General features: G+C 42.2%; 6 protein-coding genes and 1 non-coding gene across 15 annotated transcripts; 4 read left to right on the top strand and 3 right to left on the bottom strand.

Annotated features, from left to right (window-relative positions):
- Positions 1–9,340: 9,340 nt before the first annotated feature.
- On the bottom strand, positions 9,341–9,473 carry LOC114814435. The gene has a single exon (XR_003762233.1). It is a non-coding gene; the product is annotated as a small nucleolar RNA SNORA7 (small nucleolar RNA).
- A 5,827-nt stretch (positions 9,474–15,300) lies between these two features.
- On the top strand, positions 15,301–63,947 carry IFIH1 (interferon induced with helicase C domain 1). The gene is made up of 17 exons (XM_029072306.2): positions 15,301–15,457; positions 16,512–16,883; positions 31,726–31,897; positions 32,829–32,993; positions 42,660–42,743; positions 49,999–50,219; positions 50,881–51,085; positions 51,791–52,008; positions 53,769–53,885; positions 55,315–55,438; positions 56,222–56,446; positions 56,704–56,966; positions 59,740–59,889; positions 60,497–60,658; positions 61,839–62,029; positions 63,011–63,101; positions 63,204–63,947. The coding sequence occupies exons 1-17, from the start codon at positions 15,377–15,379 to the stop codon at positions 63,381–63,383; spliced, it is 3,021 nt and encodes a 1,006-aa protein (XP_028928139.1). The 5' UTR covers positions 15,301–15,376; the 3' UTR covers positions 63,384–63,947.
- A 9,539-nt stretch (positions 63,948–73,486) lies between these two features.
- Positions 73,487–130,974, top strand: LOC100082270 (fibroblast activation protein alpha). Its single transcript, XM_001512902.5, has 26 exons — positions 73,487–73,616; positions 73,948–74,032; positions 84,094–84,189; positions 86,623–86,717; positions 86,813–86,887; positions 90,490–90,542; positions 91,017–91,089; positions 91,809–91,929; positions 92,139–92,293; positions 93,584–93,687; positions 94,799–94,934; positions 96,556–96,600; positions 102,101–102,205; positions 102,306–102,376; positions 102,740–102,793; positions 104,280–104,404; positions 105,949–105,996; positions 111,473–111,571; positions 112,013–112,082; positions 113,178–113,372; positions 122,291–122,345; positions 126,317–126,416; positions 127,115–127,179; positions 127,764–127,836; positions 128,123–128,196; positions 130,490–130,974. The coding sequence occupies exons 1-26, from the start codon at positions 73,611–73,613 to the stop codon at positions 130,592–130,594; spliced, it is 2,283 nt and encodes a 760-aa protein (XP_001512952.2). The 5' UTR covers positions 73,487–73,610; the 3' UTR covers positions 130,595–130,974.
- An 8,425-nt stretch (positions 130,975–139,399) lies between these two features.
- On the top strand, positions 139,400–155,421 carry GCG (glucagon). Of its 2 annotated transcripts, XM_029072319.1 has the most exons (6): positions 139,400–139,466; positions 147,769–147,869; positions 149,140–149,301; positions 151,254–151,391; positions 153,398–153,538; positions 154,955–155,421. In XM_029072319.1, exons 2-6 carry the CDS (start codon positions 147,778–147,780, stop codon positions 154,959–154,961), a joined length of 540 nt encoding a protein of 179 aa, XP_028928152.1. In that variant the 5' UTR covers positions 139,400–139,466; positions 147,769–147,777; the 3' UTR covers positions 154,962–155,421. The 2 variants fall into 2 exon arrangements, with proteins under 2 accessions (XP_028928152.1, XP_028928156.1); XM_029072323.1 differs by lacking the exon at positions 154,955–155,421 and having other exon boundaries at positions 153,398–153,542.
- Positions 155,422–173,050: 17,629 nt separating this feature from the next.
- Positions 173,051–242,516, top strand: DPP4 (dipeptidyl peptidase 4). Its single transcript, XM_029072243.1, is given in 28 exon segments — positions 173,051–173,133; positions 175,443–175,530; positions 193,471–193,566; positions 194,738–194,829; positions 194,970–195,005; positions 195,323–195,375; positions 195,470–195,542; positions 200,324–200,444; positions 201,890–202,050; positions 203,102–203,115; positions 203,117–203,203; positions 205,429–205,564; positions 207,076–207,120; positions 209,324–209,437; positions 209,797–209,858; positions 210,468–210,521; positions 210,766–210,888; positions 211,553–211,599; positions 212,082–212,134; positions 212,136–212,181; positions 218,192–218,261; positions 221,365–221,559; positions 224,568–224,622; positions 225,419–225,518; positions 228,086–228,150; positions 239,434–239,506; positions 239,772–239,845; positions 241,232–242,516. Coding segments are annotated over 28 exon segments (2,241 nt in total). The 5' UTR covers positions 173,051–173,127; the 3' UTR covers positions 241,334–242,516.
- Positions 242,517–245,879: 3,363 nt separating this feature from the next.
- SLC4A10 (solute carrier family 4 member 10) lies at positions 245,880–455,522 on the bottom strand. 7 transcript variants are annotated; one of them, XM_016228164.3, is made up of 27 exons: positions 455,273–455,522; positions 403,681–403,832; positions 370,320–370,401; positions 355,156–355,302; positions 339,495–339,633; positions 330,882–331,042; positions 323,865–324,053; positions 312,196–312,287; positions 310,805–310,894; positions 307,250–307,407; positions 302,047–302,134; positions 301,140–301,286; positions 299,369–299,469; positions 295,774–295,948; positions 295,044–295,177; positions 293,844–294,089; positions 282,316–282,421; positions 277,801–277,962; positions 276,742–276,855; positions 273,722–273,883; positions 267,883–268,134; positions 266,911–266,979; positions 263,893–264,066; positions 261,458–261,580; positions 254,276–254,343; positions 251,999–252,115; positions 245,880–248,055 (listed from the first exon to the last, which is right to left on the bottom strand). In XM_016228164.3, the coding sequence occupies exons 2-27, from the start codon at positions 403,711–403,713 to the stop codon at positions 247,989–247,991; spliced, it is 3,396 nt and encodes a 1,131-aa protein (XP_016083650.1). In that variant the 5' UTR covers positions 403,714–403,832; positions 455,273–455,522; the 3' UTR covers positions 245,880–247,988. The 7 variants fall into 7 exon arrangements, with proteins under 7 accessions (XP_016083650.1, XP_007669366.1, XP_007669364.1 ...); XM_007671176.3 differs by lacking the exons at positions 403,681–403,832; positions 455,273–455,522 and adding exons at positions 251,083–251,121; positions 391,462–391,914; XM_007671174.4 differs by lacking the exon at positions 403,681–403,832.
- A 72,676-nt stretch (positions 455,523–528,198) lies between these two features.
- On the bottom strand, positions 528,199–545,966 carry TBR1 (T-box brain transcription factor 1). 2 transcript variants are annotated; one of them, XM_029072566.2, is made up of 8 exons: positions 545,829–545,966; positions 540,651–540,783; positions 539,653–540,299; positions 538,820–538,974; positions 538,334–538,455; positions 537,498–537,656; positions 536,258–536,319; positions 528,199–530,933 (listed from the first exon to the last, which is right to left on the bottom strand). In XM_029072566.2, the coding sequence occupies exons 2-8, from the start codon at positions 540,672–540,674 to the stop codon at positions 529,988–529,990; spliced, it is 2,115 nt and encodes a 704-aa protein (XP_028928399.1). In that variant the 5' UTR covers positions 540,675–540,783; positions 545,829–545,966; the 3' UTR covers positions 528,199–529,987. The 2 variants fall into 2 exon arrangements, with proteins under 2 accessions (XP_028928399.1, XP_028928398.1); XM_029072565.2 differs by lacking the exons at positions 540,651–540,783; positions 545,829–545,966 and having other exon boundaries at positions 539,653–540,621.
- Between the last annotated feature and the right edge of the window lie 874 nt (positions 545,967–546,840).

Genomic DNA, 546,840 nt, shown 5'->3' with positions numbered 1-546,840 from the left:
TCATCATCATTATTATGATGAAGTATTATCATCATTATAATGACAATTATAATCGTCATCATTATAATGATGATACTTAATAATCATAGTATAACAATAATAATAATACTTCAAAATTATATAACAATAATAATAGAGAAGCAGCGGGGCTCGGGGGAAAGAGCCCGGGCTTGGGAGTCAGAGGTCACGGGTTCGAATCCTGCCTCTGCCACCTGTCGGCTGGGTGACTGTGGGCCAGTCGCTTCTCTGGGCCTCAGTGACCTCATCTGGAAAATGGGGGTGAAGACTGGGAGCCTCACGTGGGACAAGCTGATTACTCTGTATGTCCCCCAGCGCTTAGAACAGTGCTCTGCACATAGTAAGCGCTTAAATACCAACATTATTATTATTATTATTTTTCTCATCCCAGCTCCACCACTTATCAGTTGGGTGACTGGGGGCCAGTCACTTCTCTGGGCCTCAGTGACCTCATCTGTCAAATGGGGATGAAGACTGTGAGCCTCACGTGGGACAACATGACTACCCTGTATCTCCCCCAGCGCTTAGAACAGTGCTCTGCACAGAGTAAGCTCTTAACAGATACCAACTTCATTATTATTATTACCAAACACCAGCATTATTATTATTATTATGATTGGCTCAGTGGAAAGAGCCCAGGCTTGGGAGTCAGAGGTCAGGGGTTCGAATCCCAGCTCTGCCACTTGTCAGCTGGGTGACCGTGGGCAAGTCACTTCACTTCTCAGGGCCTCAGTGACCTCATCTGGAAAATAATAATCATGTTGGTATTTGTTAAGCGCTTCCTATGTGCAGAGCACTGTTCTAAGCACTGGGGGAGATCCAGGGTCATCAATTGTCCCAGGGGAGGCTCCCAGTTAATCCCCATTTTACAGGTGAGGGAACTGAGGCACAGAGAAGTGAAGTGGGAAGCAGCGTGGCTCAGTGGAAAAAGCCTGGGCTTGGGAGTCAGAAGTCATGGGTTCGAATTCCAGCTCTGCCACTCGTCAGCTGGGTGACGGGGGGCAAGTCACTTCGCTCTCTCGCATATATATATATATATATATATATGCGATTCTTACCAATGGTGGGCAGCTACAGGCAGTTCTAGAACACAGGTTACCAAAGCAGTGGTCTTTCCACTGGACCAGCAGCCAAATCGATAATTGACAGAATATAACTCGCGGTAATTCTGATTAAAAATAGGGCATTTGACCTTAATCAGAATGGTATTTCATGCATTCATTCAATCAATCGTATTTATTGAGTGCTTACTGCGTGCAAAGTTATTAAACACTTAGTATATGTCAAGCTCTGTGCTAAGTGTTGGAATAGATACAAGATAATCAAATCGGACATAGTGTCTGTCCCACATGGGGTTCACGGTCCAAGGGAGGGAGAACAGTCGTATTTGCCTGATTTTACAGATGAGAAAATGGAGGCAAAGGATAATTAAATGAATTACCCAAGGTCAGCAGACAAGTGGTAGAGCTGGGACTAGAAACCAGGTCTTCTAAAGCCCGTTCTGGTTCAGGAACTTATCCCCCATTTATAATGTGGGAAGTTAAGCACGCACTACAGTGATCCCCACAGAGTAATAATAATAATGATGGTATTTGTTAAGCGCTTACCATGTGCAAAGCACTGTTCTAAGCTCTGGGGGGGATACGAGGTGATCAGGTTGTCCCATGTGGGGCTCACAATTTTAATCCCCATTTTACAGATGAGGGAACTGAGGCACAAAGAAGTTAAGTGACTTGCCCAAAGCCACCCAGCTGGCAAGTGGAGGAGGGGGGATTAGAACCCAAGACCTCTGACTCCCTAGGCCGTGCACTTTCCACTAAGCTACACCGCTCAATAGCTACGGTTGATTGGTATGATAGCTTGGTCCTGTGTGAAAATTGATTCAGACTAATTTTACGCCTGAAGTTGCAGTCTTCAGGAATCAATTGTATCTGAAATCTGAGGATTTCCTGGATAAGAAAAAGCATATTATGGAAGATGATCTTAATTTGGCGATTTTTGGCAGGTTCATCCGCACATAATTTTATGAGGCCGAGGGTAAAAATGCCACAAGATGGCAGCAGAGAAAGCTCTGTCCCAATTTAACATGCGCCTGGTAGTGAGATGGGGATGGAAAGTATTTTGGAAAATTTGCAGGGATAAGTGAAATTTTGTTGTGATTAGTGGTTCATTTTACCTACTTTGTATCAACACTACAGTAATTAAAATAAAAAGCTTTAAAACAATGATTTATACTCCCGTGATCTTAAGTCGAAGAGGGGAAGTAAAACAGAGGGAGAAGAAAGCATACTTAAAAATTATAGCACATTGAAAAGAAAATCAAAGGTACAATCCGATAAAAGTCAAAGAAAACAATTGCTGTCTTACGGAATATCAGAATGCTACATGACAACGAGAACAGCATGGGTCATAAGAGAAAATCAGCACTGACGAACTTTCAAGCAAGCTGACGGATACATAAGGATACATAAGGATAAACGGTACAAGCCTCGTGAAGCTCAATATTTCCCTCTCTTTTCGGTTGGGGACACAAAAGCTCAGGACCCGTATTCCTAATACCACATGGGGTTAACTCCCAGATCAGGAGCACACCTTTGAATCATGATGAAATCAAAGTGGTGACTAAAGTCTCCTAACCCATCTGGAAGCTTTCCAAAATACACTGGCGCCTGATAATTGAGAAACCCATTGCTATTGTCTTAATGAGATGTTCATCCCCTTTATTCTATTTATTGCCATTGTTCTTGTCTGTCCGTCTCCCCCGATTAGACTGGGAGCCCATCAAAGGGCAGGGACTGTCTCTATCTGTTACCGATTTGTCCATTCCAAACGCTCAGTACAGGGCTCTGCACATAGTAAGCGCTCAATAAATACTATTGGATGGATGGATGGATGGATGGATGGATGGATGGATGGATGGATGGATGAATAGCAGCCCAGAGATACAGATGCTAAACATTCTAAATAAAGTTAAATTTTAGGGGCTGACATCACCTTACTGATGTAGCTCCTTCTCCGTGAGAAACAGCATGGCCTAGTAGATAGAGCCCAGGCCCGGGAGTAACCGGGACCTGGTTTAATCCTGACTCTGCCACTTGTCTGCTGAGTGATCTTGGGCAAGTCACTTAATTTCTCTGTGCCTCAGTTACCTCATCTGTAAAATGGGGATTAAGACGATGAGCCCAATGTAGTAGATTGTGAGCCCATCACCGGGCAGGGATTGTCTCTATCTGTTACTGTATTGTTCATTCAATAGTATTTATTGAGCGCTTACTATGTGCAGAGCACCGTACTAAGCGCTTGGAATGAACAAGTCGGCAACAGATAGAGACGGTCCCTGCCGTTTGACGGGCTTACAGTCTAATCGGGGGAGACGGACAGACAAGAACAATGGCAATAAATTGTACATTCCAAGTGCTTAGTACAGTGCTCTGCACATAGCAAGCGCTCAATAAATACTATTGAATGAACAAGGACTGTGTCCAACCTGAGGTTGTGGGTTCTGATCCCAGCTCCGCCACTTGTCAGCTGTGTCACTTTGGGAAAATCACTTAACTTCTTTGTGCCTCAGTTACCTCATCTGTAAAATGGGATTAAGACTCTGACCTCCGTGTAGGAGAACCTGATTACCTTGTTTCTACCCCAGTGCTTAGAACAGTGCTTGGCACACAGTAAGCGCTTAACAAGTACCATCATTATGAGTATCTACCCCATGTTTAATAGTGCCGGGCACATAGTAAGAGCTTAACAAATGCCATGAAAAAAAAGTTTGTATTCTCTCTTTCCTTATCTCTACTTGAGCCAAGTGTTGGTTATTCAGACTGATTATCTAGGTAGTGAATTCTCTAAGCTTCTATTCCTTCAGATTCCTAGGGTCCTATCTCACTGGTCAATATCAGGTCAGTCAGTGGCCCAGCCAAGAAAATGAAAGAGAATGAAATTCAAACAGGGCCAACTGGCTTCAAAACACTTACTGGAAAACTTGCATAAAAAAAAAGGCTTTTGAGGGGATATTTCCCTCTGCTGCTCTACTTGAAGGCTAACTGGAACTTGTGAGTAGCCTGAATTTGAAGGGTTCATATCTTGAAACATATTCATTCATACCATTTTGGACATTAATAATCTCCCTTACCACCAAATATGAAAAGATAATAGTCTTCAAAGAAAAAAGGCATTAAAACTGCAAATTAACTGATCAAATACCTGACCTTAATCTTAGAGTTTTAAAATCAAATCATAGTATCTAATAATGCCTATTTTATGTAGAACACTCTACTGCTCTTGGGAGAGTACAATAGAATTAGAAGACTTGATCTCTGCCCCAGGGAACCTTACAGTCTTGAAGAGGAACTAGACACTAAAATATATTACAAATAGGAAGAAGAAGGAAAAAGGTTATATATGTGAGTTAGTGCTAAAGCAATAGGATATCTAAAAATATCTACCAAGGTGGTCTTGAAGGTGGTACTGTGGGGATATAAACAGGGGAGATTAGAAATTAATTAGGGAAGCCTCCTGAAGGAGATGTCATTTCACAAGGGCTTTTTTGAAAAACTTGCAAATTAATTGGAAGCCATAATTTGTTTCTGGTGTTTGTTAAGCACTTAAAAATGTGCCAGGCACTCTTCTAAATGCTGGGGTAGATATAAACTAATCAGGTTGGATCTAGTTCATGCAGCACTTGGAGGTCACAGTCCTAAACCCCCTTCTACAGATTAAGTAACTGAGGCATAGAGAAGTTAAGTGTCATGCCTAAGGCCACACAACAGGCTCGTGGCAGGTCCAGGATTAGAATCCAGGACCTCCAGACTCCCCGGCCCATGCTCTAGGCCACTAGGCCATGCAGTTTAAGCTCACTGAGGGCAGGGAATCAATAAACAGTGTTTATCGTTGTTTTGTACTCTCCCGAGCGCTTAGAACCAGTGCCCAGCACACAGTAAGTGCTCAATAAATACAATTGAATGAATGAAATTTAATAATAATTTGGTATTTGTTAAGCGCTTACTATGTGCCGAGCACTGTTCTAAGCGCTGGATAGATACAAGGTAATCAGGTTGCCCCACCTGGGGCTCACAGTTCTAATCCCCATTTTCCAGATGAGGTAACTGAGGCCCAGAGAAGTGAAGTGACTTGTCCACAGTCACACAGCTGACAAGTGGTAGAGCCGGGATTAGAACCCATGACCTCTGACTCTCCAGCCCAGGCTCTTCCACTGAGCCACGCTGCTAAACCTGGGTTCAACCTGTAGTAATGAAAAGACAGAACTGGGGACCTTGTAGTTTTCAGATCCTTTGAAAGCGCCACATCAAAGCTCAGACCCCACCAGATGATTTCTCCTCCAGCCCCTGAGATTCCGTACTTCCCTTTGCAAGTTCTACCTGCATTTAGCCAGTATTATTGCCAAACAAAAGAGTCTGTCTGGAAAAATATAAGCACAACCCAAATAAAATATATGAAGTTGGGCTTAGCTGAATACTGTATATTTCTTTAGCTGCAAAGTCTTTCCCTGGAATAGAGCCATATGCTATGTTAAGAAATTTTAGACCCGATTCAGTCTCATGGAAACAAAAGAAAACCTGTAACAACCCTGATTAGGGAGTAATGAATTGAGCCTGTGCTTAGAAGGAACTCTATGGCAACCAGACTGCCCATGGTTTAAAAAAAAAAAAAGAAGGAAGGGAGGAGATGTTACCTAGCAACAGGAGCCTTTAGGCAAGAGTTTGCTCCCAAATTGTTATAGAAAATGGCAGTCGGTAGGATCCGCAAAGGAAACGATGTGATCAGGGAAGAAAGGTTTAGGAACATGCGAGAAGAGAAGTGGTATACTAGTTGAGATGATAATTAATAGTGGTATTTGTTAGGCACTTACTAAGAAATGGAGTAGATTCGGTACAATCAGATGAGACACAGTCCCTGTCTCACTTGGGACTCCTAGTCCAAGAGGGAGGGAGAACCTGTGTCTTATCCTCATTTTTACAGCCGAATGAACTGAGGCCTAGGGAAGTTAAGTGACTTGCCCAGGGTCATACAGTGAGCGAAATCGACAGAGCCAGAATTAGAACCCAGGCCCACGCTCTTTCCATTAGGCCATACGAGGCTGTACTTGAAAACTTTACATTTTTAAATTTAAATTGAAAACTTTAAATTTAAATTTGTAGATTGAAAAACTTCCAAAGAACTCTCATATTAGCAGACAAATCACATTAAGAGGATTTTTAATTTAGAATCTTTTATCTGTTTTATACAATTGGACTCAATTATGTCCATGAGGTCTTTTTCATGAGGTTGCATCCTTAGAGTTTTCTGCATACTGTATCTTCCAGCAGACATTAGGGTGCTATTTGAACAAATGCCAGCCCTGATCCCTGGGAAGTCACCTATTTATTATTATTATTATTATCATTAATATTATTATTATTATTTCTCCTCCATCCAAAAAGCAATCTATTCACCTCTACCCTTTGTTTCCTCTCTTCTTCCCATTTCTGTTCCAACAGAACTTTCTCTCCAATGCCATGATTGCGCAGATGTATTTTTAAACCCTTTAATACGGCACCTTGTCAAAAGCCTTTTGCAAATCTAAATATATCTACTTATTCATTCAGTCCATTCAATCGTATTTATTGAGCACTTACTATGTGCAGAGCACTTATCTTCCCTCTATCCTCATATTTTTGGACCTCTTCAAAGAACTCCAGCAGATTAATCAGGCACGAGTGAGTTCAAGGCAAGGGTTAAACTTGATTGAGTCAAGAATGAGATCTTCCACATTTTCTGGACCTCCCTGTTCTCATGGTATTTATTGAGCACTTACCTGTGCAGAGCACTGTACTAAGCCCTTGGGAGAGTACAGTTCAACAGAGACATGTTCTTTGCCCACTAGAGGGGAAGACCTCTTCTAACCATGCTTTTGGTTTGATTATGTACTTTGTTTTCATTTCTGTGGCATACCTTTTATCTAGGCCTCTAAAAACGTGTTTAGAAATATCCAAGTTATAGTAGTTCACTGGTTCTTTGAGCTATCACTTTTAGCTTCTAACTAAGGCTTGCGTGTTTTCTTACTGCCCTTTTAAAAATTAAATATCTTTGTGTGGGGTTTTCTGGTCTTCGCCTTTTGCTTCATGCCCCCTAACCTCAACCTCCCCTCCTCTCCCTTCCTTTGCCCTAACAAGAATGTAACGTATGTGTGTGTTGTAGTTAGTCTTGTTGCATTTGAAATATTAGGTTTTTAATTCTAGTAGAGTTTCCCATTCTTTCTTTCACTTTCCTTTTCCCCCAAGTCTGTTTTCTTCTCATCACTTTCATTTCCATCTCTCACCCACAGGAAAAAGTTTCTGTTTTGTTGTTCACCAGTCAGAGTTTATTTCTTTCTAGGGGAGAATGGACAGATCTTTCTTTTTCATTTCTCTCTTCAAATCCTACCAATTCTTATTCACCTTAGAGCAAGCACTCTCTTATTTTTTTTTTTCTCCCCAGTGAACAGTTTGTTATCTAAATGGGATGAGGAAGATACTGTTAATCCAGTCGAAAAGAATACGCAGGTGTGAATGAGTGGATTCCTGTCCCTTGGTAGGGGAGGAGCTCACAATCTGAAAATGGAAAGGGGGGAAAGGAACTGGAACAGACACATCAGGAGGTGATGCTAGGTTGCTAACACTGCCCAACTCTATTAAATGAATATCATCAACAATGCTATTTATTGAGCACTTACTGTTTGCAGGGACTGTTGTCATCATCATCTTCAATTAGCATCAAGTCATTTCCCATTCGAAGTGACTTTATGGATTTATCCAGAGTTTTCTAGGTTAGAAACAGAGCCAGTTTAAAACAGATGCTGATTTAAATCAATACATCAGTATCTTTTATCATCCTGAGGTACAGGGTGATCACTTTGGACACAAACCCTGCCTCCATTTTATAGATAAGGAAACTGGGACCCAGAGAAGTTAAGTGGCTTGCCCAAGGTAACTGCAGGCAAGTGACAGAGCTGAGATTAGAGAAGCAGCCAGGCTTAGTGGAAAGAATACGGGCTTGGGAGTCAGAGGTAGTGGGTTCTAATCCCGCTCTGCCACCTGTCTGCTCTGTGACCTTGGGCAAGCCACTTAACTTCTCTGGGCCTCAGTTCCCTCATCTGTAAAATGGAGATTAAGACTATGAGCCCCACTGGACAACCTGCTTACCTTGTATCTAATCCAGCACTTAGAAGAGTGCTTGGCACATAATAAGCGCTGAATACCATAATTTTTATTATTATTAGAACCTAGTTCTCCTGACTCTCTGTCCCTTACTCTTATCCACAGGGCCTTTTGTTTATAAACAGCTCTAATTAAAGGTATGATGGGGAGAAAGTTGAAACTACTTACTGAGAATGATGTTTGGAGATTATCCGTTGATTTTCTCTACCACGCGGCCCTCGTTCCTCTCTTCTATAAGATAACTGAGAGGATGCTTCCCCCATATTTATCAGGTTTTGAGAGTTGATAAAATAAGAGGTTACAATATAGAAAAATGACTACAAATCAATCAATCAATGGTATTTATTGAGCATTTGGTAACTGAATTTAGTGAACTAAGCACTTGGGAGGGTATAACAGACTTGGTAGACACGTTCCCTGTCCAAAACAAGCTTACAGTCTAGGGAAGATCTTACATGACCTCATCATGTTTGTCATTTCCTGATTCTAATTATTCTAATTAATCAATTATTCTAACTGCCAACTAGAATAATAATTGTGGTATTTGTTAAGCACTTACTATGTCTCAGGCACTAGTCTAAGCACTGGGGTAGATACAAAATAATTGGGTTGGACACCGTCCCTGTCCCACACAGGGCTACGCTCATACCCAAGACTATGCTTAGGGTATGAAGCCTCAGGAGATGTAGGGCGTCAATCAACCATCTTTACTGGGCAACCCCCACTTTCTAAGTGTGAAGGTTTTGGCCACTGTGTGATCAGTTCCCCTCTCTGCATGAGGGAGATGGGGTCACTGTCGTCCTGGCGGTTATGTAATCCTTCTCACCTTCTGTTTTCTTCCTTCTATTCCCTACTCCCCGATCTCAGTCCGGATGCGGCCTCCCTCATTCCCTTTTTTCCTTCCTTGTCTTATGCCGTCGAGTCATCTCCGACCCATAGTGACGCCGTAGACAGATCTCTCCCAGAACGCCCCATCTCCATCTGCAATCGTTATGGTAGTGTATCCGTAGAGTTTTCTTGGTAAAGATATGGAAGTGGTTTGCCAGTGCCTCCTTGGGTGCAGTAAACTTCACTCTCCACCCTCGACTCTCTCCCGTGCTGTTGTGGCCCAGCACAGGTGAGTTTTGACTTGTAGCAGATTGCCGTCCACTCGCTAGCCACTGCCCAAGCTAGGAATGGAAGTGCCTCTGCTTGACTCTCCCTCCCAAAGTGGAGACTGGTAGAGAACTGGAAACTCTCCAGGTGCAAACCCGAGAGGGGTTTTTCCTTTCACTTCGCCTTAATCCCCGATCCGGTCCATCCTGGGTCCACAGTGAACGGGGGGGTCTTGCCCTGACTGATTGATCTGGGTCCCCACAATGGCCCTGTTCACAGCTGCAGCTTCAGCCAACAAGTCATTCAGTGATATTTATTGAGCACTTCTGTGTGCAGGAACCTGTACCGAGCACTTGGGAGACTACAAAACACAATCGAGATGCAGAATAACCATGATAGTTGACTTTTATGTGAGTTCTCTGCTTTAATAAAGCTACCATTTCTCAATGTCTTTTTTCCCTCATGACATAGACAAATGTTGATGTTTATTACAAGTTGGTACATTAGTTGCTAATTAAGTTGCTAGTTCCTTCAGCCAGGATTTGCTGTATTGAATCCAAGAAAAGAATGGCAGCTTTATCAAAAATAAAGTTTAAAAAAAGAAGAGTTGTATATTTAAGCGTATGCTGAGCCGAACACTGAGAACCTTTCCTCTCTGTTCCTTCGCAAACACCGAACGGCTCTGCTCCTCGTATGTTGCTGAATGAGAACAAATAGTGCTTACCATCAAGGCCCTAGGTAAATTGTTAATACATTCAGTAATGCATCCTTCATCATATTCATTTAACGTGTGTGGGAAAAGAATCAAAAGTTACAGCATAGCCTCCCGGGGCAGGTCAGCCTGACGGGGAGCGATCAGAAATGAGGTAACTGACCATGAGCAAAGGCTCTGGGAAGATCGTGAGATCAAGTGAGAGGTCATGGGTTCGAACCCCGGCTCTTCCACTTGCCAGCTGTGTGACTTTGGGCAAGTCACTTAACTTCTCGGTGCCTCAGTTCCCTCATCTGTAAAATGGGGATTAAGACTGTGAGCCCCACGTGGGACAACCTGATTCCCCTGTGTCTACCCCAGCGCTTAGAACAGTGCTCGCCACATAGTAAGCGCTTAACAAATACCAACATTATTATTAAGTGGGAAAAATGAAAACGGGGCCCGATGCTCTGGGTTCTGAAAGCAGAGATACAACAAGGAGCAGTCTTAATCAGAGCAGAGCGCAGAACAGAATCATTACCAGAGAAGCAGAGTGGCTCAGTGTGGAAAGAGTCCGGGCTTGGAAGTCAGAGTTCATGGGTTCAAATCCTGGCTCTTCCACTTGTCAGCTGGGTGACTGTGGGCAGGTCACTTCACTTCTCTGTGCCTCAGTTCCCTCATCTGTAAAATGGGGATTAACTGTGATCCTCATGTGGGACAACCTGATTACCCTGTATCTACTCCAGCGATTAGAACAGTGCTCTGCACATAGTAAGCACTTAACAAATACCAACACTATTATTATCATTATTATTACCAACATGCAGGGCAGTCAAATGTCTGATGTAACACTGGCCCAAACTTAACCTATCCCAGAAATGTGGGAGTTGATTTTATTTTTAAAGATCCAGCAAGGGAAACCCCCAACTTCTTTCAGTAACCAATCCCAGGGTTTATCTTTCCTCGGTCAGAAAGTCTTTCTTATTTCTACCCCTTTAATCTTCTTAATTGTATGTCTTTGGGAGGACAGGCTCTCTTGAGAATGGGGAAGAAGAGAGGGGGACAAATTTTAAACACTATATTTTAAGGTGATCTATTGTGCCTTTGTGAAATTTTCTGAGCTGGTCGGGGGCGGGAATACTCTGCTGATTTATTGTAAGGATCATCAAAGCAGGACGGAAGGGAGTAGGATGTGATAGCTGAGTTGGAGAAGCAATTCTAGTGTAATAATCTCTGCTCAAATGACCAGTTATAAACTGGATGTATCATCTAAATTAGGACTATAGAAATGCAGGGGGACCAAATTAATTTGAATAAGAGGCACAGAAGGAGTGGGGCTTGTAGGAGAGACACCAAGTAGAATGAGATTGGTTAGTTGGCCTTGGCGTTTATTAAGCACTGACTCTCTGCCAGTCACCTATTGTGTGCCAAGCACTGGGGTAGGCAGGAGATAATCAGATGAAACAGTCCTTGCCCCACACAGATTTGACAATCTAAAATGTTGGAAGAGCAGAGAGCATACATATTTACAAGGGAGAAAAGCGAGATCGGGAGAGGTTACATGGCTTGCTCAAAATCCGGGGACAGAACTGAGATCAGATCCCAGTCTTCCAACTCACAGTTCCAAACTACTCTTTCAGATCAATCGATCCATCAGTGGTATTTATTGAGCACTTAACACATGCGAACACTACTAAGCGCTTGAGAAAGTACAGTTCAACTTAGTTGGTAGGGGTGATCTCCGTCCACAAGAAGCTCACAGTCCACCGGGGCAGGCGGCCATTAAAATGGATTAGGGGTAGGGGAAATCGTAGAGTCTAAGAATATTTACTTAAATATTGTGGGGCTGGGTCGAGCATCAAAGCGTTTAACGGTTAGGCAGCCAAGTTTGTAGTTAATGCGGGCCACGTGGGCTTTCCGCTTGACCATAGTGCCTAACCTTAGGTTAGCTTGGGCCAGGGGTTTCACAGGGCTATTTGGAGTTTAAGCCCCACTTGGAAGCTCTTGAAAACCTGGGTTGTGCAAAACTGGATGCCCAGCCCAAATGGGTGTGGGTTAAACCTCTCACCCCACGCAGAGCTGGCAACCCGTGGTGGCAACTGCCTACTCCACCCTCACTGACTTGACACTATGGAACAAGCACAGGGGACAAGTCCCCAGATTTCTGCTTTTTTTGTTTGGTTTTGTGTTTTTTTAAAATGGCATTTATTAAACACTTACTATATGTCAAACGCTGTTCTGAGCTCTGAGGTAGATACAATTTAATTAGGTTGGACACAGTCCCTGTCCTTGGGCAGGTCATTTAATGTCTTTGTGCCTGATTTTCTCGAGGATTAAATATCTGTTCTCCTCCCCGGACTTGCCACTTGCCAGCTGTGTGACTGTGGGCAGGTCACTTAACTTCTCTGTGCCTCAGTCACCTCATCTTTAAAATGGGGATTAAGATTGGGAGCCTCTCGTGGGACAACCCGATGACCCTGTATCTACCACTGCGCTTAGAACAGTGCTCTGCACGTAGTAAGCGCTTAACAAATACCAACATTATCATTCCTGCTCAGAGTGGGAGCCCCACGTGGGGCAGGGATTCCGTCCAATATGATAATAATGTTAGTATTTGTTAAGCGCTTACTATGTGCCGAGCACTGTTCTAAGCGCTGGGGTAGACATAGGGGAATCAGGTTGTCCCACGTGGGGCTCACAGTCTTAATCCCCATTTTACAGATGAGGGAACTGAGGCACAGAGAAGTTAAGTGACTCGCCCACAGTCACACAGCCGACAAGTGGCAGAGCTGGGATTCGAACTCATGAGCCCTGACTCCAAAGCCCATGCTCTTTCCACTGAGCCACGCTGCTTCTCCAACAGCATTTGACTCATAGTAAACTCTTAAAAAATACAATAGCCATAGTAATAAGACACTGAAACTTGGACTTTGAACCTACCGCATCGCTCTAGCCGTGGAAATAGAAAGCAAACTCGGGGTGCATCCGAAGAGCAGAGAGGCCTAGTGGGAAGAGTCCTGGTCTGGGAGGCAGAGGAGCTGGGTTCGAATCCCACTCCACTACTTCTCTGCTGTGTGACTTGAGGCAAGTCACTTAACTTTTCTTTGCCTCATCTGTAAAATGGGGGTCAGGCCTGGGAACCCAATGTGGGACGGGGATTATGTCCGTCCTGATGATCGTGTATCGCGTTCACTGCGACTGAGTGAATGAATGATTTTCTACCCCAGGGCTCTGTACTGTGGTTGGCACAGCGCATTTAGCAAATCCAATTTTTTTTTAAAAAAAAAAAAGAGCTTGTGGGAGTTTTGTCCACCAATGCAAAAAAAAAAAAAAGCACTGACCCCGGCTTTCATTTTTTAAACTTGGGTCTGAGTTGGCCTCTCAGGCAGGGCAGAGAATCCGGATCGTGCAGTTCCCGGGACCGGCCCAGAGATTGACGTGCCCATCGGATGATCTTAACAAATGATGATGGCATTTGTGAAGCACTTACTATGTGCAGACCATTGTTCTAAGCGCTGGGGGGATACAAGGTGATCAGGTGGTCCCCCGTGGGGCTCACAGTCTTCATCCCATTTTCCAGATGAGGTCACTGGGGCTCAGAGAAGTGAAATGACTTGCCCAAAGTCACCCAGCTGACAAGTGGTGGAGCCGGGATTAGAACCCATGACCTCTGACTCGTTCCCCTGAGCCACGCTGCTTCTCTAGGTCCTATTACGACATAGCCCCGCCCACCAGAGGTGGACACGACGGTCGGATAAGCTAGCCCCACCCACGTGGAGGCAGCCGGGGCTTGGGAGTCCGAGGTCAAGGGTTCGAATCCCGCTCTGCCACTTGTCAGCTGGGTCAAAAAAAAAAGTTGGTATTTGTTAAGCGCTGACTATTTGCAGAGCACTGTTCTAAGCGCTGGGGGAAATCCGGGGTCATCAGCTTGTCCCACTTGAGGCTCACAGTTAATCCCCCTTTTCCAGATAAGGGAACTGAGGCCCAGAGAAGTGAAGTGACTTGCCCCCAAGCACCCAGCTGATAAGTGGCCGAGCCGGCATTCGAACCCATGACTTCGGACTCCCGAGCCCGGGCTCAGTGGCCACGCTGCTTCTCTAAGTCCCCCAGTGCTTAGAACAGTGCTCGGCCCCCTAGCAGCGTGGCTCAGTGAAAAGAGCCCGGGCTTGGGAGTCCGAGGTCACGGGTTCGAATCCCAACTCTGCCACTTAATAATAATAATAATAATGTTGGTATTTGTTAAGCGCTTACTATGTGCCGAGCACTGTTCTAAGCGCTGGGGTAGACATAGGGGAATCAGGTTGTCCCACGTGGGGCTCACAGTCTTAATCCCCATTTTACAGATGAGGGAACTGAGGCCCAGAGAAGTTAAGTGACTTGCCCACAGTCACACAGCCAAGTGGCAGAGCTGGGATTCGAACTCATGAGCCCTGACTCCAAAGCCCGTGGTCTTTCCACTGAGCCACGCTGCTTCTCCGCTGTGAAGAGAGAAGCAGACACACTTGTCAGCTGTGTGACTGTGGGCAAGTCACTTCACGTCTCTGGGCCTCAGTTCCCTCCTCTGTCAAATGGGGATGAAGACTACAAGACACTTCACTTCTCTGGGCCTCAGCTCCCTTCTCTGTCAAATGGGGATGAAGACTGCAAGTCACTTCACTTCTCTGGGCCTCAGTTCCCTCCCCTGTCAAATGGGGATGAAGACTGCAAGTCACTTCACTTCTCTGGGCCTCAGTTCCCTCCCCTGTCAAATGGGGATGAAGACTGCAAGTCACTTCACTTCTGTGGGCCTCACTTCCCTCCTCTGTCAAATGGGGATGAAGACTACTAGTCACTTCGCTGGGCCTCAGTTCCCTCCTCTGTCAAATGGGGATGAAGACTGCAAGTCACTTCTCTGGGCCTCAGTTCCCTCCCCTGTCAAATGGGGATGAAGACTGCAAGTCACTTCACTTCTCTGGGCCTCAGTTCCCTCCTCTGTCAAATGGGGATGAAGACTACAAGTCACTTCACTTCCCTGGGCCTCAGCTCCCTCCTCTGTCAAATGGGGATGAAGTCTGCAAGTCACTTCTCTGGGCCTCAGTTCCCTCCCCTGTCAAATGGGGATGAAGACTGCAAGTCACTTCTCTGGGCCTCAGTTCCCTCCTCTGTCAAAGGGGGATGAAGACGGGGAGCCTCACGTGGGACCACCCGATGAGCCTGGATCTCCCCCGGCGCTTAGAACAGCGCTCCGCCCATAGTAAGCGCTTAACAGATACCAACGTTATTCAATTATTATTGCAGCGGGATGGAGGCCCCGCCTCGCCGGGGCTGTCACCAGGGCCGGGGAATCGAAAGCGAAAGCTGGGGGAGGAAAGTTGCAGAGGGAGCGGCGACCACGGCCATGGCGAGGGGCTACTCGTCGGAGGAGGCCTTCCGCCAGCTGCTCTTCTGCTTCAGGCCGCGGCTGCAGGCCTCCATCCAGGTAATAATAATAATCATGTTGGTATCTGTTAAGCGCTTACTATGTGCCGAGCACTGTTCTAAACGCTGGGGGAGACACGGGGCAATCGGGTGGTCCCACGTGGGGCTCCCAGTCTTCATCCCCATTTGACAGATGAGGGAACGGAGGCCCAGAGAGGTGACTTGCCCCCGGCCACCCAGCTGCCAAGGGGCCGAGCTGGGATTCGAACCCATGACCCCTGACTCATTCTTTCATTCAATAGTATTTGTTGAGCGCTTCCTAGGTGCAGAGCGCTGGACTAAGCGCTCGGAATGAACAAGTCGGCAACAGATAGAGACGGTCCCTGCCGTTTGACGGGTTTACGGTCTAATCGGGGGAGACGGACAGACGAGAACAGTGGCAATAAACAGAGTCGAGGGGAAGAACATCTCGTCAGAACAGCGGCAACTAAATAGAATCGAGGCGATGTCCCTTTCATTAACAAAATTAATAGGGTAATGAAAATATATACAGTTGGGCAGACGAGTACGGTGCGGAGGGGATGGGAAGGGAGAGGGGGAGGAGCAGAGGGAAAGGGGGGGGAAAAGAGGGTTTAGCTGCGGAGAGGTGAAGGGGGGGCGGGAGAAGGGGAGCTCAGTCTGGGAAGGAGGTGAGTTTTAAGTAGGGTTTTGAAGAGGTGTGACTGTGGGCAAGTCACTTAACTTCTCTGGGCCTCAGTTCCCTCATCTGTAAAATGGGGATTAACTGTGAGCCTCCCGTGGGACAACCTGATGACCCTGTATCTCCCCCAGCGCTTAGAACAGTGCTCGGCACATAGTAGGCGCTTAACAAATACCAACATTATTATTCATTCATTCATTCAATAGTATTTATTGAGCGCTTACTATGTGCAGAGCACTGTACTAAGCGCTTGGGATGAACAAGTCGGCAACAGATAGAGACAGTCCCTGCCGTTGGACGGGCTTACAGTCTAATCGGGGGAGACGGACAGACAAGAACAATGGCAATAAATAGAGTCAAGGAGGGGGAAAAGCCCGGGCTCTTTCCACTGAACCACGCTGCTTCTCTGATCCAGGTGACCCCGCTGCTGGACCACCTGACCTTCCTGGACGGCGAGGTCAAGGATGAGATCAAGAGGATCGCCGAGACCCGCGGCCGGCCCCGCGCCGTGGAGCGGCTGCTGGCCGCCTTGGAGAGGGGGGACTGGCCACCAGGTTATCGCCGGGAGTTCGTCACGGCCCTGCGGTTGGTGGGTTGCCCCCTGGCCGCCCGCTACGTCGACCCCGACGGCGGCGATCTGCCTTCCCCGGCCGAGGAGGCCGCCAACGACCTGCACGGCCAGCTGCTCACCCTCTTGCTGCCCTCCCTGGTGGAGCGCCTGCGGCCCGGACAGGTCCTGGACCGGTGCCTGCAGAAGGGGCTGCTCACCCCAGAAGACAGGGCCGAGGTAATAATCGTGTTGTTGGGATCCCTTAGGCGCTTACTCTTCTGACAAATACCAGCATTATTAACAAATACCGTTATTATTATCATGGGGGGAGATCAGAGTGTAGAAGCGGGGTCGTGGTAACCGTTGGCCCTCCGAGCCCGGGTTTGGAAGTCAGAGGTCGTGGGTTTGAATCCCAGCCCTGCCACTTGGCAGCTGGGTGACTGTGAGCGAGTCACTTGACTTCTCTGGGCCTCAGTTCCCTCCTCTGCAAAACGGGGATTCAGACTGCGAGAGCCTCACGCAGAACACTCTTCTGAGCGCTGGGGGAGGCCCAGGGTCATCAGGTGGTCCCACCTGAGGCCCTCGCAGTCTGAATCTCCGTTTTGCAGAGGAGGGAACTGAGGCCCAGACAAGTCAAGTGATTTGCTCGCAGTCACCCAGCTGCCGAGTGGCAGGGCCGGGATGCAAACCCGTGACCTCAGACTCCCAAGCCTGAGCTCTTTCCACTGAGCCACACTGCGTCAGCGCTACGTGCAGAGCACTGTTCTAAGCGCTGGCACTGTTCTAAGCGCTGAATAATGTTGGTATTTGTTAAGCGCTTACTATGTGCAGAGCACTGTTCTAAGCGCTGGGGTAGCCACAGGGGAATCAGGTTGTCCCACGTGAGGCTCACAGACTGAATCCCCGTTTTCCAGATGAGGGAACTGAGGCCCAGAGAAGTGAAGTGACTTGCCCACAGACACAGCTGACAAGTGGCGGAGCTGGGATTTGAACCCATGACCTCTGACTCCCATGTCCGTGCTCTTTCCACTGAGCCACGCTCCTTCTCTACTGGGCAGGGACCGTCTCCATCTGTTGCCGATTTGTCCATTCCAAGCGCTTAGTACAGTGCTCTGCACATGGTAAGCGCTCAATAAATACTAGTGAATGAATGATCTCTCCTCATGATAATAATAATGGTATTTGTTAAGCGCTGACTATGTGCAGAGCACCGTTCTAAGCGCTGGGGTGGATACAGGGTCATCGGGTTGTCCCACGTGAGGCTCACAGTTTTTCATCCCCATTTTTGCAGATGAGGCACAGAGAAGTGAAGTGACTTGCCCAAGGTCACCCAGCAAACAAGTGGCGAAGCTGGGATTAGAACCCATGACCTCTGACTCCCGAGCCCGGGCTCTTTCGACCAAGCCACGCCGCTGCTCATTAGACTGGGAGCCCGTTACTGGACAGGGATGGTCTCTCGCTGTTGCCGAATTGTCCATTCCAAGCGCTTAGTCCGGGGCTCTGCACGTTGTGAGTGCTCAGTGAATACTATTGAATGCTTCCGAATCTTAGATCTTAAACGGTCCCTTCAGATAATCCTTTATCATGATAATAATGTTGGTATCTGGGAAGCACTGACTATGTGCCGAGCGCTGTTCCCAGAGCCGGAGGGCGATCCATCGGGTGGTCCCACGTGAGACTCCCAGTCTTCATCCCCGTTTGACAGAGTAGGTCACTGAGGCCCAGAGAATAATAATAATGTTGGTATTTGTTAAGCAGAGCACTGTTCCAAGCGCTGTGGGGACCTACGAGGTAAGCAGGGTGACGCACGTGGGGCTCACAGTCACGTCATCCCCCTTGGGCAGATGAGGTGACCGAGGCCCAGAGAAGTGAAGCGACTTGCCCGAGGTCACACAGCTGATAATAATAATAATTATGGTATTTGTTAAGCGCCTACTATGTGCCAATCACCTTTCTTAGCGCTGGGGTAGATACGAGATCAGGTTGTCCCACTTGGGGCTCACAATCCCCATTTTACAGATGAAGTAATGGAGGCCCAGAGAAGTCAAGTGGCTTGCCCAGGGTCACTCAGCAGACAAGTGGCAGAGCCGGGATTAGAACCCACGACCTCTGACTCCCAAGCCCGTGCCTTTTCCACCGAGCCACGCTGCTAGCGGCAGAGGCGGGATTCGACTCTCAGGGTAATCGGGTTGTCCCACGTGAGGCTCACGGTCTTCATCCCCATTTGACAGATGAGGTCCCTGAGGCACAGAGAAGCGATCTGCCCCAGGTCACACAGCAGACAAGTGGCGGGGGCGGGATCGGCACCCACGACCTCCGACTCCTAAGCCCGTGCTTTTTCCACTGAGCCGCGCCGCTTCTCCCATCGTGCTAATCATCGTGATCGTAGTGGTGGAGCGCTTACCCCGTGCCGGGCACTGTCCTGAGCGCCGGGGCGACGGGGATACAAGCAGACCGGGTTGGACGCGGCCCCTGGCCCACGTGCGCCTCGCTGTCTCAATCCCCATTTGACAGAACGGAGGCCCAGAGAAGTGAAGCGTCTTGCCCAAGCTCACGCAGCAGGCAAGTGGCAGAGGTGGGATCGGAACCCGTGACCTGACTCCCAGGCCCGGGCTCTATCCACTACGCCGTGCTGCTTCTCACAGATAGTCTTTAGGATAGGAGAGTCTACCGCTCTCTTTGATTCCAGGATAGCCAGAGACCCCGCCTGGAGTCCCTTCGGGCCTTAATAGTACAAGGGAATCCCGATCGAACCCAGAGCCCTCGCAGTCTAAGAAGGAAGGAGAACCGGTACTTTATCCCCATTATGCCCAGTAACTCACCGAAGGTCACACAGCAGGCCGGTGGCAGAGCTTGGGTAAGAACCCTGGTCACCCGACTTCTAGTCTTCTGCTTTTCCACTAGGCCCCGTTGCCTCCCGACTTTTAATTCTGCAAGACTTAGGGCTGCATCATACAATGTAGGGAAGAAAATGGCTGCGCTCTGCATGCAGAGGAAGCTTATCTGTCGGTCTTTCCCTGCTCCTCAATCCCCAATCCTAAAAAAAAAAACAACCCAAGAACTCTCTTGACCCCAAGGCTCCCTGCAGTTATCAGTCCATCTCCCTCCTCCTGTTCCTCTCCAGCTCCACTTCTTCCCTTCCAATTTTCTCCTCGATCCCCTCCAATTTGATTTCCACCCCTTCCTCCCCATGGAAATTGCCCTCTAGAAGGGCATGAATGACTGGCTTCTCGCCAAAGCCAATGGCCTCCGCTCCATACTAATCGTCCTAGACCTCTCAGCTGCCTTAAACCCTGTGAACGACCACCTCTCCTGCAAATATTGTTCAACTTTGACTTCACTGACCCTGTCCTCTCCTAGTTCTCCTCCTATCTCTCTGACTGCTCCGTCTCAATTTCTTCTATTGGCTCCTCCTCTGCCTCCCGCCCTCTAACACTGGGGATTCCTGAGGCTCAGTTCTGAGTCCCCTTCTAGTCTCCAACTACACCCTCTCCCTTAGGGAACTCGTTCGCTTCCATGGCTTCAACTACATCTACACAGTTGATTGACAGATTTACATCTCCAGCCCTGACAATCTCTCTTCTCTGCTGTCTCACATTTCCTCCTGCCTTCGGGATATCTCTACCTGGATGTCCTGCTCCCTAAAAGCTAAACACGTGCAAACAGAACTCTTCATCTTCCCCCCCGAATCTTGTCCTCCTCTGCTTTCCCATCACTGTAGATGCATTCATTCATTCATCCAATCGTATTTATTGAGTGCTTACTGTGTGCAGAGCACTGTACTAAGCGCTTGGAATGTAGGTAATGCCACTATCCTCCCTAGCTCTCAAGATGGTAATCTTGGGGCACTGTCTTCAACTCTTCTCTCTCATTCAACCCACACATTCAATCTGTCACCAAATCCAATTGGTTCTACCTGCCCAACATTGCTAAAATCTGCCTCTCCTCTCTGTCCAAAATGCTACTATTCTGATCCGAGCACTTATCCTATCCCGCCTCGACTACTGCTTCCGCCTCCTTGCTGGTCTCCCCGCCTCCCGTCTCTTCCCACTCCAGGTCATTTTTCTAAAAAAAGTTCAGTTCTCATCTTCCCCACTCTTCCAGAACCTTCGACGGTTGCCCGTTCACCTCTGTATCCAACAGAACGTCTTACCATTGGCTTTATAGCACTCTTATCGGCTCACCCACTCCTTGTCACTTCACTGATAACAGCCCAGCCTACCGACTGGGCTCTTCTGGCGCCATCTTACTCGCCGGACGCCAGTCTCATTTATCTCACCACCGATCCCTTTGCCAATCCTCCCCCTAGCCTGGATTCTCCCTCCCACTCCATAGTCTCCAGACCACCTTCAAAGCGCTATTAAGGTCACCTCTCCTCCAAGAGACCTTCCCCATTTTACCCCTCGTTTCCCCAGCTCTTCCTCCCTTCTGCATCATCTAGGCACTTGGATCTGTGACCTTGGGGCATTTGATACTCGCCCCGCTGTCGACCCCAAAGCACCGCACATGTATCTTTAAACAATATAGAATAAATTATTTAGGTTAATGTTGGTCTCCCCTCTACCCTGTAAGCTCGTTGTGGGCAGGGAACGTATCTGGCAGCCCCGTTACGTTGTACTCTCCCAAGCTCGTAGTACGGTGCTCTGCACTCGTAAGCGCTCGGTAAAGACCACTGATGTGCCTCAATGTCACCTACCTCTTCTCCAACTCCCTTCCCCACTTCCTCCCTCTGGCTAAGGTCACACCTCCTCCAAGAGGCCTTCCCCATTTAAGCCCTCTTTTCTTGGACTCCGTCTCCCTTCCGCGTCACCTACGCGTTTGGGTCTGTACCCTTTGAGCACTTGATAGTCATCCCACCCTCAGCCCCACAGCACTTGCGTATATATCCATAATTTATTTCTATTACTGCCTCTCTACCCCTCTAGACTTTAAGTTTCTCGTGGGCAGGGAACCTGTATACCAACTCTGTTGAATTGCCCCAACCGCTTCATACGGTGCTAGGCATACCCTGAGTGCTCGATAAATACCACTGATTGATTCCCGTGGGCAGACAGCGTCATCGTCGGTGGTATCTATTGAGCACCTACTATGTGCAGATCACTGTACTAAGCGCTTGGGAGAGCTACCTCGACTCCTCTGCTACTCTTCCCCCCACAGCTTGGCACTGGCCAGCTCCACTCTTTCTCTTCTGTGTCTCCTCAGTGGTTGGCAAGATAGATGTTGATTGGTCAGGAACAACTCTTGTGCGCAGTAGTAACCAACCCTTCTGGGTTACCACCTTAACAACCTTAAATCTGGTAGAAAACGGAGGGTGCGAGATGTTTCGTGGAGTCAAGGCAGGAGAACAATTAAAAATTTACCAATAAATGGTCGTTATTTTCTTCAGTATTATTCCCCCTCAGCACCGCCCACGGTGGGTGCTTGATAAATACTGATGAACCAACCAATGTGCTCAGGGTTTTGAACCCGTCACCATTTGATTTGGTTGCCGTGTTGTTTAAGCGACCTGTGAACAGAGCCAAAGATAGAAGCCGAGGTCGGATTTTGAGGTCCGAGGTAGGTTTAATGCGGAAGCGAGTGCGTTGGCTCCTCCCCCCGCAACGTTCGTGCGGCTCCGTGTACTGAGAACCAGATAGATCACGTTATAGTAGTCCAGCTGGATATGACAAATGTGTACATCACTGTGGCAGAATCTTAATTTGGAAGAAAGCATGCAGCCTTCAAGCCAGCTGGAGATGGAAGATGGCATTTCCAGCCATGGGTGCTGTCAGGGAGTCCAGAAGCAACAGTGAGTCCAGTAACACCACAAAGTTGTTTATATTTGGTGGGTATACTCTTCCGATTGCCAGTGAAGCGGCACTTCTCATTATTTACTCTAAATACTTCTGCCTATCAGCATCACTTTTGTCTTGCCTGGATTGAATTTCAGCCAGCCGATTTCATCCAAGATCTTGTTTCTGGCAAGACTGGGGACAGCTGGGACTTGCACGGGGGGCTCGACGCAAAGGAGATGAAGAGTTAACGTGACATCGTGTACCGGTGACACGAAGGCCAAAAGCGCCCCCTGACTCCCCAGATCCCATTTAAACGGACATGGCCAAGATTCACGGGGAACTCGGTAACTGGGGTCGCTGGAGGAGAATCGACTCCTCTTGGTGATTTTCGGGAGCTATCGGAGCTAAAATTGATCTCTTTGTTATAGAGTGGCAGTAATGACCTTATAGTATTCTACAGACAGCTTGCCGTTGACAGTTTTAGAGGTGGTATAAATCTGGAAGGATACATATGAGCATATGGGGTCATCTGTTAATTTTAAGTCCCTTATTGTAGGCAGTCCTGGCTACTGCTGGGTTGAGCCAACCCTATTTATCAGGCCCAAGGATTGAATTTTGATACGTTAAGGATGTGGATACTTGAATAGATTTGCTACTCTCTAGGGACAACGCCCCGCATGGTTGATATACCTGCATTACAGGTGTCCTGTTGAAGCAAGAGGCCTCATTTGTCCGCACCAAGGTGAACAGTGGATAGGTGTGTCTGGGAAGCAGATTTCCGGGCACCCTGGAAAGTAGGGCTCTGGGTGGCTTTAATAAAGCAGATCTGTTGTAAGCCACGATCCAAGGGTAGGGCTCCTTTGGTAATGGTTATCTAGTGGGACGGTCCTGTTATCCGAATCGATCGGTGGTAATAGCCTCCTCCCCTGGGAGAGGCCCCTCTAATGCCATGGTGACCCCTATAGCCCTTATGGTGACCTCTAAAGCCCAGCCGTTATCGGCGCAGGGAATATGGGGGTGTGGATTTGTGATTCACACACCTGGGAGGACGTATAGAAGCTCGGGGAGCCCGGTACATATGGCTCATTAGCCCAGGCACTCCCAGGACCCCAATCTAGCCGTACACAGCTGATCTAACAACTGCTGCATGCCAGATTCAGAAGTAAAGGAGGAAAGAGCCTCAAGTGCTCTCCAATCATTTTGGTAAACTTTGCAAAGTTTGATGTCCTCAGTAGACCCGGACTCTGCCAACTACTAAAAAAAAGTGTGGTTACCCCGAGTAGTTGCCCAAGAGCCCAAGGATACTCCATGATAACATGGCTTTTCTTATGCCGTCGAGCCGTCTCTGAACTATAGCGACTCCATGGACACATCTCTCCCAGAACTCCCCACTGTCCTCCCGCGATAGTTCCGATAGTGTATCCGTAGAGTTTTCTTGGTTAAAATCCAAAAGCGGTTTATCGTTACCTCCTTCCACACGGAAGGCTTGAGTCTCCGCCCTCGACTCTCTCCCGTGCCCTTGCTGCCCAGCACGGTGAGTTTTGACTTGTAGCGGATGACCTGCCCCTCGCTAGCCACTGCGCAAACTAGGAATGGAACCGAAAGGCCTCTGCTTGACTCTCCCTCCCGTAGTCGAGACTGGTAGAGGACTGGAAACTCTCCAGGTGCGACCCTGAGAAGGACGATAACATGGCTAGTTGTATCATTACTGAGATGCCGTGTATGTTTTTTCTTTTTAATTTCTTTTATGGTATTTGTTAAACACTTCCCGCGTGCCAGGCACTGTTCTAAGCCGTGGGGTAGAGACAAGTTACGTTGGACACAGTCCATGTCCCACATGGGGCTCGCGGTCTTAATCCCCGTTTTACAGTTGAGGTAACTTAGGCCCAGTGAAGTTAAGTGACTTGTCCAAGGTCACACAGCAGACTAGTGGCAGAACCAGCATTAGAACCGAGGTCCTCTGACTCCCAGGCCCACGCTCCATCAATCAATCGTACTTATTGAGCATTTATTATGTGCAGAGCACTGTACTAAGCGCTTGGGTGAGTACAGTACATCGGAATTGGTAGACACGGTCCCCGCCTCCACAACTGTTTCCCTCCATCGCAGTTGGGATAAAGATGATTGTCTAAAGTTATCCAACCTAGACTCCCTGGCCTTGTTTGAGACTTTAGGAGGTTTGGAAAAAATGGGATTAGAATACACTTTAAGCCTTTCGGGAAGCTGTTCCGTCTCAAAAATATATAGACACATTATTGACGTCGGCTGTTTAGAAGCACCTACGTAGGGATGACTGTGACCTGAATGAGCATACTGGAGAAGAAGTGCAAAAAGGATTATTACGTCACTTTTCGGAACCTGTAAAATACTGGGGAGCCACAGTAAACTTTAAGGAGGCTGAAGTTTAGTGCTAGTCTGTCCCTGGGGGACTTGGCAGCCACCAGGAATATGGAGATGACACTACAACTGTAGCCGAATGATGTCCATCCATGGAAGGACAGACAAAATAGGTGGAAAATAGAATCAAGAAAACCCCTATGTTGTTCATTTGGGAGCTTGACAGAATGGACGCCAATATGGCCATAGAGCCTCTGGCCAAACCGAAGATTTAACAGAACAGTTGATGATGATGGCATTTGCTAAGCGCTTATATGTGCCGGGCATTGTACTAAGCGCTGGGGTGGATACAAACAAATCGGGTTGGACAAAGGTCCCTGTCCCATGTGGGGCTCACAGTCTGAATCCCCATTTTACGGATGAGGTAACTGAGGCCCAGAGAAGTGAAGCGAATTGCCCGAGGTCACACGGCAGACAAGTGGCGGAGCTGGGATGAGAACCCATGACCTTCTGATTCCAAGGCCCGTGTTCTATCCACTCTGTCAGGCTGCTTCCCTTAAAAAACAAAAGAAAAAAGCAGTCGTAGTACGTGGTTCTGGGTGTGGTGATTTCCGATGGGTTTCTGTATTTCTGGTCCCGTCGGGTAAGTGACACTGAGGTGGTGGTGTAAGACCCCGCAGACTTCCTCCTCTTGCCCACCCTGGTTCATTGCTCCAGAAAGCAAGCACCCGAAGCTGCGGAAGGGGCCACTAATAATAATAATAATAATGATGGCGTTTGTTAAGCTCTTACTATGTGCAAAGCACTGTTCTAAGAGCTGGGCGGGGGGGATACAAGGTGATCGGGTTGTCCCACGTGGGGCTCACAGTCTCATTTTTACAGATGAGGTAACTGAGGCCCAGAGAAGTGAAGTGACTTGCCCAAAGTCACACAGCTGACAAGTGACAGAGCCAGGATTAGAACCCATGACCTCTGACTCCCAAGCCCGGGCTTTTTCCACTGAGCCACGCTGCTTCGCCAATAGGAGTAGTGATGGCAGCTGGGGCAACAACTGCTTAAAAATAAATGAATAGACAAGACGGGGGAGTGGGGAGAGAGAGAATTTTGGGATGCAGAGAGGGAAGACTGGAAAGCTGAATCGGGAGGGGCTAGGTTTGCATGCCTCATCGGGAGAGTGGTCATGATATTTGGACTTTGCCCGACAGTGTGGCAAAAATAACTTGACTGGGTAATTTAGTACCGGTCATGTTCTATTTGATTGCGAACTCTGGAGCTCTGATGAGCATCCACACAGTTTGCTAGGCATTTTGCGTTAGTCAAAGTCGTGCTCGTCATTCTCCCTAAGTACACCTAACATCACACGGAAAGACTGAATGACGGCGATGGAGATTCAGAAACACAAATGGCCCATCAGGCGTAAAGCAGTGCTCTTCCCGATAGCCTAAGTGTGTGTATATCTAGCCTACATGCTTAGGCTGAGTTTTCCGGTCCAAACATAACTTAGCTGGACTTAGTAGGTTCCGTTCAACTCAGTGGAAGATAAAGCCAGAGCGAAAGAAAAAATTAACAAATATCCCCTTTCTTCACTCTTCTGGATGTTTAATGTGCCAGTGAGCCCTCAGCTGGAGGAAGCAGCGTGGCCTAGTGGATAGGGCCTGGGAGTCGGGAGGACCTGGGTTCTAATTCCGCTCCGCCATCTGCTTGCTGTGTGACCTTGGGCAAGTCTTTTAAGTTCTCTTGGCCTCCGTTACTTCATCTGAAAAATGGGTATTGACTGGCAGCCCGATGTGGAACGTGATCTGTGCCCAACATGACAGTCTAGTATCCCCCCGCCTCCCCCCAGCACAGGGCCTGGCACATAGTAAGCACTTAACAAATGCCATTTTTTTAAAAAAAAGAGGGGCGCGGGGGAGAGGAGGGAAAGAGCCCTTCAAAAATTTCTCGGGTTTAACTTGGTTCCAGCCTGACCCAGCCATACAGACTCCAGTCTCCCTTGAGCAGCAGGGAGATCCGAAGCCCATCATATGGCTTCACGAGCACGTGAGGAGAAAGTTGCTCATTGTCATCCAAAGTAGTGCAGAAGGGTAGCCATAAGTATGTTGAATAAAAAGACAAGTTTTAAAGGCTCAATCTGGGGCAGAGTAGCAAGGTGAGAAGTGTGGGCGACTACAGACCCAGACCACTTATCCTACAGTAGGACTTTCTGTGCTACTGATCAGGGAGCCACTCTTAGGAAAATAATAATAATAATGATGGTATTTAAGTGCTTACTATGTGCCGAGCACTGTTCTAAACCCTGGGGGGAGATACAAGGAAATGATGTTGTCCCATGTGGGGCTCACAGACCTAATCCCCTTTTTATAATAATAATAATAATGTTGGTATTTGTTAAGCGCTTACTATGTGCAGAGCACTCTTCTAAGCACTGGGGTAGATACAGGGTAGTCAGGTTGTCCCACGGGAGTCTCACAGTCTTAATCCCCACTTTACAGATGAGGGAACTGAGGCACAGAGTAATTTGCCCACAGTCACCCAGCTGACAAGTGGCAGATCCGGGATTCATACCCATGACCTCTGACTCCCAAGCCCGTGTTCTTTCCATTGAGCCACGCTGCTTCTCTGGGAACTGAGGCACAGAGAAGTTAAGCGACCTGCCCAAAGTCACACAACTGACAGGTGGTGGAGCTGGGTTTGGAGCCCATGACCTCTGCCTCCCAAGCCCGGGATCTTTCCACTGAGCCACGCTGAGAGAAATGAAATGTAGATCACAGTAACAACCTGAAGTTTCAGTATCTATTTATGGTGGTGAAAGCCTGAAGAACAGCATTAGTATAGATACCAAATTTATACCTGTACATCTTCCTAGTGCAAAAAAGTCTACACGCCTATTTATGTGCATGAGTAAGTGTATATACTACTTACACATGCTGAATAACTCATCTAGTCAGCTTGGTCTCCATTATGCACATAAAACCACATGTTTTATGTGGAATTACTGGGGGTGTTTGGCTTTTGACTGTCCATCTTCTATATAACCGAAGTCATATTATATAGGATATTGTTCAAAGGGTAGTATTATTACTGTTTAGTAGCATGGCGTAGTGCGTAGAGCACAGGCCTGGAAGGCAGAAGGGTCATGGGTTCTAATCCTAGCTCTGCCACTTACCTGCTCTGTGAACCTGGGTAAGTCACTTCTCTTCTCTGTACCTCAGTTACCTCATCTGTAAAATGGGTATTGAGACTGTAGGCCAGCCGACGTGGGACCGGGACTGTGTCCTACTCAGTTTGCTCATATCCACCCCAGCACTTAGTATAGTGCCCGGCACATAGTAAGCGCTTAAAAAAATACCATAATTATTATTATTACTTATCTGCACTCTGCCCTTCATCTACTTAGACTAATGATGAAGGGATCATTCTCACAGACTTGACTAGCGTGGTACTCCTGGCTTGGCAGTGATTCCAGCTCTTCATTCTGAGCCCAGAGGGCAAAAGGAGGCGGGGAATTCAAGGTGCAGGTGAGCCTGGAAGGGGACTAGCTGCAAAGAGTCATTATTTGACTGGATTCCCTTTCCCCACACCTTGTTCCTCAAAATGATCTTTCTTTAGCAGCAGAAATATCCGTGTGAGCTGTAAAATACTCCAAAGTGGAACAGCTTGTATTAGAACTCTTGCTACACTGCCTAAGAAGCTAAAACTGCACAGATGCAAGGTCTCCGTGCGTGTAAAAGAGAAAAAAAAAAGTAAATGTAAAGAGTCATTTTATTATGAGTTTAAACCTTCATGGACTCAGCAAGGGCAAATCAAGTCTGACAGACCTGATTGCTTTTTAAAATCAAAATAGCTGTAACATGCCTGAATTTTAATAAAGTGTTCATTACAGTACTTCACACATTCTTAATAGGGAAATTCTTTCCGATTAGCTTGTATCTGAGTACTGTCAAGTGAATTGAAAACTGATTAAAACATAGGGTAACGTAAAATGGATATGTGTTGAATTAAGGGAAGGGGATGATGTGATCAGAGTTACATCCTTATCAGTTATTTCCTAAATGGGTATAATAGAAGCACCGTGACAAACGCAAGGGAGAATGAGAAAATTCCATAAAAGGAATTGAGAGTTAGGAATATAGACAGGGAAGGCCAAGCAAGAAGCCTGGGGCTGCCGGGGACAGAAATCTTATCCAGGTTATTACATTTATTTTTAATATCTTTCTGATTTCAAAAATGATCTTGAAAGGGAAGGACAAACTTGATATTAGAGCTTGAAATGGAGTAAGTCCCTTGGGCAGATATCATGCGTGTCCTTTCTGTCTCTTTCAATGATAATGTTGGTATTAAGCACTTGCTATGTGCTGGGGTAGATGAAAGATCATCAGACTGGGACTCCATTCCTGACCCACACGGGGCTCACAGTCTGAGGAGACTTGTCCAAAACACAAAGCAAGCAAGTGTTCAGAGCTGGGACTAGAACCCGAGTCTACTGACTCACAATCCGATGCTCTTTCCGCTAGGCTACACTGCTTCCCGAGGGCCTACATGGTTAATGGGAATTGGTTCCAAAAGCAGGCGGTTCTCCTTTAACGCAGAGGTTGCACTTTTGATGAATCTTATGTTAAAACACATGGGCGAAAAAGTTTCTTCTAACACTAGTGTCACAGCGTGAGTGTGGAGCAGAGCGAGGCCATTGCAAGACCAGATCCAGTGGTTTATAGGGACCCCCTTAATTTGGGGGCCACCTCCAGCCCTCACCACTTTCCCACTGTACTACAGGATCCACACCTCTTTTATATCCTGAGAATAATCTCTACTGAATGGAAAAGGAATTTCAATATATAGTCAAAGGAGTACGATAGAGCCTCTTCTCCCTTTCCGTGTATGGACAGTGTAAGCTCGTTTCGGGCAGGGAATTGCACTGTTTATTGTTGTATTGTGTTTTCCCAAGACCTCAGTCCGTGTTCTGCACACAGTCAGCACTCCATAAATACGATTGAATGAATGAATTAATGAATGTAGGCTCATGGAAATGTGCCCCGACACGACACAAATAAGACAAAGTGTCCGGTCGTGGCCTAGAAGTGGAAAGACCATAGGCCTGGAAGTCAGGGAACCCGGGTTCTGCTGCTTACTGTCTGTGTGACCTTGGGCAATTCACTTAACTTCTCTGTGCCCCGGTTCCCTCACCTGCAAAAATAGGGATTCAATATCTATCCTCCCTCCCGGGTTAGGCTGTGAGCCCCATGTGGAATCTGATTATCTTGTATCTCTACTCCAGTGTTTAGAACGGTGTTTGACATGTATTATTATTATTGTTATAATTATCATTAGGGCAATGTCATCTACATTTAGACCAGGAAGGTCATTGAGGCTGGAAATGGATATGAGCCCTGGGACACCCTAATCCTGAGACCTATGGGACACTCTCCAACTTCCTGTAGCTGTTTTGGGAGTGCCTGTCTTTCAGCCTGTTCTTAATACTGGGATAACAAATACCAACATTATTATTACTATAACAGCAACAGAATAGGAGCAACTTCACCTCTGGGCTTAGCTGTAAGCAGACTCCCGGCTACGTGGGAAAACAGGAGGTGGAAAGGTATATTCTTAAGCAGATTCCATTCTGCATCTGTCAAACATTATAGAACAGTATTCAAAATAGGAAACCTTCCCTGAAAGTACTCCGAAAAATTCAATATTTGTCGATGATGCACCACACACTAAATAGCGGACAGCCTGAAATAATAATTCAGCTTCCAAAGGTTCCAGGCAGTGGGAGGATCTGGCTCGACAGAAAGATTTCTCCTTAATGACTAGAATTTTGTTTTCTCTTTTCATTAGAAGAGGTGAAATGTAATAAGTAATGTTGCTATTTTCTGGTGGTCTCTCCTTGTTTGTTTAGGAGGCTACATGTTTTAATTCCTTCTTTTCGTTTGCATTCTTGGCTAGCTAATATCAATCATTCATATTAGTTGTGCACTTACTGTGTTCAGAGCACTGTACTAAGTACTTGTGAGGGTAGAATATAACAGAGTTGGTAGACACATTCCTTGCCCACAGAGAGCTTACAGTCTAGAGGACCCTAAAGTTACTAGCGTCTTGGTCTCTTGAAGCTTTTGCCTAAAGAACTGCTAATTTCTCAATTTCACATAGGCCAGGCTGGAATATCAACGGCAATTTACTCCTGTTCTTCTGTGTCTTTGCCTTTACTTTAGTTGTGTTATGTGTCAACACAATAGGGGGCACTCTTTGTGGATGTATCGTGTGACCTGGACTATCAGTCCCCGTTGGCTTTTTTTACCCACCCTTGCAACCATAGGTGAACTTTCACCAGCAATGGTGCCGTCTTTGACGAGGTATCCCGCCGACACTTCAAACTGAACAAGTTCAAGACAGAACTCCTTGTCTTCCCTCCCAAATCCTGTCTTCCCCATGATTAAGCCTTCTTTTCTTTGACTCCTGCCCCCTCTGCATCATCAGTGTGGTTGGATGTGTATCTTTTGCTCATTATGGGCAGAGAACGTTTCTGCCGATCCTGTCGTACTGTAGGCTCCCAAATGCTCGGAAAAGTGCTCTGTATGTCGTAAGCGCTGAGTAAATACCATTGATTGATTAATTTGGGGCGTTTGGATTCGTAGCCCCAGCCCCACAGCACTTCATGTAAATGTCTGCAAGTAAGTTCAGGGACAGGGAACAGGGAGGGTTGTACTGTACTCTCCCCAATGTTTAGTACAGTGCTTTGCACACAAGCGTTCAATGAATACCACTGATTGATGCAAGGTAATCAGACTGGACACAGACTCTCTTCCATATAGGGGCTCGCAGTCTGGACAGCTGTATCTCTGACTTCATAAATGTATATATGCTTCACTGTCACCACAAAATGGGACATTTGGGGTCAATTTTATCATTCCAACCTCATTGTATTCAGAAGAGGCCTTAATTCTTTAATCATACTTTTCTTTAACTAGGTGTGTCAGGCAATCAGCAATCATGGAAATCCGTCTGGTACAAGGGAATTGCTGAATAGGATAGTGCTGAAGGAAGATTGGTTTTCTCTGTTCGTGGCAGTTCTGCGAGAAACTGAGCATGACGATCTCGCGGAGAGCTTAATTGGCAAAAATGTCCTTGAAAGCACTGAAGGTATTAATTACTCTTTTTCACTCCTGGGATTTGTGTCTGTTTTGCCCACAGGTTTTAGGAATATCTTCCCAAAGGAACGCCTGATCAATGAAAATGAGAAAAAGATTTAGACTAAAACGGAGAGAGCTATTACACAATTTCAGTTCATTGCATGTTACCCTGATCATTTATCTATGGAGCATAAGTTCCTAGGGAAGGAAACTAACATTGGAAAAAGCCCACAGAAGCCAATTTATTACTCGATGATATAGTCCTCCGTATCTTTTCCTAAATACCAACAACTCAAAGAGACAGAATCCCACTCCATTGGAATCTAGAGAAGTAGGGATGTTTTAAAATATGCTTCTAGTTAAATAATTTCAGTAGTTATAGTATTTACCGAGTCCCCGCTTGGCGCCCTGAGGTCTTGATTTTTTGTGGTACCTGTGAAACCCTTACAGGTGTGCCAGGACTGTGTTAAGCCTGGGTAGATTCATGCTAATCATGGGGCTCGCAATCTTAATCTCCATTTTACTGGTGAGGTAACTCAGACTCAGAGAAGTGAAGTGACCTACTTGCCCAAGATCACACAGCAGACAAGTGGCAGAGCTGGGATTAGAACCCAGGTCCTTCTGACTCCTAGCCCGTGCTATTTCCAATAGACCATGATGCTTCTCTTTGGAAATTCTAAACAGAGAAGTACTACATTCCCTACCCACAAGGATTTCATACTAATGGGAGAGACAGACATGAAAATATTTACAAATACAGTAGTCATAAATAATTGATTAAACACATATGTAAGGGGGCGGCGGATGGGTGTAAATAAGTTCATAGGTGAAATGTACATTTTGTTTCCCAGATTGGTAGTCAGGAGTTTTGCAATCATGAAATATTTGTTAGAGCCAATTTCTCTTACGTTATCTTTCTTTGCTTTTTGACTTCTGTTCAGAAGCAGAGATTAAAGAAAATGGGGTAGAACAACCAGAGGCAGAGGACATTTCGACCCCTGGATTCACCCTTACTTCAGTATCAGAGCAGTTGAAGTCGGAGAGTACTAATCGGCTCAATGAGACTGATTCGCTGGACTCATCTTTTTCGGAATCTTTGGCTTCAGGTACTCATCGCCTCGCTAGTTTTACTAATATATCATGTAATTCCACCGTGTCTTAGTTGTATGTTTAGATGTACATGAAAAGTAGATCTCTGTTAACAGCAAGTAATATTAAAAAAAGCATTGTGTCCTAGTCCGGGATTCCATCTCTAACAGCTGCAGCGTGATGCTGAGAGGAATATTGTGTTGATTGTCCTGTTTTGCTTCTTAATGTTTAGGAGTAAAAGAGTTCACACTCTAATTTTCCCATTGTGGATAGCGGGCTCCCAAATTTATCTATGTGATATTTGCACCTGCTGATATTTTCAGCCTGTGCAGCCTCCTATGCAAACAAATCCTACATGCTGAACACCCCCTGTTTGATTTATCAATCAATCAGTGGTATTTATTGTGTACTTACTATGTGCAGAGCACTGTACTAAGTGCTTGGGAGAGTACGATACGACAGAATTGGTGGTCACGTTCCCTACCCATAGCAAGCGTACAATCTGAGATTGATGTGCAGATTTGTCCACTCTAAAAAAAAAAAAAGTTCAGTTCACATTTCCCCACTCCTCATAAACCTCCAGTGGTTACCTAGCCACCTTGTAGAAGCAGCGTGGCTCAGTGGAAAGAGCACGGGCTTTGGAGTCAGAGGTCATGGGTTCGAATCCCTGCTCGGCCACATGTCAGCTGTGTGACTTTGGGCAAGTCACTTAACTTCTCGGTGCCTCAGTTCCCTCATCTGTAAAATGGGGATGAAGACTGTGAGCCCCACCTGGTACAACCTGATTCCCCTGTGTCTACCCCAGCGCTTAGAACAGTGCTCGGCACATAGTAAGCGCTTAACAAATACCAACATTATTATTATTATTATTACCTTCCACGTCAAACAGAAACTCGTTACCACCATCTTTAAAGCACTCATTCAGCTTGCCCCCTCCCATCTTATCTCCCTAATTTTCTTCTACAGCCCCGCCTGCACACTTCACTCCTCCCACACCAACATGCTCACTGTTCCTCAGTCCCATCTATCTCGCCTTTGCCCACATCCTCCCTCTGGCCTGGACCTCTCTTCTCCTCGAAGTATGACAGACCACCACTCTTCCCGCCCCCAATAAGGCCTTATTCAAATGGCATCTCCTCCAAGAGGCTTTTCCCAACAAAGCCCTCATTTCCCCTACTGCCTCTTCCTCCTGAGTTGCTTATGCATTTGGAACTGTAGTCTTCAAGCACTTGATATTCACCCCACCCTGAGCCCCGCAGCATTTATGAACATGCCCATAATGCATTTTAATGTCTGTCTCCCCCTCTAGACTGTAAGGTCTTCGTGGACGGGGAACATGTTTACCAACCAACTCTGCTACATTGTGCTCTCCCAAGCACAGTGCTCTGCCCACAGTAAGCACTCAGTAAAATCCACTGATGATGAGAATGACGACAGTGATGAGGCTTTGCCAGTAATCTGTACTAAATGTCACAATGATTTTAAAAACTAAAAACTCTTAGCTTATAATGTATCTCGATCATTTTCAGTTGTTCCCGATTTGTTTTGTTGCCACTGAACTTCTTATGAATTGGGAATTATTTTTAAATGGCTATCTCCCCATTATTTTGGTCTACTACAAAAGTTGGGGCCAAAATATGAAAAAATAGATATATATTAGAAAGAATATAAAATATAGATATAAAATATCGAGACTGGGCAGAAACCCCCCCAGATAATTTGTAATCAGATGTCCGTTATCCCAAACAACACTCCAACAACCACCTTAGGCTTTCCAGCAGAGGGTGCTTTTGCATTTATAAAGAAACAGTGGAGAAGATCTATTGTTCACGGATAAAAGCTTAAGAACATAACTTTAAAGATGAAAAATCACATACTTTTGTACCCTGAGGGCGAATATATGGTGTGCGTGTCTGTGAATTTGTGTATTTTGATTTACGTATTCCTTTGCATTAAGAATTTTTTTCGTGGTTTTAAAATTCAGTTCCAGCTAATGAGCTTACAAACCTGCTTGTTTTCAGATTTGACTACCTTCTTTTTTATACTTTCCCATATGGTCTCTTCTTTAGGTTTATCTGGTGACATAATGGTTTTCTGGGAGGGAGCTGATATATTTTGCAAAGAGTAGAGCATGTTCTGGAGGAGGAGTTTAAAACTTGACCTTTGTGGTAATAAAAATCCCCATCTGTCCTTACACCTTTTTTTGAGCTTCCTACTTGTAGACCAAAATCATTCTCATGACTGGTCTATATTTAGCTCTGGGCCAGTGCCAGAAAAAAGCACCCTGTTCTATTTAAGGACCTGTATGGATTGAGTTTCAAAAATGTTAATCTACAAACTGCAGTGAAGATGGTTGCTGGTCTCATGTAAAATGATGGTCCGGCCAGTGAGATGAGGAGGCGAAGGAGTAGAGGTCAGACCCTAGAGACACTAGCCAAAGTAGCCTAAATGGGTAGTCACTGTGTCCTGCGGGGATGCAAACACTGCAGCATTTTTGACCATAAAGGAGATGTCAGAATTACTTTGGTAGATGAATTACATGCCCATATCATGGCATGGCATTCTCCTAAATCCAGCTCTACTTTATCCATGATTGGGGGGAACAACGAAAACACAAGTAATTGAAAACAATGGACAGTCAATGCATCTCCTTTTATCTGGAAGTTTCAACTTTTTGCCAAATCCAACAGCCTCTACTCCATTCTAATCGTCTACCTCTCAGCTGCCTTCAACACTGTCGTCCACCTCTTCTCCTAGAAACATTATCCAATCCTGGCTTCACTGACAATCTCCTCTCCTGATTCTCCTCCTGTCACATTTTCAGTCTCTTTCGCAAGCTCCTCTTCCACATCCCACACCCTAACTACGGGATTTTAAGATTAAATTTTGGTTCTCCTTCTAATCTCCGTCTACATCCACTCCCTTGGAGAACTCATTCATTGCCGTGGCTTCAACCACCACTTCTGTGTGGATGATTCCAAGATCTGCAACTCCAGCCTCATCTCTCTTCCTCTCTACAGGTGTGCATTTCCTCCTGCCTTCGAGACATCTCTACTTGTCCTGCTGTCACCCCAGTGTAATATGTCCAAAACAGAACTCCTAATCTTCCCACTCAAACACTCTTCTCTCCCCGATTTTCCCTTCACTGTAGACAGCACCACCATCTTCTCTGACTCACAAGCCCTAACCTCAACAATTTAACCTGTCAGTTCAACCTTCACAGCATCACTCTCCATCCAAAGTGCTACCACGTTAATTCACGCATTTATCCTATCCTGCCTTGATTCCGACATCAGCCTCCTTGCTGCCAATCCTGCCTCTTGTCTCTCGTCACTCCGATCCATACTTCACTCGGCTGCCTGGATCACTTTTCTGTCAAAATGTTTCCCTACTTCTCAGGAACTTCCAGTGGTTGCCCATCCACCCCCATATCAAGCAGAAACTCCTTACCCTCAGCTTTAAAGCATTCAATCACCTTACCCCCCTTACCTCACCTGACTATTCCCCTACCAGGGATAGAACTTCATGGAGTATGTACTTCCTGGCGTACTGCTATCAGGAAAGGAGTAAAAAAAATCCTCACTGAAGAATTAGAGACAAGAAGGCAAAAGAGAAAACAGTGCCAAGCACCGCAAGCCTTAAACATACAAGAAAGAAAGGGACAGGATTTTTGTGTGCACACACGTACTTGTACGTTAATCTCAACATCAGTGGTGTCTTCTTCAAATTTGAGGGACAACTAAATCAATCAGTGGTATTTAATGAGCACTTAGTAAGTGCAGAGCACTGTACTAAGCATTCTGGAGAGTATAGTACAACAGAATTAGCAGACACGTTTCCTGCCCATAATGAGTTTAGAGGAAGAGGTGGTTTTTTTTTTTCTTTTTACCTTGAGCTGGTGCAGAAGGGTATTTTACTGTAAGAGGCTTTCTTAATACCGGCTTCAGAGTCGTCTTGGTTTTGACAGGTGCCACTCAGAGTCACTAGCAAGTGTCTATTTTCTCTCCTTTAATTCCTACCCCAAAGTTCTTGAACTCTGGACTACATTGAGTCGCTGTGGACGGTGGCAAAGTGGAAAGACGAGGCCAGAGGCTTGGCAGAGCTGGAAGGTGTTTCTGTCATTTGATGCAGATGAGCTGGGACAGGGTATCTGGTGTATTATGCTGGGAAACAGGACTAGTAACATATCCTTCCCAAAATGTCTAACATGCAGAATTCCCGCTAGCACTAGATTGGCCGTTACTATTAGTTTTGCATAAAGAAGATACAGAAAATCTCCACAGAAAAGACATTTTCAAAAAAATGATTTTCTTATGAGGGCAAAGGAGATTGAATTTAACTGTAATTCAATGTCTCTTGGAAGAGATTGAGAAGATTCAGTGCTTGGCATAAAATAATCCAATAATCATATTACCGTTGGCCAGGAGAGGGTGCACTCTTCATTGAAATAAATCTCGGCCCACAAATCCTACCAGTTTTTGAAGATTTCAGCGTTCATTGTGTTGGTATAATTCCAGTGCCGGTGCAGTTTTGTTTGTGGACCTTTTGTGAATATATTTTATCATTTATTAAATTAAGTAGTTTAAGTTAAAGCTAAAAATAACATTTCTGAATTCTCATCAGACACAGAAATAAGTATCTGTCATTGCTTATTGGATTTTTTTTATCCAGGTTATTTTTCATGAAATTCATGTCCGTCGATTTTACATGAGTTTGATTTCCCCGAAATTCTATATTCTTCCACTCTGTACTACACAATCACAAGTATTATTTGTATGTTGGGGAAAGAGACTTAGCTTTAGATTTAGCTGATGAGTTCAGTTTTTTCTTTGTGCCATAAAATTGAATTTATTAAAAGGCAGTGCCTCCTGACAGGTAGACCTAATGGCCCTCGAGTCAGGAGACCCAAGTGCCAGTGAACCATTCGGTGACTTGATTACTTAACCTCCCAAACTTCGGTTTCCTCATCAGTAAATGGGGCTATACCTGCCTCTCTATTTCTCTCAAGATTATGAGCCCCATGTGTTCAATGTGATGCTCGTGTATCTGCTCCATTGTGTAGTAAAATAAAATAAATGTTGGTATTTGTTTAGCACTTAATATGTGTCAAGCACTGTTCTAAGCGCTGGGGTAGATACAAGGCCATCAGGTTATCCCACGCGGGGCTCACAGTCTTCATCCCCACTTTACAGATGAGGTAACTGAGGCCCAGAGAAGTCAAGTGACTTGCCCACAGTCACACAGCTGACAAGTGGCAGAGCCGGGTTTAGAACTCATGACCTCTGACTCCCAAGCCTGTTCTCTTTCCACTAAGCCACGGTAGTACAAAGGTAGGACTTAATCAATCAATGGTATTTATCGAGTGCTTACTCTGTGACTTGCTCAAGGTCATACAGCAGGTAAGTGGAGGAGCTGGGATTAGAATCCAGGTCTTGTGACTCTCAGGTCCGTGCACTTTGAATTTGACTTTTGTGCAGCCATAGAAATGGAAAGCAGGTAGGGAAAAGGAAATTAGCTGAGATTTTTTGCATTGAGGTTTAATGGCAAAATCGAACTGTCTACGTCTCCCACACATGCTATCGTCTCCGGCGTGCTTCTAAAAGTACTAGGTGGAATAAAAAAGCTACCTCATGTCCTGTATATTTCAGTGGGGCAGGCTGTGCTTGGAAGGTTATAATACACCACAATTGGTAGACATGTTCCCTGCCCACAGTGAGCTTACAGTCTAGAGGGGGAGACAGACATCACTATCAATAAGTAATTGTAAATATGTAATTTAAAGATATATACCTAAGTGCTGTGGGGTGGATAATCAAATGCCCAAAGCTCACAGATCTAAGTGCCTAGATGAAACAGAAAGAAGAGGGAGCCGGGGAAAGGAGGGCTTAATTGGAGAAGGCCATTTGGAGGAAATGAGATAGTAATAATGATTTGAAGGTGGGGAGACTGGTGGTCTGGCATAAATGGAGGGGGAAGGAGTTCCAGGCTAAGGGGAGGACGTGGAAAATGGGTCGGTGGCGAGATAGATGAGATCAGAGCACAGTGAGTAAGCCGGTCCTAGAGGAGCAACGTGTGCCATCTGGCTGTAGTAGATCAGCGAGGTAAGGACGGATGGGGCGAGCTGAGTGTTTTCAGCCGATGGTAAGAAGTGTCTTTCTGATGCGGAGGAGGATGGGCAGGCATTAGAGGTTCTTGAGGAGTGGGGAGATGTGGGCTGAACATTTTTTTTAGAAAAATAATCCGTATAGCAGATTGAATAAATACGGTAAGTAGGTAAGGTAATTTAGTCCAAACCCATCTGATGCTCAGATTCACTCATGTTCTGGGAAATAGTCTAGCCATATCTTCAAGATGGTAGTAGGACTGGGGAATGGAAAATCCTGAAATACTATCCATCTGTAAGTTTAGCATATGAATCTCAGGGATCCTCAGAAGGCTTGGATAGTCCAGTGGTTTGTAACTCCCCCAACCATGTTCTTTCCTGCCCATTTGCCCTGTCAAAATTGATTTTTCCAAATAGAAAATTTTAATACACTTTTCCTGAAGTGACGTGGCCACAGCTTAATCTCCATTCCAAGAGAGAGGGTTCTGTCTCATTTTCAGTTACATAATCAATCAATGGTATTTACTTAGTGTCAACTGATATATGATATAGCATATATAGAACTGATACACATGCTTGAAGAACGGCTCCTTACAAATGAGTTGAAACGAATGTTATTTTTAAAAGTCAGCTGTCAGCCATGAATGAACCAAATAAATGCTGGTTTCAGGTTTGCCAGTTATGGAATTGGTTTAACAGTTACTCTGTGCCAAACACTGTGGAAAGGGATCAGCATAATCAAGATAATGTACAATGATGTACAAGATAATCAGATCAGACACAGCCCCTGTCCCACAATGGGCTCACTCTGTGAAAATGGTGGGAGAATGCATTTATCATTCCCATTGTTCAGATGAGGAAAACTGTGATAGATTATAAATATGTTGAAGGCGGGGATTATGTCTACCAATGCTTGTATTCCCAAATAGTGTAGTGTTATGTGCAGATTAAATTATCAATAAATACTATTGATCAATTGATTAATTTAAAAGACCAGTATTCCTAGACCATCCTGCCCACCTGAATCATGCAGGCCATGAGGTAGTTTTTTATTCCTTGTAAGTATTTTTAGAAGCATGCCAGAGATGGCAGATATGGGAGACCTAGACAGTTCTACTTTGTCATTACTGCTCAGTGCAAAAAGTCTCAGATAATTTCCTTTTCCCTACTTGCTTTCTATTTCTATGGCTGGAGAAAATTCAAATTCGAAGTGCTTGGGCCTGGAAGTCACAGCAAGTCACTTAACTTCTCTGCGCCTCAGATTCTTCATCTATAAACTGAGGGTTCAAAGCCTGTTGTCCCTCCTCTTTAGACTGTGAGCCCAAACTGATTGTCTCGTTTTCTCCTCAGTGCTTAGCGCAGTGCTTTGCGTATAGTAAACACCTAGTAATGATCACAATTATTATTTTTATTGTCACTAGCAGTCATCTTGCATGCGTAAGAATTCCCTCAAAAAAAAGTAGTGGAAAAACTCATAGGTTATGCAAATATGAAGACGGGAGGACATTCAGCTGTGTAAATCTATATTTAATTTAAAGTCATTATCCCTTAGAATGGTTGCATTCAAATTAGGTGGGGAGGAAATTCATGCTTTCATTTTTCTTATTCACAGGAAAAATTTAAAATAATTATGGTGGTTTGTGCATACATTTAAAAGATGGACCTGTCAGCAGTGATAGTGTCGGTTTCATATCAGAGAATAGAATCTCTAGCATCCCTGTCATATTTCTGATTCAGTTATGCTCTGATGTTCTTGACAGCATTGTCAAGCTTCCTCAAACTCTAAATAAACAGCAGGAAAATTCAGCTAATCCAAAATGGTGGAGAGTTGGGATGGGGGAGGCATAGGAGCACTGAGCCTTTCTGAATTAATGGGATTTTTCAGAAAAGTGGAACTCCAATGTTTGCCCTTACTGAGTCCCTCTATGTATCCCAAGATACTTTAAGAGCCAGTAGATTCTACTATTTTGGCTCAAGGCATAGTCAGGTGATGTAAGCAGGAGAGTATCCTGAAAGAATCTGAGGACATGTCAACTGCTTTCTGAAAAAAGCTAGAATAAATGCTAGATGTATTGGGGGTTACATTTGTTTTCTGTCTCATTGGCAAACCGTAGAATTAACAGTCTTTCGTTTCCCCTTTGCCTCTGTAAAAAGTAGCAGTCTATCAAATGTGACCTATTAATGTCTGTTTTAAGGTTATTAAAAACTTTCTCAATCGCATTCTTAAAAGTATGAATTTGGAAGTGAGGTTATGTTCGTAATGTACGAAAAAAATATTTGGGCACTCAAACTTGATTGCTACAAATGGGATTGTGGGATTTTTTGTGGTATATGCTAATTTCTTACTATGTGCCAGGCACTTTATTAAGCACTGGGGTAGATTCAGTGTAACTTAGGCTGGATCCGGTCCTTAGCCCTCTTAGGGCTCATTGTCTTAATCCCCATTTCACAGATGAGGTAACCGAGGCACAGAGAAGTGAAGTGACTTGACCAAGATCACACTCACACACACACACACACACACACACACACACACACACACGTGTCAGAGGTGGTGTTAGAAACCGGATCCTTTGACTCCCTTTTTCTTGCTCTTTCCCCGAGGGCAAGCTGCTTCTCTATTGTTGTGGCTTTCATTAACGTTCCGTGCAGTTTTTACTAATCATTTGCTCTTTGACATTTGAAGAGGTAAATAAGCCCAAGATCTCAGTAGAGAAATTGACACCCTTCAAAGACAGTAAATAATAAAACTCCTTACAAACATAAACATTTTTTTTCTTTAAAATTGGGCGAGGGATTTCAAAAGACTGAAAGCGGACTAGAAAGTTCTTATGCCTTTCCCTTCAGGATCATGAGAATTTGGAATTAGGAAATGTGTGTTATGTTTAAATCTCTAGTGTCCTGTAAATGTTGGCTAATGTAAAAGACCTTTTTTTTTTTTGCTAAAATAACCCTTTTCAGGGTAGAACAATATTTTAATCCCCAGGCTGCAGCAAGCAAATTGATAAATAGGGATAGTCATTCTTAGGTTTACAATCAGAGATCTTCCAACTCAATTATGAGGCAGTGGTTGAAATATAAATTTAGGAATACCTGGTTTCAACTTTCTGTTACTTATGCTTTAATATCAACTAAATAATTACTCTCTGCATTAATAGCTTGTTCTGGGGCGGGGGGGCGGAAGGAATTTTTTGTGGAATATACTAAGCAAGAAGGAAGAATAAATATGATATTAAGTTGAAAAATAAAACAGCACCAGGTTATTTGTTCATGTTTGCCATAGAGGAGGCCGTCCTCAGCCGGGAAGAATCTGGGATGAGGGCAGAGTAGTTCCATTTCTCTGTAAATGGGGAACATTGACTTCCCACTGGACAGCTGTTTATCAATGGAAAATCTCTCTCTTTTCTTCTTCTTGTTTTAACCAGAGATTCTTACCTTCCCTTTCTTAATTTAGCCGCAGGCAGGCTCTCGCCTCTATCTTTGAACTGTTTGCATGTATTGTGTGCTGAAGGGGTGTGCAGTTAAAATACATTTTTACTCAGAAATATTTTAAAAATATTTTTAAATGTTTCCTTTGCAGTATCGGACACAAGTTTGGCAGAAGGAGGTATCAGCTGCTTAGAGGAAAGCCTTGGACGTAATGATACCATGGGCAGTGATTCAGGTACCGTGTCGTTGTTGCATAATTCTTGAAAATATTAAGTAAGTAAAGACGTACGGCAGTAAGAAAATTGGGTTACTTTTAATGAACTTGTGGAGATGAGCTTGCTTTTTCTCTGGGCCGTGGTTCTAGAATATAACATATAATTTTCTTGCTGGTTAACCTATTCAAGGTCTTTCTGAATCGAATGCTTCCATTTACAACTCAAGACCTCCCCTTTGGGCCTGATACGTCCCAATCCACGTAGGTTTGCGCTGGCTGTTTTATCCTTTGCAGTTAAACAAATGCTTTTGGATTCATTCCAGGTTATTATTGATGATGATGATGATGATGATGATATTTGTTAAGCGCTTACTATGTGCCAACCACTGTTCCAAGCACTTGGGTAGATACAAGTAATCAGGTTGTCCCAACGTGGAGCTCACAGTTTTAATCCCCATTTTACAGATGAGGTAACTGAGGCACAGAGAAGTTAAGTGACTTGCCAAAAGTCACACAGCTGACAAGTGGTGGAGCCGGGGTTAGTACTCATGACCTATGACTCCCAACCCTGTGCTCTTTCCACTAAGCCGTGCTGCTTCTCTATTATTAGGCATGGCATAATGGAAAAACCACCGGCCTACTGTGTGACCATGACAGATCATTTAAATTTTCTGTGCCGTAGTTGCCTTATCTGTAAAATGGGGGAGGTTTAATAAATACCTGTTCTCCTTCCTACTTAGGCTGTGAGCACCATGTGGGACAGAAACTATATCTGTTCAGATTATCATCTTCCAACCCCAGGGCTACGTGCAATGGTAGACACATAGTGAGCACTTAAATACCATTATTATTATTATTGTTATCATCATCATCATTATTGTTATTATTACACTTAATGTCCCCAGCATATTTTAGTCAATCAAAAATTAATACAACTTTAGCCATTATAAAGTATGTTGTTTACAAATTGTAAGAGATATAAAATAATTGCCCCAACTGTAGGTGTGCCAGGAAATATTTGGGAAAGTAGAGGGACTTCTGTTGCTTGGAAATGGGCTGGAAAAGGAATGTAGTGGGAAAAAGAGGGAAAACCCAAAAAAATAACTGTGGGTGGAGACTAGTGGTAAATCTTCCGATTCTAAGACCGTGAGGCCAGCCAAGTGGCAGCTTTAGAAGGAAAATGAACCCATTAAAAACACACTGCTATATTCCTATTTTTATGGTAGAGGAACGGGTAGAAAGGAAACATGCATTTGGTGCTGCCGTGCAAATCCCAAGCAATTAAACCACGCGTGAGAATGAATTTAATTTGTCACTCAATCAGTGCTCCTGCCTCTGAGCAAGATCATACCTAACCAACCATCTTGAAGAAGGAGATTCTACACCTTTTCTTGGGTAGATAGGTCAGACCCTCACGACAGTATTGGTTAAAAGTAAAAAGACCCCAATTTAAATTTCCTGAGGTTAATGCCAATTGAGCTCAGCTTTTCTTTTATGCAAGAGGGATATGGTTTAATAGCCATGAATATGAATCAGCAGTGTTATGTCATTATTTAAGATGCCAGCCTAGTATGGGGATGTATTTATAGGAGTTTGACATTCAAGAGTTGGCAAGTAATCCTTCTGCTACACTCGGTACTGGTCAGGCCCGGATTTAGAGTATTGCATCCAGTTTTGGTTACTATACTTTAAAAATGATTTAGATAAGCTAGAGGGGCCAGAGAAGAATGACAGAAATGATTAAGGGATGAAAACATGTCCTTTGAGGAAAGGTTAAAATAATTGGGCTGGTTCCCTATAGGAGCATTGAATTGCTGACTTTAACTACGTGAATATTTTATTCGGACGATGTTGACTAGTTATTCTCTTCCACTAGACGATAAGCTCGTTATGGGCAGGGAATGTATCTGTTATATTGTTCTTAGTATTCTCCCAAACAGTACAGAGTCTGCACACGGTAAGTGCTCAATAAATACTTGACAGTTGATTGACTGATTCTTCAAATCCACTGAGAGTCAAATTCATTCATTCATTCAATCATATTTATTGAACGCTTACTGTGTGCAGAGCACTGTATTAAGTGCTTGGAATGTACAATTTGGGAACAGATAGAGACAATCCCTGCTCCACAACGGGCTCACAGTCTAAAACAAAATGAGACAGGGTTAAATTATAGTTTGGGAGATTTTAGTTAGAAATAAGGTAGAAATTGTTGGCTGCAGGAGTGATAATACTACCTTTGTTTTGTTTAGAGTTTTTTTATTTTTTCCGAAGTGTTTTCCCATCAGCTGCCTCATTTTATCTTCACACCACCCCGTTAAATAGTAATTATCATCCCTATTTTATAGATGAAGAAACTGGGGCTCGTAGAGATTAAGTGACAAGGTCACATAGTGGGCTGAAGCCAGAGCCAGGGCTAGAACACACTTCCTGACTCTGACTCTTTCCGCTAGACCATGCTGTCCCCACCTAAAACAATTGGCAGACTAAAGAAAAGATTATCTGTCTGTAATGGACTAATTTTTCACCGACCTTAGCAGCAGAGGGAAGGACCACCTGATCTTTCTCTTAAGTCCCTCTGAGTATAATGGTGCTATAATTCAATAATTAAAGAATAGACATAAAACAATTTTACTCAACTTTTCTCTTACCCGGGTCATCTGCCTCCACACAATGGGGAATAGACGGTCATAAACTGCATCGATACAGACTTACAGGACAGAGCTGCTGCAATACACAAGCGAGGGGAGGGAAGACTTGTTTTCTCCGAGTCGCATCGCAACAGCAGCTGTTGACCACTTTGTCAACTTTTCTGCTGAACTTTCCAAAACGACTCAGGATAATCATAACTAAATTATCTCATAGGGTCATTTTATATTTTATATGTATATATTATTGCCCCCCCCCCATTTCTGTGTGGCTCCCCTTTAGATTATGAGTCCTTTGTGAGCTGAGATTGGGCCTGAGGCAATAATCCATGTAATTTATTCGTGTTTCACATGTTATATGCTTAAAAAATGTTATTTCTGATCATTCCTCTTCCAGTAGCATTGCAGGCTGCTCACTAGGAGTGTCCTGGAGGAGATGGGATTGTTTATGCCCTCTCAAGTATGACAGACAATAAAAATGACTAGATTTGGTCACTGTATCCTGTATTTCTTTAAATGTAATCTTGGTGATATATGGCTTCCCCCCATGAATGATCTTGGATCACAAGTGTAGGAACTATGTTTATAACACAAGTACTGCCGATAATATCTTACTGTTAATCTAGCCCTACTTTGCCACCCTCATGAGCTTACTGACTTGTTTGCTGCAGACACCCTTGGGTATCCCGAATATCAAGAAGCTGCTTGACCATAAAAGTCTATGATAGCCCTGAAAGTTGTTTTCGTTCTTCATTCTGAATCCTTCCCCACCCTCTCGGGGAAGGTGGTAACGAGCAGTATAGACGGGGAGCACACCCCATCTGATCGGGCCTTTGAATGAAAAGGTATCTCTAAGTGATTCATCCTCCTGAATAGAGGAAATGAAAATGTGAGGCTTGAGGCAGTTGGTTCAGAAGTCAAGCAATATAGCATAACCAGTGAATGACACTTTGTTCAGTATATTCAACTAGTCCTATCAAGCCTAGGGAGGCTATTTTGACTTTTTCCATTTACTAAATTACTCAGTTGCTCACAAAGATGGAAGTTTTTTTAACATTGACTATTTTCCTTATGTGGATAGTAGTAATAATAATGAAAAACAGCATGGGGCCTAGTGAATAGAGCACGGGCCTGAGAGTCAGAAGTACCCGGGTTCTAGTCCTGGCTCTGCCACCTGGTCTGCTGTGTGACCTTGGACAAATCATCTAACTTCTCTATGCCTGTTCCCTCTCATCTGTAAAATAGGGATTAGGACTGTGAGCCCCAGGTGGGACGTGGACTGTGTCCAACCTGATCATCTTGTATCTACCCCAGTGCTTAGAGCAGTGCTTAACAAATACTTTAAAAAAAAAACCCTACCACCTAATAGAATTTTATGCTTTTCTCTGGTTATTCATTATAAATAAATAATGCCCACACCACTGTTGGTTCCTTTCTTCGTGAGACCACTGAGGTCTGAAACCCAGGATAGAAATTGCCCAGACTTCCCCCCCAATTTAGAAGTTCCTATCAGTCCCTGATTCAGCCGGGAAGGTGACAGCTTCTCAACCTTTAGATCTGTGACTATTGTCACTGTTGGATTAAATCATGAAGAGTTTGAAATTCTGCTCCTCTAGCCACAGTACCCTAGTGCTCTTATCATATGTTTTTGTATTTTTATTGTTTCGTTTTTCCCCAAGTGCCCGACACCAGCCTTCTCTCCTTCTTTTATTCTTCGATTCTGATACTCTGGGTCCAAGGACTGTGTCTGATTCTCACCTGGTGTTTTTTTTCCAACATTTAATACCAGTGCTTTGCACACAGTAGATTATTGTGGGAGGTAGAGTTATGCTTTCTGGGTTTCTAACAAATGCAGTGACAGACCTTTTCAAGAATAACTCAGCTGTCAAAATCCACTTAAGGCTGACATTTGCCACACATGGTGCTGTTCCAATAGCATGCAATTATTTAAAGCATATTTGATTTCAATTAGTCATTTATAAACTGTGGAATTTAAAATGAGATGATTCTTTTGTTTCATGACCCAATGCCTACTGAGGAAGAGGTTAAATTACCTCAGCCCTCCAGGCTTTATTTGAAAGACCAATTTTGATTAGTGAATACTTTCTTGAAGGGAGGTAGGTAATTAAAAGAATAATCGGTTATACCCATCTTAAATCAGTGAAATAATATTTAACACCTCTTACTTCCTCGTGTGCTATACGAACATCAGTCCAGACTTCTGATTAATGGATGGTCTCCCTGGGAATGTCTGCAAAGACAGGAATGTTTACTGAAAATAATATTTCGATTTTTTTAAAAAAAATCATTGCCTTGAATTTGCACAGGGCAATCGAAACACCAAGCACATATCAAAAGTTAGTGGGGATGACACGAAGCGAAAAAAGACCGGACCCCTCATCTGCCCCACCCTCCGGCCGCCTCAGCAGACTTGGCACGTGTGTCTGAATCTTCCCCATCCTTTACCCCGTTGCGTCTCCTTCTGCTGCCCTGAGCAGCTGCAAGGCAGTCCCCTGAATTAGGGGATCCTGGCAGTGATGGATGAGAGAGGAATGTCAAGGCTGTAAGCACCCAGGCAGCAGCCAATTAAGAGACATACGTGAGGCTACAAACCCACATCGAAACACTACTGTCTACCTGAGCTTAACCTATTATTTTTAGTCTTCTGGGTTGGAATTGCCATAACAGAGGCTGGTAGTAAATTCCTCTTGTCAGAGGTGCTAACTTTTCATTTTGAGTGTGGGGATGAAAATGGGGCAGGGATTTTAGCAGGCTGGGGGCTGGAGGAAGTCTGGCACTAAAGAGCAAATTGGCCTGAAAACCACCATTGTAGTGTAGGTTGGAAACTCTCGGGTCCGTGTCCCACATGGGGCTCGCAGTCTGAACCCTGTGTTTACTGATGTGGTAACTGAAGCACAGAGAAATAAAATGACTTGCCCAAGGTCACACAGCAGTCAAGTGGCAGAGCCGAGATTAGGATCCAGGTTGTCCCACAGAAATACACAGTCTGAATTGGATTTTGGATTGGTGTCTGAGTAGTGTCCAGTAATGGACTCTACTGTTTTGACTTGCACTTTACATAATCAAACTTTCCACCCTTTTATGCCCTGCTATAAATAACCATCTGTGGTGTGTGCTTAACTATCTGCTTGATCTGATTGCAGAAAACATCGGAGAGGGGCAGATAGTTGGGGAGGAAAAATGGAAATTCAGCACATTAAAATCTGATAGGCTAAATTTGTGGATTTGATGATGCTAAAATGAAATGAATCAGCCATCCAGTGTTAGCTTAAGTATAACGTATCTTTTTGTACTCATCCATACAGAAAGCAAACATCCTGTGCTTCTTTAATAGATGACTATTGCTAAATACTGGTGTGAATTTTCCTACCTATTCAAAAATACCCTCAAAACAAGTTAAAACCCTCTTTGAAATGGCATCATCAGCATTTTTTAAGGTTAATGAGATTGTGTGTTGATTCGGTGTTATTTAACAGAATTGTTGATAGTATAAAAATGACATTTCTTTCATGTGTAATGTAATACCGATGAGGCTTTTGATTTTTCCTTCTTCGTTTTTTTAGACAGCTGGAATTATTTTTTTCCTGGTGGAATATTATCTTTCTTCCATTCTGTGCCAAATGGAAAGTGATTTGAAAGTTTTTCCAGTAATTATATCACAGTTTAGGTAGACATTAACAATTTTTAAACTCTGTATACCTTTTCTTTCTGAAGTAATTCTACTCTAAATATTTGATCGACTACTTCGGAAATTTTTTTGAAATCAGAGAAAATAACCTTCATTATGTTAAACCTATGCTGATCTTGAAAAATACTCTTCATTGCTTTATTCGGGGTTAGGATTTAGGAAAATATTCCACCTATGGTCTCTCCAAATACATTCTGAGGAGTAAAAGTAAATGATTTTTAAAAGCCAACTGATTCCAAAGCAAATGGATGGGAGGAAAGGCGGTAGTGGGAGGGGTTACCCTCCACCCCTTGTCTTTCCCTCCCTCCTCCAGTCTGAAGCATTACCACGATGTGGAAACCTTGTCAATGGGGGATAAGGAGAGAGTTTGAAGATGGAGAGGCATTTGGTGTCCATTTACACTGGGAGAAAATAGGCCTCAAACAAGGAACCAAAATCCTGTCCTTCCTATTCAGACCAGCAGTGTATTAGGGAAGCAGAACAAATGTCTTCCCAGGTGGGCCAACTGGAGAAGAAGACAGCATACAAGTTCACACTATCCATCCATCTCCTGAGCTCTGGGATAAACTCCGGTTCCAGAAAAAGAAGCGGATAATGCTAGAAGCTCAGATTTTTATATAAATCAACCACTACCCCCAACCCACACATTTCCCAGCATTTATATTTGGCTCTGTAAGTCCCATTGAATTTGATCCTGCATTGACTCATTCCCCGTCCTTCGTCGTCGGTACTTCATATCCTAGGGCTGCTTTGAACCCACTGCACTTTCTGGCAGTCTGCAGAAGCACACTGAGCAAAAGTCTCCTGAGATACTATGGAGTTGGAAAAGGCATGTTTGGGAAAAAAAACCAGTCTAAGGAACCTTTGAGAGAACCGCCCTTCCTTTAATGTTTTCATTTTTTTCATTCATCCCCTCTAGACCCAGAGAGTGTAAACGAGAGAGGATCGCCTGAGCCGGAGCTGACGCTCAGGCCTTACCAGATGGAAGTGGCCAAGCTAGCACTGGAAGGGAAGAACATTATTATCTGCCTCCCTACAGGCAGTGGGAAAACCAGGGTGGCCGTTTATATTGCCAAAGATCACTTGGATAAGAAAGAGAAAGCATCAGAGCTTGGAAAAGTTATAGTTCTTGTGAATAAGGTAATCTGATTTCCCGTTAAAGCCAGGAGTTTCATTTTTAGTCTATTCATAACACACATTTAAGCCATCTTTCTTTTAGGCTTCATGCAATTTACCTAAGAACCATAGTAAGTTCAGACCATTAGGCAATGGAACCAAGAATTTTGTCTTTAATGCTTGCAGGAAAGTAAGTGCCAGTCTCCTTCCTTCCTTACACACATCTTTATGGTTAGGGATGTGCCACTGGGCATGGCGTCTGGAAAGCGTTCCATCAGATACATAGACTCTGTTTTTCATAGCTTCCTCTTCTGCCCTGCATACTTTACGTCCGTGGTATTTAGCGGGGAGCGTCACCTAGGAGATCTCGGAAGGCACTAGGCGTAGAAAGGTGTGTCCAGTTGGCTCTGCACTGTCTCAAGTCTGGTTCCTTCCTGTGAAAGAAACTTGCCTGTCAAGACTAAAGTGGCCCGAAAAAGACTTGACCATGTAATGTTCCCACTGTTCTGTTCGCACCAGTTCTCTGAGTGGCTGGTGAATGAGCTGGGGTCCTGTTGAGGCATAAGTACTGTCTAAAGCCGACCAAACGGTAAATCTCTTTACGTGGGCCAAACTGCATATCAGACTTAACTGTGTTTTGGTATTCTTTTTCCCCCCTTTTTGTAATTTTCCTGGGCCGCATTAGGTCCCCCTCGTGGAACAACACTTCCGCAAAGAGTTCCAGCCATTCTTGAAAAAATGGTATCGCGTCATCAAGTTAAGCGGTGATTCTCAGCTGAAAATCTCATTTCCAGAAGTGGTCAAATCTCATGATGTCATCATCAGTACAGCTCAAATCCTGGAGAATTCCCTTCTGAACTCAGAGGAAGATGAACGTGTCCAATTATCCGGCAAGTGGTTTGCTAAAAGATTATGATAATGATAATTGTAGTGTCTGTTAAGCACTTAGAGTGAAGTCATGCATTTGCGAACTGCTAAAGTAGATGCAAGAGTTCACGTCTTGTGGGTTAGAGACAACAGGTATTTTAATCTTCATTTTACAGTCAACTGAGACGTAAGAGAAGCTAAATGACGTGCCCATAGTCACCCAGGGGGCAAGTGGTTGAGCTGGGATCAGAACCCAAGTCTTCTTCCACTTAATAATAAGCAGGTAGAGAATGAACTGGATAGTTTTTCCAGCTCTCATTTATTAGAAGAATTGGCAGAAAATGGGTATTGACCTTTCACCTCTCCAGCTCCTGCAGGGAACAGAATCGGTAATTTGAAAAGGAAGAGGTGTCTAAAATGTGCTATTCAACTGGCAGGATTTTTAGCATTTGGAATAGCCAATGAACCCCTACTTTCCCCTCTGCTTTAGAATTTACTCCTTCAGATGATACTCCACAAAGAAACTGAGGTCGCATGCCTTAAGTAGAAGAAAGATCTACTTATATTCAGAATAAGTGCCACAATCCTTCCAAACACTTAAGGACCATTATTAGAGAAGAGGATCTGATTAATTTAGTGGGGGGTTTTAAAATAATGATAGTTTAATAGTCTTAGCTCTTGGAAATGATGTAAAGAAATAACCTGTGTGATTTGTCTTCTTTTTCAAGATTTTTCACTCATCATCATTGATGAATGTCATCACACCCAAAAAGAAGGTGTCTATAACAATATAATGACCCGCTATTTGACACAAAAGATGAAAAATAAGAAGTTGATGAAAGAAAATCAGCCAGTGGTTCCTCTGCCTCAAATCCTAGGACTGACAGCCTCCCCAGGGGTGGGCAAAGCAAAGAAGCAAGCAAAAGCTGAAGAGCATATTTTAAGAGTAAGTCACCATCCTTCCTGGCTGGGGATTTTTAAAATGTCACCGTGCTGCCTCCAGTGCCTAATTTGCTAAAAATGATTGTGGTATTTATTAAGCGTTTCTATGTGCTAAGCCCTGGGGTGATGCAAGATAATCAGCTCAGCCACAGGCCTTTTCCCTGGGGATTCACAGTCACAAAGGGGAAAAAGAACAGCTACTTTAATCCTCCTTTTACAGACGAGGAAACTGAGGTTCAGAGAAACTAAGTGACTTGTATGGGACTCTGCACACAGTGAGCGCTCCATAAATACGATTGAATGATTGAGCGAATGAACTTGGTCCCAGGTCACACAGCGGGTAAGTGGTGAAGCCGAGACTAGAACCCAGATCCTCTTAACTCCCAGGACCATGCTCTTTCAGCTAGGCCAAGCCGCTTCTCAGTTTTGGCATTGCGCACGAGAACCTCTCCCAGCCTCTATCCCCAACTAAGTATCTGCTATTTGAAGGCTCAAGGAACTGGCGGGGAGGTAGGGACTCCATTCTTTGAGGGGCTAAATGACACGGGCCCAACCTTGCAGTGTTCCTTGTCGGCTCAAGTAACGCTACCTTGTGGAACGTGAGCTGTGCTCTTTTGATGATTTCCTGAAGCATGATCTTGGGTTCTCTTACCCCGCTTTGGTGTAAATCCTCACCTCAGAGGAGCGGGGTCTCAGTCTGAAAGTTCCAGGGACTCCAACACAGGTCCTGCCGTTCCACTTGGAGTTCCCAGGATGGGGCCTCAGCAACACTGCCTACACATGGCCTTAAAGGCAAAATTAGATTTATGATCCATCCCAGGTTAGCTACTCTCTTCTTTGGGGTAAGAAAGCTCATTTTATTTAAACGAGGGGCAGTCCTCCAATTTATGACACAGTTGGCTTCTGAAACCTGGGTCTTAAGTGGAAATATTGCAAATCACAGAGCAATTTTTGCGTAGGAGAGTGTTACAAGTGAGGATTGGTCCTTGACTGCAATTTTCTCAGGAGCCTTGACTGTTGGTTTCTCGGAAGCCTTGTCTGCTTTCCTAAAGAAAGTGTCTGAAGAACTATGGGTTGGTTTCTCCTCTTTTCGTTGTAAAGTTCTCTGTAGTAGCCACAGAGGGAGCTGGCAGTAGGAGCTTCCGGCAGCTGACAAAAAAACAAAAACCAACAAATAAAGAACAGAAACGGAACAGGGATGAAGGAGTGTAAGGGAATGGGAAGACATATGGGTAAATTTTGAGGCCCAGAGGGTTTTAGGTGAGGGTGGGGTGGGGTAATTTACCTATGGTTACGAGGCTAGCATTGTAAAGTGAAAAGCGATGTTTAAAAGCTGAAGAATGGTGAACGTTTAGAAGTGCAAGGCAAAAGTTCCTTTTGTTGTATTTGAACGTCATTCGGGCCAGGGCCGCCTGTAGTGGGGCACTGCTTTCTCTAATTCTCCACCAAACTTTTTCATTTTCACTTTCTGTGGGCAAGTTCCCAACTGTTTCCTCCTCAGTTTTGTCTGTAGAAAATGGGATCATACCCGATTCCCATATCGCCTATGCGTCAGCCACAAATTTGCCTAGTAAGAATGAAAAATATTATTCATTTCTTGGAGTCACTCTTAAAAGTCGTGCTTGGGAAATCTCTAAGGTACCCCAGGCAACAAGAAATTACTGTCCATTGTTGCTATTTTAAGAAGTGTGCAATAAATGGATTTTATTTTTAGGTACTGTAATAGGATAAATGAATAAAAAGTGTGTCTCTTCTCCTTTCCAGATATGTGCCAACCTTGATGCATTTACAATTAAGACAGTTAAGGAAAATGAAGCCCTTCTAAAATCTCAGGTGAAGGATCCATGCAAGAAGATAGTGATTGCAGACTACACCAGATATGTATGTTTTGAAAATCTTATATCCATATGTTCATTAAGTCATTTTTTAAATTGTTTACAGAGGCTGTTTGACCTTAATCAAGTGAAATATACTATTGAAAAATATTAGCAGATAAGGGTGAAAAACAGCTGCTTTCCCATGCAGCAGTTGGCTTGTTAAATTTGTTTTGGCTCCAAGTGATTAGTACACAGTACAGTAAGTGCTCAGTAAATACTATTGACTGATTTGATTTAATATGTGAGCTGAAATTCAAGATTCTAAGCAACTGTGTGTCCTCACAGCTAATTCATATACTAGGTCATGCGCTCAACTGGTTTTGTTTCTCCTGCCCAGACACCGCAGCCTTTGTGGACACTGAGCCAGAAAGGTGGCTGGTGCTAGGACCCTGGAAAAACTTCGTTGAGGCCAGGCTGGATTGGTTGGGCCGATGGGTGCGACCCATGTAGGTGGAGTCCACTGAGTTAGGCTCTGCCTTGAAGAAATAAATTTATCCAATTTCCTTGTCTGGCCCAAGCTTTACCTCTTCCCAGGCCCTTAAGTCCACCATCCCACCCTCCACTGCCCACTTTACCAAACCTTTGGACCAGGAATCTCTCTGAGTGAAATAGCTCCGGGATTCTCCCAAAAAATGCCTAATAATAATCATAATAATTGTGATATCTGTTAAACGCTTACTACATGCCAGGCACTCTATTAAGCGCTAGCATGGTTACAAGCAAATTGGGTTGGACACAGTCCCTGTCCCACTTGGGGCTCATAGTCTTAATCCCCAATTTTACAGATGAGGGAACTGAGGCCTAGAGGAGTGAAATGACTTGCCCAAGGTCACTCAGCAGACAAGTAGCGGAGCAGGGATTAGAATCCAGGTCCTTCTGACTCCTAGATCAGTACTCTGTCCACTAGGCCAACCTTATATTCCAATTAGTCTCAAAGTGTTTAAAGAGGAAGAAATATAGTTGTTCGGCATTTCCAGATGGAGATATTTCCATGCTTGTCAACTGTGGACTTGCCTTCAGTGTGGCATTTGTTTAAAAATACCCTAGATTCTTTCTAAGATCTATTTGTCACCGTGCGTAGCACTAACTGTCCCTTTGACCAAAACCTCTGGATTTAATTGTACCTTGGGTGTGGAGAAGGGATAAATATTTATTTGTGTTAATCTGTCTCCTCCCATCTAGACTGTAAACTAGTTGTGGGCAGGGAATGTGTCTGTTTATTGTTATATTGTACTCTCCCAAGGGCTTAGCGCCGTGCTCTGCACACTATAAGAGCTCAATAAATGTGACTGAATGAATAAGGCATGCACATTCATGAACATATGTGTTAATAAGAGGTGCACACACTTTAAAAAAAACCTCAAACTTTTTTTAGCTGAATTAGTTAACAGAGACATTAAATGCCTAATGTGACTGTCATTTTTTATTTTTAGGATCCTTTTAAAAAGAAGCTTATTGATATTATGACAGATATTCAAAGCCATTGCCGACTCTATCCAACATCTGATTTTGGCGGCCAGCAGTACGAACAATGGGTAGTTCAAATGGAAAAAAAAGGTAATCGTTACCAATTTCTTTTCGGCTGGGTGGCATAGCCAGGCAGAAGATTGGTGGAGTGGGCAGTATTCAGGGCCCAGCACCTTATAAAAAAGCAGAAATCAGAGCAAATCTCCCCATTTATCCCTCTTATCTGGCCACAAGTGAAAGGTAGAGAGGACAATGCCTGCCACACAGCAGAGGCAAGAAAAAGAGAGATGCAGTGGCAGAGAGAGAGAGAGAGAGACACAGAGAGAGAGAGAGAAAGAAAGAAAAAGAAATAGCTCAAGTAGTCATGGCTTGTGAGTCCACAATCGACTAAAATAGTAGGAGGAAGATTTTGGGAACAGCTAGGATTTTAAGCACCCTGGAGTCTGTGCCATGACATTTTAACCTTAATCCCACTTAACAGTATTTATGAGTGATTACTGCATGCAAAGCACTGTACTAAGTACTGGGCTTTGGAGTCAGGGCTCATGAGTTCGAATCCCAGCTCTGCCACTTGTCGGCTGTGTGACTGTGGGCAAGTCACTTAACTTCTCTGTGCCTCAGTTCCCTCATCTGGAAAATGGGAATTAAGACTGTGAGCCCCACGTGGGACAACCTGATTCCCCTATGTCTACCCCAGCGCTTAGAACAGTGCTCGGCACATAGTAAGCGCTGAACAAATACCAACATTATTATTATTATTAAGTTGGTAGACACAATCCCTGCCCTTGAAGAATTCATGATCCAGCTTACAACATTAAGATCTGTTTCCCCCAGTACTTACACTGCTGCGAATGGACATTTTTTCCCCTATAGCTGCAAAGGAAGAAAACCGTACAGAGCGTGTGTGTGCGGAGCATCTGAGAAAGTACAATGAGGCCCTGCAAATTAATGACACCATTCGAATGATCGATGCATACAACCATCTTAAAAACTTCTATAAGGATGAAAAAGCAAAGAAAATGGCAGCACAAGAGGATGATGAACAGGCTGCTCTAATACTGAATAAGACAGATAAATATCTCATAGATTTATTTTATGGTAAGATTCAGTTGCATATATTGCAAACCACAGTTCAATTTTGTGTAGCTCATTTATTTCAAACTGATCTTCCTACTTCTATAAAGCTGAATGTCAGCCTGCCTTAGTGGGAAATCTTCATAGTGGTATTTCGGAAGCACTGTGTTGGGATTTAGATCCATTGGGAAGTTGAATTGACTTCAGTGTGTGGTGGTAAGCATCCTGAGTCTTCAGAAGTAAGAGTAGCGCTTTACTGATTTCCTTTGATCATTCTTTAGAAAACAAAGAAAAGCTGAAGCAATTGGCCATAGATCCAGATCATGAAAATGAAAAACTGACCAAGTTGAGAAACACCATAATTGAAGAATTCACCAAGGCCGATGAAGCGGCAGCCCGAGGAATCATTTTTACCAAGACTCGACAGAGTGCTTGTGCCCTCTCTCAGTGGATCTCTGAAAATGACAAATTTGCAGAAATAGGAGTGAAAGCTTACTACCTCATTGGTGCCGGCCACAACAGTGAATTTAAACCCATGACCCAGGTATAAGCTCTCAGAATGTATTTGGTTATTATATTTCGGTAATTATCTGCGCTCCCTGAACCGTCTCTTGACTAAACTTTTATTCTTGAAGTAGTAGAAATGATATGCAAAGCATTTTGCTTGCAACTGTGATAAATGCAAAATAAATAATCACCCTGCTCCACATGGGATTCAGATTGAAAATGTGGTAAAAGCCCTCCTTGAGTGACCTCTTGTTTCCCCTCTCTTTGGGCCCTCTTTTCCTAGTCATCTGTGCACTTGGATCTGTAGCCCTTAAGCACTCAATTACTCATCCTACTCCCAGCCCCACAGCACTTGTGTACATATCGTCATAGTCCTATCTGTTCCCCTATCTGTAATTAATCTTAATGCCTGTCTCCCCCACTACTTTGTAAGCTATTTGAGAGCAGGGATCGTGTCTTCCGACTCCATTGTAAAATGGTACAGTGCACTGTATACAGTAAGCGCTCAATAAATACCAGTTTTAGTTTGTGAGCCCCCTGCGGGACAGGACTGTGTTTAATTCCTACCTGGGTATTCCTTCCCAGTGCTTAGTATAGTGCTTTGCACACTCAGTAAGCGCTTCATAGAATTATTAGTATTACCTTGATGGATAGTGTCTGTTGAGTGCCTCGTGGGTGCAATTCACTGGCTAAGTGCTTGGAAAAGTAAAACGATCGCCCAAGACACATTTTCCCCGCCTCTTAAGGAGCATACACTTCAGAATAGGAAACAGACATCTGAATATTTACAAGCAGTGGAATCAGGATACACCAAGGGTAAGACTAGGGCAGTAGCTACCACTGATCATCCTGGACAGGCAGGAAGATCTGATGACTTCTTTTTTTAAGATATTTTTTAAATGCTCAACAATGCCAATGCCAGGGACTCTTCTAAGCTCTGGGGTAATAATAATAATAATCACGATGGTATTTGTTAAGCGCCTACTATGGCCAAGCACTGTTCTAAGCTCTGGGGGTGGATACAAGGTGGTAATCAGGTTGTCCCACATGGGGCTCTCAGTCTTAATCCCCATTTGACAGGTGAAGGAACTGAGGCACAGAGAAGTTAAGGGACTTGCCCAAGGTCACACAGCAGGCAAGTGGCGAAGCTGGGATTATTGATGATAATAATAATAATAATAATAATGTTGGTATTTGTTAAGTGCTTACTATATGCCAAGCACTAAGTTCTGGGGGTAGATACAAGGTGGTAATCAGGTTGTCCCACGTGGGGCTCTCAGTCTTAATCCCCATTTGACAGGTGAGGGAACTGAGGCACAGACAAGTTTAGGGACTTGCCCAAGGTCACAAAGCAGACAAGCGGCAGAGCCAGAATTAGAACCCATGACCATGACCTCTGACTCCAAGCCCGTACTCTTTTCACTAAGCCTCAAAGTAATCAGGTTGGTCAGGGTAGATACAAAGTAAGCAGGTTGGACACAGTCCGGGTCTCACCTAGGGCTAACAGTCTTAAACCCCACTTTACAGATGAGGTAACTGAAGCACAGAGAAGTTAAGTAACTTGCCTAAGGTCACACAGTAGACAAGTGGCAGAGTCAGGATTAGAACCCAAGTCCTTCTGACACCCAGACCTGTGCTCTATTCACTTGGCCACACTACTTCTCATGAATGAGCCTAATCTAGCTGCTTAGAGAGCAACCCAGGAAGACAGAAGAAGGGCGAATATATGAACCCCAGCGGGTCATGCTAGATTGACCCAGTCACTCCCTCAGACCTTTACCTTGACTAGGAACTAAGTTTCACCTGCAAATCTGAAAATCAGACTCATTCAATTTTCATTACCCCCTGTTGCAGGTGGAAATGATTTTAAAAGTAGTCACCAGATAATTTATGTAATGACTGATGTGGCAGCTACGTAAAATTATTCTATATAGGGTAATCAGTCAATCAATAGTATTTATTGAGCAGCCACTCTAATTAAGCATTTGGGAAAGAGCAATAGAGAAAATAGAAATGATCCCTGCCCTCATGGAGTGCTCAGTATAGCAAGGAAGAAAGATGTTAAAATAAATTACGGATAAGAGGAAGAAGGGAAAATTGGAGTGGAGGTACTCAGTATCTGGTTTTAATTGAGAATATTCTTTAAACATCTTGATTTCATTTAGAGTGAAAAAAAAATCCCAGTTGAATTATTTAATCAATTATATATATTGACAGTTTACTGTGTACACGGCACTGTACTAAGCACTTGGGAGAAAATAGAATCGGCAGACATGTTCAATCGTTTAAAAAAAAAAAAAGGCTATCTTTTCCATTTTGTTGTTTCCTTTGCTTGAATGCCTCCCGGAGCAATAAAATAATCTGTACTTTTCTCCAAGGTATCCCGAAAGAGCCAAGACACTGGAAACTTTATTATTCCCTACTTTCTGAAGTTAATATAGCAGACAAAAAGAGTTTACAATTTTTTAAATGAATTCTCATGTTCCTGTCCAAAAACCCTTTTTTCCCACGATCTCTCATCATTTTATTTTCTGAGCATTGGAATTTTATAATCTATCAATCAACAGATTAGAAGATGGATCTATTTCATTAAGATGTATGAATCCCCAAATGAAAAAATAAATGTAATTTGGCCATCATCTGTTTGCTCAATTCCAAAATATGATGGTACCAATAGCAAGTATGAGCTAATCCTTAGCTTGTACTGACTACTAACAATTTATTATCTTTTTATCCATCTGGAAGTATCTAGAATGTTTAGGAACTGTAGCTTAGCAGCAAAAAATTAATTTATTGACATTTTTCCACAGAATGAACAAAGAGAAGTCATTAATAAGTTCCGTACTGGAAAGTTAAATCTCCTCATCGCAACCACAGTGGCTGAGGAAGGTCTGGATATAAAAGAATGTAATATTGTTATCCGCTATGGTCTCGTTACCAATGAAATAGCTATGGTCCAGGTATGAGTGTTAACCTTGGTTCTTGTTCTTCTGATTTATTTTTTTCCATTCTTTTTTTTAATTCCTTTTATTTTAATAAATGTCTGAGCCAGTATTCTTGTTTTCAATCCATCAGTGGTATTTATTGAGTACTTCGGGTGTGCGGACCACTGTTAAGAATAATAGTAATATTGGTATTCGGTAAGCACTTACTATGTTCCAGACCCTGTACTAAGTGCTGGATGTAAGTGCAAATACAGTGCAAAAGGAGTAGATAGAGATGATTCCTTACCACAAGGAGCTTACAGACTAGAGGGGGAGACAGTCATTAAAATTAATTACTCGTGGGCATGTACAAAAATGCTGGGGCTGAGGGAGGGGAGAACACCTGAATGTTTAAGAGAAACAGATCTGTTTGCTACTCTTTGACTCACAGCATGTTTCTCCTGCCATAGAAGTTCTCTAATGGAGTTGCCCAGTACCCTCAGTTGGCAATGCATTTGGGTGGTGTGCTATTAGGAAAGGTTCATCTGAACAAATACATTTGCAATCATTCATCTCCGACCTAATGCCAAACGTGTTTCCAAGGTATTTACCTTTTCTTTCCTCCGTGATCTCCAACTCACAGGCCCGAGGACGAGCTCGTGCTGATGAAAGCACGTACGTACTGGTGGCGAAGAGTGGGTCAGGAGTCGTCGAACGTGAAAGTGTTAATGTTTATCGGGAGAAAATGATGTATAAAGCCATCAACCGTGTTCAGAACATGAAGCCGCAGGATTATTCTGAGAAGGTATTGCCGGTGATCGCTGCCCTCTTTCTTTAAGAAATAGTTTTCATGTTGTTTTCCTTTTCTGAGGGCTTCCATTGGTAGCGTTACATGTGTGGGTGTAGAGTACACTGAAGACTTGCTCTAGCTCCGTACATTAGCGTAAAGTAATTAAAAGTGAGGTCAGTAATATTAGGAAGGAATAAGTGGCTGCATGAAATTTCAGGATTTGGATAAGCCAAGGTGGTGGACCACTGAGGGGGGTCTTAAGTGTTCAGGCTGTTCTGGTTTGACCCAAGATAGGCTGGGGGTTCGTGGATTGGGACATGCAGTTCTGTGCATGTAACAAGCACTCAATAAATAGCACTGCTTGATTGATCGCTATATTTATTACCCAGGGAAAAAGCGATTTTGCTGCCCCACTAAGGAGAGAAATACAGAAGAAACCTCTGTAGAAAAATATCCTCTTGTTCTCCAGGAATCCAATCTGGCTTCCCTGAGCATTTTCTACACTCAGTTCTTGTGCTATCTAAACCATAAAGCTGAAAACCCTTTTCTAAAATCATTAGGCTATAAAATTGTTATTTTGCCTTCAGAAAAATACATCAACTTCCTTCACATTCACGTTCTTCCCTCTTTCAACTCATTCTGTTGCTTCCCCGGTAAGGCCAGGAAAGGCTCCAACTCATCAACATAAACCCTCTCGACTTTTAGCCTGTGTGGCTGTGGCTGCGACTTGTGTGGCCGTTAGCCTGAGCCACGAGAAGCCTAAAAACTTGTGGCTCTGTTGTGCTTATCGTCATCCTTCTCTTTTTTATTTTTATCTTTCTTTGGGTGTCTATCACCAGTGCCCTCCCCAACAGTTCTTAGATTGGGAGCCGTTGGGGGCCTGAAACCGTGTTCGAAGCTCATCCATATCCATCTTTTCCCTTGCTTCCTGCAGTGTTTGGCATACACTAGGTGCTAATAAATTACTATTACTCTGACTACTTCTACTGCTAGAAAAACACATTGAGAATTCTCCCTCAAATACAGATTTCCGTGAACACCAAACAGGATCATTCGGACCCCTTTCCTGATTTTTTTAATGCCCACCCTCTTTTCTTTTAGGCTCAGGTCACACAAGTCTGTGCTGATTTTCCCGCTGGCTAAGGGTAATTGAATCCTAAACATAGCACCATAAATCTTTTCTTTCTGTTTTTAGATTTTGGTGTTCCAGATGCAAAGTATAATGGAAAAGAAAATGAAAATCAAGAAAAATCTAACCAAGCAAATCAAAGAAAACCCAGCATTGATAATTTTGAGCTGCAGAAACTGTACTAAGCAAGCCTGTGCTGGAGAAGACATTCAAGTTATTGAAAATATGCACCATGTCAATATGACTCCAGAGTTTAAGTAAGTGTTTTCCAAATTGAGTCTTGATGGTTTTGTAAAAGGTGTACATCCGTTACGAATAACAAGTAGGCGGGAGGCCAAACCTTCTCCTCAGTCTCTTTGGCAGTGTGGTTCTATCAGCGTGTTCAGGAGGTGAATACCCATTAGCACAGGTTCAAGGCCAGAAGGGCCTATAGAAAAGAACACAGGACTGGAAGTCAGGAAACCTGGGTTCTAGTCCTCACTCTGACCCCTGCCTGCTGGGTGACCTTGGGTAAGTCACAACATTTCTGAGACTCAGTTTTCTCATAGACTATAAACCCTGGGTCCAGTCTGTTTGTCTTATAGCTCCTCGAAGGCCTTGAACATAGTAAGTACTTAATAAATGCCACCAGGTGAGTCCAGAACCCACACTTGTAAGAGCCCTCTCGTGGGTGTTCTTTGGGGATCATTTTCACCTTCCTCCCTCCCCTTGCACTTAACACTTTTCCGGTATGCCCACAAAATGTGAGCACAGGTCATGCCTAGGTGTGGAACTGGCAGCATGAATCTTGGGAAGAGCATGCTTTCCCCAGAGAAGAAGAAAAAAAGGGCAGACCAGGTATTAATGAACATACCTGGTCTCCCTGAATTTAATCCTCTACATCCCTACAAAGTATTGAATGAACAGCACACCTGGTGTGAGAATGTTTGACATCTCAAAAACAGTGGCTTAAAATTTATGAAACTATCTTAAATTTGGGCAAAACTTCCCAGAGGGATTGGGATTTGACCTGTGACATAAATTGGGGAAGGTGAAGATTGGTCTAGTTAATCAGTACAGGTGGAACCGTGATGGCAGACCAAGAAACCTAACGACTAAAATGGAGTTTGGGCTTGGAAAGTTGTGACTGATGGCAGTGGTTTCAGAAAGGGGTGAATGACATGGAATTCTTCCATTTAGTAGCAAATTTGGTTTAGAAAATGCAACCGGATCTGATTTCTGGGTGTTTTTAACTTTAGGCAACTTTATACTACAAGAAATAACAAAGTACTGCAACAAAAATTCGCAGATTATCAAATAAACGGGGAAATTATCTGCAAATGTGGACAGGTAAGTATTCTATAGTCCTTTTAGTTAACAAATATCCATTTAATGCTGAAATTTAAAAACAGAAATATAATGTGAGGTTTTTGTTGTTTTTCTGTTTTGCAGTCCTGGGGAACAATGATGGTGCACAAAAGTTTAGATTTCCCTTGTCTCAATATCAAACATTTTGTGGTGACTTTCACGAATAATTCTGAAAAGAAGATATATAAACGATGGAGTGAACTACCTATCACATTCCCGAAGCTTAACTATTCAGAATATTGTATGTTTAGTGATGAAGATTAACATTTAATGTGCTTTTAAAACTTCGAGCTTTACTCTTAAGGCAGGGTTCCACAATGGCAAATGGATATTTTTAACAGTGAATAAGCGAATACTAACGACAGTGCCCGTTATACGGGAACAAAATCAACTCTTTGTTTCATACCTGTGTCTACTTTTGTTTTGAAGATGTGTTTCTGCTTAGAAAGAGGGGGTGTCCAGATAAAACCTCCATATTGGCTATTAGTGAGTGAGTTTCCACCCTGCCATGTCTTTAGCACTTTGTCTACCTCCTTGTGAAGCAGGGAAAATCACTAGGTCAAACATTAAAAAGCAATGGAGAAATGCTTGCCTCAACCTAATTGTTGTGATTGACTCAAGCCTTGCATCATCCTAATGGGTTTGTAAGTTAAATAGAAGATCATTTGACAGAAGTATTCCATACAGAATATTCAAATAATATCATTTTGTAATTATGGTATTTATTAAGTACTTACTATGTACTTTGTAAAATTATCACCTCGGTCTCATTCCCTGTCCCACATGGGACTCACAATCTATTTTTATATCCTCTTATAGATTAGGAAATTGGGGCCCAGAAAGGTTAAGGGACTTGCCGCAGGTCACAAAGGAGGCCAGTGCCAGATTTGGGACTAGAACTTGGGCCTAAACTCCTCCTACTAGGCCTCACCATCTCCACCCCTGTTTTTAGTTTTAGTTTCAACATCCCCTTCTTCCAACAAATGTTTTGTAAAAATCACTATCAAGTATCATCGTTGATGGCTTGAAATTCACCTCTTCAACTCTACTTTAGGCCATTTTCTTGTAGGCAAGCTAATAAGCAATAAATTGATCAAAGGACAGGCCAAACAGTTTGAAAAAGGCATTGTTGTACAAACCAATGGCTCAGCTTCTAAATGCTCAGGAAATGAGGATAACAGTATCGATTTTTGATTTTTGAATTATGTTTTCATTCCTTCAGTGGTATTTTTTGAGCACTTACCATGTGCAGAGCACTGTACTAAGTGCTTGAAAGTACAGTTTGGCAACAGAGACAGTCCCTACTGAACAATGGGCTCTCAATCTAATAATAATGTTGGTATTTGTTAAGCGCTTCCTAGGTGCAGAACACTGTTCTAAGCACTGAGGTAGATGCAGAGTAATCAGATTGTCCCACGTGAGAGTCACAGTCTTCATCCCCATTTTACAGATGAGGTAACTGAGGCACAGAAAAATTAAGTGACTTGCCCACAGTCACAGAGCTGACAAGTGGCAGAGCCAGGATTTGAACCCATGACCTCTGACTCCCAAGCCCGGGCTCTTTCCACGGAGCCACACTGTGGGGGGAGATGGACAACAGAACAAAACTAAACAAGTAGGCATCAATAGCATCAATATAAATAAATAAATAGAATTATAGATATACATGTATGTATAGATATCATCTTGTCATGACAAGATGCACTTGAAGGTACCATGATAAATCAGTTGCATTATTTGGAGTGGATGAGAAAAAGGACACTAACATAATTTTCCAAATTCGTCAAGAAATTCCTGATGATGGCAACTCAATTATGCCTGGCTTCAAATAAGCTACTGGAAATTGTACAACAGAAAATAGTTGGATGTTCTACTGTAGCGTGTCTTTGAGCCTGTCACAACTATCATTTTTTTCTGTAATTCTTTCAATACAACAGTGTAAAGATTTATAGGATATATACCGCAAAATCTTATATATGATTTGAAATCTTTATAACTGTTTGGAAACTGTAGGATAAATTTTACAATAAAAGCCTGGTACAAATAGCATTTTGTTATTATTATTGTTCAATATGTAGTGCTCCGATTTTCTAGCAATTAGGCAGACTACACAGTTGACCTACCAACCTCCATTTTAATCGACCAGTGGTTATTTATTTTGGCTTACTATGTGTAGAGCACTGTACTAAGCACTTGGGAGAGTATTATACAGTATGGTAGACCTGATGACTATCTAGTGGGAGGGACAGACATTGAGATAAATTACAGTGAGTGGATACAGCAGAACGTAAGGATATGTACATATGTGCTGTGGGGATGGAGTGGGTGAGTATCAAAATGGTAAAGGGTGATGGAGGCTGGGATGGGGAGAGAATCAAAGTCATTAAGGGGTAGAGACCCAATTGCATAGGTAATGAAGAAGGAAGGGCAAATGAGAAGTTGGGAAGGGCATTTGGATGAGTTGTGATTTTAGGATGGATTTGAAGATGAGGAGAGTGGTGGTCTGTTGGTTGTGAAAAGGAAGAGAGTTCCAAGCTAGAAGGAGAACGTGAGCAAGGGGAAGTCGACAAGACAGATGATATTGAGATACAGAGAACAGTTTGGCAATAGAGGAACAGAGTGTGCCAGTTGGGTTGTAGTGAGAGATCAGCAGAATTAGTTAGGAAGAGGAGAGCTGATTGAATGCCTTATAGCCAGTGGTAAAGAGTTTCTGTTTGCAGAAGTAGATAGACAACCACTGGGGGGTTTTGAGAAGTGGCAAGACCGAGCGAGTTTTTTAGAAAAATGATTTGGGCAACTGTAAAGTGTGGAGTGGGAAGAGACTGGAGGTAGGGAAGTCAGCGAGGAGGCTGATGCAGGAGTTGTTGCTGTAGTGCTTAGACTAATAACTTAGAAGTTTGGTTGGGGGAGGAAGGGGCAGACTGTAGATATTTTATAAAGGAAGAACTGGCAAAATTTGGTGACATACTGAAGATGCAGATTGAAAGAGAGCAATGAACTGAGGATAATGTTATGGTTTAGGGCTTATAAGGTACAAAGGATTGTAGTTCCCTTAATATGGGAAAATCATTGGAAATGATAATAATGATGCTATTGGTTAAGCACTTACTATGTGCCAAGCACTATTCTAAGGACTGGGAGAGATACAAAGTTATCAGCTTGTCCCATGTGGGGCTCACAGTCTTAATCCCCATTGTACAGATGAGGTAGCTGCGGCACAGAGAAGTGAAATGACTGGACCAAAGTCACACAGCAGACAAGTGGCAGAACCGGGATTAGAACCCACGACCTCAGACGACCAAGTCCATGCCCTTTCCATTAAGCCATGCTGCTTCTCGAAGACAGGGCTTGGGCTTTGGTGGAAATATAGTTCCCTGGTAAGTCTGAAGTGTTGGAACATCCAAGAAGAGGTGTCCTGAAGGCAGGATGATGATGGGTGTAAAAAACTCACTCGAGTTTAGAGAAGAATGGAAGGGTGATGGGGCAATAATAGCAAGAAGCCATAGAAACATCTGAGTGCACAATAGAAGGGGGTGGTCAGGGAGGGAAGACAATTCAGTAATCATTTCTAGTAGTGAATGATCATACAGCCCCCAAAATAAATGCACATTTCAAATTCAGGGAGCCAAGTAATTACCCATAAAGAAGTCCAGAATCGGATCACCTCAAAAGAGATTTGTGTATTTACCCTATAGGTGACCATGAGGTGAGTTGCATTTTGTCCATGTATACAGAAGAGTTAAAAAGGGACGTTAAGGGAGCCACAAAACTCCCACTGGTCTCTCACTGTGCTTCAGTCCTCAGAAGCATCATCATCCCTAGGATCTCCTCCAAGACAAACATCCCTGGCATTGCAGAAATTAGCCTGGCATGCTGAGTGAAATGAGTTGATCCTGTTTGTTTCAAGGCACATGGACAGGGGCAGTAGCCTTTGAAAGATGATTTCGGACCATTCTGGTGGTACATCTCTGCAAAATATCTTGTATGAACTGATATGTGCCAAGCAGCAAGAGGAGGGTTTCGGTTGAAATGGTCTTTTAGAGTCTAATGAGGCAACTGGGTCAGCGTTTTCCCTTCCAAGAAAAGCTAGTTGCATGGACAAGATTCTCATTGGCTTGACACCAACTGGCTCAATGTAATGGCTAGAAAAATGACAAATTGTAAGTAACACAGAGATCCAACTCATTGGCCCAAGTTCTCTTAAAGAGAAATCATTTTTAGAAATGGTATATAAAAAATGATACGGCGTTGGGCTCCTTTCGAAAGTATTCCGGCTGGCTGGACAACTGGCATAGTGGATAGAGCCATTTTACTTGGATTTGCACCTATTATTCATCCCTCCCTCAGCCCCACAGCACTTATGTACTTATCCATAATTTATTGATTTATACTATTGCCTGTCTACCCCTCCAGACCGTAAGCTCGTTGAGGGTTGGGAACATGTCTAACAACTCTGTCATATTGTACTCCCGATCGCTTAGTCAATGCTCTAAAAGCTCTGTAAATGCTCAATAAAAACCATTGATTGTTTAATTGGAGACTCAACCTTCGTTTCCGATGGGAGACTTTTGTTACGGCCAATTTGTCCCATATAGAGGTGGCTGTAGAACTGCTAATATATTATAAAATGAAAGATAGACAATTTAAAAAGTAAATCTTTCTTGTTTGCATCCTTTGCTACTAACTGTACTGGAATTGAGTACTTTACCCTTCAATATAAAAGCTATAAAGTTGTGTCTTGCCTTTGTCACTGTACATCATCCACCCCCACGGTAATTAGCTGTGGAGGGGCGGGTGGTGGTTACTGACCCTTTTTTCATGAAAAAAATCCTGCAGAGAAAATGATGACTAGTAAAACTGAGCATGATGCCAACTGTGCATGAGTATCTTACTTCAAAAAGTGATGAACAATACCCTGAATCATAATGTCAAAAAGAAAAATAGAATAAAAATTGCTACCGTAACTCATAAGAAAAAACAAAGGAACTTGAAGTGATTCTCCATTACACCTGTCTGCCTCCATCAATCCATGGTTCTTGGCCTACACTTTTTCATATTACATAGATAGGTAAGGTGACATCTTTTGGATGTCCAGCTGTTTCTGTTGGAAATCCATCAGTGCCATACATTCTTGGCCTGGAAACTTCCTCCAAGGTGTTGACTGCTACAGAAGGGTGAACTGGGATTTCCAAAGAAACTCTACTGTTAAAAGAGCCCAGACCTTGTCACTGTGAATGTCATTCCAATGAAGCAGTGGGGTGCCATGCCTTGGATCACCTTGAAGCAAACAGCTGGAAATAATTATTGAGTATCCATACCCGGTTAAGATAATACCCTATTATGCATTGGCTCAATATGCTGTTGAAATTGTTGTGAAAAGAAAGCCAAAGAAAAGTGATGAATTTATTCCGTAAATCAGTTATTTTAGTTCACCATCATATAAGTTAAATGGAAATCAAGACTGTTTTAGTTTCATTGTCTTTGAATTCCACTTCCCTGAAGCCATTAATCAAGAGGGGAATGATTTTTGTGTTCTTAAAATATAGACATTTTATCAATCATCAATGGCATTTACTGAACACTCGCTTTGTGCAGAGCACTGTACTAAGTGCTTGGGAGAAGACAATACAGCAGAATCAGCAGACACATTCCCTGCCCATAATGGGCTTACAGTCTAGAGGACCGAAGGACACATGGTTGCCTGGAATCAAACCATGGTAAAAATTTATTCTTGAAATGGGATATGGATAGAGTGGACTGCTGCTCATTTACCTCAGTGCAGCCTCAGTTGAAAACAAAATCAATGAGTTTCCACAATAAGTTAACTGATATAATAGACATTTTCCACACTTGGGTGCCTGATACCTTGGGCAGGAATACATGTTGTAAATAGGGATGTTGTTGTGTAACTTCAAGAAATTCAATATAAAAGTTGTAGTGCAGATCTTGTGAAAAAAACTAGTTTAAAATTACGTTATTCAGCTCCCATTTAATCCTAACTCATCTGCTTCTAAGATATCCTGCTTGTCTTCCTTTCTGCAGATTATCTTGCCCTGCAAGCACAATGTGGTTTCATCTAGCAAAAATATCAACAATCTCAAATATTAATTGCTAAAACTTGGGAGGTTCATGGAAGTTCCACTCATCCCAGAGTTTGCATTGATCCCTCCACATTTACCAAAACCCTCTGAAGCCAGCCCCACATCCTCCAGTTGCTCTCCATCTCATCAAGCAGAGAAAATACATGGATTTTCCCACAGAAAATGCAATCTGAATTGCACCACAAAAAACCATTCCTAGGAAAGCCCAAAATATGAGACTAGGAAGGAGAGAGAAATTTCCTAACTGCTGTCGATTGTGCTCAGTTCGATTCACATTTGACACACCCTGTTGTCCCATAGACCTGGGCACTTGCTTTCTTGTTTTTCAAGGTGCCTATGATCTGATTTCACCGGCACCTCATTTGTTTCCAGAAGTTCTTCACTGCCTGCAGATGGACTTTGAAATGATTGTCCTTCCCCTGCCCTCACACAGGCATTAAGACCAGTTTACAATCCTGATACTCACTTATGTTGTTTTGAAAGATGGTTGAAACAACCTCCTCATGAATTTCTAGGATTTAATTAACTACTTCCTACTAGTAATGATATTATTCTTCACACAGTAGGGACTCAATCAGAACCCTTGAATGAATAATGCCAATATATAATTTTACTTCCAGTCCCTAAGAGGGTGGTCAGTAAAGAATCCAATTAGCATTGACCGGATCATATTCAGATTCATAGCTCATATCAAATACAATATCTAAAGAAATCGAAACTAAAGTAGATCTAATTCTCACTTTACTAATCCACAATTCCACAATACGGATGCTTCTTACAAAATACTTGGTAATCTATCCTCACTTCTCAGGAAAAAATTGAATAGCTGGAGCCAGTTCTCTCCTTACTAATTCCCAACTCTTACAAAACAAACCAAGAGCACAGTTGGAAAGGTGATATGATGTCCCTGCATGATAAATTGAACCACCAAAGCGCTACGGGGAAGCAGCATGGCTCAGTGGAAAGAGCCCAGGCTTGGGAGTCAGAGATCATGGGTTCCAATCCCGGCTCCGCCACTTGTCAGCTGTGTGACTGTGGGCAAGTCACTTCACTTCTCTGGGCCTCAGTTACCTCATCTGTCAGATGGTGAATAAGACTGAGCCCCACGTGGGACATCCTGATTACCCTGTATCTACCCCAGCGCTTAGAACAGTGCTCTGCACCTTGTAAGTGCTTAACAAATACCAACATAATTATTATCATTATTATTATTGTTTAAGTGATGAAAGCAGTTTTATGATTGGCCATCTGTGATTCTTGTGTTTTCCTAGGTCTTATCGGGGGTACTGCTGAGCATTACCCCACTTTGAGAGCTCCGTGGGCATCAAGCGGGTTCTGGATCTTCAACGGTTCTCCAGATCTGCTCCTGCGTCAGCTTTCCATGTTTCCTTCCACACTCCCTCGAGAGTTCTTCCTTGCTCTATTTCCAACCTTTTCTCTCCCATCTTTATGTATCTACTCTAAAAGGGGCAAATCAAAACTGGGCACAGCATTTCAGTAAGCTCCTGATCCTTCCAAGTGGGTGGAAGGATTACTTCCCAAGCAGCTCATGTTATTTTTAAGCTTATTCCTAAGAAGCTGTTTCCTATACTGCTGAATCTCGGGCTATACGTCATCACAGAATTCAGACCTGAGTTCACATCCAGCTTTCAGAGTTGGCAGTTAATTTTCTTCCCAGAATGAAACCGTCCTCTTCTGCTGTCCCCTGGGACATTCCGTGCTGCTGTCTCAGAATAAATATAGGCTGCTAGTCCTCTGTAGCTAAATAATCCTATTTAAGAAATCTAAGTTCCCTCTGTTTCAACTTCTCTGCAACATATAAAACAGCTCCCTAAGTCTTTTTTCAGCTTTAACACCCAAGTTCCATATTGTGGTTAGGAAATTTTGTCAATCAAATGTTAGGGGGATCAAAGTTAACTAATGAAAGCTAATAATCTCTGCTGAAATGCAGGAAGCTGTAAACAAGGTCCAGTTTGACAAGAGGAGAACTGTGGACATAAATCTGATAATGCCCTTCTTCTTGAGCCATTTCTAGGGATATTTTAACCTCTGAGTTTCAAAACAATATAGAGGAGCCATTTCCTCTCAAAAGATTTCATGAAGCCACCGGTTCTTCCTCTAAGTTCCTTCTCTGAGCCATGTTTGCTAATGAAATGAATGAGGCTGTAAAACTGCATTAAAGTAGAAACTGCTTTCATCATGAAAGGACAATGAATTATCACCATCTAATTATGCAATTTATTTGGAGGTTAAATATTAACTAAAAACTTGAAAGATTTTTTACTGCAATGTTTCCCCTATATATGCTACTTGCATCCTTCAGAATTAGGTACTCTCTAGTGTCTCAGCTGAACAACTGTATATACCTTAAATATTAAGAGCAAACAGATCCAAGAGATTTGATACGCTTTAAAACGTAATTTTGAGATTGAACCGACATAGGAGATTTTGCCTTTGACCTGAATTCCGGTTGTGGATCCAATTCTGAAACTACAGCTCAGGTAAGAGACACCCTGAACACAGCCTTTTCATATCTCAAAAGGTTTAAAACTCTTCAAGTGTGTCTCTAATAATGGACTATCTTAAGTACTTCCTAGTAGGATAAATCTTCCTTCCTTGAGACATAATGTCGAACTGAAGGCATTTTCTTTTTTATAAAAATGATACAATTTCCTTGAAAATGAAAATGTCAGCAAGTGAAGTCAGGATTGAAATATCCTGGCCTCTTTCTTTCAGCTACTCACTACTACCAAGTGAACTTGATCCCCAGTAAAATCACCTCTTAGTATTGTAAGTTTATTCTCTCAGTAAGAGTTCAAATATTGTCAAAATCCCCATCTTTCTCCTCAAAAAAAATCCCTTCTGGGTTCATTGGCCTGGTTCAACCCCTTGCTGATTTTTTCGTTCTCTCATCTTTGGGATGTTTGGAGCTGCAGGAGGGTGGAACACAGAACTCACTCACATCATCTTTGAACAAGTCCCAGTAGGCTGAGGCAATAGGCTGGAGCGATCCCAAATGCGGGAGCCAGAGACCAAGAAACACGAGTGGTTTTTTCCCTGGAATTTCTAGGTATTCAGGATGTCACCAGAAAGCAAAAATTCTCTACCTTCTGTCATCTAGGAGAGGGCAGTGAGCAAATAGTTTTATTCCTAGATCCCTTCACCTCAGCCTGAGGCCCCAGGCTTCCTAACATTCTCAAGAGCAGACAGAGTCAGCTTCAACAAGCCCATAAAGCTGCACCTCCGGTTAGAAAATGCCTCATGACTTTCTTTTTCCTCACGTCCCCTGTGGAGAAAAATTCTGGTGGTGTCCAGAGCCCCGGTTCAATGCAAAACCGTAGAAACTTTATGGATGAAATAAGCACACTGATCACCTTTATTTTCTCTCCCCTCTGAGGCCTCTGTTTCTCAAAAACTCTTCTCTCGAAGCCCCTTTTATCACAGAGAAAGAAGAATTTTAAGTATGATACAGAGACTGATTTTAATTACCCGATCTCCACTGTTTAGAGCACTCATCTTGGAAGATGCCTTTCCAGAGGAGAGAAATGACAACTTTTGCAAGAACCACTCCCACTGGGTAAGTGATCTGTTGGTCAGTTATTCGTACGGATCTGAGTCCTCAGCCACATGTTCATTCCAATCAGGGTCACACCAATCTCCAGAAATCCCCTTTCTCCAAAAACAAAAGCATCATTAGTTTACTAAATTTAAATTCCCGATGTTTGCTTTTGATCCTGATTTATAAAGTGCTGTAAGTGCATATGAAGCATTAAGTGGGGAAATTATGTCATATGAAAAATAGAAGCTGGTCTCCAAACATCTTATAATCTTCCCCCAAGAAGAGAAAAGTTGAGTGAATTGTGGTAGTTGCATTTCTCAGCCATCCCGACGAGCCTTCCTTTCCTTTTTCTGCTGAAACTTGGCTATGGGACATCTGCATATGGGAAGGAATACTTAACTTTCTTTTTCATTAATTCTTCATTTGCTTAGGAATAGAAAGAAGGTTATTCTAAAACCCGAGGCTTGCCAAAATATACTGCAAGGGATTTCTAGAGGAAAACGGAACATTAACCTGAACTTGTAAAAACTATATGTCCACTTAAGCAGATGTTGTGGTACAATTTACAAGGATAGGGAGGCTTTACAGCCTCTATCGAAACATCCGCGGTTCATTTCGGGGCCAAGAACGCCTCCAAAATCTGTTTCTAATTTTACAGAAATCCTTTGAAATTTGGCACGGTTTGAAAAAAGGACGTGGAAAAAAAAAACACCCTGTCTTAGGTCCGGCCTCCAAATGTGAAAGCAGACTGCTTCTTTTCAACTGCTCACACTGATCTAGTGAACCACACTCGGGAGGGAGACTTCTCCTTTCAAAAGCACATCTGGAAACATGAAGGTCTGTATCTGAAACTTAGAGTAAGTTTATCTGAGAAAAGGAACAGCATCATTGAGAATTTTTCAGTTGTTAAGTTGGCGAGGTCCCGTTCAATAACTGCTTATTTGTCCAGGTTGGGTGGAAAGGGCAGAGTGTAACTATCCTAAATGTAGTGTAAGAAACATTTATACTTGCCGAGTTGGAAGGATTCCAGCGATTAGAGTCTAATCTGCGAAAGATGACCACTGTGCGCTTTGTGAGGTGGGAGGGGGAAGATTTAAGGTGTAAGCAGAACCTTCCTTTGCTCCTATTTAGTCAACATTGTAAACGTAACTCATTTTCTCTGATGCAGACCTGGCTAAAAATTATATTTGGTGTGATCACCTGTGTTCTACTTGCCTTGTTAGTGGTGTGCATTGTTTTACGTCCATTAAGAGGTAAGTCTATTTTATCACTTCTTGCATCTATCCAGAAAGTCCTGGAAAATGTGACCTTTCTCTCCCTGTTCAAAAATGACCTAAGTCTTCTAAAATGGAACTGGTGAAATCTTAGCCTGTTGGTCCAATTAAGTTTCTTAAAAAAATTGATGACTGGCTTGATATCCTGAAGAACTGAAGACACCAACTGTGAGAGATGCAGAACGTTCTTTCAAGTAGGAAAAATATCTCTGCCTTTATTTTGAGAGGTAAAGAGTAATGAGCTTGAAGAGTTTTTTTCCTACTTTATCACCTGTGCTCTCTATGATGTAAAGCTAGGCTGAAGATGTGGTAGTTCTTCAGTTGGGGTATGCGGGGTGGGGGTATTCCACTGATCTGGCAGCTCTCATGTGAGTGCTTTCAAAGAGAGGGGAGAAAGCAGAGTCATTTCTTCCCCCTGTCCTGCAGTCTTCCTGACACTTAGGTCCTGAGCTGCCCTTTCTGGGAGCAGTAGAAACAGTCCCTGTCCAATCCCCAGTGACAACAGAGGGTATGTGCCCTGGACATGGAGACACCTGCAAGTATGGACAGGCTGTTCTTTTGCCACAAGTGGATCCAGGCCAAACTCAGGGAGGGTTCATGTTTACTAAAAAAAAACAACATCTGTATATACTTTGCTCTCCTTGGCTCTGTCCACACATACCCTCCCCAGCCCTCTCATCCCTTCTCTAGGGAGTTCGGGCCCTGAGACTCTTTTTATCCAGGGAGCAGAGTCACAGCCAACCTGAACTTCCAATCCACTCTTTCCCCTCCCTTTCATCTAGCCCATCATCCCCTGGTTCAGTGAAGAGGGATAGCGGATCAATGAATCAATCAGTTAATGGTATTTATTGAGCGCTTGCTATGTGTAGAGCAGTGTACTACGTGGTTGGGAGATTACAGTAGAAGTTGTAGGCAGGATCCCAGATCATCAGGATCTTAGGTGGATGAGAACACTGAGTGCTTGTGTGTACATTTATGGAAACCTTACACAAAGGTTTTCTGTGTTTTTTTATGGTATTTGTTAACCATTTAATAATGTTGATATTTGTTAAGCGCTTACTATGTGCAGAGCACTGTTCTAAGCTCTAGGGTAGATACAAGGTAATCAGGTTGTCCCATGTGAGGCTCACAGTCTTCATCCCCATTTGACAGATGAGGTAACTGAGGCACAGAGAAGTTAAGTGACTTGCCCACAGTCACACAGCTAAGTGGCAGAGCCGGGATTCGAACCCATGACCTCTGACTCCCAAGCCCGGGCTCTTTTCACTGAGCCACACTGCTTCTCACAACCATTTGCTACATACTGTACTAAGTGTTGGGGTAGACACAAGCTAATTAGGTTGAACACAGTCTGTGTCCCATGTGGGGCTCACTTTCTTAATCCCCATTTTACAAATGAGGTAACTGAGGCATAGAGAAGTTAAGAGACTTGTCCAAAGTCACACAATAGAATCCTAAATCTTTCTGACTCCCAGGGAGTTGATTGAAAAGGGAAATCATCTTCAGGAATTATATGCAGAAGAGGGGTAAGTGGTGGGAATGTGTGTTTCAAGAGGGGAGGGGAAGCTGTCTGCCAGATTCCGGACATACAGTGTGGAAACTCTCCGTGGCTTAGATAAATGATGATCTCTTTATATATGTGGGTTTGAAATATGTAGGCTTTGAATGAGAGAGATTTCAGCTCACGGGGATTGAAAGACTGCAAATAAAGTTGAACTGGAACTACTCTACTACAGTTCTCCATTTAAAACCATTAGGTCCCAGTTTCTGTTGTTCTGTACAAAGACGGGAGGTTGAACTGTTAGCAAATCCAAGCAGTAGGAGAAAACCACCTAGTGGGGGCAAAGGAAATAATGGTTTCTAGGTAATCAATAAATAAATCAATCAGTGATATTTACTGAGACCCGTGTGCAGAGTCTTATACTAAAACACTTGGAAGAGTATAATACAATATTGGTAGATGTGATCCATAAATATGTCAGGAAGGCCAAGAGCCTAGAAAGGAGTATGAATTCAGAAGTCTATACTGTTCTCTCTTGGAAAATAAAAGCTTTGCACTACCATTTGGGTTCCATAGCTTTAGATGTAGATGCTGGTTGAAAATATGACAGATATCTGTTTATGTACAAGGAAGCACTCTACAAACTTTGCACTATTATTTGGGTTGGGTGGGTTTAGATGATGCAGGTTGAAAATATCATAGACATCTGTTTGTGCAGAAGGAATGATTCCTGTCGTCTTGAGAATTTGCACCGTTAAACTAGAGGAGAAAATATCTCATGCAAATAAGTAGCTCACTATTTTGGAATTATCAGCTGAAAACAAACTCTTTTGTTCTCAAAGCCCCTCTGTGAGCAGGACTGTCTCCTGACAGAAGTCCTAGAGGACTTTCCCAGGCTTCCAGAAAAGAAAAGACTATCAAAGGGATGAAGTGTTTGTAGTAGAAGCCCTTACCTGTTCAGAACGGTTCTGGCAGCAAAATGAAAAATATACTAGAGAGGGGAGAGAATGGAGGCAGGAAAACTGCTGCAGTAGTTAAACTGGGATACGATGAGGTCCCAGACCAGGATGGAGACTGATTGGAAGAAGAGCAAGGGATGGGTCTGGGGAAGGTTGCAGCGGAAAAACTGACTGAATTTAGCAACAGACTGAATATAAAAGTTGAAGGAGAATAGAGTCAAGAATAACACTTAAGTTTGCTTGCTTGAGAAGTAGAGAGAATGGTTGTGATGTTGACTGTTCTGGGAAAATTAGGTGGAGAAGTAGAATTGAGAGGGATTATGAAGAATTCAGTTTTAGACATACTGAGCTTGAGATGGCACGAGACGCAGCTTTTGCAAAGAATACCAGTTTCCTAGAATCTATACTGACTCAGTTCCCTCTTCTAACTACAAAACACAATCATCGGGTTTCTCCTATTGCAACATTTTCAGAATATAGGAGTTAAAGTTCCACCAAAATGTAAAATCCTGTATTGTGCTATCTAAAAAAGTTTCATAAGGAAGTAACTCTGCATTGTGTAGAACAGTAACTCTTTAGAAGCATCCCTTTATTTCCTCAACTTGGCAGTGGCCATGTTGATTGGCAAACTATGTTAGGAAGATGTAAAATTTCACTAACATTGTCTGTCATGAATACTCTCCCCTAGATTTGCATGAGAGCTAACATACAAAGTCCTATTATTAATCACAATTCTCTAATAGAGCTGATAGCCTGGGGAAATGATTGTCAAATTCTTATTTCAAATTCTTAGGATAATACCAAGACATTCCACCCAACATTTTAAATTAGAAGCTAAAAAGTGTTCGTCCTGAGGTATAAAGCAAGACAAATTTTAAAAAGCTTTTTCAGAAGAGTAACCAGTTTAAGTTAGATGCTTATTTGCTTAAATAATATTTGCTATAATCCATTTTGATAGTACATTTAAAAAGCCAAAAACAGTCTCAAACAGTTGTGCATACCCAAGATGTGTTTGTTCACAAGAAGAATGGAAGTAGCCTGGTCTAGTGGAAAGAGCACGGCCCTGGAAATCAGACGATCTGTGTTCTTATCCCGGCTCCGCCACTTGTCTGCTATGCTACCTTGGGCGAGTCATTTAAATTCTCTGTGCTTCAGTTCACTTATCTACAAAATGGGGATTCAATATCTGTTCTCTCCCCTACTTTGACAGTGAGCCCCTTGTGGGACTTGATTATCTTGTATCTATCCCAGCGCTTTGTACAGTGCTTGGCCCATAGCTCTTAACAATCATTATTATTATCACTAATGATAATAATGATCAGTGGTATTTACTGAATGTTTATTATGTGTAGAGCACTGTATAAAGTGCTTGGGAGACTACAATACAACAGAGTTAGCCATCACGTTCCCAGCTCATAACAAGCTTATAGTCTAGAGGGGGAGACAGACATTAACATGATTGAATAAGTAATTGATGACATATAATTACCTAAATAAATACTTAAGTGCTGTGAGGTTGGGGGTGGGATAAATATTAAATGTTCAAAGGTCACAGATCCAAGCACATAGACGATGCAGGAGGGAAAGCGAACCGGGGAAAAGAGGTTTAATCAGGGGAGGACTCCTGGAGGAGGTGATATCATTGTTATTATTAGTATTGTCTTAATTTGTGTGACTAGGCCTTTGGAATTCCATAAATAATAATTACAGCTTACATAGGGTTGAAGAAGTTGGATGTAAATAGTAATCATTTGCAGAGAAGATGAGAGAACAGGTCTTTCAAGTTTAAAATGTAAGCAGGGTCTAAATTGTGAATCAAACTTTAAAAAACATCTTAAGAGGTTTAGGCTTGTTTGCCTTTGGCATGATACAACTTTTTATTGTTCAGAAAGGAGAAAGAAGATCTGAAAAGTTGCTGGTCTTGGAAAGTTGATGAATTATAAAATAGCTCTATAATTGAATGTAAATAAATCAAATTTGTAGTCTATATTTCTCATAAAATACATGTGGGCTATAAATCAAAAGGAACTGTAACTTGGCAAATTTATTTTGGGTTTTGCCACCCCAGATTATATGATGAATCCAAGTCTTAGTACAGTCTCACAACATGGTATAGGTTTACCTGTCTCTGATGTCCTAAATGAAGTGTGCTATTACTTGGCCAAAATTGTCTATAAGTGAAGGTGACTTTGGCATGAAATTTTCATGAACTTGTTGGATGTTGAAGGTTGAAATAATAAGTAAAAAAATTAAGATAGAAAGGAAGTTAAAATGATGCTTGAGCTACAAGACTCAGTATAAGGAGCAAATATTACTGAAATGGTGAATTCCCTGGAATCCTTGAAGAATTTTATTTGGAAAATGAATAAGAAAGTGTTTGAATATAAAATTATAAATGATTTCCCTCTCTGATCTCTTATTAAGATTTTTATTTTAGAAATGTGTCCTCTGTAAATGTAATGAAAAAGCTCTACTTTATCATACAGATGTCATACATATCATACAAGTAACACTGGGCTAAGAACTGATTTTTTATGTACTACCAAATGAATGTACTAACCCACTGATAACCACTGCCTGGACATGCCAAAAATATTTTGTGGCCTAAACCATATGATACCAATTGTTGATAATCAAAAACTTTGCTAAAGCCAAGAGCTGTTCCACCATCCCTTTTCTTTGATCATCATGTCTTGACTAATGATCTAACAACTTAAACAGAATCCAAAATACGATAAACATTAAATTTTCTGAAAAGATAGGAAGAAGGGCTCATAACTGTTAGTGAATCACAGCTTTTATTTGTAAATTGCATCATAATTGAAGTCATTTTTGCTTTTTCACTAACGTAAAAGGCAGGAAAATACAATTCATTCAAACATAGCTAATTAAAGTGTTTAAGTAGCTTTTGAGCAAACATGCAAGAGATGGGTCAACAAATTGTATATAAAGACACTAGTCAGAAATAAGTGAAAACATAAGAAATGCCAGATGTGTATGCATAAGACAGGCTGTGCTTTTAAAATTAATGTGTAGATATTGCAGACTGGGTGGATGAAAAATGATAATGCCACATATATGGTTTCAGCACAATTAAAAGACTGTAATTCAGCAGCAGAAAGCTATTAGTAAAGATAGAGATGAAACTCTTGTAAAAAAAAGCATTATGTCTATATTAGAAATTGCATTCTCTGGTTTAGCACAAAATTGTCATGAAAGAAAGTGAATACATTGTTGAGCTCAGAACTCCTTTAGCAGAGAAGTCGTTTTCTAAATCTGGGTATTTAAGCAAAAAATTGCCTCCTATTGAACTAACCTAATTATCAGTGGTTTTTTTCACTGGTTCTAGTATCAATTCCCCTACTTAACTTGTATGTGGCCTTGGGAAGTGACTTTATTTCTATTTCCCTCGGGTTCTTTATAAAATGGAGGTAAAATACATGTTCTCTGTCCCTCTTGGACTGTGAGCTCCATGTAGGAAGGGGACTAGGACCCTGGATTCTTCACTCCCAGTTCCATTTTTCTGCTAGGCCATGATGGCTTCACATGTTTCTGACTAGCCCTAGGCCAGTCATTTGTCTGGACTTACACCACCAAACATTCTGGTATTCATCAAGCTTGTGTCCTGCCTGGTACCAATATGAAACCAGATGCTGGTATGCCCATTTTTAATTTTCGGCACCTAACTTCCCTCCACCGGAGCTCCTGCTGCTGAGTTCCACCCTTGTTCTTGTGGGCAGGGTACTCACCAGCAGACAGGAGTGACTGGTGGAAGAGGAATATCATTTAGAATTCAGAAATTGAGTTCAAGGATTTCTAAAATAGCATGTGGACAGCAGCGTGGCTCAGTGGAAAGAGCCCAGGCTTGGAAGTCAGAGGTCATGGGTTCGAATCACGGCTCCGCCGCTAGTCAGCTGTGTGACTGTGGGCAAGTCACTTAACTTCTCTGTGCCTCAGTTCCCTCATCTGTAAAATGGGGATGAAGACTGTGAGCCTCACATGGGACAACCTGATTACCCTGTATCTACCCCACCGCTTAGAACAATGCTCTGCACATAGTAAGCGCTTAACAAATACCAACTTTATCCAAGATTGTCAGGTCATTGGTCAGGTCAGGCAAGTAGACAGTGAAAAGTCTACTATAATCACAGCCATATTACAATGAGTCAGTCAATCATATTTATTGAATGCTTACTGTGTGCAGAGCACTCTACTAAGCACTTGGGAGACTACAAAATAACAGACACATTCCCTATCTGCCAGGATGACGGCAGAAGTAGACACTGCATCTCCAAAATAAGACACTTTCCAAAGACCAGGCAACTACAAAAAACAGTAGCTAGCATAAGCTTATTGTTACAAACTGTAACAGTAATTTCAGTAAGGTCCTTGTGAGCAGGAAATGTCTACCAACTCTGTTATATTGTACTCTCCCAAGTGTTTTGTACAGCACACGGTATACAGTAAGTGCTCAATAAATCCGATTGACACTTATCATTGTTGTGAATCTGAATTTCCGTTCTTCTCTCTGGCTTTCTTTTTGAAGTTAAGCATTATACCAGTGATTTTTCAATCACATCCATCCTTTCGTATCCTGTGAAAAGTTAACTTATTCTTGACTTCAAGATGGAAATATAGGACATGCTTTTTTTCTTCCTAAAAGAAATGTGACTTCCTCTAGACTACACATGTCAGCTTGATTGTTGGCATTTCCTTTATTCGAATTAATGGAACCAAGAGCTGTCAAGATAAATAAAAATGGGTGTCAATCCATTGATGATACATATTTGTGTCATGGTACATACTGAGCTGGTTATAAACTAGTAACATTATCCTAAAGGTCTTTAAGTAAGTGAATTCCTCTTGTTGCTATTTTTTAATAATTCTCACAGTCAAAAATTGTAGTAATAATGATATTTTGATCAACTTGATCACTTTCATATGAAAACCTCAGAACCAGCCACAATAAAAAAAAATCCCAAATCATCACCATAGTGGAGAAGGGAAGTGAAAAGACAATTTTAAACTTTTATGCAATTAAACATTAGTAGAGAAGCAGCGTGGTTTAATGGAAAGAGCACAAATTTAGGAGTTGGAGGTCGTGAGTTCTATTCCCGGCTCCACCGGCACAATCAGCTGTGTGATTTTGGGCAAGTCACTCAATTTATCTTTGGAGATTGACTGTGAGCCCCGCGTGGACAACCTGATTACCTTGTGCTTAAACAGTGCTTAACCTCAGTGCTTAAAACAGTGCTTGGCACATAGTAAATGTTTAACAAATACCATCATCATTATTATTATTCCCCCAAATCACTTCCTTAATCTTAACCTTTAATCTTTATATTCTCAGTAATGCCTGAACATGAATTCTGAATTTTCATCATCTGTAGTGTTTCTCATCCCACAATTTTTGTGTTTCTCTTTCTTCACTTTTAAACTGTTTTATATAATCCTGATCCCTCAGAGAATTAATTAGTATTGTGCAAATCATTGCCACATTCCAGGTAGATGCAGAATTCTCCACTCAATTGAATTTTTTTAAAGTATCCAAATAAGAATAAGCTAATTTGCCTACTCGATATTTATCTACATTTTCCACTTCATATGGACACGAATAGACTTGTATGATGCAATGAGTAAAAAATTAATTGTCATCATAGATTGCTCAATGAAGCAGATTGTAATTAAAGGAAGTAGGGTGTAAAATACTTTGAAATTAAGGAATGCTGTACAGAGTCATTTTCTATACCTAATAAAGATTCAGGTCAGGCTTTTTTAAATATAAACTTTTAAATGTATCTCGAAAGGCAAGTCACTTTGACTCCCAATTATCCTTGATGTTCCTGTAATTAATCTTGCAAGCCAATTACAAGGGATTCTTGAGAGATCTCAGAAAAATTGGAAAAGGCAAAATCTATGCATTCTGAGCTGGTTTCAAATGAATGGTTTATTATGGGTGGAATGTGATATGTGGAATTGTTACTTATTTTGTCTCTAACACTAGTTAAATAAAGGAGCTCTTACAGAAAATGCTCAAGTCGAGAAGCATTCAGTAATTTAGGGATTGCCTTTATATTTAGTATATTTTCAAGACTTCAAATCTATTGATGCATTTTAATATATATAAAAGATCTCAGCATATGAAAATGCAATTATTGGGGGGAAAATCATTGAACATTAGCTTCAATATTATTTCATTTAAAGTGAATGTTCAGAGGTTTTTGACTTTCAGCAGCTGCCTTGCTGTTTTTCTGAACAATGCAGCATTACACGGAAGCGCACAACAGACACAAACATACCCTCTCATGCTTGCTTTATGTCATTCCCACCTCCACAGTCCAACAGTTCCAAAAAAGACACCATAGCAGCAAAAGCAGTATGTATATGTGTGAATTATTTAAATACTTTTTATTCACTAATTTTAAAATTATAACATTTCAGATATGATTTTAGCCTCTCTGAAATCTTTCCTCATTTTCCAGGGGCCACAGGACCCTATTTTGAAAAATACTGACGTAAATCAACCAGTCATTCAGTAAATCAGTAGTATTTATTGAGTATCTAACTGTGTGCAGAACAGTCTATGAAGAACTAGGGAGAGAACAATGGAGAACATGGCCAAATCTTGATCCAATAGGTCAGAAATGACATGGAAGAAAAAGGCTGATTTTATGGATAGAAAAGAAAAAACATGTTAGCATAATCCTGTTCCCTTTTCCACAGTTCAAAGTTATTGAAAGCCTATTACTACAAACAGAGGGTGTTGGTTCAGTTAGCCTCATTCTTGTCAGACTCTGAATTGGGCTGGGATATTTCCAACCCATAAGACATAAAACATGATTGATTGAATTGGATTGTCTTGAAGAACTTGAGACAGATTTATTTCATTGTGGTTGATGGTGAGGTACGTTTCAGCAGAGTCTCCAAGTAAAATTGCACTTTGGGACGTTCTAAGAGAAATGGATCGCCTTGCTTATCTGCAGAAGTGGATGATAATCTTTCCTGTTTCACTTTTAATTTATGAAAATCTCTTGATATGTTATCAGATTACACTAATTGAGTGATTTCTGGGGACTTATTTTGAGGATTGATATGATGCACACTGCTATAAACTCACTAGATGTATTGTTATTAGTACAATACAAAGGGAAGAATAATAACGTTGGTATTTGTTAAGCGCTTACTAGGTGCAGAGCACTGTTCTAAGTGCTGGGGTAGATACTGGGTAATCAGGTTGTCCCACGTGAGGCTCACAGTTAATCCCCATTTTACAGATGAGGTAACTGAGGCACAGAGAAGTTAAGTGACTTGCCCACAGTCACACAGCTGACAAGTGGCAGAGCCGGGAGTCGAACTCATGACCTCTGACTCCAAGTTCGAGAAGAAGGGGGTGGAGGAAGGGGGAGTTTTAGGATTAAGGTTAGAATTAGGAAGTGGGAGAGGAGAAAAGAGAGAGAGAGGGAGAAAGAGAGAGAGATCGATCCAAAAGAAAAACCAAGGAAAAGGTTGAAATATAATTATTTAGTTATGTTAATTAATGTGTTAATACTATGTTTGTTCATGTTTTTCTCTTTGTAAAGCTCAAAACTCAGAAGGAAATACAAGAGCACTCACATTAAAGGACATTTTGAATGGAACTTTTTATTACAAAACATTTTTTCCAAGTTGGATTTCAGGCAAGTTAAAACGTTTTCCATTATTGAACAGATATTCTGATGGGTTTTTGACCCAAAAGGAAGAGCTATTTAATGTTACATCCTTAACATGTATTTTGAATGCAAAGGGCACAATATTCTTCTATGCATCATTTAATGATTCTGTCAAAGACAGAGGTCCAGGCTGAACCAGTACATTAAGTCTAAGTAGACATTGTTAATGTTGTTATATTCCTATTTAGCCATACAACGAGTGACCTGCGGCACTTGGGAGAATGGAGCTTCTGAGAGACATTCATCCTTGCTCTCACTGAAACTCTTAAGTGGAGTAGGAGCAACCGAAATTCAAAATGCTTTTTTCCTTCTTCACACCCATGTAGCTTCTTGGTATACAAAGGTCTCTTGGGAAATTATTTGGAACCACAATAGAGTTAATCAGTCAATCGTATTTATTGAGCACTTACTGTGTGCAGAGCACTGTATTAAGTACTTGGGAGAGTATAATATAACCATAAGCAGACATATTCCCTACCCAAAATGAGCTTATTTATTCATTCATTCAATAGTATTTATTGAACGCTTATTTTGTGCAGAGCACTGTACTAAGCACTTGGAATGTACAATTCGGCAACAGATAGAGACAATCCCTGCCCATTGATGGGTTTACAGTCTAATCGGGGGAGACAGACAGGCAAAAACAATAGCAATAAATAGAATCAAGGGGATGTACATCTCATTAACAAAATAAATAGGGCAATAAAATATATACAAATGAGCAGATGAGCACAGTGCTGAGGGGAGAGGAAGGGAGAGGGGGAGAAACAGAGGGAAAGGTGGGGAATGGGGGCTTAGCTGAGGGGAGGTGAAGTGGGGGCAGAGAGCTTACAGTTTAGAGGGGGAGGAACAGTGAAAAGGTTAGCCTTAGAGGAGTAAAGTGTGTGGGCTGGGTTGTACTAGGAAAGTAGTCAGTGTGTCAGACGTATTTATTGAGCGCTTACTGTGTGCAGAGCACTGCACTAAGCACTTGCACATTCCCTGCCCACAACAAGCTTACAGTCTAGAGGGCAAGACAGACATTAATATAAATAAATTACAGATATGTACCTAAGTGTTGTGAGGCTGGAAGGGGGGATGAGTAAAGGGAGCAAGTCAGGGTGAGGAGTTAAGAATTTGAATGAACATGTTCTAATAATTGTTTAACCCCAAAGACAAAATGTAGGATGAAAATTGCCTTTAGGACTGGCAGACATCACTACAGAGATTTAGAGGAGAAGGCTAGATGCTGCCAGACTTTATGAAAGTGTTTCTGAAATGCATTCAGGATGTTTTGGCAGAAAAAAAGGTCTAAAGAACTTGAGTTAATTAAAAAATAAGGGAACAGATCTACCAATAAAAGCATTTAATTATCCCCCTAAAAGACTTCGAAACAAACACTTGAATATTTCATGCTGTGACGTGACACCACAGAAAAATAAGCTGTTTAAGCTTGCCCGCTACCCAAAAACTCAAAGGATTAGTTTTTGAGTCATAGTTGGGGCTAAATCATTATACGAGATCATGAATATTGACATTATTTCTGCAGGCTTTAAGAATATATGTAACTCAAGTTCAGGGTTGAAAAGTTTGGAAAGCCAAGTCTGAATATGAAAGTACACTGTTACTTACAAATGTGCAAATGTACGTGGGAACCTAGGTCCGGAAACTAATTTATTGCACAGTCCAAAATAGCTGAAGTGTACAGATGACTTAACAATATGACCACAGTTCCCAACAACCAAATTTCCACTTCAGTGCCTTTTTTTGAGAAGCATAGTCAAAGAACTATATGCGACACGCTTTCTAAGCGAGGCTTTGGATGTCTTTGATTATCCCTTCCTAATACAGAGGATTATGAAATTGCTTTTGGTAGCATCTAAAGGTCCCATTTTGGTACCTAAATCTCAGAATTTTTAGCAAGTTGAGTTACAACTTATCTTGAGGGTTTTTTATGATTAAAATTATTGAATAAAATTTCTGATTTCACATACATATGGTCATGTTCAATATATTGGCATGCAATTAAGTTTCTTTCAAAGATTGCCAACATGTCAGAAAACTTTACTAGTTCTCTTAAGCCTACAAAATGTGTCCTACACATTAAATAAATAAATAAATAAATAAATAAATAAATAAATAAATAAATAGGATAATATTTCTTCCTCACATTAAATTTAGTCCTGAGCTTTTGGCATCTGTAAAGCTTATAGTAAAAAAAAATAAAGGAAATGGCTTCTAGGTAGAGGAAGAAGAATGAAGAAGAATAGGCTGAGAAGTTGAGAAAAATGAAAGAGTTTGCATTGTAGAATTTAGAGGCAGAGCAAATTTTCAGCAACCCGATATCTAAAAATATGTGTTAATAAGGGAGATTATGGCCAGTTGGATTGTATTCTAAAGGTTTTTTCTTTTTGTTTAAAGGACATGAATATCTCCATCAATCTATGGATAATAATATCATACTTTACAATGTTGAAACAGGAGAAGCATCCATTCTCTTGAGTAACATTACCATGGTATATATCTACCGGTCCTGTTATTTAATAATTACTGGAAGCACTCAAACCTATTTGCACATACCCAGTTCTAATCAAACTCTTTGTGATTTCAGAAACATGTGAATGCAACAGGTTATGCTTTATCACCAGATCGACAATTTGCATTTCTAGAAAGTGATTATTCTAAGGTATTTTATTTTTGTTGCTATATATGAGCTAAGTACTTACCTGTCTGTTGTCCGACTTACAGCATAGAGAATCAACCTCCTCTAGGAATAGATGTTGTCTTGCCTTCCAAACACTTATTACAGTGCTCTGCACCACAATAAACATTCAATAAATATCATTAATTATTTATCTTGTTCCAATTAGTTTAGAAAGTCAATACTGTATTCAGACCCATGAAAAGGCAGATACTCTAAAAGTTATACAAATTATTACGCACCATTTTGAAGTCAGTTCCTTCATTCATTCATTCAATCATATTTATTGAGTACTCATACTGTGCAGAGCACTGTACTAAATACTTGGGAAAGTATAATGCAACAATAAACAGTGACATTCCCTCCACAACAAACTTACAGTCTAGTGCAACCGTCTAGCAGGGAATCTGAAGAGAGAAGCAGCTTGGCCTAGTGGAAAGAGTATAGGCTACAGAATCAGAGGACCTGGGTTCTAATCTAAGCGCTGCCACATGTCTGCTGTGTGACCTTAGGCAAGTCACTTAACTTCCCTGTGCCTCAGTTCCCTCATCTGCAAAAATGGGGATTGAGACCTGTTCTGCCTCCTACTTAGACTGTGAGCCCCATGTGGGACCTGATTATCTTGTATCTACCTCGGGGCTCAGTACAGCGCTTAGCATACAGTACGCACTTAACAACTACTGCAATTACTATTACTATTTCTAGTATTGTACCAGATAGCACTAGTGAAATCAGAGATCTTCATTGGTGACTTGGGATCGAATACCATCGTAAATATATGCAATTTAGGCAGCAAAGTGTCTGAAGCTATGAATAATGGGGATTTAGGAAATTGAAGCAAGAGGAATAGAGTTTCTTTAAGGAACTTGCCAGACTAGTTTGACAACAACAATCTTCAGGCCAAACTGAAGGTGCCCTGGGCTATATACTGTTGTCCAGTCTTTCTGGTTGTGATCTCCAGACATCAAACCAACCTTCTGAAGCGGTTCCTTCAGTATTAACTACATATCATAATCAATATCCAAGAGCAAGCTAGGACCATAAACAACGTGCACCTAGAACAAAATCCATCCAATCTATCTCACCTCAACAGAGATTTGCTTAATAAGACATTTTTGAAAAATGAATGCCCAAATAGCTCCTGAATGGTGAACCCCCACAGTAGTAAGCCTGGTCTGGGCTGGGATTGTCTTTGTTGCTTAACTGTACATTCCAAATGCTTAGAACAGTGCTGTGCACACAGTAAGCGCTCAATAAATGCGATTGAATGAATGAGGAGTGAATGGTTGGGCGGTGGAAGCAGAAGAAATGCTTCAAGAGGATACAGAGAAGGTCAGACTTCAAAAAAATCCTGCACACCATATGTGTGCTTAATATAGAGTGCAACAGCCATCAATCGTCCTTCCACTGAAAGCTAGCTACTTGATTTCCCAGATGGACAGTGACTCACTGGTCTAAGTGAAGCCAGCAACTAAACAGAAGGGAGTTTGAGAACTTGGAGGAGCTCTTTGCCAAAGTTTGAACACCAAATGAGTAATATCACATAGCAAGTCCTGACACATATGCCAAATTGTGGCATCATTTATTGCTTCCCATAGCAATAACTATAACAAACTATAACAATAGCATTCTTTTCAGTGGGAATGAATCGCATATTAAATATCATGGGATTGTCTAGAAATCTTAAATATGCCTACAGCGTATATGAATCTGAAGTTTAAACCTTTATTTCAGAAGACTCCCTTTATGCTATGGGGCATCATATCAAAATTAATATAATGAGGAAGCCAGCCGAGTTTCCTGGGAGAGTAAAATAATTAAGTGTAATTAGGGACAAAATAGGTGTTATCTGGAGGTTAGAAATAACATAGTAAATATATTTAACATTTTTGTAGTGATCCTGCTTTTCCAAAGCACTTTCATGTAAATAATCTGAATTAAATTATTTGAGATGTTATTTTTAATGGAGGATTTTGGAGGCTTTTCAATTAGGGAGAATTTTTGAGAAGCAGCATGTCCTAGTGGAAGGACCTGGGCTCTAATTCCAGCTCCACCACTTGTCTGCTGTGTGACTTCAGGCAATTCACTTAACTTCTCTGTGCCTCAGTGAGCTCATCTGTAAAATGAGGATAAAGACTGTGAGCCCCATGTGGGACATAGCTATGTCCAACCTGAACTACCCCAGTGCTTACTACAGTGTTTGGCACTTAACAAATGCCATAAAAAAATTATCCAAATAGCTCAATGCCAAGGCAGGGCCTAACATGGACATGATCTCAAAAGTTAGGGTAATATATACACTTTGACATGAATTATTTAATATTCAGTGTAGATTCATTTCTATGTCATGAAATATCTGTGTACCAAAGTTTATGTACATTTTAGTCCTCAATTATCCAGATAATTCCGAAGTACAACTGCCCCCCCATCAATCAATTGTATTTATTGAGTGCTTACTCTGTGCAAAGCACTGTACTGAGTGCTTGCCCCTATGATGTGGAGTTGTGTTCCCCACCAACCCTGCAATAAGGAAGACTTGCATTTCAGTACCCATGATTGAAGAACACACACATTTTTTCCACCATCACAATCACATTTTACCCAAACAGACATATGATGTGTTTTGTCTTTTTAATGCTTTAAAGAGCTTACTATGTGCCAAGCACTGTACTCAGCTCCGGGGCAGATGCAAGTTAATAAGTTTGGACACAGTCCTTGTCCCACATCAGGTTCACAGCCTTAATCTCCATTTTAATGATGAGGTAAAAATGAGGTAACTGAAACACAGAGAAGTTAAGTGACTTGCCCTAGGTCAAGCAGCAGACAACTGACAGAGCAGGGATTAGAATCCAGATCCTTTCGACTCCCAGAGCCCGTGATCTACCCATGAAGCCATGGTTCTTCTACCACTGTGTTCTATCCAGAGGGTGTAGGGAAAAAAGAAATGTTATGGCAGAACTGACCAAATAATAGTAGTAGATCTTTTTAAACTCCTACCTCGTGCATATCACTGTACTAAAGGCTGGGAAAAAGTACCTGGGTGAGAATCAGACATGATCCCTCATTATCAAGGGATTCAGAATCTTAGAATAATGGGAGGAGGGTTGGCAAAGGATACTAAAGGAAAGGTGATGTGATATTAAGAAAAAATGAAAAGACAAGGATAAGAATAAAAGCCATAAGACACATGCTGACTAAATAAGTCCAGGCCCCTCACCTCACAAGAAGTCCCGATCAACCGTCACAACAGTCACCCCAACTCCAGTGTCCTAAGAATTTGGGAAGACATGCTACTGCTTGGTCTTCATCCTGCTGCAGTGGAGAGTGCCGGCAGGGCCTGTTGTCAAGGGGAAAATGGAATATCCAGAGGTCAGGGTGTTCTTCCGGGTACCAACCTTTGGATTTTCACTTGTCCTCAACTTGCTACAGTGGAAAGTGCTGGGTGGCCAGCCCCTGACCTGGGGAAATGGTGGTCCCCAAGTGTCTTCTGGGTAGCACTGGGTTTGCATTTAATCAAAAAAGTATTCCGTTTGGAATTCGGGCTCTGTAAGAATCAATTTGTTTTTGCTTCTTTATCCAATCTTCAGCTTTGGAGATACTCTTACACAGCATCATACTACATTTATGATCTTGGAAATGGGTAAGATTTAGCTTTTATTCATGACACTTAAAATTGTTACCATCCTCATCTCCGTTAGAAATACTGTTTTGAGATTAGAATTGCATCATCCTGCTACTAGTCTAAATTTCCCACACTTTTTGTGTTAAGCCAAAAGATCTTAATCAACTGCAATGAGAAACTAATTACCAGTGAACCAGCTAGCTCAAAGAATCAAATTATTTTATATGGTCAGCTAGTTAAATAGAGGTCTTCAAGTGCCTTTATTTTTCTAAAATTCTGCATGATTCAGAGAGCAACAACACAGTAACTACTTACGTTAAGTGTGAATTAGATACTGTCATAGTCACATTAACTGTTCCAGGACACTTGGGCATGAATTCTTGTCTACTTTTATTTCCAATTCAGTTTTCCTTTGGAATAAATATGTTTATACAGATATTCTTTTTATATTACAAAGCAACAAAAATCTTTTAATTTCTATTTTCTTTTCAGAGACTTTGTAAGAGAAAATGAGCTTCCTCATCCAATTCAGTATATATGCTGGTCACCTGTGGAAAACAAAATGGTGAGTTTTTTATATAGAATATGACATTTTAAAATAAAAATTACACAGCACTATTTTACTTTTGAATACTTACTGAGGTTTTCTTTACAATAAACCATGTGTTTTTAATTTAATATTTTAAAATGGCTAGTTTTGATAAAAGATAAATCACTTGAAAACTTTGTACAATCTCAAATAAAGATTGATGCTGGATTCCATTACAAAGCATATTTAAATATTTAGTTTTGTCTCCAGTTTAAATGAGATTATAATCATTTATCAATCTATTCATCGCTATCAAAACGAGGTTTGCAACAAATTTTCCAGACAGACCTCAGAGTACTAGGAGATATAGATAGATGTCTATTATGAATTTCAAATCATCATGAAAATAGGTCATTGATATTTAGAGGCAACATCTTCCATATGGTTTATATGCATAATACATTAATGCATTTGAGTTATTAGCACATTAAAAATATATATACATATAATATGCATATATGTAATCATCTCTAATGAACTACTAAGTTTCCACATTTTAGTAAAAAATTTACCTTATTATATTGTGTTAAGTGGAATTTTGAAAATGGCAAAATTTTGAAAGTATCTCCTTCTAAGAAAGGGCCTAGAACAGTGCTGTGACAATAAATAAATGATGATATAGATAAAATTATTGCAACAGATTGTATTTTTTCTAAAATTATACATACTATTAAAATGTGCTATATCATTTCTAGGCCTATGTTTATCAAAATAACATATATTTGAAAGAAAGACCAGGAGATCCATCTATCCAGATAACAAATACTGGAATAGAAAATCAAATATTTAATGGAATTCCTGATTGGGTCTATGAAGGTAAACTTCCTTTTTTTACTCTTTATCCTTTCTTTCTTCACCCTTCCCTCCTATTCAGCCTCTTACGGTTCTATATTCTGTAGAATTTTATCTTGTATTCATTGGGCCTTTTAATCGATTTCTGTGAATTATACTGAACTCTATTCATGCTCTCCTTAGTATTTATAGTATAGATAGTATTTAGTAATATTTGGTTGTTTGTGTTTTAGAGGAAATGCTTGCAACAAAATATGCTCTGTGGTGGTCTCCCAATGGAAAGTTTTTAGCTTATGCAGAATTTAATGATACGGATATACCAGTTATTGCCTATTCCTATTATGGAGATGAGCAGTATCCTAGAACAATCAATATTCCCTACCCAAAGGTATGCCGTTCATTTATAACAGATGCTTTTATTCCCCTGATGTAAAAGGTCATCAGATGAAGAGAAAGATAAGTGGGATTATCTTGGTGGTAAAAAAAAAATTCCTATCCTGCAACATGGGAGGGCAAATGTACTCTGGGGTATAATTTAGCTAGAAGTTTTTAGCTGTTGTTTTGAACACCTGAATTTCCTGGATGAGATACCCTGATGATAAATACCGTAGGAACTTTTCAAACCATATGGATGGAATTACTGGGAACTCTTAACTTTGAAAATCACATGGATGGAATTACTGAGACTTCCTAATTAAAAGAGTTAGGATTTCTCAGTAATTCCATCCACTGTGGCTTTCAGAGCTTGTAAAATGTTTAAGGTCAGGATATCTTCTCCAAGACACTAGCTAGTTTAAACTCAAAATCTGGGGAACATTCTATTCATACTTACTTTGAATATGAACCGGAGACAGAAATAGATTTCTCCCTGAAACATGCAAGAAGACTAAATAGCTACCCAGACATCAGGATCCACTCCGATCATTCTTGTTCTCATTGCTTTAATCTCCTCTGTATTAAAGCAATGAGAAAAAGAATGATCGGAGTGGCCATAGTGGCCTATACCCAGGGTGCACTGCTGCTGAAAAGAGAAAAAAATCTAAGCTCCCCTAATCATCAAATTCAGAGTTATGAGAGTGGCTTTAAAACCACAATTTTCCAGTGGATTTAGAGCTGGAAATAGCTACTGGATTGACATCAAGTCACGATTATTCTTGTTACTGATTATAGTCTGCATAACTTTCAAAGATTCTTCATTGCAATGAATGTAGCCTGACAACATACCTTTTTCATGCCCCCGGCCAAAACTCCATTTCATTATCTCTTGGTCCTACCTGGCTAAATACCGCTTGCAACAAGACATAAGAAGAACTCCCATGCCATTTTATCCCAGGTAGAGACTCAAGCTCCATATGAAATGTTCAGAATCGGAGTGGAGAGCAAATATGCCATGGAAATCAGAGAAGGGAGTTTCTTTTTTCCCAAACTTGAGATTTGCTTCTCCATCTGAAATGTTTTCCCTTTGGTAAGAGACTCTGAATGAATCATCCCCAACTATAATCTGTGGATTCTGTTCCTGAAACAATATACCTCAGTGTTTTAAGTGTAATAGGCACCAAATACCCATTAAAGTCAGGTGCTGTACTTGTCATGTTAAAAATATTCCAGCAAGATATGATGTTTAGCAATATTTGCCTATCAAAATATTTTGATAACCAGTAATTCATTTTTTTGACAGGCTGGAGCTAAAAATCCTACTGTTAAGGTGTTTATTGTAGATACTACATATCCTGAATATGTACTTTCTAGAGAAGTTCCCGTTCCTGCAGTGATAGCATCAAGGTAGGGTTTCATTAGTTTGAATTTCCTGAGGTTTTCTTGCCCATTTATTCGATAACAGCAGAAATATCCAGTCTACATTCATGCTTCTGTCCTAGTCGGGTTTCTTCCCCATTCTTTTTTCAAAAGAAATCTTACTTTCTGCAAATCAGTTCTCATCTGGGAGCCAACTCAGAGCCAATAACAAGTCTGGGTGGTGAACTTATCAAGGGGGTAGCATTTTTTTTCTGTAATATTTAGGCATGAAATAGACAAATAATCCCTGAGTATATTTAAAGTAGCAAATAATCAAATAATAACCCATAAACAGTTTTTTTTTCAAATTTTCCTTCATCTAACTCACTTTTACCAAATTAATGCTACATCTGTTGCCAAAAGACACCAGTAGCAGAGCACTGCTGAGGATGGGGAAGATAGTGGTGATATAATTAACTGCTCTGCCTATAAACTACTTTCTTTTAGGTTTGCCCTGATTTCTTTCAAGTCCCTAGTTTTTGGACCTGATTTAGGGTAAGACATAATTGCTATAAAGATGTAAACAGCCAGCAGAAGTCTTCATTCTTCTTTGCATAACTATAGCTTTCCTCTAACAAGTAAGATTCTTAACCAATTCATTGGGAGAAGCAGCGTGGCTCTGTGGATAGATCATGGGCCTGGAATCAGAAGGTCATGGGTTCTAATCCTGACTCTGCCACTTGTCTGCTGTGTGGCCTTGGGCAAGTCATTTCACTTCTCTATGCATAAATTACTTCATCTGTAAAATGGGGATTAGAACTGTGAGCCTTATGTGTCCAACATAGTTACCTTGTATCTATCCCATCGCTTAGTACAGTGCCGGGCACGCAGAAAGTGCTTAACATATACCACAATTATTATTATTATTATCCATTTTGAGTTTTCCCAAAGATGTAGGAGGGATTCCATTACAATTTCATATGCAGAAGAATTAATAATCCACCTTCAGGAGTTAACCTTCCTTGTTAACTTTCAAACCACTCTCTCCCTTCTAATGATCCTGATAGAGTCAACATTATTAGCACGTACCCTTATTAATGTACCCATATATTAATATATATCCTTATGTTATGGATTGTTCCTTTCACTCTGTTTACAGCGACTATTACTTTAGTTGGCTTACCTGGATAACTGATGAACGAATATGTTTACAGTGGCTAAAAAGAATCCAGAATGTCTCTGTGTTATCTATCTGCGACTTCAAAGAAAACTCACAGACATGGGATTGCCCAAAGGTAAGTATGGTGAAAAGTTGAGCATATTTAACTGGATGAATTTAGGATATAAAATACCGCTTTTAGTTGACATTGGTCCTTATATGCCCTGGTTATAGAGGTGCTCACAGGTCCACCATATAAGTTTTTGGGGGGCAGGGGCTGGCTCTTGTTTCTAACAATAATAATAATAATACATGTAGCATTTAAGTGCTTACTATGTGCCAAGCATTGTACACAGCTCTGGGGTAGATGCAATATTTAGAGATGGGATAGAGTCCCTATCCCACACGGGCTACATAGTAAGTAGTCCTCTGCAAATAGAAAGGTGAGCCAGATGTTAAGGAAAGGAAGGTGCAGGGCCTAGAGGAGGAGGGGATGATAGTGACACAGAACAGGGGAAGAAGATGCATTAGCATTTCTCGCCAGAGGAAAAAAAGAAGAAATGAGGAGAAGATGTTGAAGAGAGAATAGCTGGAGATCTATAAAATAAGATACCACCTGTCCTAGATATCAGTCAAATGTATATGTTGAGTGCTTACTGTGTGCAGAGCATGCAAGATAACAATGAACAAACACATTCCCTGCTCCCAATGAGTTTATAGTCTAGATTTTAGCATTGCCCCTAGAAACAAGGGTAGAAACAGATGACCACTTATGAGTCTCTCCCAGATCTAGAATTCACTGATGATATTATGACTTAAAACCAGAAGGATATTAGTTGTGGAAGGCCAGCCAGACTTTATCATCCTTCAGGCTATTTTCTCCAATCAATCAATAGTATTATTTGAGCATTTACTGTGTGACAAGCACTATACTATGCACTTAGCATTCCTCCAGAAGGCCTTTCCTGAGTAATCTGTAATTTCCCCATTTTTTTGCCACTTCAGCCATTCTGTGTCACCTTTAAATTACCATAACCTCTATAACACTTATGCGCATGTCTTTTACACTCTATTATTTCAGTCCAGGGATCATGTCTTTTAAACCATTTATACTCTAGCATTAGTATACTGCTCTGCATCAAGTTGGAGCTCAAAAATGTTTTTATTATTATTAATAGTAATAATAGTTGTGTTAAGCACTTACTATGTGCCAAGCAGTGTACTAAGCACTATGGTAGATACAAGATAATCATGTAGGACGCCGTCCCAATCCCACATGGGCTCACGGTCCCCATTTTACAGATGAGGAGACTGAGACACAGGTAAATTAGGTGATTTGCCCAAGGTCCTACAGCAGGCAAATGGTGGAGCTGGGGTGAGAATCCAGCTTTTAACCCAAGTCTTCTGACTTCCAATCCCATGCTCTTTCCACTAGGCCATGCTGCTTCTCACACTGCTATTTACTGATTGGTTGATGCCTAAGAGACCAAACATATGGATGGCAAGAGAAATGGCAACCGCATAAGAGGAATAGGTTTTTTTGAGAGCCAGAAAACAGGTAGTGGATGAAGGGTTTCACAGAGAGCAGTGTAGCATATAGGCAATATTATGCATGAGAAGTTAATGAAGCAGAACCCATAAGTCCAGAGAAAGAAGAGAAATCATGAGAGAAGAGGTTCAGGAAGCAGGCCTGGGATATGGACTGAGAACGATTTTACCTTCTGACTATTTCTTTGCCGTGTTGTTTTGTTATACAGACCCAGGAACACATAGAAGAAAGCCGAACAGGATGGACCGGTGGAGTATGGTTTTGCTATCATTTTTTTCCTTTATGCTCAGGAAATTTTGACCGAAATTTAGTTATCAAAGGATAAGCTGAAACTTGACCAGACAAGAACCACTTTAACCTCAGTGACCATGCTGACGCTGATGCTCTATCAGGGCTCAGAGCAGAAAGTGGTAAGGCCATAGAGCAAAATATGGCCTGTGTGATGGGCGCGTGCCCTGAGTCAGCAGTTTTGGTCTGGGGTGGTGTCTCCCACACTCCAGAGATGATCACAGCTGTAGTTAGCAACCTCCTTCTTCATTGCGACACTGAGAACAGTGGTTTGGGTGGGGGACGGTTACTGACTGCTGCTGGCTTGGAGTCCGAAAGGAGCCGTCATGGGAGGAACTGACTGCATTCCTGCTGTTCACAGCCCCCACCCAACTCTAGACTTCATCTGGATAGAAAGGGGCTATTCCCAGGCACCACGCTGATGGAACTGTGATCAAAGAGATTTAGGCTTTCTCCGGGATGGATGGACAAAGATTTATCTTACTTCCTAAAGAGCTGAGGCTAAAAATATAATTTGGAAAATGGGGAATTCAGTTGCTAAACTCAATATCAAGAATGGTGACCCACGAAAGGTACAAGAACTTTTAAGAACCACAAAACACAAGCAACGAGGTAGGGAAGAAAAATCACTAGCGTTCCCTTCCCTTGAAAACTCTCCTTTATGGAACTGAAAAACGAACAATTCTTGTCATAGTGTGCTTTCAACCTTCAAGAAGAGTGATGAAAAATTCTTGGTTTAAATAAACCTGAAGATTAATAAGTGGCTTTTTAGAAGGATTTCAGAAAGTGTGATCCAAACAAAGCCTATAGTTTTAAGAACAAATTTATATAGGCCAGCAAATAAAGAGAAGGGCTGAGTGGGATCTATCCCTGTACAGTGAATTCCATGCTATCCAAGACAGGGGGCTGGGAGCAAACCAAGGGGAAGATAGCTGTCCCCCTACTGGGGCCTGGCACCATTCTAGGAGAAAGGAACGTCCATCTTCCCCTACCTCCCATACACGCCTCTCACACCAGGATCCCGAGATAGCCAAAGCGGTAGAAGCGGTGTGGCCTAGTGGATACAGCTTGGGCCTGGGAGTCAGAAGGACCTGGGTTTTAATCCCGGCTCTGTCACTTCTCTGCTGTGTGACCTTGGATGAGTCATTTCACTTCTCCCTGCCTCAGTCACCTCATCTGTAAAATGAGGGACTGTGAGCCTCATGTGGGTCATGGACTGTGTCCAACCTGATTAGCTTGTATCTACCCTAGTGCTTAATACAGTGTCTGGCACATAGTAAATGACTAACAAATGCCATTAAAAATAAAAACCTGGGAAAACACAGGACAAACAGGACTCTGCATATCAATCCAGCTGCTAATGAAGTATTAACATTCACCCATTAGCACCTAACAACTTGTTAGTGATTTCCCATTCACTCTGGGGATCCCCCCAATAATGATAATAATAATAATAATGGTATTTGTTAAGCACTTACTATGTGCCAAGCTCTGTTCTAAGCGCTTGGGTAATAATAATAATAATGTTGGTATTTGTAAAGCGCTTACTATGTACAGGGCACTGTTCTAAGCGCTGGGGTAGACACAGGGTAATCAGATTGTCTCATGCGAGGCTCACAGTCTTCATCCCCATTTTACAGATGAGGTAACTGAGACACAGAGAAGTTTAGTGACTCACCCACAGTCACACAGCTGACAAGTGGCGGATCTGGGATTCGAACCCATGACCTCTGACTCCCAAGCCTGTGCTCTTTCCACTGAGCCACGCTGCTTCCCAGATACAAGCTAATAGATACAAACTAGATACAGATGAGGTAACTGAGCCACAGAGAAGTTAAGTGATTTGCCTATAGTCACACAGCTGACAAGTGGTGAGCCGGGAATAGAACCCATGACCTCTGACTCCCAAGCCCGGGCTCTTTCCACTAAGCCATGCTGCTTCTCCCCCAGCTGGGAGCTGCTAGGTCCCTATTCCTAGAGTTACCTGCTTGGCGGATGGGTGCTCCAGGTTGGCTGCTACAAATTGCCTAATGCCAGACCCTCTCACCAGCATCCCCCCACCATTGCCCTCCCTACACATCAGCCCTTCTCAGCTCACTCCCATCCAACCACTCCCTACCCCTCGTGACATACTACCCCCGCCTCGCCCCATCTCATTGCCACCCATCATCGCCCCCACAACACACACCAGCCCCCGTCAGTGACCTTCTTCCAACCATCCAACCCCTTCTTCCCCTTCGCACGATTCCCTCTCCCCACAGCACCACCACAGCCTCAGCCAAGTGCAGCCTGTGGAACTTCTGCTCCATCATGGGAGAGTTTCCCTTCATCCTCGACCTGTCCCTGACCTCACTGCTCCTTCTTGCCATTACTGAAACCGGGCTCATCCCAGATGACCCTGTTTCCCCTGATGCTCCTCTTCTCCCACTCCCCAAAACTCACTGGGGAAGGGATAGGAGTTGACTTCATTCTTGCTTCCCAGCACCGCTTTCATTCCACCTCTCCTCCCTATCCCTCTCTTTCCCTACCTTTGAAGCCCATGTCATCCACCACTACCACCCACTCCTATTATTGTCCCCCCCCATAGTCCTCTTCTGCAACTTTCTGAACCATTTTCGTCATCAGTGGTATTGACTGAGCACTTACTCTGTTCAGCATAACACAGCAATGCAAGACAACAGAGTAATCAGACACGTTCCCTGCCCACAGTGAGCCCACAGTCTAGATATTGATCCCTTTCTCACATTTCTTTGCGCTTTCTCCATCCCTACTTTGATTCTTAGGGACTTCAATATTCATTTGGAGTCCGTAATGACTCTTCCATTATCCACTTCCTTTCACTTCTCAACTCCCCTGATCTCCTATTCCACTCCACCTCAGCCACTCACCAACTTGGAAACCCACTTGATCTGATCACCTCTAGTCTCTACCCCCGAATCATTCTTGAACCCATTTTAAATAACACCTACAAAGCCCTACCTTGCATCAGTATCACAGGCAGAGCCCATGGCCTTTCTATCCCATGGTTGCAGGCCTGTACTTTTGATTAAGGAGATCTTCTGTCACAATCAAGTAGGAGTTCAGTTCCCCTATATCTTTTTTTCAACTAGGTCCACTGTGATCACTAGCTGGGCAACTGTAAACACTTGAGATTGCAAATAACACAAAGGCCATGACCTTTCATATTCAGATGGGCAAATTATGGAGAAAACTGACCGTGACAAATAGACCCACTGGAGGAGCTGCATCATCATTAGAATAGGGTGAACTCCCCGTTCATGTGTTTATCTAAGGCACAGGTGTGAATCATTGCAAAGTAGCACTTAAGGCAGAATGCATTATGGACTCACTCTGACAATGTGAACTCGGAAATATTTCACACTCTCTTTACCTCACCTGAGTTACCACGACTGCTAAAGCACTGTTGACTTAGATGAGTGCACTGAAGAAAGAAAGAAAGATAAGTCAGTCTTTGCTTAGTGGAAATATTCTTCCTGTTTCCCTGACCCTTGTTTTTCAGCACACTGCTATCTGCCCCTCTCATTTTTCTCTTTCAGACCTTTGGAGTTAGAAAAGATCATTTTCATCTTTTTGGAAAATGACCCACTGCAGGTGCTAGAGGATGTCCTCAGTTTTGCCTTTTTTATCGAATGCAATGAAATGTTTCAAGGCCCAAATGTCCTATTCGCTCTTCAGCAAATCAGTCGTCGGTCTCTATTTGGAAATTAAGCCAACTTGAAGGGTTTCCTATAGAACAAGGAATTGTAGTGATACTTCTGGTTGGAATGAGGTTCCTAGTAAGGAATTTCCAAATCTTGGGGGAAGCATAATGAGCTCATTTTGATGATGAAGAATGATCTGACCAGCAAATTTATATCCCACTGATGATACCCAAAGGCCTGCAAAGGATTAAGTATCCTGCTTCCCTTGGTTCTGGATTTTGTGGGTAAATTTATACTTAGTATAAAAATGCTCCACTTAAAAATATTAAGGGCAGGCTTCCAATATGGAGGTGGACTTGTTTTTTCATTTGATTTTGCTTTCCTTTTATGAGTGATTTATTTATGTGTCAAAATCATGGGAAGTAGGGAAAACTACAGATGATTAGTGGAAGATATTAGCAATCTTTTTCAAAATAGAGCTAATGAAGTTTACATTTTGTCACCACCAAGAACTGGCAAGCAGGTTTTCTGGGTCTGAAAGTCACTGTAATTGTGTTAAAGCAGTTTCGGTGATGTCTGTGGAATAAACTTATCTCAGGTCCCTTTCCTGCGGATAAATATATGTTGCACAGTTGAGTGTGCAGTCAACTTTGATTGTTCAAGACCTTGGTAGTGTACCATTCCCATCTTTGCTTTTCTGCTGTAGTCCTACATTTTTGCTCTTTCATTAACATTCTCACCAGGGGAAATTAAACCCACTTCAAATGAGAGGAAGGCACCACTTATAAGTAGGTTGGGTAATGGTTTTGTTGCGGAGAGTGTTGCAAATCATAATAGCTAAAGAGAAGTTTACAAGTGGTTGATTTTCAATACCCTGGACCTGTTGCCATTACCCCAGGTGATCAAGAGTAAAGCTGTACTTTGCACCTTCCAGTGAGAAAATACTGTGGATCTTCACAGGAGGAAAGGACAATGGGGTATCAGTCCTGTCTTTGTACCCTCCTGCTTGAGCAGGAGGTATTTATTGAGCTTTTACTGTACCCAGAGTACCTTACTAAGCATTTGGGAGATTTCAACAGAGTTGGTAGATATGTTCTCTGCCCACAATGAGCATAGAGTCTAGAGGGAGAGACAGACATTAAGGTAAATGATATATGTAATTTACCTCCCTTTATTCCTTGGGAGGTTCTTAGTGCTCCCCAAGCTCTGCAGGAGCAGGGTGCAGAGGTCACTGCATTTCTAGCAGCTGGAAGAGAAATCTGGAACTCTCCTTGCTCACCTCTGTCCTCTGGGAATTGGGCCGGGGCAGGGCCCCTGTGGGAAGGCACCCAACTGTCCTTAGAACTTTAATGTGTCAAAATGTCCTTTGGAATTTCCTGGTACCATTGCTGGTCCATTTTTCCAGAGAGGTCAAGGATGAAATGGAAAATGAATCTGTGTCGAATGTAGTAGAAAGAGTAAGACCTAGTCCAAACAGCCAATTCACATTATTGTTCTTTTGATTCACATCCAAACCATAGGAACTCAGGAAGTAAAGAGAAACAATTCAAATGTCAGCTTCCCAACAGACATGCAGTTGCAAATGAAAGTCAGCTGGAACCAATAGAAAAGTGGATCTGGCAATGAGGAACAGAATCACTAACGTTTACTCTGAGGACTAAAAGGAGAAAATGAAGGATTCTGGTTACTGAAAATGTCAACTTCATTGATGGAGAGTTCTGTACACTGAAGATGCCAGATTCTGTTCCCAGTACCTTTCCAAAGATGTTTGTTTTAACTACAGTTTCTGTTCTTTTGTTTCAGTTTTTTGTTTCAGCACCAGTTTTCACGTTTGACATGATTTCATACTACAAAATATTTAGTGATAAGGATGGTTACAAGCATATTCATTATATCAATGACACCGTGGTATGTTCCTCTGTCAATTAACCCTACAAGAAAATTCCTAATTTGTCTTAAATGAACAATGAAAACTGCAGACCCCATTTTATGTCTTTTTTTTTTTTAGGAAAATGCAGTACAAATTACAAGTGGGCAGTGGGAGGCCATAAGCATATTCAAAGTGACCCAAGATTCACTGTAAGTATTCTCTACAGCCCCAGTATGCTACTTTCCTTTATTTGTTTGCTATTAAATATTGAGATTGATATAGCACTGTTTGTTTTCATTATCAGCTTTATAGTTAGGTTTTCTCTCTTGTACCGAATGGTCTATACAACTTTAGCATTTCACGATGAGATAATCATTGTCAGGATGTCCTTTAATCTTGACTCTAGAGATATTTCTAGGAGGGATTCTAGTGAAAACAATGCCTCTTCCCTTGGTTGTTGAGACTGAATCAGTTAATTGAAAATAGAGCAATATAAGGAAAATTGTATTTCAATTATTAGTACTGAAATTTGCAATCAGTGACTATTTAATAATCTCTGACTACATTTGTAGGTTTTATTCTAGCAATGAATTTGAAGACTTCCCAGGGAGAAGAAATATTTACAAGTAAGATTTTTGCAAAATGTCTTCATTACTTGTATTTATAAACCTTTGAATAAATTCTAAATTAGACTGCATATAAGTGCTAGTAAATACTTCCTGAAACAATGCATACTAAGACACAAAGCAAGAAGAGAACTCTCACAGAGCAGTTGTGTTATACTGTTTCAGCATAACTAGCATAGTCTAGAGAATTGTAGCTAGCTCAAATGTTGGTTTTTAAAAGCATACACCAAGAAGTTCTGGTTTGGGGACTGATTTTCACTTTGAAATGACCCAAATATATTGTCACTATCACTATTTGTTTATGATAAAATGTGAATGATAATTATAATAATTATGGTGTGTGTTAAGTGCTTACATACTCTTTAGAGCTTTCCTAAAAGCTAGGGCTTTCAAACCCCACCCCATTTCCAAAGCCAAAAAACCTCTCACAACTAAAAAATTCCTGCAACTGAGTCATCTAGTGGGGGGAAAAAGAGATTCTGATTCATAGTCCTTTTTGGAGCATTAAAAATCAGTGCAAATTCTAACAAGCTTAAGACATTAGTAGGAAAGGCCCAGTAGGAAAAAATTCTAAATGACAAAATCCAAAAGATTCAATCTTGGCAGGCAAATAGAATTTCCACCACCAAAGATCCTAGGCGGCTTAACTATCTTGCCTGGTCCCCTAGCTGGTTAGGCATCCTGAGAACCCTTATAACACTGGCGTTATCTTAAAGTTCTACTGGATAAGATAAGTGCTTAGTGCAGTGCTCCGCACACAGTTGGCGCTCAGTAAATACGATCGAATGAACGATTTAAAAAAATAACTTTGTCGAAATAGCATTGTCTCATCTTTGCATTTTATTCCCTTTAAATTGGGAAAGTTCTCTTGTTCAACTAGGATATAATCTGCCTTGATCATTTCATTAGGAACTTTAATTTGTTTACACTATGGAAGATTCTCTTAAATAACAGTAGTCTTATGCAGACTGTATGCTCGTTGTGGGCAGGGAATGTCTCTACTGACTCTGTCCTATTGTACTCTCTCAAATGCTTAGTACATTGCTCAGCACACAGTAAGAGCTCAATAAATACCTTTGATGATGCTACCACCTCTTTAGTATTGTACTTTACCAAGTGCTTAGTACAGTGCTCTGGGCACAGTAAGTGCTCAATAAATGCCATTGATGATGACGATTTAAATATCCTCATCCAAAGATACCATTTCCCATCTATTTTTTTAGCTTCCTTAATCTGAATGTTTAGCTTCCCTCAAAAACAAAACACTTGAGACTGCCAGATGTTTAGAATCACCATTTTTGGAGAACAGAAAAAAGAACTATAACCACAACAAAGAAATTCTAAATGCTTAGCACGAAACCTTCTCTGGAAACCCATGTTTGTGCTGGAATAGATAGTATCCTGGTAAGTAAACTAGGTGTTTCATATCTCAGTTTAGTTTGGTATCATCCAAAAACTTGACTTCATTGTTTCCATTTCCTTCTAGAATTAGTATTCGAGAAAATCCTCCAAAGAAGAAATGCATCAGTTGTCATCTAAGGAAGGAAAGATGCCAATATTATACAGCAAGTTTCAGCAACTCTGCTCGGTATTACGCACTAATCTGTTATGGTACGTATAGCCACAGATGTAAGTTGGTGCAGAGGAAAGATTACTGCTCTGGTATCAAAGCACCTGGGTTCCAGGCCCAGTTTTGCATGTAGTTGGCTAATGTGGGGAAAGACTGTACCTGCATTTTGCAATCTACTAAACCCATGTCTTAACTGGTGAGGACCCCAGCACATGAGTAGAACTGAACAATCAGCTAGAAATATAACCAATTCCTTCTTGCAGATTCTCAGTCCTGAGGTTTCAGTCTGGGCTTCGTCTACCACACCTAGTAGTAATAACAATAATCATAGTATTTGTTAAGCGCTTACTGTGTGCCAATCCCTCTACTCAACACTAGGGTAAAAAAAAAATCAGGTAGGACATGGTCCTTGCACCTCATGGTGCTCACTAAGAAGGAGGGAGAACAGGTGTTGAATCCCCATTTTTCAGATAAGAAAACTGAGGCACAGAGAAGTTAAGTGGTTTGCCCAAGGCCACACAGTAGTTAAGTGGTAGAGTTGGGATTAGAACTAGACCATGCTGCTTCTCATGGTGGGGAACTCCATCATCGTCATCATTATCACCACCATCACCAACACATCATTAGCCTCTGATGCAATTTTAATTTGTTAGGCTATGTCACAGAAGAAAGAGCTTCCTGATAAGGTGTTTGGGTTTTGAGTCAGGTTTTATAGAGGTTTTTGAACCTCTTTCCATCTTCTTGGATCCTGTTTAACAAACACCATCATTATTATTATTAATTTACTATTATTAACAGATCCCAGGTTCATGTTCTTTCCATTGGTCTGCACTCTTAGCTCAAAGGAACAAGAGAAGATCACAAATAAAAACGTACAAACCTAGTGGTTGATTATGTAGACTTGTGATTTGGTCAGTGATTTCTGTCATTGGAATATACGATTTAATTGTATGGCTTATTATTTGTATTATTTACAAATTTAAAAACCTCCAGTAAAGCACTATGCTCTTATAGAATCGTTTTGAATCACAATAATAATGGTTGTTGATTGTTTGACTGATGGATTACATAGTCTCTAATGTACCACCATAATGTAGAGTTTGAAGTGATTTGGGATAGAAAGGAGTTCAATTCTGAATTCAGATCTCTGATGGAACTATTTTTTTTTTCATGAGGACGATGATATCTCACCACAACATTTAACCACCTAAGCAGAAAACCAAGTGGGCCAGAATGAAAACCTATCCCAGGCATTGTTGCGAGGAATATTTGATATTAACCTCATTGTGTTAAAACCAGCCAGCTTAGTCAATGAGATATGACACCTTCCCCCAAGCTCATTTATTACGGTTACTTCTTGGGTCACTTTATGTAACGGCTCCTTAACTTTCAGTGGGATGTTATTTTGTCTGCAGAGCAATAGCACTTTTAGAAAAGTGCACAACCAACTTTCAGCTATTTTCCTTGGATAAGGCTCTGATTCTAATGTAAATAGGGTTTATGTCTCTAGCTGAGCAGTCAAATGCAATATAAGAGAAAGATGTATTCAAGCTGAAACTAAACAATTGTTTTAACTCTGTAACAGGCCCAGGAATTCCTATTTCGACTCTTCACAATGGCCATAATGACCAAGGTATTTATTTTTTACGCTATTGTACATTTTTCATTTCTTAAATGCAATAAATAAATTCTGTAATCTAATACTGAAGAAGCCTGTTTTGACACTAGCAAGACAAATATCATTCAAAATGATTGGCAGCTAAAGCTGCCACTTCTGTTTTCTATTTGGGAATCAGAATGGGAAACTTGAATTTCTCCATTTTTGTTTGCTGTGAGGCTATAGCCTATTGTACCAAAGAGGAGAATCTCTTCCTGCTCTAGTTCCGCTTCCAGTTACTGTCTAGGGAAAATTTTGCCAACCAAGGCCACAATTTACACGTAGTAACTGTAACCCCTGTTCCTTCGACTCAGTAACTACATTAAATTTCAGTAGCAGTAGTGATATTTACTGAACACTTCCTAATCATTAAACACTCAGTTAAGTAGAACTGAAGAAAAATATAAGACTCTTGCTTCCAAGGAGCTCCCTCTGCTCTCACCACTTGGCCTCCAAGGCTTTATCAAGCAAGTGGGGACTCATTACGCATAGCATTTCTGCTGGACCCCCACTTCCAAAGTTGGAGGATGAGGAGAAGGAAGTTGGGAAGGAGAGAAGATTGTAAGCTCACTGTGGGCAGGGAATGTGTCTACCAACTCTGTTATATTGTACTCTCCCAAGTGCTCTGAACCCAATAAGCATTCAATAAATATGATTAATTGATTGATTGAGAGAGAAGAGTACAAGATCAATCAACCAATCAATCATATTTGTTGAGTGCTTATTTTGCACAGAGCAGTGTACTAAATGATTGGGAGAGTACAATACAGTAGAGTTGGTAAACATGTTTCCTGCCCACAGTGAGCTTCCTTTCAGTCTAGAGGGAGCTGCCAACTAAAGCAATACTGAGAAGCAGTGTAATCTAATATAAAGAGCATGGGCCTGGGAGTCTAAGGATCTGGGAGTCTAAGGATCTGGGTTCTAGTGTCAGCACTGTCACTTGATTGCTGTGTGACCTTGGCAAGTCACTTAACTTCTCTGTGCTTCAGGTCCCTCATCTGCAAAATGGGGACTTAATACCTGTACTCCCTTTTACTTAGACTATGAGCCCCATGTAGAGCCTGATGATCTTGTATCTACCCTAGCACTTAGTATAGTATTTGACACATATTAAGTGCTTAGTAAATACCACAATTATTATTATTTATACTCTGAATAATCAATCAATGATTGGTATTTATTGAGCACTTACTCTGTGCTTGGAGCACTTGGAAGAGAACAATAAAATGGTGTTGGTAGACTTGTTCCCTGATCTCAAGCAGCTTTCAAGGCTGTTGAATGGCTTGTTGGCATTAGATGTGTTCATAGGAAAAAGCCTCAGGGAACCAGAAAGCTTAAGCAGATAGACTTTCTGGCCCATCTGGGTCATATCCTGGCCCTGTCCTACGGAAGCAGCATGGCTCAGTGGAAAGAGCCTGGGTTTCAGAGTCAGAGGTCATGGGTTTGATTCCCGGATCTGCCACTTGTCAGCTGTGTGACTGTGGGCAAGTCACTTAACTTCTATGTGCCTCAGTTACCTCATCTGTAAAATGGAGATTAACTGTGAGCCTCACGTGGGACAACCTGATCACCCTGTATCTACCCCAGCGCTTAGAACAGTGTTCTGCACATAGTAAACGCTTAACAAATACCAACATTGTCCTCTTTAAGAGGTGCACAGCTTGAGTAGCTCATAGGAGCTGGCTATTCAGTATTTGCTATGACACGATCTATTCCATCCTCTCTCTCCCTTCATTCTCCCACCTCCAACCTGTATACATCTGCCCTAGCCCCAGTTTTACTTACCCCCACTCTTCCCTTATGGGTGAGTTAGGAGTGGAGGGGTAAGGTAAGAGCTGATCGACTCATATTAACAAGAAGAGACAAATCAACACAGCACATTTGCCATGTTTGTTTTAGTTTTTTTTCCCCTTTTGTTGATAAATGCAAAACACTCCTTTAATGTGGGGTTGTGTTTTCTACTTCCTTTTTAAACACCAGTCCCCGGCACTTATTCCGTGGCTTCTGGTGAATAAACACCATTGCCTGCCTGACAAGGTTAAGGTTTACACTAAAAATGCTGGTCATTGCCTCAATTATGGTTTTTATGGTTTTATCAGCTAAACCATATTGCACATATGGAGGCATTTAATGCCCAACCAGTGATTAAAAATATTACATGCACAAGAGGTTTGGTTACAGGATAAATTTATTAATCTTGTGGGTTTTTTTGGGTTTTGAGGCCAGAGCTGTCAAGAATATCATCAACATTCTAGATTCATTGTTTGCACGCTGTTCCCATCCCTGTGAGAGGCAGCTGTGATCACCCAGAATCATTTGCTAGAATTGTGAATTCTTGCCCCCTCTTTTTAAATGGTATTTGTTAAGCATTTACTATGGGCCACGCACTGTACTAAGCACTGAGGTAGATACAAGATGATCAGGTTGGACACAGTCCCTGTCCCCTGTGTGGCTCAAAGTGTCAATCCCCATTTTACAGATGAGGTAAGTGAGGCATAGAGAAGTTAAGTGATTTACCCAAGGTCACACAGCGGATGGGTGATGGAGCCAGATTAGAAACCAGATCCTCTGACTCTGACATGGAGTCGGTCTGACATGACAAAAAGACATGGAAAGGCCCATGCTCTTTCCACTAGGCCGTGGAATTCCTTAAATTCACTATCAAGTAACAAATGTAATATGTGTATGAATGAGAGAAATTTGATTGGATTTTTCCTTCAATTTTATCTCAAAATGAAGTTAGCTATTTTCAATTTAACCATGAACTTCTCTCAAATTTAGTTTTCCAAATAAAAGATTACAAACTTAAAAACAGAGCTGCATGGATTTTTTGTGCTAATTCCCGCAAGCTACAATTGACTATGGCAAAGTGGGAAGGGTATTTTATCCAAAAGTTTTAAATCCATGTAAACAGGGATATAGTGAAAGTGGTTTGGCAAGAAGGGGTATTTACAAATACTTTTAAGTTCTTCATTCTCCAGAGAAAAATTAAAAAAAAATTTAACCCAGGATATTCTTCCCTTGGATTAATTTCTGTCTCTCATGGATAATTTAAATGATTTGTTTAGAAGTACCAATGTGTCATCCAGATAAAGTTTATTAGTCTAAAGATCTTGAAATCCTAAAGTCTGAACTATCCTTGTTAGCACAACTGCCAGGCTCAGAAGGCCCTGTTCTTCCTCTTGCTTGCTACCCATTTTGTACTCCAATTTAGCTAGGAAAATGCATAAGATTATTGAATTCCTGGCTGAGTCTATATAGCACATACCAAGTTAATTGTCAGAAAAAAATCTTTAATCCACATGACTATTAATGGTCCAGCTATGTCCAATTTCCTTTTCACTCAAAACCAAATGGGAATGGCCAATCGATCCAGATATTTCAGGTTCAGCTGAAAGTCACTTGTTTTGGCTGTGCGACTGCATGCTATTCAGGCCCCCTGATTGGTCAGGATACCTGGACAAGGACTCAAAAGTGGAACTAATTGTCCATGTCTCCAGAGATATTTGATTCTTCTGCTTGCATGGCACTGTCTCCACAAGCATTGGTTTGGGCCAAGAAAGATATTTTCTGCTAGAAAATTCCATTCAAGAACTTTGCATCACCCCTGGTGGAATCCAATCTCTCATTTTCAAAGATAAAAACTAGAAAATAACCTCAACTGGATTGGAAAAAAAGATCCTTCCAGATACCCAGTAAGTTGTGTGTGCAATCATTTGTTTCTTAAAAAAAAAATAGTTATTGAGAAAGTACATTTAAAGAAGTGCTCTGCAGAGAGTAGAGTGCTGGGTTCAAACAAACAACTAGGTGGAACAACAAAGATTAAAACACAATCTTCAGGGGCAAAAGTTTGAGGTCACATACTCATCTGAGACTGAGGTAGGGTCTTAAAGTCAATGTTTTTTTAAAAAATTCTGATTTCAAAGAAAAGCTAGAAAACAGTCCCTCTTTTCCTTAAATGTTTCTACATGTGAAAGTTTTCCAAATATTAAAGGCTGCAGGCAAATAGAGTCACTGAATAAAAAGTGTCTATATTCAGCTGAAAAACTGTTGGGATAACTAGCCACAGAGTGTCATTCCACGAAGGCAAAGAATGAGTTCCTTAGTTATGTTAAATCATATCAAGACATGAGGCAGCTTTTGTCCCTGCCTGACAAGCAGTACTGGAAGGAAAAGAAAGGTGGATGCCACCACATCTGATGCATTTTCCTGAAACTGAGGAAAATTACTAAAAAACAGGATAATCCATCAAAATGGAGCTACTAGTCCCCTGTGCCCTTAAAGTGTCCCCCACAAAAATGCAGTTTTAAATGGTGATTATCAATAGTGATCGTTGGCTAGGTGTTACCCCCGCCTTGGCCTCAACCTAAAGGAGCTAATTACTGGAGTCGCATAGTATGATCATATACGGTACAAGCTGGAACTCTTTTCCTACCCAAACATTTTGGAAAAATCGGCCCATATGCTGATTCTGTTAACTAGATTGGAACAAAAATTTTAAAAGAAGGACCATTCCTTAAAAGAAAGGAAATCTGTATTTCTCTTCATTCATAAACCTGACTAGTCAGTTTGGGTCTTTGCAGAATGAACAAATTGTGGCAGGATATGGCTTCCTTACTGAAGGGTGCAAAAGGATATCAGCTTGAGGAATCCAGCCAATTGCCACACATCCACTGACATAGACCAATCTCTCTCTTCCGACGACCTAGAGGGAGAGGGAATAGGGGATTTTTATTATTATGGTACTTGTTAAATGCTTACTATGTGCCAAGCACTGTTCTAAGTTCTGGCATAGATACAAGATAATCAGGTTGGACCCAATCCCTGTCAGTCATCGAACTTACAATCCAAAATAGATTTGATAAAGCCTCAATAGCTACACCCTAGTCCCAAAGTCTGATCCACAGCATCTTTGTTCCCGTACCTTTTTGGCACTAACTCTCCTTCAGTGAATTTCCTGTGGCCTTTCTGCGCATTTTGGTGTCCCCTCCCTGAGTAAAAGAGTTCAGAGGTAGACTATGGGGTCGCCTCAAGACTATCACAGACTCCCACAATGATCAGGCAAGCCACATGTGGCTCACCATTTCATACCTGGACCATGTGGAAGAAGATGCTGATAAAGGTTGTTAAACTATATTGAAGAAATCCTACTCCTTGTCCTTTTCTTTCTAATGGTTAATAATTTGCATAAATGAAAAAGTTGCCTGCTGGAGCAGATTGGGACAGATGGGCAGTGACTGGGACATGACATTTCTTTTCTGAAGCATGATTTTTGCAGCACTGAAGGATGGAAATCAGAGGCGCTTAGTTAGGCTGGTCTCATTATTCAGCAGGTCTTCTAATCAATTGCATTCAGAGCCAAGATGTAAAAAGAGACAATAGTTTAGTACCAAAGAGTTAAGGCAAATGTGTTGACAATGGAAATTTGTTTTTCCTCTCTTCTTTTTTAAAGAAATTCAAATTCTCGAAGAAAACAAGGAATTAGAAAGAGCTCTGGAAAACATTCAACTGCCTAAAGAGGAAATTAATAAATTTGAAGTGGATGGAATTAGTAAGACTAAGTATACGTCTCTGCATATTCTCCTTGCTTATAACTGATACGTATAAATTTAAGATGCAAGGATCTCGTATTTTTACCTAAGCATTATTTTATTGATGTTCTCCTGTACAGCTTCTGTAATCATCCCTAATGTTTTTAAGGATTAAATTGACATAGAATTCTCGTACTACTCCAATTTTCTGAGATTGATTTTTACTAGATTTTCCAAACTCTAGGTTTATAAACACTTTTATTCATTGAACACAAATGAAATTTATTTTTGCATTAAAAATTGAACAGCAAAATGATTAAGTAGCATAAGATATTTAAATTTACTTTCCCAACTCATAAGAGTTCATTTTTGTAAGCTTTTGCTCCAAAAACATGGATTGTAATCAGGAATTAATGCTAATTGTAATCCAGAACTAATAAATCATCTTTTTTTTTTTTAAGCATTGTGGCACAAGTTGATCCTCCCTCCTCAATTTGACAAATCCAAGAAGTATCCTCTCCTTATCCAGGTGTACGAAGTATTTATTATTATTATCTGTAGATTCTATAATGGAAAAAATTGTTTAAATACTTTTTTATGTAAAGTGGATAAACTTCTCGTGAGCAGTTTGCATCACTTCTGCATTAAAATAGGAGGCAATTTTTCGCCACAAACCAAGACAATAAAGAATAGATTTGGGAAAGAGGCTGATGCTTGATATCATGGTAACAATATGTAGAAGTATGGCAGGTCTGAGGGTGTGCCAGGGTTTTTACCCTGTTTTTCCTCCTACTTAATCTGTGAGCCCCAAGTGGGACCTGATTATCTTGCATCTACCCCAGACTTTGGTTGAGCACTTAACCAGTTCCACAATTATTATATACCAGTCCTACCAAGCATAGTTTAGGGGTAGCTCCCATTTTCACTCCCCAAAGGACATTGGAGCAGGAGGGTTTTTCCAAACTCAGTTCTGAGAATCTTCCTTTAATATTCTAAAAACCATTTTGACTACCCCAATATAGAGTTAGTCAAAGCTACTCAATGTTTTGCACCTCTTTACCCATGCACTACGATCACACTGTTCTTCTCACTGATACTGAAGCACACTGGGACCCAGATTTTGAGAACACAGTTATGAATTTATGGCAGTAGTGAATTTAAAGCAGTTGCAGGAATATACAGGTGCGATTTAGATGGTTTTTAACTTGAACAGCACTATAGTTAGCAGGAATATAATTTGGGGGGTTTTTTGCCACAAGTCTTATTAGAGAGAGCTGCAAAGGTCTAGAGATCCCGGTACAATAAGCCTTTGGTTTTACTAACCACCATTTGGGTAACTGTGGCCATGTGAGGGAATATCATCCCACAGTGTGAAGGAAAGGTTGCATACCTTCTAGTGATTTTTACCTCCACATCATTCCCGGCTTTCCTCTTCTTTACTCTCTGGGAAGAGTAAGATCCTTCTTCAATTGAACTTGGTTTATATTTTATTTTTACCATTTCACTTTTACCCAAAGTCAGTATCTGGCCATTGTTAGTATTTGGGGATATTGTCCACTGAATATTGTCCATTGATAGAAAGCTGAGCCAGGGCAAATGAATCAGAAAGTCTACCCTTTTCTTTAGGTACGGTGGCCCCTGCAGTCAAAGCGTGAGATCCATATTTGCCATTAGTTGGATTTCCTATCTGGCGAGTAAAGAAGGCATCATTATCGCCTTGGTGGATGGTCGAGGAACAGCATTCCAGGGAGATGAGATGATGCATGCTGTCTATCGAAGGCTGGGAGTTTACGAAACCGAAGACCAAATTTCAGCTGTTAGGTGAGTGCCTTGCCCAGTTGTCCAGTGGTAGTTGATTGGTCCGGTTGGTAGATGCTGTTGTAAACTGATCATTTATTTTCTCCTTTATTTTTCACTTTCATCTAAATAACTGTAGTATTTGTTAAGTGCTAACTATGTGTCAAGCACACTATACTAAGCCCTGGGGTAGGATATAAGATAATGAGGTCCTACATGGGGTTTACAGTCTAAATAGGAAGGAAAATAAAATACTGAATCCCCATTTTGTAGATAAGGGAATAAAGGAATTGAGGCACAGAGAAGTTAAGTGACTTGTCCAAAGTCACACAGCAAATGTGTGGTGGAGCTGAGATTAGAACACTTTAAAGTACTCAGTAGCCTTGCCCCCTCCTATCTCACCTCACTGTTCTCCTAACCCCAGCCCACACACCTCTCTCCTAAATGCTAGCCTCCTCACTGTACCTCGGTCACATTTATCTTGCCACTGACCTCTTACCCACAACCTGCCTCTGGATGGGAATGCTTTCCCTCCTCATATCTGCAGAAATTCCTCTCCCCACCTTCAAAGCCTTATTGAAGGCCCATCTCCTCCAAGAGGTCTTCACTGACTAAGCCCTCCTTTCCTCTTCTCCCACTCCCTTTGCATCATGTTGACTTGCTTCCTGTATTCATCTCCCCTCCCAGCCCCACAGCACTTGTGTACAGATCTGTAATTTATTTATTTATAGTAAGGTCTGTCTCCCCCTCTGGACTGTAAAATTATTGTGGGATTGGGAAGATGTCTAGTTATTCTTATAGGGTACTCTCCCAAGCGCTTAGTACAGTGCTCTGCACACATTAGTGCTCAATAAATATGATTGAATAGAATGAATGAATGGAATAAAACCCAGGTCTTCTGACTCCCAGGCCCTTGCTCTTTCCACGAGACCGTGCTGTTTCTCAAGGCCACATGGCATTGTTTTCCTTCTGGACCATAATTTTCCTATTTTGATTGTCCTGACAACCTGAAACTGAGCCAAAAGCACCACAACAAAAGCAACATCATCACTAAGACTCCATCCAGGCCACAGTCTTAGAAATGGTCACATTATTTTTTGGCAACAACAGTTTCTTAGAATCCAGCACTGGCTGGATTTCCAAGAAGGATTTCCAAAACATCATGCCTCGACCTCATCTTTATTTTAATGAAGTAGTTTTTAGTGGGCTGGTGAAGTGTAATTTAGAATCCTGACATCTCACATCCCTGAAAACTGTAAGCCTCACTTCTAGGCTTGGCAAATTGGTAGATTCAATAATTACGTTTAGGATCAGTGAACACACAGAAAAGCACAAATTAATAGGGAAATGCTAACATGGGTATTCTAGGAGGAAATCAAGCTTCACTAATAAACTGGCATTCTGTGAAACCTGTAGTAGAGGGATCCCCATAGACATAATCTATTTAGATGTTCAAAAAGCCTTTGACAAGGTTCTATTACCAAGGCTCTTGAAATAAAAAAAGGAAAATGATGGGATTGGAACATTCTGTCATCAGTGGAAAACTGGCAGAAAGATAGGAAACAAAGGATAGGAATAAATGGATTCTTTCAAGATGAAATATAAATCAAGTATAAAGAGTGAGCTCCTTCAAGGATTAGTGCTAAAGCTGCTTTTGATTAATATCCTCACTAATCATGTGGAAGAGGGAATGTGCCATGAAATCTTCAAGTTTGCAGATGATGTTAAGCTCTTCCAGGTGAAGAAATGTCATTAAAGTTGGGATAAACTGAGGAAGACCTCAAAATGCTGAGAAAGTAAGGCAGCAAATTGTCAGATTAGTTCATTGTGAATAAGTACAATATAATGGATCTAGGGAAAAATGACCAAATTTTAACTCCACCTCTCAAAAGATATTTTTGCTTCATCGTTGGCTATTCTTCTCAGTCATTAGTGCCCTGGGGCCAGAGAACGTGTCTACCAACTCTGGTGTGTTGTACATTCCCAAGCGCTAAGTAAATGCTCTGTATAGAGTAAGCACTCAGTAAATACCATTGATTGACTTATATGTGGCCTCATCAGTGAGGGTTAGACAGTCAAAGGCCGAGTGTTGCCACTATATGAAAACATGATCCACCTGGATTACTGGGTGAGCTTCTGCACCTTAGGAAGGACATAATAGAGCTGGAAAGTTCAAGGAAGAAAATCAAACCAATCCAAAAAACGGAGAAGCTTCCTTATGCAGAGGAACTATAGAGTTGGGACTATAATGGCACATGATTTTATTCTATGAGATTAGAAAGATGATTGCAAGATAAACACAGAATTGTGACTTAACAAATTTCATGACCCCAAGAAAAGAGCCCACTGTCCCATACCCCATTAAAGCTTGAAAGTGAAAATTCAAAACAAACAAAATGAAATTACTGAATTATTACTACTACTAATAATTATTAGTAATATTTACTGAAATTGTGCAGGTAGAATATCTGGACACATTTAAGAGGCATTTGGAAATATTTTAGGGTTACTACAGAGCTGTATAGGGGAAACATTAAGGATGTTAGAAGATCTATCTCTAAACTTTAGGATGGTGTCCTGTTGTCACTGTGAGAGACGGAACATTGGGTTGGTTGACTATGAACTGAGAGAGTAACGGCATTGATGTTATTTTACAGTGTGAGAATAGGGCTTGGTGACATGAGCAAGAGTTTTAAAAGTCAATTTGTTTTCAAACTCATTCCTTCTTCCTAAATGTCGTCATTGTCCCCATCTTTCCCTGAACCAGAAATTACTGTTTGTTCAGAAGAACTCAGTCACTATGCAAGAGTACTTATGATTGCTGTTCATTCGTAGCTGGAGACTTTATGTGTTATAGGAATATGAGCAAATGGAATTTTACTTTGTGACTTATAAATCTCAAAATATCCAAATTAATGCTGTTTTCAAATCATACGTAATTACCCCATAAATCGTGTACTTCATATAATGGGATGGACACATTCAGCTAAAGAAACTAAAACTGGAAGCACGAGGTACTAGGCTAGGCACTAGGATCAGATAGGCCCACAGAACAACACAGAATTCCAAATTTAAGGGGGAAAATTTGGATGTGAAGAGCCAACCACATCCTTTCTCAGACCTCTACATTTAGCTTGCCTAAGGGTAGCCTTTCATCCTGCTGAAGAAGTAGAAATACTTTCAAGGAAAGTCCCTGTTCTAAATTTAGTAACTGTTTGAAATCTCAGGTTCACTGGTTATTCAACAGGACCCCTCTCAGGATGGAGAGAGCTAAAAAATGACTTGTTTTGGCTGAGTTCCTACTGTCACAGGTTGAAATTTTTAAGCATTCCTATTTCTGCGTTCCAATTTACTACTACAAATTGACGTGGAAAAAAAATGAAAAATGAAGAAGCAGCAGAAGAGGCTTAAGAGGTTGTAAAAAAACTCCTCTTCCTGTAATCCTTAATGAGGTCAGGATTTGAATCCAAACCTATTTTCAGTATTTAGTTAATAGTCTGGATTATAAATCAATAAAAGTAAACTTCAGCATTGGCTACATTGGTTCAGCTCACTCCTCCAAACTTACCTCACTGATTTCCTACTATAGCCCATCCCGCACACTTCGCCTACCTGGTCTCTGCACCTCGATCTTGTTTCTCTCACAGCTGACCCTTTGCACACATCCTTCATCTGGCCAGAAACTCCCTCCCCCATGATGTATGACAGACTCTCATTTTCCTCGCCTTCAAAGTTTATTAAAATTACTTCTCCTCCAAGAGGCCTTTCCCAACTAAATCCCTCATTTCTCCTACTCCCTCTCTGTTCTGCATTGCACTTGGATCTGAACTCTTTAAGCACTTGATAGTCATCCCACTCTCAGCTCCACAGCACTTATGTACATATCTGTAATTTATTTTAACGTCTATCTCCCCCTCTAGATTCTAACCTTCTTGTGGGCAGGGAATCTATCAACCAGTTCCATTGCTTTGTACTCTCCCAACCACTTAATACAGTGCTCCACACCCAGCAAACGCTCACTACAAATACAAATTCTCAATACAGATACTGACTGATTGGCTGAACAAGGGTGGAAGGGTTTTGCAGATTGAATCCACTTGTTACCCAAGTCATGATGCTTATGTCCACATGCTATTGAGACTGGCCATGCTACACCACTGTGGACTTAAACACAAGATTTGGATCTCAGTCATCTCTTTGGCTCTATTCTTGGGCAAGCAAAAAGAATGTTGAGAGGCCCAGAGCCTGTGTGACCTATTGAACTCACAGGTGCAAGAACTAAGCAAGCAGGGTATTCATATTCTGACTTTTCTTTAAAGTTTTTACCCTACAAATTTGAAAAGTAAACCAGAGAACATTGTGTTCTCAGAAGGTCCATGCAAAAGAAGGGATGATGATAATAATAATAATTATTATTGTGCTATTTTTAAATGCTTACTAAGCACAAAGGTCTGTAGTGAATATGCAGGTAGATACAAGATCATCATGTCCTACATGGGCCTTACATTCTAAATATGATGGAGAGTGGATACTGAATCCCCATTTTGCAGATGAGGAACTGAGGCACAGAGAAGTTAAGTGACTTGCCCAAGGTCATACAACAGACAAATGGCAGAGTAGAACCCAGGTCCTCTGACTCTCAGGCCCATGCCGTCTTCACTAGGCCATGCTGCTTCTAACATGGATGAGAATGAAGAATGTTAAAGCCACAGTTACTCTGAGAAAATTGGTTAGAGTTAAACACGAAGTGACCAGTTCAATGAGCTGGAGCTCTTATCCCTTTGTCATCTTCCCAAAAGTTTTCCCCAACGACTGCAGTTTGTCCTAGAAAATCTCTTCCAAGAAACATTTGGAGCCAAAGCTCTGTCCACTCTAAGCAGACCATGAATACTTCATTCATTCACTGTCCTATTTATTGAGGACTTACTCTGTGAGAAGCACTGTTCTAAGCACTTGGAAAAGTATAATATAACAATAAACAGACACATTCCCAATCCACAATAGGTTTATAGTCTGGGGAGGCTTAATAAACAAAAATTTAGCTGAATATGGAGAGAATAGATGCAATTTTTGGCTTCACCTCCCAGTTCAGAGGAAAAGAATGGTAAACTGGTGCACCAGACATGGCTTACTCCAAAAAGAACCTGGACTTCTCCCCATAACTGCAGATGAGGAAATAGTAGGACACAATGTGGGTTGTAGGTTCCCAGCTAGAAATTGGGAGTGAGGACCTGGCTTCCTGGGCTGCTCCTGGCCACCCACCCACCCACAACCGAGAACACTTTCCTCAGTCAAAAATCTCCCTATCTTTAAGCAGAACTTCTGGATATGCAGCGTTGGACAGGAAGTTACATCCCAAAATAATTTAATTACATAGCATAAGCCCCCAGTGAATGGTTTTAGAAAGAGCCTATCCTACTTTTTGACTTATGGAGCTTTCTCATCATGTCCTAGGATCATGAATAGTTTTTTTTTTATCATAATCTATTGTGAGGACTTCTCAATCAATCTATCATATTTATTGAATGCTTACTCTATATATATCTCAATATACTTAGTGTTTGGGAGAGTACAGTGGAACAGAGTTGGTAGACGTGTTCTTCACCCACAACAAACACTCTCTAGAGGGGGATACAGACATTAATACAAAAAAATAAATAAATGAATTATGGATATGTTCATAAGTGCTGTGAGGCTGAAGTGAGGCTGAAAAAAGGGTGCAAATCCAAGTGGGAGGGACACTCAGGAGGGAGTGGGAGAAGTTTCTTTTTAGTTGAGAAACCTCTTAAAGATGTGAATAATTCACAGTAGTGGAGTGAAGTGTGTGGGCGGCTTGTCGAAAGAAATGAGAGAGTAAGGTAGGAGCGAGTAAGGTGATTGAGTGCTTTAAAGCCTATGGCAAGGAGTTTCTGCTTTATATGGAGGGGGATGGGCAACCAGTGGAGGTTCTTGAGGAATGGAGAAACATGGACTCAATGGTCTTGTAGAAAAATGATCCAGGGAGCATAGTGAATTCTGGAGTGAAGTGGACAGAGACAGGAGGCAGAGTGGTGAGCAAGGAGGCTGATGCAATAATGAAGGAGGGATTAGACAAGTGCTTGGATCAACGTGGAGCAATATGGATGGAGAAAAAAGGACAGATTTTAGCAATGTTGTGAAGGCTGAAAGTATGGCATTTGGTGACAGATTGATTATGTGAGTCAAATAAATGGTTAAGGGTTTGCGTGGTAGGGAGGATGGTGGACCTGTCTATGGTGATGATAAAGTCAAGGGAAGGGAAGGGCTTGACTGGGAAGATGAGGAATACTGTTTTGGACATGTTACATATGAGATGTTGGCAAGACATCCAAGTAGAAATGTCCAGAATACAGGAAGAAATTCAAGACTGCAGAAGATGAGAAAGATCAGGGTTGGAGATGTAGATGTGGGAACCATCTGCACAGAGATGGTAGTTGAAGACACTGGAATGAATGACTTCTCCAAGGAAGTGGGTATAATGGAGAATATAAGGGGCCTCAGAATTGAGTCTTAAGAGACTCCCACAGTAATGAAGGGGAGGTAGGGGAGAGACTGAGAATGACCAGCTATGGAGTTAGGAAGAGAACTAGGAGAGGACAGTGTCATGGGAACCAAGGTTGAATAATGTTCATAGGAGAAGGGTGTAGAAGGCAGCTGAATGGTCAAGAAAGTTTAGGATGATGTAGAGGCCATTGGATTTAGCAAGGAGGAGACCACTGGTGACCTTATTTTTGAGATTGTTGTGAAAGTGCTGGCTTATTGGGAGACAATAGTGAGGTGAAGTCTATTTCTCCTTTTAAAATTATCTTTTTTCAAAGATAATCACAAAACACCTGATGTGTCTTCTGCAAGTTTTTCAATGTGAGCAGCCTTGATTATGCAGTAGCCCTTTAACTTGTTTTTGCCTCAGCATGTGTTGTAGCTTTTTCATTTTCTGTTAACTATTACATTATCATATCCTGAATCTGTTATCCTTCCTAGTGTGTCTCAAGGGAAGGGAGCCATTAAGGATTTCCTGTTTCCATGTTTCATTTGTTTGTTTTTTCTAAAATGGGATTATCCCTAGCTTCTGAGTGATTATAAAAGTCATAAATCACTTTTTATTGTGCCAGAGTGTCGATCAGCTGTACACAGAGGAAAAGTGATCTTTTTGACCATGAATACCTATTATTTTCCTCATTAATCTGTTGTGAAAATCTGTGAAGGAATGGCTGGAATTACTTCAAATTTATTAACTTGTAGTGCATCCATTTCCCAGTTCTCTTAGAAGAGCATTGGCTTGGCCTGATGGAATACCCCCTATCTGGTAGATCATAAACACCTTGTAGGCAGGGATCATGTCTTCTAATTCTGTTTTACTCTCTCAAGTGCTTAGAACAGTGTTCTGCACCCAGTGGTTGCTGAATGAATACTACTGATTAAGTGTATTAGAAAAGCAATGTAACCTAGTCGATGCAGGACAGGACAGGTGTCAGAATCACTTGGGTTCTTATCCTGTCTTCCCCACTTGTCTGCTGTATGACCTTGGACAAGTCACTGACTTCTCTGGGCCTCAGTTACCTCAACTGTAAATGGGGATTAAGACTGTGAACCCCTCTTGGGACATCAACTGTGTCCAACCTGATCAGTTTATGTCTACCCGGCACTTAAAACAGTGCCTTGGCTCATAGTAGGTACTTAACAAATATCATTAAAAAATAAAAGTTCTCTGTTTTTGCATTCTCTTAGATTTTCTAATTGCTCATGGAATCTCAGATCGAAATGGGTTTTCCACGTATTTCCTTCATGGAAATTGTGTCTTCAATAGCTTTGCCACCTCCATCCTGGACTTTGTCATTTCCAGGCTGAATGACTGAAACAAACTCTAAAAGAAGCTAGTTTTAAAGTACTTTTCCCTGGGAAATACAAACCAAAGATTTGTAAAATTATTTACACACATTTTCAAATTGCAGCGAAAACCCATTTTGACTTTCTGATAAAAACCATGTTTCAAAAATAAAATGCCTTCTCACCTTCAAATTGAACTAAAAACTAATTTCTTCCATGAAACCTTCCCAGATTATCCTTGTGTGATTCTAGTCATACATTACATTTCATATTTCATTGCATAATGTTTATATCTCTGTCTTTGTGGTCATAAGTGCTTTTTGGGTGTTTTTCCTATTATTTGTATTGAATTTTTTTTTTAAGTGTTTCCTAAAGATTGCATTTTTGTGTCATTTCTTCAGAAATGTAAATGTAAAGAAACCCACTTTAGACTGTAACTCAGTCATCCCTTTAAAGGTGATTAAGGAACAGGATTCTCTATGTCAGGTCTAGAGCCAAAGTTAAAAAAAAGAATTAAACGATTAGCCAGCAAATTGGAATTTTGTGAAAAATTAATATGATGTTTCTTAAGTACTTAACACCTACTATATTTCATGAGTATGATAACCCAGCTCTCTGTTTTGCCTTTCGGTAAGGCCCTAATTCACCTGCTAATAATTCAACTCTCCACTTCTTCCTAGTCTTTTTCCTGAGAACTTTGCTTAAGAATGACTGCAGTTGTTTTCTTATAGTTATTTTCTTCAAACACTGTTTTAACCTGTCCCATATCCTGTTGAATTTTTAAGGAAGTCATCTTTTGTGCACCCTTCTTTTAAGAAATTATCTTCGGTCAAGAAATCTTATCCAAGTAATTCGAGCCCTATAAATTCCCCATTTGATTACGAAGTCCTTGAAGAGTTTCCAGTGCTCTGTACACAGTAAGCGTTCAATAAATACAATTAACTGACTGAATAGAAGAATAGGTTGGACACACAAGGCACTCAATACATACTATTTATGTTCAGGAGAGACAGAATAGAGCTAGCTTTAATTAATTGTCACTTTGAAATCAATGTAGTTATGTGCATGTATTTAAACACTTTTTTCCTTTGCTTTAGAAAGTTTATAGAAATGGGTTTCATTGATGAAAAGAGAATAGCCATATGGGGCTGGGTAAGTTTTTTGTTATTGTTTCCATACTTCTTGTTCAATGTTACAATGATTACTTTCCAACGTGTTCCATATGGTTGTTTCAATGTTGACACTATCATTGTTCAAATGAAAAATAATATTTTCGATCATTGAAGAACACTTTTAAGAATACAATATTAACTGAAGACCAAGTTTTTTTAGACTTTAAAGCTTGAAAACTCTTTTTATTTGTCTTACATTTTAATGACTCCCTGTCCCTGCATTATAGGCAAGAACCTCAGGAAAATATTTACTAGGACATCACAACTGACTCTGTAGGTAAAATCAAGAAGTACAACATCTGAGAAAACCAACCTATTGTTTGCAATACTTAAAGACTTGACCACTTAGCTGAATCTCTGGCATTTTTGGAAACAAAAACTCACAAAATCTAAGATCCAACCTCTTCTGGTTCTTTTGTATTTTCTTTGGACAGTAAACTCTTACTATGCCTGATTCCAAATTATTCTAAGAGATGAGGATTAAATAGGGTTCCATTTCTTGTTTCTTTGGTCAGGGAAAGTGATGATGAATGGAATAAAATATTTATTAGCATTTGATCAAATTTTGGTCAAATCAGTGCTAAACTGAATATGAATGATAGCCTATCCTCCAAAAAGAATCTGAATTTTTAATTGACCACATCCACTTATTGGTGATTTTTTTTTCAGTCTGTTGTCATTTGCTTGGATTATTTTTCTTGGCTCTCTTATCTGTGGGAGGCCTTACAATGATATAGTAAAGGAAAGCCATGACGTGAGATGTGAAATCAACAGGATTCATATTGACTGAAAGTTGACATGATAAGGGTAAAATAATTATTTCAGGATATACATTTTTTCTTCAAAGAATGAAATGCAAAATTCCTGGGCAAATGGGTGGCATCAAGTGAAATGTTTCAATATGAGCTTTCCTATGTTATTTGTGTTAAAATAATCAAGATAAATAATCGCAAATTCCAAATTGTATTTCCACCAGTTTTGAAAACAATATTTCCTTTCATTGGTTTTTAGTCAGCCTAGAGCCCAGAATTGGATTAAAAATCACTCTCTTCACCTCTCCCCTTCTTTCTGGGAAGGTGCAGGTGTGGATTCATGGCTGACAAAGGAGGGGACCTTCCCAGAGGGGTCAGAGTGAACACTCCTACATTCACAGTGATGAACAAGACTGCTGCCTAGGTTACCCAATTCAGTCCCTATAATTCCATCCCAGAGACAAGATGAGTATCCTCCATGACAGGATTAGGCAGCTCTCTGGGGAAGCCAAGCTCCTTTTGATGAAGATTCCACAGCTCCCTTAGTAAGTGAGAGGCACAGAGGCAAAAGCAGTGAATCACTATCTTCTCCCCAGGCTTACCTGCTACTTACCTGCCTGTCTGCCTCACTCACCACCTACTCCTCAGGACCAGTAGACAAAAAGCCTACTGATCATTCAACGGCATTTACTGAGTGCTTCGCATGAGCAGAGTGCAGTACTAACCGCTTGGGAGAGTACAAATAATAATAATAATAATAATGAAGGTGTTTTGTTAAGTGCTTACTATGTGCCAAGCACTGTTCTTGATTCAACAGACAGAATTAGTAGATATGTTTCCTGCCCATAATGAGCTTATGGATTTACAGTCTAGAGATTTGAATTGAAGGTTCCTTGAGGGCAGGTAGCGTAGATCACATCTCTGAAGCATTCGGTACAGTGATCCGCACACAGGAATTGATTGATGGAATGAATGCAATTCACTTAATACTCAGATTCTGGGTAGAAATACCCAGAAATGAAAATTCCCTTCTGATTTTGCTTTTGGGGGACCTAGTTAAATCAAAGGACTAAAGAAGCAACACAAAGTTGGTGTTAACATATTCAAGTTGGATTCATTCACGTAATCAGAAGTTGCATTAGTCTTGAGCTTGATTTCCAAGAATCAGAAACCCATATCTGCAGAGTTCGCCTATTATAAGAGGGCATTTGAGCAGTTTATAAAAATTAAAATAAAACATTGGGGTTTTTAGCCAAGAACGGTTAGAAAGGTGAGCTGGGTACTTTCTCTGACTGGCGGTACTCATTCAGTACTTCTCTTACATCACAAACCGCGAGAAGTTAGCTGTTCATTTGTCTGCACAAATCCAATAAGAACTGTAGGTTCAAACTACTGTTTGCGATTCACAGGAGTCTTAGTCTTTTTTCCTCTGATACAGTTCCTGGTTCTCTTTCAAAATCAAAATTAAGAACTATAGTATTTAAGTGCTTACCAAGCTTTGTACTAAGCACTAGGGTAATAATGTTGGTATTTGTTAAGCACTTACTATGTGCAGAGAGGTATGAAATGATCACAGTCCCTGTCCCACATGGATCTCATAGCCTAAGTTGGAGGGAGAGCAAGTATTTCATTCCCATTCTACAGATGGGGAGTTTGAGGCACAGAGAAGTTAAATGACTTGCCTAAGGTCAAAAAGTAAGCATGTAGCAGACCCAGGAAGTCTTCTCAGTTTATTTTTTCTGTCAATTTTGGAACTGGGAGAGTCATTCCATCCAAAATGACCAGCCCAGTTTTTAAGCATGCTCCTATTTTAAAGAAGATCTAGACAACCTATGATGCTCTAGTGAAGACGGAATAAAATGGGTGCAGAGTTGCAAAGTGAATTCAAAGAAGTAATGCAAAAGAAACGGGAACTTGGTTTAGTTGAGAGAAGATGGAGATGAGAGACAACTTGATAAGAGCCCGGGCTTGGGAGTCAGAGTTCAAGGGTTCGAATCCCGGCTCTGCCGCTTGCCAGCTGTGTGACTTTGGGCAAGTCACTTAACTTCTCTATGCCTCAGTTACCTCATCTGTAAAATGGGGATTAAAACTGTGAGCCCCACGTGGGACAACCTGATCATCTTGTATCCCCCAGCGCTTAGAACAGTGCTCTGCCCATAGTAAGCGCTTAACAAATACCACCATTTTATTTTGATAATTGTTTTCAAGCCTCTGAAAGGTTTTTGGGGGGAGATTTGTTCTCCACGAGGATGGAACAAAAGGAAATGCCCTCAATTAAAGCAGGAAAGAGTTCTCCCTCCCAAGTAGACCTTTTTAACTATCAGGATGCTAAATCGCTCATCCCTCCTCAAACCAGAATGACTACGAAGGGAGGATATGGAGTTTCCAACCCGAAGGTCGTTCAAGATGAGGCAAGGACACCACCTGTCCTGAATTGCTTATTCACACTCCTGTAGGCAGGGGTTTGGACCAGATGATTTCTCAAAGCCCCTTCCAGTTCTTCTTTCTGTGCAAATTTTTCTCTTTTGCCAAACCCATTTCATTTTGAGAAAGGGAGTTGCAGACACATGATTCTAAAAGGAAATCCAAAACATAATGAATTTTCAATAGGGCACCTGGCACAGTGATCCAGGCTCCCTCTATGTGTGACAGAAGTGAAAGTCAAGAATGAAGCTTCAAATCCAGAAGCTGGTTTTAGCCTGCTAATCAGAGCATATTATTTGTACATTTCAAGTGAAAACTTGATATAGGTAGAATGTTGTCACTTCACTTGAAAAATGATTTTCAAACTCAGAATATTTCATTCATTCTGTCTTTCTTTTTGACATTTATTTTTTCCTTCTTTTTTAAAAAAAGTTTCAGCTCTTTCCCAGTAGGTATTTTATTTCCCAGGCAGCGGATTGATTATGGTGCAAATAGGGTAACCTCTTTATGGGTAGAGGAAGGTGTTTAAAACCATTTCCACCTTCCCAGAATGTGAAACCGTATGAGTTGAAGAGAAATCCTTATTGAGGTTCTTGAACTGGATCAGTAAAAGAACAAGAGTTTATGCTATTCATTGGTTCATATGTTGGAGCTGGCTCAAGTAAGTATTTGGATTGCTAGAATGTTGAGAATTAAACATTTTGTTATTTGTCTTTCGGAAAGTGAAATGGAACCTAGGCAGACTGCTTTTGACCATCTGTGAACTTCTCTCTAGTCCTATGGAGGGTACGTATCTTCACTGGTCCTTGGATCTGGAACTGGCCTATTCAAATGTGGGATGGCAGTTGCTCCAGTCTCCAGCTGGGAGTATTATGGTATGGAAACATGTCATCCATGAAGTCTTGGATATCATTTGACATTTAAATAACCCACATATGAAGCTGTATGAAAATAAGCGTTGAAGAATCAAAACCAGATTTCGAGAATTGTCAAATGGATGTGTTGGATAAATTACAGCTACTTTTGCAGTTTTACAGGCAACTGTGTGATCCTGGGGCAAATGCCACTCGTAAACTCTTTCTAGTGTCTCTGAGTCCTTTTTTTCAGGACTGATCGAATGATTAAAGATCAAAGCAGAGCCATTTTGTCATTTTTATTGACAGTTGTCTTAACCACAGATCCCCAGGCCCGTCGTGAAGACCCCCCCCAGTTCAATGTTTGGCCCCCTTATCCAGAACCAATAAATGGCTTTGTGTTTGAAAACCCTGCGTGAGCTGGTCTCTCCGTTGTGGTTTATTAAAGCATTTCTTTTTTCCCCTGATTCCTGCAATAAATGTAATCAATTGATTCGTTGCAGGCAAATTACAGAAGAAAGGCAACTTACTTGAGCAACATCAAAAATAAAAATTTCCTCACTATAGCTCTAATGATGTTGGGATAATTACAACAGATTAAAAAAATGTTTACAGACGTAACAGAATCGGATGAGACAAGGGTAATAGACAAAATGATGAGCTCTATGGAGAAACAAAAACTGCATCTAAACATACCAATATTTCTTTTAACATTACAGCATCAATCTATACAGAACGGTTCATGGGACTTCCAACAGTGTCCGATAATCTGGAACACTATAAAGTAAGAATTTTACATTTCATTAATTTCATTTTTAGTGTATTTTTATAAAGGGACCACCTTATTTCAGATTTACAGAAAGGTTAGAAATAGTCCTTCAATTCCCAAATATGTGTGTAGTTTTCAAAGACCAGAGAGGAGCAGAAACAAAACAGAAATAAGGGAGTTACCTGGATTCCTGATATCAGAGGGAACAGGAAACCTGAGGAAACACAGGGGAGAACTGAGAGGGCAATTCCAGAGAGAGGCTGCTCAGAGGAAGAATCAAATGCTTAGAACCAATCTTTTAGGTCCAGATTACTGTCCTCTCCTCAAAAAGGGGCATGAATCAATCAATAGGTCAATCACTGATATTTAGTGAGTGCTCATTGTGTGAAGAGCACTGAGGTAAGCACTTGGGAGAGTATAATTCCACCGACTTGGTAGTGACATTGTCTGCCCATGAGTTTACGGTCCCCAAAACCTGTTACTTCCCCCTACCAAGAATTTCCTAGTCGCAAAATAAGTAATTTCCTTTTGAGTTGATTATCTTTACCTGGGGAAAGATAATTGCAGCTCCTAAACTGTTAATATTCTCTCTCTTCCAGAATTCAACTGTGATGGCAAGAGCAGGGAATTTCAGAAATGTAGACTATCTCCTGATCCATGGCACAGCAGATGGTGAGGTTTAAGAAAGACTCTTACACATAAAAATCCTGAGCCAGCAGCACTCTGTTTGAGAAACATTTAAGCGTCTTCCTATGTCTGTGCGCAGGGTCAGCACATAGGTGTCGAGGACGTTTCCATATACGAGTGATGCTTGCTCGCCGCTGACAATGTCAACCGTATGACTAGATAATTGTTAGTGTTCATTTCCAGGCACCCAGGGTTGTCACTTTCTGCTTTCTGATATTTACCAGGTTTTAATAGGCACTTTAACCATCTCTCTTTTTTTTTTTCCAAACAGATAACGTGCACTTTCAGAACTCAGCACAGATTGCTAAAGCACTGGTTAATGCACAAGTGGATTTCCAGGCAATGGTACATAATTTCCTATTGCTGATACTAGGCTTTCCCCTCCTCTTCCCTCAAACCTTCTGCTGATGACAAAGACCTCAGCATAACCCCCTGGGCATGGGGCCGTAAGGGAAGCAGCAGGTCCTAGTGGATAAACCACAGGCCTGAGAATGAGAGGACCTGGGTTCTAATCCAAGCTCCACCACTTGTCTACTGTGTGACTTGGGTAAGTCACAACTTTTCTGGGCCTCAGTGACCTCATCTGTAAAGTGAGGATTAGGGCTGTTAATCCCCTTGTGAGACCTGTACTGTATCCAACCTGATTAGCTTGGATCTATCCTAGTGCTCAGTACAGTGCCTAGCACATAGTTAGTACTTAACAAATACCATCAAAAAAAAAGGATGAAGCGAAAGTCATCCTGACCGATATTTCAGTCTTCTAAGGCTCCCGTGAATCGGCCCAGGTTAAATTGAGAGGGGTGGGAGGAGGGATTGGGAAGAACTTGGACAAGCAGCATCGCATATTTGAGCATGTGCCCGGCAGTCAGAAGGTCAAGGGTTCTAATCCCAACTTTGCCACTTGTCTGCTGTGTGGCCTTGGGCCAGTCACTTCACTTCTCTGTCCCTCAGTCACTTCATCTGTAAAATGGGGGTTTCGACCGTGAGCCCCACGTGGGACAGCGACTATGTCCAACCCCATTTGATTGTATCCACTCCAGTGTTCAATACACTTGCCTGGCACATAGTAAGCACTTAATAAATGCCATTATTATTAAGCATGTTTCTGGACTCCACTGGAAGAGGCAGTCTGCAGAAAGATCCTATTTATGGACTTGAGCTCCTAAAAAAGCCTCCTCATCTCATGAGCTGGCCTGTCTAGTTTCATCCCTTTCCTTATACCCTATTCTCCAGAGGAACCCTAGCAGCAACCCACTTTAGCTCTAGCCAGGACTTGTAGGAACTGAAAACAAACAACCTGATCTGCCTAGGAGAGCTACCTCTTCAAACTGGAGGAGGCCAAAATTAGGGTCTGATGGGAAATCTAGTGTAGTAACGATACAGTGCAGCTTCAGTGTGGAGGATGCTGGCTTCGATGGTATTGACTTGTCATCAACTTCATAGGATCATGAAGGCGGTCACCCCAACCTCCCATACAGATCGTGCTCACAAGAGTATAAATTGATCCTTGTGCTTCCAATCCAGGCTCCTTCCCATCAGTGAGTGAGACTGCTAGAAGTACCTTTATTCTCCTTTGCCAGTGCTAATTTTAGAAATTCTGGAGCTTTCTTGGGATAATACGATGTATCACTAAATTAGCACCTAGTATCACTAAATTAGCACCTCGGAAGAAGCGTGCCGAGCCGGCGGATACTGATCCAGGAAAACTATCCACTATGAGGACCAGAGACCCCTCAATCCTGAACGTCTTGGCTAGGGTGGGGGCTGGTTGACTCAGTTCCCCAACTGAGGAGATAGATATGTGACTGACTAGGCAGTCCAATGGCAATTTTGTCCATGGTACCTGCAAGACCCGCCCTAAATAACTGCCCCTGCTGAGAAGCACCTTTCCTTCAAAACACCCACTAAACCATAAGCTCCTTTAAAGGTTGATAGGGATTATGTCTACTGATTCTATTGCACTCTCCCAAACACTTAGTACAGTGCTCTGCACACAGCAGACACTCAACAATAAATATTGGTGACCGAGTGATCGATTGATGGATCTACCACCTTCAACTATGAGAAAGTATTCCCCAGAAATGCTCTTTAAAAGTGTCAGTACTACGGTGACTGTCAATTTCATTAGTTTAACATTTCAGCAACTGGGAAGAACTAGGATGTTATTCAAATACATTTGAAAAAAATGTGAACAATTGTGTTTAAAAAGTGACTAATAATAATAATGGTCATTTATTAAGTATTTCTGTGTGTCAAGCATTATGCTAAGAGCTGGGGTAAACCTAGATAACCATAGTGAACACAGTCCCTATCTCACATCGGACTCGGTCTAAAAGGGAGAGCAAACAGAAATTTTATCCCCATTTTATGGATGAAGAAAATGAGGTCCTGAGAAGTAACTTCCCCAAGATCACACAGCAGGTAGATGGGAGAACCAGGACTGGAACCCTGGTATCCTGACTCCCAGTTGAATTCTCTTTCCCTCTGCAATCTGCAAATATATCATTTGAACATTTTAGCATTTTAAAGATATTTTTGTTTTGTTAATTAAATGCTTCCCCGAAATACGACCAAGTTTCTATTCTCTCATTGTATAAAGATTACTGCTTTAAATTGTGATTGTTTTCTCTTGTTTCAGTGGTATTCTGACCAGAACCATGGGATTTCGGGCTCTTCGACTTATCACCTTTATATTCACATGACCCACTTCTTGAAACAATGCTTTTCCCTGAAGGACGAATAGGGTTGAGGAAGCAGACCGTTTCCAGTGTCTTAAACTCCTGGAAATTGGGTTGGTTTGTTTCCAAAGCTCAGTGGTGACTGGCTGCAAAGATGAAATGTATTCTTAAGGCTGATTAGAGACTAAGATGTCATGTTTACATATACCTTTGGTCGGCACACTGAGACCCAGATTTGTTTATGCCCAGTGTGGTCAGTCAACTATGCCGAAACTGTTTCCTGTAATGGAATTTTCAGTCACATATGTACCCATAGATGAATATCACTCCATCGGAGTCTCCTTCTTCAAATACGACAGACAGCTACCTACCCTTCACGAGTTTAAACTGTGAGCCCGTCTTTGGGCAGGGATTGTTTCTATCTGTTGCCAAATTGTACATTCCAAGCGCTTAGTACAGTGCTCTGCCCATAGTAAGCGCTCAATAAATACTATTGAAAGAATGGCGTTCTGTGATCATGGGCCTCTGTGTTTGGTCTTGGACTGATGAAAGATTGAGTGCCTGTTGGTTGGAAAATTAAAATAAGTTGAAAGATTAAAATGCTAGATACTTGGTCGTTCTAAATGATAGTAGGGTTCCAAGTTCTATCTAAGAAGTAAATTTTTGTTTGTACTATTGGTTGAAAGGTAGTTTAGAAGGCTGTCTATAGAATGAAATTAACTGGGTTTGTGCTTGGGTTTGTGGAGACATCCTGAAGTGCAGGCTAGATAAAGTGTGTGACTCTCTGGGGCCTGGAAACTGTATCATCTCGCTTTCAGAAGTTGTTTCCACAGTATCACCAAGAATCCTTGATTTGAATTATGCACCGTGTTTTATTTTGTTTGTTTTTAAATAGTATTTTTAAGTGCTTATTGTGTGCCAGACACTGTACTAAGCAGGGGCCAGATACAAAATAATCAGGTTGGACACAGTTCCTGTCCCACACTGGTATAACTGATTCATATTCTTTGAAAACTTACTGCGTGCAGAGCACTGTACGAAGGAGAGTACAATATAACAGAGTTGGTAGTCACATTCCCTGCCCACAGTAGGCTTACAGTCTGATTAGGTAAACCCAAGCAAACAGGGATATAAATCTCAAGAGAGAAGTTTCAGGGTCTTTCTGGAAATTTTAAACTCCATAGAGTTCATAATGAATTTTCCAAATATTAGTCTAGGGCTAATGACACCTTAATTTGAAAAAATAATCAGGACCTGAGAGAGCTGACCTCTAACATCTAGGAGCAGTATGACCTAGTTATAAAGCATGAGCCTGGCAATCAGAAGGATCTGAGTTCTAATCCTGACTTTGCCACTTATCTGCTGTGTGATCTTGGGCAAGTCACTTCACTTCTCTGGGCCTCAGTTACCTCAGCTGTAAAATAGGGATTGAGATTGTGAGTCCCAAGTTGGACATGATCTCTGTTCAAACTTGATTAGGTTCAATATATCAATCTGTAGGTTCAATCTACCTGATTCAATCTATCCTAGTATTTAATACAGTGCCTGGCACATAGTAAGCGCTTAACAAATACCATTATATAAAAAAAGTTGCTTGAAAGAGACAGCAGAGGCAGCTAATGGACCAGGACACCTCACACCCTTCAGGACATCCCTGAGACTCACATGATGAGTCTTTTGTCAGAATCACACCTGTAACTGCCATGTTCCTTACTGCATTTTTCAAGAGGAAGTTTTGTTTTAATCTCAGTCCTGTACAAGACAAGCCCATTGTTAGGCAGGGATTGTCTTTATCTGTCGCCAAATTGTACTTTCCAAGTGCTTAGTACAGTGCTCTGCACATAGTAAGCACTCAATAAATACAAATGAATGAATGAACGAAAGACAAGACTGACAGCCGGAGCCAACCGAACGCTCACAATGCTGGGTTCTCTAGTTGATTAGTGGGATGATTGTAATAACTAGTAATTTGGATCTCAGTCTATCTAGATTCACTGCTTAACAGGCTTTTCCACATTTCCATTTCTGTTCTCTCTCAGGACTTCAACGGCCGGTCGCTATAAAGGTTTTCAGGGGGAGAAGCAGAAATCAATAATCAGTCAGTGGAATGTATTGAGCACTTACTGAGTCAGAGCACTGTACTAAGTGCTTGGGAGAGTATAATACAGCAGAGTTGGTAGGCATGTGTCCTACCCGCAATGAGTTTACAATTTAGAAGGGGAGGCAGACATTAATATGAATAATGTATGAGGTCATTCCACAGTCATTCAATTATATTTACTGAGCGCTTACTGTGTGTAGAGCCCTAAGAGTTGGGCTGCATGGCTTAGTGGAAAGAGCATGGGGCTGGGAGTCAGAGGCTCATAGATTCTAATCCCAGCTCCTCCATGTGTCTTCTGTGTGACCTTGGGCAAGTCACTTCACTTCTCTGGGCCTCAGTTACCTCATCTGTAAAATGGGGATTATGACCGTGAGTCCCAGGTGGGTCACACTGATTACCTTGTATCTACTCCAGAGCTTAGAACCGTGCTTGGCACATAGTAAGCGCTTAACAAATACCACCATTATTATTAGATGCAGCATGGCGTAGTGGATAGACATGGGCCTGGGAGTCGGGTCATGGGTTCTAATCCCAGCCCCACCACTTGTCTGCTGTGTGATGTTGGGTAAGTCACTTCACTTCTCTGGTCCTCAGTTACCTCATCTGTAAAATGGGGAGCGAGACTGTGAGCCCCATGTGGGACAGGGACTGTGCCCAACCTGATTTGCTTGTATCCACCCCAGCACTTAGAACAGTGCCTGGCATATAGCAAGCACTTAACAAAAACCAGAGTTATTACTATTATTATTATTATTATTATCAATTTGCAGATATTTCCCTGCCCACAACAAGCTTACACTCTAGCCCAGTTTACCATTCTTAAGGTCAACAAACATCAACTGTGACAAAAAACACAGGCAACTTGGTTTCCAATTCCCATTTCATTGGATTGAAAATTAGACTGTGACCATACCAACCCATTAATAATAATAATACATTGTGGTATTTGTTAAGTGCTTACTATGTGTCAAACACTGTACTAAGCCCTGGGGTAGAAATAAGTAATCAGTTACGACTCAGTCTTTGTCCCACATGGGGTTCAAATTAAACAGAAGGCAATGACTACACATTTTTTGTATTGTTTGCCATGTAGTTCACTTGTTGTCACATGCTGTCTTAAAGATGCAGTTTCAGGTGGCTCAAATATGAAAATCAATTAAGGTATTTGTTAAGCTCTGACTGAGGTAGATGCCAGATAGATCAGACACTGTCCCTGTTTCACATGAGGCTCACAGTCTAAGTAGGAGGAAGACCTGGTGTTTATGCCCTTATTTATATCTGAGGAAACTGAGGCACATAGAAGTTAAATGACCTGCCCATGGTCACATAGCAGATGAGGGCAGAGCACTGATTAGAATCCAGGTCCTCTGATTCACATGCCCGGGTTCTTTCCAGGAGGCCACGCTGCTTCTCTAAAAATGAGTTGAAAGCCAAACAAGGAAGAAGCCCATCCTTTCTCAGATCCTGAGCTGTTTTGGAGTGACTGCAAGGAGGAGATGTGGTATTTTGAGGTGGCTTCCAAGGAGTGACTAGATGCCACATTTTTTTGTAATTAAAATGTCCTTAATACAGGGAAGACCAGGTTCAGTTTTTAAATTTATTTTTTAACGATATTTGTTAAGCATTTACTATGTGCCAGGCACTGTTCTAAGCACTGGGATAGATACTAGATAACTAGTTTGGACTAGTCCCTGTCATACATGGGGATCCCAGCTAAATTGGAAGGAGGAGGATTTAATCTCCATTTTACAGGTGAGCTAACTGAAGCCCAGAGAAGTGAAGTGACATGATCAAGGTCACACAACAGCAAATGGTAGAGCTGTAACTGGAACCCAGGCCCTCTGTGCCCTTTCCACCAGAACGGACTCGGCTTTTGCCTAGGAAAATGCCAAGGGGAAGGAGTCCAGGTCAGAGGAACGGGAAGAGATATCATGTAGAGTAACAAGCAAATGGCAGACAAGAGGGAGGGAATTATGGTGGGAAGGGACCTCTACCCTGTAAGGTCGCTGTGAACAGGGAATGTGCCTGTTTATTGTTTTACTCTCCCAAGTGCTTAGTACAGTGCTTAGCACAGAGTGAGCACTCAATAAATACGATTGAACAACCAAATGAACCGAGAGCACCCTGAGGATCATCGACTGAGCCTAGTAGGTTATCAAGTGAGAGAGAACATTTTGATATGTAACATTTGTAGGAAATGGTAGGAACGAATCTGATTCTCCCAATATTTGAGCATTTTTCAGAACCTGACAGATCTTTATGCAAATGTTGTTGCCAAGCTGTTTGTAATGGTTAAATTATACTTTGACAGGAACTCTTTAAAATATATTAAACCCAGCTAAGGTTTTTTTGGAAATGTTGCCAATTAAGTGACTTTAATGAGCTTCTTGATGGTAATGTAATTAAAAATCAGATGTTCTAATGGTAAAAAAATTATAATTCTGGGAAAGTTAACAGTAAAACAAGCGAATGTAAAATGAATTAGGGCTAATTAAAATGGTGATTATATGGTATTCGGAAAAGAGTCTACCAAGACAATGCTTCAATTATGTTGCAGCTTTGCAAAGTAGAAGAGGAGCATTCTCAATTTGCAGTTTCTGAGCAGATATTTTAAGTATACCCAATAAAAATGTTCTGAAAACTCCAGCCCATGGAGTCATTCTCAGACTGTGAAAGGTAGTGTGGCCTGCCAAAAAATTCCTTGAGGTGATGGATGGGCATCCTTGGAAAGCCTAAAAGGAATAAATATATAATCCAGGGGGATATGAGCACACAGGGTGTGTGCTGCTGTCTTCGGCTAGTGTCTGGTTCCCAGCAAAATACCTTCGGTAGCCTCTGATTCCCTGTTCCATTCTCTTTCCACTGGGCTACATTCCAATGAGCAGAGAGCAGATTAATAATAATACAAATGTTGGTATTTAGTGCTCACTATGTGCCAAGCACTGTTCTAAGCCCTGGGGTAGATACGAGGTAATCAGGTTGTCCCACGTGGGGCTCACAGCCTTCAACTCCATTTTACAGATGAGGTAACTGAGGCACGGAGAAGTTAAGTGACTTGCCCAAGGTCACACAGCTGACAAGCAGTGGAGCCGGGACTAAAACCCACGACCTCTGACTCCCAAGCCCATGCTCTTTCCACTAGGCCACGATTAACCTAGACCTTAAAAGCTCTGTACCCAGGAGGGAGATTACACAGATAGAGGGATGTGGCACATGCTTCACCAGAAGGGATTTGGTCAAGGATGGGGCAGGAAGGAGCAAGATTATTAAACAGGAGGGTAAGTCCAACCTTCCATTGCCACTGTCCTCCCTCTACTTTCTAGGAAAACCATCTTGATACACTTAAAAATTCAAGTATCTTTAGCTAAGCAGGCTTCAAGCACCAACTAATAACGATGGCATTTGCTAAGCACTTACTATGTGCCAAGCACCCTTCTAAGCGCTGGATGTGAGACTCTCTGCCACAGCTAGAATTCCCTGACCGTAGAGACGAGGAGGAAGAGGGTGAAGATGGCTCTTGCCCGACTTGTGTCCGAGAGTGCAGGTGAGTAAAATGAAGAGCAGTCTGGCCTAGTGGAGAGAGCATAGGCCTGGGAGTCAGAGGACATGGGTTCTAATCCCTGCTCCACCTCCTTTCAGCTGTGTGACTTTAGACAAGTCACTTAACTTCTCTGTGCCTCAGTAACTTCATCTGTAAAATGGAGATTAAGGCTGTGAGCCCCATGTGGGGCAGGGACCGTGTCCAGCCCAATTTGCTCATACCTACTCCAGTGCTTAAAACAGAGCCTGCAACATAGTAAGCAATTAACACATACCACAATTATTATTTTTATTATGATTCCCAGCATCATAAAGTAAAAGAGACCATTGTGCAAAAGATGATTAAGAAACAAACACCAGTTCTAGTGACAGCAGAACAATGAGAATGGACTTGAACTGCAATAAGGTAGAATCGGCCATGTCCTTTGAAAGAACTGATTGACTCTTGGGGTCACTAGACTCTGCTGATGTACACTGTAAACTATGGAAGTTGGGGTCTCTGTGTTGCCTGGGAATAAGCAGGTTATTTCTCCGCCTCTGATGGATTCGCTACAGTCCCACCTAATGATAATAATAAAAAATATTTGTGGTATTTGTTAAGTACTTAACTATAATGATCATAATAATAATCATGGTTTTTGTTATGCACTTATTATGTGCTAAGCACTCTGCTAAGAGCTGGGGTAGGTACAAGTTATTCAGGTCTGACACAGTTCCTGTCCTACATGGGGCTTTCAGTCAAACAGGAGTCAGTTGGTCAATTGCTTTTTTGAGCACTTACTGTGTGCATAGCACTGTACTAAGCACGTGGGAGAGTACACTCTAACAATATAACAGATACAGCCCCTGCCCACAGTGAGCTTACAGTCTAGAGGGGGTGACAGACATTAATATAAATAAATAAAATTACAGATATTACAGATTTCAAAATTACAGATATGTACATAAGTGCTGTGGGGCTGGGCTGGGGATGTATAAAGGGAGGAAGTCAGGCTGATGAAGAAGGGAGTGGAAGAAGGAGGAAAACAGGTCATGAATCTCCATGTCGCAGGAAACAGTGGCATAAAGAAGTGAAATGACTTGCCTAAGGTCACAAAACAGGCAAGGAGCAGAGCCAGGATGAAACCCCTGATCCTCTGACTCCCAAGCCTATGAACTTTTCTCTAGGTGACACTGCTTGCACTTTGCAGTATCCTCCTAAAAAGAGGAGAATAGACCAACTGACTCCTTTGGGTACTTTCCATTCTAAAATTTTCACTATCACTTCATTACAAACTTCCTGACTTTTTCATGGATATTAGTAAAGTCAACATCTGCCAAGCACTTGCAGAGTCACAATGATTAGGGAAAAATCAGGATCATGCATTTGCCAATTCACCAAGGGCAAAGCATTATTGGGACTGTGGGACTTCTTTTTGAATTTTCTGCATTTGTTTTGGTTTGGTGGATTTCAAACCTTAAATGTGTTAAAGGCTAAAGTTCATTTTAGAAAAGAAGCTCTGAAAATGTGAAGTTCTAAACAGGATTGGATTAAATTACTTTGCTCACTTGGGAAAAAAAAAGACTATTTCAGAATGAGAGAAAGGTTAGATAAATGTAATGTCATATTGGATTCCTCTTTTTAGCTACACAAGGTGGAAAAAGAGTAGAGCAACACATGTCAATGATATGTACGTATCATTGACCTATATATCATATATCCTCGATCACATATATTTTGTATAATCATAATTCTTATTATTAGGGTACTGGTTAGGTGCTTACTATTTACCAAGCACCGTTCTAAGCACTGAGGTAGATACAACTTAATCAGGTTGGACAGTCCCCGTCCCACATGGGGCTCACACTCTTAATCCCCATTTTACAGATGAAGGAACCGAGGCGCAGAGAAGTTAAGTGACTTGCCCAAGGTCATGCACATGTCTGTGGTGGAGCCAGAATTAGAACCCAGGTCTTCTGATTCCCATGCCTGTGTTCTATCCACTAAGCCAAGCTGCTTACATATATATATATATATATATGCGGACCACTTTTAAAATTAAGAGAAAAGAGCATTTTTGTATCTCCCCTGTGCTTAGTACAATGTTCTGTACTCAATTCAAAAAAACCTTTCCAGACTAAGCTCCACTTTTCCTCATCTCCCACTCCTGTCTGCCGCATCCTGACTTGCTCCCTTTCCTCTTCCCCCCTCCCAACCCTGCAGTACTTATGTACATATCTGTAATTTTATTTACTTGAATTGATGTCTGCCTTACCCACTCTAGACTGTAAACTCACTGTGGGCAGGGAATGTGACTGTTTATTGCCATATTGTACTCTCCCAAGCATTTAGTACAGTGCTATGCACACAGTAAGTAATCAGTAAATACGATTGAATGATGAATGAATACCACTGATGGATATGTTTCAAACAAGCAACTTTTGAAAGTGAAATGAGATGGTCACTGGAGCAGAGTCTGTCAAATCAGGGCAGGATAGGCTCTATGGCACTTGGAAGTTCAGTTACCTGCATCTCAGCTTCTCCCTCACCTTGTTCTTGTGGGATAGTCTGGTAGAGTGTGGGACCCAGAAGAGTTTTGAAAACTCCTCAATTGTCCCTCAAGCCCAAATAATTACCCATCCCTCCTCTAGATCTAATAGGGCTGAATAGAAGTACTGATGGAAAGACAGAAATGAAAGTCACTCTTTTCTTATTCTTTCATTCTTTACCGTATTTTGTAGTCTTGAAAACTGGGTGGTATTTGTTTATCAAATCAGAAGTCATCTTTGATCTATAGTAGAGAGAGGCAAATTTCAGTCACTTCAAAAGATATTCAACACCCTCCCCTTAAATCCCACTGATGTAACATAATCCAGTGGTGAATTTTGTATGCATGCTAATGAAAAATTCACTTTATCTAATTTACAGATCAAAAAGAAGTGTTTTTTTTAAGTTACAAGTCTTTCTCCCTCAGATCCAGACAACTCCTTTTCTCGGTTCCCTGCAAAAAGTTACTGCAATCTTAAACAATAAAAAAAAAAACCGGATCTGAGATTCTACCCAATTTAAGCATAGAGTATAGATGAGCAGAATGAGTGGGTGAGTGAAATCGTTTGAAGATAAACCCATTATTTACAGATGAGAAATTTATATTGTCAGCGTAATGTCTTCAAAGATAAACAGAGCTAACAGTCTATAAAAGCCACCCGTTCGAGGCAGAAATACAGAGAGCTCAGGACACGGAACACTTTCTAAAGTTCTAGAAGAAAGTACCTATTTTTCCCCACCTGCTGAATTCACTTCATACTGTCAAAAGGTAAGATTCCTGCTGGATGCTTGTAAATTAACTCAACCATTTTTTCCCTCAGTCGAGAGTTATACTGTACTTCTATGCAAGACAAGAAAACGTAAGTTTGTTCTTCGGTCTTTTATATTATTAGTGATGAAATGTAGACTGGATAGTAAAAAAAACATATCTAATTAAATTCAAATCCACTTCAATGTAATCACTCTGAAATAAGTCTTTTAAGAGAATTCAAAGAGGCGAAACAGAAATAAATGTGAGGGAAATGTGGTGCAGAAATAATTGAAATGTTATAGCGAGAAACTAAATGCTAAAGTTGCTTGGAGGAAAAGGTTTCCCTAAGATTAAGTACCGAATGCCCTTATGCTCTGAACAAAGCTTTTTTTATGGGACATTGGGAATGTGACCGTTGAAGACATGGATTGTCAGATTCACCATCATTTTTCATATCTTCTGTTCCTTGACAAAATCCCATCAATCAATCAGATCTCGTCAGAACAGCTCTTTGTCATTTTCTACAAAAAATGTTCTTCCTGTGGGCTGCCCCGAGGGGATGCCCGCTGGTGCTGGCTCCCTTTGGTGTCTCAGTAAAACTAGTGCACCAACCCCTCATTTGGCTTCCCTGACTGTAATAGAATATGCTCTTGAATTTCCAAAAGAGCTTGATTCCCATGTGCAATTCTGAACCATCCCCGTCTAAGGTGTTAGCTTGACATTCTAGGTCAAATTGTGAAAAAATATGGCCAGTGGTTTCTTTGTCAATGCGGTGAATTTCATAAAAATGATAAACAACCGGGGACAAAATTTAGCGGATGTGATAGCTCAGTGACTGGCAACTGGTCAGGGCCAGTGTTTCCAACTGTTTCCCCATCAGGAAAAAATGGGCTGTTTTCATGCTGACAGGAAAAATGAAATCTGGATTTAAAGTATTTTTATGATTATTTTTCCTTGATTCTGGGTTTTTCTTTCACCCCATCCATTTCAGAGATGCATTCACTCCCATGCTCTTTGCAAACTTTACAGAGACTACTGATAGGTTGAGAAAATTTTATAAGTCACTTTGTGACTGCTGGTGAAGGGAACTATTTAAAATCAAGTTGGTACTTTCGGTCCTACCTAGGTCCTCCCTAAGATACACTCAAGCACTGTACAAATCATTGTATTCAGAAACATTTATTGTGGTTACAAATAAATCATTAATCCTCAAACTTGTATTTTTCCCCAAGCCTTAGGATAGTACATCACACACAGTAGGGACTTAACAGATACTATTGCTATGACTAATGGATCTACGAGTCGGTAGTCACTTTAATTTTTATAGCTCCTATCAACAAATGGGCATTTTAGCCTGATTATCAAATCGAAATTCACCAACTAGTTAAAAGAAAATCAAGCTCATATTGCCTTTTCTCCTGAGCTCAGTTGAATTAAAAACAAAAAATTCAAAATGGGCAAATATTTAAATTACTGCCTATTCTGAAACATGGGGGACCAACTTTGTTTAAATCATGAAGTAAATATTGATATATAAATAAATTTGATATTTCTAACTAAGGGTATTTTGCTAAAAGTACATATCTAAATCATCTGGGTATGTATGATCAGATTTTGATTTGAATTCGCATAAATGACTGGATTACCTTTGAAAGAAACCTACAGAACATGCTTGGTTTAAAGAACGGCAGAGAGGTTGATAGACGAAATAGACTTTGGATGTCAGTGTTGCCATAGGAAATATAACGGTCCAACTATTTCCTTTCTGACCTTTGACCTTAACATCCCTTGGGATCAGGAGGTGTCTCTGACTACAAAACTAAGGCAGCAAGCCAGGTGTGTTAGCCATACAGGTCTATAATGCCTGAAGTCAGTCCAGCAATTAATAGTAAAGCTCAATGGTTTCAAAGCTTTCTGAAATCAGCGTTGATTTGCTTTTTAACAGAGTTATCTTTGTTGAAGATTGTTTAAGTTGCAGAAGCACAAGTTCTCATTGCAAATTACTCTTGTCTTTAAAATGAATTTTTCTTTTAATTTAGAACAGGTCAAACAACCCTAAAATGCCTCAAATCTGTTGGCCGCTTTACAATTACAAAGTCTAGACCAAGTTACACTATTTAAAATATAAATGAATAATACATCTGAACTGACAGCTGGTATGCCAAGTTTTAGCCTGAGGCTGCCTAAGATGGTTGAAATGCAGGATAATGTAAATCCTTGGAAATGAAGAGCTATTACGGTAATTGAAAGCCTGACTGATAGTTAAGGATAGCATTATGGATAGGATGCCATTCGGGCTAGCCATATGTGGTATATCATCTTCATTAGATATTTTAAAATTGAACCTGGGTGTTTCAATTTCATGACTAATAATGCACTCGAATGTCCTATTCAACTGAAGGGAGTAATAGCTGAGATCATCTTTTCTTGTCTTATTGGGCTGGTCGAAAACTCCTATAATCCAGTGTGTAGAATTTACCAGAAAGAGACCGCACCTTTGACAAGTCACTGAACAAAATTCAATAAACTGAGGCTCAAGCATGAATGTGGTTGGGTGCTTTGCCAAAGGAAGGTCCCAAGTCATATCTTGGAAATGTGGGATGGCTCCTAGAGGAGTGATGAAATGAACTATTCCTAGCCTCTGAGATGTTTTCAACCAGAATCAACAGAAAGTTCCTTCTTGATGGGTAAGCATCTCTGTCTGATACTGAATCAGAACTTCCCTTTGGAGAAAAACTGGTTTTGCCCATGAAATAAAAGTTCTCCCAAAGAATGAATCCATGTCAGATCATGACAATCCATCTACCCACACTGAAACTCCATGGGAATGGGCATTTCTGACTTTTACTTCCATTAATCTTTCCAGATTTCACAGAAATTTACATTTTCAGAGAATCCAATGTTTTCATAAAGCTAGAGAGGGCTAATTTGAAAGCAGAGAGAAATTATTTCCTTATTGGGAATGGTTTGGGGGTTCAACTCACATTTACATTTATTATCTGAAATAAATATGGATGGGCCCTGGGAACATTATAATATCTACCCTAGCCTCAAACACATAGTAAGAGCTCACAATTATTATTTTTATTACATAACATCTGTTAAGTGCCTATTATATGCTAAGCACTGAACTAGACACTGGGGTTGAAGCAATCGTATCAGACTCACACAAGGATCCCAGTCTAAGGAGAAGTGGAGAACATTTTGCATATGAGAAGACTGAATCACAAAGAAGTAAAGTAACTTGCCCAGAGTCACACAACAGGCAGGTAGCAGTCAGGTTTAGAACTCAGATCTCCTGACCCCCAGTGCTCCAGGGCAGAAGTTGTCTTGATTTATATTTTTATATATTTGCCTAGGATTCACTCCTACATTTATTGCTCAGGGAACCTTGATCTAAACATTTCATTCATTCAATCAGATTTACTGAGCACTTACTATGTGCAGAGCACTGTACTAAACGCTTGGAATGTACAATTCGGCAACAGATAGAGGCAATCTCTGTCCAACAATGGACTCACAGTCTAAATGGGGGAGACAGGCAACAGAACAAAACAGAGCAAAACTAAACAAGTAGTCTGGTGTAAATTTCATCAAGATAAATAGAATCATAGATATATACACATCTTTAACAAAATAGAGTAATAAATAATATATACAAATATGCACAGGTGCTGTGGGGAGGGGAAGGGGGAAGAGCAGAGGGAGGGAGAAGGGGAATGGGGAGGGGAGGAGGAATAGAGGGAAAGGGAGGACTCAGTCTGGGAAGGCCTCCTGGAGGAGGTGAGCTCTCAATAGGGCTTTGAAGAGGAGAAGAGAGTCATTTTGGTGGAGGGGAGGAGGGAGGGCATTCCAGGTCAGTGGTAGGATGTGGGCAAGGGGTCAACAGCTGGACAGATGCAAACAAGGGACCATGAGGAGGTGAGCCGCAGAGGAGTGGAGTGTATGGGATGGGCTGTAGAAGGAGAGAAGGGAGGTGAGGTAGGAGGAGGCAAGGGGATGGAGAACTTTGAAGCCAAGAGTGAGGAGTTTTTGTTTCATGCGAAGGTTGATAGGCAACCACTGGAGGTTATTGAAGAAGGAAATGTCATGCCCAGAGTGTTTCTGTAGGAAGATGATCTGAGCAGCGGAATGAAGAACAGACTGGAGCGGGGAGAGACAGGAGGATGGGAGATCAGAGGGGAGACGGACACAATAATCCAGTCGGGATATTATGAGAGCTTGTACCAGCAAGGTAGCAGTTGGGATGGAAAGGAAAGGGCAGATCTTGGCGATTTTGTGAAGGTGAGATGGGCAAGTGTTGGTGACAGATTTGATGTGTGGGGTGAATGAGAGAGCAAAGTCAAGGATGACACCAAGGTTGCGGGCCTGTGAGACAGGAAGGATGGTCATGCTGTCCACAGTGACAGGGAAGTTAGGGAGAGAACAGGGTTTGGGAGGGAAGATAAGGAGCTCAGTCTTGGCCATGTTGAGTTTTAGGTGGCGGGCAGACATCCTTGTAGAGACGTCTTGAAGGCAGAAGGAGATACGAGCCTGGAGGGAGGGGGAGACAACAGGGGAGGAGATGTAAATTTGGCTGTCATCCACATAGAGATGATAGTTGAAGCCATGGGAGCAAATGAGTTCACCAAGGGAGTGAGTGTAGATGGAGGACAGAAGAGGGCCAAGAACTGACCCTTGAGGAACCCCTACAGTTAGAGGAGGGGAGGAGGAGGAGGGACCCGCGAAGGAGACCGAGAGTGAATGGCCAGAGAGATAAGAGGAGAACCAGGAGAGGACGGAGTCCGTGAAGCCAAGGTGAGATAAGGTGTGGAGGAGAAGGGGATGGTCGACAGTGTCAAAGGCAGCTGAGAGGTCAAGGAGGATTAGGATAGACTAGGAGCCATTGGATTTGGCAAGAAGGAGGTCACTGGTGAGCTCTGAGAGAGCAGTCTCAGTGGAGTGGAGGGGACAGAAGCCAGATTGGAGGGAGTCCAGGAGAGAGTTGGAGTTGAGGAATTCAAGGCAGCGAGTGTAAACGATTCATTCTAGGAGTTTGGAAAGGAAGCGTTGGAGGGAGATATGATGATAACTGGAAGGTCAAGAGAGGGGCTTTTTAGGATAGGGGAGACATGGGCACGTTTGAGGCAGAGGGGAAGAAGCCATGGGAGAGTGGTTAAAGATGGAAGTTAAGGAGGGGAGGAGGGAAGGGGCGATAGTTTTTATAAGGTGAGTGGGAATGGGGTCCAAAGCACAGCTGGAGGGGGTGGCACTTGTGAGGAGGGAGGAGATCTCCACTGAGGATACTGCTGGGAAGGATGGGAAAATAGGGGAGAGGATTGAGAGCGAGGGAGATGGAGAAGGGGTAGGGATGACTTTGGGGAGCTCAGACCTGATGGTGTTAATTTTCATAATGAAGTAGGTGGCCAGATAGTTGGGGGTGAGGGATGGAGGGGGGCGGGCATGATGGGCATGGGCATCAATGAGGGAAGAAAAATAGTTTTGCCTGGCAGAGGAAAGGGCAGAGTTAAGGCAGGAAAGGTTAAATTTAAAGTAAACAAGTTTAAACAAGTTTAACTTGGTGCTTAGACTTTGGCCAGCAGCGCTCAGCAGCTCGAGCATAAGAGCAAAGGAGGCAGCCATAGGTTGAGATCCAGGGCTGTGGGTTAGTGGAGTGAGAGTGACGGGGGGAAAAGAGAGAGAGCGAGTTGATTTGAGTAGAGAGGGTGGAGTTGAGAGCAGTAATCTGACATCGAGAGTGGGTAGAAAGGATAGGGAGGCGAGATGGGGTGTGATGCTTTGGGAGAGATGGATGGGGTCAAGAGAGTGGAGGTCTCTGTTGGGAAGTAATACAGATTTACAGGGGGAGAAAGTGTGAGAGAGGAGGCAGGTGAGAAGGTTATGGTCAGAGACAGGGATTTCAGAGTCGGTGAGAGAGAAGATAGTGCAGCAGTAAGAGATGATGAGATCGAGCGTGTGACCGAGTCGGTGAGTGGGCAAGGTGTGGTGGAGCAGGAGATTGGCAGAGTCAAGGAGTGAGAGAAGGCAGGCGGCAGAGGAGTCACTGGGCACATCCATGTGGATGTTGAAGTCTCCGAGGATCAGAGTGGGCAGGGAGAAGGAGAGAAGGAAGGTGAGGAAGGGGTCAAGGTGGTTAAAGAAGTTGGAGGTGGAACCAGGGGGTGGTAGATGACAGCTACTAGAATCTGGAGGGGGTGGTAGAGGAGGATAAGATGGGCTTCAAAGGAGGGGAAGGAGAGGGAAGGGGGAGGTGGGATAGTGCGGAAGTGGCACTGGGATGTGAGAAGGAAGCCGACGCCCCCTCCTTTCCCAGTGAGTCTGGGAGAAGGAGAGGCCTCCGCTGGAGAGAGCACAGGGGGTGAGCCAGGTCTCCGTAAAAAGGGAGAGGAGGAAGAGAGAGTGGGAAAGGAACAGGTCAAGGATAAAAGGGAGCTTACCTATAATGGAGCAGGAGTTCCATAGGCCACACTTGGCAGCAGCTGTGCAGGGGGAGGAGAGGGGGGAAGGGTGAGGGGGATGGGGAGGGTTTGGATGGGAATGAGATGGTGGGGACCTGGGCGGGAAGAGGGGACGAGGGGTGGCGATGGGACAGGAGAACTGGGATGGGACATGGGCGGGGAAGAGGAAAGGGAAGGGGATGGGAGGAAGGGGTTCGGTGGGGAAGAGCGCAAGGGGAGGGGGATGAGGGTTGGCGCTGGTAAAGTGGGATTCTAGGGAGGGGGCTTGGGGGGTAAAGTGAGGGAAAGAGTTGGGTGGGTGAGGGGAAGGGGAAGGTGAAGATTAGGAAGGGCAGATGGGAACAGGGGGGTTGGAAGGTCATGGTGAAGTCAGTGAGGTAAATGACTGCACTGAGATCAGTTAACAGTTAACATTCGATAACAAAAATATAACATGATATGATATAATATAATATTAATAAACAGGCGATGCCTAGAGTCTAATGTCGACTTGTCCATGGGTCTTTTCAAATCAAAAGGCTAGCGGCAAGGAGAGTCCAGAGGCTCTTGGCCCAAATGTCTCCGAGGCGGTGGAGGAAGCCCTGTGGATGGTCAATGTGGAGAAGGGTGGAGCTGTTATGGGGAACAGGGGAGAGGACTAGATAACCAAACAACATGGGTGGGCTGAGTAGGTGAGAGTTCAGGTAGCAGCTAAAAGTAAGACAGTGAGAACCAAGGCAATGTTATCCAGGGAAATCATTCACCTCTAGTCAGAGCAAAGGGAAGGAGGGAGAGGGGGCTCCCCAAGGATGGCCGCTTCTGGGTGAGGGGGGCAGTTGGGGAGCACAATGTCCCATGGCCCTGGGCTGGGGGTGAGGGGGGAGCAGGGGAGCACAAAGTCCCAGAGCCTTGGGGTTGTTGGGGGGAGCACTGGAGCACAATGTCCCATGGCCCTGGGTGTTGGGGGGAGGTAGGGAACACAATGTCCCATGATCCTGGTTGGCTACCTGGACGGCCTTCAAGAAGTGGTTCTAGTGATGCTGGGAGGGGTGTTAGTCCAGGGGAGTTGGAATGTCAGCAGAGAGATTAGGGATCATCTGGGAGCTACACGAGGTACTGAGGGGCTGTGGGGCCTGAGGCGGGGTGACGTCCTCGGTGTCAGTGTCCTCGGGCCGGGGGGGGTGCAGATGTCCAGGAGGAGGAGACGACCATGAGCCCAGAGGCAAGTCACTGGAGTCTGATGGCGTGGCCTTCTCGGGAAGAGATGTGGACGTTAGTGGCTTTAATAATAATAATCATAATGATGGCATTTGCTCAGTGCTTACTATGTGCAAAGTATTGTTCTAAGCACTGGGGAAGGTGGGGCACAAGGTAATCAGGTTGTCCCACGTGGGGCTCACAGTCTTACTCCCCATTTTACAGATGAGGTAACCGAGGCACAGAGAAGTGAAGTGACTCGCCCAAAGTCATACAGCTGACAAGTGGTGGAGCGGGAATTAGAACCCAGGACCTCTGACTCCATGCTAATTCCACTGAGCCACACTGCTTGTCTAGTTATCCACATGGAGTGATAAACAAGGATGAGGCAAAAATCAGCCTTCTGGGGTGTTTTTGCAAAGCGAATATGCTTTCTCGGGGGTTCCTTCCCGCTCCCTCTCACCCTGCCCCCTCAGACTTTCCCTGGGATGGAAAGAAGGCCTTAGATACCACCATCACTTTATAAACCCACCACGAGGAGCCCCGCCTCCACCTTCCCACCTCTCACCTGAACTCACCCTTCCCAGAAAACAGTGGCAAACAAATGGTCTGGATACCACACCTGAGCCCTCCTAAAATCTTATTTCTAGGTGAGTAACCCGCCTTTCTTCCCTCTGTTCTTCCAGGCAGCGAAAATGAAAAGTTTTTATTTCGTGGCCGGATTGTTCGTGATGCTAGTTCAAGGCAGCTGGCAACGTTCCCTTCAAGACACAGAAGAGAGAGCCAGGTAATAAACCATTAAACTATGAAACTCCCCAGTCTTCAGACACATGGCTTATACGACCTAGGATCAGTGCAAAGACTTGGAGTGGTTCAGAGTTCATTGTTGTTCTGCAAAGTCATGTGTTTAAATGACCATTTTCATAGCAGTGGGCTTCAATCGATCCACGAGATACATTAGCTAGTTCACTGGATCAGGGATCAAGGAAGAAAATATGTGACATAGTAACTTCTAGCCATTTGAGTGTTATGAACTAACCCATATATACATCATGATAACTGGACTTATTGGGCTATTTCCTAATTATTTGGCTGGAATGTGAGTGGATTTGATCGCATTAAAAGAAAAAAAAGATATCTGCAATCTGTGAATCTTCGATTTGTCCTGCATTCCCAAGTAACGAAATGGGAAGCTGGGAAAACACTCTTTGAAATATCAGTTGAAATAAGATTATTGGTTCACTTCAGAACAGTTCAGATATAGGTCTTAAGGGGAGTCAATAGTCAAGTACACACATTTCTTTCAAACTTTGTGAATATGCAAGTAACCAGGCTACTCAAATAGTAGTTTAGGATAACAGTTGTGGTATTTATTATGTGCTTACAATGTGCTAAGCATTATACTAAGCACACCCACAGGGGACTCACAGACTAAGTAGGAGGGAGATCAGGTACTCAATTCCCATGCTCTCTTTCAGTCGTACTTACTGAGTGCTTACTGTGTGCAGAGCACTGTACTAGTAGCTCACAGTCTAAGTAGGAGGAGAACAGGTAATGAATTCCCATTTTGCAGATGAGGAAACTGAGGCACAGAGTAGTTAAGTGACTTATCCAAGGTCATACAACAAACAGCAGCATGGCCTAGCGGAAAGAGCACAGGCCTGGGTGTCAGAGAACCTGGTTTTAATCCTGGCTCTGTCACTGCTTGCTGGGTGACCTTGGGCAAGTGACTCAACTTCTCTGTGCCTCAGTTCTCTCTCCTACTTAGACTTTGAGATCCATGTGGGGCAGGGATTGTGTCCAATCTTATTATCTTCTATGTATCCCAGCACTTAGAACAGTGTTTGTGACACATAGTAAGGGCTTAACAGATAGCATTTTTTTTAAAACAAAGTGGCAGAGTGAGCATTAGAACCCAAGTCCTCTGACTCCCAGGTCTGTGCTCTTTCCATTAGGCCACACTGCTTCTCATATAGTTTATCCATAGTGAAGTGCCTCAAGCCTGTGCAGGCATAGAGAGATTTGTGTTAAAAAAATGCTTATTTGATACCTCATAGATCACTTACAGCTTCCCAGATGGAACCACTAGATGACGTGAATCAGAAGACTGAAGAGAAACGTCACTCACAGGGCACTTTCACCAGTGACTACAGCAAGCATTTGGATGCCATTCGAGCGAAACAGTTTGTGGATTGGTTGATGAATTATAAAAGAGGCGGGTAAGGAGCATAAGAGGTTAAGAAATGTATACACAGAAAGGCAGTCTTTGTATGTGCACAATAACACGAAATCTCGCTTTCATTCATAGAGTATCTACTTTTGTCACGATGTCTCTCGAAGGTCAAAATATAAGAGCATTTCCAAATGGACAGAAGGCTCCATTCAAATGGCACGCCTTCTGAAGCTGCAAAACGTTCGTTCGGGTCTTCAACATTGAGAAATGATTCCTTTACGTTACGGGAAGCCCGTATGTGATATTCGCAGCGTACAAGGATCGATTAGGGTGTTGGATTGGCCTGAAGAATAAAGATTGGAGTTTGGCGACTTTAATCAGAGATCCACATGAGAAAATGGGAGTTGGCCGGGTGGGGAAATGAGCCAAAATGAAAATTCACCGTGTCCCATTGGTTCAGCATCCCGGGAGTGTGTTGCTGCGGCAAACTGAGAAATTAATTTAGGATCAGTGCTGCTTTAAGCCACTTGATGTCCCTCTTGAGCCACAGAAATGAAAGATGTTGACATTCTCACAATTTTGGAACACATGCAAGCCTCAGTGGGAGCTTCCTAGTCCAATTGGACTCCCAGAGTTTGTTAGGATAATATCTATAATCAACTTGGGGCATCCAAAGTCAGAAAAAACAAAGAATATCCTTAATCAAGGAGGTGACTTTACAGATTAAGTTCATAAGAGAAGCAGCGTGGCTCAGTGGAAAAAGCACGGGCCTGGGAGTCAGAGGAGGTGGGTTCTAATCCCACCTCCAGCACTTGCCTGCTGTGTGGTCCTGGGCAAGTCACTTCACTTCTCTGTGCCTAGATTACCTCATCTGGAAAATGGGGTTTAAAAGTGTGAGCCTCGTGTGGGTCAACCCGATTACCCTATATCTACCCCAGCACTTAGAGCAGTGCTTAGCACATAGTAAGCGCTTAACAGATACCATCATCATCATCATCATCATTATGCTTTTTGAAGTGTTCGAAAATCCTTTGATATCACACTTACTCCCAGTGTTGAATCCAGAGTCAGTGAAATGGTGCAGTCGGTGTAGAATCACTGGCCCGGGATCATCGTGAGACTTTAGGAAACCATAGACACCCTCTAGGTGACCCGATTTATTTATGTTAATGTCTGTCTCCCCCTCTAGACTGTAAGCTCGTTGTGGGCAGGGAATGTGTCTGTTTATTGTTGTATTTTACTCTTCCAAGCACTGACTGGCAAGGGGAAGGGGGTCATCTCTCGCTCACGACTGTTCTACATTGGGCAATCCCTTATGTTTTTCATTTCTGTTACTCAAGAAGGATCTGTAGGTTCTTGGTCTATTTGGACTCTCCAGAACTCCACAAAGCCCAAAGGAATCCAGGATCCCGGGATCACCCACTAGGAGATAATCTAGGAAGTGTTTCAACTACTGACCAATTTAGGCTGGCCGAGACTGGATCTGGCGTCCTGGGCCCATCCCCACCTCATTCCCTAAAAAAAACCCCAAAAAAACACAGAAGCTTCCTGACTCTCTTAAAATTGTTTCAAGGCTTCTGTTCTGGAAGATGAATTATTGCTCCCAGCTTAATTTTTGACAGTTGGGTCCAGTCCCTAGTGTTCAACAGCCTGAAACCACAGACATAAAACCCAAACAGCTAACTGAAACAGTTAGAGTACCTCCCCAAACTGCAGGAGCTTGGGCAGAAAGAGGTATTTCTCCTTTTGGTGGCACGACAGTTCTCGTGCCTCCATGCCCAAGATTTTCTTGTATCATCAACAATTCTAAAGGATACTAGCCAGTTCTGATTTCGTAGCCGGACTCTTCAAAGGTATGTTACGTTATGGTATCATAGCCACTGTGGCAGCTTCTCTTGGAGTAGCGTGAGTTGAATCATCTCCTGGCCTGGACAGGAAAGTCACCTTGTCTGATGTCTACAAGCAGACATCCTAATTTAATATCTATACTTTCCTTAGTGGTCCGATTACCAAACGTCATGATGAATTTGCAAGACACTCTGAAGGGACTTTCACCAATGATGTCACCCGTCTCTTGGAAGAAAAAGCCACCAGTGAATTCATTGCTTGGCTACTGAAAGGACTTGAAAAGAGAACGTGAGTCTATAAATTCTTATCCAGTACTTCCACACTTTTGTTTCAGTAATTCTGTAGAATTGACATATGTTCATTGGTTTCCGTTCTATTTAATGGTATTTCTCTAACTCATTCTGTAGGTTAGAATTGTTCATTTTTAAGAGTATAAATCTGCTCTAAGATAAAAGAGGTAGCATGACAAGCTTCTGAATATTAAGTAATAAAACGCATTCTACTTTTGTGATAGCCTCTAAGGGTAATTAATTGGTAAGGTCATTCTCACAAAACATTTCTTTCCATGAGAGTGAAACAACAACATAGGCTAAACAACATACGCCAGTCGTTGAGGAAAGAGTTGGAAGGATTTAATTCTGAATATTCTTGTTGTCTAGTTTTCTGATGCTGCTGCCAGTGGAAAGGAGTAATAGGTTAGAATTAAAGTTCTCAGCTGGAGACAAATAAGATAATAATGTGAGTTATCAATTTAGGGTTGTAGATGATAAAGTATCTTTCCCAGAACTTTGCTCCAGAAAAGTAACTGCTATTCAGAGGATGTAACAGATGGAAAGTGTTAGTTAATGAAGTCGGTAATCTTGTCAAAGAGACCGATCACTCCCTTGTCCTGTTATTACAAAATACCAGGAATAAGAAAAGAGAACAACAATGTGGAAATCTGAATTTTTCAAGGGAAATATCTAAAGTGGACTTTCTGTAATTTCAGTCCTTTCACCTTTTTCGGATCTGGTGCTGTTACATAAGTGAAGGTCACTCATATGATCTTGGGGATTGAGGTTGTAAATTAAAGCAGAGGAAATACCATACTGTAGTGAATCCAAAAGTAGCAGCAAAGCATTGCTTGGAGGAATAATGTTGGGGATGTTGCCCTCCTTGACACATCCTGGTCTTGATGATATTAGACTGTAAGACTGTTATGGGTAGGGAACATATCTACCAACTCTGCTGTATTGTTGTCTACCAAGCTAAGTACAGAAGTCTGCACATAGTAAATGCTCAATAAATGCCACCAATTGATTGATTTATTTGAAAATATTGAAATAAATTTTTTAAAGGCCTCAGTGATCAAGAGGTCATTTTCAGACCATAAAATAATTAGCATGATGAGACCTGATGGACCCTTTGAAACAGTGAAAGCAACATTCCTAGAAATGTGAAGAGAAATTTGATTGTTATTCTAGCACATAGACTCCTATAAAAATGGGTTGAACTCTGCGAATAGCTCAAAGACACATTAACATTTGCCAAAAGTATCATTCATGTTTATTGTTTGTTACCCTTCACATACTTTTCTTATTTGAGTTTTCTTATTTTATTTTCTTATTTCTGATTCTTATTTGAGTTTTCTCACCCTTTTGAATTATGCTTTGCCATCCTGAATCATGAAAGAACTTAAGTCTCCCAGGCCCTCTTGATACCTTGTGTTACTTGGAATTCAAACTAAATTTTGAATTCAGTTTCCTAGGAAAATAATTTTCTTCATTTTTTCCACCTATTATTCTAAAAGTGAGAAGCAGCAGGGCCTAGTGGATAGAGCACGGGCCTGGGAGTCCAAAGGACCTGGGTTCTAATCCCCAACCCGCCACTTGTATGCTGGGTGACTTTGGGCAAGTCACTTAACTGCTCTGGGCCTCAGTTCCCTCAACTATAAAATGGGGATTTAATACCTGTTCTCCCTCCTAGTTACGGTGTGAGCCTCATGTGGGACCTGATGATCCTTTATCTACCCCAGTGCATGGCACATATAGAACGTTTAATAAATACCACGATTATTATGATGATTAATCCTTCTTATTATTACAATTCTATAGTGGAGAGGTACGAATATTCTTATGAATATGAACATTAGTATTAATTTTGACATTAATTGGGATCAAAAAGAATGGGCCGAGTGTGTAGATCAGCCTGGGAGTGCTTACCGGAGCTTTTTGTCCACTCCTTCTCATCAGGTTTTCAATTACAAAAAATATGAAAGGAATCACTAGATTTCTTTCTCTGTTTCTCCCTTACAGCTCCCGAGAGATAGCAGAGAGTGAAGAGCTTTGGCGAAGACATGCCGATGGCACATTCTCCCATGAGCTGAGTGGCGTTCTGGATCAGCTCGCTACCAAGGATTTTTTAAATTGGCTGCTTCTGCCCGAAGTTGAGGAGAGGTGATTGTAGTTTAAGGAATTTTGAAATGATAACTCTCTTCAAAAATGAAGAGAAGGGTTTTGAACATTTAATGTTTCTTTCACCTTAGCATTTAAATGATGAGATCCATTATACCCATGCTTATGTTCATTCTCGGCATAGAATGGGCACTTGGGGAAGAGCATGAACACTTCTTTCATACTGCAATACGTAACGCATTGCTACTTGGCCTAAACAGTCCCCTCGTAGTCTGAAAGAGTTAGTGCTTCTTTCAACATAGCAATTCAGGTGATAAATTCAAAACAAAGAAAAGACTTCTTGGCAAGCAGGTGGAAAGCACATGGAATTTATCACCACAGGAAGCTCTGCAGGCCAAACATTCATGAATCCGAGAGGACTTTGGCCAACTTTGTGGAAGAGGTCGTGTAGGAGGTAGAGGTTAAGGATGAAGTAGGAAAAGTTAGGGATGTTAATTGGCCCATCACAAAGTATAAATAAATGAAGGTCAAGGAGGCAGCCATCACATGGCAGCCTATTGCCACTGTTAGAGGTGGGCCGCTGGGCTCCGTGGACCATTGGTCTGATCCAGTGATGGAGTATTTTATGTCCTCAATTGGCAAAGTTAATTCCAGGGTTTAGACTTAGTAACTTGAAAAATGGGAAAATGAAAGAAAGCAGCTTGACCTAGTGGTAAGAACCCAGGCCTGGGAGTCAGAGAACCTGGGTTCTAATCCCGACCCTGTCACTTGCTTGCTTTGTGATCTTGGGCGAGTCACTTAACTTCTCTGTACCTCGGTTTCCTCAACTGTAAAATGAAGACTCAACACAAGTTCTCCCTCCTTCTTAGACTGTGAGTCCCGTGCTGGATAGAGACTATATCTGACCTAATTAATATGTATCTTACCCCAACTCTAGAACAGTGTTTGACACATAGCGCTTAAAAAATAGCATAAAAAAGAATAAATGGGAAAATTTTAAACTACTTTATTTTAGAGATTTTTTTCTAAAGAAAATCAGAGATTTGAATCACATTCCATTGAATTTTCCATTTTTACATTGTAGTGAAAGTGATTTCATATATTGATTTTTTTTTTAAATGAACCCAAGGCTACTTCAACTTTTGTGTATTTAGAAGTTATAAGGCAAATTCAGAAAAAAAAACCTACCTTAGAAGCCATATAAAAGAATTAATCTCATTACATTTTGCCATTTTTTAATACAGCCATAGGACACTTTTGATCTCATTTGGACACCACCCTCTAAATATCATTACCTTTAGATATAATTATCTTTGTAATCCAAGTTAATTCAAATTAGCAAAATTGAGGTTCTTGTAAGGAAAATGTCATTAAATCATCAAAGTTTTTCTCAAAGTAGTTTGAGTAAATTCTCTGAGAATGATAACTGTTCTGAATCATTGTTTTTTTGTTTTCTAGGAAATAAATGTATAATTATTCAAGATCATCTCCACTCCATCACCTGCTGGCTACTTGGGACGTATGAAAATTTGTGTTTTGTAAATTTAAGGAGTTTATCCTAAAGCCATATTGCTTTGCATGCCAAGAAATGACTTTCTCTAGTGTTGTCTCTGGAATAAACAATTGTCAAAGGACAACTAAAGTAACAGTTTTAAAAATACGAAAGTGCCAGATCTTCATATTTTCCATTTATTTAGGAAAACAATCTGTTTACATTTAGCAATGAAATTATTTTTCTATGAAATTAATTTGTACATATAAATGATTCCAATCACCAAATATCTGCATTAGTAATGACAGTAGTAGGAAGGGGCTAGTTACCACAATGGTGAGTTTAAAAAAAATCCTCCTTGAAACTTTTGTCATAAAAATGCTCCGCTTTCAGGATAACAAATAGTAGCCTTAAATAAATTTTTTCAAGCTTCTTTTCTATTGTCTTCTTTAACTCTGCATTCCTACAACATCCTTCCAACAGATGCATTCCAAAAAAAATCCTCCCTTAATATACTCCTAGGTCAAAAGGGTCAAGTGGTCTTTTCTTTCAGATCTTAATTAAATGCCACAGGACACTTGACCAGCATGAACATTTGGATTCAAGTGGAAGAAACATTTTTAAATTCAGATATTAAAATCAGGGTCCCTGCAATCATCTTCTTGGAATAAATATTCATTATAAAAAGAAACAGCTTAAAAAGGTCCAAATGAATCTGATCAAAGTACACCAAAAAGTGGACAATTGAGCATTTCTCTTCCAAATTAAATAAAAACACCACCATAGCTTCCTATAATAAAACTTATTATAAAAGTGATTATACAAGTAACTAGCACTACTCCTAACTAAAAACCAAAGACATGTCTACTGATTTCTCTGCCTCTGGGGACTTATATTTTAACCAATAAGGTTATACATTCCAGCCTTCAAAACAGCAAATCCAATGCCTCTTTCAAGGGCTCTCAAAGGATGTTCAGAGGATCTCTGACTGAGGAAAGATACCTATGAAATGGCCAGTTAAAGCAAGAGCCTTCTATGGGGGTGGAAAATAAGGCAGTAATAATAATAATGTTGGTATTTGTTAAACACTTACTATGCAGGCACGGTTCTAAGCGCTGAGGTAGATACAGGGTAGTCAGGTTGTCCCACGTGAGGCTCACAGTTAATCCCCATTTTACAGATGATGTCACTGAGGCACAGAGAAGTTAAGTGACTTGCCCACAGTCACACAGCAAACAAGTGGCAGAGCTGGGATTCGAACCCATGACCTCTGACTCCCAAGCCCGAGCTTTTTCCACTGAGCACGCTGCTTACCTACAGGGCCACTGTACAATCATGCTTGAGTATTTCCCACATGTTTCTTTGTGGTAGGTGGGAAAGGTAGGGAGGAGCAGTGTAGCTTAGTGGAAAGAGCACGAGCTTGGGAGTCAGAGGTCATGAGTTCTAATCCCAGCTCCGCCACTTGTCAGCTGTGTGACTTTGGGCAAGTCACAACTTCTCTCTGCCTCAGTTACCTCATCTGTAAAATGGGAATTAAGGCTGTTAGCCCCACGTGGGACAACCTGATTATCTTGTATCTACCCCAGTGCTTAGAACAGTGCTTGGCACATAGTAAGCACTTAACAAATACCATCATTATTATCATTATTATGATAACGTGAAACAAGGGAGAGGAGGAGCAAATGAAACAGAGGAAAATCTATGAGTCATCCCAAGACTTAAATGTTTGTTCCTATTGGTCACAGAAGTCCATGGCAGGACCACACTCCAGGTACTATTCAGTATGGGGTTGAGTTCAGTTAACTCTGCTGCAGCAAAAGTTCTGCAGAGAAGACAGAGAAAATAAGAATTTCTCAAAATGACTGTAAATCCATTTAAAAAAAACTAATATTGACTATTCTCACACCTCCAAGTATTTCATTTTTGCTGTTCAAAATCAATCATGTCCGTCCTTTATTCTGGACAATCCCTTCTTCAAAAACAAACCACTTTTCTAGGGTCCATTTTCCCAAAACAAGTTTGAGACAGAGGACAAACCCTTACCTGTTGGTGGCCATTTGTTTAGCAAGCAGAGTCACTATAATAATTGGTTCAATTAGGTTTTCGGTGAAAGAGTCTGGACCTGAAAATCAGGGGACCTGGATTCTAATCTCAGTTCCGCCACTTGCCTGCTGTATGAATTTGGGCCAATCACTTCACTTCTCTATGCCTCAGTATCCTCCTCTGTAAAATGGAGATGAAATACCTCTTCTCCCTCTCCCGTAGACAGCGAGTCCCATGAGGAACAGGGACTTTGTCCTACGTGATTGTCTTGTATCTATCCCAGTTCTTACTATAGTGCTTAGCACACTGCATGAACTGAACAAATATCATTAATAGTTATTAATAATCATGGATTTTGCTAAATGCTTACTATATGCCAGACACTGTACTAAGCGCTGGGGTGGATACAAGCAATCCCTATCCCACATGGGGCTCACAGTCTCAATCCCCATTTTCCAGATGAGGGAACTGAGGCACAGAGAAGTGAAGTGACTTGCCCAAGGTCACACAGCAGACAAGTACTATTCTTACTGTCACTCATCTGTTGTTCTCAACAGGAGACTCCATAATAATACTTATTAAGGTATTTGTTAAGCACTCGCTCTGTTAAACACTGAACTAAAGTTAAAAGATCATCAGCTCCCACACCAGGCTCACAGTCTTAGGAGAAGGGAAAACAGATATTAAGTCCCCATTTTGCAGTTGAGGGAACTGAGGCTCAGGGAAATTAAGTGACTTGCCCAAGGTCACGCAGCAGGTAAATTAGAGGAATCAGGATTGGAAGCCAGGTCTACTGACTCCCAAGCCCATGCTCTTTCCACTAGGCCACATTTCTTCCCAGGCTTCATCAGATGAAGTTGATAAACAGGAAGGCTTAGAGCAAGCCAGACCGGAAACCGCATAAACAACATCCAATTTCACACGACTCAATTACTGGGAGGTTTCACTTAGTTTTCCTGTTTGAAGTATAGCTGGCCAAGAAACAATCTTCTCAAGCCTTGAGACACGGCGACTAAATATAACATTACCTGAGGTTTAGAGTGAGCATTCTGACCTCGAAGCTTCAGATAGAAAGAGAAAGAGAGAGACATAGATATAGATACAGAGTCAGACAAAGATACAGTCGGAGAGAGAGAGAAACTCCTTCAGTATTCCATTATGACTCAAATTCTCCCTTCTTGAGTCTCTAGCCAGTATGGTTTCACTCAAAATGTTCTTTTCACTTGTTTTGGCTTTCCACCTTTCTTTTGTTTACTCTGAAGTTAGAAATTATAGTTTGTCAGAAGGTTATTTGAGTTCACTATGGCTAGCTATTTAAGTTGGCTGAACAAATGACAGCATTATAGTGCATACTATTAGCAAAAATCTATTTTTGCTCAGTTAGAAGCCTGGAGATGGACTCTTAACCCAAGAGACCACAAAACATTCTTCAAACCTGAAATATGATGAAATAAGTAGGGTTTCAGTAACAGCTTGCTAAGAAAATGCAAGAAAATTCTGTCATTAGTCACCAGAAATATTCATAAACAATCAAAGGAAACACCCACAAACTTTTGAAAGATTGCATTTAATGTATTCAAAATTTTGGTAAGTAATAACTACTGATTTGTATCTTAAATAACCTGGAATCATAAAAATAGAAAACTTATTAAGGAAACAAGGTGAGATATAAACTTTGCAGGCAGTGGGTGCCCATTTACCTTAATATTATCCACGTCTTAATCTGAGTTATTACTGAGACATTTGTAGACACAGTTTATGCAGAATGTAAATTTAACAGGCATGACTGTCACATTCTTTTATCATTTGCCAATATATACACAACTTCCTATAACCTATATGGTTATGTGTTTCTTCACCTAGTTTCAATCTTTCCAATTATGCAGTTAGGTAATTTGAGTAAATCCATTTTCTTGCATAATTACAAAATAAAAAGTTGCATGGAATCTGTTTCTAGATAAGGATTTTTATCATGAGATTCTTGTGGTGGGGCGGGGCAGGGGGAGAGGGCCAACATGAGAAAGGTGTAGGAAAATTCTTTCCTGGCCTACAGTTAATATTTTTTGTCTCTACAAATTTTCCAAAGCAATCACTCTGTACACTATGCAACTTTTAAAAGTACTGATACCCTTGGAAAACAACCATTTGGACTCAGTGAAAAGTACATTTCATACAGTATTTCCTTTTTTGTTTCTGCTGCCAAGAATTTTCAAATACTCTCCAATACCTCTCCCTTTCCTCTCCCTTTCCACGCCATGAGCCCAGTGTAACAAAAAAAAGGAATGGAATGGAAAAAAAAAGCAAACTTCCAAAGTTTCTCCCTGTATTTTCCCAAATTCTTTATTGCATTGTCTTTTTACAGGCAATTTTGTCAAGTACGATGCCCCAGAATATTCTGTGTGGCGGGGAATCAGGCTAAAAAAACATTAAAAAAAAATTATCTCTTAGGAAAACAATAAAAATAAATATAGAACAGGAAAATCTGATTGTCCCTTCTTCTCAAGGCCACTGTCATCTAAGTACTGCTGCTCACGTGGCTTGTTTTTTCTACCGCTTTAACTATGTTGGTTGTCTTAGTTTAAAATCAGAGTGCCTTAGTGGAAAGAGCACAGGATTGGGAGGTCCGAATTCTAATCTTGGTTCTTCCCCTTCCCTGCTATGTGACCTTGACCAAGTCTTTTAACTTCTCTGGCCTTGGTTTCCTCAAGCAGGGAACATGTCTATCAACTCCGTTGTACCCTTTCAAGTGCTTAGTACTGTGTTCTGCACACAGTAAACACTCAGCAACTATAATTGAGCACCTGCTCTCCCTCCATCTTTGACAAGGATTTTTTATCTGATTATATTGCATCTATTCCCAGCACTTGGCCCACAGTAAGCACTTAACAAATTATCCCAATTATTATTATTATTATTATTACCAATTGTTAATCTTTTGATGAAGTTCTTTCTCTTCCTGGTCTTCCTCAACAGAATATATGAAGAATTCAAAATATACATCACCAAAAGACAGCTGATATGAGATGCTCCTCCCTTTAGAATCTTCTTCAGCAAACAATTAATGAGGAGTCACCCACACCATTCATTCCCTGGCCCCTGCTATATATTTGCAGGCTACGCAACTTAAGACACCACAAACACCTTATACAAATGTAAATATTTGATTTCAGCTTACTTTTGTACTCTAACATCTTGTAGCTGCCTGTTTTACATTTGCATATGGTTGGTTCTGCCTCATTATGTCTAATCCACATTAACATTGTTTTAGTATGTAAACAGGAATCATGTTGATTTTAATTTACTTGGTATAGCACCCAGTGTCTTTTGCATGGGAACCCTTCAAAAATACAGCGTTTCTTGGTGATGATTATTTGAACTGAGAAACACACTGCCTTGCTCATTAGGGTAACTTTAAAACAGATGAATGCTATGTTTGGTACATGTAAGAAGAACAAAGTGGTAATAAGCTAAATGACTTTTGCTGCCTAATATCTCTCAATAAGCACTTTGGGTTCGATTTTTAGACTGTAAGCTCACTATGGACAGGGCATGGGTCTACGAACTCTGTTGTACTCGCCCAAGGCGTAGTATAGTGCTCTGCGCACAGTAAGTGCTCAATCAATGACACTGATGATGATGAGGATGATTTTTAGAAAAGAATGAAAATAGACCAAATAACACAGAATCCTGGAAAGAATCAATCTCTAAATCACACAATCATAGAAAGAAGCAAAAACGCCCCTGAAGCTCTTTATTATTTCAATCCAGTCCATTGTGAGGATGAATCAATAGAGGTTGATCAGTTCCTTGAAAGTAGAAAGTTCTCAATAAGTACACACAGTCATCCTGAACATAGGGGTTATGTTTCTGACACACCTGCACTAAGGAAATCTTGTATTATATATAGATAATAATGATGGCATTTGTTAAGCTCTATGTGCCAAGCACTGTTCTAAGCTGTAGTCCATGATCCTAACACCATGTGCACCTAACCTCCTTCTTCTGATACTGGATGACATTCCATCCGGAGAGCCATACTTTGTTGCCTAATTAACACATGTTATGAGAGAACTGAGTGTACTTTTGATAACAAGGTAGGGATAAACGAAGACTAGGTTAAGCCCTCTAAAAAAAGCTTACAAGGCAGGAGGAGGTGAACTCTGGCCATGGAAGCAGTGATCTCTGCATTTCTTTCCCCTCCCCTTGCACTTAAGCATCACAACACTCCCTTCCATTATTTACCCCAGATTCCTGGGCCTCTCAACAATTTTTGAGAAATAACAACTCCTCCCTCTTTCAACTACCACCATCTTGGTGGAAGGGAAAGTCGGCAAACTTCACTATTCTGGCGCCTCTTAAATGGAGAGGTGAAAAATACATAGTACGGTCTCAGGAAATGTCAGTGGTCAACAGCAGGAGGGCAAATGGTCTTTGCTTTTTATTAAATCGATCAGTGTTATTTATTGTTTCCTCTATTCAAAGCGCTTGGATGAGTACAGTAGAGTACAAACAACCCCTTCTTTATTAAGGACTTATTTTTCTCAAAATAATTTAGGTTAAATGAATCTGTATAGTATGTCCTTCTGAAATACCAGGTTAATTTTGTAATGAGTATGAGAATATAGTCTTTCTTGGACAAAATAATTGTTAGCTATTGACAGAAGCCCAGAAAAGGGTAATTCAAGTGAATAAAAGAAGGGGTGTGATGTGCAGAAATCTGACAAGGCGTATAAAGTTTTGTAACATCTAGCAGACCTTAGAAATGAACAGAACAATAATCAAATGATTAATCATTCGGATCTATTGAGCTCTTACCGATGGCAGAGGACTGAATTGAGAGCTTGGGAGAATATAATTTAACAGAGTTGGTTGATGTGATCCCTGAAATTTTACATTTCAGATGATTCAAACTGAAAAGGGTCAGCCACCTCCCAAAACTTTGCAAGGTGTTTTTGTTTTACTAAACCTGTGTTACTGAGTAATTGAGAATTTAACTCACCCTCACCCTGAATTCTTCAATTTTGCCAGTGCCAAAGTGCTTCTCTGCAGTCTTATCTGATAAGCTCTTCTACCCAAATTAAATTATTTTTAGCAAATAATTGAGATGGGACAAAACCTGAAATCAAGGAGCCTTCCACTGCTCTTCCCAAAAGATTCCAATTTTTCAAACTCAGGATAATTTCACAATAAAATTGTCCCATTTTTATTTCTGTCTTTTTCTTTGGACACAGTTACTGCTATGTGCTAAATGACCAGTTGAGGGAGAAAAGAGACCAGAAAGAGAAGAAAGAAACAGGAAGGATGAGATAATGCATATTTAAGAACAACTGACCTCATTTACACTGAACACAGACAATGGAGATTTGAATTTTTTTTTAATCACATCATTCTAGATAGTCACTCTGCCTAGGTCAACAAGTGTTAAATAAACTCCTCAAAGCCTCGTTGTTCAATTATATACCTAATATTGGAATTTATTCAAATTGTAAAATTTCTTCTAAATTCATATCCTCATATTGTGCCCTTTCCACAGGATTTTTGAATTATTAATTTAAATTTTTAAGCATTCACAGACTTCTCAAGATTAACAGGATGGCAGATCACTGACAAACATGTTCAGGTTGGCATAGGGACAAATTTTAACACTGCAGTTTCTAAGTGGATTTTCTGGGTCTGTGGGAAAACAATGGCCTTGTCCAGCAAGCTGGACACCTAACATGACAGTTTCCTCATCAGCGAACTCAGAGTCACCCCTTTCTCTCTCTCTCTCTCAAGACAACACACAGACCATGTTATTTAGCTTCCTAATACTACACTTTGTTAAAAGCCTCTGTCACCTCAGTGGGCAATATCTTCTGCTTCTGCTGAAATCAGAGAAAGAGTGGTGAGGGAAATCAAAAGATCTTAACATTGGAAGGGACTTGGCCCCTACCAGCCTCTTCTGGCTCTAGGCTGGATTATACTTTAACCATTTTAGCCAGGTGGGAATCTCCCCAGGTTTTATAAGCCCCCAGAAAGGGGGCCTATAAACGTCCACATTACACATCCCTGGGAGAAGCAGGATTTCAGGACTGAAGGGAACATCTGGGAGGTAAAGAGTGTAAAGAGTAGACGGTCGTGCACCTTCATTCCCGAGAGCTGAGAAAGTGTGGGCTCTTCAGAGGTTGGGGTAAAGTTCTGCCCACTCAAGTGATGTCATTCTATTTCCTTCCTGCTGGATTCTGCCTTTTTTAAAAAATGGTATTTAAGTGCTTACTATGTGCTAGACACTGTACTAATCCTTGGGGTAGTTACAAGTTAGTCAGGTGGGACACAGTCCATGCCCCACATGGGGCTCACGGTCTTACTCCCCATTTTCTTCTTCTTCAAAAGGCGTCGCGTCATTTCCGACCCTTAGCAATTCTATGGATGGACTAATTGAGGCACAGAGACGTTAGGTGACTTGCTCAAGGTCACCCAGCAGACAAGTGGCAGATCCAGGATTGGAACCCAGGTCCTTCTGACTCATTCATTACGGGCAGGAAATGTGTCTGTTATGTCGCACTCTCCCAAGGGCTTAGTACAGTGCTCTGCGAACAGCAAGCGCTCAATAAATACGATGGAATGAGTGAATGAATAAATGAACGTTCAGGCTCATGCTCTGTCTTCTAGGCCCATGAATCGACGCCTTATCCCATCTTCTGTCAAGAAGTCGTTCTGGTATGTGTATCCATAGAGTTGTCTTGGTAAAGATACTGAGGTGGCTTACCATTGCCTTCTTCCATGCAGTAAAAACTTGAATCTCTGCTGCTGTCTTGGCACTTAATATCGTGGGTGTTGAATAAACGTAATTACTATTACTACTAGGTATGAAAACACTTGAAAGGGGTCATCACCTTCTTGGACAAAGCTAAAGGGACAAGAGTGTGCTGCACAAAATGGTTAGCATTAATAGTGAGTGGGAAAAGCAGAGGCCTGGGAGTCAGAAGGCCATGAGTTCTAATGCCGGCTCCCCCACTTGTCGGCTGTGTGACCTCGGGTCAGTTACTAAACTTCTCTGTGCCTCACTTACTGTGTCTGTAAAATGGGGATTAAGACCGTGAACCCTTTGTGGGACAGGAACTGTGTCCCACCCAATTATATTGTATCTATCTCAATGCTTAGACCAGTGCCAGGTACATTGTAAGTGCTTAACAAATACCATTATTTTTATTACTCCTATCCACGGATTTGGGAGAGCTTTCTCTTCCTCTCTGTAGGAGGGTGTGGTGGTGTGAGAATCAGACCCCTAATGTTTTAAGATTAACAAATCCTAAATAATAGCAAATTTACCCCTTAAAATTGAAAAAAAGATTTTCTTATTTTTCCAAGAATGGAGAGAGAGGATTGACAGTGTAACAGTCAAGTTAATTTCTGTGCTACTATACGTATTTTAGAGCCAAAATCCATAGTTCCTTTACACATTTTCAAAGTTGTACCTCCTATCTGAAAAGATGCTATTCACCTCTGTGCTATGCAAGTGAATATTTGAAGAATTCTTCACACAAGCTTTCCAGCTTTGCCGACTGGTGTATATTATTCTGTAACACTTTTTTGTAATTAAGATTTAAGTACCCAATCCCTCAAGACTTGCCATACAGAGACCTGTCAATCAAGGAATTGGCAGCCTCCAGACTCCATTAACTGCTTGATAGAGCCTTTATCTTTACTCTCTGATGCCTTCAAGACCAGCTCCTGCAAGCTGATATTTCATTTCACATGTCTGGAAGCTCACACTTCTTATGCTTGGAAATGTAATGCGCAAAGTGACATCGTAATCCACAGCTAATAAGTTAGCTGCTATAAAAATGAACATCCACATTAACTTGCCAAGCATGAAGGATTGAGGTGTTATACTGTACTCGTTCATATATGTCTGCCAGGGCAATAGTACATATGCCTTTGGGACTGCTACTAAGTTATGCAGAAAACCCGGAAACAATTCATGAACTTTGTTCGCAGGATTCAGTTTTGTTTAGAAGCCAAACCATCAACATTCAGACACTTGGCCATGATCATCCATAACTCGCCAAGCAAAGACGATTTGTCTTGGAGGGATCAATCTCAGGGAATTTGACTATTTTAACAAATTTCTCCATCGCTTTCAAGGTTCTCATTTCCACTGGGATAATCCTGGATGCAAAAGCGTTCTTCAAATTATCAGTCATTTCTCTTCAGATTTTCCCTCAGCATTCAAATGCCGTATGGTAGCCCACTCATTTTTAAATATGATGTGAACCTCCATTCATTATGTTTTAGGTGTTTGCTTTTTTAATGGTATTTGTTAAGCGCTTACTATGTGCCAGGCACTGTAGTAAGCGCTGGGGCAGATACAAGTTAATCAGGTTGGACACAGTCTATGTCCCATGTGGAACTCAAATGAGGGAACTGAGTCACCAAGAAGTTAGGGGACGTGTCCAAAGGTCACTCGGCAGACTTGTACTGGTGCTGTGATTGGAAATCAGGTCCTCTGACTCCCAGGTCCATCTTCTTTCCGCTAGGCCACACTGCTCCTTGCTTTCTGGTTCAAGGAGAAATGCTCTATGGCCAAATACAAAGAAATGTAGACGTCAAAGAAGCTACCGCAGATCACTCGCTCTCCAATTATAAAGCCTTCTTCGCATGATAACTCTGTGATAAAATTATAAAAACATATTTTCAGAATTACGATAGTGAATGAAACTCTAAATTGTTCATCTATTTGAGTGATCTATAGTATGAGCTCTGGTCACTGACATTTAACTTAAAATACCATTGGTCTAAAATATTAAAGTCATTATTTGATGCATGAAACCTGATTTAATTAGAGTATTTTAACCTATTGAAATGGACTTCATCTGTATGTAAATTTTCACCTAATTGTGTTCAAAATTAAGGAGAATATGTACTCAAACGTACAAATAGTTCACATATGGTAAAGTATTTATAATTTAGGTACCCAGATACATATTGGTCCTTCGGTAAAGGGTAGGTTTTCCTGGAAGCATTTTTCTTTGTTTTTCTAGTAGCATTTCATTATGCAAACGTTAAAACCATTAGAAGACAGGCTGACACTAGACACTGCAATTTGCTATCTGGAAGCAAGCAGAAGGAAGCTGAATTTCATTCTGTGAGGTCAGTGGTACTCCTACTTAAATGAGGATGGCCAGATTTACAAAATGGAAAAAAAAAAGGCAACATATTGCCATTCTAGAAAGATTTTGGGTGACACATGAAGAAAATATTAAAATGTAAACTAATCCTGGGAAAACAGGGATGCCTTGTCACCCTATCCTGTGGCAGATCAGCAATGGCTACTAATTAAAAGAATAGAAAAGCCCTCCCAGTGAGCTAGGCGCCCCCCTAGAGCATTGTCTTAGCTTATGCGACCCTGTCCCAGATTCAGGGTAGACATCTCTTAACACTTGCAAATTCATTTGATTTCACTTAGCTGTTCCCTGAAAACAACTTGGACTCCTGGAAGAAAAATAGGCTTGAAAAGTGGACAGTCTGTAGACTGTAAGCTCCTGTGGGCAGGATCTTACCTACCCACTCATGTATTATAATAACAATAATGGTACCTGTTAAACTCATACTATGTGCCAGGCCCTGTGCTAAGTGCTGGAGTGAATATAAGCAAAGTGGGCTGGACACAGTCCCTGTCCTACCTGGGGCTCACAGTCCCTATCCCCCTTTTACAGATGAGATAACTGAGGAATAGAGAAGTGAAGTGACTTGCCCAAGGTCCCACAGCAGATAAGCGGCAGAGCGGGGATTAGAACCCCCAAGCACTTAATACAGTTCTCTGGATACCCCAATTACCCAATAAATACTATTGATTGATTGATAGTGCTCCCTGGAAAAACAATAATATTAACTGTGGTTTTTGTAAAGTTCTTGCTACGAGCCAAACGCTGTACTAGGTGCTGGGATAAATTTAAGATAATCAGGTCTCACAATCTAAGTAGGAGGAAGAATAGGTATCGGATCATCATTTTACAGATAAGAGAGCTGAGGCACAAATTATTTAAATGACTGGTCCAAAGTCACACCAGCAGTCAAGTGGCAGAGCAGGGGTTAGAACCCAATCTTTCTGACTCCCCGTCCTGCACTCTTTCCCCTAGGCCAGGCTGTTTCTGCTGAACTCACATGGTCCTTATGGATCAATCATGCTCAGTTTAGGGGTGGGGGGTGCGGGGAGAGCAAGGAACAAGTTCTGATGAGGTATTTTGGGGTCGATTGAAAAATTTTAAGTCTAACCCTTACATACTGGGAGACGGGGCTTTAGCCAGATCAACAGCTCTGCCCTGTAATATGGATGCCTCCACCCTGTTTTCCTCATCCCCCGGCCCCAGGGCTCCCGTACTGCAAGAATTGCTCTGCCATGAGGCAACCCGGGGGCTAAGAGATAGAGGTGGGCCGGGAAAGCAGGCTGGGTATTCCTTTAAGAAATCCCAATCCCTAAAGACTTGCCCAAAGGCTCTCAGTGACCTGACCTAGAAGATTAAAGTCATGCTGACACCCAGGCCTGAAGCTCTGGGCAGACCAGCAAGGGCAAGTCAGACTCAGCATCCAAGCCATCCACTCATCTTACTGTAAACTTGTTGTGGGCAGAAAATGGATCCACCAACTCTGTTCTGCTCACAGTAGCCGCTCGGGCAATACGACTGATCGATCGATTGAGTGTGGTCCTGAAGGAGGCTTGGGCTTGCCGGCAGAAGATGGGAAAGTTGGGTGGGCCAGAAAGCTGGAAGGATTCAGCACCTTGAGGCTAGGGCACCTTGGGGGCAGTTATAACAACAGTTGGTTGTTATATTGTACTCTCCCAACCGCTTATGGCAGTTCTTTACACTCATTATGAGTTCAATAAATACGACTGAATGGATGAATGAATGATGAACGAATGAATGAAAGCACAACGCCAGCCCAGTGGTCTAAGCGCTCAAAGGAGCAGCATGTAGCTGGTCCGTTACAGGCCCTGCATGAAGGCAGGGGGTTGGGGTTCGGAGGAAACGAAACAGAGGAAAAAGGGCAGGTGGAATGTTCCTGACTTTGTTCCTCTTGACCTGCCCTCAGCACACACCCTTTCCCCTGCTGGCCTGTGTTCTCGCTCCATAATTTCCTTCTCGGCCCTCACTTCCCTCCTTTGATTCTCTGGGCTGAGTGCTGACTTTCCAGCCAAAAGCCAGGAAATGCAACAGGATCTGACACAGCCTGATTCAGCCGTTACAGTGAGCCTCGGGCGCGTTCGTTAGTGGCGCCGGATTTACTGAAGCTCCGCTGGCCCGGTCAGAAGTAACCAGTATTTGAAATGGGAGAGAGAAAAAAGGAACTGAGACGGTCTGTGTGGGGTCTCAAGGGGATCCTAGGCTGCCATAAAGCAGGGTAGCTTGGCATTTTGGGGTCCCGTCAGCCTTCTCCCAAAATCCACTGAATAATAATAATAATGTTGGTATTTGTTAAGCGCTTACTATGTGCAGAATACTGTTCGAAGCGCTGGGATAGTTAGAGGGTCATCAGGTTGTCCCACGTGGAGCTCACAGTTTTAATCCCCATTTCACAGTTGAGGTCACTGAGGCCCAGAGAAGTGAAGTGACTTGCCCACGGTCACACAGCTGACAAGTGGCAGAGCCGGGATTCGAACCCATGACCTCTGACTCCCAAGCCCGGGCTCTTTCCACTGAGCCACGTGGGCAACCGGTGGCTCCCAGTGTCCAAAAGTCCAACAAATTTTTCCCATCCTAAAACGGGGCAACGATCTGGAGTCTACCCCTCCGATCCTATAATCACCACCTTGACTTTACAGTTGAACTTTCTGAAGCCAAAAGATCTTTGGGGTTTCAGCAAGAACACCCCCCTTCTAGAAGCCTGCTGCAAATAGAAGGAAAAGGATTCAACCCATCTTTCTTCCTATTTTATAATCTATGAGAGTGAGTTCGGTGCCACTTTCCCACTTAAACACAATAAATCCTGGTTAGAATAATTAGCCTTAATCATCATCGTGATAGGGAAGCAGCGTGGCTCAGTGGAAAGAGCCCGGGCTTGGGAGTCAGAGATCATGGGTTCAAATCCCACTCTGCCACTTGTCAGCTGTGTGACCAAGTGGGTAAGTCACTTAACTTCTCTGTGACTCAGTTACCTCATCTGTAAAATGGGGGTGAAGATTGTGAGCCTCACGTGGGACCACCTGATGACCCTGTATCTGCCCCAGCGCTTAGAAGAGTGCTTGCACATAGTAAGCGCTTAACAAATACCAACATTATTATTATCGTGCACAGATGTGTAGCATTTCTCGGTCGCAGTAACAATAGGAAGAGGAAATGTGATTAGAACCGCCTATCCTAAGCCTTACCTCTCCCACGGCCAAAGGTACAAACGTTTCTGGAAATTTCCAAGTTTGGATCCCAGGAAGGTGTCTATCAACTCTGTTGTGTTGTACTTTCCCAAACGCTTAATACCGTGCTCCACCCGCAGTACTACCCAATAAATACCACCGATGGGTCCATGAGCTTTAGTGAAGAATGAGTCCGACTGGTTTTGAAGAACGGTTTTCTTCCTGAATTCCTGAAGGACCTTGTAGCTGGCCAGCTCCTTCTGAAATGTCTGAATTTAGAGGACGGTAGGCATGGTTTATGGGCCGGAGCTGCGGAACCATTTTTGGGAGCAAAATGGTTTCCGTCTCAAGACAGCTTGCTCTTCCCTCTGGGAGCTTGGCACGTGTCCCCCCTTCTTTCCTTCTATTCCACACCAAGGAACTGACTTGCTTTCCAGCGCCCGCTATGTCACTTGGGACAGAGAATGTGTCTGATTCTCTGTCCAAGCACTTAGTACAGTGCTTTCTACACAGTAATAATAATGTTGGTATTTGTTAAGAGCTTACTATGTGCCAAGCACCATTCTAAGCGCTGGGGAAGATGCAAGGTAATCAGCTTGTCCCACATAGGGCTCACAGTCTTCATCCCCATTTTACAGATGAGGTAACTGAGGCACAGTTAGCGCTCAATAAATATGATTGAATGAATGAATGTCTGATACGATTAACTTGGGTCTACCCCAGTGCTTAGTAGAGTGGTTGGCACATAGTGAGTGCTTAATAAATAGTACAATTATTTCGGAGCCGCTCTCTCTCCCTCTTCGGGGATGCCCTCTCCCGCCTTACTTTAACTCTGCCTGGCAGAAGAGCATCTTTTTAGGCTTACTGTAAGATTCAACAGCTTCCATCATTAACCGATAGTATTTATTGAGCGCTTTCTCGGGCAGGACACTGTTCCACTGCCACACGTGAGGGCCAAAGGCTCCGGGCTACCTCGGCGAGGCCCTTCTCTCCCCATCCTCCCTCTGCGTGACCTAGTGGATAGAACCCGGGCCTGGGTTCTAATCCCGCCTCTGCCCCCCGTCTGCTGTGTGACCTTGGGCGAGTCATTTCGCTTCTGTGGGCTTCAGTTCCTTTGTCTGTAAAATGGGGAATGAGACCGCAAGCCCCGTGTGGAAAAAGGACTGTGTCCAACTCGATCATCTCACACCTATCCCAGTGCTTAGAACAGTGCCCGGCACCTTTCATTCATTCATTCATTCATTCATTCATTCATTCATTCATTCATTCATTCAATAGTATTTATTGAGCGCTTACTATGTGCAGAGCACTGTACTAAGCGTTTGGAATGGACAAGTCGGCAACAGATAGAGACAGTCCCTGCCGTTTGACGGGCTTACACCTAATCGGGGGAGAAGGACAGACGAGAACAATGGCGATAAATAGAGTCGAGGGGAAGAACATCTCGTAAAAGCAATGGCAACTAAATAGAATCGAGGCGATGTACATTTCATTAACAAAATAAATAGGGTAACGAAAATATATACAGTTGAGCGGACGAGTACAGTGCTGTGGGGATGGGAAGGGAGAGGGGGAGGAGCAGAGGGAAAAGGGGAAAATGAGGCTTTAGCTGCGGAGAGGTGAAGGGGGGGCGGGAGAGGGAGTAGAGGGAGAAGAGGAGCTCAGTCTGGGAAGGCCTCTTGGAGGAGGTGAGTTTTAGAGAAGCAGCGTGGCTCACTGGAAAGAGCACGGGCTTCGGAGTCAGAGGTCATGGGTTCGAACTCCGGCTCTACCACTTGTCAGCTGTGTGACTTTGGGCAAGTCACTTCACTTCTCGGTGCCTCAGTTCCCTCATCTGTCAAATGGGGATGAAGACTGTGAGCCCCACGTGGGACCACCTGATTCCCCTGTGTCTACCCCAGCGCTTAGAACAGTGCTCGGCACATAGTAAGCGCTTAACCAATACCAACATTATTATTATTATTATTAAGTAGGGTTTTGAAGAGGGGAAGAGAATCAGTTTGGCGGAGGTGAGGAGGGCCTAAAAAGGGCCTAGAAAGGGCCTAAGAAATACACCAATTAGGAGCAGCGGGGCTCAGTGGAAAGAGCACAGGCTTGGGACCCAGAGATCATAATAATAATGTTGGTATCTGTTAAGCGCTTACTATGTGATCATAATAATAATGTTGGTATTTGTTAAGCGCTTACTATGTGCAGAGCACTGTGCTAAGCGCGGGGGGAGATCCAGGGTCACCAGGTTGTCCCATGTGGGGTTCCCAGTCTTCATCCCCATTTTCCAGATGAGGTCACTGAGGCCCAGAGAAGTGAAGTGACTTGCCCACAGTCCCACAGCTGGCAAGTGGCAGAGGCGGGATTCGAACCCACGACCTCTGACTCCCCAGCCCGGCCTCGTTCCACAGAGCCACGCTGCTTCTCTAACTGAGACCAGCCCATGCTCGATCATGGGTTCAAATCCCTTGATCATGGGTTCAAATCCCGGCTCCGCCGCTTGTCAGCTGTGGGACTGTGGGCAAGTCACTTCACTTCTCGGGGCCTCAGTGACCTCATCTGGAAAATGGGCATGAAGTCTGTGGGTCCCACGGGGGAACACCTCATCACCTTGTATCCTCCCCAGCACTTAGAACAGTGCTTTGCACATAGTAAGTGCTTAACAAATGACATGATTAATTATTATTATTTATTATTTTTATTATTATCCCGATCCTCCCTCCCCCCCACCCCATGCTGCGGCTCCAACCCCGCCCCCCGGCTGTAAGCCCCGCCCCCTGGCTGTCCGCCCCGCCCATTGGTTGTTCGCTCCACCCCGCCCCGCCCATTGGCTGTCCGCCCCGCCCACTCCGATTTCTGCCCCGCCCAATAGAGACAAGTCCCGCCCACCCGGCTCTCCGCCCCGCCCATTGGATGGACGCTCCGCCCCCTTCGCTTTCCGCCCCGCTCATTGGCTGTCCGCTCCGCCCCCCGGCTGTGCGCCCCGCCCATTGGTTGTTCGCCCCACCCCTGCCCCGCCCATCGGCTGTCCGTTCCGCCCCCTCGGCTTTCTGCCCCGCCCAGTGGAGACAAGCCCCGCCCTCCCGACTGTCCGCCCCGCCCATTGGCTATCCGCTCCGCCCCCCCGCTCTCCGCCACGCCCATTGGTTGTTCGCTCCACCCCTGCCCCGCCCATTGGCTGTCCGCCCCGTCCTCCCGGCTGTCCGCCCCGCCCATTGGTTGCTCGCTCCACCCCTGCCCCGCCCATCTTCCGTCCGCCCCGCCCACTCCGATTTCTGCTCCGCCCATCGGCCTTCGGCCCCGCCCACCAGGATGCCCGCCCCGCCCATTGGTTACTCGCTCCACCCCCTGCCCCGCCCACCAGGTGTCCGCCCCGCCCATTGGCTGCTCGCTCCACCCCTGCCCCGCCCATCTTCCGTCCTCCCCGCCCTCTCCTATTTCTGCTCCGCCCATCGGCCGTCGGCCCCGCCCACCAGGCTGTCCGCCCCGCCCATTGGTTACTCGCTCCACCCCTGCCCCGCCCACCAGGCTGTCCGCCCCTCCCATTGGCCGTCCGCCCCGCCCATTGGCCGTCCGCCCCGCCCCCTGCGCTTTCCGCGCCGCCCATTGGCCTTGGGCTCCGCCCCTGGGCGTTCGGCCCCGCCCCCGCCCCCTCCCGCACGTGTGTCGGCGTCCCGGGCCGCCCCGCCGCCGCCGCCGCCGCCTCCCCCGCCTCCCCGCCCGCGCCCGCAGGTGCCTCCACCTTCACCTCCACGCTCTGCCCCGCCGCTCCGCACCATGAAGGTCAGTACGAAGCCTCCCCCGACCGGGACGGGACGGTTCGGGACGGGATGGGACGCGACGCTCCCTCCGCGCTCGGCCCAGCGCTTCGCGCACAGTGAGCGCTCAACAAAGACGGCAATGAAATCGGACGCTCCGGTCCCTAAATAATAATAATAATAATGTTGGTATTTGTGAAGCGCTTACTATGTGCCGAGCACTGTTCTAAGCGCTGGGGGAGACACAGGGGAATCAGGTGGTCCCACGTGGGGCTCCCCGTCTTCATCCCCATTTGACAGATGAGGGAACTGAGGCACCGAGAAGTGAAGTGACTTGCCCAAAGTCACCCAGCTGACAAGTGGCCGAGCCGGGATTCGAACCCATGACCTCTGACTCCCAAGCCCGGGCTCTTTCCACTGAGCCACGCTGCTTCGCTAAGTGACCCAGGCTCGCGTTCTCCTTCGGCCCCGGTGCCGCTCCTTCGTCCCGTCGTATCTCTGAGCGTGGCTCAGTGGAAAGAGCCCGGGCTTCGGACTCAGAGGTCATAATAATAATAATTTGGGTATTTGTTAAGCGCTTACTATGTGCCGAGCACCGTTCTGAGCGCTGGGGGGTAGACACAGGGGAATCCGGTGGTCCCACGTGGGGCTCCCGGTCTTCATCCCCATTTGTCAGAGGAGGTCACTGAGGCACCGAGAAGTGAAGTGACTTGCCCAGAGTTCGAACCCATGACCTCTGACTCCAAAGCCCGGGCTCTTTTCCAATGAGTTCGACTCCCGGCTCTGCCACTCGGCAGCTGTGGGACGGTGGGCGAGTCACTTCACTTCTCTGGGCCTCAGTTCCCTCATCTGGAAAATGGGGATGAAGACTGTGAGCCCCACGTGGGACAACCCGGTGACCCTGGATCTCCCCCCGCGCTTAGAACAGTGCTCGGCACCTAGTAGGCGCTTAACAAATACCAACATTATTATTATTACCATGTGCAGAACACTGGGCTAAGCGCTTGGAATATCCGATTCGGCCACAGATGGAGACCGTCCCGGCCCAATGACGGGGGACCCTGGTGACCCTCCCCCTGCCCCGCCACCCCGGCCCCGTGGCTCGGTAGAGGCTCTGGGTTCTAATCCTGACCCACCACCTGTCACCTGGTTTCGATAGTATTTATTGAGCGCTTACTATGTGCGGAGCACTGGACTAAGCGCTTGGAGTGGACAGTTCGGCAGCAGAGAGACGGTCCCTGCCCATTGACGGGCTCACAGTCTAATCGCCGACTTTGGGCACTTCACTTCTGGATGACTTCCTCTGTAAAATGGGGATGCAGAGTGGGAGCCCCACGTGGGACCACCTGATGGCCCTTAGCTCCCCCAGCGCTTAGAACAGTGCTGTGCACATAAAATGGTGGTATTTGTGAAGCGCTTACTATGTGCAAAGCACTGTTCTAAGCGCTGGTGCATACAAGGAGATCAGGTGGGCCCACGTGGGGCTCCCAGGTTTCATCCCCATTTTACAGATGAGGGAACTGAGGCCCAGAGAAGTTAAGTGACTCGTCCAGAGTCACACGGCTGGCAAGCGGCAGAGCGGGATTCGAACCCGTGAATTCTGACTCCCAAGCCCGGGCTCTCTCCACTGTGCCACGCCACTTCTGTAAGTAAGCGTAGTAAGCGCTTATGAAATACCAACATTATTTAGACTATGAGCCCGTTGGGCAGGGATCGTCTCGATCTGTGGCCGAATTGTACTTTCCAAGCGCTTAGTACAGTGCTCTGCACCTAGTAAGCGCTCAATAAATAGTCTTGAATGAATATTCCCCACTAGATTAGACTGTGAGCCCGTCATTGGGCAGGATGGTCTCTACCTGTTGAAGCAGTTGCTGCTTCAAACCTGGGCTCTTTCCACTGAGCCACGCTGCTTCAAGTTAATAGTGTTTCAGTGGAAAGAGCCCGGGTTTGGGAGTCAGAGGTCATGGGTTTGAATTCCGGCTCTGCCACTTGTCAGCTGTGTGACTGTGGGCAAGTCACTTAACCTCTCTGTTGCCTCAGTTCCCTCATCTGTAAAATGGGGATGAAGACCATGAGCCTCACGTGGGACAACCTGATTACCCTGTATCTACCCCAGCGCTTAGAACAGTGTTCTGCACATAGTAAGCGCTTAACACATACCGACGTTATTACCTGTTGCCGAATTGTACATTCCAAGCGCTTAGTACAGCGGTCTGCCCATAGTAAGCGCTCAGTACATACTATCGAATGAATGACTATTATGATTATTATGATTATCCGCACCTGCGCCCCTTGAGCTCAGCTAGTCCTCATTGCCTCCCCGTTGGCACACAGGCGGTGGGGAAGGTGTTGCTGGGTCTGCTGGGGGCAGCCGCCGTCGTCACCGTCATCACCGTGCCCGCCGTCCTGCTGGCAAAGAAAAGTAAGTCTGAACCTGCCGGGAGGACGAGACCTCTTTCCTTGGGATGCTCTTGCTAAAAGTAGGAACAGGGAGCCGGGTGGTTTCCCCTGGAAGCTCCAAAAGTTCCCCCAAGGAGTCCAATCCTCTTCGGATAGGTCTGGCAGAAAGCTATTTCTGCAGGCCCTGGGATGGGCCGTGCAGAAAACACTCACCACCCCCTCCTGTAAAAGTCCAGGGAAAAGTCTTTAAATTTGCAGGAGAAGAGCCTACAGTTAGAGCGGCGAAGAGTCCATCAAGTATAGAGCGAGAGGAATTAGTATATATCTATAGAGAGAGAGATATTATAGCGGTTAGAGCCTAAGGATTCCAATTCTCAGGAAGATATCCCAAAAGATTATGAAATAAGTGGAGGGGGAAAAAAAAAAAAGACTCTTAGAAGAAGCCCAAAGTAGTTTCGGGTCAGGGATGGTTCCACTTTTCTTTTTTTTTTAAAAGTATCCGTAAGCAATTGCATCTGACCAGTCATTCGTGGGGCCCGCATTTTATAATGCTCAACAGAATCTGGAGTCAGCAGTATTATTGGCAGTAGACTTTTGAACTCTGGTCAAGTATCTTTTGGGGGCTGTTGTGTGTTTGTGTCGTTCCCTCTCTTTTGCCTGTTCTTGTTTTTTACTCTCTAAAAACATCGTTACAGGCAGGTATTCGTGAAATTTAAGAGTCAAGGAATGCAAACAAACCAGAGAGAGAAAATGCATTACACTAGGACAGTTAAGAAAATTGCAGGTCCCACAGTTGCCTTCGGCTCCTGCGTGATAGGGTTGGCGGAGCTGGCTGGAACCCAAGGAAGGGGGCTTTGAAAAGGGGTGGGGAGGGCATGAAGAATTGAAGGGGAAAGTTGGGGAGGGCTAGGGGCCAACTTTAATCACATAGTAAAATGTTAGAGTTGTCCGTTGAAGCGCTCACCTCATCCCTTCAGACCCTCGATTCTGCCTGAGCAGGGAAAAAAGGGGGAAAAGAGGCAGGGATGGTATTTTGGGATAAGCCATCGACACTACCATTTGCTTGCAGGACTGTATAAGGACTTTGAGAAGCGATGGAAGGAGAAGAGTGTTTTTAAATTGCGTACGCCTTTGCTCTCACTCAAAGTCAACCAATTAACCATTGGCATCAATAAGTGATATAGTAATAATAGTAATGGTGATGGTATTCGTTACGTGCTTACTATGGGCCAGGCTGGGGTGGAGACAAGCAAATCGAGTTGGACAGTCCCCGTCCCACGTGGGGCTCACAGTCTCAGTCCCCATTTTACAGATGTGGTAACTGAGGCACAGAGAAGTGAAGTGACTTGCCCAAGGTCACGCAGCAGACAAGTGGTAGAGCCAGAATTCAGAACCCGTGACTTTCTGACTCCCGGGCCTCTGTTCTTTCCACTAGGCCATGCTGCTTTTGGCACTTACTATATGCAGAGCACTGTACTAAGCACTTGGAAGAGTACTATACAACAGAATTAACAGATACGGTCCCTGCCCGTAACGAGTTTATAGTCCAGAGGGGGAGATGGACATTAATATAAGTAATTTATAGTAATTTTTAAAATATGTACATAAATACTGTGGGGTTGGGTGTGCCCAAAGGTCACAGATGCAAAAAAGAAAGGGAGCCAGAGAAAAGAGGGCTTATTGGAGAAGATGTGATCTTAATAATAATGTTGGTATTTGTTAAGCACTTACTATGTGCAGAGCACTGTTCTAAACGCTGGGATAGACACAGGGAAATCAGGTGGTCCCACGTGGGGCTCACAGTCTTCATCCCCATTTTACAGATGAGGTAACTGAGGCACCGAGAAGTGAAGTGACTTGCCCAAAGTCACACAGCTGACAAGTGGCAGAGCTGGGGTTCGAACCCATGACCTCTGACTCCCAAGCTCGGGCTCTTTCCACTGAGCCACGCAATAATGCTTTGAAGGTGGTGAGAGGGGTGGTTTGAAGGTATACAGAAGGGGAGGGAGTTCCAGGCTAAGGGGAGGATGTGGGAAAGGGGTTGGCAGCAACTTCTTTCAGAGGTCAGATTGGATTATGCCCTGTGGGTACCATCCAGATTAAGACCATTGCACAAATCATGATGATGGACCAAAGTTATCTCTAGACAAATTGCCAGGTTGATTCCAGGTTTAAAAATGGCATACGGTAGAAAAAAAAAGTTAATCAATGATAATCTAAGAAATATGCTCCGAGGCGGGCTAAGAATAAGAAAGAAACAATCAAACATGTGCCAACTTTGTGTGTGCGGGGGTGGGGGCGGAGGGATGTAGGACTGGCAATATGTACTTTCAGAAACAGGAAAGGAGAGCAAGTGAGAGAGAATATTCCAGTATACTGGGCCAAAACTAAATTCTCAGCAGCATGGTTTTGTTCTTGTCTCCTTTGTGGAATTTGTTTCTTGAACTAATTTGCACAGTGTCTATCTCACTGGGGGCACTTGATTAAAAATACTTTCTATATCATATCAGTCGTTCCGAGAAGCCCTCTCATCTCCTGTTTTTGATGGGCATAACCTGTGGCATTTTTTATTGATTCCAACAATTTTCCCTGGCACTTAGAAGTATGCATGCAGAGAGGCTTATTCATAATTTACAGAATTCAGTTAGTTCAGTGGTTGTAGCAAAAGCCTCTCACTTCCCCTTTGGTCCGGTTGGTTTTTGATTCATTCTGTTTCCCTTTTTAAAAAGACATATTTTGCTTGACATAGTCTGTTTGTTTTCCAAATTAAGTATTATCTTTTGGTTGACAAAAGGCACCTCTTCAAATCCTGTTCTCCTATAATCACTGAATTTATTCTACATGTCTTGGCTCTCTCTACCCGACTCATTAGGAGCCTCACAAGAAGCAGTTCCAGAAGCAATATTTTTTGGAGGGGGGAGGAGGGGAATGAGGGGGGAGGGGGAGGGAAGAAGCTCCCCAAGATTTGCATATTAGCAGAAATGGCTTTTCTCATTGGGTTTGGTGAGGCATTCTTCTGTAACATCCAGTTCTTTAATCATTCCTCATATCAAATTTCTGCTAGTTTAGCAATCTGGAGAACAGAGGGTTTTTGTGTTTTGTTTTTTTTTTAAAAAAAAATAAGGTTTATTGGAGTAAAGATCTTCTCCTAGCTGACCCATCAAATTTTTCTGGCCCCAGGTGGAGAGCTGGTGGACTGCACGTCTTTAATAATAATAATAATAATGTTGGTATTTGTTAAGCGCTTACTATGTGCAGAGCACTGTTCAAAGCGCTGGGGTAGACATAGGGGAATCAGGTTGTCCCACATGGGGCTCACAGTCTTAATCCCCATTTTACAGATGAGGTAACTGAGGCCCAAAGAAGTTAAGTGACTTGCCCACAGTCACACAGCTGACAAGTGGCAGAGCCGGGATTCGAACTCATGACCTCTGACTCCAAAGCCCGTGCTCTTTCCACTGAGCCACGCTGCTTCTCTGTGGGTTGCTTTAGCACAGCATCAAAGCATTTTCTTCATTTCCATAACTCTACTTTTATCTTCTCTCTTATTCTCAGTTGCTCAATTTCTAATTCACTTGTTTTCACCAACAAAGAGAGGATGGATGCCCCCGTCTACTCTGAGCTCTCAAATAACACCGCTAAGTGTATTCATCAATTTTAGATTGAAATTTTTTTAAAGAATAAAATAGTCTTTGTTAAAAGGCCGTTCCTTTTAAAATTTTAGTAGAATATTTAGTGCTAAGAGGGAATGGATTTCTTCTCTACTGTAGATAGTTTCTAGGGAAGATTTTATTCTTTCTACAATACTATAATAGAGAGTTAACCACTACTGAGAATTGGGAGAAAGTATATAGCTTCTTAATAGATGTTTCTGACTATTGCATGGAGGATGTTTTTATGATCAAAATGTCTTGAGAAAAGTCAGGTTTGTAGAGTTTCATTTTAAACAAAAAATTACTATATATAATATGCTAAGAGAAAGGCTTTTCAGATGAAATAAAGTGGCAAAACCTACCAAAAACATGGTTATGAATTGTCAAATGTATGGAGAGGAAGGTGAGGCAATGATCACAGCAAGCAAAGATGAAAAGATGGTCATGGGTTGTTGGAATAAGTGTACTAAAGGCTTAAAAATACATGGCAGTTGTATGAGTTCTGTCTGAAAGTTAATTTCTCAGGTTTTTGAGAAAGATTTGCATAACGCAGTATAGCTGGTTAGCGCACCTGCAGGTAAAAGCTATTCCCCTTCTTAAAGGTCAAGGAAGAAGGTGTGGAGGCAGGGTCGATTGAACAGAAAGATAAAAGTCTTGACCTCAAGAGATCATCTGGTCTTGCCTCCAGGTGGGTGAATGACTGAATCATCCAGTTGTAGATGGGTGTGTGCTTTCTTTCAAAGTGTCCAGAGATGGAGGCTCCACAGTCCTCTTTGATAGTCTATCCCAGTGTTTAGTGTTTGGGCCTGTTGACTTTTCTGCCTATTAATAAGGCTCCAGGTGGGCTATGGTCCAGTCTTCCTCTGTCCCCTTGCACACAGATTGATTGTCCTGATTTTAATGGATCTTCTCTTTCAGTCACCCTCTGTGTCTAAGAACTGGAGATGTATTTCATATTTACAATACACAATTGTGTTAGTGTTTTCTGGGTTCCCTGATTGCTTCTCCACTCCCACCCCATGAGGCAGAGACACTGTTTAGGTGGCTTTGCCCTGAATTCTCATCAGCTTCTGTCCTTCCTGCAACATTCTTTGATCTTTCACCTCTGATGTGTTCATGGATTGTGTTATCAGATTCCAATCATCTGGAAAAGCAGGATTCTTTCCCTAAAGCTATATCCTGCCCTTTGAATTCCAGCTTATCTTTTTTTGGTTCATTTTGGTTCTTTTGGCTATCCTCTAGCCCCCAAACACCCAGAGGATTCTTATTTACCCACCCCAACCTCATGCCCAATATTCCCTCTTTCCCTATATCACACAGAAGCCCATCTGTTGAAAATTTTGGGGCCGAATCTGGTCCAAGCTGAGCCCTGGCGGTACCTAGTTCTTCACCTAGAGGATATCATTTCCTCACTGATAATATATAATAATGTTGGTATTTGTTAAGCGCTTACTATGTGCAGAGCACTGTTCTAAGCGCTGGGGTAGACACAGGGGAATCAGGTTGTCCCACGTGGGGCTCACAGTCTTCATCCCCATTTTACAGATGAGGGAACTGAGGCACAGAGAAGTTAAGTGACTTGCCCACAGTCACACAGCTGACAAGTGGCAGAGCTGGGATTCGAACTCATGAGCCCTGACTCCAAAGCCCGTGCTCTTTCCACTGCGCCACGCTGCTTCTCATATATATATAATATATATGTATATTGTAATAGGATATATATAATTTAATAGAATATACAATTTTTGTATATCTACATAACTGCTGTGGGGGGAATGCCAGATGTCTGATCCAAGTGCATAGATGCAAAAGGGAGTGGGATTTTTCCTTTTTGTTCATCCATTACAATGCCATAGAAGTACAAACCAAAACCAAGAGCCTCAGTTTGACTAGCACCCAGTTAGTACAGTGCCCTATTCTAGGTGCTTGGGAACTATGGAATGAAAAAGCTACCTGTAAACTTAAAGATGTTTCCAAGTACTACAGTCAAAATATAGTACACCTATATACATAAGTTCTGAGGAGGGTATAAACGAGTTCATAAGTGCTAGAGATGGAAAATCAAGCCATAGTTTTAAAGCCAGGTCTATAGTCCGCTGTGGTGGGTTTTCTTTGAAGAGTAGAGGTTAGACGTCACCATTTACAAGTTTTCCGTTTGCTTTTAAGTAACCAAGGGGAGTTAGTATATAGTCTGTAAAAGGTTTGGCCAAGCCATTTGAAATGTCTGCTTTGTAGCTAATAAAACAGGGAAATGTTTGATTCAAAACCTTAGACTCATTCATTATCAACAATGAATGAGGGTACAAGATGGATCTTTACCAAAAGGAGGAAGTAAAAGTTATCAATCTGTAGACTGACAGATATAAGCCTGAGAAATTGATCACCCTATCGTAGGAAGTTAGGTAGCAGGACAATATCAGTAGACTCCAGAAGGATTCAGCAAGATTCCTGGACTAAAATCCATGAGAGTTATTTAGAAGGAAAAGTTAGGAAGCATTCTTATCCCTGAGGATGTGGAAGAAAGCTGCAGACCTTACTCTGCCTCTTCAAGGATCATTGCCTTTATCAGAGGCCATTGATCTGACCCACTGTGATTTCACACAGGCTTTCAAAGACTGCTGAAAATGATGGCACTTTATTGTAATCATAGAGGGATGGAACACTTTGCCTTAATTCAGTACCCTGAAAGTGTACCTTAAAACCTTTGCACTCTGAAATTCACTTTTTCAAATATTCTCATCTCCGTGCTGTTGGTTTTAAATTCTTTTGCAAATTTTGGGACTAAACTGACCCTGGAACAGTAACTCTGGGGTCTCTGTCCTGGAAGATGGGGGAGCAACTTAACCACACCTCCACAACCTGGAACCAATAACTTTGAAACCCTTCTGGGTCATCCCATCTGAAATTATTTGGCACCATCCTCCAATGAACCCCAAACTCTTTCATGTCCATTATTTCATTCATCCTCGAAATATCCCTGGGAACTAAGTAGGGGTTGGGGGTACTATCTATACTCTACAGATAGAGTTTGTAAGGGGAGAAACCTAAGGTCAGAGAGTGACTTGCTCAAGGGCCCACACTAAATAGCAAATCCAGAATCGAACTATTGGGTCCCAGGATCTATTCACTCACCTAAGAATTGAGACAGCATATCCTAGTAGATAGAGGACAGGCCTGGGTGTCAGAAGGACTGGTTCTAATCCTGGTTCCCCCACTTGTCTGTTGGGGGACCATGGACAAGTCACTTGAATTCTCTGTGCCTCAGTTGCCCCATCTGTAAAATGGGGATTAAGGCAGTAAGCCCCATGTGGGTCAGGGCCTATGTCCAATCTGATTAACTTCTATCTACCCAGCACTTAATACCATGCCTGGCACATAGTAAGTACTTAAATACCATAAAAAAATTACAAATTGATGGTTCATAGTCCAGATTTGCCTATGAGACTGGTAGAATCAGGTAAATTCTTTACGGAATTTATGATGGTTTGGTTGGAAAGAAGACTGGGGGAAAGGAAGGCCAGGCAACATTCAATCTGGTTGTTGTTTTTCCCATCTTATCCAAATAAAGACACCTTGTGTAAACAGATTTGCCATTATCTCTGCAAACTAGATGTCAATAAAGGAGACCTAAGTGTTTAAGCCAAGGTAATCTTTGCAGTGTTGTTTCAAAGTGAGAGAGTGTGGAGTAATCCTGACATTAAAATTTGATAGCTCTATTGAGAGCCCTGAAAAAAGTGGTCTAATGGAAGATTGTTATAGAGGCACAGAATTTCCTCAGTTCCCTAGTTGAGACTGTATAGTTCTTGGTCTCCAGATTCTATCTGCAAAACTTATCTATCTGCTTCAATTCTGTCCCAGTAGACCCCTGTTATGTTGCATTGTTTGACCCTGGATATCACTATTTCTTAAAAAAAAATAGAAGCATTATTAAGCATTTACTATGTGCCAAGCACTGGGGCAGACAGAAGATAGCCAGGTCAGACACAGTCCTTAACCCCCTTGGGGCTCATAGTCAAAGTAGGAGGGAAGCCAGGTATCGAATCCTCATTTTGCAGATGAGGATGCTGAGGCATAGAGAAGTTAAATGACTTGTCCAAAATCACACAGCAATCAGGTGACAGAGTCAGGATTAGAATCCAGTTCTATAATCTTTCCATTTGGCCACGCTGCTTCCCCTTCTTCCTGCCTTCTCAGTTTGTATGTGTGTGCCCATTTCCAGTTCACCAAGCTTGGGGAATGCTGCTTCACAAAGATCAGGGTACAACAGGGCAGCTCTAAAACAGAAACAGACCCATGAGAGATGGACCTGTTCGTGCAGCCAGAATTTAGCTTTACAGGGAGATAGTGTGGGGGAAGGAGTGTTGGTCACGCATCAGCCTTTTTCCTTCACACCCGCACACATGGTTAGGAGCTCAGCAGCAGTAATTTCAAAATAGGACGGTTAAGTACACAAAATTCCTCTGTAGACATTTGTATGGGTATTAGAATAAAGATAATATTGTTCGAACATTTATTAGATCGGCTAAGGTCATTTTTGAATATTTCCCCTTGTGATTTGTAAGGATGCTCTGTAAAGTCAAGGTGGTAGTGTTCTTACCTTGAGCAATGCTTTGAAGTAAGGAGATCAATCTCCCCTCTCCACTCCCTTCCCCCACCTCCCCACCACACCCACTGCAAGGTTGAAGAAAGTGCATGACAAAAAGGGAAGTGACTTGAATAGGGCCACAAAATTTATTGCAAAATGAAAATCCACAAGCCTCTGCACTCTGTTGTTGGGACACCAAACATTTTACTGAAGAATATAGACTACAATTTATCTAAAAAATAGTGAAGGATTGATGAAATTTCCCATCTATCGGGGTTATGTCTAATGGGTGTCTAATGGGATATTTATTGGAAATGAAAGTAATAACTCTGGTACTTAAGTGCTTAATATGTGCCAGGCACTGAAGTAGAAACAAGATAATCGGGTCAGGCACAGTCCCTTTCCCACATTGGGTTCATAGTCTAAGTAGCAGAGAGAACACATATTGAATCACCAGTTACACAGATAAGGAAAATGAGGCACAGAGAACTTAAGTAACTTGCCCAAGGTACAAAGCAGGCAAATGGAGGAGCCGGAATTAGGATTCAGGTCTTCTGACGTCCAGGTCCATGCTCTTTCCACTAGTCCATACTGCTTCTCTTTGAGGACAGGGTCACCGTCTTTACCTCTAGTTTACTACCACTAATAGTTGTGGCATTTGTTGAATGCTTATTATGTGGCAAAGCACGGTCCTAAGCACTGGGTAGAACATATTAATCAGGTCCCATGTGGGACCCTCAGTCTTAAGTAGGAGGGAGAACAGGTATTGAATCCCCATTTTGCAGGTCAGGGAACTGAGGCACGGAGAAGTTAAGTGACTTGCCCAAAGTAACACAGCTGGCACATAGTAGAGCTCGGATTAGAACCCAGGTCCTCTGACTTCCAGGCAGGTGCTTTTTCCGCTAGGCCACGTTGCTTCCTGTTACTCTTCCAAAGCATGGTATAATGCTCTAATTATACTGTAGCATAGTGCTCAATGCAGGAAGTGCTTAAAAATATCATAACCGACTAAAAGCTTTAAATAGTACTCTGCACACAGCAGTCTTAGGAAGATTATGCCTGATTTCCCAAACTCATAAGGAAGTAGATTGTTTTTATTATTACAACAGCTTTAAATTGATTTATTTTAATGTCTTTGAGATCTCAAGGTGCTTTACCTGCCATAGTTCATTGATCTTGGAATATATTCCTGTGCATTGACTAGGGTACAGATTCCTGCTTGCTCTTCCAGAGTTGGAAGTGACTTTCCCAAAGCTACCCAGCTGTCAGTGGTGGAGTTGAGCCTAGAGTGGTAATAGTGTTTATTAGGTGCAATGCAGTACAGCTGGGCCCAGAAGCTAGGTTTCTTTTATAGGCTGACCCTGTACTTGTAGGTCATGCCACTGCTGAAAAACCTTAAATAAGTCACCCAGTACATTTTCTTCCAAAGGATTTTCTCACATCCTCACAAATTCCTTTTAAGGTAGGTAGAGACAGGGATTATTTGCAAACCAAGACACACACAGATGAAATAATTTGGCCAAAGGGATTCAGTTAGTCATGGGGCAGTGTTAAGAATCCAGGTCCTTTCCACCTCATCTTCCTGCTTCAGGAGCCACTCCTTCCCAGCTGTGCTATATTTGGTTGTGTTCCATTTGACCATCACCCCATGGAAAGACAGTCTCCTCATCTCCCTTCTCCTTCCAAAAGGGTGAGAATCTTCTCTGGGCGGACCTGGTTTTCTGGCTGTGTAGATTGGTGCTAATTTGAGATAAGTCTAGGTTAGGTAGGTTTGGCCCAGGCCAAACTACTCCTTCCCTGAGTTTATCTTAGAGTTCGACTGGCTGCCTTGGGACAGGCCCAGCCAGTGGAAGTGCAGGGAAAAGTGGGCCCCTACTGCCAGAGTTAGAACGGACCCAGTGACTCATTGTGATGTTGGCCAGTGCTCCAGAGTGTCATGAGTTCCATCCCAGCTCCTCTGAGCACTGTTGGCTCCGGTGACCACTCTGGATTGGGCTCGGAAGTCTTCCTTGGCTGCCGCTTCTAATAATGTTGGTATTTGTTAAGCGCTTACTATGTGCTGAGCACTGTTCTAAGCGCTGGGGTAGATACAGGGTAATCAGGTTGTCCCACGTGGGGCTCACAGTTTTAATCCCCATTTTACAGATGAGGGAACTGAGGCACAGAGAAGTGAAGTGACTTGCCCACAGTCACACAGCTGACAAGTGGCAGAGCCGGGATTCGAACTCATGACCTCTGACTCCCAAGCCCGTGCTCTTTCCACTGAGCCACGCTGCTTCTCTGGCCGCAACCCTGAACTCTAGGCCGGTGGGGCAGCCCAGAGGTCAAGGGAGGTTCTGTGGTTGTCTTGATCCATTAATAATAATAATGTAAGCACTTACTGTGTACCAACCACTGAGCTAAGTTCTGGGGTAGATATACGATAATTAGGTTCCAAATGGGGCTCACAGTCTGAGTAAGAGAGAGAAGAGGTATTGAATCCCCATTTTGCAGATGAGATAACTGAGGCACAGAGAAGTTGTGACTTGATCAAGGTCACACAGTGGACAAGTGGTAGAGTTAGGACTAGAACCCAGGTCCTTCCGACTCCCAGGCCCATGCTCTATCCACTAGACCACTCTCCTTCTTTGCTGTCTGGCAAATGTTCTCCTACAGCAAAGGTGCATTCCTGTGTTTTTGTGTTCACAAGGTGCAAATATGCAGGATGTTCATGTGACACTCATATCTTTTAGTATTTCATTGTCAGCAGTGTCGGGCTTTAAACCTAAGGATACATTTTATGCAGTCAAGCAGTTTGACTATTACTGGACTAAGAAATGGCCCCGATATGCTTCTTGAGTTATTAATTAATCACTCCTTTAAGCCTTAATATCCATCCCTTCAAAACAGGTAAGTGAAGTCCTCTGTTTTTTCACCTGCAGGATTTACAACTTATCAGGCCTTTGCCTAAATACAGTGCTAGACAGACTAGGTGTTCCCGATTGACACTAACTCTTCATGAAAGTGGGAAGAAAAAGATATCTCCAAAGTTAAGAACCATTTGAAATTATTAAAGTTAGAAGTTCTGAGTTGGCTATTTTACCCTTCTTGGTTCTATTGTGACCATGATGCTGATTCCTTTTCCTGTTCTCATATTGCAAATTTAGACACGAAGCAATATAAAGAAAAGTAAAGAGGTCAGTTTCCAGATTGAACTCCCTTTCCTTGAGGGGCAGGTTACATTGCTCTGATACATTTTGAGTTGCCAGAAAAATCAGAAATTGCTTCTGGGAACCCGATAGAGCTGTTTCATGATGTTCCTTGTGCCTATTCCTCTAACATAGGAGAATTCTGGTTCCATTTGAATGAAGAATTTCTTTGATTGATAGTTTGAGTTTGGCTTTGCTGCTCCCTGTGAGATTCTAGGGAGGAGACAGCAATTTCTTAATGAGTCAAATGTACTTTTCTACTAATTATTTTTTGTGGATGAGGCTTTGGGTTTCACACAGTGCTTCTTAGAGTAGCTGGAATGCAGGATTTGTATTAGGCAGGATCAAATCTCACAAGATTTCAGACCTAATTACTTTTTTTTAAATCTGGCAAATGCAGTTTATTTTCATAGAGTTTAGAGAAAAGGCTGTGGGATCTGATTGGGAGATTTCAGGCTGTGAGTGACTGTGTGATTCTAGGAATACCACAGCACCAGCTCCTCCTTATCCTTGACTGTTCTGCCACCATCCCAGAACCTAGAACCAGAAGTTTAAGGAATGGATGAATGAGTGAGCTAGGGTCATTCCTGGCCGGGGGCCTGGTCTGGTCCATACCACAGGCCCTAATACTGAACAGTCAGCCAAGCTGCTGGACTCTGTGATAACACAGCTGGAGCTCGATCTGTGACACAAAAACTTCTATACCCTGCGTGCTGCATCTGGCCCGAGGACCATTTAGCATTCTGCACCATTTCTGAATCTCAGGAGCAGCAACATCGCCTAATGGATAGAGCACAGACCTGGGAGTCAGAAGGACCTGGGTTCTAGATCTGCCTCTGTCACTGACTTGTTGGGTGATGTAGAACAAGTAACTTAACTTCTGTGCCTCTGTTACCTCATCTGTAAAATGGAGATTAAGACTGTGAGCCTCTTGTGGGAAATGGACTATGTATGACCTGATTATCTGGTATCTACCTACGCACTTAGTGCTTGCCATGTAGTAACAGATACCATAATAATAGTATCTAGCCTAAAATCTTAAAAGAGTGTTTACTTCATCTATATAACATTTATCAAAAATCATGGTATTAAGCATCTACAGTATTCAGAGCACTGTACCAGTAAAGGCAAAAGGAGCTCGCAAGGAGTTACAATATAATGGGGAAGATTTAAAAAAAATGGTTTTGATTAGTGGAAGAGTTGTAAGACTTTGGAAAAATAGAATAGATGAATAGATACACAAATATTCAGGCACCCTCCAGGTTACAACCATCTTACGGTACAACTTGGAATGCTTAATGCCTTCCCTTTCATATATGTCTGATTGGCCTAGGCATTCCAGCTACTGCTAGTAAATTCTATTCCATAAAAGTAGCCACTTATCTAGTTTTCTCACACAGTCTAATTTCAGCCAGTTTGTCATCTTGGTTGGTACAAATAGACATTCAGTGCCTTTATGTCTAATACAGGAAGGAGGAGATCTAGGTAGGTAATAATAATAATGTTGGTATTTGTTAAGCGCTTACTATGTGCCAAGCACTGTTCTAAGCGCTGGGGTAGATACAAGGCAATCAGATTGTCCCACGTAGGTCTCACAGTCTTCAACCCGATTTTACAGATGAGGTAACTGAGGCACAGAGAAGTTAAGTGACTTGCCCAAGGTCACACAGCTGACAAGCGGTGCAGCTGGGATTAGAACCCATGACCTCTGACTCCCAAGCCTGTGCTCTTTCCACTAATTCACGGTGGTGAATTGGTGCTAACACAAGCAGAGTGGTTAGAAGACAGGCTATAAGAATGCGTTGTGGAGCAATTATAAGCATTTTGGCATAATCACTGGCTAATTTAGCCCCAGTGTGGGAATTTTATACAAAATCAATATTCATTTTATAACTATTAATATCTGTCAAGTTAGCTATCATAATTGGCCAGTTATCATAATTCGGTTATTCAGTTAAATATATGGATACAAAGTAATCAGGATGGACACAGTTCCTATCCTACATGGGGCTCAGTCTTAATCCCCATTTTACAGATGAGCTAACAGAGGTCCAGAGAAGTTAAGTGACTTACCCAAGGTCACATAGCAGACAGGTGGCAGAGGTAGAATTAGAACCCAGGTCCTTCTGACTCCAAGGCCTGCACTCTATCCACTAGGCTATGCTGCTTTTCTACTGTGTGCAGAACATTGTACTAAGCACTTGACCAAGTACAATACAAAAGAGTTGGTAGAAATGTTCCCTGCTCACAAGGGACCAACAGTCTACAGGAGGAGATAGACATTAAAATAAATTACACATAGGCAAAAACTACCGGACATCTTATTCATGGGGCACTGCTGGCTTAATACCTAATATTAGGTATTCCTCAAATAGAATGGGGCAAAATACAACTGCTTTCTAAAATTTCCATGCAAGAAAGAACTCCAAGCTTATTCAGAGGCAGTCGTTGACTTTGGGAAGATAGGAAGTCTATGCCCACTGAAATACATTCAGGAGCAGCTCTGGAAGCTAGCTAGGGTTTCCTAGCTAATGACTGGCTTTTAGAAGGGTTGGTGACAACTTTGCCTAAAACCCCCTGCCTCAACATCCATCGTCCATTTTTATGTCCACAGACTTAGGTATGTCATTCCTGTGGGGCATAATTTGCTAAATTAAATTATATATATGTATTATACACTGAAGAAAATGTCAGTCGTCTCGTGGGTATTGGTGTACAATTTTTCTGAGCAGACACAATGGACCATTTTGAATGACAGAGGGAGTGAACCCATGAGAATCACAAAATGAAAGGTTCTGTACCTCCAACAGTCAGATGTGGGGCAAGGATGGTTGGACAGTCATCAGTCAGTTTTAGTCAGATCTGCAAACATGGCTAGCAGTACTTTAATCAGTAATAATTATATTATTTAAAGACTTACTGTATAGCAAACACTGTATTAAGTGTTGCAGTAGATACAAGATAATCAAGTCAGACACAGTCCTTATCCCCCTGTGTGGCTATCCTAGACACTGGGGAGCATTAAAAGAATACATATTTCCTGCCCTTTGTAGACTTACATTCTGACCGGGAAAGATAGGTAGACATAAACTGTATACATATATAAACATGAGAGAACCCTCTAAAAGCAATTAATAAAAATAAAAGGATAAACAGGTATATCCTTTAGCTATAGGTAGCTGATGGTGACCAGAGAGAAGAGAGTTACAAGACCAAAGTGGTCTTTTATGAGGGTTTTGAATGTGGGTGGGGGCAAAGTATCAGAAGTATCAAGGATAGAAGGAATTGTATTCAGGTGGAAGGACTTGATAAAGAGTCATAAAAATTGATAAGGGAGCAATTAAGAAGGTTAATTGGGAAGAGCAAAGAGCATGAGTTGAAGTAGAACAGCGGAGGAGGATGAGGAAAAGATAAGACAGCTGGTGAGCCTCCTTGAAACTGGTGGTTAGGGGTTTCTGTTTGATGTGGAAGGAAATGGGTAGCCATTGGAGGTTTTTGAGAAGGAGAGTGATGTGGCTGTGTTTGAGGAGGATAAGCTGAGCAACCAAGATATGGACTGAAGAGAGGGGAGGGTAACTGTTGGTAATGGGACAGTAAGAGGCTGGTGCCATAAAGCAGCCATGAGGTGAAAATGGTTTGGACCAGGATGGTGGCCACAAAGTTGGAGGAAAGGTGGTAGTTCAGGGAATATCATGGAGGAAAAAGCAGAAGGTTTGAGAGAGATTTAATGAGGATGGTGAAAATACGGAAGAGTCAAAGATGACACCAAGGCTATGAGCTTCTAGGCAAGACACTTGCTCCCTCCCTCCCTTCTTCCCTCCTTAACTGCCACCGCCAAACGTTCCATTTCCAACAACTGCTTCCTCACTGCTTTCAAACATGCTCATGTGTCCCCAATCCTAAAAATCCCCTCCCTTGACCCTGTGGATCCCTTCAGTTGTCACCCTGTGTCCTTTCTAACCGTTGCTCTCCAAACTCCCTGATAAAGTTGTCTACACCTACTGCCTTTACTTCATCTCCTCCAATTTTCTCCTTGACGCCGCTCCCTCCCCCCACTCCCCTACCTTCAATCTGGCTTCCACCCTCTTCATTCCCCAGGAACTGCCCTCCCTAATGTCACCAGTGACCTTACTGAATCCAGTGGCCTCTATTCTATCCTAATCCTCCTAGAACTCTCAGCTGCTCTCAACATTGGGCCAGCTCCCTCTAGACTTGTACACTCGATATGAGCTGGGAATGTGTCTGCTAATTCTGTTGTATTTTACTCTCCAAAGCATTTAGTACAATGCTTTGCATAAAGTAAGCACTCAATAAATATGATTGACCATTGGCTTCACTGACACTGCCCTCTTCTGGTTCTCCTCATCTCCCTGGTCACTCCTTTTCTACATTCCACCCTCTAACTCTGCCTTCTCCTCTCAAGGCTCAGTTTTGGCTCCCCTTATATTTTGCATCTACACCCACTCCCTCAGGGAACTTATTCACTCCCACGGCTTCCAACTACCAGATGATTCCCAAATCTAGCTTTCCAGTCCTTGCCTCTCTCCTATGCTATCTTGCATTTCCTTCTACCTTCAAGTTATCTCTACTTAGATATCTCACTGATACCTCAAACTTAACATGTCTAAAATAGAACTCATCTTCCCAAACCCTGTTCTCCTGTCATTCACTGTCACTGTAGGCAATAACATTATCCTTCCTGTCCTTCAAACTTGGGCGACTCATCTCATTCACCCCACATATTCAGTCTATCACCAAATCCTATTAGTTCTACCTTCACATCATTAAAATCTGGTCCTTCAGCTCCATTCAAACTGCTATTATTGCAAGCACTTACCATTCCCCACCTCTGGAAAAATTTGCAATTTATGGGCTATATACTGTTATATTAAGCATCATTAAACTGGTTTAATATTTGTGGAAGTAATTCAATCATATTTATTGAGTGCTGATTGTGTGCAGAGCACTCTACTAAGCACTGGGGAAGTACATTTCAGCAACAGAGACAAGCCCTGTCCCTAACGGGCTCACAGTCTATGTGCCAAGCACTGTTCTGAGTGCTGGGGTAGATACAAGGTAATCAGGTTGACCCACGTGGGGCTCAGTCTTCATTCCCATTTTTCAGATGAGGTACCTGAAGCTCAGACAAGTTGTGGCTTGCCCAAGGTCACACAGCAGACAAGTGGCAGAGCATAATATCACAACATTAGTGAAATGAGGACGTATAATATAAGAATCTTTACGGGGGACTACATAAGTCATTCAGGTGACAGTGATACTGATCCTGTCACATATCACTTCCCACCTTGCCTACTGTATTTGCTGACCTTCCTGCCTCCTGTCTCTCCCCACCCGAGTTCGTACTTCACTCTGCTGCCCAGATCATTTTTCTAAAATGCTGTTTAGCCCATGTCTTCCTACACAAGAATCTCCAATGGTTACCCATCCACTTCTGCATCAAATAGAAGCTCCTTACCATCAGTTTTAAAGCAAACAGCTTGTCCCCTCCTACCTTACCTTGTTGATTTCATACTACAACCCAGCCCACACACTTCACTCCTCTAAAACCAACCTACTCACTGTACCTCGGTCTCGTCTATCTTGCCACCAACCGCTTGCCCACGTCTTCCTTCTGGCATGGAATTCCTTCCCGCTTCATATGCAACAGACCACCACTTCCCCGACCTTCAAAACCTTATTAAAATCACATCTCCCCCAAGAGTCCCTAATTTTCCCTTCTCCCTTTCCCTTCTGCATCATTTTTGCACTTTGATCCGTACTCTTTAAGCACTTTATATTCACCCCACCCCCACAACAGTTATGTATATATTCATAATTTATTTCAAGGTCTTTCCCTCCCTCTAGAGAATAAGTTCCTTTTGGACAGGGAACCTGTCTAGTGGCTCATATTGTTCTGTCCCAAGGGCTTAATCCAGTGCTCTGTACACAATGTACACAGTGCTCTGTACACAATTGAGAAGCAGCGTGGCGCAGTGGAAAGAGCACGGGCTTTGGAGTCAGGGCTCATGAGTTCGAATCCCAGCTCTGCCACTTGTCAGCTGTGTGACTGTGGGCAAGTCACTTCACTTCTCTGTGCCTCAGTTCCCTCATCTGTAAAATGGGGATTAAGACTGTGAGCCCCACGTGGGACAACCTGATTCCCCTGTGTTTACCCCAGCGCTTAGAACAGTGCTCTGCACATAGTAAGCGCTTAACAAATACCAACATTATTAATTAGCATTCAGTAAATACCACTGATTGACAGAGAAGGGTCCTTGGACCTCACTTCCAGACTCAAGTTCTGAAAAGGCCACCATAGAAAGTGTAATGTACAACTCTATCTGTGACTTTCCCCTTGGGGCTTGCAATGTTTTGAGACCTTTTTTAATGCCATAAAGAAACTGGTAATGTTCAAGGTACTATAAATATATATCTCAAGTTTATACAATTGTTTAATGGGGAAGCATCTCATAACATTAAAATGTAAGTATGGAGTATTGCCACTATACTCACATTATTCTCTTTTCAACCAACAGATGAAGCCGCAGCTGATACTCGTAGACCCTACAGTCTGAATGATTATTTAAAAAATACATTTAGAACCAAGTCCTACTCCTTAAAATGGGTTTCTGGTAATTTTTATTTCTTTTTTTATTTTCACTTGCCTCAAGGACTTGATATTTTCATATCTACAGTCATTTAACTATGAAGAGACAAATGAAGGGTATAAGAAAATAATGAATAAAACAGTGTCACTTATGGTTTTAAGAATATAGATTACAAAATCTGTTCAGATTGTTTTGTAATTTCTTTAACTAGTGATATTGCTTAGAGTAGTAGATTTACCAATAGTTCAATTCAACTGTCTTTTCAGTTGCAAGAAAAGTCACAGGTTGGTGTCTTTGGCAGTGATTTTGGTAAAAGCAGCAGATTGTCTTTTAACTAATGTTCTATAAACCTGACCTGACTCACTGTAGTAATAGCTTAGTCATTGAGCCTCTTATCTCTGCAACAGGGTTATCTATGATTCCTTATCAAGGTCTCTGAGTTAACTTGAAGAAAGAGATTTTCTGAATTGCAAATACACCTTGTTCTCCTCTAATATGATGGTTATGCTCTTGCATAGTCCTGTGTTAGAAAAATACATGCATTCCATGAGTTTGGACAGTCCTGTTACGCTGGTATGGTGTAACCCAGTGGAATTGTGCTAATGAATGAATGTTCCAACATTTTATCCAAAACTCATAGTGAAAGCATATAGAATTGAGCACATCAGAAATTTGATGTATAAGGGAATGCTGTATTATCCCCAAAAGAAAAGTACTGAAATGATCCAGAATTAGAAAATTGAATGCAATATTGTAAAGCCTACTTACCTGAACTCCTTTCAGCAAAACTTTCTCAAAATTCTCTCATGGCCAGGCCATCCCCTGTGTCTTGATGATAACGATTAACAGTAGTAGTGTATAATTAAAATGATAGACAGTATCTTTCTAGAATACATATTTGAACATCTCACTGTGGCCCAAGAACGTCTGTTTATTGTGGTATCGTACTCTCCGAAGGGCTGAGTATGGCGCTCTGCACAAGTAAGAGCTCAATAAATGCGATTGAAAATCTGGACTAATATAAATTATGATATTGTCCACTTCATTGTTTTCCATTTTTACAATGTTCTCATTTTACTAGGAATTATATTACCATGATATATCACTTATTTAATCTTTGCTGTAAATGTGTTTGTTGATCGAGTGTTTTCTAGTGGGCTGAGGTTGCCATTTAACTTCCATTTTGTTCATTTAGACCATGAATATCTCTACTCGAAAGAAAATAATGTCTTTTTGGTCAACGCTGAAAATGGAAGCAGCTTGATATTTTTGGGAAACAGTACCTTTGTACGTTTAACTGTGATAAATATTTTTGAAAATATTCCTTTTTCCAAATTTTTTTAATCATCAGTTCATTTTTTTTTCTTTTCTACTTTGGCAGGATGAGGTTGAGAATTCCACATACAGATATTTATATCTGCTGACCAACTGTTTGTTCTTTCTTCAATACAATTAATGTGAAGGTAACAAATTTATTTTTATACGCAAAGTTCTCAAAAAATGTTGATTGCTTGAGTTTCCTACTCCCCCCATATTAAATTAATAGATATCTCTTGCATGGAAGCAAATTTCATAATCACATAAAGGTAACCAAATGTAGGGAATACTAGGCACAAATCCTATTGAGCTTACCCCCTCTTATTCACTCATTTAAAATGCCAACAGGAGATACCTAAAAAAGTATTTCCCAAAGTGCCTCCACACTTCAAAAGGATTGTGCAGTGGGTTATCTTGAAGAGTTGTTCTTTCAGCATTATGAAAATTATTGTGTCTTTTTCAGCAATGGAGGCATTCATACATAGCTTCGTACAAGATATATGATATGAGCATGAGGTCAGTGTTTCTTACATAAAACACGATACACGTGAAACTAAGATGAGGGGAACCTTGCTTGTTAACTTTTTGGCTATTTTTCCTTGGATTCTAGGAAGCTGGTTGCGGAAACAAGCCTTCCCAATGATATTCAGTACATCACCTGGTCTCCAGTTGGTCATAAATTGGTTAGTGATTTCAAATGTTCAACATTTTTAAGGGTGAAGTACAGCTGTGGAAGAACCTGTTCACATTTGTCCTTGAGGCTTAAAAAATGTGGTATTTGTTAAGCGTTTACTAAGTGCCAAGCACTGTTCTAAGTGCTGGGTAGATATAAGGTCATTAGCTCCTATATGGAGCTCATATTGTAAGTAGCAGGTATTGGACCTCCATTTTTACAGATGAGGGAACTGAGGCACAGAGAAGTTAAGTGACTTGTCCAAGGTCACACAGCAGATAAGTGGCAGAGGTGGGATCAAAGCCCAGGTCCTCTGACTCCCAGGCCAGATATTAGGGAAAAGCCACTTACAGCCATGAGAGGAGATAAACAGTAAATGGAACCTAGGGCATATGGAAGGTAGTTTGACCTAGGAACTTTAAAGTCTACTGAAGGACATCCCGTGATCATTCAGGGACAGGTTATCCTTGTTGCAGATTCTCCATGCATTTTCTTCCTAATCACCCAGCATTTTTCTGAGTTGTCTGCTATCAGGGTATTTCCCAGCCACTATAAGTTCCTTCAGGGTAGGGATTGCCTCTACCAACTGTATTTTAATTTCCCAAGTGCTTAGTTAAGTTCTCTGAACATCATAAATGCTTAGTAAATGCCACTGATTAGTTGTTGGTAATGGATTGAAAGACATCCATTAAGTCCTGAGCTGAGAGCTGTAATCACCACTATATCAGTAAGGCTGAATGAGGAAGGCAGTGGATACTGGCAAGCAAAGTTAGTGCCAGTTTGGCATCCCTTTCTTGCCCCATCCCTCCAGGATACTTTCTCCTATTATTAGCTTGTCTCTGAGCAGAAAAAGAGCTGGTGGGAGCTCAGACATCCTGGAAAGACCCCAGACCCAGCCTGACTCACCCTCTTCCTCAGGGTCAACACGAAATTCTGGGTGAGGGGAACAGCCTCTAGGTCCATGGCCTGGCTCCAAAGGATGGATCTTTCTCCCAGAATAAGCTTGGAGGCTTAGAGGTTGGATTGGCCCTGACCTCCAACCCCGTGCCAAGCTTTTTGGGCTACCATGTCTGCTATTGCTCCTGCAGGACAAGTCCCGAAGTGTTCCATTGTTCTCGCATCTGCTGGCCTCTGGGTGTGGATTGCAGGCCCAGAGACTCTTCCATGACAGTTGTCAGGGCTCCTGGACCTTGTCAGACTAGGGAATCCACCTCTGAAGACTCTCTGTAAGCTTGGACCTAGGCCAAAGTACAGCAGGAACCCTGCTCCTGCCTTGGTTGCGCTTCTGGGGAGTGAGAAGGGCCTCAGAGTAGAGGTGTTGAGGCACTGTTGATTGGCACTCGGAAACAGAAGCTGTGGCGATTCTTTTCATGCTTCTTTCTCTTTTGCCTCCGAGGTTACAGCTCTGCCTGTTCCATCTGAGCTTAAAACTCCATCCTGCCAGGGAGTTTCGATGAGGGGTATGGAAGAAGGCAATTGTAGGGTGAACTATTTACTGATTTTTATCTTCCTCATCATTGCTTCCCTTTTAATTGCACCTTAGATTGTAGATTACTAAATGGTGCCCAGGTGGCCTTGAAAGAACCAATGAGCCTTCAATTGGGTCTGATTTATGGCCAGTCAACATATGGCCAGTTAACCCTTCCCAGGACTTGTGGTACTGTATTAGGGGATAGCTGATAGTTCCCTTCAAAGCCTCCTTCACCACTCTCCCCACCTTCAAAGCCCTCTAAAATCACATCTCCAACAAGAGGACTTCCCCAACTAAGCACTAGCCATCGCCCCTGCCCTCCTACCTTCCTTAACTTCTATTTTTAACCACTCAATCTCCAAGGGCTCCTTCCCCTCTGCCTTCAAACATGCCCACGTCTCCCCCATCCTAAAAAAACCCGCTCTTGACCCCACTTCCCCCTCCAGTTATCGCCCTATCTCCCTACTACCCTTCCTTTTCAAAATCCTAGAATGAGTCGTCTACAATCGATGCTTAGAATTCCTTAACTCCCATTCTCTCCTAGACCCCCTCCAATCTGGCTTCCGTCCCCTCCACTCTACCGAGACTGCTCTCTCTAAGGTCACCCATGACCTCCTTCTTGCCAAATCCAATGGCTCCTACTCCATTCTAATCCTCCTTGACCTCTCTGCTGCCTTTGACACTGTCGACCATCCCCTCCTCCTCCATACCTTATCTCACCTTGGCTTCACGGACTCTGTCCTCTCCTGGTTCTCCTCTTACCTCTCTGGCCGGTCATTCTCGGTCTCCTTCGCTGGAGCCTCCTCCCCCTCCCATCCTTTAACTGTCGGAGTTCCTCAGTTCTTGGCCCTCTTCTGTTCTCCATTTACACTCACTCCCTCGGTGAACTCATCCGCTCTCACGGCTTTGACTACCATCTCTACGCAGATGACACGCAGATCTACATCTCCGCCCCGTCTTCTCCCCCTCCCTTCAGGCTCGCATCTCCTCCTGCCTCCAGGATGTCTCCACCTGGATGTCGGCCCGCCACCTAAAACTCAACATGAGCAAGACTGAGCTCCTCATCTTCCCTCCCAAACCCGGTCCTCTCCCAGACTTCTCTATCACCGTGGATGGCACGACCATCCTTCCCGTCTCTCAGGCCCACAATCTCGGTGTCATCCTTGACTCGTCCCTCTCGTTCACCCCACTCATCCTATCCGTTACCGAGACCTGCCGGTCTCACCTCTACAATATCGCCAAGATCCGCCCTTTCCTCTCCACCCAAACAGCTACCTTACTGTTACAGGCTCTCGTTATATCCCGGCTAGACTATTGTGTCAGCCTTCTCTCTGACCTCCCTTCCTCCTCTCTCGCCCCGCTCCGGTCTATTCTTCACTCCGCTGCCCGGCTCATCTTCCTGCAGAAACGATCTGGGCATGTCACTCCCCTTCTTAAACACCTCCAGTGGTTGCCTATCGACCTCCGCTCCAAACAAAAACTCCTCACTCTAGGCTTCAAGGCTCTCCATCACCTTGCCCCTTCCTACCTCTCCTCCCTACCTCTCCTCCCTACCTCTCCTCCCTTCTCTCTTTCTACCACCCACCCCGCACGCTCCGCTCCTCCGCCGCCCACCTCCTCACCGTCCCTCGGTCTCTAGCCTGCACATGCGTGTCTGATGATCACGCGTCCTCGGTCTCGCTTATCCCGCCGTCGACCCCTGGGCCACGTCCTCCCGCGGTCCTGAAATGCCCTCCCTCCTCACCTCCGCCAAACTGATTCTCTTCCCCTCTTCAAAACCCTACTTAAAACTCACCTCCTCCAAGAGGCCTTCCCAGACTGAGCTCCTCTTCTCCCTCTACTCCCTCTGCCACCCCCCCTTTACCTCTCCGCAGCTAAACCCTCTTTTTCCCCTTTTCCCTCTGCTCCTCCACCTCTCCCTTCCCATCCCCACAGCACTGTACTCGTCCGCTCGACTGTATATATTTCCATTGCCCTATTTATTTTGTTAATGAATTGTACATCGCCTCGATTCTATTTAGTTGCCATTGTTTTTACGAGATGTTCTTCCCCTTGACTCTATTTATCGCCATTGTTCTCGTCTGTCCGTCTCCCCCGATTAGACTGTAAGCCCGTCAAATGGCAGGGACTGTCTCTATCTGTTGCCGACTTGTTCATCCCAAGCGCTTAGTACAGTGCTCTGCACATAGTAAGCGCTCAATAAATACTATTGAATGAATGAATGAATCATTTCTCTACCCACCATCCCCTTTGCGTTGCTTAGGTGCTCAGATCTGAATGCCTTTGTTTATTCCCCCATCACCAGCCCCACAACACTTAGATGTACATAGCCTTACACTCTTCTATTTCGCCTATCTCTAATTCAGCTGAATGTCAGTCTCCTTCTCTAGATGGTAAGCTCCTTGTAAGCAAAGATAGTGTCTACCACTTCTGATGACTGCTTAATGCAGTGCTCTGTGCACTCAATAAATACCATGATTGATAGGGGTGGGGGGGAGGGTAGTCCCTTCTGGGAATGTCCCACCTTCCCCCACATTAGCCCAGTTGGGAAGTAGTGATAAAATGCAGCAGTAGACCCCATAGGATACTTGAAGAAATGACGCGCCAGGGCCTGAAAGGTTATATTTACAATTGAGGACCCATTCCTCTGGGCTGTAGGCTTGTCATCGTGGACAGGGAACATATCTACCAACTCTGCTGTATTGTACTCTCTCAAACATCTAGTACAGTGCTGTGTACAAAGGAAGCAGTCAATAAATACAGTTGATGATTTAAATATAGACCTCTTCAGGGGCTGTCCATTATTGTTTATGAAGGTGACAGAGTTCAGAGAACAGCTTTCAGCCATTCCTCTGAACAACCTCTGAACTTCTGTTAGAGATTAGTGTGCCTAGTTAAGTGTGCCAAGTTAAGAACCCTGAATGCACCATCCCTTGGCACAGGGTTTGGGAGTCGCCAACGCCTGGTATAGAATATATTGATATGTTGTTTTTCATGATCCGACCACATCCAGTTTTTCATTCAGGTCAGCCTTTCTAATTTTTTTGAATGCTTCATTAAGCACTTACTCTGTGCCTGGGACTGAGATAGATACAAGATAATCAGCTTGTACATAATTTCTCTGTCCCTGCTTGCCCTTCCTCTTTGACTGTGAATTCCACATGGGACAGAGATCAAGTGGCTTTCTGAAGTCACGCAGCAGGATCTGGGACTGGGCTGTAGCACATCGGAATCCATGATGGTTGAATTCTATGCCCCTGTGACATTCATGGGTTACTGTTGTGTTACACTGTTAATGCATGTCGTTATCGTCGTTGTAGGCATTTGTTTGGAAAAATGATGTTTACGTCAAAGAGACACCATTTTCGGGAGAAATTCCTATCACTAACAATGGAGAAGAGAACATCATATCCAATGGAATAGCTGACTGGGTGTATGAAGGTAGCAATTTAGAAGATTTTGAAATCAGAACATGTGTGTTATTGTTGCTATTGGCATTATTATTATTGCCTGCGTATTTAAATATGGAGAAATCTGTGCCATTGGGATGAGAACTGCATGATTGACGAAAGAGGTCTGGAATTCATTTAGGATTCACAAAAGAAACCTTTAATTTTGTCTTGAACACACACTTCTGGTGGTTCCTGTGTTAGAAGCTATTTGACTCCTGGCCAAGGCCTAGTTACAACAGAAGGAACCTTGACCCCCACAGGTGCTGGTTATGCAAGCAGCTTCCCAGACCCAGGGGACAGGAGAGCGTACAAATCCACATATCCAGTGTGGTCTGAAAAAGCCTCTCCATTGCCTGTATTCTGAAAGGTGTTTGAGAAATATCTAAATGAAGCTTTTCAATGTCCCCAGAGGGACTGCCTGATGTACAGTGCTTTGCTTTTGAGGGCACCCAACAAATTCTTGTCTTCAGGACTCCTGTGACTCTTGGGAATTCCATGATCTCCTGTTTCTAAGGGGGAAAGGAAGATTGGAAGGAGTGCTGTAAAAAGTTATTTTTTTGAGCATTCAGCAGCTTTGAAGAACAATATTTAGGTGGGGGCGGGGGAGCAGATGAATTGGGACTTATGTGGGTCAGTTTCCAAAGAATGCACATCCGAATTTTTGAATATTGTGAGAGAACATTCCAGATAAAATCCCAGTGAGTGGATTTGCAGATGCAGAAGTGAAAGTCATTTGAGATCACTGCCAATTGCCTCTGAGGTTGGCTTATTCCTACTTTTGTCAAAGGAAATCATCCACTCATAAATGATTTTAAAATTCCATAGTTACCTAAATTTCTTGTAAATTTTAACTGGTATTTCCCAATATTATTTGCTATTGTAAGCTCATCGTGGGCATGGTGCATGTGTTAATCCATAGGTACCACAACAATCAATAGTATTTATTGAACACTTTATTTATGTAGAACATTATATAAGTGCTTGGGAAAGTTCAGTAGAGTTTAATTTAAAAGTTATTGTAAATACCTGTGTTCATTTTTGCTTCTGTTGTGCATTCCTAAGCAGTTTGTATCTAATTAACTTGCTGTAGGTGCTCCATCAATAGCATTGACTGATCTAGGTATCTTCACACAAAGCAATAGAGGACAATACATTGAGTCTAGGCAATAAATATATATGTATATTGTGTAGGAGTGTAGGAGATCAAATTTACTGTGAGATGGGTCTATTAAAATTCACATTCAGGAACTCTATCCATGAATAGGTATACTAGTATATTACTTCATTTATTCCAGTACTGGGAGCCCAGCAGAAACACAGTATTGGTTCATTAGTGCACTCAGTGTAATTACTTAAGATAATGAGAACAATATTTTGGATGTCCACGCCAATTTAGCAGATACAGCTTCTAACAGAAGAATTTGTCTTTTTCAGAGGAAGTCTTTAGTGCCCACTCTGCTCTGTGGTGGTCTCCAAATGGCAGTTTTCTAGCATATGCCCAATTTAATGATTCAGAAGTTCCTGTCATGGAATATTCCTTCTATTCACAAGAATCACTCCAGTACCCAGAGACGGTTAAGCTTCCATATCCAAAGGTCTGTATTTTATTCCCTAAAGCACTTCAATGATTTAGTTAAAGAGAATGGTTTCATTTAATCCATTCCTGCTAATGAAAATATTGTCAGTCTTTCTTCAACAGCTTGCTGTGATTACTCTTGCTGAAGTCAACAGCATCTGGCAATTTTAAAGTATTTTTATTATCCCAGGAAAGAGTGTGATTTAAGGTTTTGTAATGTCTCCAAAAACTTTGAGGAATGACAGGCAGAGAAAGATGAGAAAATGTTTTGGAGAGTGGTAAGGAGAAAATGGGCAAATATCAGTTAGAATGGACCTGAATTCTAGGGGCGATGAAAGAATGCAATCCAATCATGCCAAAATGCTAAAGAGATTAATGGAAGGGGTGCCAATCATAAGTGAGCTACTTTGGATTATGTATCAGTATCCAACTATCATAAATCCAAGGATCTTTGGGAGAACATAGTAACCTTTTAGGGAGATTACTTTAAGAGGCTTTTAACTTGCAACTTCTGCGTTCTTATGTACTAGGCAATTACTAAAGTGAAGGCAAGGAATGAAGACAGAGTTGACTATCTAAGAGCCAAAAGGTCTGGGAATTAGGTAGTAGACCTAGATACATCAAGCCTCAATCTGGGAGACCTTGGAACGGTGACCCAATCTCTTCCAGTGCCTTCCCCGATCCAAAATCACAATGCCCTTTCCCAAGAAGGCTGGAAAAATCTAGGAAACAGTCCATAAATAAAACTAGAACAAGTATGATCTAAGAGTGGGAATCTTTATAGTGGATGGTTATTTATCTGTTCAATGTAAAAGGAGTCATTCCAACTGGGCCCTTTTGGAATTTTGTGAACTCTGGAAATGGTCTCACCTATATCATAATTGTCATTGTTATTCTCGATAAGATTACCACCTGTGTGGAGAGAGTCAAGATGAGGGAGGGCCAACAGAAGAAAAATCAAAAGGCAAGATGGAGCATATCAATGATTTTGAAAGCTGCATTTTTGGTTACCGTTAAGTAGAAAAGCAAAAATGATGATGCTTTTGTGGTTACTTGTGCTTTGCTTCTAGGCGGGAGCTCAAAACTACTGTGAAGTTATTTATCGTCAACACAGAATCCACCAATATGACTTCAGTGGAGGAGATTCCTCCACCATCGCCTATAGATACAGGGTAAGAAGATGCAGTAATAGAAGCTGATTGAAAGACCATGAGGAACTTTCAGAAGCTAAAGGCAAAATGGTTGCTCATACCTATTTTTCTGCAGCTGAGTGGGGAAAGGGAAAAGATTGGTGACGGTCCTGGATGCAGGAATAGACAGCTCGCTTTCAAGCATGGACCAAGGCTTGTAGTTCAATCTCTCCATCCTGAACACTGCACACAAAGCCTCCAAAATGGTGAAGGGGAGAAAAGGCCATAAGATGCCAGTTGCTTTTATATCCCTCTCATCCCATACACCTGCCTTTTCAGTGGGGGCTAATATTCCCATGCATACATTGCTGCTGGATGAGGAGAGGATCCAGTTGCCAACATCATCATCATTGGACATAGATGACGCCATTGCCCCCAAGGAGGTGGAGTGTCTAGTGGGGACCAGTGTCCCTTCTCCCATCAGCCCTTTGCTTATGGATGGCAGCCGTAGGATTCATGAAAGGGATCTCCAGTTTTTAGGACTCAATCCAACCTGATCAGTCCCTCTCTATCCTTAGCATGACCGGAACCTGGCCTGTTCAAATCCAAAGTTCTAAAAAATTGACCAGTTATGCCTCAGTGGCCAGTTGGTGCTGAGGTAGCCTGGCCAGCACAGAATAGACCTGGCTCTAAACAAGTCCTTGGTTTAGGCAGCTGGCAGCAGCAGGAACCCCAAAAGGTGTAAGGGGTATGTAACCCTGTGATCTTTGGTCTCTGCACCTAAATTTTCCTAAGTACATAAGGCTTTCTCCCTTCAAATTTTGAATCAGCCTTTTGGATTGCTTGTATTCCTGACTTTGGTCCCAAACAGACAGGCCAATCTATATTCTGGCGATCTATTTCAAAGGTCTGGTGGATGAGCTTTCCCTTATTAAAAACTTCATTTATTGTAATTACTTAATATAAATGGTCATTTTGATTGCCAAAGCAATCTATTTTCACAATCTTTTTAAAGAAATCTGACCAACTCTAAATTGTTTCTTTTCCATTTTGAAACCACAAGTTATCCTCTCTGGAGAATGTCTCAAGAGAACATTTTGAATTTTCTAGCCATTGCCCCCTAATCTACAATCCTTTCTTGGACCCAGCACCAGTACCCAAGTAGCATTGGGGTATTTGGAAGTATGAAGAAGGGAAAAAAAAAAAGTATCTTTTCCTATTGCCAGTAGGGAAATCAGTCAATCAATCCATGATATTTATTAAGCACTTACTATGTGCAGAGCACCATACTAAGCACTTGGGAGAGCAGAATTAGCCCACATGTTCCCCTCCCATAACAAGCTTACAGGCCGGAGGGGGAGGCAGACAATAATATAGCAATTTAATTTAAAATGAATAAATGAGTTATTTTTAATATTTCATTTAAGGAAAAATATATAACTGCTGTGGAGTTGGGGGATGGGTCAAATAGCAAATGTCCAAAGGTCGCAGGTCTAAGTGCATATTCATTCAATCAGATTTCATTCAATCGTATTTTTTGAGCACTTACTTGTGCAGAGCACTGTACTAAACACTTGGAAAGGACAATACAGCAATAAATAGAGGCAATTCCTACCCACAACAGGCTTACGGTCTAGACAACGGGTTTTAGACGGTGCAGAGGGGAGAACAAGCCGGGGAAAAGAGGGCTTAATCAGAGAAGGCCACGTGGAGATGTGACCTTAATGATGCTTTGAAGGTACAGAAAGGCCAGAATGCTTGCTTGTGTCTTGACAGAGCACTGCTTCTATGCTAACTCAATATTTATGATTTTTTAAAAATTGGACACTTAATAGTAATCATAGTGTTATTTAAGTGCTTATTATGTGTCAAGCACTATACTAAGTCCTGGGGTACATGTAAATTAATCAGGTACCACATGGGGCTCACAATCTAAGTAGGAGGAAGAACAGGCATTGAATCTCCATTTTGTAAATGAAGAAAACTGAAGCACAGAGAAGTTAAGTGACTTGCCCAAGATCATACAGCAGACAAATGGAGGAATTGAGATTAAAGTGCAGGTTCTCTGACTCCCAGACCCATGCTCTTTCTACTAGACCATGCTGCCTCTTTCTAGCCTTACCTATCTTTCCCAAGAACATTGCATTTTTAAAACCTATGAGAAGTATAAATTGATATCAAATGAGCTAACAATCAAATTTACTTCATCTGTAGGAAATAAAGTGTCCAGTTGCACACAAGCTAACTTGTCCTTTTATCATTTACAGCGATCACTACCTAAGTGAAGTGACCTGGGTGAATAATGAAGCAGTTGCCATTCAGTGGCTCAGAAGAATTCAAAATTTCTCAGTCATGACTATCTGTAATTATAAGAGGTCTGAATCAACCTGGAGCTGCCCAGTGGTAAGATCACAAAGATAATGTAATCTTCCAATTTGGGCAGGTTTTTGTTACCCTAGCTAGCAGAAATGTTCAAATATGGGTACAAGCAGATGGTCAAAGGTCATTTGGGCAGTGGAGGCATCATCCCATCCTGCCACTTTTGAGCTACCTCTTGCCGAGATCCCAGAGGAGGAGATACCTCTGGAGTAGCAACAATCTGGGCAAGTGAGAAGAAAATTCCGGATGCTTCCACTACAACCTACTCTCAGAGTTTGTACTTTTGCTGGGAACAGTCAAGGAGTGGCCTAAGGACTGGAAGTGTGAACTCTGGAGATCAAGGGCAGTTTTTCTCACCTGTACCAGATTCACCCAGTTTTCTCTTAATATGAGGATTCTGCGCTTGCAGAATCCTACTTTAAAGAAAGCCTGCCCTGTGTCTGATGACTGTTCTGCTTCCTACTTAGACTGTGAACCCCTGTGGAACAGGGACTGTGTCGGCCCTGACTATCTTGTATCTAGCCTAATACTCAGTATAGCGCTGGGTTCATTAAAAAGTACTGTATAATATGATACTATTATTATGCACCATTCATATGACACAATTTTCTCTTGACCTATATTATGCGATAGCCAGACAGATGCACACCGTCAAGGAAAGCCTGTAAATTCTGTTATCGTGCACCATCCAAATGTGTTCCGGCAAACTTCTGTTCTGCTGCAACTGTGCTCTCTTAATAACTCCTCCGTGGTGGATGGGGTTGGGGAAAGATGGTTTAGTTGGTTCAGAAGGGAAGAAGGGGGGTGAAAATGTCAGGTGAAATCTTGACTGCAAGGGTACAGTTGCTAAACAAAGTTTAAGACAGAACGAATTGGAAACCAGACGTCTGAGCTTTCTGCCAGACAAACTATAGGAACTTTTGTGCCTTAGTTTTCTCAAGTCAACAGGCAGATATTGCAAGAATGTCTGTGAATACTGCTTTAGTTTCAGAATAAATTTTGAGTCCATGAAACCTCCTTACAAATGAGTAGGAAAAGACTTTCATCTTATTGTTTGGCTTTACCATGGGAACACAGGCATTCCATGGCCTGAAATCTAATTCATAGATCTTACTGTGGCATCTTGCAAATTTTGAGATCTGGTAGGCTTTCAGTGTCCCCTTCCAATAAGTAGAGATAGTACATCTTACGTCACCAAGAGACGAAAACTGAAAATGACAGGTGACTGGTTATTAATGAAAAGCTTGAAAACAGAGACTCACTGGAGATAAGCATAAGCATAGTGTGGAATTGTGGAAAACATCCTGATTCTTTACATAGAGAAACAGCAGGAAAGATGTAAGAATCATAGTGGTAATGAGCTTATAAGTAAATAGATGTAATTTTGTTTCTATTTCCTTATAAGCCTGTCCTTGGTTAGAATCAGAAGAGTAACATGGCCTTGAGGAGCTGTCATAGGTTATGAACTCAGTTCTCTATTTTTGTTTGGGAATCAGAGAGATTTTTATTTTGAATTTTTTTTTTCTTCTCCCTAGGATCAGCAGCATGTTGAACAAAGCACAACTGGATGGGTTGGCAGAGTAAGTGTTTGAATGCAGTACCACCCTGTGGTGTGCATTGGTACCTGGACATGAAGAAAGAAAGATTTGTACCCCTATATTAGGCTTAAAAAGCAGTTTCCTTAGCAGGACTTATCGAGTACTTTGTAGACAACTTTCAATTTGCAGAATATAGTGTTATAATGTTGAAAATGAAGGCGAGGGATGGTGAATGGCTAAGGGGAGAAAAAAAAGGGAAAGGTAGAAAGTACAGAATGGAAAAAGTAATTATATCAGCCATAAACCCCAGGCAAAATAAAGTTATTGAGTAACAGCAAATCCAAGAGCCAGATAAATTCCAGGTTTCCACATCTCCTGAGACATAGGAGACTCAGGATTTTCAGTTTAACCTTTTGGACCCAGAGAGTTTGACAAAACAGTCATCATTGCAAGCCCAAACACCTGAGGATGAGTGAGCCCACCTAGGACCAGATAGTAGTAAGACACAACTAAGATCTGTAAAACACTTTGGAAGAAACAGAGCACATCTTGTTTCACATTTTAATGTGCATCTGGAAATTCAGTCTACATACATAAAAACAAGGTGAATCTTAGCCAACTTTTTATCACTTTTTGCTGAGTTGAGGAAGCTCTTCCAAGTACTCCCAGAGGGATAACACCACAAAGCCCCATCATTTCTAAAAAATTCGGAATCCATTGTGTCATTATGCATGAAGGGAGAGTAATGACATCCAAACAATTTGGTGACAACCTTCTTTCATCAGACATTTAGGCCAAAAATTAGGTGAGCCATGAATGACAAAATATCCCCAGTATTATCTCAATAGACTTCCTATTCCCTGAGTCAAAGGTGTAAAAGCAAGTCTCCCCAGGAGCTTCTAGCTATTTTCTGCCTGGATTTAGCTGTGTGAAATTCTCTAACCAAGTTTCCTATTGCTTCTAGCTGGGTGGAGGAGAGAATTTGCCAGTACAAAAAGTGGATTCCTCCATGGCAAGAGACATGCTGCATTCCCTCATGATGCTGTTAAAAAAATATGTTTTTTCCTTCCTGCATTTAACCAGACAGATGTCACTTTTCACACATTGCTACTAGGCACAACTCCATCCAGGGGAAATAGGGAAATTGACTAAAAGGAAAGGCTTAGGAACACAGGTCTAGAGAGAGAAATGTGTTTCAGAGATCCAGAATGAGAACACCAAGTGTATTTCACATCCAGTATTCTCCATAAATTAATTCACTTTTTATCACTAATTTCCATTTCAACAGAAGAGCAAATATTTGTGTTTTCTCCCCCAGAATAGGGAATGTGGGGGGCAGGGGAATAGCAATAAGAAGCTGTTAAAAATGAGATCTCTTACCTGCTGTCAAATTGCTTATGGAAATCAAACTTGGTTTTTGTGAGTTTATTGTTTTTTTCAAAGCATAACAGCAATCCCTAATTTCAACAAGACACCATCTTTTTTTGCCAAGAAACAAGGGCTTTTGGGTCTTATCTAGACACTTCTTGATTCTATCTGACATTTTTGAAGTCTTAATTTGTGATGCACAAAATGGGCCTTGCAAATACAAATTAAAAGCATTTACAGATGTAAATTAAGAATGCCTATTTTTTACTGATAGTAAAAAAACTGCCAAAAAGATCATCTTCAATCTTATTACCACCAGGTGAACCCCCACGAGATTATTTTCCTTGAAAATGTGGTTATACTGAAAGGCATTTTCCCATAGATTTACATTAAATTAGGATTCATTCCATAACTTCTGGAAAAGTTATGTTAAATTCCTTTAAGGGTTATATCAGCACAGACAAGCATTACTTAACTGTTGTCTAAAAATAATTTAAATCCTAACCACACAATATAAAATGAGATAGAATATGATTGAATCTTGGTAGAAGGCTGTAGGAGAAAAAGCTTATTCTGTTGAGTGGTTGTAGCTCTTCAATTTTAGTGAAAAATTTATCTTTGTGCTTAGAACAGTGCTCTGCATACAGACAAATGCTAAAATTGGCTGATATTTATTTTGTGCTTATCTCTAGAGGTCTGGTCAAATCATTTCATAGGATCAGATTACCCATTTAAGCAGTTCATCCACCTCCAACCTCGTTTCATGCAGTTGGACACTAAAGGGCACTCTGGAGAACACATGCTTCTTTTAGTTGTGGCTAGAATTCCATCTGGACTGGATAGAATTTTTCATCTTCCCTTTTTTTCCTATTTCTAGTTTGGGCCTTCAACGCCTCATTTTACATCTGATGGTAAAAGTTTCTACAAAATTGTCAGCAATGCGGAAGGCTACAAACACATTCATCGCTTTTATGTCAACAATCAAAGCCCAGTAAGCATACTTACATAATTTAGCAGATTGGCATTGCTCACGGACAACATGAGATCTGTGTTAAAGTGAAGTGCAGACTTGATCCATTATCTGGGTAGTGTGATTTCACATCAAAAATCCCCAGTGTTTTCCTCAGTGGCAGCAGATTCTTGAGTTGCCCGGATAACTAGCCTGTAAGGTCGTTGTGGGGAGGGAATGTGTCTGCTTATTGTTATATTGTACTCTCCCAAGGGCTTAGTATGGTGCTTTTCACACAGTAAGCGCTGGGTAAATACGATTAAATGAATGAACTCATAATGTACTTTGGTGTGTAGGTCCTGCCCAAGTTGTTGACTTTTTAAAAATGTTTTATTTAATAGGAAGAGATAACAACAGGAGAATGGGAAGTGATTGTAATAGAAGCCCTAACCAATGACCACATGTAAGTGTTTTTCTGATTATTTAGTGACGAGTTAACATTTGTTCAGTTGTTGTCTTTGTTCAGTCATTTTGTAATTTGTGCTTTGTCTATTAACAGGATGTAATTGTGATGACGTATGAGTGGGATGTGTTGAGATTAGTAGTGCAGCTGATTGGGTGGATACCAAATTCTGTTCAGCTGGGTTAAATCAGTTCACGTAAGATCTGTCATATGTCAAATCCCAAAACTGAAAACAAATTATTTTTTATTATAATCCTAAAAGGATTCTTTGAATTATTGGTAAAATTGGCTAATTCCTCTGCCAACTAGGTATTAGTTTAATTATGTCCCCCTTCCTTATCCTTATCACATTCCACTCGATTCATTTATTTTGACCACTCTTTGTCACACCTGTTAAAGTGTAAGATCGCTTGTGAGCAGAGAATTTGTCAGTTTGGTATTCTGCATTTCCCAAATACCTAGTATGTTGCACCAAATCCAGAGGGTGCTCTATATGCACCATCTATTACTATATCGTATTCATGCACTATTGTTAAGAACCATTTCATCTGCTTTAAAATAGTAGTGTCAATGCATTCAGTTAAATATTTAAACATGTTCTATTTTCAGATACTTCATCAGTAATGAACATAAAGGGATGCCAGGAGGAAGAAATCTATATAAGTAAGAGATGCATATTGAGATGATCATCAGTGTCCTGTCAGTGGATTAGCTGTTCTTGATTTTATTCTTCACTTAGCATTTATTAAGCTAGTATTGCTCATTGGAAGAACCTCTCTTTTCTTATGATTCTGCATATAATCAGTGTAATTAATGTTTTGTTACAAAAAATTAAATATTCAGAATCTTTGCCATAGCAAATGGATTCATTTTTGAAATAAAAATTTCCACAATTTATTTTTCACAGAATCCAATTTAGCAAACCAGGAAATAGGCAGTGCCTTAGCTGCGAACTGGCTTCTGACAGATGTCAGTATTATTTAGCATCATTTAGCAAGGATGCTAAATATTATCAGCTGATTTGCTCAGGTGAGTTTGCACTGAACAAACTGTGGTAAATTTAATGTTCTTTAATATGGGGGAAGCTAATTAGAATTAGCTTCAAGGTCCTGGCCAGTGTACCCCATGACTTCCATGCCTCTTCCTATTCCTTAAAACAGACTCCTCCATTCCAATGGGATCAGCTAGAGACCATCCATTATAGCTGTTTACCCCTCTCTCAACCTTGTGCATTTTGGGCTGCTTGCCTATCCCGGGAATGCCTTTTGTTTCCTGAAACCGAGCTCTCCCTTCTTTCTGTATTTCAAGGGCTCTTGAAATCTCTGTCATCCCCCAAGGCTTCCTGAGCTAACTAGGGAAATGATCTTTACTACCACTATTGAGAAGCAGTGTTGCCCAGATGGAAGTACACAGGCCTCGGGCACTACCACTGGTCTGAGTGACCTTGGGTAAATCACTTAACTACTCTGAACCTCAGCTTCCTCATCTGAAAAATGGGGATTAACAACATCTTCTCCGTCCTGCTAAGAGTGGGAGCCCCATGTGGGACCGGGACTGTATGTGATCTGGTTATACTGTACCAGTGTTTGGCACATAGTAAGTGCTTAACAAATACCATTATTATTATTACTGGCGGATGTTTAGAACAGTGAAATCAATCACGTAAAATCTGAATTTTCATTGTATTCACAGGTTCCAGGCTTACCTCTCTACACTCTGCACAGCAGCATGGATGATAAAGGTATTGACTCTTTAGTCCTTCATTTACTTTTGATTGGAGCTAGAATGTATAAGGTGATTGACTGCTATTGGAGATTGGATTCATATGCAAGTATGAATTTCTCTTACAGTCCCATTCATTCATTCAGTCGTATTTATTGAGTGCTTCCTGGTGCAGAACACTGTTCTGAGTGCTTGGGAAAGTACAATACAAGCAATAAGGAGAGAATGTGGGGCTGGGGAGGGGGAGAGCAAAGGGAGCAAGTCAGGGTGATGCGGAAGGGAGTGGGAGATGAGGAGAAGGGGGCCTAGTCTGGGAAAAAGGGGGCTTAGTCTGGTTTTAGTCTTGGCCTAGTCTCCTAAATGTGATTCAAATAGATTATAACCCAATCTGTGAATGGTGTAGCCCAGTTAGGCAGGCAACACAGCACAATTTTATTATTCCGTGAACATCATAATACCTGAGCCAGACTGAAAAGAACTCTTCTTTTGTGTCTTATTTAGAATTCAGAACCTTGGAAAACAACACAGAACTGTATAATACGCTGAAGGATGTTTCAGATGCCTTCCAAAATACTTGACTACATTACATTGAATAACACCAGTAAGTTAAATAAGAACTAATCACCTTTCCCATGAAAAATGATTTTTCATGCAAAATATGAAATAATTTTATAAGTATATGATATGTAATTTTTATTATATTGAGAATCAGCATGGCCTAGTGCAAAGAGGATAGGCTGGGGAGTCATAGGACCTGGGTTCTAATTCCAACTCTGACACTTGTCTGCTCTGTGACCTTGGGCAAGTCACTTAACATATTTGTGCCTCAGTTACCTCTTCTGTAAAAATTGGGGATTAAGACTTTCAAGCTTTATGTGGGACAGGGATTGTATCCAGCCTGATTATCTTGTATCTACCCCAGCCCTTAGTGCAGTGCCTAGCACATAGAAAGCAGTTAGCTGATAACTTGACAAAATTTTGGGCTAGGCAAAACATTTGTTGCAGTGTATACATTCTTGTTATTTATATTACTGGTAGGTGCTGTTCAGGGTAATTTCTATTTCTTTAATGGTATTTGTTAAGCATTTACTACATGCCAGGAACTGTTCTAAGTTCCATAATAGATAGAAGCTAATCAGGTTAAACCCAATCCATGTCCCACATGGGGCTCACAGACTTAATCTTCACTTTACAGAGGAGGAAACTAAAGTCCAAAGAAGTCATGTAACTTGCCCGAAGTCCCACAGGAAACAAGTGGTGGAGCCAGGATCAGAACCCAGGTCTTCTGACTCCCGGGCCAGGCTTCTTTTCACTTGACCATGCTGCTGCTTTTATACACATTTTGTCATCATAGTTTGGATTTTTTTTTCTTCCAATGAAATGTGAAACAAAACATGAAGATCATGTCATTCATCAGTTTATGGAGCACTTATTGTGGCAGAGCACTGTGCTAAGCGCTTGGCAGAGTACAGTACTTTCGAGTTGGTAGACGTCACCCCTGCCGATAACAAGCCCAAAGTCTAGAGGCGGAGACAGACATTAACATGAATTAAAAATAGGGGAAATGGCAGAGTATGAGGATAAGTACATAAGTCCTGTGGAGCTCAAGGTCGCATGAATGTCAAGTGCTTAAAGGGGTTAAGATCTAAGTGTATAGTCAAAACAGAAGGGAAATGAAGCCTTAGTTAGGGAAACCCTCTTGAAGTTATGATTTTCAGGGGTTTTTAACAGTGGCAAGAGTGGTGATCTGTCAGGTATGAAAGGGGGAGGGAATTCCAGGCCAGAGGGAGGAAGTAGACAAGAGATTAGCACTGAGATAGGTGAGATCAAGGTACAAAGACTAGATTGTGTGCAGGCAGGATGGTAATAGGAAATCAGGAAGTTTAGGATGAGGAAAGCTTATTGAAAAGGATGTCTTTTCAAGAAACACTTTTATTTTCAGGCTAGTCTTTTAACTTTTCTGCTTTCTAATAACAGTCCCAGGAAAAAATCGTACTACTTTACTTAATTGGATCTTGACATATACTGCTGTAGAATTAAGAAACTGAAAATCTTAGCTCAGCATTTTTTTTTTCCCCCGATTTGAAAGTAAGTGGTTAGAAATACTGCAGGTTCAGTCTCCGAAGACACAGGTGTGAATTTCAGAGCCTATTTCCTTTTACTATGGATTATCTTTTTATGTTTAATAGGGAAGAATCTGGTTTTTATTGTTTTGCAGCAATAGGTTAATCGAAGTTTCTTTCCAGAGCATTCTGATGGCAAAAGGCTAAAGTTAGTCTTCAATGGAAGTGGCAGAGACTTTATGACCTATTTAATTCAGGATTTAGAGGAATGAAAGATAGGTGTTACTATTGTATGCTAGCAAGTTTCAAGACAAATATAAAACTAGAGAAAGACTAAGCAAATAAAGATAGGGTCTATCCTGCCCTTCTCTCCCTTCCAAAATAATTAGCAAAGTGAAAAAGGAAGGAAAATTTTCTACAGATATAAACTTAAATTGGAAGTCACCACATAGAACAAGGATGTAGGAAGAGCCCTTCTTTTACAAAGAGTTCAGAATATTTCCTCAAAGAGAAAGGAAATTCCCTATGAAGAGTACTATATCGGTTAGGAGAAAGAAGCCTAATCAATCAATAGTTTTCCTGTATACTTTGGAAAGATCACAAGATTGTAAACTCTTTTAGGGCAGGATTATATCTACCAACTCTACCGTATTGTGCATTGATACAGTGTTCCATGTACAGTAAGTGCTTAAATGCCAATGATTGATTGGGATAGAATTAATTGACATGAACCCAGCCCTCAAGGCACTTAGAGACTAGCAGACTATCCATTCAATATTTAAACATCCAGAAGACGTCCCAGTTAGGTCCAGAGAGGTTGTGCATTGCCCAGCATAGCAAATTATTCATGGTTCAACTCTTCTTAAAAATTACTCAGTTTGAATCCCCAGCCCAGAAAAATGTTACGTCAATGGTATTTACTGAGTGCTTACCATATCTAGAGCACTGTAGTAGACACTTGGGAGAGTACAATACAACAGAGTTGGTAGATTCAATCCCTGCCCACAAGGAGTTTACAGTCTAGTGGGAGAGACATAAATCAAAATAGATAAGACATAAAGGAACTAGTAGAGCTTAAGTATATTTATCTAAATATCATAGGGCTGGAGTAAGTATCAAAGTGCCAAGTTCATAGCTGATGCAGGGGGCGGGTAGATAGGGGAAATAAATCTCAATCTGGGAAGGTTCTTGGAGAAAATGTGATTTTTGGAGGGTTTTGAAAGTACAGAGACTGGTTTTAGAAATTGTATAGCCAATAGAAATGATGAGAGCATGTGGCCAAGTTGGTGAGTGGATGAGATGGGGTGGAGCAGGAGGTTGGTGGTGGTGAGAAGTGAGAAGAAGCAGGCAATGGAAAGATTGCTGGGAAAATTGACATGGATGTGAAATCCACGTGGATCAGTGTAGGAATGGAGAAAGAGAGAAGGAAAGTGAGAAAAGAGTTTAAAAAGTTGAGAAAGTTAGAGGTGGGACCCTGGGTGTGGTAAATAATGGCAACAAGTAATGGGAATGGGTGGTACTAAATCAAAATTAAATCAGAGTTGGGGCCAACTAAATATTCTAAACAGTTTCAAGAAATTTCAAGAGAAAGGAAAACATTTTGGAGGAAAACTCAGAACATAAGTCACAAACAAAATTGTTATTTTAGCTTGGATGCCAAAGAGTGGAGTTACAGAAATGCATCTTTAGAAATTGTAAAATTTCTAGGGAAGCAATGTGGCCTTAAGGAAAAAATATGGGCTTAGTAAATCAGAAGACATGGGTTTTATTCCTGGCTCTGCAAGTTAGTTGCCTGCTATGTGTGACCTTGGGCAAATCACTTAACTTTATTTTAAAGGTATTTAAGTACTTACTCTGTGTCAGGACTATACTAAGCACTGAGGTTGATAATAATAATGATAGTGGTATTTTTGTTAAGCTCTTACTATGTGCCAGTCACTGTACTAAGCTCTGGGGTAGATACAAATTAATTGAGTTGCACACAGTCCCTGGCCCCCATGGGGCTCACAGTCTTAATCCCCATTTTACAGATGAGGTAACTGAGGAACAGGGAAGTTAAATGGCTTGCCCAGGGTCACAAAGCAGTCAAGTGGTGGAGCTGGGATTAAGAATCCAAGTCCTCTGACTGCAGGTCTACTCCCTGTTCATTAGGCCATGCTACTTCTTGGTGCCTCAGTTTCCTCTCTGTAAAATGGGATCTACCTCTGGCTTTGATTGTAAGCCCCATGTGGGACAGGGACTGTGCCTGACCTAATTAACTTGTATCTATTCCAATGCTTTGAAAAGTGGTTGACACATAATAAGCACTTAACGAATACCTTATTATTATTTAAAATGCACTTTACTATAAGGCACTGTATGTTTGTTTCAATAATCATTTTTATCATTTTAATATTTCCTGAATGTCTTATCATATTTTTACTACTTCAAAAATGTTAGACCCATACTTGACTAGTTTTATTCCCAGTACTAATCAAACTAATTTGATATATTATTGAGAGGGATGATCAGACAGCGTTTATTGAGTTATCTAATGAAACTAATTTGATATATTATTGAGGGAGATGATCAGACAGCATTTATTGAACTGTCTAAGAAAATGAATTTGATATATTATTGGGGGGGATAATTGAATAGCATTTATTAAGTTGAAAACACAATGGAGATTTCAAAGGGCAGAGGACGCCACAGACTCTAGACTTGAAAAATGTAATCGTCTTGGTTTAACTTCAGCTCTTCCGTTGATTAACTGGATTAACCGATGCCTTGTCCTTCACATGCAGCTCAATGAATACCACTGATCGATTAGAAATGAGAAGCTCGAGACACATTTGTCATTTTGGTGGGAGACTCCCATCATCTATAATAATGTTGGCATTTGTTAAGCGCTTACTATGTGCAGAGCACTGTTCTAAGTGCTGGGGGAGATACAGGGTAATCAGGTTGTCCCACGTGAGGGTCACAGTTAATCCCTATTTTACAGATGAGGTAACTGAGGCACAGAGAAGTTAAGTGACTTGCCCACAGTCACACCGCTGACAAGTGGCAGAGCTGGGAGTCGAACCCATGACCTCAGACTCCGAAGCCCAGGTTCTTTCCACTGAGCCACGCTGCTTCAAATGGATAGTCTTTTCCTGGCCATCCTTCTTTCAAAGGGATGTTGTAAAATGAAAGTATATATGTGAAGGCGCTTTGGGAAGAGTATTTTAAATCTGAAGATGCATATGTAAATAGATCTGTCCATTGTATTAAAAGATCCTGCTGGCAGTGAATCTCATTAACACGTGTTAGAGTGACTGAAGTCTATGTATTCACAAAAATATAGAAGGGCACATTTTCTAGCCATTTGTTCCATTGGGTGAGCATCACATCCCTAAGTAGGACAAGCACTTAATACAGTGTGGTGCTCAATAAATACTACTAGTATTTACTACTTTAGACTGTAAGCTTATTATGGGCAGGGAGCAACTCTATCGACTCTGTTATATTGTACTCTCCCAAGAGCTTAATACCGTGTTCTGCACAGAGTAATCACTCATTAAATATCATTGATTACAAGGGTTCTGTCAAGTGGCCTTGCTCAATCGAGTGCTTACTGTGCAGAACACCTCATTCATTCATTCAATTGTATTTATTGAACGCTTACTCTGTACAGAGCACTGCTTAAGCTCTTGGAAAGGGCAATTCAGCAATAGAGAGAGACAGTCCCTGCTCACACAGGGCTTAGAGTCTAGAACACTTGAACTGGTCTCTCTCGTTGCTCCGTTCCATATGCCTTTAGGTTTGGAAAGAGAAGAAAAAAATGGCCTATTAGCATCAGGATATGATCTCGGTTTGGTTTTACAGTAGTGGTGACGGTTTGGTTTTTTCATTATACTCCAACCAATGTCCAGATAGCCATCAGCCTGCAGGGCAAGACAACTGGCAGGGGGAGCTGGTTCTGTGGTCATGGAATCGGAATATTGCCAAGTCCTCTTTCTGCAGGAGTCACTGCTTTGCCCTGAACTGATTCAGAAACCACCACTGAGTGTGGCAGTCTCCGTAATATAAAATAGAAGACAGAAAACTCTCACAAAACATGGCAAAATCCAAGTTGAAACCAACTGAATGGCACATATATAGGCACACAAACCATCTGGAAATTATCAAGTGATCCAAGAGATGTGGGGCCCTTAAGAAGTATTTGGGTCCAGAATGAAAGCAGAGGGCAGTTTAATGAGGAAAATTCCAATAACCGTGATGAGTCGTAAGCTTGTGGTGAGCAGGGAATGTTTCTACCAACTCTGTTGCATTGTGCTCTCCCAAGCACTTCCTACAGTGCTCTGCACATAATGCGTAAATTCCATTGATGATATTGATGATGACAATGATGATAAGGATTGTGCCCCAAAGGAGGACTGTGGCTTTTTCACTGGGTTCAGAGAAGAGGAAAGATGAGGTTAAAATAACACACTTTATAGTGTAGATTAGAGGAAAGAAGCTGCAACCTGACAAACTGTATGTGGAAATTCTGTCTCAACTTTCTGTTCAATTTCCTTTTGTATTTAGAGTTTTGGTACCAGATGATATTACCTCCACACTTCGATAAATCCAAGGAATATCCTTTACTGATTGATGTGTAAGTATTCAGGTGGTAGAAGTAATTGGGCAACAAATATGCATGTATAATCTTCTAGCAAAGACAGTTCTGGGGCCCACTCTCCTTTGGTGCAGAGTGAGCAAACAAACCCCTCTATTTTCACAAACCAAAGTTTCAGGAGAAACTTCAGAGCTTCCCGCTCCTTCAGACTGCAGGAGCAATGGCAAACATGCTCAGTCTTCTGAAGCAGTAAAATGGGCTCTATTTCCACAAATCCTAGCCAGTGTCTTCCAAAATAATATTTCTCCTCTTCCCAGTAGAATCCAGAGTGTGGTTGCTATATCCCCAACAATTAGCTAACTGGTTCTAATTCTCTCTCCCGTCTCACCTCTCTCTTTCTTACCTTTCCTCCCCAAGCCCATCTCTCTCTGCCTCCACCTTTACAAGCCAGTAAAAAGAATAATGAGAATAACCCTTATGTGGGAGTTGAAATCACCCTTGACTTTTCTTTCAAAAATGTGTCTCCATCCTTCCGTTTGGATTCATCATCCTTCATTTCATTGCATTGCTATGATTGAAGATCAAAAACATCCACCTACATGAAATACCCGACAAATATAGGCTTTATAATCGAAAAGAAAAACATGAAAAAAAAGGCAGATTGAAATAAGTTTTTACTCTGAAAGTTCATGATTTTCACTGAATCCTTCTTGATTTCTGCCCAGGAATGATGGTCACTTCGTGTGTTCCTGAATTAATATATTGTAAAAAGCTCTATTCTGAAGTTGTGATTCACATACATAACTGAGTCCTGGGTGCAAACTATCACAGAATGGAGATGTTGGTAATTAGAATATGCTGAGTGTCATTCTGCATTTATTACATATTGGGTGCGAATAGCATGCATGCACCCAAGTAACAACTGCAGAAGAGAATCCAAAAGAGTTTACCCAGGGTGAAATCTGTTTCACAAGTGCTCTAAGAGGCAGTAAAACATTCTCACGTTTTCTATTTGTTTAGAATTTTTGAATCCCATATTGAGTCCTCTCCTGATTTTAAATAGGTGTCATTCAATTCAATTCAATCATATTTATTGAGCACTTACTCTGTGCAGAGCACTATAGTAAACATTTGGGAGAGTACAATACAATAAATGGACACATTCCTTGTCCATGTCCAATATCCAGTAGATGCAAGACATAGTCCCAGACTTCCAGAACAAGCCAATCAATTGCACTTCCTCTGCCAGCTGGATTCATTACTTTCGCCACTGTATACTTCTATACAATTCATCTCTCACTCTTATTAGAGAATAGTGTTTTTCACTGCTTATTTTTTTAAATTCTCATTTTAATGATTATGTCTAGGCACTACATTTGTTTATTCCTGAAACCATTTGGAAATTAGAATGATGTAAATGTTTCAGGCAGAGAGGAATGAGTAAGTGTAGCTACCCTAGCTATGCCCTTCTCCTGGGGCATAAAGCAACCTGTGGGGCATCCAGCTGGGTACAACCCAAACTCCTAATAATAATAGTAATTGTATTTGTACTACCTTACTGTTACAGGCTCTCGTTATATCCCGGCTAGACTATTGTGTCAGCCTTCTCTCTGACCTCCCTTCCTCCTCTCTCGCCCCGCTCCAGTCTATTCTTCACGCCGCTGCCCGGCTCATCTTCCTGCAGAAACGATCTGGGCATGTCACTCCCCTTCTTAAACAACTCCAGTGGTTGCCTATCAACCTCCGCTCCAAACAAAAACTCCTCACTCTAGGCTTCAAGGCTCTCCATCACCTTGCCCCTTCCTACCTCTCCTCCCTTCTCTCTTTCTACCGCCCACCCCGCACGCTCCGCCCCTTTGCTGCCCACCTCCTCACCGTCCCTCGGTCTCGCCTATCCCGCCGTCGACCCCTGGGTCACGTCCTCCCGCGGTCCTGGAACGCCCTCCCTCCCGATTCTCTTTCCTTCTTCAAAACCCTACTTAAAACTCACCTCCTCCAAGAGGCGTTCCCAGACTGAGCTCCTCTTCTCCCTCTACTCCCTCTGCCATCCCCCCTTTACCTCTCCGCAGCTTAACCCTCTTTTTCCCCTTTTCCCTCTGCTCCTCCACCTCTCCCTTCCCATCCCCACAGCACTGTACTCGTCCGCTCAACTGTATATATTTTCGTTACCCTATTTATTTTGTTAATGAATTGTACATCGCCTCAATTCTATTTAGTTGCCATTGTTTTTACGAGATGTTCTTCCCCTTGACTCTATTTATTGCCACTGTTCTTGTCTGTCCGTCTCCCCCGATTAGACTGTAAGCCCGTCAAACGGCAGGGACTGTCTCTATCTGTTGCCGACTTGTTCATCCCAAGCGCTTAGTACAGTGCTCTGCACATAGTAAGCGCTCAATAAATACTACTGAATGAGTATCATCAGCACTGTACTAATCAGATCAGACACAGTCCATGTCCCCCAGGGGGCTCACAATGAATCCCATTTTATGGATAAGAAAACTGAAGCACAGAGAAGTTAAGTGACTTGCCCAAACCCACATAGCAGGCAAGAGACGGAGCCAGGATTAGGGCCCAGGTCTTCTGATTCCCGCTAGGCCACACTGCTTTTAATGGTCTTTGTGTGCTGGGAAAGGATCTGCAAGAATCTCCCTCTCCTGCAGCTCTTATCTCCATGTCTTCCTGGTGTGGGGATAGCAGCTGGACTCCCTGCTCCACTGCTGAAGGCCTCAAGGTAGTGAGAATGCATCAAATTAAATTCACACCTGCCCTGCGGTGTGTGAATTGCGAGGTGGAGGCGGGATGTGAAGCCAAGTCTGCTCTGTAGACTTTTTCCTCTTGGATTGAGCCGACCAGTTGTCCTAAGCAATCCCAGCCTCTAAGGGAACTCACTCAGCTTAATGTGTGAGTCAAGTAGCACTTTCTCTATTGTGACCCTGCAAAGATGACACACATCTTGATGTCACCAATCCTTAGATGCCCACCTTTGGAAGCTCTGCCCGTGGTCTAGCATTTTGAGAATCTGTGAGGCCCGCCACGTGGAGACAGTCCAATTCTGCTTGGGGCTGGTGATGCCAGGATCAAAACCTCTCATTACCAGCTTAAGGCAAGACAAAAACAACTAATCGTTTGGATTCTCTCACAGGTATGCAGGACCTTGCAGTCAAAAAGCAGATGCGATCTACAGACTAAACTGGGCTACCTCCCTTGCGAGTTCAGAACACATTATCGTAGCCAGTTTTGATGGCAGAGGCAGTGGCTACCAAGGAGATAAGATCATGCATGCCATAAATCGAAGACTGGGAACATATGAAGTAGATGATCAGATTGAAGCAGCCAGGTGAGTACATGGGATGACAGTCTAAGGAAATGTAATGTTTTTGGTTTTTTCTTCACTGGCTTTCAATTTATGAAATCCAACATCATTTTATAATTCGTTACTTCCAAGTCCTCTGGTTCAGAGCCACTCCCTGGCTGGAGATTGTCTGGGAGGAGTGGGCTTAAGAGAAACATTACTATCAGTAGGATTTATTGAGAGTTTACCCTGCAAAGCACTGTGCTAACCATTTGGGAAAATTTTGGAAAATAAATACAGCAGCATTGATAGACACTTTTTAATTTTTTTATTACGGTATTTATCACTTACTGTGTGTCAAACACTGTATTAAGTGCTGGGCTGGATACATGGTAATCAGGTCCTACAAAGGGCTCACAGTCTAGGAGGGAGAACAAGTATTGCACTCCCATTTTACAGTTGAGGAAATTGAGGCACAGAGAAGTTAAGTGACTTGCCCAAGGTCACACAGCAGGCAACTGGCAGAGCATGGATTAGAACCTAGGTCCTCTGACTCCCAGGCCCGTGCACTTTCCACTAGGCAATGCTTGACAAGAAAGACATAAAATAGTTGAGGTGTGCATTGTGAAACGAGGAATGGGCAATGTTTTAGAGAACAAGTTGTGTATACGTGAAACTGATAGACAAAACTGAGAGGCATATATATATCTATCTCTATATATAGATAGTAGATGTGTGTGTGTGTATATGTATATATATATATACACGTACATACAGCAACTCTGGTATCTTTATGTATATGTGTGTGTGTGTGTGTTTATGCCTATGTCATGGTTAAGATGAGCAATGAGGAGAAGAGTTTCCGATCCAAATGCCAGCAGGGCATCCAAGTACAGGTGTCTTACAATCATAGTCAGAACCAAAACTGATTAGGGAGAGGTTCGAGGGGAGAGAGATTTAGAGTAAAAAGCAGAATGGTCTTAAGTGCTTTCTGATAAGCACTGTGTTTTGGTAAATATCAGGGAATCAGATGAGAGGTCATCTGTGAGCAGGTAAGACATTAAAGCACAGAAGCTTTCTGATGAAGGAGGAGGTTTCCTAAGTTGTTTTAATGAATTAAAGACTGTGAATAACTAAAGGCCCATTTACTGAAGAGCTAAATCCACTCTCCTATGACTCTGCCTAGGTTGATAAGCCTATTTTGAATCTAGAACCATAGCTTAGCTCTCAGCTTTTTCATGGTGAAAACACCAGGTTTTCTGTGATTAGACTATTGCATGGTCCAAGAAGCCCAACCTTCATGTGTCCAATTTAAATGGAAACTAGATATGTGGTTTCTGCTCCAGAGGGTATTTCCTTGTGCATATGGGGTGACCCCACCCCCAAGGGACCGCTGGGAGTGGCAGTCGGGATCCCTGTATGGCCAAATGCAAGGTTCTCCTTTTTCTTCCTTTTGGTCAGGGATCATATCAGCCACCTCTAACGTACTCTCCAAGCGCTTAGTATAGTCCTTTGCACAAAATAGGCACTCATTATCCAATGTTGATTGGTTTTTCTACATCACTGTTCACTCCCTCCCCGTCACCTACCCCAGAAAGAGAGTAACAGAATTATCATACTATAAAACAGGAATTCTGTTTTTTTCTACCAACTCTGTTATATTGTTATAATGTTCACTCCCAAGCGCTTAGTACAGTGCTCTGCACACAGTAAGTGCTCAATAAATATGAGTACAAAATAAATATTGATTCTAGGCTAAGGAGAGGAAAACTGCTATCAGGATAGGCAGGAGTAGGTTTCCTCCTGTTGAGTATCTGCTTCTCTCTGTCCTCCCCTAATTTGTCAACAAGGCTCAGGTCTGGTCCTTATGCAGTGGGATGGATGATGAGGACAACACGAGAATCAGGATGGGTTCTCACGTGGCTGGTATGACTCAAGTGTGATCCTGCCTGAAAGCTGAGGTTGCCCTAGGTGGCCTCATATGACTCCCAGCCCTGAGATTCTAAGTTGTTATGTACTGTCTGTAAAGTTGAAGGAAGAAAATTTAGTTGAAATAAAGATTGCTGTGCACTTCCATTTTTTTTTTCAAGTATTCATCTCAAAATAGGGGGCCTGGAAAACTGGCATCAGAGGATTCTTCAAATACATTCAAATTTCATTTATTCCAGTACATAATTTTGTGGCTCCAAAATAAACTAAACATTTGAAGATATTAAATAAACTAAAATAAATTCCAAATGTAAAATTGCAAATGTGTCTGCTCTGTTGCTCAGAGTACCCTTAAAGCAGGTTCCTATTAGAATCACATCCCCTCTTTTTCTTTCCAAAGACATTGTAAAGGTTGAGCTGGGCACCGAGGGGTAACACCTGGCTCCTTCAGTTCTGCTGAGCTAATAGACAACCAGCACCCATGGAGTGGTATTTACATGACTGGTGTTTAGCTTCTGTTAGCCTATATATCTATATCTGTATATAGCTATCTATAGAGATATATAGATATATATTTAAATATTTGAGTATTATATACATAATCATATATTACATATGATTATCCCCATGTGTAATCTTTGTCCCTAGAGTTCTGATTGTGAGGGGAACCTCTTTAGAACTGAAAAGCATCTGGATAGATTTAAATTCTATTATATAAAGAAAAGTGCATCTGGGCTGTAAATCTTTATGTAAAGCTGTGAAAAAAAACTGCCAGGATTTGTTTTCTGTGAATCTCTCTCACTCACTTATACATTCACCCAAACAGACAGGCAAGGAGAGCACTGGGTATAGTATGGAAGACACAAAAAGGTAAAACACTTGATCATGGACACCTGGAAACAAGTTAGGGTTATCATTTTAAAATAAATTAAGTTCAGGTGCTCATTTTGTTCCTGAAAGTAGGAAACATTTGCAGATTTTCATTTATTCCTATTAGCCTCATAAACCAACCTACAGAGGGATGAAGGAAAAGAATGAGAATTTGTATAGCTTATTAGTCCCTAGTCTTATTCTAATGATTTGTGTATCACTAATTCATGCAATCCTTTTTTTCCTTTTTTTAGGCAGTTTTCAAAAATGGGATTTGTTGATAAGAACCGCATAGCTATATGGGGCTGGGTGAGTAGTCTGTCTATCTGATGATTTAATTTCATTAAATATGCTGAAGAATGGTAGCCACCTCTTTGTGACAGAACAGTAGAAGACATTCTGCCCTAGGAAAAAGATATACCTGTGATGCCCCCTGTTAGACAATAATAAGCAATTTCTTTACAGACTCCCTAAACCCCATTTATTTTGGAAGAGTAGGTTCCTAACAAAGTGAAGTAGTTGACAGCAAGCATGGTTGAAGGCATTTTGATTAGAGCCTTCCCAAAGCATTACAATTTCACTAATACGTTTTAAAATATAAAGTGAGGGAAAATCCTGTGGGTTATTTATGACCTAAATATTCATTTCTTAACTGTGGGCAACTTTAAATCTAGGTGGAAGATAAGACTTCTTTCCTTGTTGAGTAATGTGATCAGAATTACATATACCCAAAAGAATCGTATTGCCTAAATTGCAGACATTACTTAGATGTTCTTCATATCATTCTTTTGGGTCAGCACTGATGAAGTTAAAAACTGAGTTTACCTCCTTTGCTCCAGGTCACCAAACAAGCTCAGGCGGAGCTCAGGTGTACTGTCCAGTTTCCCTGTACTATGCTTTCTCAACAAGAAGTGTCATCTGTAAGGAAGAAGGATAATGTCCTTCACTTTCTAATGGGCAATTTCACACATTTTTAATGCCTCCCATGTTCTACATCACCAATGGTGGCCAGTGGCTAGATAGGAAAAGCACGTACATGTTCTCTCCAGAGCCGATGTACTCATTCTTTTCTTTTCATGAAAATAACTGCACCTCTCTTCCTCAGTCATATGGAGGATATGTCACCTCGATGGTGCTTGGAGCTGGGAGTGATGTGTTCAAATGTGGAATTGCTGTAGCTCCTGTATCTCGCTGGGAATACTACGGTAGGTGTCCGCTGCATGTGTCCAGACTACTAGGTCACCCCTAAAGTTCCAGTGACCAAAATACCACCAACCAAGTGCCAGTGTACATGTTAGGACCAAACTGATTCATAAGTGAAAGGTGGGAGCAGATGATCACCCATGATCATGATTTTCCATCTGAGTATGATACTTGAGTAGTTCATACCATAACCCTGAATTTCACAGAGAGAGAAAAGGCAATCCCCTGTTTTCAAGAATGAGGTGTAAGAAGAATCACTTGATTTGTTCGACCAAGCAGGTCTTAAAGAGCATTTTGGAAACTGGGAATTCCAAATTGGGCTGCTTCCAAAGTTATTTTTTCTTCCTAGACTCAACTGCTTTATTTTTTCTGGATTATTTTCATTACAAATGATAGAAAACAGCTATTTCTGCCTAGATTCAATGATGGATAATGCAATTTTGTTGATAAGAAATGCATAGCTATATGGGGCTGGGTGAGTAGTTGTCTGTCTAATCAGTTCATTATTAAGGATAAAGGATGGTAGCCACTTCTTTGTGAGAGAACAGTAGAAGACATTCTGCCCTAGGAGAAAGATGTACCTGTTAGACAGTAATAAGCAATTTCTTTACGAACTCCCCAAATCCCATTTCTTTTGGAAGAGAATAGATTCCTAGTAAGGGTGAAGTAGTTGACAGCAAATCCGGTTGAAAGCATTTTGATTAGAGCCTACCCAATGCTGAAACTCTTCTCGGGAATCAAGGAGAATTTACAAGGCTCGAAGGAACTACGAAACCTGCTCACCATTTTGGCTTTCCCTTTTGAGGACAACTTAAAAATGCTAGCGTTCCCGGAGAAGTGAAATATGAAAGTGATTGCTTGTCTAGATTTGACTGGACACACTCAGAAGCAGCATCAGTGATACCTGGCTCCAAAGAGATCCAGCGTTTAGGACAGTTCCTGCACCAAGTAAGGGTTTAACAAATGCCATAATTACTATTATATCCATTCTCTGCCCAAAGTTGAGCACTGTGTTGGCACTGAGCAACAGATTTGCCCCAGACAGGTTAGAGTCAGACCTGGATATCCAAGAAAACCCCTCAGCAAACAGGCTCAATCTCTGCAGACTCAATTTGTATGTACAAATGCATTCCCTCACAATCTGTCCTCCCCCTCCTACCAATAATTGTGATAATTTTGGTACTTGTTAAATGCTTTTATTGTGTACCAGACATTACTCTAGGTGCTGGAGTAGTTACAAGATGCCCAGGTTGGACATAGTCCCTGACCACCTGAGCGTATCGTCTAAGTAGGAGGGAGTAGATTTTAATACCCATTTTACAGATGAGGAAACTAAAACAGTCCTTAAACAGCATCAACAGACCTGATCTAAAACCTTCAGCTGATGAATTTTGATGTGCATCTGTGTAATGGACATTTAATTCCTGAAGAAAAGGAAAAATTCCTACCAAAGGATTTGGACTGACTTTTATTAATTTTATTGAAGTCTGATCTTTTTTAAAAATTGTCTATCTGAAAAGATTTCAAGAATGATTGTACTCATAGAAGACAATTTACAGGATTTTTCAAAAGATGTTGAAAATACATCAATTATATTTATTGAGTGCTTACTATGTGCAGGTTACTGTAGTAAATGCTTGGGAGAGTACCAAAAAAACAGTATTACAGATAGATTCTCTGCCCACTATGAGCTTACAGCCTAGAGGGAGAGACAGACATTAAATAAATAAATTACGGATATGTGGGGCTGTAGGTGGGGGTGGTAAATAAAGGGAGCAAATCGGGAGATGCAAAAGGGAGTGGGAAAAGAGGGCTTTGGAAAGGTCTCTTGGAAGAGATGTGCCTTCAATAAGGCTTTGAAGGTGGGGAGAGTAATTATCTATCAGATATATGAAAAGGGAAGGCATTGCAGTTCAGAGGCAGGATGTATGCGAGAGGTTGGCGACAAGATAGAGAAGATGGAGGTACAGTGAATAGGTTCCAGTTCAGAGGCAAGATGTATGTGAGAGGTTGGCAACAAGATGAGAAGATGGAGGTACAGTGAGTAGGTTAGCATTAGAGGATAAATAGATAATAAAACATCCCAAATAAGTTGTATCCATTGCCAGGAGACACTGATGACATTTCCAAGGATAATTTTGGAAAAGCAAACAGGGATTTTACTAATACACAAGTTAATATTATTATTATCATTACTAGTATTTAAGTGTTTACTACGTGCCAGGCACTGTTCTGAGTGCTAGGGTAGATACGTGATAATTGGGTTAGCTACAGTCCCTGTCCCATATGGGGCTCACAGTCTTAATTCCCATTTTACAGATGAGGGAACTGAGGCACAGAGAAGTTAAGTGACTTGCCCAAGGTCACAAAACAGACAAATGGCAGAGCTGGGATTAGAACGCATGACCTTCTGATTCCCAGGCCCATGCTTTTATCCACTAGGCCATGCTAATGCCTGCAAGTAACAAAAATGTGTATTAGTGGAAATGTGAAACTGTATGCGTAAAGTGAGTTTGTTGGTAGGAATGACCTACAGTGTTTAAATTGTTTTGTGTGTTTTAAATCACAGATTCTGTATACACAGAACGCTACATGGGCCTTCCAACAAAAGAGGATAATCTTGAGCATTACAAGGTAACAAATATCTCATCTTTCTGTCTTTAATTCCAATAAGCTTTTCTACAAGTGTCTCATTAAATATAGATGTGAGGTCTTCCAGGCAAGGCAGTAGATCTTTAGTGAGTGGTGCTCGTTATATGTTGATGCAAGAACATATTTCTTTATTTATATACATTCTTTTCACCATCCACCCACCCATGCTTCTAAATTCATGCTAATTGGCTCTCTCAGGTTTACTTCATTCATGTGTTCTTGCCTTATTTCTGCCTCCTCTTTTGCTCCTCTTCCAGTAAGGTCATAAGATTCCCAAATTCCGGTTTGCAATTCATTTCTGCCAATCTGAGTGAGAGTTAAGGATAGTATTCTTGGTGGACTAAAGCATGTCAGGCCACGAACCTTCTCCATTGATAAAAGTATTTTTAAGTGCTTATTATGTGCCAAGCAATATGCTAAGCCAAAAAATGAAAACGGGTATTTATTTCCCATTTATACAGATGAGGAAACTGAGGCACAGAGACATAAAAGTGATTGTCCAAGGTCACACGACAGGCAAGTGGGAGGAGGGGGTGCTGGGTTAAGAATGCAGGTCTTCTGATTCTCTGTCCTGTGGTGACCATTCTCTTGACAATCCCCATCCGTATTTGGTGTATGGCCACCACATTACCATTTTATTGAACTACTGCTCTCCTAGGCCATTGCTCCATAGAATATTCACTTTTGTCACAAATTAAGAAATTTCACTGTTTTGCAGAAGGCAGGGCCATTTTATCCCAGATGGCACCTCTTTAAACCCTTCCGCCTTCTTTTGGGAATGCTTTGAAGTCTGGATCTCCAGTCTTTTTGGAAGTTTTGCCCTTGGTATGAAGCAGTAACTCCAGTCATCAGTTTCTCTTGAGATAAACTTCCCTCAAATCAAGAGCCCTAAGTAAAATCAGTATGAGTTCTGATCCAGATAAAGGTTGTGGAAATGTTTTCCCATAATAAAATCCTAGGAATGACCATATACCCTGTGCCTGGCAACTGGAGTGTGTAGTTGAAAGGAGTTATTTCTAGATGGAAGCAAAAGAATTTTGACTTTCAAAAAGTACTTCCATGGAGGCAGATTGGGGTACTGCTCTCCTAGTTATATATTCTTCACCAATTTTGAATGCAAAACTCACTGTTTAGCTCTTTGAGCTCATTGTTTGAGATTGCATTTCTTAAAAAAAATCTAATTGGGGAGGATTTGATTTTTTTTAACTCTTTCCTTTGAAATATCCAAAAATGAAATCTATTAATGCAGAAGAAAAGTCCGATAAAGTGGCATTTTCCTTTATGATATGGAAATTTTGTAAGCCATTAGGATGTTGGGGGGGAGCAGGATAGGGCTTGGGAGTCACAGGCTCAGTGGAAAGAGCACGGGCTTTGGAGTCAGAGGTCATGAGTTCGAATCCCGGCTCTGCCACTTGTCAGCTGTGTGACTGTGGGCAAGTCACTTCACTTCTCTGGGCCTCAGTTACCTCATCTGTAAAATGGGGATTAAGACTGTGAGCCCCATGTGGGACAACCTGATTCCCCTATGTCTACCCCAGCGCTTAGAACAGTGCTCTGCACATAGTAAGCGCTTAACAAATACCAACATTATTATTATTAAAGAGTGAAGAATTTGGAGGCCACTCTGGTCTACTGGAAATTCTCGTATTTTGTTGGACATCTGGGATGAGTGAGGTTGAGAGTCCATTCCAAGCAGGAAAGGGAACAAAAATAATGCCTTTATAATAATAATGATGGTATTTGTTAAGCATGTACTATGTGCCAGGCACTGTACTAAATGCCGGGACGGATACAAGAAAATCGAGTTGGACACAGTCCCTTTCCCATGTGGGGTTGACAATCTTAATCCCCAATTTACAGATGAGGTAACTGAGGCATGGAGAAGTGAAATGACTTGTCCAAGGTCACACAGACAAGTGGCAGAGCTAGGATTAGAATCCATGACCTTCTGGCTCCCAGACCCATGCACTTTCCACTAGGCCATACTGCTTCACCTCCACAGATAGAACCCCATTGACAATGGCTCTTATTTCCCCCTTGCAGTTGGCACTGATGTCTCACCTTGTATTGCAGAAATATACTAGCATGACTTAAGGCTTGAGATATTTGTGACACAGCATTCAGTGTTTTTTGACGGTACCTTGGATTTGACATTTACAACTAGTTTAATTTTCTTGGACATCTGGCTGAAAGAGGGAACAAAGAGGCAGGTTTATCTGCAATAGCCAAGGGAAGTTATGAGCAGGTGTCATCATGCCATGTGGCTACCAGGGTCTTCAGCAGGCTGGTGATGGCATTTAGGCCAGCAGCCTGATGGTGAGAAATCGACTGGCAGGTGGCTCTGCAGATGGGCCATCGAGTTTGAAATAGGGAAAGGATGGCATTTCCATGGCTAGACCTTGACAGAGTATAGTGGCACACACCAACACCAAAATCAGACATCACCTGTGCTGAAATTTTGATTTTTTTTTTCCTTGTAAGAATTAGAGAGATTAGATCATTCTTGACTAGGTTATGGTGCTGTCATCTCCACTTTATGCATATGCAAACATATTTAGACATTTTCCTGCCCATATCCCTCACATATACACTCCTACCCCAGGTTGTTTGTGATGCAGTGTTAAGTAGTTCCAGGAGCATCTGTTTAGAGAGGGGGCTTTGAGAAGAGGGGAAGAGTACAAGCCTCAAAGCATCAGTGAGATGCAGTTGCCGTCTGGACACTGATGGAGGACACTCCTCAAACCCCATTTGTGTTCTAACGGACCATGGACCCCAGTGCACTTGAGGTCACAAAGTATTGGGTGGCACCGCCTGAACAAGGGGAGAATGCACTGTGCCCCTCTTTCCATTTCCAATATCCAGTCTTGGCTCAAGCAAGCCCAGGCAGCCAGGATTAGAATGGTGGCTAGAATTTACCAGTATGGGTGTTGTAGATTGAAAGCTGCTTTGCTCAGGACCAGTTTTAGAAGTTCTGAACCCAAGCACGTCAAACTATTAGACCTTCAAGGCACATTCCCCTCAAAGCTATTCTCAGGAAAGCCATTGGAAGCAAGCATTTTTACATGTTCATTTTTCCACACCCATGCCACATGGAAAAGGCATAAACCTCATCGTGTTAATCTTATGTACATTTCCCCATCCTTTCTATGACTACTGAAGCAGGAGGTTCAAAGCAAAGCGAAAAGTGGAAGACAGTTCTTCTGCTTTATAAGGTAAGTGTAGAATTGTTCCTAAGTATGTTCTTGGTGTTTGCTTACATAAGTAGTGATTGTTTCTGAAGAATTTATGAGTAGTGATAGTAAGGGGTTATTATGGATACAAAAGCATATTTGACCTAGGGTTTTCCCTATTCCAAGAAGAATGACCCTTTAAGCTCCCTGGACCTCACCTGAGCATGAGATTCATTTGTGTTCTCATTCACTTAGAAATTCGGTTTGAAATATACCCCGCTGTAAGGTGGGAAAGGAAGTGAGGTTTCTACTTAACCCTGCTGATTACTCCCAAGGTTTTGCAAATGCAGTAATGCATTTGAATAAAAATATTGAGCCAACTGTGACAGGAAGAATCTTGAATCAAAGAAATTTATGGATGGGGGTGAGAGGGGTCATGAAAATAGACTTCCAACAGCTAAGCCTCTCCTTGGTGTGCACCCAAGGACTCTGAAATTTATCCACTGAGGTGAAGCAGACTTTATGGTCATTACTGGGGAATCACGTGAGAACCTGCCCATTTCTCTCAATGCCTTAGCCTAGAATATAGGTTTCCAGAGAGGGATTTTCTTTCTGGATTCTGTCTGGTGCGATCCATGGGGTGAAGGGAAGTGTGATCTAGCGGAAAGAGTACAGGGCTCGGAGTTAGCAAACCTGGGTTCTAATCCTGACAGTGCCTTTTGCCTGCTTCGTGACCCTGGGCATTTGCAATCTCTGTGCCTCAATTCCTTCATCAATAAAATGAGGCTAGGGTAACTGTCTCTCCCTCCCCCCTATACTGTGAACTCCATGCAGGAAAGGAACTGTGCCCGATCAGCTTTATTGCATCTACCCTAGCACTTAGGATAATGCTTAACAAATTACTGTTTTTCATTAGTTCTCATTAGCCACTTCCCTGGGCCTTCCCTTCCAGGCTTTTGCTAGAGACTTCCCTTGGGCTGGGCAGCTTCCGCTTCTTGCGTGGTTGCTGCATTAGATAGTCATGAAAATAGAAGTCGCTTTCTTGCTGCAAATGGTCACATGAGCACACTGGGTGCATAAAGTCATCTCTCCCTTCACTGCACAGATGGCACCAGAGGACTGTTTAATCCTTTCCCGCCAGGAGTCGGCTTTTCTTGGCACAACATCCACTGCTGGCAATGGACACGTTAAAACTGCCAGTACCCGGGAGCGAAAGGTTCCCAATGTGTTACTCGGAGGAGTTATTCGGGAGGGCGATAGCGAGGCAAGCCTAAAGCGGGGGATTTTATGGATGGGATTGTCGCTTCCACTGTAGCGAGGAGCTTGCTCTGAGGATGAAAACTCTGAAAACCAAATCGGCCCTGTTGGTGAACTGCAGGTGCCGGGATGATTCTGGCGTGCTTTAGTGAGTCTGTGCTACTGACGCTGGCAGGAATACATAGGGGAGTTCTTGGCCTCCCACAACCCCAGCTGGCCTTTTGGACCCCCTCGCCCTTCTTTTTTTCCACATGCGCTCTCCTTCTCTAACTCTCACGAGCCCCCTCCCTCCCGCATTCCTGAAGAGGAAAAGTTAGGGAAATTGTCTTTGGTGTCTTTAAGGGGACCATAGATCAGTGCCGATTTCCACTTCCTCTTTGACTGTGTCTTCATGGGCAACTTTGCCAGGGTTGAACCCCTCTGGGAGGCTTGTTCGTATCCTGGTGCTCTCCCAGCATGGGCAGTTGGGGAAGAGCGTTCGGATGAGGTCTTTGGGAGAGAAGTTGTTGCCCAATCTCCAAGGCAGCCAGTCACCTATACTGGGCAGTGACTCGCAGCCTATGGAGACGCTGTCTTGTGTGATCACTTTGAGTTAGGAGCACCGCTTTACTTTGGACATCTTTAGGGAAAGGGGTTTAGAGGCCCTGTCACACCCTTGCCTGGAGTGAGGTTGTCCAAGCAGCGAAAGAGGAAGCAGGCTGGTTCAGAAGAGCTAGAATACTTATCATAAAGTATGGAGATGAGCTCCATTTCAGAACTTTGTTGTTGATCTGATATCATTGTTATTGAAATACTGCCTCAAGGTGAAGCCAGGTCTGCTGGGTGGCACTTTGAAGTGCAATAAGAGGGGTACCACCTCCTGGCAGGTGAAATAAACAGGAATCCTCTGAATTGTAGCTCCCAGGAATATGGCCTAGCTTGGGAATGCTGGGAAGCAACCTCAATAACTGTGGTATTTGTTAAGAGCTTACTATATGCCAAGAATTGTACTAAGCGCTGAGGTAGGTCCCACAAGGGACTCTCAGTCTAAGTAGGAGGGAGAACGGGCATTGAATCCCCATTTTGCAGATGAGGGAACTGAGGCACAGAGAAGTGAAGTGACTTGCCCAAGGTTACACAGCAGAAAAGTGGTGGAACCCAGGTCCACTGACTCCCAGGCCAGTGTTCTTTCCACTAGGCCACTCTACCTCAAGACCACCAGTCTGGAAGGCAGTAAACGGAAGAGGCGTGGTCTGTTTTGAGCTTGGTACATTCTGCCCATCGAAAAGGCCAAGTCCATTTCGGGTCCTGTGACAGCAGCTTTAAAGGACAGGTGCCTCTGCCCAGAGAGGGTGACTTCATCAGCAACAGGAAGACTGATGATGCAAAGTTTGAAAGAGCAGAAAGTCAGCTGAAAGCAGGTAGATTTGGGTTTCCAGAGAGCTGGTCAGACAGCAGGAAGGCCACTCCATAAGTCTGGAGTAGGAAGAGCCATGGGTCTAGAAGGCAAGGACTGGACTAGAGACCCTGGACTTTAGGGCCTGACACTGTAGTGGGGGAGTAGGAGGGGGCTGAAATCTGAACCGAAACATGAGAGCAGCATCTGAGCCCAGGGCAGCCTGGCTGTTCTCTGCTACAAGTGAAAGGAGCCCCTTCTGGGTGAAGATTTATTTTGTAATTCGCTCCGAATTTGATAGGCTTTTGGCAAGTGTTTGCAACAGTCATAGATTTGGCAACCTTCTGCTAGCAGATTTGAAATGTTCAATCCTTAAGAACTGCTGCATCGTTAGGTTATGCAAAACAGGGTGCAATTTTGTAAATATGCCATCTTGTACTGATTTGACATTTGTTCTATTATCCCAGAATATGCCAAAGGGAGAGAGACCTTCAGATTTGAGCCAAACCCTAACTTGTTTGTTGAGTGCTGATGAAATGTTGACTGCTGTGTGATCTTTAAAGAAGCCAGTTATGCTCAGTGAGGCCTGGGGTTGAATCCCCCATCCCTTCCCCCCACCCCGCAGAATTGGTTTGGAAGAGCGAATTTTCTGAGACCCCCAGTAATTTGCATAAACAAGAGAGCCTTCCCATACTGGAGAGTGAAACTATTTATTCTGAAACATTCCCTGCTGTCACTTTTGTTGTGTCAGCTGTACCTGTAAACTGGGGGGTCCTCTCAGGGTGGCTCCTGGTTATCTGTTTTCATACTGAACGCTGGGTTGATTCTGGGTGTGAAATGTCAGTAACCAGTGAAAGAGGCTGCCCGCCCTGATAAAAATGCCCGCCCTGATAAAAACCTTCCATGGCCCTCCTGAAATGTCCTGATAATAGGTTTCAGACCCATGTTGTCTTTTGGACAGAACAGAGAGGGTGGCTTTATTTGCTTGGCAGAGTAGCCAGAATCAAGAAGACAGTGGCCAAAGTGGGCCTCCTAGGGGCCGCAGGGAGGACTGGGGAGAAAGTGGCAATGCGGTGCCTGAGCGGGCAGGGGCTCTCTGCCCCTCAGCTTGGGCACAGTTTGATCGATCAAGAGTTCCTCGGAAGGTAGCTGATGAACTAGCAAGATCCAACAGGCAGCTCCAGGTGGTTCTCAAGTTTTTTGGGAAAAAGTTCCATGGGGGAATGCTGTCAAATTGGTATTGCCCCTGAACCAGCGTGTTCCCATTCATCTCTGCCAGGCTGCCACAGGCACCAGTGCTCCCCTGGAGTTGCCTTCCGAGCCTGGTACCAGCATCAGCCTCTTCATGCCAGGAAGGGAGACACCAACTCATTGGTGATGAACTTTTAACCCCGCGAATGGCTTATTTCGTTTGGGAAATGTTGATTTTTTCCCAGTTGCTCTAGATATGAGAAATACAGGTATCTTAATCTCAGTTCAGCCCATGGAGTTTGGGGCTCTTCTTTGACCAGTATCTTCCCCCGCCCTCTGCGAGGATTTGGAATCTGCCTTTTTGAGGCATCACACTTGACACTTGCCCTGACTATTGCCTTTCCCACTTAGATAACACTGTATCTATTGGATTAATATGATAATGGATTAATATGATCCTCTCCACTAAGCTTAGGGGACAGATCCTTGGAGTTGGTATTGAACAAAGCCGATGAAAAGCACAGGCTGACACAATGGCCAAAAAACCCCTTGCGAGGAAGAGGTCAGTGTGGGGAGTTGGGCTTGTTTTTTTCTGTAGTTAGGGAGAAGCACTTTGATACCATCCTCATTCTGTTTCTGCCCCCATACGCTTTCCCTTCTCTCCCTCGGCACCCACCACCGAACCAGTCGAAACCTATTGTTTCTAATGCAAAGTTTACTTTGCCACCAGACTGAGCCCTTTTGTTTCATCTGTCCCTTCTGCATTAGAATATTTGTCTTTCTTTGTAGTGTAATATTGTTAATGTAAAACAATTTGCATCATGACACTTTTATCACAGTTTTCATCTTTTTCTCAGTATGTTGCATTTCTCACCATGTCTAGTTCATCACAGCTACAGTGTGTACATCACAACATTTATCTCCGGCTCAGGGTTTTACTTGTTTATAAAAAATTGTCTCTTTTCAGCCTGCATGCATTCTATTTTTTTTTAAAAAAAAAGCCAGAAATGGTGTCATTCCAAACCCCAGTAGTTTATCAGGTTTTATGTCACTGTTTTGGATGTTGATATTGCCCACTGCAATGGTTGCAATTGGAGCCATGGTGGTGCACTCTCTTTGCCCGGGGTCTTGCAGCGACCGGCTTTTACTGCCTCTTTTACTGTGGCAGAAAGGGGAGATGGGACTTCTGACCTGAGACCCCTAGTGATCTGACACTGGGCCTGAGAGCCTCCCAGTGGAGTCCTGCTTTCTACTCGAGAGGAGAATGGACAAGCCAGGAGAAGCTTCCACCTGACAGCAATGCCTTCCAGATAGCACTCTTTTATGGTATTTAGTGCTTACTATGTGCCAGGCACTGTACTAAGTGCTGGGGTAGATTCAAACTAATGAGGTTGGACACAGTCTATGACTCACATGGGGTTCACAGTATTAATCCCCATTTTACTGATGACGTAACTGAGGCCCAGAGAAGTAACTGAGGTGACTTGCCCAAAGTTACACAGCAGACAAGTGGCTGAGCTGGGATTAGAACTCATCCTTCCAACTCTCACATCCGTCCTCTATCTACTAGGCCACACTGCTTCTTCAAGGCACTGGAGGAGGCACTTGGGTTAGGAGTTGGAAGAGCAGAAAGGAAAACTGAGTTGTCCCCAGTTTAGGGCTCCTGAGGCTGACTCCAGGAGGGGAAGGGGATGAGGCCCACAGAGCACAAGAGACCTTAGAGCTGCAATAGCTGGTGAATAATAATTGAGTTTTTTGTCAAGGGCTTATTATGTATAAGTACTATTCTAAGGCCTAGGGTAGATACAAGAAAATCAGGTGAGGACAGTCCCTGGCCAAATGGGGTTCAAAGTCTAACTTGGAGGGAATAAGGTCTAAATCCCCATTTTACAGGTGAGGAGACTGAGGCCCAGAGGCGATGTGACTTGCCCAAGAACACAAAAAAGACAAGTGGCAGAGCCAGGTCTCCTGACTCCCAGGCCTGTGCTCTTGCTACTGGACCACACTATCTGTCGTGTACTTTATGCACTTGGTGTTCTTTCCACTTCTTCTAGCACTACTTCTGATCTATCCTTCTCTCTCACACCAACCCCTTCTAGTCCCACCCCTGTCCTCCCAGCAAAACTGTACCTCCTGTAGCTATCACCATATTTACCCCAGCTCTGGGATGAAATCTCTATTAAGTTGAAGGGTGTGAATTTATCAGGGACTCTTCTGCCAAGGACCAATGTTTGTCATTTCTTTCCCATCTATTCTCTCTCCCTTCTCCTGCATTATCCAGGAGCTTTGGGCTAAGTGCGGCATTTATTGGAGAATCAATTCTCTTTTTCTACATCATATTGCTGTGACAAGACGGGCATGCGAATCATCCATTTGTGGTATCTGGTCAGGGCATAGTGAGAGCTGAGCCCTTCTTTGTCACTGCAGGGCAGCATTTGGGTCAAGTCTGGATCTAGAAGTCAGGAAGGCTGGTTGAGCCAGAATGGCTTTGGTCAGAGCAGGGTACTTTGGGTAGCCGGTGCCCTAACGAAGCCCTGGTCGTGGGCAATTCTCACTTTACTGGACCCCCTGAGGGAGTGTTGGGGATTCCGTGGGTAAGGCCAAAACTAGATTGCCTTGCCATTCATTCTAAGACCAAAGATTGGTTTTTAGAACGACGATTGTGTTTAAACTGAGGAAATCAAATATGTAGCTTCAGCGTGATTGGTTCAGGTGTTTTTGAAGCGGTTTATCCGGTCTGCCCTAGAGGTGACAGTTTATGTTTTGTATTAGTCGGTGATGGATTTGAAATGAAGCAAATCCAAGAAAACTAAGGTAACATTAAATTTACCTCTGATGTAATCCAAGATGGCTATCTATAGAGCCGGTTAAACTGGGTGGTTGAAATTGGCTAGTCAAGAGATAATGTCCCTAAGAGTAGTTTAATCCACGCTAGATTCCTGTGATTTATCTTTGAGATGAAGGAATTTTCAATAGGAAGATGCTGACCACTGTTGGAGAAGGGAACAGTTTGGGGACTTGATTGCTGAGGATTTTACGAGAACTACAGCATGGGATTTAAGTGGTCTGATTTGTGCTGCAAAGTCTGCCTTGAGGCAAGAACCTAAAGTACAGGACATCAAGAGGCACCTTCCAACCTTGAATTAAAGAGTAGAACACAGTGTGTTCTTGTATTCTGCATCCTCTAATACAGCTATCAAACTGTGGTGGATCCGAGCCCATTCGTAGGATATATCACTCGTAAGGCGTGGATGCTGACAAGTCACTTTTTAACCAGAATTCTGTAGAAGTGCTATCTGGAACTTATTCTCAGTTACTGTGGCCAGACATTCCCAGGTAGATTTTTGAGGCTGACATCCATCCAGGCCTAGGGAAAATTGGGCTCCTATCCGAACAGCAGCAGAGAGTATACTCTAATCCTTTTTAGCCTAGAATAATCTCAAAGACCTCTGTTCTCTATTCCAGACCACGTGGACTTGACCAACTGACACCCTCAAGTCAAGCCCCAGCTGAACTGAAACTTAGTTGCATGCTTCTGCTTCTGCTTCTGCTTCTGTTACAATGAACCATTTCTCTTCCTAAGGGACAGTGTTCTTTAATGGCCTCTTGCTCTCTTTTTTTTTTTTTTTTGGCATTTTCTCCTGCGCCCTTCTTTCCCCTGGTATATTTCTCTTCCCAGCCAGTGCATTTCCCCAAGTTTTAAACATCTGTTTCCAGAATAAGTAATATCTGCTTTTCACTCTGAGCACAGCAATATGGACCAAAGTTCACGTGACATATTGCAGAGTAGGTTGAGTTGTGGAAAAAGCTATGTACAGGCTCTTTGAAATGTAGCATGTATGGTACCATGTGATGCACAGTTGCCATGGTAATACACTTTTTTTTTTGGCTGAACAGCAGCATATGCTCATGGTACATATAGTGCTAATATGTTACTATGCCCGGTACCAATAAAGTACACGGGTGAATGTGTCCCTACCCAGGAGCTAGTTATTCCAGGGCCTGTGCACACAGGGACTAGGTGACAGATGCCTACTACACTCTGTGCTGAAAATCCGTGGCTTTACACATTTTAGTGTCCATGCTTCCTGGACAGAAAGCATGCTGTGTGCCTTGCCATGCATTGAGATGGAACTCGCTTGAATGTTGGCTTGCTGTATTTTGTATCAAAAGGGGCCCCAGCTGAAAACATTTTATTTTGTAAACTGAAGTGAAAAATCAGTTTATGGCAGATCCTTTTTTGAATAATGACATTCTTTTTTCCAATTCCAGAAATCAACAGTCATGAGCAGAGCTGAAAATTTTAAACGAGTTGAATACCTCCTTATTCATGGAACAGCAGATGGTGAGTTTCAGTTAATTAGACTTTTTAGTATCACAGACAGGTTTGCAATTTCACTACTGACAAAACAAATGCATGAGGGGGCAAGACTGTTACATTTACTTCAATAAAACAGTGTTGCTTTCCACAACTCACTTGTCTTCTGGTAAATGGGATTGTCGAATCCTACAACTGCAAACCCTGCCCCGTGTGATTTTTGCAAATTCCCCATTTATTGCTTTGAGAGGTGGACAAAAGCACTTGCTTCTTTTTGTCTTTTCTTTTCCAGATAATGTTCATTTTCAGCAAGCAGCACAGATCTCTAAAGCACTAGTGGATGCGGAGGTGGATTTCCAGGCCATGGTAGGGTTTGGGGCATTCGCTATAATTGTGCTCGGGGAAAAAACGGTGGTGTGTATTTTCTCTAAAAAAGGCCAAGCCCCTTCCCACAAATTCTGCAAGCTGTCCTTACCCACTCCTGGGGACAGAGGGACTGAGAGGGGTAGTCTGCGGTGACCTAAAGTTGACCTGCAGCAAAGCCAAATTAGTTGCACAGAATGGAGTCTCCAAAGCCGTGGGTCAGCACAATTACCCAGACTCTGCGGTGCAGATATTCAGGATTCTTTGGAGGTTGCCCTCATGTGTTTTATTTGGAATGTATGTAATTACTTAGCTGCCTCTTGGTTTCCTCTTCAAACCTCCATGGACAGAGTGAGTTGTCACTTTTCAGTTTGGTGGGAGTGCCGTGTTGTGTTAAACAACAAGAGTCACCATTATTCGGTTTGTAAATAGAGGGTTTGTGTGTTGTCAGCACTAGGCTTTTCCATATTTAAAAAAAATTGATGTAAGTAATGTACATGTATATAGTGAGTGAGAGAATGAATGAGTTTCTCTCTGCATATTCATTCAGGTCTGTTGCATATTTGAGCCAGACGTGTCTATCTTTTTTCCACCCCTTGTTAACATCTTTCCTTTGATCTAGATGCCCATCAAATGCTTTGTATTATAACAATGTACGATTTGAATTCTTAGCATACATATTAGGAATAAGTGGTATTTTCTTTCATTTTTGCAACAACCTGGGGATTTTGTGAAACATAAAATATTCAATCAAGCACTATTGATTGGTAACTGTCCCTCTTTCATTGCTGAAAGCAGTGTTTTTACATTTATTTAAGCAAATAGTATTTTATCAGGTTGGTATGGTGGGCATTTTCCACCAAGCTGAAAATTTAAAAAGTAAACTAAAATGCTTACAAGAAAATAGCTCAGTCCTCGGAAGAGAGACACCACCTTCATGGCACAAATATGTAGATCTAATTGTGCTTCATTTCTTGTAAAAAGTTCATTTAATCACTTCGGGGCCAGTTCTAGGAAAGGTAATAATAATAATGTTGGTATTTGTTAAGCGCTGGGCTAGACACAGGGGAATCAGGTTGTCCCACGTGGGGCTCACAGTCTTAATCCCCATTTTACAGATGAGGTAACTGAGGGACCGAGAAGTGAAGTGACTTGCCCAAAGTCACACAGCTGACAAGTGGCCGAGCGGGGATTCGAACCCATGAACTCTGACTCCAAAGCCCGTGCTCTTTCCACTGAGCCACGCTGCTTCTCTAGGTCAGAGAAGGTCAGAACTGCTCCCTCAAGCTGGATGGGAAGAAATAAGGAGTGTGGTTCTGAGATTAATTTTTAAGTTTGTAGTAGGGGATATGTAATAATGGCTATGCTTTCCTTTTTTTTTTTTGCCAGTGGTACACTGACAAAGATCATGGCATCGATGGGACCGCACACCAGCACATCTATACCCACATGAACCATTTCATAAAAGAGTGCTTCTCTCTTAGCACTTAAGTGTTGATTCTACACTGTGCTTCTTAAGCTCTCACCAAAGCCATTTTTCCATTAGTCTAAGGGGCAAGGTGTCTATAACTCTGGAAGGTAACCATCCAAGACATTACGAGATGTTTTTGAATCCCACACCTACTGGGAGTGGCAACCCATCTTGCCAAAGCTGTTAGAATATGCTCAAAATAATGGATTATTTTCAGGTTTTATTTAGCATCCAAATCATGGCTGTGTAATGTACTGAAAGCAAAAGAAATCAGAATTAGTGGTGTGATGTGTTTGTGACTGTCTGATCTTGATTCAAAGGATGCAGAAAGGCAGCAGCAGAAGGCATCTAGGCTGGAAGAAGGTGGCTTACCTACTGTATAACCAGGAACTCCCTGCCCCTGGCTGCTTTCACTTCCAACTGAGCCTTCAGCCTGCTCACAGGTACAGGTGCCAAACCGAGCTTGCAGTGGGACAGCCCCAATTTATTATTTGAGTGACCAAAGTAATTAGCCTCTGATAAGATGAATATATATATAAAGAGAAGAATGCCAATATCAAAGGGCATCGTAGTGTTCTTATGGGTGCTAACTAGTCACTGAAATCACCATGGAAAAGGTCTTTCTTTTTATACAGTTTTGTTTTTTTTTAAATAGAGCAAGCATCCAACTGCTACGGCTGGGACAGATCACTGTCTGTGCCAGAAAAGACAGTGCTAATTTTTTTATGGCCATAAATTATTCCTGTAGCCATTCTGTCCCACTTAAAAAGTTAAGTTAGATTCATTTTTTTTTTTTTTTACTTTCTTTGGTCAATCTTAGTTGAACACTTTCCAATCACTTGGAGAAATATATTTGGAGTCTCTAGTGTTTCATCTACGTTTCCACAGTTTTCCAGTGGTTATGAGCTAATTACCCATTTTTAATCAAACAAGCCACAGTGGCACATGGCCACTTTTACCCACAGGGCTTTCTTATTTGCCCTGTTAGATTTCCCCAACTTCTTTGTAAAAAGATGAAAAGCTTTGGAAATTTGAAAAAAAAAAATCAAATTGACAATAAAAACAGTTTGTGGTATTAAATAATGCTTTCTTATTTCAAAACCTCATAATATGTTAACTTGGTCTTTTACAGTCCTAATGGTTAGGTAGGAGTCCATTCAATGAAGATATTTTACATCTAAAAATAAATAGCCATTGCCTGAAGTATGTGAAATTGAATTTATTTCACTTTTTCTCAACTTTCCATTTCACTGTGTTAGTGTAAATTTGGCCTCTGTTATTCAGACTGTAACAGTTCCCACCTAATTAGTTATGACTAATGTCAGCAAGAACCTAGAAATGGAAATGCCACCCAGGAAAATGTCACTAACTCACTTCCCATGTTTGGCCAAAGTGAGAATAGGGACAGAATGACTCATGTAAAAGCCCCAGTTCCTCTTGGCTCTTCAGCTTGTCCTGGAATGTCCACTCCCCCCGGACCAAGTGTGCCAAGAGGCCTAACCTGTTCCAGGTGCTCTCTTGGCCATCACAGTAATTCCCCTGCCTGAGAGCATGCATAACACCTCCTAGGGATTTTCAATCCAAACATCCCAAATCCTGCTTCCCAATCATAGCCACGTAATGAAAAGCAAAGGAGAAATTAGCAAGTGATCATCTCCTCATATATGCAACTTCCAAGATTCTCACACCTCTTCGATGCCAGAAGATGATAGGAATCAATCTGTGTTTCGGGGAGGACTGTGCACAGACGGGATCTAGAGGTAAGAGATCGTGTCTTTCACTTACTTTGTCCGGGCCCCAGTGTATCATCACAACCAGAGTCCTGGGGGGGGGGGGGGGGGTGCTGAGGGGGAGATTTGTCCTTCGATAGCTTTTGTGCTTACAGCAGATTTCTAGCTACCTTCAAGGCAAACCAAGAAATCAAAAAGGTGATCAAATAAAATGAGTGGCTGTACTTCCCTTAAAATCACCACTCTGGAATTCTTGTTGTGAAATAAGGGGTTGGGACTTGAGGGAATGACCTCATCAGTTTATGGCTTGTTTAGTTAGTTACCAAAGTAGACCCTTGTCCAAGTAAGAGTTGGAAAGAGTAGCTTCTCAAGGGATAATCTAGTTCAAAATAATACCTCAAATGTGTTGAGTGTTATATCTGCAGAAAGCAGTAAAGTACCAGGAAACAGACCTCTGAGGGAAAGGAAAATCCGGGGTAAAGAATAGGTGGACTAATCTTAAATTCGAAGACATTGCGGATTGACCCTCAGTGGGCAACCGTGCGTCGGGAGCTGTGTCCACCATGTAATCGGTCTTAACACTGTGTCTAATCCCTTCCACTTCAACAGGAACAGCATGGCCTAGTGGAAAGAACACAGTTCTGGGAGGCAGCGGACCTAGGTTCCAATCCCAGCTCTGCCAGTTGGCTGCAGTGTGACCTTGGGTGAGTCACTTAACTCTTTTGGGCCTCAGTTTCTTCATCTGTAAAATGAGGACTCAAAACCTCATCTCCCTCCTACTTAAACTGTGCACCCTGGGTGGGATAGGGACTAGATCTGATCTGCATACCTGTATCTACCCAAGCACTTAACTACAGTACTTGGCAAACAGTAAGCACTTAAATACTATAATTATTATTATTAACAACCACCTCTCCCAACTAACTGGTCCTAGTTGGTGAGTGAGTACGGGCTGATGGGAACAGGAACGGGGAGGCCTTCCTTAACTTACAGATCCACTGTTAATGGTCAGTACCTCTCAAGCCATCACTCCTTACTTGGGCATGTGGGTTCTCGCCCCAAAAAGCACCAACCTGTGAGTAACGACCACCGCAAAATTTAGTAGGAATATTAGGCTGGGACTAACAGACAACTCACTGGTAAGAAAATGCAGGGTAGTTGGCCTGCCAACGGTCTGTGCCTTCACACCGCTTTCTCCCTTAGGGGTGGCTGCTTTTCCAGTCCAAGCTGCAACGTGTCAGGATCTATGGAATTTCACAACAAACGAAAACCCTTGAGCCGACCCGGAGAGAGGGGGTAAGTTTTGAATAGGAAGCTCAGTAGGAGGCTTGAGCCTCATTAACTATCGGGCTTTTGAAACAGACCTGGAGGTTTTCATAAAGCAGGATGTTGTGATGTAATTGCATTTCTTCTTGTGTTCTTCATCCTAGTGAGATGTCTTTAACAGCCAGCTGACTCACCACTGACATTTAGTACTCTGCTAGCAGCATATTTATACAGAGAAAAACTGCTACTTAAACCCCTATGACTGCGCCAGCACTTTTTGCTGCCTAATTAATGGGGCCTAGTTCATTCTTGTCTTCTGGCCATTCCATAAGGAAAATGGAAATCCTGTAACATTCCTGCTTTGCAGTGTGGGCAGAGGAAACATACCTTATAGGGTTTTTCTTGGCTGCTTCATCTATGGGAAATGGAGCATCCCTGGAGCCATCTTTCAAATCTTTATAAAAATAGTTTGCCCATAAGACAAAATTGATTTAAGCACACTGAATCTTTTTCCCGTGGGACTCTGGCCCAACAAAGATACTATTTGTTGTACTTTCCCCCATCTATTAGTTAAATTTCAAAGAGCAGGATAAAGGGGTGAGGGAGAAGTCTGACATCTCTAGAGTCTACTAGGCAGTCTTTGAATCAATATCCTGCCCACATGGCCACACTGGGAAAACACGATGCACGAAGGCCATCAAAGTGATCAGCAATCAATTGGATACAATGCGATAGTGATGGAGTGAGAGAGTCAAGGCAAGAAGAGAGTACTGGGTATGTTGCCTAGAGAAATAAAAACTCTAATGGGGAGGCACATATGATCTTATACTCACATTAGACCCAAAATGGAATTAAAATCACTGCTAAAATGGTCCTGATGAATAGCTTGCAGCAGTCTATATTGTAATGGGAGGAATAGGAGAAGCAGCAGGGTCTAGTGGATAGAGCACAGACCTGGGTTCTAATCACAGTTCTGCCACTGGTCTGCTGTGTGATTCTGGACAGATCACTTAACTTCTCTGTGCCTGTTACCTGTAAAATGGAGATTGAGACTATGAGCCCCATATGGGACTGGGTCCATCTTGATTTGCTATGCATCTATTCCAGCATTTAGTACAGTGCCTGGCACATAGTAAGCACTTAAATATTTTTTAAAAAGTGGTCTCTGTATTGAGGTTAACTGGCTACCTCTGTGATTAGGATGGGCAGCTAGCAGTAGGATACATTCAATGGGCCTCCACTCAGAAATAAAAAGTGTACTTACTGGGAAGTGAGGTGTTCGTGGTGCTGCAGGGGGTGAGCGATCAATACCCAGAGACAGGCTCCACACCTTCCTTATCCCTGTAACCCTGAATCCTGGAGGGGAAGGGTTTTGGCCACTTGTGTAAACTCTACTGCTGACCCTGAAATGTGGCCTGGCCCAGAACCAGAATCCTCTGAATTGCCTTCAAATAAGTATAAACTTCAGGAAAGATTCAGTTTGAGGCACTGTAATCTCTATCGTAAGCACGAACACGTACCAGAAAAAGACAAAATGTTATGCATCACAATATACAAATATGAAAGGAAATTAGTTAGGATAAATATTTATTTCCACATAACATTTCTTAGTTGTGAAAAACACAATATCCTATTCACATGTACACATTACTTAAACTTTGTAATAAATTACATCCAAGAAATTCAGTAATTTTGACCAGGAATATGAAATTAGAAGTGAATATTTAACACTACATCTACATTATATTTTGTGTGATTTCAAAATGTTGGGATTAACATAGGGATAGCATTAAAATTCACACAAGAACAGAGTGACTGTAAAAAAAAAATACGCAGAAATACAGAATGCTGTCGGATACGATGATTCCTAAATATTTGACTAGATGATCATGTGTAAATCTAATTCACTAGGATAATTTATTAAACAGAAAAATGATGAACATAACAAAACACCAGGAGGCTGTTTTGGGGAATGGATGGGATGGTGCTTCTACTCTAAATCATAAGACACAATATTCCAGTGTATCAGTAAATACACAAAATAAAACATTGGGAACTGAAATGGCTCTAGGGTTCCCCTCCCTCCCCACATTTATAAATACACACTTATTAAATGTATATCTTTTTTGCATTCTTTATATATAATAGCCATAAAAATGACCCCTACAGCGTTCTTGGAGTAATTCTATAGAAACAAAAAATTTAGAATATTGACTCTGTTGACTATAGAGGGTCTGGAAATTCTTTTCCTCAGTGATGAGGTTAATGCAGTCTTGGAGAAAATATTTTTTTCCCCAGGTTCTAGACACAGAGTATGAAATAAAAATTGTCCTATGGAGAGGTGTCTCATCTACTGGAAAAATCTGTGGACCTTTAAAGTCCTGGAAGTTGAATATTAGAAATATTACAAGACTGCAGAACATGGCCATCCCTAGGATCCAAAAACATCAACACAGTTACAAGAGTGAGTCTTTACTTCGAAGTCATTAAAAATGAAATAAAAATAGTGGTCCTTTCAAATAATGCTTTTAAGTTGATACTAATATTCTCCTCTTGTATAATAAGTTTAGTAAAGATTCAGTTACCTGGTTACATTCTGGATCCCTACTTGTAATCTCCTTGAACACTAGCTGAAGTTTGCGATTTTGAATTCTACTTTTCCATAGCATGCATTTAATGGACTGGTGTTAAGAACTTTGAAAAAAATATATATAATTGAACACCTGGAAGGCTAACAATAGTTTGTGATTTGGAACCAGCATTAAGCAGTGAGTGATCATTAGTGGCAGAACAATGCGGTTGTGCAATTTAATGTACAATGATTCTCCATGTGACATTCAAGAAGTGTAAGTGATGTCTTATATCAAATCAAGGATAACTGCACAAATAGAAAACAGTGAAAGGGAGAAAGAAACTTAAAAGCATATTTTTGATAAAGGTGCATAGCTAAAAAACCCCAGAAAGTGTTATAAAATGATGAATTCATTGACCTAGGAATCTCTAAAGTATTCCATAAAGTACAGTATTAGACCATGCAGTCACAACTTGCATTTTGAGCAAATACATTAGGAATATTTTGCATCACTGGCTGTGATTCATACAAGTTGTGAAAAGGTTCCTTTTTTGACTTTAAGCTTCAGTTGTGTACAAATTTTAAATAGTAAATGTCTTGTATTAAATCAAGGATAACTGCACAAATAGAATTACTTTAAAAACATTTCCAAACTAACCTTTTTGATTTGGGTCTTTTGAAACAAGCCATTAAAGCTAAACTACAAAAATTAAAAAGAATTAGGGCTGCTCCCTTTCAAATTTCTTTTGAATGAAATTATCAGGTATTATCAAGCCAGAAAAGTAGTAAAATACAAAGTAACGTGAGTTATCTCTCTAGGAGAACAACTGTTCATATTAAAATGACAACATTAATTCAGTGTTCACAAATGGCTAACACTCAGCAAAGAGCACAGATTCTTGAATTTACCTACCAGAGATGCTCACAAGGTTCTCTCACTGCTTAAAAGTTTGGACACAGAAATGAAACGAGCATTGCACTACTTACAGTATGGATGCATGAGTTTGGGTCGAGAGACAGAATTTACAATACACAATCGAAGCAGTTTTTTTTTTAATAATTGTGGCACTCTTCTTATGGGCTTGTAAAAATAAACCGGAGCACAAGTCATAGACAAGTCTCCCTGTCAACACCTCTCCCTGAGTCAGCTTTCTTCTCTTTCCTGCTTTCAGTGCTAAGGAGGAAAGAGAAAAAAAAAAGATGCCTATTACTCCTCCAACGAGATTACCTCCTCTGACATTCCCCTTGCTTACAAGAAAGCATACACCTGAAACCCCAATCTGGGCATTACTTTTTCATGCAGTATGGCACAAATGCATAAGCAACAACCACCAAAGAAAAGTCTACGGCAGAATTTCGAGCCAGAAGTTCAAAGAAAGGCAAAAATGAGTAGCAGGAAGTTTGCAGAGAGGTGCTGAAAGCATGCAAGAGTAAATGTCATCAATTTGGCCAATAAGACTGTTAGTAAGCATATGTAAAACACTAGTCATCTTACCATTACACATCACTTTCTCAAAGGACACAAGTAAGGCATCTCAGTGGGTAGTTCTTTGGGGACAGAGCACCGTTCCCTCAGTTCTATCCAGAAAGAAGATTTAGGAGGCGGCTGACTTTGGTCCCTTTAGGAGACCCCTCCATCACCCTGGAGATTGGTGGCCATCCCTGGCCCAGTCCCTGCTACGAACAGAGCCAAATGCTTCACCCCAAGACAACTACAGGCTTTCTCTCAACCTCTGAAATGGGGAATGGGCTGAATGGTTACTTAATTTGCTGATACTTAATGGAACTTATTGCTTTTCACTCTCTCTCTTCTCATGTATTGTCTGCAGAGCACTGTACTACGCTCTTGGGAGAATACAAGAGTTTTCAAAGATATGCTTCCTGTTCTGGAGTGTGTTTCGGTGTTACATGAGTAGATTGACAGGGAGATGTAAAGAGAGAGAGACTACATTTGGACTTTTAGCTTGCACACATGGGGTTATTTTGTGTTAATGAAATATTACCAATATTACCAATTCCAGGGCAGTTGTTGGCCAGTCCAGAGCCCACAACAGCAGTACATTCCCAGCTCTGGTCTCAGCCCTCAAAATCGGGTCCGTGGTTCAGGGTGAAAAAGGATATCGACCTTTAAGGGACTCATCTCTGCTAAAAATGATTATTGATGCCTTCTCTGGGGTGGTGTCTTGGCAGCTGATCACTGGTTCCATTAGACTAACTCCGAGATGTATTAATTTGGTTTGCTTCTTCTACTCAAATGAGAAACAACTCTTATCAGGTAACACCACCATCAGCCAACACCTTCAGGTCAGAATTGCTGGAGCTTCTCTTACCCATGACATCTGGCTAACTCTTGTACAACTCCAGAGAAGCCCCAGGGCTCTTTGGACTGCCATATACCCCTGCCCACACTATGAACAGGTCTAAGCAGGATGACTCTCTTACCATGAAAAGAAACAAGAGGATCTTCTGAGGTGAAGAAGAGATTCCAGTCCACATTCCTTAACTCTTCAGGTTTGATTTTAACCAGTTTCAGTTCATTTCCCGGATGAGGGATAGGCCCTTTGGCAATAACCAGGCCTTGTCTGGCTCCTAGGCACTCAGGACACAGAGGGGCGATGAGCTGAGCCTTGTCCCAGACAAGGGCCTATCTTCTAAGTCTACTTTTTTAGGAAGACCCAGTCTTCACGAGGCAGGATCAGAGACCCTGCTCTTGAGAAACCAATCTAGGAGTTGGGCCACTTACCCTTAATTCCTAGAGGAGGCAGGATACCTGGGTCTTAATCCCAGCTCTGCCACTTGTCTTCTATGGGACCTTAGGCAGTTTATTTAATGTCTCTTTGCTGGAGTTTCCTCATCTGTAAAATTGGCATTCAATATCTGTCCTCCCTCCTGAGACTGTGAACCTCATGTGCGACAGGGACTGTGACGGACCTGATTATCTTGTATCTATCCCAGCACTTAGCACAGTGTGTGGCACATACTAAATGCTTAACAAAATGGACTTATTAATACCATTATCTTTAGCTCCAGAATCTGCTCAAGCAAGAGAAACAGATGTAATTCCCACTTCACCAGGACAGTGTTATATGTCTTATTCCATCATTTTCTCAGTTCGGTGCTGATAGCTTTCAAAGAAAACCATATCTCCAGCCCATTGCTAGGGCTGAGTATCTTCAGGAACCATTTCCACGCTAATGCCAATCAGCTAGGAAACAGCACTCCCAGCCTGAGCCAAGCCCGTAGGTGGACCTGGAAGCTGGGTAGGTAGGACTGTCAGGGGTTGGCCTGCCAATAGAGTGTCTAACTGAGAATGCAAGATAGAAAGCTACAGGGCCTCACTTTCTGGGCAGCTTCCCGCTTTGAGAATGCCTAGGTGTTTGCTGTGGTACATTTCGGGGTCTCTGCATAATCAGGGGAGCATCAGGGCTTACCCAGTCAATGCAAACGGCCAATCCTATGCAGTCCCAGAAAAAACATGGCTTTGATAAAAAGGCCTGTCTACCAGAGCCAAGGAAAAATACAATGGAAGGTGTCCAGGCTAAGCACCAGAAAGCCATTTGTATAAACCATGTGCAACTGGAGGAATTGTTTTGTTCATGGGGTCCAAAAGAACCAAAAAGGAAACAGCATGTCGGCCCATGAGCCGCTGGACAGTTGATTCTTCCGGAATCTACTTATTTAAGCAGTTCAGGGTGACAGACATGGAAGCAGCAGCCCAGCATGCTATTTTGGGGGGACAAAATTCAAGAACCAAAGAAGCCTGTTTAACTTCTGTTCATTGTGCAATTTTTCCTCCTTCCCATCTTTCCAAACTTTTCCCACAGTGCTAAACTGAGCCTGTGATTTTGCTGCATTGTGGCACTTAACCAAAGCAAGTCTGGATATTCCAAAATAACAATAGGACATCAGACTGGTACCCCCCAAAGATGCCAATTTCCGAGCCTTAACATACTGGCTTCACACACAGCATTAAGAAAGGAAAAAAAATGTTTCTCAGTCTACCAAAACCTTGTTAAATCTCTGTCCAGATCATTCTTTGCTGTGCTGAGTTAAGCCCATTGCTTAGTTTGGAAGCACAGAGTCTCCATGCCTTTTGCCACCCCAAAATTTACACACAGGAGATGAGCTGATCAGGTTTCTAGGAGACACCACTGAACAAGGAGATGCAATCAAGGAAGAGCAGAGAGGGAAAGGGTCTTACCTTTGGGGAATCAGCTTCTAGAATGATTAGGAAGGGGAGCTTATGACAAACGCAATATGAAACAATGAAGTAGAAAAGGTTAATTTAAAACATATGGGAAAAGAGGAAGAGAGTTGCTACCGTAAACACTGCATACCCTTTTCTAAATCACTTTAGCATTCACAAGCGTGAATAAATATTGCTGTGGCCCATGATTATCATTTGTGTTTCAGATTATTAGCAAGCAAGAAGAGGAACTCCAACTGTTTGATCTGTGAATGCTGAGTACTGAGCAGCTTAAATCAGGAAAGCTCACCTCCGTTAGAATCGTAAGGGTAAAATCTGCTCTCTCCTCACACAGGTGGAGAGCGAGAGGGGTGAGTGCTCACATGGCATTATCTGCTTCCTTGCCCTCTAGCAGGAGCATGTATCCTTCAAAGCAGGGTCCTCTAAAGGGTGCACCAAGAGCTGGAAATTTCCTGGGGCCCCCTTTAAGGGCAGGCAAGGAAGTGGGTGAAGGACGAGACAAAAACGGCAGCAAACAGTCTGAAGGGAAAGGAACAGGGGCCTGGGAGACACCTGGCCAAAGAGGTTTTGGAGCCATGACCTTTCAGAGTCAGAAAGGGGAACAGCAATTTCTTGCTTTGAGGATGCACTTAAGGCCCCCATATAATGAAAGGGGTTTTTCGTAGAGCGGGTGCTTATTCTGAAAAGGGAATCAAAGGAAGAGTGGGAATTCCCATGGAAAAAAATGTGGTTTCATAGAATTTAAGAGTTCAGGTGCCAGATTAAAAAGGATTTCACTAATTAAGATGAAATTGAAGTTTGCAGTCCTCTTAACTACTATTTTCCCCTTTCCTGAACAGCTTCAAGTATTTGAGTTGGTCCTAGCATTGTAATACACCGGGCAGCATTTCTATTACTAAAATATTAAAACCTTTTTGAAGGAAAGCTTGACTCCTTCTCCTTGGCATTCTCGGATGGGATCAGCAGGTTCCTCCACACAGCCGTTTTGGACATTTCATCGGAAATATTGATCACCGATGGGTCATCTCTAGACAGGAGTCAACACAAACATAACCAGTGATGATTCAGCACCTAAAAGCAGCTAATGTCCGACAATATATGGGATACACAACCCCCTTAGGAGCTGCAGTTCGACAACGGAAATGTTCTACAATTATAGACATCTTTCAGTTTCAAACTGAGCACCACTACTAACTGAATTTTTATCTCTCTGCATTGTAAAAAAATTATTCTGCTTTTCAAAAATGTGAATAGTTATTTGCCTCTAGATTTTAAGCTCTTTGTATTTTACTCTCCAAGTGCCTAGGACTGTGCTCTGCACATAGCAGGCACTTAATAAAAACCATTGATTGATTGTTCAGCTTAGAACTATGGAGAATAAGATTCTTCCTAATCAATGGTTGGAGGACTCTACGGATTCAAGCCTTTCCCATACCGGAGGCCATAATCTTCGGGGATGAGATTTTTACCGTTTCCATACCATAAGGGAATGGTAGGTAGAGGGATGGTAAGACAGTAAAATGTTTGAGACTCTGCACAGAGCCAGTTTTTAAGAGAAGGGTCTGAGGAACATATTTTTCCTTGGCCAAAGGGATGACCTCAAACTCTCTGGGCAACTCTCTACATAGAGCATCTTGCATCGGCAAAGATCAAAATCCTGTGAGAGACCCTTTCCTAATAATAATCCCAAAGAAAGGAAGCTTGTTCCAAGAAAAGAGCCTGGAAATCTAGATGCAAGTCCCAGCCAACTCTTGCAGGTGGTTACCCACCTCTGATGGTGCCTCGAGGGTCAAAAGGCAGCCCTCTGGGCAAGAGAATGGACAGTTTATTTTTTGGGTTTTTCTGGGGGGTGGTATTCGTTAAGCACTTACTATGTGCCAGGCACTGTACTAGGTGCTGGGGTAGATACAAGATAATCAGGTTGGACACAGTCCTTGTCCCATAAGGAGCTCACAGTATTAATCTCCATTTTACAGATGAGATAACTGAGGCACAGAAAAGTGACTTGCCCAAGGCCACACAGCCAACAAGTGGCAGAGCAGGGAAAAGAACCAAGTTTACCACAGAGGCTCCTCCTGAAAAGGACTCAGGATCACTGCAGTGGCAATTTCCAACTCGGGTAGCCCCATTCAGCTGCCAGTCTGACAGAAGCCAGAGCCTAAGCCCATTTTTCTAACCCAGCTGTTGCAACAACCCAGTCATAGTGGATATTAAAGCCCGAGGCCCTCTAAGTAGGAAAGACCAATATCCTCCAAATCCTTTTGCCATTTCTAAGTGGTGGAAAGTTCATTTAATGTCAAGAATCCTGGACTCTGGGTAACTGGCAACACAAGAGGTGTTTCTCTTCTCCTGAGGAGGTGGCAGGGCGTGGGAGTGGAGGGCATTTACTACTGTTACTTGGGTAAATCATCTCTGCAAAGAAATCCATGTCTTTGACTTTCAAAATGTAGAAAACTCTGATCCCTGTCAACATGATCCCAAGTCAATGTAAATATTTTCTCAGCCTGGAGACAACCAGCTTTACTTCCATCCCTAATGCCTGAGGGGATCGCCCCCTCTACACAATTTCCCATAATATTCCAGGAGAGTTCCTTTTGTGATTCCTGAGCCAGTGTGGATGAGAGACTCCTTCCACTCGGAAAATGAGCTTAGCTTGCTGTGGACAAATCCTCATAGACTCAATCAGCCAATCAATCACATTTGAGCACCTACCAAGTGCAGAAGTAGTCCAGAAGTGCTAGAACTGGCCATATTATTATCAGTAGTAATAATATTTTTTTTGTTAAGCACTTACTATGTATCAAGCAATTCTAAGCACTGGGGTAGATACAAGTTAATCTTGTCCCACATTAGGTTCCCATTCTAAGTAGGAGAGAGAACAGGTATTGAATCCTCCTTTTACAAGTGAGGAAACTGAGGCAGAGAGAAGTTAAAGTGACTTGCCCAAGGTAAGACAGCATGGAATTGAGAAAGCCATGATTAGAAACCAGGTCTTCTCTGGTAGACAGTAAATTTAAAAATGCCCAGAGTTAATTCTCTAGATTATCACTATCACTGCTCTAACGTCCTTCAGAGGAGAGGCAGTGTTAACTGCACCTACTTCACAATGCAACAATGAACTTTTTTTCATTTCTATTACTGATACATTACTGTGTGATTTAAATCAAACTAAAATGCAATATTTTACCTGTAATGTCCTTCTAGTGGGAGCTGGACTGTGCCCTCCTCTTCCATTGCTAACATACTTTGTTCTTCCTTGAAAAAAAAATTCAAAGTAAGAAAAGCAAACTTGCTAGTTGTCCATTTTTCTTTAGGGAAGAGATCCAGATTAATGTTTCATTATCTCATTAACCTCAGAGATGCCACCTTGTTTTTGTGCTTTCTCAGAGGTCAAAGGTGGCTTCCATGAAGCGTCAATAACCCCAAACACCAGTAATTAATGACAGTGGTGCACGACAAACCAATTCAGTTGTGAAAAGCAATCTCCTTCAAATTAGGACGACAGCGGCACTTCATTTATGACAACATTTTAGCAGCTTAACCCAATGTGGAGGAGAAACCTATTATTCCTGATGATCAATAACTGATGTACTAAAAGCGAGTTTGGTTTATGCTCCTGATATGTATTGCTTGGTGGCTATTGTCTTTAATGGTTTTTGTGTAAGCAGAGAGAACAGTCTGTCGAGGGCGGCTTAACTGCAGCCGTGTCCTGGGTGTCCCTTCTAGCTACATCATTCCCCCTCATTTTCCCTTTGAATTACATGGTTAATCTCCTTTCGATGGGGCAAATGGAGATTATTTCTCATTTCTATGAGGCATAATCTTCTTGGGTCACAAATGAGGCTATTTTGTTTCATTCTATATACCCAGGTGCCCACTGTCTTTTGAATCTTCCATCTCTTTCCCAAATACAAGGATTTTATCCTATCCTCTCTCAGCTTCCTTTTTCAATGCTGTAATGGCAACTGGAATCCGGAAATTCTACCTGCAGCCAAAATGAGAACGTTTGAGAAGCCTGACCTCAAACTCATTTGCTATCACATCCTCCTGGAGTGTGGGAATGAGGGGAGGCATATTAGGAAGGAGCTATTTTACTGGGCAACCTGCAGGGGTGAGTCCTAGCAGGCGGCACACCTGGAAAGCGGCGACGCTCTAACACTAAAGGCAGTGACCCGAGGGCTTGCAAAGGCCAAAATCTGATGGAGGGGGAGGAGGGATTTACTTTCCTTCCCCATAAATCCTATCCAGGCTAGAGGAGATAAATTTTGTTCGAGGACTGTGCAGCCGAGATTGCAGAGGAGACAGACATTCTGAGGGAGCGGAGCACACATGTCAGCAGCAAGGAAACACCTGGCATTAAGGCTTAATGTGGAAGCTGTAGTTTCAGGAAGGGACCACGGTTAAGGTGGGCCTGGATGTGAGCGAATGCCACAGGGGCACTCAAACCCCCAAGAAATACCACTGGTCTAGTTCTCTGACTCCTAATTAGGAGTCGTAGCAACAACTGGATGTAATTTACTGAACTTACCACTTCTGAAAGTTCAAAACAAAGAAGTGTCAAGTTCCCTGACCACAGGTTCCCTACCTCTAGTGGGGGTAGGTTGCAGGGAAGACCCTTCGATTCCTAAATGGGACCCACTGGCCCCCTCTGTCACAGACTCGAGGCAAGAAGCAGACTCCCAACTCAACCGGATCACTGGCTCCCCTCTCACCACTAGGAAGGACCAAGTAAAAAGACACCACTAGGGATTTTAAAAGCCTTTTACCCTGGAAATTCCATCAAGCCCCTAAAAAATTAAAGCCAACATTAATCCATTCAAATAATATTCTTCAACATTTGAGAAGACAATTCTCCTTCAGGTTATTTTAAGTACGAAAAACACTATGTAGCATGTTCTTCTTCCTACTAAGGAAAAAGGATCAGATGCTGTAAATTGAACAGAGACAAGGATCAGAGAGCAGACAACATGACCACAGAAGACTAACACTGGAGCTTTTTGCCCCCAAATCCATTTTTCCCCTGAGACAATTTTCCACTTTTCTCTCAAATGACTTCCAATAATTATTTTGCACTTTATGGCTTGTTAGCATGCGTGGGCTTTATACAAGTCATAATTCCATCCTAACAAAAACTCGTCACCTCTAAAGATAGCTTCTCCAAGTCATGCTTTTCTGAAGGGAAGGAGGCAGAGCAGCCGCCGCTTTGGGTGCCAGAAGGAAGCTGGGTGGGCCTGCCGGAGTCTAGGGACCGCATGCTGCGTCTCTCAGGAAACTCAACAAGGAGGCAAAGAATCTCAAGCTTCTTGTGAAGAGCCCCACATGACAATCGCCACCCAGCTTACACCACTTGGAAGAAACAACATCACTGGGGGTTTGTGACTCCTTCCATCCAGGGACCTCTGAGAGCTTTGTACATCTAAACTCATAAATAATTGTTATTGAATAGCTAGGGAGGGCAACAGTCAATGGAGCTCACAGATCCAGGGTTGGGGGAAAACGAGGGTCAAAGCATGAAGAGACTTTACAAACCTTATTTCCCTGGGAAATCCAGGAAAAAATGTCCAGCCTTATCTATGTTGGTGAGATTGGACCTCTGCATAAATGCCACATCTGGCTCCTTGAGCAGTTTTTTTTCACCAGCATTACTATAAGCCATTGTCAACATCACGTGGAAAGAGAGGATCACAAAAATGAAGTCCTGAAATGAAATCATTCTCCTAGCACTGAAGCTATGCCCACCTCAACAGAGCTAAATGATGTGGGAAGCATGAAGAGAATGGATGACATTTGGGTACCCAAACTGCTGCTATATGGTGAGCCGAAATTGGAAATCTGAAAGCAGGGAAGAGGGAAACATTTTAAGAACACTGTATAACAACGCCTAGGACACCGCTGCATCTCAAATGAAAAGTGGGGCACAGTGGCAGCAGGCAAGCCAGCAGGCATGCTGCAATCGATAAAAAAACAACTGTTTTTGAGCTGAACCTCCAGGAGGACTGGAGACAAAGAGGGTAAGGTGAAAACAGCTTCAGGCACGGGGTGTGCCTTTATGTGTGCACTGGGTGGCCACTAATGCATCCTCTGATGAAGTCGACGACTAGAAGCATAAGATGGACAGCTTTACATTTTACATATTACAAATGCAGAGTTATATGCTCAAAAAATGCTGTTGATGATTATGATCAGGAGGAGGAGTAACAGACTACAGATAAAAAACCTGCCCAAAGTCAAGGTGTCAAACTGCCACTGAGGGAAAATTCAACCCAAATTTGGGGGAATCTCCCCCTTGCCTTGGAGATTGAGTGGATGTGCCCTGCCAGATTTGGGCTTAGAGATCTCTTAGGGACCCCTTTCAGCTCCAAAACACCTTGACTTGCAAAGTAATCACCCAGTGCTCACTTCCCCATCTAACTGAGAAGATGAGATTTAATAACTTTTCACTACCTTAAGCTCCAAGAAATAGAGGAAGCAGATGAGACTTATCTAAAATGGCTGATCCAAAATTGTACCCTAATCTAATGCTTTAGGAATAAGCAGTCATTACTTTCACTGTATTCTAGGACTTTGAAAATATTCACCTAGAGAGGTTGGCTCTCAGAGCATTCAGATACCCTCAAATTTGTCTATTCAGGATCCAGACCCACAGAGAAATGTGCAAAATTTCAGGGTTCCAATATTCATTTCTACCCTGATTTGAATCCTTTCTTTCCAAAGATTGAACCATATGTGTATGCATATGCATGAAGCAAATGAAAATTTGAAACAGAAGCTCTGCGACCTTGCACTGGCCTGTGTAGCTATTTATTCTGCTGAGCTCGTTACTGAATTTTAAGGTCAAACTTATGTTTTCTCCATGCTACGGAAGCAGAAGTGGGCCATGGGCAGGAAACCCCAGCAGGATTAAGGGCATGGTTTGAAACACATCGAAGGGACAAGAGGTGACTCATTTGAAATTCAGGTCCCAGGGAGCAGAGTCTGTGTGGTTAAACCATCCTGCAGGACTGCTCGTGAAGTTGCCCCATTAGTTCTAGCTAGTCTAGAAATGCACTTCCTATCTTGGAAAGTGGATCTACTTCTGTGCAATACGATTGGGTTTGGGCACAAAGGAAAGCCAGCAAAACTGTGCTCGTTGGACTGCTTACACTCTGCATCCTTCGGTACGCCTACAGGAAACAAAAATTCCATGATCTTTTTGCCAGGTTGAAGATAAGCAAATGATAGAAGTATTTCACTCAGGTTAACTACATTCTACTCTCTTAGCCCCAGCTAATATTTTTGTCCAATTTTGCTCTCCTCTGCATGTCAAGAGCAATGCTACAGCATCTTGTTTGGGGTTTTTGGCAAAACATTTCAGTGCAGGGTCACCAGCTATTCTTCATTCACAGGGTTTATATACATATGTTCTTGCATGTATCAATTCATGGCATTTACTGCGTGTTTACCGTTTGCAGAGCACTGTAGTAACAATAATAATTATGGTAAATGTTAAGCACTCACTATAGGTCAAACACTGTTCTAAGCTTTGGGGTAGAGACCAGTTAAACTGTACTAAGCATTTAGCACTGTAATAAGTGCTTGAACTCCCCAATTGGGTTGGATGGAATGGTTTCCTATAGCGGGGATTTGATTTCTTGGAAACACCCACCGCCTTGATGCTATTTTTCCAACAGCCCCAGATTTGCTCCTAGTGTGACGTAGCCACAATTTGGATTGAAAACTCCAAATATGATATGCAAAGCCAAATCGGTAATCTTTTCCTCCATCAGAAAACAGACCAGATCCTCTGGCCAAGTGTCACTTGGTCATAAAATCAGTCACCACCATGATCAAACTATAAGATTGGGCATTTGACTGTATGAGGTTTAAAGGTAGTTCAGTAGTTGGTTAACCACCAATGAAAGGACACAGAGCTTGAGGCCCTGCAAATAATACAGCACCACAACAAAAGGTTTATACAACTAACACAACTGAACAATCTTGAAGGGATGTTTCTGCTAGACACAAGTTTCAGTGAGTCCTTTTCTGTGACAGAAACTACATGCAAGGGAAGAGTAGAAAAAACTTCTTCACTAGGAAGGTTTTGTGAAGTAGTAGAATGGAGGTAACTTTCAAGGTGGTAGTGCCCAGTTAGTCATAGGGCAGAGTTTAAAAGGAAGCCAAGGAAAAAGAGGAATAATCTCCAGAGTGGTTCTGTGTGGACAGTGATTGAGATGACCCCTTAACTCCCATTTCAGAACCAGAGAATAAAAAAAGTAGGACTCTTTATGACTGCTTCAGTGTTTCAAATAGCACACTTCAAGGTCTCAAATAATTTGTGCAGCTTCCAAAGGTGATCAATTTCTACTCAGGGAGCAAGTACATTAGGCATTAGTAGATTCTGATTATGCAAGAGTTTTCATAGTATGAAACCCAATTAAAAAGTCACTTCCAAAGTGCAGTCAACCAGAAAGTTGGATTGGGGGCAAATGTCAGGTGTGACTCAAGGTAGGTGTGACTTTTTAATATTATTTGAATTAAATTTTAGGATTCATTCAATCCTGGACCCTATTTTTGGAAAATTTAATCTTTCATTACTACCTAGTCTACTTGCTTTTCTTAAGTAACTATCTGGAGAGGAGAACTGTATAACTAAATTAAGCCCTTTAAAGGAATCTCAGGTTGTTAGGTTAGCCGACAGAGAATCTTGATTTTTACAATTCTCAAAGGATTCAACATAATATTCATATCTACCTGAAAATGATAATACACTATTATTGGGGGTGTCAGAATTTAAATGAACAAATCTGAGGATTCCCCCTATTGCAAATCTTTCAGATCTTCCTGACCACTGTTATTTTTCAGCTCGGAAAGAGCATGAATTATTGTTATTAATAAAACAATAATGTTGATTGAAGAATTTGATAAGCTTTTACTATAGCCAAGCACTATGCAAAGAGTTGAATGAAAGCATTGGAGTATATTGACTGTGCCACTGGGTAGTGTCACCCCAGCAGGCCACTGCTGCTAACCCTATCAACCCTCTCCTGATAACAAAAACAATAATGGCATTTTTTAAGTGCTTATTACATGCTAAGCTCTTGGGTAAAAACAAGGTTTTGAGATCTAAGAGAGGAAAAATGCGGAAGGATCATGTGAGTGGGTACTAACTAGTCTTGGGAGAGTCCTCCCGCATTACGTAAGGTTGGCCAGAGTCGAATCTGCCTGGGTGGGGGAGTGAACGGGGGACATTTAGGGACTTTTAGCCAAATATTTTCTTCCAAATATTAAATCCATGTCTATTATCATACAGATTGTTTCCATTCAAAATGTATGTGATTCATCGATTTGTCAGAAGTTTGATTACTGGTTAATTTTTTGTCATTTTCAGCCTTCTTAGTTAGACAGTTAAAGCGTTTAATAGTAACTCAAACATCTCAGAAATGACAAAGCCCCTAAAAACAACCACTTCAGGAGACAATAACTATGATGAAGAGTGGGCATGATGACAAATGATGTTATCTGTAACTCATACAATGGGATGGGGTGGATCTGTGTGCCAAAACTGCTGAGAAAAGTCTCCTACCCTCGTTCTTTCCTCACCAAAAGCAGAAAAGGCTTCAGGTAACACTTTCCACTTTGGAAAGAGTCCTTCAACTTCTGAGGTCTGTAAAATGTTACCTACTTTTCTACTCAAGGGAACAATTCACATCCTTTGATGTTCCTCTGCTTCTAAGATGCAGAAATAGATCTAATAATGGTACTTATATGCTAAGCACTGAGCTATCGACTCAAATTGGACCCAGTCCCTGACTCACATGGGACTCAGTCTAAAAGGGAGGGAGAACAGCTATTTCATTCTTTCATTCAATCATATTTACTGAGCGCTTACTGTGTGTAGAGCACTGTACTAAGAGCTTGGGAAAGTACAGTTCAGCAATAAACAGTGACATTCTCTGCCCACAGTGAGTTTCATCCCCATCATACAGATGAGGGAACTGAGGCACAGATAATTTAGATGACTTTCCCAATGCCACAATAGCAAGCAAGTGGCAAAGCCGGGCCTCCTGACTCTCTACTGTCCTTTCCACTAGGCTAATCTGGCTCTCCTAATCTACCTCAGGGCAGGACAATAGCTCATATCTTTTCTGCTAACTTCTCATTTTCAGATTTCAAATGTTTTGCTGCACCCAATCATTTGGAAGGACCAAGATATAATAAGGAATAAGTAAAATCAATCAATTAGGTAGCTGCATAAGCAGATGCTATATCTATCCAAGCTCTCGAGGTTAACATGGCCACTGCCTGAGGTAGAAATCTTTGTGGGCAGGATTTCATTACTAATTAGGAGATTAGCATTTGAAAAGAAAAATGGGGCTTCCCCCTAACCTACCTCTTTTTCAGCATCTTCCAGTTTCTTCTTCTTGCTCTCAGGCATCAAATCATCCAGCCAACTCAATTCTCGTTTGGTAAAGAATAAATCCATCAGTTTTCTTACGAACACCAGGGCTAACACCTGCGGGAGTCAGTTTTAAAGATAGTGAAGCTAGCAAAAGTAGCTGGAAGCAGACTTGTTTACTAGCACCATGTCAAATTAGATCCAGGACTTTATTTTGGTTGAGGTCTACATATATAGCAACAACATATATCCAGAGCCAGCATGTTCCGCACAGAATACTAGCTTGCTTAAAGGTTGAGGCTGTCTAGAGCAAAAGCAGGATTTGGGGATATACCTTGTAGACCTCATTATGAAGGAGCTAATTTTTACCAGGGGGAAAAGCCTTCTAAAAATGCATGTTTTTTGTGTGACAATCATTACAGCTTTGGTAAATTACCAACCTCTCATTAGTATTATCAAAGGTTTACTCTAGAATTTCATAGAATTGGTATTAGAATCAAGGAATATTCATCTGTGCTAATACACCAAAAACCTCAGACAAGGAGAGAGGGGACTAAGAATGGTGGGGGGCAGGGAGTGTTACAGACTCTGATCTGGCTCTCTGTTTAGAAAAATGAAATAATAGATTTACCCAGTTGAACAGTTACTTAAGAAAAATGGTCTCCAGAGAAAATGTTTTAAAAACTCCAAGTAAAATGACTGTGGTCTCATTGTACAAGTCACCAACTTTATGCTTAAAACTTTAGTCGGTGACTCGATTTACCTAAAAAAAAAAGTGATGTTACAGTGATGTATCTTCCCTAGGTGCAGTGTTGATTGAACACATATCACTGCTCTGGACATCCCAGACGTCCAATTTATCATTTGCCTCCCTCCCTGACTGCTTCCTCTACCTTCGTTCTTCTCTCCTCCTTCCCTTCGTCTGTCTCTCCATCCCTCCTTTTTCTCATTGGGTGGCAGGAGAAGCGGCAGGAATCTCTCTCTTTTCGCTGCCTCTCTCACGCTGAGACATTCAGTCAGACTTCTGTTAGCTTTACAAGGGCCACCATTCCACGGGAAAAAGAGGTGGTGGGCCGGGGTAGGGGAGCAAGAGGTGGCAAAGCAGCTGTTGAGCAAGCTTCTCCCCACTGCGGCAGAAACCTGGTCGATGAAAGCGGGTGATGGATCAAGGAGGCTGGTGGGAAGTCTTGTTCCCTTCTTCCCTCACCTCCTGGCAGGGCAGCTTAGACAAAGAAGCTGAGCTTCTGGTGGGTGCAAACAAAACTGTAAGCTCCTTATGGGCAGGGACTGGGTCTATCAACTCTACTATAGGGTACTTACCCAAGTGCCCAGTGCAGCCGTCTGCACATAGTAAGTGCTCAATAAATATCATTGACTGATAGAGGTGGGGAGGAAGCCAAGGTGATTGTTACTTCCTGGCCTCATCTCTCCTCTGAATCTTAAGTTATTGCAGTGATTGTGCTTCTGTCTGGAGACAAAGCCTAGGCTTTCCCCAGTACACTGTGAGATTCTCGAGGATCACGTCTTCTAATGCTATTCTACTCTCCCAGACACTCAGAATAGTGTTCTGCACTCAACTGGTGCTTCAATAAATAGTTCCAACTGATTGAAGGCGGAGAAATATGGAGCAGCAGAAGAGCTGGAAGTACGTGGAGGGTGCTCCATCGAAGAGGTGAGGGAGGGATGAATCGGGCATTGCAGGGGATTCAAGCACTTAGAAGAGTTCTCTGTGCATAATAATCATTCAGTAAATACAGTTGATTGATTCTTGCTTACATGGAGGCTCAGCTCTTTAGCACTAAACAGGGACTTGATGAGGAACAGTGAAAACTACCTTAGGGGGTACGGGGGGACAAAGACTAGATCTAATTTTCACATGTGTATTTTTTCCCCAGTACATGGTACAGTGTACTGCACAAAGTAGGTACCTGTTCAATATTATTACAATTGATTTCTCCCTTCTGCATTTTCTTTGCACTTAGATCTGTACACCTTTAAGCGCTTTGATATTCATCCCTCCCCCAGCACTTAAGTACATATAATTTATTTCAATATCTGTCTTCCCTACTAGATTGTAAGTTCTTTGAGGGCAGGGATCACATCTACCAGCTTTTATTACACTCTCTCAAGCGCTTAATACAGTGCCCTACACACAGTAAGCATTCAGAAAGTACCACTGACACAATTAAAACTCTCACTGCAGGTGTTCATAAGCACACATATTGGCCAATTTGAATTCCCCCTATTATTACCCCAGAATACTCTCTAGAAGGTATGTTACTGACAACTATCATGACCAAAAGGGAGGTAGAAGAAGAGCAAAGAGCCGGAAAATTCCCCCAGTAGATAAAATCAGCCATGGATAATTAAGGTTGCATGAGAAGAGTTGACAGAGTTGCCCCTAGAGAGAAGGAAGCATGTTTCCCTACCATCATGGGAAAGACAATAGCAGCTCGAGAAACTTTGATTATCCACAGGAGCCCAAGGCAGCTTATCTGAATAATGGTGAAGAGATGGACTTTTCGAAGTGGTACGTGCCGAAGGTATATAAAGTCGGGCTGATGTTTTGCTGGCATCCAGAAAAGCTTCAGTCTGTCAAAAAGCTGTGAAAGAAAATCAAACAGTTGTTTGTTTTTTAAGAAGAGTGAAAAATGGAAGCAATACAGTAGCAAAAAGCTTTCAGGGTGCAGTTCCAAAACCACAAAATTTCCACTCCTTAGAAGCACAGTAAAGTCACCCCAGGGACTGGGAAAATGAAATCTACAAGAACAGTGTAGGGAAAGAAAAACAAATCATCATCAATGGTATTTACTGAGCACTTACTGTGTGCAGAGCACTCTACTAAGCATTCATTCATTCATTCATTCAATGGTATTTATTGAGTGCTTACTGTGTGCAGAGAACTGCACTAAGCACTTGGGAGTGTACGATATAACAACAAATAGACACATTCCTGCCCATGATGAGCTCACAGTCAAAAGGAGAGTACTTGGGGGAATAAAATACAGTGGAGTTGATAGACATGTTCCCTGCCCATAACAAGCTTACAGTCTAGAGGGGGAGCCAGACATTAATATGTTATAATAAATACTTTATAGATGAGTACATAAGTGCTGTGGGGTTGAGGGTGGGTCAAATGCCAAATGCCCAAAGGTCAGAGATCCAAGTGCACAGACATCACAGAAGGGAAGGGAGCAGGAAAAAAGAGGGCTTCATCAGAGAAGGCCTCTTGGATCCTCACTTGATCACCAGATTGTAATTTCCTTGAAAGCAGGGATCAAATCTACTAACTCTACTGTACTCTCCTGAGTGCTTAGTTGCTTAGTACAGTGCTCTGCACAGAGTAAGCACTGCATAAATACCATATCGACTGACTGCTCCTGTGTATACATCCTCCTTTCTTATAAGTCTAATTTCCTAGAAAAGAAATTCCTTTGCTCTTCTAGTCGTTAGAGTAACTACACAACTACAGCCACATCCCTCTGTAGGGGTGTTGGAATTATTACAATTTAAATGGCCCACTGCTTTTGGATTTTGAAGGTGTTGGAGTAAATAAGAAGTGATTATCCGCCCATGTGAATGCAGGAGGTAGGTATTTTTAGGGAACAAAGCAAGTTTCTGACACCTTTCAGAGAAAGAAGCCTGACTAAAAGGTTGGCAAGATAAACGTAGCATTACATCTAGGGAGTAGTGATATTCAGCACTGGCAGTAACACAGTAACAGTGTGAGTTTTTTAAAATTCTAATTTACATTTGTATTTTGCCACCATGTACCTACGATTTTTCCTTAATTTCGTTCTCCAAAAATGTTGATATCAAAATTTCTGAGGAGAGGTAGCTTCACTTCCATTTCCTCTGGCGCCTCACTGCAAACCCCTGTTCTGAATTATATCCACTGTTAGTTGAAGCACATGAGATGCACCTCAAAGGAGTTTGAATGAGACCTTCATTTGCTATCCGGAAAATACATACTGAAACCTTAATATTTTCCATTTTATTCTAAACCTAGTGGGCTCACAATCGCTGGAACAGAATCAAGAAAAAAAATGGTAAAACCTATCAAAATGCTCTTCCTTTGTTTCTTAAACTTCTGTTGCTGTACCTCTGGGATCCCGGGGCCTAATAATAAATCCTTTTTATTTGGATTTAAAATTAATACCAGTAGAATTTTTGCCAAAGGCAAAACATAAAACAAACAAAACCTCTTTATGCACTCATCTTTGGGCATTGTTTGCCAAACTAGTCACAGTAGAATAGTTACCTACATGAAAGTTTGTATAAATAAATCAAAATTTTGAGGAACCTTAAAGGATAGAATAATAATAATAATAATAATAATAATAGTATTTGTTAAGCACTTACTACGTACAAGGCACTGTACTAAGCACTGGAGTACATACAAGAAAATTGGGTTGGACGCAGTCCCTATCCCACATGGGACTCACATTCTCAACCCCCATTTTACAGATGAGATAACTGAGGCACGGAGAAGTAAAGTGACTTGTCCAAGGTCACAAAGCATACAAGTGGCAGAGTCGGGATATTTCTCAACTATCATCCTATCAATAAAGCCATGAATGAGCAGACAGATTCCATCAGGAAGTTTCACAATCTAAATTACCCCACAGTGAAGTTTTGATCAGTTGTAACATTCAGTTATGTGCCAAGGACCAGAATGTCCCCTTTTGTACTTTAGGAGCTAATATTTCTTGAAATGAAAGCAACTCTAGGTTGGTCTAATCCAACAATGGCTTTTCCAGTTATTTTGTCATCCTCAAGGAAGACTGTGGAATCTTCATTCTTGGAGATCTCGATCGATGGTTTAATTATTCATCGGGAGGCAGGGGGCTGGACCAGATGACTTCAAAGCCTTTCCAACTCTATAATTCTCGAAGGGCCCTCCTTAGCTGTTGCTTGTACTTTCCCAGTGAATGACTAGAGAAGAGGAGGTGTGTTTCTCTCCCTTACTTTTGTTTCTCCCCTATTTCCGATTCCCTACTTTCCTGGAAATGAGATGTTCCCAGATGCATTTACCCTACTTTCAGCATTTACAGTTTAGCCAGTGCTGTCCTCTTAAAAAGCTCCAACAGCTTCTCTTCGCCATTAGTCAAGGAGAGTTTCCCTTCCTCCTCCCCTACAAAGCAGCACAGGTGCATTGTGTGCACACAGAGGACCCAGTTTTACAAATAAATGATAAACGAAAAGTTTTACACTTTTCAATGTGTAATTAGGCTTGCTTTGCACTGCCACTTCTCCATCTGTACATGACTCTCTCTTAACCAGTTTGGGGGTTGGGGGTGGCGGTGCATTCTGATGTTTCCTCTAAAAGATATTTCTACTGGTGATATTATTTCATAAGCTGACCTTCCCATCACCAACAGGACTTAGCCCGAAGACTATCTAAAAGCAAACATTCTTGTATATGCTTTTCATAAGAGGTAATTTACCTGAATTCCCTTTAGCGATGATGCACCCATATACAGAAACACCCCATAAAGTACTGGCATAGGGATAAACTGTATGAAGAGAAAAAAAAATCAGGCTAACAAATTATCCATTTTTCAAGTTCCTTCCCATTTTCCAATTCTAGCACAATGGAAGAAAAGGCAGAATGAAAATTATGCTTCACCTGGATTCAGAAAGATATGGGTTCAATAGAAAAACATTCTTAGAGATAGATTTACGAATCTGGGCCAAGTAACTTAATTACCATTATTCATACTATAGTCAGCTAAAGAAGGTACACTTTAAAAATCTGCTATGAGAATTAGGCATCAAAATCACAGTATAAAGTTGATCCCTCTTTAAAGTGAAATAAATGAATGCAGGCACTGAAAATTCCTATAAAATAAGGTGACAGGGCCTTTAAAATAACACTTTAAAAACTTGACCACGGACAAGTCTCTGCTCATCCGATAGCTTCCATATCAAGCTCAATAATGCTAATTGGAATTATGTCTGCCTGCTGAGAAGAAAATAGACATTTAATTTCATTTGAACCAGAACTTGCAGAGAATTCAGGAGCCCTCATTTTTTTTAAACGAAAAGAAATCAACAATGGCCATCAGAAACCCAGACACTCCCTTTCTTCAATATATTGATCAAAGTTTTGACATTAGATTGAAAGCAAATTGGTTGCACATGTAATTATAAAATCTATCCCACTTTTCCCAATTAAGCACACATGCTACAGATGTGGATCAGAAGCAATAGCTTTAAATAAAAAGGAATATATTATTGAAGTATATGGAGGAACCTGTTTAAGGAAGAAAACACTTTTTATTGGTTTGACCTACCTACCAGAAAATAATAAAAAAGTGCCAAACAACATTGAAACACAGTCTCTGCTCTTTAAAAACAAATACTGGAATTCTATGATACAGAATGACTTTCCAACCAGAAAAGAAAATATAATTTACCTTGAGTACGCTGGTCATAAAGACAGATGAGCCCATAAGGACAAAAATCATGAGCCCGGTCACCCTCTGCTCCCGGATGCCAAGAAATTTGGGTTGTTCTCCAGGCGCAGAACATTCTGATTCCAACTTCAGGCTATTCACGTGAGTGATGGACAGGACAGTGGCCGCCACAAACCATGGGAGTCCCATAATGGAACATACACCCAGCATGACCGCCACCATGAGCAAGTCTAGATGGTACCCACATCCTTTCTGTTAGCAAGGGAGAAAAACAAACATGCATGGGATATGTAAAATAGATAGAGCAAAACCAGTAGCTGGACAACCAGGTGGCTAATAAAAGCATTTATTAAGTGCCTTCTGTGTGCAGAGCACTGTATTAAGCACTGGGAAAGAGTAAATGCAAGGTGGTGGGCACTGTCCCTCAAGGGGCTCACGATCTGTGACTGCCTTCTACTACTGCAGGGATTGGGCTAAAAGTTGCCATAAATCACACCTAGATATCAGGTTTGTAAGCATTATATTACATAGTTAGGGGCCATTTTGTACTTAGAGAGGTGCTGTGATTTGAGGTGAGGATCAATAACAAAAGCTCATACCTTCCCACAAAGGGCTTTCTTCCCAGCACAAATATATCCCTGGCTGAGAATCTTGAAATGTTGTCCTTTGATGTCAGAACCCAGGTTATTAGAGCGTTTGTGCCACCATCGACATTGTTCATGGGCAGCTACAGTGTGCAAGCCCTGAACCACATCATCACAAAGTCACTTCATGCCCTGGGTATTAAAAGCTTTGCCTTCTGCCCCAAAATTATTGGATGTTCACCGCCACTGGTACTGAGAGCTCAAGGGCAAAGTGGTAAATGGCTGGGAAAAAGACCCTCAAGACCCCGAGGACATGGCAGGGGCTGCGAGAGAGAACTGCATGTTGTCGACTCTCAGATGGCCCCACCCAATGGGTGGATAAATTGTGATTCAGGTATGGCCCCCCTCCCTAACACCTTTCACCAGCAGTAAACTCATGAAAAAAAATGTCAAAATAGAAAGGGAAAAGGAATCCATCTTGTTCAGAGCAATAGTCAAGTCGTGAGTTTGATATAGATCAGCTGAAAAGGAGCAAGCACCATTAGATTTTAACTGTAGTTTTGTGGGAGCTCAATGCAGCTCTACTGGTAACATCTGTTGCCATGATGGCTTTAAGAACCAGCTGCAGGTGGCAGGAAACACGAAGCCCAAGGCTTGACTTTCCCAAACTCCTTTCTGTTGAAGGAATGTCAACCTGCACCTTTTTCCTGGTCTAAAGTAAAGCAATGATAAGAAGGATCTGCTTTGATGTTCAACCATAACCTCCCCAAACCTGTTAATATGCTGGTTTCCATTTTTGTCATAAATAGGAATTCTAAGTGGCATTTGGGGAGCTTGATTGCTTTTGCCAACTGTGCCCAGTTTGGCTTGACAGCCTAAAGGCATACTCTCCTTGTGTTGGTGAATAGATCCCGCTTATCGACAGCCAGCAGTACTTACTGAGCCCCAAGCGTTTCTTGGCATTAAGGGTCTGGAGGTCCTGCCACTGAGAAACTGAGTCTAATGGATCAAAAGCACATTTAGAGTCTTTTCTATTGCAAACTAGATGGGATGAGGATGGGTGGGGGGCATTATTGTTAAAAACCAACAAGACAGTTCTTTGAGGAAAAAATGACTTTCTTTCTCAAATTAGATGTCTGACTTTTTCAAATGAAAGCACACAAAGAACCTATTAAAACATCATTTTAATCCAACTATTTTGCACTGATGAGAACATTGGATTTGAAACACATGAAAGGAAATGAACCACTCCAGCAATTCATCCAAATTCAAAGTCCCTTTTCCCTTGCCTTTCAGCTTGTTGTTGGGCAGGGATTGTCTCTATTTGTTGCTGAATTGCACATCCCAAGCGCTTAGTACAGTGCTCTGCACACAATAAGCGCTCAATAAATACGATTGAATGAATGAATGACTTTAAGGCATGCCTTACGTGCCTGGACTTATTGACAAACTAGTAGCTTATGGATTGCCAGTTACAGGCAAATATTGGTCTTCTCAAACACCAGAGAGACCTCTGGTCTTTCTGATACATTGCTGTGGAATTTATTGTCAAACACAGGAAAGGCCAGAGAGCGTCTTCTCCTATCCACATACGAATCAGAGGAAATGGACATATGGGAGGAAAAGGGAGCTTAGCAACAGGTGATGTTACACCAGACCCCACTAAAACCAACATGCAGCAAGACAAGAGGCCAGCCAGAAGAACCATCTGATACCCAGATGCCACTGCTGAAAAAATTCATTCCAAAGCTTGGCAGCAATTTCCTGCATCTGTCAAGTACACCACATGAAAGACTAGAGATTGACATGAAGAACCAGGCTGACAGAGAGGGCAAAAAAGAACCTATCAAATGCCATAATCATCAAGGGAAAGTAGTGCCAGGGCAATGTTTCAAATGCATGTGTTTGCTCGAGTGATCTGGGATGGTTTTGTTGTTGATTAAATCTGTGGCAGAAGAAGCCCTAACTGTCTGCAGATACGTGTAGAGAAGCCTGAGATTGGACTCTGACCAGACTTTCCTCAAAAGGTGATCTATCTGTCCTTGTTCCATCTGCATGCATCCAAGGAGACATTCTCCTAAAGCAATTCAGGGAGGCTTTATCAACAACTCCAGGCACTCCTGCTCTAAGGAGGAAGAGGTATATAGGTTCCATCCTCAAGAAAACAACAACAGAGGAGAAAAACAACTCTAGTACAAAGGCAGAATGTAGAGAGAGAGAAATGGAGATAGAAATATTCTTCAATATCCCTTAATTAAGTGTTGTACGCTACTAGATTGTAAGCCCCTTTTTCAAAATGGTACTTGTTAAGCACTTACTCTATGTGTCAAATACTGAAGTGCTGGTGTTGAAAAGGGTTAATTAATTTGGACAAAATCCCTGACCCGCATGTGGCTCACAGTTCTAGTAGGATGGAGAAGAGGAGAAGTGAGGCATAGAGAAGTTAAGTGACTTTCCCAAGGTTACACAGCAAGCAATTGGCAGGACCAGAATTACAATCCAGGTCTTCTGACTCCCTTACACTAGCCATGTTGCTTTCTTGTGGGTAGGAATAGTTTCTACCAACTCTACTGAATCATACTCTCCCCAGCACCTAATACAATGTTCTGCAAAGAAGAGGCCCTCAATAAATACCAGTTTATTCATTCATTCAATCATATTTATTGAGCACTTACTGTGTGCAGAGCACTGTACTAAGCACTTGGAAAGTACAATTCGGCAGTAGAGAGAGACAATCCCTCCCCACACTGGGCACTGAAATTCTTTCACTTAACATGCTCCACTAGGTTATGGGTCTACCTGAAGATCCTGTGGCCAGCCATTAGTTCATTTTAAATGTTAGTTCTAGTTATGAGGGATTTCTTATTTAATGAACATACTTGCAATGAACTACAGGGTGGCCTAGAAGTCTTGCAAAGCAGTAAAGTGAAATGATGGCTATGTTATTGGGACAGGGTACTTTCTTTTGAAATTTCCCTTTGAAAGAAATTTCCTTTTTTACCCTGCTCTGTACAGGACAAATTTAATGATCAGCACTTAGATAACGTGAATAGAGTCTGTCCCATCTAGAAAAAAATCGATGATTTTGGAACCACAAACCCAGGTCAGACAACAGAGTCCCCTAGAGAACCCTGATGCTTCAGACCTGTCTGAATGACAGTTTTTCAGATCTGTTGTTACTCCATCCCAGGCAGGGACCCTCATTCCCTGGCCACTGCAAAGGCCTCAGAGCAGCACTTAAGTCCAAGCGAAACAACCAGCATCCCCAGTGCCCTGTCAATCAGGCAAACTCATATGCCAATCAGGAAGCACGTTAGGGGGTCTCAGGTTTATTGGCCTCTACAAGATTTGCTAAGGACCTCTGTGTTCAGGAGCTGTGATAGGGCACTTGGGAAACACAAAAAGAACTAAGGTACGGTCCCCGTCCTCGACAATCAAAGAATGACTACAGACATAAATTGGCAAATAGGCCATAATCAAGTCAAGATAAGTAGAGCTTCAAGTAAACATATGAATCTGTAACAAATAAATGGATAAACAGTGCCAATGGAATGAAATGGCCAGAAAGAGGATGTGTAAATTGGGGGATTAGTCCCTTTTCTCGAAAGAGGGGAGAGAGAAGATTCAGTGAAGCTGAGGTGAGTGCACAGTCCAATACTGGGGGAAAGGCAAAAATAATGAATGAGGCACATGAATTTTGAGTCAGTGAGAGAAAAAAAGATCTATCTGGATGATGATAACCTAGGCCTGTCAGTCTTTCAGGCTAATTTGGAACAAATTCCCTAGATGGAAGAATGAGATGCTGTTGGACAAAATAATAGTAACAATTGCGGTGTTTGTTAAGTGCTTACTATGTGCCAAGCACAGTGCTAAACACTGAGGTAGACACAAGATATTCATTTGGGACACAGCCCCTGTCCCACATGGGGCTCACAGTCTAAGTAAAGAGGGAAGGCAGACATAAGGCTGAAATCGGAAGTAATGAAAGTTGTTTGGATATGAGTCTCGTTACTGATTTGCAATTTGGGCCCTCAATTTCAAGATCTCAATCCAGATGTTTGGAGGGCTGCCAAAATGAAATTTGCATCGAAGCCTCTATTCTTGGTTGCTTCTGCCTAAAAATTCATCTGGCACGATAACTCGGGAATCATCCATGGGAGTACAAGCAAAAAGAAAATAAGTCTTATAAATCTTTATCTCCACAGGAGGATATTCAGGGACCAGCAGGAATGGGGTCCAACATCTCCACTCCTAATCACCCCCTGACCTCACAAAAACACTCTCCCAAATCTAAAGAGTGTCATTTAGCACTAATGTCTAGCTCTCTCGGTTAAGGCCCCGACTGCTTCAGATCAAATGGTTTAGCAAAAAATCCTCCTTTTTTCTCCCTGGCACAAATACAGTATATTATAAAGTAGATGACAAGATTTCAATTCCTTTGAAAGCACAAAAAAATACATTTAGATTTCCAGGGTAACTATGTAAATATAACTGGCATCTGGCCAGATTGCAGGAACAAAACAAGTTAGTGCCTGTTCTATTTTTAACAGGATTGCATTAATTTTGTATTTTAATTCACTCAATTTTATTGATTGCAGTTTATCATGTGTAATCGGAAACAATAGCTTTTATACAAAGAACCTTGTAATTAATTGCATATCAGCTGAAAAATTTTGGGTTTTCACTGTTGTAGGATTATATTTAGGATCGTAATTAGGAAATATCCCCATGGTTTTATCAAAAAAAGTGCCAAAATGTTTAACATTAGGAAAAATATATACATGCTTCAGATGCACTGCTGTTGGGCTTTACTTTGCTTGTACAGGATGTGGTACATGACTATAGGGAGAAAAAATTATTTTACCACAACTCAAACAGACGTGCTAAAAGATTCAAGCTTAAAGATTCAAGATTAATCTGCAAAATTCTATAATTCCATTCTTTTGTAACAGAGAACATGGCTCCAAATCCATCTTGAAGGCATTAAATATTTTGAAATTGGGTTTAGAACGCATTTGCCTAGGAGTCAAATTTTTTTTTTTAACTGAGTCAAGTGCTAATAATTCAGTGAAACAGTACATTTCTGCTTAAGGGATTCAGAAATTACACTCCAACAATCCATCCTAGTCCCCCAGTTATCGGGACAGGTTGCAGCTGATGGGAAAATGATGCTTTCTCAGTCGATCCCTCTAAGCAGTCTAATGAGCAATAGTGCGTGAATTATGACAAAATTAGAATGCAGGGGGAAAGCATACCTTTAGTTTGTGTTCTTTCCTGTTGATGATAACAGCTGTGATCTGTTGGTCCATAAAGATGAGAATAGTACAAAGCAAAGCAGGAATTATAGCAGCTATTACTGTCCACCAAGGATTTGGACCCAAAGGGGTAACAAACCAACCACGGTCATCTCTGGTAGGCTATGAATGGAATAGCAAACAGGGTTAGTCACTGGGGAGAAAACTGTTCATGAGAGAATGGTTGCAGGACCTCAGATAAAAACATTACAAACTGTTGGGCTGAGCACAGAAACTGTCTGTAAATGGCATTAAACACTTTCATAATGGCATAAATAGCATAAAGCACTATACTATTCCTCATACAAACTGACCTGTAAGCTGTTCGGCTCATTTAGTTTACCTCTTTCATAAAAATGGTGTGTGTTGGCTTCGTGACACTGACTAATTAAAATAGACCCCAAAAGATCCCTTCCAGCCCCACATTTTGTTTTCTAATATTATGCAGCGGGATAATTATTCTTCTAGGTGTCAGTCAACATCACTTATTGGTAGTTAATGGTTGCAGAGCACTGTGGAAATTATACAAGAAAGCAGAAGACAAGATTCCCTGCCCTTAAAAACCTTGCAATCTAGCAGAGTGAACAAAATTATTGAAATAAATAAGTGTAGAAAACATAGATCGTAAAGAAATGCCAGATTAAAACTTTTCTTCAAGATCTCACCTAACCATGAGAACCTAAGAAATGCCATTCTGGGACCAGAACAATGGACCATCCAGTCAAGAATTCTACCTCTGACAGTGAAAATGAAATTTTGAAGGAACAATGACATGATTGCTCTCACTGATATAATAATAATTACAGTATTTGTTAAGCGCTTACTATGTGCCACACCGTACATATCTATCCTTATGGTTGTGAATATACAGAGAAGCAGCATGACATGGCAGATAGAGAGCATGGGCCTGGAGCTCGGAAGGTCATGGGTTCTAATGCTGGCTCTGCCACTTGTCTGCTGTGTGACCCTGGGCAAATCACTTTACTTCTCTGTGCCTCAGTTACCTCATCTGTAAAATGGGGCTTGAGAATGTGAGCCCCATATGGGACAGGGACTGTGTCTAACTCGATTTGCTTGTATCCACCCCAGCACTTAGTACAGCACCTAACATATAGTAAGCACTTAACAAATACCATCATTATCATCTGCAATACTAACCTTTGCTCTCTGATGACCTCTTCATGGACCTATGAATCTATTGAAACCCTTCTCAAACTACCATCCGTAAAAATGTATCTTTTCATCTATCATGGACCTTCCATCTATGAATTTCTGAAACATTTAAGATTTTCTTTACTTTTTTGAAGCTTTTGAGATTCCCTGTCTTTTCTGAGGAAAAAACTTCCATATACTTCCCCCCTGCTGTATGAAACCAATTCATTCTGCACCTACTACCTTCAAGCTTCATTGGCTGGCCCCTCTCCCTAATGCCATTCGATTTGGTAAACCTTAATTTCTTCATCCCCTTGCTGCAAACTTCACAGCTTAGTATACTTCAAATAATACTCCCTTCCCCTGTGTCTTTCAAGACTGAGGAGGCCAATCTTTTCACATTATTCTCATATGGAATCTGCACAATCATCCTGATCATTTTGGTTGTCCTTTTTTCTCCCTCTCCCAGATTCACTTTCTCCCTGAGTCCTTCCCAGGTTAATTCCCCCCTTACTGGGCCTTCCAGTCACCACTGTCACCCCAAGTGTTTGTTTACTTTAGTGAATTGTATATTAATACATCTTGTCCCAGAACTGATCATCTTTATTTAGCTTTCTGGAACACTGCTGCATAATTTCATCTTCTTGAATGTCCTATATTTGTGAAAATTCTAGATTCCCTATTAGATTTGAGTAATTTATTGAGTACCCACTTAGGGAGGTGAACTGGACTCGGTGCTTGGGAAGTACAGAATAAAAGAGTAAAACTTTCCTGCACACAAGGACCTTATAGTCTAACAAGGTAGGCAAGCAGGAAAATATTTACAACTAGAGAGACCAAAAATAAAGCGGGCATAGATACGTGAGTACTAAGGGAGGTGTAAATAAGTTCGTGATTGCTAGAGTTGGTTGAAATGATAATATGGCTCAGTGAATAGGGAAATGAATCCAAAAAGCTTGTTGGAGGAGGTGGGAATTAAGGAGGGGTTTGAATGTGAGAAGAGCTGTGGTCTGTCTGATGTGAAAAAGGAAGAAGTTCTCAGCTGGAGGGAAAAGCATGAACATGGGGATGTAGGCAAGAGAGTCAAGCATGAGGTACAGCTAAAAGATTGGTGAGGAATGAAGACAGCAACATGGGGAATAGCAGAAGAGAGCACATAGTATGATGGGGTCAGATGGTGGACAGCTTTGAAGAGGTCATTCGATATTTTCACTTTTTCAATCCTCCAGTGAGCCAGCACAGTGTTCTGTACATGATGGGTACTCAATAAATACTGAATCAATGAATGAAACTTACACATCACCTGTGAAGCGCTGACTAAAGTTAAGGCTTCACGGAGGATTCTTGAGCAGTGCTTTGAAGTGAAATGGGCACCATATGACTCAGAGTTAAGGAGGTAGAAGGTCACTTCAGGGTTGGGGGGAAAGGCATTAGCAAAGGCTCAGGCAGTGACAGGAAAGAGTAGGCGTGCAGAGGATAGCAAGCAGGTTTACTTGCCTTAAGGAAACAACATTAGTCCGTGGGTACAGGAGAACTGTCAGATAAGGAGGTGCTACTAGATGAAGGTCCGAGATGTACATGATTAGAGATTTTTTAGAAATTTAATGAAAGAGGCAACCAGAAGCCAATTTTTAATGATAGGCTTGTAAATTGGAAACTCCATCATTAATTTCTTTAATTGTGCAAGAGAGCAGGGAGATAACAGATTATCTCAAATAGACAATTCAAAAATCAAGATAGACTGTGACTGTGTTCTGTAGGCAGCACTTAGTATCTACCTCAGCACTAGCACCTGTTAAGCATTTAATAAACACTATAGGATTACTTACCTTGAAAACACTTGGAACCTGCAGCTTAGGAGATGGAATCCCAATGGCATAGTCAATTAGAACCATAGACAGAATGGTAAGAAAGACGGCAAAGTCACTCACTATAGATCGCACCTAGAAATATTAAACAATATGTTATTTGGTAGAGAATGTAAAAATACAGCCACACAAAGAAAGGACAATCAATATTCCTGGCTCACAGAATTAATCTCCTTTATGGCTCAGTGCCACAGAGTTACAATGATAAGGGCTCAATTCAATCCATACAGGGTGATGAAAAGTGGAGCAAACGTGTGAGAATGTTACATTCCAAAATCCTGGTGTGGCCAAACCTGAATGCAGACTTTTCCCAAAGACACAGGCAGATACACATGTTCAGAGTTCGCAGGATCAAATATTTAGACAATTAGCAGCTGTTGGAGCATAGCTGCAATGATGGTTATTTACACATTTAAGCTTCCAAACATGTATGTCGAACAAGGACTGTGGGCATTGGAATCAGGCCTATCTGCAGTGCCAGGGTTTCCCCTTGACATTATAGTTGCTCAGGGAAATAATCTTGAAATTATTATAAAATTATCATAGTCCAACCTTTGTCTACAAAACTAAACTAACTTTCTGACATGTTAACACCACTGCTGACAAATGTCATTAACCCCCGGGGACCTGAGGGCCTGGAAAGGCTAATGCGAGACCTCTGATCCTGACTGCATTCTGCACATTCAAAAATTGGCCTTTACTATGAATATAAAAAACCTATACAGGCTAGGGAAAGACTAGTTCTAGCTTGATCCTCATTATTAATCTAGGGTGATGCTGATAGCAACTTTTTTTTTTGCTAAGTTCAAGTGGGATCCTAGAAGATGACAGCTCTCATGGGAATGCAGTGTTCCAGTGATCCAACGTCCTCAGTTACAATCACTGCTTCTACTCATGGCTCTGGTGGGGGCAACTCGCTCCAACACTGAGCTCAACTATTCTTCTTTGGATAGCACGGAGATATATGGCTCCAGTGTTCACTGAATGTCGACATTTTGTTATGAAATGTGGCCCGGGTACCTTGGTTGGGAAATATCGGCTAGTCTTGAACTGCTTCAGCATGGATGAGAGGGTCACCGTAGAGAAGAACAAGATCACGGACCAAAACAGAACATCTGGAACGTATGGGCCGTGATGCCCACAGGCTCTGCCAATGTACTCGCCATGCAATGACTTGCACTCCTGCCAAAGGGAACATAAAAACGCACAGAAAATTGAAGCACCTCTCATCAACACCTACACCCAAGGTATCTTGATAAGGATTCTTATGGCAAATGCTTTTTGATACAAATCTCAAAATGCCTTGTGAACGAGATGAAGAAATGCTGTTTTCTAGTGGGCGCAAAAAAATGAAGCCTGGAGAAATCAGTGACCTTGCAGCAATCTTGTGGGTTTATCGTTGGCTTCTATATTCCCTTCTGGGAGTTGAAACAACGTGAACAAAATGGAATCAGTACCGAGCCCAACGTGGGACAAGGACTGTGCCTGACATCATCTTTTATCTATCCCAGTGCTTCTTCAACGGTTGGCAGGTGTTTAGCACGCAACAAAGACCACAATTATTATTAAACTCAGTTAAACATCAGATTACATGCTTCTTGAGGGCAGGAGTTTTTGCTTCTATTGAACACTCCCAGTGCTTAGGACAGTGCTCTGCACTCAGAAAGTGCTCAAGAGAGCACTGATTGATTCAAGGAGGCATTCGAGGACACACCTCTATCGCACCTATAAGGCAGTAGGACAGCAGCATATGAATATTCATGAGTATGAGAAGACGTGCAAAAAGATAGAAAGAGGAATAAGCCAGCTTGTGCTCAGAGTAATGTCTAGCAGAAGGAAAAGGAAAACTGAGGCTGAAGTTCGCGAAAAAGTTCATGAAAATAATGCGACGAGAAGTATTATTTGGGGTTGAAAATCTCGAAAATGAAAGAGTAGCTGTCCCAAACTTGAAGCACCTTGACTGATACTGGGAAAGTGAAAGACGGGATATCTGGAACAATTCTGTTGTACTAGTATTGACAATTGGCTCGGTGAAAAAAGCACGGGCCTGGGAGTCAGAAGTCATGGGTTCGAATCCCGGCCCTGCCACTTGTCAGCTGTGTGACTGTGGGCAAGTCGCTTCACTACTCTGTGCCTCAATTACCTCATCTGTAAAATGGGGGGTGAAGACTGTGAGCCTCAAGTGGGACAACCTGATGACCCTGTATCTACCCCAGCGCTTAGAACAGTGCTCTGCACACTGTTCTAATAGCAACAAATACCAACACTATTATTATTATGATGATTGTGACCTTTGCTTTCTCTTTGTAGGGTTTCTGTGACTTCACAATGTTAGGCTAGTTAATGTCGGCACCACAAGGTGGCAGCAGAGGCCACAGAATTGTTCTCGAATCAAAACCGTGTGTGGGAAGAAATCACTGTCCTTTTCAGCTTGGGGTTTTTTTCTATTTTGCTTCAGTGTCTTGGGATTTTCAGTAATATTTGAACTAACTGCACTTTTGTTAAAAATTAGGAAATGAACAACTTAAGGACAGCTGTCGTTTCTGACATAAAATGTGAACCCAATTAGGCTCGTGGTCCAAATTCGGCAATTTAGATGGAAATAGGGAACTGTGAGCAGAACTGATCTGATGGCTTTGTACTCTCCAACTTGCAGTGGAGGAGCCACTAAAATGATCTCAGTTATTACTGCGCTGTTAGCCCTAGCATAGCTGCCACATTTAAAAATGCAATTGTTTAGGCAAAGAATGTATAACACCTGATGATAATTTCATCGAAAATATCAATTAATTTGATTTATTACGTTGGTGGCCGCACCAAAATTATGGGCGGCTACCCAAATCAAACTCACTGTTTTGAATCGAAAGCTAAATGTTATTAATGATCAGCTGAGTTTGTGAAAGAGCAGGACAAGCACTGTGGCCTAGTGGATAGAGCATGTGCCTGGGAGTCAGACGGACCTGGGTTATTCAGTGGGTTAGTATGGCGTTCTGCACCCACTGAGTGCTCATTAAATAATGGACTGACTGATTGATTCATGCTAAGGGAGTTGTTGCAATACACAGACAGTCCTGAGGTTTAACCAAAATGCAGCCTGGCTTCAAACCCCACTGAATGACCCAAAGGGCCATCCCAGCACTGAGAAACAGTAGGCTTCTCCCACCCCAGGGCTCAACTGGTCCCAGTGCTTCTCCCTTAGGATGGAAGTTTACAGACTGGATGGAGCTGGGAAATGTGTTCTCGCCTGGCCCGCCTCCTTCCAGTCCTGAGCACTGTACTAAGCACTTGAGAGATTGCAGTGGAGTTGTTGGTGGTAATCATCAAGATAATTGTGGAATTTTTGAAGCTCTTACTATGTGCCAAGCACTGTACTAAGCACTGGGGGTAGACACAAGATAATCAGGTCCCACATAGGGCTCACAGTCTAAGCAGGAGGGAGAACTGGCACTGAATCTGCATTTTGCAGATGAGAGAACTGAGGCCCAGAGAAGTTAAGTGGCCCTTCCAGTTCTGGTTACAGGTGCTAGGAATGAGTCCTAGCAGCAAACACTGGAAGAGGGTGTGCCTGCCTCACCCATAATGTGATAATAATGATAATAAATAGTGGCTTTTGTTAAGTGCTTCCTAGATATCATGCATATTACTAAGCTTTGGGGTTGATTCATTATAAACAGATTGGACATAATCCCTGTCCCACATGGTACTCACAGTTTAATAGGGAGAGAGAACAGCTACTTAAACCCCCATTTTCGTAGAAGAGGAAAATGAGGCCCAGAGAAGTTAAGTGACTTGCCCAAGGTCCCGCAGCAGGCAAGTGATAGAGCTGGGATTAGAACCCAGGCCCTCTGACTCCCAGGCCCATGGTCTTTCCACTGGGTCCTGTTGCTTCTCAATCATCTTTTATTACTGGCACGGCTAAGGCTTCCTGAAAGCAACAGCCCAGTGGGTGTGAAATACAGGCAGAATGTGTCTGGCTCTACAGTGGCCAAGTTGGCCGCTGTTCCACGAACTAGGGACGGACTCGAGAGTCTCAGGTGGCTCCTTGCTGTTTCCTGCAGCCTCGTTGTGAGTGAATCTTCCCTCAGCGCGGGAAGCAGCACAACAGGCTTCTCCCCGACAAGCAGTTCCGGTTGCCTGCTGGGTTGAGGCAGCCCTCTGGTTTAAGATACAGTCCTGAGAGCTCTACTGCTGTCAAGCCGTGCAGGCCCTCAATTAAAGCCAAAGCACCAAACCTGAAGGAAGCAAGGGCTCTGTCTGATCCGGCTTCTATTCCGGGAATCCGTGCAGTGCCTGAATGCATAGTAAGCACTTCAATACCACAATCATTATTGTTATTATCACAGCAGCAGGTGGGAACAGGGCCTTAGGCATACACTTCCCTGGCTTCAAAAACAAAAATGAGGTTGGCACCAAATGCACATACCCTCAGCCAGACTGTTGGGAAGCAGAGAAGGAGAAAGCGGAACAGCTTTCGGGACAGAGGGAAGTGAGGTTTAAAATAATCGGCAGCATCCCAAAATGTCAGAAACTGAGCCGGCAGTAAACCCTGAGCACGTTGGATGCCCAAGGAACTGATAGGCCAGCCCACTCTCACTCTCAGTGCCGGGCTGCAATGGCTTCCAGTAATAATCGTGGCATTTAAATGCTTACTGTGCACCAGGCACTGTTCTAAGTGCTGGGGTAGATACAAGGTAATTGGTTTGGATACAGTCCATGTCCCACATTGGGCTCACAGTCTTAATCCCCATTTTACAAATTAGGTAAACTGAGGCAAGGAGAAGTTCAGTGACTTGCCCAAGATCACACAACGGACAAATGAGTGGCAGAGCTGGGATTAGAATCCAGATCCTCTGACTCCCAAGCCTGTATTCTATCCACTGGACAGGGAGACTTTCAATTCTCCCCCATTTAAATCCCTACCCTAAAAGTGTGTCTCCTGCTCTTCACCTCCCCCGATATTCCACCGAAACAAGTGAACAGCATACCGCCATTAATGAAAGTCAAAATCCCCAACTAGCTGCTGCCCAGAAACACCTTATAAGAATGCTGAAAACCAGTCTTCTGTGGCTAAATTGAGAGGTTAGGAAGTCACCCCTCCCGACAGTGTAACATGCACAGCTGGAGGAGTGTTTTACGGCATAAATGAAAGCTTATAGATTCTTTCCACAAATGGCAGCTTTGGTTTTGCCATCTGGTAGAATTTAGGTCAAATCCAATGTTGTCATTTAATGTGTTCTGACAATCTCAGTCATATACCCTGGTTGTTTATATGGAAATTTCATTTCAGAGCAATTCACCACGGGCTGTCTCCAGCTTTCCATATGAGCAACTAAATGGTAAGGTTTATCTCAGAGTTCTTTACACAGAGACTCATGCAGCCAAACAGGTGACTCCTCCTGAAACTCTTTTAACATTTATCTTATGACATGCATGATTTAAATTAAATATTCATAGACAGAGTAACGGTTTTCACATTATAAGAGACCCAAGGAGATAAAATTCATGCACTTGTTTATCTTTCAGTGTTTCACTTACTGACAAAGTTAAGTTTTCCCATGATATGTCCGAAGCAGAGACATTGTGGTCACTCCAAGCCTTCAAGGTATTATTGCTAGGATTGTGGGGTTCCACACAGTTACATCTGAAAAGGCAAAACAATGTTTGTTTTTTTTTACTCATACATTTTAACAATCAGAGTCTAAAATGGACCCGAGATCACCAACAGATGACCCCCACAGGCCTTAGAAGTCTGCAAGACCAGAAACCCAAGATCATCACCCCTGCCCTGACCGGCCCAGACCAAGTCTGTGACCTGATGGGAACAGATCTAGCCTGACTCAGACCAAGTAATGGCCTGTCGGCACCAGGCCCAGCCTGACCGGGGCCCACTTCTCAGTGGAAGATTAGGCTTGAGGCTGCTTGGGCCTGTGTGGCAATGACCATGCCCTAAGTTATACATATGGGGCAGAGAGACTGGAGGGGGCTCTGTTGCAAATATGTGGTACATTCATTCATACATGCAGCCAGCACTACCTGCTACCCTAAAACCCCTCTTTAGTCCACAGACCCCCAAAATGGGGATGGAGGAAGCAGAAGGCAGGGCCAAGCACCTCATGTGACACAGCTCTTTTCTGTTGCCCAGGGCCAACCAGACTCAGTGGGCTGGTCATGCTTCAAGACTGAAGGCCAGTCCAGACCATGAGTAACTAAAGGCATGCAGTTTTGTGCTGCTTCTCCTTCATACTGCTCCCAGGCAACTTAGGGCAGCTCCCTTATAATAATGATGGCATTTGTTAAACACTTACTATGAGCCAAGCACTGTTACAACGTAATACAAGGTAATCAGGATGTCCCACGTGGGTCTCACAATCTTAATCTCCATTTTACAGATGAGGTAACTGAGGCACAGAGAAGTTAAATGGTTTGTCCAAGGTCACACAGCAGACAAGTGGTGGAGCTGGGATTAGAACGCACATCCTCTGACTTCCAAGCCCATGCTCTTTCCACTAAGCCACGCTGCTATTCATCAGCTGCTAGTCCAAATCTCCCCTGCATCATTATATGCTTGATAACCATGAGAAATATCACTTCCCCTCACCCTTTGATCCAAAAAATTACGAAAAATGGACAGAATTCCAAATGGTTTTATTTGGTCAGCCTCCAATCTAGCTATTAAGGAAGATGAGTTATTGAAATGCATGTTCCTCGTACTGCTGCTGACTTCCTCTTTTCTACAGATGAACAACCCTTAAGCTGCCTGAGCCTTCCCTTCTGCATCTTTTATTCCCCTTAAGGATTTTGTTATTCTCTCTTCCCCCATCCCCACAGCACTTACGTACACATCCACCTGTAATATATTTTAATATATGCTCTCCCTTGTAAGATACTGGTGGGCAAGGACCGTCCTAACCTACTCTTTTGTATTGTATTCTTCCAAGTACCTGGTACAGTGATCTGCCCAATTAAGCATTTGTTTTTGTTAAGTGCTTGTTACACGCCAAGCTCTGTACTAAGTACTGGCATAGATACAAGTTAATCAGGTTGGACACAGTCCCTGTCCCACAGTGGGCTCACAGCCTTAATCCCCATTTTACAGATGAGGGAACTGACGTATAGATAAGTGAAGTGACTTGCTTCATACAGCAGACAAGTGGCAGACCTGGGTTTAGAACGCAGGTCCTTCTGACTCTCAGGCCCATATTCTATCTACGAGGCCATGCTGCTTCTTTCAATAAACACTCAATAAAACCAGTGATTGACTGATTTTTCTGGGCTGCCTGGGATGACATTAAACAGCTCACTGAAGATGATTCTATGGTGTCTTTCTGCCAAAGGATTTTGACAGAAGGCTATACACTGAATTTTTCCCAAATCAAGAAAACAATCAATTCATCATATTTACTGAATACTTACTGTATGCAGAACACTGTACCAAGTGATTAGGAGAGCACTGTACTATGTGATTACCATAAAAGAGTACCGTAAAACAGAATTGGTAGACATGTTCCCTGCCCATAACAAGCTTACAGTTTAGAGGGCTGTATGTGTCTACAACTGGAGGAAAGGTTATTGTCCATTTCAGACAGCATTCTGAGCTCCTAATAGAAGATACGCTAAGTGGAACAATCAGAAAATATGACAAAGTTCTTCTTCACTGCCTTCCCTCAATGCCACTTCACTCTGTCCTAAAATATACAACTTTGGGCAGGAATACATGAAGGATGTTTCTGTGTTAACTTCATCCCGAACTTTGTTTTGAGCACAATATAAAGCATTTGTTGAGGCTGACTGGTAAGGAACCGCTCATCTTTACCATGAAATGTTCCAAAAGAATGCAATGAAAAGTTTCAGCCCAGGAGTAGCTGTGCATGCAATTTTCTGTCAAGTGTGTAAATGGAAAAACTAAAGTGAAACCCCTACTGCTGACAACCATATAGTGGGGGATATTTTATGCCTTTAAATGCCATATTTGCCTAACATTACACTCCACTGCTCTTTACCGCCAGAGCTCAGACAGCACCTTAACAACCTCTAAGTTACACTAATGGCTTCATGGTGATTTGATAAGTATTGTAATTAAATGTCTCCATTTGGGAGAAACTGCTTTTACTTAAAGACATAATGGACAAGCTCTGCTATCATACCAGAGCTGATTGCTTATGTTCTTTCCTGGAAGAGATAATGTGGTAGAACAGCTGGAGTTTTACCCCTTCTCATTGATCTCAGTTCCTTAGATAGGAGCTTTAGTAATACTAGTGATCATATTTATTAAATAGAACGATGCCTAGAACACCTTTTTCCATTTGGGTTACTTGTTTGCCATCATGGCTAATTTCAGCAATTCCTCTTGAAGGTGGACAATTGGCGGTTGGCTTATTTTCAAACCTCTTTCCTGATGAAAGCAAGTCCCTTCAAAAAACTGCAGCAAGATAGGTGCCGCACAACATGTAATCAAGTTGTCAAACTTCAGCCATGTTTGAGATTAATTCAATCACATGGTATTTCAGTGCTAATGTGAGCCTGATGGTGTAGAAGACAGACCTTGCACCTGCCCTTTTATAGACGACGAGCTTGTGAACTGTAGACAAATGTCTTAGAATTTTTAAATGTTCACACCCCATCTCCTTCCCTACATACCCTGGTCCAGAGGGAGCTTTAAGAACAAAGGGATGGGTTGGCATGAGCCATCTTTATGGAAGATTACTCCTTCTTCCTTTCACTAATAAAAAGGCATTCCATCTGGGCCACTGTGTCCATTCTTGAAAAGCATCATGGCCTAGAAGAAAGAGCATGGGCCTAGGAATCAGAGGACCTGGGTTCTAATCCCCGCTCTATACTGTCTACTGTGTGACTTTGAGCAAGTCACAACTTATCTGGGCCTCAGTTACCTCATATGCAAAATGGGGATTAAGACTGTGAGCCCTATATGGATAGGACAGGGACTGTGTCCAACCCAATTATCTTCTATCTACCCCAATACTTAGTAAAGTATCTGGCACATAATTGGCCCTTAACAAATACCATAAAAAAGTAAAGGAATGGGAATATAATTGTGAAAAGAAAGTCATGGATCTGAAGTTCCATTTAGGTTTCTATTCTTACTAAAAAGGTGCTAGAGTGGTCAGATTTGGGGTTTGGGCTAAACTGGGAAACCAGAAAGACCGGAAGGCAGAGGTGGGTTGGGGAGATTGGTAAAATGCCTAGTACAGTTTGTTTAGGAGACAAGAGTTGAAGAGCTCTCTGGTGGTGGCGAAGGCAGCAAGTGCCTTAAAAAAAAAATCCCCCCTCCACTGATCTTTTCTTAGTTTTTGGTTTTGGCTGTCCTGAGGTCTAGGAGTTCTAACAGAAAAAAAAAATAAGCTCTATGTTTTAAAATGTCTGTAACTGCATAACTCATTATGATTAAGGATTAGGATTTTCTAGCAAGAATACCCTAACACCCAAACTCTCTGCCTGTATTTTCTCATTTAGAGTTCCCTCATCTGGGGATTAAATACCTGTTCTCTCTCCCTCCTAGACTGCAAATCCTATGAGGGGCAGGGACTGAGTCTCATCTGATTATTATGCATCTACTTCCCCAGGGCTTAGGACAGTGCTCGCCACATAGTAAGCATTTAACAAATTCCACTTAGCATAGTATGTGCTCAACAAATACTATTATTACTATTGTTGTTGAAGTACCTGCAAAGTTCATAGTAGGATACCTGGGCCACCTGGATTTCTTTGATTGTCTTCAGGATAGTGCATTTTTCAAGGATTTCTGTCTGGCTAAATTAGTGATGCTGTTTTATGGATGGTGTTCACAGGCTGGGTGTTATTTGTGTTTGTACTTACATTATGGGCAAGTGGAGCTCTGTTATGGTCATACACTTGCCTCTTGGTCCACAAGTCGAATTTTGGATGGTTTGGGAGGTCTTAAATCCATTAATCCAGAAGAATTTCACAAATTCCGGAGTACCCCTAGCCATCTTCTGAGGGCATCCTGCCTTTGAGGTAATTGTTAAAATGGTGGCCTGGGCTCCTCTGAAGTTAATGCTGTGCTCTTTATCCTGAAAGCATTCTGCCAGAGTGATGCTATAATCTGGTTTCCTTTTTTGAGTTTGTGTCCTTACTGTTGGAAAATATGTATTTTTTTGTGAAATGAAGGGGTCTCACCGAACTGTAACTGGGAGTTTCTTCCTAGACTTTTACAAAGCCCAGAAATCCACCCATAATATATCCGTCAGCCCACCAGGCAAGATTGAATGACAAGTCATCCAGCAGTGCACATCAAAACAATGGGCCCACAGGGATGCTGCACTGAGCTAAAGGGTTTTCAGCTAGAATTAACTGTGAACACACCACTTGTGAACACCAGCTTCAGGACAGAATCCCAGCTTGTTGGGAATAGATTAGAACAGAGGTAGGCATGCAGTAATGTGTGTGCAGAAGCATATACACATATCTGTAGATGTGTGCTCTACATATGTAGTTATCCTATGGATTTGCAGATGAGTATTGATGGTTTTTTAAGGTATTTGTTAAGCGCTATGTGCCATGTGCTGGGGTAGATACAAGCTAATCAGGTTGGACACAGTCTGTCCCATATGGGGCTCACAGTCTTAATCCCCATTTTACAGATGAGGTAACTGAGGCACAGAGAAGTTAAGTGATTTGCCCAAGATTACATAGCAAACAAGGGGCAGAGCTGGGATTAGCTGAGTGAGCCTGCATCTAGGTGTCAGTGTTATCGAGCCATTTTCTTGCACAGAGGGCCCATGAAAATGTAATATGGCAACTTTTCTAGCCTTTGCCAATCACGATGTGTATAACATTCTGAAAGACCAATTTGGTGTAAGAGGACAGATGGAGAGGGTGGCGGGGTGGGGGGGAGTTCCTACGTGCTTGTGGGAGTGAAGTAGTAGGTGAGACAATAAGCTGGGGAAGTGAGAGATTAGTTAAGGGAAGACTTCCTTGAGGAGATGTGATTTTTTTAAGGCTTGCAAGATGGGCAGATAGTGGTCTTTGAAGGGGGAGGGAAATCCAGACAGGAATAGGAGTGGAGCACAAGCAAGAGGTTGACAATGAGAGAGAGACACCATCTGCAGAAATTTTTCAAAATGTCTTTTCTTGTAGAAGTATGGCAAAAAACAAAAACAAATACAAACCTGATTTGGAAACAGTGAGAGTGAAAAATGGTATGGGTGAATTAATCAGAATCTGGAGGCTTGAATTCTATAGAATTATGCTCTACACACAAAATATATTCCCTGAGGATGAAAGATGAAATCCTCCATCACTGTGTTCCATTTTGATCGCCTCATTAAGAAAAGAGAATACAAGAAATGGGGAAAGTGAAGCCAGGTTTAGTCACAGGAGTGACACAAGGATCTTTAAGGAATTTTTTTTTCCAAGGAAGGGTAGTGAGTTTACTTTTAGAAGTGAAGAGGGAACAGGAAGTGGATAAAATTCATAAATCAGTGGGCGAGCAAACCTGATTCAGCCACTAAGCATGGGGTGAAGTTGCACTGTGGATATGTTTCAAGCCCCTTGTAGTAGTCCTAGGAAAAGGAAGAATACTGTGATTCATAATGATTACTGAAAACTTAGTTCAGGATAAAATGAACTTTATCAACTTCTTCTGAGGCCCAAACTGCCTTTGAGATGTGATGCACTTTTTTCAGAGGGAAGCATCCAGAACATGAGTAGGGCTGCACAAACAACTGTCACTATAATCAATTCCTCTGCATAGGTTCTCGGTTCTGACATCTCAGTACTAAAACTCATCTGGCATTCTTGATGGGACAGTATTGTTATCTTACAGAAATTAACTATGCAGGGTGAGTACTTTAATAGTTTAGTCAGTGCTCCTGTGTAAAGCCTTTACTTGGTTTGGTTTGGTTTGAGGCCCACCTGATAGTTTATTGTGTCTTGTTCTTGTGACCTTTCCCCCACTAATGAGTGTATATTTGTTGTCATGGTAATTCTCTCCTCACATTTACCACTCTAGCTACCATCCATTTCCAAGGACAGTTTTATGAGAATTCTCTGTACTCCATTGTGATTTATTAGAATGAGGACTTTGAATTAGGCCAGACTCATATAATCACCTCCATATAGAGATATGTAGGCTCAAATTTTCTATTTTCATGCCTAAAAATGAAGGGCAGAATATTACAGAAATAGCATGTGGTAATGTAAGGACAACCGTTTAGTCTTCTTGCCCTTGGTATCCTTTATTAAAGTCGTAACTGCTAATATTGTCCTAAGGAAATATTAATAATATCTCAATTCTTGGACAATTGCACCAGTGCCCTCTTGTCATGGTGATGAATCTTTATTATTTCCCTTGACACTGTAATATGTACCTTATTTTACCGGCTTCCTGCCTTTCTTGGTCTTGATATGAATTTAAAATGAGTAGAACTTTCTAATTCCTAATGATGGCTAAATATACCATGAAAATATGTTAATCTCTTCAATGCAAAGTAAAAATGATTTAATGTCATATAGTCTTAGAGTTCACGTTGAACTTCTGTAATATACTATCTATTAAAGTTTAGGTAAATGAAAGACTTGAAAGATTGAAGACAGATAGTCTTATATAGGGAATTCCTATTCATATAGAAACATTAGGCTTGGGTGTTTGAATTCAGTTGCAGAGTGGAGAGTGTTGTACTGTATTAAATCTCCACCAAAGTTCTGTTGTACTCTTTGCAGAAAATATCAATAGATAAAAGAGGGGTTTAGGTGACTTTATGGGCCAAAAACCCCTAATGGGTTCCTAGGGGAAAAAGGTAGGGATGTTAGGGATCCAGCCAGATCCAAGAGGACGGGCATCCAGAATGGCAGCCATCATACCAGCTCTCCAAGCATCCGGAGACATGTCGAGACAGAATACTAGGAGCAGACACAGCTTATGGTCTAATCAAACCAAGGTTATTCCTAACACATATTTGGTCAAAAATATTGCCTGGGTGAATGTTTAAAACCATCCCTTTCTCTGTCTGGTACCATAAATCTTAGAAACAAAACTGAATAACGGCAGGGATGGTCCTATGTAAAGCAGGTCCTATGCATGAGTAAGGAACAAGTACAAAGTAGGGATGAGCTAGGGATACCGAATTAAATCAGGCACAGATCCAGTGTATGAGCCTGCTGGTACAAGCAATACACAAGATCATATTACCTCCGTAAATGTGTCCCCAGATGGATACCGCCTCTCTCTCCCATGCCTAATCCTGAAAAGGCCTACTGCTTTGCAGCACTAATTTTATACACTTAAAGTAGCCTCAGGCTTCTCAGTCAGATAAGTACCAGGTCTGCAGGTTTAAGAAAATTCCAAGATGTGGGAGGCACCTGTGGACAATACGTTCTGATCCCTAATGCTCTTAAAAGAAACAAATGACCAGTTTGATTGAATACAAGTACCTTAAGATATGCAGCACAGTAGGTTCACCGGTAAAGAAAGAAGTACTACAGAAAATACAGCTCATACAAGTCTCTCTCAGCCCATGAGCACAGAGTAAATATGGGGATGGATTCTCCTTAGCAACCAGAAGAGAGAACAAGCAGATAAACCAGAAGGCAGTAATACCTTGGCCCACATTAGGCACTTAGTGTGCTGAAGGTAATGTGAATTCTATAGTAGAGTGGGCATTTCTCCCTTCCCAGAATAGCCCTTGGCTGCCTGACTTGGTAACTGTGCCAGCAGTAGGGAGCAGAGTCACCCCTGCCCACCTTGGATTCACTTCGATTGTTGTTTTTTTGAAGAGTTTTTGGTTTGTGTCTTGTCTGGTTGTTTTCAAAAGTTCCTGGTTCATAGCCACCATTTCCATTCTGTGGTGGCTGTCAGAACGGTAGCATGTGGAATATCTTGTGATTCTTGCTGGGATAGGGAATTACCTATATGGGTTTTGGCCCACCAACCTTTGAAGCTCTGGAAATCTTCCTCTAATTTTGTTCTTACTATCAAAGAAAACTAATTATTCTAGTCAAAGCTACTCTGTGGGGCAACGTCATCCCAAGCCACCCTTGCACTTACGTGCTACGATTTATTTAGTCCCTGTAATTTTTCACTTAGGTCTTCTTTCATTCATTTTAGACATAAACTTTTTTATGGTATTTGTTAAGCCCTTACTATGTGCTAGGCACTGAATGAAGCACTGGGGCAGATAAAAGATAACTGGGTTGTGCACAGTTCCTCACATAGGGCTCACAGTCTTAACCCCCATTTTACAGATGAGATAACCAAGACATAGAGAAGTTAAATGACTTGCCCTAGGCCACATAGCAGACACACGGTGGAGCCAGAATTAGAACCCAGATCCCAGGCACCCGTGCTCTTTCCAATAGGCAACACAGATTCTCATTGTCTTGACATGGTTTTTGACATAGTCTCTTTTAACAGGTGAATCTATGCATTTCCTCCACCCCGCATGAATATATACAATATGTGATCCCTTCTCCTGCAATAGACTCTAAGCTTCTGGAAGGCAGGGAGCAGGCCTTTTCTTCATATAATTCTTTCCAAAACACCTAATATTGGGCTCTGCATACAATAGATTATTTACCGAATAATACTCCATAAATCATTTTCAACCATTTGAGCAATGCATTTTTAAGGAGCTCTACGCTGGCTTTATGAAAAGAATACTCCCGGAAATAGTTTCAGTTAAACTGTAGTGGAAGCTCACCTGTGAAAGATTTCCAGAGTCTCCAAGCACCTTCTTTCAGAAAGACCAAATACAGGAGAAATATAGAAAACTGACTTATGTAACACGATGGCAGGAAAATTTTTGGATTTCAAACTGGCGTAATGGAACTCTTTCCTCTGGGTTTTAATGGAGTCAGATTGCTCCACAAGACTCAGCCCTAAAAACTCAGCAATGTCTAAAACAGATTATCATGTTTCCAGGAGGGACAAGATCTTCGTTCTTAAAAAGAGGAAATCTAACAAGTTTGCATTAGAAAATAGATTTGCACTGACTCATTGCTCTTCCTTTCCTTGTGCACTCAGCCATCTGTACTCTGCCTGGACTTTGGACGTTGGTCCTTCTAAGAGCTAACTCTACTCTTCAGGGAAGCCATTCCTGAAGGATGAGGCACTCACTCTAAAGACAGCCTTACTCTAATGGGCAAAGGAACTTTATTCTGCCAATGTGAACTGCCTGGAAATCCATAAGTCATTCTAGGGGAAAGCGCACATTCCAAAAATTAAAAGAAACCCAATGGGAAAATATAAATTTTGGTTCTGGAGGGTGCTGGGGGCTTCAGCATCCACTCTATATCTTCTGGGTTGATTCTAGGTAAACTGATGGTTAAATGGGGCAGATTTCTGTGATCGTGAACACTGTCTCACCTTCCTTTCAGAGTTAGGTTCAAGGAGGCAATCTGCTGAGGCTTAGCTGACAACTGCTTCCCTCTAGATCTATTCCACTATTCCACAGGGCTCTGGTGTTTCAGAATTGACTGAGCAGTAAGATCAGCCTCATTAAATTAGTCATTATTTATTCAAATCCCTTTTCCGTACCTAGGGAGCTATTCTGCAGAAGTCTCAGGCTAAATAGTGATAAATTTAGAGAATGCAACTTCAGTCTATATTTTCCCACTCCACAAGAACCTCCCTCTCCCTTCTGTGTCACCCTTACACTTGGATTTGTATCCTTTAAGCACTTGATATTCGTCCCACCCTCAACCCCACAGCACCTATGTACATATCCATAATTCATTTTAACATCTGTCACCCCCTCGAGACTATCAGCTCCTTGTGAGCAGGGAACATGTCTATCAGGCCCAGTGAGGGTAGGGATTGTCTCTATTGCTGAACTGTACTTTCCAAGCACTTAGTACAGTGCTCTGCACACAGTAAGCACTCAAATATGATTGCATGAATGAATGAATATGGTGTAAAAATTCATGTCCTATATTATGAGCTTAACTGTCATCTGTCTTTTCTATCATTTTTACTTGTATCAATTAAAGAAAACTAATTACTTTTGAGTGCCCACACAAGGTATGGTGTTACAAAGAATGCCAGCCTCATCTGATGGCTCAAGAGACAGCTTAAGTTTTATTGCAAGCTTATGCTTATGATTAAAATATTTTTAGGGTCAAGTATTTTAGTTGAATGTACTGCAATCAGTGGGTGCTCAATAAATACTATAACTACTACATAGTTTAGTTACATATCCCTATTAGGGGCCTGGGTATTTATACTAGCACTTTGCAATGTTTGGAAACTAGGTGACCTCTGTGTCTTAAGTGCTTTAAGTTCAACTGAAGGAAATGGTTGTATAAATTTGAAGCATTATGATCAGGATTATTTACATTCTTCTGGGTTTCATCTTGTTAGGCAAAATGGAGGCATGGCCCTTACAAGATTTTCAATGACCCACACCCAAGTAAATCTATAGCTGCTTCACTCCACTCACTGTAAATCAGAAATAGTACACTCTATAAACGAGAAAAGAATTTCCTGTACATACCAGTGGATGAACAGGGAATATTTAGTTCTATCCTTTCCCCCAATCTCTCATCATCATAACCTTGTCCGATTCTTTCCACTCCAATGGAGAGAAAAAAAATAGTCTAACAGGGGTTAAATCTACCCCCAGTGCAGCTTTCCGGTGCACTGAATAAATTTTGATGTGCCAAAGATCACTTTTCTACCTGGCTCCATGGAGAATCAGTAGTTTGAGTTTCTCACAAAATAATTTTATTTTTAAATCTTTGATTTGCAGTGGTGCACTGGCAACACCCTGTAATGACAGTACCACTAGCCAAACAGCGTGGAACTGTTATTTGTTGATTTTAAACCAAAATAATCAATTCCTTTAAAATAAAGTAGACACAAAGGTATGAATAGACTTTTTCAAAAACAGACCACAGTTTATAGCTATTTCATGCAACATTTAGCAACAGAATTTCAAAATCTTTAATATGATCTTGTTATTCTGTGCACTTCAGGTTTCAAGTTAGACAATGAATCCCCAGTGTCAAAGCACTTTTCCTTTACTGCACATTTCATACAAATAGAATTTATCCAAAGAAAATCCCCAGTTAACGGAGGAAATCAGACTTACGAGTAATGGGTCAGTAGTTCCAAATTGTTATGCATGTTGATTGGATAAGATTCACTGAGATGAAACAGCTTCTCCAGGGCCTCATAGATGAAAATGATGCAGATTAGAGAAGCAAAAGCTTCTTCAGTAAACCGGGTTATGTAGCAGACCAAGGAACTAGCATCTGTGGCCACAAGAATGATGCACAGAGTTGCCGTCCAGAGGCCGATGCTAGCTCTCAGAGACAGATACGACAATCCGTAATCTCTAGGGGATGGAGAAGGAAAAAACAATCAACCAATAATATTTACTGAGTGCTATGTGCAGAACACTGAACTAAGCACCTGGGAGAATACAATATAATAATGTTATAATGTTGGTATTTATTAAGCGCTTACTATGTGCCGAGCACTGTTCTAAGCGCTGGGGTAGACACAGGGGAATCAGGTTGTCCCACGTGGGGCTCACAGTCTTCATCCCCATTTTACAGATGAGGGAACTGAGGCACCGAGAAGTTAAGTGACTTGCCCACAGTCACACAGCCGACAAGTGGCAGAGCTGGGATTCGAACTCATGAGCCCTGACTCCAAAGCCCGTGCTCTTTCCACTGAGCCACGCTGCTTCTAAATATAGAATGAGCAGACACGTTCTCTGCCCATAATGAGTTTACAATTAGACCCACACTCATTCCGTTGAAATATTTCCGGAGAATGGTCATCAGCAACACTGGGATGGCCATCTTGAGCACTTTTTGAAGATGCTCATCGTTTGCTGAGTTTAAACTTCCCAAAGGACTGTGTCATAGTCCTCAAACCAGATTTCATCATTTACCTATCTTATTTTTTCAAGTCTGAGGACCAAAAAGGAACATGGGAGCTGATGACTGTGTAAATAATAATAATAATGGTATTTTAAATGCCAAACATTGTACTATGTGTTGGGGTAGAAACAAGATAATTAGGTCAGATACATGAAGCTTATAGACTAAGTAGGAGGAGAACAGGTATTTAATCCCCACTTTATTAGATGAGGAAACTGAAGCACAGAGAAGTTAAGCATCTTGCCCAAGGTCACACAGCAGGGAAGTGGAAGAGCCAGATTTGGAATGTAGGCCCTCTGACTCCCAGGCCCTGCTCTTTCCTCAAGGTTTCTGTGAAAAATGCTCCTGGGAATGCACTATAAGTGAAACTTTGGGTAAAAATCAAACTCATACCCACTTACTTGCAAAACTTGAATAATATCTTTTCAAACACCAAAACTGGTCCTGTGCTTCCAAGTATTGTCAGAGGTTGTCCACCAAAGAGAGAATAGGCTATTCCAGTCATTGAAGCTCCAAATAAAGATTCGATTGCACTCTGTGTGGAAATTCAAATAATTAATTTTTATAAGTTGAAGGGAAGACATCACAATTATAAACAAATCCTAAGTGAATAGGATCTCTTATCTCTTTTACTTCTCTTTATGGGCAGGAAACATGTCCGCTAATTCTGTTGTACTCTACCAAGCATTTAGTAAAGTGCTCTGCATATAAGCAGCACTCAGTGAATATCATTGGTTGATCGACTGATACCAAGAATGGCAGATAGGGCTAAATCTCAGAAGACGTTTGGGAAGGAGATGGAGGCATTACTGACAAATCACATCAATCACTTTCTCTCTCCCTAGGCACCACAAGCCTACTCCCTACTTGCCCCCTCCAAGTTTAAAGCCATCCTGGGTGGGGGTTGAAGCAGCGTGACCGCTAGATTGTAAGTTCCTTGAGGGAAGTTCCTTGTCTGCTTACTCTAGTGTGCTCTCCCTAGCACTTGGAACAGTGCTCTGCACACTGAAAGCACTCAATAAACACCATGGCTTGATTGGTTGCCTGGCCAGGCCGCAAAGGAAACCTACAGTTCGTGGAACTCACAAAGTGACCGTGTTTTAAAAATGTGCAGAAGTACAACACACATACTATACGACCTTCCGTGGCTTCTCCCAGCAGTCCTCCAAAGGTAATGACAGGAGACATACAAGCACAATAGAGAAACAGAAAAGATGCTAAGCACTGCAGGCTCAAAGCATCTCTAAAGTCACTCCAGAAGTATGGTGCTTTTCTTTTGATATCTAAAATAAGTCCCCCAAAAATCCTGAAAGAGAGAGAGGGAGAAAGAGAAAACACAGAAGTGAGACCCAAATATAAGAAGTCCCCAATCAAAATATTTATCATGCTTTGCTTCCAAGCCAGAGAATAACTTTTCCATCTGTACAAGCGAGAACCATTAATTTGCCGTGTTTTATTATAGATCAAGTGATTGGTACTCATTTTATATGTTATGGATCTCAAATACAGCCTTTCAAATCTTGATTTCCTCAATCCCTAGTAAATTCTGCTAGGAACAAGAAAGCCCAAGTTACTTCAGGAAGGTCTTACAGCCTCCTGTTGATGAGGTTATTTTCTGACCTACATAAAATTGTCCCACAATCTATGCCATTCCCCCAATCTCATCCACTACTTTCCCCTCCTGTGTCCCTACTGCACTCCCCAAATTGTATCCACTGTCCCCCAAAAAACTGCCCCCACTGAGGGAGGGGGAGGTACACATGGTTTCCACTATGGAGAAAAAGGGGCAGACCTGGATCATGGCCCCTCAAGCCAACAGGATAATGGCCCTCATGGGATGCTGCCCCAGACCAGACCCAGGCATATAGGCCCCACTTTGTGGTCTGGAGTTTCTAACTTGCTGCAGAGTTGTGTCAGGGTTGTGTACAGTTCAGAGGAAAAATGCAGCCCTTTAATAACAGCCCTGACTGACTCTCCCTCCCCACCTTATTGTCTGGTGTTACTTTGGACAGTCCTAGTCTCGGTGATTAAGGGGGCTCCATCTTTCCAAGCATGGGGCACTTTGCAGAGTTGTCACCTCAGGTGGCAGTCCTGGGAGGAAACTCTCACCCTCAATTGCCCCTGTCTACCCAGCTGCAGTCATCTGTGCAACAGCAGCTTCAAGGAGTCTTGCTCACTGGGAAGGTGGAGACCTAAGGAATAGAGTCTGGTGCAATTGCCTTATTGGGCCTAGCCTAGACTGGCTCCTCCCCAAACATTTTTCACTCCTGCCTCTTAGGTCACTCTGACCCCACAAAGGCATACTTTCTGAGCTCAATCCTTTGCTTAGGTTTCTCATGGGCCTGAGAAGTCCCCTGCTAGTCAATCTAAAAGTCAGTTCTGACTCAAGGAAAGCTACAATTTAGCATACCCAATTTGATTCAGTGGGCCACCTTTCTGTCTGTGCAGAACATATCGGTCCTTAAGCATTTCTGATCAGGCTCAATGGCCCTGGTAGGCTCTGGGAAGATAAATGGGTGAATGTATGAATGAATGAATTTTCTATAAAGTCACTTCATATTTTGAGGTGCTACCAAGAATGCAACTTCCTGGTTTCCATATCAGCTGCTCTCCGACGCTTGTGCCTCCTGAAAGCAACATGTTCTTGTTGGAATAATGGTGTTGTGGTACAATGAATACACTTATGATTAGCATCACACTCTGAGGTAGGAACTGCACTAACAGTGAAGTACGATTACATTGTGGTATAGTATACTGATCACTTGTTCACTGCTTCACAATGTCTGTTATTTAGTCTTGGGAAAGGTCTTCCAACAGCTTAAGAGCCCTCTTGAAAATAATGGATTTTCCATCCTGAATCAGAGATATTTTGAGTAATGAGTTCTGTTAAGTTCTGATAAAATACAATTTCTAAGGTGCTAAAATTTTTAAGTTTTTTTTAACATCCCAAAAGTCCTGGAAGCAGAGGTGAGAATGACTTTCAATCTGTTAATTTAAGAAAGGCCTCTGTTTGGGGGGAAGAAAGAATTTTTAACATTAGAATTATTTTAATTTAAGGACAGCTGTTGAATGAAACTTCAAATCTCACAAAGCCTATAAGGAGTTCATGATACTCAAATAAATAAAAACAATTCCTACCCCCTTGTACTGAGACCTTTTAATTTTGTTGTTACTTAGTGATTTACTAAAGTGCCATATTCTCCCAACATGTTCACTTTACCAATCATTAGTAGTTATGTACAATTTCTACAACACTTTACATTTGCAAAGTGTTTTCTACTTAACTATTTATTAGATCATCCATTAGTGTGAACTAGCCTATACATTACTATGTATAGTAATTTTAGCAGATATAATTTTAGCAATACAGTACACTAAATCTAGAAGTAGGATGTCATTACAGGGAACAGTGCAAGAGCAGCCCCAAGGTGTGCACCAGCAACTCCAGTAGAGAGATGAGTTATGGAAACTTCAAGCCACGTCGGCAACAGCTCTGTGGAAGAACTCTGGAGAAGTGAAGAGACCAGATGTTGGTGATCTGGGAGGATTCAGGAAGCAGTAAGGAAAAAGTGAACTTCAGCTCGTCCCCCTAGACCCAGGTCCGAAGTAGCCCCCTCTCAAAATAAAGTGGGGGTGGGGGATGAGGTGGGAGCACAGTGGTGATGAAGCTAAAAGGAAAGGGTTGAAACTGAGTAACAGTTGTTTCATGGAAGAAACAATAATGCTAATGGCTTCAGAGAACAAGTTCAGAGACACCACCTCCGAGATGAAAAGCCGGATAAAATGGAATAAATTCAATGCAGTTAGGTAGAAATTGTCAGAGATTTCAGAGAAACACACACACACCCTAAGGAATGCCCACTCTAAGAGTCCTAATTTTTCACTCACATACTGCTCAGAGACAAGCTGTCAAAAAGCACAAAAAACATTTAAGGAAGTAAATAGATGCTTTCATCTCTTCAAATGTGTGCAATTGAAAAAAAAAGAACAAAGTCCTTTCAAACTACAGCCTGAAAAATCCAAAATACCATCACTTTTCCTCCCTCACCAGGTCCTTTGCTCTGTTTTTCCATTATTTCGCTCGTCCTCAAAAGTAAAGCTCTGCCAAAGAGTGAAAGGCTGAGTTTCCACTCACTGTTTGCATTTTCTCCCACCTGAACATTCTGGGTTGATATCTGCAGGGAAGATTCAGTGACTCGGAGTCCCTGTCAGGTCCAGCAAAGCCCCCTCACTTCCCCTGACTCTTTTCCAGTTCTTCATTTGTGTTAGGACCAATGAATTTCCTTCAGATGCAGATGGAGGACGAAGGGGGGATTTGAAGAGCAGAAAAACTTAGATAATTCCATCTTCCTTCGCTCTCATACTATTCATTAGCTTCAAGGCTCCCAACCTGCCACAGACTTTGAGCAGCAGGTCTTCAGGACTAAAATGTGCCGCAGCTCTAGAGCAGTTCCTGGTACTGAGTCCAAGCAAGCTGCACAAATTAAGCCCTGTTGATTCTGTTTTCATCCTAAGAATCTTTAGAGAACTTTGCCTACCATTTTGAAAGCTGAGTGAGGTTAAGAATGGGCAACTGCCTTTGCTCAGAGTTCTTGTACTGGGGACTGCTAATCTCCAAAAGTCACACTGATCAAAGTGAGTGACACACGCAGAAAATTTAGACCTTAATATAGCAATTACCACCACGGGGAGACCGAACTAATCTCTCAGCAGTACTTGTCCCTACCTTCCAGTCCGCTGTAATTCAGGTCCACTGTGTCCGCCATGAGGCTCCGCTTCTCCGTGGGCTGCAGTTCCATTGGGCACCGCTGGGACCTTCCGCTTCTCCTAGAGGAAGACCAGAACACAGCAGTTCAGCCTCTGTTCAACCCAAGTTCCAAGGCAATCTCTTCAGAAGGGGGGAAAAAATAAGCATTCTTTAATTTGGCTTGTGTCCCATTCCAGAGTGGAGTTGGCAACAAAACCAAGTTCCCAGTGACCAACCAACTGAAATGAAACACAAGAATTTTTTTTTTTTTAATTACTAGAGGCAGTGTTGGAGAGTAAGCAAAATAGAAATGCAAACAATCTATGCAAGTTTCATTGAAAGAATACTTCATTATCAAGTTATATAAGTACTGAAGTCCTAGCAGGAGTTGGCTAATGGAACAATTTGAGATTGAAAGTCAATCGGTGCAGAAATTTATTTTTCAGAGAAACCCAAAGAAATCTTGGGGAAGGTTCAAGTGCTCACACTCTCACTCCTCATCCTACACAAACCCCACCCTGGGTTTTGAAGGACTCTATTAAGCATGCCAGCCTAAGAAATTAGAGAAAGCAGCAGATATACAACTTTCACTTCTGGGCCTTTCATTCTTCCATATCGGCTAATTCGATCCCTCATTTTCCAAGAGATTTTAGGAAACGGGCCCAAATCACAAACTTATTCAGTATTCTGTGATTTAAAGATCTCAAAGCCAAATAAAAATTCAGGGAATCCTCCTGAGAAGAGATTCTTTAGATGAGGATGAATTCTTACTGCCTTTGTGTTCAATTTCCTCACCCCACTTGGGAAAATCAAAACTTCTCTCCTAAATACTCATTTTCCAATAACACTCTGAAGGCCCTGAATTCAATAGTTATTTCTGTTCTGAGTTTTCCAGATGTCAACAACTAGAATGGCAAAAAAAATATATATATATTCCTGTCTCACCACCTTCCCTTCCTTTCCTCTCAAACAAAAGATGTTTCCCAAAAGACTAGTTTTGGAAATCAAGAAAAAAAATGATTCTGTATTACAAGACTATCATATCAACATAAGCTTTATAATTCCTGTCAATTAATCAATGAATTAGGAATTTACTGAATTTCTACTGAATGCTCCTTCTTTACTTCAGAATTTGAATGGTTTTGTCATTGGATAAAACTGTAAAGAACATAACCTAGTCATCCTTTTACATACTCTCCACAAACTGTCAATTTGAGTCATTGCATTTCAAAAAATTAATAACTGTCAAACAGTTAGGCAGAGCTTTTACTGTGCTGAGCCTACTGTTCAATTATAGAACCACAAAATGATAACCAGATATTGAAAGGTAAACAGATGTTATAGAGACAGCACAGGGAATGTACAATTATTTCTGAATTGGCCACTCCTATCTGTAATTTAACATCCATCTCCCCTATAAGATTGCAAGTTTATTGAGGGCAGAGATCACACCACCAACTCTACTGTATTGTATTCTTAGGATAGTGCTCTCCAAATGAAGTGCTCAGTAACTACCAATGATTGATTGTTTGGACTGAAATCCACAAATGAAAGACCATTTCAGTTTACTGGAATCACCTTGATTAGGGGAATGTCTTGGCATTCCTGCTCCCAGCACTGCTTTGTTTCAGATTTAGAGGCCATGACACTGTGCTAACTAGCACTGAAGCAGTTTGGAGGCTTGTGGGGGTTTATGGTATTTATGCTTACAGAAACACGGCAGCTCAGACTCCATTAGGAACATACACACCTGAGAAGGCACGTTTTTGGGTGGCTCTATTCGGATGGTAGGATCCCATTCTCCCGGAGGAAGGACGGTGACCTGATCAAGAAACTCATCTATTCCTGAAACCAAATCATTGCGATCTTTAGCTTTGTAAGCGACATCGTGGAATACCTGAGGTAAAAAGACAAGGAAAACTTCACTTTGCACCTCAAGCAGCACTGTAAAAATCCAATAATATTTGGTATGTGTATTTTCTGGGGCTTCTATATGACACTTCTTGCTCACCAGTTTTCAGGATATAGGAAGCTGCTAGTTGATAAAGGTTTCTGTGAATCCAGGAAGTGGGGATTGGCTAAGAGAAGTAAGTAGGGCTTTCTAAGGTTTATGGGAGTCAAAAAGTATCCAAGGTTGGGGGAAGGCCTATGGATATGGGTGGAGTGGCAGGTCTTGGGTGAACTGCCACCATTTCACCCTCACCAACTCATACAAAATCTTGGAAACTGAACTCCCTTTCTGACCCCTAGTACTACTCAGCCATCATTTACCGTGGCACCGGATCTATATTTTTAAAAGTCTGATAGTACTCTCATCCATTCCCCCCAATCACCCGTGTTTGATTCCTTTTTGGTATTTGAGAAGTTTCTCATTAATATTAGAAAGATGTGAATATACCAATATACAATGTTTTCCTTATAAAAAAGAGATCATTTCTAGTGTTGCAGTTGAGAGAAGTACTCAGGAATGGTTGATGACTGGTAAAGGCAATAACTGAGAGACTCATTCATCCTTGACAAGATTGTCCCCTTTCCTATTTGGATTTGCTTGGAGGGAAGCAAGATGTTCCCAGGGAAATGATGGGAATGGATATTTCAGCCTTCACAAATGGTCAATGAAAAACATGAAAAAATACCTAGTAAATACAAATAAATACCTCATCTGTCATTAGTGTTGCAATCGACCTGCCAATCTCATGGTATTGCTGACCCTTTCCCAGTGGTCCCAGAAGAATAAACAAAAATCTATAAAAGACAAAAATTAAAGTTAGAAAAGAGAATCATAAAATGAATTCAGAATCACGCTTCAGAGATTCTGGCTGTCCAACCTTCCTTTTACACTCTTGTTTGAACGAGAACTTTAAATATTCTTCAGAGACTTTTATTTGGCTGACAAAACATTAAATTATCTAATTTAACAGTTTCAGTAGGATGGATATCCAGGAAGATGCTGGAACTGGAGATGTTCTTCTGAAAGGAAAGGACCAGTGTGGCAGATGCTTAGAAAAGTGGCAATATGGGACAGTGAGGTGATTCAGAGAAATATTTGCAATGGAACAAGAAAAGAAAGTGAACTTGGTTATAAAAATCCCAAACAGATGTTCAAGGAGGTCTGTCAATTTGGAAGCTAATGGATGTGTTGACAGATTGAGTTGGTGAACCATTAATCCGACTCATTCCTCTGCCAAAAGAAGAAAAAAACAGTTCAGGTGGCCATTTTTACACATCTCAGATTCAGGAGAAAAACAAATTAAATCTGTAAAAGATAATGAGACTTTCACAACCTATACTTTTAATCTTTACTATTACAACCACTAAAAATACTGTCTGTCAAACTCAGAACTGGACCAAACCTGGTATGATAATGAAAAAAATATATAATTTGGGCCATTCTTCCTTAGTGAAAGCTCTGTAACTGTCAAAAGATTTTTTTAACATATCCCAAGATGAGATATCCATTCTACAGAGCACGGCATTTTTGCCACTGTGTTAAGAATGCACAGCATTTTCTGAGAGGTTGGGAGGAGATGGCTGATGCTTGAGAAATTTCCTTTCCCTAAAGCTAAGAAGCATGACAATAGCTAAAGATCAATACCAAAACATTCACTGAGGATACAATATGAACTTATCTTTAAGGTTGTTTTATATTTGTACTGTTTCATCTTTCTACTGTGTCTTCTGCCAAAGCCCTGCTCAACATTATTCTTAAATTGTAAGTCTCTGGAGAGCCAGGGTCTGTTTCTAATACTCACCCATATATATTTTCTCCCAGTATTTAGTATGGTATTAAGCACTAAATAGGTACCTAATACAACTAATATCATCATCATCATCATCATCATCAATGATATTTACTGAGCACTTACTGAGCATGTGGGAAAGTACAGCACTTGACAGATACAGTCCCTGCCCACAAAGATGATGATGATGGTATTTGTAAAGCGCTTACTATGTCCAGGCACTGTACTAAGTGCTGGGATGGATACCAGCACATCGGCTTGGACATAGTCTCTGTCCCACGTGGGGCTCACGGTCTCAATCCCCATTTTATGAATGAGGTAACTGAGGCACAGAGAAAGAGAAGGGACTTTCCCAAGGTCAGAAAGCAGACAAGTGACGGAGTTGGGATTAAAATTCAGGTCCTATCCTGCCCCTGTTCTGGAAGATGGGATCTCCTGGCCTGCCAAAGTGGGAGACCAGTCTTAGATGGTCTAACTATATACTACTGGGAAGCAGCGGGGCTCAGTGGAAAAAGCACGGGCTTGGGAGTCAGAGGTCATGGGTTCCCATCCAGGCTCTGTCACTTGTCAGCTGTGTGACTGTGGGCAAGTCACTTCACTTCTCTGGGCCTCAGTTACCTCATCTGTAAAATGGGGATTAAGACTGTGAGCCTCACGTGGGACAACCAGATTACCCTGTATCTACCCCAACGCTTAGAACAGTGCTCTGCACATAGTAAGCGTTTAACAAATACCAACATCATTAGTATTATTACTGCTACCACCACGACTACTGTATTCAGGTGTTCTGGGCAACAGGCAGCCTGAAGTGTTCAGTCCACATGGCTTCCAGAAACTGGGATGAATGCAAGCGCTCTATCGACTAGCAAAGAGACAGATATGGGAAATCATTTCCTCCACTAGTTACACGGCTACTCAGCTGCTTTCCACTCAATTTCTCAATGCAGTTAGAGCCACTCCTGAACTGCTACTGGAACTGGGTAGAAAGAGCTGGTAAGGAGGCTGTGGAGTTCTATTTCTGACAATGCTATATACTGGTCTCACTCTAGGCCACAAGGCTCTCCATCACCTTGCCCCCTCCTACCTCTCCTCCCTTCTCTCTTTCTACTGCCCACCCCATGGGCTCCGCTCCTCTGCCACCCTCCTCCTCACTATCCCCCGTTCTCGCCTAACCTGCCGTCGACCCCTGGGCCACATCCTCCCACTGTCCTGGAATGCCCTCCCTCCTCACCTCTGCCAAACTCTCTTCCCTTCTTCAAAGCCCTACTGAGAGCTCACCTCCTCCAAGAGGCCTTCCCAGGCTGAGTTTCCCCTTTTCCCTCTGCTCCCTCTGCTGCCTCTCTACCCCCTGCCTTCACCTCCCCTCAGCTAAGCCCCCTTTTCCTCCCCTTTCCCTCTGCTCCTCCCCCTCTCCCTTCCCCTCAGCACTGTGCTTGTCCACTCATTTGTATATATTTTTATTACCCTATTTATTTTGTTAATGAGATGTCCATCCCCTTGATTTTATTTATTGCTATTGTTTTAATGAGATGTCCATCCCCTTGATTCTATTTATTGCGATTGCTTTTGTCTGTCTCCCCCAATTAGACTATACACCCATCAGTGGGCAGGGACTGTATCTGTTGCCGATTTGTACATTCCAAGTGCTTAGTACAGTGCTCTGCACATAGTAAGCGCTCAATAAATACTATTGAATGAATGAATGGTTTCCAGATGGAAGCGACCTGGAACACACGCTTCTCTTTCTGTAATATTATCCCAAGAGTTTATTTTTCTGATAAAAACTGTCAGGCCCAAAGATTAATGACATAAAATCGTAGCAAAACATTTGATAATTTCACCTCTGACTCTTCGAGAAGGAAAGACAACTGCCTCTGCATGTTTACACCAAGTATATACTCTTCATTGTCTTAAAGGTTTGAGTTGAGATGCTTTTTTTAGCAAGGTTGCAGCTAAATTCTGAGATATCGTAAGTGGGTTGCCCTTTATATGAGGGAAGTTTTATAGTGGCAAATACTTTTCTGCTTAATAGAAATAGAATTCTTTTTAGAACTTTACTGACTTCTGCATCTCGTGGTATTTTGCAGTCCTCCAATGCTACGAGTTATTTATATAGTCCCCAAGAACAATTTACTGACACTTTTAATACGTGACCCTTTTACTTTCACTCAGCCCTTTTGTCCTTCTGAGAAAAGATAATTAGGAGCCCTGAGCGGCTTTTTTAATTCCATTTCCTACAAACTTTTAACAAGTCTCCTTTCATGTCTACCTTTCTACCTAATGTAGTAGATTTAATCTCTCTTCATATGAGTGCCCTAAAATGTTATTTCTTTTATTGTTCTCTCCATGCATTACTAGGTCAATGTGAGATGGGATCAAAAACCTGAACACAGTTTCAAAGTGAGGATTTGAATTCAATCTCTCATTGGGAATTGGTGGGGGTGAGCCTTGGTCCTGCTACATCAAGACCAAGAACCTGCACAGAGGAATTGATAATAACGCTACTGGCTTGTGCCTCACCACTTTCACCCCCGGTACTCATGTTCCCTCTAGGATATGGCATGCAACAAGCAAGTAGATGGCAGGGACGGAGCACACTGAGACTTGCTTAGAAGGCACTGCAGTATTGCCCATGGTAGCTATTTTCAGGATATCTGTAGGGGCTGTCTTCCTCACAGAAAGCCATAGCAGGCTTCATCAGCCAATTGTTTTGATGCAATGTCTAATACAGTGCTCTGCACACACTAAGCACTCAATATGATTGATTATATCAAAGAAACGTTTCATTCCTCATTTTTCTCATTATAAAAGCACCTATGATATCATTTGAAAAGTTCATCTTCACTTGCCACAGTGCTTATAAAACCCAAAAGAGTGAACTCTCAATGTTTCTCCTCATAATATCATTGCTTCTGACATTAGCTATTTATCAACACCTTCAGGGAACCATAAAAGTAAATTTAGTGGCAATTTAGCTTTTAGAAACATTGAACCCCTAAAACAATCTTTTATGGACTCAAATCCAGATCCCCTCTCCATTTTTGGCTACAAATGATAAAATGTTGGAGAAGGGGCAAAAAAAAAAAAAATCAGGAGTTTATTGTCTATCAGGTTCCCTTTTGTTAACCCCCAGCTTCTCCTTTATGTTGTAGAGTTCCTGAGAACTTTACTCTGTCCTTCAAGTCTTACTCTGAGTCAAGAGACATTGAAAAGACCTGGGAAAGTAACCCAGGAGAAAAGGGAAAGATAGGTTCAATAAATGTGGTTGAATGAAGGACTGAAAAGCTAAAAGATACCCCTCAGTCACTAAGGTTTGTTGGGTTGGGTCTGTTGCTTACACTTCCAGGAGCCTTGTTACTCTTTTGTACTATACTCTCCCATCCACTTAGTATAGCGCTCTGCACATAGTAAGTGCTCAGGAATAAGTCTGTTATACTGTTGTGTTGGCTCTCCCAAGCGCTCAGTACAGTGTTTTTTACATGACATGATTGTTTGGTAATGATGAGGTTCAGGTTTTAGAGATCTGTCCAGAAAAGAACTGGGGAAGCCCCCATTGTTCGTGGTTCAACAGAAGCTCCTCCCATATCTCCAAGGGGCTTCAAAATTGATCCAGCCTCTTGGGGTCCCCTCTTCCTAGAGTTAGCCTGGGACTTATCCTGATTTCATTTGTTCATTCATTCACATTTATTGAGCACTTATTGTATGCAGAGCACTGTACTAAGTGCTTGGAAAGTACAATTCAGCAACAAATAGAGACAATCCCGGCCCAACAATGGGCTCGTCATCTAAGTGGGCTCAGCAGGAGCCACTAAGCCCAGCCTGGTCCAAGTCTGCAGCTCTGTGAATAACTAGGAGCAGAAAGCCACAAGGGAAACATGGGCAAGGGCGACCAAAGTCTAAATGGTGTACCCACCAGGCTATCTGGTACCAACCCCTGACATTAGGGGTTTCTCCAGTATGCAACAGAGTGGTGGGAAGAAAAGAGAAGTTTGCCAGGATCACAGTCTTATTTCTAACTGAGCAAAGGTTAAGAGTGGGTACCATTTCAACCAGATATGGCCTTCTGAACCAAGCAGGGCAGCAGGGAGAAAGAGTCAGGAAAGACTCCAGGGAAATGCACCTGGTCGGAATTGGCACTTCAGCCATCCCAGTAAGCAACACTGCAGGGGATAAGCGAACAAATGCCACGACTGCCCGGTCCAAGAATTCCAGCTCGCCGACAAGGATGTTGGAAGCTTCAGCGCCAGGGGGGATCTTTTTCATGAAATGGAGATCAACCTGATGGTGAGAAAATTGAAACTAAGATGCATTCAAAGGAGGAGCACATTTTATTAAATACACACACACACACACAAAACTTCTTTGCCTCCACCACAATCAGGAGTCCTTTCTTTAATCAGTGACAGTGAAACTATTTCTGAAAAATGAAATATCCAATTTTCATATGTTCTCTATTCATTTGAGATTTAAAAAAAATGAATCACAATGAAATAGTTTAGGGATCTTCAGCATTTGTCTGTACATTTAACTATCTGAATGGGAACCCTTCCCTCCATTATAGGTACTTCCACTCTAAATTAGTACACATTTCACTTTGATTTTTGCAATAGGGTTTATGGTACATGATCATGAGAACAAACTAACCTGACAGGCTACATTCTGGTTAATGCTTCCTCCAGAAAAGATGAATATGGATACTTGTTTACCTAGTTAACCAACCAATAATTTAAAGAGCTCAGATTCCTGTTTCTCTCCTTGTTGAGGATGAGAAACAAAGGCCAGAAGAGCGAAGTAATTCTGCTCCAAGGAGGGGAGGAGAGCCTCTCTTCAATTCTGCCCTCTTTCATCTGTCCTTCTCCTCATGCCCTCTATTTGACTCAGTACTGATGTGGATGATTTGGAAGAGAAATAAATAGATGGCAGAAAATAAAGCTTAAAGGGTTACAGGGATATTCGGTGACCAAAGTCTCTGGGCCAGATATAGGTCAAGAGACCACGCTTAAGACTTACCCACGATTAGGGTAATATTCAAATGCAGTCTAAAATGGCTGCAGAATCCAAAGATAAATAAATGATGAGCAAAACTTCACTGAGGAAGGATTACTAGTGATTGAAGAACAAAGAAGTTCCCAGAACTTCAAGGAAACAAGGGACTAAGGAGACTCGGACAGCAGGCCTGAGGGAAATCCAGCCTAAAGGAGTGTCTTGGGAATTTTATATATATTCAGTTGACCCTTTCAAGCTCATTTTTGCTGAAGTTTCCTGGAAATTCATATTTGTAGGTGAGCTCTGAATAGTACTGCAAAGAGGAAAATATTCTATTCCCTAAGCTTGTGTGATGGGGAAAAGAAAACAAGTGGTAAAATCTAGCAAGGATGGGGGGATATGGGGACTCTCCACAGCATTTACAAGCCCAGGGAAGTTGTGCAGGTACAGTGATTTTGGGAAAACTGTTTAGCATGTTAGAACATAGCACCAAGATGGTCCGATGCCATGAAATTAACAAGGTGGATATTCACTTATTGTTTATTTGAAAAATCTCAGTGAGGGCAGGTACACATTTTGTAAATTAAAAAAAAAAAGAGGTCTAGCGATAATTCTGGGAGAAAATTATGAATATATCCTGGAGCTCGATGTTCTGTTTTAAATGAACCCAAACACCTTTCACCAGGACAAAATTATTTGGAAAAAGAAATACGTAATTGACACACTGAATTCCAAAAATAACTAACTTGATAACAAGAAAAATATCTTAAATTTGGGGGAAAATAATCCAAATTTAAACCACATGGCGACATGCTCTGAGTTGTCCTGACTCAAGAAAGAGAGATCTTGGCGTGATTGTCAACTTTCCTTCAAATCATCGGTCTAGTGTACAGTGAAAGCCAAAAAGGACTCTGACGGGCTTTGAAGAAGTATGAGTCATGTTGGAAATCTTAAAAGCCTTTCTCCTATTACCTGAAATTTTCCAAATTGGTGGGTCCCTCGGAAGAGTTTGTTCTCATTTATTTTAATTAAAGGAGTAACTCAGTTTAATCAAGAATATTTAGTAAGGGACAAAGAATTCAGACCACTTAATGCAGCTTCTGTCCAGTTATAGTCAAAAGACCGGTGGGTAACCTTTTTGCAGAGCACTGTATTAGGTCTCTAACTAATGAAGGCTCGGAAGCATGTGACACGGTCATTAGAAAGAAATACCTTCTTGTTGACATGGATCAATTTAAACTCTGCTTCTCTGAATCTGAGTGCTAATTATCAAACCAAAAGAATCAGTAATGACTTGAGTAAGGAGCCAACTCTCCTCTTCCTGGTGTCAACTATGGTATAACTAAAACATTGCTTCCCAGAAAAAGCTGCATATTAGAAGAGGGGTGGAAATAAATAAAAATTTAAGTTTCAAAATGTAATCCTCTAAGTTTACATTCTGGGTCTCTGGGACTCTACAGAAAATATAACAGTCTTCAGGGAAAAATACAGATGGAATCATGCTGTTGGCAGGGAATGACTTCCAGAATACAACACATTCATCCCCTGTATCCAGAAAGAATTACAGTGAACTGATTCTAGAAAATAGGCATCAACAAGACCTCATTAAAGACAAAGGTTGGCATAAAAGATGGCAACATATGTTATGAATCTAGGTTAAATCTACTACAAAAATCAGTTTTCAAACATTTCAGTCCAAATGTACTTTCTGTTAAGGACTTGAAGCTTTGTTCATCTATGACTGATGTGACATGCTGCATTAATGACCTTTTATACTTTTCATAATTTGAAGTTATCCAAATTGCATTCTCAAAATTTACAGCACAGGAGAGAAAACAGCCCAACTTACCTAATGAAGCAAATAAAATGGTAACTGAAATGGTTTGGAGAGTGAGGAAAATGTACTCTTAGAGGGCAGAATTAATATTTGTGTCATTCTGCCTGTGGATGCTTTTGAGTGTTTTTTTTATCATATAATTAACCAATATACCATCTTCATCCCATAACTGAATGCTAATTGCCTTATTTGATAGCTGAAGAAACATAGAATATCAGGTGCAGAGAAGGAATTAATGGACCAAACCCACTCTGGGACATCTTGACTAAAATAATGACTTTTTTAGCTTTGCTTTTGTTCCTCCAAATACTAGGACTCACATTAAGTATAACTGTTCAGCAGAAGGTAAATACGTTTTCCAATTTGCTGGCTTTTTTTTCCCCATTGTAATTGCTTTCCTCAGAAAACAGCATTAAGAAATCATTCAAATGCTGCCTACAATCTCAAATCCAGTCATTTGGAGAACCCAAATTCAAAAGCACCAACTCAGAAAAGAACAGTAAGAGAGGGTATTGTGCTCTCTGCACTGTTTTTGAAAGAAATTAGACATGGCCTGGTTACACAGATCAAACTTAAATGTAAGTTGCTTCTTGTGTTGCTACTGCTCTCTCATATATTGCTGTTTGATTCAAAACCAAAGGATTTCATCAACGCCAACATATGTCTGGAACAATAGTTTCATTGAAACACATGAGCGGATGAAGATGACAGGCCTTGAAATGAACAGAAGGCTTTCTTTCACTACAGAAATGGATGGAACACCGCTGCCAGACTCATATTTGAATCATAATTCTCTAAGCAGTGAAGTTTGCTTACAGTCACTGTAGAAACACAGGCAGAGTACACCCTCACCTCTCTCTCTGGATGGTGTGAAGGTCCTTTTTCATGCTTTTGTTTCATCCCACATGGACTATTATGCCCTTTTTGCTGGCCTCCCAGTCCCTGCACGCACAATTAACAGACTTCAGCTGATATGAAATGCTGTGGCTGAAATTCAGCCCAGTACAAGAAGGAGCATGCACATATCTACCTTGGCCAGGATCAGCGAGCCTAGCTGGTGTCAATTTCCACAGCAGAAATCAAGGAGTTGTTCTTACCGTCCTGCTACAGCTTTTCCAGATTCTTGAGTCAAGCAATTTCTTCTACCTCTTTGCCCCTTAGTCTCCTACTTGGAGTAAATCAACTAGTGGTAATTTCCTGATTTCATTTCTTACTTACTGGAGCAACTGTTTGCTGTTTCAACCTCTCGCTACCTTGGCAACCTGCCCAGAAGTGGCAAGGGTGGGCATCACTACTCATACCAGTGTGGAAGCCTTGCTAGCTTTGCTGTTAATTTCAAAGTTTACTGTGCCATGCCACAATCAAGCACAATTGAAGCAATATCATTTTGCCAAATTCCACCATACCCCAACAGAGCAGATGTCGGTGGTATTTTGAGTTTGCACATCCTCCAACTGCCGACTATTACTACGTGGTCAACCTTTCGCTGCACATGCAGCACTACTACTAGTAATAACAATACTACTAATAATAGAATTTAAGTGCTTACTATGTGCCAAGCAATACACTGAGTGCTGGGGTAGATACGAGATAATCAAATCCTGTCCTACATGGGACTCAGAGTCTACGACAAAGGGAGCACAGGTACTGAATCCTTATCTGACAGATGAGGAAACGGAGTTACTGACAAGTTAAGTGACTTGCCCACAGTCACAGAGCAGGCAAATGGCATATCCAGGATTAGAACCCAGGTGCCCTGCCCCACAGGCCTGTACTTTTTCCACTAGGCCACGCTACTACTTACATTACACGCAAGTAGTGTTACTGTACTCAGATCAATTCTGTGGGAGTCTGATATTCTGTTAGCAATACTTTCTGGGTGCATTGGGTGTTTTCCAACTTTATTTTCAAACACACTGGAGAAAAAAACATCCTTCATAGAATGAAGTCAAACAACAAATTAGCCTTTTCACATATTGGGACACATTTACCAAGTGGCTGAAACATGACATCAACATTTGGACATAAAATTTACATTGCCAATTTTTGAATAAGCCAAACGTCATATGTGCAGTCAAATGCTAACACTTTATCAACCAAACATCAAATGTTGGCCAGGAAACAAAAAATTGTGCATGCAAAAAAAAATTGTTCAAACTCATGAACTTCTTCAAAACATTAACTTGCAATCTCTAGTAATAAAATCAGAAGACTTACCTGTATCAGAAAAAAAGACAACTTACCTTACTAAAGTCAACAGTACTGTTTTCTCTGCTCACATCATTTTTATTTTCAACACAAGCTGGAGCAGACTGGGGGGAAACGATCTGACCTGCTAAAAAAATGATTGTTATTACAGAACACTAACAACCACTTACATGATTCTAAAGGAATTCAGTGAGATACAGTCTATAATTAAACTACATTATGATGCATGTTATATGCAGAACCTATAGGTCCTACAGAAGCATGAAACGGTCACTTAGACCAATCCAGATCAACAGACTTCTCGATAAAGTTGCCGTTAGATATGGGAGAATGTGCATGAAAATTTTCAGACCCCAAATTCAGAACATCTTGACTTGAAATGAATAACCTGCCTTCTCATAGTCAAAAATAGGCATATTTTCCTTCAAAAGGAATACTTGGAAAAAAAAATCCTATAAGAATACGTTGAAATACACTGTGTTAATCAACCGGACAGCTAAACTCAGGTTGGAGCATTCTAGAATGTAACACCTAAAATCAATTCAAAAATAATGAATAGCAAAGAATATATGAGAGGAATCTATTTATTGGGTTAAAAATCAAACTGAAGCTAATACAAGAAAGAGTGAAAATTCGGAAATAAAGGGTGAAAATTGACTTTGCAAACAGTTACCAGAACATTTCCTTCTCCTAAACCAAGGGAGGAAGATTCCCTTTGACCCTATTTTGGATCCACTTTGGAACTGAGTTTCATCAAGAAACTCCTCTACAAATAGTGAACTAATATATTGATCATTAAATATGGTCTTCTCTTGGGTAATATTCAATTGCTTATTAAATCAGGCATATTGGAATAGGCAGGAAGATGCTGAATAGAAATATACAGATAGATGAATCGCCTAGACTCTTCTGATATTCTATTTATAATACTGGAGAGTTGAGTCTTCACTAGTGTTATTAAAGGGGGGCTAATACTGTTGCTTAAACCTTTGTTTAATAATGGTTGGCCTCACGAATGAACACTGCAAACTCAGGATTAGAGCCAGAAATGAGGCACGGGAAGGCTGCATCTAAATGCTTGTGGTTAATAGAGCCCCTTAAAAACCATCAAACCCCAGAAAGTGGAAAATTCAGAATTAACATAAGCCAACTCCTTGAGGTTTGCTGGAATTTTCACATCACTTCACTTTGACTTCTCTTTATTCATATAATAATAATAACGGTATTTGTTAAGTGCTTACTATGTTCCAGGCACTGTACTGAGTGCTGGGGTGGATACAAGCAAATTAAATTGGGCACAGTCCCTGTCCCACATGGGGCTCACAATCTCCATCTCCATTTTACAGGTGAGGAAACTGAGGCACAGATAAGTGGAATAACTTGCCCAAGGTTGCACAGGAGACAAGTGGCAGAGGGGGATTTAGAACCCATGACCTTCTGACTACCAGGCAGTGGTCTGTCCACTACACCATACTGCTTCCCCAGTGAAGCCTAACGTCAAATAGTGAGTCACAGCAGATGCCTTAAAGAGACTATTTAGGAAGGTAAATGGAGGATTTGTGAAGTTTGAAATAGCAAGAGACAAATCAGAAATCAGTGAAGGTTGCTGCTGCTTAATTAACACGGCACTGCAGAGGATCATCTTTACAGCCACCCAGTTTGGAGTGGCCACTGATAGGTCTTTCAAGAGACTGCTTTGAGACCATTGGTAAAGGCAAATCAATTAAAACCTTGAAAGCACCAAATAAAGGAATTACTCATGCTTTTGAGAAGTTATAAAAGAATTGCAGCTGCAGTCTGCTTACTTCTATTTGATTATGTATTAAATGCCTACAGCATGTCAGGTACTCTATAGAAGATAAGAGTTTGAAATAATCCTGTTCCAGTGGTCACATTATTATCTGAACATTCAAGCCTGAAGCTGAGTCCTTTATTCTAGGAGAACAGACCCAATGGAGAGTGGAAATAAATCGTTACACTGATGACACATTGGCTGGAGAGAATGGTAAAATGTCATCTACGGCATCAATGTTTTATCATTAAATACTGATTGAGCAGATGCTTTGATTTTATCCATCAGATTTCTTCTAGCAGCAACACACTAATTTATTGAAAGGCAAAATTGTCCCAAAAAGGTCCCAAACTCAAATGTATAGATTCTATGTGAATGCACAACTGCACTAAAAGGTCCCATGTCACCCTATAGAGAGAGAGGGAATTCCCAATGTCCTAATTCATTCATTCAATTGTATTTATTGAGTGCTTACTGTGTGCAGAGCACTGTACTAAGCACTTGGAAAGTATAATTTGGCAACAGATGGAGACAATCCCTACCCAACAACGGGCTCATCAGCACTATGTGTGGCTAGTCCTTTCCTATAATCTCACACTATGCACTCATATGCCTCATGGATTTTTTAGAATCATTATGAAAAATGATGGCATACATTATGGAAAATTCAACAAAATTCATGTAATCAGCCTCACCCTCTTTGAAATCTTGAAGGTGTAGCACCAATCAGAGAGAGTTCCCAGAAATCAAAAGATTGAACGGCCGCTAATCAAAAATGGCCTTGATACTTTTTTCTTCCCCGAAGAGACTTTCAGAGGAATGGAACAGTTTCATGAAGTGTTTTGGCCCCTCTTATAACTGTTCTAGACAGGGTGCTTGGCACAGAGCATCCTAAGAGTTGGGGAAGGGAAAGGCTGGGGGTCTGGAGCCAACAAAGTTTTCTGCAAAAAGTATTTTGGACAAAATATCAAAAGATCTGAGTTTTGGTTCACACTTTAGGTGATTCACCAGACAGTGTAGGCAAGTCACTGATAGTTCTGGATCTCAATTTTCCCATCTGCAAAATGGGCATTAAAAATGTTTAATAAACATTTGATTCAAATCATAGCAGTTGCTGCCTGGGAAAGACTGGACAGAGAAATTATTTTATTTTTTAAAATAACAAGCAAAAATAAATAAATAAAAGTTAGTCAAGGGTACAAAGGTGAGGGAACTGACAAGGAAGGACTAAAAAGGAAAAATAGAAGAATTTTTTTTTTAAAAATGCAAAACTGAAATGAAATAAAAAGTCTTCTATATGTTTCTATTCAGCATACTTTGCCTCATACGCTAACTCCGAGACACTCTTCCCAGCAAGCATCTTAACTTTCGTCAATCTATCTCCAAAACGCAATCATTCCATGGAGCTCAAAATTACTATGGTCCACTAGTGTTATATGTTTATGAACAGATATTGTGTCCATATTGTTCGTGAAAATGTTGTCCCTTAATGGCAGGGACTATTTTGATAAATCTGCATTAATACTGAATCTTCAAAATGTCCTGTTTTTTACCCCTTGACTTCCTCAGACCAATTACAAGAACTTTTACTTTTAAAGAGCTAGAAAGAATTGGCCTTCTTGAGAGGACAGAAAAATGCTTAAAGGTATTTCTCCCTAAAATGTGTCATGAAGATTATGGTTAGTCTTTTAATGCTTTAGAAAAACAGCTAGACCCCATTAGAAGATTTCTCAAATTTAAAATGTAAAAGTGGTTCTCATTCTCCCATTTCTAGCTGCAACCATGCTACTATGACTATGAGCTGTTCATTAGCAGCCATTCAATTCAATTTCAAAATTATCACTGTAATTTTAAAAGGGAAATTTTTAACTATGCATTTTTTCCACTAACAAATGTCTTCAATCACCAGTTTCACATCATTTTTCTTTTTTTCATGAAAAAAATTGGGTGTTCTGAATATTCAGCTGCAAGTTCATTTTGGATAGGGAGGAAAAGGCAACCCATTCCATTCTAGAAGCTATTTCTGTGATATAAAATTATCTGGAAACTTTGTCTTGAAACTAATCTCTTTTAAGTCTGTTTTGAATGCATAACTCTGAATCTTGTGCATGACAAAAAAGTATTAACTTTGAAGAAGATCTCAAACCCTTCAGAACTCTATTATCTGTACTATGCTTACATTCTTAGCAAATGATTATTGTTTTAAATGCATAAATATGGAATCATTAAATATTTTAGTTATTTTCATAGTATTTGGATCTCATTTAGACATATCATCTCTGTCTAAAATTTCCAGAAATAATAATTTGACACCAGGAGTACAAACTTTTTGAAGGCAATAATTATTAAACACTGGATACAGATAGAAAGACTTTTACCTCTCTTTCCATATGGACAACTAAACATGGGATTGATGCATTCAAGATGGTTTAGGTACAGGATATGGGTTAAATGACATCTGAGTCTTTTTAATCCTCATTTCTGTGATTATGGCATATCCAAGCAAATATATACTAATATAAACTGAGCATATAGAGCACTATTTTGGTGATTACATATGACCTATTTTTATTCAATTTTATTTCTTTTCACAAAAATATCCAGATGAATGTGTTAACAATATTCTTCTAATGATACCTGCATCCCCACAAAATCTGAGTTTGGCAAAGCATAGAGATATTTTACCATTCTAAGTACAGGTACATGCTTTATCAATAGAAAGTTTGAGTAAAATAATTATATTTGTTAAGTGCAAACGTGTGTAAAGAATAGTATTAAGACCTTTATAGAACTTAAAAATGATGTCCAAAACCAGTTCTTTTTTATTTCTAAGAGGTGTGTGTGTGTGTGTGTGTGTGTGTGTGTGTGTGTATTTTTGAGTGAAGGACAGGAGTGTCATGATGAAAGACCAAAACATGTACATTAGCAATGATGCTTTTTTCAAATATATCTCTCAGAGATATGCCAGGAATAAGGCCTGTGTGGCAAAAGCTGTGAAAATCACCCATCTCAACCCAGGAAATTCTGTTGCCTAACTACTAAGCTATGGGCTGCTACATGAGAATATAAACACAGCAGTCAGGAGATGTAGGAGTATAGGATGGGTCATGCCTAAGGTGACTACACTCCTCTGGGCTCAAGGAGGATGAGTGTCTGCTCTCCAGTATAGGTGGCCAAAATAAAATAAGAAGGAACAGAAAGGGAAAACACTTGAGAGAGAACGAAGGCAGGAATGAAGGGTAAGGGTAAGGGTAGAGGAAGTTATGGAGACACAATAATGGAGGTGAGAGAGAAAGGCAGACAAGCAGAGGGAGAGAGGGTAAGGGTAAAGAGGAGGGAAAGGAAAAAAAGGAAGACACCAAGAGAGACACAGAGAGAGGAGATGCAGAGAGAAGAAGAGAGACAGAGAGCCTCCAACAGAGGTTCGCTCTTCCACCATCCTTCCCTGCCACCTGGCTGCTGCTTCATCTTCTCCCACCAATATTCTTCTTAACCAGCTCCAAAACAACTGGCCCCTCCCTGGCTTGGAAGAACCAGCTCTGCGGGGATCAGGGCCAGCCATTTGCCACCACACTGGCCACAATCAATGCCCCCAACCAAGCTGGACAGTGGCAGATGATGGAGGTAAGTGCTGCCACTCAGGCACCTTCCACTTCTTCAGGACCATTCCTGGGTATTTATGGTACAGTCAAACGCAAGTTCCTAGTACAGAGATGTGTTTCTAGAGACTCCACTAAAATGTAAGCTGGTTATGGGCAAGAAACATGTCTACCAACTCTATTGTACTGTCCCATGCACTTACTTTAGTGCTCTGCACACATTAAGCACTCAATAAATTTGATTGATTGATTGATGTTCCTGGTCAAAAAGGAAATTCCCATGAACAGTCTAAGGGAGGACTATTTGTCAGTCAGTCATATTTATTAAGCACTTGTTGTGTGCGGAGCACTATACTACACACTTGGAAGAGTAGAATATAACTGTGTAACAGACATATTCCCTTCCAACAATGAGCTTCTCCCTCTGCTACTACCAGGTCAAAAGCCATCCTCTTCCAAAGTGGAGCCCTAGTGGAACCCACCTAAAGCCTTTCAAGTGGCATAAAACCCCAAAGCAGGGCTACCCCATCTATTTGCAAGTGTTTAGTAGACTTAGCTTTGCCACACATATACCCAAATATATCTGGCATAGTCCTGATAGTGGTAGTTTTTAGTGCTATGTTTCCTCCATTTTCTGCATTCAGAATCATCATTATTCAGATCTGTACTGGCCACAAGGATAGTCTGAGGTTGGAATTCTTGTTAGTTTCATACTTAACTATGCACAACAAATAACAATCAAACAGTGATGAGAAAGCAGCACTAGTAGTTGTTGATACTTATTATTCCAATCAAGAAAAGAAAATAGTTGATCCCAACTTCATCCAGTTCTGCAATACACTCCATTGCCTGAACTTCTCAAATCAGTCTCTGCTATCAGTCATCACAATTGTGGAACAAAAATGGAATGCCATTTTAAAGATGCTGTAAACACAGAATCAACTATTCAATCAATTATTTTCTGAATTGGATTAAGTGTGAAACACATTGTTTTCTAGTTTCTTTTTTGCTGAATACTGACCACCGGAAGGAATGAAAAATTGCCCAGTGAGACATCTCTACTGTTTGCTCCCTTGCCGTAATTGTACACAAGAAGGAAACTGGGACGAAGACATGGATGTGCATTAGAATAAACCTGGAGCTCAAGCAGGATAGGTTGTCACACTACCTCAGTAACCTTCAACGAGCATTTAGAGAACCCAAAAGGTAGGAGATGAGGGAGGTACAGAGATGAGATGAGCCTGTTAGAGACAGACACAAGACAGAGCAAAATAAAGAAATATAAAGATGAATGACAACGTTATATACATGTATACTATACATTTACTCATGGAAACAGGAAACATGGAGAAAGAAAGACTAAGTATCAGGGGGAAATGTCTACTATGCAAACTTTATTCCAATAATATGAAAAAGATGTAAGTAACAAACCTTGAGAAAAATTAGTAAGACTGAAAATATTAACATAATTCAAGGAACAGTTCATTCAACAAGTCACACTGCTAAATTATTCCTCTGGATTATGAATCAGCCTTGTGGTTACAGAATGAAAGGCTCTGTATCATACCTAACCTTAGGAACAGATGATAAATCCTCTGAATAAACTGGGCTTCATTTGTACAACGGCTCCTACTTAAGACATGGCCTAGTCATCTGGAGTTCCATTAAATGTATAGAAAACATTATCACCACTCAGAAGAGTTTCATTTTTCACACACTGAGGTTCTGATCACCTGCTTGAATCTTTTAACAATGCCCATATTTTGTCATCTGCAAGACAATGCCATTCGAAGAGATGGTTTTTAATGACGAAATTCTCAAAATGTATGCAATGTATTTACAAAACCAGAGAAAGTGCTAATGTTTAAACCTCAAAGGACTTTCTATAGATCTAACTAGATAAAACAAAGGATACAGTTGATTTGGATTGTTGTGGTGTTCACGGCATGGCCTTGGGGGGCCTGGGCAAACTTTCTGATACATATGAGGAGCCTGATAACTAAATGTTAGACCTGAAAGCTCAGAGGAGAGAAGAGAGGGAGGAGACATCCTGAAGGAGGTGAGCAGAGGATGAAGTTATTTTTCGCAAGTTGGAGGAGCAGGGGAAAGTAGGGATGTAGAAAGGAAATGGTGATAGTGAAGTTTTTTGGGCATCAGCAAAGGGGAAAATCATTTCAAAGAGATTTGAAATATTTTCTTAAATATTTACAATCCAAACTCTACATCTTTTAGGAGAAAAAAATTAATCATCAGTACTCTTAAATGTACACTTTCTTTACAGGTTGTTAATGAAAAGAAGTCCTCAAAAAAGGCGAAGACATTTTATTTCAGAAAACGATCTTGGTTGTAAGGCATTCTTCAGATAGTCTTTATAAATTTGTTTTGGGCACTTTTCCCCAGTATCCTTTCCAGAGCCCCCAGTGTCAAAGTCGATATTATTTTTGCATCATTTTTTGTTGTTATTATGCCAAATGTAACTGTCACTTTTTATTGGAACATCAGAATCAGGCATCTAATTCTCACAGTTTTGATGCTTAATGAAAAGTGAAAGTTAAACACAGCATGGTAGCATTTAAAATGCATGCTGAATCCATAGCACTCTGACATCTTAGCCCTGTAGAGAATGTGCCGAAAACAAAAGAAAATTGTACAAAACATAAAGCAAATGGATTTTGAGTTTGGATTGACAAAAATCTCACACATCGCTGAACGGATATAAACACCAAGTAAACTAGAAAGCTTGTGGTTCCAACTACAACCATTCTGAGAGACCAGTCCAAAAGTCTGGAGCCAAGCAGGAGGCTGCTACAGAAGGATCGAGCTCAAACCCCAGTTTCTAGTGTTCCACTGCTGGACCAGTGCCAGGCCCAGGGGTGCAAGTGGGTGGTAAGGAGGAGGAGGAAGAGGAGAAGGAAGTCAGGACAGGGGACAGGACACTTGGTTAATTGGACCATTAGTTTGAGCCATCAGGGCACTTGGTTACATTCTTACTTGCCTCTCCTTTAGCCATCTCTTGAGAAACTGAAAGAGAACAGCTTCCAATTGCATGGAAGTGTTGGCATGCCAGTGGGTTTGGACAAAGGAAGGTCTCAAAAGGAAAAATGAGATCTCTTCACATTAATTTGAATGGAAGGAACGACAATATCTATGGAAAAAGCGACTTAGAACAGGGTTAATTAAGCAGGTTTTAAAAAATGTTATTAGTTTGAGGCTAGAGAGAAAGAAGTGACTTTACTCATTGGAACAGTCAAATTTCTCTAAATACTCCTAAATTACTAAAAACAAAATCCATATCTCCAAATTCAGGCACTATCACACATAAGGCTAATGATAATACTACATTATAAGGCTGTAATCATCCACTTTCTTATACATAATAATGATCAAAAATAAATTTTGAATAATAGTAATAATAAATGTATTAAAAATAATAAACAGTAGTCAGAGTTTTTAATCAGCAGGTAGTCTGAAGACCTAACAAATGCAGGCTTTTAGAATGCCTTTATTCTGAGTGGTGTTTTCTTGGGGAAAATATAAATTTCACATATTTAATAGTGAAATCACATGGTATGATAAAACAGAGTCCTACATAGATAGTGGATCATTTTTCTGAAAAAAAAAATTCAGTATGTATCTTCCCACTTTTCAAAAACCTCCAATGACTGCCCATTCACGTCATCATCAGTGGCTTTAAGGCATTCAATCAGCTCTCTCCTTCCTACCTACCTTGCTGAGTACCTCCTACTACAATCCAACCCATACACTCTGCTCCTCTAACACCACCAACCTTACTCTCTGTACCTAGATCTTGTCTAACCCATCACTGACCCCTTGCCCACCTTCTCTCTCTGGCCAGGAACTCCCTCCCCTTTCATATCCAACTGATCGCTATTTGCCCCACCTTCAAAACTCCTAAAATCACATCTCCTCCAAGAGACCATCCCAGACTAAGCTCTTTATTTCCCCAATTTACCCAACTCTCTGCATCAACTCTGAACTCTGATTCTCACTCTAGCCCCACATTATGTAAATGTTCTTGTACTTGAGTACTTGACTATTTCCCCATCCCTAATCTATGCTAATGTTTATCTTTCCCTGTAGACTATAAGATCTTTGGGGGCAGGGATCATGTCTACCAACTCTGATGTGTTACGCTTTCCCAAATGCTTAGTTCAGTGTCCTGCACACAGTAAGCACTCAAATACACTGACAGTGGGCACCTATCTTTAGAAAAACATTTCTGACAGTAAAGTTTAAATGCCCCTCTAGAGAACCAGCTTGGCCTAGTGGGTGGAGCACAGACCAGGGAGTCAGAAGGACCTGGGTTCTAATGCCAACTCTGCATATCTGCTGCGTGACTTTGGGCAAGTCACTTCACTTCTCTGGGCCTCAGTTACCTCTTCTGTAAAATGGGGGTTAAGATCATGAGACCCATGTAGGACAGGGGCTGTGTCCAACCAAATTTTCTTGCATCCGCCCCAGTGCTTAGTATGGTGCCTGGCACACAGCACATAAATACCACCATCATCATTATTATTATTGCTATTATTAAATCTACATATCTATATCTGTATGCTGAAAATGCCTCCAATTCTATCAAAGTAGCTTTTAAGGATGGTGACTACCCACGGCAAACCTATAAAAATCTCTTTTGAATATTTGTGGATACCACAACTTGGGCAGAAGTTTGAAAGACAGCAATGGCAATAGATTAGAGAACACAGCCCAAGCCTGTTTGATATCTTTGCAATCCATCAAACGACAAGGCGCTGAATCACCTCATTGTCTTGCAGACATACAGGAAATTTGCTTTAGTATGTTGCTGAATTTAGGAGTCTGACTGAACACACCGACTGACTTAAGTAAAAGGAATAAGTCTCTTGGAAAATTATTCCCACCCACACTCACCCACCAGGCTCTAGTTTTATTACTACAGTTGATAATAAGCCATAGTAAAGGAATCCGTGTCACACGGGATGAATCTTAGCATTGCTGGAAAGGTTGTAGGATGGTGACGGGAGGTAGCATCCCTAAGCACCTGCTGAGGAGTGAATTGAGTAGGTAGGTGCAAGCGTGAACAGAGAAAAAAAGAAAGTCAGCAAGACATGCTGCAGCCTGACAGAAAGAATGGTACTTAAATACAGCCAGTTCTGCTTACGTGCATGTTTTCTTAGCATCTTTTGAGTGGAACCCTACTGTAGAATTAAGGAATGTTCTTTAACGAAGTGACCTGTCTGGATACAACATGGTGCCGGGTCAGAAGAAGCACTTTAGTGTGGGGGCACAGTGGTGGACCCAGTGTGAATACGACAACATAAGTTTTCACGAATGAGAAGTTGCTGGGGGATTCAATCCTGACAATTATGACAGAAGTGACTGTTGAAGTGACAGCAGCAGGGTACACTAGATGGCAAGAGTCACAGGTGGCATGTTCCTGTCCAAGCTGCAATAGCCTTAGGCTCGGCATATAGGACACTTGGCTGTTAGCTGCATGATGGAATATATATGGGGAAAATTTTGTGTATGGCATGCACTGGTCTTTTCAGCTTCACATTCAACAACATCACCCTTCAGTATGAAGAACAGGACTAGGTATGGGAAGAATCCACCAACGTTCCACACTAGTGTTCTATTTCCCAAGTACTTAATAAATAATAGCTGCACACTGCTGAACAGGGAATCAAAAGGATTGGCACAAATCAAATCCAGGTTGCATTAGCTGGGGAGAAGGGAGTAGAAGGTGGCAATCAAGGATCCCAAGCACACTCAAAGAAGAAAGCATCTCTTCCCTTTGTTGAAAATGTCCAGATCTTGGTTCCACACCTCTCCTCTTCCCCCATGAGTCAGTGTAGTGTGCAGAGCTTCTGACTCTGCCACTGATAGTGCTAATCTTTGCCCTGAGAACACCTTCTCTTAGTGAGATAGTGCGGGACAACAGGGGAAAAAACACCAGAGGTATAAGCGGAGCCAAGAGGTGCCCGTATTGGAGATGGGGGTTAATAAGACCCCTTATTCCAAGACTCTCCAGCCGATCTGCCACTAGGGATCTTTGAAACTCATGCTCTTTTCTACAGGTCCTCAATGCATAAGAATTTGTTAGACATGAAGTACATTTGTATTGAACCATAAGAGGTTAGCTGGGAACGCGGAAAAGCCCTTTGACTCTATTCAGGATTTTGTTCTCTGTGGCCTAATGTGTCGTGATCAGCACAATCTGCAGATCAGTGACAACACCCCATCCACATTACTGAAACATTTAAAACTTCCTTGAGAAATCTGTACATAGACTGAAATAGAATGAAATGACCCTTACCATTTTTGTCCATGGAATTTGGTTCTGACTGCTTCTTGCCAATATCTGCAAAGGAACGAACGATCGGGATCCTGTTACTGAGTTTCTTCTGGTTCTGATGGTGATGTTGCTTCAGTAAAGCCTCATGCACCCTGTGACGGACATCTTCACTGAGCTGTCCGGAGCTCACTTGTTGATCGAGAATCATATCTAGAAAGCAAACATGACATCGCTCTAAGAAATTTAGCTTAGGACAATAACCCATCCTTTAGCCAACAGTGAGTATTGGCCATTAAAGCAAACCATCAGCCATCAAACTCAGTTAAGAAGCAGCACCAATCAAAAATCTAACATTAAATCACCACCAAACCTTGAGTTGAGCAAAACAATCACTGAATTCTTCCCTACACTAGTTCCCACTTAACTGCTGCCCTAACTCCAGTGCAGTTTTTCTGCAATAGATTTTTGTCATTTGCACTCTCATCAAAGACCTGATGGGAGTCCATGAGGGTCATGCCAATATATATGCTAAGCTATCCAAGGCCAGAATCAGTGTCATGGTAAAGACCTCCATGTCCCAGAAATCCCAAGGTGTTATTCTTTAGATTCCAGAATGTATGATTAATATTTGTGTCTCACTGACTAGTAATTCTCCTTTAATTAATATTTTTTGAATGCTAAGAGTAAAGGACATGTGAACAACCTAGGCTGGACAGCCTCCCTCCAAATACTCAGCAACATTTAAACCAATGTTTACTGACAAATAATGCTTAATAATCATGGCATCTCTTAAGCACTTGCTACCAAGCACTGCTGTAAACACTGGGGTGGATACAAGGTAACCAAGTTGTCCCACATGGGACTTATAGGCTTAATCCCCATTTTACTGATGAGGTAAAAGGCATAAAGAAGTTAAGCAACTAGCCCAAGGTCACACAGCAGACAAGTGGCAGAGTCAGGATTAGAGCCCATGTCCTCTTACTCCCAAGCCCATGCTCTTGCCACTAGGCCACGCTGCTTCTCAATGCCTACTGAATGCCTACCTAGGTGAGATTACCAGATTTGGTGCTAGGAAATATACACAAAATGAATAAAAATCCCGATCCTTATCCTCAAGTAGTTTATAATCCATGCCAATAATCATCCCTGCCCCTTCTGCTCTGCTTTCAGATCTCTGATTTTACATCTAAATAAATACCCTCTGTACTTTGCACCAAAGCTGTCCAAAAAGCATACTTGTATCCTTTTTTTTTCCTCCACCATTGCATCAGTTTTAGTTTTAGCGAACAAAATAATGTATGCTTCATCTTAAGTGGGAAGACTCGGTCACTCAGCTACACACGCTCACGAAAACATTGCTCCCAAGTTGCAGCAAAGAGAGGGTAAGAAGCTAAACTTCAGCCTCAGCTGCAGCCACAGCTGCTTTGACATTTGCAATCCTTGCATCCACTTCCATTGTGTCCAGTCCTCTTAGTTTAATTTCAGCCAAGCATCATCTCCAAGCCAATCAGAGACTGGAAAGCAGGAATGTGGAGGCCTATTTAATTTTTATGCTTACTTGGAAGGGGGTTATCGGGAAATCAAATAGTCAAAGCACTGCTTTACACTTATCTCTAAAAGCTTTCTAGGACAATACCTTTGGGCATCCTCTCCTCAGCAAAAAAAAATCCAGCAGAAGGGACATGGCATTAGTCTCAGATCTGTCCGGGGAAGTCATTTTATTGTGCCTCAGTTTACCGATTTGCAAAATGGAGATGATGCCTGCTTCTACATCTCACAAGGATGTTATGTGATTAAGATGAGATCATTGGTGTGAAAGCATTTTGGAAAAATAAAAGCGCTCTGCCAAAAAACAAGGCATTACTATGATGCAAGTAGTCACAGCTGTGAACTCACTAGGAATCCTATCTACTTTAATAGATTACCATCGCCTAGATGGGATTTAAGATTTAAAAAAAAATCCAATCCAAAGTCCCTCCTTCCCCCTCCTTTTAGAGCATTACAATGTTTCACTCTCCCAGGCAAAATTCCCCCTGCTGGTCATCAGATAAAACCCCACCAGAGTGATAGGCTTTCACTGGCCACAGCAAAAAATCTCTGGATATATCCCTCCTCAAAATGCTTTCCCTGGAATTTATTGACATCAACAGTAATTATGAAATACCTGGTAGGTGACAAGAACTGAATTAGACAGTTGGGGATCGAATGGAAAATGGAACTAGTGTGGCCTAGTGGAAAAAGTACAGGACTGGGAATCAAGAGGCCGGGTTCTACTCAGGCTCTGCCATTTGTCTGCTGTTTGACCATGGGCAAATCACTTAAATTCTCTGTGTCTACATTTCCTCATCTGTAAAATGGAGATTAAATACTTGTTTTCCTTCTTTGACTGTGAGCCCCATATGGTAAAGGGCCTCTGTTTGATCTGACTGTCTTTTGGCTAAACCAGCACTTATCACAGTGCTTGGCACAGAGTGTGCTTAATAAATACTAGTACTTCGAACACTGGTATTTACTGAGTGTTTACTTTGGGCAGAGCACTGTACTAACCACTTGGGAGAATTCAGGACAACAGGGTTGGTAGACACGTTCTCTTCCCACAAGGAGCTTAGTCTGAAGGGAGCGATAGATGTTAAAATAAATTATAACAATAAAGTATTATTTTTATAAGAAGCTTTAACTGCCCTGGTTACTCTCCAATTTACTATCTGGAGAAATTACATGCCAAGACCAAAATGTGCATACATCCGATTCATTTATAGATCGTACCCACATACACATAAGCTTTTCCACAGGCAACTAGAGAACCAACTGGAGCAGTGTAGTCATAACAGGCTTTAAGGTAGTAGGTTCCCAACAAAAGGAAGTGCATGTTCACACAACCGGTGTTGACATATGGAATTCATTACCAGAGGAAATTCCAAGCCCAAAATATTAAGAGGTTCAAGAAAGCTTTGGATAAATTCCTCGAAGAAAGTTCACTATGGGCTCCAAGCTTTCTCGTGTCACTGTTGGTGACACACTACTGGTACCTGTTAAGCTCTTACTATGTGTCAAGCACCATTCTAAGCACTGGGATAGATACAAGTCGATCAGATGGGAGAATCCCCATTTTACAGATGAGACAACTGGGCCAAAGAGAAGTTAAGTGACTTGCCCAGGGTCATACAGCAGGCAACTCTCAAACCCAGGTCCTCTTGTTCCCAAACCTGTGCTCTTTACACTAGGTCATGCTGCTTCTCTTCTCTATTGGTTGAGGTGAAACATTTGCCCCTCTCCCTTTGGAGACATTCCTTGCACTTACCCTCTTATAGTACCTGACATTCACCCCACCCTCAGCTCCACAGGATTTATGAACATAGACATAATTTATTTTAATCTCTGTCTCCCCCTATAGATTCTGAGAGTACAGCAGAGTACTCTGTATGGTACTCTTCCAAGTGCTTTGTACAATGTTCTGCACACAGTAAGCACTCAGTAAATACCATTGATTGATTGACTGACTAACCAACTTTCAGAGCTGCCTACTTTAAGAAGGATTTTGTAAAGAGGTAAGGAGATATTTTAGTGATAGATGGTCAATCTCAGTGATAGTTTGGCATAGTTACCCACTCTCACTCTCTAGCCCAGCCTGCAGTGGTCAGTGACCAGCATCGTGAACTTAGAGATTTCAAGAGTCCTGAACTGAACCAAACCCTAATGCTCACCTGGGAGAAACCCCACCCAGGGCTACCCTGGATCTATCCAGAACCGTGACCCTGGGATTCTGCCTAACTGCCCAGCTTCAGACATGGTGCCAGGTGAAAGTCATTTTATTGCTATGGCCTATCTTCCATCTGGGGGCTTTAAGATTTCAGCTGTATCACAGAGACCAGATGAAGCTGGGGGGGTGGGGAGGTGGCAGGGCGGAGATCACAGATGTTAAATGTTTAGATTTGCTCCAAGTGTTTGAGATTTGCCTAGTTACCATAACCATGTGCACAAAAAAGGCAGGCAAACATAAAACATTCTTTTTGCAAAATCATTTTGCTTCTGGCTTGGGTAGGAACACTGTCCTATTGACTGAAAACTCCATAAAAACTAGAAACAAAGGAAGATGATGACCCAAATCATGCTCTACATAGCTGTGGAGAAGGAAATAGCAGGTATGATTTGATTTGACATTTTCATTAATGATCAGGAAGAGGGAGAAAACCACATATTAATGACCAGAGATCATACATTTGCAGATGCTGCTAAGAATAGCAATAAAAATGAAAACAATCAGATGACAAGTTAGTCACAAGGGTAAAAAAAAGAAATAGTTTAAATTAGATACAACTAATGGTGGGGATTGGGAGGGTCAGGGAGTAGAAGCGAATTAGCCAGAGTTTGGGAGGAAGGGAAGAATAAGTCAAACTGTTGAATTCAATTCTAGAGATCATTTTTGATTAAAGGGACCCAATCTCTCACTACATTAACCATCAGTGTGACATTACACAGAAAATGCTAGTGTTTTTCTGAACTGCATTCTACTGATTTCCTCTGACTGACAAGGTCATGTTCAATGTGAGGTACTTCTACACCAAAAGGAGACTGCCTAATTAGAAGTGTAGGAAAGTGTCTAGGCATACTGGAAAATTGAGGCTTTTGATCTATAAAGACAGATTAGAGGACCTAACTGCTTTTGTTTCAGTAACAACAATCATGGATGTTTACGGGCCACCTTTGAATAAAGCACCTAAGAAGAGAATCAATTCCCTTGTAACGAAGAGAGGAAAAGAATTTGATAATCAAAGGAAAGTTAGGCATGAGAAGGGAAAAGACTAGAGACAGTACTATCCAATAGGATAAATATCAAAATGAATACTTCATAGAATTGTACATTCCAAGTGCTTAGTACAGTGCTCTGCACCTAGTAAGCACTCAATAAATAGTCTTGAATGAATATTCAAGACTAGACTGTGAGCCTGTCATTGGGCAGGGGCTGTCGCTACCTGTTGCCAAGTTGTACATTCCAAGCGCTTAGTATGGTGCTCTGCACATAGTGAATGCTCAATAAATACTATTGAATGAATGAATGTTCCCGTATCCTACTGTCACTGGCTGAAAATTGGGTCTGAATCTTAGAACTCACCAAAGAGGCATTTATGGTTCCATATTCTTCTCAATAAAGATAAATTAATGCGCATAAATCTGACGGCAAGTGCTCATTAAACACCAATATATTAGGTTCAAACAGTGGCCATCATGACCTGACATTGAGTCATTTAGCTGGTTTGGGTGCTACCTTGTAATGCAATCATTGGATGACTAACAGAGTTTGGACCATATAAGGCCACTTGAATGAATTTCAGCTACCCTATTGTGCGTTCCTACAAAATTACAGTGTTCTACAAGCACTGCGATTATTATACTTTCAATCCAACGCACCCCTTATGAAGGCCTTATAATTAGGTTAAACTCGACATTTCCAAATCTGATCCAATGCTTTTTCCCCTGAAATTGGAAAATGTTTCATTTGGCATCTTCATTTTTAAACACTCTTACCTTCTGCTGCACAATAGGCAGGGAGCTCAACCCTAAAAAGATAGGACTTAAATCTATCCGTATCTATCTACAAAACCAATCCAGGGTTTTATAATTTAGGCACCCACCTGAAATGCAGGCAAATAAGCAGACACAGACACATACACACAGAGGAAGCTACGTACTCCTACAAAGATCAGTCTTTGTTTCCAATGATGACTTGTAGAAAGAATCTTTGACATACTCCCACATAAAGTCATTTTATACAGATGATACACTCTGTTCTGATTAAATGCATTTTTATGATATGTGCTGTAGGTATAACATGAGTAGGGCTTCTGACTGGGCTCAGCAAACCTTGTTATCAAAGAAGCTGCTTCTGGACATGCATCATCGAAAGAGGAGAGTATTGCAGTGTGACAAAAGGTTTCACAGGAATACAAGCCTTGCAATATAGGAGAAATAGCTGTACTTAATGAGCACTTCCTATGAAACAAAAAATGGCTGCTAAGCACTGAAGTGGACACGATATTCAGGTTGGACACAGTCCCTGTCCCACACAGAGCTCCCAATCTAAGAGGTGAGTGAGCAGGTATCTTGCCCTTTTCTACTGTTGAATAAACTGAGGCTTAAGAGGTTAAGTAATTTGCTATAAGTCTCTAAGCAGGCCAATGTAGAGCTCAAACTAGAATCTGGGCCTCCTAACTCACAGTTTCATGCTCCTTCCATTAAACAGTTTGCATTTCCCCCAGTACATTACTCTATACTTCTTACTATTAAACAGGTCTATTCCTGGCGAGCTATTTATACTTTTCCATCTGCTCGAGCATTCCAAATTTGAGTTAACATTGCAATATATGTATAAAAAGTGCAACCAAACCTCAAGGTGGCTCAGTGTCATGATCTTGGAAGACAAAGAAGTCTGAAAAGTGCCTCAAAACAATTTATCAGTTACATATCCAAAACCAGGAGCCCCAGCTATAAGTACTACCAAGAAGACTAAATTGGAACTTCTCCAAGACAGCATCTTGCAGAAAACCATTAAGATCTGGATATGGCATGGAGACACTACCAAAGATCCACTGGGTGAAAATGACTCATTGAAAACTAGTCAGCAAAGCAAGAAATGTACCACCCTGGGATGCAACATCTTTTATTCCAAACCCATGCATGTCGATATAATTTTACCATCTGTAGCACAATTTTGACAGCAAACGGACAGCTAAATACGTGTGTGTGTGATTATGTGTGCATACAATTGAGGTGAAAGAAATACCATTTGATTTATATTCCAAAACACAAATGCCAGCTTTAGTTGTAACTGGAATATAGGGTTATTAGCTCTTGGCCATAAATCAGAATCAACTAAAAATTCTATATTGAAGACCACTCCCATCAAAAAAATACAAAAGACTTATACGCAGGAAAAATAAGTTCCTAGGAAAAGAAAAAAAGAGCATACCGTTGTTTCGGCTGATGAAGAAGATACCATTCACATTTATTTTGTATTTCTAATGAAAAAGAACAATGTACCTGCAATTTCCTCTAAGGTGTTAGCTCTCATGTCCAGCAAAACTGTTCCATTCAGGATGCAACTTCTTAGCTCAAACAAGCTGTGCAAAGAAAGAGTAGCCACATATGGCTTGCTCCACCTTTCTCCACCATCCTCGACATCTTCTTCAAACTTCAGCCACCTAAACAAACAACAGATTAGCCAAACTCAGCGAGGAAAGGAAAATCATAGTTTGCTCAGAAGGACACAGTGGTGAGGTTTTAAGTATTTTCATGTCATTCCCAAGCCAAAAGCCTATCATTAGTCTTAAAGAATTTGGTACTTTGGTATTTGACAAAAACTGACAAAAATGAAAGCAAGTGTTGCAGACCCAGCAGTAGGATTGTGTTTGTAATTCCTAGAAAAATGATGCCTAGGGCAGGGTGATGGAGAGGAACTGGTTTCAGTGCCATGGTGGTTGAAGTTTAGTGGATCACAGAGTAACTGGACTGAAAGGGGCCTCAGAGAGCCCATCAAAATCAGACGTGCATGAACCCTCTTGGAAGAACTGGGTTAAAAAAAAAAAAAAAACCCGATATGAGATCTGAACATTAAGATAAAGCAGCATGGAAGGAGCATGGCCCAGTGAGAAGAACATGGACCTGGGAGTCGGAGGACCTGAGTTCTAATCCTAGCTTTGCCAATGGCTTTCTGTGTGACCTGGGGCAAGTCGCTTAACTCCTCTGTGTCTCAGTTCTGTTCTTCCTCCTACTTAGACTGTGAGCCCCATGTAGGACAAGAACAGTGTCTAATCTAATTAACTTGTATCTACCCCAACACTTAGAACAGTGTTTGACACATAGCAACACACAGTAAATGCTTAAATACCATAAAAATATTCTTAATAATCTCCACCTTAAAAACATGGTCTGACCAATGATTCAAAAAACTGATATGGTAGGACCATCTGAGTGACAATCTGGGGAGTGAATGGCATAGCCCCAAAGAGAATGGTCACTTTTCATTTCAACCAAAATGTGGATGGCTGTTCTGGACAAGGACCAACGCCCAAGAAGCATCACCACCTGGAAACAGAATGTGGTTAGCTATCCCTCTAGAGATTTATGAACTATGTTAGATGTGTGTTCTGCACTCTGTCTAGCACAGAATGGGTCCTGGAACATTAAAATAATCTGACCAATATTCCCTCAAACCCACCCACAGAATTAACACAATTTCTTTGAAAGGCAAAAAGGGTGTTCCACCTTCTCCCACTTGCTCAGTTTTGGTTGCTTATTTGTTTACCTCTTTCCAAGCATCTTAGTCCTTTACCTCAGCTCAACCTTTCATTAATCATCTCTGTTACCTATTAATCCTGTTTAAGGAAAGAAGCAGTAGGGCTGAAATACCAAAGAAGAAATTGGAATTCTGAGCTAAATTGCACCACAATGCAGAATTTAGGGAAGTGCACTCATTTTCCATCCATATTTTGTACCTCATCTGCCGCTGGCAGAGAGTTTTGTATTTCCCTTGAATATTAAAAGCCTTCATGGCATGAATCAACTTGTTTTGATAGCTTTCCTTTTCTACACAACTGCATATCACAGGCTACCCTCTTTGCCTCATCACCATACTTGAGTAAAGTACACTTAAAGGGTAGCCACTAGAAGTCAAGCAGATCTCCAGTCATTAGCACAGTGATAGGATGTTTGTACACTAATCTATTAATACATTAAATGGTGTTTACCAAAGAGACTCAGTTATTATTGTTGATTTCATTAGTGATGTCATATGACTTGTTTTAAGGGTTTTTTTGTGGAGGGTTTTTACCTAGGGAACAGCTGGTTTTAACAAATATTTCTCATATCTCCAACTCACAAAATTAGCTTCACAATCTAATTTTTTGGTTAAATTTTAATTGGCAGGAACTCTTGATTTTTAAATTATTCAAGATATGGTAGAAATAGCAGACACAATATGTGGATAAAAATAATCCTCTTTCTTCTATATGGACTGTTAAATATAGAAAATGGTGGCTTCTTGTCATGAGCAACAACTACAAGAAATAGTCCTAGTGAAATACTCGGATGGGTTTATCCAGGATAGCTGCAGTTAAAAATCCACCACAAGTGCTCTAGTAGAGCAACTCAAGAGTGTGAAACAATAGTGCCTGAAGCATTTTAATTCTCTTCATGTTGCTCAGTCCTATAACTTATCTTGGCTGTTTCCTCCTCCTAGAGGTATTCCTTCCCAAATCACCCACACTCCTCTTCAATATCTCTTATCATTCAGCCTAAAGGAACATCAGATTACTCACTGAATCTCCTACGGCTTGCATAGGAATTTACAAAACCTCCAGAAGTTAGGTTGGGCAGAGGAGTTCCACTGAATATGGCAGGAAAAGATTACCAGAAAAAAACATTCTAGCCACATCTCTCTTCCCACCACTAATGCTTGGGAGCCTGTCAATTTGTTCTGCTTGGTATTGCCTCTCTGGGTACTTACAGCCTGACCACCATGTCCAAAAGGTTAATTGTGGCATGCTCAAATTGACTCTACTTTCTCATTTTCATATAAAAAAACTAAGAAGGGGAGAGGAGAAGAAGGTAGAGAAGGAGACCTAGTGGTAGGAGGACATTTCCCCATGGTCAACCACATGCCAACATGGGCAGGGTGGAACAAGCCCACAATGGCATGCATATGCAGCAATGCTCACCTGGTTAAGAATTGAGCAGAAGTGGGTTGGGGATATATTTCCTGGAGCTCTCTTTTTTTGCTCTGAAGAGTGCCAATAGGCAGCCCATCTTTAGGACTAGCAGAGTTGGGCCACCGCAGACAGACCTCCAGAGAGTCAATAGCCCCTGCACACATCTGCTTACATGCTTCCTCCTGCCACTTCTTTCTTCCTGCTCCTGTCAACTCCCTGGAATTCTCAGTACCACTTCAACTATGATCAATATTGGAACATTTGTCTTCTCTCCCACCTTCTGACAGGTGACGGACTCACTTAAAATGATGCCTGATGGTCCCACAAGGGCATGAAGCCCAGTCACACTAGATATTCTTTAATATCCACTTGTAGCAGGTTTCAGTTGGTAAAAAGCAGCCAACTAGACCAGATTAGAGCAAACGTTGCAGAGAAGCACAACAACGTCTCAGATGGCTACTTATGAATTCTACTGCCCAATATGTTGCTAGGACAAAGAGTAATAAGTAAAATAAAACAAAATTTAGTTCATTGATTTTTTTCAAATAATTCATTAGCATTTATATTGAGTTGATTTTAATTCCTTCTTTAGCCAAGTTGAGCAATAGTCTGTCATGTTCTCTCAGAGTAAGAGCAAACAGAAGGATAGACCACTAATCCCAACCCAAAAGATTATTGCGATTTAAAACCGCTCAATACACAAAATAAACTACTCTTTTTTTTTGAAAGAGCAGTTAGCTATGTTTTAGCCCAGCTGCTGGGGAGAGATTCATGTTGCTTTCTAGCTTCAAGTAAAGGACAGCAGGAGATAAGGTAGAGGTGGGAATGAAGGGATCAGACATTTTACATTCTGGAGATGTCAGTCAAATAACAGGGAGGCCTCAGGATTGTTCTCAGAGGCCCATTGTGCCTAGCTGTGTGGAACTCCCTTAGTATTATGGGTGAGGGTGAAGAAATGCATGGGACACCACTATATCAAACTTCATACCCTCTAAGGCACCAGGCTTGGGACAGTCACTCTCTCTCACCCTTCAGTGAGGACAGTTTTGGGTTCCAGAAGTTAGATACCAGAAAGCCCCTTTACTCTTTTTGTACCCCGCAACAAAGGCAGGGGAATGGCTGGAATGTTGGGTGGAGGGGGGTGGGGGTGATAGGGGCGTGGCAGTTTTTCTGAATCCTGGCTCTCACCATATTGCTAAAGGATTCATTAACCAAGTTTCAACCCAAGAATAACATCCGATCCTGATAAATCAGGTTACTCAGCCCCAAATTGCTCTATTGGGAGAGGATACCTTATGCATCTCTGGTCATTTTCAAATAAGATCCAGACTACAGAGGGAATAACACTTCTATAGACTAAGGAATTCATTCAGGAGAGCGGTCTTCTTGACTATCACCCCTATTATAGGGAAAGAATAATTAGAGGAAAAACCCAGGTCGGGGGGTGGAGGAACGAAGTTCAAACAGGCTTTAAATTTGCCATGAGGTGAGAAAAACAGTCCTGACCCAAATTTCAGGCCATCATTACAATGCTAAGATGGAAGGCTGGAAGATTTAATTACCCTGTATTCTATGGAAAGGCACTTGTTTCAGAATACACAGTCATTAAAGGAATTCTGATGTGGGATACAGACCATTTATAGCAGGTCAATACACACAGCACATGAATATTGATTGTTGTTCGTATTCTTCATTTATTAGCAGTCATGGCAACACTCAGGACATCAAGGGTCACAGGCTTGTCTCATGTATCTCCAAAGGTTACCACAAGCTATCGATACGTCATTTACAAAGCTTTCAAAATACACACTGTCATCGCACTGTACTGAGCCCTTGGGAAACTACAGCAGTTATGGTTCTTGCCTCTTGGAGTTTTACACAAATGTTTAATTTCCTATTGCTCTTGCTGCACAGAGTTTAGATTGGAGGAAAATGTTTTCAGAACATGCTCCAAAATCTCAATAAAGTTAAAGCCAAAAAGGCCACTACATTTTCAAGTTGACTAAGCTCCAAAATCACAGGACAGCAACGCTAATAAGGAATGCCCAATCACTTTCAGCCCCAAAAAGGAACACTGAGAAAGGAGCCTGAGGTGCCATGCACAGCCAGTGGCAGACCTTCCTTCCCACATTCTTCGGCATCAGGAGTTCCCTTCCCCATGGGAGTCCATCATCAGTCAGGCAGACATTTCTCAAAGCAACAGTAAAGTCACCAGGGAAATAGCCCCACCTTGCTCTTCCTAGCTCAGGTCTCCAGGTTCCACAGGGTTTCTAGGCTCCTCTCCTTGAACCTTGTACTTGACCCTCTGTCTCCCTGTCTCCCCACACCCACCGCTATTCGAAATCTGTTTTTGTGACTTTTGTTTATCTGTACCTCCAAATCAATGGACCTTGTTGCTACAGTCACTGCTGTCCCACTGCTTCCAAGCCCAACCTTCCACAAAGGATTCCCCAGCATCTTGTGAAACAGAAGCAGTCTCCACCCTCAAGGGCCAAGTGCTGTTTAGGAATCCCAGGAAGAATTTGGGTTCCCAGAAGCGCCCACACTATGGGCTCACATTGGAATTCAAAGGATTTTTTTTTCCTGTCACCTAATTTTTCTGCTCCACAGAGATGAGATAATCACGGTGTAAAGTAAGCTTAATAGCAGAGTGATGAGTCAAAATGGAAACACATTCCAGCAGCTAACACTCAAAGTAATAATTTTGATTAATAAAAACTCTAGCATGATTAAAATTGAAATTTTTCTGCCACTATACTCAAGTTTGAATCTATGTCAACAACAGGCAAAACACAAATATGAATGTACATAAACATATATAATATACTTTATCAGATTATATGCTTTATTAAGAAATTCTCAGATGATTTTGAGGCCAAAAACTGAGAATCTTACAAAATATAGGTCCCAGATTGAAACTAGCTTGACACATGGGCAAGTCTAACTTCACTAGTTATTATAATTATTGTTAAGCTCTTACTGTGCCAAGCACTGTCCTTGCCCTCCGTCCCCCACACCTCACCTCACTTCTCTGCTCTACAACCCAGCCCCCACACTTTGCTCCTCTAAAGCCAACCTTCTCACTGTGCCTCGAGCTCTCCTGCCTCGAGGCCCACATCCTGCCTCTGACCTGGAGCGTCCTCCCTCCTCAAATTCAACAGATAACTACACTCTCCTCCTTCAAAGCCTTACTGAAGGCACATCTCCTCCAAGAGGCCTTCCCAGAGTAAGTCCCACAATTCTTCATCTCCCACTCCCTTCTCTATTTCCCTAACTTGCTCCCTTTGCTCTTCCCCCTTCCCAGCCCCATAGCATTTATATACATAGCTGTAATTTTATTTATTTGAATTGATGTCTGTCTCTCTCCCTCTAGACTGTAAGCTGGTTGTGGGCAAGGAATGTGTCCATTTATTGATGTGTTGTACTCTCCCAAGCTCTTAGTACAGTGTTCTGCACACAGTAAGCACTCAATCAATATAATTGAATGAATAGATACAAGATAATCAGGTTGGATAAAATCCCTGTTCCACATAGGGCTCACAGTCTAAATCCCCATTTTATAAATGAAGTAACTGAGGCAAGTCACACAGCAGACATGATGGAGCTGGGATTAGAACCTGGGTCTTTCTGACTCCTAAACCTATGCTCTATCCACTAAGCTAAACTGCTTCTCACTTCCAGGAAAGCACAGTCTCCCAACATGTAATGGGTCACAAATGCACAAAATCCTTGGCAGCAGCTTCAGAGCACTCAGGGAGATATCAAAACATGACTGATACATCCAAATCTATGTGTCTGTCTATGCTCACAAAAAACTGACATGTTAGAAGCTGAACAATCAGGTCCCCCCCAGACCCAAAAATAAACAGCTTTCTCTGGGCCTGAAAACAGTCCAGTTCAACATAAATCCCTTAGGCCAGGGTTGGTCTTTTCTGATAATCTTCTGAGGAGTTCCTTAATTGTCTGGCCCAATCCCAAATTTAAGCAGTTTAGGAGGCCAGGGAAGTTGTAGGAAACCTTCCCAGCTTGGGGGAGAGGTGGTGATATAACAAAGTATCAAAATCAAATACTTAATTTGTCATTAACAAATCAATATTCAGCTTCTAATATAGACCAGTCCTCAGCAAAACCAAACATCTTATTTTACCCTCGCCCCTAGCCATGAGTTCCCTAGCCCCACACTCTATCTGTGAAATTGGAGCAGAAATGCATATTTTAATCACGGAAGTTGCCTACTGTCAGACTGTATCATATAACCAGTAGATGATTGGAAAGATTCATATTCCATCTTTAGGGGCCAATTTACAGGACAAGGCTCAATAGCAGGTCAAAAATCAACCCCTGAGGAAGATCATATAGGGGTGTCCAGGCATATCCATAGCCCAGTTAGGCAATCAGCACCCTGTCATGTACTCCCTTCTTTTACCCATGGCTCCAACTCAAACCTTAGTCCCAACCCTAACCAACTCACCCTACCTAAAATGAACCTTGACTCAAGCTCTTAATGAGACTTTACAAGACTTGAGGCTGTCAGCAAATTTATTTCAATTTTTGGAAATGTCAACCACTGGACTTAAGGATTTGGTTTAGCACTCCCCATTAGCACTGCCGACGCATGAACTTGGGCTTCCCCCAGACTGAACCAGATAAACAAAACCGAATGAAGATAGGTTAAGTGCACACTGCTGCAGTCAGTCGGTTCTCAGATCTAAATGATAATGTGGATAAATAGCATGGATAAGTTAAATTCACTAATTATCTCCAAATCCATTTCAGATGAGAGTTTCAGCCTCTTCAACATGTCATTTGCCAGAACTCGTGACAAGTAACAAAATTCAGAGTTCTGTATTTCAAGACTTTTCCTTCCCTGCTTTACCTCTGGAAAAAATACTACTGGCCTAATGACAAGCCATCACAGGACTGAGAAGAGAAGGCAAGAGCTAGGCTAATCCACAAACTATATCACCACCCACATGAACCAGTGAGAATTAATTGTCCTATATAGCATAGCCCTACCAACATTTAACTTATTATTTTGTATAGAAATATTAATTGTGAAGGCTGATGCTTAAAATGCCTTTGGATGCTTTGAAAAAAAATACAGAGGGGATGAGTAGTCTCCTCTTGAAAGAGATCTTTCTGAAAGAGTCCCCTCCTTTGTTAACTGGAATAATACATCCCATGTTTTCAAATAAGTTATTTTAGCTTAAATGAATATGGGTCCTACTGCCAAAAGACATTTTCCTATTAAAGCACTTCTATTTTCAAAATATTTCGCACTGCAAATTTTCTTTTCATTCTTTTACACAGCATCCCTAGATGACAATCCTATACAATCAGAGTTTAAAGGAGAGTTATCTGGAGTTCCTGAAGTTTTTGTTACGTAGCTTAGGTTATACAACAAGAAAAACGCTCAGTATGGACACAAAGTCTTAAGTTTGTCTTGTCTTGCAGGCTAATGTCCAACCCACAGTACCACAGTGGACTTTCAGGATGTACTATGGAGACGGCAATAATGCTCAGGAGCTGTGTGTGACTGCTATGGAACAACTCTACCAGTGGTCCCAAGAAGACCAGGGAAACTCTGGCTCATTTTCCATCAATTTCCAGAGTCAGATTGCTAACATGGCAGCACCAGCCTGGCTCAACAGCTGACCTAACTGCCAGGGGAACTGAGAGCAAAAAGAAACCCAAAAAAGCAGCGTTCAATTTAGCTTCAGTTTAGCAGGTTAACTGTACACAATTTGAAATTTTAACTGCTACTTATGTAATCCTGGGTTTTTTTTCCCCTCTAATTCTGCCCTTCAAAACTCAGCCAGATAGGAACATTAGGCTAGCAATGCCTGGGTATTTAAACGATGCTTGCTATTTAAGACCCTGTAGCAATCTTTTCCTGACTTTGAATTACTATCGATTACTCAAAGGATAATCCATGAAAAATCCTCACCTGGCTGTCTCTCGCCACTCAGCATCCTCACCTTCACGCCAGCAAATTTCGTCCAGTTCCGTGAAAAGGTCATGAGGAATGTGCTCCTCATCATCATCCTCCGTTCCGAGAATGAACTGAACCCTCTGGGAAGGGGTGTCTGCAGAAAACCAGAGACATGAAGAGATATTATCCCAGCTTCTGGGTTGTCAAGTACAGCTGGATCAACGCAAAGGCAAGAACAGGTGTTTCTTCGAGGGGGAGAGACAGACTAGGAAAACAAGTCATGTTTGCAAAGTCAGCCCAGGAAGGCAAAGAGTCAAATGACAGTCATGTGCAGCACAATGCAAGTATCCGCTCCACTCTCTCCTTAAGCTTTGTGGATTTTATAGGATGCAAATTAGGCCATCAGCTCCCCCCGGACTCCACCAGACAGGTTCTGGGCGATCCAACCATGTGTACACTGCTTACATCCCAACGGGCCGGGAACAGGCACCAAGACCCAGTTATTTCACAAATGGTTACTTTGTGGCACTTCACAAAACTGAAGAAAAGGGTTTTTAAAGGGCCACAATGAGGGCTTGTTCAGCCAGTAAGTCAGATGCATGCATCAGTCCTACAGAGGGTGTGAGTACCTAAGTGCTTGAGGGGCACCGAATGGCTGAAATGGCAGATGGGATAGAAAAGTGGGGAGATGAGAGATTGAACTGGAGAAAGCCTCTAGGAGGAGATGTAATTCTGTGAAAGACTTTGGTCCTGGAACTGGTTCTATTTCCTACCTGTACTGGTAACCTAAAGCTAAAGGAATTAGGAACGTGCTCAGTGAAACTGCAAGTGCTAGTAAATTGGACTTTTGTCAACATTTTCAAAAGATGGGAATAAAATTCATAGACTTTGATAAATTTGAAATTTCTCTATAAAATAACATAAAATCCAGTAGCAAAAAACGTGGCTCAGTGGAAAGAGTCAAAAGTCATGGGTTCGAATCCCGGGTCCACTTGTCAGGCGTGGGACCTTGGGCAAGTCACTTAGCTTCTCTGTGCCTCAGTTGCCTCATCTGTAAAATGGGGATTAAGACTGTGGGACAACCTGATTACACTTTATCTCTCCCAGCACTTCGAACAGTGCTTGGCACATAGTAAGCACTTAATAAATACCATCCGTATTATTATTACTAATAATAAAGATTTTAGGGACTCAAATTAAACCCCACAGTATAGTATGGCTAGGCACAAGAAGAGCAGAAAAGGACTTGGGGATAATAGGCACCATCAATAAATCAGTGATATCCGTTGAGCACTAACTGGGTGCAGAACACTGTACTAAGTCCTTGTAAAGAACAAAACAATAGATTTGGTAGACATCAATCATATTTACTGAGCACCTGCTCTGTGCACAGCACTGTACTAAGCGCTTGGGAGACAATATAAAAGACGTATTCCCTGCCTACTATTCCCTGCCCAAAAGGAGCTTAAATACTAGAGGGGGCTACAGGCACTAAATTAAACTACAGGTAGGGCAAATGGCAGCGTATAGGATATGTATCTAAGTGCTGCGAGGCTGGAGCTGAGTGACTATAAGGCTATCATCAAGGGTCATTATGAAAAAGGTTAATGTGGCTTGAAAAGAAGTAGTGTGGCCTAGTGAAAAGAGTTTAGGCCTGTGAGTCAGGAGACCTTAGGCAAGTCACCTAATTTCTCTGAGCCTCAGTTTCCATCTGTAAAATGAGGATTAGACACTTGTTCTCCCTTGACCCTTAAACTGTGAGCCCCAAGTGGGATAGAGACTGTGCCTGACCTGATTATCTTGAATCTACCCCAGCACTTATCAGTAGTATTAAGCACTTACAGTGTTCACAGCACTGAACTGGGAGGGAAAGTAATCTGAAGAGGAAGGTTAAGTAAAGTGATGTGCAAAGAACAATCTTACTTCCTCCTATTTTGACTCAAGCTCCTGGTGGGGCTACATCCAATGTACCCAAGTGCCAAGTACTATGCTTTGCTCATAGTAAATGGTGAAATATTTTTGAAGAAGCAGCAGCAGCAACCACATGTTCTCGGAATTGCAGATTTGTCAAGAACTCTTGGGGCTGACGACCACGCTATCTACATCTTTCAATTCATCTTCCCACAGGAGTAGATAAGCAGGTGGGAAGAATTTGAAATGGGATTTACTGAAGTTCATACAGGGTATCTAAATCATACTGAACAGCTAAGGTCCAAATTTTAGCTTTCTTTGATGCACAATTAGTATACATTCAATCCTTAAATGTTCACATTCTAAATTACTCTAGAAAATTCAAAGCTGTGTGTAGCATAAACATCCCCAAAGAAATACACAGTGACAAATGGAAGTGAATAGCCTAACGCAACCAAGAACAAAGAATAAAAAGCCTGTGGTTTGCAGAGCACGCACGCACACACACACACGAACCAAGATGACGACCTGCAGTAAAAAAAAAGAGGGCATGTTAGCAAAAATTGGCTAGCAGAAAGCTAGTTCCTAGACAACATCCTGAAGGACAAGTGATATTTTAATCAGTAAATCCCTAAAGGCATATGCATACCATATTCTTTCTTTGAGCCTAAGCCAATACAGTTAATAATTGTTGCCCTTTCCCAAAGGTAAGATAAATCTTTCTGGCTTCCTCTGAGGGTAGATGCCCCTACCAATAAATTCTCTCAGCTTCCTCTTCTACCAACTGTTGATAATTCACTTTACACTTACCGATGAGGTCTTACATTTAAGCCTTCCCCACCTTAGACAGGTCTTTTAGGACCCTGTACAAGTCCCCGAACTTCCTACCTCTGACACTATCCCATTCTGTCAATCCTTCCTTAATCCCTTCCATGACTCCCCCTTCACTCACCTCTGTCAATACACAGTCACTTTTTGGCTTTTGCATAGTGACAGTGTTTTTCATTCACAGGTTTATTCATGCGGTACATGAATAAACATTTGGGCACCTAAGTTCTTCAATTATCAGTCTGCATCAGTGTTGTCAGGCTACAAAGTCATAGAGATCAGAGGTCACTCTACTTTAATCTGCCTTGGATGGCACCTATCCCCAAGGCACAGCTCTGATGAGTTTTGGGCTGGGCTGCAAAATGGAACAGTGAGGTGAATTAAGGTTGGTCCATGCTCTACCGTCTTACCTCAGATCTTCTCCAACAGGGAGGACGCCAGTGGCTTGTGAAACAGTAGTGTGTGCTAATAATGTGAGTCTCATGCACGCTGAGACTAAAAAAATCCATCATTATCTAGGAGCATCAATACATTCTGCCCTTGCCATCCTCTGAGACTGAACTCTATGGCAACCCAAATGGATTTCATACCAGGAACTCTGGCCCTCACTGCACAATTCTTATAAGAAGGGATGTCTCAGCTCGTTAAACAAACAAAAAGCATAACAGAACCTGCAAAAGGTGGTTAGTAGTTGTAATAATCATGACATTTATTATCTGCCAAATGCACTACAGAGCACTTGAGAAGTACAATAGTAGTGCAAGACATATCCCCTCACTAATGGGAGTCAGACACAGAAATATTCAAAGCAGGAGAAACTGAATAAATAAAACTGAATGTACAAATATATGACTAGATATACATATGTATTACACACATAACGTATATATACATAGAAGTATCGAGGCTATGCATGAGTAAATAATATACATTTATTTATGATGGATTGATAAGAGTTGGGTACAAATAGTCAGCTTGTTGGGAGACTGTAGCTCTTTGTGGGCAGGTAATGTGTCCATTTATTGTTATACTGTACTCTCCCAAAACTCAATACAGTGTTCTGCAGACAGTAAGAGCTCAATAAAATCAACTAAATGAATAGGATTTCAGGAGGATTTAAAGGAGGATTGAGGTCTGGAGGATTAGGGGAGGAAGGATTTCTGGCCCCCGGGAACCACATCAGCAAAGGATGAAGGCAGACAGGATGAGCCCAAGGTAAATGCTGATGGTGTGTTCTAGAGGAAGGAGAGTGCAAACTGGGGAATAGCAAGTGAGCAGAGTCAACAAGTGAGAGCACTGGTAGTTAGCACCCTTAATGAAAGAACATTTTACATTTGTATGAGGGTGCGGGGGAGAATGCAGTCCTTGCAATGAAATTCTCAGTTAAACTCCTAAGAATAGCCACACTATTTCCATCATCACCTTCCGCAGCACTGGATAAGGACTGGCAAATCCATTTAAACTTATCTACAGTTTATGAAAAGGAAAAGTTAATGGGCAAAATATTTAGTATTCGTCAACTAATTCAGGCCCTAAAAGGATTTGTCCAAGATCCACAGAATATCTGAGATTTTCTAATGAATCCCCACTTCAGGCTTTCCAATTTTAAGCTGCTCAAGATTCTTTAGAAACATGAATACAGAAATTTACTTCAACTCTTGGAAAATAAAACTATCCATTTCTTTTTTTAAGCTCCTTGTGGGAAGGGATGGTATCATCCCAATTCTGTAGTACTGTGCTTTCCCAATGCTTAGTATAGTGCTCTGCATAAAATAAGCTTGCCATAAACACCACTGATTGACTGAAAAAAAAGCAGAAGCCCTTAAAACACTTTTGAATTCAATGAAATTAAGAATACTTATGCTTTTACAGCTGAAAAGCAAATTAGGAGAGAATCAAAGAGAATGTTTAGTCCTTATATGAAAGCAATTATTCCAGGACCAACCAGTATACTGGAAACAAAGCAGGCAATTACAAATGATTCATGAGACATGTGAAGTGATATGATTTTTAGCTCAATCGTGTACACTTCAGCAAAAAACTGTTCCGTTTCCAACACCCAGAACATTCAGTACTGAGAACATTGCAATCAGCAGAAGGAAAAAGATTTGTAGAAATAGCTACTAGTAAGTGAGAAATGTGTGCATATCTACAAAATGAACCATTTTTTCAAAGTAACTCTTCCATTGGTTGTACAGAATTATACCAGAGAAGCTTTTCATTAGAAGGGAAGAGAGAGTAGAATACCTAACTAGTGCCTGTGAGACTAACTGCCAAGAGGGTCACATGAAAATGGCACTTTATGGCAGTGCATTAATGATAATTATGGTATTTGTTAAGTGCTTACTATATGCCAAGCACTGTTCTAAGCACTGGCATAGATACAGGGTAATCAGGTTGTCCCACGTGGGGCTCACACTTTTAATCCCTATTTTACAAATGAGGATAATGAGGCACAGAGAAGTTAAGTGACTTGCCTAAGGTCATAGAGAAGGCAAGTGGCAGAGCCGGGATTAGAACCCATGTCCTCTGACTCCCAAGCTCGTGCTCTTTCCACTAAGCCACACTGCTTCATTAGATGGCTTCTGAAAAGCAAAATGTGAATAGTTGATGAACAGTTGTTTGTGATCAATTTTAGTGTGGAAGAATATTACTGCTCTTTAGCCTCCTGAATCCAGCAGCCAAATAATCTGCTAATTTCTGATTTAGAATCTTTCCTCCCTAGGTACCAGATTGATTTTCCAGCACTGGAAATATGAAAATCATGTTTTTGAGATGGAAGCAGAGAGGGAAACAGAGAATGTTCTAAGGTTATTATTTTCTAAACGCCTAACAATAGAAAAAGCAAAAGGTGAAAAATGCACAAAATGTACAGAAATATGACACCTATAAATTCCTGTGTTCATAGCGCTTGGGAGAATACAATATAACAATATAACAGACATATTCTTTGCCCGCAACAAGTTAACAGTTTAGGAATACAAGACAAACCTCACACTTTGTATGCAGTTTTAAGGAATCTTCAAAATGAGAAGTGAAATATTTTTTATATGATCTGTATAGAATGGAAGCCGTGACATGGTTTCTAATGACCCATTAATTGATGTCCACCATATACATAAAGCCACAACTGACAGTCAAATCAATTCTCCTTCTCAATATCCTGTTATATATCTGGACAGCCTAATCGTAGATAAAAAAACAAGTTTGGATGTGACATATGGCAAGGTACAAAAGGTCAGAGTCTGGCTTCACTAGATCAGTAGACCACATTTTTCTCAAATGCAATAAGAGAGGTTACACCTCTCAAAATGACAAACTATGTCTCAGCAAATCATTCAGTGGTTTATTTGCCCTATTTCATACTAAATATAGAAAAAAATGAGCATATTTAGGGATGGAGGGAAGTTGATATTTGATCAAACTGATGACTATCTCACCTCCAAAGGACTCACCGGGGGTCAATTTGTTCATTTAATTTTATCAATTTGAGAAAATAAACTTATTACTGATATGGAAAAAAATGCTTTAAATATCTCCCAAACTTAAAAGAGGAATACAGGGGTTTAGAGAAAGTGGGATCATTAAGAGAATGAATCCAAACCAAAGACACAGTTTTAAAGATCTAGAAGAAAAGGGAGACAGATTTTTCAACTATTAGCCTTGGTATCAGTATTGAAGAGATTATTGTTTTTTCAGTGATAACCTTTGTTAAAATGAATTGAAGGATGAAGTGAACATGTTCTTCAAGTTATTGAGATTTAAGTAAGGAGCCATGCAGGCAGCCAATTCAGATGAAGGCACAAAAACCTCTTTGGTCTGCCTCATTCACCTTCTTTGTCTCAACTATTTTGTAGGATGGGATCAGGCAATGTGATTTCTTAAATATATTACACAACAAAGTGTATTGTGCATTGAAGAACACATCACAGAAAGTGAAGTCAAAAATACAACAGAGTAAGAAGGATGTTTATGTGTTTGACAGCATTCAAAAAAAATACTGATACACTTCAGAACTGTGGAAAACCTTTCACCATTTAAGATAAAAGTGGAGTGGAGTGGAGACACTCCACTCAGAGTAGAAGAAATGCAACTGCACTGTGGCCCCAGGCTGGGGCCCAGGAGAATGGAAATTGAGCTTTAGGGGCCTTGGAGACTGTGCCATCTAATGGCCTTGATTTTCTCCATGTGACTGTTGGGCTCCTATTGGTTATTCAACAAGACACAACAAAACAAACGAGGGACAAGTGTTTTGTGTATTCACTGTGACCAGGACTGTAGATCGATCCCACACAGCCCTTTTTAGCCATGCATCCACTCAGAGGTGAGCTTCACTATCAATGGTGTCTTGTTTGAATACAAAGGCCAACTCACACACACACACACACTCTCTCTCTCTCTCTCTCTCTCTCTCTCTCTCACACACACACACACACACACACACACACACATATTTTCAACAAGGATTCTCATATTTCCTTTCCCCAGTCTGCATTTGGCTTCATTTTAGAGCTGATTATTCCTTCATTTCTGTTCACTTTTCATTGAGTTGCTTTCATCAAGACTAAACTATTCAAATCAATTCAGAATCTAGTTCTATTTCACTGTACTTGCAAGAATTTTTAAACTATCTGTACTTCAAAAAATGCTAATTTCTCTGCCAGATCATGTACAAAGATGCAAGTGAAGGACAGCAAGATGAACAGAAAAGATATATTTATCCTTTTCTTTTTATATGCAGTTAATTCCACAGAAGTAAGCAAATGAAAAAAACTGCACTGAGAAAACCCTAAAAAATGTAATATGTTAACAAAGCTACAATTCTCAAATATTTGACATATTTGGCTGGGTGCAGAGCCAAAAAATAAATATTTTCATCTATCTATCCAAGAAATGCAAATAATTTTGGTAACCCACAGAAGCTCCTTGTGGGTAGAGTATACATGCCTTTTGCTTCTGCTGTGTTCAGTATAGTGTATTGCACTCAGGAGACATTTAATAAATGCCATTACTATTGCTATTAGAAAATGATTCTTATTTGAAAGAAAAGCCCTTATCAAAATTATGCAATCTGGGGAATCCCACAGATAATCTCCCCCAAATGTGCACAGTTGAGCTCCTTCTTTGCTTCAGTAATCAGTTGCTTCCATAGAAGTAAGTGCACTCCCTCAATATCAAACTTGCTTTTCACCCTCTTTCAATTGTGCTACATCTTTTAATAACCAGTGTGGCTCTCCCTTTTTTTGTTTCCCCCTATAACTTTATCCAACCTCATTGCTCAAGATCTGACCAGTGTAAGCAGTAGAAAAAATTACCTCCTAATCACTTTTCATTCTAATTAAACATATAAGAGAAATTCTTTGGGATTCTTTAGTAAATTCCATGTAAAAAAAAGCTATTCACTGTAATGGGGATTTTCTCTCTATTCTCTTTATAGATATATTTAAATGACACCTTCATTTACTGTACTGTTTAATGGACCAGAAGAGAAGCAGCATGGCCTAGTGAAAAGAGCACGGCCCTGAAAGTCAGAGGACCTGGGTTCTAATCCTGATTCTGTCACCTACCTGCTGGGTAACCATGGCCGTTACCTTCTCTATGCCTCAGTTCCCTCATCTTTAAAATGAGGATCAAATCCTATTCCCCCTTACTGTGAATCTCATGTGGGACAGAGAATACAAGATTATTACCTTGTACATACCCCAGTGCTTAGTATAGTATTTGGCATCTTATAAACAGTTAACAAACACCATAAAAAAGTTTTAAATGGTATTTAAATAAACCACTCACTTTGCAACCCATGATTAACTTTTAGGCATATTAATGGTACTGATCTGTGCTGCCAAAAAGCTAAGTGAAACCAGTACATATCAAGGTAAATGAGTTATCCACTTTCCCAGCATTAATTTGAAGTTGCTGGCAATGAGCCAAAATGATTGACTAGCTCTTGGTTCCTTTAGAGTTTACCTTTCATATTCTATTTGGGCCAAAATGTTTTATATCTAATTTCATTTTGAAGGGCAGGATGAAAGCTGCTGTTGCATTCATATAAAAGAACCATTGGGTTTACACTATGTGAAATTTTACAGAATGATGAAATTGCTTCTGAAAATGGAGGAATGCATTTTTTTTCCTATATACACATAACATCATTCCTCCTTCCTGAGCAAAAAACAGGCAATTGTTTCAGCTAGGAAACTTCAATGGTCTGGGTATTTCCTTGGTAAAATAGGGACCATCATACTGCTCCTCTTCCCTTTATGTTTTTTGACACTCATCACTATGAAATCATATGATCAGTATATTCAACTGTATTTTCAAGTATTTTCAATTTAACATAAATTCCCTTTTCTAGCTAATGCATAAAAAGAGATTCCTCAATAACATTTCAACATTGGAATGAATGGAAGGAATGAAAATTTAGCAGCCCAAACAGGACAACAGAATTCAATTCACAAGAAAAATCCAATGCAAATTGTAATCAAAATCAAATTTAAGAAAACAGGGAGAGCATTTTTGAGACTACCTAGAATACTTAAGGTTTTTTTTCCTATTTGCCAAAATTGAGGCAATTCATAATTAGAAAAAAGAGTAGAGTAATATCTATCTTGCAGAAATGACCTGGTGGCTCTCAATGGCATTGGAAATTATTTGAAGGAAATAAATCCATCTAGGCTCCATTCCACTTATGAGGAGTGACTTACATAGGAACTGCCATTATTTCACGCTGGAAGTTCATGAAGCCCCTTCTCCTGGTGGAGTTCCTGGAGGTGGAATGGATTTTGTTTTCTCTTCATGGAGGATGACTCCCACTAGGGTGGCCAGTGAAGGCTCTAGTGGATCCCGGACATCCAGAGGCATTGGAGTCACATGCACACCAGTGAGCACTCTGAAACCTACAGCCTATGAGCTAAGATAGTTCCACAGTTACTCTGGAGATGGCAAGGCCCACCTCCCCTCCTGCCTTTCCCCCGTCCCTCTCCCAATTCCAGGATGGCAGGATGATCACTAACACACCATTCTGCTAAATAGGCAGCTACCCTGCTATAGAGACTAGGTCTGCACAAGTCCTGGATGAAGCTCCCTGTCTCTGCTCTACTTCCTCAGACCATCAACCCAGACTCCACACTACACCTGCCAAAAGCAGTCTCCTTTACCCAGCCGAATTGGTGGGTCAATCAGCATCGAAGTTGCCTGCTGGTCCAAGTACGGAGATTTTTTTTTTTTTGCAGGTTGGAGATGGGTCCAAAGGTGGGTGAACTGTAGTGAGAACTAGCTCTAAATAGTGTACTCTTGAAGATCATCGATGCTAACATCCTCTCCGTATATGCAATTTTCATAAGGCCTGGTGCCCAACCAACTCCCTTCAGGCACACCTAAAATTAGATTTTTATTGTTCTTTATGCTTTGGCCCAAATATGTCCCGTCTATGTTTAGGAGCCCACGTCTTGGTATCCCAGTGCCAGTGAAAACTTAGCTCAAGGGAGACGTTTCTGAGAGCTGCTGAGCCGACTTGGGTCTGTCTGCTGCAGTGGTCCCCAGCAGTCCACTGCTAATTTGCTAGAGAATGAGCTTTATTATGTGTCTAAAGTATTTATTCTCCCTTCCCGGCAGGGGCGGTCCCCCTTTCATGTCACCATATAGTAGCTGCTTAGTTATTCTCTCATCTTTTCTCTTCACATGTGCAACCTGGAAGCTGGCCTGCTAGGAGCATTCCTCCAACGTTAATGAGCTGACTGTGCACAGGAACCTCGTCAATGGAAATCTGGTCCTGCCACGTGAATATTCATGTCAAACAGAAGCCTGTAAGTCAGGAGTATATCATCTGGTGGCCAGCAGCAGTGGGTGTGAAGTTTAATCCTGGCAAAATGCCTCAAAGCACAGTACCAGGGAAAACATGACAAGAGGGCAAGGAGCACAAGACGACTATACATTTTTTTTTTTGATGGAATCAAATTCCTGCCCATGGACTAGAAAACAAGCCTCTTGCGGGTAGGAACATACCCTGATGGCTTCGTAGTTTGACATCTTTAAACTCCACAAGGTTAACTGGTTCCCTACCTCTGGCCCTTCTATCCATTGTAGGTTTTTCCTTATTATGCCATCTGAATGGTTTTAGCTGCAAATTATGAAGGGATTTGACTGGCATCTTTTCAGTCCTGCAAATGTTGAAGCGTTTTCAACAGGACCTGTAGGAATATATGTCTGTTCAAGAGTGCATACCTTAAAATAGCATATATTGCATACACTCAGAGCATTATCTAATCTAAAAATAATTTTAAAAGGATGAGAAGTAGAGGAAATATTTCTGCTAGAGTGATTTGTATTTCTTCATAGGTGGCAGTCGATAAAAGCATGCAGTGAAATTCCCAAAGTATCATTTTAAGCATAAAATAGCTAATAGATCATGTTAAGGTAATATTAAGGTCATATTAAGGTATAATAGATCATATTAAGGTCTCTGTTTCTACAATCATTGTAACTAATGATTGGTGCAAACATTGGAGCTTAAGAAAACTTCAGGGTTCCACAAAGCTCTTGCCCTGGGAATATTGATGGTAACCTTGTAACACCTAAGATCAGAATGGAAGTGTTGCTGACTAAGCCATAGTAGATTTAAGAAAAACAATAAATGGATTTCTCATTCCCTCCTGCACATGCTTAGTACAGAGCTTAACACCTCGTAAGCACTTAATAAAAACCACAATTGACATTATTTCATTATTACATAGTTTCCTGGGATGACATTAGGAATTTAGCAAGCAAAAATGTTCAACAGTGATGATGAGGATTTGGATGCATTTTTGCTCAAACCTCTTCTTTGGAGTTTTATTTGAAATAAAGTGAAAACCTCAATTAATATGCAACACATCGTATCACAAGTCACATCATATGTTCTGTCTAGGTAGGACTTAATTCCCTAAATGATAATAGAACAAAAATCTCAAACATCTTCCTAGTATCTGTCAGGTGAAACGGAATTAACTGCATAACATCCTGAGTATCTGAATAAATATGCAATGTTTCCTTTGAGACTGGAGACTGTTAGCTTGCTGTGGGCAGGAAATGTATCTGTTTATTGTTATAGTGTACTCGCCCAAGCACTTAGTACAGTGCTCTGCCCACAGTAAGAGCTCAATAAATATGACTGAATGGAGAGATATGAGCTAATTATCAACACTCAGTACTCCACTATAACTGACCACTGGAACACTTTAGCCCAGAATATTGTTTTTTTCAGTTTTGGCACTTTTTTTGAGCATGATTTCAACATCCAATTAGATACGTTCTGGGTTCCCTTCTATTCATCATCTACACCCACATCCTTGGAGAACTCATTCACTCCTGTGGCTTCAACTACCACCTCTACTCTGATGATTACCAAATCTACTTCTCCAGCCCTGACTTCTCTTTCTCTGCAGTCTTGCATTCCCACCTGCTTTGGGGACATCTCTACTTGTATGTCCCACTGACACCACTGACTTAACATGTCCAAAATAGAATCTTCATCTTCCCACCCAAACCCCGTCTTCTCACCAACTTTGCCATTACTGAAGACATAACCATTCATCCTCCCCATCTCACATGCCCATAATCATGGCATGAACCTCTACTCATCATTCTTTCAACCCATATATTTAATCTGTCCCAAAATAATGCCAATTCTACCTTCACTTTGTCTTCATCCTTCCTCTCCATCTAAATGGCCACCATGCAGCTCCAACCCCTTATCATATCCCACCTTCACTATCACATCAACCTCCTCTCTGACATTCCTGTCTCCTCTCGCTCAGTTATTCAGTCCATACTTTTTTCCACTGCCCCACTTTTCTAAAAAAATTCAGTCCACATCTACCCCCTCTTCAAAAATCTTCAATGGTTGCCTATCCTTCTCCACATCCAACACAAAGTCCTTACCATTGGCTTTAAGGCACTAAATCCCCTTACCTAGATTATTTCCTACTACATCATTACCCACATACTTCACTCCTTAATGCCAGCCTATTCACTGTAATTCAATCTCATCTGCCTCGCTGCCAACTACTTGCCCACACCTACCCTCTGGCCTGGAACTTACTCTCCCCATCATATTTGACAAGCCATCTCTCTTCCCACTTTCAAAGCCCTCCTAAAATCTCATCTCCTCCAAGAGACCTTTCCGGATTAGGCCTCCATTTCTCCCATTCATCCTCCTTCCTGCACTGCCTGTGCAGCTGGATTTGTACCTCTTCAGCACTTGATATTGACCCCACCCCAGTTCCACCAAACTTTTGTACATACTCTTATACTTTCCAATTTCTCTTATCAGCAATTTATTTACATGGCAGTCTCCTCCTCTATACTGTGAGCTCCTTGTGGGCAGGAAACATGACTACCAGGGGGATGAGAGCAGCATGACCTAGTGCATACAGCATACAGTGGAGGTCAGAAGGACGTGGGTTCTAATCCCAGCCCCTCTACTTGACTGCTCTGTGACCTTAGGTAAGTCCCTTAACTTCTCAGGGCCTTGGTTACCTTATCTGATAAACAGGGATTAAGAATGTGAGCCCCATGTGGAACACGGACTGTGTCCAACCTGATTAGCTTCCAGTCTCTTACCTTCTTCCCCTAGGCCAAGCTGCTTCCCATCCTCACAGGAAATCAATGCAATGAATCTAGTGTTACACTAATACATTAAGTCTTCTAACTTACTTCAAAGTATGTAAAACAGGAGTAATACACAGAGCTGGTGAATTTAAAATAAAAGGAAAAGACTGATGGAAAAAAATAATCAAAATTCAACTACTGGATGATCTGATTACTCACCTTCTTCCCCAACATTTGAGCCGCAGTACCATTTCACCTGTTTCAGGGGAGTAGATATGTCTTTCAAATAAATATTTCTGGCTCCTTTACCATAGAAATAGACAGCTTACCAGAACATACTCCTCAACTGTTTTTTCCCAATCAGCAATAGAGGTTTTGTGTTTAATGCTAAATTCTCCATGTCATTACCTTAATTCTCTGAAGATGGTCAAGATATTTTACTCTTTTTACTTTTACCTTTTTCCAACCCCCTGCAAATCATCCATTCAATTCACCATTCAATATGTTTGTATTCTTTGTTATTTTGTATCCTAGCAAAGATTTCCACATGGCTAATTTAAAATTCTGTCTAAAATTAAGTGTCTTGTAATGACTACCATGCAACCTAAAATTACATGGCACGCACATTTCCCCAAAGAACTAAAAATATCCCTTTGAACTTCACTGTGACAAGACTTCCCTACACTCTTCCATTATTTCAGTTATATTTGTTACAACCAAGATTGTATTTCCAAAATATGAATCTTTTCCAATCAAATGCTCTTGTATTATGTGCACACTATTATCTTCTCTGGTAGAGGAACAAAATTCCTCTGCCTTCATGTGGCTTGGCACATCTTGATAAAACTTCAAGAAATAATTCAAATAAATTTGTACCACTAACAGCCAACAAGTAAGAGTTTCCTGGTATTTCACTGAACATTTGACATGATTCAGATGAAGAGAAGCAGCATAGTCTAGTGGATAGATCACAGTCCTGGAAGTCAAAAGAACCTGGGTTCTAAATCCCGGTTCCACCTCTTACCTGCTCTGTGACCTTGGGCAAATTACTGAACTGTCTTTGTGCCTCAGCTACCTCATCTGTAAAAGGTGGATTGAGACTGTGAGTCGTATGCAGGACAGGGACTGTGTCCAGTCTGATTAGTTTGTATCTACTCCAGTGCTTAGTACAGTGCCTGGCACATAGTAAATGCTTAACAAATACCATAAAAACATAGGAGCACTAAAAGGAATGCACACCTAGTTTTTCCTACATTCTGCCTTTATGCTTTTTCCTTCAGAAGTCACTCTCTAAGGGGCAACTGTCTCAGAGCAAATCTCCTGTTTTACAATGTTTGAACTATGTGGACAAAGCCCCTTGTTTTATCCCAGTTCATCTTTATGCTTTGGAAACAAAAAGAATGCTGAACTGGGATGCCAAATTCCTACAGGAAGCTAAACATTCAGTTCGACTTTCTTTGGATGCATAATGACAGACTTGCTCCCTAGATTTCCTAAACTCTGCTGCCCTCAGACTTTGGAAGGGGACTTTGCCCTCAGACAACTGTTGGAAACACTCGTTTCATTCTGGCTCACCTCCTCTTCACTCTTAGACCCTCTCACCACAACTATTTCTTAGAATCTTTCTTAGCCTCCCAAGTCATGACTGCCATTTTCTCCTCCATTTTCTCTTTCAAAAAACATCTACTGAAGGTCTACTTCCTGGAAACCCTTTCTCTTCCCCAGTGCTAGACCTAGTCAGAATTTAAATTCTTCTCCTCACAACCAAATCACTCTGGTAGTTTCTATTCTCAAAACCAAAAAACATAGATAAAACTACATAAAAAACATTTTTAAAACAGGATGTCAACAGGCCTGTCACCACTTCTAAGCAACTTGTGAGGGGTTTTTCCAGTTTAATATACCCATTGCCTCATTAGCCTTTGGTACCTTTAATTAAATTTGAGCTATTTGAGTAGGTATAACTTGCATGCCTCCAAGGATATGGCATCGTAAAAGTTGTGAAGTGAGAATTTGAGAAATATCTGTTCTCCCTCTATGAATTATGGCTTACACCAACAGCTCTCATTTATGTGACTCACCAAGAATTCAAGCACAAATTTTCATGCACTGCCACACAATTTCATCCAAATCCCATCCCCAAGGCCGATCTAATGAAGATTCATGGCTGCCAAATGGCAACTCCCAAATACCAGGACTTGTTTTCTCTATGCTCACAGAGCACCATTCCACTTCTGGAAACACAGCCTTCACCATCCCCGCTGCTACTAGACATTTTGATAAAACCAGATGACTAAAAGATGGAGAGGAAAAAAAGAAAAGAAATTAGAAAAAAAAACCAAAAACTCACCAAATGAAGGTGATTCCCTTCCATCCTCTAATCCGGAATCTCGCTCTCGATCTCGCTTTCTGTGTTTATGTCCACGGTGCCTGTGACGTCGGTGACTTTTTCTTCCTCCAAGTGGCACATGGACACCAATGAACAGGGTGCGGTGACCTGTGAGGAAATGTTACATTGGAAAAATAAATGCCCAAGCTCCACAGCAGGGTCCTAAGGCAGGCATATTAGAACTCCATTCATGCAGTGTAAAGCTTCCGTGGATGTCACTGGTATGTAGGCTCCTATTAACTGGCAAATCCCACAATCTACAAGTCTCCTCTCTCCAATGAAGGGTAAATCTAAGAAAACCATCCCATCCAACAGCCAAGGGTCTTATAATAATTGCTACTGCTTGAGGTTGGGAAGAAGAGGATTGACTGCCCCACACTGTTCAGAACACTCAAGGCTAGGGAGAACAGGAGGTCTTCCACCAATTAAGAGGAAGGATTGATGTCTGGGTTGCTAACAAACTAAGGTATTGGGCTTGTCACAGATTCTGCTAAATTTAGCTTTGCCCTTAATATTCTGCCTATAACCTGAGAATCTGGACTGAAGACAAGATTTTTTTTCTACTGAACATTACAACCAAAACATACTCTTGCCACTAGCAGTTATCACCAGAAAGAATGAATTGTACTTCTAATTTACTTTCCAAATCTTGGCCCCTGAAGGGCCAGTAACCCAGTCTAACTTTTATTCATGTACTTGTTATTGCAGGTTAGTACAATTAAGCATAATAGATGCTTAATAAATATGACCCCTACCACTTCTAATTATTATATTGACATGCAAGTTTTTCTTTATAATGACTCCCCTTCATTTTTTTTTTACCAGAAAAATAAAATTGAAAGTCAGATGATTTTTAAAACCCAGAAAATTTGTTTTGCAGATAAAAGTTTACACTATACATAGAGAAAAAAATCAAAGCCAGTCTTTTTTTCCCTTGGTGATAATCCAGTATATTATTTCCATTCTTTCACTGAGGGATATAACTACTATGTGCCCCTCAGTATGCTTCAGTAGCAACTGCTGCTCATCAGCCTCCCAAAATAGATGAAGGTCACCATGGCTACTTCCTGGGCAGAGCTCTGCAAGGTTCAGGTAAATTAATAATAATGTTGGTATTTGTTAAGCGCTTACTATGTGCCGAGCACTGTTCTAAGCGCTGGGGTAGACACAGGGGAATCAGGTTGTCCCACGTGGGGCTCACAGTCTTAATCCCCATTTTACAGATGAGGGAACTGAGGCACAGAGAAGTTAAGTGACTTGCCCACAGTCACACAGCTGACAAGTGTGCAGCGTGGTGCAGTGAAAAGAGCACGGGCTTTGGAGTCAGGGCTCATGAGTTCGAATCCCAGCTCGGCCACTTGTCAGCTGGGTGACTGTGGGCAAGTCACTTAACTTCTCTGTGCCTCAGTTCCCTCATCTGTAAAATGGGGATTAAGACTGTGAGCCCCACGTGGGACAACCTGATTCCCCTGTGTTTACCCCAGCGCTTAGAACAGTGCTCTGCACATAGTAAGTGCTTAACAAATACCAACATTAAGTGGCAGAGCTGGGATTCGAACTCATGAGCCCTGACTCCAAAGCTGGGTCTCAGGCCAGTCTGGCCAGCAAGTGACCAGGTAGGCATAGATTGTGTGACCCATATCCTTTCCCTCATTTAGGATCTCTAATGAGTGAGATGAAGGGGGTGGGGAGGTCACAGAGCTCCAGGTGAAGCACTGCCGTACCTATGTGCTATGCTCACCGAAGCATGTTGCCTGCGGTGTTTCTGGGGCCCGTAGCCATGAGACAAGCAGCCATGTCCCAACACCACAGTGTACCCACCAATCCCCAGAGCTGATGCTGGTCCCCTTTGAGTCATCAAGAAGTGGACATAATCTTGAAGGACCAGCTTTTGGGTGAGGTCAAAAATGGGCAAAGGTCTGGAAATCAGAATGTAAGAGAAGATTTGTTTCATTTAGCCCAAAGAGGTGGTTCAAAACCTAAAGTAGTCTTTCATTCTGGATGACGTTTTTGGAAAATTTACTGGATACTAACAAATTCTCAGATATTCACTTTCCCCACTCAGTTTACCCAAAATGGAATAAAATGTCATAAGAATGTAAAAAGAAATATCCTTAGGCTATAGGAAACAGAATGTTCCAACTTGAACATATTGTTACAAAAGTAGGTGTGCATGTTTGATGTTAAATATCAGTTTTTCAAAAGGTTTGTACGTCCCAAAATGGTTGTGCAGAAATACCCAACACTGAAATATGCCCAGAAGGCCATCTCATTTTGGCCACTGATCTCAAACTTGTAACCTTAGCTAAACCTAATTCCGGGGTCTTCTCCCAAAATCCTATGAACTGGGATTGAGGAAGTGACAAAAAGAGAGGCAAATCCAGCCCTCGAGAAAGCCTAGGAAAACCGGAAAGAGTCAGTGGAATACCTAGAAACTCTTAAGTGATTTAAACATAATGTATTTGCTTGGTATTTATCTCCATTTTTTGCATATGTGTATAATCAACTACATAGTCAATCATTTACTTAGCAATTTCATCCTCAAATTCTCATGCTACCGCCTGTTATATCCTTGCTTTTCCTCCTGCTCCCTATATTTATCCACTTATTTCTCATATTAGATTGTAAACCTCGCTAAGGTAGAAACCATATCTTTTGCTTCTGCTATTCTCTTATGGCCCAGTGGATATAGCAGAGAACTGGGAGTTGGGAGACTTGGGTTCAAGACCCTGCTCAGTCATTTGCCTTCTGTGTGACCTTGGGCAAGTCACTTAAACCTCTCTGCCTCAGTTTCCTCATTTGAAGTTACAGATTTTCCTCATTGGTAAAATGGGGATAAATTATCCATGTTTCCTTTCTTTCAGAATGTTAACTCCATATGGGGCTGGAACTGTGCACTGATTATCCTGTACTCCTCCAGTATTTAGAACAGTCCTGGGTATATAGTAGCCATTGCTATTCGTTCAAGCTCTGTATTGAGTAGGTGCTCAATAATTACTATTGATTGGTTATTTTGACCAAATGTGGTTGCCCTTTTAAAGGAAAGCAGGGTTTCATTAAAATGCCACATCTCTTAGGTCATGAACTTTGCTAGTAATCCTATTTCTTGGACCTTGAGCTATGTGAAATAGTTTATTGCTCAGCAGGCCCTATGGTTTCCAAACATTTTAATCTCAGAACAGGAAGGCAGCAGAGTAAATGTCTCCCAAGGTGGATCTGATGATAGTGCACTATTTAAAGAATGCATTAAGAGAAACTGGACATGGAAGGGAAGAAAAACCTTAATGACATTCTTTAAAAAAAAATAAATCTTCCCACCTCATTTTAGTTACCTCCAGGGGGTGGGGGGTAGGAAGGGGGCTGTGAGTGTCACTCAAGATTCCACTCCCTGAAATGAAAATAACTCAGTTGGTGCATAATTACTCCTTGGCTGTAGCCATTTAGCTTTGCCAATCATGTGAAAAGGTCAAGTATATTAAGGTCTGTAAGCATGCGATCTTCAATCCCACAGAGAGTGCAGCATGGGCAGAAGACCCAGCAAGGCATCATTTGTCATAATTCATCAAAGAACTTCAAGGCTGAAAAGATCTCTCTGCAGAGGCAGAAACAAGCTGAAGGAGGGGGGCAGCTAGTACTGCTGTAATTTTGGTTTTTGTTACTCTACTTTTCAAGAAGATGCTATTTGGGAGGTATAATAGTCAACCGCATTAAAAAAAACACCAAAAACCTATTCTTTATTCACAGGCTTTCCATAAGCAATACCATAACCTGGAAATCATTCTGCTTTTAGTTGTTGTTGTTGTTGTTTGTTTCTTATCTTAATGTTTTGATAGGAAACAGAAATACAGAAAATTGAAAATTGCTGTTTTCAAAGTTATTAAATTCAGTTTCATCTCAGCAATGCCCACCATGTTTTAAACATGCCTAGAGACCTAGGTAAAGGCAGGAGAACTACAGCGATATCTCATTGCCTTCTGAAGAGCTATGAGCATCAAAGAAGAGGCCAAGGAATCCTACAGTTTGTTTTTCTATGAAAAGTTCCCAGAAGAGATTGCAATTATTTAATTATGGTGGTTGAACAGCCCTGCAGTTTTGACAAAGAACAAGCAATTTCTCTGCCACAGAAACAGGGCAGGAAACAAGTACCAAGAATCAAACTGAGAAAATCCTCTGCGTGATGGATGGCTTTTTCCTTACCCAATTTCAAATCAGCTTTACAAGGAGAGGCTTTTTCCTAACATTAGAAATAAGTGCAGGGCAAACAGGGAATGTGAAAACTGGAGGAAGTGAAATTTCTGGGAGGAAGGAGAAAATGGAGATCCACAGTGAAAGCTGGTAGAAAAGAGAACCAAAAACTTGCCAAAGGAAACAATGAGTGTGAAGCATCTAGGAAGGGAATATTTAGAAGCTTGGAGTTACTGCACACATAATTATGGATACATTACAAGATAATTTGGAAGCGAAAGGAAGATTAGGGGTTTCAAAGGAATAAGTTGGACAGAATGTGAAATGCAGAGTAAGAAGAGAAAGAACACACAAAGAGAAAGCCCATCACACTGAAAAAGGGTGGAAAAGACCTAAAAAAAAAATCTATAAATGATATCTCAAAGAAAGCAGAAAGTCTGCACGTGATCTGCTTTGTCCACATGTGGCCTGGCAAGCAGTCAACCAGAGACCTTTCCACACCCAATCCCTCTTCCTCATCTAATCCTAGATTGCCTCTTTCTCTTTACAACATTTATAATTGTATAATAATAACAATAGCAGTATTTGTTAAGCACTTACTATATGCCAGGTACTGTTCTAATGCTGGGGTAGATCCAAGATAATCAGGTTGGACTCAGTCTCTGTCCCAGATAGGACTCACAATCTTAATCCCCATTTTACAGATGAGGGAACTGAGGCACAGAGAAGTTGAGTTTACTTGTCCAAGGTCACACAGCAGACAAGTAGTGGAGTTGGGATTAGAACTCATGACCTTCTGAGTCCCAGGCCCATGCTCTATCCACTAGGCTATGCATACACTGAGGCCTCCTGAAAGTCAATATGAAGAGAGAATTCCTTAACTATTCCTCCTAAATCGCATGAGGAATACTACGCTGCTACCTGTGTGCCAAGCCAAAGCACAAGGAATGTATGATGTCTGTAAACATTCCTGTACCTCCTCCCACCTCAAACCATTTGCCAAGTCTTGATTCTATTTAGTTGCCATTGTTTTTACGAGATGTTCTTCCCCTTGACGCTGTTTAGTGCCATTGTTCTTGTCTGTCCGTCTCCCCCGATTAGACTGTAAGCCCGTAAAACGGCAGGGACTGTCTCTATCTGTTGCTGACTTGTTCATCCCAAGCGCTTAGTACAGTGCTCTGCACATAGTAAGCGCTCAATAAATACTATTGAACTGAAGTCTAGCAGCTTCCTTTTTCACAGCACTAACCACATCACTCACTCCTCTCTGCCTTCCCTATCAAATCCCTTGTTAGTCTCAGTTATTTCCTACTTGACCTTCGGTGACCCTTTCTTGCTGATCTTCCAACCTCAATCAATAACATTTATTAAGCACTTACTCTGTGCAGAGAGTACTATACAATTAGTAGACATCATCCCTGCCCTCAAGGTATCTACAATTTAGTGGGAGACACAGACACAAAATAAATCCTCTGCTTCTGCTAACCCCCCTACAAAAACTACCCACATGCTATAAAGTCATCTTCCACTTCAGACATTTGGCCACACCACTACTTACACCCTTCTAGTGTTCGCCATTGTTTTTTGAATCAAATAAGAGCTTTTGACTATAGCCATCCAACAGCTGGGAATGTACAGTTCACTCAAAATAAAATAAAAGCCAAACCTAGGAAACAGTATCCACTTTCTAGGGGCAGAGTCACTTAATAGAATGAGTACACTGAGACGGGAAACCAGTCGGCTCGGGTTCTATTCCAGCTCTGTGGCTTGACCCTCGGGAAGTCGACCTCTCTGGGCCTATTTTCCTCATCTGCAAAATGGTGACAAAAATACATAATCTCCCTCTCTTTTAGACTGTGAGCTCCATGTGCATCAGCCCTGCGCTTCTGCTCCATGTGCATATGATCTGTTAATCTTCTTTCTGCTCTGGCAATTGGCACAACAGATGAGCTTTAGTCCTGAAGTTTCAAGGAGCAATTGGTCACATTGCTTGTGGCCTGCACCACATCATCCCAGCCAGTCATCGTCAGCTCGCCCAGTGGCAAGAGCTTTGGACTGGGAGTCAGGACACAAAGGGTCTGGTCCTGGTTCTGCCACTAGAAGCTGTGTGATGTTGAGCAAGTCATCTAACTTCTCTCTGCCTCAGTCTCCTCATCTGTTAAATGGAGATTTAATACCTGTCCTCCCTCCCCTTTAGACTGAGGGAGTGAGTCTGATCTGCATATTTTGCATTTACCCCATCTCTTAGCACGGGGCTTGTTACATAATAAGTGCTTACTATAACTACAATTATTATTATACTATTATTGTTCCCACTGGAGCATGGAGTGCATTGAGTGAGTAGGTGGACAGGGCCCAGGACATAGCAAAGTGCACCTAATGAGGGGCTTTTTTCCCCCATGTGCAGAACCCATTTATGATCAACACACAACATAGTAAGCACTTGATACCTTTTTTTTCCCCTTATTACTTGCCGTAAGGAGATCTGGTAATCACAAAAATTGGGAAAGATTGCAAAGGAGATGAGAGCCCCAGAAACCTACTTTCTTTTAGCAACCGGCACAGTCCACCTGGGCCGTCTTCATATCGCCTTAGATCTTATTTCAGGGTCACGGACCCAGTGGGTTCTCCATTTGATTACTGAGGATGGTGACTTTCCCAGGGATCTGTCAATGAGTGGAACTCTGACACAGTCCTTCTAGTGGTATGATGGGTATCACATGGCCTAGTGGCAAGAGCACAGGCTTGGGAATCAGCGGATATGGGTTCTAATCCTGGCTCCACCATTTGTCTGCTGTGTGACCTTGGGCAAGTCATTTAGCTGCTCTGTGCTTCAGTTATCTCATCTGTAAAATGGGAATTACGACTGTGATTCCCCAAGTGGGATAACCTGATTACCTTGTATCTACCCCAGCACTCAGAACAGTGCTTGGAACACAGTAAGCACTTAAATACTATAATTATTATTATCACTATTAATCCAGTTGGAGGTCTTGGCCTGGGCAGCTCACATAAAGCGGGCAGTCTGGGGGGCGGGGGGAGAAACAGCTGTGATTTAAAGTAGGCTATCTCTGGGGAAAAGATTAGTAAGTGAAAGACATTTATAATGATTTAATCAAAAAGTAGACTAAGTTGATCTCCTTTGCAATGTCACCTTCACAATGCTACAAATACACTATTAGACTGCATAATTAAAAAAATGAACATACTTAATCAGGTCATAGATGTCTGAGAAATGCAAAACAAAAGTATACTGTTAATCTAAACCTATGCACTGAAAAAATAAGAGGCTTTGGCCACTTGCGGTCTGTCTTCAAAGTATTAAACATTTTTCAAGCAAAATACTTAAGGATTAAAGAAATCATTTCCCTTGTTATAAAATTCCCCCCTTTTTAATTTTTATAGGATTACATCTAATGTAATGAGGGAATTCCTTTTAAAATACTATAGTGTAACTCTGCTTCAAGTTTTTAAAATGCATTGTATAGTTGCATTTTTCAATTACCCCAAAAGGTATGCACTGGGTAGAAGTAGGGTTCTTCTTCAGTTCTCGAAGGCCATAAATAATAATATAATGGTATTGATTAAGCACTTACAACGTGTCTAAGCACTGTGCTAAATAGTGGGATAAACATGAGATAATCAAATCAGACACAGTACCTGTCCCACATGGGAAAATCCAAGAGGGAAGGAGAACAAGGACCTCGTCCCCATTTCACAGATGAGGAAAATGGGGCCCAGAGAAGTCAGGTGGATTGCCCACAAGGCACATTAGAACCCAGGGTTCTTGACTCCCAGTCCCGTGCTCTTCCACTAGGACACCCTGGCTCTCACTGCCTGACTACATCAAGTGAGTAAAGAAGAGCAATCCATCTTTCAGTTCTAGGCTTTCAAAACTGTAGGTCAAACTAAATTGTACCTTCAATCTATCATCGTAGCCCCAGTCAAAATAAAGGCAAAGATCTCAGGAAAGACACTTCAATAAGCAATAAAGTTATAAAGAGCGTTAACAGGCTTTTCTGGTCTCGGGGACATTGCAAACCTCTATTTTAGAAATTGATGCTAAAAAGCCCCCACCCCTCAAAAAAATTAAATCACAAGAAAGGATCTACACACTCTTGAGATGAATGTGGACTATCAAAGCTCAGGCTGTCAAAACGGGGGAAAAAAATGAAGCTAGTTTCATAATCTCAAATTAAATTTTCTTCTCCGTTTAAGGAGTCACAAACCCAAGGCCTGGATATGATTTTGGCCCTTCCTGGCATAACTGGGAAGGTGCACAGTCATTATTAAAATGGATGAAGTCGTAACAAAGACAAAATCCTACAGAGGCATGTCAAACTGAACAGATTTAGGAGAGGTCTTCTTGAGAGCAAGGCAGGGAAACATTATTGCTCCCAAACTCCCACCGTTGGCACACATGGCCCAAGGATTCAAAGTGTTTGGCAGGCAGAAAGTGTAATTTCAAGGGAATCCTATGTAATTAGTTGACTCCGCTAGCAGTCAAAACTGGACCAAGAGCCATATGGAGTTGTCCTGTAAGTGACGAAGGCAATGTGTCAGCAGCTTTAAATTCTATGAAAATGAACCAACAAACAAGAACACAGAGAAAAACTGTTGTTCCCAACCAGAAAAGGCATTTGAGTTACGGAAACGGAATTATTCAGTCAGAAATGAAGGAAGGAAATGTAAAAGAAAAAGAAAAGATGTTCTATGAGGGACTAGAACTGAGCTGTTAGACTATACATTTTCACTTCCCAATCAATTACATGATGACCAGGGACAGAAAGGGAAGGAACTACACACTAGATAAGATTAACTCAATTTTTTATTCTTCTACCCAAAATGGACTCCATCAAAACAATAAATGCAAATCAAAACTTTATTTAGGGACAATGAGCTCTAGACTATAAATTCTTAGCGGTCAGGGAGAGTGTCTTTTCTACTTGATTCATTCTATGTATTGAGCGCTTACTGTATGCAAAGTGCTTACTGTACGAAGCGCTTGGGAGGGTGCAATATAACAACAGACACATTCCCTGCCTACAGTGAGCTCATACTCTAGAGGGGGAGACACTCATTAATATAAATAAATCTGATGATATATTATGCTTAAAATACAACTTAGATTCTTAAAATAAATGGGAGGTTGGTATCATTCTATTTGAAATTGGAATCTTCATAATCTGGCAACTAATAAAATACTTGAGTCAAGTCCTGTCTCTTTAAGCCGAGAAATATTAAAAATCTTTTAAGTAAATGAACTGTAAATCAAGAAGCAAGAACATAGAGTATTACTAATATGCTTATTTGGTCTTTCTGTTGGGTCTCAGGAGCAATGAATAATCTTAGATTAATATTGCATTTTTTATCATTATTGTTACTACTGTTTCAACAACAATATTTACTGAGTGTAAAAGCCTGGAAACATGCTAAAGAAGCATAAGGTATGAATTCTGCCCTCTTTTTTTAATGGCATTTGTTAAGTACTTACTACATACCATACATACTATACTGTACTGAATAATGGGGGACATACAAGCTAATCAGGTTGGACACAGACCCTGTCTCACATGGGGCACACAGTCTTCATCCCTATTTTTATAGATGAATTAACTGAGGCCCAGAGAAGGTGAGTGACTTGCCCAAGGTCACACAGAAGACAAGTAGCAGAGATCAGACAAGTTTTTGAACTATTACTCAGAGATACAAATGGGCTATTCCCACCCCAGTAATTGAAATTTCTTGGACCCCTCTAGGAGGTTACATAACTCATAATAATGTTGGTATTTGTTAAATGATTACTATGTGCAGAGCACTGTTCTAAGCTCTGGGGTAGACACAGGGTAATCAGGTTGTCCCACATGAGGCTCACAGTCTTAATCCCCATTTTACAGATGAGGCAACTGAGGCACAGAGAAGTTAAGTGAATTGCCCACAGTCACACAGCTGACAAGTGGCAGAGCCAGAATTCGAACCCATGACCTCTGCCTCCCAAGCCCATGCTCTTTCCACTGCCACACTGCTTTATTCGGCATGGGGACCTCCATTTGGAGCCTGCAAATGGGGATTACTTTAAATAGGAGAAAATGATCTTTTCCTGACCTAATAGCTTCCAAGCCAAGACTTAACTCAGTGATGTTTTTCTATATTAAAATTTTACCCTAAAAGCTAAAATGGAGCCAGACTCATGCTTACATATGATGCCACAGTATTAGGGCTTATTTAAAATAACAATAATAATGGTATTTGTTAAGCACTTACTATGTGTCAGGTCCTATATTAAATGCTAGGGTAGATACAAGCAAATCAGGTTGGATACAGCCCCTGTTGCACATGGGGATCCCCATATTAATCCCCACTTTACAGATCAGGTAACTGAGGCATAGAGAAGTGAAGTGACTTGCCCAAGGCCACAGAGAACACAGTGGCAGAGCCAGAATGAGAACCCATGACCTTCTGACTCCTAGGCCTGTCCTCTATCCGCTACACCATGCTACTTCCCTATTGCATTCACTTTGAAAAATATCCAGTAAATGCAATTAAATATGTGTCAAGTCCTCATTATACAATATGCATCTAATTGAAAATTACATAAAATCAAGTTACTATATAATTAGTGCCTTGTTTTAGAATTGTAAATAGTGCAACCCTAGCTTGTTATGTAATTAAGAAAAATGTATGTTTTAGATCATTCATTAGAATTCAGAGTGAATTGAAAGAAGCTTACCCATACTTGGGTGACTGCTGAATTAACTGTGCTACTGAAGAGGCTCATTAAAAGGAGCAGCACGTGGAAATTCTGTCCTATACCTACAGACAACCTGACTTTTTGGGAAACTGAGATGAGGATTTCAAACGATTCATTTGGCTATCAGATATGCATGTTCACATACGTCTTTTAAAACAACCCTAAAACTTGCAAAAGCTATATGCTTCAAGGCAATTCATCAGCTCTCTACCCACTACTTCTCCTCACTCCTCTCCCATTATAATCCAGCCAGCACACTTCACTCCTCTAATCCCAACCCACTCGCTGTGCTGTTGCTCCCATTTCTTTCACCACTCCTGTTCAAGCTTTCCCTCTGGCCTAGGGACTCGCTCATACTTCCCCATCTTCAAAACCCTGCTAAAATTACATTTCCTCCAAGAAACCTTCTAAAACTAATCTCTCACCTCCCCATCCTATCCCCTCCCCTCTTTACTGAGTCACACAAGCACTTTAGTCTGCTCCCTCTAAGCACTTATGTTCTCACCGGACTCCCTATCTCCGCTGCCCTTAAATTGTATGTTATAGTCTCTGAAGTTTATTTCAGTGCTTGTCTCCTCCACTAGATCATAAACTGAGGGTAGGAATGTGTCTATTCACTCTCTTGTACCTTCTCAGGTGCTCAGTACAGTGCTCTGCAAAGATAATATTGACTGATATGTAAACCCTCCTCTTCTAAAATTTGAAATCAACTTTGATCAATTTCCACCTTCTGTTGTACGTTTCTACACATCAGGGGCCATCCTTTTTACTGTCTTCCTGGGGAGAGGCTTGTACCCAAACTAATAAAATCAATAAAAAATATGAACAAAGATCATTCTGCTTCTGATCTCCTGCCTCCAAAAATTTAACGGTCTATAATCCAAATGGTTTATATCCCAAATCATCAGGACACTTCTGAGTCCAAGGGGCCTGCTACTCTGTGGGATCATTTTTCGTCTTGGAAACCTAAACAGTTGGATTTACAACCTTAACTTTTACCCAAAATATTATTTTAAAGCTCTGGCAGTGCTCTACAACGGAGAGACTCTAAGGCAGGGCTCATACAAATCTGACCCCAATAGGGATGTAAGAGTTACAAGCTCCAATACAAATATGACATCTTAAATTACCATTTCAGCTTATTTATGTTTCAGAGGTGGCTGCTGAAGACTTGTTACAAGGAAATGCAAACTTGAGCCACTGGGTTTTGCGTGAGAAGAATTGTTAATAGAGTTTGTGTGCAAACACATCTTAAATTATTCCTTAGAACCATCAAAAACAAGAAATTCACAGAACGAAAAGCCACAGATGCAGGGAAAAGTTCACATTGAGCTAGAAAATTCATCCAAGGCTAGCAGTAAGAATTTGACATTTATTCCAAAGAAAATTAGAATCATGTTTTCAGTGTTAAAAACTGAAAAAATACCTCTACTTTGAGGAAAATGAAGATTTGGATCGTCATTAAGTAATTGTTATAACACCATGTACTCAAAAGAATATTGTAGATCAATAGACTACAAAATTGATATATTTTCTTTTAATAATAATGTACCATAATACTCTATATAAATTACAAGCTAAACAGAATGACCTACTTCTGCAAAAGATAAATTTGCTATTGCCACAGTTTTGCTCACCAAAAAAAGCACCTTGAATGTGCCCAGAGTTTAGTGATACCTTGCTAAATGTATTCTCAGAAAGCGAGAAAAGGATGTTCACATTACTTTTTTTTCTAATGATATCTGTTTAGGCACTTCCTATGTGCCCGGCATTATACTAAGCACTAGGGTAGATACAAGTTTGTCAGGTTAGACACAATCCATGTCCCACATGGCTCTCACAATCATAATCCCCATTTTACAGATGAGGTAACAACCACAGACAAGTTAAGTGACTTGCCCAAGGTCACACAGCAGACATGTAGTGGAGCCAGGAGTTAGAACCCAGGTCCTCTGACTACCAGGCCCATGCTTTCATCCACTAGGCCACACCACTTCTCTGCTTCAACTGCTACCAGGGCCCAAATCCTAGACTGACTGTCACCGAAAAATCCAAGGTTGTAATCTAGTTACAACCGGCACCCAAACCTCCAAGTAGTAGAAAATCAGAAGCAGCAGCAAGAGAAGCAGCATGAGAAGCAATCTGAGAAAGCAGCATGGCCCAGTGGAGAGAGTACAGGTCTGGGAGTCAGAAGGAGCTGGGTTCTAATCTCAGGTCTGCCAATCGCTTGTTGTGTGACCTTAGGCGAGTCACTTAATTTCTCTTTGCCTCAGTTTCCTCACCTGTAAAATGGGTATAATGTTTTCCCTAATACTTAGACTGTGCACTCCAGGCAAAACTTGTACCTACCCCAGCCTCTACCAGTGTAACCAACAATTGGGTTGGGCTACAAGATTTTTATTTTTTTTTTAAATAAAAGAGTGCTAAAGAACTTGATCCCTGCCAGCTGAAATTCCCAGCACTGGTTTTATGAGACAACACTAATAATGGTATTATTTTTTAGGCGCTTACTGTGTGCCAAGCGCAGTACTAAGCAGAGAAGCAGAGTGGCTCAGTGGAAAAAGCAGGGGTTTAGGAGTCAGAGGTCATGGGTTCTAATCCCAGCTCCGCCACCTGTCAGCGGTGTGACTTTGGGCACGTCACTTAACTTCTCTGTGCCTCAGTTAACTCATCTGTAAAATGGGGATTAAGACTGTGAGCCTCACAAGGGACAACCTGATTACCCCATATCTACCCCAGCGCTTAAAAAAGTGCTTGGCACTTAGTAAGCGCTTAACAAATACCAACATTATTATTATTATTATTATTATTAAGCACTGGGGTAGATAGAAGACAAGCTCCTGTCCCACGTGAGATGAGAAGACTGAGGCAGAGAGAAGTTAAGTGACTTGCCCAAGGTCATACGACAGACAAGCACCAGATCTGAGATTAGAACCCAGGTAGCCAGACTCCCAAGCCCATACTCTTTCCATTAGGCCATGCTGCTTCCCTGAGATGATTATGAGATCAAAGAATGCTTGCAGCAAAATAAGCAATTCAGACTGAACACCTTACAGATGCTCCCAACCCTTACAAAAGGGTTATTCTAAGTCTATGCTGTTTAAATGTAGAATTAGCTAAGAAGCCCGCAACAATTGAAGGAATATGAAGGCTGATGTAATTGAAGATGACGTGACTTAAAACTAAATAAGGATTTATTTCTGTGCACCCTTGAAAGGTGTAAGTGAACTTATCAGACAGCAACAAAGCCACCGAGGAGTGTAGACGATTCCACCCTCATCATAGACTAGCAGGGATCCACTGCACAACATTTCAACTAAGTCCTAGCACACTTTCAAAGAGCATCATCCTCAATGGAAAAGACTAATTAGTCTGTCAACATGTCAAGAATGGTTTTCGTTTCAGCATTTAATGAAATCACCATCACAGTTACAGCCTTGAAGAATGGCAAAGCTCCAGAATCAGATAGACTACCTGCCAAGATAGTCTCTCCCAAACAGGGAGAGAGAGCTCTGCTCAGATACCTACCCAGGCTCTTCATTCATTCATTCAATCATCACAGGGAATACTGAGTAAACGCCCCATGATCGCACAGATGCATCACTACTGCCGTCAAGAAGAACGGTACAAGAACTGACTGCAGAATCTATTATGGGATCCGCTGCTCTTCACAGCTGGCAACAGAGAAATCTTCATTTATCACACACTCCCAAAATCGCAATCATCATCATTATTGGTATTTATTGAGCATGTACTGTGTGCAAAACACTGTACTAAGCACTTGTGAGAATACAATTAGTAGACATGTTCACTGTTGATAGTCTAGAGCAGGAATGCACCTTCAGTGCTCAGTAGAAATAATCCTTGCTCCATGCTGGAATCAGAAGTGCAGAGAACCTTAAAATGTTTCTCACGACATTGACCAAAGGCCTTAGACCAGGGTGGCAACTACTGAAAATGTTTGAGTGCCCTGTGAAACCTTTACCATATCTGAAATGGAAGAACTTCATTAGATGGTATCTCCAACACCAGAGACATATAGCAGGGCTGAATGCCCTACAGCTTCCATCATATCATTCAAAGAAACTGGGTCATCAAGGTTACCCATATCCTCAATGGGGTTTATCCCTTTCCTGTTCTAAGCCTACTGATTGGAGAGATTAGTAACTCACTGAAGAAAATGTCTTACCTTCCAAATCCTCCTTTTCAAAATGTGTCTTGAGAATTGAGCGAGTTCCACCTCGATCCACCACTGCCTCTTCATCATTTCTCTGCAAAATGAACAGAAAAATAGGCATTAAATGAGAATCCGATTTCAAAGAGAAATTTGTGACTGTGGCATGAATCCTCATCTTTCTTCAAAATAAATCTCCCAAATTAATCAAAGATTCCAACAAAACTGATCTCAATACAACTACTGTGATGTGGACAATGTTACCTTTCATGATAGATAACTTTAGATGTGGAGAAATTAAATTCCCTTTGTGTTAAAGCTCTTATATTGCAAAGAAATGTAAAGCACAAACAGGAAGAGTAGGAGCCCATTTTTATTCCATTTTTCTGGTCATTTATTTGCATGTATTTTTATTTTTGAAAAACTACTGTAAATACGATGATATTTTGAGCTACAGGATAAAAAAACAAAAATCGTATGTGATTAGCACTCCTAATAGTATAGCAAGGTTTGAGTATACTAGTACCAATAAGATATGGAAAAAAAATTGAATATCAAGAAAGCAATTAGTATTGACTCGTATTTCTTACCACTGTCCTTCAAACTATGCAGTTCCAAATGAGCACAAGAATTGCAACAGAACAGTCTACCTTGGCTCTATGATGAGTATTGACTTGCTTTATTATATAAGCTTATTGAGGACGGAGATTGGTTCTCAGGTGCCCCTCGAGGAAGCACTTGGTAAAGCCTCTAGCATGTAAAAATCATCAAAGAACCTGGGTGATGGGGGTTAAGCAAGATCTGCCTGAATTTGAGGCTGGGTGAGCCAGGATTCCTCCACTGCATAGTCTCAGAGACCAACTCTTTATTGGCCAAAAGGTTAAATCTTTCCCTGACACAACCGTGGGGGTGAGGTATAATCCCAAAAGGGACCAAGTCATGTAGGATGGACAGAGCCGTACAAGCACAGAGCACAGCGTGGCTCAGTGGAAAGAGCCCTGGCTTGGGAGTCAGAGGTCATGGGTTCGAATCCCAACTCTGCCCCTTGTCAGCTGTGTGACTGTGGGCAAGTCACTTTACTTCTCTGTGCCTCAGTTCCCTCATCTGTAGAACGGGGATGAAGACTGTGAGCCTCACGTGAGACAACCTCATTCCCCTCTATCTACCCCAGTGCTTAGAACAGTGCTCTGCACATAGTAAGCGCTTAACAAATACCAACTTTATTATTATTATTATTCACTGTGTGTTAGTTATTATTCCTTGGAGGCTCCTGAGACTTGAAATTCCAGCAGGAACAAAGGACTTCTGGGCAACCACAGCAACACCCCAACCTCCATGACTGAGAACCAGAGTTATTTTTCCAACTGTGCCCAGCTTGAGGAGGCCCAAAATGGAGAGGGAAAGGCCTAGCTATAGTCCAGCCTGACCCGGGTGGCTGGACTAGTGCAGGACTAGTCCACAGGCAAACATAACATCTTTGGAGGGCTCTATTCCAGAGGGAAAAGGAAGCAGAATAGCAAATAGATGCTTCTAAACTACTTTTAAGCCTTTTATTTCAATCCACTACAAATTGAGAGGAGAGGCTCCAAACTTCCTTCCCAATACTAAAACCTGTGGATTAAGAAGCTGCCATCCTTTCTTCTCTCCAGAAACAACCTTGGAGAAGCATAACCGGGACTGGACTGGAACTATCAAACAAACCATGTAACACTGGTCTAGCTTTGGCTAGAATCTGACTGGTTTTGCACATGAAGCAAGCCAAACAACCCTTCAAGTCCCTACGTTTCATTCCTTTTATGACAGAGAATTAGTGTAAAGGAGAAACACATCAGATGCTTCTGATATGATTTTAGAGCTCACAGCTCTATACTGTGAGCTCCTTTTGACCTGGGAACATGTCTACTCTGTTATATTAAACTCTACCAAGAGCTTAGTAGAGTGCTATGCACACAGTAAGCCCTCAATAAATACCATTGATTGATTGTTTGATTTCCCCTTTTGCCCTCTAAGGAGCTGTTGCCGATAAATCTTAAACTTGGGTGTAATCCTGTGAAATGTGGCAGTATATTTCTGGGCAAATCAAAAATATATTGTCTATTTTCCAATTTTTCATGAATTTGGGAATCCATGAATACTCAGCTCATATTTAATACAGAGTGGAGATGGAGGTAGAGCAGTAGAGATGAGAGGTGCTGCAGAATTGAATTCTATACTCCAAACTCCATACAGAATTGGGGCGGAGACTGGTTTTTCTCATTAATTGCACTTTATAAGATTTCCCAAGACCCCAGAAAACTGTACAATAGACTAAATAATAATAATAAAATTAATACTAATAATGATGGTATTTGTTAAGGGCTTACTATGTGCCAGGCACTGTACTACGCACCGGGGTGGATACAAGCAAATCGAGTTGAACACAGTCCCTATCCCACATGGGGCTCACAATCTCGATTCATTTTACAGATGATATAACTGAGGCACAGAGAAGTGAAGTGACTTGCCCCAAGTCACACAGCAGACAAGTGGTGGAGTTGGGTTTAGAACCCATGACCTTCTGACTCCCAGGCCTGTGTTCTAATTTGGCCTTCCCCAGTTTCTGATCTGAAACAAGCACATCCCTAAAGTGACTATCCACCACCAGCTTAAAAAAACAAAAACAAAAAAAGCCCTGTGGGGTTTGATCGTGATAGCTTTATGGAGTAAATTAATTCCCCATTGACGTGGGTCTCCCAACGGGTGCAGCCAGATTCCCAGGTGTGCCGTTGGCCAGACAGCCAGAGGTCAGCTCAGACAACCATGACACTGAGCATCCTCCACAGCAGGCCTGCCCTGCACCTTCAAAGGGAAAAGGATGAATGAAAGGAAAGAATGTTTTACATTTTGAAACAATGGCTTTCTGTTCCAATTCCAAGGGCCTGCGGTCACTTATTTCACTTGAGTCCTAATAAATCTTTTCCTGCCTTCCAGATTAAAATCACATCTGCTTATAGGTTGTGACCAAGTTTTCTTTCTCTCAGCTTCTCGGAAAAACAGTTTCAGCCCGACCACGAGGTATGAGTATTGTATGTGACAGATTGTTTCTGGAGCATGGAATTAGGGTGCAGCCTCTTTGTTAACATTTTGATTGGTTTTGCGCCAGCTTCTGTCTACCATCACAGTTCAGAAGCCCCATCTACCCTGGGAAGGGTGGGGTGGCACCAGCTCACTGCATGCGACCTCAAATCCCCACGCCATCAGTATTCTGGTGCCTGGGGCCCAGGGCACTCTCTTAGGTTTGGCCAAGAACCATCTGTCTTGCAAACATTTGGCATGGTGGGGAGGCTGCTGCAGTTTTACACTGTTGCCTGGACTGGCGTGAGCCTGACCACTGCTCTTTCTTATGACGCTTTCTCATTTAGTGTTACATTGTTTGTTGTCTAGGTCTGTTGCATTTGTAATTTACTGCCTCTTTTGGTGGTTCATTCTCCTGCTCTATCTGCCTGTTTTTTCTCTATTTAAATTAGAACCGCTTGTGGGGCAAGGACCATGTCTGATCTGTTATCTTGCATTATTGGTAGGGCCTAGCACACATTAGGTACTCAACAAATGCCATTAATACTACATAAAAAGATTATAATGATTGGAATCTTGGCTCTGTAGAACACCCTAAAACTGTCCACAGGAAACATGGGATAGTTGGTAGTGTCCCCCACCTTCCATCTTTCTCATTTGCCATCCTATGCCACCTTGCCAGCATGCATTTATTTGCCAATCTCATCATTCATTACTATTATTTACAGCCTTTATACTGGTATATTGGAAAGTCCTCAATTTATGTGGACCTATTGACTCCTTTAGGACAGTGATCATGTCTTTAATTTTAACATAGGTTCCCATGGCCTCTCACATGGTAGGTGCTCGGTAAATGTCACTGATAAAGGGCCCTGAAGAAAAGGTAGAGATAGTGATGAAAGAAAGCAAGAACTGGTGAGTGTTAATATTGTAAATTTTAAAAACCCTAAACCAGAGCCTATAAGAAATATGCCAGAATTAACCAAACTAAACAAGCTGAACTTTTGATACAGGATCAATTTATTGGGAAATCTAGTGGAGACTTGAGTTGAATAAAAAGAAATCAAATAAGAGGAGAATGGTTAGGGCACTTATTCTAAGTCAGTAGGGAAATTTCTGGAGGGGATACAGTTGGTGTCCAGAACCCTTCACCCCAGCTTCCTGCTGTAACAAACTACATTAACCTCGAAGCTCTCTTCCAACAAGCTTTCCCTAATTATCAGCACTCCAATTCTTATCAAATCACTAGCTTTCTCTTGTACTTATGTATTTATGTCTAAGGTTATTCTTTTCAATTTAGGATACTGATTAAAGCCCGATTTTGATCACTGTTGTGTTTTGGAATCTGGTTTGTCCATGATCACTAAAGTCCCCAGACAAATCTCAACTGGGTTCTGGCTGGAGTTTTTGAAATCTTGACTTCCTTGGGATGGAGAATGTGTGTCCTACTTTGGGGTTACTCAATAGAGTGTGCCCAATTTCCATCTCGTAGAGAAAAAAATTTGGATTCTAATACATGCTGCCTCCCTAGCTAGAATAGTCCAATAATACCATTTTGGAATCAACAGCCAAGCTTCTTAAGACTGTTGCCATGGAAATTAGAAGCAATAACAAGGATAAGGCAGGAGTGAAACCTTGACTTCCTGGAGCTTCTCTGGCTCAGTCTGGGAATACCCTGAAAATAAAGTAAGCCCTGGGAAAGTGAAGAACGTGTTTTCTTCATTTTATATTATAAGGAAAGGAAAGAGTGATGAATAGGGGGTTAGCAGAGGGGGTGAGCAAGAATTCCCCAGCAATCACTCCATTATATTCATTGGTCTAAGCTACTGCCATTTTAAAGCTTACACACTGTAGGGGAGGGACATACAATAAAAGGTTTTCAGGATAGAGAATGGGGTTTCAAATTGGCCTTTGAAAGAAAACTTCCAGCCAAACAAGGAAAGTCTTTCTTACCCTGGAATTCAGAACCATGGACAGAATTTGGTGAGGAAAGGTTATTGCGAGTAATCGGTATGCTACAGCTGAGATGAGTGGAAAGAGTCATGAGATGTTCAAAAATGTTCCACCTCCTCTGATGTCTCTGTCTTCCTTTTGACCCATCATGACCTGGCATATCTTCCTCTTCCCAGTCCCTTCCCTTTCTGATTCTCTCATTGCTCCTTTCCTCTTATCCCCCCAGTTCTCCAGCCCTATCTATAAATTTTGCAATCCCCACGGATTACTCCCACTACACACACATACCCCTGACTCACATGCATACACTCACAAACAGTCCAAGAGTAATGTACGTGTGTAAGTGGGGGGCGGGGGAGGGGGTAGGGGAGGAGAGAATAGTCAAAATGAAAGAACATTGGGTGCCCATGCTACCCCAGCCACAATTTTAGCTTCACTGAAATAGAACTTCTGGGAAGTGTGAAATGATTATTCTGCCCAGAACAACAGCAAAAGTGGGTACCCCACCTGATTCAGCTCAAACTTTGGGGTATGTTGTGGGGAGGGGTAAAGGGGTTACTCCTTCCCTCATCCCTACATGATGGAATTCCTACAACTTTTGGAAGCCGGTTCATTTAAGTCCTTCCATGTTACAGGTGGGAGTTAAACCACCATAAATAGCAAACGGCTTTCTCGATCATCTCTTCCATCACAAGTTTAAAATGAATGGTCATGTTACCTAGCTCCTAGAATTACTACACCACTGAATCAGTACGTGAAAGGGTTTTCATAGGAAACTGTAAAATAGAAAAAGAAAATACAATAAATCTATCTCCCCAAAGAAAACGGTATATATGTGTGAACAAAGTAGCTTTGTTTTTTTTTTAATCAGAGAGCTCTCTCTTGCAGGAATAAAAGCATAAAACTCACATAAGTCTCTGGTTCATGATATAGTACTTGTTAATAGTCAAAGTGCTCACAGAAACACTTTTAAAATCAGAAATACAGATAATTAATGACACTGAATGAATCTGTGTGCCATACTAAGCATGTGGGAGAGTTCACCAGAAGCAAGATACTTGTTCTCTGCCTTCGAGGATCTTACAATCCGAATAGGGATAAAGGCAAGTATAAATTATTTACAAATAGTGGCAGCAGGAGGAAGAACAAGGAACAAGGAACATCTAGCATAAGTGTCCAGATGAAGTAACTGATTAAATAAAAGCATATAAATTGACTATACATATAAAGTAAAACACTTGGAGAGTGGGAGCTGAGAAAAGAAGGGGAGAGGTGGGGTGAGAATAGGACAGGCAGTAGGCTGTAGGTAATTTCTCAAAGCACAAGCCGAATTTTGTGGACACCTTAAATCTGATATTCTAACCCTGGTCTTCTCTACCATTTGGAGAGATATAGATGAGATATAGTGCTCTTTCCTGTGCCCATGAAGAAGCAGGGTGGGCTCAATGGAAAAAGCCCAGGCTTGGGAGTCAGAGTTCATGGGTTCGAATCCTGATTCTGCCACTTGTCAGCCGTGTGACTGTGGGCATGTCACTTCTCTGTGCCTCAGTTCCCTCATCTGTAAAATGGGGATTAACTGTGAGTCTTACGTGGGACAACCTGATTACCCTGTATCTACCCCAGCGCTCAGAACAGTGCTCTGCACATAGTAAGCGCTTAACTAATACCAACATTATTATTATTACATAGTAAGCGCTTAACAAATACCAACATTACATTACAATTATTATTATGATCCCAACAGTTTATGTTGTACGTATTAAATGCTTACAGTGTGCCAGGCATTCTTCTACACACTGCACTAGATAAAAGCTAATCAGGTTGGATATAGTTCAAGTCCCACATGAGGCTCACAGTCTTAATGTCCTTGTTACAGATGAGGAAACTGAGGCAAAGAGAAGTTAGGTGACCTGCCCAAGATCACAGAGCAAACATGTGGTGAAGCTGGGATTAGAACCCAGGTCCTCTGAATCCCAGGCCCATGCTCTTTCTATTAGGCCACACTACTTCTCCCATCAGCATATGGTGCATGAAACAAGGAGATGTTGGAAGTGGAGAGTATGAGGGCACAGTACTTTTTAGGATTTCCAGAATGTAATTGACAATTCAGTTATGTAAACTAGTAGTAAGCAACCAGAGCCATAATTCCTATTCGTTTTGGCAAAGATTATGCGATTGTGGAATATGTATATACATATAATAAAAACGGCTTAGTTTTTCTAAAATAACCTAGCATTTTTCCATTATGGTATTCTCCCTCACTTTAAGTTTGCTCCTGTACACAAGAAAATACTCACAAATGTTAAGGTCCTATAAACATTTTTTTTGTTGTTTTGGGTTCTAAGGTAAATAAAACATGCTATTTTGCAAAACTAAATTTTTATAAGGCAAGGAGGATAGTTTTGAAATGGAGTTTCTCCAAATGTAAGCCTGTGTAACTAGTGTTTCTATGCTTTACATCTTAGCATTACACACAAAAAGAAGAAACATCCTTTTAAAATTACAGCTTCCCCTTCATCATAATACTTGCCCCCAAGATAAACTCACTCCCTATTTTTTTGCCTTTACAAAGCCTTTTCTCCTTAATTTCCTACTTGCCAAAAATGGACATTCAATTCTTAGTCTGATCAATTTAAATAAGGACCCACCTGGGAAAAGAGCAGTTGCCAGTCACTTTGGAGTTTGGAACTGCTTCAAATTAATGTTCACTTTAAGTCTGCATCCCCCAAACCTTTCCAAATATAGTACTGACCATTCAACTTGACTTATGATCAGAGGGAACTTCAGGTTTAACACCATTCTTATTGATGTCTATTTCAACTTGCAAGTCTTCTCTATTTTACCCAACCTAACTTTCTGGTTTAAAGGGTAAAATTTGTCTTTAGAAATTATGCAGAGAAGCCCCCCACTGTTTCCTAAACAAATTAATCATTAAAATAATATGGTTTAACTCCATAAGATTTTTTCCCTTTCCTTTTTTTTTTTTTTTGCTTTTCTAAATGATCAGACACCCTAAGTCTCAAAATGCCATCTGGATCTCAGCCTTCTGCCATGATGAAGCTTTACAGTGTTGAATTCCAGTAAGCATTAATGGCAGAGGGTGCTGCATAAAAACATTCTTGCTCTAACACCTAATTAACCTACCAAAATGAACAACATATTTTTTTTAGTTGATGTAATTTTTGTACTTAAGAAAATCAGAAAGCTCTGAAGTATCTGCATGCACCTTCAAGCCTCTAACACATTCTCCCCGTTGGTTTTTGCTGGCAACCAGGGTTTGTTAAGGGGCATGGATTGGGTGGAAATATCACCCTTTCTATAATTTCAACTGATTATGCATTTCCAGTCCTCCTCCTCAAACATGGAACAAAAATATAAAGCTTAATATCAGTGTCATCCCAACCTTTTCATATGCAAGGATCATTTTATCTTGCTTGAGTTCTGTTCATTATGGTAAATATGTTTTACATTTGATTTTGATTTTAACATAAATCAGAACTAGAAAACTACAATAGCTGAAATGAGAAACACCAGAATTTGCTACATATTTCCTAGATGTTTGCAAGATGACTAGAATAAAAGGACCAAAAAGCTGTTTTTTAAGATAAGCATCACACAGCAGGAACAGAGAAAACACTTATGGCTGCCGTGCTCAGCTCTGCCCTTTGAAGTGTCCTTGAGCTAGCACAGTCTAAAACAAACAAGCTAGACACCGAAGGGCCTGCTCTTCTGATGTTAGAAATCTTCAAAATTATACAGATCTTTCTAAATCATTCCATCCCAAATGTTTTGTGATTTATTATTAGACACTACGTTGTTATATGATGGGTGCTGCAAACCTAGGGTTTCATACAGAAAATTATTTCCCAGCACATAAAATATTCAGCTTTATTTTCTGACTCAACTAATAGCCATCAGCAACAAAAGCAGACACCTTAAAAGAGTTCATCACTCACAGCACTTAACCCCATCCACTTGGATAAGGAAATATTTTTTTTTCCCTCTGCAGTTTGTCCTACCAAGGAGGAGAGTGTAATCATCTCTTTCTCATCACAGGAATTCAAATCACATGAATCAAGTTTTCAACTTGCTGCAATTATGACAAAAATATCTTCAGTCCTTAGCATTTGTTTTGAAAGAGGGGTGTGTGTGGTGAAACTCTACAACTGGCATACAGCTAAATCAACAAAGCAGATACTCTTACAAAAAATCAAGAGAATTCATAACCAAACAGGGTAGTTTGAAAGGCCTTCAAAACAGCCCAAAATGAGGCAAAATATGACCTAAACACACACTTTTATTGTTCTAACTATATGCCGCTGGGATCATTTAAGCTTAAATCTACCAAGTTAAGGACAAAGATGTACAAACTCCCACTAATACAATTCCACTTACTCATAAAACTGAATGAAAAGTTGATTTTTTCCTCATTCCATACTTGACTGAGGCCTTTATCTCAGTCGATTTGGGGACAAATATTTCCCAATTTTGTCTTAAAGGAGAATGGAGAGCTATATTTAATAAAAACGAGGCCAGATAAAAATGTTCACTCTATTAAGGAAATGGGCAGCCTTCAGTTTTGATTAATATAAGTCACTGAAATGAAAAGCCAAGGAATTGTGTACATTTCTAATCATTAAATATACCTGTAATCATGACAGAAAATTTCAGAGATATAGAGCAATGAAAAAATTATGTGCTAATATTTTAGAATTATTTCACTTCATAAACAGATGGTTGTGTGGAGGGTTTTAATTTTGTGATTTGTCGTACCCAACCTAATTTCCCTTCATTTGAAGATGAAAAAAACAAAGAAATTAAATGAAAAACATTTTGATATACTGTTAATATTCAAAATGTATGCTCATGATTCCAAATAGAGACTAAGCTTTCCATAGCGAGGTAATTAACATACCCAGCAAGCTTTAAGAATTTGCAAGTATGATTTCAAATTCTATTATATTTTACATGTGCAATTTATGCAAGAGTAAGAGAACCTTAATTCTAAATTTCTCTCCACATATTTAACACTAAATGTATCTACCTCATCCATTAAATATTTAAAACATGGGATTTCTTAATTTGATTTTGTCTATGTGAATTAATGTATTTAAAATACAATTTATCTGAAGTTGCCAGGTAAAAATCACACTTTCTCCGTATGTGCTCTCATTAATATTGGCTGCCTTCATTTCTAAGGTATCAGTCTTGGAAAGTGGCTACTGACTACCAGGTTCATTTAATTATGCAAAGCAAATGTGTTATTTCTTACAAATTTAAGTATAAAAACTGAACTAGTAAGAACTGGGGAGTGACATCCATTGTGACAATCAATGGTATATATTGAGCACTTACTGAATGAAGAGCACTCAACTAAGCACAAGGAGTATACTGCATACAGTAAGCACTCAATAAATACAACTGAATGAATGAATCCCTCGGCACAAGGAGTTTATAAATCTGTGGAAATAACATCAAGAGCAAATTTGGATGGCATCTCCACTGGTACCAGTTCCAGACTGAAAAGGTTCAGAACCCAGGTGGTAGGGAGCTTGTTCACAAGAAAGGCATCTTCACCTTTCTTCAGGGGAAGCTGTGGGGAAAATTTTTTCTGGCCATCCACTCAAGCTCTTGAATTATGGCTGATCTCCAGGGCTTTGATTTCAACAAACACTCAACCAGCCTACATTAGTAAGTGAAATTATATCAACTGGATGTTCTAGATGAAATTTCCACTTTGTCCACATTTCTATTTGGGGTACCGTGACATAGCATTATTTTAGGGCTGACGGTGTTAGGCCTTTGAAAATTCAATTTTCTTTTAGGAACAAACTTCTAAACCTCCAGGAAAAATGACCATGGTATTTGATGAGCACTGTACTAAGCTCTGGGCAGGTCAAACGGTCACTCTTCCATCCAGCATTCACATTCTAAGTAAGAGGGAGACTAGGTACTGAATCCCCATTTACAAATGAGGAAACTGAGGCATAGAATAGTTCAGTGACTTGCCTAAGGTCAGACATAGCAGGCAAGTGGGAGGTCCAGGAATAGAAACCAGTTTGTCTGACTCCCCAGACCCATGGTCTTTCCATTAGAACACACTGCTTCTCTACCAAACACACCTGGGAAAGTTCACTGTAGCATCCCGCCCATGTTGCAAACTGGCATTCCAGGCTTTTTCACCTTCCTTTGCCTCTGCTCCCTTCACTTCCACCCTGGGAGGCCTCAGGAAATCTCCCAAGTCCAGGTAGCAGAAGCAGAGGATAGAGAGCGCAGAACTGTTACCTTCTCTTCCATCCCCACCCAGACATTACCTCCCAAACAAGAACCATAGACTAGTCAAGATGCCAACACAAAGAAGCATGTACAACAAACCTGCCCTAACAGACCATGGTGGGTCACAATAAAACTGTTAGGTTGAAAACTGGCTTAACCCCAAAGGCTGTTTTGGCAGCAGATCATTTCCGTTCAACTTTATATGAATTTCAAATTGCTGCTTCACCCTCTTCACCTCAATAACTGTAAGGTGTGCACATGATCAATCTACTCTGCGGTTCAATGATGATTAGGCAGGAGACAGAATAGATTGGCCTAGTGGACAGTGCTCAGGCCTGGGAGTCAGAAAGACCTGGGTTCTAGTCCCAGCTCCACCACTTGTCTGCTGTAGGGTTTGGGCAAGTCACTTCACTTCTCTGTGCCTCAATTACCTCATTTGTAAATTGGGGACTAAAACTGTGGTCTCCATGTGGGTCATGGACTGTGTCCAATCTGATTTGAATCTACCCCAGTTATTAATTCAGTGCCAGGCACATTGTAAGCACATAAAAAAAAGAATGTTTACATTTTAATACTCCATAGGGCTCTGCATATTTTTTAATGGTATTTTTTAAGTGCTTACTATGTATCAGGCACTGTTATGAGTGCTGGGATAGGAAGAAGTCAATTAGGCTAGATACAGTCCTGGTCCCAAATGGGGCTCACAGTACAAAGAAAATCTGGTATTACATCCCCATTTTGTGGTTGAGGAAATTGAAGCACAGACAAATTAAATGATTTTCCCAAGGTCACACAGCAGGCAAGTGGCAGAGCTGGGATTGGAATCCAGGTCCCCTGGATCCTAAGCCCAGGTTTTATCCTCTAAGCTTCACTTTTCCCTAGATTCTCTAGATTGCTTTTTCTGCAAAATTGCAAATTATTTTGTTTCCTATCATCTTCTTCTACAGCTTAAGGACACTGGCTTCAGGAGCCCATGAACATTATATAGGGATAGAAGTGCCCTGATTTTGAACTCCAAGCTTTCAAAATTGCCTCACAGAAGATTTAACATTCTAAGCAAGAATGATTACAGCACTTTATGACCCAGTGAGGCTTTGAAAGCTTTGGTATTACATCACTTCACCAATGCAGGGTCAAGCACCATACACACTTGACCTCCTACTCAAGTCAGTGATGGCTTAAGCACACAGTACAAAGCCAGCAGGGAAAGAATTTTAGGAGTGAGCACAAATTCCTTGATGACTAAGTTTGTGGTGCTCCAATAGCCAAGGTGCCTGAGGACCTCGAATGGCCTCAGAATTGTGGGAGAACATATAAAGACCTCACCAGGGTCTTTGCTTCTTTAGAAACAGTATTTCTGTCTAGCTCCAGAAATAATGTGCAAAATATCTGTGATGATAATGATCTAGGGAAATATGTGCTCAGTGATCAATACTGCCACACTAACTAAAATCCTTTGGCAGACTGGCAAGGAAAAAATGGCTATTTGGGAAGGGTTGTGGGGGGGGGGGGTAAAAATTTGCAAAATACCTACTGAAAGAGAAAGGGGTGCAAGGGGAGAGTATATTAGAGATCTTGCCTACTCTGCCTGAAAGACTCAGTTTTATGAGGAGGCATGTGGTAGAGATAAGATTCTACTGTATCCTGGAATAACACTCTAGTTAACTCCTCACTGTCGAGCTCTTAAATGGTCACACTCACTGGGACACATGACCAGAGATGAAGAACTTTCAACATGTCCTAAACTAAGGAGAGCTGCTATCTCCAACTCCTTGAAGTCTCAGGAGACCACCCCAGTACAAAAAGGCATTGGGGTCTGAAGGGGTACTGGAAAAGCCTACTATTAGTCGGAGGGACTCCATGAAAAGGCACAAGGACATCCTGAGCCTTGGGCAAGTTGTTTGAAGTGTTGACAGAGTTTGTGCTCGGACCCAACTTACCCTTCAACAAAAGGTGACAAGCTAAAGCCTGTGAAATTTTGGCAACCATTAACAATCGAGCCTCTTAATTTCACTAACATATAGCTCTCCAACCATTACAGAAAGAAATACAATGTTACACAAAAACTGTCATTTAACTCTAAATCAATCAATTTTATTTACTGAGCCCTTAATGGGAATACAGTACTGTACTAAGCACTTGGGAGAGAAGAATGCATCAGAGCTGGTAGACACATTCCCTGTCATAGTGAGATTACTCTAAAGTCAGCATGGTCTCAGGATAAGGACTAGATCAGGTTCCTTTCTCATTTACCTGGAATGGAAAGAATCAGCCAGTCCACAGGGCCAACCGAACCTGCATGTACCGTCATCGGCCTACAGGGTCTTAGAGGATCCAGCATCAGGCAACTCTGGGTCTCCGAAGCTCCTACTGCCGAACTATAGCCCCAGCGCATCATATCTGATCACACCTCAGGGTGTTCCAGCATCCCTGAAAGGGACTGTAATTTTATACAGCCAGGTGGATTGAGTTCTATAAACACTTGCATCCTCAATCATCACCTTTTCTCCTTCAGAGACACAAACTTTTTCTGGGCCTGTGGGTCATGTTTTTCCTCAATTTATAAACCTTAAATGTCTCCTGGGAGCCATGTTCCCAGTGACAGCCCAATAGGTGCCCACTTGTGAAAAATGTGACTGTTCCTCCCAAAGGAAGTCTACAAAGAGCTTCTCACAGGTTTAGACCCCTGGACAGGGCACTTTTTCATGGAAGTCAGATGATGCCTGTCATTTTAGGGGCCTTTATGGTCAGAAAACAAGTGTGTAGATCAAGGAGGAATAAGAAGAAGCTGGACCAAGACTTGAAAACTTTCAATTAAAGGACCCAAAATATCAGTCACTGTTGACACTGAGGTAGCAAACATAACCCACCCCATTCATAAGGATTCTACTATTCTTCTAGCATATGGCCCACAAGTGTTCCAATCTGCTTCTACAAGTAGCATTTCCCATTTCTTCATTCTATTAAATCCTACTGAAATCATTGGTTGAATTGCACAGGCAAACAAAGCTGAGAGCTAAATTAAATAAATGAAATACCAAAACAAAATTGAACATTAGACAATGGAAACTATAATGCCTAATCATGCAAAACATACCAGCAACAGCTGACAAGAAAGTACACTTTGTTAGAAATTGATGTGGTACCTATACCAGGCAAACTACATTAATTTTTCTGCAGGAAGTTCTGTTCTACCTATAATTTCACAAAAGGCACATCTGATACTCCGCTGGTCATTATTGTTTCATTTATCCCAAAGGTAAAAAGTTCAGAGAATGAAATAACTTTGCGCTGTATCATTCCCCTCTTCCTTCCCATCAATCTCTTCTTCCCTCTTACCTCCCATTTTCCATTTCTTGAGGGAAGACTTCTCAAGTCTGAAGAGACTGTCTCTTCTGATTCCCCACCTGGCTATGCCTTAAAACCACAGATTCCAGAGGCTTCAAAGAATGGAAGTAAAATGACTAGTATGAACAAATCTAATTTAAGGGACCAATCTATTTTTAAAATGTATCTCTACTGGGAATTTGAGAGACTGTGATCCAAGGTGCTCTAATTAACTAGGCAACTTCAGATCTCTGCTGTTACTTCACATTTCTTTTCCAAAAATCTACATATTTTGGAATATATAGATCGATTTCCATTTCTCATGGATCTAATAATCCAATAATTCTGTAATTGTGTAAACTCTCAACAGTAATCCAAGAGTTAAATGATCAGATTTCATTTAGTTTCTATTTTCTAAAATGAAGTTTCCATAAGACATTAGCTGAATAAGAGAAAGATCTGGTGGAGGTGTAAGCAAGAAAGCTTCAGATGCTGAAGGAGGTTAAGAAAAATGGGATATTTATTGCCTGAGACCTTTTGGGAAGTAAAACAAACTTTTTGCGGAGGGCTGGGTGGGAAAAAAAAACAGTTGGTATTTTTTAGTCATTTTCATTCTCTTAATATGCGTTCTACCCCCCATCCTCCCAAAAAAACAACAAACTTATTCCCAAATTTCTAGAGAATTTAGGGAAAGAGCTTGGCCTACTGGAAAAAGCATAGGACTGGTAGATAAGAGACCTGGGTTCTAATTCCAGCTCTGCCACTTGCCTGCAGTGTGATCTTGAGCAAGGCACTTAAGTTCTTTATATCTCACTTTCCACATCTATAAAATGATGATAAAATATCCATTCTCCCTTCCCCTCAGACTGTGAGTCCCACATGGGCTAGGCTTTATGTCTGATATAATTGCACTGTTTCTACCCTAATGCTTAGCATAGTGCTTCACACATAAGTAACAATAATATTACTAGTACTATATTTCATCAAATGTTTACTGTTATATTGTACTCTCCCAAGTGCTTAGTACAGTGCTTTGCAAACAGTAACTACTCAGTAAATGCAATTGAATAAATACAATTGAATTGAATCAGGTCCAACTGAGATCAGAGTCAATGGAAGGCCTCTTGTACCCAGAGTCTTTTTGGGAAGGCTGAGATTTAAATTCTCAACTGATTGAGTAAAAATAAACTTTTCTTTGGTATCAATAAATCCTACTATTGTGCTCATCTTAACTCCTCAAAGATCCCTCCAAAAGAATAGCAGATCCACAAAGGACACTTGGTAGACTGTAGACTCTCAATAAATGTCATTAAATGATTGAAAACATACTCTTCTTTGAAAAACCCCAAAAGGTCAGGGACCATCTTAGCATTTGATGTTCATTCATTCATTCATTCAATCGAATTTATTGAGCGCTTACTGGGTGCAGAGCACTTTAGTAAGCTCTTGGAAAGTACAATTCAGCAATAAAGAGAGACAATCCCTGCCCATAATGTGCTATAGTCTAGAAGGGGACAGACATCAAAACAAGTAAGCAGGCATCAATAGCATCAATATAAATAGAATTAGATCTATATATATACACAACAAAAGTAATAGGCAGATATAAACAGAATTATAGATATGTACATATAAACACAAGTGTAGTGGGGTGGGGAGGGGGGTAGAGCAAAGGGAGCAAGTCAGGGCGATGGGTGGGGGGAACTGAGGAAAAGGGGAGTTTGGTTTGGGAAGGCCTCTTGGAGGAGATGAGCCTTCAGTAGGGCTTTGAAGGGAGGAGAGTGTGATTGGCAGATTTGAGAAGGGAGGGCATTCCAGGCCAGAGGTAGGATGTGGGCCAGGGGTTAATGGTGGAACAGGTGAGAACAAGGCACTGTGAGAAGGTTAGCACCAGAGGAGCCGAGTGTGCGGGCTGGGATACAGAAGGAGAGAAGGGAGGTGAGGTAAGAGGGGACAAGATGATGGAGAGCTTTGAAGCCAATATCGAGGAGTTTTTGCTTGATATGGAGGTTGATAGACAATCACTGGAGATTTTTGTGAGGGGTGACATGCCCAGAATGTTTCTGTAGAAAGATAATCTAGGTAGCAGAGTAAAGTATAGACTGAACTGGGGAGAGACAGGAGGTTGGAAGATCAGAAGAGTTGCTGATTCAATAATCCAGGAGGGAGAGGATGAGTGATTGTACTAACGTGGTAGCGGTTTGGATGGAAAGGAAAGGGCGGATTTTAGCGATGCTGAGAAGGTGAAAAAGTTTCCCCTCTCTGTTTCATGACTTCACTGAACCAGGAGTCCGCAGGGACTCTTTCGGGGGTTGATAAGAGAATCCCAAAACTGATCATTTTATGCTTTATTATTGAATACTACTTAATAGTGGTATTTGTTAAGCACTTGTGTTAAGCACTATGCGAAGCATTGAGATGAAAAGAAAGAATGGGTATTTTAATCCCATTTTACATATGAAGGAACTGAGCAGAAGGAAATTAAGTGACTGCCCAAGTGCAGCCAGGCGGAAGTGGTGCAGGGGCAGGGTTTAGAAAGAACCCAAGTCGCCTGACTCCCAATCAGGAAGAAACTAAGAATGTAGCGAATTTTGGATCCATAGATTTGCTTCCCAAACCGGGAGCATGAGTGAGAAAATTACTGCCATAGGACTATTAGTACTTGTATTCAGGGAAGCCCACAAAAATACTGTTTTCCTGGAATTTAAGACATCATCCAAATATGAAATTACTTACAAGTGCCATAAAAGTTCATCATACCAATGACATTTTAAGGAAAAATTAAAAATGTTATCCTGCAATTATGTTTACAATTACTGAAATTAAAAAGCCATACCTCTCAACATAAAATAAAAGAAATTCATGACTGAACCAAATTTATGGTCCAACCATCCAACTCTGCAATGTCTCCAATAATAGCAACAGGATGCATGGAATAATGAATGTCTTCCCTCTAACATAGATCCCACTGATAATAGGACATACTTTCTAACACTTAAACCTTTTGCTCTATTAAAGCAATTACCATGAATTTATCTAAATGTCTGTTTAACTTTGAGGTAACAAATTTTATATATTTGCCAGTTTCAACACGTAGGGTCTATCATTTGTTTTCAGATACTGACTACCATATTCTAGCTTCAGGGCATATCCTTTCAGATCAATGAAACAGTATTTAGTGACTGCTGTGGCACAACACTGTTAATAAGGCTTGAGGATTGTACTAACAAGGTGTGAAAATTATGGAAAATAATCCATATAGATTGCAGCCTAATGCCCTTCGTTTTTTGGGTGTTTTTTTTATTTTGTTCACAATCCACTTAGTCTTTGTCTTTCCAGACTACAGTCTTAGCTATTTAGACTGTTCTCATTTGATAACTTCTCCACCTTATGTCCCCCTCTGACCATTTGTTTACTCTTTTTTGATCCTTTATACCAACTCTATGAAACTTCAAGAATTGTCACATACATCATTTCTTGATCATAGTGATTAACTGTAAAAAAATATTAATGTATTTGCCAGTATTTCTGCCTAAATTCCAAGGCACACTTCAGTGCCTTACTAGCAAATGAAATGAATGTATGTCCAAAAACCTTAATGATGTAAGGGCTTGGAAGGACCAGAATTAGGGGTATATTATGATTTTAGAAATTACATTTGTGTTACTACAGTACTATATATAATCTTGAACATGCTCTGCACCCAGTGAGCGCTCAATAAATATTCTTAGTTGATATCTATATAGAGATGGATTGTAATCTACTCTAGGCATTTTGACTTTCTCTCCCTCCATTAGGGAACTAAACTCTTATGGGCAAGAGCCATAAGTTGTGGCTGAAGAAGCGGACATTAATACAGAGTGTTTTTAATATTTAGGAGTCTTTCAAAATGAAACTAGCTGTAAAGATGAAATCATAATAAAGGCTTAAGACATTTCTTTAAATAGGTATCTGTATTTTTTTTTTTTTTACTAACCCTCAGAGTTTCCACCAGACTTTTCCACTATTCCAACATCTTAATGACAATATATCTGATACTGGAAGGCATCAGTAGCCGGACAAAGAAGACCAGTTACTTTCCAAGAACATGGTAGCCTTTCAGACTTTACCAAATCTTCTGGTCTAGTGCTAAATTGAATGGGAATCTTATTTTTCAGAATTGTAATAATTTTGTCTAATCACTGTCTTTAAAAATCCAACACCCTCCTTGGGTACAGTTGAAATAGCCTGTGTGCAATTCTCCATCCAAACTAAGGGATGCTTTCCCTATGTGGGACAGGGACTGTGACCAACTTGACTAGCTTGTATCTACCCCAGCACTTAGTACAGAGCTTGACACAGAGTAGGCACTTAAATAGCAAAATCATTTTCCAATTCATTTTCACTGGCAAAAGGATGGATGAAATTATATGCTGCTATTCCTAAATTTGAACATCTGCTTTTAGGCATATTTTTCTGACTCAGTGATGAACTCTGAACCCAAAATAAGAGCATTTGCCGAGGTTAATGACACAGCTACTTCCTAAAATGAGATCCAGTCCAGTATTTGCCAGGCACTATCACCAGGTACACGTCTGTAATTACAATCTGACGGCATACTACGCAATATCCACTGAAGCAGACATTAAAACCAAGACAGCCTATTATTCTGGCAATGTTTTACTCAAGTTTCAGTATTTAAAAAGATCATTGTCAATTTATATCATATTAGGCAAGATGAACATAATTTTTAAATGTCTATTACCTACTGCTGTCCTGTCCTTTAGCAATTCACTATAATAATGCTTAGAAATGGCATGGCACGGGCCTTACCTCATATTTTTAAAGCAAATGAAAGACTTAATATCATAAATTTTTCTTTCAATCTTATGAAATTATTGCTGTATCCATTGTGTAATCACTGGTGGAAAAAATAACTGGGAACCTTGGATGATGTGGTATTCCTGAGAAGGTCATAAATACTCTGAAAATATATCAATATACCAGAAAACCAATACTTGCAGGAATTTCGGAGCAATGCCAAGAAACAGAATGTACTCATAGTGACTAATACTCCAAAATACTGCAAATAAACTCTAACAGATTAACAGGTTTATTGCAACTGAAAGGTATATTCAAATCACTTCAAAACTAATCAAGCTTAAGAATATGGCAATCTTCCCTATTAATAAGAATGTAAGCTGGATAAGTAGACTCAGCAATCTATAATTTATATCCAAATCAATGAGTAGAATTTTTTTCAATGTGTTTTTTAATTAAAAATGACAAAATAACCTTCTTAACCTGAATAATTTCACTATACTATACCGACAACTGTTTTAGATTTCTACTCTGGCCATTCACAAAAATAAATCCAAATGTATTTTCAATCCAGTGGTATAAATCATAATAAAATCATAATGCAAATAAAACAGGGCAAATCTTTACCTTAATGAGAAAAAATTTTGCTCGGTTTGTGCCATTCTATTTTTTCTTGATCAGGAAAGTTTTAATCAATGGTATTCAATTCTGACAATTATAAGAATCAGACTGTAATTATGTGCAATACTTAAGGGCAATAAAACGTACTATTTTCAGCATTTAAGTTTCAACACATGCATACCATCTTATTCAAATATGACCCCACAAAGATAGGTTACTAATGAGCAAATTAGAATGGTTTCGAGCAAGACAGGTAAAAATCATTAAAAATAAATTGCATAGTTTAAAACCATTTTTAATTGACATAATGAATAATGCCTTTTGGGGGACATCTGTATTTTTTATTTCAATACACGTATCCAGCATATTATATTCAATAATTACAGACTCTTAAGAATTAGAAATGCAATAATGCCACAAGCCTTCTTGTTTTGAAAACAGACTCCATAATCTTTCTGTCTAAAAATAGTGCCCTAGAAAGTCCCTACATTGACAGACACCCATAGCTGCGATGCTTCAATCGCTGTGATGATAGATGGAAATCTATGCTATAGAATTATACTTTCAGAATATAAAACTGTTAAAAATCACTCGGTTATTGCAAGCTATAATTGAGGATTTTAACACAGAAACTAGACACCAATGAAAGGAGGACGTCAGTTTATCAAACTTTGGTTGCTGGGCTTGAATCTTTACTTTTATAATCTGCATAAAATGAAACCCCCCAAAATGACCGAGATGATTAGACGACTCTCTGCAGTACATCTCTGCATATAAAACAGTCCTTTATAACATATCTTTTTCAGTTTGATTGATTTTCATTGCCGTTTCATTCTAAATTAAAGCTGCAGCCTGGCTGTAGCTAGGTTTGATCTGGAAAAATCCATGTAATCTCCAAAGCCTGCATTTAAATTCATATAGAAAAATTCTGTTTTCCTCCCATGCAACTTTAAAATGAACATTTCCAAAATATATAATGCTCTGTTTATGTGTCAGTTACTGTAAATACTCTTTTCCGAAAATCCCATAGCAATTCCAACCATAAACAATTACACTGCTAACACATTTTAACTGAAAAAACAAACCCTATGTTAGAATAATATCAGTATAAACCATGAGGTCATACCTGATGACTTAGAGCCTGGAATGGTTCACTCGTTCCAGAATGCATGACCTTTTTATTTCCAGAACCCCTCAAATATTGCATTTCCTGTCTTACAAAAGAACATCACAGCCATCTATCTTTCAGCATCTTCGGGGCTAGTAAAGAAAGCACCAACAGCACGTCTGTCCATCAGTATCTGCTTGAAGCCATTAACGAATAAAGATAGGAAATCTTAAATGTGGTGCCCTTATGCGATTACAAACACCCACTATTCAGGGAGGCTGACAGAGTTGTATTGCTGTTGCTGCTAATGCTGTCTGAAAACAGTAAGCTTTACTGCTTCAAGCAATTCTGCATCATCCAGAGAGCCAGCCACATCCTTCAGTTTTTCCTCTCGAATTACTATGAAGCTAAGTATCCCATCACTGAGTGGGTTTTATCTTGGTCAGTTAAAAAAAATATATAATAAGGTTTAGCTCATGCAACTAGAGTTTACACTGCAAGAGACCAGGAGGGAATGAAATGTCAATTCCAGATGATCAGGGTTTTTTTCACTGCGTAAGGAAGCTTCAGAAGGGTGATTTAACAGGGAACGTCAACTCGGTGATTTAAAGGAAACTTAACCTAAATCACACACATCATGCACAAATCCAAACCCACGAGTCATTACAATCTGCCTTGGAACCTATGTAATCACAAAAGCATTTCAATGCCTTTCCAGTTCATCATTTTAAAAAAGATATCTAATTTCCTTTATTATGAAGACATTTAAATTCACATTGCTTACCATTGGCTACCCCCAGAAAAACCTTGTTGGACTTTAAAGTGATGCCTTCATCTGAGGAGTTCAAAGCACAGAAGCCAACTTACATTGCCTAAACCGGTATTACATCAACAAATATGAGAAAAGACACCAAATTAACTATTTATCCATTTTTGTATATTTTTATGATAAGCTAATGGCACTTGAAGTGCTTTCAATAACTCAATTCTTTCCACTCCAAAGTTAAAATAGGGCAGTTTTATAATCAGAAACACATAACATAGTCTAACAGTAAGGCTTCCATGTTGATCTTAGATAAAAACAACTGTGCCTCATCTTCATCACAATCTGTGTGGTTTGAGTATGTTCACGTCTGATTTACAGAAACAACAAAAAATGGACCAGAGACAACGTGAAGTTACATTTATCTAACTAGACAACATAACTTTATCAAATCTGCAAACACCAAATTTAATAATAATAATAGTATTTGTTAAGCACTTACTATGTGCCAAGCAATGTTCTAAAAGCTGGGATAGATACAAGGTTATCAGGTTGTACCACGTGGAGCTCACAGTCTTCATCCCCATTTTACAGATGAGCTGAGGCACAGAGAAATTAAGCGACTTGCTCAAAGTCACACAGCTGACAGGTGGCAGAGCCAGCATTAGAACCCATGACCTCTGAATCCCAAACCCCGGCTCTTTCCACTAAGCCATGCTGCTTCTCATTTAAAACTTACGTAAGGGTTGCAACCTTTTTTGTATTTTGAATACTCAGAGCTGGTTGACTTTATGTGACCATTAACAATATATCTCACCATAAACCCATTGAAATAAAAATTTGAACTACACCATTTTAACAAATTTCTCTAATGCCATTTCTCTAATGCCAACCTACTCACTGTACCTTGATCTCATCTATCTCACCATCGACCTCTCTCCCACATCCTGCCTCAGGTCTGGAAAGCCCTCCCATGTTCGGTGACACCTCTTTCTGTAATGCCACTATCTGTAGCTTCAAACACTCAAGGGGCTATGGACTTCCACCTTCACATCTGAACTCAACACTCATCACTGACTGAGCCAGCATCCCATTTGGTTTATTGTGGAAGTTAAATATAACCCCCATCAAAAAGAAAATTACTTAGCTTCTGCTAAACAAGTAGTAGTTACAAACAGAAATTCCACTGTTAATGACTGCTTAATATTGAATGTACGCTACTCAAAATTAGACAGCCGAAGAGCACATTAGGACAGTGATGAATGGGATCAAAAAATCTGCATAAACTAGAATGATTTTAATTTATGACTACAATGAGATGCCTTTCTCAACACACAGTGTTCAAAGCACCAAGTTTTACCTCTCTCTAATTGGCAAAATTTCTCAAATGTCATTTGACTATGTAAGGTCGTCACTTCTACCTACAGAAAATCTCTCTCCCTTTCTAAAGAGTGAACCCCATAATAATAATAATGTTGGTATTTGTTAAGCCCTTACTATGTGTAGAGAACTGTTCTAAGCGCTGGGGGAGAGACAGGGTCATCAGGTTGTCCCACGTGAGGCTCACAAACTTAATCCCCATTTTACAGATGAGGCAACTGAGGCACAGAGAAGTTAAGTGACTTGCCCACAGTCACACAGCTGACAAGTGGCAGAGCCGGGAGTCGAACTCATGACCTCTGACTCCAAAGCCCAGGCTCTTTTCCACTAAGTCACGCTGCCCCATGTTGGGCAGGATTGTGTCCAACCTGGTTATCTTGTGCCTATCCCAGCACTTAATGTAATGCTTGGCACATAGGGACTTAAATACCACAAAAAAGTACCAAAAAAAAAATCTATTAAATCCCTCAACCTCCAGCACTCCTGTTCTCTTCCCTTTCCACATATACAGGTTTAGCACAGTGTTTCCTAACAATGAATCTGTTTCTGGGTAAATTCTACTAAATGGCAATGATGCAGATATTCTAAATCTGTATCCTGTAGTAGTAGTAATAACATTTATTAAGCACTCACGGCGAGAAGAGCACTGAACTAAGCACTGGGAAAGGGTACAGGTAAGAATTAGACACAGACCCTGTCCCTCGAGGGACTCACAATCTAAATATATATCTATGTACTGTTTTTACAGTGATGAAAATGAAATGATAATGGAATTTGTTACAGGCTTATTATGTGCCAAGTCCTGTAACTAAGCAATGGGGCAGATACAAGATAACGAGGTTTGACATGGTCCCCTTCCCTCAAGAAGCTCAAAGTCTAAGAGGAAGAAGTACCACTTGCATTCTCTCTTGTCTGTCTACCATGTTCCCACTGGGGTACAGCGTGCAGCCAGAAAATAGGCAGGTCTGGATACAGCACACTGCAAAGAAAAAACTTAGGTTTTTTACACGTAGAGCTCATTTATGCCTGAGGTGACCACAGCCAAGGAAGCTGATGAACCTTAGTACCATAGCCTAGCCGATGGTGCCTTTGGTAGCCACTGTGGACTTTGTCCATGTTGAGCCCACTATTTTCCAGGATTCCTACTGAGTGCATCTAGATTGCAAAACACTCTGCTTGAGTCTTCAGTCAAACAGATTTCGCCACTGATGGTCCAGCCTCAGGAGACAAAACTGAGACCAGAATCCAGGACTTCTGATTCTCTGACCACTGTTCTTTCCACTAGACCAATAACAGGGCTAGTTGAATTAATAATTGAATATACAAAGTTAATGAGGCTGCTACCAAAAAAATAAGTCCTGAGCAATAACGATAGCATACACTATCCTATTATAACTTCTTCTTCCCAGAACAGTTAAATTATAAAACTGTATGATTTTCTACAAAACAAGAGAAGAGAAGGAGGTTGTTCAGACCAAAGTGTGACAGGAGGTTCATTTTCATAAACAGGCAAAGAAGACAAAGAGAAGTTTGGCTATGAACACAGAGCAGGCATGTGGAGTTTTTTTTAATTTATTGTTCTTGGATACACTATTTCTTATTTTTCAGAGTCATCTGGGATCTTCAGGGTCACATTTATAAAGTAGGCCTTAGCATTTTGGAAATTTTTCAAGCAAAAAATCGTTCCAGTCCCCAGAGATTAGTTTTTGCACACAGACATTCAATATCACTGTTCTGAAAGTACCAGCGAACAAAAAAAGTTTACATAATTCAAGTGACCTTGGGTAAGTCACTTAACTCCTTTGTGCCTCAGGTTCCTCATCTGTACAATGGGAATTTAGACTGAGCCCGATGTGAGACACAGACTGTGTCCAACTTGATTAGCTTGTAGCCAGCACTTAGTACAATGCCTGGCATATAGTAAGTACTTAATACTGTAAAAAAAAAAATCCTGAACTCGGGAAACTTGGGAGTTGTGGGACCTTTTTCCTCACCTATAAAGGTTATAATAGCATCCTATAGCAAAATCCCCACGAAATGAGAAGAGGTCACTATCACAAAGCACTCTGCATTTCTCAAGTATGAAATGATGCACCTCTCTCCTCTGCAATCTCACATTTTCTCCAGCCTACTTGGATGTCCTGCAGGCACTTCAAGCTCAGTTTGTCCAAAACTGGACTCATCTTCCTTCCAAATGTTCTCCTCCATCTAACTTTCCCATCAAAGGTGACAGCAACACCATCTTTGAAACCTGCAACATTGGCACTAACCTTCATCATCATTAATGAGATGTATTTATTGAGTGCTAGGTGCTCAGCTCTTTGTTAAACAATGGGAGAGTACAACAGAACAGAGATTGGTAGACACATTCTTTTGCCACGACGAGCTTATGTCTAGAAGAGGAGACATATATTAATATAAATAAAATTTAAATAATTATAATTATGCAATTTATAGTTATAGTACATAGTGCCCTGGCGTTGGGGGAGGGAAGTGGGAACAAATATCAAATGTCCAAAGGTCACGATCCAAATGCATAGACAACATAGAAGGAAAAGGGAGCTTTAGGTAAAGAGAGATTAATTCCTGATTCCTCTCTTTCAGTCCCCAAATTCAACCATCACAATCCTGTCCATTTTTCCTCCACAGAATTTCCAGGATCAACCCCTTCCTTCTCCTCCAAATGGCACACAAGCTCCCTATTCCTCAAATACCTCAAACATTTGCCTATTCTTGCCCATATCGAGCATAAACTATTGGCCAAACGGCCCTTAAGCACAAAATTAGTTCTTTCCTTCTTACTTACTCATTATCTTCTTCCACTACACAGCTTATACTCCAGTGGCCTAGTGGAAAGAGCACAGGCCTGGGAGTCTCAGGACATGGGTTTCTCATCCCGGCTCTGCCACATGTCTGCTGTGTGACTTTGGTTAAGTCATTTAACTTCTCTGTGCCTTAGTTACCTCATCTGTATAATAGGGATTAAGACTGGGGCTGCCATGTCTGCCACCTGATTACCCTGTATCTACTCCAGTGCTTTAGAACAGGGCTTGGCACATTCGTAAGTGCTTAAATACCACCAGTATCATTATTATTTTGCTCCTCACAAAACAAACATATTCAATGTGCCTCATTCTCATCTCTCACTGCAGAATTATTGCTCAAGTGCTCTCTGTATGTCTGGGACTCCTTTTCTCTTTATATCCGACAGTCCCCAGCTCTCCTCATCTTCAAATTCCTACTGAGAGCTCACCTCCTCCAAGAGGCCTTCCCGAGATTGAGCTTCCTCTTTTCCCTCTGCTCTGTCTGCTCCCTTTTCAAAATCCCCTCAGCTAAGCCCCTTTCCCTTTTTCCCTCTGCTCTCCCTCTCTCCCCTTCCCTCCCCTCAGCACTGTGCTCATTTGTTATATTTTTATTACCCTATTTATTTTGTTAATTGAGGTGTACATCCCCTTGATTCTATTTATTCGTGATTAAGTTGTCTTGTTTTTGTCCATGTTCCCCCAGTTAGACTGTAAACCGTCAATGGGCAGGGATTGTCTCTATCTGTTGCCGAATTATACATCCCAAGCGCTTAGTGCAAGTGCTCTGCACATAGTTAAGCGCTCAATAAATACTATTGATATGAATGAATGGAAAGACTAGTCAGCATAGGTGGATATGACTTCTGAAACAACAGCTAGAGTGGTATGGACAACCCTCCTTCATTTTCTGTGCCTGCAATCCTTTGCTGCCCTACCAGTCTTTTGGAGTGAGAAAGGATTGGAAGGTCACCAAAACTTTTTTGCCACTGGGTCTCTACTCTAATTTAGGAGTACTGCCTATTTTATGGTATTTGTTAAGTGCTTACTATGTGCTAGGCACTACTAAGAGCTGGGATAGCTACAAGCTACTTATGTTGGTCATAGGCCATGTCCCACATGGGGCTTCCAGGCTTAATCATTTTACAGATGAGGTAAAGGCACAGAGAAGTAAAGTGACTTGCTCAAGGTGACACAGCAGAGAAGTGGCGGAATTGGGATTAGAACTCATGTCCTCTGACTTCCGGGCCCATACACTTTGCAGGAGGCTGTGGCTTCACCCTGATTGTAATAGTTTCAGTAGGGAACTCTGATGCACTCATCTGATAAAAGAAGGTGCTGCCTAGTGGAAACAGCCTGGGCCTGGGAGTCAGAAGGACCTGGGTTCTAATCTCAGGTCCGCCACCGGTCTGCTGTGACTGTGGGCAAGTCACCTAACTTCTCGGTGCCTCAGTTACCTCATCTGCAAAATGGGGATTAAGACCGTGAGCCCCATGGGACATTGACCTTGTCCAACCTGAAGGGCTGTACCTACCCAGCCACTTTAGTACAGTGTCTGGCACATATTAAGCATTAAATAACATTTTAAAATTGCTCTGCAGAGGAAACAACTATCTTCACTAGTTTGCCTTAACTAATTTGGCTATATGGAAACATGTTCCAGTCCTATGGGCATACAAGGCTCTAGAACTTTCTTCCCATGCTGATTTTGACAGAAGTTAAATGTGTTGACCTTTGCTTTCAGATTTTTTATTTTTTAGGCTCGGCTAATATGACAGATGAACGCTAAGGCTGTGTGGCTGCTGGTTTCCTTTCCTGGCTATGCTTTTAAACTTTTTTGTTTTAATATCATAATGGAACATGTTTTATTATCTACAAGTGCCCAGAGGCCCATTTTTATTTTGAAAATCAATCCCATTTAATGTCACTGTACTGAAAAAACATGATCTACTGCTTGCTACTCAAATGGACCACGGGTAAAGTCTCGCCAGTAAAATGACAGCAAGGTTACCATAACTATCAGTCAGCTATGTGCTGCATGAATGCTGAAACTAGTCCATAGGTTGCTTTGCCTTGATAAGGAAGATGTTGGACAGTGTTGAACTGAGCTAGATTCTCAAGTTTTACAGGATTTCAAGAGGCCAAAACAAAGGCAGACAAACATATCACTACTGTTTCTCAGGCAGTGACAAGTGTCCCTCACACAATCCTGTATACCTAATGTTATGATTCAAAAGTGTAAATACTCAAATGCAGTAGCTCTCAAAAGATTATTACATACTATAATAAGATATACATATATATGTTCCAAAGGCTTGCCCAGGAGCTCTGATCTCTGGCTTAGGAATGACACAATGGGAAAGCACAACGCCTTGCTGCATCTCGAGACCTTTCTTCAAAGTTCAGAAATGCAGGTATGAGTAGTCCAAATTGTGGTTCTCGGGCATCTTCTCTTGGTTAACCCTTCAGCTCTGCCTGGAGCACAAATGCACCCCTACCTTTATTCTGGCACTTTCCTTCCTGACTCTGCCTGGATTAATTTCATCCCAGCCACAGTCAGGCCAGAGAAGAAAAGGTCAGGGAAGACAGAGATGTAGAGGGAGAATATACAACCAGCTGTAATGGGGCCTCTTGATAGCCAAGGTGCCTCTCTACGCCAAACTGAACAAAAAAGCCAATCCCCAGTTTTGTATATCCCTGAAATGAAGAATATCAGATACCTGTTTAGAAAAGAGGCTTGATATGGACATTGCTAAATTGCTCCTATTTGCTAAAGCACTACTGCATATTCTGACCAGCAATTTAGTTGTCAAAGTCTCTACCAATACCTAAAATGGACAAAAAGGCCTGTCTCGGCTGGCTCTGTCCCCATTCAATCAGATTTATCGAGGACTTACGTTATGCAGCACTTGGGAGAGTACCACATAACAGAGGTGGTAGACACAATCCCTGCCCACAATCTAGAGGGGGACAAAGGGTCACCAGGGCCGAGGTGGCAAGTCGATAGAGCGGCCAAATAGGAGAACGGAGGGACAACAGAGGAAAACATAATCATTAGCAGGTATGTTGTAGCAGTCCCAGAAGGTAGCCTAACCCTTATTCTCCACTTTAGAGGACACACTTCATCACTGAAGCCAAACAACTTCTCTACATTGCCCAACTGTTCACAGTTGCACTTTCCTAATTCCCTCTTCAGTTAAGTACAGGCTTCCCCCAGTTCCTCCCCTGAAGGACATGAGGAACTGGCACAGGTCCTGCCAGGTAATTGCACCATCTGTCAGGTAGGAAATGAAGCCAAAAAAAAAAACCCCAAAAACCTCTCAGAAAGAGGATCAAGATTCCAAGGCCCTCTTCCTTCCAGCGGTGGCCCAGGGACCCCGCAAGGAAAGCCCTCATAAAAAAGGATCCCCACAACCCCTCAGACACTCCAAGCACATTAACTCTTTCAGTTCCCTAAGCTAGAGTAAGTGCCCTGGAAAAGGCATATAGACTGTATGCTTCTGATGGGCAGGGATCACATCTACCAATTCTATTATATTGTATTTTTCACAAGCCCTTAGTAGTTATCTACACATTGTAAGCACTTAAATACCTTTTTGTTAAATAGCATTTGTTGAGCACTTACTATTTGTCAAGCACTGTTCTAAGCACTGGGGTAGACATGAGGCCATCAGGTTGGACACAGTCCCTAGCCCACATGAGACTCACAGCCTAAATAGGAGGAGGGAAGAGGACTTAATCCCTATTTGAGAGTTGAGGCAACTGAGGCACAGGGAAGTTAAGTGACTGGACCAAGGTCACAAGGTTAGAAATTAGCAGAGCTGGGATTAAAACCCAGGTCCTCTGACTGCCATGCCCAAGCTCTTTTCACTACATCTGCTTCTCTACTGATTGACTGATTTCCAACATGGTAGTCAACAGGCCTGTAAACAAACCCAAATGTGATTCTAATTCCGGCTCCAACACTTTTCTCCTGTGTGACCTAAGGAAAGTCACTAAACGTCTCTGCCTCTCAGTTCCCTCATGTGCAGAATGGGAATTCAATACCTGTTCTCCCTCCTACTTAGTCTGTGAGCGCCATGTAGGATCTGATGATCCTATATCTGTCTCAGTGCTCAGTACAGTGCTTGACACATAGCAAATGCTTAAATAGCATGATTTTACTATCATTATTATTATTATAAAGAAGCAGCGTAGCCTAGTGGAAAGTGAACAGGCCTGGGAGTCAGAGGACCTGGTTCTAATCTCAGTTCTGAGAATTGCTTGCGGTGTGACCTCGGGCAAGTCACTTCTCCGTGCCTTAGTTTCCTCAATGGTAAAATGGGGATTAAATGCCTGTTCTCCCTCCTACTTAGACTGTCCCCTCTCCCCATGCAGGACAGGGACTGTGTCCCACCTAAATACCTTTTACCTATCCCATGCTTAGAACGGTGTTTAACACACGGTAAGCACTTAACAAGTACCATTAAAAAAAACAAACTTTATTTCAGAAAGTGAGATAAAGTGTCTTCTTTGTTGTGTTGGGGATGCAAAAGCAGATTAAAAACAACATAGAAGAGCAGCCTCTACCAAGCCCATGGTGAAGTGCTTTCATTAAACCACGCCTATCGATCAACCTCCATCAGGGCTGGAGCTGATCTTTCCTCTTAATTCCAACCTCTGAAGGGAGGTGGGCACTCGGATCTTGCACGATAACAAGAAGCAAGCCGACTGCAGGGAACCCGGAAACTGGATATTAAAAGCTACTCATACTGATCAATTCTTAAAAAGGACCGACATTGATGAAAGCAGGGTAAGTGGTGTGAGAGTAAGGCAAACACCTGAAAGTAGGGTAGGTTCTAAAATGAGATTCAAAGCAAACTGTGACCACAATATCCAGGACAGCCACTATGGAGAGAAAAAGAGGTTTCCAGTCCTAATTAAATATATTGCCTCCACCTCACTGAATGTTTCAGGTGTCCTGCAGTTATTACTTTTAGAACAAAGAAAACAAGCATAGTTATAACAATAATAGTAATAATAATAATTTTGGTATTTGTTAAGTGCTTACTATGCACCAAGCACTGTTCTAAGCACTGGGGTTGATACACGTTAATCAGGTTGGATACGGTCCCTGTCCCACACAAGATTCATAGTCTAAGTAGGAGGGAGTAGGATTAATCCCCATTTCACAGGTGAAGAAACTGAAGCACAGAGAAGTTAAATTACTTGCCCTAGGTCACACAGCAGACATGTGGCAGAACTGAGATTAGAACCCACATCCTCTGACTCCCAGGCCCATGCTCTTTACACTAGGCCATGCCATCATATGACATACAGCATCCACAAATAGTTCTGCTTAATTTCAATTTCACATTTGGGCTTTCATGATGAAGAATTATATAGAATGTTGAAATTTTGCCAGTAGCTTACAATGACCTCATTTGCAAGCTACTGAATAGTTTAAAACCAAATCATTCCATACCGAAGAGCTACGATTGCTGAAATAACCCTTCTCTTCTAAAGCATTTCCATCAACAAAAGCGTTATCTGACTGTCCCAAGAAGTGGTGACAAAACATTTTTATTCTCCATAGATCTAATCTTCCCTGTCCTCTCAGAAGTTTTGCTTTTACATACATCCCTTTATCTCCTCTTCTGTATAAACACTTCTTCCTCCTATTAGTAAATTATTTTAGTGACTGTCTCTCCCATTAGATGGTAAGGTCCTTGAGGACAGGATCCTGTTTTCTTCTTGTCTAATTTCCCAAGCACTGCGTACATGTTCTGAACACAGAAGACACTCAAAGGCACTACTGATTCAATTTCAAAGGAAAATTTAATTGTTCATTCTCCTCACTGTTTACTAGTGGCCTTCATTTCTCCCAATTAAGCCCTCATTTCCCCTATCTGCCCTCCTCTCTGTGTTGCCTATTCATTCATATTTATTGAGTGCCTGTGTGCAGAGCACTGTACTAAGCGCTTGGAAAGTACAATTCAGCAATAGAGAGAGACAAACCCTGCCCACACCGGGCTTACAGTCTAGAGTGGGGGAGACAGACATCAAACAAGTAAACATGCACCGATATAAATAGAATTGTAGCTATATACATATATACATAAGTGTTGTGGGGTGGGAAGAGGGGGGAAGAGCAAAGGGATGTGGAAGGGAGACGTGGAAGGGAGAGAGAGCTGCAGTTAGATCTGTACCCCTTAAGCACTTGACAGTCACTCCCACCCTCAGGCCCACAGCATTTATGTACATAACCTCACATTTTGCATTTCCCTTTTCTGTAATATTTTAATGTCTATCTCCCTCTCTGGATTATACGTTCCTTCTGGTCAGGGATCCTTCAAGTGCTTAGGATAGTGCTCTGAACGCAGTAAGCACTCAATGCGTACCACTGGTGGTCATCATTTAAGTTTTCATTTGGGTTTAAGAAAAATTTTAATCCATCTTAAATTATGTAAACCAGCAAATCATATCAAGCAAGACTGCTGACAGAGACCATATCCCAAACAAGAATCTGAAAGATGATGGCCTTTAGGGAAAAAAAAAAACCCAAGAAATTGTGACATGCATCCCATCCCTTTATCCCCCACCCATTAGAAGTTTTGGTCATTAACCTATTTCCTTTTTTCTTCAATACAAATCTTTTCTTGGAGAAGCATCGTGGGGATAGCAGCTCTCTGCATGACAGCTTATTGCATCTATAGGGTTCAATGTGGTGGGTTAATTCTTCTGCTCTGACTGTAGTACTTCCTTCCCAAATTCTTTTTTACTACTTGCAAATCCTATGTTCATCATTTGAAGTAGAATTTACATACTTTTGACAGGAAGACTCTAGACTGTAAACTCCATGTGGGCGGAGCATGTCCACTGACTTTGCTATACTGTTCTTCCCCAAACACTTAGCACAGTGCTTGGCACTCAGTAAGCACTCCACAAATACGACTGATTGAGTGAGGCAAAAGTCACACTTATCCATGAACCATGCAACCTGGAAAAATGAAGAGCCATGAATTTTCTAAGGCTTAAGGCTAGATGACAGCTAAATAGAGGCTATTATTATGTGCAACACGGAGCCTTTTCTTCACAAATCAATTCATCCTGTGAAACCTTCTAAATCTCAGACTGCTGTGAAGTTGGATTCTACATCAAAATACAGAGTGGCACTCTATTCTAAAATGTCCTCTAGGATAATTATGTGGCTTTGCACATTTTCATGGCTTCACTAAAATGCACTGGTCTTTTAAACTGCTGGTCCCTGCTAAGACAGAAGGACCTAAACTTTTTCATACTTAAAGAACATACCACTGTGTGCATGGATGTCGACTGGCCTTCCATAGGAACACTGAGAATGCTGCAGACACTCTTTCAACTCCCAGCAGAGGCAGCTGCTCTCACTGGTGCCCAATTATTAGTTGGAACCCACTGGGTTAAGTCCCACGCAGCTTGGTACACACCTGCTGAAACGATAGGTACTATAGGTAAAGGGTACACTGCACCACAACAGCTCGCTGATGGTGCCCTTGGGAGCTGACATGGCTTACCAGGAAATGGTCACGCTTACGATGAGAGTAAAGGTTAGTGATCCAGAGCAATTAGACCCAGCTACTTGGAGATAGGGAACAGTTTCCTTGAACCCCAAAGTCACTTTTGGGTCCAGAGGGATCAGTCAGAACCATGCATAGTAGCCACATATTTTTGAAAACTGGACACTAAAAACAGAGCACAGATTTCTCTGTGCTCCTAATCCTTTGGGAGGAGACAATTTTCATATTACAGACCTCTGGTTTTTCTTTTAATATAATCCTTTCTGTTTCAAAACTAATGAATCAGTCAATGACTTTCGTTACTAGAATTACAAAGGCATCCAGGGTCTTATTTAAAATAAGGTCCTGGGAAGAATTTATTGTTATTATTGCTAATAATAATAATGATAATTGTGGCATTTGTTAAGTGCTTACTATGTGCCAGGCACTGTATTAAGCACTGGGGTCGATACAAGCAAATCAGGTTGGATACAGTTCCTGTCCACTACATGGGGCTCAGTCTCGATCTCCATTTTACAGATGAGGTAATTGAAGCCCAGAGAAGTGATGTGATTTGCCCTAGATCACACAGCAGACATGAGTCAGAGCCGGGATTAGAACCCATGACCTTCTGACTCACAGGCCCGGGATTCATGCTGCTTCTCTGACACCATGCTGAGCATTGGTATCCACTGGGCTAGAATTCTTTCCTGCACTTGATGAAGAGTAATTTACTTCTAATTCATATTATTTGGAAGCAGTTTTCTTATTGTAAAAGATAGTCACAGCTAAGACAGTTTTACTTGGAGAAAACTGGATACGAGAAAGGAAAATGTAAGCAATACAGTCTAAGATGTATTACATCTCAGGGAAGTTTAATGCTTCCTAACTATAAATCTTAGATTCTTTACAAAAGGAATAACAATTCAAGGCAGTCTTTTTGTCTTATTCAGAGGCCACATTGCAAGGAGATCTTTTTCCAAGATTCAGACACAAAGAAAATGAGAGAAACTCATTTCAAGGCAAGGGTACCCATTACTTTGTAACTATTTTTAAAAGTTCTTAATGTTTGTCTCCCAGTAGTGAAAATCCAATTTGTAAATGAAATATCTGTTTTCTCTTTCTTATGTTAATCGTCCTCATTAGCAGTTTCTAATGAAAACAAATGTATGGCAACTTTAGTGGTATAGTTTTTTTAACTCAACAAAAACTCAATAGTGGAAAGTTATTCAAAATGTCATAAAATGTTTAAAATGTCTTGAAGGGTTTGATCAATCCACAGAGCCAGAGAGAACAGGGTTGTGGCCCTTAATAATGAGCCTTCCGAATTATGCCAGATCTGGGTTGACAGTCTCAAAGTTTTCCCTCCTTCAGCTACAGGGCTGATCAATCAATGGTATTTATTGAACACATATGAGCAAAGCACTGTATTAAGCTCTTGGAAAGAGTATAGTACAAGAGAATTAGCAGACACTTTCCCTGTCCATAACGTTTTGCACATGCGGAGGAACAGATGCAAAAATTTGGAGGAACCCATGAAGCTCAAACGTCTCGAGGTCAGAGTGACTCACAGGAAAGGGGGAACAAATTCATATCAAAATGCAGGCTGGCCTTGTGGAAACACTCCAGGTGTGAGAGCCAGAGGTCCTGCATTCTAATCTCTGTCCTGCCACTTGTCTACTGAGTGACGTTGGGCAAGTCATTTAACTTTTCGTGCCTCAGTTATCTCATCTGTAAAATAGGGATGAAGATTAAGACTGTGAGCTCCATGTAGGCCAGGAACTGTGTTCATACTGATTATTCTTTATCTACCCCAGCACTAATACAGTGTTTAAGCACATAGAAAGTACTTAAATAACAAAATTAATATTAATTAGTATTAAGACAATATGTAGACTTCGGCTATTTCTCTCTGGGACACTCCAAAGAAAGTACTCTTAAAAAGAATCCACCAAAGATTTGCCCTAGCAATAGAATGAAAAGATGAGTTCACCAAATCAAATCTTTCAAATTTTCCGCCTTAAAATGACCCCCTACTCTTAATCAGAATAGGCTTAACTGAAACTAAATGAGAAGCTTCTCCTAGAAGTCCTCTTAAAACTGGCAACTCAGAGGAAAAGAGCAAGAACCTCCCTCTATTGTGGGAGTTCAGCCAAAGGTAAGGAACTGTGTTTTTGGAAATTTCAAGGTTAAGATTTCAGCTGGTTTAGGATTCTTTCAGAATTATTTCCTTCTTAAGTCAGAGAAAGGTTTTCACAGATCACAACAAATTCAGTTTTTGGCCATGCATGATCACCTTCTGAAGGTTGAAACACTTTTATACAGTAACTTTCTACATCTGTTTTAGTTTTAGATTGTGAGTCCCATGTGGAACAGGGACTGTGTCCTATTTGATTATCTTGTCTGTACCCTAAGCACTTAGTAGAGTGAAGGTTTGGCACAGTAAAGGCTGACAGATACCACAATCATTATTATAACATTTCATTCATCTCAACCAATTCATTTTTACTGACAAAAATGTGGATGAATTAAGCCTCCCAACTCTACTGAAATTGTGCTCTCCCAAGCATTTAGTACAGTTCTTTGCACTTGGTAAGCGCTCACTAAATGCCACTAAGTGACTCATTGAAAGTTTACAGAACACACCCAATTTATCCTACAACATATCACAAAATTGAAAGGGAGTAGATTATCAAATCACCTTCCTAGGGAGATAATGGCAGCATCAGAAGAAGAACTAATACGCCCAAGACCACTAACTGCCTCATTTCATCTCTGGCTTCAGTCCTAATTACTCAGTCTTTGGAAGGGGAAAGATAGGACAGACGGACGGACACCCACATGCAGACGCACATGCAAAACTGGCTTTTGCAACTGATACTTTATTTTGACTGAGATTTTTTTATCAATGTTTTGGGTTATTGGGTTATCCAGATTATGATTCATTTTCCTTGGTGATTATGAATTACTTCATAACAAATGTGCATGAAGAACTGAAAGCTATACATGGAAAGTTAAATCATAGTCCACAAAATATTTGATGTTTTGTCTCCAAAAAGGTAATCAGCAATACACAACATAAAAAATGAGGAAGGTTAACAGCAGCATAAAATATCCTGGAAAATGACTGTCTCTGATTAAGGGAAAGATTTGCTTATCCTCTTTATTCTCTAACAACTTCATTTAAGGAAAAGGCCACTATCACATTGGACTGTAAAAAGAACCTGGATATGTTGAAAAGGTCAAAAATACTAAAATGGAAAAATTTCCTATAAAACAATGTTTCATATTCCAAGTACGATTCAGTGCAAGCACCACAAGAGAGGTCAAAGGAAACTCCTTCCCTATGCTCAAAACACTAATGAAAAATGTCAGTCATTTCCATATCATTCAGTTTGAATCAAATTAAATGAGAAACGCTGAGATATGCTCAGGCCCAACCTGTGACACTACAGGTCCTGGAGCCACTTTAAGATCTAGGGATTCCAAAGAGCTGGGTGAAAAAGGATGGGGGAAGCCCAAGGTGGCAGGAAAGGTCTGTTGAAGGTCTAGAGGTACTCTTTCTTCTACAACCAATGTTTACCCTACCTCTACTCTTCACCCAGTTCTCAAGAATCTCCTGATCTGCAGTGGCTCCAGTACTTCAGCTTCTCAGGCTGCAGGCTACAGACCTCTCCTTGAGATGTTCAAATAGTTCACAGGGCCCCAAAGATTGGGGATGGTGAAGGAGCAGTGGGCAGCAGCCCATCAAGCTGCCAGAGCTCATGGGAAAGAGCTCTTCCACCTTTCACCACAGCAATGGCAGGGCCCAGTGTTTGTTATCAGTGTTTGTTACCTCTTCTGAAACTTATTCCCAACTACCATTAGCCCCAAAAGAGAAGACATATAAAAAGAAACAGGGCCAATGAATGGACGAAAGGTGAAATTGAGACCACTTTATGCTTGGCACTGCCTCACCTCACACTTCATCACCCAGAAGGTGCAGAACACTGTACTAAGCACTTGGGAAAATACAAGACATGATCCTTGCCCTCAAGGAGTTTACAATCTAACAGGGGGAGACAGACCCTGAAATAATTTATCAGTAAGAGAAGTACTTAATTAGGCAGGAAAGATAAGAAGGCAAGGTAAGTTAGCTTGGGAGGAATGAGAGGGCATGGTGAGGTGTACTGGGAGAAAAGAGAGGAATAAATAAGAGGGAGAGAGCTAAGCCAAATCTTAAAATTTCTGCTTGAATGGGTGGAATTGGAAGTTTTCAGGGCAGGGGGGAAAGATGTGCAGAATAACATTTTAGAAAAATGATCCTGCCTACAGAGTGAAATATGAACTGGAGGGAAAGAGACCAGAGGCAAGAACAACGTGAAGACTGATGCCACATCATTTGGATAGAGAAGAAGGAGCAGATCCTCGAAATGCTGTGGAGGAAACACCAGCAGGATTTAACAATGGACCAAATAGAAGAAGTGAAATAGAGGCGGCGTTCAGGACCATGCCAAAGTTGCATTTGTATTATGGACTTCTATTTTGCTTCGGGGAAATGGAGACAATCCTATATTCTCCTACCCATTTCAAAATTGAAAGCCATCTTTAAAAGAAAAATAAAATACTTGCACAGTTCTGGGAGTGAGAGACATCTTTAAGCATAATTTTTAAAAATACTTACATAGTGTTGGGAAGTCCTGACAGATGAGGATTAAATCAAATCATGTAACTAAGATAAATTAAAGACCAGATCCACATCCCAAACCTCTGTTGAGGAAAGCCTGACCCTCGGACGACGAACGCATGGAGTTCCCTCATAATCGGGATTCCAAGGTCCTTGGTAGCCTCTTCCCTCCCCATTCATCACCCTGAGGGAAGGGAAGAACAGATATTTTATCCTCATTTTACAGATGAAGAAACTGAGGCCCAGAGGCATTAAATGATGTGGCCAAGAGTACACAGCAGGCAAATGGCAGAGCTGGGATTAGAACCCAGTTGTCCTAACTACCAGTGTTTGTGAATATTCCATCTGAATCAAGTTAAATGTTGAATTTTCCAGAGTGGTTTGTCCTCCCCTTTACTATTCTCAGCTGTGAGCCCCCTGTGGGCAGAGACTGAGTCTAAACAGATGTCCATGCATTATCCCCAGTGCTTAATTCTGTGCTTTGCACAATGTAAGCACTATTAAAGGACTATTAAATGTCATCAACTCAGGCCAGTCATTCTCAGTGTACATAATTATTTGTCATGCCGAAGTGTGGATATCAAGAGTTCTGTTCAAAATTTTTGTTTAAAAAAGTCCTTTGAGAAATACTTGAGAAAAACCTTCCATTCAAAAATTAACTTACATAGGCTAGAAAAGAGACAGTCCAAATCCTTTTTTTTTTTTACTTTCCCTAAAAGGGGCTACATAATCAAAAAGATCCATCTGAATCTACCAAACAGTGTTTTCTGAATAAGATGTGTCCATCAATGGAGGTCTTCTCTCATTCATTCAGTGGTATTTATTATTGAGTACTTTAGGGTGCACTAAACCAGGAAAAAAATTAATTGCATTTATTGAGCACTTACTGTGTGTAGGGCACTGTGCTAAGCACTTGGAAGAGTACAACACAACAATAGGACAAACGCATTCCCCTTAACTGAGAAACACAACTGGTCTCTGGCCTTTTGGGGGCCCATAGTCTACAGGGACACTAAGTCAATGATAAGCACATAATGCCCCTACTCAGAAATGTCAGATGGTGCATTTGACACGTGAAAAGAAACAAATTAGGTTTTCCAGTTTAAAACTGAACTAGGCTGCCCACTTCTGTATATCATTTGAAAGGATATAAGTGAATTATCCTACATGCCAACTGAAAAGAGGTTTTCCACATAAAGCAGAAATACAAAAATATCATTGGCATTCAGGGAGCAAAAGTAAGCTTTCAATATAAAAGGAACAATTCTGTCATATGGAAAATGTTTAACAAAACACATCGTTTGATTTATAATGGAAGAGACAGCACCTTAGACTTCCAGGAAACAAGTTGAAAGGTGCAGAAAGCCTTTCTTGCACTGTGTAAATCAAGTCTCCTGTCAAACACAGAGATAACTAAGGTGCAGAGAAAGAGCTGCATGTGACAATTATAATTTTTTTAAAATATATCAGAGACTCAGCATCTATGCATTCATTCATTCAATAGTATTTATGGAGCACTTACTGTGCGCAGAGCACTGTACTAAGCACTTGGAATGTACAAATCAGTAACAGATAGAGACAGTCCATGCCCTTTGACGGGCTTACAGTCTAATGGGGGGAGACGGACAGACAAGAACAATAGCAATAGTCGGCTCCTGGTAATTTTGTTCTAAGTTCGGCAATCAAAAATAAGTCATTCCCAGATGAAGTCATCTTAGATGGAATAAAATTATTGAACTTGGGAAAACAAGACTCATTCTGCTTCTCTTACATTTCCACAACCCCTAAAGAGTCACCACCAGATTACATTCCCAAGGCTACATTGAGAAAGAAATGCTGCTAAGAACTTTGTCCCTTCTCAGTTTCATGAGAATCTTCTTGGAGGAAAATTATTTTTGCTTTCCCATCTCCTTTTCCTTCAAATACCAAAAGTAATTGGGCAGTCCTTACCATAAGCCTGATTGCCAAGACATCAACTGACCTTAAGCCTGGCAGTCACTGGTGCTCCTAGCAAGTCAAGCTAAACTTTGTCTCCTTTAGCCTTATCATAAAACTCTGTTTTAACTGAATAGCCACAAGTGACTAATATCTAATGCAGCCATAAGTCTTGAAAAATTCATGTTATATTATGAGGCTCACGTGCCCTTTTGGAGTAGGGCAGTAAAGATAATAAATTCTAAAAAAAAATTGAGATCCCATTTCCCAGATTTTCCAGGGGCTTGTAAAATTGTCTAAGGTACCACAACCTGAAAGCCAATGAGGAGGAAATGTGTGCATATCTAATACCATTTTCAAAGATGAAGCCGCTGATAATGAAATCCGACCCATGTATAACAGTTAGCTCAAAGAGACTGATGGGTGGCTCATAAGTCCTGTCAAATGGTTTGTTTTGAAGGATAGATCCTTGCTACACCAATGGGTTTGTCTGATTTCCAGCCAGCCCCTTGTGCCCGGATCATCGTGAAGCCTTTGCTCAAGGACCAGAACCCTTCTCCCGATTGCTGCAGAGCAGGCTGGTCAACGCACTGCAGAACTTTCCCAAAACTCCATCGTTAACTCACATTGCTGGAGACTGCGGTTCACTATCTATCACATCTACTAAGTGGGTCTGAAGACTCTGCAATGGAGCCACAACCTCCAGGGAATTTTCATGGTAAGGCTACACTGTGAAGAGAAGACACAAGATGTGACATTCCCATGACTGCAGTCACAAAGATGTCCCAAGATGTGACGCTCCTACAACTGCCGTCACGAAGGGTAGAAATGAACTGTAATTTGTCTTTGAGGGGCAGAGTGGACTCATGGAAAGCGCAAGGCCTAAGAGTCTGAGGACCTGGGATATAATTCCAACTCTGCTACTTGCCTGCTGTGTGACCTTAGACAAGTCACTTAACATCTCTGAGCCTCTTTCCTCATCTGTAAAAGGGGGATTCAATATCTGCTCTATTTCCTACTTCAATTGTAAGCCCTATGTGGGCCCGACACTATGTCCTACCTGATTATCTTTCATCTACCCCATAAATACCATAAATAATAATAATTGCCACCCAGGTTTCATTCATTCAGGCTTGAATATATACATCTGTCATTCATAATTATCAAGGTGTCCGATTCAAATATCCTCTTGTCCACCTTCTTGTTTTAAAAAAAGTTATGTTCTATGGTTTTAAAAAAATAATCTTGTCATCCACCTTAAAAAAGATTTTGTCATTCATTCCAACATACATATTGCCAAAGTAGGGGGCCTATTTAAAGAAAGTACTTTCCAAGCAGTAAGGTTTAGTATTTAACAGTTCATCTTTTTTCCAATCTTTACATAGCACAGTATATTTATATAAATTACATTGTTTCTTGAAGCTATTAAGCACTAAATCTCAATAGATTTCTCAAAAGATTTCTATTCTACTCAAGAATGTGAATACGCAACCTGTAAAAAAACTCTTTCAAAAAAATCTCTCAAGCACTGTATTACTTTCATGGATAACTGCTATCATCATGAATTATTCATATTATCTAGTCAGATGTTAGATCAGGTGTCAAATTTATCTTGGAGGTAGAAATTGCTGAGTTTTACATGAGGTGTTCATTAAACTAGGTGAACTCATTAAAGTATGTTAATTAGGTAATAGACAAAAGGAATTTGGTATTTAGTCGAGATTGGGCAATGTTAATACCTTGCATTGTGCTAATACCTTGGCTGCAATTTTATGCTTAATGAGTCCGGGGAAAAGCTGATTATTTCAAATGCAGGAAAAAACATCACATGTGTTACGTGTCGGAAAAATTGCCCCAGGTGACAAAAAGAAACTCATACCAAAGGAACTAGCACCCTAACAAAGAAAGTATCATTTCAAAGTCATAAATTCTTCTCAACTACAATGTGCTGTCAGAGGAAACCTACATAGTAATTTTGATTCTGACAAGAAATGTTGCACTGCAGATGATGTATGAATAAAAAATATTGTTTTTATTTCTACCACCACTGAGCACTGCCAGCACTCAATGAGTGACACCTGATTTACAGGTCTAAATTACTGGGAAATAATTGAGAGTGCCTAACTGTTTTTAGTGACTGTTTCTAATTTCAATGAACTAAGCCTACAAAGAATCAGCTTTTCATAGACAACCTCTAGGGCACTGCACACAAGATTCTGGATTTATTAACAGAAATTAGAATTTGAATGAATAGAAACATATGTGCATGTACATAAAAGTGCCAAAAATTCAATTAAACCTGCATTTCTGTTCTGATAATTTTTAGTGAAGGGCCATTGATTTGAAGTGATCTCATATCCTTATCCAAGGCCATAAGCACATCTTCTGCAATAATCAACTAATATTTCAGACATTTTAAAGTGTGTATGCAGAAAGCCTTTCTTTTAACAGAGAGGGACCCCATCTTTGACGACATGGACGAATGCTTCCTTCCTTCTATCGAACTCTTAATGAGTTTGGTCCTCCTTGACCTATTGGAGTATTAAATAGTTTATTCAAAGCACATATTGCTAATAACTGCACTATGTGCAGGTCTTCCTCAGAAGCTAATATAATAGTGACAAGAATTTACAATCTAATTTTCTTGTGTTTCATTTCTCTTCCCTGGATGTCTGTGGGTAGATGTTTCCCACTTAGCATAGATAATCTATATTTTCTAGAAATATTCTATTGGGTCAATTGCTCAAGATTTAAGGAAATTAATGCAAAACAAGGAAGACTAGGAGTATAGCAGTTGACTGGCTACCTACCTAGAACCATGAGAAGTAATAATCCCTAGTGGAAAGAGGTCTGGGAGTCAGAGGACCTGGGTTCTAATTCCAGATCTGTCACTTGTCTGCTGTGTGACCTCAGGCAAGTCACTTATAGGTGAGGCAACCGAGGTGCAGAGAAGATTAATGACTTGCCCAAGGTCACACAACAGACAAGTAGCAGAGCCAGTTGATATCCTAGGTCCTCAGTCTCCCAGGCCCATGCTCTTTCCAAATAATCTACAATTCTACAAATCATCTCATAGAAACTAGTTATATACAATAAGTTTTAAATTATGTTAAAGTCAGACAGGGTTTTCAAAAAATGATTTGTTTATTATACCAATGTTATATTAAGATAAAAAGAAAATATTTGTACAAAGTAAAGGCATACTTATGGAAAGTCTGGATTTTAGGACTAGCTTCTGGTTTTCAGAATTTGCCTAAATCACCAGAAACATACGGGTAGAGGGTGGAGGGGTTGGGAGAAAGGAATATATGTTCACTGAGAAACATTTTTAAAAATTGTTATATATATGACACATGAAATGGAAGCAGGTTCAAGAAGCTAACTTGCAACTTTTTGAGCATCTGGAGAGCAGTCTATTAGGCACTTGGAAACATGAGAAAAAGAGAGTGAGACAGAGAAAGAGAGACAGAGAAAGAGAACACATACATTACACTCCTTGCCCTCAAGGTGACTGCAATCTCATGGCAAGAGCAAATGTCCGGATTCTTAAAAATAACTACTGCATAATGAATCAGTATTGAGTCAAATCTACCTCCCAAAGGAAATTAAAGCCTCCAGAAAGGTGTGGGGATGAATATTCCCAACATCTAAGATTAGTGCAATATTCTGTATGTTCTTTTGCTTTGTTAATGCTTCTGTACTGCACCTTTCAGTTCCTTCAAGACGAAGGGCACTTATGCCAGAAATGACTATTCAGGCATTAGGTAAACTGAACAAACAATGGACTCAGAGCACCCAGGGACACTATGAGTCAACTTTTGACCTCTTGAGGGCCCTAAGCTCTAACATCCTACAACATTATTTTTTAAATTGATTATTAAAAAAAGAAATTACAATACTATATTTTTTGAAGGTAAAATTCACGTTCAGGCAACTTGGTCATGGAAATTATTCATATATTGAAGAAGCTTGTCGTATTTAGGTTTTCTTTCTTAGAGGCCCCTCATAATGGGATGCCCTAAGCTATATTTTATACCACTTGTATCTAAGTCCAGCACTGGCTCCCAGACAGCAATTGGCAGGAGGCCTGGACCGTGGTGGGTCAGGAGCAAAACTGGGGGGTGGCATTACACACCCTAGTTATTGCACGTGGAGCAGGGGTGAGGGCAAAGTGGGAGAAGGAAGGAGGAGAAAAACCCATGGGAAAGAGAATGGGGGATCCAGTGGCCACAGGGCTGGGTCCAGAGAGCCTGAAGTTCTTAGGGGAACTGGGGGAGAGAACAGCAGCAGATCCAGCTGTGGGAAGACAGCCCCCTGGAAAGGGAACGGAGACAGAAGCCACTGCATAAGTCCGATTCAGAACAGAGTTAGGGATGCCTGGGAACAGGCCACCTATTTCTCTTCTAGAAAACCAACATGAGCATAAGCAGCAGCATGGTCTAGCGGATAAAGCACAAAACTGGGAGCCAGAAGGGCCTGGCTTCTAATCCCAGCTCTGCCACTTGTCTGCTGTGTGACCTTGGGAAAGTCACTTCACTTCTCTGTGCCTCAGTTACCTAATCTGTAAAATGGGGATTAAGACTCTGAGCTCCATGTGGGACATGAACTGGGTCCCACCTGATTAGCTTTTATCTACTCCACACTTAGACGAGCAGCATGGCTCAGTGGCAAGATCCTGGGTTTGGGAGTCAGAGGTCATGGATTCTAATCCCAACTCTGCTGCTTGTCAGCTGTGTGACCAAGGTCAAGTCACTTAACTTCTCTGTGCCTCAGTTATCTCATCTGTAAAATGGGGATGAAGACTGTGAGCCCTACATGGGACAACCTGATTACCTTGTATCTACCCCAGCACTGAGAACTGTGCTTGGCACATAGTAAGCGCTTAACAAATACCAACATTTATTTTATTTTTTTTATTTACAGTTCCTGGTACATAGTAAATCCTTAACAAATACCGTAAAAAAAAGAATGAAATGAATTTGAACTAAGCACTCCTCTGAGAGTCAAGCCCCAGAGGAAAATTTAAAACCTTGTTTTCTCTCATGGTATTAGTAGTAATAGTACTTACTAAGTGCTTACAGTGTGCAGGGCACTGTACTAAGCACTGGGAGAGAATACACAGGTGGGAAATATATATGGTCCCTGTCCCTTGTGGAGGAAGGAGGGGTTCACAATCTAAGAGTCTAAATGGGGAGAAGGGGCTGGAGACAGATACAACAGGAGTGATCAAAAGGAAAAACACACACCCACAAAATTGGCCTGTCTCAGCAGTGATGGAGGATTCCTAGAGCCCATGGGAGCAAATTTTAACCCCAATTCGGTGTTCACAGAATACGCCGGGAGCAGGGACCCTCGGTGGAGGGATGCAAGGCAGCGGTGAACTGTCATCTAGTCATTTCTCCACATCTGACAATTTCTTCTGCTGGTATAAGACACATTTGACCAATTAGACAAAGAATTAAAGGAAACTGGAAAAAAACAAAATGAGACATTTATCCACAGCACCTATTTAAAATTCTCCCAGACTATTTCCTTCAAAAGCTCAAAATTGCCTAAGTGAATTTGCTAACCAGAATGGTTGTTTAGATAGTATGATTTCAGTGCCCACCTGATGCCTCTACTCCAACAGTCTCAGAATGCTCTATAAATGTTACATTCTGCTTTATGGGGTGGTCATTAAAGCAACCATCCCACCAGGGGCACAGTAACTCACACTTCACCCCAAAGTCACAAATGGGGTGGCCTGTGAGGCTCACCAGGATGAGAATTCAAGGGCTTCTGGCTCCAGTGCCCCTCTATCCAGAGGCTAGACCTCGATTCTGATAAAAAAAACTTCTGAACAATTTGCTAGACCTCAACGAGCTCAATAAAGACAAAGCCAGAAGCAATTGCTCACAATGACTATCTTCTTCCCCCATCCAGCAGTTTTGTTTGTGAGTAGAAGAGGGATGTTTCTCAGCGACAGAAAAAACATCTGTGCAAAATGCAACAATCACTCATCCCCTTTTCTTATGAAAAGGACAAAGAGTTTCACCAAACCAACCATTACCAAACATTAAGATGTGAATAAAATTATTTAGCAATTATATGCCTCTAGCGTGTTCCTTTTTAGAGTTATCAAAAGCGAATGAACAGAAATGTGCAGATAAAGCAGATTTGGATTATGACTCTAGTTTTGGAGTCCCTTTTCAAATGCCTGTAAAACACATTAAAATCACTCCCCAGAGGGGGATTTCCACCATCTTCCCTCCCCAACTCAACCCTGCTTTTCCACACTAAAATGGAATTTATTACTAGTGTTTCCTCTCTTCTGTTGTTGCTTTTTTCTTAAAATAATTAAAACCATGTCAAGGCCATATTAAAGTACTCAAAATGGGAATGTTAGACAGCAATATGGGAATTATGAGAGGCACAAAAACATAACCACAATAAAGTATCACAGCTCAAAATCTAGCCGGTGGCAGAACACAGAATGAGTAAAATTGATGGGAAGCAATTACCTGTGATGACTACACCAGTGCAAGTGGGAATTTTATTCACAGAACATCCTGAGCAGAGCAGGTGTAAGCATAATACACACAATAAGCAGAAGAGAAATTTCTGGTTCCAAACTCCTGCTCTCTGAAGCTCTCCCTTCTTTGCAAATTGATTTTACAAGTGCTTTCTTCTTTGTGAAATTTAATTCCAGAAATATAAGAATAGATTTAGTTCCCTGAAGGGATGAAACATAGGGGTGTGAATGGCCAGACCTTCCTGAGCACATTTAAAACAAGGACAAAAGGAAAAATCGACTTATTCTTGAATAGGAGGGCACAGGAGGAAAAGGGGTGAAGCCTCCACCATGACAGCCAGGCCATTCCAACAAGACTGGATGCTGCACAGAGGCTGGGAAGGGGTGAGGCCAGACCTGTAAAACCAAAGTGACAGAGAGATCTCTGGCTCAATCTCCAGCCCAGTGAGAATGAGGGAAGACGGGAATCCCACAGATCTCTGGGCCAGAGGCTCAAGCAAGTTGCGGAGTCAGGACAACACGGGGAAGAGCTCTAAGCTTGGACAAGTTCAGCTCAAATTGGGCATTGTCACAAAAATTGCATCCTAATGACCTCATCATTTTTGTCACTTACTGGCCTAATGTGTGTGGTGCATGCTGGTCTCAGGGTCTGGCTTAATGTCTGTCTCTCCACTCTAAACTGTAAGCTCATTACGAGAAGAGAATGTGTCTGTTATATTGTTATACTCTCTCAATCACTTAGTACAATGTAATAAATACAACTGACTTTTCAAGGCTGAACCTGAGATTCTTCTCCCCTCAGCCCCTCCACAGAACCTGGCAGAAGACCTGGGAGCAAGTCAGGGGCCCTAGCTGCTCCCGGGATATGGAAGCCAGATGGGCCTACTGGGCTCAAGGCTGACTGGCTCATGCACTTCTCCCTCCCTGAGCAGGTCGCAGGTGAATCCCCCTCACTGAAGGCTGGAATCAGCATTCCACAACTGCTTATGGGCCAGGGTTGCTATCCTGATCACTCGAAAATCTTTTTCCCCAAGGGCCTGTGCATTCACCTACAGTAACAACTGGTATAAGGGGATGTGGAAGGAATTTGTAGAGTACAGTGATTCCCTCTGAAGTCTGTCCCTTTGAAGTTGTTGGGTGATTTTGAGGTGGAGAAAGATTTGTTTGTGTGTTTCTTATTATTGTTTGAAATACATTCTCCCCAACCCAGTGGGCAGGAAGGATTCTTTCCTAGTTGGGAGAATTACTGGCAAGTTTTGAAAAATGCCTTGAGGTCCTTGGAGAAAAAGCATGATTGTAAATGCAAAATAATGATAATAAATTACAATTTTTAAATGCTAGAGAACCATTGGGTATTTGTCTTTGCAAACAATGCATAAAGAAATTAGTTATTTTGGATTAATAGATGGGAAAAAGATAAATCACTAAAAGGATGCAAAAATGTTTTGAAAGGTAGAGTGTCTCAAACAACAACATTAAGAAAAACTAAGCATAAAAGCTATTCTCTTAAGAATGAAAAAAGTCTTAAAGTGAGCACAGACAGGACAACAGTGATCAAAGAACTGGAAAACAGGACATTCCTTTCAGAGAAGGGAACCATTCTTTTTTTAATATTTGTTAAGCACTATTATATGCCAGATACTGTTATAAAGTGCTGGGTAGACGCAAGCTAATCAAATTGGACACAGTCCATGTTCCTCATGGGGCTCACAGTCTTAATCTTCATTTTACAGGTGAGGTAACTGAGGCCCAGAGAAGTGACTTGCCCAGGGTTACCCAACAGACAAGTGGTGGATCCAGGATTAGAACCCAGGTCCTCTGACTCCCAAGCTTGTACTCTTTCCCACTAAGCTATGGTGCTTCTCAATTATTGTCCATCTATAACTGCACAAAAAGATAGGAGGAAGATAGCATGTGTCCTTTCTTGTCTTCCACTAAGCACAGAAAAAAATGGCTAGCATTGCCCCCACAGGAATCAGGTCTGTAAGCATTGTGAAAGTATACGAACAGGGGGCATTGAGGGAAAAACAAGATCCCCACTATAGAAGTTCCTACAAGCAGAAGATAGGTACCCCCATTTTCCTTCATCGTTTTAAGCACAGTTCTGCCTGGAGGCTGCAAAATGGGCTTGGAGCTGCCCTTGAGTTCACTTCCAGCCCACTGACTCTCAATTCTTACTAGTTCCTAGAAGTAATTAAAATAGAGACCATACATCAAGCACTATTTAAAGCAAGCACAACATACATAGGAGACCCTGCTTTAAAAACCATTTAGGCTATGGACACATTTCTGTCTCTCATAAAAGAAACTGGAGCTATGCATAGAGTGATTACCCAACATAGGGTTTACTTATATTCAAAGTAGTTTTATTATCACCTAGGTTTAGCATTTTGACAGAAGATAAAACACTGGCTCAGTTTTGTCTTCTAAATCTTGACAGAGAATGTGCACTCATTCTCACTCATTCTGATAAATGAGGATCTATCATGGAACTTCTCAGAATTCATTCTTACTCTAACATTGTTAAAAATGAACAAGAGGAACAAACGAGCAAATGGAAAATAATGGAATAAGCCACAGAGAAATAAACTTGGGATTAATATTTGAAAATCCATCTTAAAAGTCCTAGGTGATAGCTGGTGCCCTGAGGTCTTCCTGAGGTTTTACAAAAATGATCCCGGTTTAAATTCAATTATACTTTAATAGTAAGCAGTCGAAAAAAAGTATTTGCCAAATAGACAAACAATGTGCTTTTGTCCATTATTAAGATAGAAGAGATTTGCCTGCTGTTCCTGGCTAAGAGTTTCAGATGTCCTGGATAACAATATCATGTGAATAGTGGTTTTTAACTATTCTCTCAGCCATTCCCATTTGCTCTTACTGAACAATCATCAATATGGCGTTACAGTCGGCTTCACCAGGTTAATACCATTTTAGAAGCAGCACCAATCCTCAAAAACACAGACAATTCCACAACCGCGTGGGTTTTCACTGTATGTTTGGCTAGAAACTGTTGAGGAATTAGGGAATGTTCTTCTGACATTGGGCATCCACCTGGATAGAATGATATAGAGATGTCAGAAGAAACGGTTGTTACGCATATGTACACTTATGGTGTCAGTCAAGGCACGTGTACGGTAATACAAGTTTTCATTAACACAGGGTTCACCAAGGACGTGACCCTCATGTTACCCAAGAACTTAATCCATTCCAGTATCGAAAGTAAAGATGTTTCCAATAGTTCTCAGTTTCCAATAGTTCTCTTCCTTCTTGCTCTGTCAGAAGGACAATGACAGTGAATAGTCAACAGGCACTGAAGATGATCACTGAGCATTCAGCCCAGGGCGTCAGGGAGAATAAATATGAGGGGCACAGCTGCAGCCAAGCTACACCTGGGCAGGGATGCCACTGCCCCCGCCCCATTCTGGGCTATATATAGATAGATCTGATATATATATATATATCAGAAGTGAATTATGGCTAACTTCCTGTACTGTCTTTACTATTAGAATCAAGCAAGAAAAAAGGTGAATGTTGCTATTTCTAGCCACAGGAGGCCTAGAAATAATCTCTATCTTTCTATATTCACCTATCTTTAAATTTTTAGGATTTTTCAGACCTTTCTACTTCATTTTTTTAGTGACACACCTTCTAAGTTATGGCACAACTAAGCCCCACATTCAACAGCTGGGAAATTCAGGTTCCTTATCACTTCTCCATTCACCGTTTAAAAATTAGCCAAACTGCTCCCAATTATGCCAGTCTACAAAGAATTAGATGTTCTAGGAAGGATTTTAATTTTTTTAACTACTTATCTCTTCCAAGATGATAGACTCCTACCCTGTTAGTCACTGGTACATGACCTAACACTTTGTTTCTTAATCCCATATTTTTCATACCTCTGGGTTTTCTTTAAAAGTGATATTCAGTCACTGGATTTAATTTCAATTTTGACTTAACATTTTGTTCTTGTGACAGAGGCCTCAAGACAGAAGGAACATTCTAAATTAAAAAAATAAGCTAAAAAGCAGGTTTATAAGGGTTTTCCTGAGACATTGATTAAAATGACTTTCTCTAATTACATTTAGAGACAGAAAGTGACTGCAATAATCAGGCTCAATACCTATGGGATGATGAAGTTCCATCCTCCAAAAGCTTAAGTGAATGGAATTTGGAAGCTCTCCCACTGAGCAGTGGGGCCTAGAGGAATGAGTTATTGGCCTAGGAGTCAGAGGACCTAGGTTCTAATCCTGGCTCTGCCTGACAGGTGCCTGCTGGGTGACCTTGGCTAAGTCATTTAACTGTGCCTCAATTTCCTCATCTGTAAAATGGTGATCCAATACCTATTCTCCTTCCTACTTATACTGTGAGCTCCATGAGGTAAAGGGACTGTCTCACCTGATTAACTTGTATGCATCCAATTATGAAATCTCTGTCACTGCTTGAGGATTTCCCTCTTCATTTGCCCCATCTTCCTTTTCCCTAGGATCACATGGTCTCCTGGGAGCTGGAAGCTTTCTTTTACTTATGACTCAGAAAGGTTAATTCAAACTGAACAATTTACAAATTAATAAAATTGACATTTTAGAATCAAGCTGAGTCACCACCATAAGTCTTCGTTAAATGTATGTGGCATTTGTGTATAACACACTAGCACTGTATTTTTATCAATGTGTCTCAGGGAAGTATAAATGGCTTGGCTGTTGTCTCTAATGTCATTTTTTTGTTTTAGAAAGGTGGTAAGAAGGAAGCTATCAAAACCAACTAGATCACCACATTTGAAACCTTCCCAATTGCCATCCATCCTCCTAAGAAAGACTTAATAAATGAGGTTACAAAAGTGCTGCTTAGGTGGACAAAACTAGCAATAAAGAACTGGAAGTCCTAATCAATTTGTGTAGCCGGATTAAAGAGAGTCACATGCGAATATACTTTATTGACCACTAATTTCACAATGAACAAAAGAAACAGAATTTAAGAAAAATGGTCTAGCATTAAGGGTATTTATTGAGCACTTAACTGTGTGCAGAGCATTGTTCTAAGTACTTGGGAGAATACAATACACCAGAGTTGGTAGACACAGACCCTGCCCATAACAAGCTGACAGTCTACAGGGTGAATACCACTGCTATTCAGGATATTCACCCTCTTCTGCTCTTTCAGCTCATGATACTCATTCCTCAGAAAGTATAATCAATCAACAGTGCATTGTACTAAGCCCTTGGGAAAGTACAACAGTTGGTGGACACACTCCATGGAAATACAAAGAAGTAAATGAAAATCCTGTCATGAACCAGAAGGGAGTATTGTAGGAAGGAAAAAAATGAAAAGTCAAAGGTGGATAGGTAGAGTGGGTGCAGGGTCTGGAATGGGAAATGGGTTCAGTCATCATGATAGCATTGGGCTTCATTAATGGCAGCTGCAACCTTTCTTCTCCAGCAAATAAAAAACAAGCCTGAGGGATTCCTGCCTTCAGGTTCTTTGTCACTTTTCCAAAATGCTTTATTCCCAGATTCTATCCCCTTTTCCCAGAGACTGCCTGAGAACGCAACTTCTCCGGGAATGACCAATTGCATATTTTTCTTCATTAGTTTTTCCTCATCTACTTTTCTGGGTCTCCTTGCACCCAGTTTTGTTACTGGTCCCCCTTCTCGTTTTCATCTTGCATCCCAGGAAAAAACCTATAATTTCTGTCCCTCTATTAACCACACTCCATATCTTCTACCCATGCCTCTGTTTCTTACTATCTTTCCTAGATATTCCCTTTACAATCACTCCATTATCCTGCCCTTCCATAGCACCTAGTAGAGAGTATCATATTTATTGTGCATTTACTACATGCAGAGCACTGTCTAAGCACTTGGAAAAGTACAACAGAATTTGCAGGCAAGTTCTCTGCCCATAATGAGCTTACTATATAGAGGGGGAGGCAGACATTAATATGCTTCATTTCACTACTACAACTTCCATTAAATTCTAAGCTCTTTTAAGGGCAGAGATGGTATCATTCCCATGTGCCTCCAGAAGATGCTCAATAATCCCCCACCAACTGATTTTCTCAAATCCTGTGAGAAATCCTGTCCAGCTGTGAACAGATTATGCTTATAAAGTGCCTGGCTAAATTTGTAGCACAGATAACTGTGGCAGGTATTGAATTCTATAGAGTATGCCACAGAATATGCCAGTTAGTTAACAAGGATTTATTGAGCACCCCCATGTGTACACAATAATTTGGGGAGGGTTAAATGTAGCACTCTGAAAATTTCTTACTCTAGAAGAGAGTCTTGGAGATATGGAGGTCTCATTTTTCTCAATGCCCTTTTCTCTGACTTAAGCTTATTTGTTCATCAAGTTAGAAGGTTGCTTCTTACCAGTTCACTCATCTCCTCTCCTTGGTTTCTAGATGTCGAAGCACAAAGAAGTTCAGAGGGAACTGAAGCGCCATAAGTGGAAGCAAAAAGTGGACAATGGACAGGAGGATAAGTGGACATAAGTCCATAAAAAATATGTTTATAAAAGCATAAGTGGACAGGAGGAGGAGCAGGCAATCAAAACCAGAACAGAAAAATGAGCTTTTAGGAGGAGTGTCCAATCCAGTGTACCAGCTGCCTATAACACTTAACTACATCTCTGTCCCCCTCCAGGACTTACACACAGCTGCTTAAATGGCTTTACAGAGAGTGACAGGAGGATAGCGGAGTGGGAGAAAGATGAAGAGGAAGATCAGCCTTAAAGTGCATCTCAAACTCCAGCTGCTAGGGACCCTAAAGGCATATACTGAGCACGCTGGAGTCCCATTTGCTTTTCACCTTCACCTTTCATACTAGGGCTCTTAAAAATGAAATATTTGAAGTACTTTAAAATATAGTCCTCTGTACTGTAGCGCTTTGTTCACAGAAAGTGGTCAGCAAGCAGTGATAGACACCAAAGATCTATCTCAATCTCAAGTATTTTATACTCATGACTTTGCCATTTAAATAGCAAGATAGAAAAATTAAACACAAAGGAATTGTTTTAGATGAGAAATATCTATATCCTTTGTTTGTGCTTTGTGGTCTAATAATAGCTGACCTATTTTCAGAATTTGTATATGTTTCTACCTTAGCTGGTCTGCTATCTTTTGCACAGAAGGGCTTGTAATCCTGCTACCTAATCCAAAGCATTAATGCATCTGACAGATCATAATCCTCTATGCATTGCTGTCCCTTTATTTGAAAAGCCAGCCATTTATCAGGAATATAGCCTTGTCATGTATTTCAAAGGCTGTCCATATTAAAAGAACCCTCCAAAACCATCTTATTTTAGAACTCTTCTCACTTTTATCAGACATATTCAAAACCTACCCAGGTTCTTGAACTGCGAAGATTTTAAGTTAACATTTCTATTATAATTGCTTAAAGATTTAAGGATCCAAACCTCCTTCTGCAGCCTTCAAGAAGAACCTGCATCACAAATACTGCAACCGTAAATCTACATTCAAATTGCAACTGGTCTGTAAACGACTAGAAACATAGAACTTTCAAAAAATAAAGTGTAAGGTCCACATGGGCAAGGAATATGTCTTGCACTTTTCAAATTTTCCTAAGAGCTCAGCACAGTGCTTTACTGCATTCTGTGAGCACTCAGTAAATACCATTACTTACTATTATGGGTGTAAGAGCCCTGGATATTTGGGTTGAGATGAATGAACACCACCCTCTTACATGATGGAGTTGAGATTTAAATGTCATGTGGATGCAGCCTGAGGGAGACCAGGAACAAGGGGGAAATTACGTCTGGAGAATGTCTTCGGGCAGGGAAATGTTACATGATTTCTAAATTAAACATTTGATAGAACTTAATACTTGCAATATTCCCCTGGATAATACCTTGATCCTTATGTTCTAATTTTCAAAATGCATTAATCCAAAACCATATATTTCCTTAACTTCCTGAAAAGTTCTCATTTGATTTTCAATTTTATGAGTCTCCAAATAAATGGAATCAGTGTTTCACAAATGACCAAACTCACTATCCAATACTACTCTGACACCTTATTAGAGTACATACTTGAGCCTCCCTAGGAATTAGGAGCCCTGTTTCAGCTTGGAAGGTCAAGTGAATTAGAGCATAATTTGATGAAATCTGTCATCTTTTCTTTAACTCCGAATCTTGGCCAACCAATATCCAGGCAAGTTTAATTTTTGTGGTTGAATGTGTTTACCAAATTATAAGCAAGCTAAAGTGCAAACTCTTTCATTAGCCTAATCTACATTAGCCACTCCTCCATATTCATCAATCTGTTGGGAGGAAGGGATGAGCTATACTGAGTCCCAAGGAAGATAGTGCATGGCCCAGGCTTCTGAAGAAACCAGAGCACTGCTTGGGACCACCTTGATGTTGGATTAGCCCTAATTAGAACTCGCTACTGTACAGCTGTGAATAGCAACTAGCCAAAAAGGAAAACAGCATTGTAACCCACAGGCCAGCCAGAAACAGGGTCAACATTTCAGCAGTAAGTGGAAACAACATTTCCTGATACAGGAGAGCTCGCAGAAAGAGGTGCCAGATACATGTGAATTTAGAATTCACAATTAGACAATCACTTATTTCAAGTTTTCCAAGCTGTGCCAGAGACATGAAGAAATGTTCAAAGACAGTCATCTTCTGACTTTAAGCCTACTTCTAAAACACAAGTGCCATCTATTATTGTCAGGTCATCTGGCCCCTCACCAAAGAACAACACCTTGAGGAGTGAAATTCTTAGAGGGTCTAAGGAGACACATGGCAGCAATGTCAATATTTGACAAACTGTGGGAGAATTAAATGTGTAAGCAGAGCTATGAAAAGATGGAAAATGTGATCAGGCCCAATGGATTTGGACAACTAAATAGCAAAAGCCTACTCCAATTCAGTGATTGGCTTAAACATCAGCTAGCAATCACCTGCATAATCTTCTATTTATGAATAAGGAAAGGCTATTTTGAACATAACATGATCAAGAGAGTGGTACCTAAATGACTATTTCATTGGTTGGGAATCCAAGCAATATCCCTATCTCATCCCAGGGCCAAACGGAAGCAAGAAAAGTCCTCATTCCACTTCCCGCCCACCCCCACCACCCTGACTGCAGCTGAAGCCAAATTCCTGAGCCTGAAGTCAGTAAGGGGAGTTGGAGGAGGGGAAGAGAAGTCCTTCATCCAGTCCCAGAGCCAGCTGGGAGCAACCAAACCCCCAGCCCCAGTTGGGACCAGGGCAGGGAGGGAAGCTTTCTTGCCAATGTCTTGTCCGCCTATCATTTTGCACAGTATGGGGCACAGGAAAAACCCTCCTCACCCTACAGACAAATCATCTAAAAGATTCTGCTGTACTTCCAACATGAGAGCAGACCCAGCCTTTCATGGAGTGGAAATCCTACTTTTGGCCAGGGCCAGGAAAATACCTGGGTCCTGTTGTGACTTTGGCCCAAAGAGAGCCCAACTCTGGTCTTTGCAGAAAATGGAAGAGTGCATCTAGCTCTGGCCTGCCAGCAAGGGACTGGCTGGGGGCTGCTGGCGAATCACTTCCCAATATTTATTTCCTCCAGTGGCTGGAGCTACGCCTGCCCAATATGCCCCAAAATCTAGGGGGTGGAATGATTACTACCATTCAGAAGTGGGGTTGGGTGGCGAGGGTGGAGACATGATTGTCTTCTTTCCTCCAATGGAATTAATGCCTATTGTCGTGTTGACCTTAAGAGCAAACTAAAGCTCTGAGAGCAATCCTTGAGTCCTACCCTTTTGGTAGCTATGAGACCTGGACTAATTACAGGTTCCAAATCTTGGTTCTAAACAAGTTCCATTTACATTCTACACTAAACATGAAATGACAAGACAAGAACACAAACAACAAGGAACTGAAATATAGACAGTTCACCTGCAATGATGCTCAGTACCTCCCAACTCCACTGGACAGGAGATGCAAGGAGAATGGATGCCAGTGGAATACCCAAATAGCTACTGTACTGTGAGTTGAAGTGGTAACAATTAAAAAGACAGAAAAAAAACACTTTAAGGAGACAACAATAGAGAAAAATATCAAACGATGCAGCACAGCTATGGACAACTAGGATTTAACAGAAGCAGAGAGACCAGTGTCCATAGAGATTGAAACAGGGACAACAATCAAGAACAACAGTAAGCCCTGTAGAAAGCTAATGCAACCTCACATTGGGAGCCATTTTATTTTAACTATACAATGTGTGCACAAGGATAAGAAATCAAGCAGATATCACAGAAACTTCAACTGTGATTCTATATCTTGGAAGCCATAAAAATATAAATTTGCTAGCCTGACAGTGCCATATCCTTTCTTTCTGCACATGCTTTCATATATAAGTAGATCTCAACTCATAGGCTAAATAAACCTTTTCTATCAGTTTTGTCATTTTGTGCTATAAAAATTCGCTATATAATTTAAAATAAAATTATTCTGCCTTTAAACTTTTGAACACTCAATATTTTAGAACAAAACATAGCTTATTTCATCTAGAAGTATTAATTTAACATGCGCTTTATGTAATGCAAATGTATTCAACAAAATATTCTCAGTAAATTACATCAATTCCTTTGCCTGCGAGAAAACAAGTTAGTCATTAAGTAAGAGTCTGTGCACGACTGATGAATCATAACTTTTATGAACACGAAACAGCATTTAAACTTGTCACTCCTCTCCAAAACACATTCAACTGATTTGATTGATCTTTAATTAGAAAAAATCAAATAAATAGTTCAGCTTTGAACAAAACAATTCTGGTAATGGCCTGTATTAATGAATGTTCCTAGACCTCTTCTTCCTACTCTTATGAAGGTCAACTTCCAGGCTATTATTTGGGGAGTTGGGCAGACGTGGGAGAGAAAGGATGGAGAGAAAGGGAAACATTCTTCAATCACATCGGTGAGACCAGAGTGGGAGGGAGAGGTTAGCTGTTTAATGACCACTCCTCCTTCTACTTACTTTTTCTTAGCACAGAATTGCTCTTCTTCTTGGGCATCTGAGTGCCTGATGTGTGCTTTGATAGAGATTAACTAGTTCCTGTGCTTCATAACAGGTGTATGGGAGGCAGGGGGGTGGGAGTGGAGCGGTAGAGAAAGCTTTGCTCTGCATCATCTCTCAATGAGTACTGAGCATGTTGCCCAGTACAGCCTCTGGTTTTAAGTTCCTGAAAATCTCAACAAACCTAATTAACCAATCTCAATAGGTCAGACAGAATATTCATTCCCTTCAGCACTTCACAGAAACACTGAATCTAGCTCAAGGCAGTTTGAAACATCTAAAATGTGTGGATTCTTTAGAACACTCATTACTGAAGTCAACTGGGCTTTGAGGGAACTCCCACCCAACTTTTACTGAGTCAATCCAAATATCCTATTCAAGCAATGACATATATATCAATTGGGTGATATCTCTTGTTGGAGATCTCAAAGATATTTTGTTCTGTGACCAGACTGCCTCCATCTTCTCTACCAGCTATCTCACAATCTGTACTATTGAACATAGAGGGACAGGATGAGAGTGTGGATCACCCAGGAGAAATGATCAATGCTATTGCAAAAATAGCTCATGCACACGTCCATCATTGGTGTCTGAGGAACACTCACATAAATGGCAAGGGACCAGAACAAGTGCACTATGGAATTTTCACAAAGTGTCCAGTGCATGCAAGAGAATGTCTCTCAAACATACTCATATTTACAGAAACACTCTCACCACTGACAGCAACTTCAAAACGAAGGACAACTATTACTAGTAATTGCCTCATCCCACACAAAATAATAATAATTATGGTATTTGTTAATTACTTACTATGTGCCAGGCTCTGTACTAAGCACTGGGGTGGATGCAAGCAAATTGAGTTAGGTCCCACATAGCTCTCACAGTCTCACTCCCCATTTTACAGATGAGGTTACTGAGGCCCAGAGAAGTTAAGTGACTTGCCCAAGGTCACACAGCAGACAAGTGGAAGAGCTGGGATTAGAACCCATGACCTTTGACTCCCAAGCCCATGCTCTTGCTACTAGGCCATGCTACTTCTCTGTCAGATTGGACACAGTCCAATGGTGCTCACAGTCTAAAAGGCAAGAAGAGTAGCTATCCTATCTCCATTTTACAGATGAAGAAATTGAGAGAGAAAGAAGCTATGAAGAGGAAGATATGTGAAGTATTAAATGTTGCTACTGTACTAAGCGAAAGCTTTTTCATACAAATGCACAGGGAATTTATGAGAAACTGCACATCATAACTAGTGAAGGAAGAGGACTCCATTGAATGTGAAATGTTTTCACATCACAGTAGCAAGGAAAGCAAAAGAAGCAATTTTCTCATGTGTAGCATTGTATAAGATGTTGCATGTTAAAGGCTATAAAAAGATGTCCAAATGACTGATTTACTTTCCCAAGGTGCAAACTGACATGGTTCAACATCTTCAGTAATGTTCTTAAAACACACAATCTCTCTCCTACGTGTATTAAAATAGGAGTGAAATTCTGCCCTGAAATTCGGCACACAATTTCCATTTGCATTATTGGATATACACATTTGAAGGATGAGATTTTGCAGATTTCCACCTACTTGGAAATAAAGAGTGAGAAATGGATTATTCAACCTGAAGCTTTCCACTTCACAGTATCCAAATATTTCCTCTACATCCGTGCTGAATAATTTAAACTTGTAAAAACAACTTTGGAGTGTTTTGTTTTAATTTAAGTACCTTTCTGTCGATTCCCTCTAAATTCCTGCCTGAGTCTCTGGAATGGATAACATTGCAGAGTAAGTTTGCAATGCCCCAGGAAGCTAAGCAGAAGGGTGCTATAGCTAGGCACCTTAAACATAAATTGTGCCTATAGATGGTGAATGGCATAGCAGTTTTTAAAAACTCAAGAGAATCTGAGCAGAGACTATCCACTCTTAAATGTCCATTGTAACATTTAGCTCATTTTCATTCCAACACAGGGGTACTAGACAATACGGTTTTTGTTTGTGGAAATTCTAGGTTGACTTGTGGAGGTAAGATTGCAGGTCTAGATGGAACTTTCTTGGAAGACTTTCTGAATCCCAACTCTACCACTTGTCTGCTGTGTGACCTTGGGCAAGTTATTTCACTTCTCTGTACCTCAGTTACCTCTTCTGTAAAATGGGGATTGAGACTCTGAGTCCCACGTGGGTCAGGGACTGTGTTCAACTCGATGTGTTGTATCCTCCCCAGTGCTTAGTACAGTGCCTGGCACATAGTAAGAACTTAACAAATACCATCATTATACAATATTGATGTTCTGAAGTTCTGGCACCACTTCCCACCACCGACTTGCTGGAACTCTGAACTTCCCTGAGGCTGGCATAGAAGAGGAGATGTGGGGAGGGGGCCCGTATGTAGCAGCGGTCATGGCCCAGGCTGGAGCTAGTGCTGAGTGTCTTCCTAATTGATGGACCCATCTTTGCATCCCACCCTCATTAACGAAGCATCAGCTTTCTACATTTGGAATTGTGGGCAAAACAGAACTTTTGACTGAAAATTTCCACTGAAGACCCAAATTCCTAGGAGCAGAGCAATAACAGAGAGAGCCTGATCATCCACATGGTGGGATACATCCACACATTGCAACTATGGTCTTCAACTTTGTGTCTGCATCACTCTCCATTGTGGATACCTCAACTGACATCCAATCAGAGGGCAAAAAGATTCAAAATCCCCAGAGCACCCAACTGTTCTCAGTCATTGCTATATGCAGAAATGAGAGATCTGGAGGCTATGGCTTACAGTCATTTCTCTGAAAAGTAGAAATTGTTTTTCCTGGGGATGGAGGTTCTGGGAGGAAAATCCCTGAGAAACCATTATCACTTTCATGTATCCTTTCCTGCTCCCTTTTCACTCACATCCACTCCCCATCAGAGGGGACACAAAGTAAAAGGTGTCACTACCTGAGAGACTGACAGGTCCTAGGCGGCCTATCATTCTTGAAATCCCATATAAAATGGAGCAAAAAGTATCCGAACAGGCAGGACTGGAGACTGCGATGACTTGGAGCAGACATTTTGTCAGTACCTAAGAAACTCAGGCACTCATATCTCAGCTCTTCATCTTGGATCCCACAAGGTTATTCATGGTATTCTTTATTATTTTTTTTCCCCAAACAGAGAAACTGTTTACATAAAGCTGGAGCTGCATTTTATCCTCTCTCACTTTGCAGAAGCCTGCCAGCACCTTCTTTATGAACAGATCAGTGAAGAGAAAACAAAGTTTTGAGTCAGAAGCACTTAAATCAAAAGGGTTGGTCAACAGATGGTACAATGAAGCTTTGCTATTCCTTCAACACCGAATTGTACAGACCCTCCCTATCTGCCAAATATTTCAAGAGACAAATTAATGCGACATATTTGATTTTATCTATTTAGTGGTCAGATATTCAAAAAGCTTTTACAGGAGCAAAAGTGTAACATGGACATAAATATACAGGACCTTGGTCTTCAGTGTCTCTCTTTTACCTCCACATAAACCGGTTATCTTTTCTAAAAATGGGAGCCTTACCTTCAAAAGGAGATCTGCATTTAAAAAGCAGGTACAGAAGAAGAAAAGAAGGAGTTCTGGGATCAGACTTCCAAAACCCCTAGGATCTCAAAGGCATTTAAAAGAATGCTAACCCCAACAGTTGTGCTTTACTTCAACTAGGTTTTAGCTTCATGAAAAATTACCCTTTTTGGGATTACAATTTTGATGTTATGCTGCCTACAGTGAATTTCTTTGGAAAATTTAAGTTTAAAAAGAACCTCAGCAACTTGGAGCCATAATTTTAGTAAAAATAACTGTCAGTTTTTAAATTTGGATATTAACAAAATAACTAAACTTGAAAGCAATTTCTCTCTTTAAATACTGTCATGAATCGGGACCACTGATAGGGCAATGTATAGAGCTTTTTATCATAAAGTATTATAAACTACAGAAAATTTAACTAGCCATAAAATAAGCACTGGTGCCCGGGTCTCTAAGAAATCAGAATAGCTCTATTGATACATGTAACTACTGTGTCTCCTTTCTAATCCTTTGTTGTTCAAGTTTCATGGAATCTATCTTTGTCAAGAACACTGAGTATTTGTTAGAGTCAGCTAATAAATTGCATGAAAACATCCTAATTGGAAAGGAAGTCTTTCTAAGCACAACCTACTGTTAAGTCCACAGTTGGATATTTGAAATCATAAATTGTATTTATAATTGGTGAACCCAGTTGCATTACCTCCCACTCTTTGCAAAGCATTGAAGATTTACAGATCTTCATCTCAGGCTTTTAAAAACAAAGTTGCCTATCAATCAACCAGTGGTACTTATTGAGTGCTTACTGTGTGCCGAGCACTGTACTAACCCTTGGGAGAATTCAATGCAACACTGTTAGTAGTTATGCTCCCTGCTCACAACAAGTTTATGGCCCAAAGAGAGCTAAACGCAATGTATTCTGGATTGATACAGAGTTCCCCAAAATATTTTCAAGGCTAATAGTTGATAAACCTTGTGAATTTTTTTTTCTGAAAACCTGAGAATTTTTTTGTTCTCTAGGCAAATCATCTTAAATTCCAAACAAACCAAACTAGCCTAGAAAGGAAGGTTGAGCACTTCTGAATTTGGAAAATGCAATCTAAAGATCACACTGAAGATCTTAGATTGCCATTTTCCAAATTTTGAATTTTTCCAATTTTCTTTCACTGCTTCTTCAGGTTTTATGGTCATTTGCTTGGTGGGAAAGAAAATTTACTGAGCTTTCACAGGAAGAAATTCCCTCTAAAGAGAATAAAAGAGTTTCCAAGCAGTGGTCTTTCCACTGTCAACCCAGCCTCATAGCAGACGTCAACCTGGGAGCCTGGAAATGTGAGTCACTGGGCATTGTCCCTAAACCCCCACCCTTCCAAAAGCAACCTACATATCAAAAGTAACTCTTCTCGACCCCTTACCCACGCCCTCTCTCCTGCCTGCAACTCTCTCCTCCTTCATATCCATCAAACCTTCACTCTCCCCATCTTCAAAGCCCTACCAAAATCATATCTCCTCCAAGAAGCCTTTTCTGACGAACCTCTCATCTTCCCACCCTATTCTCCCTCCTGTCTACATCGTCTAAGCACTTGGATCCAAATCTCCTAAGCACGTTGATAATCATCCTACCCCCATTTATGTCCATAGCCTTATACTTTGTTGCTTTCCCTACCTGTAATTTAAAGTCTTCCTCACCCACACGACTAAGGTTCTAGTGGATAGGGATTGTGTCTAAGAATTCTATTGTAATCTCCCAAGGGCTTTGCACACAGTAAGCACTCAATAAATGCCACTGGTTGATTACCTAGCCACACCAGTACAGCAAATCTGTTTAACTCTGCTGGAAGGGGATGTATCAGTTGCTAATCATTGCAACTCTCTTCTGATGACTGGATTTTAATAGGGGAGAAGAGCATGGAAACTATACAACCCAATAACCAAAAGCAAAAGGGAAAACAATTTTATATGAATGAACCATAGGTTCATGTGTCCTTCTGGAGCACAAACTCCTTGAGATTGTAGCCTGTAATATCACCTTGATTTATATGGAATTATCCTTCTTCAATACTTTAGGGAGGGCAGGAGGGAAGGAAGGAGGGAGAAAGGAGGAGGCATTATGTCCATTTTATAGACATTATATCTGGCATTTCTAACATCATTTTACAGACTGGAATCCAGAGCCACTATGAGGGCAAGTGCTTTGCCTTGGGTGACTCAGTGAGTCAGTAGCAATACTGGGACAGGATCCACTCAACCCTCACTCCCAGATAAATGGCTGGCTTTCCTTTAAACCACTCTACTTTTCATAATACCCCAGTTGGTGCTCCTAATAAATGAAAAATAATATGTGACTAGTTGGGAACATGAGTACTCAATCAACCAAGGGTATCTGAATGCTTACTGCGTGCAGAGTAGTGTACTGAGCGCTTGGGAAAGTACAATGCCAGAGTGAGTTACAATTGACAGGGGGAGCTTCCTCCATGTAGGCAGGTTGGATTGTGTCTACCTACTCTGTTATAGTGAAGAAACAGCCTGCATCAGAAATGTTAACTCCTTTTGTTTTTAGAGCTCTGGCCTTTCAGTGTATCTACAGGCAGCCTCAGAGGATAATTGGTGGGTTTTTAACTTTTCATAATGGATATTTAGGTGAGGAGATTTAATGAAGGGTAATATAATCCTAATTAAAATACAAATTTGAATGCCTGATTAGAGTACAGGCGTTTCCAGATAACCATATTTGAAACAGATGAACTATTATCCTGTTTCTTAGTATTTTCAATGAACAAAAATGCACAAAAAGTAACTCTACTGAAAGGAGTGAACTGCTCATAATTTCCATTAAAACTATTAAAATCAGTAAGTCTCAAAGCATACACATAGCCAATCTTCCCAAAAATGAAAAAACGAAACAAGACCAAAACAAGCGATCTATTATTTAAGCCTCTGCAAACTCAAGACATATATGTCTATTCATTTAAGTGCTAATAATTCTCACTCTTTTTTTCTATTGAGTGACTTAAATGAAAACCAGGGACCCACATTCACTGCAATACTCATTAAAAACTAGGCAGGATGATCCTGACATGAAATATAAATAGAATTAACTTGGCACACACTCTTCTGAACGGCACAGACAAGATTAAGATTCTTTCCAATCCTATGCTAACCTCCCCTAAAATTGCCTCCATCTGATCTGCCCAAGTTCTGAGAAATAACTGGGTAAGAGATAGGCTGTGGCACAGTTGGATAGTGAATGCTTCCTGAAATCCCCTAGAAACCATGAGCATCTCACTCTGGTAGACTGCAATCCCAGAGATGGGACTCAAAGACCATGGTGGTCGTACAGCAGGAATATGAGTGAGTGGGAGAGAGTGAGATTGGGATTCTCCCTTATTCCGGGTATGCCCCAGAAACCACAGTATGTACACACTATTTCCTCAAGCAGCTGTGTGGGAGTCCACTTGTGTTGAGTGTGATTCCCTTATTCTGATGATGCCCCAAACACCACAGTGTGCACACACTACCTGAGCTCGTTGTGGGCAGGGATTGTCTCTCTTTATTGCTGTATTGTACTTTCCCAACCACTTAGTACAGTGCTCTGCACACAGTAAGCACTTAATAAATATGATTGAATGAACAAATGACTTACCCCCATCACCTGGATGGGATTTACTACCAGAAAAAAAATTAAATGCCTAAAATGATTTCCCTAACCTTTAATGTCAAAATTGGTCAGGACTGTACTGCATTCCAGGCATGAGGCCAGCATTATTATCAGCACCTCCTGCTGATAACTTTATAAAAGACCACCAGACTGACATGTTTCCACAAGAACAGGCCACTAATTGTTTTACACAGCATTCCATGGTGGGCGAGCTACTGTCAAAGAGCTGCCACAGTGCAGTGTTTCTGCTCAGTTCCAACGCTATCTTAGAGAGAACAGGCCAAGTAAAAGGGAAAACAAAGTTGTGAGGGGTCATGATGCAATACCTTTGTCTGAAAGTTTACCAGACCATGTAGATGGGCCACTTCTGCTGTTCATAGTTGTCAGGAAACTTCCAAAAAAATGAATAATATTGTCTGGTCCCAGAGGTCTTGGCAGCCTAGTTCCTTCAGTCATGTGGCTCCTAAGATTTGCAATTCTTTTCACATCCCCTCAGAGCAGAAAGAGAAAAAGTGAGCAAAAAAGGGCTCAACTCTCAAGCTTCAGATTCTGCCTTTTGGCCCTGGTAAGGCTGCTTACCCATCCAGAGAAGCACTTGTTTATCAAGACTGACTGCAAAGGGGGCTGTGGAAATCCTTACGTTTCTCAGGTACCTTAATATTATGACATTAGACCATCAAGTATACATCTAGCCTTCTTCTGCAGCACTCACACTAAAATATGTGAACAGCTTCCTTGATGGAAATTTTGTATGAAATGATTAAATTGATTGCGCTGGCAAATCTGACATTCTTTTGGAAGATAGAGTTGAAGGTCTCATCCTTAGTTACCTTCAATCAACTCCCTCCTGCTACTTACCAGTCCTGCTCTAGTCTCCGAGGTTCATCACGGTTTGGGCTTTGATTACCTTAAAATCTCATCTATCCACTGCACAGACTCAGCAGCGCAAGTCAGATTATGGTGTCCACGTCCCTGGCAAGTACCCTGGAGGCCAGAAACTCTGTGTACCTGTACAAACCTCTCCAAGTATTGTGTCCTCAAAAACACAGGCTGGCTTGGTCCTAACCCTTCTGGGTCTATTTTTTTTTAATGGTATTTGTTAAATGTTTGCCACATGTCAAGCACTGTTCTAAGCGCTGGGAAGGTCTATTGACCAACAGAGCACAATGCCAAATCATTGGTTGGGACTGACCTACTATTGTGCAAAATTCAAAACACTATCGTTGTAATTGTTGGACTTGTTGGGATTATTTGAATTTTTCAGTGAATGAGTCCTGTAGAGAAAGGGGCAGGGTTCAAACATTCAATAACAAATGGAGGCTAAAAAGCCACAGGCTCTGGGGAGCTCCGGGGTCTCCATATCCCATTGCATCTGGAAATTGCAGGAAGCCTCTGGTACCTTGGCCATTATGTTCTCTCCCAAATGTTAAAGCCACTTGGCGAGAGAAGGAAACTCAAGCCAGAGATGCTAGTTCAAAATGAGCATTTTGGTGAGTTTTGATGTACTTTTTCAGCTGCGTAGGGGAGGAGGTTTGTCAGAAGGTAGGGACAGTGTCCATTTAAAACTAAAATACTGTTTAAAACAATGCCACACCCTTAAGAGCACTTGTTAAATGTTGGCTGATGATGCTGAATTATGGTTTATTGTCCAGATTTAATGTTCAAACAGTAACATCCTTACATGCTAGTCTCTGCTATAGGCTGTGTGTATATTGTGTGTACTCCTCCAGTAAACTTTGTCAGAGTGCCCAGAGAGGGAGGGCAGGAAGAGGCTGGAACACCACTTGGCTGGCTGGGAAATGGACCCTGACTTGCCAAGGCACTCTCACTCTCCACAAGCAGGAAGGGCAACTCTCAGTTCTCAAGAAAGAAGCCTATAACAGTCATCTGGGTCCCAGTTCTTCATCTGATCTTTGTCCATTTTAGAATCAATGCCTTTTGAGGGACGTGAAGGATAAGAGCTTTCTACGTTAGCAAAGTATATTAAAAGGGACCGATACTGGGATAACAGCAGGAAGAATTCAGAACGTGCTGTATTGTGGCTCTTTCAGATTGGCGGGGAAAAGGCAAAACCTGTTTCTATCATGGTTTAAGTTTCCAATCCCAAGCTTGTTTAGAAAGACCGGTTTTCTTCGAAGCACAGCAAGAGAATGACGACACCCTTATATCTCCACAGAGAACCATTCACAGGCTTTATTACTTTTAGCGTTTTGCTCGGAGTCCGGATTTACAGTATCAAAAGGGTATATTCATTTAGAATAAAAATCTGATCGTGAGATACTCTAAGTAGCTGTGGAACATGTCAGTGATAAGCCACCACATGTGTTTTAACGAGTCGAAACACTGTAATAGAGATGAGTACAACAAATTAGATTGACTACTGCAAGATGTGATTCTGCTGCCCACCTGTTTTTCTTCATTCTTAATCATTCTTTTGTTACTGGGCAAATCCCAAATTTTGATTTGCAAAACAGCCTATTTGCAGAGCAGCCTGGAGTTCAATACAAAATTTAGCACTTTTTGTTTTTTACCCAGATTGGTCTCATTGCACAGAAGCCTAATGATAGAGTTGTGTACCTATGTACAACTCTCCAGTCGTTCTACACTTAAAATACACACATGATTTCTTCCTATAGCACTTGTAAGTTCATATTTAGTGAAAAATGGCATATTCCACACAATATCCCTGTACTTAGGGATACAAACTTGACAAAATTCACACTTGCCTGCTGGGTGACCTTAGGCAACTCACTTAACTTCCTTGTGACTCAGTTTCCCCTTCTGTAAAGTGGAGTTTCAATATCAGTGTTCCCTCCTATTTAGACTGTGAGCGCTATGTGAGACAGAGACTATGTCTGGCCTGATTATGCTTAGTACAGTGCTTGGCACATACTAAGCACTTAAAAATACCCTTATCATTATTGTTATGAGGAAAATATCCATTTCTTCCTGTGAGAAAATGAAAAGACCTTTTAAGATAATAGATCGCTTAAGGACTGGGCCGAAGACACTGTTGATTTGTGTGCCAACATCCTGTGTCATTGGCCAACAATAGAGTAGTAGCAATGCTATTTATTGAGCACTTGATCACAATGAACTGTGCTAATCCTTTGGGAAAGTACAACTGAAACAGAAAACATGTGTCCTTCCTAGAGGGGCTTATAATCAAGTGGGGTAGTTATACATATGAAATTTTCAAAGAGCTGGAGCATCAGGAAAAGAAAGGATAAGATACATAATCAAACAAATATGCTAAAATGAAATATTACAAATGAAATAGAAAAAAACCAAAAATAACTGAATATACATATATTCATTAGTGCTGATGATGGGCATAAATAAAATTTAAGTGTATTAGCAGGGGTATTTCAACATGTGGCCTGAGTTATAGGGCTCATACTGGGCTTCTCATATCTTTCTTGATATAGTAATTGTGGTATTTGTTAAGATCTTACTATGTGCCAAGAATTGTACTAAGTACTGAGGTAGACGCAATATAATCAGGTCAGACACTGTTCCTGCTCGATATTGGGCTCATAGTCTAAAGGGGAAGGGATGAGAGGTCTAATTTTACAGTTGAAGAAACTGAGGCATGGAGAAGGTAAGTGATTTGCCCATTGTGACAGAGCAGGCAAATGGCAGAGGTGGAATTAGAACCCAGATCCTCTGACTCCTAGGCCAGTGCTCTTTCTACTAGGCCGTGCTGTGCACGTGACAGGATTGTTGAAGATAATCATACTGAAATGAATTCCCAAAGTGGTTAAAGTTACTAGTAATACAGAGTAAAAAAGTATGTACCATGAAGTACCTCATATGCCACTGCCTTACCTGAAAACGGATTCTCTAATTCTTAGATACTTTGTATCTATATTGTACTACTACACATCCTTATCACTAACTTCTATTTGCCTTTCATATTGAAACTAGTGGTGAAAATTGATAAGAGAATGCCAGAAGAGAGAAAGAATTCTTCCCGCTCAGGGCAGGGATAAAAACAATTTAGCTTGCAAATTTTTCAGTTATTTCCTTTAATGAGTTGTTGCCACTGAAAAGAGTGCCGAGGCACTACTACTTGACCTAGGGTATTGCAGCTTCAATAAATTAAATGAAAGCGTAAAAAAAAAAAACTTGAATCACTTTAAGGATCAAATTAATTTTCTAAATGTGGGAGGAGTACTGTTGCTGAGCTTCCATTATGACTCCACTCCACCACTCTCTCCACCTTCAAAGCATTACTAAGGTCATTTAAGCCCTCTTTTCCCCAGCTTGCTCTCCCTTCTCCTGTGCATTTCAATCTGAAATCTTTAGCCATTATTTGCCCCACCTCAACCCCACAGCACTTATGTACATATCTTTATATTACACATTAATAAATGACATTCATATTAATGTCAGTCTCCCCCTCTAGACCATAAGGTCATTATGGGCAGGGAACATATCTGCTAATTCTGTTGTACTATACTCTCCCAAGCACTTAGTACAGTGTTCTGCACACAGCAAGGGCTCAATAAATATGATCCTTCATGGGACAGCAAATGAAGGATCATTGTTCTAAATAAACACATTCTTCAGTCAGTTATTTTATTCCCCTGATCTGGAGAGTGCAATGGAGAACTGTGTAAAATGCTAAGATTAGCAGCATCTTCTGGGCTTTAGATGGTCTCCGTTCCCAAGAGATCCTCACACCACCAACACTGTGTGATAGCAAATTTGGGGATGAGCAAGTACAACTTCTCATGGTTTGCTTCTAAATTTGAAGCTAATTTGCAGGGATTGCCCCCCAGTGTCACTATCCTCTGGAGAAAATCCCTGTAGATTTTAAATTGTTGATTTTAGTCTTATTTTTTCCCTTTGGGTCCATTTCCAGACGGTGGCCAGGGATGATATTTGGGTCACTCTTCACATTTTCTTCCATTTACAATGCTACTTCACACCTTTATAAGTGCTTAATAAATGTTATTGATCAACTGAGAAGAAACTGGTCCACAAGGAAAAAAAAAATCTCGAATTAATTGGAAAAAAGATGCTGTAGCTTCCACAAGCTCCCCAGCCAAATTCATCACCCCTGAGATGGTGGGAGGTAATCTGTGCCTCCCCAGTGCAGTTAGGTTCCAATTTTATATTACCATCAATGGTATTTATGGATCCCTCACTATGTGCATAGCACTATAATAAGCACTTGGAAAAGTACAGTAGAGTTGGGAGACACGATCTGATTTGCTTTTAACCCCCCCGCCCGAGTTTAGCACAAGCGCTTGCTTTGTGTCAAGCCCTAACAAATACCACAATTATAATCATATTATTAAATAAGGGCTTAGTCCACAATGAATACCGTAAGAATTACTAATATTATTACTAATAATAATACGGGCTTAGTCAGGGAAGGCCTCTTAGAAGGGATGTAATTTCAGAGGGGCTTTCAAGGTGGGAAGAGAGATGGACTGTTGGATATGAAGGGGAGGGAGTTCCAGGCCAGAATGAAGATGTAGGCAAGAGGTACAGTGAGTAGGTTAGCATTACAGGAGTAGAGTGTGCAGGTTGAGTCATAGTAAGAAATTGAGTTCTCTAAAGCCAATGGTAAAGAGTTTCTGATTGATATGGAGATGGATGAAAAACCAATGGAGGCTTTTTGAGGAGTGGGGAGATGTGGACTAAATTATTTTTAGAAAAATAATCTATGGAGCAGAAGAATGGAGTAGCAATGAGAAAAACAGGAGGCAGGGAGGGCAGTGAGAAGTCTGACGCAGTAGTCATGGAAGCACAAGATAAGTACTTGGACTAGTGCGGAAGTAGTTTGGATACAGATGAAGGGGTGGATTCTAGGGATGTTGTGAGAGTAGAACTAACAGGATTTGGTGAAAGACTGAATATGCTAGTTGAATGAGAGTCATGAGATGAGGATATTGCCATGGTTACAAGTTTGTGAGACAGAGAGGATGGCGGGGTTGCCTATAATAGGTAAGTCAGGGGAAGGACAAGGTTTGGGTAAGAAGATAAAGGAGCTCTGTTTTGAACAAGCTAAATTGGAGAGGTCAGCAAGATTCCCAGATAGAGATATCCTGAAAGCAAGAGGAAATGCAAGACTGCAGAAGAGCAGACATTTGGGAATAATCCAGGTAGAGATGGTAATTGAGTGAACTGTTACGGGAACAAATGAGTTCTCCAAGGGAGTGGGTATATATTGAGAATAGAAGGAGACCCAGAAGGCTTGAAGGACTTCCATAGGGGATCGGAGGCAGAGGAGAACCCCACGAAAGACTGAGAATGAGCAGCCAGAAATTTAAAATATTTTTTAAAAATTCAAGGGAGGATAATGAAGCCAAGGTTGGAGGATGTTTCCAAGAGAAGGGGGTGGTCCACAGTGTCAAAAGCAGCTGAGAAGTCTAGAAGAATTGGTATGGCATAGAAGCCATGGACTTGACAAGAAGGAGGTAATTAATGACTTTAGAAAGGGCAGCATTCATTGAGTGGAGTAGCAGGAGCAAGATTTCAAGGGGTCAAATAGAGAATTGAAAAACAGCAAGTGGAGGCAATGGGTATTAAAAAACTGACCTGAGGTGTTTTGGAAAGGAATGGTAGAAGAGAGATCAGGTGACAACTGGAGGGTGCCACGGGGTCAAGGGAGGGTGATTTTTAGGATAGGGGATACATGAGCATGTTTGAAAGCCATGGGAAAGCCTTTGGAGAGTGAGCAGTTGAAGGATGGCAGGGAGAGAAGAAAGGAGCGGACAAGTGTTTCAATAAAATGAAAAGGGATGGGTCGGTGGCACCAGTGGAGGGGGTAGATTTTATGAGGAGGCAGAAGACCTCCTCTAGAGATACTGCTGGGAAGGATGGGAAAGTTGAAGAGGGAATAAGAGGAGGATGGAACTGGAGAGGTAAACTCAGTTGAATAGTTCTACATGTCTAGAAGTTGTGGTAGACTTTAAAAGTATATTAAATTAATCTAGCACATAAAGATAAGGAGTGATAACTACCGCATCACTAATGTGGTTTCAAATGATGTGTAGGTCACTAAAGGAACCTACTGGACAGTCTAGATTCCAGTTCATCTGTTCCCTGTTCAGTACTGATATCGTCCCAGATGTCTTTATGTCCAGGATTTTTAAATATCCAGATTCCCTTTATCACAGTTCCTATCACCAAATTCCATGGCTCAGAAGAGGCACTTATGTATATTCCTGTAATTCATTTATGTCTGTCCCTCTAGACTGTAAGCTTGTTGAGGGCAGGGAATGTATCTGATTACTGTTGCATTGTACTCTCCCAAGCACCTAGTACACTGCTCTGCATACAGGAAGCACTCAATAAATACAACTGAATGAGAGAGGGGTCTGTGTTTTTAGGGCTTTGAGGTGGGAACACAATGGCTCTCTGAAGCAAGGTGAGGTGTCATCCACTGAGATGCTCTAGGTTCTAAGGATTTCCACAAAACCTCTTTGTTCTCCTGATAATGCTATTCCTATGCCATGTTACCTATATCACAAATATAACCCGATGTAAAACTATAACATCCATGTTGGCACAGAGGCATCCTGAGTGCCATCCATGGCTTCTCTCAATATATTTTAATCAAAATCCAGTTGTTGGGTAGGGATTGTCTCTATTGCCAGATTGTACTTTCCAAATGCTTAGTACAGTGCTCTGCACACAGTAAGTGCTTAATAAATACAATTGAACAAATGATTCATCATAACTCAGTTCCCCCTAGCCAGGTTCAAACCAGCTAGTTGTGCCAGCTTACTAATAGGCCCAAATTTCAAGATTGGAGTTAGGGGAGACCGGCTCTAGCCTCCAATCTTTCACATCTACACTAGCCCCAGGACAAGACAATTACTCAGAAGTTCCATTGAAAATTTAGAAACTTGAAGAGGTTAGCATTTCCCACTGTTTGGAACAAAGAAACACAAACATTAAGTCCAGTATTAATCAACTCCCCTGCCCACAACAATCTAAAAACAATTAGCCTTGGGGAACAGTTTGTGCCTCAGCCTAAATACTGCAGGAAGAAAAGCTGAGCTCTGATTTGAGGTATGCAGACTAAATCACAAATAGGGCTGGCAAGATCAACCCCCATTTGGAAAGAAAGGGTGATTTCTCTCTTTAAATCTCTTTTCTTTACTAGTTTCAATCCCAACTATTTGATGTTCCAGTAACTTGTTTTTCCTTATTTAAATTGTTTCTTTTATTATTACTATTTTGAAAGAGGCAAGAGAAGCCCTAGAGGCTAGAGGTAGATGTGTGAAATTATAAAACAGCACTTCTTGCTATTATACATACACACATAATTGGTAACCCATTAACTTTGATTTATAAGTATATTAATCTAGAACATAAAGTTGTTGTCACCTATCATAAGACAACTTGGGACCTGTTATGCTTTCTCCTTCATATTCTGGAAATTTTTCGTGAACATTAACCTCCAAATACTTCTGTAAAAAAAAACTGAATGGCAAACAACATAACCTAACATATAAGCTTCAAAACTGTTGCATTCTGTCTTTTCTTTCTTATGCTTTCCTCTCTTTTAAACCAACATGCCCTTATCTGCCAGGGGAGACCCAGATAGCACAATTAATGAAGTCAACATTCTGTACTAGACATCCATCTGGTTTTTATTAAGTACTCAATGTGTAGAGCACGGAACTAAATGCTGGGAGAGGACAAAATGAAAGAGTTGGTAGTCATAATAATGCCCATGAGGAATTACAGTTTAGAGATGAAGACAGTAAAATAAATTACAGATAAAGAAAATAGTAAAGTAAAAATTAATATACCTAAGTGCTGCGGGGCTGAGGAAGGGGTGAATATCAACTTGTTTAAGGGGCACAGATCTCAGTGCATAGGCAATGCAGGATGGAGAGTAAATAGGGGAAATGAAGGCTTATTCAGGAAAGCCTTCTTGAAGGAGATGTGATTTTAGGAGGATTATGAAGGTGGGACAGTGGTGATCACTTGGATAAGAACAGAGAGGCAATGAACTAGACAAGACAGATAAGTTGTAGATACAGGATAAACATTTCCCCATGGGTAATGGACAAGTATTGCAAGTTTCTATGGCCATATTTTTGAAATAGCACACAAAGATCCTGAATCAAAGGTACTTATTGAGAAACACTGGGCATGTCACTCCCCTCCTCAAAAATCTCCAGTGGTTGCATATCAACCTCTGTATCAAGCAAAAACTCCTCACTATTGGCTGCAAAGCTCTCTATCACCTTGCCCACTCCTACCTCACCTTCTGCAGAGCAGCCCACACACTCCATTCCTCTGGTGCTAACCTTCTCACTGTGCCTCTTTCTTGCCTGTCCAGCCTGTCGACCCCTGGTCAATGTCCTAACTCTGGCCTGGAATGCACTCCCTCCTCACATCCACCAAACTAGCACACTTCCCCCCTTCAAAGTCCTATTGAAAGCTCACCTCCTCTAGGAGCTCTTCCCAGACTAAACCCCCTTTTTCCTCTGCTCCTCCTCCCCTCCCCAGTGCTCTGACTCACTGCCTCTGTTCTGCCCCCCCTCCCTGCCCCACAGCACTTGTGTATATAAGTACATATTTATTATTCCATTTATTGTATTAATTGTATGTTCATTCATTCAATAGTATTTATTGAGCGCTTACTATGCACAGAGCATTGTACTAAGCGCTTGGAATGAACAAGTCGGCAACAGATAGAGACAGTCCCTGCCATTTGACGGGCTTACAGTCTAATCGGGGGAGACAGACAGACAAGAACGATGGCAATAGAGTCAAGGGGAAGAACATCTCGTAAAAACAATGGCAACTAAATAGAATCAAGGCGATGTACATTTCATTAACAAAATAAACAGGGTAATAGGTAATGTATGTATACATCTATAATTATATTCATTTATATTGATTGACGCTATTGATGCCTGTTTACTTGTTTTGATGTCTGTCTGCCCCCTTCTAGACTGTGAGCCCATTGTTTGGCAGGGATTGTCTCTGTTGCTGAATTGTACTTCCCAAAATATTAGTTCAGTGCTCTGCACACAGTAAGCGCTCAATAAATATGACTGAATGAACGAATATTCTATGCAGAGCACTCTTCTAATCAATGATACTAAGCAATTGGTAGAGTAAAATAGCATTAGTATTCCTTTCAATGAAGTTATAATCACTTTCAAAACCGAGAATAGGGGATTTCCTTATAATCAAAAAGCAAAAATCAAGCAGCAGGTTAGGAAGAGGGCTCTTATCACTAGACTTGTCCTGCCTCCCTGCAAGGACCCGATTTAGAATTGTTTTGTAATGGCCCATTAATTTGACAATCGAACACATCTGCAGTTTTCAAGCAAAGTGCTCTGGCTAGGGAATGCTGAGAAACACCATAAAACTGATCAACTGAATTCAGCAATATGGGATGGCTCTTGGTGGGAAATAGCTGTACAAAAAGGATTTTACAACCCAAAGAGGAGGAAAAAACACTACACTCACCTTTCCCTACCAATAGTAGACCATTTCTATTTAAGTGCAGGAGAGACTTTTGATCACACAACAGCCTATTCCGTTACACCTTCCCACACTAACCACAAACCCCTGCAGTCTGAATTATTGCTTATTTACAGATAAGCTAAAGCTGAGCTCCTTTTTACACTGCATGACTTCAAGTTTCTCACTACATTTGAGAAGTCCCTTCATGGGGAGAAGTAGATAGCCACACTAAGAGGCTTAAGGAACTCCTAGGTCTTTCAAAGGGCGCTGGTGCTTAATCAGTCAATGGTATGGTGTGTGCAGAGCACTGCCCAAATGCTTGGAAAAGTATAAGTTGTTAATGGTTGTTGTTAATAAAGTTGGAAATGGTTTCTAGAACTTAAGTAGGGCTTATGGAACTAGTAGTCCACAACTGCAAAGCTCCATAATAAATGGTACTTGGCCCCTCAAATTTCTAGAAGTTTTTCTTTCCTCAGTCCAAGTGGCACCCTATAGATGTTCGAGAGAGGGGGTGATGGAAAATGAGGTGGCACTCAAAAACAGAAACGGCTCTGAACACTTTCTAAAGCCCTTCCTCAAACTGCAGCCCAAGACCCTTACAGGAAACTGGAAGTTAATTCAGGACAAATGGACGGTGAGTGATTCTGGGGACCCAGTGACATTTTTGCCCATTCAGTTGTCCACTGACCAAATAATTTATTTTCTTATTTTCAACTAGAACCCAAATGATTCCCTGAGGTCTGACTACCCTACTAATTGAGGGGGTTTTTTATGCCTGATTGTTAGATTTCTTCTAGGGATAATAATTTGTGAGAATAGAGCAACACTTAAAAATAGAGGCTATAATGACAGATTGGGAAGTTTTCAAGTTGAAATAAGTGTGTGACAGAACATTTCCAAGCAGACTTTATTAGTTCTTCTGCCGCTGCACTCAATATCCATCAAATCTACAGGCTGTCATTTGAGAAAGAGAGGAAAATAAACAGAAGAGAAATGGGAAGAGAAAGCTTATTTATTTGCCTAAATGAAGAAATAGCACTTTAGTGCCACTCTTTCTTTAGTGACTACACCAATAAAATATTTCTCTTCCCTCCATGTACCTTCCCTGATTTCCCTTCGGATTCAATTTCGGAAATGCTGAAATGCCAGGCCTGCCAAAACAACCAGCCATCAGAGTTTCTTCAGGACTGGACTTCCTTACTTTTTCCCCACACAGACCTGAACAATTGGGAATAGGCTGTTTGTTTTTTCTCCTTTAGGAATACAACGATTACCTTCCTGGTAATCACTTCCCTTCGGCAACCACATACACTCTGCTCCCAACACCTCCAAACTTATTCCCCTTTTTCCTCCGTGTCTCCCTGCCTTCTTGCCCAGTTCCACTTTCCACCTAGGGCCAGTCTCCGAGGATGTGAGGGTTCCCAGAGGCTTGTAACGAGTGGTCACAGTGGCCACCGCAAACCAGGTTTTTTTTTAAAAAAAAGGAGTGGTGGTTGATTGGGGCACACAGAATAACTGGGAAATGGGAGAAAAGGACGTATGAGTGCAGAGAGGACAGGAAGGAGAAAAGACATTTTAAAAAGAGTGGGAGTAAGAAAGAAATAAGGGTAAAGATGGGGCTTATGTGGGCCCCAACTGGGGACACAAGCCTAGTCTACCACTACCACCTTCTTCCCCCATCGCTACAGAGGAACCAATTTTAATGCAGGCTATGGTAGCCTGTGAATGTTTCCTCACTTTAATAATGTTGGTATTTGTTTAGCGCTTACTATGTGCCAAGCACTGTTCTAAGCGCTGGGGGGATACAAGGTCATCAGGTTGTCCCACGTGGGCTCCCAGTCTTCATCCCCATTTTCCAGATGAGGGAACTGAGGCAGAGAGAAGTGAAGTGACTTGCCCAAAGTCACACAGCTGACAAGTGGCAGAGCCGGGAATTGAACCCATGATCTCTGACTCCCAAGCCCGGGCTCTTTCCACTGAGCCACGCTGCTTCTCACTTTCCCACTTCTCAGCCCCCTCCTTGGGGGACTGGCCCACTATGCAGACACCAGTTCAGCCTTCGGTACAATTTGATCTTGGAATAAGCCACAGTGGGAAAGATGATCTTGGGAAAAAAAGCTCTCTTCTTGACTAACTCTTTCCATTCTTGTTGGAGGTGGGGGGTGCAGGTAACCTAACGTGACCTAGTATAAAGAGTTTGGGCCCGGGAGTCAGAGAATCTGGGTTCTAATCTCAGTTCTGCCACTTGGCTGTGTGACCTTGGGTAAATCACTTCATTAGGCCTCAGTTACCTCAACTGTAAAATGGAGATTAAGATTGTGAGCCCCATGTGGGACAGGGACCGTATCCAACCTGATTTGCTTGTTACCCACTCCCCCACACCCCAGAGCTTACTACAGTGACTGGCATGTAGTAAGCCTTAACACATACCACAGTTATTATTACTAGAACCAGAATCTAGGCCATGGGAGAATCCACTATAGCTAGCACTGATCTAATTTCTAAGCATCAGTAATCAGCTCTTAGGAAAGTTTCTCCAGTGAGATAGCCAGAAAAACAGAACTCAAAACACAAAGTAAACATTAACTTTTTGCAAGTAACTTTTTGGCTAAGTTTTAAGCTTCTCAATCTTTAAATCATGTAGTTCCTGTACTCAGACACATCACTGTCTGTTGCCATGGAGGTGACTGGGATGAACAAATTTAGAATCAACATTTCCCTGTGCAGAAATGAGAGGGAATTTTGCAGCTAGGATGGCTTAAAAAAACACAACACCTAATGCAGGGCAGAGTTACCCTGCAAACTCTCCATGAATAGTAATTGAATTTACTGTATATTTAAGTTTTTAGAATAGGATTTTAAAATGCATACCTAACATTCCTAACTTTATGGCTTGCATTACTGTACACTAATCTTGAAGTTCACATGACACATGTTTTTTCATGTGGATTATGAGAGCTCCATGAAGGACAGGAACTATGCCGGATCTTGTGCTTGAACTGTACCCATGCATTTAACACAGTAATGGGCACATTATTAGTTGTGCCATTCATTAAGTATTCATTAACTGTGATTAAAGTTTAGAACAGTGCTCCAGTATTTAGAACAGTGCTTGACAATAATAAGTGCTTAAATATCAAAAAAAGATGGATTAATAATAATAATAATTATGGTACTAGTTAAGCACTAGTGCCAAGGCATGTTCTAAGCACTGGGGGAGATATAAGGTAGTCGGGTTGGACACAGTCCCTATCCTACAAAGGGCTCTCAGTCTTAATCCCCATTTTACAGATGAAGTAACAGACCCAGAGAAGTGAAGTGACTGACCCAAGGTCACAGCAGACTTGTGGCAGAGCTGGGATTAGAACCCATGACCTTCTGACTCCCAGGTGTTAATGTGAGATCTCTAATTTTAGGTCTACTTGTTCAGAGAAGCAGCATGGCTCAGTGGAAAGAGCACGGGCTTTGGAGTCAGGGCTCATGAGTTCAAATCCCAGCTCTGCCACTTGTCGGCTGTGTGACTGTGGGCAAGTCACTTAACTTCTCTGTGCCTCAGTTCCCTCATCTGTAAAATGGGGATTAAGATTGTGAGCCCCACGTGGGACAACCTGATTCCCCTATGTCTACCCCAGCGCTTAGAACAGTGCTCGGCACATAGTAAGCACTTAACAAATACCAACATTATTATTATTATTATTATTATTATTATTAAGAGTTTTTCAATAAAGAGAAGAACTGATCTCCTATAAAATTAAGTAAATCAACCATTGGTATTTATTGAGCAGTTAATGGGACCAGAATACTATATTAAGCATTTGGGCGAATACAACGGAGTTGAAAGACATGTTCCCAGCCCAAGAGGAGCTAATAGCCTAAAGGGAAAGACAGACAAAATGAATTACAGATATGTACAATGCATTTTGTGACACTGAGAGTGAGGTGAATATTAAGATCTTAAATGGTATAGTTCCAAGTATATGGGTACCACATAGAGAGGGAGTAGACATGAGGGCTGTGAGCCAACTAATATGCAAAATCTATATCAGGAGAGAAATAAGATCACTTTATGCTTGTTTCTCTTGTTATGACATTTTTGAGTTTCATCTGCCAAGATTTTTATCCCAAATGCACTGCACACACTAAATGTAAGCCACCTAACTCCAGCCACTCTAATGGCTCCAAGTGTTTCTGAATGCATTTATAAACAAGCTTGGACTTTATATCAAGTGTTAAATCTAAATGTATTTAAAGTCCTCACTACTGGCTTCAGGGTTCTGTTCCAGTTCTCTTCACCTCACATACCGGCTGTCTTCACTGGCTACATCCCAGATCACACCTTTTGCTCCTCAGCTAACTGTATTTCACTCTTGACTCGTCTACCTCCAACCCCCAGCTCAAGCTATTTCCCCAACTTGGAACTCCCAGGACTTAACACCCCGCAAGCACACTCTCCACATGTGAGTTTCAAACAGTCTGTATTAGGAGTAACAATTTACACATTCATTAGCTCCTGCATTCTCTCTTCAGTGTGCACCAAAATACTAAGAGCCAGTTGTCCTGAGAAGAAAGGAAACCCCAGTTGGTGAGCTGATTTCCCCTTCTTTGCTAAATGCAAATCTTGCAGCTCAGGTGCCCTGCCTGCTGAACATCTTTGGGATCAGTGGAAGGGAGGTAGTTGCCCAGGGCCATTTTTAATCCTGGCTCCAGCATCTCCTCCTCTCCACCCATAGATGCTTTATTATTATTAAGTGTTGTCGAGTCGTTTCTGATTCATAGTGACTCCATGGATATACTTTCTCTTGAATGTCCTTTCCTCTGCCATAATCCACCACCTTTCTAATGGTTTGTCTGTTACCACTGTTATGGTCTCTATCCATTTAGCTGCCAGTCTGCCTCTTCCATGTTTTCCCTGGACTTTTCCTAGTATTAGTGTCTTCTCCAGAGAATTAGTCCTCCTGATTATGTGTCCAAAATATGCAAATCTAAGTCAAATCATTTGGCCTTCCAAAGACCACTTTGCTTTAATTTGCTCTGAATAGCTGTTTTAGGGCAAGCAAATCTGTTCTCAGCTGCCTATTCTCAGAACCAGTTTGCAGGAAGCAGAAAGTGTGGAGTTAAGCCTTGTTTCCTGCCCAGGTTCACCTAGGGTTGAAGTACAGGGGAAAGTGAGTTTTGAAAATGGACGATGGATGTTGTAGGGCGGCCTGGCCTTTCTCCTCAGGCTTTCTTTCGCTTCTTATGGCAAAATCAGGTGGAACGTCCTGCACTGAATACATTCTGTTCCTCTCGAGTCAACCTACTCACTGAGCCTCATTCTTGTCACTCTTGCTGGCACCCTTTGCTACTGCCTGGCGTTTCCTCCCTTTTCACTGCCAAAAGACCACTGTGCTCCCCATCCTCAAGTTCCTTTTGAAATCTCATGTCCTCTGGGAGGCTATCTAGTTTCATCTCTCACCTCCACACTCTGTACTCCCCCCGTTTCCCCAACTAACATTTCAGCACCTCCATGACAACACTTGTATACTCACACATATTGCTTATGTACTTATCTTTTTACTCTACAGCTATCTCTTTATATAAGTATGTAAGCTTGTTATGGGCAAAGAATGTATCTATTATACTGTTGTGCTGTACTATCCCAAGTGCTTAGTACAATGGCCTGAACATAGTAAACGCTTAATACAGTTGACTGAATGATGATTTTAGTGACTGTCTCCCCCAGTATTGTAAGATCCTTGAGGGCAGGGTGCATTTCAGCTAATTTTTTAATGTTAAGCACTTACTATGTGCCAGGCACTGTTCTTTGTGCTGGGGTAAATGAGATATTCAGGTTGGACACAGTCCAGGTCCCACATGGGGCTCACAGCCTTAATCCCCATCTTACAGACAAGGTAATTGAGGCACAGAAGTGAAATGACTTGCTTAAAGTCACAGAGCAGACAAGGGACAGAGTCTGGATTAGAACCTAAATCCCTCTGATGACCAAGCCCGTGCTGTAGCCACTAGATCATGCCGCTCCTCTCCAAACTCTTGTACTCTCCAAAGTGTATAGGATACCGATCTTCAAAGCATGATTGAAAGATCTCACCAGCAGATTTCCATAATGCTTTTAAACTCATGAAATTTAATTATTTAATTATTATTCCGCCAACCAGAAGGTGAGGGATCATCATCATCAGAACAGCATCAACTGTGATGGGCACAGTGCTAAGTGCCTGGAAACATTTAGTAGAAGCTGATGACACAGTTTTTGCAATCAATCAATCAATGGTATTTATAAAGCACTTACTGTGAGCAGAGTACTGTCCTATGCATTTAAGAGAGTATAATTCAACAGAGTTGGTAGAAACATTCCCTGCCCAAAACAAGCTTATAGTCTAGAGGGACAAATTTATACTCCTTAAGAAGCTTACAACTGAACAGGGAAGAGAAGCAGACAGGAACTGCAAAAATAGGGCATAGATACAATGATGAAATTGACAATGGCAATTAAATAAATTCATAGTCATATAGCCACCTTTTGCACTAATGTTTAGTAGGATGACAAGCCCAGGAAGGTGAGCATTTAGATAGGGGATGGTGTATATTTTGAGGGGGTAGGGGGGAAAGACATGGCTTGACAGGTTTGAGGGGAAAGGAGTTGGATGCAGGGGAAAAAAGTGTAAGGGAACTCTGACTGGTCTTATTGATGAGGCAGTCCTGTCTAGAAGTGACATTACTGCCATAAAGACAGTTGAAACTGACAAGTAAGGAATTATCGCCAAATGGAGTTAATAATGAAGATCTGATAAAATCCTCCAAAAAAAGTGTAAGAAAAACACCCTATGATTTAAAAGGGCAGATAGCCAAACACTATCAACTTTGTCTTTTAAAAGAAGGGGGGTGGGAGGGGTGTACGTATACAAATATATAATGCAAAATGCAAAGTCAGGTGCCAGATGCCTTGACTAACTGAAATTCACTGGGACATAAATTAAATCATGGTTTTCCCCATCTAAATTTTTACCAGCCTACTTGAGAGAAAAAGTTTTCATCATCAATGGAATTTATTGAAAACTTGTGTGCAGTGCACTGTACTAAGCACTTGGGAAAGTACAATACAATGCTGGTAGAGATGGTCACTGTCCACAAGTGGTTCTGAGATAGGTGTCTTTTAAAGCCTCTTTCAAAGCCGATCTAGTCTGCACAGGGTGGCTGGCAAACGCTCCTCAAAATGGTCAAAAGGGTCGGGTGAATTGGTCAAGCCACATCTGCTCTGCATTCCTTTCTGCTTCTGGTCAGAGAGACAAGACTTGATACCTAGTTCGTGTAATCAGATTGGGAGAAAAGATTCAAGGGTCAAGTCAGGGGGTTCTAGGTTCTACCCCTCCCCCACTGCCCTGCTACCTTTAAGACCAGCTCACCCTGGCAGAGAAGGGGAATCCAAAATCTTGAGCGATATCTGGATGCCCACACTGAGAATATCCACTTTGGAGCCTCGCATGGACGTGGAGCTGGGCCAGACTCGCATCAAAGGACAGAAAACCATAACTCCTCATTTGGGCCTTCCTTGGGCCCAGAAGATGAGAGAACAGAGAGGAGGTGAAGAACGACACCACACAGTCACATATGCAGTAAATCGCATATGGAAGGTAGTGTGGCCTCAAGGACAGCACACAAGTCGTGACTCAGAGGACCTAGGTTCTCATCCCAGCTCCACCACTTGTCTGTGTGACCTTGGGCAGTCACAATTTCTCTCAGCCTCAGTTTAATCTGTAAAATGGGGATTCTATACCTGTTATACTTCCTACTTTGACAGCGAGCACCGAGGGACAGGAACTGTGTGCGACCGAATTATCTTGTATCTACCCTAGTGCTTAGTACAGAGCTTGGCACATTGTAAGCACTTAAATGCAATTATTATTATTCTTCATGCTCCTGAGTCCTACTGAGAGAGTGTATCAGTAACCACTGTTTTGGCACACGTGAGACATCAGATGTGCACCAGTGGCCCCCTAAATTGGGTAACAGAGTTTTAGAGAAGGCTTGGCTTTGCCAGGTAAGACTGTGTATGTGTGTTAAGACTATGCACTCCTACACATGTGAGCATTATTTTCAGAATTGAGCATCAAGGAGGTCCTATGTCAAGTGTCCTGTGGCTTCCTGCCTCCCCTGACACCTAACCCAGATACTTTAAGATCACCACTGGTCAGGTGACCTAACACCACTCCCCAGGCACCACCCTCTCAACATCTCAAGCTCCGGTTAAGTGTGAGTGACTTTTTCCCCCACCAGAGGTAGGCAGTTGTTGGCGGGTGTGAGAAAGAGGTTAGGGCTCTAGTTAGGTTAAATGCACTCAGTCGTATTTATTGTGCACTTACCATGTGCAGAGCACTGTACCAAGCCCACTCCACAAGCCCATTCCGCATTGGCCCAGGGTGGGCATGGAGAAGAATAACAGGAGACTCCTGTTTATCCTCCCCTAGGTGGGAAGAGATTCCGGGTAGCTCCCTGGCTCCCTTTCCAGATGAAGTGCCCCCCCCCCCCAAGGAAGTGGGTGGGCTTTGGAGCAAAGGAGGGGGGTGGGAAGAGGCAGGGGTCCAGGGTGGCTCTGGGAATGATCTCTCTCCACCCACCCACACCAACACACCCACATTAGGACACTGATCACTGAGGCTGGGAATCCTAGGAGTCAGGGGGTGGGTGGGGATAAGAAGGGGGCGGAGTCACGTGGCTGAAGGCTCTTTAGGAACAGGGGGCGAGGGGCGGGCGACCCCATAGCTGCAAGTCCAGGCCCATGGGAGGGGCGAGCAGGGGAGCCACGGTTCGGGCGTTGGGGCCGAGGTGTGGGAAGGGGCAGGACTGGCCAGGCCGCCTTGGCTTGGATAGACCGGCGGGCAACCAATTAAGCAAGTGGGCGAGCTGTCTCCCAGTGGCAGCCCAGGGAACCCCCAAGGCCGAGCGATGCGTCCCCTCTTTGTCCCTGGCCCGGTGACCCTACCTGCGCACCTGCGAGGGCCGCCCTCGCCTGCCCTGCCCATCCCCCGCGTCTCTGCCTATGGTCCCCCCCACCCCCACCCAAGGCCTCCGTGCCCAGGGGGTGGGCGTGAGGCCAGGAATGGGGACGGGGGAGGCTGATGGAGCGACCGCTGCCATCAGCGCCCACCTTAGAAAGGATGTCCAGACAGAGAAACTAAGGGACGGGGAGACAGGATCACAGGAGGATGAAGGAGGGAGGAGAAGAGGGAAGAGAGAGAGAGAAGAGGGAGAGAAGAGGGAGAGAAAAGAGAGAGAGATGCACAGCTATCCCTGCTGCTTTAACCCAAACCCGGTGTCTTCAATCAGCTGCGAAACATGAGACATTTTACCGTTATGCATCCATATTGAGAAGGGGGGGCGGGGGGGAAGCATCCTTGTGCTTTGCTTGTTCATTTCAGTCACCCCGAGATGGGAGGCGACCCACGACCATATGCCATGGAGCAGGTCTCCCCCTCCCCTTTTCCACTTCTCCCCCCCCCCTCCACCCCCCACTTCCTCGTAGTGCACACCCTGCACCTGGCTAGCAGACCTCTCACTTGGCAGGTTTTGCGGCAGAAGGGGTCAATCGGTCCGACAGCAGCCAGTCCCTTACCGTGGGCAGCAGAGGCTCCATTTGTGCTCCTTGGTCTTTAATCTCCATGTTTTGAAAGGCTTCTGGAAGGGGCAGCGTCTCCGCAGCGTCTCCTGTGCCTTAGGCTCGAGCCCAGCTCCAGCTCTGCTTAGTATTCGGATCAGGTAGCTCTGAAGCAGGAGGCGATTGCACTCACCACAGTCACATGGCTTCTACTCACTCAGGCTGCTGGCTGGATTGCACACGGAATGCTCGCAGCTCTGGGCCCTCCAGGGAGGGAGATAGCCCAGCTCTTTATCACTGCCCACACCTGCCTAGTAAGGTAAGCCTGTGGCGCTGGGCGGATGGGCTGGGCATAAACCATCTAGCCCAAATTGATTTACGAGGTACGCCCTACGCTAGGGGCCGGGACAAGGCTCTGCTTGGGTTCTGAGATTCCCATCCTTCCTCCCTCCCTCTCAGGTAAATGAAACCAGTCTCAACTACCTCTAGCTTCCCATTCAATAAATAGGACCTTCAAGAGGCAGCCCAGACAAACCCACGACTGCCTTATTGGACTACCGGTGCTGATCCTGGTCAGTGATCAGATTGTCCTTTTGAGCCAAGTAAGCCAGGCTGTAGGCAATCCTGACCCACCACCTCTATTAAATGTGGGCAGATGGGTTAATATGTCTTAGTTTGAAGGTGCTTTTCTAAATCTCTCAAATAGGTTAATATTTCTTAGTTTGAAGGTGCTTTCTGAAGCTTTTCTAAACCTCACAAATATAAATGCTAAAAGCACACTTAGTGAGCCCACTATTACATCGTATATGAACCAGGCACAAGTACCAACTCCTTGGGGGTGATAGGGACCGATACTTCCTCTCCCCATCCCAACCCTGGATTTCCAGCTAATGGGGTGAAGTCATTGTTTACTAGACCAGTGTGCTTCGGAGCAAGGCTGAGGAGACCCAAAATCCAGTCTGACCCATTAGCTTTTGGAAACCAGGTTGCCACGCCCAGGGTCCATCCCACTCGCTTACCCCTAAAAGCCCCACCCACTCTCACCCCGGCCCTCAAACTGAAAAACTGCCACCGCTGAGCTAGATGTGTGTGTTTCTATAGCACCTAACACCACAGTTCCTAAACACTTTGACATAGTCCACCTTCATAATACCTGGTGCTTAAGCACATTCTTCGCTTTAAAGTCCAAATAAATGGCTGAAGTAAGTTTCAAAATGACCCATATAGGGAAAGGAGATAGGGCAAGAATTCCATTTGAGGAGAGGGTGGGGTGCCATGGGGAGTGTGAACAGCTGATGATGTTTGTGTGGTGGCACATTTTTCTAAAATTTGTTAGAGATCTGGAACAATTAACAGAGCAGGTCTATTTAGGTCACCGCAACTCAGTCTGGCCGCGTTTAGACCATACAAGGGTGGGAACAAGCAGAAGTTGCCATATTGACCCTTTGTTCACAATTCTCCCTGGGGCCTGGAGCTCCCTCCCCTACATATCTGACAGTCCACCACTCTCACCACCTTCAAAATCCTCCTAAAATCACAACTCAAAGAAGCCTTCCCAGACTAAGCCCTTTATTTCCCCTATTCACCCTCCCCTCTGTGTCGATTATGCACTTGGCCAAGTACTTAGCACAGTGCTCTGCTCCCAGTAAGCACTCAAATACCACTGACTGACAGACTGCCCCTTCACCGCCACTTGGAACTCAGGTAGATCGCTTTGTTAAAATAGGTGGCTAAACACTCCTGCAGGAGTGGGAAGAGTATTCTGTCATGCCACGGGGTCACAAGCTAGAGGGTGGGCTGTGTTTCAGGTCTTTATGATATGATGCCCCCAAATGGTAGTGAGGTCTGACCAAGTATAGATATTCCTACTGAAGCAGGGCAAGTCCCTCAGTGTCTTAGAGATGGGGAGCACAGAATGAATAAGAGAGGCAGAGCTGTTATTATTTTGAAGGATCTCATACGTGAGGATTACTATGTTTTGAAATAGTGCCTATTTCTTGAAGTGGTCTACTACTCTACATTTAGAGAGTGAACAAGCTGGATTAACAACTGAGCTAAATGGACTATGGGCAGGCAAATCGTGGTCACCCACGCACCACTCCTCAGCAACTTCCAGCAGGTAATGACTTAGTCTGTCCTGGATGGGCCATGGTAAGAGGTCAGGAGAGATGGATCTGCAAGACTTTCTTCCATCAGCTCCTTCATGCCCTGCCTATTTTAAAAAATGGTGAAAGAACATTCTAAATGGTATCAGTGTGGCCTCGTGGAAAGAGCATGGACCTGGAAGTCAGAGGAACTGGGGTTCGAATCCTAGCTCCACTACGTACCTGCTGGGTTACCTTCTCTGTGTCTCAGTTCCCTCATCGGCAGAATAGGGATTCAATGCCTGTTCTCCCTCCTCCTTAGACTGTGAGCCCCACGTGGGACCTGATTATCTTATGTCTACACCAGTGCTTAGTACAGTGCTTGGCATATGGTAAGTGCTTAATGATAATCAAAAGTGGGACATTTGTTATCAGCAAATGTAATAATCTACCACCTACCCTGGGAACACCACCAAATGCAGCTCGAGTTTGTTGATGGAGCTGGTGCAGGTCAATAAAGCTGATGCTTTTCAGTCACATCTTGCTGAAGTTAGCATACAACCTGAACCCACGTGCACAGCAACTCCTTCCTTGGGGCTGCTGAATGAAAAATACAATTTGGGGATGTTACACCTTGGAACTGTAGAAGTAGATACTGGCATGGGATTTTAGGACTGGTCTAAAGGCACATTACTAACAACCCCAAAGAAATCACCATTGCTCAGGAGACCTCCACAAGTATCCCAACACCACCTACTTATGGGAATCATAAATAGACCAAGCACTATGTTCGAGTGGCTCCTATGACCACTACACATTTAATACCCCTTCGCTGGTCCATCACAGGCCATGGCTCCCTGGTGGTGGCCCCCTCCAGCCATTATCCCATGGATGACATAAGTGGGCCGAGGTCCTGAAATGAGGGGGTGGCAGAGACCAAAATGCAATCCCAAGGCCAACCAGACCCAGCAGAAAGTTCCTCCCAGAACCCAACCCACTATCTCATTCCCCACAACCTAACTCCAGGTCCCAAATAACTTACTCAGTTTACCTTCACTCTCCCCATTCCACACTCCCTCAGTTTTGATACCAGTAGGATCCAGAAGACTTTGGGCCATTTGTGGCCACTGAACCCAAAGACCAACCCAACCACTATCCATGACACCACTCTGCTCCACATCTAATCCCTGGCACAGCTCAAACTGCTGCTGCTGGCTACTCCTCCCTTAGCCCATACAGGGTGCCCATCTAGCGTTCTAAAGGTTGTGAGAGGAAGGGTCTGATCGGCAGAGCATCTAATTCATACAAATTGATTAAACTACACTTGCAACGCCACCACTTAGAATTAAATTATCTAAAAACCTTACAATATGCCTCTTGTTTTGTTTACTCCCTATGAACTGAGGCAGTTCAAGTAGGCAGCCTAATATGTCATACTTTATAAACTCAGCATGCCTTTCTGATGTTTCCAACATAATCTTGTTTCCTTGCATGATGTCAAAGCCCCACCATAGAAATATAGCTCAGATCATGCTGGGCTAAAATAGCATTACAGCTAATTCATGTGCAGAAAATGAGTAGGGGTCTCAAGGGCACTATTTCTCCCTTTTCTTCCCCTCAGTAGCAAGTCTAATACAGAACTACTATGGGGCTGCAGGTTCTACCATGGACTCTCCATTCTCAGTCTCCCAACCCACATTTAAAGCCAGGACCTGAATCCCTCATCATGTGGGAAGAGAGAGCAAACTCTCTTTCCTGTTCTTTTATTATTTTCAAACATTCAGTGCATTTTCTCCAGACTCCATTCTTCACATTGGTTTTCAGTTACTCACTATCACTATGGAGAGCAAAACAAAGAATTTAGACAGCAGTGTCCCTCTTCAAGGATTTTACAATCAATTGACCTTGTCTGAGTTTGGTTAAAAACCCACCACCAATAAATCAATCTTTCCCATGCTTCTTGTTGGCCAAACAATGGCATTTGCCGAATAATTCATGATTTCACTGAAGATTCTGACTCTTTCCTATTATCAAATGGGGTGACCAATACTATTGCCCAAATGCTCGAGACCATAGAGAGGAGAAAATAGGAGAGGAAGAGAAGTAAACCCTGATATATATGACATGACCCAGAATTTGGTCAAAATGACATTGACATTGTTGGTAACTCTATTACCAATCCTTCAGCTTCCCCCTTCAATATGCATATGTGGATGTCCTTACTGCAAAAAAATCTGATTGGCCGATTTTAAAACACAAGACAGAAAATAAAACCTAAAGGCTTAATATTTTTAAGTCGATTTTAATCAATCTATTCCAACAGCTTCTATTACTGCAAAGCCTAGGCCCTTTGCCAAAACTGCCAGTTCAACACAAATATGAGTTGAGTAAGGAAGGAAGAAGAGAAAGGAAAACAGCACTTGGCGATGGAGAAGACCTCTATCTTCAATTTCAGACTGCTAAATGCTTGACCCTGGAAACAAACTGAGCCACTATCAATTCAGGCAAATCAGGGGCTAGAGGGTACCACGGGTCTCGTATCCTTATCTGAACTTCTCACATCCAGGACTTTGACTGAGTTTCAGGGACAGAAAGTTCCACAGCCTCAAATCTTTCACCAACAAAGCCCTTTCCCTCAAGTTCTTTCCAGGTCAAACCTGGAGCAGTTAAGCTGCTGAATGCCAGCCAAAGAGGGTGTAAGTGGAAGAATAGTAGTTTCCAGTTCATATAACTGGTTATCCAGGTCCCATTAGCCTAAATCCTTTAAAAAATAAATAAATAAAAGCCAGATCCTGCTGTTAGACTTGATTGACAGATTCTAGATAGGAGTGTGGAGGACTGGGGTGATCTGTTCTGGCTTGGCTTCCCATCCAATCCTTGGCCTGCACTGGCTCTGGGGAACTACATGGTCCTAGGACCCCATCCTGACATTGAACTGTGCTTTGTATTCAAAAGGTGCTGCCGATGTTATGCCTCAGCCCCGCTGAGTGAAAACTGGAACTTGAAAGACAAAAAAGAAAGTGCACCAGTCACGCGGAGAACTCCTGCAGGGAGTGCCCCTGAGAGGAAGTCCCTTTCCTATCTGGCTGCCCATGACCACCAACGAAGCAGCGTGGCTCAGTGGAAAGAGCACGGGCTTTGGAGTCAGGGCTCATGAGTTCGAATCCCAGCTCTGCCACTTGTCTGCTGTGTGACTGTGCACAAGTCACTTAACTTCTCTGTGCCTCAGTTCCCTCAACTGTAAAATGGGGATTAAGACTGTGAGCCCCACGTGGGACAAGCTGATTCCCCTATGTCTACCCCAGCGCTTAGAACAGTGCTCGGCACAAAGCAGTCTCCCACACTGCTCTTCTAAGGAAACTCTCTTGCCAATCCTAGATACCTGCCATTGCCTCAAAATTCTTTCCTGTATTAATATTGTCTCCTCTTTGTTTGAGTAAATAGGAAGCAGCTGGACTTGATCCAGGAGCATGCTTCAGAGAGACTGACTATTGTACCACAAAGCTGCATGGCTGCACATTCATGAGTCCCGTGATTAATATTTTCTAAGCAGCAGCCTGACCTAGTGGAGAGGAAACAAGCCTGGGAGTCAAAGGACCTGGGTTCTAATCCCTGTTCCGCCATCTGCCTGCTGTGTGACCTTGGGCAAATTGCTTAACTTCTCTATGCTTCAGTTTCCCCACCTGTAAAATGGGGATTCAACACCTTTACTCACTCTTACTATGACTGCAAACCCTATGTCAGATAGGGACTGCTCTACCTATTAATCTTGTACCAACCCAGTGCTTGGTACAAATTAAGCACTTAAATACTACAATTATTATTATCTTCCAAAAACACATCTAATAGAAAGTTACTTTAAGATGCTAATACGTACCTTCACTTTCAGTTAGCTAGATAGAAGACAACTAAATCTATACTCAGTACAGTGCTCAGCACACTGCTGGCCGTCAATAAGCCTACGAATAGCATAGTACAAAGGCCTTTAGAAATAAGAATATTTTATTACTAATGGTAAGCATGGTTACCAGCTGACCAAATCTTAATGATTTTTTTTCCACCTTTTTTGCCTCACTTTGTAAGATTAAATTCAAGATATTTTCATGCCTCCTTCTAGAAATCTAAATTCCCTTTACTTGGTATACAAATAAGATAATCATGCTTTAAATTATTGCTTCATCAATTAGCAGTCTTTAGCCTTAATTAGCACTACCATTAAGGGATCACGAGTACATCTGTATTCCTGTAATCAATACGCACTCATCGTGAATGGCTAACTTGTTGCCATGGTCCCAAAATCCTTACTTGTTCGTTTCAGTTGCCTAGACCTAAAGCATTCTATTAAGGAAATAGGTTTCATATTGTCATGGGCATGCATGCTGGTATTCATATTTACAAAGGCAAAATAGAGCTATCAGAATTTGCTGTTTAATTTATCCTCTCAGCCAGACAAGATGTCAGAGAGATCAGGAACAATTCAAAGAGAAAACACGTACATTCGGAAGCCTTTATCAATCACTATTTCCTCACCAGCTTGCAAACCACTGGTGTCTAGAATTATTCAGCTCATTCTCCATTCTTAAAAGGCACTGACATATGCACTTACTTCCCCTTCAAATCACTTACCCTAAGACATGAGCGTTTGACTGTTGACCTGACTGCACTGTATGTACAATGTTTGTGCTTATTTTGCTACCATCTGAAAACTTTTCAGTGTGTGCAATTTCACACTTAGAAAAACTATTTTCCTTTCCAGAAAGTGACTAGGCCATATATGAAACTATAATCTAGTCAAACCATTAAATCATTTCACCAAAAGCCCTTTGTTTACCTACCAGATGAATGGATTTGGCTATCAGCAGTTAAATGAGAAGCTGTCTCAGAGAAAACGACACCCAGTAAGTTACTGAAACTTGATTCCTCTCTAAGCCAGAAGAATGTATACACTTGAATAATTACTGATTGATTGCCTAATGGAGAAAGTGAGTCAGGGCGGAAGAAAGGGAAAGAGTTCAAATGGGCTTTACTTGACTAGGAAAAATGGGAAATTTGGTTAGTCCAAAGAAATGGAATAAGTGTAGAAGGAACAAACATTTTTATTTGGATGATAAACCAGAGTCAGAAGAGGTTTTTTTTTTATCAATTAAGGTTGTAAAGTTAATAGGAGAGCTAACAGATTCTGAACAACCTTGAAAACCCAACTGGAAACCACATAAACTAACATCTTGAAATCCCTCTCCAATTAAGTAATAGGTTTTCTATTTAATGGATTGTCAGTGGAAGAAACTATGGTAGAAACAATGGCAAGTCTTTGTACTGCAGAAGAAAATATGTAATTAGTTAACATTAACAAAACATATGCTTTTTGGAAATAATTTCTGCCATCAATGCCCCATACTCTACGGCTCTATTCTGCAATTCATACCTATAGTCAGTGATGCTGCTTGGCATTAGAATTCTGCAGTCCCCTGCCAGTTTGTGCGCAAATGGGTACATTAAGATCGCTTACTCATTCCCCGTGCCATGGTTTTTAACAACAGGTTTGACTGGAGCCTCAAGGCATCCAGGCCAGGCATAGTTTTTGAAAATTATTTCCCAGAAACTGCCCACATATGCACCAAACCTAGCCTTGGGGGCACTTGATCCTTAGCAAAAGCTGCATCTTGCAGGAGGGATTAACATTTTTTGAAGCAGGACTCTGAGACCACACCAGGACCCTTATATCAGTCTGTCCAGTCAAGTATGGGGGGCGGGGGGGAAGGGACTTTACCACCTCCCAATTTTGTTCTCCTATTCTATTACCACCTTGAAAGCCAGCAGAGAAATCCCTGGAGTACAGAGAGGCCACCAAAATAGGGAGAGAGGCAGCCCAGAGCTGCCTGCGGTGTGCCAGACAGCAGCTATCAATTGGGCATTCACCATGATGGAACACAAAAGCTCAGAGGGCTAGCAGTTAATTTTTCAACCTGCTGTTGATTTCTTTCCCACAGATGAAGCCACTGATTACAATAACATTAACCCAGCAGACTCAATTCAGTGCCACAGTTTTAATTTTAGATCTCCAAGAGGGGACTACTTTTTGTCGGGCAATAAGATTCCACGATTAGTATATTTAGAAAAGAATTATCAAAACATTGACAGAAACAATCTAGTGAACATAAGCTTCTTATGAGGTTTGTTTCAGGTTAATCCAGAACATCCTGACAAGGAGTGGTGACTGTATGATCCTGTTTCTTCCTGTAAAATGACATGGATGGCAGCTGCAGTAACATGAGAAATCTGGCTCATTTGCAGGCATGGACACTTAAATTTCTTTCATCGGCTGGACCACCCCTCATTTCTTTTTATCTGCTTCTCACACAGCACTTTGCACTTTACTAAGCCTCTCATGACATATGTCAAAGTTGGCAGTATCAACGCATCTGGCTGCTATTTTGCCTTTTACTAAATACCTGCAGTGTGCTAAATACCTTCCGCATTGCAGAGATTCTTATCTATGAGTGAATATTCAAATTTAAGCATTTCCCCCACAGATTTTTAAGTTTTCCCCAGCAATGAGCCTGCCTTGCTTCAGACCATCTCTGGAGCCACATTAAGATTTTGGAACTTCCAGAACATATAAAATAATAGAGGCCCTGGTGAGGAGAGAAGAGGGGAAGGAGAAAAACTGGCCCAAGAGAAAGACAATGAGAGCAAGTGTGTGCAACCTATGAAAAAAGCACAGACTTGGAATTGGAGGATTGGGGTTCTAATCTCTGCCATATACCTGCTATGTGACCTTGGGCAAGTCACTTCATTTCTCCATGCCTCAGTTTCCTCATCTGCAAAATGGAGATTCAATAGCTGTTCTCTCTCCTACTTAAACTGTGAGTCCTATATGGGACCTGATTACTTGTATCTACCTAGTGTTTAGGACAGTGCTTATCACATAGGCCTTACCAAATACTATTATTATTATGAGAAGTAGACAGATAAAAGGGAGTAAATATTCTCTATCTGCCACTTTGCTATTACAGTCCTCATCTCAATCAAGGATATTTACTGAGTACTAGGCACTGTATTAACCACTTAGGATAGTACAAGAGTTGGTAGACATGATCCCTGCCCATAGCAGGGAAACAGACATTAAAATTAACTTCATAAATGTAGAAAAGTGGTGTGGGTTGAAGGTGGGGTGAATTTCAGGTTCTTAAAGGGTACTGTGCCTTAGTTCCCTCACCTGTAAAATGGGAATTCAATACCCGTTCTCCCTCCTGCACAGACTGTGAGACCAGGTTATCTTTAATCTACCCCAGTGCTTTGCAAGGTGCTTGTCATAAAGTAAATGCTTAACAAATATCACAATTATTAAATGACTGTGGTATACAGTACATTCGGCAATCCTATAACGTGGGGTTCTATTTGTGCATACTTGCATTATAGTACTCATGTTTCCCAGTGCTGGGCACATGTACACAATTGTTTCTTTCTGAACCATGTTCCTCTGTATCCAGAGGGGGTTGAGAGGAGGGGAGATTAAAAGTTTCTTTGATTTTTTTGACCTTCAATGAGCAAAAAATATTAAACGATAGGTCATACCCAGCACGTGTAAAATAAATTACTCACGCATAGCACTTGACACAGTGCATGGGATTGTGGAAATGGACCACGTGCAACTCGAGGGCTGAGATCTGACCGGCATTCCAAAGTTGCCACTCAACTACTCCTAAAACAGTAACGATGGTATTTGTTAAGTGCATACTATAAGCCAAGCAATCAGGTTGGACACTATCCCTGCCCCACATAGGGCTCACAGTTTAAATGGGAGTTACTAATTGTAAGAACTTTCAGCACCTGCTGAAAGGGTCTTGGTTTAGGATCTCAAATGAAATACATCTTCCACCCAGAAACTAATACAAACTAATACCTAGTACCCTGCTAGGGACCCTGAGTAGAAGACTTAGAAGGAAAGAGCTCCACCTATTGAAATTCAACAGCGCCTCTTAACACCCATATTTCCATACCTAAAACCAAGTCAACTCATCTCGTTGAGTAGAAGTAGTCAGTTTTGAGAAAATGAATGATTTCCTCCGGGCACCCAGGCTACAACTGGAGCCTTTGCAACAGTTGCATTTTTTAGTCTCTCTGAAAAAAATAGAGTGTCTTTGAGGGGATGGCCACCCATTTATTTTTTTCCTTGAGCTGACACTCAACAGTGTTGGAGCACTAAGTGTTAATGCTGCTTTAGGGAACTAAGTCAAGAACAACTCAGCCCCAGTGAATTTCCCGGAAGTAAGGAAGGTCACACAAATCTCAAAGCCAGGGAGTACAGTGAATTAAACTCAAGTTCAATTCATTTAAGGCTAAAGTTAAGTCTGAGGTCAGGTGGATAATTAGGTTTTCAACTTTGAGAATTAGCATGGCCTAGTGGATAGAGCATGGGACCCGAGAGTCAGAAGGACCTACTCCTAGGCCCATCCATGCTCCTTCCACTAGACAATGCTGTTTCCCTACTTAAATTTCCCTCTGTACCATAAACTAGGATCTGCTGATGAGGTATATTGGTAATAGCTATATCATATTCCTTTAATGTAGCTACAAGCACCAATGTGTCATACTGATCACATAGTCCTTGTTTTATCTGATGATTAAAAGTGAACACTTTAATCTACATCACTTTATTACATAAAACAAATGAGGATAATAGATGCTGGATATCAGTTCCACTTCAGTTCCCTAGAGAAGACTGTAAACTCCTTATGGACAGGGAACTGGGTCTACCAACTCCATAGTACTGTACTCTTCCAAGAACTTAGTATGGTGCTCTGCACACAGTAAGTGCTCAATAAATACCACCGATTGATTTCAATTGCTTCAAGCTTTGCAAAAAAGAACACAGGCACCCTCAAAAACCCCCCATTCCCCAAATACTATCAAGTAGCCACCTACACATATATCATTTAATAGAATAAAAATAAATTCCAATTACTAAGCATTTACTCTTTATAAAGAACTGTTCTAAGTGCTTGGAAGGGTAAAAGTTAGTGGACAATCCATCAGAAATGTGAAAGAAGGGGAGAGACAGATAGGGAAAGGAACCAGCCTAAAGATTTGAACATAAATGCTGTTAAGGGCCACAGTGGAGTGAGTGCTTAAGGAAAGAAGTGGGTGGGGAGTGATAAATCATGGAAGGCTTCCTGGAGACGTTATTTTTTTTAATCTATATAAGTGTTTACTGTGTGACATTATGTGTCCAAGTGCTGCGGTAGATTCAGGCCAATCAGGTTAGTTGCAATTGTTGTTTCATATGAGGCTCCCCATGTTACAGATCAGTAAACTGAGGCACATATAAATTAATAAATAATAATTATGGTATTTGTTGAGCACTTACTATGTACCAGGTACTGTACTAAACACTGGGGTGAATACAAGCAAATCATATTGGACACAGTCCCTGTCAGGCTCATAGTCTCAATTCCCATTTATAAATGAGGTAACTAAGACCCAAGGAAGTGAACTAACTTGCCCAAGTCACACAGCAGACCAGTGGTGGAGCCAGGATTAGAACCCATGTCCTTATGACTCAGAGGACCATGCTCTATTCACTATACCATGAGAAGTGAAATGACTTGTACAAGGTCACACAGCAGATAAATGATGGATCTGGGATTAGAACCCAGGTCCTCTGACTCCCAGGCCTGTGCTCTTTTCAGTAGCCTATGCTGTTTCCCAATAGGGTTTTTTTAAAATAGGACTTTGAAGATGGGGAGAATAGTCATCTGCCAGATGCCAAGGAAGAAGGAGAAGTCCCAGGCAGGGAGCAGGGTGTGATGATATTTCCTTGCTAGAAATGGCAGGATGGGCTAAAGGCCTCTATTTACCTTCTACCTAGCCAGAGGAGTAGGGAAGTAGGCAAAAGAGCAATGTTTTTAAACTTTCCTCGGAAATCAATGGCCATATTTGTGAGGGGAGAAAGGGAGGAGACAGGCAAGCAATGATAGAAGGCCAGAGGCAGGTTGGTAATGAAGAGCCTCTGGATTAAATCTAATTAAAGGAACCACTCCTGTATAGAAAAGGTCTCCCCTTGCTGTAACATACTAAACACAACTATGTATGCAAAAGGCTGTTTACCCTCCTAGTCAATCTGTTTCTGAAGAAGAAAACAAAGAAGTTCACATTAATCCTGTATTTTGAACACATACCATTTCCAAATCAATCAATAACTCCAAACTTTTGCATTTCCACTTCTGCCTCAACCTGTGAATTAAATATTAGAATGCCAGGGATATAATCAGAATATTTTTTTTTCAGAAAATGTAGAAGAGCTCCATTCAGGGTAGCTAAATTTGACACTGAAGAAGCCATCAAGAGAAATGAAGATACACACCAATTACATCTTGGCTGATGGCCAGACCAGGTAGAAAATAGCAATTTGTCAAAGCTTGTCACAACACACTTAGCAGAAATATCAGAGAGACAATTACTCTCTCCCGCTTCAAAGCCTTATTGAAGGCACATCTCCTCCAAGAGGCCTTCCCTCGCTAAGCTTTCCTTTCCTCTTCTCCCACTCCCTCTCCATCACCCTGACTTGCTCCCTTTATTCATCTCCACAGCACTTATGTACATATCTGTAATTTAGTTATTTATATTTATGTCTATCTCCCCCTCTAGACTGTAAGCTCATTGTGGTCAGGAAATGTCTGTTTACTGTTTCATTTGTTCAATAGTATTTATTCGATTGTATTTAATGAATGCTTACTGTGTGCAGAGCACTGTACTAAGCGCTTTGGAGAGTACAATATAACAATAGTCATTAAAGTATCAGTCACGGGCTGTTTAAAACATTCTGTAGAACTAGGCAGACTTTATACTGGTGCTGGTAATGGTATAAAGTTCCTCCCTTGTGACCAAGATTAATAGCTTCCCTATCTGCAAGCCATCTCATTCCTAGGACTAAACAGAATTACATGTTATTCAAAATTAGTAGAAAATAACTTCCTTTTAAAAATTCAAGCATAAAACTAGCATAGCTAAGAATTTCAAGTATTTTCATCCAAAGACTAATTGCCCAGAACTCCTAGAAAACTGCTAAGATGGTCTGATAAAGCTCATTGCCTAACAAGGAAAAAAAATGCCTATAATAAGGGTATGCAAACTGTAAACACAGTATACATAAGTAGGAAAAGCAGAATGTTTTAAAGGCCTAGTTAAGCAATCTCGGACAATGTGTTAAACAGGGTACCATGAGAAAACTAGAGCAGAAGGCTGACCAGCCTGGCACAAGGATATCAGAAGGAGGATGGTCCTCTGGGACTTTCAGAAGATTTAAATCAAGAGAAAAATTTCAAAACAATGGCAAATGAGTGCAGCGAAGAACAGCTTTTACATGTACCGAGTGTGGAATAGATTGTCCATCACCCAGTCACACCATTTGCATGGCTAGAAATCTCACTTTCAGGAGTCCTTCATAGACAATAAAAGACATCTATATTTGTATGTATATATGGGCAAGGATATACTAGTGTTGTATATGAAAGCCCATATCTAGCAGAATTTTTATTCTATCAAACTAGTTTACCTCTTCTGGTGAAATTTAAAAACAGAAAATTAAAGCACTCAGTCACTTTGTCCCCACATACCTTACCTCGCTGCTCTTCTACTACAACTCAGAGGACCAAGCCCGGTCCTCTCCCAGACTTCCCTATCACCATGGATGGCACGACCATCCTTCCCATCTCCCAGCCCCACAATCTCAGTGTCATCTTTGACTCGTCTCTCTCGTTCACCCCACACATCCTATCTGTTACCAAGACCTGCCGGTTTCACCTTTACAATATCGCCAAGATCCGCCCTTTCCTCTCCACCCAAACGGCTACCTTACTGCTACGGGCTCTCGTTATATCCCGGCTAGACTACTGTGTCAGCCTTCTCTCTGATCTCCCTTCCTCCTCTCTCGCCCCGCTCCGGTCTATTCTTCACTCCGCTGCCCGGCTCATCTTCCTGCAGAAGCCATCTGGGCATGTCACTCCCCTTCTTAAACACCTCCAGTGGTTGCTTATCAACCTCCGCTCCAAACAAAAACTCCTCACTTTTGGCTTCGAGGCTCTCCATCACCTTGCCCCTTCCTACTTCTCCTCCCTTCTCTCTTTCTATTGCCCATCTCGCACGCTCCGCTTCTCTGCCACCCACCTCCTCACCGTCCCTCGGTCTCACCTATCCCGCCGTCGACCCCTGGGCCACGTCCTCCCGCGGGCCTGGAATGCCCTCCCTCCTCACCTCTGCCAGGCTGATTCTCTTCCCCTCTTCAAAACCCTACTTAAAACTCACCTCCTCCAAGAGGCCTTCCCAGACTGAGTCCCCCTTCTCCCTCTACTCCCGCTACAGCCCCCCTTCATCTCTCCGCAGCTTAACCCTCTTTTCCCCCCCATCTCCCTCTGCTCCTCCCCCTCTCCTTTCCCATCCCCTCAGCACTGTACTCGTCCGCTCAACTGTATATATTTACATTACCCTATTTAGTTTGTTAATGAAATGTACATCGCCTTGATTCTATTTAGTTGCCATTGTTTTTACGAGATGTTCTTCCCCTTGACTCTATTTATTGCCATCGTTCTTGTCTGTCTCCCCTGATTAGACTGTAAGCCCGTCAAATGGCAGGGACTATCTGTTGCCGACTTGTTCATTCCAAGCGCTTAGTACAGTGCTCTGCACATAGTAAGTGCTCAAATACTACTGAATGAATGAACTCAGCCTACACACCTCGCTCCTCTAAGGCCAGCCTACTCACCTTATTTCGATCTCATCTATTTTGCCATTGACCTCTTGTCCATGTTCTGCCCCTGGCCTTGAATGCCCTCCCTCTTCATATCAAACGACAATTACTCTCCCCACTTTTAAAGCCTTATTGAAGACACATCCCAAGAGCCCTTCCTTGTCTAAGCCCTCATTCCCTCTTCTCCCACTCTCTTTTACATTGCCCTACCACTTAGATTTGCTCCCTTTATTCACCCTCTCTCAGCTCCACAGCAATACATAGCTATAATTTATTTTTATTTACATTAATGTCCATCTCCCCCTCTACATTGTAATCTTGTAGAGGCAGGGCACTACCAACTGTTATTCTGTTCTCTCCCAGGCACTTAGTACAGTGCCCTGCACAAAGTAAGTGCCCAATAAATACAACTGACTGACAAATGAATAAATGTCTTTGTATTCTTCAAGCTGATGATTGTAGATTTTGTGTAAGGTGCCCTACCAGTGATTGGGCAGGTGTTGGTGGGAGATTGTGGGGCAGTCACCCCTTCAGTTCTGCTTAGCCACAAAAGGCTTCATGAAGGAGGAAGGATCCCTGGGGGCCAATCCACTCTTTCCACAGAGTTTCTTTCCAGTAAGCAGGACAGTCCCCAGAGCTGAGCTAATTGAGCTGTCTTCACTGGATGAATCAACCAGATGTCATCCACCGTGTTTGGTCTGTGCAGACCCTGCCAGCGAAGTTTTGCTAACCTCTTTCATTTACAGGACACCGGTCAAGCCCGAAACTTTATTTGCAAATAAGACTTCAACATCAGATGAGTTATGAGTCCTCTGAAAGATCACTTCTGAGGCTAGACACCTTTCACTTTACTCCCTATGCCCTGCCACAACAATAATAATAATAATTGTGGTGTTTGTTAAGCACTTACTGTGTGCCAAGCACTGTACTAAGTAGTGGGGTGGATACAAGCAAATCGGTCCCACATGGGGCTCAGAGTCTTAAGCCCCATTTTACAGAGGAGGTAGCTGAGGCACAGAGAAGTGAAGTGACTTGCCCAAGGTCACAAAGTAGACATGTGGCAATGATGGGATCAGAACCCATGACCTTCTGAAACTCAGGTCCATGCTCTATCCACAATGCCAAGCTGCTTCATGTCTGCTGTGTGACCTTGGGCAAGTCACTTCTCTGGGTCTCAGTTATCTCATCTGTAAAATGGGGATTAAGAGTGTGAGCCCCATATGGGACAGGGACTGCATCCAACCTGATTAGCTCATATCTATTCCAGTGCTTAGAACAGTGCTTGGCACATAGTAGGTGCTTAAAAAGTACCACAATTATTATTTCTCCTCTGACTTCCCCTACAGAACACTTGGGCAAAGTTTCCAAGCTGACCATATTTCTGGTCTTTCAGAACTATACTAGGAATCTTCCCCTTGTCCCCTCCTACCTCACCTCCCTTCTCTCTTTCTACTGACCACCCCGTACACTCCACTCCTCTGCCACTCACCTCCTCACTGTCCCCCATTCATGCCTATCCCACCGTCGACCCCTGGCCCATGTCTTCCCGCTGTCCTGGAATGCCCTCCCTCCTCAGCTCTGCCAAACTAACTCTCTTCCCCTCTTCAAAGCCCTATTGAGAGCTCACCTCCTGCAGGAGGCCTTCCCAGACTAAGCCCCCTTTTCCTTCCTCTCTCCCCACCCTCTGCTCTTCCCCCTTCCCCTCCACTCAGCACTGTGCTCATTTGTATATATTATTACCCTATTTATTTTGTTAATGAGGTTTACATCCCCTTGTTTCTATTTATCTTGATGTTGTTTTATTTTTGCTTTGTTCTGTTTTGTTTTGCTGTCTGTCTCCCCCGTTTATGTCTGTCTCCTCCGTTTAGACTGTGAGCCCGTCATTGGACAGTGATTGTCTCTGTGGCCAAATTGTACATTCCAAGTGCTTAGTACAGTGCTCTGCACATAGTAAGCGCTTAATAAATACTACTGAATGAATGATTAATAGTCATAAGGATGAATTGCTATTTTTAACTATAGTTCCATTTCAGTGTTAACATCCCTCAACTGAATTCCTACACCCTAGTAATTCTCAAGCTCAACCTTCCTGATTTTAAATAGCTCATTCAAAATAAGTATTCGACTCTAGTGAAGCTTCTTCATGGAATCAAATAAATAATGCCCTCACCTGCTGTGATGAGGGTGGGGCAGTGAATATCAACTGCCTAAAGAATACAGATAAATGTATATAGTATGCAGCACTATAAGATACTGCTATTTTTTTTTTGCCTTCAAAAGGTCTTCAGACAATCTTATCAGCAAAAACTGGTCATGGTTTAGATTCTTCCTTATCTCCAAGTAAAACACCAGCACTAACTAACTGTACCAATAGCCAGCAGGCACTCTAGACTCTCTGTTGTAATGGGCACAGGGAAAAACACAGATAATCTGAAATATTCCGTTCAACCAGAAGTTTCTTCTGAACAAACCTTCGAGGACCTGCTAAGCAATTACAAAATTGATCAATTTTTTAATTTCACATTTTCTTCATCCCCACACCCTCTCCAGAAAGACGCTATGAGTACTAAAAACAGGGGGAGAATCCAGGCCCCTGAACACAAGCAGAAAAGCCAGGTCTTATGGACTAGGAGAATGCCATTCACAAAAGCTTCCTTTCAGAAGAGTCTTACCTGAAACAAGTTCAAAACTCAAAGATTCATCTCAGGTCTTTTTATGGTCTCACCCACTCAAAGGAACATGGATTTAAATATTATTTCTAGATCTGAAAGTCTCCACTCATCCTTTCCCTAATGTCTCCACTCCTGGCCTGGTCTTACTGAACCCAAATACACCTAGCAGATGTACTAATCACTAGGAAGCACGCAGGGCCTTAAGCCACGTGGAAAAAAACCCAGGTGCTCATTGAAGAGACATTTTAACTCCTTTTTCACCATTGCTTCTCCCCCACAGAAACCTATTGATCTCCCAAGTCTATTCACAGACGGGCCATTAGCACCATGAAACACTAGGTAAAGTCCCTTATAAGTGACAATAGAAATCTCAATAATGTGTTTGTCAGCAAACAACCGGCATTTACTTAGGTCATTACTATTACACTTGAGCTAGGGTTATTTATAGTGTAAATGGGTCATTTAGAATGGGTCATCCTAAATAATAAGCATCTTAAAGTCTCATTGATATAAATACCATATTTAAAGAAGAAAGATATTTTCCTTCTTACTCCTCTCATTCCCTTGCGATTTGGAAGGGAATTTACTTACTTATTTACTTAGGTCATTACTATTACACTTGAGCTAGGGTTATTTATAGTGTAAATGGAATGAAGGGGTCATCCTAAATAATAAGCATCTTAAAGTCTCATTGATATAAATACCATATTTAAAGAAGAAAGATATTTTCCTTCTTACTCCTCTCATTCCCTTGCGATTTGGAAGTGATGCCAGCTGTAATAGCAATTTTCAAGCACTTACTATGTGCAAAGCATTGTTCTAAGCACCTGGAAAGAGCAGACTGGTGAGAATTCGACACAAACACTGTCACTCGAACCTCTTGCTCTTCATTTTATTTGTCCTTCTGAAAACTTCAGGGTCTGGAGGTGGGTGTGTGTGTGTGTAGGAATAAGGGAAGAAATTTATAAGTCAAATGCCAAGTTCAAGTCCTAAATTGATAGCAGGTGTTCAGAACTTGTTCTCTGTTCTGCCAGAATTGTTGCCTTTGCCGTCACCCTCAACTCCATGGAGCTCAAGTGCTTTACTAGCATTATTGAATTCTGTCAGCATGTTGTGAAATAGGGATACACCTCAGAGATAAAGATACCTGTGGGGGGCAACCCAAGGGAAATTAGAGGGCTGGGCTGAATCACTGTGCTCAACAGGAAGGATATAAAAAGAGATTAGGAATTAACCAGGTGTATGCTCCTAAATTTGGATCTGTACCCTTTAAGCACTTAATATTCACCCCACACTCAGCCCCACAGCAATTAGGTAATATCCATAATTTATTTATTTATATTACTGTCTGTATCCCCCTCTAGACTGAAAGCTCCTTATGGGTAGAGTACAATACTTTCTTGTATAGTACTCTTCCAAGCACTCAGAACAGTGCTCTGCAGAGAGTAGGTGCCCAGTAAGTACCACCGACTGACTGAGTATGCCAGGCCTGCCCACCAACCACTCAAAGATAGCGTTACTTTCCTACATTTTGCATTGATTCCTGTCAGGACATGTTTTCACTGTTTAGAAAACAATGGAGGCTGAGGGAATAGGAGACATTGCTGCACTAGGTTGGAGTGGGATGAAGACTTCCTCCCTATCACCCCCACAGCACAGACCTTACCTGATGGAGTCTGAGGCCGTGGTGATCTTCTGGGAAGAGGGATTCAGAATAAGGGACAATGCTGACACCTGGCTTTGGCTGTCTTCTCAAATCAGAACTCAGAGAAGCCTCACAGTGGAAATTAAGAGGAAAGGGGTGCTTCATAAAGCATCCTGCAGAAAAAAAGCACAACCTTTGATGATTCTGCCACATAGCATTCCTGCTTTTTGTGGATAGTCCATTTTGAACACTTCATTTCTCACCTGCAACTGTAACTGCTCAGCAACGAATTATCATGCTCCAGATTGCTCAAAATCAACACCCCTATTTTGAATAAGTAGGGGAGCAGATTTCTTGATTCTAAGCCAAAAGGAAATAGAACTGTTTTTACCTCTAAGGGCAACACTTGATTTCCATTTGCAGTATTAAAGGCCAAATTCTGCCCACATATCCGCATGGCATATTTCTGCAATGTGTCAAAAATTAAATGTTTGAATGACTGACAGCCACTTCCTCATTTAAATTCTAATCAGACTGCATTCTCCTGCACGGGTAAGCCTCCAGGTCTGTGCATCTTCTATAGTATTCAGACAGGTCCCTTTGGGACAAATAATTTCAAGAAAATCAAGTGAGCTAGTAAAAAATATTCTTTAGAAAGCATATGTAACACCATCTAAAGAAATGACCCAATCAACTTTGAGCTCAGAGGACCCTTAATCTTTAGCAGGTAATACGGGCAATATTCATTTCTGCTTATCTTATGGACTTTGCTTATGATGCTTAGCTATTACACATATTTAAACAATTACACATTAATTTTTAGGCATTTTTCTTCCTCCACTTAATCATAATTATCAATCCCTCAATAGTACTTACTAAGAACTTACTTTGTGCTAAGCACTTTATCTCTCTAGTACAATAGAGATAATAGATCAGTCCCTGCCCTCAAGCAAGTTTACAATCTAGTGAGGGTGACAGACATTAAGAAAATAAACAGGTAGGGGGAAGCAACAAAGTTTAAAGACAGGTACCTAAATACTTCATTTTAACATAAAACACTATCATCTTCAACAAAAGTAATCAGCCCAAGTCCCTTTAGGGGTAGATTATTTTATCAAGTTGGCTGCTTCAATATAAGGAGCAGGGTGGTCTACAGAGGAAAATGCCCAGGCCTGAGAGTCAGAAGGTCTGGGTTCTAATTAGAGAAGCAGCGTGGCTCAGTGGAAAGAGCCCGGGCTTTGGAGCCAGAGGTCATGGGTTCGAATTCCGGCTCCGCCACTTGTCAGCTCTGGGACTGTGGGCAAGTCACTTCACTTCTCTGTGCCTCAGTTACCTCATCTGTAAAATGGGGATGAAGACTGTGAGCCCCACGTGGGACAACCTGATTACCTTGTGTCTACCCCAGCGCTTAGAACAGTGCTCTGCACATAGTAAGCGCTTAAATACCAACATTATTAATTTCAGTTTTGCCACTTGCCGTGTGACTGAGAAAGTCATTTAACTACTCTGAGTCTATTTCCTCATCAGAAAAATGGAGATTAAATACCTGTTTGCACCCTATCCCCCCAGCCTCGCCTCCCTCCCACCCCCCCGGCCACTTAAATGCCGAGTCTGAGGCAGGACTGTGTCTGACCTGATTATTGAATGTAGCGCAGTGCTTGGCATATAGCAAGTGCTTAACAAATACCATTATTATTATTATTATTATCATCATTATCATTACTAAAGTCTCTCTTCTGAGAAAAATCTGTATGAAGTGAATCAAAACCACCTCATTTTCCCATGCCAGTATGTACCTCTGTCACTATCACCTTACTAACTCCCAACCACGGACCTTTCCATGATCCACTTTCTCTACTCCTGTGGTCATGCAATCAAGTGTTGTACAGAAATCCAGAAACTAGGCTAACCTATATCCTTTACTTTCTCCGGCTATAATTCTGTCCTATGCTCAGCCACACTACTGAACCCTCCTTATTGACTCCCAGCCCAAAGACATTGGCCATTCAGACCTTTAACACCTTCCTGAGGCCCTCAGTGTTCCCACCTCCTCCCTCAAAAATACCAGTGACCTAGCTAACTATTTTGTTGGCAAGACAAGGCCATCAGATGCAAACTTCCCCCAAGGTCACACTCTCCTCCTCAGTGCTTTCCTGCCTGCACTTCCATACTCCTCCTTCCCAGCTGTCTCTCAAGAGGAGATTTCTCACCTGCTCTTAAAATCCAACCAAATCTGCCAAACTACATCCCCTCTCTCCTAAAAATCATCTCCTCTAATGAATCCCCACCTTCCTGGTCAAGTCATTCCATCTGTCTATTTTTATATTGATATTATTTAATTGCCTACATTCATTTTTATCATTTGTATCAATGCTCCTTTCTTTTGTCTATTGTATGACTGCAATTTCTGTCTGCCTATCTCTCCCATCTGAGTACAGACTTCTGAAAGGTAAGGGCCCTGTCTTCCGTTTTTATTGTGTACTACTAACCACCTAATCCAGCCCTTTATTGATTGACTGTTTCATCATGATGATGACTATGAAGGTGCCAGGTGCCATCAAACAGACACTCCTTACCATCGGCTTTAAAGCACGCAATCATTTTGGTTTTCATTATCTGTAAATAATTTTTTTCTCTACATCCTCTCCCCTTCTATTAGATGGCGCGCTTAAGGCTAGAAAATATTTGTCATGCTACTGTTATACTCTCCCAAGTGCACAGTACAGTACTGAGAACTCCATAGGTGGTCGATAAAGATATTTACTGATTCATCTAGCATATTATGGGTGCTAAATACTGAAGGAAGTAGTACAACCATATCAGGATGAAACAGCTGAAAGAAATAACTGAATATAAGATAGCATCTAAATAATATATAAATTATGTATATACATATGTATCTGTACATATATGTACATGTTAAGTACTCCTATCCCTATCTCTCTTTACTGTAGTCATGAGTAAGTTTGTAAAGGAAAATGGAGACATTTGGCATTTAAATTGGAAAAAAATGTTCTTTGCTGATACTGAATTGAAACTTACTTTATTCTACAAAGAGTCGCTTAATTTATTTCAGGAAATGGTTCAGTGATTACTAAGCTGTGCTTCATATTTCCTCTGCTAACTGGGAGTAGGACATTTTGACAACAGTTAGCCAATTAGGCAGCTCATGTGAATGTTAAGTGTGACTGCAGCCTGGGTTTCTTAACAAGATTTAAATATTAAATAGGTCAAATAATCTAATGACCACAGGTCTCCTGGGAGATTCACTAAGGACTGGGCTAAATTGGTTTTATGACAATAATGTGCCTATATATCTCACAATGAGCCGTGAGAGAGAAAAACCTAATATACCAAGTTGGGGTGAGGGTGACAAAACGGAGTATAGTATAGAGAATCCTTCAGAGCAAAATCGTTGGCCCTACACTGAACACCAGCAGTGAAGAGAAATATGACAGGTTAACTCAAATGCTGTAATGCACAATCTAATTTACATAAAAGACTGACATATATAAAATCCTGAACAACATTAAAATATACGAATGACCTGCTTTTGCTTCACCTCCATAATTTGGAATTAACTATGAATAGCTAAATGTATTCTCTTCTTTGCCAAAACGTTACTATAATATACCATAGAGGACTCTGGAGAAATTAATGGATGAAGAGCTCCAAGGTGGATTAGTGGAGAGAAAGTAATGAAAAGGAAGGTAGGCGGTAGGATCAGGATATTAGGAGGCCTTAACAGCCTTAACCATTAAAATAGACATTACAAAGCAAAACTATCACACCATTCCATCAAATATCCTGTTCCCACTGTTGCAGATAGAATTCTGGGCTAAATGGACCATTGATTTGACTCAATAATGGTGTTTCTTATTCTCTAAAGGATTTAGTCCTGATCTCAGAAAGAAGAGTACATATTTGGGCAAACCTTACAAACAGATTACAGAATTCAAGTGGTCACAAGGAGAAGAGCTTTGTAACAGATCCGCATTAAGTGAAAAGTGAGAAATCCTCAAAAAATCAGAAAAGTTCATTAAGGGTACACACCTAAAAGTTAGAGTATTCACAGCATCCCTGAAAGGAAAAGCAAAGCTTCCATCAAACTTGAATGGAAAGCCCTTGCAAAATGGCCCCCACTGACTCTCCTAATGCCAACATGGTCAAATATTGGAGGTACAAAAATTACGCAGGTAGCGTGTCCTAGTGAATAGAGCACAGGCTTAGGAGTCAGAAGGATGTGGGTTCTAATCCCAACTCTGCCACTTGCCTGCTGTGTGACCTTGGACAAGTCATTTCACTTCTCAGGGCCTCAGTTCCCTCATCTGTAAAATGGGGATGAAGAGTGTGAGCCTCATGTGGGACAGGGCCTGTGTCCAACCTGATGAACTTGTATCTATCTCAGCACTCAGAACAGTACTTGGAACACTTAACAAGAACCGTAATTATTATTATTATTGACCCTACTCCTTAGTTTGCATATGGAGCAACTTAAAGATGAAGACCACTCAGGATTGAAGGGATGTGGGAAAACAGTGAAATCACTTTGGAAGAAACAAAGGTTCTTGGGAATCTGTGTAAAGGTTTGCTTTCCATCTGCCCCAGTTGTCATCCATCCTTCCTCAGTGATACATCAAGGCAGCAATTTGTATACTGCTCCCTGCTTATGTCCAATCATTTAACTTTGATGGAAGAATTTTCCTACCATAGAATGAATTCACCCAAGTGGGAGAAAGAAGAATATATTTTTCTCCCCACAAAATCCCTTTTAACAATCCTCTTTGCAATTTTCAAAAAGAAAAAAACAACAACAAAAAAAAAAAAACCCAAGAACCTTCCTAGTAGGAGCTTTCTTTAGCAGAAAGAAACCATAATCCTGAACAGGGCGTCAGTGAACTGGGTTTTAGTGCCACTCAGTGTTCAAACAACAGAACTGTATTATTCAACCAAGCAACTAAGCTTGTTAAACGGAAGATTCAAGAAATGGAACTAAGCATAGAGGGGAAAGCCATTTTTCACCTTCTAGGCAATTCTTCCATATTTTAGGTGCATATTATTAGGCTTCAGGTGCCCACCTACTCCACTAATTCTGATAGACAAAGACAGAATGGAAACGGGGCTCCCAGTTTGGTCATGACTTTAATTACCAGAGGACTGCCTGCCAATTTCAGTCATTCGGTTTATGGCCCCAACTAGGTCTGTGTTTGAGGCCAACAGTGTTGGTTAAATACTAACCCAAACTGCGAGAAGGCTGCAGAGACCTACACTGGTGTGAAATAAAAGCCCAGCGTCGGGACTGTATAAACCACGTTTCCAAACTCATTTCGGGAGAAACCTAACCCTTTGACAAGGCGGAGGAACTACTTGGTGTACCAAGAAAAGGGAAAAAGGGAAAAGAAATAAGGAGGAGATAGAAAGGAGAAATCAAAAGGAAGCTGAGACTCTGGCCAGGAGATTGGTCAGATAAAAGCAGAGGGAGATTATCTATCATCTTTTGGCTCCACCACGGAAAGGACAGAGAGGAAATTTTGCAGAGTGATTTTTTCCCCTTCTTATTATTTTGAATATGTGAACACCTCCCTTCAAATGTTTAGGATAACTGCCAGAAACATGAAGTTCATACTCAGTTACTGATGCTTTTCACAAACATAAAGGGGGGAGGGGACAAAATTCACAGAGCGTTTTGTGAATAAGTATTGCCAGAAATCCAGCCTGAACTTACACTAAAATAGAAAAATTACAATTTGCCATTTGTACATTCAAAACAAAAATCGAGACAGGAAATGCACTGGATTTACCTAAATCTAAACACTAACACTTAGTTGCTCCACCAAAGCCCCATTGGAAAAGGATAGAAAAAGTAGAAAGGACCGAAGGGGAAGGGATAAATGGTTTTGCTAGAACTATAAAAATATAATACTTTAATGCTAGATCTAATTCTTCCTTCCCCATCTTTCTTTCCTGAAAACATAAATTGGTGTTTTAGGTACATGAATAGTAAATCATTTATTCACCTTTCTCATTGTGACATATGTGGTGGACTATCTGTTATGTTGTTCTTCTCCCCGTTCCCACTACTTGTAAAGAATTTAAGTCTACCTTTCTCTCTTCAATTAGGTAGCAAACTCTTGGAGAGGCTTTCAAACCTAGAGAGGCAGCGTGGCTCACTGGAAAGAGCACGGGCTTTGGAGTCATAGGTCATGGGTTCGAACCCCGGCTCTGCCACTTGCCAGCTGTGTGACTTTGGGCAAGTCACTTAACTTCTCGGTGCCTCAGTTCCCTCATCTGTAAAATGGGGATTAAGACTGTGAGCCCCACGTGGGACAACCTGATTCCCCTTTGTCTACCCCAGCGCTTAGAACAGTGCTCGGCACATAGTAAGCGCTTAACAAATACCAACATTATTATTACCTAAATTCTAACTGTACCTCGCTCTTGAGTCTCCTGCCTTCTACTCTCTGCTTATGATGTTCCCCTGGCCTGGACTTCCTCCACCCCAAATCTTCTGACCATAGCTCTCCCACCTTCAAAGCCATCCTAAATCACATTTCTTTCAGAAATCCTTCCCCTAGTAATTCACAATCCAAGAGCTACTTAAGCACTTATGTATTTAATTTCTCTCCTCAGCCCTTTATATATTTGTTCATAGATTCAATTGGTTATTCGGTAATTCCATCCTGATATAGTTGTTCTGCTTTCCTGTTATATTGTTCTTCCCCTCACCGTTCGGATAGTTGTACATTGTTTCTGTTTCTCTCTACCATTACAGTGTATGCTCAATGACGACAGGAATTGTTGGTGGGTGTAAATTCCCCCCAGAAACCCTCCTACCAAAAGGCCCAGCCACTCAACTCCCAATCAGTTGTGTGTCCAGCTAGAGAGACAAGACTACTATGTGAGCAGTGAAAGAACAGGTGGTAGCAGAACTGGATAGGGGGTGGAAGGAAAGGGGCAGTTGAAAGATTGGGCGGCTGCCTCTGTCGATGATGTTGGGGTGCATGGGGCTTACCGTGGTCTTGCCCAGCTGGCCTCCCTCCCAAATGAGTTGTTCACTCCCTGAGACTGTCATACTGCCCACTCAAATTCTCAGGAAAACAATGATCCCGCCCAAACACATGGCAATGGCGCTACCAAGTGGGCACAACCAGAGAATGCCTCTCAAATGGCAAGCAAAATGAGTCGACTGGCTAGCTCGGAGAGCAGAGGTGTTCCAAAAACATCCGGATAGCACACTGCATCCAGCAGAGGACAGTACACACAAGCTGAAACCAGCCTCCCTCAGATATGGTGTCTAGTATGCTTCCAAGACTGACATTACTTACTGATGACAGTCTCACCTTCTTTATTATTACTTCTTTATTAACAGAAGGCAGCTACTAGAATAGCACAAGTAACAAAAACAGTTCGGAATTGCTGTCTCTTTTCTAAATTTAAATCCAACTCAGTGCTCTGCACACAGTCAGTGCTCAATAAATGCCATTGATTGATAATCTAATGCCTAAAGTTTTTGAGCAGTAAAGGTACTGAATTTTCCAGTTGTCATTCATGTGGGTTGTTACATAAAAAGTACTTATTATTGTGCTGGCTAGGACAGACTCACAAATGTGAGGGAATACTAAAATAAAAAGAATAGATTTCTAAAACAATAGAATCAGGCGCATTTTGTGCTAAGTAAGAATCCCACAGCCTCAGTCAGCCCTATTAACCATCTGTTGACAAATCTCTTTATCCCCACTTTATGGTTGTTCTTCTATAGCTTTGCAAGGGGTTGCCCAGGACACAAATCCAGCATGCCTTAAGGAGCCATGGAGCGGATGTGATCTTCCCAAGGCTGAGCCAAAAGGATGGGGCTGTCCCAAGCCAGGGCTCTGGCACCACACTCCCACTCTTAATATAAATAGCATCTTATAATATGAACGAAAAACTCTTGGGAATCGCTAGCACTATTTTTCAGCACTGTCATATTTTGTCCGTGGAGCCAAACACACCAGCTGTCTTTAAATAAAAGATTTAAACAGCATAAAAATATAATGTGATTGTATATGGGCATTTATGAATTGTAACAATACAATAATGAGGTCCATATCACTTGGATATTCATTTTTAGGGTAGGGTTGAGGCAGTTGGTTTTGTCACCGACATTTCTGGAATTCCTCTAATGGAATTTACTACAGAAGGACCTATTACAAGTAACTGGGATCTGGAAAATAAGTAAGAAAATGGTGAAAAATAAAGGTTGCAAACAGTAGTACAAAGGCTATCTGATCTACAAAAGTGGTTTGTGGTCACAATCGCCTGGAATTTTCTAAAAGCACTTAAACCTCAGTAAAATTAAGTTCTTCTGGACCTCTCAAACCTCTGTTGAGATGTGGGGTGGGGTAGCTCTAAAATGGGGAAGGGACTGGAAAATGAGAATTAGAAAGAGCCCACTTCTACTGAATTTTTTCGCCCAACTGGTGAAGGCTGTGAGAACAGATTTGAATCGACAATACCTTCATCCCAAGCTGTACTTGTGCATCTGTTCCATTTAGACATTTCTAATGGTAACTTGAATGTTTAAGTGAGCAGCTCCCCCCCACACAAAACTCACACACCTCCTCCCCCCACCCACTGAAGACCATACTGGGAAAGGTAAGTCTGGAATGCAGCTAAGGATAGGGGGGTGGCCAGGCTTACTCACAGCAAACACAGTTCTGAAGGAGATGTATATATAGAGAGAGTGGCAGAGACGTGTGATACATAATAACTACCAGAACTGCCTTGCTTTTTCTGGGATTAGGGAATCTGGGACTGGTTCAGGCAGGAGAGGGAAAGATAGATGCTCACCCAAGGTGATGTTCTCACTCATAAAGAAGCAGCAAGAGTAGGACCAGATAAGAATAGAAACTGATGTGGCTGGCTTCTCCACCACTTCCGCCATTATCACCACAGGATCCATCAAGGCCAGTGAAGCCAAAACCAATAGACAGGGCCCAACAGCTCTAATATACACCTTGGGGCCTGCAGTGGTAACGACGGTTTATTATCAATTACTCAATCTATCAATGTTAATTGAGTGCTAAAGAGTTGGTGTCATTATCATCAATGGTCTCTACTGAGCACCTATAGAATCAATTGTATTTATTGAGCACTTACTGTGTGCAGAGCACTGTATTAAATGTTTAAGAGAGTACAACAGAGTTGGTAGATACATTTCCCACCAGAGGCTTACAGTATAGAGGGGGAGACAGACATTAATATAAATTCTGTATATGTACAAAAGTGCAGTGAGGATGAGGGAGGGGTGAATAAAGGGAGCAAATCAGGGTGATGCAAAAGGGAGTGGGAAAAGAGGAAAGGAGGGCTTAGTCATGGATGGCCTTTTGGAACAGATGTTCCTTCAAAAAGGTTTTGGGGAGAGTAATTGTCTGTCGGATATGAAAAGGGAGGACATTCCAGGACAGAGGCAGGACATGGGTGAGAAACTGGTGGTAAGATAGACAAGATCAAGGTACAGTGAGTAGGTTGGCATTAGAGCAGCGAAGTGTGTGAGCTGGTTTGTAGTAGGTGAATAGCAAGGTGAGGTGGGAGCAGGGAAGGAGATTGAGTGCTTTAAAGCCTATAGTAAGGGATTTTTGTTTGATGCAGAAGTGGATGGGGGACCACTGGGGGCTCATGAAGAGTAGGGAAACATGGACTGAACAAAGGAAAATGATCTGGGCAGAAGAGTGAAGCATGGACTGGAGTGGAGAGAGGCAGGAGGCAGGGAGATCAGCAAGGAAGCTGATACGGTAGTCAAGATGGGATAGGACAAGTGCTTGGATTAACATGGTAGCAGTTTGAATGGAGAGGAAAGGGCAGATTTTAGCCATGCTGTGAAGGTTGAACCTACAGAATTTGGTGATGGACTGAATATTTGGGTTGCATGAGATGAGATGAAGATAATACCAAGGTTACAGGTTTACAAGACAGGAAGAATGGTGGTGCTGTCTACAGTGACAGGAAAAGCCGAGGAAGGGCAGGGTTTGGGTGGTAAAATAAGGAGTTCTGTCTTGGACATGTTACCTTTGAGGTGTCGGTGGGACATCCAAGTAGGGATATCTTGAAGGCAGTAGGAAATGCGAGACTACAGAGAGAAAGAGAGAGATAAGGGCTGGAGATGTGGGTTTGGGAATTATCTGCATAGAGGTGGTGCTGAAAGCCATGGCAGCGAATAAGTTCATCAACTGTATTAAGTGCTTGAGAGAGTAATAATTATTATTATTATTATTATTATTGTTTTGCTATTTGATAAGTGCTTACTATGTGCCAAGCACTGTTCTAAACTCTGGGGTACAGGGTAATCAGGTTGTCCTTCATGGGGCTCACAGTTTTAATCCCTATTTTACAGATGAGGTAACTGAGGCACAAGGAAGTTAAGTGGCTTGCCCAAAGTCACACAGCAGACAAGTGACCGAGCCAGGATTAGAACCCACATCTTCTGACTCCCAAGCCCACACTCTTTCCACTAAGACACACATAACAGAGCTGGTGGGCAGGTTCCCTGCCCACAACAGGTTTACAGTCTACAGCACCTAACCTAAGCATCTGAGTGCTTTGCATAGATATATAAAGTTCCCTGCCCTCCACGAGTTTACATCCAAAGCCTTGATTTCTTTCTGCTGTCCTGCAGCTCTGCTTCAGGCCGGACCCCTGAGGGAAGGGAGCGAGTATCATGGGAAGCCCAGTCACAGAGGGGGCAGTAGCAGATACAGCCACTGCCCCAGTCATGCGCCTGCCTCATTCAATGGTATTTACCGAGCGCTTACTGTGTGCTCAGCACTGTACTAGGTGCTTGGAATGTACAATTCGGCAACAAATAGAGACAAGCCCTGCCCAACAACAGGCTCACGGTCAGCCGGTGTTGCCTTCCCAAATACATTGTGCATTTCGGGATGACTATGGGAGACCATGAACGAATCAAATTTTGTATACTTGTATATAAAATGGGACTTTTCAAACGTTTTTAGAAATTGCATCCTGCACCCCTTACCCTAGCAAGCCTCCTCACCCTTAGTACACCCAGCTCCTGTCATACACACACATGCTTATACACACAGTTATACACAGTCACACTGAGATTCTCATCTGAGCCAAGTCATGATTCTGGTGGCACAGAGAGCAACAGAAGCCAGAACAGATAAGAACAGGAAATTATTCCCATATGTAGCCTTGAGATTCTGAATAAGACACACTCTTCTATCTGTTTTTCGTCACTGCTGCTGCTACTGTTGCTTCTTGCTGAACTCTTCCCCTCTCTAATAATTCTTACTTCCTCTTCCTAAACTTGCCATAACAGAGTCTTGAATCAGGCCCATTGGAATTTGGATCCCCATTGAAAATTTCTGGGAAAATAAATAATTCTTTCTTTTCATTCCAAGAATGCAAAACGTCATATGAGTTACTCTTGCCTTAGAGTTTCGCAAAGGAGGAAGGCCACAAATATTGTCATTCTAAATTCTAAGAAACTTAAGGGCAGGAATTGTAATACTAACAGTGCTCTATACACAGTAAGCACTCAAAAATTGGGGAAAATAACTATGAAATAGGTGATTTACAGATGGAAAAGCTGAAGCACAGATATGTTGTGACTTGCTTAATACAATTGACAAGCCAGTGATAGCCTAGGGAGTTGGGAAGAGGAAGGACGAGGAGGAACTGGTTAAAGAATGCTTCTAATGTCCTGGCCATCTGTTGGATGGCCTTGATCAATTATCTTGTTTTTTGAATAAAGTTATTGGATGCTTCCTATAGGATTAAAGTTATAGGATATTCAACTGAGCTTTTTGGCCTATACCTTCCTACAATTAACCATAGAGCCTATTTATATAAGCCAAATTTTTTTGGCAATTCTTGAAGAAACAAAATGCCCTTGCCTGAGCTTAAAGCATTGGATCACCTCCCGAAGGGGCATCCACAAAGCATTAATGGTCCCGAATGTGCTGGACTACTGAAACAAAAAAGACCTGAAAGGTAAGGTCCTTTGAGCAGGAATCCAGTGTACTAATCATTTTGTACTCCCCTAAGCACTAAAAAACAATGCTCTACATATAATGCTCAGTAAATATTACTGATTGATTGGTTACATGATTGATTGACGCTATGGACACTGTTCCCTGGAAGAGTGGCCTCAGAAAACCCACAAAATGCCCTGAAAATCTATTACTAAATAATCTATCCATAAGGCTGCAGTATCCTTCAGGGTTTGGCCTTGATCACCTTCTGCCTTCAGTTTGGTTTCACAGTTTTCTGATCTCCATTCTTTTTCTCAATCACTGATTTCCTTGTTATTTAAGAACATAATCAGTGTCCTGTGAGTGAAGCCCACCCAGGGTGAAGGTCCACCCAGACCTTATTCTGTCTCTGATCTGTAGTTGTCCTGCTTGGTTAGAAAGGTTCCATCTAACAACCCTAACTTTTCCCCCAGTAACCTTTCACAAACCTATCATTATCCATGAATCAATCTAAACCCTTGAGCCTTTACCTTGAGTCTGACTTTCCCCTCCACCACCCTTTACTTATTCTCTAATAACTAATGAATTCAACCAAATTCCTTTTGATCCCACTAGTATATTTGGCTTCCACCAAGTCCTGTGATAATGAATTCCTTGAGTTTACCACTTAGTGCAAAGATATTTATTTTCTCTTGTTTGTCAAACGTACCGGCTTAAAGCTTTAATAGGTCCCCTTTCATTGTGATGTGGCAGGATTTGGTGAATAATAACACCACATCCTTCATGATTTCAATTAGGTTCCTTTCAACCTCACTGCAGTATTGAGTGCCCACGGAGCTCACTGCACTGTACTAGGCATTTGGAAAAGTAAAACAAAAGTATGGAAAACTTTCCCTGCCCAAAATGAGCTTATACTCTAGCAGGGAAGACAGTCATAAAAATATTCACAAATAATGGAAGCAGAGTAAATAATCAAAAGTATAACTGAATATACACACAAATGCTGAGGGTGGGTACAAATGAAAACATTCCATCTCAGAATGAAGAATCCTACTTTTTTCAGTCTATCCCTGTTCAGAAGCTGCTCTGTCCCTTGATGATTTTGAACTGTCTTTCTCTGTCCCTATTCCAGCTCTTTTAGGTCCTTCCAAAGATGTGGGGAACAGAACAGCATGTAGTATTCGATGGTTTAAATTTGGAGAACCCAGGTTTTTGGATTGGCTTTCAATTCCCTTCAGGATGCTGTCCAGCATACTTTTGGCCTCACATTCAGTCAGTTATCTGAAGGAACAACCAACTATGAGCTCTAATAATAATAGTAATGGCTATTTAAGTGCTTATTATATGCAAAACACTACACTTTTCATTCCCATTCTATAGAAGAGGGAACTAAGACACACAGAAGTTATGTGACTTGCCCAGGGTCATTTTCTTCTTGTTCTCTCCTATGATTCCCTTGCTTTAGTTTTATAATTCCCAAATCCCATCTTTAGAGATTTTTTTAACTGTATTTCAATGACACAGGAGAAAAGGCAAACTGTCAATCCAACAAATAGACCAAAGGGGCTTTCTTATAAATCCAGACTTGGTGCATGCCACATGGTTTAAAAGGTTAATTCTAAATGGCATCATGAAGTTGTGTGCCTACTACAGAAACTTACCTCCCTTCACCACCCTCCATAACTCCAAATCCTTGTAATTACCTCAGAGACCCCTTGCCAGACTCTCCCTTATAGCTGCCCCCACCTCCCAACCAACACCCCCCAACACATACAGACACCCTCCCCACCCCCAGCACTTCCCCGGACTTTTCCTCACTGAGATACAGACACTCTAGTACACTAATTCTTCCTAATATCTTGGGACCAAAGGAACATCTCCATCTCCTTAAGACCAATGATAATGTGCATTCCTAGGAGCATCTCCCTTCGGAGTCCTTTCAGAGGGCCCTTCAGCCCTAGGAACAATCTCTCCTCTCTCTCTCTCTCTCTCTCCACCCTTCCCCCACACACATACACACCTTCCTCCCCTAACTCTTCAGCCACCCATAGGGATATCTGTCCCAAGAAAACAATCCTTGGGATCCTCAGCCAACACCATGATTCCCAATCTGATCTAACAGTTATACCTTAGGAGTAGCCTTCTCTACATTAGACTTTTCCTGGAATAAACATCTAATAACAATAATAATAATAACCACCTGCCCAAGATACATATAGTTTTGCTCAGGAGCTTAATGCATCCCAATCATAGACCATTATCTCACCTGAGCCAAGCTCCAGTTCTAATTCCTGCTATGACTTCTCATTCCCAGCCTGGGGCTCCTCCATTCTTGGGCTCCTCCATTCTCATGCCTACTATCAATCCAAAACACTTGCTTCTAGATCCCTCGTCAAGGGCATTCCCACCAGGCCCTCTCCACTGAATGACAGTCCTTTTTTGCTCTAGTATATCTAGTATATCTCTCCCTATCTTTGGGCAGACCCCTCTTACCAGTTCATACCGACTGGATTTCCATTTCAATCAATCAATGGCATTTGTTGAGCACTCACTGTGTGCAAAGCACTGAACTAAGTGTTTGGAAGAGTACAATACAACAGACTTGGTAGACACATTCCCTTCCCACAAGATGCTTAGAGTGGGAGACAGACATTAAAATAAATTACAGATATGTATATAAGTGCTCTGGGGCTGAGGGCGGGGTGAATAACAAGTGCTTAAAGGGTACAGATCCAAATGCATAGGCGACACAGAAGGGAGAGAGAATAGGAGAAATGAGGGTTCCGTCAGGGAAGGCCTCTTGGAGACGGGACTTGAGTAAAGCTTTGCAGGTGGGGAAGGTGGTGATCTATCGTATATAAAGGGGGAAGGAGTTCCAAACCAGAGGGAGGATGTGGTCAAGGGATCAGCATGGAGATAGGTGAGATGGAGGTAAAGTGAATAAGTTGACGTTAGAGGACTGAGGTGTGCAAGTCCACAGGGCCCATCTCCCCTACTGGTCCTAGGAAGCATTTCGATGAGGAACCGCTCCTCTCACTATTAACGTGTTCAGGGATAGAATAGTCCCTAATGTGGCCTCTCTCGAGGTACTGTACTGATTTTTTTGTTTAAATGGCTATTAGACTTCCCCTTTCTTTATTCCTGCTAAAGATATTTTTAATCAGCGTTATGTTTGGACATTTAAAATGCCAATAAGCAAGTCAGACTAGATGATTTCCATATTTTACCATAATTGTCCGCCCATATTCTGTCACCCCCCTACTGGTTTGGTATTTCTCCACCTGCCCATCTCTGTAGCATGGCAAGCCAGCCAAGTTCCTATGCCACGCTGCTTTCCAAACCCCACAAGCGAAGCCGAAAATCATGCATTCACCACTTCAGGCGGACGCCAAGCATTCCCTTTAGCAGAAATACTAAATGCAAATTATTATCCCAAAACAATAAGGTCAAATGGAAAGCCACAAAGGCATAAAAATTCAGAGAGCTCTCGACCCAGATTGCGCTGGGGAACACACAGTCCTCCAGCAAGAAACCTCTCAACCGTTGACAGTCTTGAACACCATATGTAATACCTAACCACAGTGGGTTATCTGAGGACACGGCAGCCCCGAGTCTCTTTACTTTGCCTCCTCAGTTTAATGGGATCACCTCACTAATTTGTGCTGGTAAACTCTCTGCTAGCAGGGATCGTAACTGCTAACTCCATTATTTCTCCCAAGTGCATAGGACAGTGCTCTACACACAGTCGGTGCTCTCTACCAGCACTACTGACAGATTATTCCTACTGAAGGATTTAGCATCCAGCTACCCAGAAGGAAGCCAGCATTGGCTCCACTACCTCTTACTTTAAAGTCTCTCCCTACAGACTCATCACATATTTTTTTAGCCACACAAAGTGTCCCATTGAAATCAACAACACAAATGTCCTATTTATTTCAGCAGGACTTAGCAAAATGAAAAATGTTATGTAGTAAAAACAATATGTGTATGCCACCTGTTTACTATATAACGAAATGGATTGGTGCAGAATGACAGCTGCTGCAGAACCAACAACACTTCAAATACTATATATTACTTTGCCAAGTGGACTTAAATTTTTGTACCACATATTTGATTAACATTGAATGTGTTAGTGGCTATTAATATGTATTAGCAGCTTGTAATGAATTTCCTTAGCCAGTAGGTGTCACTGCTAATTACAATTAAACACAATCAAACAGAACTGCCTGTAACTCAAAAGGGAAGGGCTTCTTGAGTAGAGTGTCAATCAGGAAAGCACAGCCCAGGCCAGATGAAATCAGCTTTCCGTCCTCATCCCTATTCAGTCTAGCCACAGCTCTGGCCCAGACCATAAGGGCCAAAAATATCTGGCCAGTGAAATCCGTTGGCAAGACAACACCACTCACACCTCCAAAGTTACCCTAGACTGCTTTAGAAGGTTGTGTGTCAGTCCAAACACTGCTTCAGTGCTTAGAACAGTGTAACAGACACAGTGTAAGCGCTTAACAAAGCAGCAGGGCCTGGTGGAAGCAGCACGGCCCTGGGAGTCAGAGGATCTGGGTTCTAATGCCAGCTCTGACTCTTACCTGCTCTGTGACCTTGGGCAAATCACTTATCTTCTCTGTACCTCAATTCTCTTGTCTACAAAGTGGGGATTCAATACATGTTCTCCCGTTTACTTAGACTCTAAGCCCCACGTGGGACCTGATGATCTTGTACCTACACCAGCACTTAGTACAGTGCTCAGCACACAGTAAGCCTTTAACAAATACCATCATCATTATAATTACTCATTTGGGGGCCCAAGTTCCCCAAAGGGAATCACAGCCTGGCCTGACCTCTGATTTGAAGGCTCCCTCCCTTGGAAGCTCCTCATCCCACCACCAAGAGTTCTGAAGGGGAAGGGGTGTCCAAACAAGGTAGGCACATTTCTGCTTTCATTAAGCCGGATGGAGGCAGGGTCTCTAAAGAGAGGTGGGGGAAAGGGCAAAGGGAAGAGAAGAAATTCTCCCAAGTGCTTAGTCCAGTGCTCTGCACATGGTAAGCAATCAAGAAATATGACTGACTGATTGAAGGGCGGGAGGGATTTACCTTAACTGTCTTGGCTGCTGCTGCTACCATCTTGTTGGCTGTGTGACCCTGGGCAAGTCACTTCACCTCTCTGTGCCTCAGTTACTCCATCTGTAAAATAGGGATTAAGACTGTGAGCCCCATGTGGGATAGTGACTGTGTCTTAGCCAACTATAAATATCCCAGTGTTTAGTGCAGTGCCGGGAGCAAGATAAGCACCTGGCATACCATTAAAAAAAGAAAACATCTTCTAAGGTCCATTATGGGCATGGACCCATACCACCAGCCTCACAAGAGCTTATAAACTAGGATTCAGGCCAAACCAGGGCCCTTGTGACCAACTGAAGGTCTTCTGAGGATACTCCATGCTGTCTCAAATCGTCATTGTGATTCTGAAGTATCCTAAACAGCCACAGGACTCAGGGGGAAAGGGTCCTTGTGTGCACAGCCAATGGACTGCCAGTGTTTAGGCCTCCACTTGGCATTTTGTTGCTCTGCTCTCCGGAGCAGAGCAAACAGCATGCGCTAAACCATAGTAAACTGTCTAAAGGGAGTTCCTGGAGATGGAGAGAGGTGTTGCTCTCTGTGAAATACCAACTGATCAAATCAGACGTTTTGCAAGATTAAATAAGGTTTGAGCTACACTGAGCCGTGTAATCTGTTTTTACCGATATAAATGCCAAAACTGAACTGCCACTATAAAGTCTGCCAAGTTTCTTTGTATTGTATGTCAGTCTGCTGTTTTCCTTTGATGGTGCCATCAATAAACATGTCTGGGGATCAACTGCTTGTGATCTGATGGGGGGGCGTTCATTGTTTCAAGCCTGGCTGCCGCTGCCGCTGCCTGAAGAGTGGATCCTGTGCAGGTCACAGTCAAAGGTGAGGCCTGAAAAGAACCCATCCATCCTGCTCACAGGGACTGAACTGCTCATCGTTGTCTTTATTTCTGGGGCACAATGCAATGGGCCCAGGGGGGAGTGGAAAAGGTCCATGAGGGAACCTCATCCAGCACTCCAGCCATGTAAAGCTTATCCATGTGATTCAACAGGTGAAAGAAGCCCACAACCCAGAGGAACATTTCCTCCACCAGGACTACCTGTTTCACTCGTCTCTCTCAGAGCCCCCAACTCGGTGGAACACAATATTACTGTGAATTTCTGCTGCAAGACAATCGACTGTCATGGCATACAATTCAGCTGCGTATGGTGTTCTTTTACAAAAATTCAGAAAGTTAATGTACAAGATGATACAAATTCAGCCTGATGCTGATAACCTACACATAAATATTCAGTTCCTCCCTGCTTGGAATGTCTCCTCTGAAAATTAGATATTTATTATACTGCTCAGCTTCAGGCTCCATCACCCAGCTGTGGCAGTTGGTAATCCTCAACCATCACCTGCAATAGCCTTTTTTTCTTTCAATTCCATTTCTCCTCTGGGAAAGTAGTCAATAATGTTAAATGGCACGGCTCTATGCTGCTTCCCTATTTGAAGAAAAAGAATGCCTATATCCCATGGGCTTTGTAGCTCAAACAACCAAGTAACATTGGGCACACATACATCTGTCTGTTTACCACACCAAGTTTGCTTGGATAATTGAAAATCCAGAAACTATATTTGGTCTCTATTTGCTTGGAAAATTGTTTTTCTAGTTCATAAAAAACAGCTGTGACTTAGTTTGAGTTCAGCATTCATTTCTCCTGCCAGGGGATCCAAAGCTGTTTTGATCTGGCTTTCTATCATTGGTATTTATTGAGCATTTACTCTGTGCAGTAAACTTTGTACTAAGCATTTGGGCGCGCACAATTTAATAAGTAGATCATTTCAGCAGGCAGGACATTTCCTTTAACATCTGGTGCCAAACTCAAGGACTATAGCACCGCTAAAAGGCGAAGCCAGACTAAAGAGTGAGAAAACCTGTGAAGAAACTCCAGGTATATGCTCAGGAATCCAATAGACTTCAGAGCCCCAAGCTTTGGTGAACCTCTCCCTTGGTCCTAGATGATAAGTAGTGGACTCTGGATGGATGAAGCAGTGCTCATGGATGGATGAAGTAGTGGATGAAGGAGTGCTCTTCATCTGGCTTGTCAAATTGGGCCAAATGGCAACCAGTTCTTATAAAAATGTTTTAACCCTTTCGAATCTGGTGATTCTGCAGGAAAACATGCCAAACAGAAGAGGTGAGTTGTACCAAAGACCACTTAGAGGGAGCAAAAATTAACCACCAAATCACTTTCAAGGGCTCAGTTAGCTTGAAGAACACATGCACTGATTTTTAAGACCCCTCAGTCTTTGCTGACCCCAGGATGAATGTATTCTCCCAAACGCTTACAATGCTCTGCACACAATAAGTGCTCAATACCACTGACTGGCTATGATCTTCATTTTGCAGGTAAGGAAACTAAGACATTCACTTGCTTTAAATCCCACAATAGGCTAGTGGCAGGTGTCCTGCCTCTCATTCCTGTATTCTTCCCCCAGACCATGCTTCCTCCAAAAGGAATCCATACATGGCAACCTTTGGCCCTGGAATTAGTAAGCATTTATGAGGTCAGAGGAAACATTTTGAGAATATAGTAAAATGAAGCCCTTGGAAAAAGCTGCACCCCAGGTGAAAACTAGGAACCAACTGTCAGAGACAAACCAGCATGGCACACTGCAATCAACACAGGAGCAACCTTCTGAGAAGAGGCTTTCTAAGTCTCATGAGATGAGGAAGCAGAAGCAAAAATGGTTCCAGGGACTGCAAACACCCTAAATGGCAGCTCAACAAGAGATAGTCTGTGTGTGTGTGTGCACGTGCGCATGTCTGTGTGTGTGTGCCCAGAGTCATCATGATGGTGGATCTTGCACCAGTCTTTTCAGTCACACCCATGGGTGAATTTGACCATCACTGGAATTTTTCTCCAGGTACAAAAATCAGCTAGACATATGATGGTAAAGTGCTTAGAGATCTTCATGTGACAAGCACTACAGAGGACAGAAGATCCAGTATGGGATCTATTAATAGTTCAGTACAATAAAAACCCTGGTAGGTGGACAACACAGATGCAGAAACACATTATCCAAACTTTTCCTTCCTATTTGTACTTTTCTGGTAGTGACAGATTCATAATCTATGCTCCTGGATAAATACCTGTGTACTGTAGGTGAGAATTTAAATGAGAATTTAAGAACGGATACTGTACTTTCCTGAGAAACCTCATTTATGTCATAAAGAGGACACAATTGTGTAGGTTGTCCCCTAAGTCATAATAATGAAACATGCACTGAATAAATGATGGGGAAAAAATCAACGATCTAGAATGTCCCAACTGGCTCAGCCCCTGTGCACTGTGGGTAATTCTGTTTTACCCTTCATAGAGAAGCAGCATGGCTCAGTGGAAAGAGCCCAGGCTTGGGAGTCAGAGGTCATGGGTTCGAATCCCAACTCTACCACATGTCAGCTGTGTGACTGTGGGCAAGTCACTTAACTTCTCTGTGCCTCAGTTACCTCATCTGTAAAATGGGGATTAACTGTGACCCTCACGTGGGACAACCTGATTACCCTATATTTACCCCAGCACTTAGTACAGTGCCTCTGCCCATAGTTAGCACTTAACAAATACCAACATTATTATTATTATGATGATGATGCTCTGGTTTTGGCCACCAGACTGAATACTGATTTGCAGGACTTAAGTCAGGAAAGGGCCCACGAGACTCCCTGGGATGTCAGACTCAGTTCATATCCTAAGGGGCACAGGGAGAAGGGCCTGGGAAATGTGTCCCCGATTAGCCAGAAAGGGCAAAAAAGGGAAGCCATTAGACTGGAAGCTGTGATGTCTTCTGTAGATCTCATTTTGGGCTTAATTCGGCTCCAGTGAGACTATGCCCACTGTCTAATAGACCAGACCGCTAAACACTCAGTTGAAAAGCAGAGCCCCAGTGAACATATGTACTGTCTGACTGTGGGGAGGTGGGGAGGAGGGGGGAGGGCTGGAGGTTGGAGCATCCAGCTACAAACATGTAACAAGCAGTAAGCATTTAAAAAATATTAGAGGGAGCAGTACCATCAACTACACTAGAAAACATGACTCACCCCCTTTGTCCAGGACCTCACCTCTTCCACACTGGACATTTTAAGCTTTTTCAAGCAATTCAGAGGCTATAAAATAAATGTGAGCCCAAATCTTAATGCCTGGCAGAAAGTGAGAGGGAGAGTTTTGTCCGTGAGGCTATTCTAGGCTGGGAAAAATTGCACCCTGGTGTGGGAGTGATTGGAATATGCATGGGCTTCTTTTTTAAAAAGTCTATACTGAAAAACTCAGACTAATGCTTTTCAGAAATGCCACATGCTCTATACTGAAAGTGCTGAATGGTGGAAATTTTAGGACGGCTAGAGTTGATCTTGGTCCACCAGAGGGCAGACTTCCAATATGCTCTTGGCAGTTCTCTTTTTCTGGATAAATTTCACAGTATCATTTGACTTCACTTACTGCTCTAGATAAACAGACACAATTCTCTTGGGTTCAGTTTTGAAATAATAGTTAGCTCTCACTTGCAAAACAAACCCCATCATCAATGAGCATGCTTAAGGATGAAATCAATATTATCTTCACAAAGACCAGGCACGGAGTTTTTAGAGGACATTTGCATTTTGTTCTTAAACTACTGTCAGATTCTCACATTCCTAATCTGTGGGAATTGTCTCTTCTTATTACAGCCCCATTCAGCCCTGAGACTCATAAAGAGCTTCACAAATGGTGCACCAACCAGGGAATGAAGCCACCTCTGAGATGAGGGGCACAGAGCCAGCTGGCAATCAGCATGGTATGAAAGAGTGAAGGAAAGGAAATTCTTAGCCAAGGATCCTAAGGGACAATACCTGGTTTTATTAAAGGTGGAATGCAATTTTAAAGTCTTTCTTTTGGTAAAAATGAAGAGGTGATTTAAGAATTGTCTGTTAAGCATGTAAGGGTTATGAAAAAGATTAAGGTGACAGGTTTTCTCCATCTTCACCAAGGACACAGTAAATGGCTTTAAAATACCAGATGAGGAATTAGTTTAAGCATAAGAAAGACTTTTCTGACAGAGGTTTCTTAACATCAGAGAAGGATTCTGAGGGAATTTGGGAAATCTTCTAAGGGACCTTCTCATCTCTCTGGGTGGTCCTGGCTCAAGGCAGGAGAATGGACTACATGACATTTCAAAATCCCTTCTAGCCCCAAGATTCCATTTGTTTGAAAGCAAAACTGACAATCTGGATTTCTTCCTTTGCACTTCAATTAATAAATGGTATTTAGGAGCCTTTACTATGCGCAGAACCCCTGTTCTAAGCGCTTGGGAGAGTGTACAGAAAAGTAGACATAATCTAGGACTTACTGGAATTTTTACAGGTCCTGACTCCAAAGCACTTTTAGAATTTGATTTTAGAATTGCAGACTAGTTCATCTCTAAAATTTTAGCTGGTAATTCTATAAAGTTTCTCAAAGTTAACAAGGGAAACAGAGCTAAGAAGGGCACTTCCAGGTCTTGCACCCTCTTCTACTTTACGTCTGGATCCTGGTTGTGTCCTCTTTCGGTGGGTTTGCGTTCTGTGGGTGCTCTAGCATCCTAGCACAATTAGAAAAAGAGAGGATGCCATCCTATATCCTGGATAGTTGGTTTAGTCATTCCCCTGCCTGAGAGCCAAAGGGCTGGTCAGAGATGATCTTCTGAAACTCCTCTAAACCCTATTAATTCCATGATAAGATAATGAAGGTTTGTTGACAAACATCTCCTTGTAAACTAGGAGACTATGGCACATATTGCAGTACAGAAATTGATCTACGGCCAGGGGACGAAATATTCATCATATGTTAGAGGGACAGAGTTCACAGCTCACAGTGCTCATTAAGTGCCAGCTCTTCCATGGGTACTGCCTGTTTTTTATAACAAGCATGGTAACTGGAGAAATTATAGCAATGATGGATGTGCCAGAAACTGTACTGGGTTCAATAACTTTTCTTCCTGGCTTGCTTATCATATCCATATGGTTTTTGATTATTATTATCTTGTTATGATTGGAAGGGATAGAAAGGGAAAGAATATGAGTTAGCAACTGGCCTAGTTTTTACAGCTACTCTAGTTTTGCCACTTTCGCAGTCTCATCTAGCATTTCCTGATCACATTCCTTTTCCTGGTCAGATGGTGTATAGAACACTCTTATTGTGATATTTTTGTTTAAGTTAGAATTTCTATTCAAGGGGAGTTCATGGAACTCCTCTTTCTTAACCACTGAGACTCTTAAGTTATTTCTGTTCCACTTGATCACCCATTCCATCTCATAGACTGTAAGCCCCAAGTGGGACAGGGACTGTGTCCAAACCGATTATCTTGTATCCACCTTAATCATGGCTATTAGGCTAATACACAGAAAATTCTGCATCCCACTGATTCTCTACCCATGCCAATTAAGTCAAGGTCCCCCCTAACTATCAAGCCTTCTATTCACCAATTTGGGGGGTTTTTTTATATTTCTGGTCGCATGGTATAAGACGCATTTGTGGTGTATTTAGGATTTGCCTTTTTCCACATCTATCAACTTTCCCTATTTGATAAATCAGTCTAATCTGCCCTTATCATTACCTCAACTGCCCCCATCTGATTCCCTCTGGAGTCCCTCCCCAATCCAGAATAAACATGATTTAAGCTAAGTTCTTCCCACTCAGGGGCTACTGTGATTGAGATCTTGTGCTTTCCTGCAATCACCAGTTTTTCTCCCTTCGTATAATTGAAACTTCTCATGAAATAAGTTCCTGAGGCCAAGAAAATTTCCCAGGTCCCCACCAGCTGACTAAAGATCTATTCTGAGTTCCTCCAAGAAGCTCAGGGAAGTCTCAGCTCCTCCTTCCATGGTGCCAGATGTAACCTGGAATCCCACAACCACTCCACTTCCCTCTATCTTCCTCAGCCCATCATGAACATAGCCAGCCAGATGCAGGTTCTTTTTTGGCAGTTCTGAGTCCATTCTCTGGTTCCGGAAGCAAGACAGGGCTTTCCCAAAGCTATATGATGCTGTTATAAGAGTTTTCCGTTTGTTTGTTTTTTGGTATAACTCACCCCTCCCCTCCCCTCTTCTCCCCGTCAACATTTCCCTGCAGCTCAGGCAGAAAAATGTTAGCAAGGGAGGTCTGACGGCCTGGGAACTGACATCAAGAGGACAGCAGTGCTGTGCACTGAAAAGCATCAAATGCTAAATGTTAAAGAATCTGACTCAGTGACAGAAACATTACTACAGGTGACAAAGCAGATTGAATGTTCGTTCTATTTTTAATATGTCCACAATATTTATGAGTTAATTTGAATGGCACCCAAATTTCAATACCAGCTGCATAGTACTTTTGATACAGAATATTTTATGAATATTAATTCACCGGTGGAGAAGTCAAAAATGACTTCTTGAATAAGGGAGAAAGGGTGTGACAGGATGAACTTAAAATGTTTTCCCATAATCCTTTCAGAGGGCAAGGGCCACACAAGGTACACAAAGCACTTTCCCAACTATGATAATGGAATCTCCTATCAGAAATGACAGATGTATCTTGATCCTGAAACTCCAGGACAGATGAATTGCACAGAGGAACTGATCAGAGTGCTGGAATGTAAGCTCCTTGTGAGCAAGCACTGCATCTGCCATCTGTGTTGTATTTATTGTACATATGCTCAGTACAGTGCTCTGCACACAGAAAACCCTAAATAAATACCATTGATTGATAGGGTTTGGTGAAGCAGCGTGGTTTAGTGGAAAGAGCACGGGCTTGGGAGTCAGAGGTCGTGGGTTCTAATTCCGGCTGCCACTTATCAGCTGTGTGACTTTGGGCAAGTCACTTAACTTCTCTGTGCCTCATTTTCCTCATCTTTAAAATGGAAATTAAGACTGTGAGTCTCTTGTGGGACAACCTCATTACTATCGATCTACCTCAGCACTTAGGACAGTGCTTGGCACATAGTAAGCACTTAACAAATGCCATCATTATTTATCATTATTACTTTCATTGTCCCTCCCCTACCAAATGTATATCCCACTAGGGAATGGACAGCACCGAATAAGTGGACAGATAGGGTAGCTTACAGCACACTGCAGATCACATATGCAGTCTCTGTCCACATTAGCCAGCTTCGGGCAGAACTGGGATAAGAACCCACATCTTCTGATTCTAAGAACAGTGTTCTTTCTTCTGGACCAACCACACTGCTGATTTCTCAAATAACCATTCAATGAGTTACTGTATTTGGAGCCACATCAAACAAATGAGGAAATATTAACAAAATATGCCAAGTTGGGAGATTCATTGTTGCAATGTAGAGGCCTTCCAGATATATGCTACAACTTCACTAAACAGATAATATATTGCTCATCCTCTTCCTCAGTATTCTCTTTTTCCCTATTTTTGTCCCGGTGTTCTTTCTGCAGTTCTCTTCCTCTGCCATTGTATTTTTTTGTAACTGTTTTCGTTGTTTGTCTTTGAGTGCATGTGTGTGCTTTTGTTTCATGTATGTGTGTTCACTTTTTTATGTGTGTCCAGCTTGGATACCAAGGCAATGGATAACCACTGAAAGTTTTTCAGGAAAGGCAGGAAGTGTTCAGAAAAGGATTTTAGAATAAGGATCTGGGCAGCAGAGGAAAGTACAGATTGGAAAGAGGAGAAGCTGGTAGCAGGGAGATCAGCGGGTAGGCTGATGCAAGATCAAGCTGGGATGTGAAAGTGCCTGGACCAGAAGGCTTGCGGTGACTTGAGTGGAGAGGAAGGGATGTAGATCCAGGAAATGTTGTGGAGGAAAAAACAGGTAGAACTTAGTGATAATGCCAGGGCTGCGGGCTTCAGAGATGGGAGAGATGATAGTGTGGTTGACTGTAATGGGAAAGCATAAGTGGAGAAAAGAATTTGGGAGAAGATAAGGACAGTCCAGGACTTTTATGTGGAGATTTCTGGGCAGAGCTTGAGGGACATGGCCCTTTTCTTTAGCAATCTAAACTATTTGGTTCAGAGTACAGTGTATTTTTATATTCTATTGTCTATGACCTTGAAAAATCAATCATATTTATTGAGTGTTCACCGTGTGCAGAGAGATGTTCTTAGTAGAGTCCAAAATAACAGAATTGAGAGTCACAAGAAGTGTGCAGGCTAGAAGAGTTCTGACAAGGGAGAGAATTTGAATCCAAATGGAACACAACAATGTGCATCTGATCCGATGAATATAAAAGTAGTGGCAATTGTATAATGTGTAACTGTACAATTGTGTAATTTATTTATCATGTTTACTGGATGCAGAGCACTGTACTAAATTCTGGGAAAGAATACAGTTGGGAATTAGAGATGGTCACTCTTTCCCAATCAGTGGACACACAGAAATGCAATAATTAAATAGGTCTGTTATAAGACTAAAGCAAGGCAGTAAAAACTATGGCTGTTAATGATGTAATATCTTATCAGCTCCCAAATAAATCATGATTCACAGCCACCACCTAATTTTTTCCCTCATAACTAAGAGGCCCATTTCAAATCAGTTAACCTCCTCTAGAGAAGACATTCTACTCCACATACCTCAGTGAGAAGATGGTTTCCATGTATAAGCTATGCAAGATAGGGAATCTGAGTGACTAAAAGGAATCCGACTGACTCTAGTTCTCCACTTACTCCAACAGCAAGCAAAGGATTAGCAGGTCCATGAAGTCTGGCCCTCTGAGTTCTCCCATTTCCAACCCTGCTACTAAGAGGATTATGAATTTCAAGCCTAATACTAGCCCCCATGTCCTACATTGGAATGGACCCTGGTAGCCTCCCATATACCAGACAAGGAGAAACCCTTGACATCATTTATTCAATCATATTTAATGAGCACTTACTGTGTGCAGAGCATTGTACTAAGCTATTATGCTGGGAAAGCTGTATAACATCACAGGTGCCATTTCGAGGAAGCGTGCAGATTTCACACCACCCAGAGCATTCCTCCAGGAGGATCCCTAAACCCACCACTTGCTCCAGGTCTCAGATGGAACTCGGTGGCAGGAGCTGCAGCAAATATGGCTCCTGGCCAAAAATTTAAAACAGACATAAAATCATCCAGACTGCACAGGGGACAGACTTGCTGAAAACAGGTTCGTCTCGTATAAAATCCTAGTCCCTGTCTACTGACACTAAGGGAGGTGGATACATTTGGTGAAAGATTTCATTTTTAAACAAAACTTTAGTCATTTTTCTGGTAAAATTCAATTTGCCTGAAAAGTCTTTCTACAGTTTACCCTTATCTAATTACATTGGTGCATCCACCTAGATTTTTGTTTTCATACCAACTACTATTTATGTGTGTCTATTTTTGTTTTCATGAAAGAATTACAAATTAGACACACAATGGCACATTTTTTTACATTTGCATTTATAACTGGGCTACTTGTGGTTAAATAGACCAGCTTCAAAATAAAATATTGTATCCCTAGGTTCCACTTTTCAATTAGAATCAAAAGTCTTCATAGCCTTTTACAGTGCTCTGAATGCTGGCATTTGGAATGTCTTAACGTGATGATTCAGGTAACAGATCAATCCTTAACTCTTGGATTAGCACTGCTAATAATAATTTGTTCACAGATGTTACACTGCAGCAGACAGGCTCCCTTCTAAAACCAGCGTTGCTTATTTTTACAGAACATGAAATGTGGGCCTTATTCAAGTAAACAACATGACATCTATATTTCTCAACCCTGCTAATTTCAGGACCAACACCTTCAGTTTAAACCTCATGCATAGGGATCTCCCTTTGAAATCTACAGAAACTCTGGGGTAGGGAGTAGTTTTGTACTAAAACACTACACCTGTCAGAGTGCTTGGTTTTGCAATGATGCCACTGCATAAAACTGGGAACAGGAATGATCATGACCATATATCAAGTGAATGATTTAACTAACTCCAGTTGGGAGTAGTGAAAAAAAAACCACTCAACTGTTTTGGAGTTTTTTGACTTTGCTTATGTAACTTGCAAACTAAGGAACTAGAGAACAAAACCCCAAAAATATTTAGATTAAATTCTTAACTGTATTCTTTTGATCAAAATATATACATATTTTAAATTGTGTTTGTTAAGTGCTTACAGTGTGCCAAGCACTGGACTTGAGCACTGGGATAGGTACAAGGTTGGCTCACAGCATTAATCCCCATTTTACAGATGAGGGAAATGAGGCACAGAGAAGTTAAGGTCACACAGCAGACAAGTGGCAGAGCCGGGATTAGACCCCAGGTTCTTCTGACTCCCAAATTCATGCTCTATTCATTACACCATGCTGCTTCTCTTTCACTAAGGTTGTAGCCATACATAATCATGTGACCATCCCTGCAGAAAGGCATGAAATGATTATTAGCTCGATTCATGTGTAAGTCCAGATTGGCCTCAAACACTGATAATATACGCTACACTGCTAGTACTTCAAATCCATGCCAGCCTCCTTGGCATCTAGCAACAACTGCCCCATGGCCAATTCCTGTTTGTAACCCAACCCCAAGATCATTCACAACTGTAATCTCATTCAACCTACACAATGGGATGGATTTTGATACGCCACCCCCTTTCAATGACGTGATATTAGGCTCAAGATCAAGATTTTCTGCTCCTGTTCCCCAAAGCCCCCAAACTATCTACTTGAATGCCAAAAATCATCAATCTCATATTTCAGGCTGGACCCAGGTTAGTCACCAGTTGTATCAGATCACAGTTTTGCAATGTTGTTTGTAGCACAACATAGTAAAATTCTGCTTGCCTTGGTTCAAACTGGGCTGGTAACCCCAAACATTACTTTCTCCTGCCTGGATTGGCAGAGATTACTTCCATCCCTTGTCTCTTTCCCCCTTCCCTTTGGGGTCTTTAGTTGATAGGGAACATGGCTATGCAGGCATGAAAGAATGAGGGCGAGCAAGGGAGAGTAGGGCTTGTTTACACTTAAGCACTTAGTGACTGTTTTGGGGGCAAGATGCAGAAATGTTGTTTGGGAATGTTCAGGTGGGCAGAAGGCAATTGGAAGAAAATAGGGAGATGCTCCTGGTTCCAGAGCAATGTGAGAAAGTGGGATGCAGAGGAGGAAGTGAAGGAGAGGGCCAGACTTAAATGAAGGAGGCAATTACAGTTCAGCAGTTATCCCATTTTCACCCAATTGATTTTCACTGCTGATTGAGACAGGTTTGCCCGTTTGTTAACAGGTCACTTCATTTCCTTTCGATTCATATTTTCACCTGCTCAGCACGCCTCCAAGTTAGGGCATCACTCTGTCCTAATCACACTTGCTGACTACGAACTGAATGGGACACTGTGGAGCTGAAATATGGCAGCTAGAAAACAGAGGGCACTGCTCATGCAGTCGGGCAGTAGGTGAGGCACTGAGGGGGACTAAGCAAGAAGGGTAAAAGAAGCCTAAGCAGTGCAAGAGAGGTCAATCGCAAATAATGCAGTCCAGCTATGTGTCCCAGTAAAGGAAAGAATGAACTTTAATGCAGAGGTTAGACAGGATTGTCAGATGAACAGTGGCTGTTTTGGTTACATCCATGCCCTCAAACAATATCAGAAGAAACATCTTCAATCACAGCCATCAGTTAAGTGCATGGGGGGTGGGGAGGAGGAAGAGGAGAGACAGAAAAAGTGTGTATGTAAAAAGCTCCTTTGGGGCAGTCTACCACCTCTGTTATATTGTACTCTGCTAAGCTTAGTACAGTGTATTTTACACAGTAAGTGCTCAAATACAATTAACTGATGCATAGGTTTAAAGGGAGGAAAAATACTTTCCTAGAGTCTATACTAACAAGATCATCGCTGTTTCTCTTATTTGATCATTAGAACCATGGTTAACTTGATCCACAAACTGAATGCTATGGACAGTCACATATCCTGGTTAATGCCAGCTCTGTAATATTGAGATAGCAAGAAAGTATATAGTGTTAGCTCCTAGGCAAAGAACTATTCATTGCAAATAACTATTCAGGGCAAGAAGTTTTGTTTGGCTATACTTTCTGAAATATCATCAGCTTGTCCCCCTCTCCCCCCTCTTCATTAATAATGATGATATTAATTAAGTGCTTATTATATGCCAAATGCTGAGGTAGAACATGTTAATCACATTAAAGTCCCTGTTCCACATAGGACTCACAGTCTGAAAGGGAGGAAAAAAGAAATGTTATCCCCATTTCAAAGCTGAGAAAACTGAGGCAGAGAAGTTAAGTGACTTGTCCAAGTTCACACAGCAGGCAAGTGGCAGAGGCAGGACTGACTCCTAGTTCCTTGCTCTTTCCACTAGGCAACACTACCACTCCATTCTTTTCTATCAGTGGCATTTACTGAGCGCTTACTGTGTGCAGAGCACTGGGCTAAGTGCTGATTCAGATATCAGATCTGGCCAGTGGTTCTTACCAGAAGAGAGGGAAACCGAGGCTTGAGATGCTTATCCGGTTCATAACTCTCCCGAGATCAGGCCTAGGCACTTTAAGCAAGAGCACAGGCTTGGGAATCAGAGGTCATGGGTTCCAATCCCAACTCTGCTGCTTGTCAGCTGTGTGACCTTGGTCAAGTCACTTAACTTCTCTGTGCCTCAGTTCCCTCATCTGTAAAATAGGGATGGAGACTGTGAGCCCTACGTGGGACAACTTGATTACCTTATATCTACCCCAGCGCTTAGAACGGTGCTTGGCACATAGTAAGCACTTAATAAAATGCCATCATTATTATTATTATTACCTTTATCTAGCCCAGCATTTAGAACAGAGTATGGAACATAGTAAGTGCTTTAAAAATACCAAAATTATTAATTATTATTATTATTGCCATCCACACCCTTCATTAACAAGTGTAAAAATTCACTTGGTTCAGTTTAAGGAATATCCTAAAAATAAAAATCATAATATCCTTTCTCTTTTAGACTAGTAGGCAGATTAAAAAAAATCCTCACCCATTTTTCTCCAGCTTTCCAATGGCCTTTTTAAACTAGCTTCAAAATATTCTTTCCATCCAGCCATAATGTTTTACATTACCATCTGCCCTAAATGCTATCCTCCCACTCTACCTTGTCATTCTTACACCTAATCCTCTCGGTAACCCTTACACCTCCCACACAAGCTACCCTAACGTCACAATTTTCAGGGAGGAAATGATCATTTCATTGCAAACACCATAATTTTTGGGTAGCTTCTTCCAGCCGGGTTTTGTGGCCTTTCACTTCATCTTACTGATTTTGAGGCCTTTCTTTCTCGAGTTATCAGTGGGGTGGCACTGAAGAAGCACATTTTGCACTTCTGGATTTCAAAGTACGAAACAGAATTGTCAATACACACATTGCTTCCAGGCTTATCAAACCCACCTGTGACATCTTCACATCCCTGTGTTCATTTCTTTTTCTGTTACTTCTGCATTTTTTATTTTCTCATATGATTTTCCCAAGATCATACTTGCTTGCAATCCTTGTCTCATGATTATTGACTACCCACACCGTTTGTGGAATGTTCTAACAACACCTAAGCTACAATCCCTGCCTTTTGAGAAGCTTGAATCCTGAAATAACAGGACAGATCTATTTTCCTGCAGTTTATGGACAGAACACAGGCCCCAGTGATTCTGTCACTGTGTGACCTTGCCCAGGTGACAATCTCTTTGTGATTCAATTTCCCATCAGTCAAATGGAGTTATTATCTCACAAGGATGCCATGAGAACAAACACTACAGGAAAGGAGCTTTGGACTCTTCTCAAGAGAATTAGGTGAGAGTGATATTACTGTGAGGAATTGGAAGTTTTGAAGAGAAGGAGCAATTGTTTTTCAGGGATTACTTCTGCCAATAATACTACCATCCTTCCCATTCAAGAAGCCCACTATCTTAATATAATCCTTGACTTCTCGCACCCTTGCAACTGTCACATTGTTTCTATCACTAAATCCTGTGATAGATTTCCCATATCCATCTTTTCCTCTCTGTCCCAAAATAGCATCACCCTGGTCTAGTACTCATCACATCCCAACTAGGCTGCTGAAGCAACCTAATTGCTTGTCTCCCTGCCTCCAGTCCACATTTCACTTTCCTACCCAGATCATCTTTCTATACATTATTCAGCATACGTCTCTCTCTTTCTTAAAGTTGTCCAATGGCCACCCACTTCCCTTACACTAAGCAGACACTCTTTACCATTGATTTAGAGGCTCTCTTCACCTACTACTCACTACTTTGCACTCTGTTCTTCCCAAACTTACTCTATAATTTTACCTTGCCCTAAACTCTCCTGCTTGTGGCTCCTTGTTGTTCATGTTGTCAGGAACTCTCCTCCCTTTCCCATGTCTTAAAATTCTCCCTCTTCCAAGAAACCAAGTGCTTAGTACCCCTCCAAAGCCTAAGCACTAAATAAATACAATTGGTTGATTGAAACCATCCCCAGCTAATTCCCAACACCTCAAATTGTGTCAACCCAGCAGCTTCCCCTTAATAACCAATCAACGTACTGATTGAGACCCTACTGTATGCAGAGCACTGTACCAAACACTTGGGAGAGTACAACATGACAGAATTGGTACACACATTCCCTTTCCACAAGAGTTTGCAGTCTAGTCTACTTAGACTTGTGTTCATCTATTCATATGCACAATCAATTGTACATTTTATTATTTTTCAGCATTTCATCGTGACATGTTCTCATGCCTACTACTTGTTAAATCCTTGTCCTTCCTTTGGCTCCCTCCATTTATAAAACAATTTATGTCTGCTCACCACCTCCATTAGGTGGTAAACACGAGCATTATTTCTTGTTTCTGCTGTGCTCTGTCAAGCACTCAGTGTCCTGCACGCTGTACTCAATACATACCACTGATTGATGACTGGGAGAGGTAGGGTACTTTCCCCAAAGCTATCTAATCACAATAGAATTCCTGAGAGAAGTAAGTATTGAAACAGCTTTGAATGAGAGAAGAAAACCAACTTTTTCAATGAAAAAGGAGAGGAACCACCAATGGCTGAACTCCATTTTCATCCTGTCCCCAGTTTTACTGGCTTCAGACATCACATATGTTTACTGAATCTCTGATGTGCCACTCCCAGAAGACTGCCCTCACTGGAGTCTGACAAGAAGAAAATCTGTCTGACCTATTAGATGTTAGAAGTCTCAACAGTGGTAGAACAAATTCTCCTTGGGTCCCAGAACTTAGTACAGTGTCCGGCCCATAGTAAGCACTTAACAAATACCATTAAAAAGAGATGTTGGTCAGTGCCCTTACCTTCTCAACTTTACATATAAATCCACAAACATGAGACTAGAGAAGGCTGGGGGAGAAAGCAGAGGTTAAAGTTGCTTCATGGGTAAAGCAGAATATCATCCAGGGCTCATGAACCTGCAGCTAGATTTCACAGCATTATAGGACACAGCTGAGATGACAACCAGTAGGGACAGATAACACTAGTGGGTCCAGAGAAAGATAGCCACAACCCAAGAGCAGAAGATAAGAGTGAATTCTCAGGGTCTCCAGTTTTGAGGCACATGAGGACTGTTTTCTTCAGTCAGCTACTCTGGTGCAGCTGCTGCTCTCCATTACACCAGAAAGACAACTGGACTGTGGTATTTCTGCCTGTTTATGAGTGGGAGTGTACAGTTTGGAGGAGGGTATGTGAATTAGAGCCTGGATGAAAAGGGCACTACTTCAGGTGAAAACTAGAGATGGCAATGCTATAGAAGGTGGGAAATCCACATATAGGCATATGATCCAAGTCCCACACTTGGAAGTCCAGGTGTTTCCAAATCCTTAAGAGCCCTTAAAAGCCAGAGGACTCCAGCAAATTCCCTCAAGTCATACTAAGTTAATGGCCCATCTGCAGTCCTTTGGGCAGCATGGACCACAGGGTAACTGCAAATGACCTGGCTGCCAAAACTTAATTTGCCCTTGATAAGATAGCAAAAGATAAGTCCAGACAATCCTGAGAAACCAAGCCTTGTAGGCTGGGAAGATGTTCCCGTGCTTGGTACAGTATCTGGCACAAAGTAAGCACTTAACAAATACCAAAATTAATATTACTAAAAGTCATATGTGAAGATACTTTGTACCCTACAGATCTTTTCCACAGGAAGTAGTGTGGCCTAATGAAAAGAACATGGCCCTTGGAGTCAGAAGACCTAGGTTCTATATCCCTGTTCTGCCATTTGCCTGCTGAGTGACCTTGGGCAAGTCAGTTAACTTTTCTGGGCCTCATTTTCCTCATCTGTAAAATGGGGATAAGATACCTGTTCTTCCTTCCCCTTAGGGTTTGAGCCTAATTCTCCCTTTAGACTGTAAACTCATTAAGGGCAGGGAATGTATCTGTTCATTCTGTTGGATTGTGCTTTCCCAAGCACTTAGTACAGTGCTCTGCACATAGTAAATGCTCAGTAAATATGATTGATCAATTTAATTATCTTGTATCTATTCCAGTAATAATAATGTTGGTATTTGTTAAGTGCTTACTATGTGCAGAGCACTGTTCTAAGTGCTGGGGTAGATACAGGGTAATCAGGTTGTCCCACATGAGGCTCACAGTTAATCCCCATTTTACAGATGACGTAACTGAGGCACAGAGAAGTGAAGTGACTTGCCCACAGTCACACAGCTGACAAGTGGCAGAGGTGGGAGTCAAACCCATGACCTCTGACTCCGAAGCCCAGCGTCTTTCCACTGAGCCACGCTGCTGACTTAGTACAGGGCTTGGCACATAGTAAGCACTTAACAAATATTATCATTATTATTATTATTAACCACTAATGCAACAAAGAGGCCCTGGTGAGAAATCTTACTCTGGTCTTCTTTATGCACCACTGAATTTGGGTGTTTTTCATATACCTATTGTAAACACTGGTGTAAAAAAAATGCACCAGCAGAGAGTTATGGGAAAAAGGCTATAGGGAAAATATTGTTTTCCCTATGGGAAACTACTGTTTCACTCAGAGCACAGGTGCAGAAACAGGACTTTTTGTGCCTCAAAGAATATTCTTATCTTGCTGAATAAGGTAAGTGTGAATTCCTCCATAAAATTAGAACTCAGAATGAATCTTACACAATAAAGAGGAAAATGGTCTCTTATGCTCCTAAATCCACAATAATAAATTTATTTTATTTTCTCAGTTCCTACTTACACTTTATTAAAATATCTAAATAGTATACGCATTTTATTGCTAAAGGAAGACTAGAAGAACCAGAAAATTCTTCATTCTTATTGAAGCTGATGAAAGCAGGAGAGGTCATGTAATGAGTGCTCATCTGCTTCTGAGAAAGGTTAGGCCCAATATGTGGCCACAATGTCTAAAAATCATTAACTGTGGATGAATACTACACTTACTCAACAGATCATCATAATTAAGTTTTCATAGTATTTGTAAGGAGCTAAGAAGTTCACCTGTGTTATCAGACCTTAAATGCAAGAGAGAGGAGAAAGCAAACCAATTATTTTTGTTAAAACATGTTCTACTAAAATGTTATTCAGTCCATTTTATATAGTCTTGTGCAATTACTGATACACAGGGTTTAGAACTGATGCTAACTATATAGAGTATGATGCTCACTGATCCTTACTACCAATATATATAACTGCCATTTATAACCAGTATATGAATTTTTTCAGTACTTTAAAAATCAGCTGGGACTAGGTTGGATTACTTCGACCCATCAGGCCAATCAAATTCTTGGGACTATGAGGCCCTTGAATGGAAGTTAAGCTTGTGATGAGTGATTTACATTATTTCCCTTGTATCTGTAAAGTGCTTTAAAATCCCATTACAGTATAAATTCTTTGTGGGCAGGACATTTATCTTAGGCTTCTGATGTACAATTTAGTACACTGCACTCAGTGGGTGCTCAATAAAACCACTACTACTACTATTTTAAAGTCCTAAAATGGAAAGCAAACGTAGCATTTTTACACGTAAAAAACTCAAAAGCCCATTACAACCTGAAGAAGGTGAAAAGACAGCCTAAAAGGCCCTCTCATTTCGAACTGCTAATCTTGGGTTTCCCCAAGTTATTTCACAACTGTAAGCCCGTCAAAGGGCAGGGACTGTCTCTGTTACCGATTTGTCCATTCCAAGCGCTTAGTACAGTGCTCTGCACATAGTAAGCGCTCAATAAATACTATTGAATGAATGAATGAATTTCACAACCTGGTATGTATATAAGACCCTGCCCAGGTAGGCAGAGGCAGGGCACAAATAAAATTTCTTCCCTGGTATATCTACAATATTTTTCACAAACCCCTAGTTAGAGAAGGGGAAAATCCCCACAAAAATAGGTTCCTCAGCAGCGATTACTGCAGCATTATGAAAACCCAGCTGGGCAATTGATAGAGAATTGAAGCAATGCCTAGATTTGAAGTTTATCGGGCCCACAGTCTTGGGCTCTCGACCCCTGCCCTCATCTCATGAGCATCCTGGGTTCAGTGGGGTTGTGATTCTCAGGGTGTGAGCACCATCAGGAGCCAGCAAGAGGAGAGTGGGAGGCCCGGGAGATGGGGGTGATAGAGGTTTAAACTGGAATCGCAGATGCCAGGAAAGAATACTATGACACCACCTCCACGCTTGACTGTCCCTGTCCATAGAAATCCCAGATTAACGAAGACATGGAGGACTCAGATTCCTGGATCCTCTGGCATGATGAAAATTTTCTCTCTCCAGATAAGAGTGTGAAATGCTGCCCTAATTTTCCAAAAAGACTGCAGAGAAGGAAAGAGGGAAATACAGATAAATTGCCTAGGGTTTCTTTAACATAATCCATAAAATACTGTACAAGTAAGAAGCCTAAGACGTGAAAGGACCTGAGTGGGAAGTTTGTGACCCAAGAGCTCGATATTGCTGGAAGCCTGAATTAAAAGTTGAAAGGCTCTATGATTAGGCCAGACTAGATAGATAGTGAGGCAATTAGATCATTCAGTACTGCCAAGGCATCAGGCCAATGTGAATTACAACCCAAACTGAAAGCAGTAAAATGGAAAATAGAAAAGCCTTTAATGAAAATGTTTAAGAACTCACAAGGGATGGGGAAAGTGCCAAATAACTGGAAGATGGCTAAGGAAACTAAAAGGTCTGTTCTCCCATCAATGCATGGGGGATTTACAAGTTTAACTCTCATTGCTGCTAATAGGAGTTCTATGTGTGATCCAAGAGTGTATTCATGAGGAAAATGCATCTATTAGTGTCTCGAATGGCCTCTCTTGAGCCAGCACTGGCAAGAGCTCCAAATTACATGGTAGTTTGGTGACATGGACAAACGAGGACGGGGATGAAAACAACAACTTCAGTGCCCCTTTCTCTCCTCAGGCAGTACAAGAGCTCCAGCCTGCAGAGGCTAAACCCTCATCTACACTAGTACCCAATCTCTCACATCTATATTTTCTGGCTCAAAAGACACTTAGAATGTAAAATTCAGCACATTGTGAAGGTGGAGGGTGAGGGGAGAGGGGGCTTCCTCAACAGAAGCAGAACATTTTAATTTTCCTGTCAGTTTACCCTTGGTGCTTTCCATGCACAGAGGTGAAAACATTTGCCAGTTGTGACGGTGATTTTTTTCCCCTGATAGAAGAAACAGTATGCCTCGGCTGCACATCAACCTACGCGAGGTCAGTGTGACTCCACACACGGTCTAGAAAGCTGTCTCTCCAGCCGCCAAATCTCCTTTTCGATAACTTTCTCCTGGACACAGAGAGGGAAAAAGTGTTTTTTTTACAGGGCCCTCTTTATAGGTAAAGTCAGTCTCTGTTTAAAATCCTATGAAGAAAGACTCAGGCACGATTTAAGAAACCTTGATTTTCCCATGAATATTTAGCAGACATTAACTGCTCCTTTTTAGACGGCACTTTAATACTACTCCAGATCATTTTATCTAGATATCTCCCAGAGTTTTATTAAAAATGCACTCAACTGTACCCCATTAATAAACATCAACATTTATTTTCACAAAATCCCTAGCAAGTGGAGAGAGTGCATTGAATTACTGTCCCCATTTTACATGGGGAGAAAGTGAGGCTCAGTGAAGTTAAGAAACTTTAGAGCTGAGAACTCCTTATCCAATCCTTTTGCCAATTAAAATTTTAACTGAGATCTATTAACTCAATGCATTGTATAACTGAAGTTATAAGGCCTCTCTCAAAAGTGCTTAATTCCTCAAGAGCCAATTTGAACAGGTTCTATGAAACAGCCTGAAACACACAGCTGTGTGAAACACATAGCAAAACACTCTCTAAACTCATAGGTAGGTGCTGGGTGCCTCTTTCATTTGCGTTAATTAAAAGTATTTGATCCACTATGGCTCTTCTGAATGTAAGCTCTTTAAAAGAAAGGAATCGATTTATCCATGCAAGTTTCAGATAGCACCTAATCTAAAAGCCAGAGCTCACGGCCTGAAGATAATCAAGAGCTAGTTATTAGTTACTGAACTGTTCAAAAAGAATGTGCTTTCTTATTAAAAAATGGTTTAATAGTGGGATGAACTGTCAAAGTCAGCATTGTTTCCTGATCTGTAAGTTTAGAAAAATGAGCGGCAAGTGAGAGAAGTCAGAAGTGAGTGTGCTTTTCCGATTTAGAGAAGAGCTTACAGTTTGAGTTCCCCTGTATATCATAAGCTCCTTGCGGGCAGGGATCCCATCTACCAACTCTCTTGTGCTGTATTTTCCCAAGCGCTTAGTACATTGCTCTGCACACAATAAATGCTCAAATCCATTGATTGATTTTTAATATTCAGACTCCTGGAAACAAAAATCTCAACAGTTTCTCTTCCTGCTTTCCAAGAGTCTCACCTTTGTTCCATCTGCTGGAGGTCTCATTTGTTGCTTGGAAGAAAGATGACTGACAGAAATTGATAGATGATTGAGAAGCTGTGAGCCTAGTGAATAAAGCACGGGCCTGGGAGTCAAAAGGACCTGAGTTCTAGTCCCTGTCTGCTGTGTGACCATGGGCAAGTCACTTAACTTCTCTGTAAAATGGGGATTAAGACTGTGAGTCCATGTGGGTCAGGGACTGTGTCCAACCGGATTAACCTGAATCACCCCCAGCACTCAGAACAGTGCTTGACACATAATAAGCACTTAACAAGCACTATTATTATTATCATTATTATTATTATTAGATGAGCTGTGGGACTGGGAGGGTGAATAAACAGAGCAAGTTAGGATGACTCAGCAGGGAGTGGGAAAAGTGGAAAGGAGGGTTTAGTCAGGGAAGGCCTCTTGGAGGAGACGTGCCTTCAATAAGGCTTTGGAGGTGGGAAGAGGAATTGTCTGTCAGATATGAAAAGGGAGGGCATTCCAGGCCAGAGGCAGAAGGTGGGTGTGAGATCAGTGGTGAGATAGACGAGATTGAGGTAGAGTGAAGAGATTGGCATTAGAGGAACAAAGAGAGAAGGCTGGGACATAGTAGGAAAGTAGAAGAGAAGCAGCATGTCTCAGTGGAAAGAGCCCAGGCTTGGGAGTCAGAGATGATGGGTTCGAATCCCGGCTCCACCACCAGTCAGCTGTGTGACTCTGGGCAAGTCACTTCACTTCTCTGTGCCTCAGTTACCTCATCTGTCAAATGGGGATTAAAACTGTGAGCCCCACCTGGGACAACCTGATCACCTTGTATCCCCCCAGCGCTTAGAAAATGCTTTGCACATAGTAAGTGCTTAACAAATACCACCATTATTATTATTAGGAGAGTGCAAGGTGATTGAGTGCTTTAAAGCCGAAGGTAAGGAGTTTCTGTTTAATGCGGAAGTGGATGGGCAACCACTGGAATTTTCTTGAGGAGTGGGGAAACATGAACTGAACGTTTTTGTAAAAACATATATATATATGTATTCCAGGACAAATATTACCCAGGATATTATCCAGAATAAGTTGCTTAAGTGATTTTGAAATGTGCTTCTTAAAAATATAATTTACACATTTTACCAGATGGCAAAATAAACATGTAAATTGTTATCAAGAATATACCAAGTTTGTATTAAGATCTTGCGCTCTGTAGAAATGGTGTAAAAATAATTGCATATTGTATTACTTGTTCATTTAATAGTTTGACATTTTATAAATATTTTCTTCAAGGAAAAAGTTATTAAAATGGTCAGTGTTTTCCAATCCTGCAGTTGAGAACTAAAGAAGCTTGGTCATCCACCCCAGGTTAGCCATCCGCTGGGTTCCTGCAGTTTTCTCCATCCACCCACTATTCTGAAACATGCAGAATGTTCAAAAATAGACATAAATGATTACTTCAGAGAAGCCCAACAGAAGGCAGAGGTTAGCACAAGTTAGTGCCAGAGAGATTTCTGAGACAAAGAGAAAGAAAATATTGCAAGCATTCCCCAAAAAGAAGCCATTTTCCCCCAGCAGCTCCCTGATACTTGCTGCACCGCTAAAAAACCTAACATAAAATATTTACCATGTGAAGTAATTGGGGAGGGAGCACACCTACATTTGATACAACACTGAATGGGCTCAATAAACCCAATCTGCCATCCGCCAGGCACTACGCTGCTCCTCTGTTCAGGGTCGCAATCCCAAAAGAGGTAGAAGAAAGGAAAAAGGAGGATTACGTACAGCAGCACTCCCTGCAATGACCTCTGGTCCTCCAGGTTAGTATGCTCCCATACAGCAAGGACATCATTCCTCCTAATGCCAAGGTAGAGTACAAGAAGCAAGGAAACAATGTTCCTCTTCCTTCTTTTCATAATTTGTCAGAATCCCAAAAATATTCCATATCAATAGGCCAAATTCTCAACCCCTGAAATTCTAGATTACTTGTACTCTATACAAAATATTTATACTGCGATTTGGGGAACACTTCTTGCCTGGATATAAAGCATTCATGTAGTGGTGATTGTGCTTATTAAGTCTGGAAAAGGAATTTAGAGGCCATCCCTGGATCACTCCATGCTCAAAAATAAGCATGCACTTTAATTTAGCCCCCTCAAAAAAACATTAGAAGCTATTGCAGGGAGGTGGTCCAGTTAAAAAGTTGCCTAGGATGTTAGTGCCAAAAGAGCAGAAGTTCATTTGTAAATGATTTTGCATATAATCTTTCTATTATTTGTTCATTCTTTTTTGTCTCATTTTCCCCAAGTGTCCCCTCCTCAGCCTCCAGACTTGCCTCTTTCCTTTCTGTGCTCTCCAGGTCTTGCTCTGTTTTGTTGGGTTGGTTGAGCATTGAAAAATTATCAGTTGAGCTCTGGCTCCAGTACCCCATGAGCATGCCCCGAAAAATCTCACTGTCATATCCTCCTGACTACCACCTCGGCACCTTATACAACACCAGTACCCCATAGCACTTTCGGGCATAATCATCTATGTACTCTTTTTAAACTCTTGTCCATCTTTCCATTCTCTTTTTCTCTTATCTGTAAATAATTTTGTTTCTCTCCCCCTCCCCCACCCATTACATTATCAAATCCTTGAAGGCAAGAGTTGTGTCCTTTGTGTCTACAGTACTGTACTCCCCCAAGCACTTGGTAAAGTGCTCTGCACCCAATATGCACTCAATAAATTGACTGATGGATTGGTTGCCTGCATCCAGCCTCAACTGAAGCACTGAATTTAAAATGTCAAGCTTGGCTAAAAGGTACCAGCTTCCTTCTCTCTGAGCTCAGAACTGTCTGGATTTGTATGGATAAATGCCATCAGCTGAGTGGAATGTTCTCTAAGAAAAGGAAATTCTTGAGTCACCAAGACCCTGCCGCAGACTCTACTATGGCCATTTCAGTGGGTTAGTGAACAGGCTATATGACCCACTTTATTTGCTCTGGCATCTCATTCTTTATCATCCTTTGTTTTATGAACTGTGCTTTTCTCTGTTTTTTTCCTATCAGCAGTTGACAGTTCTGTAACTCCCAGAGTCATCACAGCCTTCCTAATATTCAAAGCCCTCCTGAAGTCCCCGTCCTCCAGAAAGCATTCCCTGATTAATATCCAGGAATCCCAAGTCACATAGAACCATCATCCATCTCTAGCACTTACATGTTCAACTGTATATTCAATTACTTACATCGATTACTCAATTTGTCAATAATTTTATGCCTCCTTCAAAGGCTCTACTGTGATCTAGAAAGGATGGAAGTGGGAGAAAGGGGCTCGTACACAGGGAAGCTGTAGACGTCACTATTTCTGCCGCCCCTCTGGGTCGCTGTTAGGTGGCTGCTCACAAACACAATTCAAGTCACAGGTGAGGTTTGCCTTGGTATAGTCCTGACACAAACAGACAAACTCAAATGAAGCCATAAAAAACACAAATGACATTGGCCTATGAGCATCTAACAGGTATATGAACACAAATGACAGAGGTAGAATGAGTGAACTATTTCCCAAGATTACACTACTGCCAATAAGGTCCTAACTGATCCTATGCATATCTGCCTGTGGCTGGAAAAGACCCATGCTTGACCAACAAGAATATATAATGCACATTGAGGATAGAAATAATAAGGGAGTGTAGCTGCATGGAGTTTCTGGAGATAGATGCTCCAGATTTGGATTAATAGAGCACTTGGCAAAAATTGATCTTTCTGACAGGTTCCTCCACTGGCTTTCCTTAACAATACAGTTAAATATGGACTGCAAAGTGTTATCTATTCCTGTCCTTAGCAAAGCAAAGGTTCGGGTAAGCAACATAGGAAATTGCTACTGTGAATAAAAATCCTAACCAGTCTATCCTGTTACTATTTTTCTCTACTATTTCTGGGACCTATCACTGTCACTACAATACTTCTTCGTAAAACAAACTGGGTTAAGAAAACTCCATACTGTCCTTGGAATGAGGACTAGGGATAGCACAAAGAAATGAAATACATCAGTAGTCTAAACACATCATTTTTAATCCCTAATTTCAACCTCTCCTTCCCTAACTCTATTCCTCATACCCAATCAGCACCACTAAATTATTTGGTAAGACAATTTACAATGAAAAAATTGTTGGATTTTTCATTTCATCTTTTTATTTCTACCTCCCTCCCTCTGGTGGACAAACTAAGGAGCAACAAATCAGTCCAAAGGCATGTCAGGGGTTGCACGAGAAGAAGCAAAGAGCCTGAAGGTTTCACAAACTGGATAGATGGATGGAGAGTTCCTCAATAATCAAGTGTCTTAAGGATTCTATGCAGTTTCTGGAAACTCTTAGTCCACAAAACAAACCAGTCAAATCTTTTAAATTAAAATCTCGACTCTACTTCATTCTGAAAAACCTATCTGTATAATTTAACCTAGTTTCAGAATACACAAGGCCTAGTAAAAAGCTACATAACTTCATTTTACATTTTTTATCTACCCCCTTTGCCATCTTTCAACCTGAGAACACTTATAAATTTAGGTGCAACCTATAATGAGCCTTGGTTGTGTGATTTCATATTCTCTTGAACATAAAAACTACTTTACTCCAAAGCAGAGGACACATAGTGAAGATTTAAAAAAAAAAAAAACAAATCTGTGATACAAAAGGAGTACTACTGATCAATGGTTTTCCCTTTCTTCTTCCTAGCTTCCTGCTTTTGCAAATTTTGGTAATCTGTGGGGGAGGGGTTGGGAGTGAGGAGGTGGGGGAAACGAATTTGTTGCCAACAAAAGGCCTAATCTTTTCACAATGTCTTAAATTAAAATATATTTAATGGAACTTTTCTTCTGAACTCATTTTCATGAGTTCAAAACTACAAAACCAAAGCCACTGATTCTCAAGACATTTCTGATTGACTTGTCCTGTAAACTCTTCCACTAGACTTTTAAGTTCTAAAGGGAACGTTTCTGCTAATTCTCTTATATTGTATTCTCCCAAGAGCTTAGTACAGTGCTCTGCACGCAGTCAGCACTTAATAAATACAACTGATTGATTAACACCTATTTTGAAAGGTATTTCCCTCATACCTAGAATTGGCTTTTCTGGAAAGAATAAAATGCAATTAAAAACTATTTATGTCATTTTCAACTGGCATCATTACAGTCAATGGCAATATTTAGCATTTATGAAGCATCTACATTTGGATGTGCACTGTAGAGAATGTAGAATGAGGCAAACTCTCTTTAGTATGCAACTTACTTGTATTTAGCAATAAGAAATACTCTAAAACATCTTGAGTGGCCTCTGAATCTGGCCTAATCCATTAACTCTATCTCTTTTTTGAGATTCTTATTTAAAAAATAGTTCCCATCCATAGTTCTTCCTTGGATCATTTCATCACCATCATTATCATCACCTATCTTTCCTGGTCCCCCATTTTGTGCAGAATCATGTACTCTGTATTTGGGAAGTTACAAATAATAAATTAGACATTGTTTTCTACCTTGGAGGAGTTTCCAGTGTAGTAGGGGACAATCAAACCCCAAATCCTAAATCCCAGTGTGCTTTCCTGAATACAATTCCTCCATTATGTAGATTAATCTGTGACTCAGCTCGCTGGGTGATGCTCACATTATGACTCAAAAGATGCAACCATTTAGAAGCTGAATGACTTGGGTGCCTGCCATGAACTATGAAGCTATCTGGGTACGTAAACTCCTTAAACTCAGCCTGGATTGAAAGAGGACAAAGAGGGATTTTGCTGCCTGCCATATCCAGGGGAATTCTCCAGGAAGAGCTGAAATGTACAGCTGGCAATACTGTGCAGTGTCCCTGTGCTGTACTTATTCCATGGGCAAGGACTATTTTGTAGTCCCCTGGCACTTATTCACTTGTAAAGCAATCAGATGTCAAGTAGGCAGTTCTTACAGATGACCTTCCAATTCCAGTCTCTCCAGATAACGGCACCTTATGGATGGTTGTCGAGTTTCCAAAGTCAATGCTAATCACCATGTTTAAACTCAATAAACCAAAGGAAGAGTACAAATGCTTCTTCTAAACATGAAGGAAGAATACAGAACTCCTCACAGCTCGTGGCTCCCCATTCTGATAGGTATCATCAAGAGATAAACCATGGCAAGCAAATTGAAAATCGAAAGTAAAAAAATCTACTCAGAAAGTACATATTTTATTATTTCCAATGATAAGCAAGGCACCATTCTGCCATGATCTCTGGACACGGGAGCACAACAGATGGTTGAACCTTTTGCAGTAAATCAGTAACTTGATATAATTGAAAAATATTTATATCAAATGTCTAAAATGACGGTCTCTAATCAGGCCACATCCTGAACAAGAAGAAACCTGTCTCTCCACAAAGGGCATCCAACCCAGGCTCTCTCAGACCACAGTGCAAAGGATTTGCCAAATGAACATTTCCAACCCCCAGCCCCTAAATCTAAATGCTGTTCTCAGCACTTCTAGAAATCTAAACTAAGATCAGGGTGAACTGGGAGTAGATTGCTCATTAAAATAATCAGGTGCCAAACCAACTGATTCTCTTTCCCTCTTCAAAACCCTACTTAAAACTCACCTCCTCCAAGAAGCGTTCCCAGACTGAGCTCCTCTTCTCCCTCTACTCCCTCTGCCATCCCCCCTTTACCTCTCCGCAGCTAAACCCTCATTTTCCCCTTTTCCCTCTGCTCTTCCACCTCTCCCTTCCCATCCCCACAGCACTGTACTCGTCCGCTCAACTGTATATATTTTCGTTACCCTATTTATTTTGTTAATGAATTGTACATCGCCTTGATTCTATTTAGTTGCCATTGTTTTTACGAGATGTTCTTCCCCTTGACTCTATTTATTGCCATTGTTCTTGTCTGTCCGTCTCCCCCGATTAGACTGTAAACCGTCAAATGGCAGGGACTGTCTCTATCTGTTGCCGACTTGTTCATCCCAAGCGCTTAGTACAGTGTTCTGCACATAGTAAGCGCTCAATAAATACTATTGAATGAATGAATGAAAAGATTGAATTATCTTCTCTTTAGAGGTACAAAAGATTTCCTCTTTGCTAGCTCCCTGTGGTGACTGAGAACGTATTAAAAAATGCAAATGTTCCTTTTTTGGATGGAAGAAAAAAAAAAGATGGGGAAACAAGAGGAAACTGGGGTGTAGACAGATGCTTTGAGGTTGCTCTGGTTGCCAGGCCAACAGGATTTCTCCCAGCTTTTCTGTGAAATAGTCCAATCCAGGCCCAGTCGGTGTAAAATCCAATAGGACCCGGTCTTACACTGAATACATAGTGCAGGTGCTGTTGCCCAGTTGTCAGGTTTCTTGGAATTCAACCAGTGAGTCAACCACTGATACAAACTATAAAGGTTTTTGCATTTAAGTGCCTACTACATGCCAGGCACTGTATTACATGCTGGCATAGATATGAGATAAGCCCTGTCCCTATCCCACCTAGGGTTCACAGTCTTAATCCTTATTTTGCAGATGAGGTAACTGAAGCACAGGGAAGTTAAGTGACCTGCCCAAGGTCACACAGCAGGAAAATGGCAGATTCAGTATTAGAATCCATGTCCTCTGACTCCTGGGCCCATGCTCTTTCCACTAGGCTGCTTCGTCTATTCAAGGGTATTTTTGGCAGGATGATGTGTTTATCATTTTCATATTTTTACATTCCAACATGGATTGGGTACAAATTACATTCTTCACACCACCTAAAAGATAAGAAAGACCCAGTCCCTTCTCAGTGGGCTTACAAACTGAACCAAACAGCTGAAGCATACTGGGGCGGGCAGACTGCTCCAGGGAATGGTAACTCGTGGTAAATTCATTCTAACTTTGCTCTTCTCTGGCTCTGGACCCCAAGAGCTTGGTCCAAGAACTCAACCTGCCTGAGGGCAACCAAGGCAGTTGAGACCATCAGAAGTAAAGGAGAATGACCTAATCTGCCCTCTGGATTTCTTGGCCTCACCCCCTTGCCACCCCACCACAACCTGCCCTGCTAGACTATTTAAATAAGAATGGCCATCGGAGGTGGGGAATGATCATGAGAAGCAGTATAAGAGAGTTTTGAACATTCAAGATTCGGACAAAAATTTGGATATTAAAAGACAATGAGAAAGACTGTTGGATGGGTGGAGAGAATCTAAAGAAAAACAGGAAGAGATTCTGGAGAAGAATGTAGAGTAGAGAAGAAGAAAAGAAGTGAGAAGGAGAGGTTCCTGTGGAATCAGGAAAGAGGAAAAGGGACTCCTAGTAGTAGTAGTAGTAGTCGTAGTATTCATTGAGAAGTTACATGGGCAAAGCACTGTACTAAGTACTGGGAAAAAAATACATGGGTGAGAATTAGACGCAGTCCCTGATCCCCTAAGAGTTCCCAATCTAAGAGTAAGGGAAATGTTGAGAACAGACATAAGGAAAGAAGCACTCCTGAAGCTTTTTAAATTTATTTTTACTGTGGCGGACAATAGGTTCCTTGTGGGCAGGAATGTGCCTACCAAAGCTGTTGTATTGTACTCTCCTAAACACTTGACACATAATAAGCATTTAAATACCATAAATGCAATACAATAAACCCTCAAGAAATATCACTGGCTGTTAATAAAACTATATCTATAAAGTGCTTTTGGTTCTTGAAAAAAAAGGAATCACACAACAAGCTATTAGGAAACATCATTAGAAAAATCAATTTAAACATTCACAAGTATAAAATAGATCTTTCATAAGATGATAGTGCAGAAGTAAGTTTCCAAAGGCCTCGATCATCTCTCAAAATTCTACACTGTCACCCCACCAAAAAACAAAATAAAGAAAATCTTGTCCTATGGTTTATTCCAATTAGATTACCTTCCCTGAATGGTCTAATCGACTCAAGTTAACCAGAAAAGCAGTGATTAGAAAAACTAGTGTCATGTTTGGCTGGCCTACACTCAAGTCTTGGTCCAGCCAGTCTTACTTGGTTTGTAAAAGTAAATCCAGGAAACTAATGAGATAATATAATTAAAACTTTATGCCTTCCCAAAACAACCAAAAAAAACCCAATCACATTTCTAAAAACCCTACAACACAATCACAATTCACAGGTGGAGAAAGTTGGGCTTGGACAACTGCACATCTCAGATGCAACATTATAAAGTAACAGTGCTAGTTATGGGGAGGAAGCCTCTGTTAAAAGAACGAAAAACCCAGATCTAAAAACAGAGTGTTTATTTCAGGGAAGTCGGTTGGCTGCACACTGAGCGTAGATGGGTATGCATTTGGGATTCTCAAACGTAGTAGCCATGGTTCGCACATTCAAGAACTATACACATACCATGGAAAAATCATTGAAATGAAAGCAATTCATCTATGTCTGTCTATTCATCCGGTCTATATGTTCCCCCAGTATGCCATCCAGAAGGAAGTCGCATCACCTTGAAAGCGATTCAGCACTCCTGGAGTGTGATGCAGTAGTCCATTGGTTTGCAACGGCTTTATTTCCCAACTGGTTTTTGCCACACTTGGAATAAACAGGGGAACATGTGCTCTGCTAAATTTGCTCTTTTAAGATAAAGGCAAATTAACTAAGAAGCCCCTCCGCCCCCAAAAAAATGCAGCTTTTTTTTTTTATCTTTAACAGATTTTTAAAAGCCCTTTCCTTTCACATAAGTCATGGCCAAATCTGGACCAAAGAAGGAAGAAGATACCTATGGTCGAAGAATAAGCATCGTTAAACAGACCCAAAATATCAGCAGGCTGGAATTTAGGAGACATATCCTGCTTTAGTGTGGCTCTAATTTTTCCATAGGGCTTGATAATATATTAGACAAATACTACAATGAAACATCAAGAATGTTCTTACACTTTTTCCACTGATCAATTACACATTTTTATCCCTCTTGCCCCACTATTTCTGAACATCAATAGGGTAGGGTGGATTAAAACTACCAAGGCATGCAACTAAACTCTGACCTCCCACTTCTGCTCTCCTCCCCACATCTCCCCGTCCACGCCTCTCCTCTTCCATGCAATGCAGACCCATCCACTTCCCTAGCACATGAGGATAACAGTGAGCTGGAACTCAAGAGAAATAAAATGAGAGGTTAAAAATAGCAAATCACATTTGCAAGGATAAGAGTAAAAAGTCAAAAAACTTAAAAGAATCAGCCTATGACAACTACCAGTTGGAATATCTCTATCAAGTGGATGGGAGCATTAATCACAGCACAGGTGATGTTTATTAAAGTAAATACTGATAGAGAAGCTCTTCTAAATGCCTAGCTCCCTTTACAGTACTGAACTGTGAAATTATAAGAGGGAGAAATGAAAGAAAGAAGTGTGTGGGGGGAGAACTATTTTTTGCAAGACTACTGAAAACCATCGCTTTAACACAACTATTCGCATCAAATCCTTCATGCCATTCCACATACACTGCTGAAAACCATATCGTGGGTGTCAAATACACGCAAAGCAGATACAATCAGCACAGACGAGACAGATATCTGTACCGCATCGGGTTTGCTTCATTGTGAAAACCGTAGGACAAAGTGAATATATCTGAAAATATGTAGCAACCTAACAGACAAGCTGAAGATGGGAGCCAGGAACCAACACACGGAATCCCAAACGCGCTACAAACTAACCTACATAGAGCCGTAAACAGAAACCTTACCTAACGTGTGGGTCTTGGGAAAAGAAGAACGATCCCCCGACTTTAAGGCTGTGGCTTCCAGGCGGCGTCAAAGTGGGAGATCTCGGGAATTCCCGCTGTGCTGACCAAAAAAAAAAAAAAGCCGGATTCTCCAAGAGGAACGTCTCCCTTTCCGAACGCAACTTCAAACATCATAAAATCGGGCTCTGGAACGGTTAATTCGGGCTTGAGGCGGTGGGGAGGGACTCTTACCCCAAATTCTTCTTCCCTCGCTTTAGATCCTACACTTTTTGACCTAACGGACTGGTGGCGAAAAGTTCAAAAGTTCACCCCCCAGAACTGCTTTTAAAGGCCGAACATCGGTCAGGTTATAATAATAATGTTGGTATGGCTACGTCTAATACGAGATGCACGTTCGCAGCTACTTTGCCGACATGACAACCTGATTTGTAAGCGTCGGGAGCCGGGAAAGGGGGAAGCTTTTTGAGAAATAATTTAAAATGTTGGATTAAGAATGATTGGAGGGGAAAAAAAGGGCACTCAGATTTATCTTCCCGGCTGTTCTTTTGTTTTCCCCGCAACAGGAGGGGTGTCCACCTGCGTCGTCCACCTCACTGCGTTCTGCATTCTAGGCCTCAAGTTGCGGGGTACACACGCTTCTCGGAAGGCGTCGCACCCGGCCCCCCCAATCCGTAGGGGCAGAACTAAGGAGGAGTAGGGGGTCTCTATCGTTCTTACAGGGGGGGTCCCTTGTGTCCGTCGCAGGATACAGGCGGCAAACGCCTTTAGAGGCTCGACCCGATTCTCTTAAAATTGTCCTCTTGTTCCCAACAGCTTTTGTTCTGATTTTCAATTCCCCTCATTTAAATGTAGATCGCCTTTGCGGAGGGGAGAGGTGGCCGGAGGTATTTTTAACACGACGCTTCGGGAGGGTCCGTGGCGGACAGTCCTCCGCGGAGGCCGCTTCCTTATAAAATCTTCCGGGAAATTCAAGACCCCAGACGGCCGTCACTGGTAAAGCCTTCTATCTCCTCTGTTGGAGCAGCGTGGCTCAGTGGAAAGAACCCGGGCTTGGGAGTCAGAGGTCATGGGTTCTAATCCCGGCGCCGCCGCTTGCCAGCTGTGTGACTGGGCAAGTCACTTCACTTCTCTGGGCCTCAGTGACCTCATCTGTAAAATGGGGATTAAAACCGTGAGCCCCACATGGGACAACCTGATCACCTTGTATTCCCCCAACGCTTAGTACAGTGCTTTGCACATAGTAAGCGCTTAACAAATACCACCCTTATTATTATGATTATCCAGGGCATTCAGATAGACTCCCGTCCTTGCTGGGGCTCCGGCTGGCCGGTGCAGGTGACCACCCCTTGTCCCTCCCCCTGCCCGCTCTCTCTTTCTCCTTGCCCCCCGGGCACGGGGCGGGGGGCGACTCCTCAACCGACAGCAACTCGACCCCGTATGTGAAGCGCTGGCCGAGGGGTTGGTCCTGCCAGCCCTGGCCCGGTCCGGCCTAGTCTCCGGGGCTGGAAGAAGAGGGGATGGGAGAGGGTCTCAGTCCCCTTCTAGCAGAAGCATTCCCAGGGCAGGGAATTAATTGCAGGAGGGGGATACACCCTCAGGGTGACGCCTTAGTGTCCCTCAAAATGAGCTTTGGGCGTCGAATCATTCCAAGGGGCTGCTTCATGCACCCCTGCCCGCCTACTCGCTCGTTGCACTCGGTGCCCCCAGCTGGATTTACGGCCTGTAGGAACCAGAGATTGCACGTGGCGCGGCACGAAAACCGACTCTTCCGTCCGAACTCTCCATCCCCCCCAAACCCGGGGACCGGGCCCAGCCTCGTCCGTCGTTGAAGACGTGCGAGCCGTCCATCCCTTGCTCCGACCCCCCGACGCGATTATTCAGTTCAAACCCGACCAAGTGGGGAAGCAAATTTGGGGTAGCGTACCCCCTCCCTCCCGTCCCAACTCCCGGCTCCTTTTCCACAGCGGCAGCTTTTCAGACACATTGACAGTGTCACTTCACCAGACACCGAACACTTCCTGGAAGCTTTGAGAAATGATCATTCCCTTGAAGGAAAGGAAAAGCATACTGCCGAGAGAAGAGCAAGTAGCTGCAAATTTACCTCACGCTGACTCAGTCCACACAGCAGATGGTGGTGGAGCTGCAAGTGAAACGACCTCCCTAATTTTTTTTTTTTAAATGCTTTCTAATCTCAGAAAAACTCGTCTATCCGAATCAGGAGCTTCGTGCCTGCCTGGAGACTACTCCACCCCTGGTTCTGAGAGCCTCTCCCGCTCACGCCCCGGTGACTTCGCCTCTTGGGGGTGAAGGGGCTGCTAAATGTGCGTGGAAGACATCCCCAGCGCCGCCCACACTGGACAAGACATCGGGACAAAGTCTCAGTGGGTCAGTGCGGGTGGCCCCCGCCTCGCGTGGGATCGGTTACTTACGGGCCGCACATGGAGCCTCGAAATCCACCTGGCCGGCTTGGGGCTTGAAAGACAGAAAACGGAGTTAGGTCACGCAAACGCCCGGGAACTCACGGTGCCATTCCACGTACGGGGATGTGGGGGAGGAAAGCACAGTCATTTGTATTTTTTTTTTTTGTCTTCTTGCTTATATTTAAGGGTTGGGGGGGAGGGGGACACAAAGAAACAATCAGTCCCTGTAACAGTACCAGCAGCTCTACGTGTCAGACAAAACAAAACTCCGCGAGGGGCCGCCTAGTGGCCACCAGAAATATTGTCCAGAGAAGGAAAACGGCTTCCCAAACGCTGGGCTTCTGCCTTCGTCTTAGTCTGTCGTGTTTGAGTCCTCTTGGTATCTGTCAGACTTAAGGGGAAAAGTAGGAGCGTCGAGGAGGGAGAAAACCTTTAATCCATGGCTAAACGTGGTATCGGAAAACATGGAGAGGTTTATATTCCATAGGTCGGGAAAAAAACAAACACTTTTTTGCCCCGAAATGTCTTTTCAGTCCTAGAACCACCTTAGTGAAAGAGGGAGGAAGGAGGGGAAAGAGGAAGAGAGGGAGGAGGGAGTGGGAGAGGAAGAGAAAGGGTGGGGGGAGGGAGAGAGGAAGAAAAGTGGGGGAGAGCAGGAGGGAGAAGGGGAAGGAGAGGGAGGAAAAGAGAGAGAGGAAGATGGGGAAGAGGGAAAGAAAAAGAAGGTGGGGAAGAGGAAGAGAGGGAGGTTGGGGGGTAAAGGGGGAGACTTCGGTCCCCCAGTTTGGACAGAGGGCCGAGGATGGACGGCTGTTGCCGTCTCCAGACTTGTTTCCCAGGACATCTTCACCTCCACCAGAAGGCTTTAGAGTACGAAGGTGCGGAGAGGGCGGCCCAGCGAAGAGGCTGGACGGTCGGCAGCCCTAGGGAAGAAGAGGTCGGTGCTCCCGGGCCCCGTTTCACGAGCTCCCGCTGGCTTAGAAACGGACCGCAAACCCTGCGTTGAGATCCCAAGACTCGGTCTCACGGGCTGCTTGAGGGCAAAGCCAGCGGCCTTAATGAAATCGAGGAAGGGCGTTTCTAGGTTGGCGTCGGCCGAGACTCTTACCTCGAAGGCCACAGGTTCGAGAGACTGGGGTTCCTGTCCACTGCCTACAGCTTCGGCCTCAATCTCCCTGCAGCATGCATTTAAATCTACCCTTCTGCCCCGATACCTCGGCTCTGTGAATTAAAACAAAACAAAACAAAAAACAACCTAAAGTCAAATCCTCCTTGTATGCCTCTACCCTATTGCTGCCCCCGGTTTGGGTTTGTTTTTTTTCCCCCCGAGTTCACAGATGGTCTGTTCGATAAGGTGGGGAAACGTATATATACTAGCCTGAAGAAAAAGAGAGAGATCAGCACAGTGAGATCTGACCTATAAGAAACTAAGTAATTGCGAGAAAGATGGAATAAGGGAAATGCACGGGAATCGTAATTGGTATTTGTTACAAGGTCACTTTGGTTTTTTGTTGTTTTTTTTAAACAAAGCTGCCCGCGTGCTTAAAGACGAATGCCTATTCTTCTCCGCCTCCGCCCCACCTAAACTCCCACCTCCGCTAGCCCCCCAGTACTTCAAACTCACCACCTGGAGTAACTGATTTCTTTCTAAACCGAAAACTGCTTTGAAACACCATATTAACGTTTTACCAGATTTATTTAACTTGTTATACACAGACGATACAAACGAGCAAAAACAAAACATTTTTCAATGGAGCGTGTACTTGTATAAATTATTCAGTTCACAGACATAACAGAACAAATATAAAAATCACAACATTAGCTTTACAGAAGAGCCAAAAAATATACACACGTTGAGACCCTGAATTTCTATTAGGAACCTCCCCCGCCACACACCCCCGCTCCCCCCCACCCCCACCCCGCAACCTTCGACTGGAATCTAGATTGAATATTGTGCCTGATGCATATTTCACGTTGTAATTTAAAATACAAAAAAAGTTATTGTATAGTTTTTCTACACAACATTCGAAATCCTACTCATCTACTTCCGGGGGGGAGGGGGATTTTATGCTCCTTTTCAAATGTAACAAGACTTACGGGGGGTGGGGGTATAGTTTTACTCTCACCAATGCTAGTGTTTGCTCAAGGAAGTCAGATTTCAGCTGTTTTCTACATTAGGGGAAAAAGTCATTATCAAAACTAAAATGCAGTAAAATATACAACTCACACAATTCATCTTCACTGGACTACACTATAGTTACCAACAATTCAATCATCTATATCGTTTGTAGATTATTCATTACAAAGATTTACAGCATATAAAGGGGGAGGGACGGAAAAGAAATGTGGAAACAGTTTGTCAGCATATTTGGCACCTGCACAGACCAGTAATGGATTTGGCACTTTGGGAAAAACAAATAAGGCAAAATAATATTGCTGATGTCGAGATATTCGATTTAGAAAAAATAAAAAAAAAACCTCAAATTCAGTTAACTTCGCTTTTTGGAGGCGTCGAGCCACTTAATCGACTTCCCTATAAAAACAGATTTCTATTCTTTCCGGGAGCTTGGGTAGGGTCGCCTTGGCTGTTGTGTGCACCTAGGGCACAGAGTAATTATTCCATGCGAGGGATTGCAGGGAAGTGAGAAACCCATTACTCACTGCTGTAGAGCTATTGGCCATTTCACATTTCCGGAGCCTCTTAAGTTATAGTTAACCGTTTCTCGGGAAAAAAAAAGAATTGAGAAAGTTAAGCATGAACTGGTTTTGTGTCTTCACGATAAGAATAAAAACTACCCATTCGTTACAATAAATTAACACTATGTACAGGCATTTCACAGGCTTTGTTCCACTAACGTTATTAACATCCCTACCATCCATCCATCCATTCATGGATAAGGAAGGAAGCGCTGAATGGTCCCAGTTTCTAGAGTCGACATCCTACTTATCGGGGGGGGTGGGTGGGAGGGTGGAGGGGGTGAGGTGGAGGGCAGAGTCGGGGGGGGGGGGAGGGGGGAAATAGAGAAATGGGACTGGAAATTGGATTGGAATTGCTGCTCTGCTTGGCCCTTGACTGGCAGGGCTAAGGACCGGCCAGATCTCCTAAAAGTGACGGATTTCATTACAATTCACAGAGGGGGGAGGAGAGGAGAAGGAGTGTGAGTGACAGGGAGAAAAGTCGGAGTCGGAAAGAAGAGAGTGGGAGAGTCAGAAGGGATGGGGGGAGAGAAAGAGAGAGAGAACAGAGAGAGAGAGTGAGAGTGCGGAGACTGAAAAGTCGAGAGAGACGGGGGAGATTCACCTAGGGAGGAAACTCTTCACTGGGGAGGGAAATTAAAAAGAAGAGAATGTACAGCTAAAGCTGAAGATCAGTGCGCTAACTGCAGAGATTGCTGTGCAAAAAGGTTAAAAACACATCCGGAGACCTGTCTGTATTTATTCACTGAAGATGGTGATGGTGGGGCCGGGGAGAGGGGGAGGTCACGAGAGGACGAGGAACGAAATCAAAAGGACGGCACGGGAGAGGGACGGAGGGGTGGGCGTGGGAGGAGGAGGAGGAGGAGGAGGAGGACGGGGGGAGAAGGAAGAGAAGAGGAGGAGGAGGAGGAGGAGGAGGAGGAGGAGGGGCGGTGCGTCTGAGTATTTATAGGTGGGCTGGGGGCCGGGAGGGCTGGGGCGGCCGGGGGGAGTCTAGCTGTGCGAATAGAAGCCGTAGTAGCCTATGTCCTTGGCGCAGGTCTTGTCGCAGTCCCTCTGGGCCAAGCCCTCGCTCTTCAGGGGAGAGGAGCTCTCGGACACGGGCGTGTCCGAGGGCGAGATCCGCCGCCGCTTGGCCTGCTCGTAAATCCCAGAGTCGGTGGAGTCGATGGACTTGATGGACGAGGGGGTCTCGATCCAGCTGGAGTCGGACAGGTCCTTGGGCTTGGCGTCCTCGGGCCCGGGCAGCGGCGAGCGCTCGGCGGCCAGGCTCTCGGCCTCCTCGCCCAGGTAGGGGTGGCCGTGGCCGCCTCCGCCGCCTCCTCCGCCGCCTCCGCCGCCTCCTCCGCCGCCGCCGGGGCCTCCTCCCCCGGCTCCCCCGCCGGCCCCGGCCATGCGGGCGGCGGCGGCCGCGCTGTTGGGCCAGCAGGACAGCATGGAGCCCGCCTTGCCGGCGCAGTACTGCGGGGGGCTGCGGGCGGCCCAGCCCGACGGGTCGGCGGCCGCGTAGTAGCCGAGCGGCCGCGCCGTGCAGCCGGCCGCCTGCAGGGGGAGCGCTTTCACCCCGGCCGCCGCGTAGGACAGCAGCGTGGCGGCGTTGCCGGCGAAGTCGGTGGCCGTGTCGTAGGCCGAGGCCGCGGCCGCGAAGTCCAGCCGGTTGTTGGCCGGCGTGACGAACCAGCGCTGCGGCGCCGGGCCGCCGGGCTCCTCCGCCTGCTGCGGGGACAGCAGCCCGTTGGTGTGCGGGACGCTGCGGTCGCTGCCCGGGCCCGGCCCGGCGCCCGCGCCCGGGTGGAAACGGGCCTTGGCGTAGTTGCTGACGAACTGGTCCTGCAGGAAGGAGCCGGCCATGGCGTAGCGGGCGCCCGGCACGATCTGCGACCGCGGGGAGTCGTTGGGCGACGGGGTCAGCCGGTCCATGTCGCAGCCCGTGTAGATGCTGGAGAGACAGGCGGGCGGGGGGGGGGGGGGGCAAACGTCCGACACGCTCACACACCCCCCGCCGAACCCCCCCCCCCCCATCCAGCCGCCCGGCCTACACACACATCCGCACACACCCTCCGCCCCCCAAGATCAACCCACCCTGGGTGCGGAGGTGCCTCGGACAAACCGGCCTACACACACACGCACCCCACCCTACCTCCCAAATCAACCACCCGGCCTACACACACACACACACCGCCGCCCTCCCCAAATCAACCACCCGGCCTACACACACACACACACCGCCGCCCTCCCCAAATCAACCCACCCGGCCTACACACGCATACACACACACACCCTCCTCCCCCAAGAGCAACCCGGCCTGTGTGCGAAGGTGCCTCAGCAAAACCGGCCTACACACACACACCCCACCCTATGCCCCAAATCAACCACCCGGCCTACACACACACACATACCACCGTCCTCCCAAAATCAATCCACCCGGCCTACACACGCATGCACACACACCCCCCCTCCCCCTAGATCAACCCACCCTGTGTGTGAGGACTCCTCAGCAAAACCGGCCTACACACACACACACCCCACCCTACCCCCCAAATCAACTACCTGGCCTACACACACACACAAACCTCCGTCCCCCCAAAATCAACCCACCCGGCCTACACACACACATACACACACACCCTCCTTTCCCCAAGATCAACCCACCCTGTGTGCGAAGGGTCCTCGGCAAAACTGGCCTACACACACACACCACCCTAGCCCCAAAATCAACCACCCGGCCTACTCACACACACACACACACCCCTCCCCTCCCCCACCATCCTCCCAAAAGCAACCCACTCGGCCTACATACACCCACACCCACCACGCACCCACCTCCCCCTCCCCCCAAGATCATCCCACCCTGTGTGCAAAGGTTCCTCAGAAAAACCGGCCTACTCACACACACCCCCCACCCTACCCCCTAAATCAACCTATCTGGCCTACACACACTCACCCCGCACCCACCTCCTCCCCCCAAGATCAACTCACCCTGTGTGGGAAGCTTCCTCAGCAAAACCAGCCTACACCAACACACACACACCACCTTCGCCCCAAAATCAACCCACACGACCTACACACACACCTTCCACCCACCTCCCCTTCCCCACAGAATCAACCCACCCTCTATGGTAAGGTTCCTCAGCAAAACTGGCGCACACAGACACACACCCACACAGGTGCACACAAGCACACACCCACCTCCAATGCACACAGGGCATACCCAAGTACCACTGACTCCCAGAGGGAGGGGGACACCAGACCCCCACATGCAACGGTGAATGGCTATGTGTTCCTGGTCCTGCCTGCTGCCCCAGACATTTATGCATACGCTCCCACAGGATAAAACAGGCCAGTAAATGCATCTGAGGAAAAATAGATCCTTCTCTACGAGTATATAAGTGTGCATATACACAAAGACAGGTTGGGTCATGAGGTACTTAGCACTGAGGGCCTCATTTTTAGAAAAGACCTCATTTTTTTTCTGTTCTCTCCCCACTCTTTTCAGCACTGCCATGTAAATTCCCTCCATTAACTGTGTGCCTCAGGGTAGTCTCTGCCTTCCTGGTCCATGATCAAGTGTGAAAAACCTCCAAGGTGGGGAAGGGGGAGGATGGGGAGGAGGGGAAGAAGGGATGTGAGTGTATATTCGTTTGTTCATTCCAATGCTGGGAGAGGCCGTACATTCTCCAGAACCTGGGGAGACACTGCAGGTGGGATTGATTATGAGGCTGCTGGGACACCTAGCCTCTAATGCTCTTTCTTTCCTGTTCCTACTGCCCCTAGCCCCAGTACCCATAGAGCCCATGGCTCCTCCAAGTAGGATAATTTGTGCCAGTGTCAGGAAACATGCCCGCCAGCCTTCATCCTATGTCACACCTCATGCAGTTGAAGACTAGAATCTTTTCCTCTCAAAAACTTGGGGCCCAGGAATTCCCCCCAGTCCCAGTACCCTGGGACTGCCAGGCTTCTCGGGTCTGGACCTGACACACCTTCTTCCACAGTCCCTACAGTCAATAGGAGCTTGCAACAGGAGGGAGCCAGGCCCAGGGATGTCAAGGAGATCATTTTGGGGATGTGACCGGGGGAAAAGATAAATCAGGGGTGCATATGCATGCCTACACACCTCTGTATATGTACCAACAGTTTCCCTGAAATGACATCCTTCCACCCTCTACGAGGGGGCCCAGCAAAAGCCACAGCCCTTCTCTCTACCTCCTAACCAAATCCCAGCTGAGCTTGAAGTTGGGGGTACAAGAAGTCTGGAGGGGAACCTCTTTCTAGGACAGACGCCCCAGAGTTAAAACCTCGACTTTCAGGGTCTTACCTAGGCCTCAAATGCACAGCAATTAAGGGCAGTGAGGAATGAATATCTCAATAGGGTAGCTGGGGAGAGACAGTTTTTAAGGGGTTTCTGTTTATTCTTTTTTGGTGGTGTTGGAAAATGTCCCAGAGTTGAAATCTGGATGGGGCAGGGGGGGGCAGGGGGATAAAAAAACAGAAATATTACAGGCCTACTCTTTGTGAAATTGGGCCTGCAGATTGAGCCGAGTTGGGGGAAGAAGGCAGGGAAGTGTTGCTGTACTTTACACTGGGGTCCCCAGTGCAGGTATTTTCACAGAGCGCAGTGATTGTACGCTTACTCCACTCTCAGGAACTGAACACTCAGTCTGCTCCCAGAGACGAGACTCACTTCTCTTACGGTGACTGTACACTCTTTCAGCTCCCAGTGAACGTATGCTCAGTCTGTATGCCGAAATTGCACTCACTTCATTCCCAATGACTGTACACTCCTCATTCCATTCCCAATGGCTGTACAATCAGTACAATCCCAATGACTACTCACTCCTCTCCCAGTAACTGCACACTCTCTCCATTCCCAGAGACTGTATGCTCAATCCAATCCCAAAAACTCTTTCCAATGACTGTACACTCACTCCATTCTCAGGGGCTGTACATTTACTCCATTTAATCAATCAATCAATTGATGGCATTTACTCAGCACTTACTATGTGCAGAGCACTGATAAAAGCGCTTGGGAGAGTACAATACAACAGAAATAGCAGAAAGATTTCCTGCCCATATTGAACCCATAATGAGTTTACAGTCTGCCTACACTCTATTGTCTACAATTCCAGTGACTGTACACTCACCTACAGCCTGTATGCACATTCCCAGAAACTGTACATTCACTTCATTTCCAGAGACTATACATTTACTCCGTTCCCAGAGACTGTACGCATACGTCATTCCCAGAAACTGTACACTTGCTCTGTACAATCCCAGAGGTTGTACATTCATTGCACTCTCTGATGCCTGTTCCTTCATTCCACTCCCAGTGACCGTACAGTAATTCCACTCCCATTATTAGCTGTAGACTCACACCGTTGTAGAGACTCCGCTCCCAGGGGCTGTACGCTCACTCTTGTTCCCAGAGGTTGTGCACTGTCTCCATTCCTAGTGACTCCACTCCCAGTGACTCCACACTCTGTTCCCAGAGACTTCACACTCTCTCCACTCCCAGTGACTGTATACCTGCTCCATTCCTAGTGACTCTGCTCCCAGTGACTGTACGCTCTGTTCCCAGATTGTACCCTCTCTCCATTTCCAGAGACTGTATTGCCCACTCCACTCTCTAATGCCTGTTCTCCAACTCCACTCCCAGCGACGGTACACTCGACTCGGCTCCCAGGGACTGTACATTTACTCGGTCTGCCTGACCAAAGTCGGTTTCCACGTTTCAAATAGTGGAAGAGGAGGGGAGGGAGGGGAACCGGGTGTCAGGAAGCAGCACCTGTCTCTCCTCCGTTCACTCCCCAAGGTTGCAGCGCCGCCGGATCCCGACTCCCCTGGGAATTGGGCTCCCGTTTACCAAACGAGGCGCTCTGCTTGGGGTCCTAACGGGAAGGCCGAGCCCCCAAGGGCTCTCAGAGCTGTCCCTGCCCCTTCCCCATTTCGGGCATCCTCTCACTGGGCCTGGGGTCGTAGCTCCGCACTCAGCCCATTCCGACGCCCTTCCCTAGCTGGGAATCGGGTGGTCTGGATGGTTCTCCCACCCGGGGGCCGAGCCCGCTACCGGGGCACTGCCATCCCTCTTCCCTCGGCCTGTCTGGATCCAAAGAAGGGCACGGCGGCTGCCCGGCCTACGGGAGGGAGCCGGGCCGGTTGGGAAAGCGGCTCCCTAATTGTCTATTTTCCCTTGGATTTTTAGTTTTCGTGCCTAAGCAGAGGGAGGCCACACGACCCGACCCCAGGCATCCGAGCTCCCCGTACGAAGAACGCTTGTGCCTTTCCCTTATATGGCCGGAAAAACCAAATAACGGGAATCCCCACACTCCTTGGAAATCCACATCTAGCTTTTCCACCTAAGGGCGAAGAAAGGGCGCTCGGTCCTTCGGCCTGGAGGACTTTCCTAAGGAAGGATTCCGTTGGCACGCCCGATTCTCCCAGAAGAAGGGGCAAAGGGCAAAAGTGAGCCGGGAGGGTTTGGGGGAGAGAGCCCGAGGGGAAAGAGGGCAGTGGGGAGGAGGGGGGTTGGGGAGGGGAGAGTCACTACAACAGGTAGGAGGTCCATCCGGAAGGATGAAGACGGAGGAGATGGTGTCCTTCCGCCACCTCCCATCTACAGTCCGTGGCCAATTCAGTGACCCACCTCAGATCTGAGACGGACAGACGGACGTCCACAGGTCTGCCCGCCCCTCGGCCCTCTTTCAGACGACGCACGCTTTGATCTAGCCCACTCTACATGTGCACCCAGGAAATGTTATCGCAGGAAACTTAGACATGGGTAAATAAAAGTCTTCGACGCCAAGTTGACTATCACAACTGCCAAGGCACCATGCAGTTTCAGGCAGAATCCCGGGCCGGGCTTCGGAGACAATCTGAGAGGAGCATCTGCAGCCATCCAAAGCCCAGGACTTCTGCACACCCAGAGCGCCGCTATCTCCCTCCAACCAACCAGCCATTCCGGTCGCAATGCCGAACAGCTTTCCAATTCAGACAAGAGCCATCCTTTGCCAGTTCAAACACTTGGCCTACCCCTGCCTGTAACCACACGAAGAAACCCAACCGACAGGAGAGGGGAGGGGGAACCAAAAACAGAGGGATTAGAGGTGGGAGGGGAACACTGAGCCACAGAAAGGGTGGAAAATCCAACAGTCCAACCTCGTCCGCGAACATTTCGATTCGCCCCAGCTCTGGAGGGGCCCCGACCCTAGGACCACTTCAGGTGAAGGCTACGCGCTCAGGCGCGCCCCGAACAGCGGAGCTACTTACGTGTCATAGTTGTCCCGAAAGCCTTTGGCGAAGGGGTTGTGATCTATTTTCAGTTGGGTAATCTGGGAGAAAGGAAAAAAAACATTCAATATAATTTTTTTCCCTCGGATACAGGCAGGATGGAGGTTTGAGAATTTATAGGTTGCGCACACTGCTCTTTAGTGCCAAACTAATTAGCTGCACAATTTCCTCCCGTTAAAAAAATTGGAGGTGCCTGTAAGAAGGGAGGGTAGGAGGAAGCCTCGATTATTAGTAAGAAACAACGTTTGTATAATGAAATAGAAAAAAAGAAAGGCCAGTGGGCCGTTTTCTGTCTTTTCGAGTAATTACTTTAAATGTATTTTTACGGGTGCTTTTTGGAAACAAGATCGAACAGTCCGTCAAAATTATGTTCAGTGAAATTGGGTTGAAAGCTCAATGCTGATTCTTTCAAATGTTTACACGCAGCATTTTTACACGTTGTTCTATGAGTTTTATGTAGCAGCTTCACAACCAGAAGACCCGCTGATACACGACAAATACAGGTTTCATTTGTATGTAATTTTAGTCTAATTTTAAAGCACCATCACCCCCAACACAGACAACAGCAGCGATTACCAGCTTTATGCAAGCTTGTTTTTTAAAAAAATGTTAGAATTGATCAAATGCTACTGGAATTCATTCTCGGGACAACGTAGCCGTTAGTGGCATATTTCTAAATCATGTATAGATAAATAATAATCATCGTTTTGAACAATGTAAACGTAGATGCTCTGTAGGCCTTGAAGAATGGGGGAGATTTGTTCATTTCAGTCAACAATCCCGAACCCCTAGGAAATATTTAGCTTCAAAAGCTGAGGCGTTTTGATATTCTGTGATAACGCCAGCACTTGGCCGAGGGGAAAAAATAGGCTGGGAGAAATCTGCTCGAATTGCAGAGGGAAGACGAAGAACTGAGGGAAGCAGCTCTTTGACGGTCTTGGTTTTCGCACCGAATTCTCAACACCAAAATGCAAAGCCCCCAGGAACCCCGGTGGCCTCCCCAGAAGGTGCCAGGGCCGGTGGCCGGAGTCAGAAGCGACTAGGAAGCGCTCTGCCCTTCTGCCTGCGATTTTTGGAGGGTGCACACGGAGTGTGCAGATCCGGCCTCTACTGCTAAATCTACAGGCGGGGGCTGCCGCCGCTGCTATCGCCGCTGCCGCTGCTGGCCGGACCGGGGGTGATGCTTGCCGCGAGCGAAACGAACAAGCCCCCTTTTTACATCGGTGTTTTGGTAGGCGGTGACCGCAATGAACTGGGTCTCGGGGAAGGTGAAAGTCTGAACTCTGCCTGGCTGGTTGGTATCCTCGGTGCCGTCTTCGTTCACTTCGACCACATGCAAGCGGGGCTGGTACTTGTGCAAAGACTGCAAAACGACCATCTGTCGGGCGGAGAAAGGGGAGAAGACCGAGCAGCAAGTTAAAAACACGATGCGTGTCTCTCCGTCGTGCCCGAGCCTGGGGGTGCTGAAGGGGCGGGGGTCTGGGGGCGGAGGGGAAGGGGAAGGGGGCGTCCGACTCTCCATTTGGAGGGGCCTGCTCCTCCATGCCAGGCTGGTGACTGGGGATGAGCCCTCGCCAGCTCACAGCTGTCAAAAGGGATCGGCCTCCATCCCGTTTTGGAAAACGCGCCCCGACCCACACACCTTTCCCTTAGGCCACGACCACCTCTCTCGCCCTTCTTAGAGGAGGGTCAAAGATTGGCTCACCCTGCAAATCACTCCAGGGTCTTTCCGAAACAAGATATCGATCCGTTAATATTACACCGGGAAAGCCGGGAGCGGAGAGGGCAGAACCAGGGAAGGGACATGGGGGATGCTAGAAGCTGGGGAAGGCAGGAAAGAGGATGAATCGATTTTTGTTTTGTTTGGATTTCATTTTGGGGCAGACTAAAATGGAAGAGTTAAAAGTATTTTCAAGGAAATTTTCAAGGGAGAAAAAAAATACCCCATGTCTAGCCTAGGGTGGTGGTGCGGTGTTAGTTGGTGTTTCTCTTGGGCTGCGGGGGTGGAGGGTCTGATGTGTGTGAGCGTGGGTGTGGGTCTGTGTATCCACTGACCTGCCCGTTGTTGTTTGAAGCTCCTTTGTTGTTTGTAAGTTTTAATTTTCCAAAAGAGATTTCCTGGCGCATCCAGTGAGCCCCGGTATTGGGGGAATCGGGGTGCATGTAAACCCGGTTTCCTGGAGAAACAAATATGTAACTGCTCACATTATACGCGGTGCCACTGTTTTCGCGCGCACTTGTGCACACACACACACACGAACACACACACACACACACCTGGCTTCAGTGAATCCCATTAGAGTCGACAGGGCTTTGCAGGCGACGCTTTTCTGGGGACGATGAAAACAGCATCTGCCCAACCCACCCACCCTCCTTCCCTCCCCTCTCTCTGTCCCCCTTTTCCCCCCTTCTCTCCTTTTCTTTTTAAGATCATTGGCCGAGTCTCGTTTTAAAAGTCGCCCGAGCCAGTCCACAAAGGCTTTAATTAATCATTCTCACCTAAATATGTGTCAGAAAAAAGTGTTAATTGGAAGAACTTGCCTTGTACATTGGTGTCCGCTTTGCCGCAAGGAACCCATTTGCCGCCTTGAAATCTCCAGTGATTGGGATCCGCCAAAATTACATCCACAAAAATATTGTAATGAGCCGTGGGATCGAGACCAGAAATGTTAAAACTTAAAAAAGGAAACATGCGCCTATTGAGATTGCAAAAAAAAAAACAAAAAAACGAAAAACAAAAAACCACACACACCAAGAGAGGGAGAGAAAATGTGGGAAAGACCGTTAATGTTAACGATGCGGTACCAAAGGCCGGCGCCGTAAGTGGCAGAGAACCCTTGCCAAGGCGGCAGGGAAGGTGGCCGGTCCTTGGGAAAGCCGAGGGCCTCCCGCGAGGGAATCTGCCCTCCCGGGGCCGGCCGGTGGGAGGGACGAAGGACCGGCCGCCGACCCCCGGTTCCCGGCCGGACTCGGTATCCGGCGCATCCCTGGCTGCCTCTGCGTGGCCTCCCCAAGCCCCCGGCGCCCCTTGCCCTTCCATCCCTTCTCCCCCAGCTCCATCCCGGGGTCCCCTCGCTCCTGCTACCCCGGGCGAGGCTGGCGAACCCTCGTCCCGGCCCCGGCCTCCGCCCCACGGCCGTCCCTGCCTCCGCGGGCTCCAGGAAGGGTAGATCGGAGGGTGGATGGGGAGGGAGGGAGGGAGGAAGGGAGGATGCCCCCTCGCCCCGGGCCCGTCCTGCCCCGGCCCCCCACCGGCCCGGGCACCGCCAACCACCCCGCGATGCCCCTGCCCCAGCCCCGGGAGCCGCGAGCAGGAGAGAAGCGGCGGCGGAGGAGCCTTTTCTCTTTTTCTTTTTTCTTTTTTTTTTTTTTACCTTCCCTGTTTGGTGATGATCATCTCGGTCTGATGCCGGTGAAATTTCAGCCAGAGTGGCCTGTTGCACAGGTAGACCTGAGCCTTGCCGGGCACCAGCCCGGGCTGGCTGGAGGAGAACTGGTAGAAAGGCGCGCTTTGGTAGGAGTGCCCGTATTGCTGGGGGTAAGGGTAGCCCGCCGCGGGGTAGCCTTGAGGCGAAGAATTGGACAGGAGGCTGTTGTAGGCTCCATTGGTGATGACGGGGTGGTGTGCCATGTAGCGGCCGGGGCTGCCGATGGAGAAGGCAGGGTGAGCCGGTCCGTGCTGGCCGGGGTACGGGAACATGGTGCTGGGAGCAGTGGCAGCGGACTGGGGCTGGCTGGACTGAGAGAGCAGATAGCGATCTGCAGCAGATCCATCGAAACTGTGACGAAGCTCAGAGACCCCGTCCAAGACAGGAGAGAGTTTACTTCTCTGGACGTCCCCTGGTGAGTCCTTGGAGTCAGGAAAATTGTCCGTATCTGACTGATTCGTCATCCCCCTGGTGATTTTTTTCAAAGGTGAACTTCTCTCCAGGTTGTCAGCGGTCGAGATAATGGGATGATCGTGCAAGACAAGCTCGGATCCGCCCGAATGTGGGTAGCTGCTGCTTACATTGAGAAATTTCTTGGAGAGCATGATAGAAGGAGAAAGACAGTGCTCTAACTGCATAGCTCTAGAACCAGAATAATCGCCCCCCGGCCCTGGCTTTTAAAGTGCTATATAGATCATAAACTAGAAAATCCACAGACCCCCCTCACTAGACGGAAAGCACTTCCACCAGCAAATGCTTCTCAAAGGTTTGATTTACTTTTTTTTTTTCCTCCCTGGGAAAAGAGATTGGCCAATTGACACTATGCAGCAATCAGAAAAGGCTCACTTTTGATCCTGCTCCTGGTGGAGCGGATGAAACGGCTCCTGCCATTGGTTAACTGCTGACAGTAATTTAATTAGATAGACATTAATTAGGATAATCACCTGGCTCCTGGTCGCGCCGATCATGGCAAATTGAAGGAGATGATTTTATTGTGGGTTATGGAGGGGGGCGAGAGAGGATGTGTTGGGTCTGCGTGATCATTGTTGTGTCACCTTTAAGCTTTTGTGGCCACTGCTAGAGGAAAAGGCAGAAGATGTGCAATTTACTAAACATTTTTCTAAACTCTCCCCACCCCCTCGCCTTTTCCCGGGGAGAGTACGGGGGAGGGGATTCGATGTCGGGAGACTTCGGTTCTGAATGAGCCAAATATTCAGTTGAATGTAACGATTGCAAGGTGCAAAGCATACACAAACCACGAGCCGGTGGCCTCGTCTAACCCTGAAAAAGTTCCAGAATTTGTCTTTTCCAGTTAATAGAGAAACGCACATTACCTGGGCGAGTCCCTTATGAATGGATCCCCACCCCCACTCCCACCCCTCTGCTCGCCTTTCTCTTTCGAAAAATCATCATTCCACATGGCGGTTGGTATGACTGGGGCTCGACTGTTGTGAGCGCTGGGGGCGGGGAGAGGAGAAGAAGAGGGAGGGGAAAAAGGCAGAGTAACCAACCCACCCAACCCACCTCGGGAAGGTTTTGTTTCCCAGTAGGAGCCAGTCGCCGTGACAATATATCATCTCCTTGGAAAGTTTTGAAATAATCATGGGCCGTTGGGCTCCAGCGTCTTCATGCACTGCCAGTGATGTTTACGGCTTCTTTGGTTAATAAATATTTAATCTCTGCGCCTGAATGCAGATTATCTGGGGCATCTCTCCGCTCCTGTGCTCCCTTCCCTCCCCGGGCCCCGCGGGGACTGGGTCGGTCCTGCCGCGCACTTTGGCCTGGGCCCCGGTGTCGGGAGACGGACCACGGATCGGGAGGGATCATTAATAATAATGATAATTATGGCATCTGTAAAGCGCTCGCTGGGTGCCGAACACTCTTCGAGGCGCTGGGATAGTTGCAAGATAATCGGGTTGTCCCTCGTGGGGCTCACAGTCTTAATCCCCATTTAACAGCGGACGTATAACTGAGGCACAGAGAACCATAATAATAACTAGGTGTGGTACTTGTTAAGCACTTACTGTGTGCCTGGCACTGTACTAAACGCTAGGGTGGATACAAGCAAATTGGGTTGGACGCAAACCCCGTCCTACGTTGGACTCACAGTCTCAATCCCCATTTTACAGATGAGGTAACTGAGGCTGTGTGCCAAGCACTGTGTTTAACGCTGGGGGCGGAGGGGGGGATACAAGCAAATCGGGTTGAACACAGTCCCGCGATGGGCTCACAGTTTCCATCTCCATTTTACAGATGAGGTAACTGAGGCACAGAGAAGTGAGGAGACTTGCGCAAAGTCCCAGAGCGGACAAGTGACAGAGCTGGGATTAGAACCCATGACCTTCTGACTCCCAGGCCCGGGCTTTACCCACTAAGCCACGCTGCTTCTCATGCCAAGGGGGTAATGCCAAACCACGAGGGAACAAATGAACCCAGATTGCTCACCTCCAAGCCCCGTCTTCCCCCCGCCCTCACCCTCCACCAACCCCCTGAACGAGGATGCTCTTGGCACAGACAGTCGGCACGAAGTCCAAGAGACCCCGATTCTCAGGGAAGGAGATAGCAAACCCCTCGGTGTTTCAGGCCGGCAAAACACACCTCTTCTCCTCACTGCGACTGGGAAAGTAGGATGTGCGGAAGGTTGCCAGAACGTGCTGCTTTACCTGGCGCTGTTCGCCCCTCCCTCTCACCCATCCTCTCTCTTTGCCGGCGCGGGGCAGGGAGCCCCAGGGGGGCCGGTCTGGGCGCCCAGCTCTGCCCCCTTCACCTCTGACGAGTCCCGCTGTCCCCACCCCCGGCCAAACCCGCGTCGGACTCCGGGCACACTCCTGCACCAGCCTCCGGGCACACCAGCGTCCTCATCCCCGGGCACACCAGAGCCCCCGCCCCTAGTACACCAGCAACCCGCACCCCCGAACACATCAGAGCCCCCACCCCTGTGTACACCAGAGCCCCCGCTCCTGGATACACCAGATGCTCCACGCCTGGACACACCAGCGTCCTCACCCCCGAACACACCAGAGCCCCCACCCCTGGTTACACCAGATGCCCCAATACCGGGCACGCCAGAGCCCTCCGCCCCTAGTATCACCAGAAGTCCCACCCCCGGGCACACCAGAGCCCCCGTCCCTGGGTACACCAGCGTCCTCATCCCCGGACACACCAGAGCCCCCGCCCCTAGTACACCAGAGCTCCCACCCCCGGGCACACCAGAGCTCCCACTCCTGGTTACACCAGATGCCCCACTCCTGGACAGAGCCTCCACCCCGGTCACACCAGCATCCTCACCCCCGAACACACCAGAGGCCCCACCCCTGGTTACACCAGATGCTCCACTCCCGGGCACACCATAGCCCTCGGCCCCTGGTAACACCAGAAGTCCCACCTCCGGGCACACCAGAGCCCCCGTCTCTGGTTACACCAGCGCCCTCACCACCGGGCGCACCAGAGCCCCCGCCCCTGGTTAGGCCAGAAGCCCTGCCCTCGGTTACACCACAGACCCCATCCCCGGGTACACAAGAGCTCTCGTCCCGCCCCTGGTTACACCAGAAGCCCCACCCCTGGGCACAGTAGCGCCTCCATTCCCAGTTAGACCAGCTCCCCCGCCCCCGGTCCCACCAAAGGTCCCACCCCCGGGCACATTAGATGCCGCACCTCCGGCCATACCAACGCCGCCACCCCCGGGCACGGCAACCTCCCATTCATTCATTCAACCGTATTTACTGAGCGTTTACTGTGTACAAAGCACTGTAATAATAATTAATAATTACTGTATTTGTTAAGCACTATGTGCCAAGCACTGTTCTAAACGCTGGGGTAGACACGAGCTAATACCACGTGGAGCTCACAGTCTTAATCCCCATTTTACAGATGAGGTAACAGGCACAGAGAAGTTAAGTGGCTTGCACACAACAAATAGCCGAGGGGATTAGAACCCACGTCCTGTGACTCCCAAGCCCGTGCTCTTTCCACTAAGTTACGGTGCTTCTCAGGCATGAGAGAGTGCAATAGACACATTCCCTTCCCACAACGAGCTCACAATCTAGAATGGGTAGACAGACATTAATACAGAGAAATAATTATATTACAGATATATACGTATGTGCTGTGAGGATGGGAGGGAGGATGAATAAAGGGAGCAAGTCAGGGAGATGCGGAAGGCAGTGGGAGGAGAAGAGGGCATAGTCAGGGAAGGCTTCTTGGAGGAGATGTGCCTTCAATGAGGCTTTGAGGTGGGGAAGAGTAATTGTCTGATATGAGGAGGGAGGGTGTTCCGAATCAGAGGGAGGATGTGGGAAAGAGGTCGGGGGCAAGATGGACGAGCTTGAGGTACAGTGAGAATAATAACAATAATAATAATTATAATAAATAATGGTTTTTGTTTAGCGCTTACTATGTGCCAAGCCCAGCTCTAAGTGAGGCGGCTAGCAGGGAGGGGGCAAAGCCAGGGCACGGACACTGAGCTGCCGTCCCGTTCCGGGGGAGCCCCTGAGACTCCCCCCGTCGCCCACCAATCTGCCCGCACAAGCTGTGCTCCTGGTTAGGGCCTAACTTGACCCCGCAAAGTGGGAACGCTTCTCCAGTTGGCGGGGAGGGAAGGAAGCGGAGATGAAGGAGGAAGAGTTGGGAAGAAGCATGGCCTCGTAGCAAAAGCCCGGGTTTGGGAGTCAGCGGACGTGGGTTCTAATCCCGACTCCGCCACTTGCCTGCTGTGTGACCTTGGACAAGTCATTTCACTCTCTGGGCCTCAGTTACCTCAGCTGTAAAATGGGGATTACGACTGTGAGCCCCACGTGGGTCAACCTGTATCCATTTCAGTGCTTAGAACAGTGTTTGGCACATAGTAAGCGCTTAACAAATACTATAATTATTATCTTCCTCCATTAGGCAGGGCACCAAGCTCACCAAACACCTTCGGATAGGGTCCCGACTCTCACTCTTGGGGCCCAGCCCATTCATTCATTCATTCAATTGTATTATTAAGTGCTCACTGTGTATAGAGCACTGTACTAAGCGCTTGGAAAGTACAATTCAGCAATAGAGACAATCCCTGTCCACATGGGGCTTACAGTCTGGAAGGGGGATAGAAATTAAAACAAGTAAACCGGCATCAATATAAATATAACCATAGATAAATACACATCAAAACTAGTAAACAGGAATCGATATAAATAGAATATATATACATATATACATAAGTGCTGTGGGGCGGGGAGGGAGGGAAGAGGAAAAGGGAGAGTCCAGGTAACGCGGAAGGGAGGAGGAGCTGAGGAACGGGGGGCTTAGTATGGGAAGGCCTCTTGGAGGAGGTAAGCCTTCAATAAGGGGGAGTGATTGTTTGGAGGATTTGACGAGGGAGGGCGTTTCAAGTCATAAGTAGGGCGTGGGCCAGGGGCTGACGGCGGGACAGGCGAGCTGGAGGCCCGGAGAGGAGGTTAGCAGCGGCAGAAGAGCAGAGTGTGCTGGCCGGGATGGAGGAGGAGAGGAGGGAGGTGAGGTAAGAAGGGGCAAGGGGATAGAGAGCTTTGAAGCCAATAGAGGAGTTTTTGCTTGATAGGGAGGTTGATAGCCAGCCACTGGAGACTTGAAACCCACCTGGCTCCTTAGGAGCCAGCCTGTACCCTTAGGGCCAAGCCGGTACCCTCAGGGCCCAGGGCCCAGCCCCCAGCCTTAGGGCCCAGAGCTGCCTCGGGCAGGATTGAGGTCTTACTGGAGGAGGAAACAGACCCGCAATTTCCCTGCTGCACCTGTCAGCCGTGCGCTTCCACCCAGCCCTGCTCCAAGCATGAGTGCACAGGGTAGCCTGACCTAGGCGGGCACAGGTGTGCAGGGCAGCCCAGACTGCACCTGTGTCCCAAAGGACAAGAGATAGTGCCGTTTGGGGTGTTTTGTTTTTTTTTCCTCAAGCAAACGGTTGAAGCCCCTGCTTCCCAGCCAGGGTGGTCCCCCGGAATTTAGGAGGGCCACGTTGGTTAAGCAGGAAGAAGAGTGGGGGCCCCTAAATGACAATTCTGGGCTGGATTTGCAAGAGTTTGAGATAGGCCGGTGCTTCAACTGTGCCCTGGGAAGGGGGAGGGCAGGCTACCTGACGCCCTCACGGTCCTACGCCTGAGGGGGCTTACTGTGCTGCGTGATGAGGAAGGAGATGGATCTCACTCGGTGGACCGCCGTTGCAAGCCGCAGCTATCTTCTGGGGCAACAGGATGCCTGGACTCACCCTCTTCTGGGCCTTCATCGGACACTGACACCCTCTGGCTCCCGGGGTGGCGAGCAAGCTGGAGGCCGGGAGGGCGGCTGAGGGGAGGAGCCCTGGGCCTTGCCACCCGTTGGACCCGCTGGCAGTGGTCAGCCGAGCTGCTCCAATCCTGACTGGGCGAAATGGACCGGTGGCCAAGCCCCGGGAGAGGGGCGGGAGTCCGAGTCTCTTAGCCCACTTAGGAGACCTCTAATTCATTGGAGGAGGAGCAAGGGCAGAGGTCAAACCGCCGAGAGTGGAACGTCCCTGGGCTTTTCCCCATTCAGAGGTAGAAAATAATAATAATGGCATTTGTTAAGCGCTTACTATGTGCAAAGCACTGTTCTAAACGCTGGAGAGGATACAAAGTAATCAGGTTGTCCCACGTGGCACTCAGTCTTAATGTCCATTTTACAGATGAGGAAACTGAGGCCCAGAGAAGTTAAATGACTGCCTAAAGTCATACAGCTAAGTGGCACAGGTGGGACTTGAACCCATGACCTCTGACTCCCCAGCCCATGCTCTTTCCAGTGAGCCAGAAAACCTAATCCTGCACTAAAATGGAGGGCATCAAGAGCCCAACCATAGCATTCGCCAGCTTCAATAGAAAACTTTCACCCGGACAAGAGAAACACAAGAAAAAACTTTTGAGGGAGTAGCTATCCCTTCTTTTGTTTGCACTTCCATTTTTCTACAGAATGGGGGTGAGGGGTAAGTCTCCTAAGGAGCTCTTAGGCCCACAAACCCACTTGTCCCTACCCTGTATCTCGAGAGCTGCATATTGGTACCGTACCTGAATAATACACTGTTTTTCCCAATTGCTGGTGAAAATTCATGCATTTCAGACATCTGTCAGTAGCAAAGGCTATCTCTGACTTGATATGCCATCTTCTTTCTCC

This window comes from Ornithorhynchus anatinus, chromosome 9 (genome assembly GCF_004115215.2).
Source record: "Ornithorhynchus anatinus isolate Pmale09 chromosome 9, mOrnAna1.pri.v4, whole genome shotgun sequence".
NCBI lineage: Eukaryota > Metazoa > Chordata > Mammalia > Monotremata > Ornithorhynchidae > Ornithorhynchus > Ornithorhynchus anatinus.
The sequence above is the reverse complement of the archived record's forward strand: the minus strand, read 5'-3'. Positions and strand labels throughout refer to the sequence as shown.

Bases quoted from the DNA above. Each gene is read 5' to 3' on its own strand.
- IFIH1 (XM_029072306.2), top strand. From the start codon at position 15,377: ATGGCGAGGGGCTACTCGTCGGAGGAGGCCTTCCGCCAGCTGCTCTTC. The intron at 32,994-42,659 runs GTACTCATCGCC...TTTCCTTTGCAG, and splicing joins TTCGGAATCTTTGGCTTCAG to TATCGGACACAAGTTTGGCA. The intron at 60,659-61,838 runs GTATTGCCGGTG...TTCTGTTTTTAG, and splicing joins CGCAGGATTATTCTGAGAAG to ATTTTGGTGTTCCAGATGCA.
- LOC100082270 (XM_001512902.5), top strand. The intron at 94,935-96,555 runs GTAAGTATGGTG...TTTGTTATACAG, and splicing joins AGACATGGGATTGCCCAAAG to ACCCAGGAACACATAGAAGA. The intron at 128,197-130,489 runs GTACATAATTTC...CTCTTGTTTCAG, and splicing joins AAGTGGATTTCCAGGCAATG to TGGTATTCTGACCAGAACCA.
- GCG (XM_029072319.1), top strand. From the start codon at position 147,778: ATGAAAAGTTTTTATTTCGTGGCCGGATTGTTCGTGATGCTAGTTCAA. The intron at 147,870-149,139 runs GTAATAAACCAT...GATACCTCATAG, and splicing joins GACACAGAAGAGAGAGCCAG to ATCACTTACAGCTTCCCAGA. The intron at 149,302-151,253 runs GTAAGGAGCATA...TACTTTCCTTAG, and splicing joins ATGAATTATAAAAGAGGCGG to TGGTCCGATTACCAAACGTC.
- SLC4A10 (XM_007671173.4), bottom strand. From the start codon at position 391,542: ATGCAATATTTGAGGGGTTCTGGAAATAAAAAGGTCATGCATTCTGGA. The intron at 355,303-370,319 runs GTAAGACATTTT...ATTTCCTCACAG, and splicing joins TGAAAAGGAGGATTTGGAAG to GTCACCGCACCCTGTTCATT. The intron at 268,135-273,721 runs GTATGCTTTCCC...CCTTGCTAACAG, and splicing joins GGAAAGAACACAAACTAAAG to AAAGGATGTGGGTACCATCT.
- TBR1 (XM_029072565.2), bottom strand. From the start codon at position 540,344: ATGCAGTTAGAGCACTGTCTTTCTCCTTCTATCATGCTCTCCAAGAAA. The intron at 538,975-539,652 runs GTAAAAAAAAAA...CAATCTCAATAG, and splicing joins ATCATCACCAAACAGGGAAG to GCGCATGTTTCCTTTTTTAA. The intron at 536,320-537,497 runs GTAAAAAGGGGG...CCTTTCTCCCAG, and splicing joins CCGCCTACCAAAACACCGAT to ATTACCCAACTGAAAATAGA.